Source organism: Equus caballus, chromosome 4 (assembly GCF_041296265.1).
Source record: "Equus caballus isolate H_3958 breed thoroughbred chromosome 4, TB-T2T, whole genome shotgun sequence".
NCBI classification, from domain to species: Eukaryota; Metazoa; Chordata; class Mammalia; order Perissodactyla; family Equidae; genus Equus; species Equus caballus.
The window spans coordinates 107,881,076-108,448,050 of record NC_091687.1 but is presented as its reverse complement, the minus strand read 5'-3'; the positions used below and the strand labels follow the sequence as shown (position 1 = coordinate 108,448,050).

The 566,975-nt window shown below is 40.6% G+C and overlaps 4 protein-coding genes and 4 long non-coding RNA genes across 55 annotated transcripts; 6 read left to right on the top strand and 2 right to left on the bottom strand.

Annotated features, from left to right (window-relative positions):
* Positions 1 to 42,675: 42,675 nt before the first annotated feature.
* On the top strand, positions 42,676 to 76,361 carry XRCC2 (X-ray repair cross complementing 2). The gene is made up of 3 exons (NM_001309266.1): positions 42,676 to 42,761; positions 64,990 to 65,071; positions 75,070 to 76,361. The coding sequence occupies exons 1-3, from the start codon at positions 42,723 to 42,725 to the stop codon at positions 75,798 to 75,800; spliced, it is 852 nt and encodes a 283-aa protein (NP_001296195.1). The 5' UTR covers positions 42,676 to 42,722; the 3' UTR covers positions 75,801 to 76,361.
* A 57,941-nt stretch (positions 76,362 to 134,302) lies between these two features.
* Positions 134,303 to 139,544, top strand: LOC111773291 (uncharacterized). The gene is made up of 2 exons (XR_002807670.2): positions 134,303 to 134,419; positions 139,182 to 139,544. It is a non-coding gene; the product is annotated as an uncharacterized lncRNA (long non-coding RNA).
* A 42,974-nt stretch (positions 139,545 to 182,518) lies between these two features.
* Positions 182,519 to 201,483, top strand: LOC138923859 (uncharacterized). Its single transcript, XR_011438063.1, has 5 exons — positions 182,519 to 182,696; positions 188,543 to 188,750; positions 197,974 to 198,201; positions 198,601 to 198,762; positions 199,158 to 201,483. It is a non-coding gene; the product is annotated as an uncharacterized lncRNA (long non-coding RNA).
* Positions 201,484 to 209,998: 8,515 nt separating this feature from the next.
* Positions 209,999 to 217,722, top strand: LOC138923858 (uncharacterized). The gene is made up of 3 exons (XR_011438062.1): positions 209,999 to 210,130; positions 215,276 to 215,348; positions 217,664 to 217,722. It is a non-coding gene; the product is annotated as an uncharacterized lncRNA (long non-coding RNA).
* CCT8L2 (chaperonin containing TCP1 subunit 8 like 2) lies at positions 212,894 to 219,301 on the bottom strand. The gene has a single exon (XM_070265303.1). It carries the CDS (start codon positions 214,620 to 214,622, stop codon positions 212,955 to 212,957), a length of 1,668 nt encoding a protein of 555 aa, XP_070121404.1. The 5' UTR covers positions 214,623 to 219,301; the 3' UTR covers positions 212,894 to 212,954.
* Positions 219,302 to 222,354: 3,053 nt separating this feature from the next.
* On the top strand, positions 222,355 to 491,466 carry KMT2C (lysine methyltransferase 2C). Of its 30 annotated transcripts, none has more exons than XM_070265289.1 (61): positions 222,355 to 222,758; positions 293,576 to 293,664; positions 317,430 to 317,568; positions 321,992 to 322,192; positions 325,459 to 325,607; positions 326,734 to 326,843; positions 356,270 to 356,432; positions 363,462 to 363,633; positions 365,525 to 365,639; positions 376,659 to 376,828; positions 377,293 to 377,441; positions 378,255 to 378,368; positions 379,286 to 379,363; positions 381,099 to 381,814; positions 392,982 to 393,101; positions 395,324 to 395,440; positions 404,140 to 404,241; positions 404,453 to 404,557; positions 409,169 to 409,350; positions 409,613 to 409,777; positions 410,778 to 410,887; positions 411,369 to 411,434; positions 412,399 to 412,611; positions 418,946 to 419,074; positions 420,125 to 420,244; positions 422,830 to 422,960; positions 426,855 to 427,035; positions 431,265 to 431,369; positions 431,699 to 431,746; positions 432,726 to 432,863; positions 433,041 to 433,073; positions 433,172 to 433,297; positions 439,471 to 439,603; positions 439,831 to 440,045; positions 441,693 to 441,766; positions 443,179 to 443,361; positions 443,731 to 445,641; positions 446,095 to 446,387; positions 447,673 to 449,498; positions 450,613 to 450,724; positions 453,776 to 453,854; positions 455,399 to 455,462; positions 457,295 to 457,527; positions 461,079 to 462,800; positions 467,429 to 467,641; positions 468,348 to 468,512; positions 470,178 to 470,319; positions 470,462 to 470,609; positions 472,161 to 472,339; positions 472,481 to 472,617; positions 473,499 to 473,748; positions 474,782 to 474,921; positions 475,341 to 475,448; positions 477,123 to 478,242; positions 480,454 to 480,590; positions 481,841 to 481,983; positions 482,256 to 482,424; positions 486,726 to 486,842; positions 487,203 to 487,276; positions 487,522 to 487,630; positions 489,478 to 491,466. In XM_070265289.1, the coding sequence occupies exons 1-61, from the start codon at positions 222,598 to 222,600 to the stop codon at positions 489,568 to 489,570; spliced, it is 15,006 nt and encodes a 5,001-aa protein (XP_070121390.1). In that variant the 5' UTR covers positions 222,355 to 222,597; the 3' UTR covers positions 489,571 to 491,466. The 30 variants fall into 30 exon arrangements, with proteins under 30 accessions (XP_070121390.1, XP_070121396.1, XP_023495817.2 ...); XM_070265285.1 differs by having other exon boundaries at positions 222,598 to 222,758; positions 379,289 to 379,363; positions 418,949 to 419,074; positions 432,726 to 432,905; XM_070265284.1 differs by having other exon boundaries at positions 222,598 to 222,758; positions 317,427 to 317,568; positions 379,289 to 379,363; positions 418,949 to 419,074; positions 432,726 to 432,905.
* On the top strand, positions 245,042 to 246,625 carry LOC138923857 (uncharacterized). The gene is made up of 2 exons (XR_011438061.1): positions 245,042 to 245,326; positions 245,406 to 246,625. It is a non-coding gene; the product is annotated as an uncharacterized lncRNA (long non-coding RNA).
* A 12,992-nt stretch (positions 491,467 to 504,458) lies between the features above and the next one.
* GALNT11 (polypeptide N-acetylgalactosaminyltransferase 11) lies at positions 504,459 to 557,918 on the bottom strand. 19 transcript variants are annotated; one of them, XR_011438059.1, is made up of 13 exons: positions 557,684 to 557,865; positions 545,631 to 545,766; positions 531,345 to 531,680; positions 526,951 to 527,074; positions 523,995 to 524,161; positions 521,872 to 521,997; positions 514,303 to 518,607; positions 513,266 to 513,383; positions 511,708 to 511,860; positions 509,312 to 509,530; positions 507,792 to 507,896; positions 505,389 to 505,526; positions 504,459 to 505,134 (listed from the first exon to the last, which is right to left on the bottom strand). XR_011438059.1 is itself a non-coding variant. In XM_070265276.1 (13 exons), exons 3-13 carry the CDS (start codon positions 531,640 to 531,642, stop codon positions 505,003 to 505,005), a joined length of 1,830 nt encoding a protein of 609 aa, XP_070121377.1. In that variant the 5' UTR covers positions 531,643 to 531,680; positions 545,631 to 545,766; positions 557,684 to 557,918; the 3' UTR covers positions 504,459 to 505,002. The 19 variants fall into 19 exon arrangements, 12 of the variants coding, with proteins under 12 accessions (XP_070121377.1, XP_023495795.1, XP_070121379.1 ...); XR_011438055.1 differs by having other exon boundaries at positions 511,708 to 511,816; positions 518,358 to 518,607; XR_011438056.1 differs by lacking the exon at positions 557,684 to 557,865 and adding an exon at positions 548,775 to 552,677 and having other exon boundaries at positions 511,708 to 511,816; positions 518,358 to 518,607.
* Positions 557,919 to 566,975: the final 9,057 nt, after the last annotated feature.

Sequence of the window (566,975 nt, the reverse complement as noted above, 5' to 3'; positions counted from 1 at the left end):
ATTTTATATGATAGGAAATCCGGAAACTCCAAGATAATTCACCCACTCTATGACGTCATCGTGGGCCTGGACATTCTGTTCTTCCAGGCTCTGCGTGTTGGCCTTTGTCCTCAGGCTTGTCCCCCTGCACAATGGCTACAGCTGCTCCATACTCCAAGACTGTAGTGGACAGATGGGGAGATGCCCCATCTTGGTTCCTTTCTAAGAGGGAGAGGGAGGCACCCTTTCCCAGAAGTCCCCAGCTGCTTCCCTCCTTGTTTTATTAACCGGCTCTGTTAGTTTCTGTGGCTGCTGTGACAAAGTACCACAAACTGAGCAGCTTAAAACAACAGACATTTATTATCTCACAGTTCTGGAGGGTAGAAGGCCAAAGTCAAGGTGTTGGCAGGGCCGTGCCCTCTCTGAAGCCTCCAGGGAGAATCTGTTCCATGCCTGTCTCTGAACTCCTGGTGTTGCCAGAAATCCTTGGCGTGCCCTGGCTTATAGATGTGACACTGCAGTCTCTGCCTCTGCTGTCACATGGTGTTCTCCCTGAGTGTGTCTGCATTTCACATCGAGTTCTCTTCTTCTTATAAGGACCCAGTCATGTTGGATCAAGGCCCACCCTAATGACCTCATCTTAACCTGATTACATTTGCAAAGGCCTTGTTACCAAATAAGGTCACTTTCACAGGTACCAGGGGTTAGAACTTCAACATTTTTTTTAGGGGACGCAGTTCAACTCAGCACCAGCCTATGCCAAAAGCAGCCCTTGGTAAGGGAAGCTGGTGTACAGCGAGTGGCTTAGACTATTAAAGATGACTCGCATGGGCTGGAGAAGGGCCTCATGTCGTCTGGGGCATATGGCTGCCAATTCTTGGCTGGAATTTAAGTTTGCTCAGCAAGAAGGGGAATGATGACAAATAGTTTCTGCCTCAGTGGTAATTTTCCTGATTAAATCATATATTCTCACTCATTCTATGCCCTTTCACTCCACTAGCCTCTGCTTGGAATTGTCACTTAAACCACTCATCCTTACTGACTCAGCCGGAGCTTTGCCACCTCTGTGAAGCTTTCCCTTAACTTCATAGAAAAGTGACCGCTCTGCACGCCCAGAAAGCCTCAGGCACCCTTCCACCTCTGCTCTTATTTGATAGCATCAGAATGGTTACCCTTCTATAACCCCCACACACCAGGACCTCCCTGAGGGTAGAACTGTGTCTTTTACATGTTTATATCTCCAGTTCATCAGAAGCTACCTGGCATCTCGTAGCCACTCAATGAAAGGCTATTGGATAAATAAATCATCAGGCAGTTTTTCAGCTCTTGATTACACAAAACATTTGCTTTTATTTGTTTTTTGGTTATCATGAAGCAAATAACATGAATGTTATGTATAATTTCTGTGTTAATGTTTCTACCCTTTTTCTATACATTCTCAACCTATTCTTCTGTTATTCTTCTGAGATCATAAACTCCTATAGATCAAAGATGGATTGCTTCGCTTTTGACAGTGCCTAGGGCAAAACCCCCATGGGAGAATAAACCTCCCGTTCTGTTAGAAGCACTTCAAGTACAATCTCCAGTAATTACATTGCTGAGGAGGTTTGCTCCTTCCAACATCCTCTGCAAAATTCTATTCGTTCTACTTGTAATGAGAGGAATGTTTCAATGGGCTTTCTTTAGCAGGAAGAGGCATCTTTATTGAGCCTCTAGCCAACACTGCCCTCCTACTCCACCCCTCCCAACAGGCAGAAACAGGGAAACTGGAAAACTTCCTGTATAGAATTCAGCATCCCTTCTGTGGCACATGGTATGACGGTTTCATAACGACTACCTTGAGTGAGCATAACCCAGCACCAGTCTCATATGAACTGTTAAGACACACCTTTTGATGCTGGTAATGATGTGTTTTTATGCATATGAAGACAACTTAAAAACAAAATCAGGGCTTAGAGCTTGTCAATCTAATAGGATTCAGTCAGTGAGCACTCGGACAATGTGATCTTAATTTCCTGCATTTAACTAGTTGTGCCGGGCCAAGAAGGAAAAGGAACACAAAAACTGAATGCTGTATTCAAAGACTGCCCACCCAGCAGCTCTGTGAATCTTGAAGGGCAGAGCTGTAGGCAGGAGCGATCTGTGTGTTCTCTGTTGCCATGAGGATGCAAATAGAGAAGGGAGTACCAAAAAATTAGTGCCCCATTCCTTTGAAAGTAGCTGGCATTCTCCTTTAAGAGGAAGGGCCTGTCACTGCACTCAATGGACCTCCCTGAGGTCTTGGCAACACTGGGAGAAAAGGGTCCAAGCTGGAGTTGACCAGCCAGAGTGTGTCAGAGAGCAGATGCCGGAACCAGAACCACGAGGCTGGTAGGGAAATCACCTAGAGCACTGACCGTGTTCAGATCAACTCGGCTGCGTTTCTGCCGCCACCCGTGGCAATTACTCAGGCTGAAAAACTGCTCCTGACTCCCCTCCTCTTCTCCCTCTCCTGCACCACTCAGCTGCCAAGTCCTGTTCATTTGATCCCACCACTTCCCTTGAGTCTACAGCCTTGCTTTTTCTCTTATTGTCGCTCTTGCTGAACTACTCAATAGCTTCCCACCAGCCACCCTGTCTCCTCGCTTTTGCCCATCCAGGACATCTTTTGGGCAAATTATACTCCTGTGAGTGGCATCATGTGAAAACACAGGAAGTTTATACATCATGTCAGTCTCCTTTTCCCAAAACCTTCAATGACTCCCTGTTATTATGGAATTTGATCCAAACCCTTATTATGCATTCAAGGTGCTCTGTGATCTGCTCCCAAGTTATCTTTCTAATCTCATCTCACACTATGCCCCTTGACACATCTGGGCACACCAGACCATGCACCCAACGCCCTGTACTGTCAAGTCTTCATGCAGGCCTCTCAGTCTAGAACATTCTTCTTCACCTGCTCCATCTTCCTCATCCTTCAAGACTCCATTCAAATCTCACTCATGGCCGGCCCAGTGGCACAGCTGGTTAAGTTTGCATGTTCTGCTTCTCGGCGGCCTGGGGTTCTCCAGTCCGGATCCTGGGTGTGGACATGGCACAGCATGGCACGCCCTGCTGTGGTAGGCATCCCATATAGAAAGTAGAGGAAGATGGGCATGGATGTTATGTTAGCTCAGGGCCAGGCTTCCTCAGCAAAAAAGAGGACTGGCAGTAGTTAGCTCAGGGCTAATCTTCCTCAAAAAAAAAAAAAAAAACCTCACTCATCCTTCCAATTTCAATTCAAATCCACTTCATTTATTCATTCAACAAAACAGGATAATTGCTTCTTTGTACCTCTAATCAGAATCAATCATTAATTTTTTGTGGACCAGTCGGAATCTAGAAATGCAATCTGGAGCTATGCATTTAAATAAGGTCTTCTTTTCTAAACAGTATTACGGTTTTATTTGTAACGATTTCCTATCCAATTCTTAGGGAGAATTGAATTACAATAATACCTTAGTCTGCAAAGCATTTTCAGTACATCATCACATTTAATCTTCATAACAATCCCATCGGGTAGATATTATAAATACCTCTCAGTCAAATAAGAAAACTGAGGCTCTTACTTTTCAAGTTAGAATATATTAAAAATCTAATTTTGTTCTGGGCACCTTCTTTAGGCCCTTGAGAAAACAGGAAAATGCTAAAGTGTTGCAAAACCAACATCTGAGAAGCATAGGTATGATGTATATTAGAGACAGAAGGAATCTCAGCTATTGGTCCTTCAGACAAACCTGGTCCTTTGATAATTTCAAAGATACTTTGAAAATTGTGAACTCTTCACCTTGAATGTTTTCTATTTCCAATAACAAATGCCCATGAACTCCCATTAGGCAATCACTATATATTCTAGAGACTGAGTGGTATCCAATAAAAATCTAATTCTTTTGCCAATAGGAATAAAACTGCTGAGTGTTGTAATTGGACGCCAGGCAATCTGGACAGAGCGTACTGCCAAAAGCCAGGTCCAAATGTTTTTTGCCATTGTGCAATCTCACAAGCAACAGGTCTTGGAGGAGTTGGCTTCCCAGGGGCCTCTCTTTTCCTTATTGATGTTCATTCTAGAACATTTTTTTAGAGCAGCACAGCAAGAACTCTTATGTAATTATAATAGAATGAATGAACCAAGACTGTGCCGTTTCAAAATAGCATCACCGAATAATGACTTGGTCCTTTTGGACAGGAGAAATTGTGCAGGGAAACTCAAAGAGGTGGTGGCGAACGAGGTGGGACAGCTGAACAGTGACAGGCAGGAGGGTGGAGAGGGAGAACCCAGGCCTGCTGAGCTCCAGTCTCTTCACCCAGCTGAAACTCGGGTTGCAACAATGTGCATCTGACAACTGGGTACAAAATTACAATGTTTCCACGCCTCAGCTTACTATTTCTTGTGCTTCCTTACTCATCAAGGTGCAAGATGAGTTCTAAGCAAGAGTGGTTTGCAGAAAAACGTAGTCACTGTGTTCCTGATCATTGTAACTGAGGATAAATAGCTATCAGTTAGGCTAAAAATCACACTGCATTCTTGATCCAGGCATTTTGAGTTGTATTCATTTATACCAAAAAAAAAAAAAACTATAAAATTAATTTTACTTGTTAGGGTATGGAAAGTGCTCAGATTTTTAAGTCTTTCAGAACTGTGTTCAAATCCCGTCTCAGGAATTTAGATATGTTTCTGCATTAGTTAGTTAATATCTCAGAGCTTTAGTTTCCTTATGTGTATGGGTGGATTTTTCTGAGTTTTAAAGTTAGCTTATAAAAATACCAGGCACTGTAACATGGGAAGTGCTCAATCTCATTACTGCCTTGATTCTCAGCAGCTGCTTTCCTCTGATTAGTAATTCTCCTGACTTTAAAGATTTTATTTTTCCTTTTTCTCCCAAAGCCCCCTGGGTGTGTATTTTTAGTTGCGGGTCCTTCTAGTTGTGGCTCTCTTGACTTTAGATTTGTGTGGCCACAATCACATAGCTCTATTGTGACTATTTGAATTATAATTAAGGAATTTTTTCAATAAGGTTGAAATAGACCGATCCTTACTATTACTTAAGATTTGAGATATTTTTCTGCTAGTGGAGATGAGCTGTGTTGACTCATTCGTGTCCTCTTACCAGCTCTCCCTTGTGACCAAGGACTCTTAATTGTCATGTTGCTGAAGATTTTGTAATTCAGACCTAATTGGTCTCTATTGGTAAAAGGTACAGGCTTTGAAGCCAAACCGCCTGGGTTTGGATTTCAGCTCTGACTCTACACATTTGTCATTAAGTACATTTCAGGTGATGCCAGTGGGCTAAGTAACGGAGTGTAAGGACGAACCCCTGTAAGGGTGTGTAGAGGAGGGGGCCTGTACAAGTCAGTCTGTAAACATGCTGGGACAGAGAGGGGACACTGGAGGGAGCAGAGAGGGGAGAAACATTAATTCTGACTACGAGACCCGGGACCAGCTCAACAGAGGGAGAAACATTTAAAAATAAAATAATGAGAAGTAGGAAAAGAAGAGCAGCCTTTGCAAAGGCCCAGAGTTGAAGCAGGGTGCATTGGTTGAGAGGAAGTTAAGAAGAAGGGTTTGAGATCAAATTGGGAAAAACCTTCAGCACTAACCTATGACACTTGTACTTTATTCTACACAATAAATATCCAGAGATTTTTCGGGAGGGAAGTGTGTGTGTGTCTGATTGAAGGGAGTGGGCAGGGTGAGATTGGATGGGAGGAAATTAGTTAGAGGACACTGGAGGTTGTCCAAATAGAGAGTCACAATGGCAATAGGGAGGAAAAGACATGTCAGTGGTAGAAATACAGAAATAACAGCTCTCATGGACCAGTTGGATTAAAAAAAATATGAGGAAGACACAATAATTGCTACTTTTTGCTTGGATGGCTGTGTGCATGATGAAGCCATGATCTGAGATCAAAGAAGGACCAGCAGGTTCCTTTTGAGTCCCTTCTAGCAACATCCAGGGAAAGACGCTCAAGAAGCAGTTGGAAACATTGGTCTAGAGCTGAGCAGAGAGGGCAGACGCTGTTCGCTGGTCCAGGACCATAAAAAGGATGTTACAAACTCTCTGTCGTGTTTGGAAGGTGCATGGTGAGCTGTTGGGTGTTCATCTTTGTCCTTGTCTATGACACAGGGATATAGAAATGTCAAAACCCTTCCTACTGCACTTGCAAGTCTCCTCTTTCCAGTTTGTCTGCCCAGCTCTTTCAGCTGCCGTATCTTTGGCAAGCATCCCAGTTTCAATTATTCAGTCCCATTGTCCCCATAAATTTATTTGTACTTGTCAGCTTATGTGTGACAATTTTTGGTCTTGGACAATATGAGTACCTTAGTCATCAGTTATGCATAACCCACACTTTCTGCTACTGGTTTAAACATACTTCTTGTTTCCTACAAATAATACACAACCCCTGACTTAGTCACTGAAAAGACACTTACCCAGCAGACATCCCAATTTTTACCAGAGTCCCTCCACCTTGCAACTGTCTCTGAAAAAGTCCAAGGGCTTTTAGAAAAACTGGCCTAAGCAATGGAAGAAGGAAAGTAGTCACGAAGAAAACGAGATGAGCTTAAGAGAGATGCTCCCAGGTCGAAGTTCCAGGTATAGCTGGTCTGCCTCAAAGCACCTTCAGCAGTAATGGTGTTCTGTAAGAAAACAGAGGGAGCAATTGGTCCTGTCTGAGGAGCACTTGAGTCTCAAAACAACGTTGTAAGAAGGGCGTTATTAATCCCAGTGGGACAGATTCTGGGATTGCTCTCGGTTTCACCACCTGAAATTGTAGATTCCATTTCTTTAAAATGTAAACGACTCAGAGAAGGTTAAGGGATTGAGGGCATTCACATATCATCATAAATTAGTGGTTGCTTTCCTGAGCCAGCTCCCTAGGAAATGGGGTGTTTGATGCAGGGCACAGAGGGCAAGGGTGACGGGGAGAAGGAGGCAGTTTGTTTTCGTAAGGTTTGGATGACGGCCAGAGGCACTGTGTGATGAATTACTGCTGCAGGAAGAGAACAAGGTTGAAGCAGAACACCTCCCCTAGAACGGGCACCGGACGCAGCTCGAGGCTCCAGACTCAGCGCCCGAGGAGAAACCTGGGGCCACGGGATGTTGTGCTGTGGCTCTGCTCCCTTCCCATCCTGCAGAGCACCAGCCTCTGGGACACAAATCCAGGCCTGTCCTCTGTACTCGGTTGGCCACACTATGACAGTATTTATGGGTAATCAAATAGAATGTCTGATATTCTTTACATGGACAAGTATGTTCTGAGTTCAAACAACGGAATGTAAAATACACTTCTGGAACTCAATCCGTGTTTAAGTTAAGAGCTATCTAATAAAAATAGGTAACGTTATTAAACACTTACTAATCATTTGCTAAATGCTTTATGGGGGCAATTTCATTTGATCCCCACAGTAGCTCTCTGAGATTCGTACGTTTTTTTTTTTTTGAGGAAGATTAGCCCTGAGCTAACATCTGCCGCCAATCCTCCTCTTTTTGCTGAGGAAGACTGGCCCTGAGCTAACATCCATGCCCATCTTCCTCTACTTTATATGTGAGATGCCTACAACAGCATGGCTTGCCAAGCAGTGCCCTGTCTGCACCCAGGATCCAAACTGGTGAACGCTGGGCCACCGAAGCAGAATGTGTGCACTTGACCCCTACACCACCAGGCCAGTCTTAAAAGGATCTTTTCAGACACCATGTCTCCTCAGACAAGGGAAACAATAGAAAGAATAAACAAGTGGGACTTCATCAGACTAAAGAGCTTCTACAAGACAAGGGAAAACAGGATTGAAATGAAAAGACAACCCACCAAATGGGAAAAAATATTTACAAATCATATATCCAACAAAGGATTAATCTCCATAATATGCAAAGAACTCACATAACTCAACAACAAAAAATCAAACAACCCGATTGAAAAATGGGTACGGGATATGAACAGACATTACTCGAAAGAAGATACACAGATGGCCAATAGGCACATGAAAAGATGCTCATCATCACTGATCATCAGGGAAATGCAAATCAAAACTACACTAAGATATCACCTTACACCCGTTAGAATGGCTATAATCACCAAAAATAATAATAATAATAAGTGTGGGAGAGGTCGTGGAGAAAAAGAAACCCTCATACACTGCTGGCGGGAATGCAAACTGGTACAGCCTCTATGGAAAACAGTATGGAGATTTCTCAAAAAATTAAAAATAGAAATACCATGTGATGGGGCCAGCCCAGTGGTGCAGCAGTTAAGTTTGCACGTTCCACTTCTCAGCAGCCTGGGGTTCGCCAGTTCGGATCCCAGGTGTGGACATGGCACTGCTTGTCACACCATGCTGTGGTAGGCATCCCACATATAAAGTAGAGGAAGATGGGCATGATGTTAGCTCAGGGCCAGGCTTCCTCAGCAAAAAAAGAGGAGGACTGGCAGTAGTTAGCTCAGGGCTAATCTTCCTCAAAAAAAAAAGAAAAGAAAAAAGAAATACCATGCAACCCAGCCATCCTGCTACTGGGTATCTATCCAAAGAACTTGAAATCAGCAATTCAAAGAGGCTCATGCATCTATCTGTTCATTGCAGCATTATTCACAATAGCCAAGACATGGAAGCAACCTAAATGCCCATCAAGTGATGAATGGATAAAGAAGATGTGGTGTGTATATATATATATATACAATGGAATACTACTCAGCCATGAAAAAGGACAGAATCATCCCATTTGCAACAACATAGATGGAACTTGAGGGTATTATGTTAAGCAAAATAAGCCAGACAAAGAAAGACAAACTCTGTATGATTCCACTCATATTTGGAAGATAAACACATGGACAGAGAGAACAGATTAGTGGTTACTGGGGGAAGGGAGGTGGGGGTTGGGCACAAAGGGTGAATGAGTGCACCTATAAGATGACTGACAAATAATAATGTACAACTGTAATTTCACAACGTTGTAAACTATCATAACCTCAATAAAAAAATTTTTTTAATGAGAAAACAGGCAAAAAACGAAAAAACTAAGGGTTAGATCGGGTGATTCTTCTCAAAAAATCCTTTAAGTCTACAAAATAAAAAGGTGATCAATACTAACTACCTCTGTAAATTCAGTATTATTCATAAATTTTATTTGTGCCTTCTTAATCTTTTATTTTAAAAAAGCGAAGAGAAAATATTTAATACTTTTCTATAGTCCTTTATTCATACCCTTTGGTTCTAGCCGCACTTCAGAATTCAGAACTGTGTGGACTTTAGAGAGAAATGGTGCACATACAGACTGTCACGCCACATCAGCAGGGTCTGGAGCAGCACCCTATCATCAATCACATTAATATTTCTGTGGTGAAACATGAATTTTCACGCTAAGTAGGATAAAGACTGAAAATAGTCTCACATCAGTTCAGGTCAAGCCAGAAAAGCTTGCCACGTACTTCACAAAAACCCTCCTGTTTTCAGAGCTCTTTTGGACTTCAGAATTGCTGCAAGGATTGTCCTCACTCATGCTAACTCCCCAGGTAATGTTTTTTCAGTGGTGTAAATCAACCTAACAGCAATAATTTCCAAGTATTTCACAACCTACTAGTACTTGTATTATTCAGAATTTAAAGGCAAAAGTTTGCTATAAACGACATCGCACACCTCTTCTCAGCTCTTCTAGTAATTAATCACTATTGTAGAAGAAAATTAGGGTCAGTGTGATGAAGAGGGTCCTTTATAAAACCAAGACTTTTGCAGGTGGCTTTCTGAACATGTTTAGAATTGAAGTTAAGTGGACGGGACCGTAATCTCTAGCTAGACCCTTTCTCCTCATTTTCTTAGTGTAAGCAGAGCATTTGCCTGTCAGCACCAACTCCTCCCACTTTGGGTTCCTAATAACTAGCGTCCTGCAGCGTCTTGCACACCACAAGTTCCTGGCATGGAGTTAATGCAGAGCTGCCGCCAGAAACTCCACACGTCAACAGGAGGCGTAGGCATCTCACTCTGACGGGGCAAAAACAACCTGGGGAAGATGTGGACAAAGACATTCAAGTCTCTTTTCCTCTTCTCCTGAAAGAAAACTTCCCGAAGGCTCTGGTTTCATTTCTGCCCATAAACACTGAACAAGCAATCGTAGGTCTTTGCTCGAATGCTCCCTTCTACCAGGAATATGTTCACACGTGTACAACCTTACAGCTCATTTTCCACTATCAACATGGAATGGTGGAGAAACATGCATTTTAACTGATCACTTATTATAACCATCTGTTCTCAGAAATATTAAAAAGCAGCAAGATAAACTAAGGTTAATTTTCAATTACTTTTATTGTATTTTCTCAGCTCACGTTCAAGTGGAAGTCCTAATGGTTTTAGACTCTCACCCCGCTGGCTCTTAAGAGAAAGAGAAATGAGGAGCCTGAATCAGCCTCAAAATCAACAAGTGTAACTGTCAAGGGACCATTTACTCCCCTTACTTTATGATGCCATGACATCTAGAACAAAGAGATGTACCCAGAGGCATTTAATATGTATATTTTTTATTTATGCCTGCTGCTAACTGTGTTATTCAAAATATGAAACTTAAATGCTCCGTGAAAATCAAAATATTGCATGTCTGTTGCTTCACTATATCTAGCACTCGAAACTGTCACTCTGTTGGAGAAGAAAATTAAAAAGGACCTATGGGCCTTGTTCTCATAATTATGCTTTATAATTGATTGATTGACTGGTGTCAGCCATTGATATCACTCCACCGTCGGTCAATGTCTTAGAAGGATAAACGGAAAATTAGAAGATTTGATTAGTTAATATGAATACTTACAAGGATATAAGTAAAATTCAACTAAAATAGTACAATATTTCCTTAATCACAAGGTGCGCCATCAATTTATAACAGCTTTTGGGGAAAAAAAAATAACTGCCTTAAGTAAAGTGTTTAGAAAATTTAATGAGTGAAAAAAATGATAGCTTGAAATTGAAGAAAAATTTTAAGTGCACATTCCTGCAAAGTGCCAAACATTTATTACAGTGCCTCCTACTCAAGCATAATCTATAGGAAGAATGAGTCAGAGAACATTCTCCTAGAAAACCCCTGGAAGAGTTTCTCCCCTTTGTGGCTTCAAAAGGACATGCCACTGCCTCTTGACCCTATTTCCAAGTTTTGGATGAGAGGTAGACATGGGAGTGAATCGTGAGCATTAACTATACACTTACTTGTAGAACTAAGACTAAATGTGAGTTGAAAAGGGAGGAATTCGGGAGGCTTTTGGGATAGTCGAGGTTAAAAAAATTTCTTTACCATTTTATTAATCATAATTGGTGGTAGAAGAATAATTGTTGTTTAGAGAGTGTTGTGTGTAATTATGAGGTATGTTGGTTCCAGGAGTAGATATGAGATATTCTAATTCCATCCGTCCCTTGAGAACCAAAATTCTCACTGTGGAAGAAATACAATACAAATGCAATATAGAACAGATTAAAGGAAAACCCTGTAGTCCTGATTTTGAATTGGAAATACCAGTATGAACTCATAAGGTATTTTATCTTTAAATATATAATCTTAGCTCTGTCTGATGTAAAAGTCCAGAAACTGTGAACAACCCAGCAGCAAAGAGCAGGCGTCTTTCTCATATCATAGTCTTCAAAAAGCATTCCCTGTTAAAACCAATCAGAGCTTCGTGGAGAAATGCCTGGTTTAGGTGTGGGGCAGGAAATGTACAAGATCAGCCGCAGATAGCTTGTCATACTAGAAAGCAAAGAGGCTATCAAAGATTTTAGGGTTATGGCTAAAAGACTTAAAAGAGTCAATCTAAAGAGGCCCCCACTGGCCAGAGATGGGACAAGTTGAGTTTCAACAAAGATAGGAATTACAATGAATTAAAACCCATCAAATATGCTTAAATTCACGAGTTCATAATAATATTTAAAAAACAAATTGACTATCTTCTGAGGATGACAGGAAACCAGCTCATTATTTGGAAAATGAGTCAATAAAAGGAAATAAGCATTTATCCTGACATTCCTGTATGAACTTTACTAATGGGTTACTTAATAGCAGATGAGGGGTAGCTTCTTACGAAAGCGGGTCAGCTTATAAATTAAAATGAAAGATAAAATTAGAATATCATCATTTTGCAACTTCTAAAGAATTAATGGATCTAGGCATTGCATATCAATGGCTGCTAACAGGAAAGAAGAGTGAAAAGCAGAAATTTTGTGTGTCCTGATGAAAGAACACAACATCACCTCTAGTCTTGCCAAAGGGATCACATCTCAGTCAGATCAAGCATCTGGATCCAATTGTCAGTGTTGGGGAGGCTGTGCAACAACCAGAAATCTCATACATTCCTGGTATGAGTGTAAATTGGTACAGCCACTTTGGAAAACTGTTCAACAGTATTGATTAAAGTTTAACATATGTCTGCCCTGTGACCAACAATTCCATTCCTAAGTATACATCCAAGATTAGTAATACATATATCCTCCAAAGACATACAAAAATGGTCATGATGGCTTTGCTGTAATAACTAAAAACTGAAAATAACCCAAATGCCTATTTACAGTAGAATGGATAAATTAATAATGGTGTAGTCATTCGGTGGAATACTACATAACAATTAACAAGTACCAACTATTGCTATACACAACATGGATTAATTTTACAGACATTATGTTGAGCAAAAGAAGCTCATCACAAAAAGTATGAACACAAGAGAACATTCTCGGGTACTGGAAATAGTCTATACATCTTGTTTTGGGTGGTGATTACTCCACTGTACACATATGTAAAAATTCATCGAACTGTTTATACCGAATGTATGTTATATCCAAACAAGAAAGTATAAATCAAAACCAATGAATTTAAATATACACTCCCACAGTTTCCAATCCTCAGCTACCGTGCTAATACATTCTTACTCATTTCTTTATTATCATTTCATATTTACCCTACAAATTTGTCTACAAATTGGGTTAAAGTCCTGTTACAATTTGTCTTATCTTTCCCTTTGAAACAACAGTCTGCAATTTCCTCCCCGTCCCCTTAGGTATAAAGATCCCAGGACTAGCAAAGCAAACAAAACGAAAACATCCTTTCTAGGTGAAGCACCCAGGCCCTGGAAGTCGTCAACATGCTCATATCTTGGCATATCTTGGTGAATAACTGGCAAGTGGAGGCTTTAGCCAAGTGCCTTCATCCTGTGTGCCTCTCTCCTCCCAGGCCAGAAGGAGAGGGCAATAGATACGCCGTCAACTTCTCTCAGAGGCGATGAGATTAAGTGGGGAAACGATTACAAACATGCTTTAGAAACCACTGACGCACTTGTCAAATGTAAGCTTTTATAACTAGTGCCTGTTATCCGTAGAACACAAGATGCAATGCTCATCAGCAGCTGAATAATTGATTAACACTGGCCAGCTAGCTAGGCTGCTTCAGGAACCTCTAAAAAGACACCTATTGAGTAAAACTTATTTTAAACATTTCATTGTCAACACCAGTACCAAACTGTCGAGGTTGTTAAGGTTCCAAATCAACCTTAGAGTTTTTACATGAGAGGCAAACACACGATGAATTTATTCAACAGGGTGATGGGCCAGGACATGCAGGATTAAGTCAGAGAGAAATAAGCTGGCACTGCGGTGTGGGTGGAAGGCTACTCTCGCCCCCACCGCAGGTTAGTACCAGCAGAGAAGAAAGAGATGGGAGCAGCCAGGGGTGCTGAAAGTCCGTGGATGGAACCCTAGGGAGCAGAGCAGCCTTTTTCCCTTGAGGTCACTTGACTGGCTGTTGGACAGAGATGTTCTTTTGCCGTGTGCGGCTTTTGTCTCTTTGATTTCATACGTCTTAACTTTTAAAATAACCCCACCATTTAAATTCTTGCTGTTCTCTATGGTAATATTAACAGAATCTAGAAGTTTTCTGTAAAAAGAGAAGGTTGAAAATTTGAAACAACTGCCGCCCGTTAATTTCGTAAAACCGCTAATATATTTCTCTACTGGTTCACAGAGTTGAGATTTGACATCATGAATAGAATTTTTTTCTCTCATCCATTCTCTGCTTCCCTTTTTCCCTCATTCCTCCTTTTCTTGTCTCCTGTTTCCTCAGTTTCCCAGGATCACCAGTCCACTTAACAAAAATTTTAAGGTGTTACTTACTGATAATTAGAAAGATTTCTTAGTACTGACTTCTTCCTTAAGTAGAAGGAAGAGTGGAGTTCTCCTTCTGCTACTCACTAGATAATTGACCCCATTGACGACTCATTCATCCTTGCCGTCAAGGAGGGGAGCTAAGGATGCCTCCCCTACCCACCTGAAAGGATGATTGGAAGGTCAAATGAGATAATAAATGTGAAAGTGCTCTGACGAAATGAGAAGAGAGATACAAATGTCAGGTGTTATTATTAATAATTCATGAACTGAAACACCGACTAATACTCTCTAACCAGAGTAAATTGGTTCTTGGATTTAAGTTTTTTTTATTCCATTGAGTCTTACTAGAAGACGGCTTTTACTAAAAGCTGGAAATGTAGGGGTGGCTCACTCTCAACAAGTTGTTTGCATGCAAGACACTAAAAATTAAAGACTTAATATGTCAACAGAGACAATTAATTCAAGGCTAAAACCCATTGTACAACATCCAAAAAAAAGAGAACAAAAGGCTTTTATGAATCTTCTCTGTTGAAGCTTTTGGGAAGGTGCTGATTGCCGTGGGGATCAACAGTCATTTAGCAGGATTTGATGACATCAGTCTGAGTCATGCTAGTATGTAAAACTGGTATGAGGTCATTTTAAGCTAATCAAATGGGTGGCTGGAGAAAGGTGCCATTCACTATTTATTACCTCAACTAGCAACAAAAGGACTGGATTTAGTTAATGGAACCCAAGGGCTTAATGAATCAGACTAAATAAGGAGGGTGGTGGTAATTGTGTCATTAAGACCCTAATACTGAGAATCTGTCTACTTCTTATATTGGCCCTAAGGCAGCTTTCCCAAAGGTGATTCTATGGTCATTAAAAAAGCTTTCCGCTTTCAACCATAGAGCTTTTCTTATTGCAGTCACTGAAAAGTGGTTTCTGGGTTACTGGGAGTTTGTTCTGGGTCATTGGGAATGTTTGTTATCGGTCTGCAAAAATGTTGGGAATGCCCATCAAATTCTCTTCCAATGGCAGATGCCTAATCAGCCAGTTGATGTGACCATACGAAAAAAACTGAAGCTGATTATATTGAACGGCTTCTGGAAACCAGTCTCATTTTCTTACTGTGTCATCACATCAGACAAGCACACAAATTATTATAATTCAAGGAAGGTGCCAGAAAGGAAGTATAAAGGGCTGTGGGGGAGGGGAGAAACAAAAGACTGAAATTTTTTATGTCTGATTGGGGGGCTCAGGAACTGCTCTTTAGAAAGATGATTCTTATAGCTGTTTGTTACATTGATTAAAATAGAGACAGGAGGGAGAAGGCCAGAAGTAATGAGAACCTGAGAAAACTAGAAAACCATGCTATTAGAGCTGGAAGATTAGGGACGAATGAAAGAGATGTTTTAAGACGATCCACATGGAGCAGCAAAAGCAACAGAGTTAGAGAGAACTTCAGCTTTCAGTTTGGGCACATGAGAGAGAAATGAAATAGTTAACCAAAATGCAGGAACCAGGGGGAGGGGCGTGTTTGAGGTGGGAACAGACAGTTTGGGTTTGGGATATGTTACCTTGAAGAGGTGCGGACACCCAGGTAGAGAGAAGACAAACAGGCAGGGACGTGGACCCGGGTCCAGTGTGCCCTCTGCAGTGGACGTGTCCTGACGTGAAGAGGGTGAAGGGGACGTGATTCAACTTAGGAGGCGTCTGAGGGTCCCAAATTTTGGTTGGCAATTCGAGGATGCAGAGAGGCGGGAAGGCAGACAGGAATGGGATACGACATGCTGTAAAACAGTGGTTCTCAAACTCCAGCGTCCGTCAGAATCACCCAGAGGGCTTGCTCAGACCACGCGCTGGGCCCTACGCCAAGGTCTCAGATTCAGGAGATCTGGAGCATGGGCTAGGATTCACATTTCTAACCAGTTCCCAGGCGCCGGTCTGGGAGCACACTTCGAAAACCCCTGGTGTATGGGAGGAAGTATGAGCTCCAGATTCAGGAGAACCTGCGAGCGGTTTCCAGCACTGTCAAATCACCTAACCGATCTACAAGTTTCAGTTGTGCCAAGTGGAAAATGAAGAAACAAACCATAACCTTGAAGATTAAAGGCTGTGTATGTATAGAACCTGTTAATAGTGTCTGGCACACAGTTGCTGTTCAACGTGCGATCTTATAGGCGGTTAGGTAGGAAGAAGATGGGACGGGAGACAGGTAGACAGTTAGGCAGGCAGCATGGTTGGTAGGTAGGTAGCTAAGAGACGGTCATATAGGAGAGCAGAAACCTGCCAGACACGGGCAGAGAGAGAAGATACGATGAGGAGTGCAAGGAAATTTGTGATCAAAAGGACGTGTGTCAGAATGATTCCCTAAGCCAAACAGCAATCAGCCCCAGGTTCTCTTGTACCTGATCCCTGGGCTTGCCAGCAGGGTTACTGACCAAAGATACAGCTGGGGAGCAAGAATAACCATGAGAGTGAGACAGGATCCAATAAGTGATAATAAAACAAACCATGATGAGGCTTGCGCCTCACCGTCCGGGGTGTGGAGTGACCACTGCAGGCGCCCTTCAAAAGACACTGTCGACGAAAATAATCCATAAGCAATCTATAAATGAAAATTTGGGAGAGTTTATTCTGAGCTGAAATCTGAGGACCATAGCCAGGGGCCTTTCTTCCCAAAGGAAGAAAGGGCACCAAAGAAATGAGGTATACAGAGTGGTTATGTACCCCCAAACAGGACGTTTCACATATGATTGAAATGTCCCTCCCACAATAGTCACAAGATTGCCCTGTCAGCACAGCACTTGATGGACACAGCAGGTAGTGGGTCGGCTATCTTTGTGAAAGTAGCAGGAGACAAATCTATTGTCTCGAGCTGGGTGGTCACAGGTGAGCGCAGCAATCAGTTCCTAGCCTAAGGAAAGATGCTTAATCCTTAAAGAAATGCCAACATTGGGAGGGGAGGGAAGTTACACCTTTATCTCAAGGGCCTTTGCTCTTGCCATAGGGAATCTCTAAAGCAGATATACAATGCATGCTCAATGGCCTCGGTCAGGCCCTTTTGGAAAGACAAGGTCAGGCCGAATTAGGTTTACACAAAATGGCTTCCTCATATACTCCAATATATCCTATTACTTGCCATTTTTATTTGTCAACACACACTCCTAGTCTCAGATGCTGGGGTCAGGAGGGACCCAAAAGATGGGTCCAGGCTACAGCCACCAAGACTTCTCTTTTTCTTGGCCAGATTCAGGGCATAGGATGACATCAAGAACATAGAGTATGCACAGGAAAGAGGGAGAAGAGAAAAGGGGTAAAGGTACAAATTCTATTAAATGAAGGACCAGCTACATAATTTTCAGGTCCCAGGGCAAAAGGAAAATGTGAGGGACCTGGTTCAGAAAGTATTAAGGATTTCAAGATAGTGTCCACAGTGTTGCCAAGTATGGGACCCCACCTAAGTGCAGGGCCCTGTTTGTACAGCTGTGCACCTGTGAAGCTGGCCGTGGCTACGGAGCCACAGTCTTCCATGTTGTGCTGTGGTATACACTCACTGGGAAAACAAGGAGCCTGTATTTGCAAGCTCTGTTGCCCAGTTCACTAGCTCTGACAACCTCGTAGACTAAAAAAGAAACTCCAGGGGCTGGCCTGGTGGTGCAATGGTTAAGTTCGCAAGTTCTGCTTCAGCAGCCCAGGGTTTGCCAGCCTTGATCCTGGGCGTGGACCTACTCATTGCTTACCAAGCCACGCTGTAGCAGGCATCCCACATGTAAGGTAGAGGAAACTGGGCACGGATGTTAGCTCAGGGCTAATCTTTCTCAAAAAGAAAAGAAAAAAGAAACGCCAAGAGAAAGAAAATCTCTTTTCTCCCATTTAGACTCCTTTATGCAAACTGATGACTTAGAGTCTAATGTGGTCCTCAAACGTGTTTTTGGGCTCCCATGACATTTTAAAAATTGGGGAAAGTGAATGTCTTTATGAGGGTGTGGCTTTGCCACAGCTCCCATGACCTCACTCCTACATGCCAGGCTCATGAAAGCATATCAGCTTGTAGACTTGGTTTGAATCCTGGTCATGAAAAGTCAAAAGTTCCTTGTTTAGAATTATTTTGTGATTCAACTTTTACATCCATAAGGTTTATGCTGACCGGTAAATACACACACCCCTACTCCAAAACCTCCCCTCCGACCCACCATGGCTTCGCCACCGCATTTGTTAGGCAGTGTCTGTATTAGACACTAGGAGGCAGTGTTGTCTAGTTGTCTGTTTGTAAAGACGTTTCAGGGAATTTTTTTTCTATCTCAGTTCCGCTTGCTAAAGTGCTTTGAACGTTTGTTGTAAAGAGGTGTGGGGACACTCTTAATCGTCTACTTCATAGCAATTTAAATACGTTAGCTTTAGGAAGGACACTGCAAAAGAAAAATGCAAAGGTAATTTTGACAGCAGGGTGCCATTATTAACTGATTACAGAATTCATTCAATTTAAAACCACAGGGTCGAATTTCAGTTTGAAGACAGGCTGAAAAGAGATTCTAGTGAATAACTGTCTTGGAACTGAAGAAGAGCTCGGGGGTTTTTCCAGGTAAATTTGCAATGCAATGAAGCCCAAGCCACGGACTTTGACTAGAGGGAAGTTTCTACCTGATTCCTATGGCCCGAGGCTTAACAGTTTTCCTTTGTTGCTAAAACAAAGTAGAATGAAGAAAGCTAGTAATAGTCTAGCTTCCAAGGCTATTCCTCAGAGCTTGGAGCAGGCTGCACTTCCACCCTCACAAGCACACAAACCCCTCCTGATCCCATTTCAGGGAAAAAGCCAGCCATCTGTGTCTGCTAGAAATACTTGAGTTCCTAGGATGGGTACAGAAGGAGCTATACATTGTTTCCTATCTTCTTATGGGATATTAAAGGAGATAATTCACGTATACAAACAACTGTATCTTACGCTGTATTTTAGGAAATAATATGAATTGTACACTCCATGCCATAGGATTTCCAGGTGGGGTAGGGAGAGATCCCTTCAGACAGGAATAATGTGACTTCACAAAAGGGTGACACCTGAGAGACCAGAGGAAATGAACAGAAGAAAAAGCATAACTCATTAAAGGGGCAGTGGGAGGTAAAGCCCAGCTCTGTCTAGAAAGATGAGCTGTAGCATACTGTCAAAGGCATTGGATGTCAGTTTAGAAAATGTGGGGTTTAACGTGTGCAAGTCAAGAGCCAGTTAAGACTTTTAGAAAAGAACTATCCGAGAAGTATCTTGTAGGAAGCTCTACAGAGGAAATAGAAGAAAATACAAGCAAGGAAACACTTAAAAAAAAAAAAAAAAGAAATATCCCCAAAACACAGCTGAGTCAGGGGAGAGAGGCTCAGGCTCTTTGCTGGTGAATTCCAAATCCCTCACTTTGGGCTGTGTGACTTGGGCAAGCTAGTCAACACCTCTGAGCCTGTTGCTCATCTGAAAAACAGAGTTAATGAGAGCATGAACACCATAGGGTTGATGCAGAGATTACATAGGTCGTCTATGTGAGGCACTTTGTACAGGGGTTGACATAGAGTAAACGCTCCTAAATATGCTCACGGCAGCCAATACCATGGCACACCAGTCTGAGGGAAGAGGGGCTTTTATTGCACCATCAATTGGCAAGGAGACAGGAGGACCGGCTCTCAAATCTGTCTCCCGGGTGCAGGGAAGAGGGGAATCCCGGTTTAATGGATGAAGGAGAGCCCACTGGTATGCGGAATCACTGGCTGGAGGAGTTTCGATTGGCAGATCAAAACTTTGTCTTCTGTGCACACTCCTAGCTGGCTCTCCGCCCTTGAAAGATAGCTTTAACATCACGTTGTTAAGATGGGGTCAGTTAGGGAGGTTACCAGGAAAAGCACGGTAAACCAGGCTAAAGTTGTTATGCAGATTTAAGTCATGCCTTCTCCACTGATAAGAGTTTCTAGAGATTGAGTCATCCTCCTTTTCCTGGCACAGGGAGGGAGGCCCCCTTACAAATGGAGATTTCTTTTATAAATGTACATTTCCCTTACAAAAGGGTAACTTCTAGGTTTTCAGAGCTTTTCCTGTATCTGCTGTTTTTTTAATAATTATCAGCTCAAGATAGTCCTATGCCAAAGAAGCATATTTTAGGGTGGCAAGTCCTTTACCTGGTCCTGTGGTTACATGATGATGATGAAGATGATGGCCTTAAGGAAATTGCAGCTCAAACAGATCAAAAACTAACAAGAGGCAAATCTGGGACACAAACCGAAGTCTTCTGACTCATATCCAGTGTTTTTCATCCTTGCACATACATTTTAAGAATTTGGAAAAGTCCTCCCATCCTAAAATATCTCCTGTAATCCTGTGTTTTGATCTTTAAGTCAAAGCATAAATTCTTTCATAAATATAAATCCTGTAGTATCTCCATTTTCATAACTCTGAGGAAGAAACCTAATTATTACAGTTAACCAATTTCCAGTTAATAGAGATTTTATACAGCTGAGGATTTAAATTGTCTTTCAGTTTAATCCCTTTATTTTCATTTCAATAGGTAAATTTGATAGTACCCAACAAGAGATTTTCACACGTTGAGGGATATGGGGTAAGTATTGGGGTTCACAGCTGATTTGGCTTGAAATGAAGAAGGCTGACTTATGGCCAATCAAACACACGGTGCGTCTGCTTTAACCATTAAAGAGTGCGCTCTCTCTAGATAAGAATGCAGACTGGCTTGGTCCCTTTCCCAACATCACGGTCGTGTTGACCTGCTAATTCGCAACTAAATACCTCTTTGAAACTTTGATGAAAATGTATCCTGGGTGTGTTTTTTGTTCTGAAACAATATAAGGCTGTATTGAAAACCACCCTTCTCCAGAATGTTTTCTAAGGTCTTCTCAGGTTATAATCCTCATTCTGGCTCAAGTAAAACTCACCTTATTTCTCTTACCTATAGAATGGTTATTGGTAATTTTGCATTGGCACATCTATAAACATGCTATACAATAAAATGCATTTAAACTTTTTTCCACTTTAGGAGATATACTGTACACATTTTTAAAAAGTTGTCTTGATTTTTAAACTTTACATTTCCAGCTGCAAATAAATTCATGTGAGTATCTGATCATCTTACTTATGCAAGTGTCGACGAAAATAATCCATAACCAATCTATAAATGAAAATTTGGGTGAGTTTATTCTGAGCTGAAATCTGAGGACCATGGCCCGGGGCCTTTCTTCCCAAAGGAAGAAAGGGCACCGAAGAAGTGGGGTGCACAGAGTGGTTATACACCCCCAAACAGGGTGTTTCACAAATGATTGAAATGTCCCTCCCACAATAGTCACAAGATTGCCCTGTCAGCACAGCACTTGATGGACACAGCAGGTAGTGGGTCTGCTATGTAGTAGGAGGCAAGTCTGTTGTCTCAAGCTGGGTGGTCACAGGTGAGCGCAGCAATCAGTTCCTAGCCCAAGGAAAGATGCTTAATCCTTAAGGAGACACCAAGGTTGGGAGGGGGAGGGAAGTTGCACCTTTATCTCAAGGGCTTTTGTTCTTGCCTTAGGGAATCTCTAAAGCAGATATACAATGCATGCTCAATGGCCTCGGTCAGGCCCTTTTGGAAAGACAAGGTCAGGCTGAATTAGGTTTATACCAAATGGCTTCCTCATATTCTCCAATATATCCTATTGCTTGCCATTTTTACTTGTCACAAGTGAAATTCAGATAATTGAGATACATAAAGTTTTCATAAGGTAATCGTCTATAACCCAATGCTATAATAGCATAATATATACTATATAATGGCATACTAATGCTATAATAGCAAAAACAAGCAAACCAAACTTTCCCCAGAAGTGTTTAACTTGTTTTGCTTAACTGAAAGCAAGCCTTCTACTCTCAATGCTATTCTTTGGCAAGAAATACATATAATTATTTTAATTCTACAATGCCACAGGAGGAAGAAAGAAAGTCACAATATTTTGGCCGGAAATGAATCGTGTGGTAAAGGGATGGGTGATGGGAGAGATGGAGGGTTGGTGAAGATAAGTGATAGCTGTCTTGAAATTATTGTCGAACTATCATTGCGTAGAAGAGTTCAGCTCATTCTGTGAAGTTCTAGAAACCAAAACAAGGACTTCACCGTTTGAAATCCACAAAAATTCCAGTTCAATTTTAGGTAAAACTTTCTGTCAATTAGAGTGCTCAAAATGGAATGTAATACAGAATTGTGTTGTCATTCGTATAAAAACGTGTGCGGTGCTGGTTGAAGGAAGGCTGCTACAGGCATATGAACACGTGTACAAAACCCTCCCATGACGATGCTTGGAAACTTAACAATGGTTGCCGCAGAGAGGACTGAAGCAGGATGGAGAATTACCCTGCTCGGCATACGCTTTTGTTCTGCACATGTTTTAATAGACAATAAAATGAAAATAAAAGGAATGCCCTAACAATTTTTCTGACAGTGATGGTGCTTATGCAGGGTCTTGTCAACCAGTTGATAACAATGTTTGGAAAGAATTGCTGCTTTGGGTAAGGACAGGATCACAACATGATCGCTAAGTTCCCTTTGAATTTAGAGATTCCAAGAATAGGTTAGTCGGTGGAGGTAGATGAGGTGAGAGAGCCAGGGAAAGCAGGGAGGGCTTGATCCACCCCCATTTCCTTCCAGGTTCCAGGAGGGAAGGGGCGTCAGCCTCTCAGATGCACAGCAACACAGAATCAGCCGTGGTTATCAGAGGCAGAGAGAAGCCCACAGGCCTGTCTTGATTTTTTCCTTATGCTTTTCTGCTTGTATATTTAATCCCTCGTTTAGTTTCAAATCAGCACAGTGGCAGATATTATCAACAACCATTATCCCTGTCCTGAGGTAGTTGTCAACCCGGGAGAGAAATAGGATCAACTCTGGGGAAATACCCCCTGGGCTTTGCTTCTGGTGGCTGTAATTGCCTCTGTCAGGAGAGGTATAAAATTCCGCTTCCCTCTCTGCCCACAGAAACCAGTGTGAAATTCTCTTCCCTTGCATTCCTCTGGGCCGATCCCCTTCCATAGGAGGCTGGCTCTGGACAAGAAGGAAATTAAAGCAGACTGCCCCAGTTATGGTGCCTCACCAGACCTTGCCAGCTGTTCCTGACCTGTTCAGGTCTGCCGACCTCCCCCAGGCGCCGTGACCTGCTGACTGCCACTGCCATCTCACCTCCTTAGTGCATGTCTACCCTGTCTGACTTGCCCTGGCCCAGGCTTTGACTGATGTAGTTAGTATTGATCCCTGGCTTGGCTACAATCTTTCTTATGAGGTCACCTGCCTTGCTTGCCCCTTCAACCTGGTGCTGCCTATACTCCTGGCATGACATATGGTATGGACAACCCCAGGTCATCCAGGAAGTAAAAAACAAGTTCTGTCCTACTTGATGAAATACCTGATTACATTATGCTTTGTATAAAGATAAATTTGCTTCAGGGAACAAATAACACATAAATGCTGAAAATAGGATTGCCTTTTGAAAAGCAGAGTGTCTGTTCAACCTAATTTGGGGAATGTTTCTTTTATCTCCATTGTTCAGGTTAACTACACAGTTTGGAAATTAACCAGATCTTTTCCTTTATCTTCTTTGGCCATCTGCCTTGTGTCTCGGTTATTTATAAAGTGGTTTAATACATCTTTACCAATGAGTAAAGGAGCAGAAAATGACATTTGGGGGGAAAAAAAAAATATATATATATATATATATTACTATTAGCTTATCTGGTAAGAATAAAATTATAATAAAGATTGAATTATATATCTTCTGACCTAGCACCGCACATCAGTCCCACACCAGAAGGACCTACAACTAGAATATACAACTATGTACAACTATGTACTGGGGGGCTTTGGGGAGAAGAAGAAAAAAAGGAGATTGGCAACAGATGTTAGCTCAGGTGCCAATCTTTAAAATAAATAAATAAATCAGGAGATAGGTCAGGAATAAATATCTAGTAGGAAGCACTGAGAGACAAAAGGATGGAAACCATAAAAGAGAAAGTAAGAGAGAGAGAGAGAAGGACTAAAATATGCGTAATTCTAGTACCAAGGGAGAGGAAAGAGAGAATGGGGATGAAGCAATATTTGAAGAAATAAAGGCTGAGAATTTTCCAAAATTGGTGAAAGATATCAGGCTACAGATACAAGCAGCTCTGTGAGCCCCAAGCAAGACAAACACAGAGAAAAAAATCCTACTTAGATACATCACAGTAGAACTTCTGAAAGCCAAAGACAAAAAGAAAAATATTAAGTGCAGACAGAGAAAAAAAGACTACCAAAAGAAAACAATAAGACTGACAGCAGAATTGTCCATAGAAATAATGGAATCCAGAAGATATGAAATATCTTTGAGGTGGTAAAAAGAATAAATTAGAAACCGTCTGATAAAAAGCAAACTTTATGAATTCATTCAACCATCGTGCATCCATTATGTGCCAGGGAGCTAGCAGAGAAAAGGCACAGTGCTTCCCGCAAGAAGCTCAGTGAGGGTTCTCAACCTTTTCTTCAACAACTCTACTACACTTGAGTTATATGACACATTCCCATCATTAACAGTGGTTTCCTTAGGGAGCTCCTCGACGAAGGTGGGAGTAGAGGGCACAAGTTAGAACTTGAAGTCTGTGTAGTTTGAAAAGCATCTCCCAAACGATAGGATACTCTCCCCTCGCCCCCTGAAGGACTTGAGAATTACTGATGGATCCGGAGAGAAGATGCAAACATTTGCACTGTGAAATAGTAAAGCCATAATCAATTAATTCACCCATTCACTCAACATTGTGCTGTGAGGACAAAGATAAATAAGTCCTGGTCACTGATCTCAAGATGTTTACAGTCAACGAGAGAAACAACCAAAAGAAATCACTAATTACAATGCAGTATCAGACCATCAAACCTCCCTACATCTCAGTGTTGCTGTGAAGATTCAGTGAATATATAGAAACACTTAGTACCCTGCAGAGCTTGGCATATTAACTAACTGCTTAATAAAAATTGGCTTTTTGATTACGAGTGCCAGAAATGAACTTTATGTAAATTGAGCAAAAAGAAAGTAGGACTTTTGTAAAGACACTGGCATATATCAAGGAACTCAAGGACAACAACGCATCTATTTTAAGCTATGGAAAAGGATTATGCCATGGAAAGCCATTGTGCATGGAAAACGATCAAAATAGAATAAAGGAAATTATTAGGAACCCACAAATTACTGTCTTTCCCTTTTCCTCATTAATTCTTCTATCCTTCTGAAGACTGATTTCTTTTTTCCAGTTACAAGGCCAATTGTGGCCACCCACTACCTTCTGAATTTACGGTTTATGGTCCAGCCATACACAGGGACTAAATGACAGTCTTTCAGGTGCCAATTCTAAAATTCCTACTTGGGTCAGACATTCACTTCTGGTATGGTTAGTTTGGGGCAAATGGTGAGGTCAGGTAATACAAACATGATTGCTAGGAAATCAACCCTATAAATAATGAGGGGGGAGCAGTTTGAAAGAAGAGGATATAGCTCAAGAACTGGGCATTCACTACAAATGAGAAAAGCGCTGTGATAGACGTGTACTCAGAAGGCTATGGGTGGAGCCAGGAGGGTTTTCTTCCAGACTTCTCAAAGCAGGAGTACCTCCCCACCACTTGGCACTTAACATATAGATAGATCACAATTATTCTTTACATTTGTGCCACTCCATATATTCTCTAAGGTACTCAAGGATAAGAATAATGAAATAGTCCTCTTCAGATTCTTCCCTATGCCTTCAATTAAATCTCGCATTTGGTAGGCTAAGTATATACTTACTGATTGATGAATACAGGTCAATGATATGAGCTAGTCTAGTCTCCCTCCAGCACAACTAGAAAATAAGATTTTGCTTTAAAACTGCATAACAAGTCCTAGCTCTGCTCAAACTAGAATTCAGAGTACAGGTGAAGGTTGTCTGGAGCTTCCTCCTGGTGCTCTATTGGCATGAATTGGTGTGAACAGAGGCTTTAGTCTGTGAGGCTGATACGGGCACAGGGGTTGGGGGTGCATGGATGCCTTGGGAGAACAGGTAAAATGAGGATAAAGAGTAAGGGTAGGGGGCCGGCCTGGTGGCTCAGCGGTTAAGTTCGCACACTCTGCTTCTCAGTGGCCCAGGGTTTGCTGGATCGGATCCTGGGTGTGGACATGGCACCGCTTGGCACGCCATGCTGTGGTAGGCGTCCCACATATTAAAAAAAAAAAGGTAGAGGAAGATGGGCATGGATGTTAGCTCAGGGCCAGTCTTCTTCAGCAAAACGAGGAGGATTGGCAGCAGTTAGCTCAGGGCTAATCCTCCTAAAAAAAAAAGAGTAAGGGTGGCCCGGCACATGTCCCCAGCCACTACTGACTGAGGGGTTAGGCCCCAAAGTGGCAGAGATGTGTCCCAAAAGGCTCTAGCTGATAAAATTCTGGGTGAGAGCTATGTGGTCCTGAGGGCCAGCTGGCAGACTACAACCCAAAATTGGGAAGTCAATCCCCCGTGGTCTGCACATTCGGCCCTCTGAGGGCTCAGTGTGGCCACCTGCAGGGGACAGCTGGACCCGGTCAAGCTGTGCACTCAACAAAGGCACCCGTAGCAAAGGCAGGGCAAGATCCCTCAACAAGAACCTAGGCAGAAGAGCCTGACTGAACCCATTTCTGAGGACGTGACACAACCCTGAGAGATTCCAGAAATGTCTTGGGGAGTGGAGGTGGGAGGAATAAAAGATGCTTGGTTATTTTATGAGCATGTGGGAACTGAGGCTCATCCTATTTAAGGTATTCATAGCGTTACTTCAGTTACACCCTATTAGAGGAGGTCATCGAGAGGATGTGACCACCAATTGACCCTTGAGCTGGCCCTGGGCAATTGGAGGCTCCTCCCCTGTCCTTGAAGTGTACTTTCTGCCCACTGTTGCCACAGTGGGAACCCTTTCAAGGACACGGCCTTGAGAGAACAATGTATGTTGACACCTTCTAGACGGTATACTTGCCTGAACTCGTTAAGGTCTCTATATGAACTTGTAAGATTCTGGCAGGCAGTGCAGAGATCTACTTGTCTTGTGGTCACTCAAGACAAACCTCACAAGTAAGTTTCCCTGCTTTTTAAACCTGCCACCTACCCCTCTGAGTGGGCTGACTTTCTCTGATCTCTCCTGGTATGGGGCCAGTTTGTAAACCAACACACCCTGGGTGGGGCCTGGGACTTTTGGAACTGAATAAAAAATAATTTTATGAATGAAAAATTTTCAGACAGATTCTTCTTTCATAAATGTATAGAAATTCAAGTTTTAAAAATTATCCTTTTTAAATTGGGTTACTATTTTTTTGACTTTTCAGTTGTAGGAGTTCCTTATGTATTTTGGAAATTTACCCCTTGTCTGACATATGGTTTGCAAATATTTTCTCCCATTCTCTAGGCTGACTTTTCATTTTATCGATTGTTTCCTTTGCTGTGCAGAAGCTTTTTAATTTAATATAATTCCACTTGTCTAGTTTGCTTTTGTTGCCTGTGCTCTTGGTGTCATATCCAAGAAATCATTGCCAAAAACAATGTTGCAGAGCTTTAAAAAATGAGCTGAAGATCTGAATAGACATTTCTCAAAAGAAGACATACAAATAGCTAACAGGTATATGAAAAGATGCTCAACATCATTATTCATCAGGGAAATGCAAATCAAAACCGCAATGAGCTATCACCTCATGCTGTTAGGATGGTTATTATAAAAAAAACAGAGGATAAGTGTTGGTGAGGATGTGGAGAAAGGAAACGCTTAGACATATACTGTTGGTAGAAATGCAAAATAGTGCAGCCACTATGGAAAACAGTACGGAGACTCCTCAGAAAATTAAATATAGAATTACCATCTGACCCAGCAATCCTGCTTCTGGGTATTTATCCAAAAGAGTTGAAATCAGGATCTAGAAGACGTATGAGCATTCCAGTGTTCATTGCAGCATTACTCACAATAGCCAAGATGTGGAAACAACCTAAATGTCCATCGACGGATGAATGGATAGAGAAAATGTGGTGCATATATATATATACTGAAATATTATTCAACCTTAAAAAAGAAGGAAATTCTGAATATGTGACAACATGGATGAACCTTGAGAACACTATGCTAAGTGAAATAAGCCAGTCACAGAAGAACAAATACTTCATGATTCCACTTATATGTGGTATCTAAAATAGTCAAACTCATAGAATTGGAGAGCAGAATGGTGGATGCCAGAGGCTGCCAGGAGGAGGAAATGGGAAGCTGTTGATCAACAGACATGAAGTGTCAATTATGCAATATGAATAAATTCTTGAGCTCTGTTGTGCAATTGTCTCTTTTTTTTTTTTTTTGAGGAAGATTAGCCCTGAGCTAACATTTGCTGCCAATCTTCCTCTTTTTGCTGAGGAAGACTGGCCCTGAGCTAACATCCGTGCCCATCTTCCTCTACTTTATATGTGGGATGCCTCCCACAGCATGACTTGCCGACCGGTGCCATGTCCACACTTGGGATCCGAACCGTGAACCCGGGGCCGCCAAAGTGGAACCTGTGCACTTAACTGCTGTGCCATCGGGCCAGCCCCCGACATTGTCCCTATAATTAATAATACTGTACTGTACACGTAAAAATGTGTTGAGAGTGAATCTCATGTTGGGTTATCATGATAAAATAATTTTTTTAAAATTATACTTCTTCAATTCATTTTGGAGTTTCTACTCTTAACCAGATGAAATTAGAAGGGAAGATTCTACCCTCAAAGGGGTTATGGTCTTACCAGAGAGACAGTTAGAGATTTTTTTTTAATAGCAGGGTACATTGACTGTTTAACTAGCAGTGAAACTGACAACTGCTGTTCTTCTTCTTGCGTTTCACATTTCATAATTCTAATCCACAATGTCACTTCACTTCCCAATTCCAATTGACATCTTTTTGATGTACATTTTGGGCTGATGCCTAAGGACATTTAAAAACAGTTTAGTGCTGAGCAGAAGCTGAATATATTCCCAGAATTCCTGTGCTAATCAATTATTTATCCCTTACAAATGCTAAGATCAAAAATGAAGAAAAGTTATCTATTTCAACTTGACAGGAGGTTTGGGGAGACTAGCAGGAACAAAATACTTTTGAGTCTAAAGTGGGTAAAAATAAGCTTCCCAATTCTGTTACACTTTATCTAAACAAGGCAACAAATATTCTTTGCACTAATAGTTTAAAAATAAATTTATAAATTATGTGGAACTTACAATTTATATGGAATGTTTAACTTTTAACATGAAAGTTATTGGGATTTTCTGATATAACTAGTAACCATACTGTGATATTTGTCACACTTTACCCCTCGTTTTTTTTAATACGAAAGGTGATAAAACACACTAAATTACCACTTCAGATAACATGTTTTTATCCATGAAATTCTCATCCTTGTATGCATGTATTTTTAAATAGGCTTTTTTTTTTTTAATAACTTTACATTTACAGGAAAATTGAAAATAGTACAAAGAGTTCCCATACATCCAGCACCCGGTTTCACCAATTATTATCTTACATTGGTTTGGTATATTTGCTGCATTTAATAAATCAATATTAAAATATTATTATTAAATAAAATCTATACTTTATTCAATTTTCCTTAGTTTTCCCTACTGTCCTCCTTCTGTTCCAGGAACTCGCCCAGGAAACCATGTCACATTTAGTCATCATGTCTCCTTAGGCTCTTCTAGGCTGTGACAGGTTTACAGACTTTCCTTGTTTTGGGTGACCTTAACAGTTTTGAGGAATCCTGGTCAGGAGTTTTGTAGAATGCCCTTCCACTGGAATTTGTCTGATGTTTTTCTCAGGATTAGACTGGGATTATGGGTTTTGTGGAGGAAGAACACAGAGGTAAAGCGCCATTCTCATCACGTCACATAAGGGTGCACACTGTCAGCATGACATCACTGTTGATGTTGACTTTGACCACCTGGCTGAGGGCGTGTTTGTCAGGCTTCTCCACTGGAAAGTGACTCTTTTATTTCCCTCTTTCCTTACCTGCCTCTCGGAAGGGAGTCACTATGCACAGCCTCAAAAGGTGGGGAGATATGCTACAGCCTGAGAGAAGAGTATCTCCATAATTTATTTGGAATCCTTCTGTGCGGGAGATATGTCTTTTCCACTCCAATTATTAATTTATTCAATCACTTATTTATATCACTATGGAATCATGGCTATTTATTTTATACTTTGGGTTCTAATCCAATACTACTTGTTTATGTTATCACTCAAACTGTTCCAGCTTGGGCCATGGGGAGCTTCTTCAGTTGGCTGTTGTACACCTTTCGCATAGCTCCATCAATGTGAGGATTTTTTTTTTTTTTTTTTCAGCACTTCCTTACTGTTAACACTACAAGACACTCCAGGCTCATTTTGTATCTTTCCTGCTATAGTCCCAGAATCAGCCATTTCTCCAAGGAGCTCTGGTTCCTTTTACAGGAAAAGCAGATCTGGGTGCTATATGTTCTCATTGCTACCATAGTGTCATTTCTTTTAGACCCTCGTTTATGAGTATACTAATCTCTCTCTCTCTTCATATATGTATCTCCACACACATCTCTATAAATACTTATTTATCTTATCATCTGTATTTATATTAACCTGAACATGAGTTCTTACTAATGTCTCCAACTCTAATCTATTACCACATCAATCACTCCAACAATAAGAAACCTGGCTGCCACCATCTGCCATCCATTTACTTAACCATTCAATTCCAGTATATATACATTCATCTGTAGCAGGACCATAAATTTAAACCAGACCCCTGTGGGAAACAACGTTATCAACTAGATGATACTCAAGTGCAGTACCCTTTGCTTTCAGTCTTAACAGATACTTCCAAAGTTACTAAGGGTGCACCTTTGCCCCAATCCCCTTCAGTGAGGTTGCTTTATACATTTGTAATTCACTTAGATTCTTTTGTCATAGTCTATATTCATTCCTGGGATTTTCCAACCTCACGGTTTTTTCTTGCCATTTAGTATGCCTTCTAATTTTTTATTGAAAGCTAGACGTGATATGTGGGGTTATAGGAACGGAGGTAAGTAGATTTTTAGTGTGAGTTTTTATTTAATCTGGCTAAGAATGCTTGCTGTTGTCGTGGGTGACTGAGTCTTCGATTTCCTCTCGTGTCTTTGATTTTGTCTCCCCTGTTGGCTTTGGGTTTCCCTAGAGACTCCTTCTTGAAGTCTATTCCTGCAGCTCTTTCAGCTATTTCCACTGCTTTTCTACGGGAGCCTACTGAAATGGTGGTAAGGTGTGGGGAAAGGGGAAGATTTCTATAGTCTTAAATGCTAGTCTTTTGGTGAACTTGTCCTTGGGCTGTGGCATTCACGTCTTTCTTAGCTTTCCTCTACTTAGTGAGACAGGAAGGCTAGAGGGGCCTGGAATTGGAAAAGGCCCTTCCCCAAGGCTGGATGAGGCCCTGGGAAAGACTTTTACCCCAAATGTATGCCTTCGTCATGGACAAGGCTCTGGCCATACCTCACAATGGTTGCTTTTCCCCTCCCCCTGACCAGAACTGAAGGGGATCTTTCTTGGCTCTTCACCGTGAGAACCTAGTGGAATTGCTGGAGGCAAACCCCATAACTGTATGGGAGTCCTCTAGGACTGCAGCCCCTGGAGTTTCTCAGTCTCCTGCTCGTCCACACTCAGCCTCCAGCAATTCATCAAAATTACCATATAAGCGTTTCTGCCCATTTATGGGTCTGGCAGCTTCTGTTCCAGGCAAGCAGTCCTTGGCTGTGGCTCTGGTTTTGCTTGTTTCTCTAGATTTCAGAGTGATTTCCTCTGATGTTTTAGTTCGCTCATGGGTCTACAAGAGGTTGTTGATTTTCAATGTGTTCACCTTTTTTCTTGTTGTAAGGATAGGAGTGCTGACTTCTAAGAACTTTAGAAGTCAGACCTGAAACCGGAAGTTACACATGCAATTTTAAACCTGGATTACAATACATTTTCATGGAAGTTCTCTAAGCAATAAATGAAAGGTAGTGCATAATGAGTTACTAGAACACTGGAATTCAGAGTCCCAGATGTGGCACTGATTATGGGTTTCAGAGAAATCATTATCCCTAAGGCCTACCGTTAAGTAGCTGAACGTGAAAATAAAAGACGAGGCAACTCGAGGACTCATATCCTTTCTCTTTCTTCCAGCTAGGTCACACTAAAGCATTTCAGCCAAATAGAGGACAAGGACAATGTAGTGTGTACGATTGTGTGTTAAGATTTTTTGGCTTACAAGTAAAAGAAAAGCAAACTCAAATTGACTTGGCTTATGTAACGGAAAGTCAAGATCTAGACTCAGGTGAGCTTATTCCAACGGTTCAGATGATGTCGTCCACGATCCACCTTCTTCCCATCTCTCTCTGCCTTTAGGTGCTCAGTTCTGCCTCAGGCTCCACCTGATGCCTCCCTCCCTGTCGCCCGTCTTCAGCTCTCCCTTTATGGTCACAGGCTGCTGTTGTTACAAGCTCAGACCTTCTGACCACACTGCGCTTTGCCTCTTGCTTTTCACCTGAATGATATTGTGTTGCTATCTTTTCCATACCCATATATAGAGCTACCTTCTACTATGAGTGCTATGTAATATTCCATGACATGAAATCACCATATTTTATTAAACCAACCACCTATTTACACATATTTATATTGCTTCACTTTTTCTCTATTACACACAAACCTCCAGTATTTATCCCTGCACTTATTTCTTTATGTACCTGGGCTGGCATTTCTGAGGGATGGATTCCTGGAGGGGAATTGATAGGTCGGGGGAATCGGCTGTACTCTTAAACCTCCCGGAAACAAAGGTAGGACAGTTGTGACCCTGTTTTATCAGGCAGCTCTCATTTCTCCGTCATATTCACAAACTAAATGCTGAGTTTAACCAAAATATATCATGTCTATGACAGTTCCATGATATAAGGGACTTACTCATTTTTAGAGACTTATCTTCCTTTGGCTCTATTCTCTTTTAAATTGTCTACCCACAGGGTTATAGTTTTTTTTTTTCTCATCTGAAATTCTATTTTTAGGCCTAGGATATATCTGTCTGGACCCCATGTTTCCTCTAAGATAACATGGTCATTTTCCACTGCTGCCTTTCCACGTGGTCAGAATTAAGTTCTATATAAGAATTCCTGTCATTTAACATTTAAATTTGAACAATTTAATTTCCAATTAAGAAAGTAAAGGATGAGTCTGCTGCTCTGCTTTCAACAGAATGAGACTTCCATCAATGAGCAAACAGTTCAATCCTCTCCATGTTTCCTGTCCTGGCTTTGCAGCTCATTTTGGGAAAGCATGACTCATTTTCTCCACGTGGCCTGGCAGTCTGTGGTCTACTCTCCCTACAACAAACCTCCTGCACCGCCCACACCCGTTTCTGCTTTCCTGAGCGCCTCCCACCATCTTCCCCACTAGTAAGTGTATTTCCACGGGAGGTGTACGCGTTTGGAGCCAGTTCACCTCTCTCTTTTAATATATGTGGTTCTTTGGAAAAGGTGTACTCCCTTATTTCCTTATTCATATCATGAATTTTACATCTCTGATTCTCCGTGACTTTTATAAGGTCATTTTCCATATCCATGTATTCAAAGTTCACTTTTTTAGCACCCAGGTTATGTACTTGGCCATACCAACTGTTGCAACAATAAGGATTCATTTAGACCCTGTGGTATTGTCCCAAGAATGACTGGAGCCAGTGTCCCTACTGGTCTTGCTCCTATATTACTGGCATCTGAACTGGCCTGGACTGAAACCTCCTTTTTTCCTGCTGCACTTTCAGTTTCTCACACAAGGCTTCAAAACCACTGGTAACACCGTCTAGCTTCTTTCCCGGCTTCTCAGTAGTTGAGGCTGCCAAAAAGGGTAGAAGCACAACACGTTCTGCATTTGCAGTCGTCAGCTGTAAGACCATCAGGTCATTGTGAGAGATTTTCTTTTTCTGCTAGCCATTCCTCTCTGTTATTAATAGGGTTTCCATATTCTTACAGAGCAAAAGGAAATGTTTAGTTTTGAGGCACAGGTTTTTTACTTAATTTTTTTTTCTGCTTTTTCTCCCCAAATACCCCCAGCACATAGTTGCATATTTTAGTTATGGGTCCTTCAAGTTGTGGCTTGTGGGACACCAGCTCAGCGTGGCCTGATGAGTGGTGTCATGTCGGTGCCCAGGATTCGAACTGGTGAAAACCTGGGCTGCCAAAGTGTAGTGCACGAACTTAACCACTCGGACACGGGGCCAGCCCCATGAGGCACAGGTTTTATTACTTAATCTTTGTACATATACCTAGACATCTGTGCACGTATTTTGAAATGTAATTATTAAATAATGATTCTATTAAAATGAAATGTGAAACCTAGTCAAAGGAACTGCTATCAGGAATTCCAGTGAACACTAAGCTGGCAGTTCACATGGTACCATCTAAAGACACCTGGGGATCCCCAAGACCTTTCAGGGGATTCATGAGATCAAAACTATTTCATGAAAATACTAAGATGTCATTTTCCTTTTTCATCGTGTTGGCATTCGCACTGAGCTGACATCACAACACATTGAATTCAGAAGCAGATATGAGATTCTCTGTGTCATTCAATTAAATCAACCATTAAAGAGATTTTTAAAAACATAAAATGGGGGACGGTCCTGTGGCCTACGGGTTAAATTCAGTGCACTCAGCTTCAGCGGCCTGGGTTTGGTTCCCAGGTGTGGACCCACACCCCTTGTTAGCAGCCATGCTGTGGTGGTGACCTACATACAAAATAGAGGAAGACTGGCATAGATGTTAGCTCAGGGAAAATCTTCCTCAGGGGGAAAAAAAAAGATGCTACTCTTCTAAATTTTTAGTTCAGAAAATAATTTTTTAAATAAAATGTTATGTTGACATTAATGGGTTGAATAAATAAATAAAATAAATATTTTTTAAGTTTCTTGATTTAATTTGTGATACAATAAATATTGATACAACCCACATAAACAAAAGCTTTATTGGGATCCTTAATAATTTTTAAGAGTATATAGGGTTCCTGAGCCCAAAAAGTCTGAGAGCTGCTGCACTAAAATAGTTATTCAAATTCAGCCTGATAGTTTTCTTATATCTTCCTTTGAAATTTTTTTTTCACCTCACAAAGTTGGGAAAATTCTATCTAATTCCATCCCCACCTATATAATAGGTTTTTATTATAATAATTCTTATTCATATACACCTATAAATATAAATGAAAATGAAAAAGGAAAAGGGAGGGGCCATGCCGGTGGCACAGCGGTTAAGTCCGAACGTTCCACTTCAGTGGCCCAGGGTTCGCTGGTTCGGATCCTGGGTGCAGACATGGCACTGCTTGTCAAGCCATGTTGTGGTAGGCATCCCACATATAGAGTAGAAGAAGATGGGCACAGGTGTTAGCTCAGGGCCAGTCTTCCTCAGCAAAAAGAGGAGGATTTCCAGCATATGTTAGCTCAGGGCTAATCTTCCTCAAAAAAAAAAAACCAACAAAACAAAGGAAAAGGGAATTGGAAGCCCTATCCCACAGAACCCAAAAGAGACATAAAAATGGGTAAAAAAGTAGTCTCTGAAAAGTAAAACTTTCTTCTGGTATGAGCTGAGGTATGTATAATTGTGTGTAAAAATAATTAAAATGTTATTTTTTCAGGCTGGCCCTGTGGCTGAGTGGTTAAGTTCGCGTGCCCCGCTTCAGCAGCCTGAGGTTTCACTGGTTCGGATCCTGCGCTCGGACATGGCACCACTTGTCAGGCCATGTTGAGGCGGCATCCCACATGCCACAACTAGAAGGACCCACAACTAAAATATACAACTATGTACTGAGGGGATTTGGGGAGAAAAGCAGAAAAAAAAGATTGGCAACAGTTGTTAGCTCAGGTGCCAATCTACAAAAAAAAAAGAGTCATTTTTTTAATAAAGGGGATAATGTCATCCTAGTCCATTCCTAACTCCCCTTCTTTAAAGTCATAATCTCGTAGCCTTGCTTTTCTGAACTATAATTCATGTCATAAGTTCACCCATTAAAGTGTACAATTAAATGGCTTTCAGCATATGCAAGAGTGGTGCATACATCACACAACCAACTTCAGAACATTCTCATTACTCCAAAAAGAAATGCTGCACCCATTAGCCATTACACCCCAACTCTCCCATACCCTCCAGCCCTAGGCAAGCACTACTCTCTTTGGTCTCCACATTCACCTATTCTGGACTTTTCATATAAATGGAATCATACAGGGTGTGGTCCTTTGTAACCAGCTCCTTTCACTTGGCATAATGTTTTCAAGGTTCATTCAGGCTATAACAAGAATCAGTATTTAATTTCTTTTTATTGCCAAATAATATTCCACTGTATGAATATATCACATTTTATTTATTCATTCATCAGTTGATAGAAATTTGGGTGGTTTCCACTTTACGGCTACAATGAAAAATGCTGCTATGAGCATTAGTGTACAAGTATTTATGTGGACATAGGTTTTTATTTCTGTTGGGTATGGACCTAGGAGTGGACGTGCTGGGTCATATGGTAACTCTATGTTTATATAGGTCCTGCCCACTCCCCACCCCACTCTACCTGCACTGCCCTGTGCAAAGCAGAGCAAAGAAAGAACAAGAAACCAATTTGGGAGTCAAAGGTTATCGGCCAGCACACAGAATGAGCACAATTATTTATGTAAATTGGAAATACAAACACATTCAAAACCAAACTCCTTCTTTTGCAAGGGACCTACAAACTCAAGTATACATAGAAAATACATTGGAGCAATTGCCTGGGCAGGGATAAGACAGGGAGTAAGAAACCGGACTAAAAGGAATATGCAAATAAACGAAACAAGGCTTTGCAGGAGTAAATAGCTGCTCACAACCCAAAAAGTACAATTAACCCCAAGTACATTGAAAAAAGAAGAGGTTGAGGTAAGAATGACTTCAGGGTAAGGGAATGTGACGCTCATTCAACTGTTGTTTAGTTCCCACAGGAAAAGGAAATGAACAATTAAGTTATAAATTATTATTATTTTTTAAAGATTTTATTTATTTATTTTTTCCTTCTCAAAGCCCCCCAGTACATAGTTGTGTATTTTAGTTGTGGGTCCTTCTAGTTGTGGCATGTGGGAGGCCGCCTCAGCATGGCCTGAAGAGCGGTGCCATGTCCACGCCCGGGATCCAAACTGGAGAAACCCTGGGCTGCCGAAGCAGTGTGTGAACTTAACCACTCGGCCACGGGGCCAGCCCCTAGATTATGAATTATTAATGCCTTGGCAGACACGTCAATTCCCCCCATCTTCTTGTTTCCTAATAGTACAGAATCATAGAATCTAGAGTTGTAAAAGGCCTTACATCCTTCCCATCTTCTGGAAGCAACTTAATGTGTTAGGAAGACCGCAGGCTTTACTGTCTGGCAGACCTCGGTTCTTACTAGCTGGAGGACTGCATGATGGCTAAACCTCTCTCAGCCTCAAAGTTCTCACCTGTATGATGCGGGTATAATAAATACCTTGCAAGGAAGAGTCGGAAACCATATACGCAGAACAATAAACTTAGTGTCTGGGATATAGTTGACTTTCAATAAATGGGAACTGTCATCTAATCCAAATTCCTCACTTCACAGAGATGGAGATGCTACCAACTCATGGAACTTAGAGGCACACCCAGGATCATAGAGGCAGAGCTGAGTTGATTATGGATTTCAAATCTCCATATTTAAAATCTATTTACATGGTTTTAATGGGTATAAAGCTAGGAGTGGAATTGGAAGTATGACTTTAAGATAAATGCCAAGAAGTAGGTTGGTGTGTCAACAAGTTAATAAATGGGGCCAGTCCCATGGCTGAGCGGTTAAGTTTGCACACTCCACTTCGTTGGCCCTGGGTTTCGCCGGATCAGATTCTGGGTGTGGTGCACCTAGCACTGCTCATCAAGCCATGTTGAGGCGGCGTCACACACAGAGGAACTAGAAGGACCTACAACTAGAATATACAACTATGTACTGGGAGGCTTTGGGGAGAGGAAGAAAAAAAAATTTTTTTAAACTTAATAAATGCGTAGTTTTGTTAGATATTGCCAAATTCCCCTCTGAAAAGACTGTACGTGTTTGCATTTCTATCAGCAATTTATGAGCGCCTCAAAGATTCTTTTAAAAGAGAAGTGATACCTCTAGAGCATTAAAACTGAAGTAATTTCAAAACCATGTTGTGCACGATGGCCCCCACAAACAGGTGTGCACTTAATGGAGTAAACTAGCTCAGCTGACATGTCATCTTCATTAGGAACAGTGTGAGGACCAAGAAACTCATTTAGCGCAGAGCAGCTATTCAGTCGTAAAGACTTCTCAAATATTGATTTCCTTGTGTGTGAGGAAAGGCTTACTTTGTACAGAAGTGAGTGGAATGGAAAAGGGGGGTGACCTAGATATATGGCTCCGCATGCATGCTTACCCTCATTATGGAGGGTATACTGCGACAGTGGCTGCCTCCCCCGCACGCAGTCCTGCGTCTCCCCCTAACTACTCTGATTTTGTTGCTGTCATTATCGTTTACTGTTATCCAGACCTTTCCACAGAGCCTTTATACTTTGAAGGAATATACCTCCACCCCTGGATCTGGGGGTGGGGCTTGTGGCTCAGGCCTCAGCTAACCAGCCCAGTCTTATTCCCTGACTGTGTTAGTGTTTCAGGTGTGGACACACAGCCCTATAAGGGCCAAGAGAACAGGAATCTGACAAGAAAAAGAAAAAAAAAGAAACCTAGATATTTATTGGCCTAGTTGAGCCCCTCAATTAAACTAACCTTGAAATCTGTCTTATCTCTGGACTTCCAACTGCATGACCCCCCAATAAATCCCATTTATTATTTAAATCAATAAGAGTTGGGTGTTCTGTGCCTTGCAACCAAAAACATTCTAATTTACACAGTGAGCAACTTCAGTATTGCCAATGAGAAATATCTCATAAGCACATGCTATTCTATAGGCTTTTTAAAGAATAAATGGGGGGGCTAGCCTGGTGGCGCATCGGTTAAATGCCCACATTCTGCTTCTCAGTGGCCCGGGGTTTGCTGGTTCAAATCCCAGGGGCAGACACGGCACCACTTGTCAAGCCATGCTGTAGTAGGCGTCCCAGGTATAAAGTAGAGGAAGATGGGCATGGATGTGAGCTCAGGGCCAGTCTTCCTCAGCAAAAAGAGGAGCATTGGCAGCAGTTAGCTCAGGGCTAATCTTCCTCAAAAAACCAAAACAAACAAAAAAACCCAAAAAGAATAAATGGGTGAAAAATATGTATCTTTGCATGAAATTTTTCATTCCACAAAACAGTTTATTTTTGATATTAGTGGCCAATTCTACTAGTCCCAAATTCTTGCCTCTTAGAACCCCAAATTGGACATTACTGTTACCAGACATAAATTTCTAGTTCCTCAAATCCTAAAAGTTTAGATCCAAACCTTTATCGAGAAAGTTTAACAAGGCATAAAAAGTTTTCAGGTCAGAATGGAAGACGTTCTTCTATTTTGGCTGCACTTTGCCACCATTTCGAAATACAGTTTTCCTGCAATTACAATACAACCCTATTCCTGCTTCTCTGAGCTTCTGCTTTGCTCACTCAAAGCCTTTCATTTATCCTGTTACAGATTGTCTGGTGTGGGTTGTTAAGAACTGTAAAGAACCTGAGCTTTTATGCTTCCTGCAAGCTGAGTTGGCCTACAGCAATTTCACGGACGCTGACAGAGGACACAAAAGTGCAAGTCAGAGACAAAGGACTTTATTACTCACAGCAACAGGAGCAGCCAGAATATCAGGACCTTCTTGTACTGGTTACCGGAACTCCAGTAACCGCAGGGAATGCAAAGAGGGTAAGGTACACCTACACACGGAGTGGATTGCAGTACAGGAGAGGAAACTTCAGCTTGGGGAACCCACGTCTATTATAGTGGGCAGTAAGCATGACTTAGCTCCTGAGGGAGACACTATATCTATCTTCCACAGCTGTTCACTATACAAATGTCTTTGACATCTTGTAGAATTAAAAAAAAGATAGACTTTACATTTCTAAGAGAGGAAATCCAGGACCCCAGTTCCAAACGGGTTATAGCTCAAGTCATCTCTCATCAATACCATCAGAATTGGGTTAAGATTTATCGACTTGCCTGGGGGAGCAAATAAGTTGGCACATCTTCTAAAGGATACATTTTAAATATTTGTCTATTTTTAGAGATCAGGTTCCTGCTTCTATGTACGGGAGGGGGTGAGAAGAAGGTGGAGTGGGTGAATGTTGGTGGTGGGAATGCACCAGCTTGCTCACCTCACCTTCGATCCCAGTCCACTAAACCTACACATGGGCACCAGCTGTCACTCAAGCATGTCTTTGCTGGTGTCTCTTTCACCCTCTTCGCAAGTGCCTTTTCTTCCTAACCACATACAGTGTTCTCCTTGAAAAGAGTTGCAATAAAAATAGTTTTTTCCATCTTGTATTCTTGTGATATTTTAGTACATGGAGAGGTTTTAGTACCCTTTATAGGGTGCCACTCTCGACAACTGCTAGACAGGCTCGTCTCTTAACCTGGCCATCGTGGTGAACAGGAGCTATATACTGACTATTGGCTGTATCCTTGGCACTATGTTAAGTGATGATCTAAGAAAGACTGGGAGGTAGGAAGGAAATCAATATTTTCTGCTAGGTGCTGTGCTAGCTGTTTTAAGTACATTATGTCATTTAGTCATCATAATACCGTGATAACTAAGGTCCAGAGTGGTAATTCATGTGCATCGTGGTAATAAGTGACAGAAACAGGTTCAAAATTCTAGGTGTATGATATTAAAATCCATGGCGAGTTCAGAAAATTCATCTCGGAATTCAAGAAAACTGTAACTCAGGGAGAAAACCTCTGTGCAATTAGAGAATAGTACTAACATCTGTTGAGTATTAAATGTGATTATTGACATTAAGTGCTAGAGGAAACTTCCTCTAGTTAAAATAATTACTGCCATACTCTATAATCTTAGGGGACTTCGGTTCTATCACCCACTGCTCCGTGTACAAGAAGGGACCACGAATGGTTTTGTGAGAAAGGTTTTAGCAGAGCCTGTAGCTGGGTAACACACGTTTAGGTACTTGACTTGGGTGCTCTCTTTAATTTTCACAAGAGGAATTAACTCGTCTTGGATTTCTACCACCTTGCTTTCTACTTCAAAGAAAAAGCATAAGCCCTCAGACTAGAACTTCCTCAACCTCTTTGAGGCCTCCCACCCCCAAATTTATCTGCATCTGCCCCCATTCTTGTCTCGTCTCTGTTCACAGTGGAAGAGACGCCCTCCCCCATCTAAAGGTGACCTCTACCCTCTTCCTCTCCAGGTCCGACTCCATCACATATTTCTCTCAGATCGTGTCTTTACCCATTAAGGCCCTATGGCTCTTTCCTATCAGCATAAAACATGCCCCAGACTTTGCCTTCTTAAAAGACTCTTCCTTGATCCTACATATTTTTTCTAGGTACCGTTATTTCCTTCCTTCACAGCCAAGTTTCTTTGAAGAGCTGCATGTATTTATGGTCTTTGCTTCCTACTTCCCATTAATGTGTCAACCCATTACAATGTGGTCAATGAAGTAATGTGGGCCAAAACTGTGCCTCAGTTTCTTCATCTGTAAAAATGGGGGTAATAACAGTTCCCCCCTCATAGGACTGTAAAGATTAAATGGATTATTATATATAAGGCACTTAGGACAGTGCCTGGCCCATACTAAGCACTAAAAGTGTTAACTATCATTACTATTATTATAATAATTACTTCTTAATTACACAGCTGCAACTGTAAGGATAAGAAAAAAGAGAACCTGGAGACAGCCAACCTCACAGTTTTGCCCAATTAAACAACAGATAGAGCTGTTGGAAAGTGAGTTTTTAAAAAACGCATTCCAGTAAATGACTTAATAGGTTGTAAACTCCACTCAGGCATGTCTCTTATCCTTTGTTGTGTGCCCAGAACTTGGCACAGGGTCTGGCATGTAGTAAATTCTCAGTATCCATCTATCTTGCTGTCATCTATGGATCTATCTATCTCAATGGATGGACACTTCATAACCAACAGTAAGAGAATTCTTCTACCGCCGAAAAGAACTTGATAAGTCTGCAGCCTCGGTAAAATTCTTTTAAATTTAGTGTACTTTTTTCCTTTCTTCAGAATTAACCATGCACAGCAGCTAAAGACTTTTAACCCAAGAACGTACAAAAAGGCCTGCTTGCTCAGTAAATGTTTTGTTAATAGTTAAAAAAAAAAAAAAGAAGTAGGTACATGCTGCCACTTTTACCTAATAAAAATAAATGCAAGTTTATGAGAGAGAAGAAAATAAAATCCCCAGCCGTCTCCCGGTCTCCTAGGAGACGGGGTCTGACGTCACCTGAGCGGGAGGGGGCTGGGGTGGGCGCGCACGCCCTACTGCGCATGCCCGCCGCCTCCCGGCCGAGGGCGGACGCAGTGCGCATGCTCGCGCCCGGGTCAGCGGGTCAGCGCGTCTGAGTGGCTGTGGGGTCGGCGCCGCCCGCGGTTAACGGCGCTGGTGGCGGGAAGCTTGAGTTCCTGGTGCGCCGAGCCGCCGCGGCGATGTGTAGTGCGTTCCATAGGGCTGAGTCTGGAACGGAGGTGAGAGCCGCCGGGGTGGGAGCGAGGGAGATGAGGGGAGGCGGGGCGCCCCGCCATGGGGCAGACGCCCTGCGCCCGGGGCCGTTCCCGCTGACCCGGGGCCCTCCGAGGTGGGCGGCCTGACGCGCGCTCTCCGAGCGCAGACGGAGAACGTTGTTCCCGTAGGTGCAGGACCTGCCGCGAGCACAGGCGGGGCCGAAATGCTGGCGTTGTGGTCCCGCCTGTCGCAAGCTCGCTGCCGTTAGAGGTGGTAAGCCGTGCCAGAGAAGCTGGGAACGGGGAGGGCTCGCCCCCTGGAGCGCTTGTGGACGCTTTGTAGGACGGGGGTCTTTGAGTAGGTTGCCTCCCCTTCTCCCGCTAGTCCACATGTCGCTGCCTGTGGCATCAAGCCCTCCATCCCACTTTACCATTCCGGCCTAAATACCTCCAGAGCCACACAGGCCGTTTCATGTCCTGTAAGACTTTATTTGGGAACTGAACCAACAGGTCACTAGTTAAGGAATAGGAGTAAGAAACAGCTTCTGCCGTTAAAGAACGAGGAAGGGAGGCTGACTTAAAACTTAGAATAGTGTGTGTAATAAATCATGCTCTCCAATAGAGGGACAGGCGTCCTGGAAAACTAACTGGGAGGAGACGATGACCGAACTGAAGTTTTTAAGGGCCGTTTGCCGTTGGTTTGGCAAGGAGGGGATGGCACTCAAAGCAGAGAGAGAGCCTGGCAAATAAATTCTGCGTTTAGTGGAGAGCATGGCTCATTTAGGGGAGCTGCAAGAAGTTGTGTACAGTTGGAACAAAGCTAGTGGGAGAATGGGGTGGAGAAGTTAGCCCTGAGAAATAGGCCGGGGTGGGTTATGAAGGGTCTTTCATGCAGGTGAGGAGAGAAGCAATACTCCAGGAGTCAGCAGACTGTTCCTGTAAAGATCCACATAGTCAGTTTTGAGGCTTTGCAGGCCGTTTGGTCTCTGTTGCAACTCCCTACTCAACTGCAGTCCTGGTGTGAAGGCAGCCATAGATATGTAAACAAACGAGCGTGGGTGTGTTCCAGTAAAGCTTTCATTTTTCAAACTTTTGGATTTGGCCCGCTGGCCATAGTTTGCCAAGCCCTGCTCCTTAAGGGTAGAGCCACTGCTTGGTACAAGAACTACTTCAGTTACAACATTACTTAAATGATCATTTGAAACCCAGCTTCAACTTGGATGACTTTTGCAGTTAGAACAAGCCTAGCATCCAAAAAATGGGATCCCAGCACCATCAAATCGTTGAACAAAGATTTTAGCATCAGGGCCAGCCTGGTAGCGTAGTGGTTAAGTTCGCCTGCTTTGGTGGCCTCGGGCCTCGTGGGTTCTGATCCTGGATGTGGACATGGTACTGCTTGGCGAGGCCATGCTGTGGCAGGTATCCCACATATAAAGTAGAGGAAGGTGGGCATGGATGTTAGCTCGAGGCCAGGCTTCCTCAGCAAAAAAGAGGATTGCAGCAGATGTTTGCTCAGGGCTAATCTTCCTGAAGAAAAAAAAAAAAGATTTTAGCATCATCCTTTGCCTGCCATGCCTGTCTGGAGATCCTAAGCCAGATTGCCTCGCTCAGGTTACTTCAGAGTGCAGTGGGTGGAGGGGGAAGAGTAGCGAGCTGGGCAACTGGTGCTTCTTTATCCTTTTCCTTTTTGTTAACAAAACCGGCTAAGCGAGCCTCTCTGCCCTTAAGTGCTGGGCACTGTATGGCCATTGCTTAATTTGTTTGGATGGTGTTTTCTTTCTTCACACATTAGTCTACTTTGTGGGTTCTACTTCGAGGTATTGTGTTGAGGAGGATACCTGAAGTCACAAGCTATCCCCGGAAACTGAAATAAGCTGCTTTAAAATTGTAATTCACTAGAATTCCCACCATATAAAATAGCTAAGCTTTCCCACATCTTGTGAGTGGGGAGAAGACATTTTATACAGGTTCTTCCAAGAAAACCAAGTTGCAAAGAATATTCTAACAGATTGAAGGGCTGTAGTTTGTGGTAGGTGAGAGCAAGTAAGCCCTTGGTTTAGAGAAGACAAGCATTTGAATACAATTGACGAGAGGATAATCTGATTTTTACCTTGGTTTTGCACAGTAGCAATGGCATTTTTACTTTTATATCCCTCTGAAGATTAGAAAAGATTGAAGTGATTGTTTTTTTAAAGGTTTGATTTTTTTTTCCTTTTTCTCCCCATTACCCCCCAGTACATAGTTATATATCTTAGTTGTGGGTCCTTCTAGTTGTGGCATGTGGGACGCCGCCTCAGCGTGCCCTGACGAGTGGTGCCGTGTCCGCGCCCAGGATCCAAACCTGTGAAACCCTGGGCTGCGAAAGTGGAGCTCTCAAACTTAACCACTCGGCCACAGGGCGGCCGCTAGATTCAAGTGATTTTGGCAATATTTTGGTATCATCCACAAAATGGCTTCATTTGCATATAGTTGTTAAATACTAGTTTATTATACATTTTCTCAAAAATGCTGGTATGCCTTGAGTTTTAAAATAATGAATGGATAAAAAATAGAAAGTGTCTTGTTCAGTTTGGGTTGCCAGGTAGAACATACTGTTTGCTTTTTTCTTTAATTAATTAGTCCTATTTATTATTAAAGTAGTACATGCTGGTGATCGAAAATTCCAGAAGTGCTGAAGTAAAAACTAGGAACCCCTCCCCCATTATCATTTCCCAAGGTGAATTTTTTTTGTACGTTCTTCCAGAAGTTCTCTAATGTCCTAATTTTGGAGGCTGAGATGGAGAATGCTGGGTGAGAAGTTTGAAGACCTTGGTTCCAGTCTTGGCTCTGCCAAGAACAAGCTTTGTGATTTTGGATAAGTTCTTACAACGTGGCTTCTACCTTTGTAAAAGGAGGGTGTAGACTCTGATTTCTCAGTTCCCCTTCAGCTCTGCCTCTAGGAGGGGGTCTGAGAGACTCCTTTCACTAAGCTCTGTAGTCGCTGCATAGTCAACACTTGATAAGTATTTATAGATAATAATGACTGGTTTTCTTTTCTTTGAAGAAAAGAGTAGAGTGGCCTTTTTGCCAGAAGCAAATATTAAATGAGACAAATATTTAATATTTATTGAATAATAATATTTTGGTTTTGTGTAATCGCAGACTTTTAGAACAGCACTTATTCCCTCCATCTTTGCTTTGCTTCTTACCCAGAATGGAATCAGCGCTCCATCATTACCATTCCTCCATTATAGATACCATCAGCTTCCTTGCCTCTTCACACCTCTGACCTGCTCTCCTAACCGTGCTTCACCCAGCTGTCTGCTTTTGCTGTCTCTACCCACTCGGCTGAATATTGCTGGGGAAAATCACCACTAGGCTGACGTTTCATTTTAAATTTCTAACCATCAACCTCGGATGGACTCCCAGGCCAACTAGATCTGCCTAGTAATTAGTTCCCTTTCTCACTGCAAAACATCTGTCATCAAATCCGACCTTACTCCTAAGTTCCATACACGTTTGTTCCATTATCTCCTTGACATATCCATGTGGATGTTTACTAGGCATCTCAAACTTAACATGTTCATTGTTGGTTGAATCCCAGATCCGGGGAAAATATAAGAAAGAGTATGTATTAAAGAAGAGTATTGTATTTATCAATCTTAAGTTTATGAGTGTGATAATTGTAGTAATGTACTTGTGCAGGAGGATACCTTTTTTCTTAGGAGATATAAAATATTTGAGAGGAAGTGGCTTAGCAAAAGAAAAATTTGGCCAAGTGTTAGCAATAGATGAATCTAGGCAAAGGTTTACTGGTGTTCACTCACTATTCTCTTTTTTTTGCATTTACCACATTTTATTTATCCATTCATCAGTTGGGGGACATTTGGGTTGTTTCCTCTAGTCTATTGCTTTAAAAAAATTTTTTTTAATTATTATTTCATTAAGGTCATATTGGCTTATAACATTGTGTAAATTTAAGATGTGTGTTATTAAATTTCAGTTTCTGTATAGACTGCATGTTCTCCACCAATAGTCTAGTTTTTATCCATCACTATACATACTCCTTTACCCCTTTTGGCCTCCTCCCACCCCCTTCTCTGGTAGCCACTAATCTGTTCTCTTTGTGTGTTTATCTTCCACGTATGAGTGAAATCATACAGTATTTGTCTCTCTCAGTCTGACTTACTTCGCTTAGCATAATACCCTCAAGGGCCATCCATTTTATTGGAAATAGTGCGATTTTGTCTTTTTTATGGCTGAGTAATATTCCATTGTGTGTATATACCACATGTTCTTTACCCACTCATCTGTTGATGGGCAATTGGCTTCCTTCCACGTCTTGACTATTATGAATATGAAACTGAAGTCTTGATTTACCACCACACGTGCACACCCATACCCCAACCTTCCTCCCAGGTCTTCCCTATCTTGTTAAATGGCAACTTTGTTCTACTTGTTCCCAAGCCAAAAACCTTGGAGTCATTCTTGAATCCTCTTTTTCTCTCCTGTCAACCCACATTCAATTCATTAGCAAATTCTGTCTGCTGTGCCCTCAGTATATATCAGGAATTTGCCCACATTTGACTGTCTTTATCGCAGCCATTCTTGTTCCTAGTTGCTGTCACCTCCTTTATTGCAACAGCCTCCTAACTGATCTCTGCTCCCACCCTTTCCACGCGTACTTACCCTGGTGTATGTTCCACATGGTAACCAGGGTGATCCATTTCAAACATAAGGAGAGGGGCCAGCCCAGTGGCTAGTGCTTAAGTTCACATGTTCTGCTTTGGCAGCTTGGGGTTTGCTGGTTCAGATCCCGGGTACGGACCTACACACGACTTAGCAAGCCATGCTGTGGCAGGTGTCCCACATATAAAGTAGAGGAAGATGGGCACAGATGTTAGCTCAGAGCCAGGCTTCCTCAGCAAAAAGAGGATTGGCGGCAGATGTTAGCTCAAGGCTAATCTTCAATAAATAAATAAATAAGGAGACCGCACTGCTGAAAGCTTTCCAGAGGCTCTTGTATCATTTATAATAAAATCTAGAGTTCTTATTTCCTGCAATGATGCATGATTTGCTCTTCTACATGATTTGCCTTTCAGCCCCACCCATACTCTGGTCTCCTCTCCTACTCTCCCTCACTTACTCTTCTTCAGTCTCACAGCCTTTTGCATTTCCTGTCCACTCTGCCTGCATTGCTGTGCCCTCAGAAATTCACAGGGCTCACTTCCTCACTTGCTGCAGGTTTCTGCTCACAGGTCAACTTGGAAGCTTTTCCTGATCACCCAGTCTAAGGCAGTCCTTCCTACTGTTAATTCTCTCCTTTAGTCTGTTTATTCTTAACACTTATCACACCTGACATTTTATATTGTTTATGTGTTGTCTTCCTCCCCGCCTCCTACTCTGCCATTTAAGGGGTCAAGAGAGCAGACTTTGTTGTCTTTTGGGTTTTCTCCTTTAGTCCCAGTGCCTAGAACAAGATTTAGCCCACAGTAGGCACTCATTAATTGTTTAGTGGATGGATTTCATACCTTCCTCCTCTTTTCTCCGCTCTTTCCACTTTGCCTCATATGTCATTGAGAAAAGAAGAAATTGTTTTTCTGCTTTTTCTCTCCAAGTCCCCCCAGTATATAGTTGTATATTTTAGTTGTGGGTCCTTCTAGTTGTGGCACGTGGGACGCCGCCTCAACATGGCCTGATGAGTGGTGCCATGTCCGCGCCCAGGATCTGAACTGGTGAAACCCTGGGCCGCCGAAGCAGAGAGCACGGGCTTAACCACTTGGCCACGGGGCCAGCCCCAAGAAATGTGACAAGAACTCCCTCATTTTTTCCTGTTGTCTTTCTGTTATGGTTTCTAGTTTGTTTCCATTATTGTCAGAGATCATACTCTGATTTCAGTTCTTTTAAATGTGTTGAGGTTTGTTTTATGGCCCAGGATGTGATCTTTTTTTTTTTTGTAAAGATTTTACTTTTTATCCTTTTTCTCCTCAAAGCCCCCTGGTACATAGTTGTGTATTTTTATTTATGGGTCCTTCCAGTTGTGACATGTGGGACGCCGCCTCAGCATGGCTTGATGAGCAGTGCCATTTCTACACCCAGGAATCGAACTGGCAAAACCCTGGGCTGCTGAAGCAGAGCACATGAACTTCACCACTCGGCCACTGGGCTGGCCCCATGATCTGTCTTGATAAATGTTCCATAGCCACTTTTAAAAAATGTATATTCTGCTATTGTTGGGTGGAATGTTCCATATGTGTCAATTAGATCCTGTAGGTTGTGTTGTTCACCTCTTCTGTATCCTTATGATTTTCTGTCTAGTGTATCAGTTGCTGAGAGGTGGGTGTTAAAGTCCCAGCTATGGGTTGGATTTGTCTGTTTCTCCTTTCAGCAGTGTTAGTTTTGCTTCATGTATTTTGAGGCTCTGTTTGATATGTACACGTTTAGAATCATATGTCTTCGTGTTGGATTGATCCTTTTATCCTTATGTAATGTCTCTAGTAATTTTCTTTGCTCTGAAGTCTACTTTCTTTCTTTCTTTTTTTTTTTTTTTGAGGAAGATTAGCCCTGAGCTAACTACTGCCAATCCTCCTCTTTTTGCTGGGGAAGACTGGCCCTGAGCTAACATCCATGCCCATCTTCCTCTATGTTATACGTGGGATGCCTACCACAGCATGGCTTTTACCAAGTGGTGCCATGTCCGCACCCAGGATCCGAACCAGCAAACCCCAGGCCGCCAAGAAGTGGAATGTGCGCACTTAACTGCTGTGCCACTGGGCTGGCCCCTGAAGTCTACTTTCTTTTTTTCTTTTTTTTTTTTTTGGAGGAAGATTAGCCCTCAGCTAACTACTGCCAGTCCTCCTCTTTTTGCTGAGGAAGCCTGGCTCTGAGCTAACATCCATGCCCATCTTCCTCTAGTTTATACGTGGGACGCCTACCACAGCATGGCTGCCAAGCAGTGCCATGTCCGCACCCCGGATCCGAACCAGCGAACCCCGGGCCGCCGAGAAGCGGAACGTGCGAACCTAACCGCTGCGCCACCGGGCCGGCCCCTGAAGTCTACTTTCTTAAAGATTGGCACCTGAGCTAACATCTGTTGCCAATCTTTATTTTTTTTTCCTACTTCTCCCCGAAGCCCCCCAGTACATAGTTGTATATTCTAGTTGTAGGTCCTTCTAGTTGTGGCATGTGAGACGCCACCTCAGCATTGCCTGATGAGCAGTGCCATGTCCATGCCCAGGATCCGAACCGACAAAATCCCAGGCCGCCAAAGTGGAGTGCACAAACTAAACCACTCGGCTGCGGGGCCAGCCCCTGAAGTCTACTTTAATTGAATATTAATATAGCAACTCCTGCTTTTTCATTGTCTGTACTGATAATAATATATGTACTGATTTTCTCTGAATTCCCTCCTGTAAAATAGAATAAATATTTTTGCTTCTAAGGAAGGGCAACTTCTTGTGATGTGGATTCCATCCATCCCATTCCTCTTCCTCAGGGACGTCACTCCTGCAGATATTCACACTCCTGTGGTCATTTTTCTCTCTTTTGTGCATCTTCAGTCTTTTCTACCAATCATTTCCCTCAGTACCCCAGCATAAAACACTAAAAACAAAACAAATACAAACCCTTAATCAGCCCCATTCGCTTACTCCTTAGCAGAGAAAAGAGGTGTTTGTACACTGTGCCTGTCCTTCCTTGTCTCCCATTCACTCTTTAGGCCGCTGCAGTCTGACATCTGTCTCCACTGTTCCACGAAAAGTGTTCTCATCAAGGTTATCAGTGAACTTTATGTTGCCAAAGGCTCATTTCTAAATGCTGCTTGTACTAAAGTCTCGGAACCCAACAGAATGTGTGCTTCCTGCAGGCAAGCTGTCAGCAGAGAGGAAGGGGCTGATCAGTGCGTGTGTAGTTCCCCCTCTTAAAATAACCCATTAGAAAAATCTCTCCTTCCCTGGGGAAGAGAGCACGAGAGGATGCGAGAATACACCAGAAGTGTTTCTCCTCACACACGAGGGGGGAATGAGCATTCCGCCAACATTAAGCCCCTGCGGTTTAGGTTCTGTGCTTTACTGTCTCTTTCTGGGAGCTTGCATATACATAGTCGATTTTTCTGTCTAGATGAAATTTTGAAGCACAGTGATATAACTTCCTAATGAAATCTTAATTATGCATTTAATGGAATTACTAATTTGTTGGATTTTATAATTTAAAATTTAGTCCTTACGAATTCTGCTAGAAATTAATGCTGCTTAAATAGTCACATATATATAGGAGTTTTTGCTTGACTTTATATATTTATCTATTTTTCCTTTCCTCTTATAGGATTATTGCTTTAAAAAACATTATAAAAGCAGCAACTCCTCAGGGAATATACTTGGAAACAATGGAATTTAACCATATAACATTTGGATAACAGTTGACTTTTCTGTATAATTTAGACAAAAGCTTTATGGAAGAGCCAGGCCTAGTACTCCGCCCTGAAAGGCTACTGAATTTTCACAGTGGCAGGGGAGCCTAATGTCAGATGTGAAGAAGAACTTCTCTAACTTGAGGGACTGCCATGAGAAGGGCCAGATTTTGCGTTGGCCCTAACACAGCTGCTGCAGTCTCTTGCCATTCTGCTCGTTCCAGCGTTGTAGTTATACACGTTTTTGCCTGGAGTGAATTTTCTCTATCAGTAGGAAAACTACTAAGCAGTGTACGTTTGTGAGTAGAAATCCAGCCTGTTAGAGGACAGGGGCAATATTTGGCTTAGAACGTTGGCTGCTCTAGGTAGCCTTTTGTACTTACCGGTTTGAAACCTTGCTGTTGGGTCCATCTGTAGACAGATTTACTCACAGAAGTCAGGGGAAATCAGCCTTTATCCAAATGAGTCTCACGTCCCCGTTTGCCTTAATATCATTCATTGCTGATGAATTTGGTTTTTAAGCACTCCTTCCTGCTCTAGTGTGAACTCTTATAACTTACTAAATCAGTGTTTAAAAACATCGATAGCATATGTATTCTACTTAACAGCTATTGAAGGTATATGATTGCCTCTAAAATGAACTTTTGTTAGTGAGTATTAAGAACTTAGGGGGCGGGCCCGTGGCCGAGTGGCTAAGTTCGGCACTCCACCACCTCGACCTAGGGTTTCGCCAGTTCAGATCCTGGGGGGTCATGGCACCACTCATCAGGCCACATGGAGGCAGCATCCCACATGCCACAACTAGAAGGACTCACAACTAAAATATACAACTATGTACTGGGGGGCTTTGGGGAGAAGGAAAAATAAAAAATAAATAAAATCTTTAAAAAAAAAGAACTTTGATGATAGCCATAAGAATACTCATGGACTTTTGTTTAGTAGAAGTTTGCATAGATTGTCCAAACATATGAAAATCTAAATAGTTTGAGGTTTTTTCTACTCTCCTTCTTTCCCCCGATTCTACCTACCTATGCTGTTTACCTTCAATTTAACAGGCAGCTACCAAGTTCCTGCCAAATGTAAAGATTTTGGAATTGGTGGCAAGCTAGTCTAGATCCGTTTCCGTTTAATCTTGAACATCGACGTGGGAGACGGGCTGGTACTGTGTTCTTATGGATAGTAATAGCTTCATGAAAGGAAGTGACCCTGAAGAATGTGTAGAATTTTCCATCGTTCAATAATCTAGGCCTTAGGGATTTTGATTACGAGAATAGGGAAAGGGCGTGCCAGGTAAAAAGGAAAAAAGCATTGCTCTATCAGTGCACATTCTGTATGTATCTGAGAAGACTATGTGCTAGGTCTCTCATTCAAAATTAAATATGCCTGTCACAGGGATTAGAATCGACCATCCACATTTTATGCCTTCACAGCGCCCCGTGTGTATTTGTATTATAGCCCCTACAGTACTTTATTGCACTTTTTAAACCTTGTGACTCCCCCTCATTAAATTCTTAGAGGCCAGGAACTTTGTCTGCTACATATGTATATCCCTAGCACCTCACTCAGTTCCTGGAACACGCTTGACTTGCCTGAATGTTGATTAACGAATATCTGTGTGAGTATTATCTGTATACTTGGTCCAGTAAAGATGCTGCTATTGAAAACATTTGGGGCTGCTTGTTGCTGTTAGAGGGAATACTAAAAGCAATGGTTGAAAAAGGCCAGATTGGTTTGATCTTTAGCTTAGTAGATCCAAAAACTCTATTTCCTCCTTGCACTCAGATTTTATCAGACTCAGTGATACTGAGTCTACTAGTCTTTTCATCTTAAAAAGTAGAATAATAACAGAGTTAATGTAACAATTAAAAGAAATAATGTATATAAGTTATGTACTGCTGATACCACAGTAGGCACAAATAGTAGCTATTTTTATGATCATAAAATCTAGCAGGGGCCGACCCTGTGGCCAAGTGATTAAGTTTGCATGCTCTGCTTCAGCAGCCCAGGGTTTCGCCAGTTCGGACCCTGGGCGCAGACTTGGCACCGCTCATCAAGCCATGCTGAGGCAACATCCCACGTAGCACAACTAGAAGGACCCACAATTAGAATATACGACTATGTACTGGGGGGCTTTGGGGAGAAGAGGGGAAAAAAAAAGAAAATTGGCAACAGATGTTAGCTCAGGTGCCAGTCTTTAAAGAAAAAATCTAGTGGGTACTGATTTACAAGCCAAATGCCAAATCTGTTAATTTACAGTATTAGTGAAGCTGTCAAATAGACTAAAATTATGTTGCCCACTGTGTCTTCTTTCCCAGTTAGGAAATTCAGTCTCAGAAAGGTTGCTTAGAGAATCAAGAGAAACAGTTGAATTATCTCAATGGTTACCATCACCAAACTCTGATTGCCTCATATGTGAATCTTCACTAAAAGGATGAAATGGTCATGTCAAGCAGAAGTTATTTGGGTTCCCTTTACCCTGAACACTTAAACTCTTCTTTGCCCTTCTGAAACTCCAGATTGACTATTCCTTGCTTCTCTCAACTCATTCCTCAAATCTGGAAACATCATTTATTTTAATTTCTATAAGAGTCAATCACATTTGTCAGATTTTCAGGGTGTTTTCTACTTGGGTTTGGAAGAGATCTTGTCTCATAAAGTGACTTCTGTAAGATGTTGATATTATCCGTGATTTTGTAAGGTTACGTCCAAGGGTAAATCTATTTCCAAGTTCTGGGTGGTACTTTCAATCGCTCTGGCCTCAGTACACTCTGCTTCTGGCCTTACGAAACATTATTTTGAATATTCTCAATGTGGGAAGTTTTTGTCCTTTGAAAAAGAATTTGATGTTTTTTTATTAAGATTATGATAGATTACAACCTTGTGAGATTTCATTTGTACGTTATTGTTAGTCATGTTGTGGGTACCCCACTTCCCCCTTTGTGCCCTCCCCCACCCCCCCTTTTCCCTAGTAACCACTGATCAGTTCTCCTTGTCTATATGTTAACTTCCACCTATAAGTGGAATCATATAGAGTTCGTCTTTCTTTGTCTGGCTTATTTCGCTTAACATAATACCCTCAAGGTCCATCCATGTTGATGCGAATGGAACAATTTTTCCTTTTTTATGGCTGAGTAGTATTCCATTGTGTATATATACCACATCTTCTTTATCCAATCATCAGTTTCTGGGCATTTAGGTTGGTTCCACGTCTTAGCTATTGTAAATAATGCTGCAATGAACATAGGGGTGCATGCGACTCTTGGGATTGCTGATTTCAGGTTCTTAGGATAGATACCCAGTAGTGGGATGGCTGGGTCATAGGGTATTTCTATTTTTAACTTTTTGAGAAATCTCCATACTGTTTTCCATAGTGGCTGCACTAGTTTGCATTCCCACCAACAGTGTGTGAGGGTTCCTTTTTCTCCACAACCTGTCCAACATTTGTCGCTCTTGGTTTTGGATGTTTTTGCCAATCTAACGGGTGTAAGGTGATATCTTAGTGTAGTTTTGATTTGCATTTCCCTGATGGTTAGTAATGATGAACATCTTTTCATGTGTCTATTGGCCATACTTATATCTTCTTTGGAGAAATGTCTGTTCATGTCCTCTGCCCATTTTTTGATCAGGTTGTTTGTTTTTTTTGTTGTTAAGCTGTGTGAGTTCTTTGTATATTATGGAGATTAACCCTTTGTCAGATAAGTAGCTTGTAAATATTTTTTCCCAATTAGTGGGCTGTTTTTTTGTTTCAATCTGTTTTCCCTTGCCTTGAAGAAGCTCTTTAGTCTGATGAAGTCCCATTTATTTATTCTTTCTATTGTTTCCCTCAACTGAGGAGTTATAGTGTCCGAAAAGATTCTTTTGAAACTGATGTCAAAGAGTGTACTGCCTATATTCTCTTCTAGAAGACTTATTGTTTCAGGCCTAATCTTTAGGTCTTTGATCCATTTTTGAGTTTATTTTTGTGAATGGTGAAAAAGAATGGTCAATTTTCATTCTTTTACATGTGGCTGTCTAGTTTTCCCAGCACCATTTGTTGAAGAGACTTTCTTTTCTCCATTGTATGCCCTCAGCTCCTTTGTCAAAGATTAGCTGTCCATAGATGTGTGGTTTTATCTCTGGGCTTTCAATTCTGTTCCATTTATCTTTGCACCTGTTTTTGTACCAGTACCATGCTGTTTTGATCACTGTAGCTTTGTAGTATGTTTTGAAATCAGGGATTGTGATGCCTCCGGCTTTGTTTTTCTTACTCAGGATTGCTTTAGCAATTTGCGGTCTTTTGTTGCCCCATATGAATTTTAGGATTCTTTGTTCAATTTGTGTAAAGAATGTCCTTGGGATTCTGATTGGGATAGCCTTGAATCTGTAGATTGCTTTAGGTAGTATGGACATTTTAGCTATGTTTATTCTTCCAATCGATGTGCGTGGAATGTCTTTCCATCTCTTTATGTTGTCGTCAACTTCTTTCATGAAAGTCTTGTAGTTTTCATTGTATAAATCTTTCACTTCCTTGGTTAAATTTATCCCAAGGTATTTTATTCTTTTCGTTGCGATTGTGAATGGGATTGAGTTCTTGAGTTCTTTTTCTGTTAGTTCATTGTTAGCATATAGAAATGCTACTGATTTATGTATGTTGATTTTATACCCTGCAACTTTGCTGTAGCTGTTGATTGTTTCTAATAGTTTTCCTATGGATTCTTTGGGGTTTTCTATATATAAGATCATGTCGTCTGCAAACAGCGAGAGTTTTACTTCTTCATTGCCTATTTGGATTGCTTTTATTTCTTTTTCCTGCCGAATTGCTCTGGCCAACACCTCCAGTACTATGTTGAATAGGAGTGGTGAAAGTGGGCACTCTTGTCTTGTTCCTGTCCTCAGAGGGATGGCTTTCAGTTTTTGTCTGTTGAGTATGATGTTGGCTGTGGGTTTGTCATATATGGCCTTTATTATGTTGAGGTACTTTCCTTCTATACCCATTTTATTGAGGGTTTTTATCATAAATGGATGTTGGATCTTGTCAAATGCTTTCTCTGCATCTATTGAGATGATCATGTGGTTTTTGTTTCTCATTTTGTTAATGTAGTGTATCACGTTGATTGACTTGTGGATGTTGAACCATCCCTGTGTCCCTGGTATAAATCCCACTTGATCATGGTATATAATCTTTTTTGATGCATTGCTGTATTCAGTTTGCCAGAATTTTGTTGAGGATTTTTGCATCTATGTTCATCAGTGATATCGGCCTGTAGTTCTCCTTCTTTGTATTGTCCTTGTCAGGTTTGGGGATCAGAGTGATGTTGGCTTCATAGAATGTGTTAGGGAGTACTCCATCTTCCTCAGTTTTCTGGAATAGTTTGAGAAGGATAGGTACTAAATCTTCGTTGAATGTTTGGTAGAATTCTCCAGAGAAGCCGTCTGGTCCTGGACTCTTATTTCTGGGGAGGTTTTTGATCACTGTTTCTATTTCTTTACTTGTGATTGGCCTATTCAGATTATCCATTTCTTCCAGATTCAGTTTGGGGAGGTTGTAAGAGTCCAGGAATTTGTCCATTTCTTCTAGGTTGTAAGATTTGTTGGCATATAGTTTTTCATAGTATTCTCTTATGATCCCTTGTGTTTCTTTGGTATCTGTTGTGATTTCTCCTCTCTCATTCCTAATTTTATTTATTTGAGATTTCTCTCTTCTTTTCTTGGTGAGTCTGGCTAAGGGTTTGTTGATTTTGTTAATTTTTTCGAAGAACCAACTCTTTGTTTCATTGATCCTTTCTACTGTCTTTTTCATTTCAATATCATTTATTTCTGCTCTTTTTTTTATTATTTCCCTCCTTCTACTGACTCTGGGCTTTGTTCTTCTTTTTCTAATTCTGTTAGGTGTCTTTTGAGGTTGCTTATGTGAGCTTTTTCTTGTTTAGTGAGGTGAGCCCGTATTGCAATGAATTTCCCTCTTAGGACTGCTTTTGCTGTATCCCAAATGATTTAGTATGACATGTTCTCATTTTCATTTGTCTCCAGATAATATTTGATTTCTTCTTTAATTTCTTCAATAATCCATTGTTTGTTCAGTAGCGCGTTGTTTAGTCTCCACATTTTTGCACCTTTCTCTGCTTTATTCTTGTAGTTGATTTCTTGTTTCATAGTATTATGATCAGAAAAAATGCTTGATATTATTTCAACTCTCTTGTATTTATTGATGTTTGCTTTGTTTCCCAAAATATGGTCTATCCTTGGGAATGTTCCATGCACACTTGAGAAGAATGTGTAACCTGCTGTTTTTGGATGAAGTGTTCTATATATATCTATTAAGTCCATCTGGTGTAATTTTTCATTTAATTCTATAATTTCCTTGTTGATTTTCTGTCTGGATGTTCTATCTATTGGTGTTAATGGGGTGTTGAGGTCCCCTACTATTATTGTATTGTTGTTGATGTCTTCTTTTAGTTCTGTTAAGAGTTGCTTTACAAATTTTGGTGCTCCTGTGTTGGGTGCGTATATATTCATAAGTGTTATGTCTTCTTGGTGGAGAGTCCCTTTTATCATTATATGCTGTCCCTCTTTGTCTTTCTTTATCTGTTTTGCTTTGAAGTCTACTTTGTCTGATATTAGTATAGCGACACCTGCTTTCTTTTGTTCATTATTAGCTTGGAGTATTATATTCCATCCCTTCACTCTGAGTCTGTGTTTGTCTTTGGAGCTGAGATGTGTTTCCTGGAGGCAGCATATTGTTGGGTCTTGTTCTTTGATCCATCCTGCCACTCTGTGTCTTTTGATTGGGGAGTTCAATCCATTTACATTTAGAGTGATTATTGAGATGTGGGGGCCTACCATTGCCATTTTATGTCTTGTGTTCCGGTTCTCTTCAATTTCCTTTGTTTCTCGTCCCATGGTTTAGTCTGTTCTGATGGAGAGCTGCTACTCTCTGTTGTTGTCCTTCTACTTATCTCCTTTGCTCTTGGTTTTGTAGCCCCTTTCCTTTTTTTGATTTTTCAGGAATGAGGGTTTTCCTGAGCATTTTTTGAAGAGGAGGTTTTGTGGCAATGAACTCCCTTAATTTTTGTTTATCTGGGAAAGTTTTTATTTCTCCATCGTATTTGAAGGATATTTTCGCTGGGTAGAGAATTCTCGGCTGCAGGTTTTTGTCCTTCAGATTTTTGAATATATCATTCCACTCTCTTCTAGCCTGTAAAGTTTCTGCTGAGAAATCTGCTAATAGCCTGATGGTGGTTCCTTTGTAGGTTAATTTCTTCTGCCTGGCTGCCCTTAGTATTTTGTCCTTGTCGTTGACTTTTGCTAGCTTCACTACTATATGCCTTGTGGTTGGTCTTCTTGCATTGATAAAGTTTGGAGATCTGTTGGCTTCTGTCACCTGAAGATCCATCTCTCTCACCAGATTTGGGAAGTTCTCAGCCATTATTTCTTTGAATAGGCTTTCTGCCCCTTTCTCCTTCTCTTCTCCCTCTGGTATACCTATAATCCTTACATTGCATCTCCTAATTGCGTCACATAATTCTCAGCGAGTTTCTTCATTTCTTTTTAGTCTTAGTTCTCTCTCCTCCTCTGCCTGCAGCATTTCTATATTCCTATCTTCCAAATTGCTAATTCTTTCCTTCATGTTATCGGCCCTACTGTTCAGTGCGTCTAGATATTTCTTAATCTCCTTTATTGTGTTCTTCATTTCCAGTATTTCTGTTTGGTTCTTCTTTATAGTATCGAACTCTTTTGTGACATAGCTCCTGAACTCGTTGAGTTGTCTATCTGAATTCTCTTTTAGCTCACTGAGTTTTTTAATGATGGCTGTTTTGAAGTCGTCATCATTTAGGTTCTATATTTCATTGTCTTTGGGATTGTTTTCTGTGTATTTGTCATTTTCCTTCTGTTCTGGAGATTTATTATATTTTTTCATATTGCTTGATGGTGTAGATTTGTGCCTCCACATAGAGATAGAGTTCAGTTACTGCTTCCACTTGTTTCCACTGGTGTGGCAGGGGAACGAGGGTTTATACTGCACCAACCAGGAACCCTATCAGCTGTTGCTAACTGGGCCTGGGCCCCTCCTCCTAGTCACAGTGGTCCTGTGGGTTCCCTCTTCATCTGTGGGGGCCGTCACGGGGGGACTTCAGGCTGCTGATGCCTACTGTTGCAGACCACCTAGACGTGCTCCCTCCTTAGGGTCTGCGGCAATGTTATGGGCTTTCCCAGTGGCCAGGGGCAGGATCACTTATATTTGCAGCTCTGTCACTGTCGGCACCCACAAAATCTCATTTGTCCACTATGGGTCACAGCAGAGCTATTGGCATCTTCTACAGTCTGTGGTTAGCTCACCTAGCTATGCTGCTTTTGTCCCAGGGTCTTCCAGCCTTGTGGTTGCTGGGTGGGTGGTCTCTACTAGTGCTGTGCAGAGGCTTTCGCTGAGGCTGCTATGAGACTGTAGAGTTTCCCCCTGGGCCATGGAGCCGGGTCGCTGGAACTCCACCCAGCCCCAGTCCTCTCCCCCAGGATCTTGGGGAGCCTCTTGTCCTGTCTGGGGGATAGCCGGAGACCTTGAGTTTAGTGGCAGCTGGCTGACTGCTGCCCTGCCTGGGATTCTCCTCTTCGGGACCCTCCCGGCGTTGTGGGTGCTGGGCGGTGCCTCTCTGCTATTTGCGGGTAGAGGCTATGCCTGCTGCCAGGACGGAAGCCCAGAGTTTCCGCCTGGGCCGCGGTGCCGGCTGCCAGAACTCCACCCAGCCCCAGACCTCTCCCAGGAGATCTCCAGGAGCCCCGGGTGCAGACCAGGCAATAGCTGCAGTCAGTGGGGCCAGCGGCGGCAGCTGGCAGGCTGCTGCCCCGTTTGGGATTCTCTCCGGGAGCCTCCCAGCGTGTGGATGCTGGGCGGAGCCTCTCCACTAATGGCAGGTAGAGACTTTGCCTGCTGCCCGGACGGAACTCTGGAGTTTCACCCCTAGGCTGCGGAGCCGGCCGCTGGAGCTCCACCCAGCCCCAGTCCTCTCCCAGGAGATCTCCGGTAGTCCCGAGCCTGGATTGGGCGACAGCCGCAGTCTGTGAGACCGACGGCGACAGCTGGCGCGTGCTGCCCCGTTGGAGATTCTCTCTGGGAGCCTCCCGGCGTTGTGGATGCTGGGTGGAGCCTCTCCGCTAATGGCGGGTAGGGCTTTTCCCCACCACCTCCGGTGTGTAACTCTGGAGCTTCCCTCTGGCCTTAGGTGTAATTGCGGGGGGCTTAGGTAGGGCTCTGGTCACCTGTTTCCACCGTCGCTCCTCTGGTGTGCGCTCCCTCCTGCCTGTGGTGTGTGGCGATGTTCTGGGGGCATCTGCTGGAAGAAAGCTGCTTGCAGGTACTAGGCTGTTCGCGGGTCAGGGTCAGAGAGTTTTCACCTATCTCCACCTCCTCCCGGAGGGAAGTCCGTCCGCCTTCCGATGTATAGCAACGTGGATCTCTTAGGCGTCCTGAGATGCTATATGGATATCCTTTGTTAAGCGATGAATGTCCAATTAGTTGTAGATTCGAAGGGGGAGAGACAAAGAAGACTACTCATGCCGCCATCTTGGATCTCCTCCCAAGAATTTGATTTTTTAAGAACAATGGAAAGTCAGATGCAACTTGGCTAAGTCAGCCAGTTTGGTACGAGGAGTAATACCATCTTTGTCCAAGAGTCATGTCAATAAAATGATAATACTTTCTTGTATACTATCTTACAAGGAAGTCTCAGAGGGAGGGTTCTAAAATATTTTGAGCAATGACAGAGTAAACAATTGGAGTAACTTCCCAAGTTAGTCATTCTGATGAGGACGTTAGTCATTTGTGTACATGCTTTTGAAAACATTTTATAGTCATTTCATATGTTCCATCTTGGCCATGGAAGTCTCTGTCTTCTCCTTTAAGCTGGACTTTCAATCTTGTAACTCAGTAGTTCTCATTCTTTTTGGTCTTAGGACTGCATTACATATGTAAAAATTATTGAGGATTCCAGAGAGCTTTTTTTAATTGAGGTATAATTGATATTATATCAGCTTCAGATGTGCAACATAATGATTTGATATTTGTATATATTGTAAAATGATCACCACAATAAATCTAATTAACATCCATCACCAAAAGAGCTTTTGTTTATATGAGTTGTATCCGTCAATGAAACTGAGAAATGTAAAATTTAAAATATTTACATTCATGTACAAGTGACAGTAGTAAACTTGTTGAATATTATCACAAATAACTTTTTTGAAAAATAGCTGTATTTTCCTAAACAAAAAATGTAATAGTGAGGAGTGACACTGTTTTACATATTTGCAAATCTCTCTCTTTTTTGTGTGTGAAGAAGATTGGCCTTGAGCTAACGTCTGTTGCCAGTCTTCTTCAAAGAGAGATTCCTCAAGCAATCTTCCTCTTTTTGCTTGAGAAAGATGGTTGCTGAGCTAACATCTGTGCTAATCTTCCTCTGTTTTATATGTGGGACGCCACCACAGCATGGCTTGATGAGTGGTGTGTAGGTCCACACCCAGGATCCAAACCTGTGAAACCCTGGGCTGCCAAAGCAGAGCACGTGAACTTAATCGCTACACCACCAGGCCAGCCCATGCAAATCTCTTGAATGTCTGGCTGAAGAGAAGTTAACTGGGTTTCCTTCTCTTCTGTATCCAGTCTATTACTGTATGTTGTTCTGGTTAAAGTGTATGAAGAATATCCGGCCTCTTATATAGTTGGAAAAGGAAAGACTTTTTTAAGATCTTTTCAGATAATTGTGGATAGTCTTCTTTGATATTATACCAAAACTTGACTAGTAGTAGTTTTCCTAAAAGTTAATTGTAATGTAGGGTATAGAATTGCATCAGTGAACTTTTCTGTCTTACACTTAGAGAGAATCTTTTACCCAGGAATGATTTAACATCACGCCTTGGTCATTTGCAAATATTGGTCCGCTGAGTTATATAGATCTTCCAAGTATTGACAGGTTTCCTTAAATAACTATCCCCGCAAAAATCACATTCTTTAAAATCACCAGTGAGTTCACCAAAAAGGACCTAAAGTTTTGGGAAGCTATCAAGCTCACAGTGGTGGATAAAAGTTTTCCAAAATTCAAATACTATCATTGGCAACAAATACTGTCAGTTATTTTCTTTGTTTTCAATAAAATGTCTGCCAGATACCAAAGTCTGGGTAATCATAGTTTGTCTATCAGTAGTTCTTTCAAATAAAAGGATATTTCATGAATAAAAGCATCCACCTCAAATAATCACACAAGTGCTTTTCCTAGGGAAAAACCTTTGTACTTCAGTTTGGAGCCTTATGTGTGTGTGGAGTTATGGAGAAGTCCCCAAGACTGTCTTCATTTGTGTCACCAACTGGAGAGTTCCAGGTCCCCAGGACCACCTTCAGGTGTAATAATTTCCTAGGACTCACAGAACTCGCTGAAAGCTGTCAGATTCATGGTTATGGTTTACTACAGTGAGAGGATGCGGATTAAAATCAGCCAGGGGAAGAGATGTAGTCGGACGAAGTCCAGGAGAATCCAAATGCAGAGCCTCCAGCTGTCCTCTCCCAGTGGAACTGTGGACAGTGCTGACTTCTCCCAGCAGCACTGTGGCACTGTGCCCACCAGGGAAACTCACCTCAACTTGGACATCCAGAGTCTCTGTGGGGCTCTCATTTATACACGGTCATCTGCCCAAACAGCTACCTCATTCTCCAGCCCCTCTGGTCCCAGAGGTCAAGCTTCACAAAGTCCCCACCGTAAGTCACATTGTTAGACTGTCTGGTGTGGCTCAAGGCCCCAGGTGCATGAAGATGCTTTCATCAGGCAGGATATTCCAAGAGGTTTCCAGATGATCCCCCAGGAGCGAGGGCAAAGGCAGTACTTCTTCTTGGTCAACATGGAATTCTTTCCCACTAGTATGCTTTCCAGATCACCAAGAGTATTTTAAAAAGTACTCAAGAGTCATAATTTCATAGAACTAATACTTTTTACTCCCTCATCAGAGGCATTCTTCTGTAAACTAGTTTTGCTTGTTTGGGTGTCTTTCTGCCAGTGGTGAGGAGTCCCATGTGTGCTAACACAGCTTGATGCCGCTTCCTGATGGGCCGGGGCTGGCACTCTTACCCACCGTGGCAGCATCAGTGCAGGTGTCAACTTAGTGGAAAAGGCAAATAGTGTCTTCATATATGTGAAAATAGTCTTGACCTTAGATGCGCCTTCAGAATCGCTGCTCTCGCACTTTCTTGTGTCATTACCAGTCTTTACCTTGTTTTGTAATAAAATCTCATCTCCCGGAAGACCTAGACTGCTAGTTCTTTGAGGGCAGGTTGTCTTCCTCATCTTTGTAGTCTCCATTTTACCTGCCATAGTGTTTGTGGACGTAATAGAAATTCAGTACATGTTTGCTAAACTAATGTATAGAAGCTTTTCATCGCTTCAGGAAGTCTTTTCAAAACTTTGGCCTCAATAAAAAAAACACGAAAGGTGACTGCTTTTCTTCCCCTTTCTGATATGGTTTTTTTTCTTTTGTTGTATAGAAGGGTTGTCAAATCTGTGCTGATTTCCTTAGAAACTTGAGAATCAGCTTTGATTATGATTCCCTCATTGACATTTAAATCAGTGCCCGAATTCTTGCAGTCCTCCTAACTAAAGACTGGCGGGCACTCCTCCAGGCTGGGTGAGACTCCAACCTTGGCTGTGGTTCTGGTCATACTCAAATCCATCCCCTACCAGCCACAAAGGTGATCTGTCTGAAATTCGGGTGATAATAGCTCAGCCTTACATAGTACTTGCTCTGTGCTAAGCACTCTTTTTTTTAAGATTTTATTTTTCCTTTTCTCTCCAAAACCCCCCGGTCCATAGTTGTGTATTTTTAGTTGTGGGTCCTTCTAGTTGTGACATGGGACGCTGCCTCAGCATGGCTTGTCAAGCCGTGCCATGTCCACACCCAGGATTCGAACCTGCGGAAACCCTGGGCCCTGAAGCAGAGCATGCGAACCCAACCACTCGGTCATGGGGCCAGCCCCTGTGCTAAGCACTCTTAACATATCAAATTCTCAATGCCCTGTGAAGGACATACTGTTAGTTATCCTCACCTTACTGATGAGCCTCAGGCCCAGAGAAGTGAGCTGGCAGGTCTAGTTTTGGAGTCCCACTGTCTACTCTTAACTGTTCCAGACCGCTTCTCACTGTGTAGCTAAAACCCCTTGATCTTGTCTACAAGCCAAAGAGCAAGCTCCTAAACATGGCGTCTAAGGCCTTCTGTGATCTGACTTCTGATCTTTTAGGTCTTCACTGTCTCCTGCCTGTTTCGTGCTACAAGCTCCAGCAATTCAGCTCTGCTTATAGTTTGCCTACACACAGTGCTGTTGGTAACCTCCGCCCCTTGGCTGTGTGGTCCCCTCTACCTGGTGTGCCTGCCCCATTCACCTAACAAATTCAGCTGGGAGTTCCTCAAGGAAGTTTTTCTCCACCTTTCTTTTTTGTCCCCTCCTCCCTACTAGATAAGCACAATATAATGGGCAGACAGATTAAAAGCTAATACCTGTATAACAAGTGTGGTAAGTATTGTGAGAAAGATAATTACGACACATAAGGAAGGTAAAAACTGCACTTAGCAGTTTGGTCCTGTATCTCAAACTACACTATCAATTCCATTGAGGCCAGGGACTCATTTTGTACCGTCAGTATTTGGTACATAAACAAAAAATGAAATATTTTCTGAATAAGTGAACACAATTTTTTTTCCTAAATTATATTTTCTATTTCATAATTTCCTCCAAATCCTCAAAATTTTGAAAAGTTTTTTTATTGACTTTTGGAAAATTGTATAAATGTAGATTTCTAGGATTTTGTATTTTTCGGTAATGATTTTTCCTTCTCTCTTTTTTTCTTTTGCAAGCTCCTTGCCCGACTTGAAGGTAGAAGTTCCTTGAAAGAAATAGAACCCTATCTGTTTGCTAATGAAGATTCACCTGTGCTTGGTAAAAAACGATCTCAGATCAAAATATAGTGTCATAAGTTCTATAAAACATGTTTTTTTATATACATATATTCCTAGCAAGAGACTGTATAGGTTAAACTGTGAAATTAAAAACTGAGAAACAGATTGTAACAAAACCCTTGTAAGCCGTCCTTCTCTGTGTCAGATGGGGTAGAGTTTGGCTTGTCTGGTAAATCTTCAGAACAAACATTGACCCCTCTTATCCCAACACGATATTTGTGGGAGTCTTGTTATTATAATTTATGTTTCATGCTTCAGAAGTTAGAGAATCACAGGAAAGTCCTTAGCTGTCCTGTTGTTCTGTTGATGTTTCTACAGTAGAGAAAATACACGTCTCCTTGTTCTATTAGCACTTCCACACTCGGGAAACCTTACAAAGCAGGTAGTGGGCTTAGGTGGTTTTTTCTTTTTTACTGTAACAGCTTTATAGAGATATAATTCACCCATTTAGGTGTACAATTCAATGATGTTTAGTGTTCACACAGTTACGCAAACATCACCATAATCGATTTTAGAATATTTTCATCACCTCAAAAAGGCATGGCTATTAGTAGTCTCTCCCCATTTCCTCCCACATCTCTCAGCCCGAGGCAACTGCTAGTCTACTCTCTACTCTAAACTTGCCTTTGCTGGACTTTTCATATAATTGGAATCCTACAGGAAGTGGTCTTCTGTGACAACTGGCTTCTTTCGCTTTGTATAATCTTTTCAAGGTTCATCATATTGCAGCGTGCCTCAGTAGTTCATTCCTTTTTTACGGTTGAATAATATTCTATTGCGTGGGTAGGTAGACCACATTTTGTTTATCTGTTCATCAGTTGATGGACAAATGGGTTGTTTCTACTTTTTGGCTGTTACAAGTAATGCTGCTATGATTATTTGTGTGCAGGTTTTTCTGTGGATATGTTTTCAGTTCTCTTGGGTAATACCTACAAAAAGGACTGCTAGGTTTATGGTAACTGTGTTTAACCTGTTGTGGAACTGCCTATTTTCTAAAGCAGCTACACATTTTACTTGCTACTAGCAGTAAAGCATATGATGGTTCCAATTTCCCCACATCCTGCAAACAAATGAGTATGAAGTGATTTCTCACTGTGGTTTTGGTTTACATTTCCCTTATGGCTAATGATGTTAAGCATTTTTGCATGTGCTTATTGGCAAGTTGTATATGTAATTTGGAGAAATGTCAGATCTATTGCCCATTTTCAAAACTGGCTTGTCTTTTTTATTATTGAGTTGAAAGAGTCCTTTATATAGTCTAGATACAAGTCCTTTATCAAATATATGATGCGCGGATACCCATTCATTCTGTGGCTTGTCTTTTCACTATGTTATCCATTGAAGTGCAAAGTCATTAATTTTTTTTAATCCAAGACTTTATGTAATTATGACCCTGCACCAAGCCAAGGATGAGATGCATGTGGGAAAGTGAACCCCAGGATCCTCGGTCTCCATGCCCAGAACTGAGCCTTCTCTTCACTTCGCTGTCTCCTGCCCATCCCTCAGCCCTCACTGTCACCTACACTCATCAACTGCAGTCCCCACAAAGTTATTAATTTTGATGAAGTCCAGTTTATCTTTTGTTGTTCCTACTTTTGGTATCATAGCTAAGAAGCCGTTACCTAATCCAAAGGCAAGAAGATTTACGGCTTTTTGTGGTGTTATTGATTTCTGTTTCCATTCTTTTCTGATCAGAGAACATACTTCTATGATTTCAGTCTTTTTTTTTTTTTTTGGTGAGGAAGATTGGCCCTCAGCTAATATGTGTTGCCAGTCTTCCTCCATTTTGTATGTGGGATGGCTCCACAGCATGGCCTGACAATTGGTGTGTAGGTCCATGGACGTGATCCGACCCCATGAACCCAAGGCCACCAAAGTGAAGCACATGAACTTAGCCACTGCACCACTGGGGCCAGCCCTTGTGAGAGAGTCTTTTAAAATTTATTGGGACTTGTTTTATGGCCACATATGTGATCCATCCTGAAGAATGTTCCACGTGCACTTGAGAAGAGTGTGTATTCTGCTGTAGTTGGGACTAGTGTTTTTCTAATGTCTCTTAGTTGTAGTTGGTTTTCAGTGTTGTTCAAGTCTTCTGTTTCCTTGCTGATCTTCTGTCTAGTTGTTCTGTCCACTGTTGAAAGTGCAGTATTAAAGACTCTAACTATTACTGTCGAATTATTTCTCTATCCCTTTTGTTCTGTCAGTTTTTGCTTCAGGTATTTTGGGGCTTCCTGTATTGTGGGGCACAAATAAGTTTATTATTATTATATCTGATTGATGGGTTGACTCACAATCATTATAAAATGTCCTTTGTCACCTCATACCCATTAGGATGGCCACTGTCGAAATAACCAAAAAAGAGCAAGTGTTGGTAAGGATGTGGAGAAATTAGAACCCTTGTGCCCTGTTGATGGGATTGTAGCATGGTAAAGCCACCCTGGAAAACAGTATGGAGGGTCCTAAAAAGATTAAAAATAGAACTCAATGCCACAACCAGAAGGACACACAACTAAATATACAACTACATACTGGAGGGGTTTGGGGAGAAAAAGAAGAAAAAAAGATTGGCAACAGATGTTAGCTCAGGTGCCAATCTTTAAAAAGAAAAAAACAACTACTATATGATCTAACAATTCCGGGTACATAGCCAAAAAAATTGAAAGCAGGTTATTGAAGAGATATTTGCACACCCATGTTCACAGCAGCACTACTCACAATACCTAAGAGATGGAAGCAACCCAAGCGTTCATCAACAAATGAATGGATAAACAAAATGTGCTTTATTTATTTATTTATTTTTTTGAGGAAGATTAGCCCTGAGCTAACATCTGCTGCCAATCCTCCTCTTTTTGCAGAGGAAGACTGGCTCTGAGCTAACATCCATGCCCATCTTCCTCTACTTTATATGTGGGCTGCCTGCCACAGCGTTGCTTGACAAGCGGTCTGTAGGTGTGCACCCGGGATCCAAACTGGTGAGCCCCTGACCGCCAAAGTGGAACGTGTGAACTTAACTGCTGCACCAGCCCCCAAAATGTGGTTTATATATATAATGGACTGTTATTCAGCCTTAAAAAGGAAGGAAATCCTGTCACATGCTGCAAGATGGATGAACCTTGAGGACATGCTGAGTGAAACAAGCCAGACACAACAAGAAAAGTATTAGTATGAGTCCACTTAAGTGAGGAATCTAGAGTAGGCAAACTCATAGAAGCATAAAGTAGAATGGTGGCTGCCAGCAGCTAGAGGGCAGGGAAAGGGGACGGGAGCTGTTGTTTAATAGGGACAGAGTTCAGTTTTCAGCTGAAAAATTCTGGAGATCTGTTTTACAACAATATGTGTGTGTGTGTGTATATATATATTTAAGACTGGTGAACTGTACACTTAAAAATGGTTAAGATGGTAAATTTTATGTTATGTGTCCTTTATCGCAATTTTTGTCTGAAAGTCTGTTTTGTCTGATACTAGTATGGCCATTTCAGCTCTCTTTTTGGTTACTGTTTGCGGAGTATGTCTTTTTCTGTCAACCTATTTGTGACTTGGAATGTCAAACGTGCCCATTGCAGACAGCCTGTAGTTGGATCAAGTTTTTTATTCCGTTCTGCCTATCTGCCCTTTGTTTAGACTGTTTAATCCATTTACAGTTAGTGATAAGACAGGATTTATGGCTGCCATTTTGCTGTCTGTATTATATATGTCTTATGTCTTTTTTCTTTGTTCCTCCTTTACTATCTTCTTTTGTATTAAATAGAAACTTTCTAGTATACCATTTTAATTTCTTGTCATTATTTTTACTTTATTTTTCATGAATTTTTTTCCTGTTGGTTGCTCTGAGGATTACAATTAACATCTTAATTTATAACGATCTAGTTTGGATTAATACCATCTTAATTTGAATACTTTGTAAAAACTTTACTGCTGTATATCTCCATTTTTCCCCTTTGTGCTTTTACAAATTGCGTATTTATACATTGTATGCCCATAAACACTTTTAAAATTATAACAATTAAAATTATTACTTAATGCAGTTCTTTCTTTTTTTTTTTTTTTTAAGATTTTATTTTTCCTTTTTCTCCCAAAGCCCCCCGGTACCTAGCTGTGTATTTTTAGTTGTAGATCCTTCCAGTTATGGCATGTGGGACGCCCCCCTAGCATGGCCTGACAAGTGGTGCCATATCTGCGCCCAGGACTCGAACCTGCGAAACCCTGGGCAGCAGAAACAGAGCACGCAAACCCAACCACTCGGCCCCAGGGCTGGCCCTCTAATGCAGTTATTTCTTAAATCAGATAATGAAAAAAGTTACAAGTATAAAACACATTTATACTGTCTCTTACATTTACCTATGTAGTTATATTTACCTGTTCTTTATGTATTCACGTTGCTGTCTACTGTCCTTGCATTCAGCCTGAAGGACTCCCTTTAATATTTCTTATAGAGAAGATCTGTTGGCAAAAAAAGTTCTAAACTATCAATAATAAAAGACAAATTTTGGGGGCTGCCCTGGTGGCACAGCGATTAAGTTTGCACGTTCCACTTCAGTGGCCTGGGGTTTGCCAGTTCGGATCCCGGGTGCAGACATGGCACCACTTGGCAAAAAAGCCATGCTGTGGTAGGCGTCCCACATATAAAGTAGAGGAAGACGGGTGTGGATGTTAGCTCAGGGCCAGTCTTCCTCAGCAAAAAGAGGAGGGTTGGCAGCAGTTAGCTCAGGGCTAATCTTCCATGATAGACAAAAGATTGAACTTTCTGGTCTTTCTGTCAGAAGGGATATTATTAAATTTAACTTTATGAAACTGACATTAAAACTTGGATTTGCAGCACAACTTACGTATTTGAATAGTACGCTTATAGAAACTTTAAAAACACCGTCATGTTCAGTTAGTACCAAAGTTTACTTGAAACTATCCTAGATCTTATAGCTGTAAAGCTAGTTAGATGAATACTCGTTGGAGCAATAGCAGACGTAAGACTGGGATTATAAGGATCGTTTATCAACAACAGTTTATTAGAATTCTTATAGGGAAGCTCAGGTTGAAGCAGTAAGAAATTTAGGGGTTATAGGAGTCTCTAATGCTGTTGTAAACCTTTTTAATGCTTTTTTGGATAGTAGTTATTCAGTGCCATATACCAATTCATTGCCTCTTCAGTACTATAATGATTGTAATCTGTAAATTCAACATATTTGTGACACAATTACTGGGTTGGTACCAAGATGGTGTATCTTTTGGCTTTTCTTTCTTGTCCTTATTTTGAAGGATCTTTAGATTCATAAACTTACTCTGACAATCTGTTACCCAGACCCCTTGCAGCATCCTAATTGTGAGAGTAACTATCAAGGCCAAACTTTCCAGATTTTTCTGATTTAGTTTAATTTGTCAAGTGCCAAACTTTAGAGGTTTTTTTGTTATTTTATTTATTTTTTTTTTTACCACAAGTTGTCACGCTCAATCCTTTGGACTAGGCTCTGATTTTTTGTAACAACCCACAGAAACATATGAGATAGTGACTTCAGACAGTTAAAGGACTGTCTCCTCTATAGAACACAATGTTGTTGTTTTAAAGGTTTTATTTTTCCTTTTTTTCCCAAAGCCCCCCGATACATAGTTGTGTATTTTCAGTTGTGGGTCCTTCCAGTTGTGGCACATGAGACACCGCCTCAGCGTGGCCTGATGAGTGGTGCCATGTCCGCACCCAGGATCTGAAGCGGCGAAACCCTGGGCCGCCAAAGCAGAGCACGGGAACTTAACCACTCAGCCACGGGGCGGGCTCCAGAACATAATGTTTGAATATTATTTTTGATCTTATGATTAGACAGTAAATGTTTATAACATCAGTGAAACTGATTTCATTTCATCATTAAACATATTTCTAGGGAATCTAGTTCAAGCACCTTAGTGAAAATGTTCATGTGTAATTTGCAAGTTGGCCGATTTTACTTGCCCAGTTGTTGTAAGTGACCTTTTAACCTGCCTTGCTATTAATCTGTGAGAGGGGCAGAGTGTTTTTATCTACCAGATCATCTCTTAACCAGGGATTTGATCTTAAACTTGGCCCCAGTTTCTTTCTGTAGCCATGTAGTGCATCAGCTGTTTCTTAGTGCTGCGTGAATTTAGAAGGCCTTGGGAGACTGTAGGAAAGTGCCCTCAAAGACATATTCCTTTGAGTCCTGCTGGAAGATGTTTATGAGTACCACCTTTCTCTCCAAGAACATACTTGGCAGAGTTTTCATTTTTTCCCTATTCTGAGAATTCCCGAAATATCCAGAGAAGTTTCAGTTGCCCTCTGACCAGTATCATGTATTTTTCTCTCTCTGTGGAGTGCCTTCCCTTTTACCTCAGAATATCTTACATTTCTCTTACCTCAAATTATCTCCGTTTGACTCTCCAGCCTCATGAAACTGCTACTGAACTTTTTACTTACTAAATGAGCACAATCCATTGTATCTTTCTTCCGTTTCCTCACGTGCTCGCCACCTTCCTTCGGTGTGGTCTCCGTCCTCGCTGTTGCTCCAGAAGCGGTGACTGCTCCCCACGGTGCCCTTTCAGGCTATCATCTGAGCGTCTCAGTTGTTGGCGTTTGGTTCATAAAATAGTATTTATATTAAATGTGCTTTTGTACGTTACTCATTTACTGCTGTAAGGTCACTATCCAGGACAATTCAGTGATCTCTTCCCTACCTCTCCCCCAGCATGTTTTCATTTTTAGAACTTTTCTGCTGTACTTAGTATTAGTACTATTTCATTTTCTTGAAACCTTCTTTTGTGCTCTGTGTCATTTTTCCTCTTGATCTTTCTAATAAATTTCCGTATCTTTGTGCTGACTTCTCTAACTCTGGATGTATCCCAAGAACTGAATTTTGGGCCTGTTATTCTTCATTCTAGATCCCCTCCCACCCGCCAAAGAGAGTTTTCTGTTCTCTCTTTCTGTGTTGCTTACTCCCAGATTGCTATATCCAGCCTCTCAGTACTGTCTTCACTCTTAAATCCTAGTGGCTTAGGACATTTTTATTTTGTAACACCTAGAGATACATCTTTTTTTTTTTTTTAAGATTTTATTTTTCCTTTTTCTCCCCAAATCCTCCCAGTACACAGTTGTATATTCAAGTTGTGGGTCCCTCTAGTTGTGGCATGTGGGACATCACCTCAGTGTGGCCTGATGAGCGGTGCCATGTCCGCGCCCAGGATCCGAACCAGCGAAACCCTGGGCCGCCAAAGCAGAGCATGCGCACTTACCACTGAGCCGCGGGGCCAGCCCCGTAGAGATAGATCTTAACATACCATTTTGAAAGCTAAATTCTTTTTAGGATATTTACGTGAATTAAAAATCTCTGCTTTGCTCACGTATTTGATTTGTATGGGTACTTCTAAGCCTAACTCTGAGAACTTTTAAATCACTGCCTCAGGTTTACTCTTACCTTTGGAATCAGTGAAGGGGGCTGAAGACCTAACAGGAATTAAGTGTCAGAACTGCTTGGGCCGGGGCAGCAAGTAGGGCCTGGGCTAGCACTGGACAGTTTGTTCTTGTTCTTGCTTCTTTCCTGTCTTGGTCCCTTGCTCCAGGCCTTGGTCTCAGGCCAAAGACCTGCTGGACTCTGCTAACTGAAGCCCCCTACCTTTGACTCTCTACCAGACCTGCTCCCTTTCAAAACGCCATTTTCCAGAATTGACTTTTGGGCCTTTAACTCTCACCAAATCAGGACTTAGGTGTTTATTCTTTACATGTCTCTCAGGAAGTTCTTAGGAAGAAAGTAATCTGATGAAGTGTGTTCAGAAGATCCTGTGTGTCTGCTGGGGATGGATGGACTATTCAAGTGTCAACCTTAAAGTAGCTCCAGGAAATGTAATCGAGTAAATAGTCAAAATTATATGGCATGATAAATGTGATGATGGAAGATGATAAAGTTTGCTTTTCCTACCTCCAAGTCTTATTGTTGGGATCAAATGAGGTATTATAAAGCAGTCCCTTTTCACTTGTAAAGTACTATGGAAAGGCCAATGCTGCTCCTCAGCCTCTTCTGCTTGCGGGTCTGGGGAGAGGGGAGGGAGGGTTCGGTGCAGTCTCTCATCGCTTCCCGTGATGTTTCCGCATGGTCCATGTGCCCACAGACCCCTTTCAGATTAATCCTGCTAACTGTTTTCACCTTTCCTCCGCTCCCGTTCATGTTGGTTCTGTGTTAATGTCTCTTCATCTAGAGCGTGCAGTTTATTCTTTCTACAGTACAGGGCGGTAAAAGACATGTATTTGGGGGCAAGGGGAAGCTTTCAGCTTAGCTCCTTAGTAATATAGTAGAAGAGAGTAAACTGAACATCTGGGTTTAATATAGTTTTAGTCACTGTTGACTTTTAATAAGAGCATCCATGAACAATTATTAGTGTGAAAATAGTTTCATTCCTTGAGGCTGGAATCTTTGGGGGCGGAAGGGGAATCTTTTTAATGTCAGTTTTGGACTGCAAATTATATGTAAGATGGTAGTAGACATTGGCTGAAGTTTTATACTACCTTAAATATAGTATGGTGGCAGTTTGCTAGATTAATTCTTCTCCATTATTCCTGAATGTTCCAGCATACAGTGGTTGGTTAGTAATAACAAGAAATAAAGTAACTGGATTCTCAGATAGACTATGTAATTTGTTTGGGGCCTAAGAATAGGCATTTTTAACACAGTGTTTCCAGTTATGTGGTTCAGCCATAAATTAAATGGCAAACAAACTAGCAAGAATTGGAAGGCCACTGTTTAAAGTAGATTTTGAAAAGCTCTGGAGGCAGGACAATTTCCCCAGGTGTTTTATTTAATTTGTGTTGTCCTCACTGAAAGAGTTATTGAAACCTAAACAGAAAGAGATTTAACGTCTTTAAAGTTCAGAGTAGTTGACTTCGATTTATAATGCTAGGAATATGATTCACATTGCAGGTGTCTTTCCAGCTGGACGCAGTTTGAGAGAGTTTCATATAGCAAAGGATAACTGAAGGCGGTTTGGAAACATGTGGGGCTGTTTTCAGTTGAGGGATGCTGTTGGAATTTAGCGCCCGAGAGCTGTGGGCTCCACCCTGTGTGTGTGAAACTGCACAGTCAAGAATTGCTCTACCCATAATGCCAGTAACATTGAGAAACACCAGGGATTGTTTCAGCTGTGAGTGGCAGAAGTCCAGCCTAGTGGCTTACCAGATCGTGGCTTATTTTCCTCACATCACAAGTGATATAGAGACAGGCCGTGCATAGCTGGTCCAGGGTTCCATATTTTGATTAAAGTCCTGGTTACTTCCTCTCTTCCTGCTCCACCATCCTTCGAGTCCACCTTCCTTAGGGTGTCCACCTTTCATCCTCACTATTTCAAGTTAGCAGTTTCACCTCCAGAGAAGGGACCGGCAGAGTAGAACTGGTACCTGTGTCTGGAAAGCAAAAATTAGAAATCCCAACAGATGTCCCCTTGTGTCTCACTGGCTACAGCTATGATGCCTGGTGACTCCTCTTTGTAGGGAAGACTGAGAAAAATAGTTTTTAAGCTGGGCGCATTCCCTTCCCCAGTTGAGGTGTTATGCTTAAAGGAAAAAGAGAGAATGGATTTGGGATAATCCATTATCAGACATAGTGTGTACCATAGTATTCAACAGTTTTGAAAGGCCCTAGACGTGTGGCACTTTATTCTTAACTCTCTAATATCACCAATTTAAGTGTGAGTGCATGTGGACTCAAGCCCAGGACATTGTTTTGGACCCCTTTCAACCTGGTCGTTCTGTTTTGGAAATTTTTTTCATGCTAATTAATAGCCAACTTCTTTCTCAGAGGTGAAACTTAATGATTTACTTTTAATTTCCTTATTTATTTGTATTTGCTTAACAGATCCATTTTGGCAAATGGATTTAGATCTTCTTTCACATTCTGTTGAATGTCTTTTTAAACATTTTTGCAGACTTTTCATTTTGTAGCCTGCTATTATTGTGCTGCTGCATTTTGATTGACATTTTTGAATTTTGCACAGGTGATATTCTTGAATTTCATGGTCCAGAAGGAACAGGAAAAACAGAAATGCTTTATCATTTAACAGCACGTTGTATACTTCCAAAATCAGAAGGTGGACTGGAAGTAGAAGTCTTGTTTATTGATACAGATTACCACTTTGATATGCTTCGGCTCGTTACAGTTCTTGAGCATAGACTCTCCCAAAGTTGTGAAGAAGTAGTCAAACGTTGCCTTGGAAGATTTTTTTTGGTATATTGCAGTAGCAGCATCCAGTTACTTCTCACACTTTATTCACTAGAAGCTATGTTCTGTGGTCACCCCTCTCTCCGCCTTTTGATCGTGGATAGCCTGTCGGCTTTTTACTGGATAGACCGTGTCAATGGAGGCGAAAGTGTTAACTTACAGGAGTCCACTCTGAAGAAGTGTTCGCAGTTCTTAGAGAAACTTGTAAAGGAGTACCGCTTGGTTCTTTTTGCAACAACACAAAGTATAATGCGGAAAACCTCGCACTTAAGAGAAGGGCCTTCCTCTGCCTTCACTCATCCGAGCGACGCGGGTGTGGACTACAGACCTTACCTCTGTAAGGCCTGGCAACAAGTGGTAAAGCACCGGATTTTCTTCTCCAAAGATGATTCTAAAACCAGCAACCAATTTTCTTTAGTTTCACGTCATTTAAAAAGTAACAATTTAAAAAAACATTTTTTTATTATTGGAGAAAGTGGGGTTGAGTTTTGTTCATATGTATCATAAAATGGTCTTTTTGCAGGATGGTGTGCAAGTTTTAAAAAGTCTTTAATAGGCTGAAGTGATTCCATTCTGAAGTTTTAAACCCCAGGGGAATTAGCATAACAGTGTTTCTACACAGAATGGATTTCTTAATCTAGCACAGTAAAACTTCAGACTATTCTGTACCTAGGTTATTGAAGATTAGTCAAAATTATATTGACAATTAAATTGTATGTTAAGCTTGTTTTTAAACTAAATAAATAATATACACATTTCAGCCTAAATAAAATGGACTTTTATAACTCTGTGTCACATTTCTGGAATTCAGTTAAGCACTTATTTGTTTAGGAAGTTTAAATGCATTTCTAATTTCTCATGTATAACTCCTTTAGGAAGCTGTGACTTTGGAAAATGTTTCTGTAGAGCTATTATTTCTGTAAAGGGGATGAAAACGAGCTTACGCATCTGCCTTTCACACCAAAAACTATGGAAAATCAGAGCATTTTGATCTGTGACACTAAGTTCCAAGATGGAACTGCATTATGGTTGGGTTTCTATATAATTTTTTTTTTAAGATTTTATTTTTCTTTTTTCTCCCCAAAGCCCCCCAGTACATAGTTGTGTATTTTTAGTTGTGGGTCTTCTAGTTGTGGCATGTGGGATGCCGCCTCAGCGTGGCCTGATGAGCGGTGGCATATCCGCTCCCAGGATCTGAACCACCAAAACCCTGGGCCACTGAAGCGGAGCGTGCAAACTTAACCACTCAGCCACGGAGCCGGCCTCTCTGTATAATTTTTGAAACACCGGGAAATAAGATACCCACTCAAGGAGTTCTGTGAAGAATCTTATGAAATTTTTATCTCATCTTTGTTAAGTTATAGACAAATGCTAAAACTATATTAGAACTGTACATCACTAGTATTACCCATTTAGAATAGTCCAGACATACCCTGAAATGAATCAAATCTTTCCCAGCTGAGAGTGGACAAGGCTCTGTGTACTTTGGTTCGGTGAGGGCCAGGATGGGGAGCACACGCCTCAAGGGACACACATGGTAATGTATTGTGGTGGAAGAAGAAAATTTTAGGACTTCTGTTTTTATAATTTTAATCCAAGAAAAGATTAATTATATCAACATTTTGATAATTCAGATCGACCCTGGTACTCATTTAGTCTCTATGTAAGATTTTCTTATGTCACATACATATTCGAGGTATCCTGTAGGAAATGTGGAAAGAATTGACAGAGGTGTTCTGATTGGTATGTTTATTTATATGTTACCTATTTAGTTAAAACTATCTAATTGTAAATTCACTTATCTAACAAAGATTCTTTTTAAACTCTTAAAAAGAATCCTGCAAAGAAGCCAAGATTGAAGATAATATTCTTCATAATGCAAGCATAGCAGATGTAGCATATGCTGTCTGTGCCCCGCCCATGTACCCTGGGCCTCCACTGGCTCACCATCAGTTTACAAAACCCGAGGACTTCTCAAGGTGTCTTCTGGATGCCAGGGCCTGCCGGGCTGCATGTGGGCTAGGCCGGGCGGTCCTAAACCAGTGAGGGTTGGGATTTGGTACATAAATACTCCAGCTTCCTCACCCCTCGGTGAGAGGACGCTAAGGTGTTTCTCAGAGTGGCCTCAGTAGGATTGATTCCCAGTTGCTCACAGCAATAATTTATTCATTAACACACTGTTTATTGTCTTCCATCCTCCCTTTTACTTCCCCACTCTTATGGGGCCTCCTGGGATTGTCTCCCTAATGAATGACAAATCCTTGTCTAGGAACTACTTTAGTTGCAGGGTGAGGGAGAATGGAACTGTCAGCAGACAATAAAAAGTCTTCAGGCTGACAGCCCTTCCAGGCCCAATATTTGCTCTTCAGCCACATTATGAAATTAAAAATGACAGCAGTCTAATTGGCAATCAAGTTAAATTACATTGGATCACATTACAGTTTTGCATCCACACACCTGTATGTCCTCAATAATGTTATTTTGCCATTAATTTAAAATATTATTTTAAAATATTACATATTTTATCTATAGTTAATCCTTTTTCAATTTATATTTTTTGTGTATTACACACAGTGCATGTTACACATAAATGATTTATAAATATTTGTATTTTGGGAGGATATGCATGTTTTCCCCCTGGTAAGAGTATGTGATCATTATGATTGAGCACGTCCTGCTCTATTCTAGAGCACTCCTTTTAGCTGTTAAGAAAAGACAGCAGTTCAGTTACCTTCCCTGCCAAGCTCTGCAGTGTGGTCATGTCCGCCTTAGACGTGTATATGAAAAGCTTAGCAACTCTTAGCAGAATTCTAGCCTTGACTGTGATAGGATTCTTCACTTCTCCTCTGTATAAATGAAGTGTTAATTTAATGGACTGTTATTCACAGATTTATAACTTATTCTTTGGGAACATGATTAAAAAATAATGATCTTTTATATTAACTTAAATTATCAATTTTATATTAATGTGTCAGACCAAAGACTTAGTTATCTTAAAAAGATTTGTTATCTGACATGTTGGAAGGAATTAAGATTCTTGGTTATTAAAAAATTCTTTTAAACTAAAAGTTATACCAATGGGATTTCTTAAACACTATAGAAATTTTAATACTTGTCAAAAGGATCAGACTTAAAGAGAGAGAAGTGGCACATCTTCAGTTAGATGGGCAGCAGATACCGGGGACGCTGCATGAAACCAGGAGAACGAGAGTGAGTGATTACACATCTTAGAATATCCCATTTGCCTGTAAAAAAAGGGGGGATTGTAAAATACTTCTTGTACAGGTGAACGTTTTAGGATTACTGTGAGAATCTAGTAAAAAATGCATATGAAAGATAGTTCAGACAATCATCTGATACATGCTATACTAAATTAAGATAATGCTTACTTTATCACTTCCTTTATATGTATAAAGTTTTCAGCTTTCAACTATCAAATGCTGTATTATTAATATAGTTCAAAAATTTTGATGTAGACCACTCTGCTATATGGATTATCTAAGAATGAGGGTGAAATAAAGACATTTTCAGGGGCCGGCCCCGTGGCTGAGTGGTTAAGTTTGTGCACTCTGCTTCAACAGCCCAGGGTTTTGCCAGGTTGATTCCTGGGCACAGACATGGCACTGCTCATCAAGCCGTGCTGAGGTGGTGTCCCACATGCCACAACTAGAAGGATCCACAACTGAAAATACACAACTATGTCCAGGGGGCTTTGGGGAGGAAAAAGGAAAAAAATTAAATCTTTAAAAAAACCCAACATTTTCAGATCAACAAAACTGAGCATTTATCACCAAAATTGTCTCAATAAAGGAAGTTTTTTCTTTTTTTGGCTGAGGAAGATTTGCCCAGAGCTAACATCTGTTGTCAGTCTTCCTCTTTTTTGTACGTGAGCTGCTGCCACAGCATGGCTACTGACGAGTGGTGTAGATCTGTGCTCAGGAAGCAAACCCAGGCTGCCAAAGTGGAGTGCACTGAACTTAACCACTAGGCCACCAAAGCTGGCTCCAGAACTTCTAAAAGATATACTTCAAGGTGGAGGAAAATTATCCCAGAAAGTCTGAGATGTAGGAAGTAGTAGTGAGTACAGAAAATAGTACGCACTTGAGTAAATCTAAAGAAATGTTGGTAGTATAAAATAATAATACCTGATTTGTAGGAGGAAAAAACAGTACAAAGTAAAAATTCTAGGTAACCTTTAGCCTCTAAGACTAGGGCATGTAAGGTTGGTAATTGCAGTTATATCACTCTAAAGATCTTGTATTATTCTGACGGGCAATAAAGATACGGTCCAACTTTCAACTTGATTAAGTATGAACCTGCCAATTTGAAGAGCTGCCTCTAAAAGAAACAAATTAATATATGTTCCAGTAGTGTATGTTGAGGAGGCAAAAGAGAAATGAGAAAAACAAAAAATGAACAGATAAAGACACTGGAGAAAAAGTGGATAGAACAAAAAGCACTCAATCCTAGGTAGAGATAAATCCCATTGTCAATGGATGCACTCCTCTGTGAACATCTTGGGTCGTTAGACTAGATTTTTAACAATCCACTATAGACATGCTTTTTTCTTTTTAAGATTGGCACCTGAGCTAATAACTGTTGCCAATCTTTTTTTTTTCTGCTTTTTCTCCCCAAATCCCCCCAGTACATAGTTGTATTTTTTTTTATTAAGATTATGATAGTTTACAACCTTGTGAAATTTCAGTTGTACATTATTGTTACTCATGTTGTGGGTACACCACTTCACCCTTTGTGCCCTTCCCCTCCGCCCCCTTTCCCCTGGTAACCACCGATCAGTTCTCTTTATCTATATGTTAACTTCTACCTATGAGTGGAGTCATACAGAGCTCGTCTTTCTCTGTCTGGCTTATTTCGCTCAACATAATACCCTCAAGGTCCATCCATGTTGTTGTGAATGGGAGGATTTTGTCCTTTTTTATGGCTGAGTACTATTCCATTGTGTATATATACCACATCTTCTTTATCCAGCCATCAGTCGATGGGCACTTAGGTTGGTTCCACATCTTGGCTATTGTAAATAATGCTGCAATGAACATAGGGGTGCATGGGACCCATAGTTGTATATTTTGGTTGTGGGTCCTTCTAGTTGTGGCATGTGAGACGCCACCTCAAGGTGGCCTGATGAGCAGTGCCATGTCCTCGCCCAGGATTTGAACCAGTGAAACCCCGGGGCGGCGAAGCAGAACATGTGAGCTTAAGCACTCGGCCACAGGGCTGGCCCCTGTACATGCTTTTTGAAGAACTGCATCTAAAACAAAAATACAGAAATGTTGAGAGCCAAAAGATACCAGAGAAATATCAAAAGGAAGCTCTTGTAGCTGTCTAAGTCGACTTTTTTACTGTTGTAACATTTTCTGTTTTAACAGAGATCACTATGTAATGATAGAAGGTTTGATTAATCATTTAATTTTTTTTAATTTATTTTTTTGAGGAAGATTAGCCCTGAGCTGACATCTGCTGTCAATCCTCCTCTTTTTGCTGAGGAAGACTGGCCCTGAGCTAACATCCGTGCTCATCTTCCTCTACTTTATGCGGGATGCCTGCCACAGCAGGGCTTGCCAAGCGGTGCATCAGTCCACACCCGGGATCCGAACTGGTGAACCCCAGGCTGCCGAACCGGAACATGTGAACTTAACTGCTGTGCCACTGGGCCAGCCCCCATTGTTTAAATTTATATGTCCTCAATAAGATAACTTCAAAAAATACAAAGCAGAAATCTAAAGAACTACACAGAGAAATTGACAAAGTCACCATTGTGGTAGTTGTTTTAATATGCCTGGGAGATCAAGTAGTTAAAAAAATCAGTTAAAGACCTCGAATCTGAACGTAAAATCAAGCTTGAGCTAATGACCATGTGTAGAACACTGCATACACAATAAGAATGCATATTCTAAATACAAAAGGAAAACTGATCACATGCTATGAGAAAACGTAAGCAAATTTCAAAGAATCAGCAGCATGGAGACCATTTTTCTTGACTAATGCAATTGTCAGAAGTCAACAGCAAAAAGGATAACTAGAAAGTTTCCAAATTTAGGAAAAGATGTTTAAATTTTAAATAATAGTTCAAATAAGAAATCATTCTAAATTATAAGATACTAGCATGCAACTTAACTAGAAAAATAGAATAAACTCAAAAGGACATAGGAGAAAAACAGTAGAAATTAATGAAATAGAGAGCAAAATAGGAATAACAAAGCCAAATGATCAAGAAGAGAAAGAGTTCAAATAAACAGTTACAGGAATCACCAAGGGGACATAACTATAAATAGAGCAGAGATTTTGCAGAATATTAATAATTTTATGTCAAAAAATTAGAAAAGTGAGACGGAAACATCTTACCAAAATCTCAAAACTACATATAAAGAGAAAAACTGAGAAATACTATAATTACTAGACTTGAATCTGTAATTTGAACGGTCCCATAGTCATTTAGAGGGACTTCCAGTAATAGCAGAATATGTAATTAGACAAACCCCTGCTAAAGGTGGAAAAAAACTGGATAAAATATGAACACATTTATAGTTAAAGTGTCAAAGAGTGAACGGGTTAGTGAAGAATCACTAGGTCAAGACCCAGAAGAGGAAGGGGACCCAGATGTCCTTGAAGCAGCTGAGGTAAGCTGTGCGTTTGTTGGTGGCACTGTGTTGGGGAACCTTAGTAAACTACACACCCCTTCACTAGGACCCTGAATGCTGGGACCCCAGGATCAGGGTGCAATTGAAGTAAACCAGCCCTTGCACACACTGTACTTAACCTCTCATCATCCAGGTGGCTCGAAAAATCACAAACCTTAAAAAATAATTTTTAAAAGTGTATTTAGGGGCTGGCTCTGTGGCTGAGTGGTTAAGTTCATGCGCTCTGCTTCAGCAGCCCAGGGTTTCCCCAGTTCGGATCCTGGGCGCAGACATGGCACCGCTCATCAAGCCATGCTGAGGCAGCATCCCACATGCCACAACTAGAAGGACCCACAAGTAAAAATACACAACTACGTACCAGGGGGCTCTGGGGAGAAAAAGGAAAAATAAAATCTTAAGAAATGGGCCGGCCCTGTGGCCAGGTGGTTAAGTTCACACGCTCTGCTTCGGCGGCCCAGGGTTTCTCTGGTTTGGATCCTGGGCGTGGACATGGCACCACTTGTCAAGCCACGCTGAGGCGTCATCCCACATGCCACAACTAGAAGGACCCACAACTAACATATACAACTGCACTGGCGGGCTTTGGGGAGAAAAGGGAAAAATAAAATCTTTAAAAAAAAGTATTTAAAAAAATTTTTAAGTGGAAGGTATAGATGAAACAATAATAGTATTAAGTAAGGTGGTCTCAGACTTTTCGTGCCCCCATGTCCCTAGGAAAACAAGAATCGTCTCTGTAGGATGATATCATCATCCTAGGCCTCAAATTATTTCTAAAAGTGAATTTTTTTTTTTTTTAAGATTGGCACCTGGGCTAACATGCCCCCCAGTAGATAGTACATTCCAGTTGAAGACCCTTCTGGTTTTGCTATGTGGGACACCGCCTCAGCATGGCCTGATGAGCGGTGCTGTGTCCATGCCCATGATCAGAACTGGTGAAACCCTGGGCCACCAAAGCAGAGCGGGCAAACTTAACCACTTGACCATGGGGCTGGCCCCTAAAAGGGAATTTTTAAATGCAATGTCCAAAATACAATCCATGATAACATGACACAAAAAGAGACGTCTCTCTGAGTGAGAAACCACAGAAACAAATGACCCCCAAAGAGGCACACAGAAATGCACACAACACACAGACTTAGAATACATGGGAAGAACAACTTATGAGTTGAGAGTGCGGGTAAATGGACTTATTCGTGTTCTAAGTTCCTTACATTGAGAGAAGGAAAGGTACTAATTAACACTAGACACTGAAAAAGAGGTTGGATCTTACAATTTCTAGAATAACTACTCAAGAATAGAAAAAAAGGATATAATGAAAATGAATGGAGGAAAACGGATAATTTAAAAAAATGTAAAGAGGGAAAAGGAACATAGTACAGCAGGACAAATTGAAAGGACGTAAGATGGTATATTTAAAATCGTGTATGCCGGTAATTACATCATATCTAAATGGACTAATCAGTACTCCCTTTAAAACAATTTCAGAGTGGATTTTAAAAATAGATATTCGCTATTTTAAAGAGACATCTAGAAGTAATACAGGAAACTTGACAGTAAGGAATGGAAAAAGATCCTCCACTGAACACGAATCAAGAAAGCTGATACACGTGTAGTAAGACAGACGACAGATATTAAAGTGAGAAGCTGGAGGGTATCTTTACTAGAGATAAAGATAAAAAGCAAAATTGATAAAACTTTGAATTCACTAGGATAATATAAAGTTCACAGAAGTATATAAGGGGAAGAGGTAAATTCAGAATCATGGTTGGAGATTCTAACACCTGAGTAACTGGTAGAAGTAAACAAGGGCACTGAGGATTGAACAGCACCGTCAACAAACACCACCCAGCAAGTGCAGAATACATTGTTTTCCAGCATGTTTAATTTTGCTTTTAAGATCGACTCTGAGCTAAAATCTGTTGCCAACCCTCCTCTTTTGTTTTTTTCCCTCCCCAAAGCCCCAGTACATAGTTGTCTGTCCTAGCTGTAAGTCATTCTAGTTCTAAAGATCTCACAATGGGAAATATAAAATATTTTGAACTCACTAATGAAATTCATATCAAATTTGAGGAGTTTGGTTAAAACAGTGCTTAAGGAGAAATTTATAGCCTTAAACCCTTACATTAGATAAGAAGAAAGGCTAAAAAAATGAGCTAGATAAGCATTTACTTAAAGAAGAGAATGAATAGCAAATTAAATCTCCTTCCCCAAATACAAGAAATGTTATAGAAGCAGAATTTAATAAAATAGAAAACAAATGAAAAAGAAAGTCAACAAAGCCAGTCATTGGTTCTTTGAAACGACCGATAAAACTGATAACCCCCTGGATAGATCAATGAAGACAAAAGAGATAAAAGGCACAAATAACCAATATCGGAAATGAAAAAGCGGACACCACTAGAGTCTACTCACCTTCAAAAGGTAAGTTAGTAGGAACAATCTTATGCTGAAATTTTTTGAAAAATGTTTAAATGGGCAAATTAATAGAAAAATATGGCTTATTAAAACCAGCAGAAGAAGACATTTTAAAAGCCTGAATGTCTATAACTATTACAGAACTAAGATCAGAAATTTAAGACCTAAGAAAATTCCAGGCTGTGATGGCTTTGCCAGTGGGTTCTAGCAAACATTTAAAGAAGAATGGTATCAATTCATTTTATCAGGCTACCAGCACTTTGATGCCAAAACTGGACAGAGACATTATAAGAAGGGAAAATAACCCATTCTTACTGATGAGCGTATTGTTACCAGCTCTTAGTTAATATCAGCCCTCATATTGGTTCCCCTACACTCAACCCAGCATATATGAGTTAAAACTAAAAGCACACATTTCCAGTTCCTTCATTCTTTACTTACACTCTATGTAAATGCTTGTTTCTTTAACCTCTGACGCCCTGAGCTATGGAGCCAAATAGAAGTTACAAATTGTTAAAGTCCAGAGGGCCTCAAACTGGGCTCCCACTAAAGTTGTGGCTAATCCCAGGACCTCTAAGTTCTTTTACAGAGAAACTAATGTCCGAGAATATCAAGAAACAGAAGCTTCCCAGGCCCAACTTGGCTCCCTGACGTCAGAGTCTACCTTCCACCATGGAGATAAACAGCCAAGGACACTCGTCTGAGAAATCCTTTGTCTCCTCCGCTGGAAGCAGCCCCAGACACAGGCTGATGCGAAAATGCTGACCAAGAAGTCCACGGCCCCCTGCCCTAATTAAAACCCCATATAAAAACCCCTCCCCATTTCTTAATGGGGAGGAAACAACTTTTGGGGCACTGGCCTTTGCTTTGCTCCCTCTGCCTGGCAAAGTAAAGCCTTTCCTTTTTCTCCCAAGACTGTTCTCCTGACTTAGATTGGCATCGGGATCAGAGACTGAACTTGCGGTAACAATATATGCAAAAGTACTAAACATGATCAACAAACAATTCAACAAAATATAAATAGGTACTACCTCACGGCCAGGGTGGACTTATTCCAGGAACACAAGGTTAGTTTAGCATTAGAAAATAAATCAATATAATTTAATTTGCCACATAAGCTAAAGTAAAGGGGAAACAGTTAAGATCATATCAAACAATGCAGAAAAAGTAAAAAAAAAAAAAAAAGAAACCAACAAAGTATTTTTGTTTTGCTTCACTTCACTTTGGAACCTAACAATCCGATTCTTAAATTTAGTAGAGCAAGGAACCAAGAATAGCCAAGACCTTTCTATCAGTTCAGATCTTCCAGGAGGCAGATGTCAAAATATGGTTAGAAATCCAAGGTGTAAAAGATAAAGAGAAGAGGGAGCAGGATTAGGCAGGGAAAGCCTTCAGACTGTGATGCAGATCTGACACCTGTAGACAGAGGGAGGAGGGGGGAAGGATCGGCAAGAAGAATGCAGACTGGCAGCACAGCTCTGAGAAAAGCTTGGCCTGAACAACCGGTAGCTCCCGCGCAAAGATTGTCTGCAGAGGAGCCCCAGCCTGGGCAGCAATGGCCGGCCTCAGTGCCCCTGCCTCGCTTGGGCGTTGGTTAGCTGCCTGGGAAGAGCGTTACCTCGGCGCAAATGCCGCAGCAGATCCAGGCGACGGTTCGCTGGAGGCTGCCGACTGACTCCACCCGTTGTGGCCGTTTCGCTCCTCGAAGGGAGATCTGAGCAGTGTGCCTCCAGGGACGCCCTGTGTTCTCAAAGGACACTGAGGTAGGGAGGCTTACCCTGTTACATGGAAAGGTATGGAGCTCAAGTAATGAAGACAGCGTCTTGCTAGTACAAGGATAAACAAACAGAACAGAAGATTCCAGAAACCCAGGCATGTATGGAACTTAATATACGTCAGAAGTAGCAAATCATTGTGGAAAGGATGAACTCCTCAAATCATTTTAACAAGGAAGGATGATGCAAATGGAAAAATAAAACTGAATCTTTACATAATATATATATTTCAAAATCCCTTCCATTGGTTGAAGACCTAAATGTAAAAGCAAATGAGTAGAGGCTACAGTAGCCAGTAATGAGGATACATTTGTGATCTTGTAGTAGGGAAGTGCTTTCTCAGATACAAAAAGCAATAATCATAATGGAAAAGAGATAAATTTGGCCACATTAAAACTGAATTTTTATTCCTCAAAAGATACTGTAAACAAAAAGATAAGTTACAAACCAAAACTATATTTGCAAACCATGTGAACTAATGTTTAATATCCAAAACAATTTCTCTTTATATATAGCGTCCGTGTGTATATTCATGCGTGTGTGTATGTGTGTATATATGTATGTGAGGTACACACAAATCAGTAAGGAAAAATTAATGAATGGAAAAGTGGGCAAAACATTTGGAAGCCTCTTACAGAAGAAACAAGAGTGATCAAAAAACATGAAGTGTGGTTCAGTCTCATTGCAGTTGGAAATACAAATTAAGACTTCAATAAGATGTCATTTCACACACACTTGGATGACAGAAGCTTAGAGGCTGGCGATACCAGGTACTGAAGGAGATGTGCAACGAAGAGCCGCGCTTCAGTGCCGGCAGGAGCGTAAACCCACCGTGGGCAGCGCTCGGGAAACTAATCCGGCGTTATCGCATGAAGTTAAACACACGTGTACCCTTTAATCTGATATGTATCCTTGAGAAATTCTTATATGCATATAAATATATTTATGTTAGCATGTTTGTCACAGCAAAAGCCAGAATCAACTAAAATATCCAGGGGCCGGCCCGGTGGTGCAGCAGTTAAATGAGCACGTTCCGCTTCGGCGGCCCGGGGTTCGCCGGTTCGGATCCCCGGTGTGGACATGGCACCGCTTGGTACACCATGCTGCGGTGGGCATCCCACATAGAAAGTAGAGGAAGATGGGCGTGGATGTTAGCTCCGGGTCAGTCTTCCTCAGAGAAAAGAGGAGGATTTGCAGCAGCTAGCTCAGGGCTAATGTTGCTCAAAAAAGAAAAAGAAAAAAACAACTAAAACATCTATTCCTAAGAATGGATAAACAAATGGTGGTATGTTCACACTCTGAGGCACTCAACAGCATTAAAAACGAATGCACTACTGCTTGATGCATAAACATTAGATACGTCTTAGAAACATCATGTTGAATTCTCAAAAGATATTGTCAAAGAATACATTCAACACAATACCTTTTTTTGATAGCTTTATTGAGGTATAATTCACATTCCATAAAATTCACCCATTTGAAATATACTCTTTGGTGGTTTTAGTATATTCAGAGTTGTGCAACTATTTAATTTTAGAAGATTTTCATCACCCCCAAAAGGAAGTCTGTACCCATTAGCTGTCACTCCCCAACCCCTCTCTCCCCAGCCCCTGGCGACCACTAATCTACTTTCTGTCTCTATGCGTTTGCCTGTTCTGGGCATTTTGTGTAAATGGAACCATGCAATATGTGGCATTTTGTGAGGCGTCTTTTACTTAGCATACGTTTTCAAGATTCATCCATGTTGCACCGTGTGTCCATACTTCATTTTTATTGCCATATAATATTCTGTTGTGGGAATACACCACTTTTTAAAAATCCATTCATTAGTTGATAGACATTTGGGTTATTTCCAATTTGGGGCTATCATGAATAATGCTGCTAGGAACATTCACCTATAATTTTTTATGTGGAGATTTTTTTTAAACAAGGTTCAAAACCAAGCAAAACAAAACATTAGATGCTAAAATTAGAAAAGCAAGGGGAAGCAGAATGACATTTGGGAATGTCCTCATTAGGTCATTAAGGTTCACTTTAAATATGACTCATAATTCGTTATCATATGTTACAGTAATCACAACATATACACACAAACACATGTGGATAACGTGCTCTGGCCTCAACATTTTATAAAAATTCCATGATTGGACGTGGGAGGAACACTAATCTCCAAACACTGCAATCAAACATTGTGTTGCTATTGTCTCCTCTCCCCCTTTCTTTGTCTTTATGGGTTTGTACTTTTCCCCCTCGTCTGTAGTCTTAGTCAGGTTTCAGGAGGAACCAGAGATGAAAGGGCATGCTCAACTGCCATGGTGATCCAGGAATTTCACAGTTTATCCTGGGTCAGGCTTTTCTATTGCTTGCAGCTAAAAGCATCCTGATCTGACATGTTATCAACAGTATTTTCTCAGAGAAATATTCTACAATGTGCTATTCAATGGCTATGTAGTATTGCATCCTATGGAGACGTAATTATGTAAGCAATCATTCTTGAGTATTTAAGTAGTTTCCAATTTCCACAATTGCTTTTTAAAAATAGAATTGTAGAAGTAGATTTGCTGCAAGTTTTTCCTGTTATCAAATGTTATCAAAAGAAGGTTTATGGCAACTTACACTCCTGCCCTCAGTGGAGGAGAATATCAGTATCTTCACACATGTAACAACAGACAGTACTTACTTTACACTTATACTTTATTTCCTAATTATATTCATTTGAAAAAACTCTAGGAAAGTAAAAAAGGAAGCCAGCCATACTCCCGCCATCCAGAGATCTCTACCATTAACATCTGCAGCACAGCCGGTCCCCAACTTAGGATGTATGGTATTTTGATTTTACGATGGTGCAAAAGTGATATGCATTCGGTAGAAACCATACTTTGAATTTTGAATTTTGCTCATTTCCTGGGCTAGTGATATGCGATATGATCCTCCCTCGTGATGGTGGGCAGGGCAGCAGCCGCAGCCCCCGGTCAGCCCCTCTATCACAAGGATAAACACCCGATGCACTTATAACCGTTCTGCACCCACACAAACATTTTGTTTTCACTTTCAGTACAGAATTCAATAAATCACATGAGTCATTCAACACTTTATTACAAAATAGGCTTTGTGTGAGATGATTTTGCTCAACAGCAGGCTAATGGAAGTGTTCTGGGCAGGTTTAAGGTAGGCTGTGCTAAACTAGGATGCTCGGGAGGTTAGGTGTACGAGATGCATTTTTGACTTACCATATTTTCAACCTATGATGGGTTTATCAGGATGTAACCCCATTGTAAGTCAAGGAAGATCACTGTGTTAGAATATTCTAGACTATTCTCTATACACCCATTCGCATTGTTTTTTTGTTTTAAGATTTTATTTTTCCTTTTTTTCCCCAAAGCCCCCTGGTGCATAGTTGTATATTTTTAGCTGTGGGTCCTTCTAGTTGTGGCATGTGGGATGCCACCTCAGCATGGCCTGATGAGCGGTGTCATGTCTGCACCCAGGATCCGAACCCGAGAGACCCTGGGCCACCGAAGTGGAGCACTTGAACTTAACCACTCGGCCCCAGGGCCAGCCCCGACTTTGTTTTTGGTATAGTGTTTTGGCTCTTTGTTTCAGGTTTTTCCTTACTGTACATACTATCTTGTACTTGCTTTGTTTACTTAACACTGTGCCGTGGACACCTTTCGACATCAATGTATACTGATTTTTCAAAGCTTTGTACACCATAGTTTGCTTACACCACCCCTATTTATGGACATTGAGATTATTTATATTTTTTTCTAAATCCTTATACATATAGCTTTATAGGAGTCCAACTCTTTCCTTTAGATAAATCAAAAGATATTGCTTGGTGAAGGATATTTATTTTTTTGAGTTTTTGGTACGTTAATACGTACCACTGAAGGTTGTAGAAAAAAGCAGAGACAATGTAAAGGTTGGGCATTGGCAGGATCATTTGATCTGATAACTCAAGTTCTGGACTTTTAACCTGTGTGAACTAATGAATTTACATCTGGCAGAATTTGTAATTTGTAATTTCAAACTCTTCCTAAACTAAAGAGAGAGGCACTTGACCAATACCTATATCAGTATTTCAGTAACATAAGGTTCAGATTTCAGCCGCAATGGGAACTGCAAAATGGTATGATTCATGTGAGTGCCAACAAATCATTCAAAATTTAGGAAGTGCACATCTGTTTTAAGCAGATATATCTAAATTAAGAATATGGGTTACTATTTAGAGTATTCTCACCCTGATGTATTATATTACATTGCATTTGAACTCTTAAATCGACATGAATTAACCTATACATCTTTAAATATTTGCAAAATTATATTTTATATGAGCCTGTAATAAATGACCATATTACAATTCAGAAGCTGAAAAGTGTAGTGAGAGTTGCCATGGGAACCTTAATGTGATATTCCCTTGCTTTCATTTAAATTTCATTTTTAATATTGCATTAACATTTTTGCATTTAATGGATAGATATTTGAATTAATATTGAAGTGTTCTCTCCAATATAAATAAAATATAAGAAATGAAAATGTGATTTTTCTTCCAGTGAACAAATGAACATATAATCCTAGATCTTGTAGAAATAACAGCACTTGAGTTTTAAATTATTGGATCCCATTCATTTATTTTGAAGTTTCCTAAAGGATCCCGTTTAAAAGATTAAGGAATATTTATGGGTAGTCACATAATTCATGTCTTTAACATTTCAAATGTGATCCAGAATTTTCAGAAGGCTATTTGGAGGCAATTTACTTCATGGTGCCTTAGTTTCTCCTTCTGCTTTTTTTCTGACTAGATGACGTCTGAGGCCTCTCCTGCCGCTGTAAGTCCATATTACTGTGCTAGTCGTTTATAGGGTGATGCACTCAATCTTCCTTAAAACAAGATACTAACCATATTGCCAAATACGGGTTTGTCTATTTAAGTTCATTGTATAAAAATCTAACTTTTGCCAGAGATATAGGGTATTTTTTATGACAAAGGGTTCTTGACTTTACAAGGTATTCACACATAAGATTATATGTGAATAGTGTGTTTAAAATTGAAATAAATGTATAAAATTTGTGGACAACAAAACCTGTGATTGGAAGGACGCTTAGGTGTCAGGAGCCTTAGATTCTTTCTGATGCTCTACAGTCAACTAGGACTGTTGTGTAAGCAAATCATTTAATCTCTGATGTATAAAACAGAAGACAGAAGCAGGATCCCTGGGCTTCTTTTCTACTCAGATACTCCCTAAACGAAATTTGGAAAGTTATGTATCGCCTTACATCTTTTGAATTGACATTCAGAACTTTAATTCATAAGTTTAGATAGTGGCTAAAGGTTTGATTTCTGATATATTAACATTTTAAAACATTGGTTAAGTATATCCAGTGAAATCTACGTATGATAGCAATTTGATGCCCACTACCCATTTCTTAAAATGCAAAAGTAAAGCTGTATTAATCATGTATGATTCCACCTGTGGGGCTGAGTAGAGTAGTCCAACTCACAGAGACGGAAAGTAGCAGGGTGGTGGCCAGGGGCTGGCGGGAGGCGGAGAGGGGAATTGTTTTATGGGTACAGAGTTTCAGTTTTACAAGACTAAGAGTTCTGGAGATCGGTTGCATAGCAGTGTGAGTGTACTTAGCGTTACTGAACAGTACACCTAAAAAACGTTAAGATGGGGGGTTGGTCCAGCCCCGTGGCCTGGTGGTTAAGTTCGGCACGCTCCACTTTGGTGGCCCAGGTTCAGTTCCTGGGTGTGGACCTATACCATTCATCGATGACCACGCTGTGGCAGCATCTCACACACAAAATAGACAAAGACTGGCACAGATGTTAGCTCAGGGTGAATCTTCTCAAGCAAAAAGAGGAAGACTGGCACAGATGTTAGCTCAGGGCGAGTATTCCTCAGCAAAAGAGAAAAAAAGGTTAAGATGGTAAATTTTATGTTATGTGTATTTTACCACAATTTTTAAAAAATTAAAAATAGATTTTAAAAGGTAAAGCTTGTATTTAATAGTCAAAACTTTTACATTATTACTAGTTTCCTGAATTTGTGTTTCCATTCTCTTCCCCTACAGAATTTTAATCTAATATAGTGTACTTTTTATATTTGAAAGTCCTTTTACTGACTTTGTTGGCTTCCCCAGTAACTGCCTAGACAGGCCAGGTAACACAACCTGGAAATTTAGAGGCCTCATGCCCTTGAGCTGGCTTTGACTAATGAAAGTTCAGGAAAGGAAGGGAACCAGCATATAAGTTATTTTCTCTTCCTCCCCATGAAGGGTCTGCTCCTACATGTAGTCCTTTATTGAACGCACTGAAGACATCCTGTGAGGCGAAGCTGAACCTGTTAGCATGCCCCACCCCCCCCCACCCCCCCCCACCCCCCCCCTCCCCGTGCATGCTCTCCTGACGTCCCTCCTTCCCTCTCCCCTCACCGGTAAACTATTGGCATGCCATCTTTGCTTCACGTTATCTTGCTGCGGAGCATGGGCTAAGACGGGGCTTGTACTGATGTTTTTCTGTATAACTATGATTAATTCTTTACACTAAATTCCTAGAAGTGTTATTGTTATTTAAAATAAGACCACTTTTTCAATTTGCAAATAATTGTATGTTTGATATTCTGATTTTAAAGTAATATTTGTTTGTTGCAGACATTTTACAGAATAAAGAAAATTAAAAGTTATATTAACTCTATTGGTGTATATCCTTTCAGATTTTCTTAAGCATTATAATAGTTTAAAAAATTATGTCACTAGTTGATTCCAGAGTTCCTCATAAGGAAAAAGAAAAATGTATTGGCTTAGAATTAGATCAATGTTAAATATGGGAGATGAGACCTAAAAGGCATAATCTGGAAAGAAACAGGAAAACAAAGACCCTTTTTTTCCTCTGTTTTTAGAATCAAAACTGGGATCATACTGACTGACAGACTTTTGTAACTTTTTTTTTTTTGAGGAAGATTAGCTCTGAGCTAACATCTGTTGCCAATCCTCCTCTTTTTTTGCTGAGGAAGACTGGCCCTGAGCTAACATCTGTGCCCATCTTCCTCTACTTTATATGTGGGATGCCTGCCACACCATGGCTTGACAACCAGTGCATAAGTCTGTACCCGGGATCCAAACCAGTGAACCCTGGGCCACCAAAGTGGAGTGTGCAAACTTAACTGCTGCACCATCAGGCCAACCCCCATAACATATTTTTTTGTCACTTAATATTTTGGGGTTTTTTTTCACACCATTAAACTTTATGTGATTACAACTTTGTGTGTGCGTGTGAGGAAGATTGGCCCTGAGCTAATATCTGTGCCAATCTTCCTCTGTTTAATGTAGGATGCCTCCACAGCATGGCTTGATGAGTGGTGCTAGGTCCATGCCCGGGATCTGAACCTGTGAACCCCAGGCTGCCAAAGTGGAGCATGTGAACTTAACCACTATGCCACCACTCTGGCCTCTGATTATGATTTTTAATGCCACATGATATTCATGGATCCATAATTTACCCAATCAATTCTCAGTTGTTGAATATTTCTTTCCTTTTTCCTTTTAAAAATTGTTTTGAGTGTTTTGATGACATTCACATAGATAGAATCTTTGCACTACTGTCTAATTATTTTCATAGGATAAATTCTTCACAAAGGAAATGAATTTCTAAAGGAAAAATTGTACAGTTTAAATTCCTGGCAACTGTGTATGAGAGCATCAGTTTCTTTATGCACTTGCTAACCATGAGAAATTATCCCTCTCTTTGATCTTTGACAGCCTGCTCTGTGCAAAGTGGATCTCATTTTACTTTGCATTTCTTTGGTTATTAGCAAGATCAAATACAATTTTGGATGTTCATTGGCCATTTCTATTTCTTTTGTGAATTTTCCACAATGTGGGTCTATTTATCTTAATATTTTTATCTCAATTTGTCACTTGTCTTTGTTTATAGTATCACATATATTTTTCTACATAATTGCAGCCATTCTGAGAAAAAATGTAACAACTTTTCATTTATTCACAGTCATTCCTTTTAGAGAATTCTCTAGTCAAATGAATATTGAATCCTTCAAGGCCCAACTCAAGTGCTCCTTTCTCCAGGAAGTCTTCCCTGACTTCCTCTGACTCACGTCTGAGTCACTCATTCTTTCCTCCGTGTTCCCACATGTACAGAGCTTCATTCAGACTTTCTTATGTTAACTGTGTTGTCAAAGACATCGCCCCTCTTTAAGTTTTTGAAAGCAGGAACAATACCTTATTCCTGTTAGTACAACTCAGGGCCCAGTAAGGTATCTTGCACATAGTAGATATTCAATCCAAGGAGTTGAACTGATTTGTTAGTTTTTTAAATACCAATGCTTTTATATTTTCAAATATTTTTCAGAGTAGTATTTTTTCTTCTTCTTCTTCTTCTTCTCCCCAAAGCCCCCCAGTATATAGTTATAGGTCCTTCTAGTTGTGGCACGTGGGACGCCACCTCAACGTGGCTTGACAAGCAGTGCCCAACCAGTGAAACCCTGGGCCGGCAGGGCAGAGCACGTGAACTTAACCACTCGGCCATGGGGCCGGCCCCAAGAGCAGCATTTTTTAATGAAATATTTGCATACTTTCTTGAGCAGTTCACTGAAAAACAACTTAGGATTTTTGATAACTTACACTTATGTAAAGATGATTTATAGGACTTCACTATAAGACACTGGCGCCTTCAGAGGTTCGTAATGCTGTACCCTATTACTAAGTGGTTATTCCTGGGTGCTGATGGATTATGTATTCCTCTCTAATGGCATCTCTCTGCTGACGGACAACCATGCCCAGCATTGTCCAGATGAGCCAATCTGTTAGAATTAAATTTAAACTTAGACTTAAAAACCTTTAAACTTATATCTAGGTTGGTTCCCAACCGGGTTCCAGGTCACTGAGGTTGCCATGTAGATAACCTCTGTACTCATTACTATTCACTGGAACATTTTTTGTGCCCTGCTTCTCTGAGTCTTGTCATTACATAAATCAAATCGTGTTTCCTCAGACTGTACAGAATGCACACCTGCTCTAACAGTGTTCTTTATAATTGGTACAATGTCACCTGCATTATGAAGATCTACATCCTATTCTAGCCTCTTCTGAGTGTCAGGAAAATTATTCCAAACTTGGAATAGACACCAGAGATTCCTGGGTGCTCTTCCAGGGTGCTGCCGGGCTTGCACCTTTGCTGGACCATCTATTGACTGGGTGGTGTGATGGCTTTGTAGGAGCAGAGATTAACTTCTAGATCCTTGTCCGGCTGGAGATGCAAATAGTTTCTGTCCAGTGGGAAACCCAGAGTTGTGGTTTGTGGCCCAGTTTTAACTAGTTTTATATCTTACCTGTAATCTTATCCTAACATTCCTTTATTAAATTATTATAAATACCAGCTCCTCAAATTCCCATTTGAGCCCCGTCTTTACCATTTCCCTCATTAGCTAATGAGTTGAATAAAATCTTTGACCATGTGTTCATTTTATATTTGTATGAGATCATGTTTGTAACCTTCTGAAAATTATTCTTTGGCATAATGTTAGAGACCACTTATTTTTACTTTAGCCTCTGAGTAGATTAGGTTGATTGGTAAAGAAAAAAATATTCTACTACTAATAAAAATAAGCCAAGTGGTAATGAAATCCAGCCTTCTTTTTTTCCTCCTTCTTTCACTGTTGAGTACTTTCTCTGCTTGTAAGCTAGAAAAGATGGGCTAGAGAGCTTTGCCAGGATCATTCTTTTAGTTAATCCATCTGGCAGCAACATTTATTAAGCCCCTTGTGTGAAGAGTATGGCCCTGGAGGCCACAGTGAACACACAATGGAAAGGGGGATGTTGCTGCATAGTTTCATGTGATTGTCTTCAACTAGAATTCTGCTGGGCCGAAGCAGGAGGGAAAATCCACAAGGATAATGAAATAAAGCTAATACATTAGCATTTTGCCAGATACATAGACAAAGCTCCATGCAGCATTAGCTGGGTTATCATCCCAAAATGATCCTTTTCTTTACTGGATGGTTAATACCCTAGTAAGACTAATACATTTGGACCTTAGGATCAGATCTCTGACATGAGAGAATCCCAAGAAAATGTTTCTTTTGGGAAAAGCACAGTGAGAACTACGGCTGAGGGAGAATATTTCACTCAGGACAACTATTCATTCTATCATTTTGTTAAACTTAGATTGAGCTCTAATGCCCAGCTCCAATCCCACATGCTCTGCACAGCTTCCCTCATCATCCAAGGCCAAGGGGAGCTCCTGCACACCTGTTTGCATCCCTCCTTTGAAACTTCTATGCTATCTTGACTATTATTTTTGTGTGCGTCTACTTTTTCTCCTGGACCAGACTGTAAATTCCTGGAGAACAAGTTTGTGTCCTATGCTTTTATATCATTCATGGTGTTTGTTATATAGTAGCCACTCAAAAATCAATGGCCGTTGGTGGGTTCATTGGAGAGCAGATTACTTGTGACCAATATAGACAGAAAGGGCACTATAGCCTGACTTTTTTAAAGACAATCAAATTCATTGGCAAGTGACACAGTTATCCCTCTGGATGATCCTGAAGTGAGAGCACAGTGTTCTGTGCGGCGTTTTCTCAGCTAAACACCCATTATTGTTGTGTCCTTTGGATAGCACTATGTGTAAAGTTCTAGTTGTATTTCTTTAGCAGAGAGCTTCTGAAACTACTCTTGAATTTTCAATATAGTATCTAAATTTGATTCATCTAATGAAGAGCAATATGAGCACAGGGAAAGAACGAATCGAATTCCGTATAATTACATGCATTTTACATTTGGTTGAGTGAAACGTTTATTGAGGCAACATGCCTATTTCTCATGGCAGCTTGCTGGAGCCTGAAAAGGTCTCCCACATCAGAGTATTGGGGTAGAGTCTACCAGGATGATATCAGAATTAGTTCCTATTGTAAAGACAGCCTGTCTCCCCATCACAAAAATTAAGGTTTTGTATAAGGGCTATATATCCTCCATAACACATGTCTTGGGACCTTGCTCACAGGAGTTTATGAAATATTCCTTGACTGAGCCGTTAGGTAAGCTGAGCACTAACACAGGGACAGCATCTGGGACCACGTTACCCCATGTGATCATGAACCCTCTCCCAAGTGCTTCCTCAGTCCAGGAACACTTTAGGGTGACTCTGTTGTAAAAGTCCTGAATAAGGCAAGATCATTATGGAATAAAAGGATAAAACTCTTGATGTTTTCACCAGTGCTTCTCAAACTTTAATGCATATACAAATTCCCAGGGCATTTTGTCAAAATGCGGGTTTTGCTTCCGTGTCTGGGGGCAGCCTGCGGTTCTGTGTCTGACGAGCTCCCAGGTGGTGCCGCTGGTGCTGGTCTGGGTTTGCAGTCGGATCGTCACTGCCTCAGAGCATCTGGGACTTTCAGACGTCCCGGAGCTGCCCTACGATCTACCCTCTTCCTGGAACTCTTTTTCTCTTTCTCTTCTTTGTGTTCTAGCCCATAGGGCCATTGTGCCTTCTCCCTACCAGGTGTCCCTGTTATGTCACCCACGCAAAATAGGACTCAGCCCCCTTCCTCTCCAATAGTAAGACACGTGTGATGGAAAAATGGGGCAAGACTAGGAAGTGAAGTATCTGATGCTCCCCAGACAGGAGCTCACTGCATTTGAGATCATGCACATGAAACAATGCTGGATCTTTTCCATCACAGGCAAGGCTTTACCTAAACCCATGGTGGAGTCTGACCGCAGCCGTCGGGCTGGAAGACCGAGCTGAAGCTGCATCCCACAGGGTGGCTGCGTCCATTTGGAAGGTTGGAATTCTCAGAGGATGGCAACCAGAGGACTGTTTGTATGCTGATTTTCACTTGGAAAAGAACTCCCAACCACACTACAAAACATACAAATGGAGAAACTCCTTCATGCTTTTTAAAATTCTGGCTCCAAATATAAATTTCAAATATGTTTTAATGTGAGATAATGAAGAAAAACAAAAAGAATGAAAGAACAACACTAAATAGTCTTCCGCTAAGTAAATACTTTCTAGCACAGATCCCGGGTTAATTTTAGGCCTCTGATGAGCGCCCCTGGTTACCTAAGACTGAGAAAGCTTTGTGAGGAGTTTGCACTGTCATCTTTATTTTGTCTTTTTTAAGGAAAAAAATAAAAAGCTAAGAGCACTCCTGCACTGACATAAGGAGCAAGGCATCTGAATAAGAACTGGGAATCTCCCCGAGAAAATTCTCCTCAGCTGGCCTCATACTTCTTTGCTTTCCACAAGTCCTGTGGAACAGCCTCAGGTAATACTGCCATACTGAATGAGTACCCAGAGAATATGAGTAGGCAGAATGAAAGCCTTCTACGTTACTTCAGAACACAGTGGCAGTCTAGGTAAGAGAACTTGGACTAAAGTAGGCTTGATGCAGACTTGCCACAGGTGGCAGACACGTCACACAACGTCAAGGTCTTTATTTCTAGGTCTTAACAAGGCTGGGAGTGAGCATGGTTGTGCCTATGGCCGCGGCAAATTCTGTGCCCCCTTCATCTCACCTGCCTCTTACAACCGCAACCACTCACATCCTTTTCTCCCTTTCAAGCATTCATTGTCCAAGCTAAAGCTTCTCCTGGTTACCACTTTCCCTCCAGTTACCACTAAGCGTGGTGAAGGAAGAGGTATGACATAAAGATGTAGGAGATACTTTAGACGCATTTTTTATTGTCCCTCCCAACCCGCCAAGCAACCTTCTGCCAACAGTATCCTCTTTTAATAGTGACAATCTGAGATCCAGAGATTAAGTAATTTACCCAAGAACAATAACTAATAAGTTGAGTTAAATCAAACATAGATCTGTTTAAGTGTGAGCCCTACCAAAAGAATGTGGCCGTCCACTTCTGACAGGATACAAACCCCTGGGCTAGATAGAAACATTTTTTCCCGACACGGTGCCTGTGTTGGCCCTCGCCAAGATGCTGTTCTGAGTTCTGTCACTGAGACGCTTTCCAGAAGCACACACTCAAAGACGTCACGTTCATATTCCTGCTGGTGTCAGCACAAGGCTTCAGGGCAAGCAGATTCTGTTCCCGTGGCCCCTCTCAGCCTCACCCCGCACCTGTTCCTCGAGTGAGGGGGACGCAAATTCCGTTTACCCCGAGGCTTTTGAAGGGCTCCATAAAGCAAGGTCTGTTGGAGAGCAGAGCTCCCCAAAGTCCAGCTCTGAGTATGATGTCCGCTGTCTCTCCTATTTTGTCTCCTGCAGTTTGAGCAAATATATTTTTTAGAAGAGATTAATCTAATTATCCAGCTATATTAATCTATTCGTCCATCTATTTACTTTCTATCTATCTGTACTGAAAATAATAGTCTCATACACTGAATTATTCAGATCACATTTAGGTTTTTGCATTTAATTTAGGCCAATTTTATGAGACATTAAAAAAAAGTGACTAGGATGTTTAGAGGTTCAGAAACTTCCTCATTTAAAGAAATATTAAAAGTTAATTACTTTTAAAAGAAAAGAGAAGGGCCAGTGCCAATAGCCTAATGGTTAAGTTTGGTGCACTCCACTTCAGTGGCCCAGGTTCAGTTCCTGGCACGGACCTACACCACTTGTCAGTAGCCATGCTGTGGCGGTGGCTCATGCACAAAAAGAGAAGGATTGGCAACAGATGTTAGCTCAAGGTGAATCTTCCTCAGCAAAAAAAAGAAAGAGTAGAGGGAGATTAGATGCCTGGTCTCAAATATTTGAAGGACTGTTTAATAAAAGAATCAGTTTATATGCTTTCAAAACTGTTACCAATTGCAGACATATTTCAGGTCAAAATGAACTTCTATTAATTTAAGCTGCCCAGCATCAAACCAGTTGCCTGTGTGGAAAGTCATGAATTATTTGTCATCAAGGAGACATTAAAGGACATGATTCAAGGATGTTTATGTATGTTGTCATTAATTGAGAGGTTGACCTTACTGACATCAGAGGTCCCTTCCAAATCATAAGATACAATTTGTCCTAAATAGAACATGAGGTTTAAAAATAAATCTAATCTGAGGCCGCCCCATGGCTGAGTGGTTAAGTTTGTGCACTCTGCTTTGGCGGCCCAGGGTTTCGCTGGTTTAGATCCTGGCCGTGGACATGGCACTGCTCATCAAGCCACGCTGAGGCAGCATCCCACATAGCATAACCAGAAGGACCTACAACTAGAATATACAACTATGTACTGGGGGGCTTTGGGGAAAAGAAGGAAAAAAAAGATTGGCAACAGATGTTAGCTCAGGTGCCAATCTTAAAAACACACACACACACACACAATAAATAAATCTAATCCATTGTGTTTTCTGGAATAGTGGCATGAAGAGCTCTGCAAACCCTCACCCTAGTGAAACAACTATAACTGATAGAAATTACTTTAAAAAAACCGACTCTAGGGGCCGACCCCGTGGCTGAGTGGTTAGGTTCGTGTGCTCCACTTAGGCAGCCCAGGGTTTTGCTGGTTCGGATCCTGGGTGTGCACATGGCACCACTCCTCAAGCCATGCTGAGGCGGCGTTCCACATGCCACAACTAGAAGGACCCACAACTAGAATATACAAATATGTACCCTGGTGCTTTGGGGAGAAAAAGGAAAAAGAAAATCTTTTTTAAAAACCCAACTCTTTAAAGTCTCTGAAAATGTGTTAAGGGCATACAGAAAATGAAGAAACATTGATTTAAGAAAATCTAAATCTCATAAGAGAATAGGGAGAGTCTGTGTCATTTGAGGCACAACCTGCTGGCCTCCCCCTCTTTCCTCCCCAGCCCAGCTCAGTATGATGAAGCTCCACGCTGGGCAGATCCAGGCAAGAACATAGGGCTCTCTCCCCGGGTCCCAGCTGTGGGCTGTGGTATCTTCCCAGGAAGGACAAGTCACCAGCATCTCTCATTTTCTCCCGAATACATGGTGAAGAATTTTTGATTCCTGGCAAAAGCAGCTGAGAGATCTGGGTCTTTCTTCCTCCACTCAGTTGCCTCTCATCCGGTGGAAGCTCTACCCCCAGGTACAACAGCACAAGAACACTGGGGCCCCAACAGCCCTTCCCTAGCTCATTCATAGTGCAGAGGATTCATGCCAGGAGAGAAAAGCCACGAAGGTCAGAGGCATGCCCCCTCCCAGCACCCTGTTTATAAAGCAGGGGTGTCACTCCAAGAGAAGTAGGCACTGTCACTCTAAGAAAACTTCCAGAGCAGTGGCAGAAAAGCTATAAGAAGAGAGAGCTACAAAGGGATCTGACTTTATTTGGAACAGAACATGAGGAAGTCCAAGGCTAAGGGCACTCCCCAGAATAATGCGGCTTTTGGGGGTAAGCACTTAAAAGGAGGCTCGTGGATTCGGCAGGGAAGCGAGCCGAATTGAAAACCAGGCAGAAGTTCACCAGAGGGAACCAGGGAATGAGACAGCGGAAAAAGAGCCCTCCTGGGGTCAGAACAAAATCCAAAGACCAGCCTCAAAGACTACTCCTGCAAAGGGGCCTGAATTTAATTGGATTACATTGTGGCAAAATGTACACCCCAAGGCATTACTGAAAACAATAGAGCAATTTGCAAGCAATTATTGAAGACTAACAGGTAGGTGTGATACCAAAATGGGCAGACAGCTTAACAGAGATATCAGAAAGAGAGGCAACTGCATATGCCTAAGGCTTTGCCCCCTGATGAGCATCTTCAGAGGCTGCGCATAGGGAAGGAAAAATAGATTTTAGTAAAATAGTCCAGCCAAGTTATGAAAAAATAGGCAGATAGCTGTGGCAGGCATCCCACATATAAAGTAGAGGAAGATGGGCACAGATGTTAGCTCAGGGCCAGTCTTCCTCAGCAAAAAAAGGAGGATTGGCAGCAGATGTTAGCTCAGGGCTAATCTTCCTCAAAAAAAAAAAAAACAAAAAACCAGTTCTACCACACATTTAAAGAATTAATACCAATCCTTCTCAACTTATCCAAAAAATAGAAGAGGAGAGAACACTTCCATATTCATTTTATGAGACCAGCATTGCCTGATAACAAAACCAAAGACATTACAAGAAAAGAAATTACAGGCCAAAATCCCTGATGAACACAGACGAAAAATCTTCAACAAAATATCAGCATACCAAATTCAACAACACATTAAAAGGATCATACACCATGATCTAGTGGGATTTATTTCAGGGATGCAAGGATGGTTCAACATGCCCAAATCAATCAGTGTGATACACCACATTAAGAAAATGAAGGATAAAAATCACATGATCATCTCAGTAGATGCAGATAAAGCTTTTGATAAAATTCAACATCAACTCATGATAAAAACTCTCAACAGAGTGGGTACAGAAGGAACACACATCAATGTAATAAAGGCCATTTATGACAAGCCCACAGCACAGCTAACATCAGACTCAACTGTGAAAAGCTGAAAACATTTCTTCTAAGATCAGAAACGAGAGAGGATGCCCAGTCTTAGCGCTTTTATTCAACATAGTACTAGAAGTCCTAGCCAAAGCAATTAGACAAGGAAAAGAAATAAAAGGCATCCAATTGGAAAGGAAGAAGCAGAACTGTCACTATTTGCAGACGACATGGTATTATATAGAGAAGACCCTAAAGATTCCACCGAAAAGCTGTTAGAACTAATAAACAAATCCAGTGAAGTTTCAGGATACAAAATCAGTATGCAAAAACCTGTTGCATTTCTATACACTAACTATCAGAAGGAGAAATTAAGAAAAAAATCCCATTTATAAGTGCATCAAAAAAAATAAAATATGTAGGAATAAATTTAACCAGGGAGGTAAAAGACTTGTACACTGAAAACTATAAGACATTAATGAAAGAAACTGAAGAAGACAAATAAATGGAAAAATAGTTCATGCTCATGGATTAGAAGAATTAATATTGTTAAAATACCCATACTACCAAAAGCAGTCTGCAGAGTCAGTGCAATCCCAATCAAAATTCCAATGGCATTTTTCACAAAAACAGAACAAATAATCCTAAAATTTGTATGGAACCCCAAAAGACCACAAATAGCCAAAGCAATCTTTAGAAAGAAGAACAACACTGGAGGCATCACACGCCCCGATTTCAAACTATATTACAAAGCTATAGTAATCAAAACAGTCTGATTTTATTGGCATAAAAGCATACACATAGATTAATGGAACAGAATACAAAGCCCAGAAATAAACCCACACATATATGGTCAATTTAATTTATGACGAAAAGGCAAAGAATGTACCATGGGGAAAGGAGAGTCTCTTCAATGACTTGTGTCGGGAAAACTGGACAGCCACATGCAAAAGAATGAAACTGACCCACTCTCTTACACCATACACAAAAATTAACTCAAAATGGATTAAAGACTCGAACATAAGACCTGAACCATAAAACTCTTAGGGTAAGCAGTAAGCTCCTTGACAGCATTGTCCTCAACAGGTCTTGACATTGATTTTCTGCATATGACACCAAAAGCTAAGGCAACAGACGTGAAAATAAACAAGTAGGACTACATCAAACTAAAAAGCTTATGCACAGCCAAGGAAACTATCAACAAAATAAAAAGGCAACCTACTGAATGGGGGAAAAATTTGCAAATCATGAATCTGGTAAGGGATTGATATCCAAAATATATAAAGAACTCATACAACTCAATAGCAAAAAAACCAAACAATCCAATTAAAAAATGGGCAGAAGAACTGAACAGACATTTTTCCAAAGAAGACATACAGATGGCCAACAGGTACATAAAAAGATGCTCAACATCACTCATCATCAGGGAAATGCAAGTGAAAGCCACCATGAGATAGCACCTCACACCTGTCAGAATGGCTATTATCAAAAAGAGCAGCAATAACAAGAGTTGGCAAGGATGTGGAGAAAAGGGAACACTTGTGCACTGTTGGTGGGAATGTAAATTGGTGAAGACACTATGGAAAACTATGGAGAAGCATGGAGGTTCCTCAAAAAATTAAAAATAGAACTATGATCCAGCAATTCAATTTCTGGGTACTTATGGGAAGAAAACAAAAACACTAACTAGAAAAGATATGGGCACCCTCATCTTCATTGCAGCATTATTCACAATAGCCAAGATGTGGAAAGAAACTGTGTCCATCAATGAATGAAAGGATAAAGAAAATGCGGTATATAAAAGTACCACGAAAAAATGGAATATTATTCAGCCATAAAAAAGAATGAAACCTTGCCATTTGCAACAACATGGATGCACCTTGAGGGCATTATGCTAAGTGAAATAAGTCAAACAGAGAGAGACAAATACCACATGATCTCACTTACATGTGGAATCTCAAAAAAAAAAACCCCAAGCTCGTAGATACTGAGAACAGATTGGTGGTTGCCAGAAGCAGGGTTGGCGGTGGGTGGGTGAAATGAGTGAAGGGGGTCAAAGGCACAAACTTCCAGTTATAAAACAATAAGTCCTGGGGATGCAATGTGCAGCCTGGTGAATGTAGTTAATGATGCTGCATTACATATTTGAAAGTTACGAAGAGAGTAGATTTTAAAAGTTCTCATCATAAGAAGAAAATATTTTTCTAACTATATATTGTAACCAACGTTAACTAGACTTATGGTGGTGGTCATTTCACAACGCATACAAATAGTGAATCATTATGTTGTACACGTGAGACTAATATAATGTTATATGTCAATTATACCTCAATTTAAAAAAATAATATGTAGCTACCCGAACATGATAGAAGTTTATTTATCATTCAATTGAATCCAAAGCAAGTTTTTTTGTAAAGGAAAAAAGAAAGAGAAAAAGAAGAAAAGAAAAGAAACTATGAGAAGATCTGAGGGACTGAAAAATAAGCCAATCAGAAGAGAGACTAGAGTAAAACAGACCTTGAAGAATTAGCTTAGTCCCACCCATAACACAGCACTGGAGTGAAGACCCACGACTCCAGCAGCTCCTAGAGTTGTCTGGGATTCGGAAAGGCCTTCCGACTGCAGCTATCCTAACAGCCGGCTCCATCGAGGCTTCTAGTCCTCTGAGGCCCGGCTGTTCCGTGTTTCCTAGGTGCTGGGGTACACACAGCCCTCCCAGAGAAGGTTCCTACTCACGTGAGGCCCACTAAATACCTACAATAACACAAAATAATATTTCCTTCAGTCTCCACCCAAGAAATCAGCACTCAGTAAAAACATTGGATGTCAACAGTTTACTTTGATGCAAAGAGGAGAACTGAGTATTAGTTTGATTTTTCACAAATCTTAGCTTGTCCATCAAGCAATATTACCTTCCAGCTCCTTCATCCTGAGCAATTTCTTACTTTCCCACCATGTCAAGCTTTTGAAATTAATACTACAAATAAACAATCAAATTTTTTTTTTAAGATTTTATTTTTTTTCCTTTTTCTCCCCAAAGCCCCCCAGTACATAGTTGTATATTCTTAGTTGTGGGTCCTTCTAGTTGTGGCATGTGGGACGCCGCCTCAGCGTGGTCTGATGAGCAGGGCCATGTCCGCGCCCAGGATTCGAACCAACGAAACACGGGGCCGCCTGCAGTGGAGCGCATGAACTTAACCACTCGGCCACGGGGCCAGCCCCATAAACAATCAAATTTTTTAAAGTAGACATATAGAACAATGGGATATAATTGCGAATCCAGAAATAGACCTTCACCTTTTCGGTCAAATGAATTTTGACAGGGTGCCAAGATAATTCAATGGAGAAAGAATAGTCTTTCAGCAAATGGTGCTGAGATCACTGGACTGCCACATGCAAGAGAATGAAGTTGGATGCCTTCCTCACACCAATACCAAAAATAACTTATAATGGATCAGAGATCTAAATGTAAGAACTAAGACTCCAAGACTCTTAGAAGAAAACATACCTGTAATTACCCTCATGACCTTGGATTAGGCAATAGTTTTTTGAATATGACACCAGAAGTACAAGTAACACAATAAAAGAATAGATAAGTTGAACTTCATCAAAATTAAGACTTTATGCTTCAACAGACACCCTCAAGAAAATGAAAAGACAACCTACCAAGTAGGAGAAATATTTGCAAGTAATATACCTAAGGGACTTGTATCTAGAATATATAAAGAACACTTAAAACTCAATAATAAAAAGATAAATAACCCAATTAAAAAATAGGCAAAGGACCTGAATAGACATTTCTCCAAAGAAGGTATAAAAATGGCTAATAGTCCCATGAAAAGATGCTCAATGTCATTAGCCATCAGGGAAATGCAAATCAAAACCACAATGAGATGGCACTTCACGTCCTGTCAAAAAATAGAAACATTAATCACAAGTGTTGTGGAAGATGTGGAGAAATTGAAACCCTCATACATTGCTGGTGGCAATGTAAAATGATGCAGCTGCCGTGGAAAACAATTTGGCAGTTCCTAAGAAGGTTAAATATAGAGTGACCATAGGACTCAACAATTCTACTCCTTAGTGTATACCCCAAGGGAAAGAAAAAGATGTGTCCACGCAAAAACTTGCACACACATGTTCACAGCAGCAGAATTCCTAATAGCCAATAAATGGAAACAATCCAAATGGCCATCAGCTGATGAAGGGTTGAAGAAAATGTGGTCCGTCATGTAATGTGTATTTTTAGACAGTGAAACGGAGGGAACTACTGATACGTGGCCCAACCTGCATGAACCTTGAAAACATTCAGCTAAGTGAAAGGAGCAAGTCACAAGAGTCCACATATCGTATGATTTCATTTACATGAAATGTCCAGAATGGGAAATTCTATAAGGATAAAAAATAGACTCATGATTGACCAGAGGTGGGAGCTTGGGGGAAGCGGGGAGTGACTGCTTAATGGGTATGGAATTTCTTTTGGGGTTGGTAAAAATGTTGTAAAATTGATCCTGGTGATGCTTGCACCCCTCTCTGAATACAATAAAACTCATTGAATTGTATACTTTAAATGAGTAAATGCTATTTCTATAAAGTTGTTAAAAAATGAAATGAATATACTGTGTGAGAATGTTTAAACAGAAGGGAAAGATAGCACCTAATTTTTTAACACTATTCTGCTTTACTCGAATGTGAAAGATGAGTGTTTTGCCAGGATTTCAGACTTTTAATCTTGAAGTTGCCTTTCCTAGGACAGAGTCAAACCCTCTTTGTATTCATCTGAGAGCCGGCAGCACCTTCCCCGAGTCCTCTCCTTGGCTCCTTTAGTCCACTTCTTTTAATCTTTTGTTTCCCATTAATTCTGAGTCCATTGCTATCACTCAACCTCGTATGGTGGGCTGAATGTTTGTAAGCCTCAAGTCCTATTCACTGTGCAACTAAACCATGGCTTCAAGGACGATATTGGGATTCTTAGATAGAATGACAAGAGTTCAAATAAGGACAATAGAATCAGAGAGAAATTATAAGTAGCCAGCAAGCCCTGTTCTACTAAGCAAGGCAGGTACTCCTAAGAATGAGAGCAATTTAAATATCAGCTGTGTTTCAGAGGTCGTCACTTTAAACTAGAGCGCCAGAGCTCCTGAAATGAGGACTTCCTTTAAAAGTTACATACAAATAGAATGTGAAAGTTTAAGATCAAGACTTTTTAGCATCTGGATTTTTATTTTAAAGTTCTTCCTTATTAACTGCATAAAACTTAAGCATATGATCAAATACATAGAGTTTGGGATTCTAGTTACTAAATGGTAAATTTGTCCTGCAGTTTTGAGGTAGCAAAGTCTCTAACACCTGATACCTTGGTTGACGCCTTTGTCAAGGCGTCCTCACACCCAGACTTCCAGGCAGCTCAACTACTCCTGGATTACAGGACGTTTACGTGGTTGAAAAGAAAAGGGACGAGAAAGTAGAGGGTAGAAATCAAAAGCATCCAACTGAGAAAAAGAACAAATGGGGAATGAAAGGAAAGGAAAGGAAGCAAAGAGGGGCCACTTTAGGAAAAAAACAGCCAGGTCAGAAGAGTAGTAAAGGCTCAGCGTTGGATTGGAAACTGAAAGAATCAGACGCGAGGACCAGCTGTGCTTTTAATACATTGTGTAATCTTGGGCAAAGCACTTTCCTTCCCGTCTCTGATTCCCGCTCCACTGGCCAACGTGGTTAGTTGTCTTCTTTTGGGTCAAATGACTAAGTATGAGTTCTGAGCACAGGACAACGAGATTTGTTTTCCTTTGTAGTTTATAAACTAGTCTCCTTACTCTATAATCAGGCTATTTTATGAAAACACTCTGAAAAAAAATAGTATTTAAAAAAAGTAAATCTGGGGCTGGCCCCATGGCCAAGTGGTTAAGTTCGTGCGCTCTGCTGCAGTGGCCCAGGGTTTCACCGGTTCAGATCCTGGGCACGGACTTAGCACACTGCTCATCAGGCCATGCTGAGGTGGTGTCCCACATGCCACAGCTAGAAGGACCCACAACTAAGATACACAACTATGTACTGGGGGGTTTTAGGGAAAAGAAGGAAAAAATAAATATAATAAATAAATAGAATCTTTAAAAATAAATAAATAAATTTGCCCGTCACCAACAAGTTCTATGCTCTTGATGGCTTCGAGCCCAGTCACTGAAATATATCTGTCTCTTTCAGGTCCCCGCATGCATGACCTCATCCCAATTCAGCAACACAAAATAATATATGAATTCACTCCCACCCAACAGTCCTCTAAACAAATAGTGTTTCGATAACCAGTAACCTTAGAGATGTAACCGTACAGCGTAATCCAGATCATTCCAGCTGCAGTCTTTTCTGTTCTCCTTCTGCTGCACTTATCCTAAAAGAAAAGCCTCCAGGAAGTTTAAAGATTTCTCTATAATGCGGTGATGGCATCTGAAATAGTCGTATCAATTGAATAGCCATACTGTAACACTTGGGGAAAATCTGAATCTTAGAGTGTTTTAAGAGCAATGCAGGTTTATCCTTTCCTATATACACAGAGACTTTCCTGAGTTGCTGCTGCCTGACTTTCTTTAATAAATAGATTGTTCTTGTGATGAACCTGATTTTAAAGCAAATGAATACCCTTAAGTGCTTTAAAAAGTTGCTCTAGATTATATTTGGGATAAATAAATTAACACATCATAGAGCTTTTCTTACTTCACAATAGTTTCACTTTAATACTTTTCAGACTTCTTGTACTTTCAGTGCAAGAGGGACAAGAATGTCCCTGTGCACAAACTTGCAAAATAATGGTTCTCCCCTTATCTGATTTCCAGAAACTCTTAAAAAGATGCATGTTATTTCTGGGAAACAAACTCACAGCTTGGAATTTAATCTAGTCTTTACGTCTAATCTATGAAGGAACTTTCAGTTCCCGGACATCTGGTAAACAAGGCCTCTTTATGTGACTTGTGTCCTACTTGGGAAACTTACCTAAAGTGAGCTCACAAATGTATTTTCTCAAATAATACAATCCGCATTTTGTTACAATATGTTTGAATTTCAAAATAGGTTAAAACTCAAAACTCCGTGTGTATGTGAGCGTGTGGTTCATTTTTGACAAAAAAAATCAATTAAAAATTGGTGGTCGTGGTGGTGTTAAAAATCCTATCTTGTTCTCAGAAGCAGTTTATATAGTCCTTCTGTCATCTCCTTTTTTTGAACTTGCATAGACCGTAGGATCCCTTGACGGCAAGACCCAGATCTTACACCTCTTTGTATTCTCAGAACCAGCATACAGTTGGTTGAAATAGTTCCCATGAACACTGCCATCTTCTCTGGCACCCGGTCACGAATTTCAAACTGGCAAGGGTCTGAAGTAAGTTTTTTCAGCAGCTGCCAATGAGTTTCTGAACGAGTCTCCCTAATACAGAAGAACCGCCTGCACTCGAAGGCCCAGCCACAGCCCACACCTGGACCAAGCGTCCGAGGCGCCCAGGCATGTGCCCTCTGCACACTCCCCCGACACATTGCTTGGATCCCCAAGGAACGGTTGTCGTCATGCCATTCTTGGTAGAAACAGGCTTCTTTCAGTTATAGACCAAAACAGGGGGTAAAGAAGACTCTCTTTTGGGGTCAAAGGGAAACCACGAGAGTCCTTCTCAGCGTAACTGTCCAGTAACGCGGGCACGGGGAGCGCGTTCGGAGCACGCAGTCAATACTGGGCGTCTCCACGGACGTGCACGCTCGCCAGAAGGCAGGGTGTCCCTGCCCAGCCTTTCCCTAATGGATTTCCATTTCTATCGATCGAGACTTACATGCTGGCTAGCAATTAGTCCTCATCAGGCGGCAGGAGTTTCCTAAGGGGCCTGCCAGCCGGCCTAATTGCTGGCAGCTGTGGGGCTGCTCAGCTGCCAGGGACAGGCGTTAACCCCCGGTGTCCCAGGCTCCACGAAGATCTCTGACCTCGCAAAATTCCTCCGTGTGTGCGGTATGCGCTGGAGTAGATGGCGTGTCTTCATTTTGGAAAAGTCTGCTGAGACACTTGGGTTACTTTATCTCCAAAGATGCTCTGAGATAAAGAGTGACCTGCAGAGCCCTGCGCCGTAGCAGGAAGGACTTCATAGAGGAGAAACTGAAGCAGGATTTTACAAAAAGGTTCTGCTATGGAAATTCTGAAAGACTCACACAAGTAGGAGAATAGTATAATAAGCCCCAAACATCCATCATCTAATTTTTTACATTCTGCCCTTCTTTTTAGTCTATCCCCTGCCTCCGTTTTTTTTTTTTTTTTCCTTTTCAATAGAGCATTTTAAAGCAACACTTATGAAATGTTTTAGTGTCTGCTTCTAATATAAAGATATTTTTAGGGGCCAGCCCCGTGGCCAAGTGGTTAAGTTCACGCGCTCCGCTGTGGCAGCCCAGGGTTTTGCTGGTTGGGATCCTCGGCATGGACGTGGCACTGCTCGTCAAGCCATGCTGAGGCGGCATCCCACATGCCACAACTGGAAGGACCCACAACTGAAAATATACAACTACGTACCAGGGAGCTTTGGGAGAAAAAGGAAAAAAAAAAACTAAAGATATTTTTAAAAATATCACCACAACACTATTAATATACCCAACAAAATAAGTAATATTTCCTATTTTTTTTTTTTTTTTTTTGAGGAAGATTAGCCCTGAACTAACTACTGCCAATCCTCCTCTTTTTGCTGAGGAAGCCTGGGCCTGAGCTAACATCCGTGCCCATCTTCCTCTACTTTCTATGTGGGACGCCTACCACAGCATGGCATGCCAAGGAGTGCCATGTCTGTACCTGGGATCTAAACCAGTGAACCCCGGGCCGCCCAAGCGGAACGTGCGCACTTAACTGCTGCGCCGCTGGGCCGGCCCTGTAATACTTCCTTAATATCACCCAATATCTAGGCACATTCGCATTTCCACAATGCCTCAAAAATGTCTTTTTTGTTTGTTTGAATCAGGATCTAATCAAGGTCGCACACTTGTATTTAGCTGTAAGTGAGTAAGTAGGTGGGCATTTGTTCTATAGAATTTCACATCCCACATTTGGCAGATTATATCCTTGTGGTGTTCTTTCATGTGTTCCTCTCCCATATTTTCCGTAAGATCTAAACTCTTCATGAGAATTAGATTTGAGTTTTTTTCAAGAAAACTTTATAGGTGGTGCTGTGAGCTTTCTTATTTATTTATTTATTTTTTTGGTGAGGAAGTTTCGCTCTGAGCTAACATCTATTGCCAATCTTCCTCTTTTTTTGCTTGAGGAAGATTAGCCCTGAGCTAACATCTGTACCAATCTTCTACTTTGTATGTGGGATGCTGCCACAGCATGGCTGGTGAGTGGTGTAGGTCCGTGCTCGGGATCCAAACCCATGAACCCTGGCCCCTGAAGCAGAGTGGTGGAACTTTAACCACTCAGCCTCGGGGCCAGCCCCCTGTGAGCTATCTTTTGCTTCTTACTCAGGAGGCACAAAATGTCTAACTGTCTGATTTCGGTGATGTTAAAATTGATCAGTGAGTTCAAATACTGTCAGCTTGATCCACCCGTTGTAAAGGTCCGTGTTAACATCTCACCTGACGCCCTCGGCAGACACTGATGATGGTTGCCTAGAATGATGATTTCACTAGGGGTTACTGAATGGTGGTGCTCTAATGTTTTCACTCCTTTGGCAAATATTAGCCATGATTCTTCTGTAGAGAATTTGCCCCCCAAGGTTAGAAAGGCAGGATAAAGACTTGACTCTTGCCCTTTATTTATCAGATTAATGAGTTGACTCCCTAAGCCACCTCATAATGTAATTGTGAAAAAAATGTTTGAGTATCGTTATGAACTCATGGATTTTGTATGTTTGATGTGTTTTAATTCCTTGCAGTCCTACTTTTTTAATGCTAAAATTATCCCAGGTTTAATCAGCAGTGCCTTTTCAAATTTGTTCTGTGCACTTTCAACTTGTCTCTGTTAGTCTTTGAAACTTCTCTGCTCCATGCTGGAATAACAGTTTTCGAAGAAGCCCTGGCTTCTTTTAGAAGAACTGGGCATTATGGGTATTCTTTGCTAACAGATCGTCATTGCTTCTAGTCCAACACATTATGTTTAAAGAGACAAAAGAAACCTGTATTAAATTCAGATTCGTATCAGCATCCTAGTGATGTAAATACATCTGCACTCATCTTAAACTTCCTCCTTTCTGGCCCCAAGGAGCAAGTGTCCCAAATATGCTTTTGATCTCTCCAGTTCCAGAACGAGCTCTGTCAGTGGCCCCCTCCACACCCCCTCTATCGGTGACCCTCTGTCAATGGCCACCATTGCTTTGCTGTCCCCTATCTTGTCTCTCAAAGTAGACTGCAAGCTTTTTGAGAGCAGGAATAGTTTCTGCTTATTTTGAATCCTCCACCATACTAAGCACAGAGTAGGTTTTCAATAAACTTTTGCACTGAGTTGTCAAAGGTCCCAATCTGTGCCACATACTCAGTGGTGACATTCCTTCCTCTGCTCGACAGCATTCTCTTATCCAGAGACTTTTTTTTTTAACACCAAAGAAGCATCATCCCACAGCCAATTTGTAGAGATGGAATAAAATAAAACTCTGTAATTGATTCTGTTCTGAAGAAGCCATGCATTAAGGAAGAAAAAACGTGCCTCGAGGAGCTGTCAGCTTCATTACGGAGTCCGCGGCAAGCCACGTGGGAAGATAGTCCAAGACTTTGTGAGAAGGAGCCAGTTAATGACCAACACCCCTCCCACAGCACACTTAAACCCCCACAGCTCCAGTGTGCTCGCAGAAGCCAGGAGAGGGGAAATCTTTCCCCAGTTCCTTAATATTTCAGAAACAATATACCGTTAATGATTTTTCACCTTTTCTAACTCCATATTTAAGGAAGATTACACATAGTACCTTGCCCAGGGCCCACCTCAGGTAACCACCTTTGCCTGTCTGTTTTCCTTTGTATCTTCAGCTATACATGGGCGTTCCTTAATTCCTAGACAAGAATTCTGTATTTGCTCCTTGTCTCCTGTGGCGCAACCACCAGCACACACCTCAGATGGGTCACTTCTCTCCCCGTGAGCAAGGAAGTTTGTCCCTGCGCAGTTTCTGGATTCGTTGTGGAGCCATGAGGGAAGGTTTTGATACAAACCTAACGTCCTGGGAGCCGTGATCATGAGGGTGACTGTGAGCGTTTCTTCCGAGTCTGGAGGGAGGGTGGGGGCTGTGGCTCTCGCCAAGCTTGCGGCCCTGGCTCAGAGGCCCAGCGGCTCTGCATGAGGTCCCAGATTAGGACCCGCTTTTGAAGTCATCTTTCAGGGTATTTCGTAGTCTTTACTGTGCACTGGATGTGAATGTTCAATAAATTCTTGCTTGGATGTTGTTTAAAATGGAAAAAACCTTGGAAATAACGTAAATGTCCCAAATAGGAGGTAGGCTAAATTTATTAGGTACATTTAGAGAATGTACTGTAGGCATCTGGCAGGTGGCAGAAACTTGGGGAACCGTCTGAAAGACATCATTCTAAATGGTTGCCTAATACTTGATTATATTGATAGAGTGTAACTTATTTATCTAATTTCTTATTTTTAAATACTAAGGTTGTTTTCAACTAAATTTGCTATTAAAATAGTAACTTAATGACAATTTTTATTTTTATTATTTTTTTTTCTTTCCGAGGAAGATTAGCCCTGAGCTAACATTTGCCAATCCTCCTCTTTTTGCTGAGGAAGCCTGGCCCTGAGCTAACATCCGTGCCCATCTTCCTCTACTTAATATGTGGGACGCCTACCACAGCATGGCTTGCCAAGTGGTGCCATGTCCGCACCTGGGATCCGAACCGGCGAACCCCGGGCCACCGAAGCGGAACATGCGAACTTAACTGCTGCACCATCAGGCCGGCCCCTAATGACAATTTTTTATATACAGTTTTCTATAATTTAAAAAACTTCCCTTGAGCTAGATTCCTAGAAGGGGAATTTCCAGATCAAAGGATATGGCTTTTAAGGATCTTGCCATGGATTTCCAAAGTGCTTCTCACAATGTTTGCACTGACTTTCCGTTCTACTGTAGTGCTGGAAAATTCAATTTCATTCTCTCCAAAATTATTATCTTTAATTGGCCAAAAATGATGTTTCATATTGTTTTAATTTGCGTTTCTGGATTACCGGTTAGGCTGACCATTTGTAATGATTTATGTGCGTACTTTCTGAGATACAATGTATCTGTTGATACATTGGGACCATTTCTCTACTGAGATTAGCGTTTTTCCCATTAATTTATGTAACCTCTTAACTAGGGCACTTTGTGCTCTGTGCACTCCCCAACCTGCCCGCGGGCCTTTGGAAACCCTTTGGTTCAGTCACAGCAAGTGACCACTGCCTTATCCCAAAGAGCTTTACTGCTAATCCCAAAGTAGAGACGTGGAGCTGGTGCGTGCACAGAGACCTCATGCAAAGACTGTGTGGAACAGGAATGTATTTCCAAACAGTGTGAATAGCGTCAATGGCAATTCATTTACAATGCACTCCACTTCCATGGCTTGATATGTTAAGCCTGAAGGAATGAATAACATAAATTTACTTTTTGTGCAGTGATGTAACAAATCCATTTTATTTAGGCCATGGAATTGTAAATGATTTATTGTCTTTGGAAAATGACAAAGTCCCAGAGCTACTATATCTATAATTTTGTCAGATTTGACATCAACAGGATATTTGGGGGATGTTTATTTGTGATAAACCACCAAAAAGTAGGGCAAGTAAGAGGCTGGACTGAAGATCGTGAGTGATCATGCAGGGTGAATGGTGGCACCTCTCCATAAATGGTAGGATAGCTGAGAGTCTTGTCGCCACTCCAAGGCCCTAGGATAGCACGCGTGAAATATCAGTGGAGGTGCTGACCTCCATGGAAAATCTTGATTACTAAGTGGTGACTCTTAGAACCAATAAAATAATGCGGCATTGTTTAGGCAATGATTCGAAGGATCTAAAACTGATCTTTAAAAGGGGCCGTAGGATAAACACAAACTTAGACTTGAGTAACGGTACCTCCTTTTCCTGGTCAGCTCTCAGGAAGCATTAAGAGGTAGGTGGGGCGGGTTCTTCAGTCTTCTCATTTACCTGAGTGAGCTTGCTTTTGCTCGTTGTGTACCTAACAGAAGATGCATAATACTTCCTGCTTCCTTTCTGGATTTTTCTTTTTATCATCCTCTTTGGGCAGATGCACACCATAATCATAATAACCTGCTTTTCATGCAGCCAGCTTTTTCTTACACTTCTTTTCCTGAGTAAATGCCAGCATCGTTTTACTCAGGTCAAAAACTCTGGAGTCATTGCTGACTGATCTTTCCTTTTCTCTCACATTCTACATCAAAATCATCAGCACAATATTAAAAATGTCTGCTGTATCCCACCGCTTCTCATCTTCTCCCGGCTGCCACCTGTCTCAGCCACCACTGCCTCTCATCTTTTCTGTAGCCCTTGCTTCCTAAGTGATCCTGTGACCACTCGTGCGCCTGGCAGTCTCTTCTCCACACAGCAGCCAGACTTAGCCTTCTAAAACACGAGTCAGATAATGTCCCTGCCAGGCCGAAACTCTCCAATGACGTCTGATCAGTGAAAATATTATTTTAAGTCCCCCAATCCTCCCCCTCCTCCAAGACCCTCCAGGCCCCAGCCCTGACTCCTCGCTGGTTGGCCTCCTGGCACGCTCCCTTTGGCCCACCCACCCCGTCTTTGCTGTTCCCGACGCATGCCAGCTCTTCTCCCCCTGGGGGGAGGACCTTTGCACTTGCTACTTCCTCTCCGTAGAATGTTCTTTCCCCAGATATTTACAAGACACTCTCGCACTATATTTAGGGCTCTGCTGAAACCTCACCACTCAGAGATGCTTTCCCATACCACCTCATCTCAAATAGCAATTCCATCATCACCTGTGGCCTCTGTCGTCTTTAATTGTCCTCATAGCATTTGTCACCAGCTGATGTTATATTATGTAACTCCTTATGTATTTGTTGTCGTCTGTGCACTGCTCCCCCTCCGTCTTGTTCACTGCTGTACCTACGCTGCCTAGGGCAGTATCTGGCCATATCATGGGCTCAATAAGTTCAGTATTAGTTGAATAAATGAATTTTTGAAACTGCTTATGCTTTTCACTTTTAAATCTCGGTGAATAGAAACTGGGTCAGCTATGGAGTGACCTAGGTGATAAGATGGATGGTAAGAGAATTTCATTTCAAAGAGCAGCATCCAAATGTGGGCTCTCACGGGCAGTGTATGGGACAAGAAAGGGAGTGGAGTTCAGATGAGTGGGCAGCGAGGGAATCAAAAGGAGAAACGCAATTTGGAGAACTTTGGAATTAGGAACTGAGTTTTTAAATCTACATGTAGATGATGCCAGAGAAGTGAAGGGGATTGAGAAGGTTTAGATCATTTTGTTGATGTTAATGCCATTGAAGTCAACATTTCCATCAAGAGATTTTGTTAAGTACTTATTGGTATACGGTGTTTTTCTGTTTCACTGCAAAACACAAGCTAAACCAATATATTCATTAGATAACAGAATGAAGTGGAATTACCAAAGTGAGAGGGCAGGGGAATAAGGAAAATTCAATCCATGCAGCAAAGGGCAGGAGAGAAAAAAGCAAAAGCATGAAAAGCAAGATAAATAGAAAACATGAAGATGCTAAAAATTAAACCAGCCATGTCAAGGATCATTAAAAATTTTAATAGATTAAGTTCTATTAAAATACAAATAATCTCAGATTGCATTTAAAAAGTTAGAAGCTTTTTTCAAGATGTACATCTAAAAAAACATGAAGATATTAAAATCAGACCAGCCATGTCAAGGATCATTAGAAATTTAAATAGACTAAGTAAAAAATTAAATAGACTACATTCTATTAAGATACAAAGAATCTTAGATTGCATTTTTAAAAAATTATATGCTTTTTACAAGAAGAACATCCAAAACAAAATTTCACAGGAGGGTTGAAATGTCACAAGGGTGGATAAAGGCAAGGAAAAATAAAGAAAGCAGAACTTGCAATAGTCAAGGCAAAAACCATTAATGGGACTAAAACAGATATTTATGTTAATAGAAGCTATTCATTAAGAAGATATAATAATAAGGATTCTTTTTTTTTTTTAAGATTGGCACCCGAGCTAACAACTGTTGCCTATCTTTTTTTTTCTGCTTTTCCTCCCCAAATCCCCCCAGTATATAGCTGTATATTCTAGCTGCAGATCCTTCTAGTTGTGGCATGTGGGACGCCGCCTCAGAGTGGTCTGATGAGCAGTGCCGTGTCCGCGCCCAGGATCCGAACCGGTGAAACCCTGGGCCACCGAAGCGGAGCGAGCAAACTTAACCACTCAGCCACGGGGCCGGCCCCAATAATAAGCATTCTTTGTGAATTGTGCAACATAGCTTTAGAATCACAAAGTAAAAACTGTTAGAAAAGCTAGAATGTGACAGGGCAATGATAAATAGAGACGTGAAGTTCTTGAAAACAACTAAAAGTTCAAGTAAATAAGGAAAAGAAATCTGTTGCAACTTTGTATCAATAAATTTGAAAATTACTTTTTAATTTTTTAATATTTTATTTTATTTATTATTTATTATTTTAATTTATAAGTTGATTTAATTTATAAGTTAATTCCAAAGTTTATTTGAAACAGTAGTGTGTGGGAGAACAGCCAAATATGTTTTAAGAAGAAGAATGATGGCAGAGAAGACTCTGAAATATCAAAATTTACTATAAAATCACAATAAATAAAACTAGTATAGAAAGAAATAAAGAATCCAACAGAAGAAATTAGAAGCAAGTCAGTTCACAGTAGGAATTTAGCATTTGATAAAGATTAAACTGCAAAGGAGTGGGAAAAAGATGGCAAAGTAAAGATTTTTCCCCCTCCTCTTTTTTTTCATTGAGATATAGTTGACATATAACATTATATTAGTTTCATGAAGTAAAGATTTAAACGCTAGGAGCCAGCCCCGTGGCTGAGTGGTTAAGTTCATGCTCTGTTTTGGCAGCCCAGGGTTTTGCCAGTTCGGATCCTGGGCGCGGACATGGCACCACTCATCAGGCCACGTTGAGGCAGTGTCCCACATAGCACAACCAGAAGGACCCACAACTAAAAATAATATACAACTATATACTGGGGGATTTGGGGAGCAAAAGTAGAAAAAATCAAGAAGATTGGCAACAGTTGTTGGCTCAGGCACAAATCTTAAAAAAAAAAAAGATTTAAACATTAAAAATAAAACTACAAAAATACCAGAAGGAAAAGTAAGAGGATATTTTTGTAATTCGGGGGTATAGGGAAGGCTTCTTTCCTTCAAGGCACTAAAGAAGCCACAAAGAAAAGATTTTTCGATTTGGCTATAGAAAAAAAATTAAGGGAGATACATTCAACAGGAGAGACTGTTCAGTGGGAGATACCATAAATAAAATTAAAAGATGACCAAGGAAAAGCATATAATGATAAAAATAATACGAGCCAACATTAATGCAGGGGTTAATATCTGCCGGGGATTATGCTAAGCGTTTTCCATGAATCATCTAATTACAACTGATAGGTATTATTATTACTATTACTCCTTTTTTTTTTGAGGAAGATTAGCCCTGAGCTAACTACTGCCAGTCCTCCTCTTTTTTGCTGAGGAAGACTGGCCCTGAGCTAACATCCATGCCCATCTTCCTCTACTTTATATACGGGACGCCTACCACAGCATGGCTTGCCAAGCGTTGCCATGTCCACACCCGGGATCTGAACCAGTGAACCCCGGGCCGCCGAAGGAATGTGCTCACTTAACCGCTGTGCCACTGGGCCCCATTATTATTCCATTTTTACGAGTGGGGAAACCGAGGCTTAGAAAGGTCACATATGTGGTAAAAAGTTTAGTATCTGTGATGCGCACTTGTTGTTTTGGGTTGGTCAGGACCCCCATTCTCCAGCCCCATCACTCCTAGGACACGTGAACCAAGTCAGCTAATCAGAGTCTTCATGGCTTTGGAGCGAGAGGAGAAAGGTTCTTACCTTTGGACTTAGAAGGGCTGACGGATGTAAATTTCCTGTGGTTTCCTGTGGCCATCAATGTGGCTACATAAAAAAACCTAACTCCAGAAGGACCGAGTGGAGGCCCACAGACAAGCAGAGGTGAGAAGTAAGTGGGGAAAAGTCTGGATGTAATTGTTTGGGTCCCTGGATCCACTTGTGCTGAGTTTGGAGCTCCTCCTGGACTTCCAGTTATGGGAGTCAACGAGTTCCCTCCTTTCTTAAACTATCTCAGAAGGACCATCTGACCCTTAGAATACATATGCTTAGTGCATAAAGACTCCTCCTAATAATTAAGGAGAAAAAAGACAACTCAATAGTACAATGGACAGAACATGTGATTCGAAACCTAACAAAGAAATACCAATGGGGGTTCATTCTGGAACTCCCATCTGAGGGGTCCGAGCCTCTCTGTGGTGGAGGACCGGCCACGAATTCTCTCTGCTCCTCCTGAGGTCTCCCCAGCCTAAGGATCAAACGGGACACCCACAGTTAGTGTCCAGCGACTCTCTGGGTGTGCAGACGGTTTATCTTGGGATCACTTCTGCCTTATTTAATGGACCTCTTATTTGACTCTGCAAGATATAATAAAAACCAACTCTATTAGGGACAGGCTGGACTCTGAATGTGCTTACGGCTTAGAGGCGACAATGGGAGTGAGGGTTTAGCACGAGGAGAACTAGCTTCCTTTTGCGCGTGACTGTCTCTCGTCCGTCCGTCAGTCTGCTACAGGGTCTTCCAGCTCCATCAGGCAGAGAAGAGCGTCGGCTTCTGGGAAGGAGTGCTCAGTGGGCTGGGGCGTTCAGTATACTCTGAGTCATTCAAATCTCCCCACGTGGCCCCATTCCCAGGCACAGGATCCTACTGTTTCCTGATGGGAGTCCTAACGCTCATGCAGTAACAGAGCTGTGCTTGGCCCAGGAGACGTCGTGAATGACAGGACAGGAGCCAAGGCTGCAGAGACTGAACAGCTCCGAGCTGCCATTGTTGGAGATTCCTACTCAGAATGGTCAGAAATACGCTAGTTCTGTGAAAATGCTTTAAGCCAAAATTTAAGACTTTGAGTCTACAATCTCTTTCTCTTTTGTCTCCAGTGTATTTAAAAGCAACTGTACAACCTCACGGGCTTTGACTATCTCGTTCCTATCACATTGTTCCATGGCTGTGGCCATTCATTTCCCCAAAGCCTTGCCTTCAATGGATGTCATTCCACTTAACCACAAAGTGATCATTGAATTAACTGATGCTGTGGGCTGACAGAGCTCCACCCTTTAACACTAAATGCGATCTCACAGTCTCAGGCCCACGCAGATCAGTTAACAAACCTTAGATCCCCATTTTCTCAAAGCTCTGTTGCCTGGCACCACTCCTGGTACCAATACCGTAAGGATCAGGATTTTAATTAACAAAATCAAAAAATAAAACAGAATCCACCATGACTGATTTAAGCAGAAAAAGGCATGAGCAGAACAGGATTTACTAGAGATTTTAGGTAACTCACAGACTCCTTGCGAGGGCCAGAGGAGTGGGTTTGAGACTGAACTTCCTAAAGCAACTCTCAAAGGCACCCCATGGCCACAGCCCCTACTGAGAACCGAATGATGCAAACTCAACTTCCCCAGTGTAACAGCAGCCAACACGCTCGCACTTCCGCATCCCGGCCTTGCTCTCGCCACGATGCCTGCCCCCGGAAGCCAGATGTCACAGCGCCCCCAGTGTCAGCAAAGCACAATCCCCACACACATAAATCCCCTATTTATCAACTGGTCACTGTCAAGGCAAAGCCTCACACAGGTGCATCTGCTGGGTTCATCCCAGGAAATAAGTCCATTTTTCCCAAAAGAGAGGCTAGAAATTTGAGTGTTGACTTTGGGGAGGAGACGCAGATTTCACAGTGTGGTAAGTTATCCAACCATAGAAACACATTCCAAGAGTGATGGGAGGTCCCAAATATGGTAACTGTCCACTCCCTGGACAGAATTGGAGTAGCTCATGTCAGCACTTTTGGGCTCCAGTTATGCCAGGACGTAGTGTCCTTTGGAAGACAGCGTGCTGGTGGGAAGTGCCTCAAGGTCCTGCTTCTCACCAGCAGTGCACTGGAAGGCACACTTGACCTCTCTGTCAGAGAGTTCATCTGTACATGAGAAATCTTTTTTTTTTTTTTTTTAGGAAGATTAGCCCTGAGCTAACATCTGCTGCCAATCTTCCTCTTTTTGCTGAGGAAGACTGGCCCAGGGCCAACGTCCATGCTCATCTTCCTCTGCTTTATATGTGGGATGCCTATCACAGCATGGCTTTTGCAAAGCAGTGCCATGTCCGCACCCGGGATCCAAACCAGCGAACCCCAGGCGCCAAAGCTGAACGTTCGCACTTAACCGCTGCGCCACCAGGCCAGCCCCCTATACATGAGGAGTCTTAATTAGATCATCTCCACCTACCAAAGTCCTAACGCTATACTCTCAGTGTAAACCCACCATACTGTAATTGCGAATGGAAGAAACATCAAGCCACTATTTGCACCTGTCACTGTCGCTGGAACTGTACAACTTGTCCAAAGAAAACATGGACCTTTCCCTCTAGAAGTTTATGTTCAAGGATCAACAAGAATTACTGGATAGGAACCCTTGGGAAATGCGTTGTGCAAAGGTGTAAGGAAATAGACCACTCGTCATTAACATCACCTGAACAGAGCGTTTAATGATGGGATTTGCATGTTGAGGGGAAATAAGTACTTTTTTCCCCTCAGTTAATGGAGCATCACAGGTCATGTTAATGATGGAGGAACATCCTGGAACATTGAGCCAGCAATTTTTCTAGAGATGTCAGGGCTAGAATTCCCACTATAGGTGTGTGACAAATGCATCAAGATAATATTAGATTTTTCTGGGAAGCATAAAAGAGGTGAGAGAGACAAATGCAAGAACACACAGAGGTGGGACGGGCCTGGTGGTGCGGCAATGGTTAAGTTCGCATGTTCTGCTCCAGCAGCCCGGGGTTCGCCAGTTTGGATCCCAGGTGCGGACCTACACACAGCTTGGCAAGCCATGCTGTGGCAGGCATGCAACATGTACAGTAGAGGAGGATGGGCACAGATGTTAGCTCAGGGCCAGTCTTCCTCAGCAAAAAGAGGAGGATTGGCGGCAGATGTTAGCTCAGGGCTAATCTTCCTTTTTTTTTTTCCCCAAAGATTGGCACATGAGCTAACAACTGTTGCCAATCTTTTTTTTTTTCTGCTTTTTCTCCCCAAATCCCCCCAGTACATAGTTGCATATTTCAGTTGTGGGTCCTTCCAGTTGTGTTATGTGGGATGCTGCCTCAGCATGGCCTAATAAGCAGCGCCATGTCCACGCCCAGGATCCGAACTGGCAAAACCCTGGGCCGTCGAAGTGGAGCACACAAACTTAACCACTCTGTCACCAGGCTGGCCCCTAATCTTCCTCAAAAAAAAAAAGAAAAGAAAAGAACACACAGAGGCAAGGGAAATTACAGGGCGAAGGTCAGTTTGGTGACTATCCAGAGCCATTGAGCAGGCCACTGGGGCGCCTTTACCTGAAAGGCCCTGGAAAACTCCACCTCCAAACAGCAGTCAGAGCAACAAATGCGAAAACTGCCCGGGCGATCCCAGTACAGGGACGTGGACGGTACTGGTCTGTGGCTCTAGCCTGCACTTTTAAAAGTCCGAATTAATCTCACTACATAAAAACTGGCAGGCCTGCTGGTACACATGAGGATCACAGCCTCCTTGCAATGCCGTGCGCCAGCTTCTCTGGGTCCCGCGGTGATTTGCCTTCACTGTCTCAGCTCCATAAAGGGCCAATAATTAGCATTTGGAAGCTAAGCCACATTTTCCCACTGGATGCCATTTGCTGATTGTTAGTTAATTAATTGATTGATTGATTGGCAGTCCTCTAACACTGGCTAGGAAAGGCCTCTTCAAGGCGTTCTCCCCCCAGCTCCCTCCCTGATGCCCTGGTGGGAGAAGGATTTCCAGAACCTCCTTGAAAGCAGAGCTACATCTTAGGCACTGTTTTGGTAGCTTGCGTGGTGTCCTGCACACAGAAGATACTTGTAGACTAAATGGTTGGATGCATGGATGAGTAGCCAGACACATGAACATAATGATATACTTCCTCCTTTTCTCTCATGTCATAAAAAATTTTCTAAACTTTAGATTGGGGACAGCCCCTGTGGCCTAGTGGTTAAGTTCAGCGTACTCTACTTCGGCAGCCCAGGTTCAGTTCCCAGGCACAGAGCTTCACTGCTCTCTTAGCAGCCATGCTGTGCTGGCGGCCCACATACTAAAAACTAGAGGAAGACTGGCACAGATGTTAGCTCAGGGCGAATCTTCCTCAGCAAAAAAAGAAAAAAAACCCCACACACCCTTTAGATTGGAAGAGAACTTAATATCGCCCAATCTAATTTCATTTTAAGGATAAGAAAACAGATTAAGAGAATATATACATGACCTTGGCTATTAAGAATGTAGACTAGACCATAAATTCTGCTTTATTACACTAGAGAAAAGTGCGTGGTCTACCTCCCTTGAGCTCCTGCACAATTCTGTGTAGCTGATCCTAGCTGGATGCACCGAGACTCCTACAGGACGTGACTGGAAAACGAACTAGAATAAGGAAGTGCCTAGGAAGTGTGGGAAGATCATTTACGGAGGAGCGCCCTGGCTCGTGGGCAGCGCTGGCTGTGAGGAAATGAGAGACTTGCAACCCTTCGAAGAATTCTACAAGCCTTTCCCAGTAATAACGAAGCAGACATGAGCACGGCCCCATCTGAGCACCATCCATACAGCCGCTCCCGCATTTGAGAGCCGCCCCCGAGGCATGCGCTCTATTTCTGTGTCTCTGGCTTTAGAATTTAATATGATCCTAGATTATTTAAAACCCATGAGGAAATTAATTTCCAGATGATGACTCTTCTTCAATGAAAAAAATTAAGGTTAAATTCAAATCAGCTCATTCAGGTTTCCTAGAAGATCACAGAGATTTCGAATTTTAAACTATTGGCCAAAAGAGGGAATGAGGCTGAGGATCATTTATCTTTGCTTTTCATGAGGCACAGATTATAACCCCTTAGATTTATGTTGCACTTTTTTAATATTTCAAATCTATTATCTTATTTGATTATCTGAGATGGGTACAGAAAGCGTCACTCTCCCATTTTAACAGATAATGAAACTGAACTCTGGAAAGTGAAGTAAGTTCATCGTGAAATCACCAAGTTGGAATTGGATGGTTAGAATAGGAAGGGACCGTAGAAATTATCTATTCCAATACCTCTTTTTAGAGACAAGGAAACAAATTCCAATCCTATCTTTTACCTTAAAATAACATTTCTCTGGATGTCCTCATCTTCACCATTTACAGTAAATGACTTTGTATATTATTAGCAACTAACCAGCCTGATAACACTGGGATTAAACAAAGCCGGTACCATGAATTCTCATCATTCCGGTGTTAAAAAGATAATTTTAAAGGTAAAATTATTATTCTTGTGCAAGTATAAAATGAATACATTTCAAAGATTTGATTTAATTCATTAACTAATGAGGGAACCAGTAAGATGTTACAACTGCTTCAAAAGATAATTCAGCAAACAGGCAATGATATACAGTGATTTTACAGTATATGCAAAATAGGTCTGTCCTCAGAGCAACTGTAAATTGCATTCCACCAGACACAATTAACTTGCATTTCTAGAGACAAGAATCGTTTGCATTATTGTCAGTTTTCTACAATTCGCAGAGTTGTAAAACAGTTCAAAGACAAAGAAAGGCTGAGACAGCCTAGAAGCATGAGCTAGACAGGACATACCCGGTAAACTTTTGTGTCCATTTCAGTCTTTCACAATTTTCTCCTACACTTGTGAGAATTCACATTTGAATGCTACCAAATGTCAAAGGTATAAATAATAGTAATTCTGCACAAACTCTTCCAGAGAATCAAAAAGGAAGGAACACTTCCCAACTCATTCTATGAGGACAGCATTACTCTGTTACCAAAACCAGACAAACACGTTACAGAAGAAAAACTATTAACCAATATTCCTCATGAATATAGATGCAAAAATTCTTAACTAATCAAATATACCAATATATAAAAAGGACAATACATTATGACCAAGTGGAGTTTATCCCATGAGTACTAGATTGGTTTAAACATTTGAGAATCAATCAATGCAATTCACTATATTAACAGGCTCAAAAAAAACCCATCATCTCAATAGATGCAGAAAAAGCATTTGACAAATCCATCATCCCTTCCTAATAAAAACTCTCAGAGAACTGGGACTGGAAGGGCACTTCTTAACCTGAAAAAGGGCATCTGTGAAAGACAGACAGCTAACGTCATGCTTCATGGTGAGAGACTGAATGCTTTCCTTCTAAGATCAGGAACAAAGCACGGATGTGTACTCCTGAATCACTTCAATTCAATTTTGTAGAAATTGACAAGCTGATTTTTTTTTTTTAGGAAGATTAGCCCTGAGCTAACTGCTGCTAATCCTCCTCTTTTTGCTGAGGAAGACTGGCCCTGAGCTAACAGGGCTCGGTGGGAGCTCAGGGAAGTTTTCTGAAGCTCCAGGGATCTTAGAGGATGAAAATGACTTAGCCTGGCCTTCTTGTTGTTTGAGGTGGCCGTGGTTCCATCTACGTTGGAGAGGGGCAGCTGGGGGAAGGGACCAAGCGAAGTGATGAAGAGCCGAAATAGCATTTAGGTGCTGGAGAACGGCTAACAGTTTGTTCCCAGGGGAAGGGTGAAGCAGGGAGCAGCAGGAATGAGGCTGGTTAAGACCCACTCATGGGGGCCGGCCTCGTGGCACAACGGTTAAGTGCGCACGTTCCCCGTAGGCGGCCTGGGGTTCCCCGGTTCGGATCCCAGGTGTGGACATGGCACCGCCTGGCACAGCATGCTGTGGCAGGCATCCCACATGTAAAGGAGAGAAAGATGGGCACGGATGTTAGCTCAGGGCCAGTGTTCCTCAAAAAAAGAAAAAGACCCACTCACGGAGGACCTTCTATACCCTGTTAAGCTCTTTTTCCCTAAGGGCAGGGGAAACCCTAAGAATTTTAAGCAAGGAAAAGCTTTGGGCAGATTTTTACTTTAACATTATCACTGTGTTGGCTGTGTAGAAAATCCACGGGAGAAAGACGAACTGGCCCCTGTGTGATTGGTGATGGAGGGAAAGCAAGTGGGTCTGACGGTGGTCAGGAGGATTGGTTGTCGAGAAGCGGGGACAGAAGCTTAAGACCTGTTTAGATTTGCAGGTGTTTCGGGGTGAGAGAGGCAGGGCCCCCAGACGCCTCCCCAGGCTGAGGCCGCACCCGGCCGTTCTAACCGCGCACCTGTCCAGCTCTGGGCTCATTTCCTTGCAGGCCTTCCCGCACTGGCTTCTCCACTGCAGGAAGCACATGGTGGACGCTCAGAATTGCTACTGACTAGCTCAGTGAATGGAATAATTAATTGATTAATCACTCTGCTGAGTAAATTGCAGCTAAACATAGTCCTTTTTTTTCCTTTTCGCTGAGTGGGAGTGGCGCAGGGAGAATCTGGGAGTCTGCTTCAGGTTGTTGTGACTGGAATTAAACATTTATGCGATTCTCTGTGCTTGCAGAAAAGGGCTCACCCTGGGGTTGCAAGTAGGCGGGGCAGCAATGGACTCTCCCTCCCTATTGTCTGGAGCAAGTAAACCAGCCCAGGGCAGCCTTGTGCTCAGCTGTCAACCCCCGAAGCCAGGGAGCCAGGATTTGAACCCTCTGGGGCAGACGCGGGTGGAGGGTCCAAGGATGGTCCTTGGGGTCTAGGCGGTGCTTAAGTGTCTTAGACTGTTTTTCTGTTTGGCCTCAGGGGAATCATGGAACCACTGAATTTTAGATCCTCTGATAGGCTGACCCTTTCTTTTGTTTTGTTTTGTTTTGACGGGTGAGGGACATGAGGCCCCAGGTCACAAAGCTGGTTAGTAAGGGAAAGCAGCCTAGACTCCAGGTGCAGCTTGACAGACTTTTCAGAGGCCGAGAGACAGGCTTTCCAGGATAGTGAGAGTTGCTCTGAGTAATGAAGAAAGATGGGACCCTGTGTGCACTTTATTCTGTGAACTCTGCAAAACCCACGACACTCCCCATTTGCAGGGAGGGGACGAAGCTCAGGCTGAGTGACTGAACGCAGCTGCTCTGGGGCAGAGTGCCTCAATATTCCAGATCTTCTGCTCTGAACGGAGTTCACTGTGGCTCTGTTTTTCACTGTGTAAATTCCAGGCAATCTGGAAGACATCTCAAGGAAGGATACCTGATGGAAAGAGTAACACTACCCATATGCAGAGGCAGCTTCTGCAGCATTTTGATGGACTCCCGTGCAGCGTTTTTCTGTGGCCATACTGTTTTAGATCTATAAAAGGCCTCGGATATCCTGGGCTAACCCTCATTCTACAGATGAGCAGCTGAGGCCTCAGTAAGTGACACGGCCGGCCGTGGTCCCTTTTGCTATAATGGCTGGCAAGAACCAGCATCATAGCACCTTGAAGGAAACTTACCATTTGGCCTTCTCCCGATGCAGGAATGCCCCGTAGCACGGATGAGACTGGCTGCTGTCCTTGCCGGGGCCTGTCTGAGCAGGGTGCCTAGTGGAGATGAGACGGTGATGGTTTAGGTTCAGTCCCACCCGGGAAAACATAGCATGTTCTCTTCCCTTCGCTTGAAACTCAGGCAAAATTAAAAATATAAAAGGTAACAGCCCCCACCTCCAAGAACCCTGAAATATGCCCCAGCATTTAGTTTCAACGTAATTTTCCATAGCTTCATAACAATGACTTTTAGTAAACACAGAGGCTAATCAATAGATTGTTGGGAAGAGAGTTTAGTGACAGAAAACTGGGTGAGCTGTAACATAGCAAGTGCAAGAGCAGCCCCTCCGCCCCCACACCTTGTGCGTGACAGGAAGAGAACTTAAAGCCAACCGCTCCCATCCAGAGGGTCCCCGGACACAGCCTACACTCAGAGCAACGGTGAGCAATTGGATGCAGAATCAGACGGGAGAAAATTTGATGGATGTATCTGGGGGGAAAGTTGACTTTTTTTTTTTTTTTTTTTTCACAATTTCCCTGGAAAGAAATACTAAAGTTTTTAGCAAGCAACAGATGGTAAAGAGAAGTCTAGTTGTACATCAGCCACCATTAGTCATTTAAGATGTGGAAAATGTCATTGATATTCTCTTTACTTAAAGTGCTTCCTTTAATGCTTCATTTTAATGAAGGCAGAAAATAGTCGAAAGGTTCTATACAGCGTCGTCCGGAGTTTGCACCCCTCCTCTGCTTATTTTTGCTGCAAGTTGTAGAAACTGTAGAAGAGATAGTCTGCGTGAAATAAGGACAAGTGACAGAAAATCTCGAGTATCAGAGGGAGTTTGAACATCGTCTTGCCCCTGTCGGCAACTGGGAGCGTTCTGAGTGGGCAGCGAAGGCATTGAAGCAACGTTTTAGGAAAATGTCATCAGCCTCAGTCTGACGGATGAATGGGTGAGGTGGGGAGCGGGAGAAACTAGAAGAGGAGCGCGGATCTGCAGGCCACTGCCACCGGGAGTGCCGCGTATTTTTTACTATTAGGGGACAATATATCATAACGGTGATGAGGACGGGCTTTGAAACCAAATAAAGCCTGGTTCCAATCCAGGCTGTTCCCCTTCCTAATCATGTGACCTCGAGTTAATTATTTAACCTAATGCTTTGGTTTCCTCCTTCACAAATGTGGGTTTATTACCTAAAACCCCTCTCCCAGGCTGGTTGTGAGAATACGCGTCAAAGCCTGAGCACAGCACTCGGAACACGGTCTATCCTAAACAGAAGGGAGCTTTGGGGCTGGCCTGGTGGTGCAGCGGTTAAGTTTGCATGTTCCGCTTCTCGGCAGCCCGGGGTTCCCCGGTCCGGATCCCAGGTGCGGACATGGCACCATTTGGCATGCCATGCTGTGGTGGGCGTCCCACATACAAAGTAGAGGAAGATGGACATGGATGTTAGCTCAGGGCCAGTCTTCCTCAGCAAAAAGAGGAAGACTGGCAGTAGTTAGCTCAGGGCTAATCTTCCTCAAAGAAAAAAAAACAAAGCGGGGAGCTTTTTATTATGGCTATTGTGTCACTTGTGACATTACGGAAAACCTTAGAAAAGTCTTTTCATGTGGCCAACAACAAGAACAAAAATGTCCCCAGATACACCCACCTACGATCTCCTTTTTTCATACCAGCTCCCTGTCAGAAGGAAGCACAGATCTGTGTTGGTCGTGCCCTGGTTACCGCTAACCAAGCTCAGTCCTCCCCGACTCCGCGAGTTTGTCCCCAAGGAGACTCAAATAGCAGGCAGAGCAGCCCCCTGCACGGGCTGAAAACCAGCAGTCCCGAAGCGCGGGGCCAGAAGCAGGGGTCAGGCCTGGACCCGCGCTGGGCCGCTAGTCTCCCAGGAGCGCCCAGGAGAAAGCTTGTGCAATTGTGCTGGCTAGGAAAACTCAAACAGGGGCTCAAGTTTTCAGGCCCAGGGAGAAGGATGAAATCATTAGTTTCACAAACGTTTGAGGGTTGAGTGTCCATTCTCTCCCTGAATCTCAGAGCAATGGATGCAGATACCAGAGTCAGCTACATCGATGACACAGCAGACACTCCGATCAGAAGCTCCGGGGCTGTTTGCAAAGCTGAAAAAGGTAACCATTTCTAATTCTAGCCGGAGGCTGGTTGACCTAGCACCAGGCTCTCAGATAAAAACTGGGAAAAAGTCCGTTAAGAATCCAAATATCATTAAGTCATTTAAACTAAATATCCAGACATTTAGTAACTTAAACAGTACAGTAATGTTTACTGGGTAAATATTCGCCCAAAATGATTGAAATTTGCATTTGTTTATTTACTTCTGTTTTTAAAACTTGTTAGAAAACCACCACCATCGTATCAGAAGTGCCTGAAGAACAGACGGAAGAGCCTTGGGGCCCTGGACAAGTAGAAGACCCTCTCCTCAGGAAAGAGAAATACTTGGGCCTGGTGACCTCATAGTTCGGTTAATGCAGTGTGACTTCAAGCTAGCTGTGGGCATGCTGGCTCAAGTCAAAGAGAATCTGGCTCTGCTGTGGAGGGAGGCACTGGCGTCCTCAAACAGTGGTCGGTGGAGGCCAGGCATTGCAGTGTAATCAAGCATTCATTCCCTCAACAATCGCGACTTAGTGGAAACTACCTGGTGGAAAGGCTGGGAGAAGGCAAGAACGCGGAGCACAGTCTTTGCTCCTCCCCTGGGCTCAGTCGGCAGGGCAAACAGGAATAGTTATAGCAGGAGGCTAAGGGACACAGGGGCACCACGGCTGGTCTGTAAAAAAGGACCAGAAGCCAGATTTCCTCCCCCTCCCGCTTTATTTAAAGCTCTGGGAGTAAAAACCCTCTGAGCCTAAGGTCCCTCATCGGTGAAAGTGGAACTGAAATACCTAATCGGCCGAGTTACACTGAGTTCTGAAACGTGTCTAACACGTGGTGGGTGACTGCTCTGTCGTTTATAACGATTATTACAGCAGCAGAGCGGCGGACGAGGCCTGCAGAGGGCGTGGCTGCAGGAGCTGGAAAGGCTTAGCGGAGAAGGTAGCGTTTGAACTGAATCTCAAGTAAGATTTTAATGTCGGGTTCACGGGCCTCTGTGGAGTTCAGGTTACAGGCCTCAGGGAGTGTACGAAGCCTCTGAAATTGGGTTCCAAACTTTATGTCGTGTGCACTTGTAGTTCCGGAGGGGCAGAGGCTCCATGGTTTTCAGCATGTTCTTAAAAATTAATGGTCGCCTCCAAAGGTAAGAACCACCTATGCTGGTCTGAAAGTATAATTAGAAGTTTGCCAGGTGGGCAATGTCAGAAAGGTCATTTCAAGCAGAGCAAACAGTTTACAAAAAACACGAACGTGATGCAGAAGCAAAGTGGCTCCGTGGATGTGCAAGCTGTGCAGCCCCACAGAATCCCGCGCTCAGAAGGGCCCTGCGCTCGGTTTAAGGCTGGCTGTCACTGCCTTCAACTTCTTAATGATCGTTTAACAAGAAGCCCTGCGGGTTTCCTTTTGCACTTGCAAATCAGATAGCCAGTCCCGAGAAGTACGGCATTTTCAGAGAATTCCCAACAGGTGGCGGGCATCGGAGCTGGAGGAGACTGGTGTGAGATGAAGTTAGAGGGAGAAGGACAGCCACCTGAAGGAGGTGACAGTCCAGCTAAGAAACTCAGAAATGGCTCCACAGGTGTGGACACAGGGAGGGACTTTACAAGTGAAGTGGCACGGCGTTTCACTGTTTCAAAGATCACTCTGGTGGCTTATGGGGGGGGGGGGAGATTAACAGCTGTGGACGATGAAACCAATGAGGCAGCTACCACAGTGGTCCAGGGAAAGAATAGGAGGGCCTGGATAAAACAGTAGCCGTGGGAAAGAGGAGGGGGAAGGTCAGGAGGCAGAACAACAGGTGGCCGGTTGGATGCGGGCTTTATGGAGGCGGCCAGCATGGCTATTATAGAGCAAACGGGAGGAGGAGCAGATTTTGAAAGAAAGATCATTAATTCAGTTTGGGACCATGTTGGGGTATCTTTGGGTGTTCTAGGTCAGGAAGTCTGCTAGGCAGTTGATGTTTAGGGAGGGGCAGTGGGAGAGAGAGGGCGGGAGGGAGAGGTCTGAGCTGGAGTGGGAGAGTTCTGAGTCATCAGCAACGGTGGGAGCTCTCCTCCCAGGGAGTCAGAACGTCGAAGACCCAAGCCCGGAACTCTGGGAACACAAGCGGAGGGGAAGGAAGGAGAGCCTGAGAGAGACTGCGCCGTGAAGCCAACGGACCGAAGGGCTCAGGGGAAGCCAGAGGTGCACAGGGGCAGGGCACACTAAGGAGAAGCCCTTTCAGAAGGGACAGAGTGGCGGATTAGCCAGGGAGTTGAAATAAGATGAGAGCAGAGCCAAGTCCTGTGGGGCTAGTTATGGGATGGTCACTGGTGATCATTAGCAAGAGTGACGTCGGGAAAAGCCAGGCGAGGAGTGAGGGAAGGGGAGAGCGGTGAAGACAGTGAGCGTGGACTCCTCTCTCAAGAGCCTCGGCTCTGAGAGAAGGGAGAGAGCGCACTGGAAAGAGACTCAGTCCAGGAAGCGGTTGTTGGTGTTCCGATTTGGGAGAAGGAGGAGGAGGAGGAGGAGGAGAAGGAGGAGGAGGAGGAGGAGAGGGAGGAGGAGAGGGAGGAGGAGGAGCAGGAGGAGGAGAGGGAGGAGGAGAGGGAGGAGGAGGAGATGGAGGAGGAGGAGGAGAGGGAGGTGAAGGGGGAGGAGGAGGGGGAGGAGGAGGAGGAGGAGGAGAGGGAGGAGGAGAGGGAGGAGGAGGAGCAGGAGGAGGAGAGGGAGGAGGAGGAGGAGAGGGAGGAGGAGGAGGAGGAGGAGAGGGAGGAGGAGGAGGAGAGGGAGGAGGAGGAGGAGAGGGAGGAGGAGGAGGAGAGGGAGGAGGAGGAGGAGAGGGAGGAGGAGGAGGAGGAGGAGAGGGAGAAGGAGGGGGAGGAGGAGGAGAAGAAAACTGGCGATGGATATTAGCTCAGGTGCCAATCTTTAAGGAAAAAAAAAGAATATTCTTCCCCTGGATCTCCAATGTGTCTGCTTCCTTCTCACCAGTCAAATCTTCCCCCTAGTAGTTAATATGCCTAAAATTATTATCTTATTAAAATTAGACCTGTGTATCTCTTTGTTTACACCTCTATTGTCTGTCTTCCCCCAGTGGAATGTGGGTTCCTTGCAGGCTGGGCCTCTACGTGCTTTGTTCCAGGTGTCACACTGCGTGGCACGTGATGGGCAGTAGATAAATATTTGGTGACTGGCGGCTGTGTAGGAATTGAGATGGCAGATGGTTTGGCTGAAGTAGGAACGTGGTTTGAAAGTAGCAGTGGAACGGTAGAATTTTTGCAAGAACCTATTCAGATATCACTTGTGTGCTTAAAAACGAGTAAGTGAACAGGAGCGGCAATGGGAAGCTAGGAAATATCGCAGCCAAAATATGGTGAATCACACAATTTTAGAATTGGAAAGAAGCTTAAAGAGCATCGAATCACAGTGGTCTCAGTAGACAGATTAGGAAATGGAGTCTTCTCCAGAAAGGTGACTGGCGTGGCCCAGTCCCACTGGCGGTTAGTGACCCAGCCCGAGCACACCTTCTATTGCCTTCCCCTGATTTTGAACTTTTTTGGAAACTCATTAGTTGTCTTAGAAATTAGTTGGGACATTCCAGATCTCTCTCTACGCTTTCTGAAGATTACAATGATCTCTTGCTGGGAAATAATGCGTGGAGTTTGCCCTCCCCTTGGCTCATGCCCCCCAACGTTGGAAGAGTGTGAGTGACGGAGTGCTTAGCTGTGCCTCGCATTGCAAAGCTTCTCTCCGTCTGAAACAATGGGGTCTAAGTGCCTCTCTGGGCTCCAGGTAATTATTTCCCTGTGAAGGCTCAGGTTCGGAGTGTCAGAACTGTATGAGGCGAGGAGACACTGCATCAGACTTATGATTCCTTACCTTTTTTTGGGGTAAATCTTACAGAAAGCAGTGGTCTATTTGTTTTGTAAAGGATCTAGCCCCGATCTGGAATAGAGAGAGAGAATGCCCCAACTGGCACTCAGCAAACAGGACGGGTGTGCTCCCCAGCCGTGTGGCTGTCCTGTCCTGCTCTCACTCAGCAGCAGGCGATTGTTCAGGGCTTCTTGGCCTCAGACCCAAGGGCAGAGCTGCCAGACAGAGGCGTTTTTCCCAGAAGCCCTTGGAAGGAGCACAATCCAAACTTGTTTCTAGAATAGTGAGGCGGCGAAACCCTCCCTGGCTGCCCATCTCCCAGCTCACGGCTGAAGTGACCTCAGTGGATTCATGGAGGAGGTAAATCTCACTCTGTAAAAACGCTAATATTCCAGAAAGGCCACACACTGACGGGACCATCCATCCATCCATTCACTCATTCTTGCAGCAAGCAACTATTGAGCACTTGTTTTGTGTCGGGCCGATGCTGGATGCCGGGGAACAAAGGTCTACAAATGAGTGGTTAGATCTTGACTCTGAGTGAGCTACTCTTGCTCCCTAAGCCCGGCTTCCTTCTGGTAACAGACTGTAATTCTAGAAGCTCAAAGCAATTCGTAATCAATACTTATTACGCAATATCACTTTTGCTAATTTCTTTGCACACGTTGGTTTCTTGCAGCCCATTTTCTCTTCAAAGATTCGTTTCTCTTCTTCCTGGAGAATGTCTTCTATTCATTCATTCTTTCAGAGAGTTTGTAGGTCATAAAGCGTCTCAGCCTTGGCAGCTCCAAAAATGTCTTTATTTTACTCCTGATACTGAACGGGAGATTGACTGAGAATACAATTCTAAGATCAAAGATGATTTCCTCAGCACTTTGATGATATCACTCCATTGTCTTCCTACGAGCCAGGTGGTTGATAAGCTGTTAGTCTATTCCTTGGTAGGCAATCTGCCGGTCTTTCTCCAATAGCTTTAGGATTTTCCCTTTATTTGTAACTATCACGTGTCTAGGCGTGGAGTTTTTTGTTTGGTTTTATTCTTTTCAAGACTCCACGGGCTCTTTTTTTTTTTAAGATTTTTTTTTTTTCCTTCTCCTCAAAGCCCCCCAGTACATAGTTGTGTATTTTTAGTTGTGGGTCCTTCCAGTTGTGGCATGTGGGATGCCGCCTCAGCATGGCCTGATGAGTGGTGCCGTGTCTGGGCCCAGGATCCAAACTGGCGAAATCCTGGGCCTCCGAAGCAGAGCACGTGAACTTAACCACGCGGCCATGGGGCCGGCCCTCCATGGGCTCTTAATATAAGAACTATATGTTCTAGGACATTCTGAGGTCTTTATGTCTATACTTCTCACCCCTCCCTTCTCTCCTTCTAGAATTCCTATTAAAGGAATATTAGAACTTCTGTATCTTTCCTCTATGATTCTTACCTTCCATATGATAGTGATTTTATTTCATGCTGTAGTCTGAAAGAATACTTAAATGAAATCTTTCTAGGTCACTAATTCACTCTTCAGTCCTTCCAAATCTTTTATTTAGCCTATCTACTGAAATTTTAATTTTAAATTTGTATTTTTTATACTAAAGGTTTTTTAATTGGTTCTCTTTTTAATAGTAGGGTTTTTGTAACTCTCTGTTTTTGTTTATTGGCTGTGATTTCAACCTTTCAACATACTGACAAAATTAAATGTACTTGTTCTAGAATCCTCTTCCTATTGAGTTAACTCTTTTTCCTGGGGTTCCAATCTTCTATTTGTTGTATTTATTGTTTCTCTTTAATAGTGTTGATGTTCCCCAAAGTTGAGTGATTTGGGGGGAGGGCGGGGCTTATCTTGTACAGCAACAGTTCTCCCTGCGCAAAGCTTGTCCTGGCTGGGCGCTCCTCGCTGGAACCCCAACAGCTTCCCTCTGTCGTCTTAGGAGTCTCCTGTCACCACCTCAACCTATTACTGTGGCCTCCTGTCTCCTTTCCTCCTTTTAGGGATCAGAAAGTATTCCCTTTCTCTTCAAGAGTGACTACACATGGGGCCGGCCCGGTGGTGCAGCGGTCAAGTTTGCATGTTCCGCTTCTTGGCGGCCTGGGGTTCACTGGTTCGGATCCCGGGTGCAAACATGGCACCACTTGGCAAAAAGCCATGCTGTGGTAGGCATCCCACATATAAAATAGAGGAAGATGGGCATGGATGTTAGCTCAGGGCCAGTCTTCCTCAGCGAAAAGAGGAGAATTGGCAGTAGTTAATTCAGGGCTAATCTTCCTCAGGAAAAAAAAAAAGAGTGACTGCACACTTATAGATTTTTATCTCTTCTATTGTCTCTATGTATAAGAAACAGAAAGGAGAGATTTCCGTGTGTGTTTACTCCACCTTCTTAAAACAGAAAGTCCACCATGGAGTTTGAGTTTTTTTCATCACAGAATTTTAAGCTGAGGAGGGAATGATCATATATGTGTTTTTGAAAAATTATTCATTTGGCGTGGATGGTGAACTCAAGATAAGCATAAAGTCTTAAAATAGGAAGTTGTGGCAATGGCCTAGATAAAAAATGATGGTGGTCTGAATGAAGGCCGTGCCAATGGGATGGAGAGAAGGGAGCAGATTCAAAAACTGTAGAAAGACAGGACTGGGAGCTTGGTTGGGCAGGCAGGGGTGAGGCGGGATTGTATGATAAACATCAGGTTTCAGACTTGCCCCCAAAGCTAAAATGGGATGCCATCCTCTGGGAAAAATTATATAGAAGAAAAAGCAACGATGAGAGATGAATCCAGTTTTTGACATATTAAGTCTGAGTTTGAGGTGCCCATAAATACAGATATCCATCTGTAAATGTCTAATTGGCTCTTGGAAATAAGGATCTGAGCCAGAGATTGGAACTTGGGAATTATTAGTACACAAATAATAACTGAAGTCCTCAATATGGAGTCAGTCAACAAAGGAGAATATGTAGAGGGGAAAGAGAAGAGGACACAGGAGAGAAACTTGGGTACCAGCAACATTCAGTGAATGATTCAAGGAAAAGAAGGCAGAGGGCTTGACGACCAGGAAAGCGAATACTGAAACATTCAAGGAAAGAGGTGTCGGGGAGGAAGACATTTCCTCTACCCACTCTAGGTCCTTCCGGCTGGACAACAGATTAAGTTGACATGAGACAGAATAACAGGAGAAAGTCAAACAAAGCTTTATAACAAGTATACATGGGAGAGACCCAGACTGAATTGGCGAGTTTACTCAGAAAAACTGAGTAACTTGCCAAAATGGCAGAGGTTCTCATCTTAAATACCCTCCTCAGCTAAAGGCAAAGGAGGATGTTGGGGGAGGGAGGAGTGAGTTATGGGAGATCACCAGAAAAGCACAGTAAACAAGAGTAAGGTTGTTATGCAGATGTAAGTCCTTGTTTTCTGCATTGATGAGAGTGTCCAGAGGTAAGGTCATCCCCCCTTCTTCCTGGTACAGAGAGGGAGACACCTTTCCTTTACAAATTCCTTTCCTTTACAAATGTGAATGTCTCTTAACAAAGGGTAACTTCTGCTTTTCAGAGTTTCTCTCATGTCTGCAGTTTTTAAAAGTTACCAGCCCAAAATGATCCTCACGCCAAAGAGGTGCATCTTGGGGTGGCCAATTCCAGTCCCCCACAGAGGGATTTCAGGGAGGGAGGGACCAACATTGTCAGTGATGCAGAGAAAACAAATTGGATAAGGGCTGAAAATATGCATTGCATTTGCCCACTACAAGGCATTGACATCCTTAACAAGAATAGTTGTGCATTTGGGGAAGTAAAACCAAATTTTAGTGGGTTAAGTAAGAAATGGAAGTTGAAAATAGAGAACACAAGGGAGGGACACTCCAGAATCTGGGCAATGAAGGGAAAATGAGACAGGGTTAGAAGGCTAGAGAAGACAGGGTCAAAGGAGGACTTTTTAAGAAGGAGAAATCTGAACATATTTATAGTCTTATGGGAAGGCGGACTTTGAAGATCTAAGAGAAGAGGAGTAGTGATGGAGCAAGGTTGTTGAGGTTGTCGGGAACGACACTATGAGCAGGGGTCTAGGAGTTGGCGCTGGGAAGAGGGAGGAACACCTCTTCCTCTGAGCTGAGGAAAGAACAATTAACAAAGAGTTAGCAGTGGAAGCGTCAATGGGGATCGCCCTCTTCCGCGAAGGGGGAACCGGTGCCCTCCTTGCTTCCTGCGACGTCTTCCAACCATTTCTCCTCCCTCCTTCTTCAAAAACCCCAGCTCTTTAGAAATCCATCCTTTCCTCCTGTTGGATAAAATAACCCTCTCCGCTCCCACCAAAGGTGAACTCCCCCACATCTGTTGCGCATGGCCATGCAATCACTTCCTGTGGGGTTGCCACCCGTCGCCATCACACTAAAGCGATCCAGATGCTGACGACCATCAGTCCAACTCCAGCCGTAAACACTCCCCACTACCCCAGACTCACACACCTAACTGCTTCTCGATATCTCCGTGTGAATGTCTAATAAACAGCTCAGACTTGGCACGGGCAAGGCAGAATTCTTCACGCCCCACCTCCCCAACAACCTGCTCTTCTCCTGCTTATCCATGTTCTCTCACTTGCTCTCTTCCCCACACTTAATCCATCTACAAGCCATATTAGTGCAAATTTTAAGACAAATTCCAAGTCAATCCACTTCTCTCCCTCTCTTCTCACGTCTCCCTGGACAATTGCAAAGGCACCCTGACTGCTCTGCCTGCTCCCTCCCTTCCCTTTCCACAACCCCTGGGTCACATAGCAGCAAGTTACCTTTTAAGTATAAGTCAAAGTTTGTCACAACCACACTTAAAATATTCCAATGGCTTCCAGTCCCACTGGGAATAAAATCTAAACTTCGTACCTTAGATTACAAAGCTCAACATGACCTGGCACCTGCCTACTTTTCCAGACTTAATGCTTGCTATTTCCCCCTCACCACTCTGCCTAGAACGCTCTTCCCTGGCCTTTGAAGAAGTAGACCTTTGGTTCATTCAGAACTCAGATTAAGCATCGTGAAACCATCTGATATGAAATAGCCACCAGCACTCTATCACGTCATCTTGTCCATTATCTTTCACCATCAACTTTTTAAAGTGTGTCTGTTTGCCTGTTTGCTCTCTGGCTTCCCCCCAGCCTCCAGCAAGAATAGAAGCTTCTTGGGCTCAGGAGCCTCAGCCTGATGCGCTGCTCTGACCACTGCCTCTGGAACGTCAGGTGCTTAGTGAATATTTGCTGCATGAAGACGGGTCTGCTGTGAAGAATGAGCTTGGGGGAAGGAGTAGAAAAGGAAAGGAGCATGAGGAGGACTGGGACATCACCTGAAGGAGAGCACGCTGGGCGGTGAGCGAAAGAAAATTAACAGGTTGCTGAACGGCGCAGGAGCGCTGAAGGCCCCTGGACTTGGCCCTCAACTTGGCAGTGACATCCATCTACTTTGCTCTGTGATTTTTTTCTCCCACAGGGTTCAAAAGTCCTGGGATAAGAGTGAAAAACACAGACGGCCTCTGTTTCTTCATTTGTAAAATGCAAGTGTTAACGTAGATAACCTTTAAGGTTGCTCCAGCTTTAAAAATCTGTGATAATTCAAACATACTCAGGAAGCCAGGTACTCAAAAAATCTTCTGTTAAGTGAATAATCAATGACTCCCCGTCTATTCTCTTGTCATTCTGAGTTTTACCCATTCAGTTTCCTTGATAGAATATCCCTTTTTACTTGTGGGTACACTTCCCCCCCAGCTTTATTGAGGTATAATTGACAATTAAGAATTGTATAAATTTGAGGCTGGCCCAGTAGCATAGTGGTTAAGATCGCATGCCCCGCTTAAGCAGCCTGGGGTTCGCAGGTTCAGATCCCAAGCACAGACCTAGCACTGCTCATCAAGCCACGCTGTCGTGGCATCCCACATAAAATAGAGGAAGATTGGCACAGATGTTAGCTCAGGGCCAATCTTCCTCACACACACACACACACACAAAACTGTATAAATTTAAGATGTGCAGTAATGATGATTTGATACATTGTGAAATATTCATCACAACCAAGCTAATTAACATATCCATCCCCTCACAGTTATGATTTTCTTTCTTTTGTGTCTGTGTGTGGTGACAACGCTTAAGATTTACTTTCTTAGCAAATTTCAAATATGCAACACAATATTGCAAACTTTGTCACGTTGTTCCTGGCTCTACTTTTTAAATGTTTTCACATGCATCCGAAGTGTAGATGAGCTTACTTATATCTACATATTTTCATTTTGATTTGGCATAGATACACCTTCTTTTTCCCTTATAATGTAAATTCCTGAAGGGCATATTCTGTGTTTTAACTGTTTCATCAAACTTCCCCCGTGACCATAACAGCAATGTCACTCTGACAACTGGTACTCAGTGAAAAGAGGTTGATTATGTCAGACTCCATTAGTAGAAGAAGTGGTACAAGGGGCAGGGGCCCAAGGGGATGGTGTGTTATACAAATGGAAGGCATCTCCAGCCAGAACCCTTGGCACAGGAGAAGCTTAAGTTTGCAGATTAAGAGGTAGTGTTTAATGCGGCTGCTGGAGAGCAGCCTGGACTGCGCTCCTGATTCGGAGGGAACAAATATTCCAAACACCAGGCAGGTTCCTATTCTACAGTTATGCTGAACTTTTCTGTTTTTCAGTGCTATTGTATATAAATGCATGTATAACATATTCTCATATCTTTCATTGATTTATTCCCTTAATCTTTGTTAAATGTCTATAATATGCAAGACACTGTGGTAAGGGCTAAGGAGAATACAAACGAATGAAATACACATCCTGCCTTCAAAAGCAAAAAGTAATAGGAGGAAGAAAAATGTCCACCAACCTCACAGCAGGCTGTGAGGTGCTTTGGAAGTTCAAAGGAGGGCGAGCTCACCTTCGGCTGGGAAAGGACTGGACTCACTTCACGGAGGAGCGGGTGTGGGGTTGAGCCTTGAAGGAAGGATGAGCTTTCTAAAGGCACAAACGGAGAGGTGGGAAAGCTGCTCTGGGCTACGAGGGAATGGAAACTATCGCACGGGGAGGGCTTCAGCTCCTCACCAGTGTCACTGCAGAGGGTAAAACTAGGGCCAAGGATGAAAAATTTTAAATTTCAGTTTAATGTCAAACTTTTTGGCAAGTGGGTATCAAGCCCCTTGTGTGCCAGAAGCATTTCTTCAGTGGATGAAATGTTGGACCAGGTCTGTGTTTTCAAACTGAGTAGTGTATGGATTCATTTTAAAGGAAAAAAATTCTCACAAGTCACCAATATTATTTAATTAATTAATTTATTTAATTTCTATTTTTATTTATTTTTTTGCTGAGGAAGACTGGCCCTGAGCTAACATCTGTGCCCACCTTCTTCTACTTTATACATGGGATGCCTGGCACAGCATGGCTTGACAAGTGGCGCATAGATCCACACCTAGGGTCCAAAGTGGCGAACCCCAGGCTGCTGAAGCAGAACGTGTGAACTTAACCGCTGCGCCACTGGGCTGGCCCATATTTTATAATAGTATTATTTTAAAATGGTAAATACGGGGGCCGGCCCTGTAGCCGAGTGGTTAAGTTCGAGCGCTCCGCTTCGTTGGCCCGGGGTTTCACTGGTTCGAATCCTGGGTGCGGACATGGCACCACTCATCAAACCATGCTGAGGTGGCATCCCACATGCCACAACTAGAAGGACCTGCAACTAAAAATATACAGCTATGTACCGGGGGACTTTAGGTAGAAAAAGGAAAAATAAAATCTTTAAAAAACAAACGGTAAATACAAGCTTAGACGTAAACTCGTGACTATAAATCTTGTGCCACACGGAAACAAAGATAATTGCAAACATATACAAACACAAGTGCAAAGCAAATAAAAGTCAGATTAACAACTTTAATTGAATATAACACTTGGTTTCTTTTTTTTTTTTTCCTTCTTCTCCCCAAAGCCCTCCAGTACATAGCTGTATATACTTTTTAGTTGTGGGTCCTTCTAGCTGTGGTACGTGGGACGCCGCCTCAGCATGGCCAGACAAGATGCGCTGTGTCCACACCCAGGATTCGAACTGGCAAAACCCTGGGCTGCCAAAGCAGAGCACACGAACTTAACCACTCGGCCACGGGGCAGGCCCCAGTTGGTATCATTTTGCTGAAACAAAATCACTCTTCACACAAGAATATAGTACAGCTGGCCCCTGCCTGGCATGTCCCGGCCACGGCTGTAAAAGGTCAGTTTTTCTGCTGCTTTTCTCGTTCAGACTTTATCTTTATGTGAACAGGCCAAGGCACAAGGTCCGTTGATGCTGAGCCTTCACTGGATGCGGATGATTCATTCCCAGATTCAGTCCATCTCTCTGCTAATTAGCCTGGGAAAGTGAGGCCCCCCACTCGCTGCCCGTAGCAGTCAGGACGCCGACAGAAGGCAGAGGGCACGCTCAGCCCGGCCAATCTGAGGACAACTCTCAGCTAAGCTGTGTGTTGGGGGCGGGGGGGGGGGGGGGGGCGGGGGCTGGTGCCAGGTGGGCTGTGTGGGGAATGACCAAGAAGGGCAGTTACCCACTCTGTCCGAGCAGTCTCGTTCCCCCTCCATCTCCATGCTGCGGCTCTGCTCTTGTGTCCAGCTTTGTGTCAGGGGCTCTGGGGAATAAGGTTAGTGACGTATGGTGCCATTCTTGCACTTGGGGAATTGAGCTGAGGACACAGCACTAGCATCCATGAAATAATTGTAAAAACATTAAATAGGAAAGTATATATAGTGTGAAATACACGGTAAGTATTGCAGATCAAAGAAAGGCAAAGTCTTCTTGGGTTGAAGTATTCGGGAAGACTTCAGGGGAAATTTGAACTGGAATTTGAAGAATGGTTGGATGTAAACAGAAAGGAAAAGGGACAGCATTGCAGGACTGGGGACACTGTGTGTGAAGGGAGAGAAGTCAGGCTGAGTGGCATGTGTTCAAACGACGAGACGATGAGCTGGCAGGATCAGGATAACTTGCTGAAGAATAGTGAGAGAGACGTGTTTGACGAGTACATGGTGGAAGGACTTGAGATTTATATGTCAGTGTTAATATATTTACTCTCAAAATGTACATGAGGGGCTGGCCCCGCGGCCGGACGGTCAAGTTCGTGTGCTCTGCTTCGGCGGCCCAGGGTTTTGCTGGCTCGGATCCTGGGTGTGGATATGGCACTGCTCATCAGGCCACGCTGAGGCGGCGTCCCACATAGCACAACCGGAAGGACCCACAACTAGAATATACAACTATGTACTGGGGGGATTTGGGGAGAAAAAGCAGGGGAAAAAAAAAAAAGAAGATTGGCAACAGTTGTTAGCTCAGGTGCCAATCTTTAAAAACAAAAAATGTACGTGAGATGAATTAGGTGCCAGTAATTCAAAAGCTTCCTGCTTCCTGCCACATGGAAACGTGAGGACGAGTATCTTAACCCCTGGAGAAGTGTTGGTCGAGACAGAAACTAAACATCCTTATTGTTCTCAAGGGGCTCCATCCTCGAGGAGGAAACTCGCACGGACATATCCAAGGAGGATGAAGACTTATTTCTACTTGCGATTCCCTCACCAACTCTCTCCTTTACAAGAAAATTGCTGCATTCTGATGGGATTTCTTTGTAATGGTGAGCCGCAACTATCATCATCGGATTTCAGAGGCCCCCTGTGGGTGATGATGACTGCAAGGTACCACAGGGGAGAGCGGAGTCCCAATAGGTTCTTTATTATGGAGTTTCCTGCTTATCCTGCTTCTATTTTTAAGGAAAAATAACTTTTATTTTCCTATTACTAGATTTTTATGTGTTGAATTTGGAAAGAAACGTAAATACAATAGACTCAAAGAAGAAAATTCAAATTATTCCATTGCTTAAGTTACCACTTGGTGGATATCTTTTCGCTCCTTTCCCACTGCATACATAAGCAATTGTCTTATTTACCAAAAGGAGACGATAGTGGTTTATTCTTATACTGAAACATGGATTTTTTTTCACTTACATCATAAACATACTACCATGGATTGAAAAGTCGTTTGCACATTCTTCCCTTGGCTGCCTGGTATCCCACCCTGTGAATGTGTCCTTGCATTTAGTCAGTCTCCTAGGGTTGACAATGTGTATTCTTTGTCTTTTCTATATCACAGCGACTCTACCATAACAACTCTGAATGTCTTTGCAACTAAAGCTTTGTGTGCGTTCTTATTTCCTCAGGATAAGTTCTTATAAAGAGCACTTCTGAATCAAAAAAACATGCACGATCTTTGGTGCCTGGTGCTAGCCTGCGCTTCAGACAGGCTGCAGCCCGCTGTACACAGCAGAGTGCCTATTTCTCTGCGACTTCACAAGTCCTGGATTTTTTTCGGTTAAGGGTGAAAATAGATAGCGTCTCTGTGCCTCACTCCGCAGCTCCTGACTTCTGGGGAGCTGTCCCTCTCCCATCGGCCTCTCTTCTTGTCTGTCGCTGTTCACAAGAGGCCGCACGGGCAAGTGGTCGGGACGATTGGTTCCACTCTGCCTCACTCATCGGCTGTTTGGTCTCAAGTAACAAGTAACTGCACCTCAGTTTCCGTGTCTGTAAAACGCAGATAACATACGACCCACAGAGTCACTGTGCGAATTCGCTGAGTTTATATGCCAAGCACTTTCGCTGTCAGCACTCCCCAAGTGTTAGCTATTATTTGCCCTGTAGAAAGATGCATAAGGGGACTTTATTATGGATTACCAGAAACTTTGCAAATATTTTGCCTGGTATTCCTTTTTTAGAATGTTTCATAATTAAATCTTTACTTGAGAGGTCTGGCAAGAACAGGGAAGAAGATCTTTAAAATGACACTATTGGGCCGGCCAGGCGGCACAGCGGTTAAGTTCACACGTTCTGCTTCGGCGGCCCTGGAGTTCGCTGGTTCGGATCCCGGGTGCGGAGATGGCACCGCCTGGCACGCCATGCTGTGGCAGGCATTCCACATATAAAGTGGAGGAGGATGGGCACCGATGTTAGCTCAGGGCCAGTCTTCCTCAGCAAAAAGAGGAGGATTGGCAGCAGCTGTTAGCTTAGGGTTAATCTTCCTCAAAAAACAAAAAACCAAAAATTAAAAAAATAATAAAATGACACTGTTTTCTCCAAATGTTATCACAATCAGTGTAATATTTGTGTCTCCAAAAGGAATTGTGTCAGGAAAGTGACCTCAAGACTGATAGGCTGGAACTGTTCTCCTCGTGAGTGAGAGGCATGCCTCCGGCCAAGTGGACTCAGCGGGGCACTTTTTTCTTCCTGACTTTCCCTTCATCTGAGAAGAAATTGTCATAGGGAAGAGTGACCATCTTCAACACTAGAGAGGCAACGATGTCGAAGGAAAGGAATATGTGGTTGCTTTTATTATCTGAAAGTGTAAAAGTTACCAGGAAGTAGGTTTAGGCCTAATCTAGGAAGGAACTTTTTTTTTTCTTGAGGAAGATTAGCCCTGAGATAACATCTGCTGCCAATCCTCCTCTTTTTGCTGAGGAAGACTGGCCCTGAGCTAACATCCGTGCCCATCTTCCTCTACTTTATATGTGGGATGCCTACCACAGCCTGGCTTGACAAGTGGTACCATGTCCACACCTGGGATCCGAACCGGCGAACCCCGGGCTGCAGAAGTGGAATGTGTGAACTTAACCGCTGAGCCACCGGGCGGCCCAGGAAGGAGCTTTTTAACCACCAGTGAGAGCTGTCTGGGAGGCCGTGACTCCCCTGCACAGACACAATCGAGCAGGGTTGAACAGGAGCAGAGATTCCAGCAGCAGCTGGAAGCCTGGATTAAATGAACATGATGTCTCCTCATAATGTAAGATTTATTTTCCCCTAAATTCAATCTCTGCTGTAATATTCCTGGCTCTGTGCTGCCTGATGAGAAACTGTATCCACCTTATCTGGTCTCTCCCTCTTCCTTCCACCAGCCTACCAGACTCCCCAGGAGCTCCTGAGGCGGTGGGGTACCCAAGAAGGAAGAGGGGAGCGCTGGCTTCGCTTTCAGTCATTTGGACATGGCCATGTCGTTCCAGGCTCTTGTCTGCATAAGTCAGTTTCCCCCTTGTTATTCCGAAGAGCTCCCTTCCTACCATTGTTGAAACTCAATGATTTCAGTATTTGTCTGAAAAAAATGGCCACATAACAAGCCAAGTAATTTATTTGCAGAAACATTCAGAAAGGTTAGTTGGAGTAGTTACCCGCTCTGCAGGTGTACAGAGTTCCATTCTGTGTAAATGTGGCTAGAAATCCCAGACCCTAGATAGCATTCCATCCCGATCTCCAATTAGGATGACCTGAGAATGAACATGGAGCCACTCCTAAAACCTCACTATGGTGCACTCCAGGTGGGGTCGTGTCACACGGTGACCCGCCCCGGCTTTCAGGGCCTACTTGGAGATGGCTGTAGCTGGATATTTCTTACGCTATTTAGAACTCCTGAAAACGGATCGCATCTCAAGGCATGCATTACCTTCCGGATCGCATCTCAAGGCATGCTTTACCTTCAGTCAGGCCCTAGGAAGGGCTGCTGGCAGGGCTCTCCCTGCTGTGAAGGAAACTGATGGGGTTGGAACCCACACGTGAGGCAGTGGACCAGGGAGCTGGGTACGAAAGTGAAAAGGAGCCCATGCGGGAGGAGATGGTGACAAATACTTCCCGCCCACAGCCACCCAGAGGTCCTGGCCAGCAGTCTCTCCCTCCCTTCCACAGTCCTTTTATCCAGGCCCTTCTGTAAATTTCTTCTTCCTTCTTTCTAAGCTGATCATCTAAGTTGAAAGGGAGTTGGGAAGGGACAAAGCAAACAACGCTCCTCCCAGAGACCCAGTCCCGAGGGAGAGCTGTACAAATGTAAATTGTCATCCTCTTAACCGCAATCACGGCTGTGGCCTAGAGCCCTGAGGCCCCCCAGGGCAGCCCTTCATCTGGTAAACAAGAGGATACAAACCCAAAAACATTCCTTGACTAATGGGAAACACTCCCAGAAAACAATCTCTTGGAAAAATGCCTCCTCAGCCAGGGGGATCCAGCCCTGGCCCGAGGCCTCCAGCTTCTCCTCTCCTGGCCTGTCTTTACGTCCTCACACCCCCAGGTGGCCATCTTACGAGTTGAGAATAATTAGCCTTTGATCAGCACTGGTTGCATTTTCATCAGCTCCATTTCCAAATTCTTGTAATTTCCACTTCATCCAATTAGTATATTTTGGCCCATTCTCTTCCAGCAGACTGGGAACAGAGACATCACCCACACAGAAATAACAGCTGTTGGCGAAAATAATCCATAACCAATCTACAAATGAAAATTGGAGTTAGTTTATTCTGAGCCAGATCTGAGGACTAGCTTAGCCTGGGGCCCTCCTTCCCCAAGGAAGGAAGGGCACCAAAGAAGTGGGGTGTTCAGAGTGCTCATACACCCTCAAAAGGATGTTTCACATACGATTGAAATGTCCCTTTTACAATAGTCACAAGACTGCTCTGTCTGCACAGTGGTTGATGGACACAGCAGGTAGTAGGTCTGCTGTCTCCAGCTGGGTGGTCACAGGGTGGGCACAGCAATCAGTTCCTAGTCTAGGGAGAGGCTTCTCCTTCAGGAAATGCCAATGTGGGGGAATCTGCACCTTTATCTTAAGGGCGTTTGTTCTTGTCCTTGGGACATAGCAAATGCTTAAAGCAGATATACAACGCATGCTCAAAGGCCACGTCAGGCCCTTTTGGAAAAGCAAGGTCAGGCCGAATTAGGTTTACACCAAACGGCTTCCTCATATCCTCCAACATATGCTATTGCTTGTCATTTGTTTGTCACAGCCTTATTTCTAATAAATCAGATGACATTGACGTTTAGGGTGAGCCCTGGCCCCATTTTTCCAAGGCCTTAAAAATTAACTTTAGGGGCCAGTCCCAAGGCTGAGTGGTTAAGTTCATGTGCTCCACTTTGGTGGCCTGGGGTTCTCAGGTTCAGATATTGGGCGTGGACCTACACGTCACTCATCAGGCCATGCTGTGGCAGCATCCCACACAGAAGAACTAGAATGACTTACAACTAGGATATACAACTAGGTACTTGGGGCTTTGACGAGAAAAAAAAAAAGAGGAAGTTTGACAACAGATGTTAGCTCAGGGCCAATCTTCCTCATCCCCCAAAAAGAAAACCATACAAGGAAGAGAAAAAAGTGAGATAAAAAATTTTTTAAAAATATTAACTTTAGTTAACCTAGTATTCTAATTCTATCCTGAAATGGCTGCCATCTCAAGAAATAGTTTACCTTAAATCAAGTTTCTGGGAAGAATATTTTGATGGAATTATAGTACTCTAATTCTAGTTCAGCTATTGAACGATACATTCATGAGCAGCTTTCTATTTCCCACACTCTGCCCCCCAACACTTACATTTTAAAGGGAGCTTCAGTCCTCTAACCCAAAGTGTGAACAGCATAACACTGATGCTATGAGCTCTTCCCCCAAAATAAGTTCCCCATGGCGAGAAGCTCTGCATGGCATGAGTCATATTACATGTTGATGAGCGTAAGAAGCCTCTGCTTCATCCAATCCAATATTTTCCACACTCCCTTGATGGTGGAACCTTTTGTGAAGGCAATCCTTAGCTAGGTACCCAGGCACTCCGTAAACATCTGTCGAATGAATTGCCGAACCTTCCGAAGAATGCACTCTGCGAGATGCTACTTTAGACCAGAGGATTAAGTAGCATGGGAATATTAAATTAAAAGTTCAGGAGCTATATTGTGGGATAGGTGGCCTCTTACGACTCCTCCCCATCACACTCAGAGGGCTGTGTGCACTGAGGGCAGCCCTGCTTTGGTACAGGCCCAGTCCCATTAGCCGACCAACACATCCTTCCTTATCTATCCTAGCATGGAGCAGCGTGCCTGGTAGCTACTAGATGCTCTTAATAAATAAATGCTTAAAGGAATTAATAATTTAATTAATCAGTGCTTAGGGGATGAATAAATTAAATAAATATCACCCTTAGGATAAGAGACTCTCAGCTAAGAGAGAATTTCTTCTCAGAAATTCTTAAAAGTCAGGTATTCCAGCTCTTACTCTACAGCTGAAGGAACTGAGATCCATAGAGAATTGAGAGGTTTGCCCAAGGTCATGCGTTGAATTAGTCATGAAGGTGCTTTATAAGTACTCTTCCCAAAATAATACCTAATGCTGCGGCACTCGTCCAACCAGCTTGGGCTGTTTCAAACCGTCTACTGATACTGCGCCTCTTATTGCAAAGCAACTTCTTCAAGCAAGCCAACGCTGCATGCAGGCACCATCGTTAACCTATAATGAGAATACCAACAACTATATTACAAACATGTGTTTAATATTCTTAGCTGCAAGACCAGAAATGTTCAAATGTCTGAGGGATTTTTAACTTTGGTACCATCACTTTAACAATCGGATTATCCAGGAATTTTTCCCGTCAGTATTTCTTACTATTATGGAAGCCTTTTTTTTTTTTGGCTCCCCATTAGATTCTTTGGAAGCTCAAAAGAGCTGTGTCTATTCCCTTCTGAAGCTGACTTCCTCTCCAGGGGATGGTGAGAGGTTTGTTTTGCTAGCAGAAGGATGAATGAGCCTTGACAAACTTCTGGCCTTTTCCTGGTAAAAAACTGAAGAGGGATAATTGTTTTGCTCACTGGAGTATTGAACTGGTCTACAGAAGGCCTGAGGGACTCTTTCTAACCTATCCATTCCAATTTTCTTACCTGCGCAATCGCCAAATCCAAATAAATAAGAGATCCGGTGATATAATTTTAGGAGCAACAAATTGGCCCTTATGTCCAAAAATATTTCCTTCCTTATTTTCCTCAGTTACTATATTCTAGAGTAAGATTTTAACAATTTGGATTAAAGCTTTGGCCACAGAAGTTTAGTGGTTAAGAGAACAAGCATTCAGCCAGACAGTAAAGAGTTTATATTCCAGCTCCGCCACTTATTAGAGGTGGAGCTACAGCCATATCGCATCAGCCTTTATTTCCTAACCTGCAAATGGGACTGATATAATACGCATCTCATAGAAATGTTGTGAAGACTACAAACAACAATGCGTGTAAAATCATCAACACAGTATCTAGCTCAATAAATAGCGGCTGCTATGATCCTATAATTATCTCCTTCCATCCCCTTATTTTGCCAAATCGAGAAAGGAAGCATTCAAAACTCCCAACTCCGTCTAGGACACATTACAGACCAGACACTCGAATGCTCTTCCAACCTTCAAGTGAAACCCATTTGTCATATGGTTTCCAACCTTGAGGACAAGCTGAGAACAAGCCCTTCTGAGAAGTGACTAGAATGTGAAAGGGTGTGTGGGGTGCCTGAATTTCTGAGAGGGCACCAAAAGCAAGATAGGAAGCTTCCAAGACACATTTCAAAATGAAAGACAGATGTCACCAACCCTGCAATTTCGCTGAGGGTCCACTCAGGCTACCTCTATACATGGCTCTTTTCTAATTGAGCCAATCAAGGATCAGTCAAACCAATCCACTTCCCATTATTAAAGCGAAAAAATCAGTAGATATATGGCATTGAGTTTATGCCAATAGAGACTGCTTATCTTTCAGGTTCTTTCAATTACTATTGATTAAACAGGACTAGAGCACATTGATTAAGTTTACTACATGCCAGGCACTGGCTATCTTCTGGGAATACCAAGATTAACGTGACATGAACCCTATCCTCACAGAGGTCACATCGAGAGATGAGACAGACCCATAAACAAACCATTGCAGTGTAACAGGGTAAGCACACTCAGGGAGAGAGGAAGAAAGGAAGTGCTGTGAGAACAAAAAAGAGAGGTCCTACTATTTCCTGAGCTCTTCCAGGAGACAAAGGACTCTTGAGTGTTTCTAGGTGAATCAGAAGCTTTTCTCAATTAAGACAGAGGAAAGGTATTATTGGAAGAGAGAAGAAAAATTGTCGGAATAGGCCATGTAGTCATGGTGAAGACCCAGGTTCTGGAGCGAGATTACCTAGTTGCGACACTAACTAGCTGAGTGACCTTAGGCAAATTACTTAATGTCATCATGCCTCAGTTTCTTCATCTGCAAAATGAGAACAATAAAGTGATGTTCTGGATCACAAACTTGGACAAGGAACCAAAATGAGCAGCAGGAAGGCTAGAGCTGACTCAAGGTAGATTATAGGAGGGGGTCAAACCCAAGTAACATCCAAGAGGATGTGGCCAAAAGAGAGCCAGGGCTGAAGTTGGGCTGATGCAGTGATGGCTCGAAATCCACAGTCATAGGAGCAAGGTGGCATATACACCTTGAAGGATGAATTGCCATGTATGAGCAAAACAAGCAAACAAGAAAACAGGCCATCATTAAGCATCAACAAAGCAGGCTAAAGTGGGAACAGAAGAGAAGCAAGAACTCCAAAGAAACTTTGATTCTGAAGCACATCCCAGGCCTGTCTAGATGCTTCTTGAAGTCTTCCTGCCACGTCAGAAACTATCTAAAGACTTGGCCAGCCTCACAACTATGATCAAAGGCAAGAACTGCAATGGCATCTAGATACAGAAGTACCCGGATTGAGAAATAGGGCAGACCCTCTACATTTCACCTGCTGGTGAGGCATCTGCTGAAATCTTTTCGAATGGGCCGCACCACATCAAGGAGGACCTGGAGGTTGAACCTTAGATACAGTAGTAAACAGAGCAGGCTCAGGGAAAGATAAGGTGAAAATGAGTCAAGAGCCACAAATAAAAGATAGATAAAAGTTCACAGTGAAAAGCTAAAACTTAGGAGCATTCATTTATTCACTCACGCAATAAATATTAACTGAACATCTTCTATGTACAAGGTATGGGTAATCCAAAGGCAAACAAGACATATTGTTCGTGACATCACAGGACTTTGAAGACTGGAAGATTCCTTTACACATTGGAGGATTCCAACCAAAAAAATTAAAAATCATAACGCAATGTGGTAAGTGTCATAATTCAACATTCACAGACAAGGCTATGGTAATACAGAGGGGAATCATCTAACCCAAACTTAGGGCATTAGGGAAGTCTTCCTGGAAGAAGCAAGACTAAGCTGAGTCCTAAAGGATGAACAGGAGTTGGTCAGACAAAAAGCCTGTTGGGCGCAGTTGGAGGTGAAAGATAAATGGTTGGGTGAAGAGTGTTCTAATATTCCAGATATCCACAAATTTCAAAGGTGAGAGGCACACATTCTAAGACTCAAAAATGGAAAACTAATAAAGTAGACTTATGTCCTATACTTAAGTAAATAATTCAACAGAAGTACAAGGAGGAATAGTCAACTCTACTATTATCTTGGGAGATTCGAACACACCCCTCTTCAGTAACTAATAGAATAAGAAAAAAATCAGTAAGAATAGATATGATTTGAACAATAAGATGAAGAAACTGACCTAATGGACATAAATAGAACACTCCACCCCAAAATTCCAGAATATATACTTTTTTCAAACTCACAGGGAACATTTACAGCAATTGATCATATCCGACCTCACGAAGAAAGTCTCAACAATTGTCAAATGACTGAAATAAACAGAATATTATGCTAGAAATCATTAATAAAAGTCTTAAATCTCTATATTGGTGGAAAGTAAGAAACATAATTCTAAATAACTCATGTAGTAACAAAAAGAAAACAGTGTAAATTATAAAATATTTCACACTAAATGATAATGAAAATACTACACATAAATCTAGTGGGATACAGCTAAAGCACTATTCAGGGAAAATCCATAGCCTTAAATGCTGTATCATCAAAGAAGAAACACTGAGAGTTAATAAGTTGAGCGTCTGCCTCAAAAGTTAGAACAGGGGGCCAGCCCATTGGGGCAGCGGTTAAGTTTGCATGTTCTGCTTCTCAGTGGCCCGGGGTTCACCAGTTTGGATCCCAGGTACAGACATGGCACCACTTGGCACGCCATGCTGTGGTAGGCATCCCACATACAAAGTAGAGGAAGATGGGCACGGATGTTAGCTCAGGGCCAGTCTTCCTCAGCAAAAGAGAGAAGGACTGGCAGTAGTTAGCTCAGGGCTAATCTTCCTCAAAAAAAAAAAAAGAAAAAAACAGGAATAGCAGAAAACACCAAGTGAAAGTTGAAGGAAGAAAATAAAATAGACAAGAATATACATTAATGAAATAGAAAACGAACATAAAATAGAGAAAATCAATAAAGCCAAACATTGATTCTTTAAGAATATTTGTTAAGGGGCTTGCCCTGTGGCACGGTGGTTAAGTTTGGCACACTCCATTTCGGTGGCCTGGGTTTGCAGGTTTGAATCTCGGGAGAAAACCTACAGCATTCGTCAGCCACGCTGTGGCGGGGACCCAAATATAAAATAGAGGAAGATTGGCATAAATATTAGCTCAGGGCTAATCTTCCTCAGGAAAAAAAATTATGAAGTTGATAAATCTCTGAAGAGACTCCTCAAGATGAAAAGAGGAACCAAAAAGTATATTTGGAATGAAAAAAGAGACATCACTACAGATCTTGCAAACATTTAAAAGATAATGAGTATACTACAAATAACTTCATGTAAAAGATTTGAAAATTTTGATGAAAAAACTGACACAAACAGAAATAGAAAACCTGAATAGTCCAACAACTGTAAAAGAAGTTAAATCTGTAATTTAAAACCTTCCCAAAGAAAACCACAAGCCCAATTGGCTTTTCCCATGAACTCTATCAACATGTAAGAAAGAAATAAAAACAATCTCATGCAAACTCTCCCAGATGACCAGAAAAGAGAAGACACTCTTCAACTCTTTATATGAGGCTATCCTAACGTTGTACCAAACCCTATCAAGGACATTACATGAAAAAAATAAAATAAAAAATTACAAGACAATATCATTCATAAACACAGATGCAAAAATACCAAATAAAATATTTCCAAACTAATTCTAAAAATGTGTAAAAAGCAAATACATCAGGGCCGGCCCAGTGGCTGAGTGGTTGAGTTTGTGCCCTCTGCTTTGGCGGCCCAGGGTTTCATTGGTTTGCATCCTGGGCATGGACATGGCAATGCTCATCAGGCCATGTTGAGGCGGTGTCCCATATGCCACAACTAGAAGAACCCACAACTAAAATATACAACTATGTACTGGAGGGATTTGGGGGGAAAAAGCAAAAAAAAAAAAAAAAAAGAAGATTGGCAACAGTTGTTAGCTCAGGTGCCAATCTTTAAAAAAAAAGCAAAAACATTATAACTGATTTGAGTGTATACCATGAATGTAAAATTTGTTCACTAAAATACAGTGTAATTTACCACACTAACAAAATAAAGGAGAAAAATCATTTTAATAGATGCATTAAAATATTAGATAAAATTAACCTATGCAAATATAATTAATAGAGAAATGTTGTAAGTTTCCCCTTTGAAATTCAGAATGAGGAGAAATGCCCACTATCACCACTATATTCAACATTTTACTGGCAGTGGTGGTGGTGGTCCCTCAGATAGATAGAAAGATAAGAAATTAGAGAGTAGCATTTCTGATAAGGATGCTATGTTCCAGGGATGGCAAGGTTCTGGCATACCATTGGAACAGGTACCTGGCTGAAAGAGAAAGGAGGCGAAGAAGACTATAGGAGTTGGAGGTGAAGGAAGCTTGGGCTAGAATTTTATATAGATTATTCAGATGGGCACTAAAGTCACTCAGGATGACAGGACGGAGTACTAAACCTGTGCCAAAGCCTTCAGTGAATATGGAGGAATGGCCAGGATTTGAGTAGATGGCATGGAGGAGGGGTACAAAGTAATACAGCCGAAAGGTAAACCTTAGAGCATGAGGAGCTCACGCTAGGGTAGAGGTGTAAAGATGTGGAAACACTGGTGGGTACCAGGAACCAAGAGAACACTGATCTCGAGTCCTTGTGACATGGGGTTTGCATAAACAAACCGCCTCTACCCACCACAGCTCTGCAGGGAGCCTTCCACTAAACAAGGAGGTAAAGAGTTTCCCGTGAGATGATGTACACAAAGCACCCTCGGCAGTGCCTGGCACGGAGGAGATGTTCCCTGTCAGCTAGAAGGCTCCACAGAAAGGGAGGAGGGTGGTGTGCAAACACAGGTCAGGGAGGGGCGGCCCTCACAGGAGGAGAATGAGAACACAGTCTTACACTTGGGTGGTGGTGGGATGACAGCGGTGTGAAACGCAGTGGAACTACGTGGCCTGATAGCAGGTTCCTAGCGTGTTCAGACTCTTTTGGGTTAATGGTTGGAAGAGGGACATTGGGGTCAGATTCTCTCTCTCTAAGGAGCTTGTGTGGGCCCCTAAGTTCAGTTGGTTGATAGGTTCTATAGTGTCTTCTTCCAGGATGCTTCTTATATCCCTTTTTCCTGTCTGTTTCCATTAACAATATCCTGATCCAGGCTCCTATCATCTCTTTTCTGGACTGCAGAGCCTGCCAACTGTTCTGTCTGCTTCCTATTGCCTCTTATACACTACCTCAAAGTTAGTCTGCCATCATTTCCCTACTCAAAAATCCTCAGTGCCTCTCAACTAGAGTTGTCTCCTCACTTAAAGGTTGAGACCTTCCTCAATATGCTGATAACGTTTTCATCCTTGTCTTCTACCACGTCACCAGTTCCCACTCGCTGTTCCCCAAATCACTGTCTTATTTTGTTTCTTCTCTGCTTTCGTTCGCATTGTTGCTCCTCCCTGGAATGCCCTCTCCTGATTTTTACTTGTCAAAATCCCCTTCTTCTTGTCAGCTTCCCTCTTTCACCAGGAAGCTTATGAAGCCCCTTATCCCACGCACACACCCAGGCATGATATTGAAATATTTCACCACTGCCACACCATAGGTACCATCCAATCAGAAGAAACTCTAGCAGTCGATAGAGGATGGGCTCTAGGACTCTGCCGGGATGGGCGTTAACCCTTTGTTGCTGGATTGGGGGTGGTCTATGGGTTCCCCGGGAGGGAGACAAGGCAGGTGGAGTTTGGGGAGGACAGTGAGGGGCTCAGGGCAGAAGGATTTCAGTATTTAACAGTGGGCATAACAGTGCACAGCAGGTGAGCATCAGCTCCTTGCATGCCCTCGTGCAATCATCCTCTTTTGGCAATTCCCAGTGTTCTTGGACTTCTGCAGCATCTAACGCACTCTGTTTTATATATAAGTTGTGCACATCTGTCCATCTCATTCATCCCAACTGCAATGAGACTATAAGTCGCGTCAAAGCCTGTCCTGCTCATTACTGTGCAATCATACCGCATCGTGCACATCGCAGACACTCGAGCGTTCGTTCCTCTGAATTGAAGAAAGGAAGATTGCTAACTTTCAAATGTCAACAAAGTACGGTTCTAAGGGAAAAGATAAATAATGTTTAATGAATACCTACTCTGTAAATGTTATCTCATTTTATTCTCACAATAAACCCAAGAGGTTGGTTTTCTCATTCCCATTTTACAAATGAGTAAATCAAGGCTTACGCTTATTCATTGGTCCAGGGTCACCCAGCTAGAAGTGGCAGAAATGAGATTGCCATCTTGTTTCTCTCACTCTAAGCTGAGCGAAGCTTTTTCGAAGCTTGTGTGTCTCTTCTGAAAGGTAATTGTTTTATTTCCTCTGTGGTACAAATCGGAGATTACATGAAATTTACAATGTGGCTGTAGTGGCTCTTTTCAAAGCTTGCTGGCTTCAGGTATAGATTTGAAAATAAGTGAATGAGAGCATTTCTCACTCTGGACTAGTAACCTAAATGAGACCTGATGATCAATTTAGTGGCAAGATACCTTTTATTTAGTCTTTTCAATTCTGTTATCGCCATTTTCTTTTTCACCAACTCACTTAACATTTGATAGGGATCTTTTGAAAGAGCTCTCCTTCTGAGTCTTTGCAAAAGGACAAATTTCAGCACAGCCAAAAAGTATAAAGGGAAACCATTTTAATTTTTTAATTCATGCCATTATTAGCTCCCCTTGCTCGCATCAGCTTCTTCTAATTATGCAGAAGTGCACACATCTGACAGAGTGCCTGGCCCTGACTCATGACTTACTAATGAGATCATATTTTTTATTACAATTCCAAAATCCCATCAATCTTTTCTTAATTATTTTTAAGCGAATCTGCTGCTTTAGAAAGGAAAGGGCGTATGTGGCACTAGCAGAAACTAGGAAAGTTTCATGCGATTTCAATTTCAGAAACTTTGTTGGCAGGATGGCCCGTAACTGTTGCCAATGTTAATAAATCAAATCTCAATGTCTAGGAATGGGTTTAATGCCATGGGCCCCCCCATGTACCAGAACTCACTCGCAGATTCAATGAATCAGACTTTCAAGCATTGCCACACAGCAAAGCTTCTTCCAAATCTCTCTGCCAACACGTATTACAGTCATCAGTATAGCCAGGGGTGATACGCGAAATGTTTGACAATGGACACTAGCTGTGACACTGAAACTGGGTCCTGGACGCCAGCTATGTCCAACTTAACCCTGTAGCAGCTGGATTTTAAGAAGCTCCAGGAGGTGCCTAGAGGGGGCCAGGAGCAGATTTTGGGGTGGGGGGAGAGTGGGAGTAGCTTCTACTTAACGGCTGGCACAGAAGTTTCAACAGTTTACTATGTGACCTGGTGCAGGTGCTTAGCCGCGTGCACCCCGCCTGGAGCAGCCCGGGCGTCTGAGCAGCCATCTCCTCAGCCTGGATCCGAGCCACCTCCCAATCACGTCCTTGTTCGTTATGTCCAACACTCTGGGTGAGCTTTCGTTAACAGGATCGCACCTGGAAGTTCCCCTCCACACCGTTACATCGCGTCAACTGCAAAATGAGCCGATGGTCTACTCCTCATCCCCAGGGGTCTATCCCGCAGATGCGCACTTGTCTGAGGTTTATGGAAATAAGGGGAAAACCACGTGGCCAGGGAATTTTGTCGGCCTTGCTAGCGCTGAACTTTGTTCTCCACACTAACTTTTATATTTTCCCCATGAAACCAAGGACCTCAAAAATGAAACTGCAGTTGTCTGATTACAAAGTTAAAGAGTTTAATTTAAAATTAAAAAAACATAAAGCAGATGTTCAATGTCAACGCCACCTTACGTAGCCCTTGGCAGTTCAGGAACCCCTTGAAAATGCGACTGGAGGAGGAAGTCAAATCTGTGAGCAGGAAGGGGGCCTGCTCGTCCCCACGACCAGGCCAGACTAACGGGGCTGGTTAGGGCGGAGGGGGACCACGAGCCCGCGCGGAGGCTTCATCCACAGCTGCGACGCCCCCCCGAGTTCCCTATCCTGGCAGCTCCGCCTTCACCCGCGCCCACGTCAATCCTTTGCCCTTCCTCGGAGCAGTTTTCTTTTCACGTGTCGGTCTACTGTGCACCTAGGCCAGGCCTCACTCACCCCTCACTCCAAATCAGTACTGTGGATAGAAATGTCAGAGGCTGGGGCAGCCAGAACCCCCTACCGGGAAGCTGGCTACCAGGAGACAGGCCCAGCCTCCACCCACTACCACAGAAGCAAGCCCGGGGAGGCCGGCCCAGGGAATGTGACCGATGACCTCCCGCTGATGTCACCCCAGGGCCAGGGAGCCCCACTCCCGCTCAGACTGCACTGCCAGGCCCGGCCTCCAGAGTCTTTCCTGCCCCCTTCTGTGTACTGTAATAACTAAGTCAACTGGAAAAGAAACACTGCAGAAAGACTAAGGGAAACAGCACACGGGCAGCCGTGGCCAGGAAGGAGAGCACGCAGCGAGGCACAAAGGGGCATTGTGCTGGGCGCCTGGGGCCGCCTAGGACTTGGCACCCCTAGTCAGCCGAGCCCACGACGACCCGCTTTCTCTGGAAGGGGCTCCTTGGGTCCCTGCTGAATGAACAGCAACGTGGGAGGAGGGCAAGGGAGGAGGGAGACGGCAGAGCAAAGTGGAAAGTTGAGTGAGAAGGAGGGCTGGGCCAGGGCTGGAGCACAGGGTGGGAACAGAGCCCTTCATCTTTTTGTTGTGTCCTCATGGCTGGGGTTGACCAGATTCCAATCATCTTGACCACTGTCTACAGGGAGAGCAATTTGCCAAATGACCAGTTAACAAGTGTTAAAAGCATGCTCTTTCAGGAAGAGGGGGACTAGGAAAGAAATTTAGACCCCGTTGCTGCAATGGTCCGTTATGGGACCTTGACGAGGCTTTGCATTCCTGTATAAGACTGCAAGGAACGGGGAAGGGGGCAGAACAAAGGGGGCACGTCAGTTGTGGGATTTCTTTTTCATCTTGAATAACAGCAACTCCTCAACTTCCTGGTTTGGGTACCTGCTCCCTCCCTTCCTCCTGATTCTTGCCGGGGAAGGGAGAATAGAGCTGGGAACTGTCCTCCAAAAGTGACAACATTTGTTCAGGAAATTTGCTGAGGAAGTCAAGAGAAGCTCGGAGTCAAGGGCCCAAAGGGGCTTGGAACTTGAGCTCCCCTCGCGCATGTCATCGCTCCTCAGCCCCTTACCGCAGGAGTAGTCCACGGGGCTGCCATTCAGCCTCTCCTGCCCGTCCAGGGGAAAACCCAGCTCATCCTGGACCAATGGTTTGCCCTAAGAACAAGTTGGGGGTGGAGAAGACTGAGACGAAGCCAAAAAAAAGTGTTAAGAGAGGAGGGAAAAGCTGGCACTGCCGAATGGAGAAAGGTTCCAGCAGCTCGAAGCATCTTGAACAGAATCATTAATCGGGTGCAAAACTCCTAAAAGGAGCAAAACCGGGACCGGCTCCTTCCAAGGGCAGCCTGCCAATCTCCGCCTTGCGCTTTCCTTTGCAAAGCCTTAGTGTCTTTGTATCAAGACTGATCCAAGAGCGCCTAGTCGGGAGCCACCTGTTCACGTCCCCTCCCACCTCCCTGACCTCGGAAGTGAGAGGAGAAACGATGGGAAACCCAGACAGCTGCTGCGACCCCCCTCCCCCTCCCCCCCAAAACAAGCCTCCAGATTCTAGGAATTGGGCCAGACCCTGGCAGACGAATTACTCTCTGTGAGAAATGCTGCTGTAAGCACATTAACTCTTTCATTCACTAACTAACTCTCTCATTTAATAGAAGCTAAAATCAGGGCTAGGAGGAACCTCGTAGATCAAACCTAACCCTCCCCTCCTTGTTCCAGCCCAGAGAGTTCCAGTGACCTGCCCAAGGTCATGACACGGATTACCAGCAGAGTTATGGCAGCCAGCCTCCAAGATGGCCCCCAATGATTTCTGCCTCCCAGGACCCACAGCCTTGGAGTCTCCTCTTCCAGTGAATAGGGCTGGCCTGTGAAACCAATAGGATCCTGCAGAAGGGACAGTGTGACTTCCAGGGCTAGGTCACAAAAGACATTGCAGCTCCCACCTTCTCTATCTTCACTGTGTTGGGAGCCAGCTGCCACGTCACAAGGACACTCAAGCAGCTTTGTGGGGAGGCCCACATGGTGAAAGCCGAGGCCTCCTGCCAAAAGCCAGCACCAACTTGTCAGCCCTGCGAGGAAGCCGCCTTGGAACACCCTCCAGCTCCAGTCAGGCCTTCAGATGAGAACGGCCCCAGTCTCTATCGTGAGAGGCCTTGAGCCAGAAATTCCCGCCTGAGGCTCTCCTGAAGTCCTGGCCCACTGAGACTGTGTGAGCTAGTAAGAGTTTGTTACAGTGTCAGAGGGAAGCAGAGCAGCAGGGGAGAGAGACTTCCACATAAACTGAGCTTGCTCCAATTTTTTTTTTTTTGATGAAGATCAGCCCTAAGCTAACATCTGCTGCCAATCCTCCTCTTTTTGCTGAGGAAGACTGGCCCTGAGTTAACATCCATGCCCATCTTCCTCTACTTTATACATGGGATGCCTACCACAGCATGGCTTGCCAAGTGGTGCCATGTCTGTACCTGGGATCTGAATCGGCGAACCCTGGGGCAGCCAAAGCGGAACATGTGCATTTAACCACTGTGCCACGGGGCCAGCCCTATTTATTTTTTTAAAGATTGGCACCTGAGCTAAATCTGTTGTCAATCTTCTTTTTTTTTTTCTTTTTCTTCTTCTTCTCCCCAAAGTGCCCCAGTACAAGCTGTATATTCTAGTTGTGGGTCCTTCTGGTTCTGCTATGTGGGACGCTGCCTCAGTGTGGCCTGATGAGCGGTGCCATGTCCACGCCCAGCATCTGAACCAGCGAAACCCTGGGCCGCCGAAGCAGAGTGTGCGAACTTAACCGCTTGGCCACGGGGCCGTCCCCTGCTCCAGTCTTGATAGCAGACATCCCACATGTTACAGTGATTACAGAGCCTCAGCCAAAACACGCGAGACAGTTGGAGAGCAACCCCTGTCCGTGCCCTCGCTCCCATGATCACTCAGGGCCCAGCAGATAATTAATATACTTCCAGACTCAGCAGGCACAGCGGGTCCTTCCTCATTGCACACACCTCCCCAGGCAAAAGCCCTCCAAGTGGGTGTGTAATCTCACGTATGAAAGCAGTGACGCGCTAGTGTCAGGCATCAAGGTTCCATGTAACCAGCTTGCTGAGCATGTCCCACGTGTCAGGCAGGCTCTGACGACACAGAATGAGCATGCTCATCTCTGGCCTCCAGGAGCAGAGTTCTGGAGCCCAGTGGAAGCTTCTTGTTTAGATTAGGTTTTAAGAGTCAGGGTTTGTCAAACGCAGCATGAATTCCTTCACCCATATTTTAAATGACTTTGCCCCCACTGAGCTGAGGGTCCCTTGGGAGCACAGTGGTTGCCAGAAACATTGATTCATTTCTTTAAGCAGAGGCCAGCATCATCATAACCATACACAGTCGAGGTGACGAGATGTTCACACACAGCCACCTGAATGGACTTCACCTTCTTTCTTTTAAGACATTGCAGACAGGTGTGTGCCCGCCATTTAGGACCAACTGGACGACTGATCAATACCATCAGCAATAGTCTACACCGGGGCGGCCATTCTTCTTAAAATGCAATCGGAGGCCCCTCGATAGACACTTGTTACTACAAACTTCTTAAAACCCATAAACATCCTTAACATCCATATTCAAGGCAGAGTGACAGTGGTGGTTACCCAGCAGCCTTAGAAAGCAGGGCCTTCAGCAAGACTCAGCGCAAGTACCACTTCCTTTTGGTGTCCTCTAACCTCTTTGAGCAGAATTAAGTGTCCCCCTTCCGAGCTCAATGCCTTGTCATAACTCCTCTCCCCGCATGGCTCTAACTACTTGTCTCCATTCCACTGAACCTCTGATTTCAGGGACCCTGTGGTCCACCTGTGGACCTGGCGCTTGGAATAGTGGCTGGCAAGTAGTAAGCCCTTAACAATGAGTGTAGGATGAATGAATGAATAAAAAAAAATGTCCAGGAAGACAGCTAGTTATTCTTGAAGTAAATTCTAAATAGACAATAAAAAGTAGGCAGTTTCGAGGGCAGTCCACAAACTGTCAGAGTGATGGTCTAAAACTGAGGTCTAAGCCGTTTCTTCAATTTGGCCTGCATTTTCCCAAAGAAACACGGTAATGAAACCGTGGGCAGCGCAATGGTCAACCCACGAATCTGTTAGCCCACGATGTCACATAATCACTATGTTTAGTACAGGTTCCAAACTACAAATGGACTTCATTCATTTGTTAATTTAGCAAAAAAAGGAATATTATTCATAGGAGACACCTATTGTTTGCCAGGGACTAGTGCTAGATGGTGGAGACTCAGAGGTGAGAAGCAGAGTCTTGGGGCTGGCCCCGTGGCCGAGTCGTTAAGTTCGTGAGCCCTGCTTTGGTGGCCCAGGGTTTCGCTGGTTCGAATCTTGGGCGCGGACGTGGCCCCGCTCATCGAGCCACACTGAGGCTGCATCCTGCATGCCACAACTAGAAGGACCCACAACTAAAAATACACAACTATGTACCTGGGGGGGGCTTTGGGGAGAAAAAGGAAAAATAAAATCTTAAAAAAAAAAAAAGTAGGCAGAGGACACAGCATTTTAAAAGCACAGAGGTAAAAGGAGCTCAGTGATTTAAACAAACCTTTAGAGGCAGACAGACCGGGTTCCTGTAGGCTGCTATGCTGTCGCGTTGTGCTGCTGTGGCTCTTTGGGCAAATTACTGAGCAATCTCCAATTAATTTTCCCAACTGTAAAGTGGGTAACACCGATCTCATGGGTTTTTTGTCAGCACAAAATGGGATAATGCATGTAAAATGCTCGCTATATTACCTGACACGGGGTCTAGGCTTGATCAATTTCAGGGGAAACCTCAGGGACAAGGGAAAAAATGGAAAAATGATTGCCACTCTGGGTAAGAATCAGGGTAGGTGTAGACCAGGAGGGAGTGAAGTGGGATCAGTATGAGGAGGAGAAAGGAGCAGAGGCAGAGCTGTTAGGCTGCAGACAGGAAAGGGGAGATGGAAACAGAAGAGCGGGCATGTGACGTGGTGAAAATGAACAAGCACCCAACCCATCGCCTGAAAAAGGAAGCTGTGGAAGCAGAGGAAGGTTCTGTGAATTGTGGTCCAAACCTCAGCAGGAGAAACCGAGGCACTACTATTCTAGCTGCTTCTAATTTCAACTTCTCTGCACCTTTATTTTAGGTGCAAATTACCCAAGTGATTGGCAATTTTTCTTACAGCCATAGAGAATATGCCAAAAGTGGAAGAATTAAGCTTCAAAGACAAAAGATTTAATTAATGTTTAAGATCCCCAAATGGGCTCTTAAAAATGAAATGGCTCAAGAATACATTTAAACCAAAGTTAGATTTCAAAAGTCCTGGAATTGCAGAGGGGGACAGAGGGCACTGTCACGTGGAGCCTCGTGTGGAGCTGGGCCCCACCATCCAAACGCTGTCAGATCTGTCCTTAGCTGTTTTGGTCACCTTCTTAAAAATAGAAATGTCCAATTGCATTGTGAAAAAAGTATACACAGGCATATATGTATGCGAACGCAAAATTTGTATCAGTTAGCATCCTCAAACATCACAGTTTCTCCTGGGTGACACGGGACACTGACGGTGCCTCCTAGACAGCACTCTTGTGCAGACACACGTGCCTGGCACAGAACAAACACGCAGGAACCATTGGCAATAAGAGTAGTGTACCTCAAGCCTGTCCGTCTTGCCTCCCGAAGATCTCCTTCATCCAGCAGTTCTCCAAGCGGGTCCTGGGGCCCCGGGGGGAGGGGACGTTCCTGAGACCCTTTCAGGGTGTCCACAGGCCAAAACTCTTTTCATGCTAACACTAGGACGTGGTTTGCCTTTTTCGTTCTCATCCTCTCACGAGTGCGCAGCAGAGATGTGCAGAGGCTGCACGGCACGAGGTGCTGTGACAGACGACACACAGAAGCAGAGAGGAGAACCCAGCCGTCTGCTCATCGGCCAGACATCGCAGGGATTTGCAAAAATGTAAAACGATGGCACGTGTCCCCCTAAATTTTGTTTCTTTTGGGAAAACAGAGTTATTTCTCGTAAAAATTAACTTACTATATAATGGGCTTATTATTGCTTATTTAGAATCAATTAATAAAGATTTTTAAATTTTCTCAGTTTTAGTTTCTAATATGGTGCAACTTGAGAGCTATAACGGGCATAAACGAGTCATTCTGGCTCTCAGCAACTGTTCAGAGTGAGAGGGGCCTGAGACCAAAAGGCTGAGAAGTGCTGGTCACCCCCGCTCTCCTCTGGTCTTCACCAGAGTCAACCACAAGCGCCACCGCCCCCCCCCCCCCCCCACCGGCTGGGCCCCCCAACCTCCGGGAAGCCGCTCTGAGCCCAGCGCCCACCCTCCTTACAGAGCCACAGAAGGCGCCGCCCGGTACAGACACTGTGGGAGGAAGAGGAGATTCGAGGCAGCCATGGCCTTTCCCCCATGGAGCTTAAATGAGGACCATTAGAAACAAGCAAACCCAAGTCAAACAAATAACATCACTGCAGGTTGTAATAAGCACGATGAAGGAGGAAAGGATCACGGGGCTAAGACAGAACGAGAGGGAAAGTGTGGCTGGGCAGGCGCGAAGAGGAGATGCTTTCTGGTTCAGCCCTGGGAACCTGCCTGCACAGGGTGGGGAAAGAGCATCGCAGGCAGAGGGACCAGCTCGGGCAAAGGTCCCTGTGGGAAAGGGCTTGAGGAGTGAGCCTGGGCTAAGCAGGGGCAGGTCACGCAGCACCGTCCCTGAATGCCACACAGAGAGCGGTTTCATTTGCTCACATTGATTAACTCATTTCACTGGCTTCCTATTGTCCTTAGAATGAAGAGCAAGTCTTTAATGTGGCCTTCAAGGCCCTACAGATCTGATTCCTGCCTATGCCACATCTAATCTCATCCTACTCTTTAGATTTTCCCTTCACTCAGGGGTGCTCACTCCTGCCTTCTTTCAGTTCCCAGAAGCCAAGTTCCCTTACACCACAGGGCCTTTGCACATGCTGTTCCCTGTGCCTTGAAAGTTTTCTCACCTCTTCTCCCCAAGTTGCCTAATTAAAGCTTTACCTAACCTTCACTAAGGCCAGGTGTTTAACACCCTGCACCTTTCCTTAAGAGCACTTAACACATTTTGTAATCAAAGATTTGTATAATCATATAATTAGTATATCTCCTCCACTAAACCACAAGCTTCTGGAGGACAGAGCTTATGTCTATTTTGCTTACCATCATATTCCCAGTACCCAGCATGGTGCCTGGTACATAATTAATGCTTAATACATATTTGTTGAACGAGTAAATGAATGAAAGCTTTTTTATACTGTCTTTAGAGATGCTTTTACAGTAAATTCACCCTTGAAAGCATTTAATCAAGTGGATTGTGTGTCCCACCAAGACAAGAACACTCTATTCATCCTTGTATCACCAGAGTTTAATATTGTGCCTAGCACATAATAGCCAATAAATATTTACTGAATGAGTGAATGAAACACTATTAAATGCCTGCATGATGTTGAATGGGGGGATACAAAAAGTTTAAGCCACGTTGGCGGTCCTCAAGCAGATGGCAGTACAGACCGGGGGAAATGTCGTGGGAGGAAGGGTTCCTGACCACGTACAGAAGGTAATAAAGGGTCCAGGTCACAGCCGAGGTCGTTCAGTCCTCTGGGAGGTGAGGAAGGAAAGGAACTGAGGTGGCTCACGGAGGGAGAACGTCCCATCTGACAGCCAGCCCTGGGTGAGTGGCAGCAGCAGCCACGCCGACAGGCAGGTGCAAGGAAAGAATCCAGAGATGCTTCCCTAACTTTAAGGCAAGAGTAGTAGAAGGAAGAAGACCGTGCTGAGTGAGAACGCAAGGAGCGATGGGAGGAACGGAGAAGAAGGGAAGCACTGTGCTGGGCAAACTCAAGTACTCTTGAGGACAGTTGGAAGCCTGCTGAAAATGCAAATTTTCAGGGCCCACCAGCTGATTCTGGTTCTGTGGAATGAAGGTTGGGCCCAGGAATCTGCATTTTAAACCAATCTTGTAGGTGCTTCTGAAGCAGGTGTTCCACGGGTCACACTTTGGGACACACGGACAGTTTTAGGTCGAGTCCTCATGGCTGGATGAGTGACCCAACCCAAGAACCCCATTCTGATACTGCTCCCGTCCAGCAGAGCCTGATGCAGGCATTCTGGCAGTGAGGCTTGTGGAGGGAGTGCACTTCAGGGAGCCCCTGTGAGGGAGAGAGTGACGCCCGGCAGGGAAGGAGAATGAGCTGGCAGAGATGTGATTTCAGGAAGTACAGTCTTGAGACAAGGGCAGCCCTCTGTGCCTCCACATCATGGCTGTGGGTTACCCTTGGGTAGGGGATGTGGGACAGCAAACACCCCTGGCCACCTGGCTCCCCTCAGTGGAGGACAATATCCCAGAGAAAGAGGCAGCTGGAAACTCCTGGCAACCACCTTCCTCACAGCGGCCGAGGTGGGTGCACTGGCCCAGAGAAGGGAACCTGGGGGGTGGGGGGGGGCCTCACAGCTTCTAGCTCACTGCCTGGGAGAATAAAGTCCTCTGGAAATAAGATGGGAAAACTCTGAGGAAAGAGCGAACTAAAGCATATAAACAAAGCAGGGGGCTGTGTTTGTCCAAAAGGATCTACACCCTTCACCCTGTCCTGAGTGATGCAGATTCTGAGGTCCCCTTGAGGGTAACAGACCCCAGGTGACATCAGTCCCCCAACTTTTTTTTTCCCCTGTCAGGACGACCTTCAGCCTCGGAGCTGAACCCCGACTTCAGTTCCTGCCTGGCAGCTTTGGGACAGACACCCTGTGCCACGTGCAGCTGACCCCCTACCTTCTCACGCAGGCCAACCCTTAGCTAGCGTGCTTTGCATCTTCCATCCATCTCAACCTCCTTTTTCAACACCCTGGTTCTCACTGTTGCAAGCTTGTTGCTACTTCTCCAGCCCCTGGGCCAGCGCCAGACTTCTCGGAAGCAAGTACCAAGATGGAGTTCAAAGGCTGAGAGACTAACTGGGGGAAGGTCAGTGGAGGAGAAAGGGGAGAGGGGGCAGGAGTCGGCAGGAGGGGCTCCAGACCGTGATGCAGGTCTGACAGCTGCGGCTGGAGGGAGGGAAGGAGCAATCAGGCTGCCAGGGAGCCCTGAGCATCTCCACAGGCTGGCAGTGAGCCGAGAGCCACAGGCCTCTGTGTACCCCATCTCCTCCACTCCTCCCACAGCCAGGTGACATGGGTGAAGTTCCTCCACATTAAAGCTGAGAAAACAGAGGGTCCCCCAGGTTAGGGCATCCACCCACAGTCACACAACTCAGCTGGCACTGGCAGGGGCTCCAAACCCCAAACAGCTAAATACTGGTTTCTCTTGTGTGTTCGTCTGTGGACGCCCTTCTCATATTACCATTGCTGATAAACTCCTTGAGTTTGGCTCTGAATCCTACTTCCTTTTTAAATATACAAGTGCTTCACGGGGGCGGTGCCGTGGCGTAGTGGTTAAGTTCGTGCACTCGGCTTCGGCGGCCTGGGTTCACAGGTTCTGATCCCACGCACAGACCTACACACCGCTCATCAGCCATGCTGTGGCGGCCTCCCACATACAAAATACAGGAAGACTGGCAGATGTTAGCTCAGGGACAATCTTCCTCAAGCAAAAAGAGGAAGAGTGGCAATGGATGTTGGCTCAGGGTGAATCTTCCTCAGAAAAAAAATATATAACTAAGTGATCCACACCATCCTCCACCCTATAGCTGGTTCAACCAGGCAGTGTAGGAGCAAGCCTGAGGAAGCCTCCTGTCCTGGCTGCTGACCAGCAAATAAATCATGGGTTAGTCCCCCCACGGCTATCCCCACGGCTATCAGCGGTGACCTTGCAGTGACCCCCCGGATCCTATTACTTGCGCCTAACCACCGCCACAGCTCAGAGCACCCCAACTTCTCTGGTGTCCTCTCTTTCTTCCCGAGGCACATTAGCCTCCTGAACCAAGTGCAGTAACACAAAAATACCAGAAAACAAGCATCCAAAGAAAAAGTTGGCAGCATATCTGGGGAGAAGTTGCCAAGTGCAGCCTGGGTGGGTACGGGGTGCTCAGAGGAGAGGCGGTGCTGCTGGACCAGCTCCCGAGACCAAGGCTCGCTCTCACCCCGACATGCACTTGCCTCACAGATGCTTGTCTACATTTGGCTTTATGACTTGAGGGGAATGGTTAGGGATAGACTCTGGATTCATCCTGCCTGGGTTTGAATCCCAGCTCCACTGCTTACAAGCTGTGTGACTTTGGCCAAGTTCCTTCACCTCTCTCTGCTTCCCTTTCTCATCTGTGAAATGGGAATAAACAGAATCTTCCTCACTGGGTTGTTGTCAAGATTTCATGAGTTAATAAAGGTAAAATTATGTTAAGACACAGCTTGCAATACAATAATAGCAATTTTATCATTATTATCAGGAAAATGTTCTCCTCCAAAACAAAACAAAATTTTACACATGCAAATATGTATTTGTCTCTGTCCTGTAGTCTGCTGAAAATTGTAATCTCTTTGCACTGCTAGACAGACAGTTACACACTGGTTGTTATCTTCAACTCTAACCTTTTTCTCCCATATGTGTTTTAAATTTTTTCCCTTTTTATTTTGCCTTGAGTATAGACATGAAATTATTTAAAATAGGAATAGGAAGGGAATCTTAAAAATTTCTGATGACCCTATTGTTTCACTGGTTATTTTATTATATATGCTTAATAATTCAAGAATTTCTGCTTTGGTTTGGATTTTTTAATTACAAGATAACATGAATCCACACATTCTTGTTGTAGAAGATTCAAACAGAACACAAGCCTGTGGACAAAAAATGTGACTGTCCTCTCTGCCACCCCCCCTTTGCACTGTCCCCAACTCCCCGAATTCATCACAGTCCTCACCTGAAGTGACCTGCAATCTGCGTTCTGTACCCTCACATCTATAGAGCTTTGCTTCTTTTCTATACATAAAACCATCTGTATACTGATTTTTCAACTTGCTTTTTTCCACTTCACATATCACAACAGCCTTCCATATCAGGACAAATTGAGCGGTCAATAGACATTTCACTCCTGTCGGCAACGGCTGCTTTAACCGCCCTTAGATTCCTAGACATTTATTTCCAACTGTTGCTATTGCAAACAATGTTGCAGTAAACATCCTTGTACATATATATTTGCATCATTATGTTTTATATCTTCTTTATTTATACCCTGCTTACTACTAAAAAGGATTTTCAAAAGCTAAAAATTATTTTCTAAGTTGAATCCAAATCTAAAATATGCCAGTTGTGATTTTAGATAACAAGAGTGGGGAAATCAAGCAAATGTCAGAAAATTCATAAGTGAATTAAGCTAAAATGCTAATTTGGAAAGGGTAAAACAGATGGGGCTTTGTAATATGGGATCCAAAGGTTTCTGGAGACACTTATGTTTGAATTAGAAGATGCAGCATGAGCTTTTTTGGCAGCAGAAATTGAAAGCAAAGTGATGTTAAATTGATTTTTTTCCCAAACAATTACTCCCACCAAATCATTCTTCATCATTCTATTTTTAAGTAGCAGTAAGAACATTAGACACATTTAAAATCAGTGAATGTTATTTAATGAAGTTTTTATTTACGTACATTTTCCTTTTTTATATATATTTTCATACTTTTTCTATCTTTTCACTTCTTTTTTTTTTTTTTTTTTTGAGGAAGATTAGCCCTGAGCTAACTGCTGCCAATCCTCCTGTTTTTGCTGAGGAAGACTGGCCCTGAGCTAACATCCGTGCCCATTTCCTCTACTTTATATGTGGGACACCTACCACAGCATGGCTTGCCAAGCGGTGCCATGTCCTCACCCGGGATCCGAACTGGCAAACCCCGGCCAGTGAAGCAGAACGTGCAAACTTAACTGCTGCACCACCGGGCCGGCCCCTATATTTTCATTTCTAATGTTGCTACTCTCCTTGATATTAGAAGTTTTATGAGAACTTTGCCCTGTCCTCTGTACTAGCCCATTCGGAAAAAGGAATGGAGCTACCCTATGAGGTCATTGCCCACAGAGAGATGTACACCCATGAAAAATCGATCCAAGGGCAGAACAGAGCACTTCCAATGAGGGTCCCTTCCACCCGCTCCCAGACTCTGTAAGGAGGGACTGGGCAGAGATGGCACCCTAAGGGGAATCCTTCCAGGAGTTAGTGAGGCCGAGTCAGATTAAACTAAACTCCGGTGCTCCCAGGGTATACACCAGAAATACTAGTGAGGATGACCACAGCGGTAATGACGTTGTGGGAGGGGCGATGGGCAGAACACTGGAGAGAAATCCAGTTAGCAGTCAAATGGAATTTCAATACAAAGTAGGGACAAATCGGTTCTTTCACTATTATACTTTTTCTACCACTCAATTAAATCATTTAAGTCCCCTGATTCTTTTTGCCTGCCTCCCCGCAGTTACTTCCCCTGAGCATGCTCAGAGGGCCCAGGCCCTATCCTTGCTCTGGGAGTCACTCCGCAACCTCCAAATCACACCGTCAGGCATCCAGTCACTACTGCCTCTTGTTCACAAGGTCTTTCCTTCCTAAAGACTGTGGCCTCTAGGGCAGCAAACCTCAGCCGTCTCCAAGCCAGCTTCATCTGACACGACCGCGGCTGGACGCTGTCAACGTCACTGTCGTCTGAAGTCTGGGTCTTTGCTGGGGACTTGCAACAAAATGTTCCGTGTTGGAATCTTAGTTCCTTCCACCATAAACTAGATAGTACTGTACTGTAGCTCCTTTTCCTCGTTCCCCCATCGCTGTGACAATTAGGCCACTCACTTGAAGCGCTTCAGGATACTTGAGAGAAAGGCTGCGTCCACAGGTGAGCTGGAGCTGGAGGCGTGCTGGCTCTTCCAGCCTGCAAGAGCAGATGGTTACAATATTCTGCAAGCAGGTGCCTGTCGCACTGGCGGCCTGGAATCAGTCACGGCACAGTGTTTACTCCATGGAAATCAGCAAACACTACAAATCAGGGCCTTTTAATACATATATTCCGGAGAGCTGTTTACTAAACAATTACCAGCAAACCACGGGTCACATTTAAGTTGTTGAGGCAGCTTTCTAACTGCGTCTCAACCAGAACTATGACGAAATGGAAATGCAAATGGGTAAGGGGAGTCAGTAATTCTTCTGAGACTGTATTTTCAAAGATCCTACCCACTTTTTTTTTTTTTTTTTTACAGATTGGCACCTGACCTAACAACTGTTGCCAACCTTCTTTTTTTTTTCCGCTTTTTTTCCCTCCCCAAAGCCCCCCAGTCTAGGAATCGAAGGGCAGTTAAAGCAGCCGTTGCCATGTCCGCGCCCAGGATTCGAACGGCCGAAACACTGGGCCACCTGCAGCAGAGCTCAAGAACTTAACCACTTGGCCTCGGGGCGGCCCCCCTACCCACTTTTCTTTTCTTTTTTAATTGGCACCTGAGCTAACATCTGCTGCCAATCTTTTTTCTTCTCCTTCTTCTCCCTCTCCGGCCCCCTCCCCCCTCCGTCTCCCCCTCCCCCCTCCCCCTTCTTCTCCTCCCCAAAGCCCCCCAGTACATAGTTGTATATTCTAGTTGTAGGTCCTTCTGGCTCTGCTATGTGGGACGCCGCCTCAGTGTGGCCTGATGAGCGGTGCCATGTCGGCGCCCTGGACCCGGGCTGGCGAAACCCTGGGCCGCCCAAGCAGAGCCGCAAACTCAACCACTCACCCCAGGGCAGTCCCTGATCCTACCCACTTTCAATGAAATAAACTAGAAGCAAACTGGAAAGTGTGGGCGCTGAAAAGAACTGCTGTAATGCTCTAGAAGATTCCTCAAAGTCCTGGCTGACACTTGCACCTGCTTCTGAAGTCCTTTCTTAACACAACTGACCAGGATCTTCATTTGTGCCAGGCCATAAAACGCACAGGAGGAACAAAGTGTGCTTCTGGAGCTGGTTACGCAAGGCGAGGGGCAGAGGGCTGCTTCAAACCAGCCTCACTGGATCAGGGGACTCCACCGGCGGGGCAGAGGCGCTCCACTCCGGAACCGAGGCCTCACCTTGTTTAATGTTCCTACTTGTGCTTTGAAGAGGATTAAGGAAACAGTTTTAGGTTGGAAAAAAAAGAAAAAGAAAGGAACTACAGTGAGGTCAGCTGGACCTGAATGAGCCATAAATGTCTGGCTGGCTGTCCTGAATTTATACCTGTGGCACGGATGGCGTGCAGAACGCGGCTCGCAGTCAGCCTGCTTGGTTAGCGCCCCTCTCCCTGCACCACACTGTGTCCGCAGGCTATTTGCTCCCTCCGTGCCTCAACTTCTTCATCTACAAAATGGGGACAAGAATAATCTCTAGCTTTACAGGCTTGTCTAAAGAGTAAAGAAGCAAATCCCACAAAAGGCGGGCTGCGCGGCGTGCAGGGAGGGCGGTGACGCAGGACCCGTGGGCAAGGGTCCACACTCGAATGAATGTTCTGCGGTCATCGTCTTGCAATTCTTAGTGTTATCTTTTGAATTTCTGTTTTGTAACTGAAGTCCCCTGGGACACGGGAGCTTGCTCCCGGGCTTGCAGGCTGCACTCATGCGTGGTCCCGCCTCCTGCCTCCCCCAGCAGGTTCTGGGCTGCCAGCTCCCAGGCGCCCGCTCCCCGGCCTCCGCCCCCGCCCGCCTGGCCGCCCTCCCCCACGCCTGGCCGCCCCCCACTTCCCCTCCCCCCTCCCCCTGCCCCTATCCCCACCCCGCCCCATCCACGCCCAGCCACCGTGCAGCGCTTCGCTAGGTTTGGCCGGGAGTGGGCCCAGGAGAGTTCAGGTCGGGAGTGTGGCCCGCGGCGTCTGTCCTGCCCAGCGCTGGCAGACCCCACCCCACCCCACCCCACCCTACCCGACCCCGTCCCACCCTCACCCCACCCCCCACCCCACCCCCACCCCTGACCAGCCACCCAGCAAGTCCAGGTGCAGATGTTGCAATGCCCTGGGGGGGGTCCCTTGTCTGCCTGGGATTGGGTGGCAGGCTTCCTCACCCCCAGCCGGCACGTGATGCGCTGGTTTGGTGGCCTTGGGGAGAGGGATCCAGCAGCTGGTAGGTGTGGGTGTGAACACAGTCTGACAAGACAGGGCCCCCAGGCACCTGGGAGGGTCTGCACCCCCCCCCCCCCCAGTATCCCTGTGCCCCCAGGGAGTGACAATAAGTAGAAAATAAAAATACCCTCCAGGTCCAGAGACAGACCGCAGAAGAAAGGAAAATACTTAATATTTCAGTACTTTTAGCAGCACTTTTTCTTTGGTTTTTGAACGTGGGGCCCCGTATCTTCATTTTGCGGGGCCCTGCGAATTATGTAGCCAGTCCTGCTGAGAACAGGAGCGCATACAAGTTGGCTCTTACAGTTGTTATAATCCGTATGTTCCTCCTGGAGTCGGGGGTCTGAAAGGCCTTTTCACATCTTGAGGGGCGAAGGTTGAGGGCGTGTCTGCTCAGGGTGCTACCAGGCCTGACACAGCCCTCTCCCACTGATATGGATGCCCACGGTGACAAAGCCCATCACGGACATGACTATTACCATTGATTCTGACAGGTTAAACCACTGCTTTCTGTCAAATAGCCGAGCACTAAATCTTCATTGCATATCTACCTCAGGGAGCAGACTGTCTACCTGGATCTAGAGGGCAGTACACATGAATCCTTTAAAAGGAAACTCGCCCAAGTAATGGGCTGTGACCCCTCAGAGGGGTGGGAGTCTAGAGGCAGGAGAAAGCAGTGTGGCCTAGAGCCGTGACTGTGCGTCAGAGTCACTGAGCCCCCAGACACCAGTGGCTGGGCCCCCCTGCCCCTCCCCCCTCCCCCGCACCCCACCACCTCCGAATTTCCAACTTGGTAGGTCTGGGGTGGGACCTGACAGGTTCCAGGCCCTGGGGATGGGGGTGGGGGGTGCTGCTGTGCCCCATTTGAGAACTACGGGTTTAGACTAGAGAAGTCCTGAAGGCTTCCTGGAGGGGAATGTGGAGACTTGGGAATTAGCACAGTCAGGTGATGGGTGGGGGGAAGAAAGCAATTTCATGCAGAAGGAATAAAGAAGAAAGGCACAAAACCCAAAATGAGAGCGGTCCTGGGAGGCATTCCGGGAGACTGGTGATGCACCCCTTCTGATGGACAGTAACAAGTAAATTGGTAAACTTTTATGGCTTATAAAACCTGTCATCAAACGCAGGGGATTGGACCCTCTGTGGATGTAATTAACCCCTTTCTTGTGTCTCAGAGCAGGTCAGAGCCCTGGACAGCAGAGGGGAAAAATCCCAGAGATCCACCCACTGGGATGTCCTAGTATTTTATTATTATGGTTGTACATTAAACGCAACTCTAAAACAATAGAGTTTCTACACAGATAAAATAAATGTTCCTTAATATCTAAAGTTATTAAAGTGTAGGGGTGGAAAAGCTTCCTTCTACCCTCCTAGGTTCTGTGGCTGCCCTAAGAATTAAAGTAACATTAAGACACATTAACAGGAGAAAAGCATAAAAGTTTATTTAATATTTTGATGTGTACACGGGAGTCTTCTGAAGGAAAATTAAGACCTGAATACTTCCCTGTTTTTGTTACCTATAACCAAATTATTTTGATAACCAGTGCATCACCCTGTCCTTAGCAATAAAAAAAAGCAGCCGGGCCGGCCCCGTGGCCAAGTGGTTAAAGTTCTGTGCACTCCGCTTTGGCGGCCTGGGTTCACAGTTTCCAATCCTGAGTTTAGACCGACTCTACTCATCAGCCATGCTGTTGGGGCATCCCACATATGAAGTAGAGGAAGATTGGCACAGATGTTAGCTCAGGGCCAATCTTCCTCACCAAAAAAAAAGTATGTATATTTCAAGTGGAAGCGTCATCCTGTGGGTTAAAAAATAGAGGTAAAGGTTTGTTTCTGACCAGCAGATACCTTGTGGTGGGAACAGCGAACAAGAGGTGGGTATGCAGCCCCTTTCACAGCCTGTACCTGTCACAGCACTTCCCTGAGAACTCTCCAGAATTATCCTCAACCCAGCACCCCGGACAGCCAACACCTGTCTGCTGTCAGAGCTGGTGCCCAAGATGAAGCTCATTGGCACTCTCTGCTCGTTGGCCTGGACAGCCATTCAGCCTCAGTTTTTTATTAGAAAATCGTGCCATGATAGTAGGATTTTTGACTTCCATTGTAAAACTGGTGTTATAAGCCGTAGAAGTAAATGCTATTTTTTCCTAACCCTTCTCACTAAACTGTGTATGTATAAAATATTAGATCACAAAGGACAAAAACACTTCTGAAATTAAAATATTGGTCCCTAAATGAGGTCAGCCCTGTGGCCTAGTGATTAAGTTGGGTGCACTCTGCTTTGGCAGCCTGAGTTTGGTTCCTGGGTAAGGACCTGTACCACTCCTCAGGGGCCATGCTGTGGCAGCAGCTCACATACAAAACAGAGGAAAGATTGGCACAGATGTTAGCTCAGGGTGAATCTTCCTCAGGAAAAAAAAAAAAATATATATATATATATATATATATATATATATAAGGCCAGCCCAGTGGTGTAGTGGTTAATTTCATGCTCTCTGCTTCAGCAGCCCAGGGTTCATAGGTTTGGATCCTGGGCACAGACCTGGCACTACTGGTCAAGCCACACTGTGGCAGCATCCCACATAGACTAGAGGAAGGTTGGCACAGATGTTAGCTCAATGACAATCTTCCTCAAGCAAAAAGAGGAACATTGGCAACAAATGTTAGCTCGGGGCCAATCTTCCTCACACACACACACAAAAGATACTTTCTCCTACATTTTGTGATTTTTTGAAAATTCAGTTTATATAACTGTTCTAATGTAAATATTCCCTTTAAAAGCCCTGTGTCTTTAGATGTTCTTAAATATTTATTCATCCGAGAGCTTCAGTTCAAGCTGTTAGTGGCTATTGATGTTTTGATTTAGTGCCCTTTGCAAGTCCTTTAATAGTCCAGCTGCCATCTTTCTAAACATTGATGGTAAGAAGAGTAATTTACTGAAAATAACAAGGGTTTTAGAGGAAGACCTGGTTCAAATCCAAGCTTTGCCACGTATTAGGAAATTGCTTAATGTCTCTGGAAAATAGAGATAATGACTCACATGTAGTCACGAGGGTGAGGTTCAGCTGCAAGTGAGAGCAGATGCCCCGGACAGTGGCTTCAGCAGGTGGAGGGTCACTTCTCTCTCAGGTCAAATCTTAGGCAGGTGGCTCAAGGCAGGTACGATGCTCTACGGGTGTTTGAGGCAGACTCCTTCTACCAGGTTCTCTGCTGAGCGTTACCCAGTTGGCCTCAACGGTCCAAGCTCGCTGCTTCAGCTCCTGCCTTCTCTTCTGCACCTTGGCTAGACAGAAGGAGAAAAAAGGCCAGGTTCCAGAAGCTGCGCACACTAGCTGTAAGAGGAACTGAACATTGTGGTTTTCACAGCCACATACCCAGCAAAAAAACAGGGATTCTGTTGCTAGAAAAGAAAAGGAATACAGAAATTGGGGAGAACTCATTTAGATTATATTTGTAACATAGCAGCTACAGTGCTATACAAAGACAGTCGCAAAACACTAATGATTATTATCATCACTGTATGTATTTCTGTTTCCCTTAAAAGGATCCTTGTCTAATTTCCACAAGTAAGAATTTCTCCAAAATGATTGACAGAAAATGTATCATTTCTTTCCTCCTGTGCTGTAGAACAACAAACAAAGAAGGGAAAATAAATAAAATATATATTCTACATAATTTACCAGATTGTATGCCAGAGATAGATAAAATACTCCTCCATCATTTAGGATGCTTTCTGCTCTCAGAAATGGAAAACCCAGTTAAATAACAAGTGAGCACATTGTCTCATTGTAACCCATTGTCTCATGTGACAAAATTTTGACAAGAAGTCACCTCTCATTCTTATTTTTCTTCCTTTGGACATATCATGTCATTGTCTCTCGCAATTCTTAAGATTTTCTCTTTAACACTAGTTTGATGCATGTCTATTACAATGTGCATTAGCGGTGGTTTTTTGTTTCTTTTCCTTGGGGTTCATTACAGTTTTCATCAAATTCAGAAAAAATTTGGCCACTATTTCTTCCAATATTTTTGTTCCCTCCTCTCTGTCCCCTAATTCCATGTATATTAGGCCACTGAAGTTGCCCCACTTACTGAGGTTCTGTTCATTTTTTTAAGGCTTTTTTCTCTTTGTGCTTCATTTTCGATGGTTTCTATTGATATGGCTTCAAGGTCACTAATCTTTTCTTCTGCAGCATATAGTCTATTTATCTCATCCAGTGTGTTTTTCTTCTCAGACATTGTAATTTTCATCTCTCTACATTCCACTTGAGTCTTTTTTATTTCTTTCATGTCTCTCCCTATGCTTTGATTTTTCTCAGCCTTCTTGAAGGTGTAGAACACTGTTAGAGTAACTGTTTTTTTGTTTTTCTTTTCTGAGGAAGATTAGCCCTAAGCTAACATCTGCTGCCAATCCTCCTGTTTTTGCTGAAGAAGACTGGCCCTGTGCTAACATCTATGCCCATCTTCCTCTACTTGATATGTGGGACGCCTACCACAGCATGGTTTGCCAAACGGTGTCATGTCCGCACCCAGGAGCCAAACCGGCAAACCCCGGGCCACCAAAGCAGAATGTGCACACTTAACCGCTGCGCCACTGGGCCGGCCCCTAGAGTAACTGTTTTAATGTGCCTGTCTGCATCTGTGTCAGCATCATTGGTAATTTTCTCTTCAGGTGGCCATTTTACTCTTTCTTTGCATTCCTGGTAATTCTTTATTACATGCTAAACGTTGTGGATTTTACCTTCTTGGTGTTGGATATTCTTATATTTTTAAAAATATTCTTGAACTTTGTTCGGGACACAGGTAAGTCACTTGGGAATAGTTTGGTCCTTTTGAGGCTTGGTCAGAGAGGACCAGAGCAGCCTTTAGCCTCAGGCTGATCTTTCTCCACGGCTGAGGCAGTCTCTGGGTTCTCTACCTCATGCCTCTCGTATTACGATGTTTTCTCACTGGCTGATGGGAATACCGACTATCCTGGCCCTGTGTTGGCTTGGATTCCCCTGCCTGCTCCTTTCGGGTGGTTCCTTCCTGGCCGTGGGCACTTGTGTCCCTGTGTGCACTGCTCAGATGAGGGGACTCTCTGCAGATCCCTGGAAGAGGTGCTCTGTGCAGCAAGCTTCTCTCCAGTGCTCTGTGTTGAAACTCTGTCTTGGCTTCTCTGGCCTTCCAACTCTATCTTCTCCTTTTAGGGAGACCTCTGAATTCTCCAGCTCCCGGGTCCAACAGCACTCACAGCAGGCTCTCGGCACATCTGACCCCTCTCTGGACATCTGCCCACCAGCCTCAGCTTGCCTGCATCTTGGAGATTGTCTTCCAGAGCCCTCCTGATGTAACGCCGGGCACTCCAGGCTTCCTGCTTTCAGCAGCACCCAGATCCCTGTGCATGCCCACCCCCTGTGCCCATCTGTGCACCCGCCCACCAGCACTGGCTCACTTGTGCCCCCCAGGGTTTCTTCTGCTTGCCTGGAAACTGGGACCAGCCCTGGCCCAGGCACCCAGGAACTTCTCTGCCATCCAGTGGGCTACAACTGCACCTTCTTCAATGAGGTCTGAAACCTCTTTCCAAGTTGGTCCCTTAAGGCACCCTTTAGAGGTCTCTTTCCATTGTTACAGTTTACTCTCCCATCACAGCTTAACAATGCTTTACATTAAACTTTCCCTGTTTAATTTACTGTGTGGTTTCTGTCTCCTGGTGGAGCCTAGCGTGATACAGACACTAATTATCTTCATTTTTTGAACCTGGCACCATTGCTGAATCTCTCATTAGTTCCAATAGCTTTTTGATTTTGTTGGCTTTTTAACAGAGATGATTATATCATCTCAAATAGTGACAGATTTGATGCTCCTCTTCCTATTCTTATATCCCTTATATCGAGCTCCTCTCATTATGTTGGCCAGGGCCTGCAATCCTGTGCCCAGTGTTGGAGATGATTGACAGCTCGGGTCCTTGTCGTGTTCCCTTTCTTAAAGGAATGCATCTAAAATTTCTCTATCACCTATGATATCTGTGTCTAGATTTTTGATACCAGGTTAAGGGAATTTCTTTCTATTCCTAATTTTCTACTAATTTGTTATGATGAATGGGTGTTTAATTTTTTCCCATGCTTTTTTGGAAGCTTTTGAGATAATCCTGAAGCTTTTCTCCTTTGGACTACTGCAAATTTATTGATATATATTCCCCTAATCAGAGGACGGAGAAGGAGTACAATAAATTGTGGAGGAGATTCCAGTTAATATTTTAAAATATTGTCTTGTAATCCGTAGCTGTAGAATCTAGAAAATGTTAACCTATTCCAAGAAGAAAGAGGTTCTGCTTTATATAGGATCCGCACCTGCTCCAAGATCTGATTCTTGGTTGTAAAATATCAGCTAGGAATAGATTTTGTTCCCAAAAAGTCTCTACTCTAACAATACAGCATAAGAGCTGGTGCTTTTAAGTTAAGAGTATTTTTTCCAGATATTGAGCAATGGGGAAAATTTTATTTTTTAATTAAAAAGTCTTAATGATGAAAGTAGCACATGCTTATCAAACAAAAATTAAGGCAATTTTCAAGGTACAAAGTAAAAATAGAAGGTCTCAAATCGCCTCTTTCTTTCCCCATTCCTGTTACAGAGGGGTGGTTTATAATCCAGAACTTGGGAAAATAATTTTTTACTATCCCAATTTGGCAATATCACCCATCAATTTTCTGAAAACCAAACAGATAGCATGGCAAAGAATATATATTTGAAAAAACTAAGGAAAGCTCCATATAGTAATTCTCTAAAAGAATTTTAAGATATTATCATCTCTGTTGAATCCTTATTTTTATATGATAGCAGGAGCCCAGAGGAAGATAGAGAGGAGAGAAGTGTGAAATTGCCTCCTCTTGAAAAAATTCTTAATCATCTTTTCAGCCCCAGGGACATCTGAAAGACAGTCATTTTCATCTGAGAGGAATAGAGTGGTACCTTGCATTGGTATGAGAATTGATAGCTTTCCCCAGCTTGGAGAGGGCAGTGGGGAGGAGCTGAGCGGAGGGGTAAATTTGGGGAAATTCGACAGAACTCGAAGTCCTCCTGTATGAACCCTCCACATATGAGTTCATTCTTTTATTTGAAGTATTATGACATCCCCAAACTTCAGACGGGCCCAAATTCTTGTGTAATTACAAAGACTACCTTACAAGCCAATGATCAACAATTGTAGGATTAGTTGACACTTTGGGTTTACCCGTGCTGCTGTAAACGCTGCAATAAGAAAGAGGCCGGGATTTGTCAGCGAACATTCTGCGGAGTATCAACCCCGATATAAACACTCAAACAAACGTTCAACGACAGCAGCAGCAACAAACGACAGCCCAAGGACATTCACTCCACAGCCTCTAATTAATGATGAAACGGTAGCAGCATTAAGCCGGGAGGCAAGGCAAAGGGTTCAGAAAACATGCTGGATTTTTGCCTTAGTCTCCATTATCCGGGCCGCTTCTTGTCATGATCAAAAAGAGGATAGAAAAATTCTTGGAAGGACAGCCAAAAGGATAGGAGCATGTTTAAAAGACTCCCAAACTGTAGTGGAGGATCCACAAGATTAGTTTTAATTCCTGACTTGATGCCTTTCTAAATACACATTTCTTAAACTCACCTCAAATCGCTCACGTGGAGCGCACCATGTTTTCCCACCGGGAACCTGACCAACACACAGTCCAGGTCAAAAATTTTATTCTTATCCTAAACACAATGGGGAGCCATTGAACGGTTTAAAGCAGAGAGGAAATGATCACATTTGCATTTCAGAGAGATCGTTCTGACTGCAGTGAGGAGAAGAGACTGGAAGAAGAAGTGGAGGAGCCTCATAGTCGTCAAGGAAAAGGGCGGTAGCTGGGACTTGAGAAGGTGGCAGATTGTATTTTCCAAAGATGAGGTTTGTGGTATTGCCCATCCTAGCCGTTCTTCTGCGCTGTTACTTGTCTGTTTCTTTCTCCACTCCCTAGACCCTGGGGGGGCGGTGGGATTGCTTTGACTAATACAATATGGTGGAAGGGACACTGCCATCAATAGGAAGAATCTTTAACTGGGCTGGCAGTGTCACAGTTCCCGCCTTTTGGAATACTTGCTCTTGGAACTCAGCTGCCATACCGCGAGAGGCCCAAGTCGCATGGAGAGCCATATGTAAGGACTCCCACCGACAGCTGAGCTCCCAGCCCACAGCCATGTGAGTGGGCCAACCCAGACCAACCCTGCCAAGCTTTCAGACGACTGTAGCCCAAGCTACTATCTGACTACAGCGGCATGAGCAAGAACCGCCCTGTTGAGCCCAGTCCACTCACGGGCCATGAGAGGTGAAAACTGTACTAGTTTCCCAGGGCTGCCATGACTAAGTACCACAAACTGGGCCGCTTAAACAACAGAAATTTATTGACTTACAGTTCTGGAGACTAGGAGTCTGAAACCAAGATGTCAGCAGGGTTAGTTCCTTCTGAGGGCTGCGAGAGAGAGAGACTGCTCCAGCCCTCCCTCCTTGCCTTGTAGAGCGGCATCTTCTCCATCTCTTCATATCGTCTTCCCTCTATGTATGTCTCTGTGTCCAAATTCCCCTTTTTAATAGGACACTAGTCCTTGCGGATTAGGGCCCACCCTAATGACTCGGTTTAACTTGATTACATCTGTTAAGACCTTATTTCCAAATAAGGTCACATTCTGAGGTGCTGGGAGCTAGGACTTCAACGTACGAATTTGAAGGGGACACAATTGAACACTTTTAGTATTTCTTTTAAGCTACCAAGTTTTGAGGTCGTTTGCTATGCTTCAAAAGATAAGCAGAATAGTAGTGTGGAGACGGAAAGAAGTACACATTCCAGGAGACATTTAAAATCTCTAGGGCGTAGCAGCTGGGTGGGTGTGGGGCTGCAGAGGAGCTGGACGCCTCCTACCCAGCAGCCATCCTTTTTGTTGTTGTTAATATCACTTCACTGGGTTCAGGTCTCCATTCTTTTCTGCTGGCCATGTGTTTCACTAAATTCTGGCCCCATTCACCTCTTAGAAGTTAAGTCCTAATTAGCCTAAGCAAATCATGATAATTATATTCTTATTCTCAGTGACTGGATTAAGAAAAGGCATGTGACTCAGTTCTATGAAATAGGAGAGAGAAGTCTGCTGAAGGTGCTCCCCTCTTAGAAGAGACACAAGGAAACAACAATCCTTTCTTTTCCTCTGGGTCTTGGTGTGTGAGGATGCCACGACTGGAGGGAGCCAGGCGATATACGGACAACGGCAGCAAAGAGTGACGGCAGCCCCCAGGTACATTTTGAGTCACTGTATTAACCACCCTGGAGTCACCCCAGCTCAGGGCTTCTTGTTATGAGATTCTAAATCCTGTTGTTGTTTACATCCTTTTGAGTTGAACCGTCTGTTCCTTACAGTTTGCGCTTGTCTGTCAAGTAGGTAGTTGACTACTCAGGAGTTCAGAAGAAGTTTGGGAGGGAACCACTAGAAATTTTCTAGTCATTTAAATATGAATGGATATGGGTGCTTATAGGTAGATCATCAGGAAAAAGCAAACTTCAGTAGAACATAGGCCAAGGATATGTGGAGGAAGTTTCTATTCATTCACTTAACAAATATTTACTGAGTGCTTACTGTGTGCCAAGCACTTTTCTAGCCTCTGGGATAAAGCAACGAACAAAAGAATGCAGAAATCCCTGTTATCACCGAGCTTCATTCTAGCATTGGCGGACGGGGGAAATGCAAAAGGATAAGAACTGGAAAATGCTCCGCTTCAACCGTATTGAAGAGGTACAAGTCACTTACATGTTTACACTCACTTGGCAAAATGTCAGCTCTTGACAGTACCTAGCACTGGCGATGGCATGTTGGTGAGACTACACCTCTGTACAGCCTTACCGAGGATCAAGTGAGTAACAGTTATCGGGATTCCACCAGGACATTCACTGGAACAGGAAAACCCTGGACACTAGGAAAGATCCCTTGAGACGGCACTGCTCAGGTAACATATGTGCAGTACACCTGAGCATGAAAGTACATCTGTATACGTTAACTTGGAAAAGCTTAAAGATACCTTATTAGATGATTAGCACAAAATGCAAAACATTATGTTTAGCATGATCTCTTTCTTGTTACAACTTTGTAAACATTGAAATTCGTATATAATAACATATATCTTAAAGTTTCCGGGGTTTTTTCTAGAAAGAATCACAAGAAAATGCTATTAGTGTTTATCCTTTAGGGACAGGAAATCACATCTATTTACTTTGTTTCTTAATTGTAGCAGACGCTGTCGATGGGTTCCCTGGTGTCATTCATGACCCCACCCCCTTGCCTCCCTCTCCTGGGACGGTGGGAAAGCAGAAATGCTCTCCTCCTCAGATCCCCTGCCACTGGGCCGGCCCTGTTGCTATGCAGGTATTCTCCCCAAGGACAGTAACGGAAGTCTCTGGGAAAGCCATTTAGAAGGGACTCACCTGAGCACACTGTAGCACCGCCCTGCCTTCTCCAGCAGCTGATGCGGGAGGAGGCTGGCCTTCGCTCCCATCGAGACTTCCCACACTAATTGAGACTGCAACCACATCAGAGCCTCTGGGAAAGAGCAGAAGGCACCCGAATCCTCGGCTGCTGCAGAGCCCACCCACCCGCCTTCGATGAGTCAGCCACAGAGGCCACCATCGAACTGACACCATCCAGGCAGAGAACAGTGGTGTGAAGATGGAACAGTTGAAGGAACTAGAACTTATTCGAAAGAGCCAGTGACCAGAGCACCACAGGAACCAGCACCTCCAGGGAAGCATGGCCATCACCATGCTCATCCTGGAAATGAAGCAAGCGCTCCATTAGAGGGGCACTAGCCTGCTGCCCACAGCTTTCCAGAAGATTCCGAGGTTCAGAACCTGACATCTACACAAGAGAGTTGATCGTTTTAGAAAATTAGTGCAGTATTGCAGAATGGGGTTCCTAGCTGAGGAGACGCATTTTTCAGCAATGCACCTATCCTGGAGAGGCTGGAGGGTAACTGACCTTTCCAAATTCTTGGGTGAGAGGGACATTTCCGGACTCTGTTGCACAAAGAGGCTCACCAAAAGTCTCTCTGCATTGGAGAGAGAGAAGCTTCCTGCACCTGCAGCCTTTGCCCCAGTCGCCACCCTTCCCCCTTCCTCTGCCTTGAAACAAGGACACCGTAACTCAAGGTCCAGCAGCCAGAATACAGTCCTGAGGACAAAAGCCCAGTGCTGAGTATGACAGAGCAGGAGGTAGGAGCAGTTTGGAACTTGGTGACGTCCTGCACAACCACCTCCAGAACCTTTCATTGCGTGAGAAAAATAGACTTCTCTCTGTTTAAGACGTGTTGGTCTGGTTTTCTGTTGCTTTCAGCCAAACGTGATCCTAACGCCGCTAGATGTTTTCTATTTGCCTCTCCAGGTCCACATTCTGTCCTTCTCTACTGCTCAGGGCACCCGAGGATGGCTTGTCTGGACTGCATCAACAGGTTCACCTGCCCTCTGGCTTCTGGTTGGGCTTGGCCCAGAAATACTCCTGCTGCGAGTTACTCTGTTATATGCTTGCGAAAGTACACCAAGATCATTTACAAGGACGGTCCCTGCAGTATTGTTTGTAATGGCAAAATTATGGAAACTGCTCATATATTCCTCAGTTGGAAGACTAGTTAAATAAAATATAGTGTAGCATACCTTGGGACACTTTGTAAAAATGAAAAAGGGATGGCTCTGGAGGTGCTGACTTGGAAAGTTCTCCCAGATATATTTTAAATGAAAAAAGCTATGGTATGATCCAATTTATGTAAGTAAACAGGAGCGTATATGGATATATCTCTATATAGCTTTTCAGAAAGGATAAACAAACTGTGGCTACCTTTTTAAAATAATGTTTCTGAAATACTTAAATTTTCTTACCATGTTTGTGTTACTACTTTAATTTTTTTTTGTTTCTGGTGAGGAAGACTAGCCCTGAGCTCACATCTGTGCCAGTCTTCCTCTATTTGGTATGTGGGATGCCGCCACAGCATGGCTTGATGAGTGATGTGTAGCCCGTGCTACATGAACACATGAACTTAACCACTATGCCACCGGACTGGCCCCCTACTACTTTAATTTTTATTATTATGTTGTTGAAATGTCAACAGGACTACCTGCCTAAGGCCTGTCCTCCCCTAGGTTCCCTGGAAAGTAGAGGCTGAAGCCAAGGCGTATATGGTCCTGCTTTAATAAGGAATGCAATGTCAGGAAAGTGGGTGCAAGGGACGGAGGAAGGAGGCAGGGAAGGAGGAGAGCCAATGGCAATGTGTGTCATCATGCTGACCACTAGGATGAGGGATTGTTCAATCTCACAGAACATTCTCTGAAAAGTGATATAACCTGCCTTTCAGGATAATCTTCCCATGGCAGCAAGAGGAAAGAATTTGTTCATTGAGTCCAGTATCCCAGTGCTCACAGGTTTGTCCCGAGAGACATTAACTGCTCCACTCTTGGGACTGTGTATGTGTTTGATGCTGAGCAAGGCCACTCCACAGCATTAACAAGGAGCCCCTAGGACAGAAGCTGGGAGGTACCTGGTCAGCGCATAAAGTTGATCAGGGCCCTCGCAGACCTGGTGGTAGTAGCAGGAGCTGGTACGAGAAGCAGGTAGGTCAGAAGGATTGGAGGCTGTGCACAAGTGTCTGATACATGAGTCTTCTTTAATTGTCTTCTCTCTTTTTTTTTTCTGAAGAAGATTGGCCCTGAGCTAACATCTATTGCCAATCTTCCCCTACTTTGTATGTGGGATGCCACCACAGCATGGCTGCTGATGACTAGTGTAGGTGTGCACCCAGGAACTGAACTTGGGCTGCTGAAGGGGACCAAACTTAACCATTAGGCCACGGGGCTGTCCCACTTGTCTTCTTGATATGTGTGTTAGTTTCCGAAGGCTGCCATAACAAATTACCAAAAACTGGGTGATTTAAAATAGCAGGAATTAATTTTCTCACAGTTGAGAAGGCCAGAAGCCCAAAATCAAGGCGTCAGCAGGGTTGGCTCCTCCTAGAGGGCTGAGAGAGACTCTGTCCCATGCCTGTCTCCTGGTTCTGGCAGTTGCCGGCAATCCTGGCTGCTCCTTGGCTCGCAGGTGCATAAGTCCCGTCTCTGCTCTGTCATCGCATGGCTGTGTTCTCTCTGCGTCTGTCTTCATGTGGCCTTCTCCTCTTTGTGCGTGTCTGTCTCTCTGTCTCTTCTCCCCTTAGAAGGATGCCAGTCATACTGGATTAAGGGCCCACCCTATTCCACTATGACCCTATCTTAGTTTGACTAATTACATCTGCAATGACCCTGCCTGCAAATAAGGTCACATTCTGAGGTTCTGGGAAGAACATGAATTGAGGTCGGGGGTGGGGGGCACTATTCAACACAGCACCAATATGTTTTTGTATTTTAAAATTGAAATGAGGGGCCAGCCCAGTGGTGCAGTGTTTAAGTTCACACCTTCCGCTTCAGTGGCCCTGCGTTTGCCAGTTCAGATCCTGGGTGCAGAGCTACGCACCACTTGTCAAGCCATGCTGTGGCAGGCATCCCATATAAAGTAGAGGAAGATGAGCATGGATGTTAGCTCAGGGCCTGTCTTCCTCAGGAAAAAAAAAAAAGAGGGGGATTGGTGGCAGATGTTAGCTTAGGGCTAATCTTCTTCAAGAAAAAAACAAAAATAAAAAACAGTAAAATTGAAATGAAAAGAATGTTGCAGGGGCCAGCCCTGTGGCAGAGTGGTTAAGTTCGCTTGCTCTGGTTCGGCAGCCCAGGGTTTGGCCAGTTCAGATCCTGGGCGTGGACATGGGACCGTTCATCAAGCCATGCTGAGGTGGCATCCCACATGCCATAACTAGAAGGACCTACAACTAAAAATACAAAACTATGTACCGGGGGCTTTGGGAGAAAAAGGAAAAATAAAATCTTTAAAAGAAAAAAAGACTAAAAAAAAGAATGTTGCAGAAACACAAGTCTCCCACAAAGAAATTCTCATTGGATGTGAGGGTGACTTGGTCACATCACCTGTCACCCACTGCTCACCTGGACAGCTTCGATCTGTCTGAATGGACAGAAATCCCCCCTTCTCTTATCATTCCGTTTATAACCCCCATCATCAAGGATCTGTGAATGATTTAGTCTCCCACTAAAATGTCTGCTAAAGTTTTGTTTCGGACTAATGTTTCAGATAAAAATTAGTTTACTTAGGGGCCGGCCCAGTGGTGCAGCTGTTAGGTTCACACATTCCGATTCTCAGTGGCCCGGGGTTCACTGATTCGGATCCCAGGTGCAGACATGGCACTGCTTGGCAAGCCATGCTGTGGTAGGCGTCCCACATATAAAGTAGAGGAAGATGGGCACAGATGTTATAGCTCAGGGCCAGTCTTCCTCAGCAAAAAGAGGAGGATTGGCAGCAGATGTTAGCTCAGGGCTAATCTTCCTCAAAAACAAAAAAATTAGTTTACTTAATGGAGTTGGCAAAATAGTTTGGAAAAAGATCCTAGAAGCAGTAACTTAGACCCGTGGTTCTCAGAGTGTGGGCTCTGGACCAGCAGCATCAGTACCACCTGGAAACTTGTTAGAAATGCAAATTCAGGCCCATCAAAATCTATTGAATTGGAAAATTGGGCAGAACCAGTCCTGCAGGTGATTTGACGCATGCTCCAGTTTGAGAACCACCGGCCTAGGTCAACTGTGTACTTACACCACCACGGGAAGAAGTTTGAAGGCTGGAGAACTCTTCATTTGACAATTTTGACTTCTTTCCATCCAACGTGAAAACAATGTGCAATGTGGTATATGTTTCTGCTGGAGCCGAAAGTTCTCCACATAAAGTTTTCAAGTTTTTTGGTTTCAGAACAATTTTACACTCTTAAAAATTACTAAGCGTCCCCAAGGAGATTTGGTTGTGTAGGTTACATTTATCAACATTAGAAATTAAAATTGAGAAAATTTAAAAACATTTGTTTATTAATTCATTTTAAAGGGACAATAATAAATCCATTGCATGTTAATTTAAATAACACATTGTGTGAAGAATAATTATATTTTCCCAAACAAAAAACCATGAGGGGAGTGGCATTGTTTCACAGTTTTGTAAATCTCTTCTATCTGGTTTAACAGAAGACAGCTGGATTCTCATATCTGCATTCAGTCTACTGCAATATGATGTTTTGGGTGGAATTATCGGAAGAAAATCTGGCCTCACACGGACACGTAGTTGGAAGAGGGAGGGTCCCACAGACCCTCTGAAATGGTCCCCAGGATCCCAGGGCTCCTCTGACCACACACTGAGGACCGCTGTGCCGGAGCAGGGCACATCTTAACAAAGGTGGGACAGTGCTGGGGAATTAAAATGTTTACTCTGAGAACTTGGCATTAACGTGAAACAACTGTTCACAATTCAGTCATTTTCATGAGACTACAACTGGAGGTTGGAAAATTCTGTACCTGTCGATTCTTCCCCATATCCAACACGGCAGAAAAGTATAACTTAAATACCTTAAATAGTAAAATGAAATAAAGGGCTAAATGTGTAATTTAAAATACAGTTGTTGGTATTTCATGGAGAAAGAAACCATATCCAATCATGTAAGTATTGAAAATATGAATAAATGTATAGATACATTTTTCCAATTTGTAAATTGGTAGGTAAGATATGTACCAGACACGTAAAAAACTGTGATTCATGGTTTAAATATTTATTTTTAAAATATATGAATTGAGTCATGAAAATAATAAAATTGTAGCATTAAACAGGATCTTAAAGATCAGATAGGGCAAGTTCTTTAGCAGATAAGGAAACTACCTCAGCAAGGTTCAGATACTTGACCAATCTAATCTACAAAGGAGTTGAAGCTCAGCTCATTTAAAAACAGTTGGCTTAATAAAAATCATTTTATTGCATAAGGGCTGAGGTAAGTAGAGCCAATGGGGAAAATCTTAAGTGAGAGAGTTTTATGAGGTTAATTTTGAACTCAATAACAATAATAGCTAATATTTAGTGGTGCCAGGAATCTTACATACAGCATATAATTCAGTTTGCACAAGAACCCAATTAATTTATGTTTTTGTCAATTCATGCTGCTATACCCTACAGCCTGGGTGGCTTAGATAGTTCTGGAAGCTGGAAGTCTGAGATCAGGGTGCCGACATGGTCAGGTTCTTACGGGGACCCTCGCCCGGGTTGTGGATGGTAGTCTTCTAGTTGCGTCCTCACATGGTGGACAGACAGTGAGGGAGCTCTCTGAGGTCCCTGTAACAAGGGCAGGAATCCCATCCATGAGGGCTCCACCTTCATGACCTAGTGACCTCCCAAAGGCCCCACCTCCTAATACGGTCACATTGAGGGTAAGGATATCAATATAGGAATTTTGAGGGGACACAAACAGTCCATAACAATATAGATACAGTCATCTCATTTCACAGATCAGAAAAGTGAATTTAAATAAGTTTAAGCAACTTCTCCACAGTCACACAGCCTGCAAGGGAAGAAGCCATGTCCCTCTGATTTCCAGGTCCTTACTCCGGACAATGCCTCACTGCCTCTCAGCAAAGCGCTCCTTTAGTTTCATGGTTTTAAAGTCATACGACTCACTTAACTTTTCAGATCTCAGTTTTTACTTCTGTCAATTGAGAAGGTAGACCCATCTCTAAAAAAATTAGTGATTTATGAGATCCTGAAATGAGCTTGTCTCTTCACTTCTGTAGATTGCACATGTTAATTTATAAATGAGGTAATGTTGCATGTCATTTCTACAGCAAAGAAAAAAAGAACAAATATTTACTTCTATTTATACTTCAGTTATTAAATTGTTGGTTTAAGTCAGAGTTGCAAAGGCTGAATGGACTATATCCGGCCTCACAGTGTTTTAGCAACATAATCCGAAAATATCACATAGAAGTCTGGATTTCCAGCTTTATGGGAAAATTGAAAGATCAGGCATTATTTGTTCCACATTATAAAGTGGAAATAATGGGGGCCGGCCCCGTGGCCAAATGATTAAGTTCTCGAGCTCCGCTTAGGCGGTCCAGGGTTTTGCTGGTTCGGATCTTGGGCACGGAGATGGCACCGCTCATCAAGCCATGCTGATGTGGTGTCCCACATAGCAGAGCCAGAAGGACCTACGACTAGAATATGCAACTACGTACTGGGGTACTTTGGGGAGAAGAAGCAAAAAAAAAAAGAAGAAGATTGGCAACAGATGTTAGCTCAGATGCCAATCTAAAAAAAAAAAAAGAAAGAAATGGAATTAATGACCCAGAGGTGACTAGCAGGGACCATCTGTAGTCCACTGTAGTTCCTGCCACTTTTCTGTGATCCCAACCCTGAGGACGAGTTTGGCCTGCTTCACTTATTTACTCAACTGGCCTGTCTTTATAGTCATGTGATTTTTTTCAATCCTTAGGGTAAGAAAAACTTTATACAGTTTTCAGGGACGGTAACCATGTGCTATTATAGGCTGCACCTGGATTTATATTATGAAATTCCAACAAGTCAATGTATTTGTGGATCCAACTGACATAAAATTAGAAAGAACTTCCTACCTCAATATTTCTCAACGTGTGGCCTACAGGAACATCATTTGAAAGACATTTGCAGGTTAGTGTATCTTTCTGCTAGAGCATTAATTCTCAAACTTTGAGAATCTCTGGAAGTAGGCCGTTTTATTTTATTTTATTATTATTTTTTGGTGAGGAAGATTGGCCCTGAGCTAACGTCTGTGTCAGTCTTCCTCTATTTTATATGTGGGATGCCACCACAGCATGGCTTGACGAGCAGTGTGTAGGTGCGCACCCGGGATCCAAACCCACCAACCAGGGGTTGCCAAAGCAGAGCCCTCACACTTAACCACTATGCCACCAGGCCGGCCCCAGGGATATGCATTTTAAACAAGTTCCCCAGGTGATCCTTATGTATGCTCAATTTTCAGCACCATTGTCCTTGTAAAGCAAGTAATTAGCTTTGACTATTAAAGTAAAAGCAGAAAAATAACTCATTAATTTGCAAATTGTTTTCCCTGCAGTAGTCCCCAACAGAACAGAAAAGAAAAGTTTGAAAATTCAGAGGAGAGAGAAATTACTCCTAGCTGGAAAGATCCGGGGAGTCTCTTGATGAATCTGTAGGATGCAGCCATGTGGAGAATGGAAGGAAGGGTGTTTCAGGGAGCAGAAGCTGCACGAGCAAAGGCACAGGGGCAAGAAACTTGGGGCACGTATAGGCAAGGCAAGCAGTTGGCTTCGGTTGTCATAAAGGTTCTTTAAAGAGAGTAGAGGGCATAAGCTTGGCAGAGCTGGAGCCTTATCATGGGCGGACATGACTGTGTGATTAAGGCACACGGCAGCAGGAGGGTTTCTGAAATGAGGGCTAAGGTGATCAGAACCGTGCATTGGGAGATCTGTCTAGCACGAGTAGAAGCAGAGAGTGCAAGAGGCCAAGAGGTGCTTTCATGATGCTTAAGCTGAAGAGAGGATACTGGGACCAGAAAGGAGATCCTTTAGGATAAGTCATAGACTGGACTTGTAGCTGCTTCGTTGCAAAGGGCAGAGTCGGGGATGGCCCCAAGGCCTGGATAAGTAGTTTTCAACCTTGGCTGCGTGTTTGAATCACCCGGGAAGCTTTAAAAAATGCTGAGGGCTGGCTCTCACCCATATTCTGATGTCATTGGTCTGGGGTGAGGCCCGTGTTATCTTTTTATAAGGTTTCCCCCCATGCCGTTCCAGTGTGCAGCTGATGAGACCCACCTGCTGAAGGCCTGGGGGAACACCGGCAGTGTCACAAGTCCAGTCATGAACAGAAATAGAGAACACAGGAGATGTTGGTTTGGGAGGAAACAGAAAGTCCTCCTGGGCCCAGCGAGGCCAAGGTGTTGGTGGCACTTCTAGGTGGAAGCACCCAGTAAACGTTGGAAATGCAGACTAGGAGCCGTTGAGAAGGTGGGATTAGAAATGTAGATGTAAGAATTCACTGTGCAGAGGTGATCATTGAAAATGGCTGCTCTGCGTATTGCTTGAAAGCAGGTTGGGTATTTGGCAAATAGTAAGTTACAAAATTATCATGGGAGACAACAAGGGACAAAGATGGGCCAATGCTAGAAGCAGAGGACTGTCTAGAAGCAGGGACTCAAGAAAGGAGACCGTTCCAGTGTTGAACTCCCTTCCTTCCTTCCGCAGTGGAATTCCATCACATGTTGGGGCTTCGTATTTGTGTGTTAGGAAAAGTAGAATGTAGAGAGTGGTGAGTTATACACTTACATAATTAAATTCCCAATTTAGACCACTTTGGCCTCTATCCTGGGTTAGCTTTGCCAAAACATTACACCATCCCTTAGAAAAAATCCTATAGGTGTGGGATTGACTGTGGGCATTGCCAGGTACGTTGGCCAGGAAAGGCTAGGACTCAACTGGAACTGATTAACTTCTCAGATGCACGGTAAAAAGAAATCCAACAAGTTCTTGGGCTTGATCACAGAGATCAGAATTCACTTCTTTTTGAGAAAACATTGGCTTATAAATTGTCTGTTAGCTACACAGTCAGTTCACTAACACTCACTGAGAAGAGGCTCTCCCCCCGCTTCTCTGTTAGGTTTCCTGTTAGTACTGTGTTGGAGGGTATGCCAGACCTGGCCTCACACTCATGCTGTCCTTACTTTTACAGTGATTTCTTCATGGACAAACATCTTTATTAATTTTCTGCGAGGGGAGTTTCTTTCTTTTCTTTTCTTTTCTTTTTTTTTTTTGAGGAAGATTAGTCCTGAGCTAACATCTGCCACCAATCCTCCTCTTTTAGCTGAGGAAGACTGGCCCTGAGCTAACATCCGTGCCCATCTTCCTCCACTTTTTAAATGTGAGATGCCTGCCACAGCATGGCTTGATAAGTAGTGCATAGGTCTGCACCTGGGATCTGAACTGGCAAACCCTGGGCTGCCAAAGCAGAACTTAATCACTGCACTACCGGGCCAGCCCCAGCAAGGGGAGTTTCTGAAGGGAGTGTGCCATCTTCGGCCATGGAGAAGGAGGTCTGCTTGCCACCTCGTCACCCTCCAAGGGGACAAAGGAGCACCTTTTGGCACCTTGGGGTCACAGGAGCCAACTCCGCCTGTGGAATGATTGTGAGGGAAGCCAGTCATGGCTGAAAAAAGACAAGTTGGTTTTGCCAAAGGCTGACCTGGGTGCAGCAGTGAAAAGCACCATGAAGGACGACAGTATCTGATCCATTTCTGTCATGCCAAGGGACATTTGTGCCCTTTCTCTGGGACCCAGATAACAAGGTTAAGATTTCAGTGGTGGCTCATGTTGACAGACTTGTAATCCACCTGGATCAAATTTGTTATAAGATTGTAAAACTCTATTATCTTGTGTTAGCATCCCCATGCCCACCTCAGCCCTGAGATGTACGTAGCGCCGGTACTGTGTGGTCTCACCTAATAAAGAGAAAACCCACGTATGGAAAGTGGTGGTGATTAGCCCAAGTTCACACGGCCAGCTACAGCGAGATCCAAACTGGAGGGCAAATTTCCTGGATCCACGCCCTGCATGCTTTTCACAATGAACACTTAGCAAATTGCCATGTGCTCTGCCTGTCCACCACCACCATCCGTTGACAAGTGGAACCTATGACCAGCCTTTGCACAGGTTCTCTTTTCTATCCAGGCTGCGCCTGTTCTGCAATAGAGAACCAGTTCAAGATAACCTCAACTTCTCAAATCAATAGGTTGATTGTGTAGGGGAGGAAGACATTTCCTCTACCTTCTCTGGGTTCTTCTGGCCGGAGAACAAATTAGATTCACATGAGACAGACTAGCAGGAGAAAATCAAACAAAGCTTTATAACACGTATACATGGGAGAGGCTCAGGCAAGCTGAGCAACTCGCCAAAATGGCTGAAGCCCCCACCTTAAATATCATATCCAGCTAAAGACAAAGGAGGATGTTGGGGGTGGAGGGGTGTCGATCATGGGAGATTACCACACAAGCACAGTAAACAAACGCAGATTTAAGTCCTTGCCTTTGGCGTTGATTAAGAGTTTCTAGAGATAAGGTCATCCCCACCCTTTCTTCCTGGTACAGAGAGGGAGACACCTTTACAGATGGAGATTTCCCTTACAAATGTAAATGTCTCTTAACAAAAGGGCAAGCAAGTTCCACTCCTCAGAGCCTCCTTCCCATCCCAGTTTATTAAAAATAGCCAGCCCCAAATAATCCTCATGCCAAAGGGACATATCTTGGGGTGGCCAATGCCAGTCCCCCACAATTGCCTAATCTACGTTAGAAATATTCACTACTGTCCTCAGTTACTAAATGTCCTCCATGGTGACTGGAAAACTGAAAAAAGTCCTCAGGCTCTTTTGCTCACCAAAATGGGCACAGCTGCAGTAAAACAGCACTTCCCTGTGCTGCCCACTGTGTGCCGGGCTTCTGCTTGGCAGTGGGACTTGAAGAGAGCAAGAGAGAGGGGCGTCCCTGTCTCATGAGTCCTTCCTCCTAGTGCGAGTGAAACTCAACAAGCAAACGAACAAAAGCAGGCTGGAACGAACGCTTTTCTAAAAGTGCTGTGACCTGGAAACAGAGGGGCTTATTTTAGTCAGGGTGGATTGGGTGTAATTTCTTCAGAAAAGAAGGTCATAAAGAGGTAAATTTAGGTGCACACTGGGAGATGACAAGGGGACAGTCAGGTGCTTAGACAGGTCATTTGTATCAGTGGGCTTGGGCTGCCATACCATACTGCGTGCAACTTAAACAGATGGTTACTTCCTCACATTTGAGGGGTCTGGGAAGTCCAGGATCAAGGTGCCAGTGGATTCGGTGTCTGGTGACAGCTCACTTCCTGGTTTTCAGAAGGCTGCCTTCTTGCTGTGTCCTCACATGGTGGGGACAGAGCCAGCTCTCTGGTGTCTGTTCTTAGAAGAACACTAATCCTATCGCATCAGGGCTCCACCCTATGACCTCATTTCACCTTGGTTACTTCCCGAAGGCCCCCGCTCTGGATCCAGTCACGTTGGAGTTTAGGGCTGTGACCTATGAATTTGGGGATATAACTCAGTCCATAGCAGCATTGGAGCTTTCCATGCCTCAGGACTTCCCCAAAATATAATTCCCATGAAGCCTAAATAAAAAGAAGTACAGTAGGAGAGAAAGTCAGTGTTGACCCAATGTCATTTGCTTATGCTGATTGATTTCCTTTGCGTTTCTACTTACTGATGTGGATGCCAAGCAGTTTTCTTACTTTTAAAGGTTTGCTTGAGTCCAACTAAGCAATTTAATATTGAAACAAGGAAGAGATTGTTGCTTGCACATGCAGGTTTCTTCTACTGAGGCAAAATATGGTGGTATTATTTATTCAATATATGTACCCTCACCTTTTCCAAAAGGGACTGGAGCCTGCCACAAAATGAAATGGAGAATTCTTTGGCTCAAATTCAAAATTCTCTTACTGCAGAAAAAGCCAAGGCAGGGTGGAATTTGTTTTATTGTTGTTTGTTTTTGCTATACTTGTCCTCATTTTTTATTTTACCTTCCTAAGACTCTACTTCATCTTTCAATAGAGGCACTGCAAGAAATGTCCTAGGATGCATATTGTTTCTTTGCATTCCGACATATAGATGTTTATTCTTTACAATTGTTTTATTGTAAACAGTTGTAAATGAAAGAATTCTTCATTCTTTACAATTCTTTGCAGTTGTTGGCTGGTGGCATAAATTTACTTTCTAGTGGATCCCCTGGGTAGGCATAATATTACTCATATATCTTAAATTTTAAAAAGTATAAAAAAGCCCATTTAGGATATTCAACAGATCTGCTATTATCTTACCTCCTTTAGTTCTAATAATCTTTTAAGTAAGTTTTCATGACACTGTTGGAAAGTCCTATCCAGAGGTAGGCCTTAAAATTTTCAGTCCAGGGGCCGGTCCCGTGGCCGAGTGGTTAAGTTCATGCGCTCCGCTGCAGGCGGCCCAGTGTTTCCTTAGTTCGAATCCTGGGCACGGACATGGCACTGCTCATCAAACCACGCTGAGGTAGCGTCCCACATGCCACAACTAGAAGGACCCACAACGAAGAATACACAACTACGTACTGGGGGGCTTTGGGGAGAAAAAGGAAAAAAACTTTTAAAAATCTAAAAAAAGAAAAAAATTTCAGTCCTACAAAATTTACATAGAGCCAACTGGACAAAAGTTTCTGAAAACACAGCTAACCACAGTTTATTAATTCTACTCTTGCCAAAGCTTTCCTTCTTTCCTCTTGAAAGCTGTTCATCTTTCTAGTCACACCACTTCTCTTACCAGTACCCCCAGCAACCTAGTCTCCATCCTTCCACTTTAAGAATAATCATACAAGATAAAGATTGCCACACTCCAAGAGCCACCTTCTCCACCAGCCCTCACCTTCTGTTACGGGCTGCAATGTGTCCCCCAAAATTCACGTTGAAGTCCTAACCTCCAGCACCTCGGAATGTGACTGTATTAGGAGACAGGGGTCTTCAAAGAACTAAGTTAAAGTGAGGTCATTAGGGTGGGTCCTAATCCAATTAAGACAGGTGTCCTTACAAGAAGGGATTACGACACAGAGTCACAGAGGAAAGACCATGTGAGGACACATGAAGAAGGCAGCCATCCAGCAGCCAAGGAGGATGGCCCCCTTCTGCAGATGCCTTGATCTCAGGTTTCTAGCCTTCAGAATTGTGAGAGGATAAACGTCTGCTGTTGAAGCCACTCATTCTGTGGGTCTTTGTTGTGGCAGCCCCAGGAAACTGACACACCTTCTTATTTGCTGGGGATCCTATGCTTCTCCTTCCTCAAGGAAGTGGGGTACTAACAGGCTTCAAGGGCCGCAGTAGGGAAAATACTATATACCGTCCTTCTCTGCTCAAAGCTGACATCATGGATGTGGCACCTGTACGACGGGTACTTTGAGTTCCTTTTCCAGCACTGGGAGTAGGTTCTGCTCAGCCGTCTGTCCTCTCCTGCCCAGTCCCCTTGAGATCGTTGGAAAACACCTTCAAAATCTGGAGACGGTACCATCTGTAGCTGTAGTAGAATTTTGTAGTTTTTTCAAGGAACTAAAACTCTTTAAGTACATATTCTCAGCTTGATTTTTAGTTTTTCCCCTGGTTTTAATTATTTTATCTTCTTTCGATTTTATCAGTACTTTATGATCACCAGAAAATTTATGGAAATCCAGAACTACTACTGTTTTGCCATATTTTCTACTAGGCTTTTAAACATATTTATATAATACTTTAATAAAAACTATAAAACAGGGGTCGGCCTTGTGGCCGAGTGGTTAAGTTCGCGCGCTCTGCTTCTGTGGCCCAGGGTTTTGCCGGTTCCCATCCTGGGCGCAGACATGGCACCGCTCGTCAGGCCATGTTGAGGTGGCATCCCACATCCCACAACTAGAAGGACCTCCAACTAAAAATACACAACTATCTACTGGGGGGATTTGGGGAGAAAAAGTGAAAAAAATATATATATAAAACGATATTTTAACTGCTAAATATGTTTTTATACATAATTTTTTTTTAAAGATTTTATTTTTTTCCTTTTTTCTCCCCAGAGCCCCCTGGTACATAGTTGTATATTCTCAGTTGTGGATCCTTCTAGTTGTGGCATGTGGGACGCCGCCTCAGCGTGGTTTGATGAGCAGTGCCGTGTCCACGTCCAGGATTCGAACCAACGAAACACTGGGCCGCCTGCAGCGGAGCGCGTGAACTTAACCACTCGGCCATGGGGCCAGCCCCATTTATACATAATTTTATGTTTTGCTTTTTCTTCATTGACTACGGTATTGGACCATCTTATTAAAACCTTCCTGAACATTCTATCATACAAAAGTACACGTTTTATCTAAACTTTCCCCCTTTGATGTATCTGGACTCTACCTGAATATAACTCTGCAGAGCTTGTCTACTTCACTCTCCGAACAAGCATCAACACCTAACCCAGCTGGACACCAACAGGGAATCTTTTCTGGGTGGCTGCTGTTCTCCTTGGGCTTGTTGCTGATTTTGGTGACGATGTTGACAGGGGAGGAGAGGGTGGGCAGTGGCTGTTTCTGTGTCTGTCTCCGTCTATCTCTCCTTGGTGCAATTTAGCTTGCTTCTCTCTTTCTTCCAACTCCCTTTTTCTTCTTACCACATTTATTGCCTCAGTCTTGGCTGATTTTCTCTCTTCTCTGCCCTAGGAAGGGAACATTTCTTGCTGAGGCGAAAAGTCTGATGCCAATAGGAAAAGACACACAGACCATGTCAGGAAGAGGGCCAAGAGAGGACAAGATTGAGGAACAGTCGGGAAAGGCAGGAACGAATGAACATCTGGGCCCTTTTAGGACCAGAAACAGCCAAAGGTTGGTGCCAGGGTAAGGTACAGCAAATTACAGCACTCCCCTCAAGCCTGGGTTTTAGAGTGTCCAAGGCAGCTGCAGGAAGAAAAGGAAGGGGAGGTAGCCAAGAGGAAACTAAACTATAACAATGTTTCAGTTCAGAGGAAGCACTTAGAACAAGGTCCAGCTCACATTCATGGCTGCCATCATCCTTACCATTGTCATCCTGTAGCCCTTTGGGGAATCCTTGCTTCTTGTACATCTTTCACAATTGACTACTATTCCTAGGTTCCATTAACCAAGACTTCCACTAATATCTACTGGAAACAAGGCAGCGACTTTCCAGGTAGAAAGTACAGCACAAAAACAGTATTTCCATTTTTTATTAAAGTTTTCACTTTTTTTTTTTTTTGAGGAAGATTAGCCCTGAGCTAACATCTGCTGCCAATCCTCCTCTTTTTGCTGAAGAAGACTGGCCCTGAGCTAACATCCATGCTCATCTTCCTCTACTTTATATGTGGGACGCCTACCACAGCATGGCTTGCCAAGCGGTGCCAGGTCCACACCCAGGATCTGAACCGGCAAACCCCAGGCCACCAAAGCGGAACATGTGCGCTTAACCACTGTGCCACCGGGCTGGCCCCTAAAGTTTTCACTTTGATACAGCCTGATCTTTCCCTGTGCTAGGGGACTGATAAGAGAAATAATGGGATACATCCGGTTGCCATATACAATTCCAGTAACTTTCCATTTCTGAGCTCATCATATTTACTGAGAACAAAAACCTAAGATCACCTCTTCTTTCTAAGTTTAACTTCTCTCTGTGATGAAGTCTTTCACGATTTTATAACCTAGAGCAGGTATTCCAAACACAGATTCCTCCAGGGGCCAGGCGGCTGAAATAAATAATTGCATTGAGCCCATGGATGGAGTGTACCCCTTGCCTGGAGGGGGCAGCAGCTAGTCAGCCGCGGCAGCGTGGAACCAGGCATGAAACGAGCCATATCTCTCCAGTTTTCAAGAGAAGCTACAATTGTGAATTTTTATCTGAAGTCTCCCATTTTTTAAATCTTGGAAACTAATTTTAAAATTTCTAAACATTGTGAGAGGCAAACAAAACACATCTGTAGACCACTGGTTTGCCACCTCTCACTCAAGGCACATTTATTTCCCATTCATAGAATCTTTTACCCCTTTAGGTTCAAGCTGAATTTCCAGTCACATAGCCCAGGCTGAGCTGCCACAAGGATGTCTTTACCCTGTGGTAAAGCCACCACCCTCCTCCCCAAAAGAAGTAAAGAGGTTGCCTGGTCTTTCCTTCCAGTCCAGGAAATGCACTACCAACTAAGAAATAAAACTGTGCCAAGACATTTTGGTAGGAATTATTAAAAGCCTCCGTACAGGAGGGAATTATACATGAAGTGTTTAGGCAAAACAGTAACTCCATTTATAAACGTAATTAATTCCCCAAATCTATTCCAAAAGAATTTGTTAGGAAGGGATACCACCGAGGAAATAATTAAGCCAGAATGTTTCTAATCTTCATATTTGAGGAGAAAAATGGAAGGAGTTAGCTTTCTCATGAAATTAGGAGTTAAAAAAAGATGCAACACACCATATGAAAACACTCCTTTTAAGAAACGCTGCCTTCTACCCTTTGTTAAAGGAGTGAAAACATACTCAGTAGTAGCAAGATGATAGTTTTAGTACTGCACTTTGTTTAAATTAAAAAGTCTCTTGTTTTACTTATTAATGTAATATAAGATATCTAGCGGCTAATTTCTAGCATGCAATTTTCGTGTGAGGATATACAATTCATTCTCATGTTTTGAGTGTTGACTTTCTGTTATTGACAATCTTGTGGTTTGTTTGTTGAAGTAAAACACTTATGGTTTTTGGGGTTTTTCTGTTTGTGAGAAAGATTGGCCCTGAGCTAACATCTATTGCTGATCCTTCTCCTTTTGATTGAGGGAGATTGTCATCGAGCTAACATCTGTGCCAATCTTCCTCTATTTTGTATGAGGGACCCTGTCAGAGCATGGCTCAATGAGCAATGCGATTAGGAATGGTGCTAGGTCTGGGACCAGGATCCGAACCCGCAAACCCCAGGCTTGGGAAGCAGAGGGCACTAACTTAACCATTGCCACCGGGCTGGCCCCTACACTTATGGTTTTATTGTCTTCTTAGTGAGTGTTAATTAACATTATAAGGATGGGGGGGAACCTTTCAGTGGGAATTGATAACAAAACTTTCGAAATAAGATTTTTTTTTATATCCCCGATGAGGGCTAAGAGCTTCTAACACTGCTGGGTTACCAATTGATCAAAACAGAACACTGCTCTTTTTGGAAAACTAGCTGGCAGTAAGGAATTGACTATAATGAAACACATAAAAGGTCTTTTGTTATTTTTCTAGATTTTAATTTTTATAATAAAGGTTGAACGTGTATCCCAACCCCTTTTATTGATAATTCTGTATTACAGAGCAATAAATATGGTAGTTCTTCAAGTTATTATGATGCTACTGCTAATCAATAAGTGAGCTCATGTTTATGTTGAATTTAAAGGACATTTTACTTTTTTTTTTTACTTTATCCAGTTTGCTTTCTTGATGACCACGTTTCTTGAAAATGTAAAAAATTTACATCTGTATATTCTGACACAGATGATATAGTATATTGTTTTCTTCCCAATGCGGTAACTAAAATGCATTTAATTAAAGGCTGGACTTTAAAACGAAATAAAATTCTTTTACTGATGAATTACACATTTGGTAAAGTAATAAAAATGAGTACAATGCTTCGTGTATAAACACAAACAAATGTTTGAGCAGAATACTTGCATATACTATATTAAAGAAATAACATTTGTTATTTGAATGAAAATGAAATGTTTGTTCCATTTCACTGTAATATTGCAAAGAAACACTTCAAATAACTACTATGTCAAAAATTCAAATTTAGCATTCAAATTTTAGCGGCTTTAATCCACATTTTCCCTTCGATTTTTATACAATTTGGGAGAAGCGTACAGGAGTTGTCATTGTTAGTTAAAACAATGCATCACCTTTTTCTGGAGGAAAATTAACATAATTTGAATGGCCAAGTAGTAAAAACAAAAGCATTACATTTATAGTCTATTCAATGCAAAAGTCCTAAGCAAATTTGCATCGAGAAATGATAAAGAACAGAATTAATATATTAAGGTAAGTATTGCTTAGAGATAGCACATCAACATCCATTTTGAAGACCTTAAAAAGACGGATAGAGCTCTATTATGGATCCATATTGAAGAGAATGGGCGCCTGGTCTAAGCAGAAGTAAGGGGCATAAATCCCACGAGGGGATGTTGGAGCAATTCCACAACCCCGGGACTTGGATCAGCGCTGACTTCTAGCTGAGGCTTTCCCTGCCTTTCATTCGCCTGGAAACAATCCGAGAACTACGAGTCCAGCTGAAGTAGGGAGAAGTATCCGACGGAGGAAGAGGCCGGGCCGGCGGGGGAGAGCTCCCCCCGCCCGTCACACGGCCGAGACACAAAGCATCGCCCCAGCGCTCCCCCCCGGCCTGGCCCCTGGGCCCGTGCCCGCCGCCCACCGCGGGGGCCGCGCTCCTCTCCCGGGGAACAGGTGACGGGGAAGGAGGGACGCGGCGCGGCGGCCGCCTCCCCGCCTCCCCGCGGCCCCGCTCCCGCCGCCGCCGCCGCCGCCGCCGCGGGCTAGGACGGCTCTCGGCCCGGCGGCGGACGGGATCCCTCCGCCGCCCGCGGTCCTTCCGCGTCAAGTAGCGCGCGGCCGGCCGGCTTCCGCCAACGCGGGCCGGGGGGACGGGTCGCTGTCCCTCGGGAACCAGCGGCGTGCGGACGCCGAGGGTGTGGGGAGTTCTTTATTTTGAGGGACCGCTCGGGCGGGACATATTTTCAACTGCAAAGCCACGGTGGGCCCGGCTGTCAAGGAGAGACCGTGCGGCCGAGCGCCTGGGAGTCGCGGCGGGGCGGCGCGGCGCGGGGCCGCAGGGCGGGGAGGCAGGTGTCCCGGCCGGCCGGTCGCCCCGCCCCCACCGCTGGCAGGAAGAGGAAGCAGCCGGGCCAGGCCCGCGGGCCACCGCCGCGCCTCGCGGGGCGGGGGCGCCCTGGCTCCGGGAGGCGCGTGACCTAGTTCGTCCCAAAGTGGATTTGACAGGTTGTCAGCCCGGCTCCCCGCCCCCACTGCCTTCCGGGTCCCTTTCCCCCGGCGCCGGGCCGGCAGCCCGCCCGCGCTCGCTGGCTCAGCCTCCTATTGGTCTTCTCGCAACCTGGCACCCCGCCTCCGCCTCTGGCTCGGCCTCCCATTGGCCTCGAGTCGGCCGGCTCCCCGCCCCACCCGGCTCGCCTTCCCATTGGCCTCGCTCCTGGGGCCCCGCCCCACCCCGGCTCGCCCTCCCATTGGCCCGGCGCCCGGCGCCCCGCCTCTCCCGGGCCCCTCTAGGGAGCGGAGGCCGGCTGGGTGCCCGGCTCGCGGCTCCCGGTGGCGGCCTCGGTCGCTGGCCTCCCCCTTCCCGCCGATCCTCGCTCCTGTGCCCCGCCTCTCCTCCGCTCCCAGCATTTACCGTCTCTCCCCATCTTGATTCCGCCGCTCCGGGAGCGCGAGCCGCGGCACCCTGCGCCCCCGGCGCCGCCTTCCCCTGGGGCTCCGCGCCCAGCGCTGCCCACACGCTCGCTCCTGCTCCTTTCCTCCTCTTTGCATCACGTTGCATTTTCCTTTCTTCCTTGAAATAAGGGGCACGAATGCCTTCTCCAGGTTTCCTCCCGGTGTCCACTCTGGAGGTCCTGCTCCGACCTCCCCGCCCCTCTCCCCGGCTCCCCTCCCACCGGGTCTCCCTGAGCTCCTCGCACGACAGGGAGAGGGCAGGGCTAGACGTGAGAAATATCAACGTTAAGATGGCTATTGCTTTGGGGTTTTTGAAACAGAAAAGGAACTGGAACACGCAGATTAACCCAGACGTAGGTTCAAGATTGAGTTCTGACAGGACCGAGTGAGACTGTAATGACAAAGTTGATTATTCCAGCAACATACGCGGTCTTTCCTGGGGAATGTATTCTTATATCGATTGTTTTTGCACTATTGTTATTCTAAGAGTTCAGCTTTCTTGTTTTAATTTATGCTACTTTTGTAAACGGCTGCTCATGGCTGTAAGGATAAATCGACTGATAAAGCTAAGGTTTGGAGCTAGTCCCCACACTAGTCTTTTGGCTTCAAATGCGAGATACCCTTGATTATTTAGATGAGGAAACTCAAGTTTCCCCAAGGTCATTAGAGTGGGAGAAATCAAATTTCAACCCAGGTCAGACTCCAGAGGTCCATCAGGGGACTCCATCAGGGCTCACTGATGTGTGTGGAAGAATGGCACACGGTATTTCTGGCTGCATTCCCAGCTAATACAGGGTCCTTACGGAGCCCCCAGCCCCACCCCCATGGCCTCCAAGCCCTGCCTTACAGGATTCCCCTGCCTCTCCAGCTCCCTCCCTGCACCCCAGGCACACTGACCACCTTCTCCCCTCCACCCCCACCCTCACCACCCCCCCCCCCGCCGTCCCCCCCCTCCCGCCCAGCACTTTTTGCCACAGAGGCTTTGCACCTGCTATTGTTTTCCAGCCTGTCTGGATCTGCTCTTCTTCTCGCATGGCTTAGCTCTCATGTCACCCCGGGGAGACATTCTGATACCCATGTAATCTAAAGTAGGACCCCTCCCACCTGACCAAGTACTTTCTATCAAATCCCCCTGTGATTGCCTTCAGAGCAGGCCCACAGTCCAAAATCATCTTGTTTATTTACTTGCTGTGATCTGCTCCCCTTCACCTCCCCTGGACCATTAAGATGTGAGCTCCTGGACACAGGGGCCTTTTCTATGTTTTCTCAGAGCTGTGTCTCCAGGTAGGTACTCAATAAATCCTTGATGAATAAGTGAATGGTACATTAGCTGTGATCAAATGGACTTCTCAAACTGTTCTTCATGGCTGATTCTACCAGAATTTTATAGACACACCCACAAGTAGGAGAATTGGAAAAATAACTATCCTCTTGGTAAATACTTTGTGTTTCTTTGATTCGTGTGCTTTATTTCTGGCTATTCTTTGACAAGGAGAGTGAGAAGCAAGGCCTGTTGCCCCAAGGCCACCCTCTTGCCCACCTCTTCTCCAGCTGTTCACAGCCTGCGGTCACTGCCTCGCCCTCACCCTGACCCCCGGCATGCAGATCCTTGGCAGGCAGCCATCCTTCCTCCAGGGCGGTCTTAGAGGTTCTTTGCTCCACAGAGGGTGGGGCTGGAGAAAGGAAGGAATCCTGACTCAGTGTTACCATCACGCTCAGCTGTGGCCCTGTCCTCAGTTCTACCATAGGCAGGAAAGCAGAACAGAAGGAAACTCCCTTCAGTTTCACCTTCTTCCCCCTCGGACATACTTCTGAGGTTCTGTGCAGCAGCCAGACCTCAGTCTGGTCTTTCTCAGGGATTCCTGTACCGGCTCGCATTCTCTATCTGCTGAGGCCAAGAGAACCCTGGGTCAGTTTCTGGAAAGCTGAAATCTAGTCCTAACCACCCTAAACAAGCAATGTGAGCCTGACCAAGTCTAGTAACTCTGTGGGTCTCAATTACCTCATTTATCTTTGCCTATATTTGTTCATAGTTTTAGGGATAGATTTTAGCTGCTAAAAACTATCAGCCCAACAAGAATCCTGTGGCTTCCCCTTGGGGCCACAGAGAGGCTGCCAGGAGCATTAAAGCCAATGCTTCCTAATTTATGTCCAGGAGGAGAGAACGCACTTCTGGTCCTGCATTCTAGGCCAGAATCTTCCAGTTCACCGTGGCTGGACCATTTGGGCCTGGCCCCAGCCTAGACCAGTGATTGTGGTCAAGAGAAGGAGAAGTGTTGATGAGATTAAACCAACCAGATCATCTCCTTAGAGCAGAGGTGGGTCCGCTCCTGGTAAGTGTGTGTAGAACTGAAATCTAAATGCTTTCAGATGGGGAGGGGGAGGGTGCATGCAGAGGGCGTGGTCGGCAGTGCCCCTCTAAGTAATAGCACAGTGCATGGGAAATAGGGACAGTTACTAAATGTCAGCCAATGCTCTGGTCAGCAAGGATAACGTGGTGTGGGAGCATTAGCTTGGCACCAAAGGCATTCACCTGAGGCCTCTAATCTACTAACCACTAGCTTTGTGATTTCAGACAAATTATGGAAATTATAGTAATTTTAGAAGTGGAAGAGAACTTAGAGGTCATAGGGTTCAAGCCTTCATTGGACAGACTTGGAAACTGACACCGAGAGAGACTCGTGTGGGTCTCAGTTTCTTCCTCTGTGAAGTGGGGCTAATAATGCTGGGGTTGTCCACATTCACAGTTATTATGTGGATCAGAGGAGGTAATGTTTCTACAAAGGGCTTGGAAAGTAACAAAAATGCTATTCTTATGCAAGGTATTTTATTTTTATTATCACTAAGGTAGTAATAATGCCTTATTAAGAGGAGAAAGGGAGAGTACATTCAAAGGGTAGCTGACTTGGTTCCCAGAAGTGAAGAATAACACTTGAGAAAGAGCAAAGTGTGTGTGTGTGTGTGTGTTCTTGTCAGGTGAGGTGGGGAAGGGGTGAGGCCGCAGTGCAGGTGTGGCCCTGCTGTACCATCAGGGAGTGGTGCAGGGAGTGGCTCTCCGGGTGGGAGGGAGGGTGTGGTAGCTGGTAATAAATTGAAGTTATCTCTCTGAGGGACTTTTGAGAAAAGGAGGGTCACTCACTGGAGAGGACAAATCTAGTGAAAGTGTAGGGGTCTGGAATTGGCCACCTCAACATATGTCTCTGTGGCATGATTATTTGAGGCTGGTTCCTTTGCAGACAGGAAAGCAACTGAAAAGTAGAACTTGCTTACCCTTTGTAAGAGACATTTACATTGTAAAGGAACTCTCCATCTGTAAAGATATCTCTAGAAACTCTTAATCAATGGGGGAGGCAAGGACTTAAATCTGCATTTGTTTATTGTGCTTGTCTGGTAACCTCCTGTAACTGACTTCCCTCCCCCTCCCAACGTTGGCATTTCCTTCGGGATTAAGCATCTTTCCTTAGGCTAGGAACTGATTGCTGCACTCACCTGTGACCGCCCAGCTCAAGACAATAGACTTGCCTACTGCTACGCCCTCCAAGATAGCAGACCCACTACCTGCTGTGTCCATCAAGCACTGTGCCGACAGGGCAATCTTGTGACTATTGTGGGAGGGACATTTCAATGATATGTGAAATATCCTGTTTGGGGGTATATAACCACTCTGTGCACCCCACTTCTTCTGTGCCCTTTCTTCCTTCGGGAAGAAAGGCCCCGGGACATGGGTCCTCATAAAGCTTTGTTTAATTTTCTCTTGCTAGTCTGTCTCATGTGAATTTAATTCGTTCTCCAGCCAGACGAACCCACTTTGGATAGAGGAAAAGTCTTCCTCCCCTACAAAAGGAAGAAGCAACCTGTTTCAGAGTAATCTTATACTTACATCTTCCCGTCCTGTGTTAGTACAGGTCCTCTGCAAAACAGAGGCTAAGATAAGACTGTCATGCAAGAGATTTATAGGAGGAAATATCTGTGAGGGAAGAAAGGGGACAGAATTGGAGGAGGCAGGGAGATCTGACCCCTGGGAAGCGGACGAGGGTGCAGAGTGGGTACGAAGGTCTCTGACCATGGGGCAGCTCTGAGATGGTTTTGGCTGGACTGACTAGAGTGATGAAGCCCAAGTTCCCTTCCAAAGAATGTGGTGGTGGCTTCCGAGGATGGCAGCCAAGGCCCTCAGTCAATTACACTCCTTGCAGCAGATCTGAGCAGGGTATTTTCACAGTCCTATGTCAGGCAAGTTTGCCTGGTCAAGATTCGCTGCGTGTTGACCAAGTTGAATTCTGGTATATGGGTAGTTCTTTTATTTTTTTGGTGAGGAAGATTGGCCCTGAGCTAACATCCATTGCCAATCTTCCTCTTTTTGCTTGAGGAAGATTGTCACTGAGCTAACATCTGTACCATAACTCTATTTGTACGTGGGATGCTGCCACAGCATGGCTTGATAAGCAGTGTGTAGGTCTGTGCCTGCGATCCAAACTGGCAAACTCAGGGCTGCCGAAGCAGAGTGTCTGAACTTAACAACTACAGCACCAGGCCAGCCCTTGGATAGTTCTTAACACTGGGTTGGCACTTAATAAATGTGCAAATTGCAATAATAAATCCAACTGCACCCCACTATGACTTGAAACATAATTACATTTACTTCCAGAACTCTCCACTCTCTACTATGCAGAAGGAGAGAAATTTTTAACTATCAGCACTTCTAAAAGCCCATTATTTGGATAAGTCCAAAATAGGAGTTTATGAGGGTTCAGTAGATAAAAGAAGAGGGAAACCTTTATGAAAGTAAAAAGCTGAAGAAATCAGAAAAGAGTGAAAAAAATGAAAGAAGAGAAATTTAATTTATGAAAAGGAAATCCAGATCTTGGGAAGAACATAGGGAATTATTGTTCTGAAACTGCCAGAAAAAAATAAACTTATCCAAGATGGAAAAGAATAAAGTTGAGCAGGCATAGGTGAAATAAAAGGCAAAGAAGATTAATAACTTATTGTAATAAGAACCAATAGAAATTGATGGAAAAGTAGAAACCATGGACAAAGAAATAAAGAAATGGATGAGAAAGATACATTTAGGAGTTTGAAATAAACCAGTGAAAAACACCAGCAGAAAATAAACTGTGGGAGGGAGGAGAAAAGCAATTTTACCTAATGAGTTTCTAATACAGTAGAAAATGAAGTGAAATGTAATAAAGCGGCAAATAGGAATGTTTTCTCTGAGTATTCACTAATACTTCTATATTTTAAATTGTTAATGACATTATCAGTCTTTACTCCGCAGTGCCTCTCATAGCTAGGGAGAAATAAACATTTACACAGAAATAGGAAAGCTTAACTTCTGACTGCAGCTTTAGCACATCAGTCTCTGCAGATCGTACCTTTGTGGTGTGCTGCTGAACATCTGAAAGGAGACTGTAAATGTCAATAAAGAACACATACAACTCAATAGCAAAAAATCCACAGACAATCCAATTGAAAAATGGGCAGAGGATCTGAAAAGATATTTTTCCAAAAAAGACATCAAATGGCAACAGGTGGATGAAAAGGTGCTCAGCATCACTAATCATCAGGGAAATGCAAATCAGAACCACAATGAGATGTCACCTCACATCTTATAGAATGGCTGTTCTCAAAAAGACGAGAGATAAGTGTTGGCAAGGATGTGGAGAAAAGGGAACCCTTGTGCACTGTTGGTGGAAATGTAAATTGGTGCAGCCACTATGGAAAACAGTTCCTCAAAAATTAAAAATAGAACTACCATACAATCCAGCAATTCTACCTCTCGGTACTTATCCAAAGAAAACTAAATCACTAACTCGAAAAGATATCTGCACCCCTGCATTCATTGCAGTGTTATTTACAGTAGCCACGACATGGAAGCAACCGAAATGCACATCGATGGATGAGTAGATAAAGAAGATGTAGTATATGTATACAATGGAATATTATTCAGCCGTAAAAAGAAGGAGGGCTGGTCCAGTGGTACAGTGGTTATGTTTGCTGCTTCCCTTTCAGCACCCTGGGGTTTGTGGGTTCGGATCCCGTGCGCAGACCTACTCCACTCACCAGCCACACTATGGTGGTGTCCCACATACGAAAACATAGAGGAAGAGTAGCACAGATGTTAGCTCAGGGCCAAGCTTCCTCAGGAAAAAAAGGAAAGGAAGAGCTCCTGTCATAAGGGTCTCTCTTCATAAAGGACTCTTGGGAAGAGGTCCATACACACAAAGGATTAGAACAGACTGCTGACAACTCTTTCCTATTGTTTGAATCTTCTTTTCACAGTTTGGAATCACTGACTTTTTGTCCTTCAGAACTCCAGTATTTTTGCAGGTCCCAGTCTTGGGTCTGTGCTCTCTAGTGCCCAAAAGGATGATTGGTTCTCATAACTTAGCCCCGGCCTCCAACACCCAGGCCAGCACCCATCTCCTTCCTTTCCCAAGACTCAAAAGTTCTCGTTTTCCTTCCCTATTTTCACCAGACCTTATTTCTTTTTTCTTTGCCTGCCAGATCAACTCAGAGCCCCATAAAACAATGTTGCTGAACTGCAAGGGATTTGGGATGGAAGAACAGACAAGTCCGCCAGCTGCGAGTTTCATAGAGAATGTGCTCTAGAAATGTTCCTTTCTGAAGTTCAGCTGCTTCTGGAGCACATCTTGGAAGAGAAATATGTAGCCAAGTTCGTGGGCATTTGGAGAACGTGAGACCCTGCTTACTAGGAAATTTTGGTCCTGTAACCTTGGAAGCAGGATCTGGATCCAGTAAAATTGAGGTAAAATTCTGGTCAACTTCTTCATAGTCAGTAGAAGAAAAGAAACAACTTGATGTCTGAGTCATATATTTTGATACAAACAGAATGCTTAAAGATGATATTAAAGAGGATACTTGATTTCTAGGCATAATCAAGATATAGCTTAATGGGATTATGGCTTAGATCAGTGTTTCTCAAAGTGTAATATGCACCCAGGCACCTCGGGATCTTGTTAAAGTGCAAATCCTGACATAGCAGGTCTGGGCTGCAGTAGGGGGTACCCTGAGATTGTGCATTTCTAACAAGCTCCTGAATGCTGCGATGCTGCTGGTGCATGGATCACACTTTAAGTAGCAAGAGCTTAGAAGGAAGGCTGTGGAAGAGGAGATGATCCTCAATGGATGCTAGAAGGAATTGAATAGCCAAACACTTTCAGCTTAAAATGAACTCTCCACGCTGGTTCTTTTCCCTAAGCCCTGTATGCTAGATGCCCCATGGTAGTCTCTTCAACTGTTGTGTGACATTTCCTTTCCTTCTGGAGCAGCTAATGCTCCTTGGATTACAGCTCTGGCTCACTCAAGGAGGTTTATTTGAAGGATACTTGGCAGTTCACAGCACTGAAGAACTGACCAACCAGTCTCAGGACAGATGGGAACCAAGTAGGGACATTCAGGGAGTCTCAGCACCCAAGCTCCAGAACCTCCCCAGCAAATCTCCTAAGATGCCTGAATCCTCTGTGTCTTCCGTGTCGTGTGGGTCAGGTGTCTTTACTTTTAAAGCCGTCAGCATAGGCAAGTTAAAACTGTGTCTGCAGGGGCTGGCCTGGTGGTGCAGCAGTTAAGTACACACGTTCCACTTCGGGGGCCGGGATCAGGATTCCCCTGCCCGGATCCTGGGTGCGGACATGGCGCCACTTGGCAAGCCGTGCTGTGGCAGGCGTCCCACATATAAAGTAGAAGAAGATGGGCATGGATGTTAGCTCAGGGCCAGTCTTCCTCAGCAAAAAGTGGAGGGTTGGCAGCAGATGTTAGCTCAGGGCTAATCTTCCTCAAAAAACAAAACTGTCTCTGCCATACCTTTCTTTGTCCCTTGTAAGACTGTCCTTAATCATTTTAACTTGCATTTACATATATACAATTTTCTGTGTGCATCTGCCTGTCTAGGGGAAAAGGAGATGGTAATGAAATGTTACAATATGTTTTCTCCTCAAATAAATTACAAAAAAATCCCTTATGCATTTAGGACATTTAAAATATACTGTGTTACATTATTTGGCCTACGAATATCTTGAATCTATAACTAAAATATTCCCTGTGAGCAGGAACCATCTTTATCATTTTTTTTCACAAAATAAACATGGCTTTTTGTCTAATTTAAAAAACACTAATTGTAAATTTTCAAAGGGCCATTTTAAGACATACTTTCTTCATAATCATATCTCTGAAAACATCACAACAGAGGAATTTATGATCGGGCAATAAAACAACGAATAAGAGAATGGGTTTTTCTCTTCTATTTACTATGTAACTTTGGCCAATTACTCAGTTTTTCTGAAGCTCAGCTGTGTCTCCTGCAACTGAGAGATAATCAAGCTTCTTATAAGTTTGTTTTGATGGTTAAATAAAATGTATATAAAGTGCTTTTGAACTACTTTATAAAGTTGACTGTTTCTATCATCATCACTATTGCTATGAAATTTGAGACTGCGAGAACAATAGGGAACTTGAGGGCAGGAGAGAAATATGAAAGCACTTAGTTATAGTCACTAAAATATAACGATGAAGACAAAACAAGGAAAGACACCTCCAGGGTGTTTGATAAATCTTAAATTAGTAATCGTGAGTATGGTTCTATATGTTTCCATTTGCTATCCTTGGTTTGCTAACAGCATTTCATGATTCACTTTTTCTGAGTTTCAAAAGAGTTTTTGCAAATTTGTTTTGCTTTGTTGCAGATACTATGCTCACTATAAGACATTTGTTTCTTGAGTCTGATTCTCTCTCCAAATGTTTAAAATTTTTTGTTTTGACTCTAAGAGATTGCAGCTTCCTGTCTCCCAGATTCTCCCCTAGGTTCCACTCTTTTCCCAGAGGCAAAGTAATTTGGGTGGATAAAGTGGAAAAGACTTTGGGTAAGGTGTGCTGCTCTGCTCCCAGCTCTGCTCAACCACCCTTGTTCATGCCCAGGGTATCCAGTCATAATTGGAGCCCCACCTGGAATATCTTGGTGCCGGGTGCTCCCCAGCTCTCTTTACCTACACAACCGCCTTAGGGCAGTTCTCAGGTGTGTTGTTATCTATGCCAAGGATACTTTTTAAAAAAAATTATATTTCTGCCTGCCTGCCAGCTCATTTTCCTTCCTTCTTTTTTTGCCTTAAAATATTATTCCCTTCTTTTTCTAAATAATCACAACAGGAAGGAGTGGCCACTCCTGCAAGTGGAAACTGAAATGTTTCAGATTGCTAAAGTGAGATCAAGATAGAAATTCACATATATTAGAATATCATGCGAGGAATACTCAAAGAGTTGGGAAGAGATTCCCGCACTGTTTTCCGCATCCCCAAAGCGCAAGTACTCAATTTAAAAATCTTCAATAGAATTGAATCCTGCTCTCATTGGAGGAAAGGAACAGAATCTGATGGAGAGAAACAGCAAACAACAAAAGCCAAGAATCTCAAAGGAAATAAAGCAATGAATAGGACTGTTATCATACAGTCCTTTACGTTGTTTTTATCAGAAGAAACGGACTCAGTACCAAAAATGGAGGGAATCACTAAGGCAAACATTCATTTTTGGGGTGTTCGTGCCCTCCGTGGCAATCCCCATTTTATTGAGGATGTTGCTTCTTAGTTTTTCCGAGGACTTTGTTTTCTCACAGGAGATGGATGTTCCTTTGCCTTCTTAGGATAGGGACTCAAGTCCTCTTGAATTTTGGGACTTTTCTTGGCCACGATAATTTCATCTATGGTCACGAGCTGCAGTGCCACATCAGCCGCGGCTCGGAGTCCTTGGGCTTTGGCTGTTAGGGTGTCCCACACCTCCTCCTCGACCACATTAATTATCCCTTCGGTTCCTACTCCTGTGAGGAAGTTCCCAGCTTGGTGAGCTCCATGCATTTCTGCCATCACTTCTGAGACAGCTAAGCCTGCGTTCTCTGCCAAGGTTTCTGGAAGAGACCTCAGAGCATGGGCAAATGCTAGGAATGCAGGACCCCTAGGCCCTTCCAATTTCCTTCCTTTGTCTGAGAGTATTTTCACCAGAGCCATCTCTGTGGCCCCAGCTCCTGGAAGCAGTCTGGGATCCTGACACAACTGGAAATAGGCATCAATCCCATGGTAGGCAGCCTGCTCTACACCACGCAGCCCCTCAGTGGTGGGCCCCCTGAGGACCAAGGTGAGGGCAGGGGTGCCTAGACATTCCCATTCAAAAACCACAGCCAAACCTTCTCCCAGCTCCTGCCGGTACACCCTGTGGCACTTCCCTGGCTTCAGGGGAGGAAGCAGATAAGGCATCAAAGGTGTGCCCAGTACTTCACTCAGGTAAACCATCTCCCGCCGGGACTTCGCTTGAATCACCATGATGCCATGCTTATCAGCCTGTGGTAGGGTATTCTCGTCGACTTCCCCCCATACCACCGCCACGTTAATATCCGCGCTCGCCAGCTGGCCCACCTGCTTTTCCATCAATTTCTCGCTGCCTTCCCTGAACTGAGTTAGGTCGTCAGGACTGCAGAGACGTGCAGTTGCCGGTCCACTTGGACTGGCAGGACCGAAGGCGCAAGCGAAGAGAGCCACCCTGGCGCCTCTCGGCACCGCGGTCACCTTCCCGCAGGCCTTGCCGGCCACGGCCAGCCCCGGGAGCAGGCACGAGTCCTCCAGCCTTCCTCCGGGCAGCGCGCACACGCCCACGCGCTCGGGTTGGAAGCTGCCGTCCAGCTCCCTGGCCGCCCAGCAGGCGTGGGCCACCAGCTTGGTCAAGCCGGACGTCTGGCACGGAGTGTGCGTATTTATCGCCGAATAGAGGGCCCAAAACGGGTTTTCCAACGGCCCCAGAGAGCGGACGGCCAGGCCAGGCAGCTGGGCCAGTGTCTCCGCGGCGGCGGCGGCGTAGGCCTCCCGGAGCTGCGAGCGCGGCAGGCCGGCCCGCAGCAGCCGCTCGGCCCGCTCCAGCAGCGCCGAGGCCAGCAGGACCACGAAGGCCGCGCCGTCGCCGCTCTGCTCCGCCTGCGTTTGCGCGGCTTCCCGCAGCAGCCGGGCGGCCGGGTGCTCCAGCTCCAGGGCGCGGAGGATGGCCGCGGCGTACCCCGTGACCACGGTGTCTCCTCGGGCGGTCACCAGGAGCTTCTGCCGCCCGTGGGGGCCGTAGCAGGGCCGGATGACTCTGGCCAGGGCCTGCGCCGCGGCCACGCTGCTGAGCACGTGCTGCTCCTCGGCTCCTGGACTCCTCGGGCGCTGCCCCGGGCCGGGCTCCAGCCGCTCGGGCAGCCCGGTCGCCGAAGGGGCTCTGCTGCCCATGGCTCACGGAGAGAGGCACCACCAGGGCCGCAGGGGCGCAGTGGACTCTTTGAAAATGCTCAGGGGGTCTGTGGAAGGAGGAGCCAAACGGCCATCAGTTGGTATCTGGCGAAGCAGGTGCTCTGGGCTGGGGGCAACGATGTTCTGCTGAGAGCTCAGGACCAAACCAGCCCCGAACTGGTTTGTAAAGGAAGCCGGCTCCTGGGGCCTTGGAAGCTTGTAGCTGAAACATCTTATCTTGATGAAGTCACAGAGTGGCACGTGGAACTGGGGGCAGGTAATGAGGTCACAGAAGGGTGGTGTCTGGGAGGCCCGGGGCAGACAGAAGTCAGGCCTGGTTGTCCAGCAGCTGAGGGACACACGTGTGTGCCAGGCCGCAGAGTTTCCCTCAAACGTTGGAAACAGTGAAGAGGAAATCCGGAGAAAACACCTGCTGCTTCAAATTCCCCATGAAGCTGTGGCTCCTCTGTTGTTTGTTTCCGAGAGGGAAACAGAAATATGATGTCTGTGCTTTATTTTGTCTCATTTTCTTGTGCGGCACTGTAATACTAGCCATGTTTTGTTATCTCTCTGCCTTTGCCTCTTGCGCCACCTTATCCGTTTGTGCTGTTCATCAGGCTCCTTATGTGTCTACTGGTCTGTGTGTCTTTCAGGTTGCAGGTGTGCAAGGCTGCACGGTGTGCAACAACTGCTGCCAATGACTGTGATGTCACTGAGTTGGAAAAGGTAGGTTGAGACAAGGGAGGGAAGGATGCTGACCCCCTACAGACAGACTAATAGAAACGGATGCAGAGGGTGAAAGTGAGCAGCCTCCCAGTGGCCAGGAAGGTGGAAAACCAAAGTGAATGCAGTTGGTGTCCTCCCTCCCTTACCCTCACTCCTTAGAATTGAAGTTCCTTCCTTCCATTCTTCCTCCTTCCCTCCCTTCCTTGCTCCCTTCTTTCTCACTGCAGGCTATTGGAGTCCCAGCTGCGTCTTTTTCAGTTTAACAAATATTTATTGAGCACCCACTATGTTCATTTTGATGGGGATACAAAGATGACAAGAATACAGAGACTAGAGAGGGAATGTACCAAATGAACCCAACTGACTGCATCTGCTAAGATTAGGGAAAAGACATTCATTTTCATTTGGAAAAACCCTTTTTACCTTGTTTAATGGCAGGTGTCCCTAAGAAAAGAAACGGAACTCAGAAACTGATTACACCAGTTAGGAGTCATGATAGTATGGTGGGCATTGTTTTAATATTTCCACAGACAAGATGATAGCAAGAAGGAAAAGGAAAAAAATATCGCAGTGAAAGTTAAATATAATTAAGGCTAAAAAGGAGATGATTTTGGAGGAAAAGCCTTTGAACAACAACTTGATTGCTTTTGTAAAAATGATAGCTATTTATTATAAAAGTTAACAAGAAAAATACAAAGAAAGTAAATGTCACTTGGAATCCCAGCCCAGAGAGAATCATTGTTTATGTGTTGATGAACATTGTTACTTTACACATGTATGCATACATAGATAATTGTAGATTTACACAGTTTTACGTAAGCAGATTGTATGATATATATTGTATATGCTATTCTGTAATCATTTCCCCTCAACATTATCTGGGCTGAGACATTTCTAAGGACATATTATTTTGTCTGAAGACTGTGGACAACTATTTTGACCTCTTTTGATTTTGGAGACTCCATTAGAAACAGGTGTGATCCTCCATCCACGCCCAGGCTTCTGAAAGCTACTAACACAGAGAAGAGTGTCACATGGCAAATGTTTGCTTATAGGGGGCAAAGATGACTTGCCTGTTTCTTTATTGAAATGGCAAATGTAACGACCAACATAAACTGTAGCAAAGTATGAATGTATACATTGCCTATAAAGATACAGTTTCTTTTAAAAAATAAAAATAAACACTCCTGTAGAGGATCATCTTAGTTCTTTTTCTTACACCTAACATAGGTTTTCCCTTTATTTCATTATTCCACAACTGTTTTTTGAGCTGCTGCTGAATAATAGGGGTAAAGGGTGAATAAGGTAGACAGCAGTCGCTGTCTCCACTGAGCTTAGTGTGGGATACAGACAACTAACCAGCAGTTCATTACAGGCCATGAGAGCTGTGATGGGGAAAGCACAGGTGTTGTAGCAGCATCCAGGGGGACACATAACCGTCATCATGGAGAGAGCGGTGGTCAGGCACGGAAGTGAAGTCTAAAGTGAGAGCTGAAGAAAAAAAAGTAGTAAATGGCTAGGTGAAAAGAGAAGGGGGATTCTGAGAGCCCCGTCAATTTTGTGGTCCGCCAAAGGTAGTTCTGAAGGCTGGAGCTCGTGGGGAGGAGGAAGGGAAGCAGGGAGGGCAGCAGAGGAGCATTTTGTCTGAACGGTGGCGGGGCTCTCCCAGACCTGGTGAGCCATGCCAAGGAATTTAGACTTCAACCTGAGGGGCGATGGATGGGACTGTAAGTTCCATTTCCATTGTAAAAGTGTATCATTTCAAGTTGTGAAATCCTCACCTGTTTGATCATGCAGTACAGGGGAAAGTGAGGATCTGATCGTTGTCTTTGACCCCTAAAGACAGTCACTCTCATAAAACAGGCCCCACACAGTCCATTTGGGACTGAAATTTTTTGATCTACCTTTACATAGATCAAACTAACCAAGGAACTACTAAACTCAGTTTTACTTTTTACTGTGTGGACACCGTCATTGTTAAATTCACTTTGATTTTATTTATCCTTCAGATAAATTGATTAGATGTGAAATAAATGTAAATAAATTTTTGTGCCAAGAAGAGTTTGCATGCGGTTACCCATTATATACAATTTGCTAACAGTACACATTGTGATCTGTTGAAATGGGTAGGCATTCCTAGAGGCTGGTGGTAGTTATGTTGGGTTGAACACTGTCCCCCCAGCATTCACAGCCTTCCTGGAACCTCAGAATGTGAGCTGATTTGGAAATAGGATTGTTGCAGATGTAATTAATTAAGATGAGGTCACACTGGATAGGGTGGATCCTTCATCCAATATAACTGATGTCCTCACCAGAAAAGAAGAGACACACAGAGAACATCATGTGAGGACACAGACACACAGGGAAGACGGCCATGTGATGACGGAGGCCGAGATTGGAGGGATGTATCTACAAGCCAAGGAACGCCCAGGAATGTGGGCAACCCCCGGAAGCTGAGAGAGGCCAGGAATAGGTTGTTCCTCAGAGCTTGCCACAAGGAAGCAGCCCTGCTGACACCTTGATCGTGGACTGGTCGCTACCGGAACTGAGAGACAATAAATTTCTGTTGTTTGAAGCCCCCCAGTGTGTGGCAGTTTGCTGTGGCAGCCTTAGGGATCTAAAACAGTAGTCCTGCACGTGAATGAAGGAGAGGAACCTAAGAGAGTGTGTGTGTGTGTGTGTGTTTGTGAGAGAGGGAGAGAATGAGAGACGGAGGGAGGGAGGAAGGGGGGAGGAAGGGAGAGGTGGGGAGGGAGAGAGGGAGAAAGAGAATTTTTAGGTATTTATAACACTTCTGGCAGAATATTTTCCATGCCTCTTCTGAATAGACATAGCTGTCTGTGGACTTCTCCCACTCCTGCCCTTCCACCCAGATCCCCAGATGCATTTCTTTTAAAACTATGGTCTTGTACATAATGGATGTAAATATTTAATCTTTCTATTTGTACATTTTTCCATGTTTGTTTTTCAGTTGCCTGTTGCCCTTTTCGTGTTTATCTTGTTAAGTAGTGCCACGTTGAAAGTATAGACCCCCGGAGGGCAAGATGCTATCTGTGTAAACGGAGCTGCCTCCTGCTCTTACACACAAGTTGTTTTTGAAGGTGATTGTTCTGTTTATTTCCTTCTTAGTTTTTTCCTTTAATTCCTCTGTCACACAGGTACACCGTATACACTACTGAAATAACATGTAAAGCAATATGAATTTTTAAAGCTAAAAATGTACTATAGACTAAATATGAACTAATTTTATTTTATTTTTTTAAGATTTTATTTTTTCCTTTTTCTCCCCAAAGCCCCCTGGTACATAGTTGTATATTCTTCGTTGTCGGTCCTTCTAGTTGTGGCACGTGGAACGCTGCCTCAGCGTGGCTTGATGAGCAGTGCCATGTCCGCGCCAAGGATTTGAACCAACGAAACACTGGGCCGCCTGCAGCGGAGCGCGTGAACTTAACCACTCAGCCACGGGGCCAGCCCCTGAACTAATTTTAAATGATTGAAATTCTTTAAAAATTTTTTCCTACTGAAAAATAAAGGACAAAAAATGCTAGCCTATGACTGTAACTTTTTAAAGTGTAACTTTAATAGTAAAAATATGAACACAAAAATTATACGATCCAGAATTTATGTTTTCAGTGGTCCTTTTCCAACTGTAGAAATTTGGTTCCTAAAAAACCTTAAGGAATTTAAGACTTTATGGAAAAACAAAAAGAGAGGGACAACACTTAGTGAACCTATGGGAGAGCCTTAAAAATATTTTTACACTCACTAAAACAAAGCAATAGAGACACCCTCTAAATAAAGACCACATCGATGACATTACAGGCCTTCATTAGGAAGAATGGGCATTGGACGATGAATTTTTACTCACTGCCACTTGTTTGCTAGGCTCTTTGAGACTCCTTTGCTTAGTTTCATGAGACGTTGCTTTTTCTTTGTGGTAGATAGCAACCCTCACCCCCTACCCACATTTTAAAATATTTAATATATATTTTTGATTATACTACATGTGCTCTAATTCAAATACTATAGGAGAATGTAATATAGAAAGTGAAAGTCCCTTGTAATCCAGCCCTTCAGAGATGATTGCTGTTTATACTTTGGTACATAGCTACCATATTTTAAAAACACCTATGTAACGTGTGTACTTCTGGGGCCAGCTCCATGGCCCAGGGGGCTTGGGCGGCCCAGGGTCTCGCCGGTTCACATCCCAGGCCTGGACATGGCACTGCTGGTCAGGCCACGCTGAGGTGGCACCCCACATGGCACAGCTAGAAGGACCTACAACTAGAATATACCACTATGGGGGCCTGCCCAGTGGTGCAGCGGTTAAGTTCGCATGTTCCGCTTCTCGGCAGCCTGGGGTTCACCAGTTCGGATCCATTGTGGACTCAGCGCTGTGAGCTTTGGATAACGGAGATGTGAAAACCCTTTTTTATTTTGAATAAGTATTCCTTAACTACTTCCTCTGCATCCTGGGTTATATTTTATTTGCCCTGCCTATGATAACTTCATGCCGATGAGCCTATCAATCCTTTTAAAACAGATCCCATCTACTTGTCTGCTCTCAGTAGCCAAAGGAATGGAGATTAAAGGTTGGGCATCCTCACCTTCATCACCTTGTGTCTTGTATGCATCACTGCACAAACCTCTATTTCTACCCTTCCATTCATTCTACCCGCTTTTCTGTTCTCAGTCCCCAGTTGTTTCCTTTAAAAACTTCCCTCCAGCAGGAGTGACTTGCAATTTGCACATACTGACACTTTAAATTCTCCCAAGTGCTGAAGAAGTATACTGAAGGAAATTATCCTGATATATAATTTTGTGCATATGAAAGTCGCAGTTGGAAATGACTACTCTAATTTCAGTACCGAACACAGATAAACATTTGGATCAATAATCCAACTTTTGAAAGTGTATTTTATTTAAAGTGTAAAGTGCAGAAAAAATGAAAGGGTAATAATAAACTTAAATATACCACTTCATAAATTTATCATTAGTCATGTATATATTTTATTTCTGTGTATAATAGTCAGACACTTTTAATTTACAGTTTGTATTTACCAAGCCAGCTTCTGTGCAATCTGAAAATTCCCATGGCTGTAAATATAGTCAACTTGAAAGAGCCGGCAGGGATTAAACCCTGAAGGAATTCAAATGACTGTCTTATTATAGTTCTCATTTCAGCCATTTCAAAAAACTATGCTTTTAGTCAGAATAGGCTCTGGAAATCAAACTGTGTGCATTTTGCCCAAATAGGAAACACAATTCAAAGTTTATATTCTGGTTGTTGGAAGGAAGGGAAGGTGAACAACATAGCTGGAAAAACCAGCATTTTTTTTTTTTTTACCTTATACTAAAATTGTGTTGTAAACATTGAAAAAAAATCATAATCAGAAGGTGCCTAGTGTGCCTGGCCTAGAACATTTGCTTATTAAATGATAGTTTATCCTAATCTTTTTGCAAATGGTCGAGAGGTCTTAAGACTCTCCTCCAATTCAAATCTATAATTTTTTCACTCCCGTACATTAATCAATAGTGGATGGAAAGGGAAGCACAGGAGAGCACCTCGTCTATTGGAATACGAAACCCAGAATTCCACGGTTGTCACTGTTCTTCCTGAGAAAGTGCCTATTTCAGATTTCTAATTCTAGCCTCATTTTTCTCTTCGCATTTTTACGTATTCTAAAGGGTGGCTTAGAAGTACTTCAGTTTTTGTCTCTTCATCACAACACACTGAACGTTAAAATCAAGTGGTTGGGTTTTTATTGGTTTATTATGTCTTTCAGCGTTTCTTCCCCAAAATGTCATGGTTCTTTTTTGTCTGACAGCTTGCTAAGCCCCCTCTGGATCATTTTTTAAATGACGTTGTAACACCGAAACTCTCGCTGGAATTGGATTATAACGAAGTTGCACTCCATTTCTTTCTCCCCATAGACACGCAGGAAATCGAAAGCACACTGCTCGCAGCCTGGGGAAGTCCTCCGGATCCGTCCACCCCGGGGGGCGGGCGTGGGGACCCGCCGGGGGCACGCCGGGGGCGGCCTGCGCTCGACCCCCGCCGGAGCGTCCCGGGAGACCCAGCGCGTCTGGAGCGCGGACGCGGCCCTCCTCTTTCTCCCTCTCCCTCCGCGGAGTCCCTGGACCCCGATCCCGGATTCCCTCCTCCGCAGCTTGGCGCTCTCCCGAGCCGGAGCCGGAGCCCGAGCCGGAGTCGCGGCGCGGCCGGGCCGCCGCGTCAGAGGAGGAGGGAGCGGGGGCGGGGGAGGGGCGGTGAGGTCAGCGGCGGCGGCGCGGCCGCGGGCGGCGCATGCGCGGAGCGAGCCCCGTGAGTGGCAGGGGTGGCGCGCGGGGGGCGGCGGGGGCGGCGGGGCCGGCGGGTGGGGGAGGGGGCGGGGGCGTCGGGCGGCCGTGTGTGGGCGAGACGGCGGCGAGCTCGCGAGGTCTGTGGTGCGGGGCGCCCGCGGCAGACCCGGCGCGGCCCTCGCGCGACGGCCACGCTCGTGTGTGTGTCTGTGTGTGGTACACGCACACCCGCAAAACTTCCTCCTCCCCTGCCCGAGGGCGGCGCGGGCGGAGGGGCCGGCGCTCGCGCAGCCCGGAACCCACAACAACAACTGGAGCAGCTGTCAAAACTTCGCCGCCGCCGCCCGGCCTGACGCGGCCCGCACGGGGGAGGCGAGCCGGCGGGGACGCGACCCCGGCCCGCCCGCCCGCCCCGCGCCGGCCCGCGGGCCCTCCGCTCCCCGCGCCGCGGCCCCTTTCTCCTCCCCGCCGCGGGCGGGCGGGCGGGCGGGCGGTCAGGCAGGCGGCCGGCCGGGGGAGGGGCGCGCGGGGACCCCGGCCGGCGCCCTCGGCCCTCAGAGCCCCGCCCCGCGCGCCCGCCCGCCCGCCCGCACCGCGCGGCCCGCACCGCGCCCGGCCCCCGCCCGCGCCCCGCCCGCCGCCGCCCGCACCTCCCCGCCCCGGCCGGCCGGCCCCTCCCTCCGCGCCCCGCCCGCCGCCCCCCGCCCGGCCCCTGCGCGCCGAGGTGCGCGCGCCCGCGCCTATGTGTGTGAGTGCGTGTCCTGCTCGCTCCATGTTGCCGCCTCTCCCGGTACCTGCTGCTGCTCCCGGGGCTGCGGGAAATGCGAGAGACTGAGCCGGGGAGGAGGAACCCGAGCAGCAGCGGCGGCGGCGGCCGCGGCGGCGGCGGCGGGAGGAGCCCCCCCGGAGGAGGACCGGGATCCATGTGTCTTTCCTGGTGACTAGGATGTCGTCGGAGGAGGACAAGAGCGCGGAGCAGCCGCAGCCGCCGCCACCACCCCCCGAGGAGCCCGGAGCCCCGGCCCCGAGCCCCGCAGCCGCAGACAAAAGACCTCGGGGCCGGCCTCGCAAAGATGGCGCTTCCCCTTTCCAGAGAGCCAGAAAGAAGTAAGTTGAGTGTGAGGGAGCCAGGCCGGGAGCCAGCCGCGGCGCCGGGCCGGAGCTGTCACCGGCGCGCCCGCCCGCCGCCGCCGCCCCCGCGCGCCCGCCGCCCCCGCGGTGGGGGTGGGGCCGCCGCCGCGCGTCTCCGGCCCGGGCCCTCCGCCCGCCCGCCGCCCGGCCCCGCGCCGCCCGCCCGCCGCACTCCGCCCGCCGCCGCACTTTACTTTGGAGTTGGGCCCCGGCGCCGGGTTTCGCCGGGGCTGCGCTCTCCGGAGAAATTTCTCGTCGATCCCGCCCGACCTAGCGAGCTGGGTCTCTCACCCCCGCCCCGCGCTCAGCCGGGCCGCCGGGTGGCCGCGCCGGGCCCGCGCGGAGCTGTCAAACGCCCGGCCAGGTGGGCGCGGGGCCGGGGGCGCGGGCGGCGCTTTGTCGGCGAGCGGCTGCCGTAACTTTCCTCGGCCCGGCCCGGGCTCGCCCCCCGGGATGGTGCGTTAGGAAGTCGTCGGACTTCCTCCTCTCCGCCCCCCGAGCCGCGCGGCCGCCCCCGAAAGCCCCGCTCCCGGGGGACCGCGCGGCCGGGGGTCCCCTCGCAGACCACGGTGGGGGAGCACGCCGATCTGGATCGAGAGCAGACGGAACCGGGGCCGAGGCTACACTGCAGGCGTCGACTCCGAGCCGTGGCCGGGGCACGGATAGGTTTCGGTTGTTTTCGAGCGTGCCCCGGGTTATCCGGTGTCTAGAGCCGTCCTTTACAAAATGGTTATCCGGCAACTTTGCCTGGCCGTGGAGACGCCGCTCCGGGTCGCGGTCGCTCGGCTCCGGGGCCTCCGGAGGGTGCTGGGAAGGTCGGCGAGCCTCTTTCCAAGTTGCAGAGTGGTGTGGATCGCTTACTCATTTCATTGTACGATCATCCCATTGAGCTGTTGGTGGCGGACGCGGAGGAAAGCAGCACATTTGTGGCTAGTCCGGGTTTTTTGTTGTTGTTGTCCGGTGCATTCGTTCGGTAATGTGATTGTTGCGTTGGGAGATACATAGTAGAAATGGAGTGTTACTGAGGCAGAGCAGAGCAGGGTGTGGGAACCCCGTGGAGCCCTGCGCTGGGTAGGCTTCTTTGCTTGGCTGTCCTTTTACTATGAACATGATTCAGGCCTTCAACTTGCCTCCATATTTTGTTGCCAGCTCTTACTCAGCTGTGACAGACCGTGAGGGAAGCATGTACAGGATGTGTACGTTATTGCATTAGCTTCTTTGTGATACAAAGTTAGAGGGCATTATCTCACTTGAGTTATAATGTAACGGCCGGTAGAAAATGCCATTGTTTTTCCTGTATGAACTGAAATTTGGAGAAGGAAGGTGGAGTTTTAAGTAACTTTAAACTTCTTTGCCACTCTTTTGCGTCCTTTAAAGCAACACATATCAGGCCATATGATCGTTTTAATTTGATTGCTTCCCATTTTCACTATTTGGAAAGCGTTTCTTGGCTTCTTTCTAAACGTTACTTTGGGATTATCGTGTGTTTTAAATTCTTACTCTAGAAAGAGTAGACCTAGTTATGTTGTCACGCCCCTCACCCACTCACACCCACCCACCCACACACACACTCACACACACACTTCCCTTGAGATTCCTGGGTGCACTGAAAGAAAGGCTGATTTAGGGTATTACTACTTTATTTTAGTTTTTATCGTATTATGAACGAAGAAAATGGTAGCCATTTGAGAAGTTAAAAAATTTCTACACACTGCCACTGATCTAGCAATATAAAAACATCAACACTTTGGAAAAATGTTTAGAACAATTCTAAAGCTTAAGATTTGAGAGCTGGGACGGCATTCCTTATAGGAAATTAAGTCTAGTGGTAACTTTGATGGTCGCAGACTTTTCAGTGAATTCTTTAAAATTAGGAGTGTCTTTTGAAGGGAATGGAATCTCCAGTTGTTTTAGAAACATGTAAATGGGAACTAATATGTGAAATGGAAAGCGAAGAGAAGAGTTTTCAGTTGTGAGTCTCCACACGGTACTAGGATACACACAGGAAAAACCCTGTAGTTAGTTGGGTAGTCTAGACCCTGAAAGTGAAACTACTGTGTAACAAATGTAACTTAGATGTGTAAATGCGCAAGTTATGTGGAGTTGCAAGTAATTATTTAAGGAATGAAAATTTGTATTATTTGTGAAGTGCAATGGAGATAAAGGATTTTAAATTGTAGGTGTCATTTAGACGGTCACTAGGTGGGCTCTTTTACTGTGGGGAAGATGCGTTGTGAAGCTGTTCTTTTAAAAGCGGATTTGTGTGTGTGTCTTTGGGTTAAAAGAAAAAAGGTAACCGTGCACTGCTAGTTAGACTTTCTTTGAGTTTGAATTTTTGAGTTTTTAATAATTAAGTAAATAAGTTAAACATTTTCTTGTTTTGTAGTGTCATTTAGATAATTTTTATGTTTTAGCATATTTAAAAAGCATACGCTCTGTAGTTACTGGTTTTAAAGTGACTATTATTATTTTAAAATTATGTTTCCTATGTAAAGTCAAGAATTTTGAACCGAAGCTATTAATCGTGGAGGTAGACTTTGGAAAGTAGATGTATAAATAGGGATTTCCTGTTGTACACATGTCAAGTGGAGCAGTGAAGTTTACATTTGTTTAGCAAGTCTCCTGAGCTCTAGGACTGTCTAATTATTTGGAGCAGCTCATAATCTTTATCAGAGGTACAGGTCTTCCCCGTGGTGAGGAAGCTTCTGCCGTGGAGTAGGCATGTACGAGGTCAATTTATTTTTCTATTAATGTTAAGGAAACTCTTCCTGAAGCTTTCATTTTAATTTTTCTTTCTTAAAATATGTATTCATGTTACTAAATTGGGGAGCCAAGGAAACGATCTACTGTATTTCTTACCAAGTCAACAAAGTTGCTGGTCGAGATGGGGTGGGTGTGGAGGGGGTGCAGAAGCAGCAGGTGGTAGGGATAGGATTTCTAAGGGACTGTCCTTGACCTTTTTTAAATGAACTTTGTACTCTGAACCGCTTTCTTTTCAGAGGGCAATTACTGTTAGAAAGCCACCTTGAGCATTATTGTTGTAAAAAAATTAGGCACAACCAGTGATGTCATACAAGGGATCACCAAAAAATGGCTATGCCGCATGTGACTCTTGCTACTGTATATTTGTAAGCCCCTCCCCCAACAAAATTTCTCATTTCAATAGCTATGAACTGGAAGTAAGGTAAAAAAAAAACTTGCCTTATAATATATGCCGTTTCAGAAAACAATGGTTTTAGTTGAGAGATATCATCATTATTCATGCTTTTTAAGATAATACAAATTTGTAATTTTTATGATAGTTTTATTTTTAAAGAAATTATATAAATGGATATTTTCTGTAATTACTGGTCTCTGGCACTGAAATGTTTTAATTTACTTGAAAAGCTTGTCCAGGAACGGCAGCCTCTCATCTGTTAGGTGGTTGTTCTCTAACCTGATCTCATTGTAGTTTGTTCTTGTACTGTTGTTGGTCTTATTCATGAAAACTCTAGTCTTTGAGAACGTGATGCTTTTAGTCTCATATACAATTTTATATTCAGTGTATTGGTTACTGACATGTAAACTTGATAAACATAGATTTGCATGTAAATTTACAAGTATCAGAGCAGTTTATTTTTGCATTTTGAAAATAGTGATTTAATACATTTTTCTGTTAGCTCAGTTGATTCTACCATGCCAGGCTTGTAGTCAGTGTGCAGGGTGACCAGACACACTGCTTGACCCTCCCCCTCTCCTCCAACCTTTTTTGCAAAACTGCATGTTATTCCTCAGGCCACAATCAGATTTCCCTTGGGCAGATAGTGATTGTCCAACCGTGTATCCTTAAGCCACTTAGAGTTATGACTAAGGGGCTTCCATGAAACCCCACTGACCTTCCAAAATGAAAGTGGAACATAAACACTCTCTCTGTGCTCTTGCCTGATGGGGAGGTGTGAGATACTCTTGGTATGATTTGACGTAGTTTTTAATCTGTGAGGTGTCTGGACTGAAGACAATTTTTGGCTGCTATAGAATAAACTTGACAGTTATTGTATGTGTGTGTGTTTCCCTTTCTTATTTCTTCTTTTTTTTTTTTTTTTGGAGGAAGATTAGCCCTGAGCTAACATCTGCTGCCAATCCTCCTCATTTTGCTGAGGAAGACTGGCCCTGAGCTGCCCATCTTCCTCTACTTTGTATGTGGGATGCTTACCACAGCATGGCTTGCCAAGCAGTGCCATGTCTGCACCCGTGATCTGAACCGGCAAACCCGTGCACTTAACTGCTGCGCCACTGGGCCAGCCCCCCCTTTCTTATTTCTTTATCGTTTTGGCTCATCTTTTAATTTCAACAAGCTGATTAATCCCTTCCTCTACTCTTAAAATTTTCTTTATCGTATTTGTGCTACAGCAGCTGTTTTCAAGGAGTTGCTTGGTAGCATAAGTTGCAAAAGTTATGGAGTGAAATAAGAATGATTTCTTTTTTCTTTTGTGATGGCCTGTGTTTAAATATATGCTTGTGGTTAGTGTGAACATACAGTAGAAAGATCAACCTTGAATTTGTAATTGGAAGCGTCAGTCTATTTGCAGAATTTGAAGGATTTAAGAACACAAGAGAAGCAGGAATGACACAGCTCTTTTTGCACTTTCTCTAGAAAAAGCCTCATGTAAAATAGAGGAAAATTGTTTGACTTTGCTTCTGCTGTTAATTTTGTGACAGCAGTAACTACATGTGATGCACAAATGCTGAAACTGGTTAAGAAGTATGAGAAATAGACTCTTCTCTAACTTCTTAGATCTTTCGTTTGGCGCACGTTATTCCAAGAGCGTGTAAGTGCTGAATATATGCTGAGGTGGACCATCAACTCTGGACAAAGGTTCGCTGTGGCCAGGAGGGGTCCACGGCGACGCGGAGGAAGTGATACTGGAATTAGACCTTGAAGGAGCCACCCGATTTAGCCAAGTAGTCACACAGTGAGAAGCGAGTGAGAGCGTGTTCTGAGGTAACAATATGAAGAAAATTATTGGGGAGAGAAGTGTAAAAGGTGTTTTCGTGGTGGAGTGTGACTAGGACAGAGGCTTAATGTGGGGGTTGGGGCCATGCTGTGAGGGTCCTCGAGTACCAGGCTAATGAGTTTTTCCTTTATAGTCCAGAGGGTATAAACTGTTTAAAGGGACCAGGCAGATAATTTAAATGAGTTATGGCAGCTTATAAGATCCTGGATGACACCTGACACTTAAGGCCTTGGTTGGGGAGAAAGTGGTGAGTAAAAACAGCCTGGAGATTCCTAGGGGTCTTTCTACTTTGCTTCGGTGCAACTGATAGACAATTCTGGCTGATGGTTGCGGTATGAGACTCTGAGATACTGTTTCTAGATACTCAGGTTTTTCAACAGAGGCAGCAAACTTGGATTTTTATGTGAAACCTCTGGGTTTTTAAGTATTTCCCATCACTTAAGATCTAAAACACTGTTTGGGACTACGCCTTGTGGGCTAGGTTTAATCTGTGGATGACTAGTGGGCTGCAGGTCTTCAGCTTCTGCTTTATGCCCAGGTTATTTTATTTTATTATTTATTTATTTTAAAATGTTTTATTTTTCCTTCTTCTTCACAAAGCCCCCCAGTACATAGTTGTATATTTTTAGTTGTGGGTCCTTCTAGCTGTCGCATGTGGAATGCCGCCTCAGCGTGGCCTGACGAGTGGTGCCTTGTCCGTGCCCATGATCTTTTTTTTTTTTTTGGGGGTTTAAAATTTTTTTTTTATTGAGTTATTGATAGGTTACAATCTTGTGAAATTTCAATTGTACATTAATGTTTGTCAGTCATGTTGTAGGTGCACCACTTCACCCTTTGTGCCCACCCCCCACCCCACCTTTCCCTTGGTATCCACTAAACTGTTCTTGGTCCATAGTTTTAAATTCCTCATATGAGTGGGGTCATACACAGATTATCTTTCTCTTGCTGGCTTATTTCACTTAACATAATTCTCTCAAGGTCCATCCATGTTATTGCAAATGGAATGATTTTGTTCTGTTTCGCAGCTGAGTAGTATTCCATTGTATATATGTACCACATCTTCTTTATCCATTTGTCTGTTGATGGGCACTTAGGTTGCTTCCACGTCTTGGCTATTGTAAACAGTGCTCTGTGCCCAGGATCTTAACTGGCGAAACCCTAGGCTGCTGAAGTGGAGTGCGTGAACTTAACCACTCGGCCACGGGGCCAGCCCGATTTTTATTTTATTTTTTAAATTAAAGTTTTAAAAGGAGGGGCTGGCCCCATGGCCGAGTGGTTAAGTTTGTGCGCCCTGCTGCAGGCGGCCCAGTATTTCGTTGGTTCGAATCTCCTGGGCGTGGACATGGCGCTGCTCATCGAACCACGCTGAGGCAGCGTCCCGTATGCCACAACTAGAAGGACCCCCAATGAAGAATATACAACTATGTACTGGGGGGCTTTGGGGAGAAAAAGGAAAAAGTAAAATCTTTAAAAAAAAAAAGTTTTAAAAGGAGATATTTGCAGTCTTCCTGAGGACAGAAATGTGATTAAATTACTTTGTATTCTGTGTTGCATTTTATACAGTTGAAAGTGGGTACTCTAATACTTGGTGACTTGATGATGGCTATTATAGGAAAATCACCCTGGTAATAATATAAAGAGAGGCATTACCTGGAGGCAGAGATAAGAGGCTGTTGCAGTAGTCGAGCTGTGCAGTGATCAAGGAACAGGGTGGGTTTATAGTGTGGCTGGAAAGGAAGAGAGACTTCAGCCAGTGCAGAGGAGGAACTTTGGAGTTTCTAGCATAGATGTCTAGAAGATAGAAATGTCTGGGAGTATTTGGGGGATGTAGGATTGGGGTTTAGGAGCTAGATTAGGATATGCAGTTAAAGATGTGATTTACCCAAAATCGCTGAGAATATGGAGAGTGTGTGGAAAATAGTAAAAGGATTAGGCTGCTTACTTACCCTTTGGGAATGAAGGAAAAGAGACCAAGAAAGCCCATAAAAAGGAGAAAGGAAATCAGAATATATTCCCAGTACAAATGGGCAAGTATATACGTGAAAAGATGCTCATGGCAGCGAGAAAAATAGAAAACTAGTAGAGAAAAATTGGCAACAGCAAAGTACCAATCAGTGGCCTACCGTGTAGTTTCATCAGGATAGAGAGGTAGACCTGTAGGTACCAAAGTGGGAGAATGTCTCTGGTACATTTGTTGACTTGAGGAAAAAATTTCCAAGAGTTGGAAAGTGTGTAAGTTTGGTACTAACTCTATTTTGTAAAAAGCATGCAAACCCAGAATATATATATAGTTTGTGCATAGAAAATGAGTTGGAGGGGCCGGCCCCGTGGCCGAGTGGTTAAGTTTGCGTGCTCAGCTTCGGTGGCCCAGGGTTTCATCGGTTCACGTCCTGGGTGTGAACATGGCACTGCTCATCAGGCCACGCTGAGGTGGCATCCCACATGCCACAACTAGAAGGACCCACAACTAAAATATACAACTATGTACTGGGGGGATGTGGGGAGAAAAAGCAGGGGAAAAAAAGAGAAAATGAGTTGGAAGGATACATGGTAAATAATACTTCTGGGGAGCGTATACTTTCATATGTACATCTATGCAGTTTTTAAAAAGCCAATAATTTAAAACCATAAACTTGTTTTACAAAGGAGAAAACCAATTTCCGGGGACATCACGAATTCTGGGGTCAAGATTACCTGAATTCAAATCCAGCTTCCACTACTTATTAACTGTTTGACCTTGGATAGTTACTTAATTTTTTTGTGCCTTGTTACCTCTTCTGCAAACTGGGCGTAATAGCACACCTAGCTTAGGATAGTTGTGAATTTATGTATGTGTAGAATTTTTTTCTTTTTGTTAAAGATTGGTACCTGAGTCAACATCCATTGCCAATCTTCTCTTTTTTTTCTTCTCTCCTCAAAGTCCCCCACTACACAGTTGTACATTCCAGCTGCAGGTCCCTCCTGCTGTGCCATGCAGGACACCGCCCCACCGTGGCCAGATGAGCTGTGCCATGTCCGTGCCCTGGATCCAACCCTGGGCCACCGAAGCGAAGCACGCGAACCCAACCACTCGGCCACAGGGCAGGCCCGTATATATATGTGTAGAATTTAAAACAATGTCTGGCACAAACTAAGTGCTATTAAGAGGTGCTGTTATAAGAATTTGCTGTTATTGTTATTGCCACTATCATCAATTATTGTCAGTCAAGCGTTTGACTGATATAGAACTTGTTAGTGACAGACATATAATGAGATGCCAGACTCACTCTAAAAATACCATGGCATAAAATAAAGTAGTAGTCATTGGGGGTGATAAAGATTTCTTTTCTGTACAGATGTCCCTAATAAAGGGCAAAGAAGAAAGATAAAAAGGCCAGGTCAGCAGAAATCTCTATCGAATGTTTCTTATTATGAGTAACACATGAGAAACAACCAAAGCAATTCTCTAGAAGCTGTATATGTAGTAATGGTATTACAAAATCATTTAAAAAAATTTCATTACCCAGACTTGTGAATATTGTCATAGTGATCTTATTATATTACAACTCTGGTGACCACAGTTTTTTTTTAGTAGGTCTCCCTAAATAAGACTTATTATTAGGTGATTTTAAAATAATTTCTTACATCTTTTATACTGGTTCACTTTTTTTTTCTGAGAAAGATTACCCCTGAGCTAACATCCATACCCATCTTCCTCTACTTTATATGTGGGACGCCTGCCGTGGCCTGGCTTGACAAGCAGTGTGTAGGTCTGCACCTGGGATCCGAACCAGCAGACTCTGGGCTGCCGAAGCAGAATGTGTGTACTTAACTGCTGGGCCACTGGGCTGGCCCTATACTGGTTCACTTGTAATCTTTATGCCTCAGTGTAATCTATTTACATTAGAAGCAGCATAGTTGATGATCATAGTGAAGTCTGTGTGGTTTTGTTCTTAATTCCATCTTTTAGTGGAGCCTAGCAAAAAAAAAAAAACTTCCCCAATTTCCTGATCTTTGGGATCCTTATGACATACACCACATGCTTGGAGTAAGCACCCTGTTGCATATAAAATAACAATATGAAAAAAGAATAACCATATTCCTTTCCTTAAAGCTCACATCATTGAATTCTTCTACCAGGGTTGAAGCATTTGGTTAGTATGGCCGGGTTTTTCTCATATCAGACTTATGTACTTACAGAGTTAGAGAATATTAAAACAGGATGAGAATTCCAAGAAATTTAGTCTAATCCCTCATTCTACAGACAGCTGAGCCCCAGAAAGCCTGTAACATGCTAGAGGTCATGCATCAAGGTGCTAACCTGTATGGTAATTAAAGGGAGAGAAGGCAGCCTGTTCTATCGGTGACCCCCAGTGAATGTGCCTCCTGGCATTCATGCTGTTGTATAGTTACCTCCCCTTGTATCCTGGCTAACCTTATGACTCACTGTAACCAGCTGAATGCAGCAGAAATGACACGGTGCTAGTTTGGGGCCTAAGTTTTAGGCCTGGAAATTCTCCTTTTGCATGCTTGGGAGCCCTGAGTTGCCACACAAGAAGCTAGGTCGTCCCCTGCTGGAGAGACCACGTGGTGTGGGAGGGATCCTGAGAATGCATGGAAAGAGAGATGCCTGACTATCCCAGTGTCCCCGCTGAGTTCAGCCCTAGTCAACTTGCCTATTCAATACTGCTACAAAAGTGACTACCAGTAAGACTCGGAGAGGAACCAGCCAGGTGGGCCCAGCCCAGGTTGCAAAATTGTGAATAAATAAAATGGTGGTTGTCTTAATCTGTTAGAATTTGTGGTGGTTTGTTGTACAGCAATATAGAGTAGAAGCAGTTTTGTGTATTAAGGGACTCTAACAAAAAATATTTGAGACACAAATGATGAAAGTTGTTTTCTTTTTTCTTTTGATTTAAATTGTTTTTTATTCTTAGTGAGGAAGATTCACCCTGAGCTAACATCTGTTGCCAGTCTTCCTCTATTTTGTATGTGGGACATCACCATGGCATGGCTTGATGAGTGGTGTGTAGGTTCGTGCCTGGGATCTGAACCTCTGAACCCCAGGCCACTGAAGCTGAGTGTGCAAACTTAACTACTGTGCTACAGGGCCCGCCCCGTGTTATTGTTTTCTAACTTCTTTTATTGAGATAGTTAAATGAGGCTGCCCCTACCCTCTGCCTCTTACTTCACTAAGGTATTTTGAAATAGAGATGGAATTTTATTATTGGGGAATTTAAATGGTATTAAAAACGTAGTTGTCACAGTGTAGATTGGACTATTGGACTATAATTAGATACTATATAATGGGAAAATAAAATAATTGATAATCAACCTTCAAAAAGGTATGATTTTTACTTTTTTGACTTATACAGAGATCTCATATATATTTGGAGTGTCATGGACTTTATGTCAGAATGCCTGGGTTCTATTCCTGGGCCTGGATTACATTTGTCTTTATGTGATAGAAAACCCCCAAATAATAATGACTTGAATAGGAGTGCTTATTTCTCTCATATCAAAGTCTGGAGGGCAGGTGCTTGGGCTGGTATGGTACCTCTGCACTGCAAAATCATGTAGGACTTGGCTCCTTTTATCTTGCTCTTCAGACTTCTCTAGGATACGGCCTTTGCTCTCAGATTCCATGATGGTTACTAGAGCCCTATCCATGTCCTATGAAGTAGAATGGAGGAACAGTATACCAAGGGAACAATCCCTCCCTTTAAAACACTCTTCTGAGAAGTACCATATGTTTCAGGTTATGTATAAACACGTAGCTGCAAAGGAGGCTGGGAATGTAATCCTTTAGCTGAGTACCTTGCTGCCTAGAACAGATTTAGAGTGTTGTTACTAAGGGTAGGAGTGGGCATTGCGGAAACAGCCAGTGGTTTCCACCACTTTGAGCAACCGGTTTATCCTCATAGGCCTAGATTTTCTTGTGTGTGAGAATGATGATATTGAACCACTTGGGGTGGCAGATAGATTTCATATTGAGGGCTGGCCCCAGCTGATTGGTAGTGACTGCTTGCAATGTGCTGTTGAAGGTTTTAAACAGAAGAGTCCCTAGGTTTTGGTCTCAGCAGGGTGCAAAAGTAGTAGAAGTATTTATTTTGGGAGTGATAGCATGCTGCCATTAATATACTACCCCTGTACCTTAGCCTTTTTGTGTGCCATTACTTCAATTTTTGAAATTTTTTCATTGAAAATATTTTGTTGTCCTGCTAACTGTTGAACTATCTTTTTTCCCTCTTTAAAAATATTTGAAAATTCATACTATGTTTAAAAAGTTTGCTAATAAACCTGAATCCTAACTTTGTGCAGAACATTCTCAAAACTAGAGATGGGGGTGATGTAGAGAAATACTAAATTCCTTTTTAGGTGTATGTCAGAATATCTAGAATAGGGCCGGCCCCGTGGCCAAGTGGTTAAGTTTACGAGCTCCCCTTCAGTGGCCCAGAGTTTCGCCGGTTCACATCCTGGGCGCGGACATGGCACTGCTCATCAGGCCATGCTGAGGCGGCATACCACATGCCACAAGTAGAAGGACCCACAACTAAAAATAAACAACTATGTACCGGGGGGCTTTGGGGAGAAAAAGGAAAAAATAAAGTCTTTAAAAAAAAAATCTAGAATATGCAGGGGTAACAAACAACCTTGGTTCTTAGTGGCTTGAGTCAACAAAAGTTTATTTCTTGCTCATGCTACAAGTTCATCATGAGCTGGCTTGGGAGCTTTACTCCACAGCATCTCTACCCAGGCTGAGGGGGACAATCTCTTCCTTCCACAGTTGCCAAGGCAGGAAAAAGAGAACATGGTTGATAGTGCTCTGGCTCCTAAAGACTCTCCAGAAGTGGCATAAGCAGCTCTGTTTACATTTCATGGGCCCGGGGAAGTCGGGTGGTAGCACCTAACTTCAAGGGGGCAGGGAGAACTGGAAATATTTGGTGAAGAACACTAATGAACACCGCAGAGGGTCAGACCTATTTGAGCCCAAAAGTTCATCTTTGAATATGGAGTATGTTTTGTTACCTGTAATTGAATATCACCATCTGGTGCACTGTTGTACTACAACGTAATAATTTACGGGGTGTGTTTAATAATACTATTAGATAGAAAAACATTTGCCAGAGGGAGAAATAATATAGGAGGCATAGGGCTTGGCTTCCTGATTCTTTCTCTACTGTGTTTTGTGCTTTCTTTCTCCCACCCACATGAAAGGAGGGAAGGAATCAAATACTAAAATTGCTGTGTAATGTTAGTGAGATTAAGGGTGACAAAATCTTTTTTCAAAGTAAGTTATTAAAGCATGTGTTTTCTTTTCAGAGTTACTTTGTCCATTTGTTTTCTTATTAACCACCCAAGGAAGGTGTTACTGAGCATCTACTATGCATTGTACACTGGAGAAACCAAAATAAGACACAGTCCCTACCCTCAGTTTCTGTCACTTCCATGCAAACTATAATGCACAAGAACAAATGCTGCAGTGGAAGATTGCTCAAAGTACTGAAGAAGCTCAGAGAAGGAAGAACTTAAGACGGAGCTATTGAAAACACAAAACATCTAAGTTGAGTCTTGAAGCATGAAAACCAACTTCACTGAAGAGAATGGTGGGAGTGAGGAACTAGTACATGGCCCTTGTGGGTTAGGCACTCCTGTGTGTACGAGAAGTTAGCTCATTTGAGACTAAACAGTTACATGCAGTAGAATCTTTGGTTCCAGTTAGAGATGAAGGAGCCAAGCTTCAGGAAGATCACATAGCTGGTAAGTGATTGAGTCGCAATTGGAATCCACATGTGTCTGACTCTGGTCTTTGCTTTTTAAGAAATTCTAGTCCAACTTTTAGCTATGAAATGAATAATGTTTGAGGATATAGTGTGAAACCTGGTGACTATAGTTGATAACATTGTATTATATAATTGAAATTTGCTAAGAAATAGAACTTAAATGTTCTCACCAAAAAAAAAAAAAGAAAAAGAAATATGTGAGGTGATGGATCTATTAATTAACTAGAGGGGAAGAATCCTTTCACAATGTGTGTGTGAAAGGATAATATCAAATCATCATGATGTACACTTCAAATATCTTAGAATTTTATTTGTCAATTATACCTCAGTAAAGCTGAAAAAAATAATAAAATGCTCAAGAGCCAAAAAACTAGAACCTCTAGTCCAGTATGTGAGAAAATGGGGAAGGGAAAATAAATTGGGAATTTTAAATTTTTATTGTAGGCAATAGGGAACCATTGAAGATTTTAAATAGAAGAGTAACCTTGTATTTGGGTTAGAAAAATCACCTGGGCAACAACTGGGAAGATGGTATGGAGGGAGTATATATCCCATTTGTCATGTCACAGGGACCAGAATGAGAACCCAAACTGATTGACTGTGTACTCTGTTTTTTTTTTTTGAGGAAGATTAGCCCTGAGCTAACTGCTACCAATTCTCCTCTTTACGCTGAGGAAGACTGGCCCTGAGCTAACATCCATGCCCTTCTTCCTCTACTTTATACGTCGGATGCCTGCCACAGCAGGGCTTGCCAAGTGGTGCCATGTCCGTACCCAGGATCCGAACCTGCCAACCCCGGGCTGCTGAAGCAGAACGTGCGGACTTTGCTGCGCCACCAGGCCGGCTACTGTACTCTTTTTCATCAAGAAATACTATTTGCCTCACTTTCGTTTTCAAATTATCCAACCTGAGAACTAGAAAGAACCTCAGAGTCATGTATTCCAATGTTTTCTTTTCTTTTCTTTTTTTTTTGAGGAGGATTAGCCTTGAGCTAACATCTGCTGCCAATCCTCCTCTTTTTGCGGAGAAAGACTGGCCCTGAGCTAACATCCGTGCCCATCTTCCTCTACTTTATATGTGGGACGCTTACCACAGCATGGCTTGTCAAGTGGTGCCATGTCCGTACCCGGGATCCGAACCTGCGAACCCCGGACTGCTGAAGCAGAATGTGCCGACTTAACTGCTGTGCCACTGGGCTGGCCCCTATTCCAATGTTTTCAATTTATGGATTAGGAAATTAAGTGCCAACAGGCAAGTTTGACATCTGAGATTACACTTTAAGATCAGGAGACATTAGTCTCTTTACCAGTTACTGGTATTTATCCTAGGTTCCATTAGCTAACAACCGAATGTGAGACCTATGCCTGGAGGAGTGTCTGAGGTCTATCCATATTGTTGCTTGGAGTAACAGTTTGTTTCTTTATGTTGGCGAGTAGCATTCCATTGTCTGGATGTAGCACATTGTGTTTATTGATTCATTAGTTGATGGACATTGAGATTGTTTCCAGTTTTTTGTCCTCTGTGAATAATGCTGCTGTGAACGTTTGTGTCCGTGTCTTTGGATAACTGTTTTAATTTCTCTGGGTAGATACCTAGCAATAGAAATTGCTTGGTTGTATGATTAGTGTGTGTTTAACTTTTTCAGAAACTTCCAGTTTTCCAAGGTCCCTGTACCATTTTACGTTCTCATTAGCATTATATGAAAGTTCACATCCCTGCTAATGCTTGGAATTCTATCTTTTTGATTTTAGCCATTCTAGCTGGTATGTGTGGATATCTCATTGTGGTTTTAATTTGCATTTCCCGAATGATTATGATGTTGAGCATCATTTCAAATGCTTCTTTACCATTTCTTTGTCTTCTTTGGTGAAGTATCAATTCAAATCTTTACCCCATTTTGGGGGGTTTTATGTCTTGTTTTTGGGTGGTAAGAGTTCTTTTGTATTTGTATGTATACATTAGACTTTATTCTTTTTAGAGCAGTGTTAGGTTCACAGCAAAACTGAAAGGAAGATATAGAGATTTCTTATATACCTTCTGCTGCTGCGCCCCCTCAGGGCCCCCGTTATCAACGTACCTCACCAGAGTGGTACAGTTGTTACAGCTGATGAACCTGCCTTGACACATCATTATCACCCAAAGCCCATAGTTTACATTAGCGTTCACTCTTGGTGTTCTATGGGTTTGTTGTATGTCAGAACATGGGTTTTCACAAATGTATGATGTCATGTAACCACCGTTATAGAATACAGAGTAGTTTCGCTGCCCTAAAAATCCTCTTTGCTTCTCCTATTCATCCCTCCCTTTCCACTAAGCCCTGGCAACCACTGCCTTTTTTTTTTTTTTTTTTACTTTTTCCGTAGTTTTGCCTCTTTAAGTATATTTTTGATACAAGTCCTTTATGAGTTATATGATTTGCAGGTATTTTCTTCCGGTTTGTGGCTTGTTCTTTTCATTTCTTAATTGAGTCTTTTGAAATGCTAAGGTTTCTAATTTTGGTGAAGTCCAGTGTATCATTTTTTTTCCATTATGGATTGTGCTTTTGGGGTCATATCTAAGAGCTCTTTGCCTATCACAAGATCTCAAAGATCTCCTGTGTTTACTTCTAGAAGCTTTTATAGTGTTGGGTTTTACATTAAGGTCAGTGATACACGTTGAGTTAATTTTTGTGTATGGTGTGAGGTAAGGTCTAAGTTAGTTATTTTGTATATGGATGTACAGTTGTTCCAGCACCATTTGTTGGAAAGACTGTCTTTTTTTCATTGAATTGTCATGGCACCTTTGTTGAAAATCACTTGATTATAAATGTGTGGGTTTATTTCTGGACTTTGTTCTGTTCCATTGATCTGTGTGTTTATCCTTATGCCAGTACTACAGCTTTATTGTAAAAATCAGGTGGTGTAATTCCCCCAACTTTATCCTTCTTTTCCGAAATTGTTTTGCCTATTATAGGTCTTTTGCATTTCCGTACAAATTTTATGGTCAGTTTGCCAGTTCCTACAAAAAGTCCATCGGGATTTTTATAGGGATGACATCGAGTCTGTGGATCACGTTTGAGAGAATTGATAGCTTACTCTTCCAATCTATGAAATGACGCATCTCTTCGTTTTGGTCTTTAACTTCTTTCAGCAATATTTTATAGTTTTCATTGTATAGGTCTTATGCTTTTTTGTTGTTGTTAAATTTATTTAATTCTTTTTCATGCTGTTGTAAATGGAATTGTTTTCTTAATTTTTTGGTAAATTGTGGGTAGCATATAGAAATAAAACTTTTTTTAAAGATGATAAGACTTTATTTAGGGGTGCTACTACAGGGGGTTTTGCCGTAGGGGAGAGAGATTGGGCTCAACTCTTGAAGTATAATTGGTTTTGATATATGGGTCTTATACTCTATTCTCTTGATAAACTCACTTATTATAGTATTTCTTTTTTGTAGGCTCTTCAGGATTTTCTACATCCAAACAGATAACTTTTAACTAATCAGATACTTACCTTAAAAATCCCAAGCAAAGTTTTATCCTGGGACAAAGTGTCTTTCAAGTTCCTCTTTCAGCACTTGTGGTACTTAAGGTCTTTCTTGAATTGAGTGATTTATCTGTCTAATTGGCAGCCTGCAGAGAGTCTTTGACAGCAAAATCACGTAATTTTCTTTCCAACTAAAGTGAGGGTTCAACAGAAAGACGTTAGCTAAGAGAAGTAGGAAATGTGCACACAAGCAAATAGCCATGTTTCATTTTGGGAAGTTTTACAATTTTTAAACAGAACAGCTGTGTGGCTTTTGGCAAATGGCTGCGTGGTGCTTTGGTTGTGTCCTCTACCAAGTGGGGTAGTAGTAGTACCTGTCTCATAGAGCTGTGAAAATTAAATCAATTAATGTGTTAGAGTGGCTAGAATGGAGTCTGGCGTGTAGTAATCACTTCATCAGTTCCTAAGTTTTATTAACATTAGATAGGCAGGAATCAAGCATGAGGATTAAGTGAGGAAAACTGCCTACCTGAGCTGAGTCAGATCATTGTAGTGTGAGTTCAGTTAGATCTTGGGTGGTTCTTAATCGATTTTTTGGGGCTACAGATCCCTTTGGATGTAATAATGTGCACATCAATATAGATACAGAGATTTTATATAATTTAAAGGAAGGAGTTCAGTGACCTCCTGAAGCTTGTCCAAAAGCTTTGTAGGGGTTCATAGCCCCCAGAATAAGAACTTTCCCTCTAAAAATACAGTGCCCTCTGAAGGAAACTGTCTTGGATGCAGAAGGGGATGGAGGTCTTTCTCCTCAAAGCTGAGTCCTTGAAGGGAACAGTTTAGGAAGTAAACACAGCATCACTGCTTTTTTCTTGTAGGAAATTACTTGACAGATGACCTTCAAGGGAAGGTACTCCCTTGTGAAAAGGATCAGACTCCGGTAGAATGTGGGTAATGTGCATTTCAGAGTTATTTTATGATTGTACCGGAGAAAGCAGGCGGAAATACGAGTGGGTGGGAGGGAGGCTGTTACAGGGATAACCTTAAACTGCCCTAATTTATTTTCAAGTAAATTTTCACAAACTTCAGTAGTTCGAATATAATTAATAAGAAAGTACTTGTGACAAACCTTATGTTGCAGTGTTGAGACTGAAAACTGTTACTCAAAGTTCAAGATTTTGCAGGTAAACCAGGACACAGTTGAGGGAGATGGTAGACCAGACTTCGCACCTCTTGAAGGTGGTGCCTATGGGTTTTCAACATTGTATCCCCACTGAACAGAGTGCAAAGTTTTTGATACCCCTACATTTTTGTGGGGTTTGGTTTTTTAAAGAGTGATGAAAGCTGAGAACAAACCAAAGTATAGATTTTTCCCCCTCAAAGTAACTAATTTATATCAGGAATTATTATCCCTTTCTGTTGCTAGCCTCATTTCTTTGCTTTTATTTTTACTTTGTCTTTACCATCAACCCACTTATTAGCCTCTTTAGTGACCCTTTACTCTTTGAATTAACCCTTCTTTTTTAGCCCCTTTATCTTTTGGTTCATTCTTCCTATGGCAGGGAGGAACTGTTCATTAGAAGTAGCTGAGCTGTGGAAGCGTTGCACTGGCATAGCGTTGGTGACAAGTGTGCTGAGATCTTTGATACTTGCCAGTACTGCTATTGGAAAATGATGCTGGGTAAAGAACTTAAGAACATTTCAAGTTTTAAAAAATTATTTTTAGGCTCTCATCATTGCCAGAATTCCATATTAAATACCTATTTATGAGGTCTCTTATACTTTCTAGTCCTAATTTATTATTTTTTTTGAGGAAGACTGGCCCTGAGCTAACATCCATGCCCATCTTCCTCTACTTTATATGTGGGATGCCTGCCACAGCATGGCTTGCCAAGCAGTACCATGTCCGCACCCAGGATCTGAACCAGCGAACCCTGGGCCTCTGAAGTGGAGCGTGCGCACTTAACTGCTGCACCACCGGGCCAGCCTCTAGTCCTAATATTTTTCAATCCTAATCTGGTTCATGGTACCTTTTATTTATTTGTGTTATTAAGAGGCTACTGTCAAATGTAGGCCTTTTCTTTCAATGTCTTCGGGATAATAGTGATAGGTTGACATTAATCCGAGTTTTGGTTAAAATAGAATTTGTTTAGTTTAAAATTAGCATGACTGGGATTATATTGTGATATAATTCTTTTCTAAAATTTTTGAAATATGACTAGATTATCCTTCTGCTTACTAAAACATGTCAAAACATTGTTGTCTTTTTGAGTTTGAGCCTGAATTTCTTATGCTATCATTATGTGACCTGTAGATTTCTATTGTGCAAATCTATTTCAAAAACTTAAATTTTATTTAAAATTATATTTTTGTTACAGAAAATGTAGAACATGGAGAAAAAGAAAAATTCACCTTTTTCACACCACTCTAACATAGACATACTATTATTTTGATCCCTTTTCTTTCTTTTTTCATGTGCATATTTTGTTTTCATTGTATTGGTGATGGTATATATAGAATTTTGTAGCTTACTTACCCCTTAACATGTAAAAGAAAATTTTCATGTTGTTAATCTTCATAACATTTTGAAAGGTGCTTAATTTTCCATTGAGTAAAGTTATGTAAACATCCCCCAATCACCCCTATTCCTCCACTTCTCTTAATATTATTATTATGATTTTGCTTATTATTACACCATGTAAAATCTCTGGCAGACATTTCTGTAGACAAAACCCTTTTCATATTTTGGATTATTTTTATAGGACAGATTTCCGTAGGCAAGATCACTAGGTTAGAAGAAAGAAGCAGGCCATCCTGGTGGCCCGGCGGTTAAGTTCACACGTTCTGCTTTGGCAGCCCAGGGTTTGCTAGTTGGGATCCTGGGTGCGGACTCATGTGCCGCTTGGTGAGCCATGCTGTGGTAGGTGTCCCACATATAAAGTAGAGGAAGATGGGTGCAGATGTTAGCTCAGGGCCAGTCCTCCTCAGCAAAAAGAGGAGGATTGGTGGCAGATGTTAGCTCAGGTCTAATCTTCCTCAAAAAAAAAAAAGCATTTGATGATTCTTGATACAGACATTTAGAGGTAAGTGGGCTCTAAAGTCCAATTGCTGGGTCTCAAATTCTGGATCTATCACTTTCTAGTTGTTGGACTTTGTGTAAGTTATTTAATCTGTCTGTGTTTGTTTACTCACCTGTAATATGGGGATGATGATAAAAAGTCCCTGTCATGGGTTTATTGAGAAAATTAAAGAGGATGCATATTCAGAAAGCCTTTAGAACAGTGCCTATTACTCAGTAAGTTCCTACTAAATGAGAACTCATTTTTTAAAAAGTTTAAAATGTTCCCCAAAAGGACTGTTTCAAATTAGGTCAACAGCAATATGTTAGGACCAGTTACACTGAACTTTGGTCATGCATGGTATATTAAAACCCTTGTCTTACTTCTTAGTTTAATAATTGAAAAACAGTACTTCAGTTTTAAATTTTTATTTACTTGAGTTGTAGGACTATTGAACATTCTTGAATTTTACTAGTATTTCTATTTCTTGTGAATTACTCAGTCATGTTTTGTCCATAGTTTATTGGAGGAGGGGGAGCATTCTTAATGTTTTTCGTATTATTCATTTAATCTCTTTAAATAACATTTATTTTAAGACAGTTATTGTACGTATTTTGCCTCCTTTGCCTGTAAAGAAAATTATATTTTCTCTACTTAGGTTCTCTTAGTTTTTTTAGTGCATTCAGGTTTAATTCAGTTCTTGGTAGGAGAGAATTAAGAAAAATATTTGTAGATTAGGATGACAATGTATTAGGACTTTTGATTTTTTTTGAAAATCAAAGCCTTAGATTTAATGTCCTTTTTTGTTCAATCTCATTCTTTGTCTCATTAGTAGGGCATAGTACTGGGAGGAGAAAGTTCTTTAAATTTTAATCATGGTATTGTTTCTGGTTTTGTTTTCAATGACCTGGGACTATGAATCTTCTCTTTTATCAGTGAAAATATTGATAAGTTATTTCATAGTAATGAAAAATGGTCAGACATTCTGAGAGTCACAAATAACCATGTTATACAAAATCAGAGTGGTTCTGTTTCTTTATTACTGTCACACGTCTCCTATTTTTCTTTAACTCTTACTGCTTTTCCTCCTTTAATATTTCTGTTGGCAGCTGCTAAAGAGCGCCCCCCCCATGCTTCCACAGGGTGGTGGACTGCACTGTGCCTGTAATGTGTTAGCCCTTGTAGGTGATATTTAGGATTTTAGGGGAAGTCGTGGGGGAAGTAAGGGGAATCATGGAGTGGGGGAGGGGAAGTGATAAGTTAATTAAAGCCAGTAGTATTTGATTAATCTTACTGCTGCTGACAAGATTCTATTATACAGAATAAACCATTGTGCACATCTTTGTGTTTCGGTGGAAGGGCACAAAACCAAAATTGATTACATGAAGGAAGTCTATTAATTGATGATAATAGAAATGCTTTCTCTAAATGCAGTATTTTTATTAAATGTTACTGAGTAGTTTTCACCATTGGCAAATCTTTGTGTTTCATATAAATTTTCCAAAAGACTTTTGTAAATTTAATTTAATTAGAATAAAAACCTTGGGATTAAAATTTGTCTAGTATTTTATTCATGTTTGAAACTAAGTACTTCATTACAGAGGAAATAAAAACTAGAAACTATTTTGCATTGTGTCGTCTAAAACCATTTAAAATAATTTCACAGTTCATTATGGATGATTTTTTGGAATGACATTGTTTAACTTTGTTAGAATAAAAGAATAGACTTGTACTTTTCAGTTGTTTTCTTTTGACCAAAAAGCCTGGGTTTATCCCTAGTCTGTCAGTCTGCATACAAGCACCAATCATGCAGTCATTATTTTTGTGGAGGCTGCTTTCTTGGTTATGTCTTAAGTCTTAACTCCTTTAATTTTACTATTCTGAATTTTAGTGTAACTACTATAACATTTTAAGTTTTGAGAATATTGCATGTAAGATGATGATCTATAAATCAAGGTTCTGAGTTGGTAAGATTTTACAGGATACCAGATCTGCAAAAAGAAATTTCTTGACCTGGCCTCTATGGAATCAAGGGCAAGAACTTGACTCCCATTTACCCTGCTCTTCTCCCCCTCCCCCGACCCCCTGTTGAGAGTCTTTCACTGTTACATCATCATTTAAACTAGTTTATTAGAACAACAGAAGTGGACTACAGTTACATAATGTTTCTTTTTATTTGTTCAGTGCCGGGAGTAGAAAACACTTGACCAGTTTCATAGAGGATTAGAAAGTTTGAGGAGGAAAAGTAGAATTCTTTGTTTATTGAGCCGCAGGGTAATTGTCCGTAATTACAGATGCGTGTTTTGAGGTTTGGGAAAGGTGGTTAAAAAAACTTACATTTAAATAAAAACCTGTGATAAACATCTATAAATAAAAGGAGGAAGAAAACTTTGGCAAAAATAGTTCTAGCATCTTAAGTAGTCTTGTTTCATGAAAAATTCCTTTTGTTAAATGGAAAAGCCGTGGTTTGGGAGAGAGAGACCTGAGTAGGACATTTTTGGTAAGCACTGAAGACCATTTTAGGTGGTTAATATTTCAGTTTTGACCTCCTCACTTCAGAGATATTAGATTAGGAGGGATTTGGAGGTTTACCGATAGGAATATCCAACATAAGGTTTTAACGTTGTGATGCAGAATGATGCAAAATGTGTGTTTCCCTTTGTTTTAGATTCTCGGCTCCCAACAAAATTTCATGGAATGACATAAAATAATAAAATGTCCTTTGGTTTATTTGAAATTAAGCCTTAGAGGGGGAAGTTCCTGTAAACGGTTAGCAAAGAGTTAACCTCGGGGGCTTTCTCTGTCGGCGCTCTGCGGCGAGGTTCCGGATCTGGGCTTTGGAGAAATCCATCCCACCTTTTTGAGGCGCCTGCTACACACGGATCTACTTTCTCTGGTCTACTTCTCTGGTCGTGCTTTTTCCTCCTCCTACCTTCCCCCTCCTCTTTCTTGTAGGCTCCGCGGTGTGTGTCTGTGTGTGTGTGTTTGGTGGTGGGTGTGTGTGGCGGGAGGTTCTCAAAGCGTAGGAGATGGAAGCTCCGCGCTGGTTGGTTCTGTCTGGTCTGGGCGCTGCGGTGGGAGCGGGTTGGCAGCACCTGGGCGGGAGCTCGGGAGCCGGGAGCCGGGAGCCGGGAGCCTGCCCTACCGAGTCGAGCTGCCGGCGGTGGAGGGGGAAGCGGAAAGCGCTCTTATCCGGTGGCATTGGATCTGGCAGGGTCAGATGGCTGATCGAGCGGGGGTAGCAGCTTTTATAAGACGGTTTAGGTACAAAAATGTAAAGTGACAATAAAAAGAGCCAGAACCTCGAATGCCCTAAGGCTAAAAAGTGTTCGTTTCTTTTCAGAGGATCATGTTTTTGCATCTGGTTCCGGAGGGTGACTTGGCTTGGATTGTTACTGTTAAAAATAAACAAAGACAAGACTAACCGAAGTATTGTATTTCTCTATTATGTATTTAACTGTATTAAAGCATTAAATGTGATGACACTAGATATTGAGATGTGTATTTTTATCATGGAATCAAATCTAGGTTTGGAAATAAGAAAAGAACAAAATGATCATAAAAGTTTTATATTCTGGATTTGGAAGTTGGTTGATAGAAGAGTAATGAGAATAAAGCAGTATCTTTAACCCCTCTCCCTCTAGTTCTCAAGATTTTTCACTTAATTTCTTAAGTGTTACATTAGCTAATTCTAGAATAATTCAGCATTTTGGTTCCAATTCTGTACTTAATATATACTTCTATAAAATATTTAAATGGTAATATGAATTTAACACATTTTGAAATATATAATGTGAAAACTCTCTGAAAAAACACTTTGACTCAAGTATCACAGGTTTGAGAATTTTCAACGTAGTTCTTCATGTGTGCTTAATTTCAGTTATAATTAGAAATGAAAAAAATGAGAAGTAAAATCTTTGGTCCCTTAACCAGTATTTAAACATGTCTCTTCTGGTAATCTGCTAGAATTTAATTAGATCAGAAGAAATTTAAAAAACTCAAAACTATTATGTAGCTAATGTGTTTTAGAGAACTTGTTTCAGGTTGAGAGAAAAACAGTTTGATAAATTAAGTACATGGCCTCTTTTTGTTAAGTGAAACTATGATTGTATAGGGTATAGTTAACCTCTTTATGTTCACAGTTAAACTCAGACTGTTACCTATTGTATTTAATATTTAGATACAATATTTACAGTTATGTTATTTGTTATATATAATATTTAGTATATTTAACCTCGTGGTATTAGTCACGTAGTTTTTTTATGAAACCTTGTAGTATATGTTAAGTATGATAGTTATCTCTTCTAGAATAATTTTTATTATATATTGAAGCAGCAGTGCTTAATCTATAAGTAGAAGTATGTTTTCCTTTTTTTTTTTTTAACCAAGGTGCAAAATCCTGTGTGGCCACTTTTCTAAAAGTAAAGTTAAATAATGCTGAAGCATATGTTTTATTTGCTGTAGAGACTATTTATTTGGAAACAATGTATTGTAACAAGATAAATTAGAATTTTAACTGTTTGATAGTTTGTATTTCAGAATAAACAATTACTGCTTCCAGTGTTCAGTGTCATATTTGTCATAAAATCATTATTGTTCTAGGGGCCGGCCGGGTGGCACAGCAGTTAAGTTTGCACATTCTGCTTCTCGGCGACCCGGGGTTCGCTGGTTTGGACCCGGGGTGCGGACATGGCACTGCTTGGCAAAACCCATGCTGTGGTGGGCCTCCCATGTGTAAAGTAGAGGATGATGGGCAGAGATGTTGGGTCAGGGCTGGTCTTTCTCAGCAAAAAGAAGAGGATTGGCAGTAGTTAGCTCAGGGCTAATTTTCCTCAAAAAAAAAAATGTCATTATTGTTCTAGTTGTATAGTTTTTTTGTGCGTGTTTTTAACTTTTAGACCTATTTAAAATGTAAAATAAATAAAAGACTAATGTGATAGAGTTGTGTCCTTTCTAAACTACCTAATACCTTATTAAAGAACACCGAACCATTTTTTCTTTGCTGCATTTTAATGAGAACAAAAGTGTAATTTCTCTTAAGTGTTAAATTATGCAGTAGCTTTCTATATTTTGGTTTGAGAGGAGTTTGGTAAATTATTTTTTAATGTTTCCTGGCTTTTTGTTATATTTCATGAATAATGGAAAAGTGAGTCTGACTTGACTGAAGTGTGCTGTCTGATGCATTCTCTTGTGGCCATCACAGACACTTGGCTCTTAATGGGGAACTGAGACTGTTCTTCCTACGAACAGTTGCATTAACTCATGTTGTTTGACTGATATTGATGACACTCCATAATGTTAAAAAAAATAAAATGTTGTCATCATATGGGAGCTTCCTCACAATGTAGTTTTTTTTTTTAAGTTTTTATTTTTTCCTTTTTCTCCCCAAAGCCCCCCCCGGTACGTAGTTGTGTATTCTTCGCTGTGGGTTCTTCTAGTTGTGGCATGTGGGACGCTGCCTCAGCGTGGTCTGATGAGCAGTGCCATGTCCGCGCCCAGGATTCGAACTAACGAAACACTGGGCCGCCTGCAGCGGAGCGCGTGAACTTAACCACTCGGCCACGGGGCCAGCGCCAATGTAGTTTGTTTTTAAATGTTTTATTAAAAAAAAAGCTCTGTTTGTTGAGTAGAATCTTGTTAAAATGGTTAACACTGTAAACCATAATGCTGTAGCATCTCCTGGCAGCTGCCTTCTCCCTACAAAAAAAAAAAAAGCCACTGCCTCTAACAACAGAAAACAAAAACAAATACTCCTTTTTATCTGGGAAAACTAACGGCGTAAGATTTTCCTATAAGCAGTTTTGGTATCTCACTTGAATCTTCCATCATAGGTTAAAATTGGATTATGTTTCTCCTAGAATTTGGTTTTATTTTTGCCTTTGGTCCTGCTGCGAACCTATTACTCTGTAGTTTTGCATAAACATTCTTTGTTTTAACTAAATTGTCTGTTTTGAATAGTAATAAATGATAACTTGTTCCTTTTCGCATCTTGTGTTATATATAAACTTTAAGAAAGAGCTTTCCCCTTTCAGGTTCTAACAGATTAAGAAATAATGAAATAAACTTTATATTACCTAAAAGTGTCTTATGAAAAGTACAAAGGAAAAGATGGAATGAAAACTGAAGTAAATTTAGGTGTGTTGTATTCGAAATGCTGCTGTGTATACCACTTACACCGATAAAACCTAAAGCAGTCTAAAAAAATGGTGTTAAAGATACATTTCCGTATGTTAATATAAACATTAAAATTGAGAAACCATGGATGAATATGGGTGTTTTGTCTTGGTTGAAGTACTGTGAATTAAATTTGTAGTTATATTTTGCTTTAATGTGTGGAGTGATGATCCAATAATTTTGATGATAGTGATATATACATCCTGTAACTTGACTTATTTAGTTGTCTGTAACTACCTCTAAAGATGGTTGAAAAGCCTCAGAAATTACCTGGTATTTAGGAATGTTAGAAAAAAGAGGACGTTTTATCCATTATATTATGGGGAAACATTTAGGCAGGATGTATTATGCATTGTTTTTCATGAGGTCAATATTCTTGGAGGTTTTTTCCTTAAGTCCATTTAAAAATTTTACAAAGTGGGGCTGGCCTTGTGGCCGAGTGGTTAAGTTCGCACGCTCTGCTTGGGTGGCCCAGGGTTTCCCCGGTTTGGATCCTGGGTGTGGATGTGGTAGCTTTCATCAAGCCATGCTGAGGCAGCGTCCTGCATGCCACAGCTAGAAGGACCCACAACTAAAAATACACAACTATGTACCAGGGGGCTTTGGGGAGAAAAAGGAAAAATAAAGTCTTTAAAAAAAAATTTTTACAAAGTAATATATGTACATAGTCACTACATAGAAAGAAGTCAGGTAGCCCAGAATGCTTACAATAAAGATCAATAACCCTTCCTCACTCTTTAGTGCGACTTTCCAAAGGAAACTTTTTTTTTTGAGGAAGATTATCCCTGAGCTAACATCTGCTGCCAATCCTCCTCTTTTTCCTGAAGAAGCCTGGCCCTGAGCTAACATCCGTGCCCATCTTCCTCTACTTTATATGTGGGTTGCCTACCACAGCATGGTTTACCAAGTGGTGCCATGTCCACACCTGGGATCCAAACTGGCAACCCCCCGGGCTGCCAAAGTGGAACGTGCGCACTTAACTGCTGCGCCACCGGGCCGGCCCCCCAAAGGAAACTTTTAAGTTGTTCTTTGTGTGGTAATATTGTGACTAAGTTATAAGCTTGTTTTATGATTTATCAATTTTAGATTGATTTCTGCTCTGATAAATGAGGATTTGGCTCCCTTATGTTTACTTCCCCAATAGATATATCACTTTTAGTTTCTCTGTCTTTTCAATTTATGTGATACAATAGACCTTTTCTTCATGATGATATGGGTGATGGCCAATCTTGATTTCCCAAGTAGTAAAATTGAGGATATTAGTACTTCTACTTTTCTTTTCACTTCTCCTTTTCCCTTTATGTCCTTATGTCTGTCATTTCTATTTTGGCCTTGTCAAGGTTGAGAACATTTATACTCAGTAGTGTATTCCTTTATACTTTGCCTATGACTTGGTTTATTTTTTTCTGAGGAAGATTAGCCCTGATCTAACTGCTGCCAATTCTTCTCTTTTTGCTGAGGAAGACTGGCCCTGAGCAAACATCCATGCCCATCTTCCTTCCATTCCATTCCACAGCATGGGTTTTGCCAAGCAGTGCCATGGCTGCACCCGGGATCCAAACTGGCAAACCCCAGGCCGCTGAAGCCGAACGTGTGAACTTAACCACTGTGCCCCTGGGCCAGCCCCTATGACTTGGTTTTAGTAGCTGAAAATCAATGAATAGTTTGTACATTATTGCGATGATATAAATATTGCTCACTGCAGAGACAAGGAGAATATGATTAGATTTCCTGTATTGTTTCTTGGCTTTTGGGTCTGTAATTGCCTTTTTTCTTGCCTTATTTATCACTATTCTTTCTTCCATGTTATCAGCTTTCCATGCAGTTTGTTTTTGTCACTGTTATTTTCTACATATGGATACTTTCTCCCCCCGAGGAAGGGCTTCTTTTGGTCCTTGTCAGGTTTGAACTGGATGTTATCTAGGCTGGTTGCCTATTGCTCTGGGTGCTGGACTTTGCTTCACTGATTTTGCACTTGGGTCTACTGTACTGGATCTGTATTTTTTCTTGAGTTGCTTCCTCGTTTTAATGCAGTACATCTTTATATAAAGTTCTAGGAAAGAGTATGAGGGAGATAGATTTTTGAATCCTAGCATATCTGAAAAAGTCTTCACTAGCCCTTATAGTTGACTGGTATTATTTTATTCAAGCCAAATAAGTTGAAAATTAGTTCCCCTCAGAGCTCTGAAGGCGTTGCTCCACTGTCTTCTAGTGTCCATTGTTGTTGAGGAAAAGTCTGATGCAGTGTGATTCTGGCTCCTTTGTGGGTGATGTGTTTTGTCTTCCCCCAGAGAAGCTCTTTAGAGTCTTCTTTTTATCCATTTTAAATGGACATTTCTCAAAGATGTCTAGATGTGTAGCTTTTCCATTACTATTAAAGACTCATGTCTTTTAGTTCTTGGAAACCCTCTTATTATTGCTTTAATTATCTCTTTAGTCTCTCTATAACTTCTTTTAGTTGGTTATTGGACTTCTTGAATTAAGGGCGCCCTCCCCCCGCCCCCCACCTCCCACCGACCATCCTTTTGTCTTTTCCATCTATTCTTCTGGACGTTTCCTCTACTTTATCCTTAGACTCTGTAATTTTACTTTGGCAGTCATATTTTAAATTTTCACGAATTCTTCTCTCCCCCCAAATCCTTTTCTCATTTTGTGGATTCATAATCTTCTTAAATCTTTCTGAAAATGTTAATGAAAGTTTTCTTTAAAGTCATCACCCTCCCCCAGTCTGTTTGCTCTAGGGTATTTTGTTGTTGATCTTGATTTCATTTATATTGTATGCTTTTTATCAAACATCTGCTGATCCTTGGTACCACTCAGATTTCAGAATTAGTAGAAGGACTCACAGGGAGCCTTTGGTGGGAATTAATGACTTAGGGTGATGCTGGTAATATTCGCTTGTATTCTGACATGTAGGAGTCCATCGTTTTACCCCAAATTGCCAGCACACACACTAGGTTCACTAGTTCTGTCTCCCCAGCCTGTGAGTTCTTTTCTTTAGAAGAGGTCTCTCCATTTTATTTTACTTTTTAAATAATTTTCCTTTTTCTTAAGAGTTCTTTTTACTACTATTTAAATAACCTTTTATTGAAGGGAGATAAATGTGTATGTTTGATCTGCTCTTTGAACTTGAAACTGGACTACACCAAAATCTGATAAATATTCAGGTATTCAGTTATCCAGTGTTTCGGAACGTGTTAGGTTGTGGAAATATAGTAGGAACTTTAAGTTGTGTATGAGGTGTCCTAGGTGTTTAGAAAAGAGAGTACCCACTGTGTGTGTTTGGCTTTTTATAGCAGGTGGCAGATTGGGAAAGTTTCACAAGAAAGTTATGAATGTAATACATGCTGGCAAAAATATTCAAAGAACTCAGCAGAGCGTAACTTAAAAAGTAAAAGGCCTTCTTCTCCCTCTTCTTCAGCCACATGTTTCAGGGAGAATTAGTTAACTCTTTATTTTGTATCCTTGTTGACTTTTCTGTGCATATACTTTTTGTATATAATGTGCTTATCACAGATGGGATTTTTTTGTGTCTATTGTTTCGTGATTTGCTTTTGCCACTTTAACAGTCTGTCTTGAGCATTCTTCTGTTTTAGCATATACACATCACTCTCATTCTTTTCAAAAACTGCATTTATCCAGCTGATAGAAATCGAGTGCTTGCTTATGCCAAGGAGTGTTCTAGATTTTGAGGATTCAGTGCGAACAAGAGAGACCAAGACCTTGCCTTCACTGGATCAATATTTCAATGGTGAGAGATATAAAATAAATGTATTCCTTGCAATTAATTTCAGATAGTGAGAAATGCTATAAAGAAAATAAACTATGGTAATGGTGTAGAGAGTATCTGCTAATGATTCTGAGAGAAAACAGTGCATGAGGTAGGGTAGTCAGGAAGGTCTCTCTGAAGTGATGACATTGAAATAGACCTGAATGATGAAGAGGAAGGTATGAGAAAAGTTAGGTAGAACATGGTTCATTGTGAAGCCTCCAAAACAAGAATGAGCATGTCATGCTCAAGGGACACTCCCTGCCTCCCAAAATAGAAGGCTGCGCTTACTGGACAATGAGGAGAGCTTAGGACTTGATGTCTGAAAGGTGAGCAGGGGCCTGATTGTATAGTGTCCTGCATGGTATGGTGAGGAGTAGGGTTTTATTCTCAGTGCAGTGGGAGCAATTGGAGGATTTTAACCCCAGGGACCAATAAGCCTGTTGAAGTCATCTTGGCAGATACAGCTCAGAGTAGGCTTGTAACCGAAAGGAGGTTAGGTTTCATGTGTTTTGAAAGCTACTCTGATAAGATCTGCTAAAAGATTTGATGAGAGGCGTATGAGAAAAAGAATTAAAGTTGTCTTCTAGATTTTTGGCTTTCAGTAGCTTGGGTGGACCAGTAGTGTCATTTACTTATTAGATTAGAGAACCTGGTGGAGAAACAGGTTTTAAACTAGATTGGAGGTACCCTAAATTATTTAACTACCTTATTGATGGTCATTTAGTTGATTTCCAATTTTATTATTATCTTTGTAGCAAACATCCATGTGTTTGTGTAGTTATACGAGGGGGCATGTTCTAGAAGATCAATTTCTAGCTGTAGCGTTCTGTTATCAAAGAGTACATATATTTTAAGTTTTGAGAGATGCTGACCAATTGCCCTTCTCTAAAAATGAGGTATTTACTTAGACTCCCGTAGCAGAGCATGTCTTTTCTCCTGGCACCCTCACCACCAGTGGATGCTGGGGGAAGAAGATGGGGACAGGGCATACCTTTCTGAAAATGGGAACGAAAGTTCTACTGGAACTTGTTCTTTCCTGAGTCATTTAAGCACGCTGTTCCCAGAATGAAAATCAGAGCTTCTCCTTTTCTGTATCCCTGAAGTCACGACACGTCTGTGGCTGTAGTTTCTTCCAGCTACTAGTCATACAGCTATTGGTCAGTCCTTCTAGCTTCTGTGACATTTATGAAGTCCTTCATCATAATTATGACGATAACGATGAAAATACAAACTGTTGATTGTTTAGTGTATGCTGGGTTCTATCCTAGGTGCTGCACATGTACTGTATTAATTTATTTAATCCTCACAACAATCTAAAAAGTAAATGTTAGTATTTCCAGTTTTTTCAGTTGAGAAAACTGAGACAGAGGACTTCTACCAATCTTTGTCTTTTCATTTCATATCAGAAAGAAATGTTTCTTTCTGATAAGTTTGGCAGTGTCGCTTGAATACCTTTTGTCAGAATCCAAACACAAAATAAATGGCAGATAAAAAGGCCCTGGAGGAGTAAAGAACACATTCAGTTTGGTAGAATGCTCTGCTTCTTGGCCAGTAGTGTTTGCAGGATGTTGGGTTCTGGTGGTCAAAACTGCCTCGGTTCAAATCTAGCCTCGTAACTTAGTACCTACTTGATTAGGGGCTGCTCATTGATCGTTTTTTGTAGCTCAGCTTCATCAACTTTGAAATGGGAGAACAATGGTACCTTTTTTGTGGGGTTGTTGTGGGCAGTAAATAATGCGTGTAACAGTGGATAGCACGTGGCCAGGTGCAGAGGAAGTACTTCATCAGAGTAAACTGTTGTTTTTACATTATTGGCCAAGAGTGGACAGTCCTGGCTAGTGCTCAAAGTGTGGGGAAAACATACAGGCAGTGGAATAATATCAAGCTCTTTTGAGTTATATATGTTTATGTATATTAAAAAATACTAAATACCACTAGTGTGTTAATGAGTCATGTTGAATGGGATATACATATATTAAGCTTTTATGTTTTTGCTGGGTGACATTATTTTGACGCTGTTTTAATTTGCATGTCTTATGATTGAATTAAATTGAGTATATTTGCCACTAGTGTTTCTTTTTTTTGCAAACTGCCTACCTGTGTCCTGTATCCGGGTACTTTTTGGCTTTAAATAACAAAAATCTTAATTTAAAATGGCTAAAACAATGAGTAAAATTTGGCCTCTCATGACCAGAAGTCCAGATGTAATTCAGTAGCTCAGTGAAATCATCAGGGTCCCAGATGCTTTCCCTTTTCCTGCACTGTTATCGTCAGCTTGTTGGTGATGGTTGCTAGGTTAATCACTTAAATAATTATTCAGCACCTACAGTGTACCAGGCAATATTCTGTAAGTATGGGAAATAACAGCACTGAGCAAAACAGACCACGTTTATTGCCCTCAGGGAGCTTACGTTTTGGTGGGGGCGAGGGAGAGAGAAACAAGTAGGTAAAATGTATAGTGTGTCAGAAGATGTTAAGTGTTATGGAGAAAAACAGAGCAGCAAAGAGGATGGCCAGGGCTGAGTTGGTTATTTTAAATGGGGTGTTGGAAGGCCTCAGTAAGGTGGCATTTGACCAGCGTCTTTTTTTAAAAAATATCTTTATTTTTATTTTTAGTTTTTTGGAGGAAGATTGGCTCAGAGCTAACATCCGTGCCCGTCTTCCTCTATTTTATATGTGGGACACGTGCCACGGCATGGCTTTGTAAGTGGTGCGTGGTTCTGAACTGCTGAGTGCTTGAACTTAACCACTGTGGCACCGGACCAGCCCCTGAGTAGAGTCTTAGGTGGTAAGAGTGCAAGGGCAGATGGGAAGGGGAGGAGCGTTGCAGACAGAGGGGATAGTGAGTGCACAGGCCCTGAGGCAGGAGTGTGCAGCACGTTCAGAGAACCAAAGGAGAGCCAGTGTGGCCCAAGCTGAGTGATGGCGGGACAGAGTAGCAGGGAGTCAGAGCATGCAGGGCCTGTGACCATCGTGAGATCTTGTTGGCTTTTATTCCGTGTCGGATGAGATACCTTTGGGGGCTTTTGAGCAGAGGACTGACCTTGTGACTGAGACTCTAAAAGGCTCATCATGCTGGCTGCTGTATTGCGTCTAGAATGAAGGGGATAAAGGCTGAAGCAGGCGTGCTAGTTAGTAGAATATCGCACGCAGCCAGGTGAGAGATGATTTGGAAAAAGATAGGAGTCAGAGAAGTGTTTCTGCATATGTTTGAAGGCAGAACTAAAAGGATTTGTTGAGTTGGATGTGGGATGTGAGAAAAAGAGAGGAGTCATAGTTCACATATCCAGTAGTCTGTCTGGCCACAGCTAGTAAAGACAAAGTATATTTGTTCATGTACATCTCTTTTATTTGGAACAAAACACCTTTCCTGGAGGCCCTCAGTGGATTTTTCCTCAGATCCTATTGGCTGTGGTTGACCATGCACTTATGTTGTAGGTACAAGTGGTGCCAGGAAAGCAAAAATCTGTTTTTTTCAGGCTTTATAATGGGAGGTGGCCTCTGACAGCAAGAACAAGTTGTGAAGGAGAGTGGCTGTTGGTTGAGTAAAGAATAGTGACTACTATATGTCACTGACCAACCACTTTTCTGTTAGGTTGGTCAACCTCTTATATTTTTCCCCCCAAGTGGTTTGTAAATACTCTTTGTATGTTAGAAAAATAAGCTCTTGTTATAATAGATTCTAAATATTTTCAAGCCATATATTTTAATGAAGTTTTTTACTCTCAGATCAGTTTTCTAGTTTTGAAATAAGCGAATCCTTTCAAAGTTACAAGTAGGGGGCAGGTGAAGGCAGAGTACGATGCATAATTTATGGTTTTTCCTACTCTGAGTGCAAGTGTCATTTTAACCTGAATGCTGGCTGGTCATTCTTTATAAAACTATCATTGTGGTCTTATATGGGCAGCACTGGGGTGGGTGGGAAAAACCAAAGCACCCTGATTCCTCTGTACCCCTTAGATCTCTCTTTGGTTACTGCCTCCTAGCGCTGAAGATGTGCGTTTTCACCTGAGGCCAATTCTTCTGTAAGACTTTCTATTCACAATTTTTTCCTGCTTCTCTTTTCAGTAGTCGTTATCTATTGACTTTCCTTCCTTTATTCTCTCCCTTCCTTCCTTCAGGTTGATAACTGAGTTATTATATAATAAGAGATTTTTGTTATATTGTACGACCAGTTGTTCATCCTTCAATTTCGAGATGGGAGTCAGTGTAGCTTTAAGATTTTGAGTGTGTTGTTTCTCTTCAGACATAGCAGAGCTTTTGAGCTTCAGCTCCACGGCTTAGCTGTGGGATCCAGACCACTTCATTGCATAGCTCCGTCCATGTTGTGCTGGGGATGGCCTTCACCTAAAATGCAATTCAGATGCTGCTTCCTGGAGTTGTACAATTTGATGGTTTTCATGTGACTTCAGGCAAGTTAGTTAAAGCCTGAGCTTTCAACCAGATAATGCATGGAGAATGCTAAGCACAGTGCATTTAAGACACTTATGGGGAAATGATGAACAGTTCCATAGCCTTTCATTTTTATCATTGACTGAGGGTTAGTTGCTGATAAATAACTAGATGAGCTACAAGTGGGGAGGTAGGGTCATTGTGAAGTAGCTGTGAGATATTATGGAAGGTGTGTTTAAAAAGTTGTATTTTTTCCTCCTCTAACTACTCACTTCATTGTTAAAGAAGAAATTGTGAGTTTATGAGTTTGGATCATTTCCACAGTTACACACGTGCTCTGAGGCCTTTCCAGGTCTCAGTTGTGTTGAAAACAGATAGGAGTGCAGAGGCAAAGACAGGTGATAGACATTTGCAGTTTTTGCATGGTAGCTTATCAAGGCTTACGCAAGAGAGAGAATTCACTGGAGGCAAATAAAATATATTCAGTTCTCTTTTTTCAAAGTGTTCACTTTAATCTACTTTTGGTAGGATATTAGAATAATTTCTAAGTTCCAAGTTCTGTACTTAAAAACAGGGAATTCTCCAAGGAAGTCCTGGTTTAGTTTCTGTACCATGATGCGAATAGAGTTAGAATGCTGTTAAAGTAGTTGTTGGCTATCTAGAGTTATAGGGTTCAAAATAAATACACATTCACTGATGTGCTTTCTGTGCGGAATACTTTTTTTGGGAAGGTTGAAGTGTAGATTTAGGAGAAAATCAGTTTAGTATGTGTTATATGCACTGTATTCCTTCTGACCAAAATTTGCCAAGAGGAATGTTTCTCCAGGAGGTACAGAGAGGAGTGTAATGATAAATAAGATTGTTTTATTCTTTTTAAAATTTTATTGAGGTCATAATAGTTTATAACTGTGAAATTTCAGTTGTACATTATTGTTTATCAGTCGCCATATATATGTGCTCCTTTACCCCATATGCCCACCCTCCAACCCCCTTTCCCCTCTGGTAACCACTAATCATTTTTCTTTGTCCATGTGTTTGTTTATCTTCCACATATGAGTGAACTCATACAGTGTTTGTCTTTTTCTGTCTGGCTTATGTTGCTTAACATAATACCCTCAAGTTCCATCCTTGTTGTTGCAAATGGCATGATTTTGTCTTTTTTTTTGAGGCTGAGTAGTATTTCGTTGTATGTATATACCACTTCATCTTTATCGATTCATCAGTCCATGGGCGCTTGTGTTACTTCCACATCTTGGCTATTGTGAATAGTGCTGCGGTGAATGTAGCAGTGCATAAGTCTTTCTGAATTGTTGATTTCAAGTTCTTTGGATATATACCCAATAATGGGATGGCTGGGTCATACGGTATTTCTATTTTTAATTTTTTGTGAAATCTCTACACAGTTTTCCATAGTTGCTGCACCAGTTTGCATTCCCACCAGCAGTGTATAAGGGTTCCCTTTTCTCCACATCCTCTCCAACATTTGTTGTTTTTTGTCTTGGTGATTATAGCCATTCTAACAGGTGTAAGGTGATATCTTGTTGTAGTTTTGATTTGCATTTCCCTAACAGTGCTGCTGAACATCTTTTCATGTGCCTGTTGGCCGTCTGTATATCTTCTTTGGAAAAATGTCTGTTCGTATCCTCTGCCCATCTTTTGATCTGGTTGTTTGTTTTTTTGTTGTTGAGTTGCATGAGTTCCTTATATATTTTGGAGATTAATCCCTTGTCGGATATATGATTTGCAAATATTTTCTCCCAGTTGTTGGGTTGTCTTTTCGTTTTGTTCATGGTTTCCTTTGCCTTGCAGAAGGTTGTTAGTCTGATGAAGTCCCATTTGTTTATTTTTGCTTTTGTTTCCCTTGCCTGACGAGACATGGCTTTCTCCATTGTGTGTTCTTAGCTCCTTTGATGAAGATTAGCTGTCCATAGATGTGTGGTTTTATTTCTGGGCTTTCAGTTATGTTCCATTGATCTGTGTGTTTGTTTTGTACCAGTACCATGCTGTTTTGATGACTGTAGCTTTGTAGCGTATATTTTGAAGTCAGGGATTGTGATGCATCCAACTTTGTTCTTTTTTCTCAGGATTGCTTTAGCTATTCAGGGTCTATTATTACCTCATGTGAATTTTAGCATTCTTTGTTCTGTTTCTGTGAAGAATGTCATGGGATTTGGGATGAGATTGCATTGAATCTGTAGATTGCTTTAGGTAGCGTGGGCATTTTACTATGCTTATTCTTCCAGTCCATGTGCATGGAATGTCTTTCCATCTCTTTATGTCGTCATTGATTTCTGTCAATAATGTCTTATGGTTTTCAGTGTATTGGTCTTTCACCTCGTTGGTTAAATTTATTCTTATATATTTTGTTTGTTTTGTTGCTATTGTAAACGGAATTGTATTCTTAAGTTCTCTTTCTGTTCGTTCATTATTAGAGTATGGAAATGCAACTGATTTTTATAAGTCGATTTTGTACCCTGCAACTTTGCTGTGGTTATTGATTATTTCTGATAGATTTCCAGTGGATGATATTGGTTATTGGTTTATGATATATGGCCTTTATTATGTTGAGGTACTTTCCTTCTATACTCATTTTATTGAGAGTTTTTATCATAAATGGATATTGGATCTTGTCAAGTGCTTTCTTTGTGCCTCTTGAGATGATCATCTGGTTTCTATTCCTCATTTTGTTAATGTGGTGTATCACATTGATTGATTTGAGGATGTTGAACCCTCCCTGTGTCCGTGGTATAAATCCCTCTTGGACCATGGTGTATGATCCTTTCAGTGTGTTGCTGTGTTCAGTTTGCCAGTATTTTGTTGAGGACTTTTGCATCTATGTTCATCAGCAATATTGGCCTGTAATTTTCCTTCTTTGTGTTGTCCTTGTTTGGCTTTGGGATCAGGGTGATGTTGGCCTCATAGAATGTGTTAGGAAGTGTTCCGTCATCCTCAATCTTTTGAAATAGTTTGAGAAGGATAGGTATTAAATCTTTGAATGTTTGGTAGAATTCTCGAGAGAAGCCATCTGGTTCTGGACTTTTTTTTTGTGGAGGCTTCTGATTACTCTTTCAATCTATTTGCTTGTGATTGGTCTATTCAGATTCTCTGTTTCCTCTTAATTCAGTTTTGGGACGTTGTATGAGTCTAAGAATTTATACATTTCTTCTAGATTGTCTAATTGTTGACATAATTTTTCATAGCATTCTCTTATAATCCTGTGTATTTCTGTTGTGTATGTTGTAATTTCTTTTCTTCCATTTCTAATTTTATTTATTTGAGCCTTCTCCCTTTTTTGTTAGTGAATCTGGCTAAGGGTTTGTCAATTTTGTTTATCTTCTGAGAGAACCAGCTCTTAGGTTCATTGATCCTGTCTACTGTGTTTTTGGTCTCCATTTATTTCTGCTCTTATTTTTGTTATTTTCCTACTTCTCCTGACTTTGGGCTTTGTTTGTTGTTCTTTTTTCTAGTTCTGGTAGGTATAATTTAAGATTGCTTATTTGAGATTTTTCTTGTTTGTTCAGGTGGGCCTGTCTTGCTATGAATGTCCCTCTTAGGACCACTTTTGCTGCATCCCATATGAGTTGGTATGGTATATTTTCATTTTCATTTGTCTCCAGATATTTTTTGATTTCTTCTTTAATTTCTTCAGTGATCCGTAGGTTGTTCAGTAGCATGTTGTTTAGTCTCAACGTATTTGTTACTTTCCCTGCTTTTTTCTTGTAGTTGATTTTAGTGTCATAGCATTATGGTCAGAAAAGATGCTTGATATGATTTCAGTCTTCTTAAATTTATTGAGACTTGCCTTGTTTCCCAACATATGGTATATCTTTGAGAGTGTTCCAACATGTGCACCTGAGAAGAATGTGTATTCTGCTGGTTTTGAATGGAGTGTTCTATATATGTCTATTAAGTCCATCTGGTCTGGTTTTTCATTTAATTCCACTATTTCCTTGTTGACTTTCTGTCGGGATGATCTATCCATTGATGTAAGTGGGGTGTTGAGGTCCCCTACTTTTATTGTGTTCTTGTTAATTTCTCCTTTTAGATCTGGTAATAGTTGCTTTATGTAATCTGGTGCTCTTGTATTAGGTGCATATATATTTATAAGTGTTGTGTCCTCTTGGTAGAGTGTCCCTTTTATCATTATATACTGCCTCTTTTTGTCTCTCACTGCCTTTTGTATCTTAAAGTTTCCTTTGTCTGATGTAAATGTGAGAACACCTGCTTTCTTTTGTTTGCCATCAACTTGGAGTTAGCATCTTCCATCCCTTCATTCTGAGCCTGTGTTTGTCTTTGGAGCTCAGATGTGTTTCCTGGAGGCAGTATATTGTTAGGTCTTCTTTTTCAATCCATCCAGCGACTTTGTGTCTTTTGATTGGAGAATTCAATCCATTTACATTTAAAGTGATTATGATATATGAGAGCTTAATACTGCCATTTTCTCACTTATTTTCCAGTTGTTCTGTATTTCTCATTTCTTGTCCTGTGTATTTCTGACTGCCAACTCAATTTGGTGGTTCTCTGTGATGGTTTTCTCAGTTTTCTGTTTTGTATCATTTGTGTCTCTCTCTCTCTTTTTTTTTTTTTTTAAATTAGCCCTGAGCTAACATCTGCTGCCAATCTTCCTCTTTTTGCTGAGGAAGACTGGCCCTGAGCTAACATCCATGACCATCTTCCTCTACTTTATATGTGGGACGCCTACCACAGCATGGCTTGCCAAGCGGTGCCATGTCCACACCCGGGATCCGAACCAGCAAACCCCGGGTCACCGAAATGGAACGTGTGCACTTAACCGCTGCACCACCAGGCCAGCCCCTGTGTCTCTGTTCTGATTTTTTGTTAGTGGTTACTGTGAGGTTTGTATAAAAGATCTCATAGATGAGATTGTCTGTTTTGTGATAGCCTTTTATTTCCTTGGTCTAACCAGGTTCCATCCCTTTCCTCTTCCTCGTCTAAGTTATTGTCAACTTATTCTGTTTTGTGCTGTGATTTTGTGGTTAAAATGAAGGTGATTATGGTTATTTTTGATGTTTTCCCTCCCTTTTTCTTTAATATTATAATTGTTTGCTAAGGTGTTCTGTTGGAGAGCTGCAATTTTCTATTTTGTCTGTCTCCTTGCTCAAGGCTTTTGTAAAACCTTTCTGTCTTTTTTTTTTCAGATTTGAAGGCCTTCTTGATCATGTCTTATAGGGGATGTCTTGTGGTGATGAACTCCCTCAGCTTTTGTTTATCTGGAAAAGTTTTTATTTCTCTATCATATCTGAAGGATATTTTTGCTGGATAGAGTGTTCTTGGCTGCAAGTTTTTGTCTTTCAGAATTTTAAATAAATCATTCCACTCTCTCCTAGCCTGTAAGGTTTCTGCTGAGAAATCTGTTGAAGGCCTGCTAGGGATTCCTTTTTGTAGGTTATTTTCTTCTGCCTTGCTGTTCTTAATATTTTTTCTTTGTCATTGATGTTTGCCAAATTTACTAATATATGCCTTGGAGAAGAGCCTTTTTACATTGGTGTAATTAGGAGTTCTATTAGCTTCATTTCCTTGTAATTCCAGCTCTTTCCCCAGGTTTGGGCAGTTCTCAGCCTATTATTTCTTTGAACAAGCTCTCTGCTCCTTTCTCCCTCTCTTCTCCTTCTGTAATACCTATAATCCTTATGTTGCATTTCCTAATTGAGTCAGATATTTCTCAGAGAATTTTCTCATTTCTTTTTAGTCTTAGTTCTCTCTCCTCCTCCATCTGAAGCATTTCTCTGTTTCTGTCCTCTAAAGTGCTAATTCTGTCCCCCATAGTATCTGCTCCAGATTTTTCTTTATTTCATTCATTGTGTCTTTCACCTCAAACGTTTCTGATTTTTTTTATAGTTTCAATCTCTTTGATGAAGAATTCCCTTTGTTCATTAATTTTATTCCTGATTTCATTGGACTGTCTTTCTGAGTTTTCTTGTAACTCGTTGAATTTTTTTATGATAGCTATTTTAAATTCTGTCATTTAGATTGTAAATTTCTGTGACTTTAGGATTGATTTCTGGGTACTTGTCATTTTCCTTCTGGTCTGGAGTGTTAATATAGCTCTGCCTGCTTTTTCATGGGGTTGATTTGTGCCATTGCATAGTGGTAGTATATGGTCGCAGATTTCACCTGCCACCAAGCGGGGAGTGGCAGGAGCTGTGTCTTCTGAGCCTGCTGTGATCCCTGGCAGCTGTACTTGTCCTTTGGAAGCTGTGCTGACAGGACATGTTTGCGTTTTCCCTCTGGCTGCTGATGCTTTACACATGTGTGCGTGCATGTGCTCTGGCAGGGATCCCTTGCTCTAGCTGACCCGCTGAGCTGGTGTGCTGGGGGAGAGCAGGGCACTTTCTTTCACGTGCGTGATCCTGGGTCCTCTCCTGCTCTCCACTCGCTGTCTGCCCTCCTGGGCTGCTTGGCTTGGTGAAGATGCTGCCACGATTGCTTAGCTTCCTCGGTGTGGAGCATTTCCACAGGTTGGGAAGCAACTCCAAGAGTGAAGGCTTTCCTGTGGAGGGCTGTCCTTTCTCTCATCTATTCTCATGCATAGTCCTGTGCCCTAGATTGCTACCATTCGGGGAGGGAGAAGAGATCCCCTTACCTCCTTTCACTGCCTCCCAGGGGTTCCAGTATATCCACCTTCAGACAGATGGCTGCTTGGGTCTCTCACATGTCTACTGTGTTGTATGAATGTGCTCTGTTGGTTTATGAGTGTCCTTTTAGTTGTGTCTTAGCAGGGAAACACTAAGGGAAAAGCTCACTCCATCATAATGCTGATGTCACTCCTGTTTTATTCTTTTTTCCTTCTTTCTTTATTTTTTTGCTAACATCTCTTGCTGATCTTCCTCTTTTTGCTTGAGGAAAATTCTGCTCTGAGCTAACATCTGTGCCAGTCCTCTTCTATTTTGTATGTTCGTTGCTGCCATAGCATGGCCGCTGACGATTGGTGTAGGTCTGCACCTGGGAAGTGAACCTGGGCTGCCAAAGCAGAACTTGCCGAACTTAACCACTAGGTCATGGGGCCGGCCCAGGATTGTTTTATTCTTGATGAACTTATGTCTTAGAGCAAGAGAAAGATACCTAAATTTTCCTTATATTAGGCTTGTATTATAGTTTGACTTATAAACTCATAGCCTTAGATTTATAGAGTGGTTAGTAACCACCTGTCAGTTTGTGGATCTGGAAAGATGACAAGGTGAGATGAATGGATATTTGCTGAGAAAGATAGGAGTTATGTGTTAGCGGATGCCCAGACAGAAGGAACAGCTTAAGGATAGGTGGTGCAGAAGTGGAAAATTGCTAGGCCTATTTGTAGAGTGGTTCAGTGTTAATAAAAATACGATGCATTGTATGTCGTTGCCATGTGGAACTTAACCATAACTAATGATATAATTGTAGCTCTACAGCAGCTGTCTCCAAACTTATATTTGAATTATGGCCCCATTAGTAAGAATTTGAAATGCAAGGCCTCAGCATTTATATGTTTTTTTCTTTTTGGTGAAGAAGATTCACCCTGAGCTAACATCTGTTGCTAATCTTCCTCCTTTATTTGCTTGAGGAAGGTTATCCCTGAGCTAACATTTGTGCCAGTCTTCCTCCACTTTTTTGATGTGGGATGCCTCCATGGTATGGCTGATGGATGAGTGGAGTAGGTCTGCACCTGGGATCTGAACCCATGAACCTGGGCCACCAAAGTGGAACACGCCAAACTGTAACCACTGTGCCACAAGGCTGGCCCCCATTTGTATCCTTTTAATTTTTCTTTTTGAAATAAATTGTATACATGTATCACAATCAAGCCTTGCAGTTAGTATGTATTGCCAGATTTTAGGAGAGCTAAATTTCGTATTCCTTATTATTGTTAATCTTAAATTCTAGTATTTTCAGGCCTATGATTAGGACATTTGTGTCTTGTGTGCAGTCCACTTTGGAGACCGGTACTGTAAAAGACCATGTTATAAAGAAGCTTCACAACGTTCATTTTTCTGCTTTGAGGGTTAAATAGTATGTAGTGTAGAAGAATGGGATAGAGTGAGTGGTGAGTGGGATCTTTGAATTCTGAAGAGGCCATTGGAGGAATCAGAGCATTGATGAAATAAAAAGTTCGTTTTCTGGGTCTGCCTAACTCTCTGAAGGTTGTAAATGGATATGCGTATTTCATCAACATTCATTTAGTATCCACTGTGTGCTAGGCGCTGTTCCTGGCAATTTTCCATGTATTGCCTAATCCACAACCCTTTGATTGATTGATTGATTGAGGAAGGTTGGCCCTGAGCTAATATCTGTTGCCAATCTTCCTCTGTTTTTGTATGTGGGATGCTGCCACAGCATGACTTGATGAATGGTGTGTATGTGTCTATGCCTGGGATCTGAACCTGTGAACTGTGGGCTGCTGAAGGGGACCTCGTGAATTTAACCACTAAGCTACTGGGCCGGCCCCCTACAATCCTTTTATTAATGAGAAATCTAACTTGTAATTTTATGTAAATAAAACAGCCAGGTTTTTTCCAGGTTTTTCACTGAAAGCTCTATGTTTTATCCTGTATGGTACAGCTCTTTTGAGGAGCTCTAAAATCTAGTTCTGGAGATAGGAGAAACATACATGCAACAGAATCTTTGAGGAGATTCCAAGTCCTTGAGAATAGTAACTGTTTCTTGGGTTATGACTCTATTGCATACATCCAGCAACATGCATATAGCAGATGTTTAATAAATGTTTGCTAAGCATTCAAGAGCTCTTAGCATCAAGCAGCATGGGATTTTAAGACATAGGGACCTGTGTTTCAGTCTCAGCACTTCTCCTTCCTGACTAGGACCTTGGCCAGTTACTTAATCTCTTTGACCATGAGATTCCTTGTTTGGAAATGGGGGAATCAGTCTCTGCTATGCTGGGTTGTTATGAGAATTAAATGATAACGTATATAAGATGCTTAACTCACAGGGTCTGATATGTGGTACCTAGTTGCTATAATGACTTTTTACCCCAATATGAGAAGGTTCAGTAGTTTGTAACTGTTCTCTAATCTCCAGAGAAGTGTTTAACAACAGAATTCTTCTCTGGTTTCTATCTCTGCCAGTTCCTTTGTGGAGCTGGTAAAAATTAAAAATATTTTATCATAGTCTGTTATTTTGTTTCAAATGATAAGTGGTAAGATCAGTGTATTTTTTGTGGCCAGATTATGGTAAACTTTTATGTCTAGCATATTCAACTGTATCAGTTAATGTAATAGCATTTCATTTTAGGTTTTTAAATACAGACCAACGTGAAGTATAAAATGAAAATGTCCATAATCCCACTGTTCATGTTTAAGCTGGTTTAAGAGTAATTCCATGTACACGATTAGGACGTTTAAATACTATAAACTAAAAGTCCCCTGTATTAGTCAGCTTGGGCATCATAGCAGAATACCACAGACTGGGGGGCTTAAATGACAGAAACTTATTTTTTCACAATTCTAGATGTTAAAAGTCCAAGATGAAGGCGTCGGCAGATTTAGTATCATCTGAGTCCTTTCTCCTTAGCTTGCAGATGGCTGCCTTCTTACTCCGTCCTTACCTAGCCATCCCTCTGTGTTGTCTGTGTCCTCACCTCCTGTTATAAGGACACCAGTCATACTGGATTAGGGCCCTCTCTAACAACCCAATTTTAACTTCTTCACCTCTTGAAGGGCCCTGTCTCCGAGTACAGTCACATTCTGAAGTGCTGGCTGTTAAGGCTTCAACATAGGAATTTTGAGGGAACACAGTTAAGTCCATGACACTGCTCTACCATTACAACCACTAATAACTTTTATTTTTTTTATTTTCAGAGAAACTTCCTGTCTCTACATCTGTAGGCATATGAATTTATATGCTTAGGGGTAATTAAGTTAGTTTCTTTGAACTCAACCTGATCCATATACATAGCAGCAAAGAATTACTCTAGGGTTGTGCCAGGTTGGGGAAATGAACTTCTTATATGGAACCAGACATGATGATGTATTTATGGGCATGTGTGTGTGTATAGTATGTGTATGTAAATAGCAATATATTAAAGCCTCTTCAGTATAAAGTTGATTAGTTTCATCTGTCTTAAGTTTTTGGTGGCAGTAAAACTTTTTGTGTGTGTCAATCTGTGAATTTGATTTGTTCATTCAGTACTTATTGAGCACCTACCACTGTGTCACGTACTCTGCTAGGCATTAGAAGTGTGCAGAATAAGTAGATGAGATCCCTGCCCATAAATCCTAAAGCTGGGCGAAGGGGCAAGGGTGGAGATATGTACACACTTCTGAGTACTGAAAAGGAGGAGCTCGTTGTCCACTGAGGCTTGCGTGAAGCGTTTCTGGAAGTGGTAACACTTAAAACAGAAGCTTGTGAGGACTGTCCAAAAGGTATTTTAGGCAGAGGGAATAGCACATGTAAAGGCAAAGAATTTTGAAGGAGATGATCAAAGATTAAATAGGAATCAAGTATAACGTGTAGAGGAGTGACAACAGAGGAGGCTAAACTGGTTAGCATAAGTTGCATCGTGAAGGGTCTTTTATGCTATATTAAGAAGTTTGTATTTCTGTCTCTGAGGCTTGGAGCATGTAACCAGTGAGGAATGAAGGGAGGGGAATGGCATTGTATTTGCCTTTTCAAAATCTCTCTCTGGCATTAGGATGAAGGATAAACGGAGGGAGATTGGAAGTTGTTGGGTGTTGGCAGGTGAGAGAGGAAAGAGTGCCTGAAATGAGACAATTTGAGGCATAATGAAGAGGAAACAGATTGAAGAGAGGTTTTAGAAGTAGGATTAATAGGAGTTATTGAGGAAGAGGAGAAAACTGAGATGATTGAAGTTTCTAGGCAGGTGGAACAAGTTTGGGTAGAAGCCGGATGATGACCGACTCAGTTTTGGATCAGTTGAAGTTAAAGTGCCTGTATCACATTCAGGGCAAGATGGTCACCGGGTGTTTGGATATTTGGATAGTGGGTGTGGACTGGAGAGCCGAGAGTCAGTGTGAAGGAGGAAGTTGAGGGCAGGAGAATGTGTCTAGTGAAGAGAGACATTGGGAACTTTATTGCAGGGAGCCTTAGTGTTTTCACACGTGGTCAGAAGGAAACACTATAAAGGAGGCTGAGAAGAACAGCCAGAGAAGCCGGGAGATAGAGATTTCTAGTGGGAAGGTGTCTAACGTGCAGTGTCAATTCTAGAGGTAAGTGTGGGGGGAGTAAAGACAACTTATAGAGTGGTAGATGTGACAGGCTTTCTGATATCAGTGAAATAGTGGGTTTGTTAATCAGACTGCAGAAGATTCGGTGGTGCGTTAGATAGAAGAGAAAGTACAGACATAAATGACTGATTAGACTTTCTGAAGGAGCTTTGCTCTGAACATGAAGCATGTGGTGTCTAGAGAGGAAGGAAGCAGGGTACAGGAATTATGGACGTTTAGTGGTAGATAAGGCTGTGGCTTATTTATAGATTTATGGGAGAGGACGGTGCAGGAATGGTGGTGTTGGGGAAACATTGAAGATAAACAAAAAAGGGAGGGCATTTTGGATAAGGGGTTGACTTGGGATCCAGAATGCATGCTGTGCTGTTGGTGAGTATGTAAGCACCTATAAGGATGGAATCCTCCATATTGCAGTCCTTTGATTTAAAAACGGTGCTACTGTGAATATTTTGGAGAGTTTTTATTCTTTATTTTTCATTTATTTTTTTTAAAGATTGGCACCTGAGCTAGCATCTATTGCCAATCTTGTGTTTTCTTTCTTCTTCTTCTCCCCAAAGCCCCCAGGTACATAGTTATATATTGTAGTTGTGAGTGCTTGTGGTTGCTACGTGGGAGCCACCTCAGTGTGGACTGATGAGCGGTGCCATGTCCATGCCCAGGATCTGAACCAGTGAAACCCCGGGCCCCCAAAATGAAGTGTGTGACCTTAACCAGTCGGCCACAGGGCCGGCCCTATTTGTTTTTTCCTCCTCTGCTAAATGATTTCCTGAATAATCTCTAGAGTGTGAATTGGAAGATATTCCAAGGGACAAAGATATTCTGGTATCAGAAACTGGTTTCTTCTTTCATCTTCAATTGCACTTACATAGGAAGGGCTGAATTAATGAATCTGAAATGCTGAACTAATGAGTTTGGTACATAGTACTGAGACACTTTTCTGGTGATGGGGAAAGGAATCCAGCACTCTGAGTCAGCTTGTTACCCCGGGGAAGAGGGTAGTTGTCTTAGTTTCCTAGGGCTACTGTGACAGAGTACCAGAAACTGGGTGGCTGAAAACAAAAGGAAGTTTATTGTTTCCCAATTCTGGAGGCTAAAAATCCAAAATCAAGGTATTGGGAAGGCTGGGTCCTTCTGGAGGCTCTGATGGAGAATCTGTTCCATCCTCTCTCCTGGCTTCTCGTGGTTGCTGGCAGTCCTCGGTGTTCCTTGGCTTACAACTGCATCACTCCAGTCACTGTCTCCATTGTCACATGGCCTTCGCCCTGTCTATCTGTGTCTCTGTGTCCAAATTTCCTTCTTCTTAGAAAGACAGCAGTCATACTGGATTTAGGGCTTATCCTACTCCAGCATGACCTTATCTTAACTTGGTTATATCTGCAAGGACCTTATTTCCAAATGAGGTCATATTTCTCAGGTTCCAGATGGATATTAAGTTGGGGACACTATTCAACCCAATATGGTAGTTTTAGAAATGAATTTCTGAAGTGAAATTTCATGCATCAGCTGAAGTTATATAGAAAGTTTTACTAATGCAATTGTTAAAGCAGACCAATTAGAGTTGTTTTAAGCTATTCAGGACTTAGGTCTCTCTGATAACAAGGTTTTAGTAATTTAAAAAATTGTATACCATTCGGATGAAATCTTGCCTAGAATCATCAATCTGAATTATAAATTAAAACTTCCTTAGTTTTATTATTTTTTTAAGGACAAGAATAGCATTGGTACCAAGGAAAGATCATTGAGGATTATCTTTTCTGATGAGAAATGTCATTGCATGCTTTTAAGTAGATGGTTGTAAAATGCTTGCTCTTGGATTCCCCTCTCCCCCCAAAACCAGATTGGTTTGTTAAATAATAATACTTTTAATTCTAAATGTAGTAGAAAAAATAAATTTAACCCAGCCCATACACGTATCACCTGAAGACGCAACCCTTCTCTTTTCCTGAGTTTTTTTGTATGTAATTTCTGCTTTTTGTTATGTTTTCAGTTTTCAGGGACGGTGGAGGGGTAGATTTTCGTCGTTACCCTGCGTTTTTTCAGAATTTGTCTCAGGCCTCGTCCAGGCCTCTCCGCTATGTTTCAGACCTCTGCTGTCCAAAGAACTTTGTGTACTGGTGGGAATGTTCTGTATCTTTGCCTTTCAATGCTGTGGTCACTGGAATGGAGCTGGTGGAACTGAAGAACTGAAATTTCAATAGTAATTAATTTTAATTAAGTTAAATTTAAATAGCCACATGTAGCTAGAGGCTGTTGTATTGCCCAGCGCAATTCTAGACTTTTCCCCTTTTTCTCTCTCTGGTCCTGCCTCCTTCTTCTCTCAGGTGGTCAGGTTATTAGTCTGGTGTCTCTTTGCTGATTTTTTTTGTCCATGTGCAAGAAATAAATGCACATGTTTGAATATATACTGTTTTTAAAGCAAAAAATGTAAACATTCTGTACATTGATCTGCAGCTTGTGTTTTTCACTTTGATATTTTCTGAACGTCTCCCTGGATCCATACAACTCCCTCATCCTTTTTAGTGGTTGCTCAGTATTATGGCTTGGATGGTTTGTTTTCTCAGTCAGTATTTTTCTTTGCCTCTAATACTTATTCATCACTTTTAGTGTATGGTGTGTATTAACTCGATCAGGTATGGAAGATCATTAGTTCCTATTAAAATCTAATAATGAAAGTAGAAATCGCTCATTTTAAGATGTGAACTTCTATTAGATTTAGTTAGATAAGTCAGCAGTAGTCCTCCCTGTTATATTTTGGCTTAGGTTTCCTCTCTCATCTTTGTCATTTCCTATGAGTTTACCTTTCTTTTGTTTTCTTTCTGTTTTGGTGAGGAAGATTGACCCTGAGCTAACATCTGCTGCCAATCCTCCCCTTTTTTGCTTGAGGAAGATTGTCCCTGAGCTAACATCTGTACCAGTCTTCTATTTTGTATGTGGGATGCCTCCACAGTGTGGCTTGATGGGCAGTGTGTAGGTCTGCACTTGGGATCTGAACTGGCAAACCCTGGGCTGCCGAAGCAGAGTGCGTGCACTTAATCACCACACCACTGGGCTGGCCCCATCCTCTCTTTTGGATTAAAAGTCACATCAAGGTTTATTACTTCTTTTCAGTGAAACTTAGTTTTGAGTGATGGCACTCAATTCTAATAACCAGGCTGATGGCTTTTCCTATTGACTTATAATAAAACCTTAAAGTTTAAAACTCCCAATCCTAGGTTAACTGTGGTTTTTGGAGAGAGGGGAGCAGGATGGAGGAGAATGGAAGCATGTAAAATTTTGTTTCTTTTTTCAAATAATTACTAGAATCAGAGAGACTGGGTTATGTTGATCCATATGAAATTGCCTTTTTTCTTTCTTTTTCTGTTTTGAGGAAGATCGACCTGAGCTAACATCTGTACCCATCTTCCTCTACTTTATATGTGGGATGCCTGCCATAGCATGGCTTGATAAGCGGTGTGTTGGTCCACGCCTGGGATCTGAACTGGCGAAACCTGGGCTGCCAAAGTGGAGCATATCAAGTCAACCACTATGCTGCTGGGCCGCCACCTGAAATTGCCTTTTTTTAAGGATAAAATAGTCAAATGTTGGCAAATTCATGAGAGTCAAACTAACTTATTTACTTTTTCCAATTCACACAGGAAGCCTTCACTCTCCTAACTCAAAGAAGGTTGCACAGGTAAACTGATTTCATATGGGGAAGCTCAGTTGAAGTTCGTGCATCAGTTCAGGGTTTGGTTACTTGAGCAGGGAGCAGGATCAGGACCATATTATAGTTTGTACCTTTTCCTAAATCATCTTTTTTTCATAGTATGGCTTTATTTTTAGACATATTTTTATTTTGAATTTTCAAACTATCAGAAAGTTTCCCATACTTAAACAAGTAAATTTTAAAAACATTTTAAGGCCAAATATAATTTATTTTGAATGCTTGCTACTTTGGGTTATCTTTTCCATGATCTCCCCTCCATTCTGTTAACATGGGTAATAAAAATTTATTTACTGTTTCACTGTCATACAGTGGTATAAAATTCTAGGTTAGGGAAGCTTTATCTTAATATACTTTAATTACAATAACAACTAACTCGGGGCTCTTGACAAATGCTATTTTGATGAATGTGCTATAATCTTATATTAATCTAGACTAGTGCTTAGGACACAGTGAAGTCATTGATGAATGATATTTAATTTTGAATTGCTCTTTTCTGTTGAAAAGTCTGAAACATTTGAAGAGAGCCTCAAGACTAAAATAGTCCCCCAAACATTATAAAGTTTGAACCCAAAATGAGATCTGTCTTGTTAGCTTGGGGCTAATCTTCCTCAGCAAAAAAAAAAAAAAAAAAAAAAAAAAGAAAAGAAAAGAAATTGAGAAGTCTGTCTTAATATGTATTCTTATATATTGTTTTTCCTGATAAAATCCCAGGTGTTCTTTAGGTTAGGACTAAATTTCACAAAAAGGAATGTGCTTGATTAACTTGGCATCAAAATCCCCTGATTAGAACATGCTTATTTGTGTGCATGTGTATTTTATTTAAATAGGTTTACTTATAGAGGTATAAACACATGTATATATACACACATATATGAGTGAAATTGGGCTACATTTATTTTCCCCAACCCAGGTGCTTTGCTATATATCATGGTAATATGGGATTTGGGGAGTCGATCACTTGACTGTAAATCATAAATATATCTTTATTTTAAAGTATTTCTTATTATAAAAGCATACATGCTCATTAGAAATTCAAACTATAACAAAAGGTATAAATCACAACCTCAGATCTGCTCCCTAGATGTGATCACTGGAAGCTTTCTTATGTTCTTTTCCTGATATATTTGGTTTGTAGATATGAGATGTATGTGCATGGAAAAAAAAATATAGACAACAGGTAGCTACGTTTTTTGAAAACAAATGGAATTATACTATAGCCGCTGTTCTGTTAACTTGCTTCTTTTGCTTAACAGTATATCTTAATGCGTCTTTTCATAGGTACATTTTGATTAATAAATAGGTGTAGTTCAGTGATGATTGGAATAAAATGAGTTTTCCGTTTATTGAATCCTGTTTTTAAAAATTACTAATATTAAAAAATTATTTTAGCTAATCATCAGTATATAAAGATGGCTCAGGTAAAGTCAAGGAGGAAAAGTTGGATTAAAAAATTAAGACTTGTGGGGCTGGCCTGGTTGTGTAGTGGTTAAATTTACATGCTCCGCTTCAGCAGCCTGGGGTTTGTGGGTTCACATGCTGGGTGCAGACCTACACACTTCTCATCAGGCCATGCTTTGGCAGCCTCCCATGTACAAAGTAGAGGAAGATCGGCACAGATGTTAGCTCAGGGCCAGTCTTCCTCACCAAACAAATAAATTAAAAAAAAAACACCTTGTACTACATGGCTGTTTGTGAGGACAAATTTGTGTTTGTAATGTATGTGGTATTTATTCTGATGTGTTTCTTGTCTGTTGTAAGACCCCACTTAAACTTTTGGGAGTCTATTCATATCTTTCTGTTTGAAGGTAACACTATTCCAGTGTTATTCTTCTGAGAGATTAAAGTGCTATTTTTAGGAGTACTTAACAAATTCTATATTAAATGTGTCTACTGTATAGAAATCCTGGTTCCACTCACAGGTCTTGAGCCTGCATTCTGTATTAAGCCAGTGCTGGTTCAGATCCTGGCGGCACCACTGACTAATCTTGTGACTGTGACGCTCTCCATGCCTCAGTTCTCCCCGTGTGAAATGAGCAGTGATGATTGTTGAGATGGGTCCATAAAGAGTACTGTGTTGGTTGAAGTTATGTCAGCTGCTTTAACAGATAAACCCTGAAATCTCAGGGGCTTAAGATATTAACAGTTTAGTCTCCTGGGACTTGTACTAATCTGTTCTCTGCTGTCTTTAACACGTGACTTCCAAGATTGCCCTGGGCATTGCTCTCCTGCTGGCAGATGGAGGAGAAAAGGGGTGCAGGAATGCATCGGAGGTTTTTGGGTGAAGCCTGAGGGTAGTGAAGAGGTATCTCTCACTTTTGCCCACATTTTGTTGTCTGGAACTGGGACACACGGAAGGGAAGTTGGGAAATGTAGCCAGGCTGCGAGCCCAGCACGAAATGTGAGTGGGGAATAGCCAGCCGGTCAGTCATAAGTACCCACCAGAGATGGTTCTAAAGTTGCTGCTAAGTCGGTCACTTCACCACCGCGGTCTGTTCCATCTGTAAAATGGGGAGGGTGACAAGGAGGAGGGGAACGGTTAGCGTTTATTGAGAACTTCTTTAAAGCCCTGGTTTAGGGGCACTGTATATTATAATTGTATTAACTCATTTAGTTCTCAGAAGTCCTCGGAAGTAAAGATGATTGTTATCCTCTTTTTCTTTTTTAACGTCTGAGGAAACTATGGCACAGAGTGAGTCAGAGAGCCAGGATTTGAACCCAGGCATTGTTCACTGCAGGGCCTGTGCTGCCGACACCGTGCTGAAAGCTGTCACACGTGGCCCCACTTAACCCCTGCACTCTGCTCTGTCCTGAATCTTCTTCTCGTGGTGTTTTTAGTTCAGCAGAGGTCTTCTTTGTGCTAAAATAATTTCTTCCAAGTTGCTGCCACCTCTGTCTCTGATCTTTTTTCCTTCTCTCCACTTGCCTTTATAGTCAGTAGACTTATGGTCACTCCTTTTTCCTTTTGCCTTTTTTTTCTTTTAACTTTCTGTTGTAGAAAATTTGCCCATATACACATGTGTAGAGGACAGTATAATAACCCCCTGAGTGCTCATCACCTAGTTTAAACAGTTATCAGCACATGGCCAGCCTTGCTTCATTTATACCATTACCCACTTCTCTTGTGTTATTTTGAAACAGATTTCAGTCATAATGTAATTTCACTTATAAATATTTGAGAATGTATCTCTGAAAAACAGACAAAAAAAGAACAACACAAAACCTAGGGTCCGGCCCCATGACTGAGTGGTTAAGTTCGCGTGCTCTGCTTTGGCAGCCCAGAGTTTTGCTGCTTCGGATCCTGGTCGTGGACGTGGCACTGCTCATCAAGTCGTACTGAGGTGGCGTGCCTCATAGCATGTCCCACACAGCACAACCAGAAGGACCTGCAACCAGAATATACAACTGTATCCGAGGGGCTTTGGGGAGAGGAAGAAAAAAAAGATTGGCAACAGATGTTAGCTCAGGTGCCAGTCTTAACAACAAAAACAAAAACCTAGTACCGCTATCGTACCTAAAAATAATTAACAGTTAAATCCACAGTATCGTCAAATATTGTGTTAATATTAAGCAGGTGTCTCAGTTTTTTAAAAAAACTATTTATTTGAATCAGGATCTGAGAGAAGTTCTATGCATTGTGATTAAGTCTGTCTTAATCTCGAAGTTACCATCCTCCTCTTCTTCTTGCAGTTTATTTGTGGGAGAAACAGGTCATTTGCCCCATAATTTCCCGTAGTCTGGGTGTTGTTGATTGTCTCCCTGAGGTTTAACATGTTTCTCTGTTCTCTGTATTTCCAAATCAGTAGTTGGAACTAGAGGCTTGATCCGATTCAGGTTCCCTTTTACTTTCATGCTGCTTCTGTGGTGGTGCATTCTTTATCAGGAGGCACGTCATGTCTGCTTGTCTGTTTTTGTGATACTAGCAGCTACTGATGACCAGTGCTTAGATCTGTTGATTCAGTAGGGGTTGTAAAATGATGATGCTCTAATTCTGTTATTCCTTCATTTTATTAGCTGGAATACTTTTTATAAAGAGAAAAATGGTCCTCACCTATTATTTGATTCCCCACTGTAACAGATTATATAGGAGAGGCAGGATAAATGTCTGATTCTTTCTTTTTCTCTACCATTTTGCAGTTAATTAGTTGGTTCACGAGCATTTCTCGACTATGATTGATAAGTTTTTATTTTTTTATGTTTCAGTCACTGTGCAGGAAAGTGTCTGGAAATTCACAGATAAAGGCACGACCCCTCCACAGCGTCACTGGCTGGTGGTGGAACGGTGCAGTGTGGCAGACGTAGTGTTGTGCACATAGTGGGGAGCACACAGCAGAGGTACATGGCTTCAAGGTCAGGAAAGGGCTCTGGAGCTGATCTTGAGCTGAAGGTTGAATGGCACTTGGTTTTTGCTGAAGGAGGTAGAGGTTCCTTTCCAGGCAGAGGGAGCAGCACAAAGACCCTGAGGAGTGAGTGGGTTTGTTATGGCCAGAAGCCAGGTGTGCTTGGTGTAAGAGTCAGGAGATGAGGCTGCAGAGGTAGTGTGGGTTTTAAGTCGGTTTAAGGAATAGTTTTGATTTAACTCTGAAGGCCATGGAGAGAGATTGAAAGGTTTTATCCAGGTGAGTGACATAGCAATGCGTTTTATGAAGATGGCTCTGGGCAGCACCGTGGAGAGTGGCTCAAGCTGCCCTTTTCTTGAACTGCTTATACAGGTTTGATCTTCTTTCTTGGTGTTACTCCCTGCCCGCCGCCACCCCCCTCTCCCCCCACCAGGCCCCAGGCCCCCTTCTAGAGTCCTGGCCCTTGTTCTTTTCAGAGCTTGGGTGACTGGCAAGGCTAGAAAGGATGCTGTCTAAAAGAAAGTGAGTGATGGTTGAGAAGTCACTGCTGCTGTCCTGGCAGCACAGCCCCTCATAGCGTAGTTGTAAGAGCAGTGATGGTAATAGCTGTAGATGGCTGATGAGCACTTCACTGTAGAGCCCAGCTGTTCTCGGCGTGCCCGCAGCCCCATTGTACAGATGAGCAGACTCGCAGGGGAAGTCAAGTGACTTGCTCAAGACTATACTTGTAGCAGAAGGTAGAGGTGACGTGGAAACTAAGCATTCGGCTTCTTCAGCTCATTCCCATAGCATTCCACTATATTGCCTTTTTGGTTCGATGACACCCTTCTCATCTAAGTTCATGCTTTGTGCCCAGTGCACACAAAACGGTCCCCGTAGCTTGTGTCATATAACCCCTCATCTCCCTGGGTTTCCTGGCATCTTTCCTTCCCCTTAGTCTTACATCAGCAGAGTCTTTCCTAGGGTTTCTGGTCTAGTAGCCGTCCTGCCTCTGTCAGTGAGGGAATCCTCAGTGTAGCTGATGACGATTTGATCATTCAACCATAGCGAGAGGTTTTAACATTCCTACTGAAAATGTTTTTCCCACAGATACATTAAACCAAGGTTTCTTAGGTTTTGTAAGATTCCCATTCAATTATAAATAGGCCTTAAAAATGTTTATTATATGAGAAAAAAATTAATACAGCTAAATTAAAAATATTGATCCACAAAAGAAAATAAAAATATTTTATCCTATTATCTTAAGGTTTACAAACCTATTAGTGGTATGTTTGTTTTGCACATACCCACAAATTGTGTTTGTGTATACACGTGTGCAGAAAACATTCAGAAAAATGAAAAATTCATACTATATGAAGTCAGGTACATGGGATCATACTGTTTATATTTTTTCACTTAAGGAGGATAGTCATAAAAAGATTTCCATGTCGGGTGCTGGCCTGGTGGCGTAGTGGTTAAGTTCATGTCCTCTGCTTTGTCGGCCTGGGGTTTGCCGGTTCGGCTCCTGGGCACAGACCTACATGCTGCTCATCAAGCCATGCTGTGTGGTGGCATCCCACATAGAGGAACTACAAGGACTTATAAGTGGGTTATACAACTATGTACTGGGGCTTTGGGGAGAAAAAGAAAGAGTAAAATTGGCAACAAATGTTAGCTCAGGGCCAATCTTCCTCACTTAAAAAAAAATTTCATGTGAATAACCATGGTACTATGGGATTTTTAGTAGCTGCAGAGTATTACTTGCAGCTACTTAAATGCTGAAATAAATGGTTCATCTGAAGTCTTTTCTTGTTGGACAAGGACTTTTTTTTTTTCAGTCTTTGAGAGTTAGAAATAATGCGCAGATGAATATCCTTATATAGTTAAATTTTTATGCACTTTATAATTTACTCATGATAAATTCCCAAGTGGAATTCCTGGGCCAAAGGGTATATGGATTTTTAAAGACTTTTAATATTGACAAATATCACTATAACATAATTATATTGATTTATACTCTCACCAGTAATATATGAATATACCTGTTTATCTACTCACTTGCCAATTCTGGGAATTGTGATTTAAAAAAAATCTTTAGAAGAGCATTGAAGATTGCTTTGGGAATATAAACCCCGCCCCCCCCAGTCCCCATTCTGCCTACAAATGAATCAATCATACTTTTAGCTGTCTGCATATACAAGATAACTAGTAAAAATTAAATGACACATTCATTGCCAACAAGTAAAGTGGGCTGAGAGCCACCCTCTGGGGTAGTAGGGTGGGTGCGGTGGGCCAGGTGGTTGTGGTAGAGATGGCTGTTAACGATGTTGTGAGAGTTGTTTGCAAAGATGGTAGATCTGAAGTGTAAGGCGAGTTCCTCGAGGTGGAAAGAGAAATAGGGGATGTTCTAAGTCAGAACAGTGGCGTGAGCTGAGGGATTGCCTCACGGGAAAGAGAACTGTGGGTAGATGAGGACTCCCTGTGAGTTGATCCCTATGGCTCTTCTGAGTTTAAAGCATATCTTATCTGAATGAACTGTGAGTGGCTTTTGATTTCTCTAATTTGGAAAAGTTGTTTGTGTGCCCCAGAATAACTCATTTTTCTGAAAAAGGATATTCCTGAGGGGAACAGTGGGAAAAAGAATTGGAAAGGTGGATTGTGGTCATTTGTTGAAAACAGGCCTTGGATGCCAAGCTTCAGGACTGAGTTCTTATTTGGTATGTTGCAGGCAATCTTATGGAATTTTGAGCAGGCGAGAAAACGCAGTGTCAGTGAGTAGCATAGCTTGGGAGGGAGGGAGACAGGCACAGATATGCTGAGAGCTCCAGAGGAAACAGTGAGTAAAATATTTCAGGTGATAGTATTGGGAGTAGGAAGGGATACACTGAGATGTGAGACGTTACGTGGAAAGAAGTGGCAGTATGTGGTGACTAACTGCTACAGGGACACAAAAGGAAAAGGAATAATCAGACATTCCACTAAGCTTTAGCCTGAGCTTTTGAGAACACTAGACATCAGGAGAGGAAGACAATTTTATTTCTAAAAGTTACTGTAAAATTTAGCTTATAAAAATTTTTTAAACCAAATCTCAAGATTCATGGTATGTTTAGTTTCCCTTGCCAAATTTCGTGTTTGCATTTCTTTCTTTCTTTTTTTTTTTTTTTAAAGATTGGCACCTGAGCTAACAACTGTTGCCAATCTTTTTTGTTTTTCCTGCTTTTTCTCCCCAAGTCTCTCCAGTATATAGTTGTATATTTTACTTGTGGGTCCGTCTAGATGTGGCATGTGGGACGCCGCCTCAATGTGGCCTGATGAGTGGTGGCATGTCCGCTCCCAGGATCCAAACTGGCAAAACCTTGGGCCGCCGTAGCGGAGCGGCAAACTTAACCACTTGGCTGCGGGGCCAGCCCCCATGTTTGCATTTCTTAAGATATTTTAAGGCTTCTATTGTACAATAGAAATAGGAGAAAATAGAAGTAACATGTATTAAACAGTTACTTAGGAAGAGGGAATAGAATGTGCTGCTCTAGAGCAGTCTCTCATCCTTGGCACTGTTGACATTTTGGGCTGGCTAATTCCTTGCTGTGGGGGCCGTGCTGTGTGTTGAGGGATGTTTAGCAGCATCCCTGGACTCTTACCTGCTGGTGTCTTCAGACATTGCTAATTGTCCAGGGGCGGGGGGTGGGGGCAGGGGTAGGGGGTTGGAGGAGGCCTCTCCGGTTGAGATCCACTGCTCTAGAGTACAGAATCAGGACTACTAAATAAAAATTATTGGCGTGCCTACAACAGTGCCCAGCACATAGCCAGCACTCGAATATTTGCTGAGTAAATGAATAATCGGATTTTGCCTTTGAATTAAAAACAGGACAAAACTTGGTAACTGGCTGTTCAAGCTGCTTTACCACAGAATGGAATGTCCATTGAACAATTCTTTCAGGCCTCATCTTCTAACTGGATTATTAAATTGATGAGGTTATTTTTTCCAGTGTTTTCATTGGTTCAGATGCTTTTTTTTATTGAGTTAATGATAGGTTACAATCTTGTGAAATTTCATTTGTACAATAATGTTTCTCAGTCGTGTTGTAGGTGCACCACTTCACCCTTTGTGCCCACCCCCAACCCCACCTATCCCCTGGTAGCCACTAATCTGTTCTGTTTGTCTACATTTTTAAATTCCTCATATAAGTGGAGTCATACAGAGATTATCCTTCTCTAACTGGTTTATTTCACTTAACATAATTCCCTCAAGGTCCATCCACGTTGTTGCAAATGGAATGATTTTGTTCTGATTTACGGCTGAGTAGAATTCCATTGTATATATATACCACATCTTCTTTATCCATTCATCTGTTGATGGGCAGTTAGGTTGCTTCCATGTCTTGGCTACTGTAAATAATGCTGCAATAAACATCGGGGTGCACAGGACTCTTGGAATTGCTGACTTCAAGCTCTTTGGATAGATACCCAGTAGTGGAATAGCTGGGTCATATGGTAGTTCTATTTTTAATTTTTTGAGGAATCTCCATGCTGTTTTCCATAGTGGCTACACCAGTTTGCATTCCCACCAGCAGTGTATGAGGGTTCCTTTTTCTCCACAACCTCTCCAACATTTGTTACTATTAGTTTCAGATATTTTTGTCATTCTAATGGGTGTAAGGTGATATCTTAGTGTGGTTTTGATTTGCATTTCCCTGATGATCAGGGATGATGAACATCTTTTCATGTGCCTATTGGCCATCTGCATATCTTCTTTGGAGAAATGTCTGTTCATGTCCCCTGCCCATTTTTTGATCGGGTTGTTTGATTTTTTGTTGTTGAGTTGTGAGAGTTCTTTATATATTTTGGATATTAAGCCTTTGTCAGATATATGACTTTGTAATATTTTTTCCCAGTTAGTGGGTTGTTTTTTTTGTTTCAATCCTGTTTTCATTTGCCTTGAAGAAGCTCTTTAGTCTGATGAAGTCCCATTTGTTTATTCTTTCTGTTGTTTCCCTTCTCTGAGAAGGCATGGTGTCTGAAAATATCCTTTTAATACTGACGTCAATGAGTGTACTGCCTACGTTTTCTTCTAGAAGCCTTATGGTTTCAGGTCTCACCTTTAGGTATTTGATCCATTTTGAGTTTATTTTGGTGAATGGTGAGAAAGGATGATCAATTTTCATTCTTTTACATATGGCTTTCCAGTTTTCCCAGAGCCATTTGTTGAAAAGACTTTCTTTTCTCCATTGTATGCCCTCAGCTCCTTTGTCGAATATTAGCTGTCCATAGATGTGTGGTTTTATTTCTGGGCTTTCAATTCTATTCCATTGATCTGTGCACCTGTTTTTGTACCAGTACCATTCTGTTTTGGTTATTGTAGCTTTATAGTATGTTTTGAAGTCCCTCATTATGGTTTTAATGATCACTTTCCTAATGACTTACGATTATGTCTGTATGTGCTTGTCATCTTTACATCCTCTTTGGTGTGAAGTGTCTGTTCAAGTCCTTTGCCTAAAAAAATGTAAATTTCAAACTATTGTTGTTTTTATTGTTTTTTGTGAATTTTATTCTGGATGCAAGTTTGTTATTTGATTTGAAAATATTTTCACCTAATCTGTAGCTTGTATTTTCGTTCTTTTTTTAAATGATGCCTTTCAGTGACTAAAAGTTTTAAATTTGGCTGCAGTCCAATTTCCTTTTTTCTTTTTTGGATTGTGTTGATTCATATGGATTGCTTTTGGTACGATGTGTAAGAACTCTTTGCCTAACCCTCGTCATGATGGTTTCTTATGTTTTCTTCTAAAGGTTTTTTAGTATAATGTTTTCCACTTAGGTTTATAATCCATTTTGAGTTGTTATCGAAGATGTGAGGTTTTAGGTGAAGCTTCATTTTTGTGTGTCTGTGCATATGAATGTTTAATTTTTCCAACACCTTCTGTTGATAAGTCTAGTCTTATTCTTCCCTTGAATTTCTTTTACACTGTTGTCGAAAGACTCTGTTCCCTTGTTTGTACCTTCACTGGTGTCCTGCTGTCTTGATTACTATTTTATAGCAGACTTATATTCAAATAGTGAGATTCATTTAACTTTCTCAAGTTTTCCAGAATTGTTTTAGCTATTCTAGTTCCATTTGCTCTTTATGAACATTTTAGAATCAATTTGTCCACGTATTAAAAAATCTTCCTGGGATTTTGATTGGTATTACATTAAACCTACAGATGAATTTGAGGAAGAACTGAGGTCTTTGCTATGTTTAGTATTCCAATCTAAGAACACGGCACGTCTCTCCACTTAGTTAGACTTCTTTGATTTCTTTCATCAGTGGTTAGTAGTTTTTGACACGCACTCTGTATCTCTTTTGTTAGATTTATAATCAGATGTTTCATTTTAGTTGTAACTATTGTAAATGGAATTGTTTTTTAAGTTTCACTGTTCAATTGTCCATTGCTAATATTTACAAATATGCTTGGTTTTTGAACATAGACTTTGTATCCTAGGGCCTTGTTAAACTTACTTATGAGAAATAGGAGCTTTTCTGTAGACTTTTTGGGATTTTCTATATAAACAATTACGTTGCTTGAGAATAAGAACGATGTTATTTTTTCCTTCCCAATTTGTTTGCCTTTCTTTTCTTTTCTTGCCTGATTTACACTAGCTAAAATGCTGTTGATGAAAATAAACGTAGTGAAAGTGGGCATTCTTGCCTTCTTCCCCATCTTAGGTGAAGACATGCAGTCTTTCACCATCAAGTATGATTTTAGCTGTAGAGTTTTTGTGGATCCCTTTTATTAGATTGAGGAAGTTCTCCTCTATTCCTATTTTGCTGAGAGTTTTTATCATAAGTAGCTGTTATATTTTGTCATAAGCTTTTTTTCTGTGTCTGTTGATATGATCATGTGATTTCTCTTGTCTAGACCAGAAGTCAGGACATTTTTTGGCAAAGGGATCAAATAGTAAATATTTTAGGCTTTGCATGCTATATAGTCTCTGTTGTAACTACTTATATCTGCTGTTGTAGCATGAAAGCAGATGTAGACAATATGCAAATTAAGTGTGCATGGCTATATTCCAATAAAATTATTTCCAAAAGCAGGCACAGAGCTGGATTTGGCCTGTGGGTCATAGTTTGCTGACTTGTGATTTAGATTGTTAGAATGGCTAATTACATTGATTGATTTTTGAATATTGAACAAGCACTACCTTCCTGGGATAAAACCCATATGGTTGTGGTGTATTGTTCTTTTTATGTTCCAGAATTTGAATTGCTAATGTATTCTTATTTCTATGCCACTGTTGATTTGGGGTATTGGTCTGTAGTTTTGTTTCTTTGTACTGTCTGTCTGGTTTTGGTATCAGGGTAATGCTGACCTCATAAAATGAATGGGGAAGTGTTCCCTGTCTTCTGTTTTCTAGAAGAGATTCTGTAGAATTGGTGTTATCTCCTCCAATTCTGCAGGAGGAGGTTGGGTAGGATTAGCCATTGAAGCCCTCTGGGCCTGGAGATCCTTATTTCAAAAGATTTTATACTGTGAATTCAATTTCTTTAATAGTTATAATGCTCTTCAGTTATTGTTTCATCTCAGGTGAGTTTTGGTAGCTTATCTTTGAGGTCCATTTCATCTGAAGATGTCAAACTTATGTATGTGGAGTTGTTCATAATATTCTTTTATTATCCTTTAATGTCTGTGGGGTCTATAGTGAAATCCCTTTTTCATTCCTGATATTTGTAGTTCGTGTCTTCTCTTGTCAGTTTTGCTAAAAGTTTATCAATTTTATCAATCTTTTCAAAGAGTCAGATTTTGGTTTCATTGATTAAAAAAAGTGGTAAAGTATATGTAACATAAAACTTACTATTTTAACTATTTTTTAGGTGTACAGTTCAGTGGCATAACTGCATTCCCATTGTTGTATAGCCACCACTACCTTCCATCTCCACAAATTTTTTTATCTTCCCCAAACTGAAACTTTATATCCATTAAACAGTAACTGTCCATTTCTGCCCTCCCCTCAGTCCCTGGCAGCCACCATTCTATTTTCTGCCTCTATGAATTTGACTACTCTGGACACCTCATTTAAGTAAAATCGTAGTGTTTGTCTTTTTGTGACTGGTGTATTTCACTTAGCATAACGTCTTCAAGCTTCATCCATATTGTAACATGGATCAGAATCCTTCCTTTTTAAGGCTGCATAGTATTGGTTGCATGTATATACCACATTTCATTTATCCATTCATCTGTCAGTGGACTGTTGGGTTGCTTCCACCTCTTGTTTATTCTAAATACTGCTGCTGTAAACATGGGTGTACAAATACTTCTGTTTGAGTTCCTGCTTTCAGCCTCTTGTCTTTTGAGAGTGTGCAGCTTATTGTGTCCCAGGCCAGTGGAGTGAAATTCTGAGATGCTTAGAGGAGAGATGAACTCTGAGCTTACAAGATTCTTTCTCTTGCCCACTTTGATATGTGAGGGGCTGAGTAGTGAGGTTCTGACTAAAATTATGGTTTTTGGTAGCAAACATACACACTGCTCTAGATAGCTAGCTCACCCACCTCCAAAAAATGTTTTTTTAATTGAAATTTAGGAGGAATCAGTAGTTTTACAGACCTTAGCAGGGGGAGTTCATGGATATTCTCCCCAGTATGTTGCCCTCAATGTGATTTTTAGCTCCGGCCAATTAAGTGACTGTGGGTAACTTATTTAACCTTTCTGAATTACAATTTCCTTATCTGTAAAATGGGAACAATAATACCTACTTCAGTGGGATAGTTAAGAGGATTCAGTGAGAATAATGTACTTGAGTGTTTTTCAGCTTCATGTATTTTGAAGTTTTGTTGTTACGTGCACACACATTTATAATTAGAATTATGTGTTGTTGGTGAATTGACCCTTTTATCAATATGTCCTGTCCCTCTTTATCCCTGGTAATTTTTTTTTGTTTTGAAGTCTGCTTTGTATGATATTAGCATAGGCATTCCAGCTTAACTTTGATTAGTGTTGTATCATATAGCTGTTTCCTTAACTGTCATTATATTCGCATTGAGTTTCATATGGGCAGCATATAGTTGGGTCATGTTTTCTTACTCACTTCTGACAATCTCTGTATTTTAACTGGGGTGTTTAGACCACTTACGTCTAATGTAATTCATCTGTTTTGATTTAGGCTTACCATTTAGTATTTGTTTTTACTGAGTTTTAGTTTTTGTAATTTTTATTTCTAAAATTTCTGCTTGGTTCTTCTCTATATCCTCTATTTGTTGACACCTTCTGTTTTAAATTTTGTTTTAAAAGTGTTCAAAATTGCTCATTTGATCATTTTATAATAGTTGCCTTAATGTGCTCATCAGATAATTCCAACCTCTGTGTTACACTGGCTTTTTGTTCGTTGTATTTTTTCATGTGATTTGATATTTTTGTGGTTCTTTGTGTCCCAAGTAATTCTGGATTATTTCCTAAACATTTTGAAAATGATGAGACTGGTTTTTAAAAACACCGCCTGGAGAATGTTGATGTTTTTGATTCAGCAGGCACTTGGCCTAGATAGGTACAAGCTATAGGTTTCAGCCCGTCTTTTGTGGGATATGGTAAGGTCAGTTTAGTTTTCAAAGCCCCTGCAGTGCTCTTTCTGTCTGTGCTATGTGTAGGATTAAGTGGTCAGTGTGGGACTGGGCCAGAAGTCTGTTAGCTCAGTTCTCAAAGTCCTTGTTACACTAATTAGGATCAGATCTACCCATGGGTACGTTGCAGGCTAGCTCAGGTGAGCGCTCTTTCAGGACCTCAGCACTGCTGGGTTTCAGACTGCTCTGAGTTCAGGCCAGGGGATCCTGGAGAGGTAAAAAATAGTAAATTTAGTGACACTTTGGCAGTACTTTGAATTTTAGTGTCTGTTCCTGACCAATGTGCTTTTAGATATTTTTAAGGAAACTCAAATAGTTGTTTTATGCATTATTACTATGTTTTATACTTGCATTCAGTGAGAGAAAAAGTTTGGCATAATTCCCCCATGTCATCCAGAACTGGCACCCCTTGATAATCTTTTGTTTGAGATTTTTTATGTTTTTTTTTTAAAGTGAAAAACAGGCTGTAATTTTTTTTTTTTTTTTTTAAAGATTTTTTTTATTTTTTCCTTTTTCTCCCCAAAGCCCCCCGGTACATAGTTGTATATTCTTCGTTGTTGGTCCTTCTAGTTGTGGCATGTGGGATGCTGCCTCAGCGTGGTCTGATGAGTAGTGCCATGTCCGCGCCCAGGATTCGAACCAACGAAACACTGGGTCGCCTGCAGCGGAGCGCGCGAACTTAACCACTCAGCCAGGGGCCAGCCCCAACAGGCTGTAATTTTATTTCCTTTCATTATCGATTTTTTGGTTTGGGATGACAATTGTATCTGCAAAAAATGAGTGGTGGAGTGTTCCTCTTTTACTTCTGCAGAGTGGGTCAATGTTTATGATGGATATTGATTTTATATAATGTCTTTGATTTTGCTGTCAACGTAATGTTGCCCTCATAGAATGAGTTGGTAAGTGTTCCTCCATTGTTTCCTAAAGATAGTGCAGGGTTAGTATTATTTCTTAAAAGTTTGATAGAATTCATCAATAAAGTTATCTGGGGCTGGGGTTTTCTTTGGGAAGGTTTATACTTACAAATTCAATTTTTTAAGTAGACTTTTGGCTATTCACATTTTCTGTTTCTAGTCTTGAGTCACTTTTGGTAATTTGTGACTTCTAAGGATTTTGTTCATTTCGTCTGAGTTGTTGATTTATTGGCAAAGTTATTTGTAATATTTTTTCTTTGTCCTTTAATTTATACAGTCTCTCTAGTGATGAACTTTCAGTTTTTCTATTGGTAGTTTGTGTTTTTTTTCTCTTGATTATACTTTTGCTCGAGACTCATCTATTTTAATGTTTTTCAAAGAACCATCTTTTAGTTTCATTCACTAAAAAATTCTCTGTTATTATTATTTTCCTTTTGAGGAAGCTTGGCCCTGAGCTAACATCTGTACCCATCTTCCTCTACTTTATATGTAGGGTGCCTGCCACAGCATGGCTTGATAAGTGGTACATAGGTCTGCGCTCGGGATCCAAATCGGCGAACCCCGGGCTGCTAAAGTGGAGCGCTCAAACTTTACTACACCACCAGGCCAGCCCCCTTATTTTCTGATATATCTACTTAAATTTCCCTTTATTCACTGCTTACTTGAATTTTACAAATTTTGAAATGCTCTGTTTTCATTTTCATTTTCATTTAGTTAAGCTGTTTTCTAATTTCCTTGTCATTGCTTTATTGACTAATGGGTTATTTAGAACTGTGGGTTTTTTTTTTCTTTTTTTTAACCAAATAGTGGAGTATATTGCTTATATCTTTTTCGTTTGTTTGTTTCCAGTTTAATTCCATTATGGCCAGAGAACGTATTCTGTATGATTTCACTCTTTTAAAATTTGTTGAACTTTGTTTTAAGGCCTACAGTATGGTCTTCTCTGGGGATTGTGTGCGGGAAAAGAATAGGTATTCTGTTGTCATTAGGTGGGGTGTTCTCTGTCAGTTAGGTCTACTTGGTTGTTAGTAGTCTTAAGTCTGCTGTGTCGCTATTGAATTTTGTGTCTACCTATGTCAGTTATTGAGCAGAGTGATGTCATATCCAAGTGTAATTGTGGGTTTAAAAATTTCTCCTTTCAATTATCATGTATTTTGAAGCTTTGCTATTGAGTGCATACGTATTTAGGATTATTGTCTCTTTGATGAATTGACACTTTTATCATTATGAAATGTCCATCTTTAGATCTTATAATATTCCTTGTTTGAAGTCTATTTTGTTTAATAATATAGTTTCTGAAGCTTTCTTTTGATTACTGTTGTCATGTTGTGTGTCTTTGTGTCTCTTTGTTCTTTATTAGTGTGTATGTCATAGATGGCATATAGTTGGGTCTTGCTTTTTAAATTTGATCTGTTAATCTCTGCCTTTTAATCGTAGTGTTTAGACCATTTGCACTTAACATAATTATTGATGTGGATGGGTTTAAATCTGTCTTCTTGCTCTTTGTTTTGTATTTGTTCCTTCTCTGTCCCATTTGTTCTCCTTTGTTCCTTTGTCTTTTCTGTCTTTTTTTTTTTGGTTACTTGAAATATTTTTTAGGATTCTGTTTTATTGCCACTTGACGCATAAGCTATAGATTGTTTTGTGTGTGTGTTTATGAAGGAGTTGCTCTAGGGTTTACATTGTGAATTGTTAACTCATCAGAGTCTACCTTCAAGTAACATTTTATCACTTTGGAGGTAATATAAAACCTGTACATCACTATACTTTCACTTTGACTGACTGTGTTTTGAACTATTTTAATTTTATATTTATTATGAACTCCACAATAAATTATTAGTTTTTCTTTAAACAGTGAGTTAACTTTTTTTTGTAAAGATATTTTGTTTTATTTTTCCTTTTTCTCCCAAGGCCCCCAGTACATAGTTGTCTATTTTCAGTTGTGGGTCCTTCTAGTTGTGGCATATGGGACGCCGCCTCAGCATGGCCTCATGAGCAGTGCCATGTCCACGCCCAGGATCCGAACCAGTGAAACCCTGGGCCACCGAAGCAGAGCATGCGAACTTAACCACTCAGCCATGGGGCTGGCCCCCGTGAGTTAACTTTTAAAGAGATTAAAAAGGAGAAAAAATATCTTTTATATTTACTTACGTATTATCACTTGTATCACTCTTTTTTCCTTTCCTTGCAGGAATTATGATCCAGATTTTTATTGAATATCATTTTCCTTTTGTCTGAAGAATTTTCTTAACGTATCTTGTAATGGAGATTTGTTGGTGAGAATTTGTTCAGCATGTTTGTTTGAAAAAGTTTTTAGGTTAATCTTGTTTTCCAAGGATGCTTTTGGCTGCATGTTTTGTTCATAGTTGACAGATTTCTTTAATTTTCTCCAAGCACTTTAAATATGTTGTTTGACTGTCCTCTGGCTCACAAAGTTTCAGAAGAAGCTTGTAGTCATTCTTATCTTTTGTTCCTCTTAAGTAATATGTCTTCTCTTTGGCTGCTTTTAAGATGTTCTTTTTATTACTCTGTCAGCAAATTGACTCTCAAGTGCCTCGTTGATGTGAGGTTGTGGTGTGTGTGTTTGGCATTTTGTTGATGTGAGGTTGTGGTGTGTGTTTGGCATTTTGTTGATGTGAGGTTGTGGTGTGTGTGTTTGGCATTTTGTTGGGCTTCTTGGATCTGTGGGTTTATAATTATACAGTTTGCAAGATTTACAGCTATTATTTCACTAAATGTTTTTTCTGTTCCCTTCCCTTCAACTCAGACCTCATGTGTGTTAGACTGGGTGCTCTTGTCCCACAGGGCACTGCAGCTGGATTTGTCTTTTTTTGTCTTGTCCTTTCTTTTGGATAGATTTTTTTTTTTTGCAATGTCTTTAAGGTCAGTCATTTTTTCTTTTGCTATTTCTAATCAGATGTTAATCTTTCAAAGTCATATTTTCATTTGATATCATCTTTTACTGTTACCTCTATGAATTTCATTTTATTTTTCTAATATCTTCAATTTCTCTCCTCTCATTTGTTTTCGGTTACATTCTTGAGCATGTGAGGCATCTTGATAAAAGTTGGTTTAATGGCCGTGCCTGTCACTTCTGTTATCTCTGTTTCTATTCTTTGATTTTTCTTCTAGTTATGACTCACGTTTTCTTGCTTCTTTGTATTCCTTGTAAATTTTTATTGGATGCCACATGTGAATTTTTTTGTTTTTCCTGAGAGCTGAGTTTTGTTGTAATGCTTTAACAAGTGTTGAACTTTATTTTCCCAGCAGTTAAATTAGTTGTGGATCATTTCATTCTGTTGAGATTACTCGTTAGGTCTTTTAGAGATGGTCTAGAGTCTTATTTGTTCTAGGCTTCATTTAGCCCCATTCTTAAAGGTATGTTCTACTCTGGGCTCTGTTGAGTGTGTTATGTTGTCAAGGAGGGCTTGGCACTGTGTCTGGAGGGAACATGTTTGATTCTTGGCTCACTGTAAGCTCTGGAATTTGTTCATATTGCAACTCTTCTGTAATTGTTCTTTCCTTGGAAGCTGTACTTGTTCAGCCTGATGGGTTTTACACCACAATTATAAGGGTTGATAGTCAGATAAAAACTTGAGGTTACTCTTATGCAGATTTCTGGAACTCTTTCCTGCACAGTTCCTTCCTCTTGTGTTCTGTCCCACGGTTTCTAGCCTCCTTTAGCCTCCTGAGCTGATAATTTCTGTCTCCTTCTTTCAGCACAATTGCCAGTCTCTGAGTTCCCCCTCTCTGTGCTACAGTTGTAGATTAACTCCATGCAGGAAGCCTTTGTGATGGTAGGGTTCACCTTGTTTGTTTCCTTTTGTTCAGGGATTACAGTCCTGTGCCTACCTTTTGACCAATGTCTGATAATGGTGGTTTCTTATATTTTGTCTGTTTTTCTAGTTGTTTATGGCTGGAAGGTAATTTTGAACCCCCTTACTCCCATGTGGCTTTAAGTAGATGTCTTCTGTTATTTTAGGAACTCAAATTAGTTTTAACTTATAAGATTAATATGGAACATTGAATGTTTGGTGGAAAATTTTCTCAAGTAAAGTTAGTGGTATTATTTTACTTCAAATTTCTTTGCAACAAATTGAATCCAAGAAAACTAAAATGAAAAGGTTAAGAGATACAAAGGAAAAAGAGAAAATAAGGAAAACCAAGGAAAGATTAAATAATCTTTATGTTGTCATTTATAATTAGACTTCAAAGTTCTATTGAAAACCAAAACTAGGAATATCTGAATGAAGAATGGAAATATAAAATGTATGCATCCGTTTTTCCATTTAAATATGGAAATTGGCAACTGATGTCCGTTTGACAAGTATGACCATTATCTTTTACATTCAGAGAAAACAAATTCAGTGTTTGATTAGTCATAACAATCACTACCAGAAGCCTGTGAGCAGCAATAAAAAGATGTGATGAAATGTGGGAAATTTGAAAATGACATGATGTTGGTAAGTTGGTTCATTGACCAGAAGGAAAAGAATTCTGTATGTTCTCTCTCTTCTTTTTAAAAACAAGATTGGCACCTGACCTAACATCTGTTGCCAATCTTTTTATTATCTTTTTCTTCTTCTTCCCAAAGCCCTTTAGTACATAGTTGTATATTCTAGTTGTAGGTCCTTCTGGCTCTGCTGTGTGGGATGCTGCCCCTGCGTGGCTTGATGAGTGGTTCTAGGTCCGTACGCAGAATCCGAACCAGCAAAACCCTGGGGTTACACCGCAGAGTGTGCGAACTTAACTACTCAGCCACGGGGCCGACCCCAGGAAAGGAATTCTGATGGATTGGTGAATGTAAAAACCATGTCTTATTGGTACCAAAACCAAGAATAGGAGAAATAAGAAGGAAAGAAAAAAGCAAAGCAAAAATTAAAAATTTCTTTGTAAGGGATAAGTACCATAATGCAGACAACCAATAGATTGAGATATTGATATTGATATATCTATAAAATAGATAAAACAAGTTTGAAATAAAGCCAGTTGTGCCAAAAAATGATAACTTAGTCATGGTCAGGATAGTGGAGAGAGAAACTTAAAATAGGGTAGACATTAGTTTGGAAAATTAAGTGACAAAGCCCAGCTAAGCTTGCAGTTTCTTCAGTAATGAGAATATGATAAGAATACTTCAGGTCTCTATTGAAGTGTCTCCTACTCATATAAAATTTTATTTTATAAAGTTTATTTTATAAATCTCTTATTTAAAATGGTACCTAGTCCTTCATTCTTTGCTTTATTTTCTTTCCTTAGTATTTTCTTCATGTTATGTGTGTTTTTATTTGTTTACAAGAGTAACAAATATTTCTTCTCATTAGGATGTATTTTCCTAAAGGCAGGGATTTTGTTTTGTTTACCTCTGAATCCTGTAGTTTAACAGAGCGCACAGGAGGCTTGACTGAGTCATCTAAAGAAGCTTGTTAAATATGTTCTCCACGTACTTGCTTAAAATGCTTTTAACTACAGTTTTTTATCTCTTAGTTTCTGAGAGTGGTATGTTAAAATCTCCCATAATGATTGTGAATCTCTCATTTTGTGTTTGTTGTTCTCTAAATGTTTGCTTTATGTAATCTGAAGTTCTGTTGACTTATGTTATCCTGGTGAATTAGTCTTTTTATCATTAAATAATGATGGCCAAGTTTAAGCCATTTATATTTACTGTGAAAACTCATATTTGTATTTATTTTTTATCTTATATTCTATTTACCATGTATTTAATTCTGTCCTTTACTGCCTGCTGTTGATTTGGTCAAACTTTTCTCATCCTTTCTTTTCCCTTTGATTATTTTAAAATTTTCTTTTAAATTTAAACATAACTACTTGACTTAAATTCTAAACATAATAATTCTCTCTCTTTGTCCATGAACAATAAAATCAACCTTAGAATGCTTTAGTCCTGATCACCCTTTCCCCAGGGCTTCGTCTTCTCTTATTTAGTTCTGCTTCCCCCCGACCCCCTGAAGTTGGAAATGGTACTATTTTGACTGATGTGTATGTTATATTGACAAATTTCTGATATTAAATCATACCTGCATTCTGATTATATTTACTAATATTTAGTTTAGTGGTTTTTTTTTTTTTTGTTTGAGGAAGATTAGCCCTGAGCTAACTGCTGCCAATCCTCCTCTTTTTGCTGAGGAAGACTGGCCCTGAGCTAACATCAGTGCCCATCTTCCTCTACTTTATATGTGGGACGCCTACCACAGCATGGCGTGCCGAGCACTACCATGTCCGTACCTGGTATCCGAACTGGCGAACCGCAGGCTGCCGAAGTGGAACGTGCGAAGTTTACCCCTGTGCCACCAGGCCAGCCCCTGGATTTTTTTCATCCATAATTTTTTGGATGTATTTGTTAGAATTTTGGTTCAAATGTTTCTTTTTAATGTTTTAAGGGGTAGAGATGACTTATTGACAGTTTGCAGTTGTTCACCTATAAAAACATTTGGACTTTAACCACTTTAACTAAAAATTCTTATGTCTCCTTTATTGGTTTTGATTAATTAATATACTTTAAAAAATGTGATTTAAATGGATTTTCTAATGTTTAAAACAGCTTTTTGCCTAATTTTTTATATTGTTAAGCCTTTGTTTCTTATTTTCTGTTCTTTCAGTGTTTTTCAACTAAATACTGAGTTCATTTGTATCCTTTCAAGTAATGAAATAATTTAAAGCTCTGAAATTATCTGAATATTGCTTTTTCAATTTCTAAGTTTTTAAAATATATAATGTCTTGTTTTTTATTATTTTATATGTTTTTAATTTCTTTTTGTTGACTCATTTCTGTCCCTTATTTATGAGGCTTCAAAAATTTAAAGGCATTAGTTTTGTTCTTTGTAACTGCCTTGGGTTAAAGAATCTCACTTTTCTATGATTCTTATGTTTATTTTATTTTACTGAAGTGTTTGTAAAGTAAATTTCATTACACTTGTAAGGTGGGTATGACTAGATCATGTTTAATATTTAGAATTCCTTTTTGCGTGATCTGAGGGGTGTGCATCACTTTCACCTGTGTAAGCATCTTAAAAATACATACATCTGGGCATCACTCCTATCGCTCCTCAATTTCCTTAGATACAGTGGTATAACCTGATGTGTACACTTTGAAAAACCCCGTTAGATGGAAAAACCACTACTCTTGACAGAGGGAGTCATCTCAAGGTCAGCTAAAAGAGGGACAAAGCCTAAAATGAAGAGTACTTAAAGAAGTGAGTTATGATGACACAGATATGTTAATGTGGGCCTGTCCTCACATTTACGTGTAAGGAAGGGCTGGATTTGAGGGAAAAATGATTATGAATTGTGATATTTACTATCTGATATGGTAAAATGTAGGAAAAATGGCCTAAATTATTTTGTTCTGTATACCTTTAACTTGTGCTTTGTGTTGAATATAATTCTAAGCCTTAAAATTTAACATTTAAATATATGTGTTTATTTCTTTGTCTGTAGGCCTCGAAGTAGAGGAAAATCTACAGTTGAAGATGAGGACAGCATGGATGGGCTGGAGACAGCAGAAACAGAAAATATTGTGGAAACAGGTATCAACACTTCAAAAAAATTTTAATACATAATAATTTTCTCAGTTAGCATTTGTCTATATACTGAGTTCTAAAATTTCCATCTATTGAAATAGTTTAAGTAATGACAAAATGAAAAAACAGAGTTCTTTTTTCCTCCCTAAAGCCCAGATATAGTATAAATTATTTAATGTCTGTGGAGAAACGTTTTGTTAAAATTAAAACTGGAATGGATAGTAATTCCAGGCCGTTAGTATGATAGCTCATGGTATATTTCTGGCTTACACACCATGTAGTGTTTGTTTAAGGCTTATTGTGTTAGCGTGTGTGTGAGGTAAAAAATATGTCCCATTAGTGAATAATATTGTGAAATGCTGGGTTAAACCAGACCAAATACTTTCTGGTCTCCTGGACTTTTAGGTGCCTTAAATAAGCTAATGTGTATTTGGCACCTCCAAAGGGAAGATAGAGTAGGTTGCCCAAAGTAGTTTCCAAAATTTCCATAAAGTTAGTGATTTAATAATTTATCAAAGGAAGTAGGTTTCATCTTATATTCAGAGCATATCTATATGAGATGGTCTCTCATTGGCAATATTTTTAACAGCTGTTGGATAGAGTTTAGTCATAGTGATAGAACTTTTCTCTGAAGTTGAATGTCTTCTTCATGCTTACCGAATGTCATATAGTTTTTAGAGAAGAGTTAGAAATTGCCATATCTTTCAAAATATAATTTTCCATAAAATATTTTTGATTGTTAAATGTTTTGCTGTTATACAGCTATGATTCTTAGAAAGCCTTCAAATGTCTACAATTCTCACTCCTCTTTCCAACAGGATCTAGGTAGCTAGAATGACAAGAGTGTAGCTTGGAAGTTCAGAATTCTACATTTCGCCCTTTGGTGCACATTCTTTACCACATCACTTTGAACTTGAATTTATATATAAGTTCCCCACTAGTTCTTTTTGATGTGATGTTTTTCCTTCATTTAAGTTTTTTCTGAAGTGTATACTGTTACTTCCTAGTGAAAAGCCTTTCAAGTTTCAAGTGACGTTTTTCAACTTAGTGATTATTTACAAGTTCCTTTCGACCAGTGTCCTCAGACCGACCAGTGTCCTCAGACCGACCAGTGTCCTCAGACCGTACCACAGGTCCCTTTTTGTTGCACTTAGCAGCTGTCTTCTTGAGTACTCTCCCTCATTCTCTAAGATTCAGCCCCTGCCTTTCTGTTGTCCTCTGCTTCTCCCATTGTCAATTTTAATAGTCTATTCAATAGCCAGACCTCTTGCCTCCTTGATTTCCTCAAAAATCTTATTCCCCAGCCCACTTCAGCCATTCATTCTTATGCTCATGATTTAACCTTTGTCATTGTATCACTTACTAGGACAATTGCTTTTTCACTTCCAACATCTCAGTTTCAACTATCCTACCCTCTGACTACTACCTTTTCTTTTCCCAGCTCACTTTCTGCTAATATCTACACCACAGTAATTCTTCAACCATATCCCATCCTCCAATCCAGTGATCTGACTGATGAGGTTTGTCACTGTCCTTTTCCAGCTCAAATTATACGACCTGTCATTGCAGTCATTCTCTTAGACACCCTGAACTTCCTCTGCCTTCCTCCCACTGTTTTGTTTTCATATCAAAAGCCAAAGTCTGCATTTTAGCAGCTGAAAAACATCAACTCGCTGACTGATTTCTCTTTTACCACCTTCTCTTCTCTCGGCAAACTTCAGACACCTCCCATTTTTCATTCTTTAGTTGATGATCTTGCTTTCAGTGAAAAAAGAAAAAATAGAAGCAAGCAGGAAAGAAATTCCACGTTCACCCACCATCAAATCTTCTTGCCTGCTTGCATCTCTGCCCATATATCCTACCTTCCCTACTGTTAAAATGGGATGAAAAGTCTCTGTGGTTATCTAAGGGCAGCACTTCTGCTCGTGTCCTGGATTCTGCCCCCTTTCATCCGCAGTCGTGTGCAGCATGACGACATTTCGGTCAGTGATGGGCTGCATGTATGATGGCGGTCCTCTAAGGAGAGTACCATATAGCCCAGGTGTATAGTAGGCTAAACCATCCAGGTTTGTGCAAGTGCACGCTCTGCTGTTTGCACAATGATGAAATTCCCTGACAGTGCATTTCTCAGAATGTATCCCTGTCATTAGGTGATGCATGGCTGTATTGTGGACTTCGTGCCTTCAGTTTTCCTTGGTTTCCTGCGTCATGAATTTCCTCTTTCAGGGAATCATTTCCATTAGCATTGAACGTGCTGCAGCACCACCCTTCTTATGCACAAAGAACTCTTGATCTGACATCCCCTTTCAGCTACTGTATTGCTTCTGTGCTCATCTTAGAGCAAAAATCCTTGAAAGAGTTGTCCACGCTCATTGTCGGTAGTTATTTTTGACCACTTTTTCCATGAACCTACTTTAATCAAGCTTTCTTCCTCCTGCTGTACTGAAATTGTTCTTGTCATGTCATCCATAATCGTATATTACCAAAACCAGCTTTTATTCTTTGTCCACGTTAACTATCCCATATCATTTCATAGAGCTAACCACTTTCAAGAGTGAAACTCTTTTTTTTTTTCCTTTTTTTTTATGGTAAGGAAGATTCACCCTGAGCCAGGATCCATTGCCAATTTTCCTCCTCCTTTGCTTGAGGAAGATTAACCCTGAGCTAACGTCTCTGCCAGTCCTCCTCTATTTCGTATGTAGGATGCCTCCACAGCATGGCCGATAAGTGGAGTAGGTCCATGCCCCAGATCCAAACCCGCGAACCCAGGCTGCCAAAGTGGAGCGCAGAACTTTAATCATTTAGCCCTGGGGCCGACCCCTGTGAAACTCTTCTTTTTGCTGGACTTTTAGGACACCATATTCTCTTGGTTTTCTTCTCACCTCACTGGTTTCTCTCCATTCTCTTTTGCTCATCTTCTCACACATTAGGTAGTCTCATTCAGTTTAATTGCTTTGAATATTATCTATGTGCTGGTGACTCTAAAAATTTATATTGCCAGCTCTTTTCTTGCTTTGAACACAACCTGTATCTCCAGCTTCCTTAATAACAACTCCTCTCAGATGTCTAAAGGGGATCTCAAACGTAATGTGTTTTCTATGGAGCTGTTTATTGTTATCCTGAAACTTTCTCCGCTTCCAGTGTTCCCACCTCAGTAAATGACATCATGTATTGTTTTGGCTAAAAATATGGAGCCCATTAGAAAATGCTTTGGCCTTTACCCTCATAGTATATGCTCAGTTCAATCCCTTTTCATCTCCTCCACTGCTGTCACTCCAGAACTTGCCTCCTTCGTCCTTGGGTGGACTGCTGCAAGAGCCTCCTAACTGGTGCCCCTGCTTTTACTCCTGCCCCATTCTAGTCTTATTCTCCATAGTAGCCAGCGTGGTCTTTTCAGACCCAAAGGAAGAGTCTTTTACCTCACTTCTGTCAATCATCCACAGCCTCCGGTGATACTTAAAATGCAATCCGAAGTCCATACCATGACTACTAATCTGACCTTGGGTACCTGTCCAGCCACATCTTCTGTCCGTCCTGTCTCCTCCTGCTCCCTCCACTGGGCTCCACCCATACGACCTCCCTGCTATTCCCAGAGTTCATAACTGTGTTCGTTTCTCAGGCATTTACACTTTCTGTCATCTTTGCTTGGAACACCTTTCTCGCAGTTAGTCATATAGCTTATTCACCTTACTTCAGTCAAATCTCTGGTTGCTCTCTCCTCAGAGGCCTTTCTTGACTAACCTGCCCAAAAAGCAACACTTGTCACTCTCTCCTTCTGCTTTACTTCCTCTGTTAGTATTTAACAAATAGGACATTACATTATGTATTTGTTTATTGTGTGCCTTCTGCTTTAGAATGTAAGCTTCATGAGGTCAGGGATTTATCTTGTTCATTGATTCATTCCTTGTGCCTAGAATACTTCCAGGCACCTAGTAGGCATCAATTCACTAATTGAAGCAGTGTTTATGTTCTTATAGTTTCCTTTTTATATTTTCTTTTGGTGAGGAAGATTGGCCCTGAGCTAACGTCTGTTGCCAATCTTCCTCTTTTTCCTTGAGGAAGATTGGCCCTGAGCTAACATCCGTGCCAGTCTTCCTCTATTTTGTGTGTGGGATGCCTCCACAGTATGGCTTGATAAGCAATGTGTAGGTCCACACCCGGGAATCAAATCCACGAACCCTAGGCAGCTGAAAGTGGAGCATGCAAACTTAACCACTACGCCACTGGGATGGTCCCTCCTTTTTGTATTTTCTAAGCTACTGCTGTTCTTGCAGTATCACCACAAAACTGAAATTCTGGCATTTAAGTTTTTCTTACTTGAAGAATAGGAAACTTCTGAGTCCTTTTTCACATCATCTCAGAATATTTCAAAGCTCATTACTCTTTGGCAGCAGTAGTGTTGAGGCTCGTCTTTAATGCTCTCTGCCCCAAGATATGAGATCACCTGTTCTCTGAGGACTCCCAGTTCTTTTAGTGGAGAATAGCATTTAAGATAAGAATCTGGGCTCTAGGGATGCGTGTCATATTGTTTCTGTTGGGAATTAGCTGTGCCAGTCCATTTTAGGGATATGCTGGCAATTACATAGGTGGGATGTATACTTGTGCTTATAAAGACGAGTGCATATTGATAGTCTCAGTTTACCTCTAGCTTAATTTCTGTTTAATAGACATTAGTTTTTAGAGCAGTTATAGGTTCACAGCAAAATGGAGTGGAAGGCACAGATATTTTCCGTATACCTCCTGCCCCCACGCATGTGTAGCCTGTCAATTATCAACATCCCTCACCAGCATGGTTCATTTGTTACGACTGAGGAAACTACATTGACACATCATTATCACCATAAGTCCATCCATTTAACTTTGGGCTCACTCCTGGTGATGTACCTTCTGTGGGTTTGGACAAAAGTATAATGACATGTATCCGTCATTACAGTGTCATACAAAGTAGGTTTCACTGCAGTAAACATCTGCTGGCTCCACCTGTTCATCCTCCTTCCCCTCTACCCCCTGGCAACCATTGTTCCTTTTCCTGTCTCCGTAGTTGGCCTTTTTCAGAATCCCATGCAGTATGTCCCCTTTTCATACTGGCTCCTTTCACTCAGTAATATGCATTTAAGCTTCTTTTCATGGCTTGCTAGCTCATCTCTCTTTTATTGCTGAATAATATTCTGTCGTATGTATGTACAACAGTTTGTTTGTCCATTCTCTTGCTGAAGGACTTCTTGGTTGCTTCCAAGTTTTGGCAGTTATGAATAAAGCTGCTATAAACATCTGTGTGCAGGTTTTTGTGTGGACATAAGTTTTCAGCTTCTTCTGGTAAATACCAAGGAATGTGATTACTGGATCATATGGTAAGAGCATGTTTACTTTTGTAAGAAACTGCCAAACTGTCTGCACCATTTTGTATTCTTACCAGCAGTCTGTGAAAGTTCCTATTGCTCCACAGCCTCACCAGCATTTGGAGTTGTCGGTGTTCTGGATTGTAGTAGTATCTCATTGTTTTAATTTACATTGCCTGATAAACATGTTATGTGGAGCATCTTTCTTTCTTTCTTTCTTTCTTATTTATTTATTTTTTTGGTGAGGAAGATTGGCCCTGAGCTAACATCTGTTGCCAATCTCCCTCCTTTCTTTTCCCCTCCCTCAAGCCCCAGTACATAGTTGTATCCTAGGTGTAGATCATTCTAGTTCATCTTTATGGCATGCCGTCACAGCATGGCTTGATGAGCAGTGTGTAGTTCCGTGCTCAGGATTCAAGCCAGCAAACCCCGGGTTGCTGAAGTGGAGTGTGAACTTAACCACTCAGCCATGGGGCCAGCCCCTGGAGCATCATTCACCTGCTTATTTGCCATCTGTTTATCTTCTTTGGTGAGGTGTCTGTTAAAGGCTTGGCTTGCTTTTTAATTAAGTTGTTTATTTTCTTATTGTTGTGTTTTAAGAGTTCTTTATATATTTTGGATCAAAGTCCTTTATCAGATACATGTTTTGCAAATATTTTCTCCCAGTCTGTAGGCTTCTCTTTTTATCCTCTTGACAAGGTTTTTCACAGCACAGAAATTTTATTTATGTTTTTTTTTTTTTTGAGGAAGATTAGCCCTGAGCTAACTGCTGCCAATCCTCCTCTTTTTTGCTGAGGAAGACTGGCCCTGAGCTAACATCTGTGTCCATCTTCCTTTAGTTTATATGTGGGACACCTGCCACAGCATGGTTTGCCACGCGGTGCCGTGTCCCACCTGGGGTCTGAACCGGGGAACCCTGGGCCACCGAAGTGGAATGTGTGCACTTAAGCGCTGTGTCACCGGGCTGGCCCCAACAGAACAGAAATTTTTAATTTTAATGAAGTCTAGTTTATCAGTTGTTTCTTTCATGTATCATGCCTTTGGTCTCGTATCTAAAAAGTCATTGCCAAACCCAAGGTCACCTAGGTTTTCTCCTTTGTTATCTTCTAGGAGTTTTATAGTTTTGCATTTCACATTTAGGTCTGTGGTTCATTTGGAGTTAGTTTTTGTGAAGGGTGTAAGGTCTGTGTCTTGATTGATTTGTGTGTGTGTGTGTGTGTGTATGTCCAGTTATTCTAGCACTGTTTGTTGGAAAGACTCTCTTTTCTCCATTGTATTGCCATTGCTGCTTTCTCAGAGATCAGTTACGTATATTTATGTGGGTCTATTTCTAGGCTCTGTTCTGTTCCGTTGATGTACTTGTCTGTTCCTTTGCCAATACTATACAGGCATACTGTGTTTTATTGTGCTTCACATTATTGTGCTTTGCAGATATTGCATTTTTTACAAATTGAAGGTTTGTGACAACCCTATGTTGAACAAGTCTATCAGTGCCATTTTTCTAACAGCATTTGCATTTTTTTAGTAATAAAGGATTTTCAAATTAAGATATATACATTGTTCTTTTAGACATAATGCTATTGTATACTTAATAGACTATGGTATAGTGTAAACGTAACTTTTATATGCACTGGGAAAGCCAAAAGTTTGTGTGACTTGTTCATTTTATTGTGATACTGACTTGACTGCAGTGCTCTGGAAGTGAACCCACACTATCTCCGAGGTATACAATCTTGATTACTGTAGCTTTTTAGTAAGTCTTGAAGTCAGATAGTGTCAGTTCTCCAACTTTGTTCTTCTCCTTCAATATTGTGTTGGCTATTCTGGATCTTTTGCTTCTCCTATAAATTTTAGAATTAGTTTGTCAATATCTACAAAATAACTTGCTGGGATTTTGGTTAGCATTGCATCGAATAGATCAAATTAGGAAGAACTGATGTCTTGACAATATGGAGTCTTCCAATCCATGAATGTGGAATATCTCTCCATTTATTTAGTTATTCTTTGATTTCTTTCATCAGTTTTGTAATTTTCATCAGATAGATCTTATACATGTTTTGTTAGATTATACCTAAGTATTTCATTTTGTGGGGATGCTAATGTAAATGGTGTTTTTTCTTTTTTAAATTTCAAATTCCACTTGTTCATTGCTGGTGTATAGGAAAGTGATTGACTTTTGAATATTAACCTTGTATCCTGAAGCCTTGCTATAATTGCTTATTAGTTCCAGGAGTTGTTTTTGTCCGTTCTTTCGGATTTCTACATAGATAATCAAGAAATCTGTGAAGAAAGATAGTTTCATTTCACTCTTCCTACTCAGTATACCTTTTATTTCCTTTTCTGGTCTTACTGCAATAGCTAGAACTTCCAGTATGATGTTGAAAAAGGAATGGTAAGAGGGGGAAATCTTTGCCTTGTTCCTCATCTCAATGGGAAAGCTTCTAGTTGCTCACCATTAAATATGATGTTGGCTGTAGGTTTTTTGTAGCAACTCTATCAAGTTGAGGAAGTTCCCCTCTATTCTTAGTTTCCTGAGGATTCTTTTATCATGAATGTGTGTTGGATTTTGTCAAGTGCTTTTTCTGCATCTATTGATATGATTATTGTTTTTTAATCTATTGATGTGATGGATTACTTTAATTTATTTTCAAATGCTGAACCAGCCTTGCCTACTTGGGATAAATCTCACTTATTCGTTTTGTATAATTCTTTTTATACATTTTTTGATTTTATTTGCTAATATTTTGTTGAGGATTTTTACATCTATGGTCATGAGAGAGATTGGTGTGTAGTTTTGTAGGGTTTCTTTGTTTGTCTTATAATGTTTTGTTTTTTGTGTTAGGAGAAAGCAGAGCTCATAGAATGAGTTAGGAACCGTACCCTCTGTTTCTGTCTTCCGGAAGAGGTTGTAGAGAATTAGTATAATATGTTTCTGAAGTGTTTGGTAGAATTCACCAGTGAAGCCGAATGGGCTGGTGCTTTCTGTTTAGAAGGTTATTAATTATTGGTTCAATTTCTTTTTACAGATATAGGCATATTCAGATCGTCCCTTTCTTTTTGTGATGGGTGTTGGCAAAGTGTGTCTTTCAACGAATTGGTCCGTTTCATCTAGGCTATCAAATTTGTGGGCAGAGAGTTGTTGATAGTATTCCTTTATCATTCTTTTAATGTCCATGGGACCTGTAGTGATGCTCCTTCTTTAATTTCTGATATTAGTAATTTGTGTCCTCTCTCCTTTTTTGTTAGTTAACTTGGCTAGAGGCTTATTGATTCAAAGAGCCAGCTTTTGGTTTAGTTGATATTTCTCTCTTGATTTTCTCTTTTCAGTTTCATTGATTTCTGCTCTAATTTTTATTTCTTTTCTTCTGCTTGCTTTGGATTTAATTTGCTCTTATTTTTCTAGTTTCAAAAATGGAAGCTTAGCTGACTGATTTTAGATCTTTCTTGTTTTCTCATATGTGCATTCAATGCTATAAATTTCCCTCAAAGCACTGTTTTCACTGCATCCCGCAGATTTTCATAAATTGTTTTCATTATCATTTACTTCGAAATATTTAAAATTTCTCTTGAAATTTCTTATTTGACCCATGTGTTACTTAGAATTCTTTCGCTTAACCTCCAGATGTCTCGGGTTTTCCAGCTAGCTTTCTGTTTGTAGTTTAATTCCACTGTGATCTGAGAGCAGACATTGTAGGATTTCTGTTAGTTCAAATTCGTTTCATGGCACAGAATGTGGTCTATTGGTGAATATTCCGTGTGAGCTGAAGAAGAATGTGTATTCATTCTGCTGTTGTTGGATCAAGTAGTCTATAGAGGTCTATTATATCCAGTTGATTATTTGATGGTGTTGATTTTAACTATGTCCTTAAGATTGTCTGCCTACTGGATCTGTTTATTTCTGATAGATGAATCCTCATATATAGTAGTGGATTCATATATTTGTACTTGTAGTTCTATTAGTTTTTCCTAATATATTTTGACACTCTATTGTTAGGTGCATATGTGTTAAGGATAGTTCTTGGAGAATTGATTCCTTTCTCATTATGTAATGCTCCTCTGTATCCCTGATAACTTTGCTTGCTATGAAATCTGCTGTGTCTGAATTTAATATAGCTTCTCCCGCTTTCTTGTGATCTGAAATCTACACTCTTAGCAAATTTCCAGTATTCAATATAGTATTATTAATTATAGTCATCATGCCAGTACATTAGGTCTCTAGACTTATTCGTCCTATATAACTGCAACTTCATACCCTTTGACCAACATCTCCTCATTTCCCCCATCACCAGCCCCTGGTAGAACTACTGTGCTACTCTCTGCCCAACTTTACTTTTTTTTATTATAACTTTGACTGGTTTGTTAGTTTCTCTAGGCTATAGATTTTTCAAATTCCCACTGGGGGGAGCTTTTCACAAATTATCCGTGGTACATCAGTTCCATTTTCAACAATCTAAAGAGTTGGTGAGCATTTGCTTGAATCCTTCCTTCCATATTTTAATTAATACAAGGTTAGACAACATCTTCAGCCTATACCGTCAACAGTTTTATCCAGCACTCTTAATTCATACTAGATGTGAGGCTTGCTCAGGGGACCTCATTTCTCACAAAGGAAGGGCATACTCAAACTGAGTGTGTGCCTGTGTCTTGGCTTTCACTTTGTATAGACCAATCTCTCAATCACTCAAGTCTTTTTCTAAGAATCACCTCTTCTCCTTGTCTCTCTGAATACCTACCCCATCCTCCTTTTCAGAAATTCGGCCTGGGTCATTAGACTTGACTAAGCCTATTTGTCTAGAGTTTTTACGTAGCCAGAAGTGTTTGTACCTTACTTCTATGGGGAGACATTTTGAATGGATATTGTTTCACCTTTAAGTCTAGACGTGATAGGTAATCATTCTTTATCTCTGGAAGAGTCTAGCAGATCAGGAAGCAAAGCTTGTCACTAAAAGCCCTAACAAGTTTTTGTTGTTGTTGTTGGCCCTGAGCTAACATCTGTTGCCAATCTTCCTCTTTTTGCTTGAGGAAGATTGTCCCTGACTAACACCTGTGCCATTCTTCCACGGTTTTGTATGTGGGATGCTGCTACAGCATGGCTTGATGAGTGGTGTGTGTAGGTTTGTACTCAGGATCTGAATTGGCGAACCCCGGGCTGCTGAAGCAGAGTGTGTGAACTTAACCACTGTGCCACCTGGCTGGCTCCCTAACAGGTTTTTGTTTGTTTAGCCTTGTTTGCTTTTTCCATTACCCTCAAAACTCCTTTGTGCTATCCCTTTAAAGTCACATCTTCCCCTCCCTAACCGCTGGCAACCACTGATGTGTTCTCTCTCACTATAATTTTGTCTCTGAGAATGCTGTATAAATGAAATCATATAAAATGTAACCTTCTGAAACTGGCTTCTTTCATTCAGTTTAATATCTAGGAGGTTTATCCAGATTGTTATATGTATCAATATAGGTTATTTCTATTTATTGCTGAGTGCTGTTACTTTGTATAGATGTACCACAATTTGTTTAACCATTCACCTGTTGAAGGACAGCTGAGTGGTTCCCAGTTTTTGGCTATCCAGAAAAGCTATGAACATTCATGTATAGGTTTTTCTGTAGAAATAGGTTTTTCTAAGTGTTAGTCTCCCAACTTTATTTTTTTTCGAAGCTGTTTTAGCCATTCGTTTTCCTTTGCCCTTTCATATAAATTTTAGAATCAGCTTGTCTTTAATTACAAATAATCCTACTGGCATTTTCATTGAAATGGTGTTTAAGCCTGCAGGTCATTTTGGGGAGAATTGCATCTTTACTGTGTTGAGTCTTCCATTCTGTGAACTTGAGAAGTCTCTCCATTTGGGGGCTTCTTTGATTTCTTTCTTTCATTGGTGTTTTGTAATTTTCATTATATGGATCCTGTTCATGTTTTGTTAGAGTTACACCAATTATTTCATGTCTTGGGGAGCTATTGTAAATGATACATTTTTAAAAAGTGATTTCCAATTATACATTGCTAATATATAAAAATTTGATTTATTTTTGTATGTTTGCCTTGTACTTTGCAATCTTGATAAATTTACTTATTTGTCTCATGTTAGCTGTTGAAATTTTTGTGGATGTCCTTTCCAGCCTATGGAGTAAATGTTTAATTCTTTAATTTTCTTTATTTACTAAAATGGAAAAAAAAAGTGTTTAAGGCTGGAGTCATCTTTTCTCCTAATAAGTTTTCTAGTATTTTATGTAGGTTTGGATATTAATTATTTTTATTATCCTTAATTTCTAAATGCTTTTCAGTTGTACTTTTGATCACTTCCCTGACTTGGGAGGTGTTTGGGAAAGTTTCCAAGTATTTGTGTGGATTTTCTCCTTGTTTTTGTTACTAATTTCTATTCCTTTGTTTTTTTGCTGAGGAAGATTCGCCCTGAGCTTACATCTGTGTTAATCTTCCTCTGTTTTGTATGTGGGTTGCTGCTACTGCATGGCTGCTGACGAATGGTGTAGATAAGTGCCCCAGAACCAAACCCAGGCCGCCAAAGCAGAGTGCACTGAACTTAACCACTAGGCCACGGGGCCGGCCCCATTCATTTCTAATTTTATTATATTATGTTGGCTTTGTACACTTCTTACATTTTGGAATTTGAGGTTTCTTGAAGTCTTCATTAGTTTTGGAAAACTCTCAGCTATTGTATATTTAGATACTACTTTTGCATCATTCTTTCTTTCTTCTCTCTAGTTAAATGCTCTTTAGACTGTATCACTGTGTATGTTGCCATTTACCCTCTTTTTTGTATTTTTTATCTTTGCGTCCCTCTGTCTTTTATTCTAGACAGATCATTTTAGCTAGATGTTCCAGTTTACTTATCCCCTTTTGGCTTTGTCTCGTCTGCTGTTAAACATATTACCTAAGTCCATTTACTATATTTTAAAATTTATTATTCTTTTAAAAATTTGCAGCATTATTATTATTTTTTAAGATTGGCACTTGAGCTAACGTCTATTGCCAATCTTTAATTTTTCCTTCTTCTTCTCCCCAAAGACCCCCAGTACATAGCTGTATATTCTAGTTGTATGTCCTTCTGGTTCTGCTCTGTGGGATGCTGCCTCAGCATGGCCTGATGAGTGGTGCCATGTCCGTGTCCAGGATCTGAACCAGCAAAACCCTGGGCCGCTGAAACAGAGCACGCCAACTTAACCACTCGGCTACAGGGCCAGCCCTGCAGCATTACTTTTTATAGTTTCTAGTTCCCTCTGGAAAATGTTAATGTTTGGGTTTTATTACCTTTAACACAGTAAATACAGTTGGTTTAAAGTTTTTGTTTGATTATTCCAGTGTCTGGATTCTTTTGGCTCTGTTGTATTTGTTTTGCTCATTCTTGCTCATGTCTTCTTGTCTCCTCATATAACTGGTTATCTCTGCTTGTGTGCTTGATAGTGTATTTGACAGTTTATTTGTAGAAGTAAATTGGTGTTTTTTTCCCCTCCAAAGACAGTTTTTCTCTGATTTTTTCCAGGTACCTAAGGGCACTAGTAATCTAGGACCACCTCCGTTCAGTTTCATGGCTGTAGTTTCTGTTCTAAGCATGTGACTTGAAGCTGTGCAACAGTCCTTGCAAGGATTGGTTTGTTTCTGGTTCACTCTTACTCTTACTGTCCAGCCTTTTGTGGTTCCTGCCATCCCTGAACCCCTACCCCTGGATGGTTGTAGACTTCTGGGACGAGTTATGAGTCTGTCAAAAGTCAAGTGCAGTCTCTTTGTTGCCTCTTCCTGTGTGGCTGACACCCCCATGGGAATTGCAGCCCTGAATGCCCACCTCACCTTCCTCTCTGCTTGTGTCCATGAGCTTTGTCTGGCAACTCCTCATTACCTTGTTAGTTTTTTGATGCTTTGAAGACTTATTTACTTCTTAAAATATTTCACTCAACTTTCTTATTTGTCTTCAGTGGGAGGGTTGTTCTGAATTACCTAGTCTGCTATTAGTGGAAATAGATGTTCTCTGGAGTTTTGTTTGAATCCTAATATGTGGTTAATTTACATAAATGTTTTCTGGGCACTTGAATATATAGCCCATTTTGTCCCCTTGGATAGTGTATGAAACTTGATATCCATTTATTAGATTTAGTCAGTTAGGATATTGTTATTAAAAGTAAAATAACTCAAATTCCAAGAAAGAAGGAAATGTATGGGTCATGTATTGTCATGTTCAGGGTGAGATGGGTTTGAGTTGGCTTAATTCAGGCTCACTGTTGTCACAAAGTGCTTGGTTTGTTGCAACTCTGGACCTTTTTTTTTTTTTTTTTTTGTGGCTGGCTCCTCTTGATGGAAGATGGTTGCCTGCAGTCTTGGGTGTTACATGATTTCCTGTCCGTATCCAAGCAGAGGGAGCATGTCTCTATCAGCTAAACAGGATTCTTGGACCAGTTTAGATCGTATGTCTGTCTCTTACTCAGTCCTTTCAAAGTAAACCAATCTGTGGAATCTCAGTGCAATAGTGAGAGCTCACTCCTGGAGACAGGAATAGGAGCAGCACGATGGCTTCAATGGCAGAAGCGTAGAGTGGATGCCAAGAGGCAACCTTGGTGTTTACTACATAGGTCATACTTAGAGATTATATTGTGGAGATCCTGCATCTGCTCCCTTCCCTTTTACCTGCTTTTTCTGTTAAGGGATGGGGCAGGTGGGCAGCTCATTTTTTCTGCTGCTTTGATTGATCTGCTTTGACCTGCAGATTTGATTTGTAGATTCCATCTTTATTTGTTTCAAGAATGTTTCCTTCCGTAGACTCTTTGAATATTTTTTTCCATTCAGTGTGTTTTCTTGGTCAAGTAATAGCAATCATGCATATTTGTTGTGTGTTATTCATCTCCCTTGACTAATCTTCTTTCATTACTTCCACTGTTTTAGATTCTTCTATATATTTTTTCTAGTCCATCCTCCACATCACCAACATTGTTTTCAGAATTATTGTCGTTGCTTCATGTGGTTCCTCTTATTTTCAGTTCTGTAATTATTTTGTTTTCTTTAATTTCTTCACTTCAGCTCACACTTTTCACACTCTTCAATTAAGAGTGGTTAGCAGTTTAAAGATTTTATTTTTCCTTTTTCTTCTCAAAGCCCCCCTGTACATAGTTGCATATCTTTAGTTGTGGGTCCTTCTAGTTGTAGCATGTAGGACGCTGCCTCAGTGTGGCCTGACGAGCAGTGCCCTGTCCATGCCCAGGATCTGAACGAGTGAAACCCTGGGTCGCCAAAGCGGAGTGCATGAACTTAACCACTTGGCCACGGGTGCAAGTAGCAATTTAGACTCTGGAGCCAGACCGTCTGTGTTTGAATCCAGGCTCCTCTACTAATTGTGTTCTTGAGCAAAGTTCCTTAACCTCTTACCTTGTTTCCTCCTGTATAAAATGGAGATGATGATAGTAGCTACTTTTGGGAGATAGTCTTCCATGGATCTCTTGCACCCTACACATCCTATTGGGTAAGGTGAGAATGGAAGGCCTTGACTGCTCTTCCTCTGGGCCATTTCTCAGGGTTGTGTTTGCCGTGAGCAGCCTTAAAGAATGAAGCAATGTCTTCCTCTGGGACCAAGAGCAGGCTTGTTTAATGCTCACTGCAAAAGTAGCGGGTTCCCCACGCTCTTTGTTCCTTCCTTGTAATGCAGTTCAGTGTGAGTATAGGCATTCATTTGGGCCCGTGGAGATGCCCCCATGAGACTCGGGGGCCAATTGGCAACTGACAGTAATATTTTTATGCTTGTGCTGCTTGCTGTGCGATGAGTAATACAATCCTTAGTCTTTGATCCGGGAGTCTTGTGTCTTCTGCTAGCATCTGTGAAACAGTAACAGACTAACATAAGCTTGTGTAAAATCCCAGGTCTGGCAGCCACCTTCATAAGGTTGTTGTGAAGTTAGAGTTAATGCTTGTTAACCACTTACAACATTGCCTAGGATATAGTAAACACTTACTCAAAGTTAGCCATGAAGATTCCTCTTTAAATATTCTTTTCATATTATTTGCTTTGAATTTTTAGGCCTAAATAAAGATAAGGCTCAGAAGAAGATTAAGATTACTATAAATAACTGTTATCATATGGTGAAGATTTATATTTTAATTTGTTGGTTTTATTTTAAGCTTTCATTAATTGCAAAAAAAAAATGTCCATTAAAAATGTTTTTTAAATGTCACATAGAAAAACTAAAGGAACTACTTTAAATAGTTAAACATCCAGAGAGCAGTTGACTTTTAACAATTCCTATTTCAGTTAATGTCGGTGTGTTTTTTCGCTCTTGATAAGTATTGGATTCTTATTCTTAATCCTTTTGTGCTTGCATTTAAAAAAATCACATTAAAAGTTATAAAAATAATGCCTGTTTGTGAAAATGTATGGAACTATGGATAAGTGTACAGTAGCCCTCCGTTATCCATGAGAAATACGTTCCAAGACGCCCAGTGGATGGCTGAAACTGGCTAGTACCGAGCCCTATTTATACTGTTGTTTCCTACGCATACATACCTGTGATAAAGTTTAATTTATAAAGTAGGCACAGTAAGAGATTAACAACAACAATAATAAAATAGAACAATTATAACAATAAACTGTAGTAAAAGTTATGTGATTGTGGTCTCTTTCTCTTTCAAAATATCTTAGTGTGCTGTACTCACCCTTCTTCTTGTGATTATGTGAGATGATAAAATGCCAGTGTGATTCAATGAGGTGAGGTCAGTGATGTCGGCCTCGTGATGTACCGTTAGGCTAGTACTGACCTTCTGATGACAGGTCAGAAGGGGATCATCTGCTTCCAGACCATGTTTGACCGCAGGTAACTGAAACCACAGAAAGCAAAACCACAGATAAGGGGGACTACTATAAAGAGAGTGAGTTAGCTGTAAAAGTGTTAACTCCTAGAAAAAACCAATGTTTCACATTTTTCTGTGTTTATTTTTGGTTGCTTACGTTTTAAAGTCTGTACGTGCTCTGTGAAAGTAGTGACTATCTTCATATTATTAATCAGTGTCAATATTTTAAGTCGTTTAGCGAAGAAAGGGTAAATAAAATGATCGCTGTTTCTAGTGTAGTGCTAATTCTTTGGCTTTACACCGCATTTTGGATGTGTGGATGTAGTAAATAGACTAGCTTCAGTAGCATGCAAACACAACCAGAAAATGTAACTGTCAGAACGCAGACTTTTTTTGACCACTGCTATTGAAAAGAAGCAAAGGACGTGATTACACAATTTCTTAGGTATGTTTTCTTCTGTAGTCTTAGTATAAAGGAAGCATGAAAAATATTGCCATTCTGTGGAGGTAAAGGAAGTTAGGAAAGAGAAAAGTAAATTTTAGCCTACTTAATAGTTGACTAAAGCGTGGAAGTGTGTAAAATGTTTGGCTAACTAGTAGAAAATGAATGCCCGTTTTAACTAACATGATTAGTAAATACTAGCCCATTTAAAATATTTTGTGTATTTTCTCTGTGCTTTTTGTATATGTATGTAATGAGATTTATTCGCTTTCTTTATATTACATAGTATACAATTAATTAACTAATTAAACAATTACTGAACATCATCCAGGCTTTGTGATAGGCCGTGGTTTGTAAAACAGATATAACACCTGCTGTTGTAGAGCACACAGTCCAGTGGAGTGCTGTCTCCTCTGAATATTACACTTTTGTGTGACATTGACCCCTTTGGCAGACTCTTTTCCAAAGAATGTTTTTAAATGACTGAAGCAAAATACATGAGCTGGCAAAAATAAAGTTATATTGAAATATTATCAAAATAGTAAAAAGCCAATTTTGTAATGTTTCTTTTTTTAAATTTACACTTAAATTGTAAAATCTAATTTAATAATTACTGTAATTTTGAAGTAGTGATGAGGGTAAGTGATATTTTGGAATATCTGCAAACACCTGAGTGTGATAAGAAATGATTTGCTTTCCAGTGGTGACAGAGACACAAGTATTGCTGTAGCACTCTATGTACATATTCACAATGAAATTAGTTGTTAGAATTCTAAATCTCAACGGTTATTAAAAATAAACATGCAATTTCTCCCGCCAAGATCCTAGAGCCCCTGATTAAATACATTAAAATATTTATTAGAAGATAGGGTACTTTGAAAGAATGTACTATGTGTTGGTAAAGGGAGGCCATAATTGGACTCTGGAATTTTTGTTGACGTCTTATAGTTTATTATGCTGTCATGTTGGTGAGTTTGCTGAATATATTTGTAGGATTCATACAGCCCTTTCAAAGAATTATTTAACCTTTGAGGGAAATAATTTCGTAATTGTCCAAATCAGAATGTTTCATTTCCATGAGCTTGGCTGTGAGGTAAATGTTCTCTCTACTTTTTAATGTTATTCAGTAGTGCTTATACAATAAAGAGAAAAACTCTGTATTTTCAGTTTTCATCTCATATTCTTCATAGTCAACAAATGATTTCTCAGTAACATAGAGTCCTAGTAAAATATTAACATTTCTCTTTAACGTCAGTTTATTCATAGACCTTATGCGTGCAGTCGTGTGTCGTGCCGGCAGCGTGCAGTGGAGGAAGGAGCACCGTGGGCTTTGGAGTTATCCAAACCTGATTTCACTCCCAGCTTGGCTTCCTGTTAGCTGTGTGATCTTGAGCTTGTTGTTTAACTTTCAGACTTTAGTTTCTTCATCTTTTAAATGAGGATAAAATGTCAGATATTAGAATTCTTCTTTTAGGAGAGAAGTAGTAAGTGGGAGAACTGTCAGGCACGCTTCTCTGTGTCCTTTTGGTTTAGCTGGGCTTGTGAGCTGCCGTCGCCACGTCTTCCCTGAACTCCCACCGTCCCTGGTACCTTCATCATGACAGTCACCGTAACCTGTTGTCATCATTGCAGTCTCCTGACTAGGTCCATTAAGGGTGGGGATCCTGACTATTTTTTCTGCTACCATTGGAGTAGAATGTATGGTACATAGTAGGTAGTCAAAACTTTGTTTGGTAAAAAAATCATTCTAATATCATGATTTAGGGGCTGGCCCTGTGGCCAAGTGGTTAAGTTCACGTGCTCTGCTTCCGTGGCCCAGGGTTTTGCCATTTTGAATCCTGGGCGTGGACGTGGCACCGCTCATCAAGCCATGCTGAGGTGGCGTCCCACATGCCACAACTGGAAGGACCCACAACTGAAAATACGCAACTATGTACCAGGGGGCTTTGGGGAGAGAAAGACAAAATAAAATCTTTGAAAAAATAAAATAAAATAGAATAATGATTTAACTCCTCAGCACAGAGTCATGAAGTACTAAATAAATGTTATCTTTATTTCTATTACTTCCCTCAATGCAATTTAATAATGTGTGATCTGACATCAAGAGTTCGATTTTTCCCAGCTAGATGGGAAAGTAAATACATAGTTAGAATATAGTCTGTGAATGTGGATAGTCAGAATAGCAGCCACATACCTTCACTTACTATGTACTTAAAGCATTAAGGGCTTTCCGTCTATTATCTTTTTTGATCCCAAAGGCAGTGTTATACTAAGTGTTGTATGGTATCTTTCAAATGATTAGCAAACTGAGGTTGAGATGAGGTCAAGTAACTTGCCAAGGTCACATTGCTAGCAAGTGACTGAGCTAGGATACACGTTCTGGACCATTTGATTACAAGCCTTTGTTTTTAACTAACACAGCAAAACAGCCTTTGCTGTTAATTTTAAACTTTTTTGTGTCATGGAATCAACTATTTAGGATTCAGTGAGAGTCATGGGAGGTGGAATGGTGGTGTGTAAGGGCAGGCTTAGAGCTAATTTAGCACTGTATCCCATTTGCCTTTGTGTCCTTGCAGATTTGCTCAGCGCATAGGCTATACCATTGAATGAAGTGTACGGGCTATCCGAGTTCTCTTGGGAACCTCTTACACATGACTAGGTTCTTTAGTACAGTTCCTACCACACATGCGCCACCTAGTGGTTTGAGATTAAGCACTAGGTGCTACGGATACCCCTGCCAGCATCCCCAGGGTTGGAGCGGACTCTGCCTTTCTGGCTTTAGAGCGTTTAGTGACCAAGTGGCAGTGTCTGTATTTTAGGTCAGGCTCAAAGTAAGAAGAAAGATACACTGGGGATTTTATAGCGAATAAAAATATAACACTGAAATGTTTAAAATATAAAAATTATCTGCCTGCTCCAGTTTCCACAGTTTTGGACTGTAGACATTTGAACGAATAGAAGCTCATGAAAGGCAAAAACTCTGCTAAGTAGCAGAGTAGCAGAGCCTGGGCTATTTTATTGTTGAATGGCCAGCTTTCTTGCTTTAGGTACGAGCATAGGATGGTGTTCAAGAGTGCATTCTTAGTAGTAGCCTGCAGATAATCAAGTACTGGCATTAGAACTGTTCCCTCAGTTGTCACCGGGTTCACAGTCATTTCATTTGGAGTATCTCTAGTTGACATCTCTGGATGGCATCTTTGGTTGGATGTTTGGATATTGTTTTCAACCAGAGCGGTTTGTTTCACATCCTGCTGCCAAACCCTGACAGTCACTTGAAGACTTGGGCTAGGAGAAGAGAGAGTTGTAAAGACCAGGTCAGTCGTCCTGCCTTGACTTTGATGGACAGTGATATCTAACTTATTCTGCTAAATGAAGACTGGCAGGTAAAAAGGAGAGGTCCTATTATGTGTAGTTTTATATGTTTAGGTATATCTTTTTCTGTTTCTGTTTGGTGGAACTGCTCCCTAGGAAGCAGTCGTAAGAGTCATCCTTATTTTTTAAAGAACAAATGACCACAACAACAAAATCTAAGCCAAAAAATAAAACCAAAACCAAATCCTGCCAATCCCTACTGTTTCTTTAGCAGATCCAGGTTAGGATCATGGGCAGAGCCAGTAGTGATAATAGCTGGAGGAGAAAGGAGAGAACAGAATGAACTCTTACAGCCTTTGTCCTTAGTGCTGTGGAGTCAGTTCCAGCTCGTAGGACCCTGTGGACAGCAGAGCAGAACTCTGCCTGCCCTCTCATCTTCCAGTAAGCCTGCCTTACTATTATCCTCTTCGGGGATCAGGCCTGTTCCTGATCCTATTTCAAAAAAACAGTTTCTTGTGGTCTGAATCTATTTTTTTCCCCTCGGAAATGGAAGGAGCGTAATTTCAAAAGTCTGTACACCTGAAAACCTACCAAGCTACCATTAACATTCATGTTTAACCTTCACATTTCTTTCTAGGTCTATTTTGAGAGAAAAAGACAGAGACAAACAGACTATCCTCTGCCTATTTCCTCTTAGTTATAAGCAATTAAAAAGCCCCTAAAAATGTTGAAAGTGTTACATATTTTATTTTTGAGGGTGACAAATATGGGAGTAACTGGGATTGTACTACAATTTGCCAGAAGAAGAGAAATTTTGACTAAAGGCCCTAAGTGGTAGATGGCAGCATAATCAGAGGGAGCAGACAGGTCATTCCTACCGAGGGAACAGTTTGGGGTGGAGGCTAAATGGAGCTGGCTCTCAGGAGGAAGGTGTTCCGGCAGGGTAATGGCATGCGACCCTGGGCCATTTGGCTCATGTTTGTCAGCTTCTGAGGCACTCTTCTTATTCTTTCTTTAAAGTTCTCATCTCTTCTCTTGACTCTTACCCTTTCTTGTTACCTGGTAATAAGAGTAGTACAAAAAAGCATATCTCACACGTGCTCTGGGTATCTCTGGGTAGAAATGAAATACTCCCTTAGAGATATTTTTTATATGGTCATTTTATGGTACTTTGAATGCAGCAGACAAAGAGAATCTCTTTAGCAGAACTGTATTTCTTTTTCCCTTTGGTTGTAAAAGCACTTACAGGGCAGGCAACACAAAATAACTCTGGCTCTTCCTGATACTTTCCCTTAGAGCTACAGGCTCTGTAGGTACCTGGTCTGCTTTCCAAGTTATTGCAGCTCACAGTTCTACCAAATATTTTGATACAGCATAAAGAAGTTCAGTTGATTTCCAGACTCCAGTATCACTATTCTCATCCTCTGATCACCAATCTACCTATTTTAAGTTTTTGTTATGGCAGTTCCCCACCCCTGATACTAGTTTCTGTGTTAATTAGGGCATGAATTAAACTGCTGTAACAGAGACCCCGAAGTACGGCAGTGACTTAAATAAAACAAATTTATTGTTCTTTCATGCGTTATTTCTGAGAATGAAAGGTCCTGGCTGAGGAGGTATCTTTGCTCCCTGTGGTGGTTTATGGACCGAAGTTCCTTCCATCTTGTTTCTCTGGCCTCTCCTAGAGTGTTGTTCTCATCTGTGTCATTGCAGCTGGGTTGCTGACAAGTCAATTTTCCAATCCAAAGGAAAGAGGGAACATAATTTAGTCCAGAGCAAATCCTTCCTTTTAAATGATGTAGAAGTTGCTTCTGGTCATATTCTGTTGAGAGACTTGACATGCTTAGCTGCAAAGAAGGTTGGGAAATACAATCTGTACCTGAGCAGTTATGTTCTCTACTAAAACCTGAATAGTATAAAAGAAAGAGAGTATGGATTTTGTCTTTCGTCCATTTTTCTACAGGGTTGTGTGCCTTGTTTGTGGAGTTCATTGTATATTCTGGACTTGAATATCTTTCTGGGAGTACAAATATTTTCTTTCAATTTGTGACATATTTTTTCATTTTGTTCATGGGATCTTTTGTCATATGTATAGAAATTTAATATTTTAATATAGTAAAATTTGTAAATCTTTTTATAATCTTTCTTTGATACAAACGTATTTTATATTTGTAGATTTGATTCAGGGGTACTCCATATCAATTTTTTGTGACTTAGGGCAGACACTGTGATTGATAGGGTCTACAACCACTTAATTTATGGTCAACTTTTCTAATTCAGTTTAAAAAAGAAACATGTTATTTTAAATAGGAAAACCAAAACCATCTGTTTGCCTCATCTCATCATTAATTTTATGATTTGACAGGATTCACAATTATTTGTAGTTTTTCTAACTAAACGATTAATAGTTCTCAAAATTATTCGTCAGAATAGTTCCCTAAAATTCATTTTGAGTCTAGGAGACTTTTGATAGTCACAGAAATAGGGAAGTCAGATTGAAGTGCTAATCTGAGAGATGAGATCAAATTTGGTGTGAAAGTTGGCGTTCAAGCTGTTAGATATGTCTGGTATGCAGTTAAAATAAGGTCTGAAACTCAAGAGAGGAGTTAGGGCTAGAGATGTTGATTTGAACATCAATAAGTCCGAAGGAGATTGTTGAAACCTGGATAATAATTAAGTTCATCAAATAAGAGCACAAAAGGACATACAGAAGGCTCTACATTGAGAGGTCTAAAAGATACAGCTGAAGAGACAGGTATTAGATCATTTAATCTTTGTTAGCAACCTCATGAGATAGATGGTAGTTTTCTAATTTTACAAGCTAGTAAATCAAGGCTGAGAGAGAGGACTTCACATAAAGTTGTATAGTTAGTAGAACTGATACTTCAGACCAGTCTTTATGACTTCAAGCCTCTAGTAACCCATTATATCTCCCAGCTTACAAAGGATAGAAGAGCATTTCACTAAGGAGGAGGTAGTTTCTGGTGCCAGACGAATTTCTAGAATGTTCGAGGGCCTGCATGTGGCCCCTGGATTATTCTATTGTGATCAGTGGTGGTGGAGAGAACAGTGCTGTAGTGGGAGGATGATGCCCCTTAGGAAGGGTTAGTTGAGGGGAAAGGTCATGGAGTCCAGTCACTCCAAAGTCCTGTTTCATGAAGTTTGGTGGTAAGAGGAAGGAAAGACAGAGAGGAGGAGCGTGAAGGACTCTAAGTTGGTTTTTTGGGTTATTTTGTTTTTTGGTTTGTGGATGGTGCAGGAAAGGTCGAAGTAAACTTCAAGTTAGAAAAGAATTCAGCTATGTCATTTTTATTCAAAGAGAAGAATGATATTAGGGGTGACAGTGTTTGAAAATCCTCTCAGCAGTGCGGTTGCCTCTTAAGAAGAAAGTGTTTGAGATGTTTGGAGTTGGAGTCTTGAGGATAATTGAAAAAGGCAATGGAGTCAAGGTGTGTTCTTTCCAATAACTTAGCTTTTAGAATGGCTGGTAATTAGAGGGTGTAATGAATGTTTTAAATTAATGATAATTTCAATTTAAAAATTATGAAGAAACTTTTTTTAAATGTCACATTGAAATACGTTTGTTCTGTCGATGAACTGATATAATCCTGAAAATAAGGTTGTTAACAGTTATTACTAAGATGAACTTCTCTGAGTCAATTGTAATTTGGGGACAAGGAAAAGTATGCCACGTTTTACACTATTTTGATTGTCATTTTACAATACAGAATAAATATAAACAGTGCCATTAATTATGTACATACGTTTCCTGTATCAGTGAAGTATTGTCATTTGTTGTTTCATTCTTTTTCCTTTGTGACGTATACTTTATAGATTAGTTCACCAAAGATTGATGGAAATCTAAAAATGACTTTGTATTCTCTTGTTTACTGTTAAGCAGAAATCAAAGAACAGTCTGCAGAAGAGGATGCTGAAGGAGAAGCGGACAGCAGCAAACAGCCGATGCCAGCCCTTCAGCGTTCTGTGTCTGAGGAATCTGCGAGCTCCCTGGTCTCTGTTGGTGTAGAAGCCAAAATCAGGTTAGAGAACGAAGGCAGCTGCATTGGAGTTAGTGACAAGAGGAAGGGCAGTGAATTGACCATAGAGAAAATCCAGAGTACAAGCTCAGGACGTAAATCTGGATGGAATTTTATTATTTAGCAGCTTTAGGTTTGAGGCTGATAGCTCTGTGTGTAGTTGGGATAGAGCGTCTGTGTGGGCTCAGGTGACGTAGAACTGAGTGATAGCCTCGCGTGTTGCTCTACTTTCCTCAGCCCACAACAGAATATGACCAGTGTGCTGTTCCTACTAGGAGAAATAACTCTGAACTTTTAGCATAAGGATTGATTTTTGACATTTACCTGTAAACTTAAGTTTATACACTTGCTCCTTACCCTCTCTTCATTCTCTAAAAAAAGAAATACAGGACGTTATAACCCATCTGTGTATAATTCAGCTTTGAAGTCTTGTATTTTTTAGACCTTATTTGAAAGACGTGAATAAAACTGTGAAATCATCCATAGTTGAATATTCCCATCTTCTTGAAATGTTTTCTCTTTTGCTTTTGGCACAGCTCCCTCCTTGTTTTGTCTTTTGATGGCTTCTTTGAGACTCCCCACCTTTATGATGTTGGAGTCCTGAGGCCAAAGTCTTCAGCATGTCTGCTTTTATCTCTAGACTCACTCCCTGGGAGCACTCGTTCAATTTGATAGCTAAATCCTGTCTGTATGCTGATGAACCCCACATTTATACTTCCAGGGCGCACCTTCCTCTGAACCACCAGACTTTCCTATCCCTCTGTCTGCTTGACATCTCCATTTGAAAGTATACTAGACACCTCACCCATAACATGTCCAAAACCACTCTTGATTTTGACCCCACCCATGCCCCAAATCTCCCCAGAATTTCTCCATTTCAATAGATAATACCAATATTCACCCAGTTGCTTATGCCAAAACCTTTTGAGTTAATCCTTGGTTTCTATCTTTTCTCATATCTTATATCCTAAAGTTCATAGCTCAGCTTAAGAAGATATCCCAAACAAGTCCCTACCCTCTTAACTTCCCTACCATCTTGGTTCGAGCCCCTGTTAGCCTTAGGAGGCCATAGTTGCCTTTTAACTGGCCTCTCTGCTTCTTCCCTTTACTTCCACAGTCCAGATTGTTCTTAGCATAGTTGCAAAAATGATCGTTCTAAAACGTAAATCAGGTCTCCCTGCACTCTCTTGAATGGCTGGCTGTTAAATTTAAATTAAATATGTAAATGATATTTGATATTTCAAATCCACACCATGTTTCACAGGTTGTGTTCTGACCTGGGCTACCTCTCTGACTTCACTTGTTGCTTCCTGTGCTACCATCTGCCCACTGCTCCTCACACATGCCAATTGTGATTCTGTTTGAGGGCCTTAGAGCTGGCTGTGCTCTCTGTCACATGGCTTACCTCCCCAGAGAGGCCTTCCCTAACATCCTCTTGTCTCAACTTAGTTTCAGTCAATTTAGGAAAAGAGAGCCCATGATGTGAACCTGGGGTAGGGGTATACAGGTGTTCTTATTACTGTTCTCTACTCCCCTCCCCCCATTTTGGAGAAGGTTTGAAAAGTTTCAAAATAAAAGAGGATGAAAAAAAAAGAAAACAGCAGGCCTCACCACATTTTACGCAGTAATCCCACTTTATTTTTCTTTGTGGCACCTATGATTTCCCAGCTCATTTGATTATTTCTCTCCCTTGCTGTCATGTGAGCTCTGTGAGTGCGATACTTTTTTCTGCTTTCTATTGGATTGATATTTTTTTCTATTTATTATACATTATATTTTGTTTTTAAGAGGGTTTCCCTTAAGACTCAGACCTCATGTTTCTTTACCCTATGGAATTTAATTTTGAAAGAATTTCAGACCTACAGGTCTGATTGATTTCTTAGTCTTATTAGTACTTTATCATACTTTTCATGTCTCTTTGCATTTCTCATCTAGCATTCCATATTCTAGTAATTTTTTTTTATTTTATTTTTGAGGAAGATTAGCCCTGAGCTAACTACTGCCAGGCCTCCTCTTTTCACTGAGGTAGCCTGGCCCTGAGCTAACATCCATGCCCATCTTCCTCTACTTTATACGTGGGACGCCTACCACAACATGGCATGCCAAGTAGTGCCATGTCTGCACCCGGGATCCTAACCGGTGAACCCCTGGCTGCCAAGAGGCGGACTGTGCGAACTTAACTCCTGCGCCACCGGGCCGGCCCCCATTTTCTAGTAATTTTAAATATATACTTCCTATTTCTGTTTTCTTTGTCTTGGTCCCCTAACTTTTTTTCCCATTTAAAAAAATTAAGCTTCAATTTACATAGAGTAAAATTCACCCATTTAGTAGTTTGGACAATTGTATACGGTCATATAACCACTATTATTATGATGATTATGATGTCAGTCTGATTGTTGCTCCTCATAGATAATGTTTCTAGGGGAAGAGACAAACCAGAAATGGGATTTGATGAAAGAAATGTAAGTTTAATAACGTAGAGAAAATTATAAATAAGAAAATTACAAAATTAGTAGGATACTAGCAAAGGATACTGGTGGTAGTATCTTTTAGGCAAGAAGAAAAAAAGCTTTTTTTCCTTTTTGGCCTTATTTTTCTCAAAATAGACCACATTTAATTATGTGTTGTTATATGTCTCAATATCAGTGGGCAACAGTTTATTATGAAATTGAAATAGGTAATATTGGAAAAATTTAAATAGGTAACTTTCGTAAACAGAAGATAATTAGTTGAGAGGCCCAATATGAATTTAGCTTAAGTTAAAAACAATCTCCTGAAAAGATTGTAGATTATTTCTATCATCTGTTAATGCAAGACATCATGAAAGTTTATGGGGTAAATAGTGCAGAGGTAATGGTGGAAACTTGAATACCTGAGAAGAAAGAGTTGGGTACCGCAGCCGTAAATGTGTTGTGAAGAGAAAATGTATCCAAGAGGAGTAGTTCTTTAAATTCTGTTTTTATAAGCATTCCTCGTTAGGCATATATCCTATAAATATATATTGGTTTTTTGTCCTTTAACTTTTTAAATGTTTTTTTAATTAATAGATTTTATTGTTTAGAACAATTTTGGGTTTACAGAAAAATTGAGCAGATGGTACAGAGGGTTTCCATTCCCCCCACCCCCCATTTCCGCTATTATTGACATTGTGCATTAGTGTGGTACATTTCTTACAATTGATAAACCAGTATTGATATATTATTATTAACCAAAGTCCATAGTTTACACTAGAGTTCATTATTTGTGTTATATATTTCTATGAGTTTTGATAAAGGCATAATGTCATGTGTCTGCCATTACAGTGTGTCATGTGAAATAGTTTCACTGCTCTAAAATCCTCTGCGCTCCACCCATTCATCCCTTTCCTACTCCTGTTAAACCCTTTCACTAACTTTCCCCCGTCACTAACTGCTTAACTCAGTAACTACTTGAATTTATATTTTGTGGATGTGTGTTTGGTATATGTATCATGCATGAAGGACGTTCCATCAAGTAGTTAAATAGAACTTTGTCACCACTTGTTTAGAGAGCTGGTACGGAATTGAGTATCCATTAAACCACCTTCTTCCCCAGCCTCAGCTTTACTTCCTTTATTCTCATTTATTTATTTATTTGGTGAGGAAGAGTCACCCTGAACTAACATCCGTTGCCAGTCTTCCTCTTTTTTGCTTAAGGAAGATTGGCCCTGAGCTAACATCTGTGCCAGTCTTCCTCTATTTTGTATGTGGGATGCCACCACAGCATGGCTGGTGAGTGGAGTAGTAGGTCTGTGCCCGGGATCTGAACCCAGGAACCCGGGCTGCTGAAGAGGAGCACATGGAACTTTAACCACTCAGCCATGGGGCGGCCCCCTTACTCTTTTTTTTTTCTCTTTGAGGAAGATTAGCCCTGAGCTAACATGTGCTGCCAATCCTCCTCTTTTTGCTGAGGAAGACTGGCCCTGAGCTAACATCCATGCCCATCTTCCTCTACTTTATATGTGGGACGCCTACCACAGCATGGCTTGCCAAGCGGTGCCATGTCCACACCCGGGATCTGAACTGGTGAACCCTGGGCCGCCGAAGCGGAATGTGTGCACTTAACCGCTGTGCCACTGGGCTGCCCCCCCCCCACTTATTCTTTTTAATGCTCTGTTTTCTTGAATCACATTTAAATGAAAGTTGTTTTTATAAGTACAAACTAGAATTCTTTTAGTTTGCTATGTTTACTGCTTTACAAAATCATACTGTGGAAAAGTAGAATTTCAAATGTATAATTGTTACTAAACTTAATTGTTCTTATGGTATAGACGTTTAAAAAATTAGCTTGCACTATAGACATAATATTTAATTTTAAAGCACAAGTATCTGTAGTTGTCTGTCTCTTAAAATGGTTAAATAAAACTAGTTTTTCCTTTTCTGTCTTCCTTACATTTCGTTTCTACCAGTGAACAACTCTGTGCTTTTTGTTACTGTGGTGAAAAAAGTTCCTTAGGACAAGGGGACTTGAAACAATTTAGAGTAACGCCTGGATTTATCTTGCCCTGGAAAAGCCAAACTTCTAACAAGAAGGACGTTGATGACAACAGCAATGGAACCTGTGAGAAAATACAAAACTCAGCACCACGAAAACAAAGAGGACAGAGAAAGTAAGCAATTTTGAAATTAAATGATTGGAATGCAGTAAGAGTATATATAATTTATTTTCATTGCAATGTTTATGCATATTATAAACGGCGTTGTTAATGAACATTTTTCTCATGTTTTCAACATCTATAGGTTCATAGTAAAGCTTTATGACTCACCATTAACCCAGTAAACACTCCTTTTCTCAACATTTTCTTAGTTAAAAAAAAGTTTGTTTTACGTATATAAACAAAGTCACAAAAGTTAATTTTTACAGGAAAACTTTAAAGAACATAACATAAACCTAAAGGGAGTTCATGCAATTTACTATAAATGGAAAGAAAATAAAACAGGTTAATGGAGTCTTTCTTTTCTTCCTCTAAATTTTTAGTTGTTTGTAAGAAGATAACATAACAGAATAGCAAAACCAAAGTGTTTTTCACTATTCACATTCTTTGTGTCATTTATTTATTTATTTTTATGGTTCAGAAAATATTGATCTGTCCTGTAAACTCTTACCATAATAAATAACTTACTTTCTTTCTAAGTAAGTATATTCTGAGAATGCCCTTTCTAAAGCTAAAGAAGATAACCTTCTTTTAATGAAATAAGAATTTACTAATATATTTGTATTGACTATATACATTCATGGACATTATTGTTACCCAAAACGCTTGTCTAATGTGTTTGCTTTTGGAGTTAAATTCTTTTCTATGTTGTAGAATTTTGTTTGAAGGCCCTCTTAATGTGTGGACTGGCTCTGGTAGTTGAGGGCGTGGAAGTTTCTGTAGTCTATGAGAGACGTGTAAAAATTAATTTAGTTGGAAAGCTAACCAGCTCTGCTCCTTGAGGGTGATGATGTAATCATCCAAGTGGTTATGTGGCTTTTATCCAAATTTAAGTATTAAGGCATTGTTGTGTTGTACTGATTTGATTGGCTCCTTTGTTTGGACTGCTGCCAATGCCTTGAAGACCTGAAGTAGGAAATGAAACAATAACAAGAAAGATAATCTTTTAAAAGAATTTAAGGTGGAACAGCTCAAGAAGGTTTACAAGTACTATGTTTAGAGTCTTGGTGCTTTAAAGGCCGTAGCCAGATCAAATATAAGAGCTTTACCTTTTGTGATCAGCTCAATGCTTACATCCTAATAAAATATATCGAAAGTCCAGCAAACTTATAATGTCCATCAGTAATTAGCAAATTTAATGGATTAGATCAGGTTATATCTTATATCCTCATGCTCTGTCTTGAATAAAGGCAATTATATGTACACGTGTTCTGGGAAATACAGTTTGGCTTCATTTACTTACTTATTTTATAAACTAAGTTAATTTTTTAGTGAGAACTTTTATAAGCTAAGATAATTATTTAAAAATAGCCTTTGTTTAATTAGTGTCTTTATATACACTTAGTGTTTACCAAGTTATTAAGTAATGATTACAAGCCAGTTAGTGGACCTTAGGAATAAAGCACATTTATAAAATTTGGAAATCATTTAGGGGTGGACAATTAGTTTAGCTTGGTAATGATTTTACATATTTATAAAATATTACTAGTGAATTATAAACCTAAATTATAAACTAGATAAACAGCTAGTTAAAATTTTTTTTTTAACTTGAAAAGGAGGTTTTCAACATAGTTTTCCTCTCTTGGTGCACTAAATATAAGAATATATAATTAAGGATTCTTTTCCTCTTTTTGTTTTGGACTTAAAATTTGGGGGGTGTATATTTCAGCTGACTTCTCTTGATGATCTTTCCTAAGCTGGGTTGCTGTCATCCTTAGGATTGACAGCAGCATCTTACTGACATACAAACTAGCTGCAAAACCTGAAGGTAAAATTTGATTAAGCTGCTGGTTAGGAGCTGGTTAGTAATAGACTGGTTAATCATTTTATTGATTTTTTTTACCCATTCCCTCCATTAAATACTAGTGCAAAGAAGATATGTTAAAACAATACATTAGTCTTTGTAGATGAACTGTTAGCCTTTTTTTTCTCCCAATAAAATAACAATGATTAGTAATGAAGAATATATTCATAGGAATGGAAATTATATTTATAGGAAAGAGTTTGTTCTCATTTTACTGTGGGCCTTTATAAAAATGAGAATTTAAAGTTAGCATAGCATGCTAAACTTTTAGAAAAGTGAGTCTATGCATTTCTAATGCTGAACTTTAAAAATACTGGTTATTTTTAAATGGTTTGATATTTAAATGTACTTATTGAAATATGTTAATACTTTTTTTCTTTCAATGATTCCAGGTATAAAAAAGTTTAGTACCCTGGTCATTGTGCTGATTTTCTCTTAATAGGAATCATGATAAATATCCAGCATACAGAAGTGCAGTGAGTTATGATCTATATTCAATAGTGATTTAATCCAGAATTATGATCAGGTTAAATACTATGATATCAGGAGAAGATTAAAGTTTTAGTGCCAGTCATCTGATTTCCCATATTTAATGTTTAAACACAATAGTAGTCTTTGTTTACTTAATGATCTCAATTAATATCTGAAGTTGAAGGCCTTGAAGTCTGAAATCTCCCATATGTTGTATACTTTATTCAGTGTTCATTTTTATACTGTAGATTTTGCTGTTACACTATCTTCCTTATTCCCCAAGCCACTAGTAGCTACTTTGTTTCTGCTTTTTGCTTCTGATTGTGAGGTAGTCTTGGTAGAGAGTTCTTGCAACGTCATGTCACAGACCAGCTGTCCAGATTTGTCGAGGGGACCGTAAGAAAGCTCCAGCTGAGACATTGTGCTCCCACTACCTCCCTCTTCACACTTTGTAGTGGGTTTTCATTTCCCCTGGGAAATAACCTTTCTTTACATAAAATTAACTGCCAGATCTATTGTGGTAGTCCTCATGATAAAGTTAAAATTTCTGATTTGATTGGGTTATGTTTTTGTAAGCATTTCAACTAAGGCTAAAGGAAATATTCATTTTTTGTGATAAAATATGGCTCCTATTAGAATACTAGATGTCAATTTTTTTAAAAAAAATTATAGAATGGCAAAATAAATTTCCAACCATAATTTTTCATACTTCCTTATGGATTTGGAGACTTTTTTTTGTAGTTGTTGCTTACATGATAGACTATAGCAATCCAGTTTTACATTGTACTATGAATAATGACAGATGTATTCTAAAAGTTGTTTTATGACATTTATGCCTAATAAATTAAAATTGATTTGGCAATTCATTATATTTAAGTTGTTATAAAACAAAACAGTTTTCTATTTATCACTTTCGCATCGATTTTATTTTGTTTTATTTTTCCAGAGAACGATCTCCTCAGCAGAATATAGTATCTTGTGTAAGTGTCAGCACGCAGACTGCTTCAGATGATCAGGCTGGTAAATTATGGGATGAACTCAGTCTGGTTGGCCTTCCAGATGCCATTGATGTCCAAGCCTTAGTTGATCCTACAGGTATGAACTGGTCTTGATTCTGTAAGCATTTTAAGTTTAGTGAATTCTCAACTAAATAGTAAATACTTTTCATCTAGAAATAATTATCACATTGTAAAAAATGTTGTTAAGTACGCCTGCTTAAAATAAATTGTGTAATTATGTTTATCTAATTTGTTTACCATCTGCATAGGGCCAGCACTGGACTGGATGCTTTATAAATATTTGCATTTACTCTTGTGTAGATAGCGATGCCATGGAGATCTGACAGTTGAGGAAAGAGAAGATTTTAAAGGGATCTGTGAGAACTTGGGGAACATGGCAGTCTAGGTCTGTTTAATGTAGGGGTAAAGGACGATAGATCTTAGCCATGTGGGTCTACTGTTATAATGGGATAGTAACGCATACTCATGATGTGGGTATACTGTTATAATGGCATAGTAACGCATACTCATGATGTGGGTCTACTGTTATAATGGCATAGTAACGCATACTCATGATGTGGGTATACTGTTATAATGGCATAGTAACGCATACTCATGATGTGGTGCTGTTGGGAGTTTGAGTAAGTTTCATTCTACAGTTGAACTGCATATTGATTGATAGTGGGTCAAGTGCCATGTGATAGAGAATTTAAACAAGCTTTTGGTGTGGGATGGAGCAGAATAGAGGTTTATATGTACATTATTTGCTATATATCCTCTTTGTCTTAAAGTATAAATAATGTTCTTTATATTTTATGTAAAGATACCAAATAAAATATCTTATAGTAATATTTAAATAAAATGACTAAAAACTAATTTTTTTTTTGGTTGAAGAAATAATCACTAATTCAGTGATTTTCAAACTTTTATCTGCATTAGAATCACCTGGAGGGCTTGTTAAAACAGATTTCTGGATACCACTGCAAGAGTTTTTGATTCAGTACGTCTTGGTTTTGCATTTCTAACAAGTCCCAGATGATACTGATGCTGTGGTCCAGAGACTGGACCACATTTTGAGAAGGACTGCTTTAGTGATATCACAAATATAGGATACCATTGTGTATTTAGACATTAGAGTTAGTTCAGGGCTTTATGTCTTTACTTATTAGTGTTAACGTATTTAATGTTTATTCATTTGCTCCTTTTCACTTTAACCATTTTAGGCACTTGTTGGGCTCATCACCGTTGTGTGGAGTGGTCTCTGGGAGTATGCCAGATGGAAGAATCATTATTAGTGAACGTGGACAAAGCTGTTGTCTCAGGGAGCACAGAAGTAAGTTTAAGAAAGAAGTATTTAAACCACAGCTTTATAAATTTACTCTAGTCAACAAAAAGGTTCACTTGCAAGAACTATCTATTAAATGATTACTATAAAGTAAAAACTCTTAAAATAGGAAGTTATTAATTTATATCCAAGAATAGTTTGTGCAGATCACCAGAACATAATGTTAAGTTGTGCAGTAAATGTAAATCTTTAAAAATATTTTACATTCAAACCAGAAATTAAAATTTTTAGAACTGAAAATTCCTAATTAAGCTTATATGTCCATGTTGTTATTCTTTAAGACAGAACTATTTGATGAAGATTTAAAACGAGAGAGACAGATTTGACAGGTCTTTAGTCTACAATGTGGACTAGCTTTCTTTGATGTTTTAAAAATTGATTAAAATATTTCTTTTCAATCAAGTTGGCAGTTCAGTTCATCTCTTTGGCACTATCCCAAAGTAATATCATATACACACTCTCCCATCTTTTAAAGCTTTCACTGTGATTTTCATGTAATTTTGAAATGAGCACAAAAATAAATGCAATATTTACCTTCCTTCTATAAACCAACAAACGCTATGAAGTGAAATTGCTTTGCTGACTACAAATTCCCTTTGGTTTTTGACAAGTATATTTAGGAGAAATGAAACAGTCTTTCCAAAGGAATATTAAAAATAGAATTTTTGACCATAGAAATTATATATATATAGATGGAATATAGGTAAAACTTTCAAAAATATAGTTGGGACAAGGACTTAGATTCAAGTAATTATTCAATTATTATAACATTAGCTTTACTCAAATTATCAAAATGATCTAATTTATATGGATGAGTACATCTCACCTCAAGATTAGTCACATTAGATAGAGTGCTTGTTTTGGAAAGGTGACATTACATTTAAATGCTTATGTTACCAAATTTTGAGCAATATAATGCATAATGGTAAATTCCACAGTCCGAACATACTGAGATGGCCAGATCCAGACTGTGATAGACCAACGAGCGCTATTTCTTCATGAACTACTTCAGAAGTAGCTTTGGATTATTTGGTGACGGTGAAAAGTTTTACAAGAAAGGCAATGAACAAAGGCTAAAATGAGCTTTGTGGTGGCCGATTGGAATCAGAGGAATCAATATGAACTCATGGTTTTTAATATTTATACAAATACAGAAATATAGATCTATAGATGTGTGTATATACTTGAGTCAGTATGTATACATGTATTTCCTAGCTTTCTTCACTAAGAAGGTACATAAAAGAAAGCTTGCCTCATCCTGTCCTTTTTGGACAGAAGATACCATTTTAATTCTTTAAATACTTACTGAATAATATTTAAATGGAATTTAGAGATTAGGGCTATGCCCTAACTCTGACAGGAATCAAGGCCATGGAAGACATGCATTCTTTCACTTTATCTGGGTATTAGTATTGAGTGGGCCCAAGCAGGTAGAATGCAGATGGAGTACAGTCATGCGCTGCATAATGATGTTCTGGTCAACGACAGACCACATATTTGATGGTGGTGCCATAAGATTAGTACCATATAGCCTAGGTATGCGTAGGCTATACCACCTAGGTTTGTGTAAGTGCTGTAGGGGAGGAAGAAATTTTCCTTTACCCTTCTAGGTTCTTCTGGCTGGTCTAAGAATTAAATTGACATGAGACATAGTAACAGGAGAAAGACAAAAGTTTAATAACATGTATACATGGGAGAAACCCAGGAAAACTGAGTAACTTGCCAAAATGACCAAAGCCCTCACCTTAAATATCATCCTTAGCTAAAGACAAAAGAAGATGTTGGGCTGGGGAGAGGCAGGGACTTCAAGGGGAAGGGAGGAATTCACAGGAAGGTGAAAAGGAGCAAACCTTTGGAAAACAAGTGTTTGGCCACACAGAAACAGAAGAGCACAGAGGGGAGCCAACAAACAGGCTTTTCTAGGTGCCTCCCTGTCTACCACCCAGATTGTGTTTTGCTAAGGTGATAGCTCTTCTCCTGAGGCAGGTTTTTTCATCTGAATCATTTTAGGCAGTTAAGGGGGAGATACAAAGAAAAACTTTCTGAGTTTTTGTTTTTAAAAAATAATCAGCCTATTAAAATAATCCTCATGTTAAAGAGACACATTTTGGGATGGCAGATTTTGTTTCCCTTCAGTACACTCTGTGTTGTTCGCACAGTGACAGTTATTGCCCGATGATGCATCTCTCAGAACGTGTCCCTATCATTAAGCGATGCACGACTGTACTTGGAGTAGATGGAGAGATGAGATTAGAAGGAAACTAGTGGCAGTATTGTCAGACCTTTCCTTCTCCACTACATTACTCAATCAAAACTTACAGTATTGTCAGTCTTTTGTTGCCATTTCTTCTGTTTTTTGGTTTTCTCCTTTATCAAATAGGCACAGGATAGATTACTTAGCTAGAACTATTTTAGTTTGCCCCTAAGAAAAGAAGAGTTTGTCTCACTGACAAAAATTCAGACATATAACAACACATTTGCTGATAAGGCTGTGGGGAAATAGGCACTATAGTTTGCTGGTGGGAATGCATATTGGTACATATCTTCTGGAGGGAAATTTAGCAATACCTAACAAACCACATACGCATTTAGCTCTTGACCTTCCTGGGAATCTATCCTGAAAATGTACCTCCAGTAATACAAAATACTTGTGCTATTAAAAGTTAATAATTGCAGCAGTGCTTAGTTTGCAACATTCTGGAAACAACCTAAATGACTACACAGAGTAGAATGATTGAATAAACTATGGTATGGTTCACACAGTGGAATCCTGTGCAGCTGTAAAAATACGTCGAGGAGTATCTCTATGAACTGATGTGAAATGGTTTCCAATATATTTTTAAGTGGAACAAAAAAAGTCTGCGAAAGACCATTTATGGTGTGCAACCTTTTATGTAAGAAAGAATGAGATATAAGAAAATATACATGCATATGCTAGTTTTTGGAAAAGAAATACAAGAAAGATAAACTGGAAACTAAAGAGACTGGTTGTCTATGGAGGATGAGTGGGAAGGAGGTTAGAAGAAGACGATAGTGGGATTGTTGTAGCAGGGATGAAGTGTGACCTACACTTCTCAGATATATCTTTTTGCATAGCTCTGACTCTTAAAATGATAGAATTGTTTCACATACCCTCTAAATAAGCAGTTACAACCATCTAGAAAATGGAGAAACGCAAAAAGGAGTAGCAAAATTCACACTGAAGGGGATAGGGAGGAAAAGAGCTAACCTAAGTAACTGGAAAACAGTATCTTAACTGGGTACCCGTTGAGCTAAAGACAAGGAACTGCACATACTGTGTTATCTGGTGACACAGGTGTTTCTCACAGGGGTACGGGTTAGCAATTCTGAAACTACTTTATGTGTATACTGTAAGTGAGCAAATAAATAAATATATGGTAGACAATGAGAATTAGGTTTTTCAGTGTTGGAGAAAGGAGCTACAAATAAGGCTAAAATGAATTTTGTGGTTTTGGAATGGAATCAGAGATACCAATATAAACTCATGGTTTTTAATATTTATGCAGACATACAGAAATATAGATGTATGTATATGCGTGGGTTGGTACGCATACATATATTTCCTAGCTCTCTCTGCTGTGAAGGCCTGGAAGCAATGACCCCAGTAGCAGTGAGGACACCTTGTTCCCAGATCTTGGTTTCTAACCACTCTTCTCCAATAAAACGAATCTTGCTCGTTTTTTTTCTTTTGTTTTTTTTATTAAAAGATTGGCACCTGAGCTAACCACTGTTGCCAGTCTTTTCTTTTTTTCCCTTCTTCCCAAAGCCCCCCAGTGTATAGTTGTATATTCTAGATGTGAGTGCCTTTGGTGGTTCTGTGTGGAACGCCGCCTCAGCATGCCCTGAAGAGCGGTGCCGTGTCTGTGCCCGGGATTCGAACCGGCGAAACCCTGGGCCGCTGAAGCGGAGCATGCAAACTTAACCACTCGGCCACGGGGCTGGCCCCCTGGCTCCTTGAGAAGTAGTTCATGCTGCAGGAAAAATAACAAGGTGAGGTGCCAGAAAGTAAGGAAGTGCTCAAAAAGATGGGGACTTGTTAGAAGCATAGGAGCCAACCTGAAGGAGATCCTAAGAGCTGTACCAATGTGAGCAACAATAAAAAATAATGATGAGGGCCTGGCCCAGTGGCCGAGTGGTTAAGTTCCTGTGCTTCGCTTCGGTGGTCCAGAGTTTTGCCAGTTTGGATCCTGGGCGCAGACATGGCACCACTCGTCAGGCCATGCTGAGGCGGCGTCCCACATAGCACAGAGACACTCACAACTAGAATATACAACTGTGTACTGGGGGGTATGGGGAGAAGAAGAAGAAGAAGAAGAAGAAGAAGAAGAAGAAGAAGAAGAAAAAAAGATTGGCAACAGTTGTTAGTTCAGGTGCCAATCTTTAAAAAAATGAAAAATAAATGATGATACTGGATTTTAATCCAAAGAATAAAATAAGTACTCTTGAGTCTGTATTGATATAAATAAATAAGCAGCATAAATCAAATCACATCACTCCTCTATCTAACACTCTTCAGTGACTTCCCATTTCATTCCGAGAAAAAAATGCCAGTCCTTCCTAACCGACAGGGCTCTCCATGATCTTCACCCCCCACCATTACTAAGACATCACCCACCATAACTCTTCCCCTCATTTGCTTCTTTCAGCCCCACTGACCTTGGTCATCCTCAAATACACTAGACATAGATCCACCTCAGGGCCTTTGCAGTCCTTGTTCCCTCTTTGTTGAATATTCTTCTTAGATATATGCATGGCTTGCTCCCTCTTTTCCTTTAGGTATTTATTCAAGGGTTACCTTATCAGTGAGGGCTTTGCTGGGCTCCCTATTGAAAATGTCAAGTGCCTCCTCCTCCTCTAATGTCCCTGATAGATTCTTTCCTCCTTTGCACTTAGCACCATCTAACATAATGCATATTTACTAAATAATCTTGTTAATCTCCCCTCACTAGAATAGTAGTGCCATTGCAGCAAGAATCTTTTTCTGTTTTGGTCATTCCTCAATGAATATTTGTAGCCCAGAATAGCACTAAAGCACATTCATGCAATCGTTCATAATTATAAGAAAGAAGTCTGAAGTGCCAGAGTGTTAAAGGAGGTCACCAATATGGTTAATGTTATACAAGTTTATAAATTTATAATTGCCAAAAAATCTTAGACTAAATGTTTACAATTTTACATAAGCAGCTAGGGACAGGGGAGCAGTGACAGTGAAAATCTTTGAGATCTCGAAAGGTTCCCTAGGGGCAAAGTGTATAAAAGTGCTGTTGAACTTAGAATACGTTTTCATTTTGTTTTTTTCTTTATAAAAGCTTTATTGAAATATAATTCACACATTGTAAAACTCACCTTTTAAAAGTGTATATTTCAGTGGATTTTAGTATATTCACAGAGTCGTGGAACTGTCACCATTATCTGTCTTTTGAATATTTTCATCATCCCAAAAGAAACCCTGTACCCGTTTCTCCTTTCTCCTGGCACCTGGCAACAGCTCATCTATTTTCTGTCTCTGTGATTTGCCTGTTTTGGGCATTTCATATGTGAAATCATAGCATATGTAGTCGGCCTCCTTTCACCTCGCATGTTTTCAAGGTTCATCTGTGTGTAGCATGTATCAGTATTTTACAATACATTTTTATTTTACCAAAAGACAGATGTTCTAAATTTGTTGACCTTTATTATGATATGTGGTCGAATGTATTATACCTTCCTCTGTTTTCAAAGAAAATAAACGTTTCATCTGCATCTTTAAGATAAAGGTGACATTTCAACAATGAGAGTGTAATGACTTTTCAAAGAAACCTGTACTGGAGGTTGAGTATTTTGAAAATGGCTGGTTGGAATTATTTCTATTGATGTTTTATTGCCAGAAACAATGGAAGTCTGTAAAAAACAACCAGCTGACCAAAAAATTGTTCTCATGTTTGTTGCCAAAAAATTTTAGATATAGAATTCCCTGATCTGTTTAAAATTTTCTAAAAAGTTTTGGTATGTTTTACGCCATCTTGTTAAAAATTTAAAAAATGAATACTTTTTGATTACAGAAGGTGAAAATTTACTGGTTAAATTTCGATAATTTTGATTGGGATTGAAAAATGGTTATGGAAATGATGCAGTACTTCTGTTTAGATCTATTTTTGTGAGAATCCTCTTTCTTTAAAAAAAAACCCCAGACCTATGACAGACATTGAAATAAACTGAAGTTAGAATCAGGCCTTTCAGTCTAAGAAGGTGGAAGAGAACAAAGTACAAAGCTCATATGGAAGGGTTGCAGTATTCCCTAAACTTTCTGACTGTGCACATCTTTCAATAAGAAATATTTGAGAATGCATCTATATTATACCTTCTCATTAGAATATGTCTTTCTCCTTTATGTCACTTACCAACATTTGTAAATTTACATTGTGAGAGTCTTTTGTTAATTTTGGTCCCCCCCAACCAGGGCTGTAAGCACCATGAGGGCATGGATAATATCTGTTTTGGTTTATTATTTTGTCTCTAGTGCCTAACAAAGTACCTGGAACACAAGAGAGTCATTTACGGGATGAATGAGTGCATGAATGGAATTTACCAATGAAAGAGGATATGGAGTACATTAGCTTGAATGGAGCATGTGCTACTGGCACCTAGTGGCTGTTGTTAAACGTCCTGCAAGGCACAGAACAGCCTCCCACAACAAAGAATTACCCAGCTCAAAATGTCAGTAGTGCTGAGATTAAAAAATCTTGGTTTAATGAGTAATATTATGCCTATTATAAAATTAGTGTATTTAATATAATTTCCTCACATGTTAAATGGCATTCTTTATCAAGCAATTTAGTTTTTCTGGGATTTCCCTCAGATTGGTTTTCAGTTTTTCCAGGGGGGAACTGTATCTTTTGCTAGATGGAAGAATATGCTCACCTGTGAACCTCTGTTTCAGGAAGTGTTTTGGTGTTTTTCCTTTAATTTCCTCTTTGGAGCCCTGGGGGTGCTACCAACATCGTGGAAGTCTGGATAGTTTGAATATTACCAGGGGAGTAGTTTAATTCTGCATAGATGTTTGATCATTTATTTACCTGAAGCCCATCTTTCCTGCTCTCTGCTCATTGCCCCCCAGAAGAAATAACCCTTAAACCTCCAACTTGTGTTTCTGTTTCTTTAACTAGTTCTGAATCAAATGTTCTCTGCAAATAAAACATTGAAAAATTACTCATGTCATCTCCCTACTTAGAATTGAAAAGTTTTTATGTTTTTCCACCCTCCTCTCCTGCCACCAGTCCACATTGAAATTCCATTGTATTACACTTATTTTGTGCCAGATGTCTGTGTAAAACCAACTGAGTTCTGTGAGAAGAGTTGTAAGCTTTTTATAGTTTGGGTTCTTTTTGTAGACTGTGAAAGAGAACAATATAAATAGCTTTTCTATAATAAAGTTGCGGTACACATTAAGAATGTAGATAAGCAATGTAGTATAAATGTAATTTTGGTAAAAAAAATTAATCAGTATACGGTAGAAGTCTCTCTCCACACCCCTCCTCTAACCAACTGACAGTAGGTTTATATAAGATCATTTAAAATATTAGTCTGCATCTTTATGTAAGGTGTGATTTGTAAGTCCCTATTTTAGCAATAATGTTGTCTAGTACTGTTTTTTATGTAATCCTAGTGTTTTGCAGTACAAATTAAAAAAAAATTATCAAAGTATGTATTATTCATTTTCTCCTGCAGTTTTTTAAGAGGAAGGAGCAAACATTCACAGGTCCGCATTCTCTTGTTTCTCTTGGGGGTTCACGACTGCCTCCACGCTGGAGGCTCACTAGAAGGACTCCCAGGGCTCCGCAGAGAGTTCAGTTATGGCTGAGACTTACTGCTGGGATGTGCTAAGGATGTGTAATGGAAGGGTTTCAATAGAAAAGGACATTGACAAGGTCTGGAAGAATCCAAGCGCAGACTTCCTTAGGCACTTTCCCTGCCATGAGGGGTCAAACAGCACCCTCTTCCCCCAGCAATGAAAATGCAGCAATGTGTGTGCAACGCTCCTGCCCCAAGAAGCTCAAGGTCTTTACTGGGGGCTTATCACATAGGTACCCTCTGCCTAGCACATACCAGAAGGAAAGCCACATTGTGTGCACAGATAGTCTAGGCACAGTAGACTGCCTTTGTCACTTAGGGAACTGTGGGAGCCCTTCTGAAATCCAAGTTCCCTGATGTCAGCTGTTCACGCAGGCCTTTCTAAGGAGAGGAGTCTCAGGCCTGCTATTGTTAACCCTTTTTTTGCACAGTACTAAAATTGGATTGTGTCTCAATTTCAATGTATTTCTGTCTACAGGACTGTAGTAGGTGGTTTTTACTATACAACATTGAATTATTCCCCATCATAGACATGGTGTGATAAGTGTCATAGTGGTTGTGTAAAACAACTTTGTGACTTTGATTAGAGGAAAGATATTGATTAGGATACTTGTGACTGTGAGTAACAAAAAAATCCTGTATTTCACTCTGAAATCTGCTTTGTCTGATATTAATATATCCACTCCAGCTTTCTTTTGACTAGGGTAAGCATGGTATATATTATTCCATCCTTTTATTTTAACCTATTTATATTTTTATATTTAATGTGCATTTCTTTCAGGGACTGGTTTTGCTTTTTAAAATCTAATCCGGGAATCTCTGCTTTTTGATTGGAATGTTTCGGCCATGTACATTTAATGTGATTGTCTTCCTATTTTTTTCTATTTGTCTCTGTTATTTGTTTCTTTTTTTCTTGCATTCTTTTGGATTGAGCATTTTTTATGATTTCACTTTATATCCTCTTTTGGATTATTACCTAGAAGCCTTTGTTTTGTTATTTCATTAGTTGCTTTAGGATTTGTAGTATACATCTTTCACTTATCATAGTCTACCTTCAAGTGATATTACATAGTTTCGTGTATGATAGAAATCTACTTCCATTTCCTTCCATTTTTAACCTCCTGGACTTTGTGCTATTGCTGTCATGCATTTGACTTTTTCATATGTTTTGTTAGTCTGTAAGATATTATTGTTAATTTTGATTAAACAGATATCTTTTAAATAGACTTAAATAATAAGAAAAAAATATATTTATCCATGTAGTTACCCCTTCTGGAGCTCCTCATTCCTTTGTGTAAATTCATATTTTCACCTGGTATCATTTTCTTTCTGCCTGAAGGATATTCTTTAACATTTCTTGCAGTACAGGTCTGCAGGTGATGAATTCTTTCAGCATTTATATTTCCAAAGTACCTTTATTTCACCTTCATTTTTGAAACATATTTTGCCAGGTATAGAACTCTCCTTGACTTTTTTCTTCCAGTTCTTTAAAGATGTTGTTCTGCAATCTTCTTATTTGCATTGTTCTGATGAACAATCTGGTGTCATCTCATCTTTGTTCCTCTATACATAACATGTCTTTTTATCTGAATACTTTTAATATTGTCTCACTGATTTGGGACAATTTGATTATGTTATGCCTTAGTGTAATTTTTTGCGTGTTTCTTATGCTTGGGGTTTGTTGAGTTTCTTGGATCTGTGAGTTTATAGTTCTCATTATGGTTAGAAAGTTTTTGACAATTATTTCTTCAAATAATTTTCCTGTTCCTCCTTTCTTTCCTTTCTTTTGGGGATTCCAGTTACCTAAGTATTAGGCTATTTGAAGTTGTCTTGCTCCTCACTAATGCTTTTTTCACTTTTTTAGATTCTTTTTCCTCTTTGTGCCTAATTTTAGTTTCTGTTTTTATGTCTTCAAGACCACTGATCCTTTCCTCTGCAGTTTCTAATCTGCTGTTAATCATAGCCAATGTAATTTTCATTTCAGATATTGTTTTTATTTTATGCAGTTTGATTTGAGTCTCTTCCATGTGTTTACTTAACTTTTTGAACATATTGAATACACTTCTAATAACTGGTTTAATGTCCTTATCTGCTAATTTTAACATCTGTGTCAGTTTTGGTCATTTTCACTTTGGGTTGTGATTTCCTGCTTCTTTGTATGCCTGGTAATCTTTATTTGGAGTTTTACCTTGTTGGGTGCTGGATATTTTTCACAGTAGGAAATCAGGAGTTAGGTTGATGGGTAGTCTAGTGGCTTCATGATGCCAAGTTGATGGGTTCTTACTTTCTTTACATTGTGCGTCCACAGTATACTGGTGTCTTCCTTGGTCCACTTCCTTTCATAGTCAAAAGATGTTTGCAGAAGCCCCAAGCATCACAGCCTCATAACATTTAGAGACAGAAAAAAAAAGAACCTTTTCTTTATTATTATTTTAATTAAGGAAAATTCTTTCCATACGCTCTCCTCTACCCTAGCAGATTTCTCCTAACATCTCATTAACTAGAATTACCTCCTATGTTCACGCCTTAAACCAATCATCAGTGAAAGTGTTGGGACAACCACTGTTTGATTAGACTGTGATTCTCCTGTGGGGCTGGGAACAGTACCTACCCTTTCTGAAGCACATTGCTGCTTGGAGGAGGGGTGGATATCTGAATAAAACTGAGATCCTTAGGAAGAAAGGAGATGGGTTGGGTGTTTTCTAGGTAACTAACAGTGTCTATTATTGAAAACATATTTTGACTGAAAGGAACCTGAAAATACTTAAAAAGTAGGAAAGATTTAAGATGGTGCTTGGAGGATGGGTAAGTTTTGATAGGTTAACAGAGAGAGTCTAGAAAGGGTCATCTTGAACAAAATTTTAAAGTATGAGAGCATGTTGATTTTGGAAAAATAGCACATGTCTGAGAATGAGTGGAGAATGAGTATGGGGGGAAGAGTGGGAAATAGGAATGGCTAAGGTTCCTATCTTTGCATGCCAAGGTGAGGAATTTCATTAATGAAGTTTCTTAGTAGGAAGAGCAGCATTAACATATCTGAACTCTTCCAGCCTTTGTAGTTAAATTGGAAGAGGTGTATTTGAACACAAAAAGGTTTAGGATTACTGCTATAATTAAAGGTCAATGAATGTAAGTTTCTGAGTTTAGGTATCATGTGGGAGATGTAAAGATAGAGTGTTTTAGGGATGGAATGACGAGTATTGCATTCCTTATGAGTTAGATGGAGTTGCAGATGTCTGTAGGTTCAAGCCTGAGTATGTGGGAAAATTAAGAGTTTTGTTTTGCCTGTGCTGAACCTTAAAACCCACGAAACGTTGATGGAGCTAATGTTAGGGTTGGAATCATAGACAATTTCCTAACTAGCAGTGACAGCAGATCAAACTGCCAGTGGAGAACATTAAACAAGAGAAAAGAAGATGGAAGATTGACCCCTGTAGCCAATGTTCAGAGGAAGAAGTACAGTGAAGAGATGGATGCGACATAGAATAAACGTTATAGGAAGTGTACTAGGAATTACTGAGTCTGCATTAATAGATTTAAGGAGGTAAGGTCAACGACTTCAAATGTGTATTTGTACTGTAAGCTTTTCTAAACAAAACATAATTACATATTTAATGGGAGAGAATTAGGAATTTTGACTACTTCTTCTGTGTCTGACATTGTTAGCTAATGTCAGGTGACATATTCACCAAGTCATGCTACCTGTCTGTACTGTTTCTTCATTTGATATAGTAAGAAATTATATTGTCTCTTTCCTCTAAAATGCAAGGCTATAAGGAAGACATCAAAGATCAATTATGGATTATTTTGTCAAAATACTAATTACAAAGTCTGGATACAGCAAGATAATCTAAGATTTGATCTTGGAATGCTGTGAGGTATACTGATACCTAAACATTGGTCTTTGTTTCCTTTTACCTTGTCAACTTGATTCTTAAATTTTTATTGGGAATTAAGTTGAGTGGAAGCTAAGAGGAAAACACAAATTTCTGTTTTGGAAGATTGAGTTTGATATGCCTATTTGGTAAAATAATAGTTAAATTTGGAAGGCCCATTCAGTGAAGATATCTTTGGCCTGACTTCTTTTCTCAGTAAATGTCATAATTTCTTTTTAATCTTTCTTTTTAGTTTTAATTAAGTTTGATTTAAAGAAATGAACTTACCTCTGTGATAAGGTAAGTGGTATTCTTTGATATTGTGAAGAATCCCTTTGATGTAAAGTGTAGGGGTGGGGGTGGAGAATAACATGACTTACCTATGCATAAAATATCTTTTGAAGGCACATAAGAAACTGGTAAAATTCTTTGCCTCTAGGTAATTTATCCCGTGTGGCTACAAGATGACTTTTCATTGTATGCCCTTTAGAAAGTTTTGCATTTTGAATCATGATAATGTATTTATTTAGAGATTAAGACACTTAGTAGTTTCTAATGTGTCCCTGATCACATGGGAGTTCATTTCTATAGTTTTGCCATAACAGTTAAGTGTTTTTGATTTTTATGTATTCTGTCCTATAGGAGTCCAATTTTATCTTCTCACATATGGAGAGCCAATTGTTGCTATGTCATTTATTGAAACGTCTTTTCTTTTTTCCACTCATTTGAAATATAATTGTCATCTAACAAATGTTCAATATATGTGTGAATTGTTTCTAAGCTCTCCATTCTAGTTTTATATCCCAGTGACAATATCACACCATGGTCACTGTAGCTTTCTAATAAAATATAGCTTGATAGCTGGTAGCTCAAGTATTACTTCTGCTTCAACCTGTAGCAGAAAAACTTCAACTAGAAAAGCTAGATAAAATGCTTTTTGAAAGAACTTCTTAAAGGTGTTAGAGGATAGACAGACAGGTGACGACTTGAGGGAGTGAGAGCCAGAGGGAAGACTTAGCTGAGTGAGCAGCCGCATGTGAACTCTCGTTTTCTCCTTGAGGCGTTTGTTCAGTTCATAAAACACCAGCTGAGAAGAGTTTCTGGTAGTCCATAGAGGTAGGAAGACGAAACAGGTTTTAGGGGCCATTATTACTTAGACTTTCATTTGGGACCCCAAAAGGCTACAGATTATGCCCTGTGGGTCAGATCCATCCCACCGTCTGTGTTTAAATGGCCCACAAGCCAAGGTGGTTTTTCCATTTTCAAATGGTTAAAAAATTAAGAGAATATGTTTGATAACACATGAAAATCATATGAAATTTAAAGTTTAGTATCCATAAATCAAGTTTTATTGGAACAAGGCCACACTCGCTCATTTGCATATTTTCTATGGCTTCTGTTGCACCACGGTGATAGAGTTGAGTTGTTGCTGGAGAGACTGCATATCCTTTGCACTCCTGTGGACATGCTACAAATCACAGTGACCAGTTATGAGTCATCAGTGTTTGATTACCACATGTATTGTCCTGGCATCTTACTTCTTTTATTGCAAACCTATCATGTTAAAACAAGAAAAGGAGAGAAAAGTGTACTTTATCTGTAGTGCTTTTGAGGCATAATGGAGTGGATTCTGTTGTTATCAAATTAGGTGGCAAATATATTTATTGTCGTGGGACTCTATAAGCTATACTAAAAGAATACAATGTATGTCAGCATTACCAGGCTGAACAGTCATCACACTATTCCCAACTCACAGGAAAGTAACAATCAGAAAAAAAAGTAAATTAAAATGGACTATTTCATCACAGCAGAAGTTCTTTACAAAAGGGAAAAATGAAAATGAGGCTACAACTAAAGTAAGTTTGTGAGTGGCTCACTTATTAACCAAGCAAGGAAAGCTGTTTATCAGTGGTGAGTTAATTAAATCGTGTTTGACTACAGTTGTTGAAGAAATGTGTGCACAGAAAATAAACTTGTGTAAGGTTATTAGCCTTTCAGCAAGAATAGTTGTTTCAAAAGTTGAGGACATTGTGAGCAATATCAGTATTCATTGTAAAAACAAGGCAGGGGCCGGCCTGGTGGTGCAGCAGTTAAGTTCGCACGTTCCACTTCTCGGCGGCCCGGGGTTCACCAGTTTGGATCCTGGGTGCGGACGTGGTACCGCTTGGCAAAAGCCATGCTGTGATAGGCATCCCACGTATAAAATAGAGGAAGATGGGCACAGATGTTAGCTCAGGGCCAGTCTTCTTCAGGAAAAAGAGGAGGATTGGCAGCAGATGTTAGCTCAGGGCTAATCTTCCTCAAAAAAGAAAAAAATGCAAATGATTTCTGGTGGTTTTCCTAGGCTCCTGATGAGCCAATAGATGTTACTGCTCAGTTGTTGTTTACTCTAGGAGTCAGTGCGAAGTTTGAAGTGACTGAAGAATTAGTTTGCTGAGTAGTCTGCATGAAACAACTACAGAGAAAATATTTTCAGAGAAGTTAAGAATACACTAATAATTCAGTACTACCTGAAGTGGAATCTGCTAAGAGATGTTACAGCTAATGGTGCTAAAAATAAGTATGGAGCAGAAAAAGGCTTTAGTTGGACAAATTTACAAAGCTTGTTAAAACATAATGGTGTTTAAAAGTCTGTGCTTTTTCTTTGTATTCAGTTACCAGCAGGTACTTTGCAGAAGACATTTAAATCTGCCATGGATTATTAAACTAATAATGTCAATGATGAGTTTCATTCGAGGTTATGAATGTCACCATCCAAATTCTAAGAAGTTTTGTTAGAAACTGAAGCTGAATATACTGAGTTGCCCTATCACGCAGCAGTTTGATGTCTTAGCAGTGGTAAAGATTGGCGAATTTAGGGCTGAGATTAAAATTTTTCTAAATAAGAAGATTTTCGCCAACCTGTAAATCAAATATTTAATGGACTCGGAAGTTAACTTTTACTGAAGACTTTGTAACATTTCCTAATGAATGAACCTAAAATTACAAGGCAAAGCACTGCTTTTATGTGAAACTTATACTCTGTTAAAGTCATTTCTACAACTAGTGTTGTTTGAATCACAAGTCATGTCAAGCTGCTTCATAAACTTTTCATGCTATGAAAATTTAAAATAAAAAGTAAGATCTCCATTCCCACATAAATTTGGTACAGGTTTCCAAGCTCAAACTACAGTTTCAATGGCAGTTTTTGAACCTCAAGGCAAGTACAAAGGAAATTTACATATTTCAAATCCATTTGTGTGATTGAGGAGCTTCAGCCTGTCCTTGCATTGGAAGTGATTATCCTGCAATATAAGGACATACTAAAAGCAAAATCAAGAGAAGACTCCAATAAAGTTTTATAAATACCCTTCAAAGATGAATATGCTCAGATAAAATTATGTGCTTTTGAAGTGATATCTGTATTTGGCAGTACCTCTATGTGAAAAGATGTTTTTCAAAGGTGGATATGTAAAATTTCATTGTGTATCACAATGAACAAATGAACAGTTATTATAGTCCATGTTAATGGTAGTGAAGAGTAGCTTTCAATTCCAGTTAAGTGAAATGTTATCTTCTCTCCAAATTCCATTCTTTTGATTAATAGGCCTGTGTTACCCCCCCCCAAAAAAATCGTACTTGATTATTACCATATCTTGAATAATAGTAGTTACAAGAAATTAGTGGAAATTTGTTTACTCTCTTGATAGATAAGTACTGATATAATATCCTTGATTTTGCCTCTTGAACCAGAAAGCCTAAAATATTTACTGTCTGGCCCTTTTCAGAAAACGTTTGCTAATCCCTGGGCTGTACCCTCAGAATAAAGGAAAACTGGGGGAAAAAACCTGTCTTCACAAGGACTTGAAACCCAGCTTCAAGTCAGCTCATGCGCAGATTGAATTAAAGTGATCTTTTCTGCCCTAAGTGCCTGTCTGAAGAAAAAAATAAATCCTTTCTTGTGGAAAATAATATGATCTAATGTCTCAAAATATTGCTACAGTTTTCCAAAGACAAACTTCAGCATTAAGTCCGAAATTACCAGGCATAGTATAAGATAAGACCAAATCACTGAAAATCAAGAGAAAGAACAAGTAATAGGGAGATGTCTTTGAGTTCTTTTTGGCCCTTTGCATTTCCACATAAAATTACAAAATTTTGAAAAGATAATATAGGAGACTGCATTTTCAATGGAGTTCTTAAGACACAGCATTGACTAATAATATAGGAGACTGCATTTTCAATGGAGTTCTTAAGACACAGCATTGACTATAAAGGAAAATATTGAAGGATTCAACTACATTAGAAGAGGTACTTCTGTTAATAAAAGATAAGAGTGAGAACACAAGCCCTAGAAAAGAAGAAGATAATAGCAACAAATATGGCCATGAAAGGAATCATTTCTAGAATATATAAAATAACTACAAATCAATAAGGAAAACAAAGACAACCCAATAGAGAAATAGCTAAAGGTCTTAAACAGGCAATTTAGAAAAGAGGTAATCCAAGCATATGAAAATGTGCACAATCCCATTAGTAATCATGAAATGCAAATTGAAACTGCACAGAGATAGCATTACATACCTATCAGATCAGCAAAAATTAAGTCTGAATGTAGTAGATGTTGGTGTGGATTTGGATCAGTGGGAACTCCTACACTCTACTGGTGAGACAGAGTGAAAATTGGAACAGTCATTTGGGAAAACAGATTGTAATTATCTAGTTAAGTTGAAGAGACATCTATTCTTTGACCCATCAGTTTCACTCATTTTTATATACCTTTATGACAGAATGTTCTCAAACTTTTTGTTCTGAGGACATGCACTCTTACTTTGAAACATTAGTGTCTACCTTAATAGTAGACAGCTGAATTCTCATATCTTCTTCCATATTGAGTATGTTGAAATAGGCTGTTTTGGTTGAAGCATATGAAAAAAATCCAGCCACAAAAAGATACATACTAGGAAAAGGGAAAATTATTTTAATGGCCATTTCAGATAATTATAAATATCCCTGTTTGATACTACACCAAAACTTGACAAGTAGTAGTTTCATAAAGTTTTGGTCCAATGTGGAATCTGAAACCTTATCAATGAATGTTTCTTTACTCTTTAATATTGTAATCCATTATCTTATAATTTCAATGTATCTTTTACCCACGTGTGATTTTATAACATTATTAATTGGTCTTTTGGAAAATATTGGTTCATTGAGTATTCTAGATGTTTTAAATATTGACACATTTTAATAAATAACAAAATTTACATTTGTTTTTATAACCCTGATCTCATCAGAAAAGTCTTGAAGTTTTGGGAGGCAATCAAACTCACTGTGGTAGATATAAGTTTTCTAAATTTTGTCATTGGCCACAAATGCTATCACTTATTTTCCTTGAGGTGACAGGGTCACTGTGTTCATTTTTGAAGAAATGTCTGTCTCATAATCATGCCTGAATAATCATTGTTTGGCAGTTTTCTGTCATGTAAACATGGGGTTCCATTGAAAAGAAGTTATTTCAGTTTACAAATCAAATGGCCATGGAAGTGCCATTCCTCAAGAAAACCTTCATAGTTTGGTGCAGCAGAATTACTTGGTGCTTTATTTCCCATTTTGTTGCACAAATATTTAAAAGGTATATTCATGGATTGAGATTTTAAAAATGAATAATGTTACTGCTTCATAAGTGATATTCTTAAATGAAACCAGCATTAGTTTTACTACACTTTTAGAGCTGGTTGAGAATGTAATAACTGCTAGTATAGCTTGGTGCCACTGCCTTGATGACTGCAAAGGCACCAGCAATTTTACCTACCATTTCTTTTGCACCATGTACAAATATCAGCACAGTGAAGATGGTAAATAATGTCTTATTATGAACATAGTTTTGGCTTGAAAAGGTCTCAGGGACCTATTCACCTCAGAGGTCTGTGGACCACTCTGAGAACTTCTGCTTAGGGAAATAGTTGTACGTGTGTGTCAGGATACATGTACAAGAATGTATAGGGTAGTAGTTTTTTTTCTTTTTAAATTATAGCTACAAACTGGAAGCAATGCAGATTTCTAGATAATTAGATTGTGATGTATTCATCCAGAGGAATGCTGTATAGCAATGAAAATGCATGGACTACAGCTACAGAAATTAAATGGATGATTCCCACGAATGTATGTCGAATTGAAGCTAAGTCAAAAAAGAATTCCTGTGGTATGTTTCTATTTAAATGCAGTGGAAAACAAGCAAAATGAAATTATATTGTTTAGACATATATATGTCGTCAGTAAGAAATCTGAAAAAAAGCAAAAGATTAATTATCACAAAACCCATGATAGTGGTTACGTATGGAGAGCAGACAGGAATAATCATGTGAATGATTTCACTGGCCAGATTCCTTGTCTTATCCTATGTGTTGGTACACAGATGTTCTCTTGATAATACTTTAAATTGTAAAAACACACTCTTCTATGTGTCTGATATGCTTAACAATAAAGAAGCAAATAGAATTAAAAGCATACCATGTCCTTGGATAGGGAGTTGCTAATATCCCCTAACTTAATCTATAACCTTAATGCAATTTTTGTAAGATTTAAATTTCAATAGGCAACAAAGAATAAAAACAGCTGGAACTGTCCTTAAAGAAAAATGAAGGGGGAGTAGCTATGTGCATTAGGTTCCTGAATAAACAGATTGCTGGAACAGAATAGAAAGTCCAGGTGTAGACCAAATACATAATAAGAAGTTACTTTGTGGTCAAGATGTCCTTTCAAATCATTGTCAGTCTTATTTTCTCACTTGTTCAGGTTGGGTAATTTCTTCATTCCATTGTTAAGCCTTTTCAGTTAGTGCTTTAGTTAGCCTATTTGTCAGTTCTAAACTTTCCATTTGTTTCTTCATGATATCTTTAATTTCTTTGCCAAGACTTTGTTTCTTTACTGAAACTTTGTATTTCTTTTTTCATTTTCTTCAAGTTCATAATTTATTGTTGAAGCAGTTTTACATTGTATACTTTAAAATATTTGGCAGATGATTCTAACATCTGTCTTCTGAGTGTTCATATGTATTGGTTGTCTTTTCTCATTCCCATTGAGATTTTCCTGGTTCTTGTTACAGTGTAACAAGTTATTGTTTTGACTGAATCCTTTACATTTTGAGTATTATGTTATGAAACTTTGTATTTCATTTATCTTCCCCTTACCCCCTTTTACCAGGTTTTATTTGAAACTGTGCTTTTGGGGTAAAAAACAAAAGGGATGGTACCTCTTTGTTACTCCCAGGTGTGTGTATAAGTTTGTTCCATAATTGGCTTCCATTGACATGTTGGGGAGGAGCCTCTAGTGAATGCTGAGCAAGAGTGAACATTTAGACTCTCTTCTGTGCCTCGCTGATATTACCCTGGCTCAGAAGGTTCCTGCTTTTCACTTGGCCCCCACCGACACTGCAGTTGGCGGGGGAGGGGTATGTTACCTCTGGGCAGTCGCTTAAGTTCTGATTCTCTAGTAGGCATCCCCTGCCACTACCCCAATGGGGAGGGGTAGGAGTAGGGGTACCTCACTATCATTGGGTGGATGTTGAATTCAGTCTCTCCCCACTTTTTCTCCAGTGGCACTGTGGAGGGAGGAGGCATTCTTGCTGTCCAGTGGGTATGAATGTCCTGGCTCCTCACCCAGCCGTCTGTGATACTGCCCTGTGTTGGGGGAAACAGGGGATGTCTTGGTTCTCCCTTTGGCCTTTGCTGATGAGTGTGGGTCTTCGGCTTCTGTGGTGTTTGGCTTGCATGGTGTTTGGCTTGCATAGGTTGGTTATCGTCTAACAGTTTTCTGTCTTGCTAGCCTGCCACTTTCCTGCTCTTTTGGTTGGAGACAGCAGGTGTTTCTTAGGCTTTTTTTTGATGTGTTTACCTGTTAATGTTTCTGGGTTGTTGGCTTCTTCAGCACCCCTTATTATCTATATCAATCATAAAGCAAACCTGCGGAATTTATGCTTTTTTAATTCTTCAGCACCTGAGGCCCTAGTTGGTCTGCTGCCTTCTCTCTACCTTTTAGTGTTTTCTTGTGTTTGTCTTGTGTGTCGTGTCCAAGGTTTTTAGCTGTAGTTAGTGTAAAATATAGGGAAAAGTGAATCTCCTTTATTTTGTCTAGAAGTGGAAGTCTGCATTTATTTTTGAAAGTGATTTTTCTTTTCTGAGTTTATAGTTGTGGATTGATGTGTTTTTCTTCTTTCAAGCATTTAAAAGATGTTCTTGCATTGTTTCCTTTCTTCCATGGTTTCTGATGAGAAGTCAGGTGTCAATAGTATCATTATTCCTGTGTATGTAATGTTCTGATATTCTCTGGGTACTTTCAGGATTTTCTCTTTATCTTTGGTTTTCAGCAGTCTGACTGTGATGTGCCTAGGTGTGATTTTCTTTGTATTCTTCATGCTTGGGGTTTGCTGATCTTCTTAAAACTGTAAGTTGATTCTTTTCACCAAATTTGTGAAAAGTTTGACTTTTGTTTCTTACTTTTTCTGTCCCATTTTCTCTCTCTTCTTCCTCTGCAACTCTAAATACATGCATCTTAGTGTGTTTGTTATTGTCCCATAGGTTACTGAGGCTCTGTTAATTTATTCTTCAGTAATTTTACTTTTAGTTCCTCAGAATGGATAAACAATTCATTTTTTTCAAGGTCACTGAACATTTCTTCTGTCATGTCCAAGCTCTTAAGCCCATCCACCGAAATTTTTAGTTTAAATTATTATAATTCCTGCTTGTAGAATTCCATTGGGTTTTACTTTGTAATTTTCATGTCTCTTCTGTTACTCTCCTCCTGCTTAGAGACTTTTTTTTACCCTGTCATTTTGTGTTGAATGTTTTTTCCTTCATTGTAAGTCCCACTTTCCTATTTTTTCCCCATGTCTAGGAATTTTTAGTGAATACTGAACATTTTAGATGATAGGTTATAGATACCGGATTCTGTTACCTGGTTTTATTCAATGTCAAGTTTTTTTTCTGGGAGGTTTGTATTATGGCTGGGCTGACACTTCAAAGTATGTCATTCCAGCTGTCAGCAACACCAGAAATGTCTACTCACTTCTTTCAGCAGTTCAGCTGTTGCCTTCCCTGAGCTTCTTAGAGTCTGTGAAGGTATATTTTAGGGGTGTAACAAAGGTTTGAGAGTTTATTCAGATTTGGGAGCTCTCTTCTCTGTGGCTCCCTCCTTTCAAGGTTCCCCCTCAGTTTCCCTCCTTTCTTGTATTGTTGAACTTTATCTGTCCTCTCACACCTGTAAGGCTGAAGCTTTTCGTTTGAGGTCTAGTACTACCACTCTCCCCATTCCACGCACACTAGGAAATGCCATTAGTTGAAATCTGTTTAAACACAAATCTTAGTGATGTTCTTTTCCTTTTAAGGGTCCAATGTGCTTTGATTCCAGCCTACTTTTGGTTATTCACTAGTGACTTCAAGTAGTTGGGTTTTATGTCTTATTCAGGTTTTATATATTTTATTTTCAAGAGAGTTATTCTGATACTAGCCTGTCTGCCATTACCCAATAAATAAATAAATTTGTTTTCTTCTGTGTGAGTTATTCTTTTATTAAAGTGTATTTTACCTACAATATAATTCACCCATTCTAAGGGTACAGTTGAACATGTTTTGATAAATATGTACAGTCATGTATGTAACTATCATCATAGTCAAGAGATAGACTATTTCCTTCACCCCAGAAAGTTCTCTCATGACCATTTGAGGTCAGCCCTCCCACCACTCTAGCTCCTGGCAATCACTGATCTATTCCTCTCCCTATAGTTTTGCCTTTTCTAGACTGATATATAAATGGAATCATGCAGTATGTTACCTTTTCTGTCTTTTGTACTTAGCATAATGGTTTTGAGAGTCATCCATTCACCAGTTGAGAGATTTCTTCCATTTTTGGCCATTATTTGTAAAGATACTATAAACATTTATATAACATGATGTATCTGTTCATGTTTCTTATGCAGACATTTAGGGCTGGAATTGCTGATTTGTTGTAAAGTATATGTTTAACTTTGGAAAACAGTTTCTTCAAAACTGCCTATATGTTTTTCCATTTCCACCAGTAGGGTGTGAGAGTCCCATTTGTTCTACATAGTGGCTAGCACTGAATATTGTCATTGTTTCTAAATTTCACCTTTCTGGTTGGTGTTTAGTGATATTTCATTGTGGACTTCCTTTGCATTTCCTGATGAGTAGTGAAATGGAACTTCTTTATGTACTTATTTGCCAGTGTGTATCTTTAGTAAAGTGTCTGTTCAGATCTTTTGCCCCTAACCACCCACCTCAACTTCTTCCAATTGATTTGAGTTGTAAGTTTTTTTTTTAATATATTCTTCTACTACTGAGTAGAATATATGTATTCTATATGTTCTCCTTAGTATTGAGCTGTAAGAGTTTTTAAAATATATTCTTCATAGAAGCCATTTATTAGAGATGTAATTTGCAAATATTTTTGTCTAGTTACTGTCTCATCTTCATTTTCATAGTGTTTTTTGAAGAGCAGGGGGTTTAATTTTGATGACATTTGTCATTTTTCAATTTTGTTTTATAGGTTATGCTCATTATAGCATATATAAAAAATCTTTGCATATTCCAAGGTTACTTTTAGGTTATTTATCCATTTTATAGTTAAATTATATGTATGATATGAGACTATGAGATGAGGTTCAAGGTTCTTTGTTTTCCATGTGGATATTAAGTTGTTCCAGCATTATTCTAAAAGACTAGTGTTCCTTTGAATTATTTTGTCTCATGGTCAAAAATAAATCTCACTTAGAAAAGAAATTTTTTTCAAAATCATGAGTTCATATTGTTTTTACTATTTATTTTTTTGAGGAAGATTAGCCCTGAGCTAACATCTGCTGCCAATCCTCCTCTTTTTGCTGAGGAAGACTGGCCCTGAGCTAACATTGGTGCCCATCTTTCTCTACTTTATATGTGGGATGCCTTCCACAGCATGGCTTGTCAAGTGGTGCCATGTCTGCAACCGGGATCTAAACTGGTGAACCCTGGGCCACCAAAGCAGAACGTGTGAACTTAACCACTGCACCACCAGGCTGACCCCCATATTGTTATTTTTCAATTTAAGTCAATAGCACTTTTATAATATAACTTTAAAAAACTTTTACTCCTCTAACCAATCTATAATTGTATCTTTTATTTTTAATTAATTTTTCTTCTAACTTAAAAAGTTATTAAAAGAAAAATTACTGTTTATTTTGTGCAATTTAAAAGAAAGCCAAAATAACTATACTAATATTAAATAATCAAAGCTAGTAGATCAATAATGAGATTTAATATTTTCATTGCTTTTTGCCATCGTTTTCTGAGCCCGGTAGTGGTGTACAAGATACTTTGAGATATTTCAGTTATTTGCTGTGATTGTATAAATACTCTTGATACATAATTCAGCTGGTACAAGCATTTTAATTTATGGTATTAATGTTAATAATATTTTTCCTGATTGTACTTCTGTGATAATCATTTTTACCAGTAGTTCTTGCTTGGTAAGTAGGATTTTGTCAGTGAAGAGTAATGGAAGTCTGCTCTGGTAGTTCTCTCCGTGAGATAGGTGCAAAATGCAGTTTGGTTTTCAAAGTCACATACGGTAGTTTCGTTCATCCAGAATCTGGTTCACCTGCCTTGACTCCATGTGTAGACACATTTACTAGCTTTTCAAGTGTGTAATTTCTGTTTAGATAACCTCATTTTATCAGTGTGCTGTTCCTAAGAATAGACGTTCTTGTATTATTATTGGAATCTTTTAAGCAGATGGGCACCCTTCTTTTAGTTTTAAATGTGGGCTAAATCTACCCGTTGACGACAAGGTTTTGGACCAAAAAGCATGCAAATATACCCATTTTTATGTTCTTAAAGGACGTGATTTAAATGCATCCAATTAAATTTGATTTTACTATGTCTGTGTTTACTTGTCCTCATGAAAGCTTTTAACTTCTTTCCCTGTTTTCTAAGTTTTTAGCTCTTTTCTCTAATATGCGATGTTATCTTACTTTAATATCATGTTAAACAAACATGTTTAAATTAAGATGTTTCATTTTTAAAAGCCCTAAGTTTCAAACAATTAATCTTCTTGTTATAACGTAACTTGTGATTCATAATGTGTACCACTTCATTTTGTGCTTTTAGGAATAACCAAATAAGAGATGGTTCATGTGGTAGTTACCTGTGTTCATTTTGCTTTTTTGGCTAGGGACAAATATCTTGGAATTAGATTTACAGTGCATTCATCCATATGATTCTCCCAGTTAATATCTTAATATACCACAAGTTACTTGAGAAGAATAAGAAATCTTGATCTACCTTTAGAAAGACAGCAGGTAGGGTACTAGTATTTATATAGAATTTCATATGAGAAAGAAAAGGGCATATATTTTCTTTCAAAAGTTTAGTCTTTATCTAAAATTCTCTTAATTTTCTGAAAAACTTCTTACAGAAGTATAATACATATACAGCAAAATGCATTTATTATAGATGTACCTTTCTAAGAATGCTTCTAAGATCAATACTCATAAACTGAAATCAGATTAGGAAACAAATCATAAGAGCACCCCAGAAATTCCTTTCCTGCCTCCTTTTGGTGAGTACTCATGCCTCCCCAGAGGCAAGTGCTGTTATCGCTGCTAACACCGTAGACTGGGCTTGCCTGGTTTGTAGTCTGTGTAATTGGACTCATGAAGTAAGTATTGTTTTCTATCTGTCTTTTTCCATACGCCATTATACTTGTGAGATTTCATCCAAATTGTTGCTTACAATTGTTGTTGCTTGTAATTGTTGTTCATTAATTCTAATTTTTGTATACTATTTTGTTGTGAGAGAGTGGTTTATCCATTTTACTGTTGGGCATTTGAGGTCTTTTGAATTTGGGACTATTATTATGTTTTATGAATATTTCAGTATATTTCTTTTGGTAGGCATTGAAGATTAATATATCATGGAATTCTAATCCAAAAGTGGCTACCTTCTTTTCTTACAACCTAAGCGAAAGTGATTATGTAAACAGGACAAAATTCTCAGTATGTTCTTACAGTCAGTTAAAAGTGTCATTGTCTAGTTTTAAGTTGTACTCATTTTTATAATTTATAAGCTTTACTTTTATATATCAGAATAGTAGACATTTGTAATTCAAATTGCAGGATATTTTTTATTTTTATTTTTATTTATTTATTTTTTTTGAGGAAGATTAGCCCTGAGCTAACATCTGCCGCCAATCCTCTTTTTGCTGAGGAAGACTGGCCCTGAGCTAACATCCATTCCTATCTTCCTCTACTTTATATGTGGGACGCCTACCACATCATGGCTTGCCAAGTGGTGCCATGTCCACTTGCGGGATCTGAATGGTCGAACCCTGGGCTGCTGAAGCAGAACGTGAACTTAACCACTGCGCCACTGGGCCGGCCGCCAGGACATTTTTGAAAGAAATTTTTTGTCATTTGATATTTTTTGAGATGTGTGAGTTTTCACCAGGTAAAAGTTTAAAAGTTTTATGTAGTCAGATTTGTTCATGTTTTTATCATAGTTATGTTAAAGATTATGGCTATTAGGCAGCTGTTTGTTTAGGGCTTCTGATTCATGCACCTTGCTGTCAACTGGAGCGTTTACTATTTCCTTGACCCAGTAGGTAGAGGGCACATTTGTGGGCTTAGAATGCTTGGCTTAAGAAGGCTTATCTTAGGAAAGACTCTGAAGTTTTGCTTCTTCATTTCTAAAATGGAGTTTAAAGTATGTACCCTATTTACTTCATAGTATTGGGTGAGGAACATAGTGTGTAATGTAAGTATAATGTAAAAAAATTCTTAAAAATATAGTAATGATTTGGCAGAGACCAAACCATGGAGGGCCTTGAAATGCTCTGTTTGTTAGCTATTGCTGTCTAGCAAATTACCATAAATTTAATGGCTTAGAACAGCACCCATTTATTAGATGATACTTCTGTAGGTCAGAAGTTTGGGCAGACTCCACTGTGCTCTTTGTTTAGGATCTCACAAGGCTCAGATTAAGATGTCTGCCAGGCTGGGTGCTTATCGGGAGCCCTGCGGAAGAATCCTCTTCTAAGCTTATTAGGTGACGGCAGAATTCAGTTCTGTGCAGTGGTAGCACTGAGGTCCCCATTTCTTTATTGGTGTTGGGCTGGGGTTGCTCTCAGCTCCTAGGGGCTGCCCCCTAGTCCTTGTTTTTGCTTCCTTTTATCCTCAAAGACAACAATGATTTTTTAAAAAAATTTTCGTTTTTCTCCCAAAGCCCCCTAGTACCTAAGTGTGCATTTTTAGTTGTGGATCCTTCTAGTTGTGGCATATGGCATGCCGCCTCAGCATGGCTTGATGAGCAGTGCCATGTCCGCATCTGGGATCTGAACCAGCGAACCCCAGGCTGCCCACAAGCGGAACGTGCGGAACTTAATCGCTGCGCCACCGGGCCCGCCCCCTCCGCTTTCTATTTTCATTCCTTATTACTGCATTCTGGGAGAATTCCAGCCGACTAATAAGAAATTTTTGGTAATTATTAAAGACAGTTTCATGTATGGGAAACCTAATAATGTTTCATATTTCTTAGAGCACTTAGCCCACTGTCATAGTTAATACCCAATAAATACTTGATAATTAATTGAACGAACCTTGGAATATCCGTAAACTTTTGTTACCATTTCATAACTCATCTGTTACCTCAATCTCTGAAATTTTGTTGCTTCTGTTTTGCTCTCTGTTACAGATTTATTTTGAGAGATCGTTTCTTATTTTAGTCTAGTGAAATAAAAGTTTTGGAAGTTCCTCAGACTCATTCTTAGAGTTGACAATATGAATTCTCATTGAGAGTTTTTTGTTTTGAATGTGTTCTTGGGCTAATGTCAAAGGATCTTATAACACTTTTTTTCTTCCTTTCCTTCACTTTTTTTCTTTAATAATTAAAACAAGTAGGAAAAAATGCTATTTAGTAGTTTTAAATATTCAGGCAAATTGTTTAGTTGATAAACCATTTAAGAGCTATTTACCTTCCCTTCCTCTCCCTGATTTGTAATATGTGGTATATGAAAGTGCTGATGTTACAGAAGTTCCCCATAGAAATTTATTCTTTGATATTTTCTACAGTTTTACAAATGCTTTTTATTTGGTTCAAAAAGATATATTCCAGTCTGTATATAAAATACACATTTTCTTTCAATGCCAAGTGTCTGTCATTAGCTATGTAATTAGAACAGATGGCTGTGAAGCATTCATTTAAATGCGGTTAGTATTTTATTTTCCTTCCTTTACTCCCTGATATCTCTGTATGTTATTGTAAATTAGTATGTTGGATGCATTTCAGGACTTCTCATAGTAGTTTAGCTAATGTCATGTAATATTTTCCATTGCAAATGTGATTAAGAGAACATATTGATGTTTCTAAAATGATAGGGACATTGGGAAAAGGATCAATTTAAGTTATTTTGTTTCCTTATTATGCACTTAAATAAAAGTCATTATATTGTATTTGCCAAAATTATTTTTAGTGCTTCTGTGAAAGTTGACATATGCTGTAAAAATAAGTGTCTAAATTTTAACAGTTTAGCAGAAATTATTTTATGTTAATGAGTTAATATAAAAACTTCTCAGTGATTGATTAGACATATAAATGTACTTTCATCCCTCAACATTGTCTTGGCCTTCAGTAGCACAAAAGGATATCACGACTACCTGGATGTTATACATGTTGTCAATTCTGGGTTCTGTTAATATACTAAACATATTTAGGTACCTTGTGAATTTATAACATAAAAATCTATCCCATTTGCAAAAAGCTGGTCATTGCATTTTGTTACTGAAGAGAAGTAATGCTTTATTTCTTTTCTTCTGTCTTTTGTCCTTTTTTTTCCGTTTTTGAGGAAGATTAGCCCTAGCTAACACCTGCCAATCCTCCTCTTTTTTTCTGAGGAAGACTGGCCCTGAGCTAACATATGTGCCCATCTTCTTCTACTTTGGATGTGGGACGCCTACCACAGCATGGCTTGCCACTCAGTGCCATATCTGCACCTGGGATCTGAACTGGTGAACCCTGGGCTGCTGAAGCAGAACGTGCGCACTTAACTGCTGCACCACTGGGCCGGCCCCCTTCTTCTGTCTTTTTAATGCAGTAACACCCTTGAGTACAAAAAGAGAACTGAAATGTGTGTTAGTCTGTGGTTTTGTGGACATTATATAATATTAAAATGCCACAAATATAACTAGTGTTTGTGAATTACTTAGAAGCTCCAGTGTTCTGTTAACTGCACTCAAAATTTGTAGAAGACACACCAAGAGAACTAAGCTTCTTTATGTTGATTCACTGTAATGGACTGGTGGTTGTGAGGAGGAGTTTGATGGCATGTGACAGATTTGTAGATTTACATGTGAAATGTTGAAGTTAATTATAATTTAAAAACTGTTGTATTCTTGGATTGACTAGCAGAAGATGGAATCAGTATATTAGTATCTGAAGGTATTCCTATTAATATTAGCAACTCTCACTGTTACACGAGGCTCATTTTACCAGATTGTCCCATTTGGCTTCATTTGTTTCAGCTATGCTATTCCTGGCCACTCGTTCAAATGAGATTGCCAGAAGTGAAGTCTGTTTAGTGTATATAAATACGAACACCTGTTTATTGGGGTCTTTCTATGTCAGGCAGCACCATGGTGCTATGGATACAAAAATAGTTCAATCTGGTGCCTCTACTCAAGGATCTTGGACTAGAATGAAAAAAAGACAAATAAATAATTACTATGCAATGGCATAAATGCTAAAATAGAAGTATATACAAAATAGACAGCTAGGCATCTTCTGTAGAGAGAGAGATTTTATACTGTGTGATACAGGCCACCCAGCAAAGGCTGCACAAAGAGAATGATACCCAAAATGGACTTTGGAGGATAAGGAAGAGTTTATTAATCATCCTGAGGGACAGCTGAGTACGTAAGTGTAGCATTGTCGAGAATTCATACTGACATTTTACACATTTAGTCATCCTTGAGTTCCCCTGTGGTTCGTTTGGAGCTATTTCTTTGCTTGTAGCACTTGTTAAGAGAGTGGAGGCAGACTGGAATAGGAGGAGAAAAAGGAGATACTCAGATGACTTCATTTTTCCACACATCCCAGCTTTTATTAAGAAACTTGAAACCGTTTGCTACAGTGAAGTGTGTAGATTTATATGTGTGCCTTTAAACCTAGAGATGTCCCTCATTAATTTACTCTGTGATCCACTAGTTTACTTCATGTTGATTTTTTTAGATAGGGTGAGAAATAGTAAGAGATTTTGTAAATAGTGTATACTTATATTGTCTGTCTTGGTGGAATTTAAATACTGTTAACCCTCAAAAAAACTGCTTTTTAACAATATTACTACTTAAAAAAAATTGTGTGGTTTTGATGAAGTCCTCAGAAAAAAAGTGAATTGCTAACTTTCCAAACTTGAATGGAAGGATGAATCTGTATTATACCAAGTGCTGAACTGGGTATCTTAGTAGCTTTTATTATTTTTAACTGATCCGCGCTGAACTGGGTACCTTAGTAGCTTTTATTATTTTTAACTGATCCTTTATCTGGTATTCTGCAGGTTCAGATTGTTTTAGTAGTAATTTACAAAGATGTTTTTATAGCTTCCTAGCCCCGCCTTTGAATGTTCCTTTTCCAGGTTTTACAAAGCGCTTTCTTTCCCCTTTGCCCCCTTCAGCGATGTGCATTTTGTAAGCACCTTGGAGCCACTATCAAATGCTGTGAAGAGAAATGTACCCAGACGTACCATTATCCTTGTGCTGCTGGAGCCGGCACCTTCCAGGATTTCAGTCACTTCTTCCTTCTTTGTCCAGAACACATCGACCAAGCTCCTGAAAGATGTAAGTTCATACAGATATATTTTTGTACATTTATCACTGTATTTGCTTAAAGTTACAAACATTGTAACTTCCATAAATGTTATTCTACTTATATTAAAAGGTGATGTTACATGACCTTAGTAATCTGTAGGATCTTTGCCAGAGTTCCTTGCAGGGAGTCTGTTATCAACGATATCGTTGAAGTTAAATCCAAAAAGTTAGTTCCTCAAAAAGTCAAAGATAGTTTGCATGTTTTTTATTCTTATTTAAAAAAATTTTAAACCACTGTAGAAAGATAGAAATACTGAGTATATGATATTTTAATATGCACTATAAAGTAAGTCATTTAACAAGTTAAATGGGGGTGGGCCCTGTGGCCGAGTGGTTAAGTTCGTGCACTCCGCTTCAGTGGCCCAGGGTTTTGCCAGTTTGGATCCTGGACTCGGACATGGCACCGCTCATCAGGCCATGCTGAGGTGGCGTCCCACATGCTACAACTAGGACCCACAACTAAAAATATCCAACTAGGTATTGGGGGGATTTGGAGAGAAAAAGGAAAACAAAAAGATTGGCAACAGATGTTAGCTCAGGTGCCAATCTTAAAAAAAAAAAAAAAAAAGCTAAACAGTATTCAGTGTCATTTACACTAAAAAGACACCCAGTTGGAGAATTAGAAGATGAATTACTCAGGTGTTATTTCAGGATGTACATTAATAGGATCACCATATACTTTTGGAATTCTTGGAAATTGTATAGCCCTCGAAGTCATGACGGAAACTTCTGTTAGTGCTTCTTCTTGATTCACGTGTCTTGGTTATCTATAATCCTCAGTTGTGCTTTTTTTCTTTCTTTTCCAAACAATATTTTATAATTAGGTGAAAATGTTTAAGTGATGAAATTTATGTCATACAGAAAATTTTAACTTTTTCCTATCTTTATCGTTAAATAGGGATCTTACCTTTTTGTTACTACCGTCAGGCACCACATTGCTTGTTTCAGTCAACAACAGACCGCACATATGAGAGTGGTCCCATAAGATTAGTACCATAGAGCCTAGGTGTGTAGTAGGCTATACCATCTAGGTTTGTGTAAGTACATGCTATAATGTTCACACAATGACAAAATTGTCTAACAATGCATTTCTCAGAACGTATCCCCGTCTTTAAGTGACGTGTTTCTGTATATAGATTTCCTTTGAGCATGTATGCTTTGGCATCTTTTTCCTCCAATAAATTGAATTTCCAATCTTGTCAAATTTCTGTGATGCTTTATTCAGTCCTTTTGATGTCACCTCTTACTTACATAATTGTTAGCTTTTACCTGTTTCTTAGCAATGTTGATAAAGGCTTTTTTTCTGTCTTTTCCAGCTCTGTGAAACATAAATATAGCTACCTCAGACTTAAACTAATCTCAAATACTGTTGGGTTTCATAATCATTATTTTTTTATCTTTGCTCAGTACCATAATTTCATCTTCAGTTAAAATTATTTTGTTTTCGTGTATAATGATGTGTATATATATATACACTATATACTGCAGTGAAAAGTTGTCTTTAGGTAGCTGCCTTGCAGTATAAAAAACAAATCCCACGGGGCTGGCCCTGTGGCCGAGTGGTTGAATTCTCGCGCTCCGCTGCAGGCGGCCCAGTGTTTCGTTGGTTCGAATCCTGGGCGCGGACATGGCACTGCTCATTGAGCCACACTGGGGCAGCGTCCCACATGCCACAACTAGAAGGACCCACAATGAAGAATATACAACTATGTACAGGGGGGCTTTGGGGAGAGAAAAGGAAAAAACAAAAACAAAAACAAAAACAAAAACAAATCCCACAAGGCAATTCCTTGTAACAGCCCTCAAAATCAGCTAGTGGTATAGAACCAAAGCCCCATTGAGTAAATTCTGTTTCTTGGGAATCTTAAACAATGCAGTCTAAATACACAGCTTTCTGACCATCTGTTCTAACCCAAGGACATGGAGACTATTGCAGATAGAATGTACCACAATAATGTAATATTATTAATGTAATTATATTATAACATATTAATATTATAATATTAATGTAATTGTTAATTAACTATTAGAATAGTCTTCATTAAATCTTTCATAAGTATTTATAGCTGTCCTAATTGTGTGTCATAGCACAAGGAACTTTTTATGTTTTAAAAATCGGGATATCTTAAACGACAGCGTTATTATGAGGGTTAAATGACAATTAATGAAAATCATGTAGCATTGTACCTTGTATTCTGTCATTTGTCACTTAACAACTGGGTTATGTGCTGAGGAATACGTCATTAGGTGATTTTCTTGTCGTGTGAACATCATAGAGTGTACTTACACAAACTTAGATGGTATATAACCTACTATGCTTCTAGGCTCTATGGTACTAATGTTATGGGACCACTGTTGTGTATGAGGTCTGTCATTGACTGAAACATCATTATGCAGGCCATGACTGTATATTAATTGATTTATAACAATGTAATTATTTTAGCTCTTATCTAAATCTCAAGTTATATGTATACATTGAGTATAATACTTCATGCTGCTGGTTAAGTAGATAGTAATGTGCTGTGATAGTTAGCTGAGTAAGGTTGACATCTTTTTATGAAAGTTGAAAAAATCTGAACAAAAACACAGACCTCATTAGAAAGAAACCCTAGCAAAGAGAGCATCTGTGAACAAGGGCAAGATTTTCATTAGAAACAATTTTAGCGTGCTCTGTCATAGATAATTGCTGGTCATGGCTCCAACATTATTTTCATGTTGATGCAAGTGTATAGTAACCTGGTCTGGAAATTTTACAGTAAATATCCATCTAGGAGACATAGTCAGATATACTGTCTGAATAGTGTTTTGCCTCTCAGGGGAAGCTGAATGGCAGGGAGCCAACCATGCAAGATCAGATGAAAAAACATTCCAGTCATAGTGAACAACTACTGCACAGGCCTTGAGGAATGAGCTTTGCAAGATTGTGGGACAGATAGCTAGTCATTGTCCCTGGAACATAGTGTCTACTAGATGGATAGTAGAGACAACATCAAGGTGAACAAAGACTGGATCACGTAGGCCTTGTAAATGAGGGAAGAGGTTTGGATTTTATTCTGCCTGTAGTGAGAAGTCTTTGCAGGGTTGAAACCTTACCATTATGGGAATGCTGTATCTCTTAATCCATTCCCCTCCCCCAATATATTTACTTTCATTACTCAGCTTTAACTCCTTTTACTTCATTTAAGCTTTTACCATCAACCCCGTTTTCTGGGTTGTCTTTTTATCTCTTGACACCAGGTCCTGCTGCTTTTCTGTTACTCTAAATTCTGTCAGCCCCCTGGCCTGCCTTTCTTACCTACCTGCCTACTATATGGGCCAGCCTCTCTGGACAACATCCATGCCTTTCTTTTTCTTTCTAGAGATTCCATTTGATAGGCAAATCACCCAGCACAGTGTCTTGCCAATAATGAAAACACAGATGATAGGTACTGTGATGTTGATGGAAGTTACAAAGCTGTGTGATTTAGTCCTTCTGAAATTGACGTTGTCCAACAACAGTCTGACTTTCCTTGCTCTTCACCAGTGCTTTCATTCTTACGTGCTATGTGAATTTTCTTAAGTAGTAGTGTCACCTTGCAACTTGACCAAGTGTAAGGATCTGTGATATGCTTCCTTCTAATTTAAGCTCACTGTTTTTGTCTTTCCCTCCATCTCTTCTCTTGTCACAGCTGTCACTTAGGAAGTGACCTTGTCCAAAGCTTATTTTTCTATTTCTCCTGCTCTCTTCTTGCTCCTCCTACATCATTTAGCTTTTTTATTCTGTGCCTCTGCTGGCACTTTCCTTTCTACTTTTTTTTACATACTCAGATATTCTTCACCTTCTTTGCCCTTCCATTGGGAGTCAATATTGAGATTAGTAGTGACGAGCATGGACTTTGGAACCAAATTGTCCTGGATTTGGCACCTGTCCTCTCAGATTATCTTTAGCTTTGGTCTTTCACTCAATCTCTTTTGCTTTTCCAACTGCTTAAAGAAAAAATTCACTTAATTGTTTAATTATTGTTTCAAGCTGAATGTCTCTGTGGCTTGCACATGTTATGTATGTATATCTACATATGCTTATCCCTGACATGACACTTAAGCTGTCCAGTAATAGCATCTTAGGTGTGACCTGCAAAAGGCTGTTTTAGTATTTCTACATCTGTCTTCTCCGTGTTTGGGGATATGGTTGGAAGCAACCTTGTTTCTTTATGTAGTACTTTTTTCTTTGATTATTTTTACGTAATGCATAGTAAATGTTTTTGGACCAAATGTATCATGTGGATGTTTTTCTTTGCCTAATTTATTACGAGTGATCCATACTAATCAAACAACATGTTGGTATTGTCATTAAAGAATTGCTGGAAACTGTCGTAGAATAAAAAGTAATCTCTGCCATAGTGATAGACACAGTTCCGTAGTCACAGATTGGGCTTTGCGGTATAGAGCAGTGCTGTGCAATAGAAGTATGATGTGAGCAACAGAAGTAATTTTAATTTTTCTAGTAGTCATGTTAAAGTAAAAAAATGTAAAATTAATTTAAAAAATATTTATTTAACCCATTATATCCAAAATATTAACATTTCAACATGTAGTTAATAAAAAATCTTTGAATATTTGACATTATTTTTTTCCTAGTAAGTCTTTGGAATTTGGGGTGCATTTTATACATACAGCACATCTCAATTTGGACTAATCATATTTTCAGTGTTCAAAAGCCACTAGTGTGGCTAGTAGCTGCCATGGCAAGCTGAAGTGTCAAGAGTAGAAAACTGTGGAAAGTTTCACAGAAGCGTTTTCAACAGTGTTCTGGCAAATTACAGTAGAAAGATGAACCGAGTGTCTAATAATGAGTTCAGTATTTGCCCCAGTTTCTCTAAGTTTTGAAAAATCAAGGATTAGTTTTTAAATGTGCATAGCTTGAATGAGTATTAAGTAAATATAGTTCAAAAATGATCTAATTTATGACATATCCATTTTTAAATGAATGATTTATTTTAAATGCCTATCAATTAGGAAGCCATTTTAAAGTGATTTTAGAAGTAAGTCTTTCATTTAAGATATGTTTAATAAGACTTGATTTGTACTAGACAATTGAGGATACAAAGCTGAAAAAGACAAGGTGTCCCTATCCTTCAAGGGTTTACAGTATTGTGTTACAATTAATTGATTATATAACGTTTTCTTCTAAGCATATGGAAAAAGGAATATTCAACAACTAAAGGGGTATTTACTTGTGGCAACATTAGATATTCGGGGAATGTGTTTCAGCAGTTTTGAAGGCCTCTTTGGAAAGGGCTCAAAGCACAACAAAGGAACAAAATTTTAAGCAGAGGGAACAGAGTGTGTCCATGCATGCAGGCATTGAATAGCGTGTTGTGTTGTGTGCACAGCAAACTTCTTGATACGAACAGGAAATTGTGAGTGGTTCTGAGATTCAGTTGGAAAGGGAGGCAAGGGCCTTTAGGGGTTTTCTTTTTGCCTCATACTAGAAAATTTGATTTTTTTCTTTTAGGTGAAAAGGGAGGTACTGATGAAGTTTTAATTTAAGCTGGGCAGGACAGTTAGATTCACAATTTTGAAAAATTGCTCTGTACGTGTAGAAGATGATTTAGGAAGGAGATCAGAACCATAAGCAGGGACTGCATTCAGAAGATACTGCAGTTGCCAAGACTAAGTGTGGTGGACTGAACTGCACAAATGGAAGGAAGAGGGATGTATAGAAAGTTTACTCAATAAGAATTGGTGTCTGGTTGGCCTTGGGTCAGGGAAGAGCTAAGAGTCAACAGTGATACTAAAGTTTCTGCCTTTACCCAGCTGGTTGAGAAAAAAGGGAGAGGTTTAGGTTTAACAAACAGTTCTATTTTAGAGGTGTTGAGTTGGAATATTTTTAGAACATCTGGCTATTGAGGTCCACTAAGACTTGAAAGTAATGTTTTGTGGTTTAGAAGGAAGTTTTGGGCTGGTGATACAGATTTGGGAATTGTGGTGGTATTTTATGACATGGGATCACAAAGAGAAACCATGAGGAGTTAGAAAAGAAGGAACAGGACAAAATCCTAAGAGACTCCAGCGTTTAGAGGGATTGTGGAGGCACAAAAGCTAACACAATTTAAAACAGTCCCAAGATAATTGGCTAATCAAACTCGTTGAGAACATAAGCCTCAGATAGAGGCATATTTCTATAGATCATCCAATTGGTATGACTTTAGAATATAGTATTTTCCTTCTTATATTATAATATGCATGAATTTGGCAAGGCAGTTTATTCTTAGTTTTATTTTTTGTTTTAGATGATAAAAGAACTGTTAAAAAGTGCTGTTTCTATCCACATTTAGGGATAGATGGTGTCCATAATTATGTAGATTTTAATGCTTTTTTACTACTGGCAGTTGATATAGGTGAATGCAGAATTAGTATATGAAGTATTGTATTTGTGTATGAATATGTAGCTTCTAGCTTTAACATTCTCCCTCATGTGATATCTTCCAGTGTTAAAAAACCCTTATTTGATGTAAATAAAAATTAGCCTGTTTATGCTTAAGAAGCATCTTAATCTAATTGATATTAACATTTCTTAATTTTTCCTCTTATCTGATTTCATTATTTCAAAACATATTTAACATCCAAATAAAATGTTTACTTTTGTATTGCAAAGCGTCTCTCAGTTGTTATTTTCCTGTTTGGTTCTTTTCAGCAAGGATATGCTGAGCATTAACTAGGTGCCCTGCATTATCATTGGTATTAGGGATATAAAATTAAATAAGAACTGCTGTGGTCTCAAGTAGATGTAGGCACAGATAATTGCAAAACTATATGATGAAATTTAATGTGATTAAATTTAGATGAAGTATATTACAGTGTTTTTATTGAGACCTTATTCTGATTGGATATCAATGTGGATAACTTCGTGTCTGAAAGATTTATCATGCAGATTCCCTTCAAGTGATTTTTAAACTGTAAAGTCAGAAAAATATTAAATTCTTATACAACGATTTCATGTTTTACTGTTAATTATAGCAAAGGAAGATGCAAACTGTGCAGTGTGCGACAGCCCGGGAGACCTCTTAGATCAGTTCTTTTGTACTACTTGTGGTCAGCACTATCATGGAATGTGCCTGGATATAGCGGTTACTCCATTAAAACGGGCAGGTTGGCAATGTCCTGAGTGCAAAGTGTGCCAGAACTGCAAGTAAGTTTTAATTTCAACTCAAAGGTGTGTATTGAGTTTGAGAGACCCTATTATTAGGTCCTAAAGGTTTGTGTAATATGATAAAGGTTCATACTGCAGCTGTATTCACTCGCACTGACTTCAATTAAAAAAAGATTATTAGATACTTATTAACATTTATATTACTTTGAAACACGTCTAAACAAAAATTAATTTTAATAATTTAAATTCCTCTGGTTGCCTGAAAAGCTAACTTAAATTTGCCAACAATTTTTAAATGAATGATATTAATAATTTAAAATAAGTAAACATTAGAAAAATAATGCAGCTTTTTTTGAGGGAGACTGGGGGCGAGTGTTAATAGGAGAATAAACCTCTAACTACGGAAAGGGGTTATTAGAGTGAGCCGAAGAACTGGTGATATGTTTGAATTTCCACTCAGGAAGAACAATTTATACTAAGAATACTGTTTTTAAAAAATGTTTATATCTATCTGAAAGAAAGTCACCTTTGATAGATCTTTGTCACCATAATACTGAAACAAAGTATTGTATGGCATTGAAACATTTGTAATGGGGTTATCTTCTCCTATTTGTGTATTCCATCTTTTGGTCATTTCTCTAGTCTTTTCTGTGATTTTTTTTTTTCTTCATGCTATTAATTAGCATGATAATTTGGGACTATTACCTGCATCTACATTAGTCTTCAAATTGTTTACAAGCTCAGGACAGAAATTATGCCCAACAGTGTCATGATCAGTCTGTTTTATTGGTAATTTAATTTGATAATAATCATCAATATCTTAGAATTATGTGGAATAAATAGGACCGTATGCTTTTATATTTTTGTAAGAATTAAGGAAAATACCAGTAAACATTTATTTGATACCCTGTATCTGTGCTTACTTTCTTGGTAAGGAATAAGAGAACTTGAAGAGTGTTTTTCTTCCAAGATCTTTCCATGTAGCTAAAGTGATAAAATATGCAATTTTGTATGTAAAATTTGTTAAACTGCATAAGAAATAACTGGAGGCCAACTAACCCATCTTCCTTTTTACTTGTGTTTACCCCAGGTTTTACTCGGCAGTTCCTCTCTTAGCTCTGCTTGCATCGCCCAGTTTTTCTTTCCCCTCCTCTTGAATTAAATTCTTAGTATCTGCGAGTGGTTAATAGCCCACAATCAAGGCAGAGAGATCATGCTGTAGGGCGGGGGCCACATCTTTGGGGCAGAAGAGTGTTCAGGGAAAGATTTTAGGTTTTCGACTACAATTCTTAATAATTATGACAAGATTATTATTCTTACACGTACTTAGCACTTACTGTTTAATGGATATTATAAGCTCTTCAACCAGAATTAGAATTCTCACCGTAATCTTTGATTATAATTCACATTATAAATCTGAAACTAAGAGGACTGAAGTCTAAGGTAGTCAGGAGTCACGTAGCTAGAAAAAGAGCAGTCTGAATACAAATACAGGTCTGATGCCACATTTGATCCCCTTTTTATTATATGATGTCTTTCCAGTACACTGTGCCAAGATTTGTTCCTTTCCATGTAGCATCACCTATCAGTTATAGCATTTCCCCCAAGAAAGGATGGGTATGAGATGTTTAAAAAGTGAAGAATCAGAGTCATTCATCTTGTCTTAACCCCTCCTCCTTTGCAGGAATCCTAAAATGACTAAACGATGTTCACCATAGGTGAGCGTTCACTAAGGATAATTCCTTAGGGACCTTTGGGTGTCTCTCTCATCCTCTAGGGGATTACCTCTATCATTATCTGTGTGTAGACAAAACAGACACTGAGGTATTTATGAACTGGGCAGTTCCCAGGACTGATTCTTTTCATGATTACTTATGTTGCAAACATAAGTTTAAAGATAAGGCATCATTAATGCTATCTTATTTTTTAGACAATCGGGAGAAGATAGCAAGATGCTAGTGTGTGATACGTGTGACAAAGGGTATCATACTTTTTGTCTTCAACCAGTTATGAAATCAGTACCAACCAATGGCTGGAAATGCAAAGTAAGTTGTTTATTTTTTTAAGAAAAATATCATCACCTGTATGTTTTTTATATAGAGCAGACAAATTGGATACCTATTCAGATCTATACATTACCATCAACTTTTTTAAAAAAACAGCTTTATTGATGTATAATTGGTATACACTAAACTGCACATATTTAAAGTCTGTAATTTAATTTGACACATGTATTCACTCAGGAAACCATCATCACATTCAAAACAATGGACATATTCATCACCCTGGCAGTCTGCTGGTGCCCCTGGGGAACCCTCCTTGCCCGCTGCTCGCCTGCTCCTCCCCCAGTCTTCCAGGCAGTCTGCTTCCCCGCACGTGCATCAGTTTGCATATTCTAGAATTTTCTATAAATGATGTCACATAGTATATACTTCTCATATTGGTCTCGCTTTTTAAACTCAGCGTAATTATTTGGAGACTCACCTATTTTGTTGTGGGTACCTGTAGTGATTCCTTTTTATTGCTGAGTAGTGGAGATACCACAGTTTATTGAATCACCTGTGGGTGAACTTTTGGGTTCTTTACAGTTTTAGGCTGTTATTAAAAAATGCTGCTAGAAACTGTTAACTAATATATGTATAGTGCTGTATGGCTTAGATGTTGTTTTTAAATGATTTATCTTTAATCTTTCCAGAAACTCTCTGAAATAGGTAGTATTCCCCTGTGAGGACACTGAAACACAGAGATATATTTTTAAATCCATTAATTTAAAATCCAGAGATGAAATACATTACATTTTGATTGATTGAATTTAGGTGATTTAATGGTGATTTTATATGTACGTATATTTATGTGTGTGTGTATTTATGTTTATATTATATTAAATATTTGGAGTCACATTGTATTTGCACATGTATTATGTATATTGTACCTCCCCTGTGGTAGTTTTAGTAAGTGATTATTGACATTTATTTTTTAGATGCTGTTTAAAGTTTCTCTTGGTTTTGAGAGAGATGATCTATAGATATTTTTCCACTTTTTCATTGCTTAAGATATCAATCTTTCTGTTTGGTGGGACACTTTTAAGATGTATTTCCAGTTATTTTTTTATCTTTTCTGGGTATTTTAGTCAATGATTCTCCCTTCTTCCATTTATTTTGGTATTTGCATCTTTATGAACCTGAGGTGTTCCTTGCTGGTCTCTTTAAGCTTCCTGAGGAACTTACTGAGGCTCTGTCGTCTGTATCTCTAAACCCTGTAGTTTGGCTGGCAACTCTACCTTCTGGGCAGAGTCAGTATAGTAAGTACCAGGTAAACAACAACAAATTTTAGAATTATTTGTCCATGGAAACATCAAATATTTAAATCTTAAAATGATAGTAGAAGGTAAGAATAACTCGTTTACCTTTAATTCTCAAATGACTCAGTGGAATTTTTTTCTATTTACAAACAATATTTACTATGACCTTTCTTTGAATGTTCTCTAGAATGAATCAATCATAAAAATAGTTCATGTGATTCTTTTGAAATCTACATAGGTAAACTAACAAATTGTAGATTGATAGCTGGTGAGAACTTAGTGGTTAAGTAAATTGTCCATGTTTACTTATTTGTAGAAGCAGAATAGGGACAAAAACTCGGGTTTCCTGTCTTATAATGTAATGTTTATCTAATACATCACGCTCTCTCCCTGTGCTGTCATGCTGTACTTAACTTGAGTAACAGGGCTTTTCTCCCTAGACTAATTTAAGAAATATTTACTGATCTAATTTTCATTTCATATTAGATTGTATGTGCTAAGAAACTAAAGACTCTAGATCCATAGGCCATCTCTACACATTCCCCAGGTTATTTTTTTATTATAATCTTAATTTTATAGAACAGACATGAAGGGAGGCATAAACTTCATCTACAGTAGTTACACTGGCTTTTTAAAAATAAAACTAAATAGAATTTATAAAGTAAATATTAATCTAACAAATAATTTTGCTTTGAAACTAAATTGCCAACACTGTGTTTACTGGAAAGATATTTTCGCAGGTTCAGTTCAGTTCAGTGTGTAAGCTTTTTCTTTGGCTTTAATAATGTTGATACAGAGAATGCCCTTTGTGTAAATAAGTATTTGTATAAAAATAGTACTGATAATGCCATGACCATGTTTACTAGTTGAGTAATCAGACCTCAGAGTTTCAACAAGCAGTCCTTGAAGATTCGATGTAATGAAGTGTCACTTAGTAACTCTAGAAGGCTTTTTGTACACAGGTGCACCATTGTGGCACAGTTGACATCTGTAATAAGTGCTGTATCAATCCAATTATTTCTAAAATACGGAACAGAAGTTCCTCACTGTGTTACTGGTCTGCTGTGCAGTGAACTGTTGTTAGTTGTTGTGTGTGGAGATGAGAGTCCTGTGCTTGCTTTGTGGGTGCAGCTGCTGACTGCTGCGGTGCATATCCCTGTGCCATCCAGACATCTCGTTCTTCTGACCACGATTTTACCATGTAAAATATTGCATCTCACCGATGTCTTTGACAGCACTTGGGACTAAAAATAATAAACACAATGCTGAATGCAGGTATTAAAAACTGCATTATGGCATCCTTGAAGGCCAGTTAAATTGTATATTAATTTTTTTCGGTTAGCATTTCTATGAACACATCTTTGGTCCCCTGCATCCTCACATTCTTGTCCCATTGGCACAGAAACGCGCCGCTGGTCCCTCTGCTCTGGCCCTTCTATTTGCCACCTGGTGTGTCGCGTTCTCGCCTTCTTCTGGGGCCGCCTTCCGGAGGGGTGGAGTGGAGATGGTCCCTGGAATCCGAGGCGCGCAGCAGCCTCCCGGCGGAGGCCTCCCGGCCTGCTGTGGGGCTGCTGGGCTCGCAGCCTGCGAGGTGGTGGCCGCCCGAGGCTTCTTCCTGGAGCTGGAAAAGCGTGGCGGCCTGCGCAAGGGAGGCGTGGGCCGGGGGTGAGGCGGCGGGGCTCGTTTGCCCTCTAGGGAGGGTCCTGGAAATGGGCGCGGTCTCACCGGGAGGTCCCCAGGGATGTGGTTCCGCAGATAGGGTGGCAGGAGACGCGGAGGGAGCCGAGCACCTGCGCCCCGCCCCAGGTGAGGCGCGGCACCTGGTTCTAGGGCGGCGGGCGGTGAGTCCTGTCCCGCCGCGGCCCGAGGGTGGGTCAGCGAGGGGAGGGGCCTCCCCCGGAACGGAGCGCCCGCGGGTAACTGCCCTCAGGTTGGCGGCGGGGGAGGAGGGGCCTGGGGCTGTGTGGGAGCTGCGGCCGGCCTCTCGCCGGTTCCCGTTCCTTCCCGTCCGCGGGACGAGGTGGTTTCGCCTGTTCTCACTTAGCTTGATTATTGGGCTAAGGAAAAAACCTGCCGTCGGACAGATTTGTATGTTTATACCACTTTTATCTCTACTACCATGCTTCTTACTTGCGTTTTTACTTTTCTGAAATAGGAAGTTGAATTTGTAATTCGTTTTCTTTACTTTCCTAAGGGAAAAAGGGGTATTTAAGACTATAAATTTACCTTTGATTATAGCATTGGCTGTACCCAAATTTGTTGTATTTGTAACTTTATATCTGTGTACGTCTGACCTGATAACTTTATCTTTCTTTTTTAGGTTGTGCTTAAGCAGTTTCTGCTTTAATTGTATTTAATCAGATGGTTTAATCAATGTAGTTTTCTTTTAAAAATATTTTGATACTGAAATAGTGAGTTTTTAAAGTGTAGTGTTTGTGTTTAGTTAGTTAGATGAAGTCCTTTTTCCTTATTTTTTGACAAGTTGATTCAACAACGTATTGGAATGTAGATAAAAATTGACCTCTGTAATTTTTCATATCAATTTCTGCTTGTATTTTACTTGCCGTTTTTCTTTTGTCTGTTTTTTACAAAACTGATTTTGTGGCTGTTATTTAGCAAGTAGGTCAGGCCAGCGTTGATGTATTGTGCCTTTTATCAATGTAAAACCATGCTCTTTATCCTGTGTATTGCTTTTTTGTTTGTTTGTTTTAACCAGATATTTTGTTTTGCCTGACAATGTGGCCATGTGGCCACAAGAGGTTTTAGTTTACCAGTTGAATGTGATCTTTTCAAATCTTTTTATTTTGGATCCTTCTGTCATTTTAAATGTATCTTTTGAAAGGTTTAATAGAGTTAACTGTTTAAATTGATGGTAGTACTTGAAATGCTTGGCTATTTTAAGAGAAACTTGCTCTTTTGACTTCCTTTTTGTTTTTCTCTTCCTTTTATTTTCTGCACTGATTTGCAATTCAGAGTCTTATGAATGTTGTTATAAATACTGAAAATATAAATGTTTCTTATCCCATTTCCCATCGAAAATGAAGAAATGAGAAATTTTCCTTTTCCTTTCTCCTAAGTTAATCTGAACTATAAACCTTGTCACTTTTTCTTTGCAAAGAATTACTTCCTCTGTAAATTCCAATCTCATTTCAACCCCAATCTTTTGGACTTTTGTAAATTATCTGAAATTCTATGCATCTGAAAGTGACTGTTGCCTTCAGACTACCACAAGGACTTGGTTTGGTATAGTTTAGCATTATGACTTTTTAATACTCTAACAGATTTTTTTTTTTTTTACCCCCAGAGTCTTCCCAGCTTGTGGTACCACAGAAGAGAAAATCTTTCTTTTCTTTTTTTCATGGTTTACTTAGTTAAAATCCTTTTTTCTGCTTGAAAGCTTTGGGATCTTTATTTCTGTCTGTTCTCTGGATCTGCTTCCAGGATGTATCTGTAGTGTTCTCCAGAACACAGTGGTCACTGTCAGTCTCCAGTTGGGCTCATGGAAAGGTCCAGAGAAGTGTTGGTTTAAGTTTGCCTCTTTTCTTTTTTAAATAACTACCTTCTTTACAGTCTCTTTAATAATCTTTAGTAATATCTAGATAATTTTGTTCTTACTCTTAATTCATTATCTTCTTTGTTATGTTTTTCGTTGTGTTGGAGAATGTCTTCAGAATTCCAGGTTTATTTCTCCAGGTGGTTCTCTGGCTTCCCTTTGTCCTGCTTTCTTACTAATTTGCTCTCTATAAAGTCTGCTGTTCTCTTTCACAGTGACAGAGTCATTTATAATATTGCCAAGAATATGATTGAAGAGCGTTGCTTTTTAAAAACTATTCTTTTCTATGGTGGTATTTATAATACAGTTAAGATTAGGCTGTGGAGTAAAATCTCAGCTTTTCTGATTACTGAATACAGAATCTTTGGCAAATTCCTTGACTACCCTAAGCCAATTTTCCTCATGCAGAGAATGTTAATAGTACTTATTTCACAGGGGTTTTAGATTTAGTGAGATAATACCCGTAAAGTGCCCAGTGTGATGCCTGAAATAAGTACCCAAATAATCATCATGGACTTTTTCATGGGAAGGCTTATCCTCCGAGTGGTTTGAAGAGTGATTCTCTTTCTCTCCTGTTAAATTCTTTCATAGATCTCTACAGCCTTTTGTCATAATTCATTCATATGTTTAACATTTGAAGGCCTACTGTGTGTCAGACACTGTGGGGGAAGCTGGAGATGCAGGGGCAAACAGGTGTGCCCCACGGGAGTGAGTCTGGTGAGGCTGCTCACACTGAAGTCAGGGTGACCAGTTCAGGAGCCACCATTGTCAGCTAGGTTTCTTTTCCCTGTTTCTCTTTCAAGAATGCTTGTGTATGTTTTTAAGTACTTTATTTGGAAATAATTTCAAACTTTAAAAGTTGGAAAAATAAAAATAATACCCATAGGCCATCTGCTTAGATTCGCTGAGATTCCAGCATCGTTGTGTATTCCCTTTCTCCCTCCTCCCCACCCCGACTCCCGTATATATTTTTTTGCCCGTGAACCATTTGAGGGTAAGTTATGTGCACTGTGACCCCCTTACCCCTAAACACTTCAGTGTGTATTTCCTAATAATCGGGACATTCTTACATAATCACAGCACTGTTACCAGCTTCATAAGTTTACATCAATATAGTATTTTCATCTCATCTACCATCTATATTTCAGTTTTGTCGTCCACCCCCGGCCCCATGTAGGTTCCAAGCTCTAGCCTAGGATTAGGTGTTCCATTTAGTTGTCACGTCTGCTTTGACTCCTTTAATCTGGAAAATTTTCTAAGCTCTTCTCCGACTTTTTGATATTGACTTTTTTTTTTTCATTTAAGAATGCTTGTTGCATACCCCTATGATTCACACACTCTTCCAGGCAAAAGGGGACATAGCAATGAAAAAAACATACAAAGTCTCTGTCCTCATGGCCTTACTTTTCAGGGGCTTCTGTTGTAGTATTGACAATTTTGAAGAATAGAGTTCTTCCCCACATTTCCTGGGTTGTTTTTCTTTTTTTCCTCAAATAGAACTTTCTTAATTTTGTCTTTGACGTTTCCTTGTGATTATATAGAGTTATGCATTGTTGGCCAGAATACTACATAAGTGATTATGTGCCTTTGTCGGGGTATCACTGCTGAGTGCAGCTGATGCTTTGCTCTCCCTCACAGGTGATGTGAATTCTGATAATCTGATCAAGTTGCTGTCCAATTTCTTCACTGTTTTTCTTTTTCTCCCTTGTATCTAATAAGGCAGTATGTGAGGAGACACTTTAAGACCATGCGAATATCTTGCTCCTCCTCAAAATTTCCTCTAAGAACTTAGGAACTGTTGCCTGATGCAGTTTTTTGTTTGTTTTGTTTGTTTTTGAGGAAGATCAGCCCTGAGCTAACAACTGCTGCCAGTCCTCCTCTTTTCACTGAGGAGGACTGGCCCTGAGCTAACATCCATGCCCATCTTCCTCCACTTTATATGTGGGACGCCTACCACAGCATGGCTTGCCAAGCAGTGCCATGTCTGCACCCGGGATGCAAATTGGCAAACCCCGGGCCGCCGAAGCAGAATGTGTGAACTTAACCACTGCGCCACGGGGCCGGCCCCCTGTTGCAGGTTTTACCTGTTGGTTGTAAAATGATGCTTTTCTAACTCTAGCACTCCCTTCACATTTACCAGTCAGCCCTTTGTATTCTATTGTGAGCATTCTATTGTAACTCTCCCTTCTTTCAGATGTTAAAATTATTTATCTTATTTACTGCAATATTGGCTCATAAATTCCTATTATTTTCAATAACTTATAATTCATTACTGTACCTAATTCTTTTTGTGCTCAGATTGTCCGATATTTGCCTTTATAGGCTCTTCATGCTGACCTCTATGTCCTTGACATGCCCTCATCATGTGTTTGAGCACTTCATTACATTTTGGCGTCCTAAGATGTTCCAAGCTCATCTTATACCTCCCCTGCCCCAGCCTTGGAATCAGTCCTCTTCTCTGTAAATCTGGGCTGGGTTCCTTCAGTGGAGAATGGCCACGAGTGTGTTCATTGCCACTGGAGTGTTTGCTTCTTTGCCCTTTCAGCAGATGGGGGCGGGAAATGCCTGCATATATATGTATACTTGCATACATACATAAATATATGTATATTCATACATATACCTAGTTTATAAATAATGAATTTACACCTGTATGTCCAATTCCCATCTCTCCCACCAAGTTTTTGCCTTCTTCCATTCTTGCACATCCATTCTTCTATAGTAAGAATCCTGGGTCCAGCAACACCAACACGTTTACTCAATTGCTCAATACAGTAAACAAACCAACTTCAATTTGTTCTCAGTAATAGATTTTATTCCCCTTTTCTTATTGATTTAATTTAAAAAATATATAGGGTATTAACATGCTTTCAAAAGTCAAAGTTATATAAAAACTCCTAGTCAGAGAATTGTCATTTCCTCTTGTATGACTTCTACCCCATTTCCTCCTGTAGGTAACTAACTTGTTTTCTGATTTATCCTTCCTGAATTTTTTTGTAATGATAAGCAGATGTATATGTTATTGTCCCTTTCCTACACTGGGTAGCACATTATGTGTGTTCTTTTGCATGTTGCTTTTTTCACTCAATAAAATCTGGACATCACTTCATAGAGATCTTCCTCATTACTCTTTATTTATTTATCCCACCCCTCCATTTTGTATCTGTACACAATACACAATACACAATATTGGTTGAATAGTTTATTCAACCAATGTCCTATACGTGGAAATTTAGGTATTTCCAGTATTTTACATTACAAGTGATTCTGTAGTCAGTAACTTTGTGCATACAGTTTTTTGAATTGTTGGGAGTAAATCTCCAGGGTAAATTCCCAGAAGTGGGATTAGTGGCATGGGGGGGGGGGGTTAAATGCATATATATAGTTTTACTGGATATTTTTAAATTCCCTTGGGCCTTGTGGCAGTTCTCGTTGCCACCAGTAATGTATGAGAGAACTTCTTTTCCTACATCCTTGACGACAGATGTTTAGCTTTTGAATTTTTGCCTGTCTTATGGGTGAAAAATGGTATCTCGGTGTAATTTAATTTTTATTTGTCTTTTGAATGAAGTTGATCATTTTTTCAAATGTTTAAGGGTCACTTTTACCTCTTTTTTGTGAGATGTCTGTTCATGTTTTTTGCCTATTCTTGAAGATTTTACTCCCCAATTTAAGAGTTTCTATATGGAGGATATAAGCCCTTTGTCTGTATTATAGGAGGTACATACTTGCCTTTTGTCTTTGCCTGTGTTATTTTTTGCCGTGGAAAAAGTTTAATTTTTATGTAGTCAGATTAATCAGTCTTCTGTTGTTTCAGGATTTTTGAGTTAAATGCACAAAGCCCTTCCCTACACTGAGGTTATAGACGAGTTCATATTTTCTTTAGTTTTTACATCATTCTGTCTTTTACGTTTAGCTCTCTAATCCATTTGGAGTTAATGCTTGTGTATGGTATGAAGTAATTTTTTTCCAGTTGACTATCCAGTTGTCCAAAAACCATTCGCTAAAAAGACCGTCTTTGCCGCAGTGACCTGAGATTCCAGACTAGAGTTTTAGATTCGGTTGGGTTTATTTCGGGAATTTCTTGTGTATTCCATTGATCTGTCTTTCTGTTCGTGAACCAATTCCATACTGTATTAATTTTAGAGGCTTTTGCAGTATCTGGTAGTGTTGGTCCCCCTTCAGAGCTTTTCCGTTTCGCATTTTTCCTAGCTGTTCTTCTGTATTTATTTTTCCATATGAACTCTGGGGTCAGCTTATCTAGCTCCATGAAAAACCTCATTGGGATTGCTCTAAATGTGTTAATTGATTTAGGGAGAAATGACATCTTGATGATATTAAGACATCCTAAATAAGAGCAAGATATGTGGGCCGGCCTGGTGGTGTAGCAGTAAAGTTCGCACGTTCCACTTCATTGGCCCAAGGTTCTCCCGTTCAGACCCCGGATGCGGACCTGTGCACCACTTATCAAGCCATGCTGTGGCAGGTGTCCCACATATAAAATAGAGGAGGATGGGCACGGATGTTAGCTCGGGGCCAGTCTTCCTCAGCAAAAAGAAGACGATTGGCAGCGGATGTTAGCTCAGAGCTAGTCTTCCTCAAAAAAAAAGAAAACAAGATATGCTTTACATTTGTTCATTTCTAGTGTAGTGTCTTCTAGGAGAGTCTTATAATTTTCTTTGTATAGATTTTGGACATTTCTTAAGTTTATTTTTAAATATTTTATCTATTTTGTTGCTGTTATAAAATAGGATTTTCTCATTTATTATATCTTTAAACTGGTTATTTGTGTATGTGAATTCTATTGACCTTTCATTGCTAATTTCACATCCTGCTACTTGCTTAAATTCTTTTCTTGAATTTATGATTCTGTAGGATTTTCCAAGTATACTATCTTGTCATCTACAGAGTTTTGTTTCTTCTTTCCGTATACTTCGTCCTGTGTTTTCATTTATTTCAGTGTTTTTACACTGGCTTCAGAACCACTTTAAATAGTACTGGAGATAGTAGGCATCCTTACTTTGTTCCTAACCTTGTTGGGAATGCCTCTAGGGTTCCTCAATTAAATAAAATGCTGACTTTAAAGGTATGTGTGTATATACATCACATTAAGGAAATACTCACCCTTTTTTATTTTCTCAACCATTTTTTATTAGGAATGAGTTTTGATTTTTTCCCAAAGGAAAAAGCAGCTATTTTTGAGCATCTAATGAAATAATTTATTTTTTCTCCTCAAACCTAATAGTACATTAAATTTTATTAAAATGTTTTCTAATATTTAACCATCCTTGCCTTTCTTGTATAAATGCCACTTGAACATGACTTACTGTTTTCTTAATTTGTTACTGGGTTCTATTTGCTAGTAATATTTTATTCAGGATTTTTGTATCAATATTTATGAGTGCATCTGTTTTAAATCTGTAAGACTTTAGCAGATCTATGGTTCATGCTAGTTTCTGTCTTTCGATGAGCAAATCTTTCATATCAACCCAGCAGCTCAAAAAGATATCTGTTTTGTAGGTGTATTAGTTTGGAAAGTTGGGGTGGGTAGTGAGAGCCCCACGAGTTGTTAGCCTTTTGTTCAGGATTTTAAGGCATGCTAGCTCACAGGCACAGAAGAGGATTTTGGCAGGCCTCTGGCAGGTCTTGCACTTCCTAAACAGTTCTCCATTGATGTGGATAGTGCCATTCTTTGTTCTGAAAATCTGACAAGCCATAGTTGGGCTTTGATGTGGAGTGATTATTTTCACAATTTCAGACACCAAGTCATTTGGAGTGGGTCATGATGTTTCTTTAGTGCAAATTCTTATTTTCATTTCCTAAGCTACCTATTAGCAAATTGAACACCCTATCAGCACCGTTTAGCTTTCTTCGGTAGGAGTTGAGTAGACTTACTCTACACAAGCTACTTCCTGATTTTAAATTTGGGTTGCTATGTTCTCAGTTTCTTCTTCCCTATTTATGTTTTCTTGGATGTGTCTATCCCCTATTTACATTTTCCTGGAGATTTTATTGCAAATTGAGTGATATCTCATCAGATTGGTTCAAAACAAACTGCTTTTCAAAAACATGTATTTTAAATTAGTGTCATGAAAATTAAAGTTTAATGTATAATCTACAAATGTTTCACTGATTTCAAAGAGGTTTTCACCAGAATTGCTATGCAAATGCATACCAAACTGTTTTTGTTTCATTTTTCCTGGTGTTTAGAATTGCAGAATATGTGTAGAGTGTGGCACACGATCTAGTTCTCAGTGGCACCACAATTGCCTGGTATGTGACAGTTGTTACCAACAGCAGGATAACTTATGTCCTTTCTGTGGGAAGTGCTACCATCCAGAACTGCAGAAAGACATGCTTCATTGTAATATGTGCAAAAGGTAAGAAGATACAATTATTCCATTTAAGTGTTTCGTCAGTTCTTCTATCCTTCTGGTCATTTACTCTTGTCATTTATCTTTCTGCTCTAACCTTTCATCACTCCAGTAATTCTTTTAGTACGGAGTACTTTTATAGATGGAATTAAATTACATTTTTTTCAATCTGAATGGCATTAGAAAGTGATTGGACAAGAGATAATAAGACTAGAAATGAGCATTAAAAGGGAGCATTAAGAGGAAATAGTTTAAAAATATGGAAGTAAAAATAGGTCAACACCTCTAATGACATCCCAAAATGCCATTTCTTTTTCTAGAACCTTCACCAATTGCCAACCCCTGTAACCTGTCTTCTGTCCTCCTTAACCCTTCCTGTATCCAGTTTTCCAGCAATTCCCTCCCTTTTCCATAGATATTAACTTGACTTTAAGTTAGAGAATTTTATTTAAATATGTTTATCACTGCAGATGGGTTCACTTAGAATGTGACAAACCAACAGATCCCGACCTGGACTCTCAGTTCAAAGAAGAGTATATCTGCATGTATTGTAAGCATTTAGCAGCTGCACTGGATCCATTACAGCCTGGTGAAGTGGAGATGGCTGTAGTCACTACAGGTAAACTGGAGATTTTTTTTAATGATTCTGTGCCAGCCAGTCACGTATATATTACTTTAGCAATAATGAGGGAATCCTGTGTATCAGATCCCATCTTATTCTCAATTTCTCGACTGTTAGATATACATGTGATCTTGTCATCTCTGAATCTGACGGCTAACATCTCATCTAGCTTCTTTCCGACCATTCTCCTAATACTTGAATTCCAGGACTAGTGTGCTTTACTCCAGTTTGTTCTTTGAGCCATTAGTGGAAGTTACTCAGTATTTGGCCATATGACCTAGTTTGCCCTTAATAATCTCAGTTGTTTCACTCCATACAAGTTTTAGTTTTATAATATCCTTCTTAAATGTTAATTCTCACCTTTGGAGCCCAAGATTTTGTTTAGGTATTTTTAATAGTGTACTGTTGATTCTTAGATGGTAAAGAAAACAGACCTGCTTACCAGCTTGTTTCTCATTTTCATTAATATGAATGGCAACTTCAATAAAGGTGTTATTTTATCATCCAAAAAGGCTTCAAGTAGACATATCTTAATTACTACTATTTTGTTTCTAAGATACTGTCAGTATCCAGTTGTGGAATAGCCTTTTAAAATAATAATAATGCCAGTTACCTTTTAATTCATTATACTTTTCATGTTTTATAAAATGTAAATGTATATTTGGTTCAAAAAAAAGAATGTGAAGAATAATTTATGGCCTTTTTGGTGATAATTTACCCTCACTATATCAAAGGAATAATTGCTGACTTAGTTATTAACAAAAACAGAAAAACTCATTTGAGCTAAAGAATAAATAATTTTCTGTTAAGATTATAACAACGAAATGGAAGTTGAAGGACTTGAAGACCATATAGTATTTCTGGAGCAAGCAGTTAATAAAGATGTCGATGGTCAGGAATCCACACCTGGAATTGTTCCAGATGGTAAGAAGGTTTTTGATGATGAATATAGTGTATTTTCTGAAGAAGATGTGTATATACAGTGAATAGATGAACAGCTGCTAAAACTTGAGTACCCATAAATGAAAACGAGCCAAGACACAGTCACTTAGGAAACTGTTTAGAGAGGAACGTTTTGGTAAAATAAACTTAGACAGAAATTAATAGGGGAAAGGGCATGTAGATATTTGTAGTTCAGCTGTAATCTAGACTTAATCATAAATAACTATTTTGTTTAGGGATTAAGTGATTTTCATTAATAAGCAATTTGTTATTTTCTCTTTCAGTATACTTGTAATTACTAACTAGAGCTGTGGCTAATTGTGAGGTGTTTCATGCTGAGAGCAGGAAGAATTTATTGTTTTAGCGTCTCAGGAGCCCTATTGAGGATTATTTCAGTTATTTAAGTGATCTTTCAACTAAGTTTTTTGCAATATTGATAATAGCTATTACTATACTTGAAGATCTGAAATTAATGAAAGACCAGGTTGGAGCAAAACTACTTATTAAATTTATTCTTGGGCTCATCTGACAGTCTGTGAGATTTTATGTGAAATTGTGTTATGTAGATTGAGTATATACAGAAAAAGCCTCTGAGATTTTTTGAGATTGTTTATATTTAACAACTCTCATTAAAAGCTATACATCATAAAGATGTAAAGTGAAGAAAAATAAGACAAAGTTATCTATAATAATAAATCTTATCATAGTGTATAATCAGATTCCTAATTTAATCTTCATATGCTACTTACTAATCCATAGTAACAGTATGTTTTGGGCTTTTATTGGAAATTGGCATTTGGCAGTGGGATAAAAATCTTACTCAAATTACTGTTGAGAGAGCTGTGCTTTAGAGAAATTTTGACTCCTTGCTGGAGATTCCATAAATGTGTTATTCACAGCAGTTCAAATACACGCTGGAGAGCAGCAGAGGAGTAATCCACCAGAAGGTCTTGACACACACAGTCTTCTCATTTCTGGTAAGCAATATGTTCATATTGTCTTAATTTGAGTTACAACATAATGCCTTTATGATTGCTGTGCACATTCGAATCACTATTAAGTTAGCTTTTCAAATTATTCCAAAGAATTGTTTACTATTACTATATACACATTACAGCAAGGAAATCTTTGAGTTAAGTGATCCTTTTCTTGAAAAGAATTGGCAATGGATTTCTAAAGTAGGTTACATTCTCTATAAAAAGTTGCTAAATCAAAGTGTTGATTATTAGGCAAGTTGAAAATCGTTGTGTAAGACTATGTAGTAGTTGACTGTAATTGAACTGCTTAGGCTGTAGTGTGTATTTACACTGTTATCTTAATACTTTTGCCTGGCATAGAACAGAAACAATATACTCATGGTCTCTATGTGTATTGCACATATTCCTCTTTGCCACTGAAAGTTGAGGTAATTGGTCTTCTATTAGTACGTAATTTAGGCTTCATGTAGTTAGGATAAGTTTGTTTCCCTTGAGTCACTCAAATGATGGTACTTTCAGATTTAAACCATTGTGTTCACTCTAGACTTATGTGTATTTAATTTTCTGTTTTAAAAATCTATTTTTGTCATTCTTTTTTTACGTTAAATATTTTTGAAGCATTTTTGTGTTTAGAAATATTTAGTGTGATCAGATCCTAATATTTGTTGTTATTTGATGTTTTTTCCTTTATCCTCAACTGTATTCTTTCAATAAAGCAGCAATGAGAAGTGAGATTCATTTTGATATCAGAACATAAGTAAATTTCAGTCACCATGGTAAATAGCAAATGAGGAAATTAGTGTCTCTATGAATGTAACTTAGAACTTACCTTGATGGTATTTGAAATAAGTGCTTTTATCTTCAGTAGTCTTACCTTGTATATAAAGCCATTTAAGGCTCATGTCAGTTGGACCTGTAGCTTAGTCTTAAGTAAGATAGGATTAAAGGTTAAAGACACTGGTACCCGGATTTAAAATTTACTAGTCAGTGGTTATATATATTTCTGATATCTAATCATGTTTATTGACTTGCTAAGATTTGTCTCTTTGCTTATAGATGATGAGGAAGAGCAAGGATTATATCCAAAAAATGTATTGAGTATGTTAGTAAGTGCAGCGAAGCAAAATAAGTCTTTTCTATCTGTGGTCATTACTCATTTGAGTCTATAGATGCTTTGATTACATCTGGGGTGTCTGCTATTGCAAACTATCTTTACATTCTAGACTAGTCTTTGCTCTTTAACTTGGGCAGCTCATGTAACATCACTGAGCCTCATTTTCCTAGCTGTAAAATGAATATAACTTTACCTACAAAATTTTAAATCTTTTTGTAAGTGCTCAGATTGCAAAACATCATGTATGCATAATAGAATTATATTAGGAATTAATTCTAATTTAATATTCTTACCAGAAATTACTGTAAACTCTGGGAATCCAGTAAGGCGATGTTTTTGTAGGTTTTTCTGGTCTGATCTGTGACTGATTATAATCCATAAACCCTGGTGTATTTTGGCCTTTATTAACTTAATAATTGCCTTTCTTGATGAATACCTTCTGATTTAAGAAATAGTTTAACTAAAGGTTAGTTTGAGGACCCTGGCCTTCCCCATTTTTTGCCCAAGCCTACTATTTTCAAGCCACAAAGTTATAGACATTAGTGTCTTATACCTACTCGTAGTTAGAGATTTTTAAAATTCGTATGTAGATTAACATAACAAATATTCCAAATTTTGTAGAATCATCCCAAGATAAAATGAATCCTGAATTGGAAAATAAGATTTCTCATGAAGCTGATGGTGAAAAAATGGAAATGCCTTCTAAAGGGTTGCATATTGGTGATGATCAAAATGAAAACAAAATGGAAGTGTCAGAAAATGTTGAAGTCCTCGCACACCAGGTTGATGTGTCGCCAGAGGCGCTGCAGTTGTTGGCGGAACCTAAAGTGCTGGCGTCCACGGAAGAGTCAAAGCCTCCCACATTACTCAGTGAACCTGTCACTGTTCCACCAGAAACGTTAGTGTCCCTGTGCGCGGAAAGTACTTCTGCATGTTCGAAGGAACAGTTGTCTTTCGAAAGGGTGCAAGAAAAAGTGGAACAGACAGAAAATTCTGAATCTTCCACTGCATGTATGGACTTTGAAATGACTCCTGCAGTTGAGAGTTGTGTGAAAGATAGTTTATGCCAAGAAGACAAATCTATAAAATTACCATCTGAGACAGAGTCATCATTTCCATCCTCAGCAGACATAAGCAAGGCAAATGTGTCTTCCTCTCCGCCACTGTCTTCAGACTTGCCTTCCCATGACGTGCTGCCAACTTACCCTTCAGCTCTCCAGGCTTCTGTTGGAAACATCATGCCTACAACTTACATCTCAGTCACTCCAAAAATTGGCATGGGTAAACCAGCTATTACCAAAAGAAAATTTTCTCCTGGTAGACCTCGATCCAAACAGGTAGGGTGATTTTAATGAGGTTGACAGAAAAGAGTTGGAGCGATTATCTAAAATGAGAAGGTGTGTGTGCAGCTTTGATTTGGAGGACAGCTTTTTCTGTCTTGAAGTAGAACGTAGATGTGATGTTGACTTATGTTTTGGCCATTAAAAAAAAGTGCTGTTAATGTAATTTATTAAACTTGAAGTGATCTTATTTGGAATTTTAGCCTGATTTGGAAGTACAAATGAAATCTATAGCTGTATTGTGTAGTTTGATTATAGTTTCTGATAGAAAACACTTAAAAAATTCTTTTAGTTCTGTGACACAGTAACAATAGTCTTTAAAAAAAAAAGTAAAGTTTTGAGTATACTATAACTAACATGTATTTTTTCCCTCTAATATATTTGTTTATTGATATTATTCATTGTATATATTTTTAACTGCTTAAGCATCAAAATTTTCTAAGGGAATTTTTCATGCTGGGAGATTTTTCATTTTGATTTTTCTATTTGCTAACTTTTTTGTGGGATTTTTTTCAAGTTAGGACTTATTTCAGTGGTTTAATGGAAAAATCTTAGACTCGTATTGTTGATCTTCAGGAAGTGAAGGGAGCTTTTTCTATGATTGTTTTAAGTAGTGTAGATTCTCCCCTTCAGGGGTGAGTTTCACTTCTTTTTAAGTGGGACTTAAGTGAAACTATGAGGCAAAGTGAAGACACAGTAGCTAAGAATGATTTTTTCCTACAGAATTCCTACTTTCTGAAGTTTTTATAAAATGACAGGATATCAAACCATGCAGAAGGTTTAGTCACAGTAATAATTTGGAGTTTCAAGTCTTGTAATTTAAATTGCTTTCAGGGATTAAAGTTTGACTTTTTATGGGAATAATAATATCTTTATCATCTAATTTTGGGATTGTAAGCTCAGAAGAAAAATAAAATCAAATTTTATTTTAATGTGAAAATTACTTCCCTCAAAATAAAATCCAGATATATTTTATTCTCTAAAGACAATACTTTACACCAAAGGCAGAGTAATTTCCACTTGGGACTTAACTATTTCTCTATGGTAAAGACATTTGCAATAAACTAAAACCCTCTATATATACCTTTCTCTAAGTATTTTCCTTGATATTTATTTTCTATTCTACCAAGAGGATTTTTCTTTTTTTAGCAATGGAAATTTGAATCTCAAATTTATTTTAGTTGAGCTATTTACCTTCTTTAAGGATACTGTATCATAAATGTTTCTGTTAAATTTTACTGTCTCTCCCCTTAGAGACTTCTGTTCAAACTGAGAAACTCTTAGGATTATTTTTCTGTTGACTTATGTTCCAAAATATTGCGTGTATGTATGTATGTGTTTGTATCTGAGTGTGTGTACTTGTGTATGTGTATGAAAGTGTGTATTTTTTCCCCCAGGTTCATCCACTTTTATATGAGTCATGTCCTAAACATTTGCTGTTGCTGCTGCTGTGTTCTCTTTCAATTCCCAATTCTGGTAGTATTCTACTTTCTATTTAGCTGCCCCTGTCGCTTTGCTGCTGATCTCATCAGCAGTTTGTAGGCCATGTTTCCCCCCCCCATTAGCTTGGTTTTAGTTGTGTAGCAAACAACCTTCACTTGGTGATTCATAGCTTGCTAATATACTGCCATTTTTGTGGGGAGTAGGAATTGGATAGAACAAGGTAGCTCTTTCATTGTTTTAATCGCTGCTGAGGTAATGGGATCATAACACCAAGGAACATTCTATACCTAAACAGGGATGTGTGTATACTTATATTCTATTATGTGAATTTCTTTGATTTCAGGCATTTCTGTGTTATATTTTTTGTTTTATTTAGTGTTTATTTTGCATATTCTTGGCAATAGGGACTGACTATAGAATGAAATGAATTTTCATGGCAGTGATTGTGATGTGAGTAAGGTTCTTTGGTTTCCAGCTGTCGCTTTGATTAACATGACTGGTATTTCCATATTTTATTGAATATCATCAGTTCTATGATCTTTACCAGTATAGTGAATACCTTCCTAACCAAAGAACTGCACATTTCGTTGGTTAAATTCTGTTTCACACTGGTCAAATCTTTATTTTTATCTTAACCTTTTCTAATATTACATGAGTTTTTCTGAGAATTCACTTAGAAATTAAATGAATACTTTAATTAGAAACAGAAAATCTGAAAGCTTTAAAGTTAGATGTGACAGTTAGCGATTGGAGTATTATCTGGAGATATGAGTTAGCCAGTCCAAGGGTAAGCCAGTGCTGCCCAGTAGAAATATAATGTAAGCCTCCTTATCTAATTTAAAATTTTCTAGTAGTCCCACTTAAACATTAAGAAGCAGGTGAAATAAATTTTAATACTTTTTTTTTTAAAGATTTGTAAAATTTTTTTCTTCCCCAAAGTCCCCCACTACATAGTTGTGTATTTTTAGTTGTGGGTCCTTCTAGTTGTGGCATGTGGGATGCTGCCTCAGCATGGCTTGATGAGCAGTGCCATGTCTGCGCCCAGGATTCGAACCAGCGCAACCTTGGGCCGCCAAAACAGAGCCCACGAACTTAACCACTCGGCCACGGGACCAGCCCCTAATAGTTTTATTTAACCCAATATATTCAAAATATTTTAGCTCTTAATATTTATAAAATTATTAATGGGATATTTTTACATTCACTTTTCATGCTAAGTGTTCGAAATCTGGTTTCAGACCAACTACATTAGAAGTGATCAGTAGCCTCATAAGATGAGTGGCTACTTTATTGGACAATGCAAGGCAAAAACATCTTTAAAAATATGAAAGCTTTAACTCCAGAGTTATTGATGAAATTAAAAGAAATACCAAATAAATTTAAGATTGATAAACTAAGAATGTTGCTATGCTTTCACTGTTTCTTAAAAATGTTTTATTAACCAGAATGTTCTTCTTTCTTTCTTTTTTTTTTGCTGGGAAAGATCGGCCCTGAGCTAACATCTGTTGCCAATCTCCCCCCTCTCCCCTCCGCCAGCCCCAAGCCCCAGTACGTGGTTGTATATTCTAGTTATAAGTCCTTCTGGTTCTTCTATGTGAGCCACTGACACAGCATGGCTACTGATAAGTGGTGTGGTTCTGCATCTGGGAACTAAACCCAGGCTGCTGAAGCAGAGCATGCCAAACCTTGACCACTTTGCCCCAGGGCCAGCAACTACTTTCACTGAGTTTTTAAAGATTGCAGTAGAAATACTTCAATTCCTCCAATTGTTCACAGGACTCTTCTTAAAATAGATGATAATGAAACTGTTTGTTGTAGTAACACATCACTCCATGTACTTTCAATGTATATTAGTCAATATGCAATCCGTATATATACATTCTCACACTCATAGGTATTCATATGTATGTATATACACACGCACATGAGTACATATGTACATGCACATACTTACACGCAGGTCTGTGTGTAGTGATAGCAAGGTATGGATGGGTATATATTTATGTGTATATATTTCACTATTCTGAATCTGTAACATCAGGACACAGAATGGAATCTATATCTCAAGTATTGGAAGTCTGTTATCAAATGGCAAATTGTATAGGATTATTTTCCCTTTAGAAGAGGTTGGTAATTGAAGTTTGACGTTTTATATTGTGCCTTTTATATGGAAGATTTTAAGTGTTATTTAGCAAGAAATATGCCATTTTCTTATGAGACGTTTCAAATATATCTCTAATGTGTGCTTCAAAACCTTACTAACTCCAGGAATAGTAATAAGTTTTTTTCTGATGGTTGTGGATAGAAAAAGATTCTTTCTTGCTTTCTTGCTCACTTCAGACACAGAATTTCACAAAGCTAAGGAGGAAGAATTTAGACATGATGGTTAGTAGGAGAAGGAAATTGGTGGGAGTAGTGACAAGCAGCAAATTTGACATGGTTTCATACAAATTGTCCCAATGAACCCATTGTTTTTTCTCTCATCCTTTATTGAAGTTATGTGTTTACGTATGTTTTAGTATTTTACTTTCCATTATTTTTATAAGTATACCCACATTTGGCCTTGGGTTTAGAAAAGCGGTTATTGACTTTACAACATAACATAATCACCTTGGGAGCTTTTAAAACTTACAATGCACTGACTCTGCCCTTCACCAATTAAAACACAGCCTCTGACAGTCTTCTTTTACCTTAACCTTGGAAGGAGAGTCCAGGGCTAGAGAAATGTGTTACTCATTGTTTTGTTACTTTTATGCATTAAACATAGTAGTCTGAGAAATGCTCTTAAAAAGCAGTGGAAAATAGAATGGAGCACTTTTTTATCATATCAAATCCTTTGTGTTTTTTGGTTTCTATTCCATTTTTCTCACCCACATTTGTATTTATCCATTCTGATTTGGAAATTCTGACATAATAGCAATCTTAGCTCCTCTTGTATTATTTACCCTGTTGGTGTCATGTCATTTTATGGGAAAATATTTAATGTATTCACACAACTGTGATCTACTTCAGACACTCATGTACTAATTGCTTTAATGATAGTATTGGAAGAGTTTTTATTAAACCTATGAAATATGTTTTCTTAGAAATGTTTTCATGAAACATTGCTAAAATATTTCAAGGAAACTTCATAAAACATAAGTACTCTTAACAGTATTTAGAGTACTTTCAAATTCTGAGGATTTTTGTCTTCATTTTTGATTTTACCTTTCCACCGTTTTTTGTTGCTAGCATCGTATACAGTCATGCATTGCCTAATGAAGGGTGCATTCTGAGAAATGCATCATCCGGTTATTTCATCGTTGTGTGAATATCACAGAGTGCGCTTAGACAAACCTAGGTTGTGTAGCCTACTACACACCTGGGTTATATGATACTAATCCTATGGGACCATCGTCATATATGCAATCTGTCATTGACCAAAACGTTGTTATAGGGTACGTGTCTGTATATAGAAAGCTTAGGACTTACCATAATTGTAAGACTGATATCCTTTGAGAGGTTCTCATAGAGAAGATGAAATTTCTTCATTATAGTATGTTTCCAAAGGTAGTACTTCATTAGATCATAACTGCTTTCCCGTTACATTGTGAATTAAATTTCTTATTTTTCATCAATTTAAGTAATTTTACTATGAACCGTAGAATTTTATAACATACTTGTGTACTGCAATAGCATTTTAAATGTGTTTCAAATTAACATATCAATTTCATAGTCTATTCCCGTGAGAGAAAAGCAGGCCTCCAGAGTGGTGAGCTACAGAGGATCGTAGTTTTGTTAACAATTAATTATAAGTAAGCAATTTTTTTTAATAGTGGACACCATTTCTGGTTTGTAAATGCAAATCCATTAAGCAAGAAGCACTGTTGACATTTTTTGGGTTTTGTTTTTAGGATAAAAAAGGCAGATCTTTAAATCATATTGTTTAATTAATGAGTTTCAGTTCTTGATAAATTATTTCATATCCAGCTTTTAATTAAAATGTTTGAACTTTGAATTGTTGCTTTATGTAATGTACACACAATGGTATTGATTGAAGGAAAAGAAATTGTGCAGGTAGTTGTCATTGTCCATTCTTGAATACCTGCCAGGTAGAACCTACATATCTGAAACCTTGTCTTAGAACTTAAAGAAGATTTCATTAGTAAATGATGTATATTCTCTAATTTTTATGAGGAATAAAAGATGCAACGTGGATGCCAACAGTGATTTTTTTCACATGCATTTTAGTCTAAATGCTATGCTGCCTTTTAAAAAAAATGACTTTTAAGAAGTATTTTATGTTGTTTATATCTATTTGTACTATAGTTACTTGTCACTAGAAAAGACTGATTAGTATAAATTCAGCATGAACATTTCCATAGTGCAGTTGCTGGGATGCAAACCCTTGTTCTTCCTTTATTGTCTGTGTGACACTCAGCAACTTCCTAGTGAACTGTCTTGATTTCTTCATCTGTCAAACTACATCATATGCTGGTTGTAGGAATTTAACAGTAACACCTGTAAAGCACCTGACACATAGCCGATGGTAAGTGCTGCCCTGCTTTCTTTCTTGAACTGCAGAATAACGCAGATATTCTGTGAAAATGGAGACTTGAGAAAGACGTAATAACCATGTATTAAATGCAGTTCTGGAGTGATGTTCCTAAAACCAAACAGATTGACTAATAGCTGCTTGTACTAAAATGGGCCAATGAAAATAACTGCAGGCCTTGACTGAGTCAGACACTGGTCACAGTAAATACCATACATAGTAGGTTTCTTGCGTTCAAAGCCACATAATGGTTGCCCAGATTTTAGATCTCAGCAGCCCATTACCTATACTGTGTGCGGTATGTGTTGCAGTAGAAGACACCACAGGTGCTGCGGGAAAGCTGAGGAGTCCAGAGGGAAAGCTCACCTCGGGCTAGCAGTCCTAGGCGTGTTTTCTAGAAATGAAGACTAAACCCTTGCTACTCAAAGTGTGACCTGCACACCTACAGGAATACCAGAGTCACCTGGGAGTTTGTTAGGTGGAATCTCAGGCTCCACTTAACTTGAGCGAAAATGCACATTTGAAGAAGACCCCCATGCAGGCATTCCTCTAAACCATTGGAAAACTGTAGTTTTAAACCTAAAAAATGTCTAGCCCTTTCGGTGTCAAGCTGCACACACATCAGATTAGAGGCCTCAGACTTTCCTCTTGTCTGTCATATTTCTGAAGCCATTACCAAAACCGTTGCAGCAGCAGCCAAATTCATATTCTTAAATTACTGAAGGCTAAGTCTGGTAACAGCTATTTCTGTACGTTTCTGTATCTTATCAAGTCACTATCAGCAGTAAATTTCTTCTATTTGATGTTGAACTCAGTTTTGTTTATGAGATTTATTTATGTGAAAAGAATTCTGTAAGTCATAAGTGAGTTGTTTCCTGCTGTAGCTGTTACGTATGTGAGTTAATGTATGTACCAAAAACACAAATGCTACACTGTAATGTTTTCTGTTTCTCTCACTTGCTGTCCTCCTTTCTGCTCTACCTTCATTGTTTTTGCTTTCTCTAAATCAGACTCATCTTTTAATAGCAGTCTCAGTTTTCCGTAGTGTGTTGGGAGAGGCTGCGCCTGAGGTTGACGTAGGACTTGGAGGTGTGAAGTTTCCCAGGAGACATCAGACCTTCCCTGGCCACTCTTAAACTGATTCAGTAGATTAGGATAGTCATGGGCTCTAATTGTGACATTGATCATATTTAACAGGATTTGACTTCTAATAGAAAGTTGCCCATAATAGCCTATCCTCCACCTGCCATGATTGTTTCCATTTCCGTAGCCTACAGTCCTTGTAACAGCTGTATAATTTACATGAGAAATTGGCCTCAAAGCAGAAAGAAGCTTAATGCTATGTTTAGATAGTTTTGGGGTTCAGTAATTATTGTTGGAATCTAATTCAATCTCTGCCAAGTAGTATTTTTTAAAAGTTTCTATGTATAGGATTTAATAGCAAGTTGATTCCATTTAGCTCTCTTTACAGCTTAAAGTCTCCTGCTGGCTACATTTTGAATGCTTTGCTTTTAATTCAGTTTGTAGATTGTTTAAGAGTAACGGTGTGTTGAATAGCTTGGTAGTTTTTTTTTATAGCTGAGGAAATTGAAGATTCTAGGCTACGACTGGTGGGGGAATTAGTATTATTTCATATCATAGGACAGTGCTTGTTGATGCATTTATGCATACATGCATGCAAAAAACAATATATGCTCAGTAGGAAAAAACAGATGTTCAGTATGCACTGAACAGAATACTTGACACAGCAGTGAACAAAAAGAGCATGGTTTCTGCTCATCAGGATTATAGGCCAATGGCAAGAAATAAATACAAGTGTAGTAAGTGTAAATTCAGGTGTAGCAATGATGTACAGCTGGTAGCAGGAGACGGGAGCTAACCTCTTCTGAGTGATCTGTGTAAGTTCTTTTTGATCAAAGCTGAGATCTGATGGATAATTTATAACTAAAGTGGATCATTACAGCTGTATTTTAGTTTTAAGGTCTAAGAATATATTAAATAATTTCGTCTCTGTCAAAACATCTAGGTGTAGTCATGATTTTTCTTTAGTTCCTATAAAATTGCACACTATCTTCCAATGTCTTATGATAATATACTTATTACAATTCATAATGTAGTTACCCAAGCTTTTATTATTTAACTCCTTCATAGTGGTTGAGTGCTTTTCTAATTAACTCAGAAATGGCATCCAAACATTCTTGATCTATAGAATCCTTTGTTTTTTCGTCCATGTTATATGAAGTGTAAATGCTTTTTGAAGTGCTATATAATTTTGGCATCAAAGCCAACTTTTAAATTATGCTAAATAACATATTATCTTAGAGGATGACTTTTTTCTTTTTTTTTTTGAAGATTTTATTTTTCCTTTTTCTCCTCAAAGCACCCCGGTACATAGTTGTGTATTTTTAGTTGTTGGTCCTTCTAGCTGTGGCATGTGGGATGCCGCCTCAGCATGGCCTGAGGAGCGGTGCCATGTCCGTGCCCAGGATCCAAACTGGTGAAACCCTGGGCCATGGAAGCGGAGCGCACAAACTTAACTATTCAGCCATGGTGCGGGTCCCAGAGCATGACTTTTTATGGAATATTTTAAGAACTTTCTACTGACGTAACATCAAATGATCTATCAAAAGAAATTTAAGATATACACTAGCCAAATAGCCTCAGGGAAAAACCAGTGGAAATATTGGGAGAACTAAGTTTAGATATCTCTTGTCCCCACTCTCTACCCTAAATAATTATAAACAACAAAACATAAGACCCCAAATTGTGATGAATGAGAAGATGCAAAAAGTGTAGTAAGGGAGATGATGGTTTTACTTGGAGTGCTGAGGAAGGGCCTTTCTGATGAGGAAATATTTAAGGCCATACCTGAAGAGTCAGAAGTCAGCCAGCCGTAAGCCAGGAGTTAGGTCGTTCTGAGTCAGTAGGGTCCCACTGGTGAAGAACTGAACATGTGTGAAGGATCGCAAGGAAGCCAGAATAGCTAGGGCATACTGGCGGTGAGAGAGTGAGACAAGACGAAGCTGGAGAGAGGCAGTGGGAAAGGTTTGTATGCTAAGTGCAGTGAGGAGCTATTGAAGGATTTAGAACAGGGTAGTGACTTGGTCAGATTTACATTTTTGAAAAGTCCCTCTGGCTGCTTGATGAGGAGATGCAGTTGAGGAAGAAGCTTAAAGAGTGGTAGAGTGTTGCAGCGGGATAGGTGAGAGGTGATGTTGGTAGCCAAGACTGGTCCACTGGCATGGGAGTGCAGAAAAGTAGAATGATCAGAGGCAAAAGTTGAAGATAAAAGATACTGAGTTTACTGATGGTTTGGCTTGAAGGAGTGGAGGAGGAGAGGATTGAAGGGGCAGAAGGGAGTGATGAGGGAAAAGAGCGGATCAAATGACTCCCAGTTTTCTGACTTGAGGACTGGATCTGTTTCTAAAGATGGGGAAGATTATGAGATGGAACTGGTTAAGGGAGAGATTTTAGACATGGTAAACTTGAGAGGTTTTGTGTGACAAAATGGAAATGCTAAGAAAGAAGTTGAAAATCATGGTAACTTGGAGCTCTCAGAACTCGTTAGAACCAGAAATGTGACTTTGGGAGATAACAACATCCAATACAGTGTCATTATAGATAATCCCATTTAGCATGAGACTACATAGAGAAGGAGAGTTGTCCAGGCTTCAGCCCTGGGAAACACTGGGGCTTTAGAGGTCAGGTAGAGGAAGAAGTTGCTTGGGAGGCTGGGCAAGGTCAGCAAAGGAGGGCAGAGAAACATTCACAGGTGTCCTGCACCGAACCCGACAGAGTTGTATGTAGGTGTTTAGAGTTTGAGTAAAATAAGAACAGAGAAATGACTTTTGGCAGCAGAGAGGTACAGAAAACCCTGGACGCAGTAGGAAAGAAAACATAGGTATCGATGCAAGTTGATCTGATAGTGGAAAAGTGGGATAATTGACTTGTCAGTGAAATCACCATAGCCATTAGCTCAGCTTGAGGATAGGTTAATTAAAAGTGAAACCATCTCTCCCTTGTGTAGTGTTTCTTAAAATACTGTGATTCCATTAACTATCTCCTCTGGAAAGGGTAGTCAAGCTCTTATTTCTGGCTGATTAAATTCCCAGCGGCATTTTTATGTGATTGATAAGCTACTACTTGTTAGTTTGATAATATTCTCGAAACCTGGTAAGTACTGCATTTCTTGTTTTAAGTTTTGGTCATGTAATTAGTAAAATTATAGCATGCATTGTTGAACTACCTAATTCAAAATAGGTTCTTTATTGTTTGAAATTTGTTTTGTGTTTTTCTTTAAAATGTTATCTTTGTGAGTAAACATTTTTCTTTATGCTGCTTAGCATCTTCATCAGATTAGTTCAGGTTATTGCTGAATGTGGTTATTTGGAAGTGAAATGTCTTAGTTTTGTTTTAACTGTTTTAATAAATACTATTTCTTGTGTAAATAATCAGGTACTTTAGGCATTTTAATTTGCAAATTTAGAACAATTTGCTTTAACAGTTTCTCACTTTTCAAATTAGTCCCTTAGATGTAATCTGGCTAAGGGAGAGATTTAGTATGAGTGTCCCATAAATAAAAATAAAAACCAAAACTCACAGCTAATGGTCACTGAAGGAAGGATTATAATGGTATTTGCATCTTAAGGTTACAAGTTAATTTTCCACAATTTAAAGTGAATGCATCTATTGATCGCTCGTATTTCTGATTGCATTTTTGGCTTACTGCTATGGTTGTTTATAGCAATAGGTATACATACATAACATTCTTTAAAGTTACCCATTTCTCCTTTCCAGTAGAATGATAATTGTTAGAAGAAAATAATCCCCAGATAGTTTCCTATGGTGTTATTTCTTAGAGTTTGATTGACTTTTTCAATTATATTTTCGTGCTATAATTGCAGTTTTTGAGCCAATGTCGATGTCATAGAAACCTTAACTTTTAGTATGTTTCATTGTACCAGTGTTTCAACCAGAATAAAATATTTAATGTAAATTCTAACTGCAAACATTTAAGTATAAAGTCACTGTAAGTGATAAACTTATTTTCTCTACCTTGAAGCAATTTGTCCTAAATTTCCATACGTCTGCATTTGTTTTTGCTGTTCTAAAATTCCTTAGTTGCTGGCTTTGACCTTTTCCGTTGCTGAGTTTTATACATCTATTTTCTCACCTGCCATATCCTAGGGGGCTTGGAGTACCCATAATACAGTGAGCCCACCTTCCTGGTCCCCAGACATTTCAGAAGGTCGGGAAATTTTTAAACCCAGGCAGCTTCCTGGCAGTGCCATTTGGAGCATCAAAGTGGTAAATAAAATTGCATTTACATTCATACATCATTTCTTTCTGGTTGGTTTTGTCCAAGTAGAAGAGTTAAACCTTTCTTTTCTAGATAAATAGTTCAGCTTCCGCAGCCAGGTTTTTAATCTAACAATTTTGATGTGGAGCAGCAGCATGCTTGCACTTAAGATCTGAGTTAGGAGGAGATTAAACTGCAATGCTACGTGACTGATTTTAAGTATAAGTTTTCTTAATACGTTCTTTATGATTGCTTCCTTTTATGTTGTAATTACCAGTATTTCTGTGGGTGGAAATCCTTGTCACACAGGCTATAAAGTAATTAAGGACTTGCTCATTTATGATATCATAAAGTTTTGTTGCTTACAAAAGAATAAAAGAAAAACTACGCTAATCTTGTGTTCTAATGGACAAGAAATAGCAGAACTGCAGGAGCTTTCACTGTCTGTGTTAATAACTTCAAAACATTAGGGCCTCTTTTCCATGTCATTGCTGGCTGACTCTGCTAGTCCTTGAAGTTAATAGTCCGGTTCATTTTGAAGGGTAAAAAATTAATTTGAAAAAGTGTTAATCATCTGAAACGTTAACATTTTTACTCATTAGAGAAGACAATTTTTATATATTTAATATAATTATGGAATGAGGCTCTTTAGACTACACTAATCAAGGATTTCAAGGGAGTTCTAGATTCCACTTTCTTATTTTCTGTCACCACTGGAAGAACTATTTGAAACTCACTCTAATATGATGCCAGGTGTTTAAAGTATAAATATTTGTTTTAAGAGTATAAAAGATGAGTTGTTTCACAATTTTGAAGCAAGTACTCTCGATTTTTACTTATTCTTATCTGTGTCATTGGATGTTGGGGAAAGATAAATTGAGAGATTACTATAGTCTTGATTTAATTTTTGGCTTAACTTTAAAAAAAAAACCAAGAACTATCCAGTTCAACCCTACTTTATCCCTTGTTCAAAGAAGCTCAAGAGATCTAAAAGAGAGGCCATCTGAAAACTGGAGGTTGGCTGTATTTGTTAAAACCAAAGGGGAAAATGGTCCCCCCTCCATTAAGTTATTGACTTAGAAACTATTCTGCTACATAGGTAACGAGCTCAGCATTTCAAACTATGATATGACATCAATTGAAGATATAACATACATTTAACTTGTTAAAGGAAAAACTATCAGAATTTTCTGAGTATTTTAATAAGTTTAAGTATACGTAAAGTATGTGTAGATATCAGGACTTTTTAGGTAGTAAAAAGTTAGTCTGATTATAAACAAGAAAAAGACAACAACAAATAACCCTACTACTTATTTGTTAAAATATCAGGGAATTTAACATGTTTTCCCATGGAATTTTTGCTTGTGTTAGGTAAAAATTCAGAAATTATTTCCATTTCAAGTAACTATTATCTAGATGATTTAAACCACATCAACTTTCTTATAATCTTTAAATAAATTGTCCTCTAAATACTATGGTAGAATGAGGTACACATGTTTAATTCAAATAGACAGCTATTGAATGGTAAAGGAAATTGACAATTTTAATGACAGGAAAAATACAGTTGTACACTACCAGAAATCAGCTTTCATACTATGTATCAGTTCAGAAAAGTGGTTAAGGATGTGGACACTGGAACCAGACTTGCTAGCTCTATGATTTTGGACAAGTTACTTAACTTTTTTATCCCTCAGAGTAGTTATCTCTAGAATGGGGATAATAAAATGGTACTGACCTTATGAGATTGTTGAGAGTAAAAAGTGCTTGGAGCAGTACATAGCAAGTACTCAATGTGTGTTAGCTATGACTGTAATTACTGAGAGACCAGTTAACAAGAGAGTCCTTCCTTCTACTTGCTCTGTATTGAATACACATTGCTGCACGTGCAGATACCTGGATGGGGTTGTGGTGGTTGTAGTTGCCTCGAATGTAGGATTAAGAAATGGGAAAATAATGCCAAAGTTTGCTGAGGCAAGGCATTCGCAATGATAGACCTGAAGTTTGAGTCTAAGGTTAAATGCTTTTTATGTTTATATATTTTTAAGTTGCAGAATACATATTGAGAGAGACAAATAATAAGCCTGGTCTCTTAATATTTATCATCTGATCAAAATAAAAGAGAGAAGCAAGTATCTGTGTAACATTTAATAAGGCGTTTTATGTCACATTTGGATTTTAAAATTCTTATGGATGTTTTCAGAATGCTGACTTTTCCTTATCTGTTGTGTAGGGCCGTGGGTCGGGATTTCCAGGAAAGCGGAGACCTCGTGGTGCAGGACTGTCAGGACGAGGCGGCAGAGGCAGGTCCAAATTGAAAAGTGGAATTGGGGCAGTTGTCTTACCTGGGGTAAGGCTTGCTTCCTTTACCTCGGCTATAACCCTTCACATGTCGACTGATGGAGATATCTCATTTGTGGCAAATTAGGTAGATCGTAAGAGTCCTATAAGTAAGCTAAATAAATAAGTTAAAATTTTTATTTTATTTTATTCTCTCTCTACTTTGCACCTTTTTTAAACCTCTGGTCAGATTTTCTTTTGTATTTTCTACTTTCCCATCCTTTTTCTCTTTTCTTACCTTCCTTTTTGCCTCTTCTCTTTCTATCCCAATTGTTCCCCCAAGTTCAATGTGTAATATATTTGCTCTTATATTTGAAAAAACAAAGTAAACTCCTGTTATATTCTTGAGTTTATTTAATAATTTTTAATTATGTGGGCTTTTTAAGTTTTTGATTGTAGTGGCTCTCAGTTTTAATATGGCTAAAGAAGAAACTAGAAAGTTGTACATTAGTATGAACTCTGAAAACTTTGAAGATTTTATGATTATCTTTGACATATTTTAAAATTGATAAATATTTGCTCATTGGCATGATAAGAGGTTTTATTTAAATGTGTATTGTAAAAGCTGTATTTGGCAAATAATGACAGATATTTCGTGCAGTAACTTTACTATTTTACCAAAATCCTGTTTTTCAAATTCTCGTTGTCATTTAAAGTTCAAGAAACAGGTGGGTTTGTTCAGTTTTACTACTAAAGGAGTAAAGAAACATGGATTCTGGTCCTTTTTTAAAAAAAGCAAATCCCCTCCCAAAACTGACATTGAGGTATAGTTGATATAAAATAAGGTACGAATATTTAAACTTTACAGTTTTGTAGGTTTTGACATGTACACCCTTGAGAAGGACACCACAATCAAGACAGTAAACATATTCATCCCCAGAGCTTCTGTTCCTGCCCCGTCTGCTTGTGGTTGTCCCAGTTGGCCGCCCTGTGTTTGCATGGGCCGGGCCACCTCGGCAGAGTGGGCGCCCCTGCGGACCGGGCTGACCCCGCGGACCGGGCTACCGCTGCGCAAGTGTGTGTGCCATCCCCCAAAGTTTCGTGTGCCCCTCCGAAATCCTTCTGCTTTCCTCCCTGCCTCCAGTCCTCACCCCCAGGTGCTGACTAATCTGACTTCCATTGCTGTCGATTAGCTTGCATTTTCTAGAGTTTATGTAGGTGGAATCATACAGAATGTACGCTTTTTGGTCTGATTTCATGCAACATAATTATTTTGAGATTAATCCATGCTCTTGCATATGTTAATAGTTCATTCCTTTTGTTGCTGAAGAGTATCCATATTATGGATGTGCCACACTTTGTATCTGTCTTCACTTGTTCAGTGACTTTGTGGTTACTTCCGTTTTGGCTGTTTGAAACAGAGCTGCTGTGAACTTTTATATTTGTCTTTCTATGGACGTATGCTTTCTTTTCTCATGGGTAAGTATCTAGGAGTGGAGTGGCTGGATATATAGTAGGCGTATGCTTAGCTTTTTAAGAAAAGGCTGTTTTTCAAGTTGGGTGTGATATTTTATGTTAGGAAGAGTGTGTGAGATTCCTCTTCCCTCCACGCACTCACCTACACTTGATATGGTCAGTCGTCTTAATTTTAGCCATGCAGCAGGTGTGTTAATGGCATCTCATTTGCATTTCTCTAGTGACTAATGATCTTGATCAGCTTTTTCGTTGCTTATTTGCTCTCTGTATATCTTCTTTGATAAAGTTGCTCATCAAATCTTTAGTATATTTTTAAAAATTGAGTAGTTTTTTTAACTTGGTGAGTTTGGACATTTCTTTATGTATTCTGGACACAAATGCTTTATCGTATATATAATTTGCAAATATTTTCTTGGATTTTTTTTGGTTTTTATTTTCTTAAGTATGTCTTTTGAAGAGCAGATGTTTTAATTTTGTTGAAGTCCAGTTTATTGTCCTTTTGGTGTCAGAGAAATATTTGTGTAACCCAGAGTCACAAATATATTCTGTTTTCTTCTAGAAGTTATATGGTTTAAGGTTTTGCATTTAGATCTGTGATCCTATTTGAGTTAATTTTTATGTGTGGTATGAATATGGATCAAAGTTTAGTTTTTTCCATACTGAATATCCAGTTGTTTTAGCACCATTTCTCTGAATTGCCCTTGAGTCATTCCTGAAAATTAGTTATTTGTATATTTGTGGATCTAATTTTGGAATCTCTGTGCTATACCATCGATCCATTTTTCCATCTCTAGGCCAATACTGCACTATCTTGATTACTTCTACTCTGTAACTACCCTTGAGGGGCTGACCCGGTGGTGCAGCGGTTAAGTTCGCACACTCTGCTTCTGCATCCGAGGTTTGCCGGTTCGGATCCTGGTGTGGACCTACAGATTGCTTGTCAAGCCATGCTGTGGCAGGCGTCCCACATATAAAGTAGAGGAAGATGTGCATGGATATTAGCTCAGGGCCAGTCTTCCTCCACAAAAAGGGGAGGATTGGCAGCAGATGTTAGCTCAGGGCTAATCTTCCTTAAAAAAAAAAAAAGTTTGTAACTACCCTTGAAATCAGACACTGTCTTCTGATTTTCTACTTTTGTCAGAGTTATTTTGGCTGTTCTAAATCCTTCATATTTCTATATGAATTAGCTTGTCAATTTCTACAATAAGCCTGCTAGGATTTTGATTGAGTTTGCATTCAAACAATAGATCAATTTGGGGAAAGTTCACGTTTTAACCATACTGAATTTTTCAAGCCATAAACATGTGAATCACTCCATTTTTTAGGTCTTTAAATTCTCTCAGTGATGTTCTTTAGTTTTCAACATACAGGTCTTTCACACAGTTTCTCAGATATCTCTCTTAAGTCTTCTATACCTTTTATGCTATGGTAAATGGTAGTGTTATCTTAATTTCAAATTTTGGTGGTTGGTTCCTCGTATCTAAAATACTACTCTTTTTTTTTTCCTGAGGAAGATTTGCCCTGAGCTAACATCTGTTGCCAGTCTTCTTCTTTTTTTTTTTGCTTTGATGTGAGCCGCCACAACAGCATGGCCACTAGCAGACAAGTCGTGTAGGTCTGCACCTGGGATCCGAACCCAGGCTGCAGAAGCAGAGTGCACCAAACTTAACTGGTAGGCCACCAGGTGCTACAAATATGATCCCAAAATGCTACATATATGATCATGTTGTCTGCGAATAAAGAAAGTTTTCTCTCTTTTTAAATCTAGAGGCCTTTCATTTTTATTTTTTGTTGCATTTGCTATAACCTTCAGTACAGTATTGGATAGAAGTGATGAGGTCAGATAACTTGTGTTGTTTTTGATCTTGGGGAGAAAGCATTTAGTCTTTTATTTATTTCTTTATTTTTAAAAGACTTTATTTTTCCTTTTTCTCCCCAAAGCCCCCTGGTACATAGTTGTGTATTTTTAATTGTGGGTCCTTCTAGTTGTGGCATGTAGGATGCTGCCTCAGCATGGCTTGATGAGTGGTGCCATGTCCGAGCCCAGGATCCGAACCAGTGAAACCCTGGGCCGCCGAAGCAGAGCGCGTGAACTCAACCACTCAGCCATGGGGCTAGCCCCTTATTTATTATTTTTGGTTTGTGGTAAAATTGGTTTATAACAGTATGTAACTTTCAAGTGTACATCATTATATTTTGATTTCTATGTAAATTACATCATGTTCACCACTCAAAGATTAATTATAATCCATCACCATATACATGTGCCTAATCACCCCTTCCGCCCTCCTGGTAACCACCTTCCCCTCTGGTAACCACCAATCCAATCTCTGCCTCTGTGTGTTTGTTCGTTGTTGTTTCTATCTCCTACCTATGACTGAGATCAAACAGTAGTTGACTTTCTGCCTCTGACTTATTTCACTTAGCACAGTACCCTCAGGGTCCATTCATGTTGTCACAAATTTCATCATTTCTTATGGCTGAGTAGTATTCCTTTGTGTGTATATACCATATCTTCTTTATCCATTTATCCCTCGATGGGCACCTGGATTGCTTCCAAGTCTTGGCTATTGTGAATAATGCTGCCATGAACATAGGGGTGCATATATCTTTACACATTCATGTTTTCATGTTCTTCGGATAAGTACCCAGCAGTGGAACAGCTAGGTTGTATGTTCTATTTTTAATTTTCTGAGAAATCTTCATACTGTTTTCCATAGTGGCTGCATGAGTTTGCACTCCCACCAGTGCATGAGAGTTCCCTTTGCTCCACATCCTCTCCAACACTTGTTATTTCTTCTTTTATTAATTATAGCCATTCAGTCAGGTGTGTGGTAATATCTCATTGTAGTTTTGATTTGCATTTCTCTGATAGTGATGTTGAACATCTTTTCATATGTCTGTTGGCCATCTCTATATCTTCTTTGTAGAAATGCCTGTTCAGATCTTTTGCCCATTTTTTAATTGGGTTGTTAGTCTTTTTGTTGTTGAGATGTATGAGCTCTTTGTATATTTTGGATATTAACCCCTTTTCCCGTATATGGCTTGCAAATATCTCCTCCAAATGGTTAGGCTGTCTTTTCGTTTTGTTGATGGTTTCCTTTGCTTTGCAGAACCTTTGCAGTTTGATGTCGTCCCATTTGTCTATTTTTTCTATTGTTTTCCTTGCCCAGGCAGCCATGGTACTTGTGAAAATATGCTGCTAAGACCGATGTCGAAGAGCGTACTGCCTATGTTTTCTTCTAGAAGTTTCATGGTTTTAGGTCTTAGATTCAAGTCTTTAATCCATTTTGAGTTAATTTTTGTGTATGGTGTAAGATAATGGTCTACTTTCATTCTTCTGCAATTGGCTGTCCAGTTTTCCCAAACCATTTGTTGAAGAGACTTTCCTTTCTCCATTGTATGTTCTTGGTTCCCTTGTTGAAAGTTAGCTGTGCATAGATGTGTGGGTTTACTTCTGGGCTATTGATTCTGTTCCATTGATCTGTATCTGTTTTTGTGCCAGTACCATGCTGTTTTGGTTGCTGTAGCTTTGTAGTATATTTTGAAATCAGAGTGTGATACCTCTAGCTCTGTTCTTTTTTCTCAGGATTGCCTTGGCTATTCAGTGTCTTTTGTTGTTCCATATAAATTTTAGGATTCTTTGTTCTATTTCTGTGAAAAATGTTGTTGCGACTTTGATAGGGATTGTATTGAATCTGTAGCTTGCTTTAGGAAATATGGACATTTTAACTACATTAATTCTTCCAATCTAAGAGCACGGAATATCTTTCCATTTCTTTGTGTCTTCTTCAGTTTACTTTCAACAATCTTTTGTAGTTTTCAGTGCACAGATCTTTCACCTCTTTGGTTACATTTATTCCTGAGTATTTTATGCTTTTTGTTGCAATTGTAGATGAGATGATATTCTTAATTTCTCTTTCTGCTACTTCATTGTTAGTAGATTTAGTCTTTCATCATTAAGTATGGTGTTAACTCTAGTTTTGTTTTTTTAATAGACATGCTAAATCAGTTTGAGGAAGCTTCTTCCTAGTGATAGTTGGCTGAGATTTTTTCTTTTAATCAGGAGTAGATGTTGGATTTTGTCAAGTGGTTTTTCAGCATTTACAGAGATGACCATATGGCTTGTTTGTTCATATGGTGAACTAGTACATTGACTGGCTTTTGTGTATGCAAAAGGAATCTTGCATTCCTGGGATAAACTCTACATGGCGATAATATTTTATCTTTTTTACATATTGTTGGATTCAATTTGCTAAAAATTTTAGGCTTTTCATGTCTGTGTTCATGAGGGATATTGGTCTATAGTCTTACTTTCTTATAATGTCTTTGGTTGAGGTAACAGCATAACATCGGCTTCGTAGAATGCGTTGGGAAATATATTCTCCTCTTCATTTTTCTGGAAAAGTTGTGTAGTATTGGTTGTATTTCTTCCTTGTATTATTTATAGAACCATTAGTGAAGCCATTTTGGCCTGAAGTTGTTTTTGTGACAAGATTTTTAACTACAGATTGAATTTCTTCCATAACGTTTAGGGCTATTTAGGTTATCTGTTTGTTCTTGCATGAATTTATCTTGGAAGGAGTTTGTCCATTCTGTGTAAGTTTACAAATCTGTTGACCTAGAGTTGATCATAAGTATTTCTTTATTATCCTTTTAGTATATGTAGAAGGTGTTGTGATGTCGTCGTTCTCATTCCTAATATTGATAATTTGTGTTTTTTCTCTTTTTCTCATTGGTCTTTCTTGAGGTTTATCAATTTTATTGATCTTCTTGAGCCAACCTTTGCTTTCGTTAATTTAAAAAAATATTTTTTTCTAGTCTTTGTTTCACCGATTTCCACTTCGATCTGTATTATTTCCTTTCCTCTCACTGAAGTTAATTTGCTCTTCTTTTTCTGTTTACTTTTTTATGTTTCTGTTTGGAAATCCCTAACTTATGAAGTTTTAGTTAGATGTTTTGCTTATATCTGTGGTTCAGGAAAATAAAACTTCTGTCACCTTTAGGATAAATCAGACTACTACCTATGCAGGCAACAATAGCATATATTTTCTCAAAGATTGCCTTCTTCACCCTTGAGGTAGGTTTTATTTCAGTTTAAAGGTTATCAAATCATAAAGTGAAAATAATAGGTCACTAAGCTAGGTAACATTTTTCTTCTGTGTACAATTATCTGTTAAAAAAAAGTCTTGAGTTTTTTTCAGCACTTACATAATTTAAGTATGCTTCTCCACCCCCCTCCCCCCACCCCCCACCTCCCCTGGTTGAATCTAGGGGATATTGCAGCTTTTTCTACAGACTTTGTTTCTGGTTTATACTAGGATGCTATATTCCACCTTGTTTTTCATTTTGAACAAAAGCATTTTCTGGTTAAAATTTCCTTTGAAAATAAGAATAATGTTTTTACCATTTCTTTTAGCTACTCACTATTTATCATCCAATTATAAAAGCTATTTTGTTTTCTGTGTTGGAGATGGGGAGATAGAAATGCATACTGTTTGTTTCAATATACTTGTGGTATCTATATTTTAGCCATTGCCACAGTTTTGTATTTTAATAATGTTCTCAGTGTATCATTAGTCCTCTGGTTGAATTACTGGTTACTTCACTCTTAGTAGGCACTTGATTATTCCTGATGGAATGACCATTCTACTTTTATGAATCATCTTGTTTGACTTGCTAAAATCTTAAAAAGCTGATTTTGAGATACACATATAATATATGAATAAATTTCCTGTATTAAAAACATTAAAACATTATAGGTAGATCAGAATTTTCTCTACCACTGCTACCCCTTAAGACCTGGTTTTCTCCCTGTTACCAGTTTGGTGCCTTTACGTATTAGGTTGATCTATATGAAATTGCCAACATTCAACCATTTTTGTCTGCGAAAGAGCAATTTCTTATAATTCAACTTGTTATATATGCCAGTAGACTACATATAATTGCTTTGTGTATTTTCATACCAGAATGCTCTACGTTACATATTATTCCACAGCTTATTTTTCTACTCAACAATGTAGCTTGGTGATATTTTTCATGGAAATTCATACAAGTTTCCACCTTGCTGTTTTTGAAGTACTGCATAATTTCCCAAAGTTTGAATTTGCCGTAGTATTAGTCTTTCCCCAGTGATGACTGTTTAGGTTGTTTACAGTTTTCTCTTGTAGTCTTTAGACTTTTTATTACTGTAAATTGTTCTCATTGTTGGCTCTATCATAAAACAGTAGGACCGTCTACTAAAACCGCATTAAACTTAGTTACATTGGAAAATATTTGTCCTGTAATATATTCCTTCTATTTAGTTATTCTTCTTTCAGTCATTCTTCAAAAACAGTAATTCTCTTACTTTATATATCGACCATAACCTGTTGTGTTTCAGCTCTGTTCTTCTGGGTTAGATAGTAAGCTTCTTCAGGGAAGAGGATCATGTTTTATAATTTTGACATTGGCCTCCTTGTTCTCTTTTTTACCATCTAATTCAGAGGTTCTTTTCATCATAAGCACTCTGGAAATAATTATTAATAAAACAGTAGGTACTTAATTTGGTTTAACCAAGTCCAGAAATGAACATCTTTGGTTGATAATCCTTTGGCTAATACTGAAATTTTGATAAGTTATTCAAAATAATATTCTCAAGCAGTGCTGTCTAGAAGAAATATAATGTGAACCACATATCCAATCAAAAACTTCCTAGTAGCTACATTAAAAAAGGAGAGAGGAACAGGTAAAATTTAACTTTAATGCAGTATGTCTTTTGGTTCAATATATTCAAAATATTACCATTTCACCATGTAATATATAAAATATACATGATTATTTATGAGCTATATTTACCTTCCTTTGTTTGCTACTAAGCCTTTGAAATCTGGTGTGTATTTTATACTTAGAGCACATCTCAATTTGCCCTAGCAGGTTTTAAGAGTCCCTAAAACAGAGTGATTGATACATGTACATCTATGTATATGTATATGTGTATACACACACACATAATGTAATATTTTGTTTCTTGATTAGAATGTGTGGGTAATCAAGTTTTACTAAAGGTGGGTTTATATTTTCTCATTACTTCCTGAGCTCTGGGACTAGTAGCTCTGAAGAAACAGGTGAATAAAAAATGTCGTGGCTTACACTTTTATGCTAGTCTCTTGGCAATAATAATCTGGTTTGGAATGGTTAGTCTAGATCCTGGCAAAAGTTGTACTTTAAATATGAGTCTTCTCAAGCTTTCCAGTTAAGTATAATACAAGTGAAAAATATAACTTCACGTTTTATGTATTTTGCTTTTTATAGGTGTCTGCTGCAGATCTTTCATCAAATAAGGATGAAGAAGAAAACTCTATGCACAATACTGTTGTGTTGTTTTCTAGTAGTGACAAATTCACTTTGCATCAGGTTTGAACTAAATTATTATTGTCTTCCACTTTTGAATTCCTCCTTGCTCATTCCTGCTTTATCCCATATGCACAGAAGTCATCTAATATTTAGCTCTAGAGCTTTATTAGCTAAGAAGGTATTTTTTAAAAATTATGAAATTAGTATATTAGTGTATTCTTTCTTAGCTTAGTCTACAGTTTAAAATATATTCGTGTATTCTTAATTTCAGGATATGTGTGTAGTTTGTGGCAGTTTTGGCCAAGGAGCAGAAGGAAGGTTACTTGCCTGTTCTCAGTGTGGTCAGTGTTACCATCCATACTGTGTCAGTATTAAGGTAAATACATTTGTTTAAATGAGTTAACAAGAATGTATTGAATTTTGATTTGATTTGAGTAGTATCATGCTGCTTCCACTTCTTACAATTAATCAAGTATTGTTTTTTAAGATTATTATATATATGTGATAATATTTAAGTACTTTAAATATTACCTTTAATGCATTACCTCGAGAAATTAACTCCTGTATAAATCTGTCATCTTAAATTGTAGTAATTATCCTGCTTCTGTCTTGAAAAAGTAAAACATAAAAATGTATGCATTTAATTTAAAAGATACTTTATACTATTATTTGCTAAGGTACAAGGTTTAGTTGATTCCTTCTTTCTGTTGATTATAAAGGTTGAGAACAACTAGAATAGTTAGGAAAAAATTCATTAGCCTACCCTGGTCTCTCCCCACATTCTCTTTTCTCAACCCGCACCCTATACAAAAGGGCATTTTCTAGGCTTTTTGCGTCAGTGGGTTGATACTTTTAATCAATTTTGGAGCACTTTTGGCTATTATTCAATTTTTTTTCTTCCTCTCCCTACCCCCCAAATCTCAGTTGTGTGTGTGCGCGCGAAATTACTTGATACTATCCCCAAATCATGGACACTTGGTTGATTATTTTTTTTCAGTTGTTTTTCTCTCTGTGCTTTAGTTTGTGTAGTTTCTATTATATTCCCCAACTCACTATTATTATGCAGTATCTAATTTATTTTGAAGTCTATCCAGTGGAGTTTTAACTCAGATAAGTGTATTTTTTGATCTCAGTTTCATTTTATGGTTTATAGTTATCTTGTAGTTTCAATTTTTTCTCCATTATGTTTTTCTCTTTCAAGTCCTTGTATGTATAATTGTCTACTAATTCTATTACCTCTGACATTTCTCATTGTACTAATCAATCTTTCTCCTCATTAGGATAGGTTTTCCTGTTGTTTTCTTTTTTTACATCCAGTAATTTTTGATTGAATGTTGACACGGTGCATCGTGATAGTATATTGTTGGGAGTCTGGATTTTTGTTCCTTTAAAAGTATTGAGTTTTTGTTTGGCAGGTAGTTATTTGTGGATAAGTTTGAACCTTTTGAAGCTTCTTTTTAAGCTTTTTGGGGTAAGTCTGGAGAGCCTTCAGTCCGAGATGGCTAGTCTCAAACTTTTTGTTCTTAAACGTTAACACTCTTAAAAATTATTGAGGACCCCATAGAGTTTTTCTTTATGAGGGTAATAATTATTGAATATTTACCATTTTAGAAATTAAAACTGAGGATATTTTAAAACAAAAATATATAAGCACAGCTTGTATGATGTCAATGTAGTGGTGTTTTACGTATTGCGTAGCCTTTGCAAAACATCACTGTGGGTGAATTAAAGTGAAAAAAGACAAATGACATCTTAGTATTATTATGAAAGTAGTTTTAACCTCACGGACCTGCTGGGGTTCCCCAGACCACCCTGTTCTAGCGCTAGCTTAATCTATGCTTGAGGCACGGCCTGTATGAGATCTCTACTGGAGTCTCCCCGCTGCTCCCCTTTGGCCCCAAATTCACCAGTGTCTTTTCACACTGACTGGTTGCAATTCAAATGTCTTCCAGCATTGTGCGAGCTCTGATTATTCAGTTTACAAATTCCCAATAGTTTTTCTCTGCTCTGATTGTGGGTACTGGTTTGGCCTCCCAGATGTGCTGCTTGGTATTCAGCCAAAGACTTCAGGGAAATCCTTTATAGATTTCTGGAGTTCTTACTGTTTATTGCTTCATCCTTTCTAGTACTCTGTCCTGCACATTCCAACTGCCTCAACCTCCCTGAACTCCATCCTGTGTCCTAACCTCAGGGAGACCGTTGTGCTCTGCTGGGGTTCTCCCTCCCTGAGAAGCATTCTGGAAAATATCTGCAGGTGGAATATCGTAGGATGCTCTTCACTTGTTTCCCTCCTCTCAGAAATCACAGTCCTGTACTACCTGTTGTGCAGTATCTGAAAACAAGTGTTTCATATGTTTTCCCCAGTTTTCTAGTATTTTATGATGGGAAAAAGATCTCATCCCACTTACTCCATCATGGTTGAAGCAGCTATTCGTTATAGACTATAAAACATGTCTGTTGCAACTTTGGACTTGGTACCATGGGTAGAACCCTGGATAATCCGTTACTTGAAAGAGCTCTTGAAAATAAAGACTAAAGCAGTACAGTCGGAGAAAAAAGAGTTGATAGTAGAACCCTGAAATGTATGCTAAAAGGGAATTTTAATGGGGGAAAAATTGTTCAAATGTTGAAGAACTGCAGAGAAGTAGAATAACACACACTAACATGTCAACGAGATTTGCGAGTAAACAGATTGTGACTGACTGACCTGGGCAGTTTCAGTGGGGGTAGGCATAGTGACCAGATTGTAGTGTGTTGAAGAGTGAATATAAACTGAGTAACTTGATATTTTGGCTGTAAAGGACCACAGGATAGGTTATCTGTGAAATAGGAAAACGTAGTAGGAATGGAGATATATTAAAAAAAATTTTCTGCTGCTAGATACCTTGGATGTGTCTCCCACTTTATCTTCATTTTACCTTTCCTCTAAGCTAGGGATTGGTAAACTGCAGCACACTGGCCAAATCTAGCCCGTTGCCTGTTTTTCTAAATAAACTTTTATTGGAACACTGCCATCCTCTTTTGTTAACATATCTACACTGAGCTTCACACTACGGTCGCACAGTTGCGTAGTTCCAACAGACCAGATGCCCTGCAAAATCTGGAATATTTACTGTCTGACCTTTTACAGAAAGAGTTTGTTGGCTCTTGCCCTAAGCCACCCTGCTCTCCCTACCCTAGGCTCTTTCCTCCATTTGCATAAATAATTATAATTTGATGATCTAAGACTAATTTAAAAGAATTGGTAGGCTAATCAAGGTAATAAATATACATGCTTAAAAATCAAATGACTAAAAGCCTTGTATGACTGACCAACTCCTGTCTCGTCTTACTCTGCTTCCATATCTGAGTCCTCTTCCCCACAGGCAACCACTTTTGATCCTTTTAGGTCCTCCTTCTTATAGTTAACTCTATAGCTCTAAATAATGTGCTAGTGCTACTGGTTTATCCATGTTAGATTTCATTGACTTTCTGCTATGAGTAGATAAATACTGAGTTAACTCTTAAAAGAGTACACCCCTGCCTCCTTCTAGCATCCTCCCAACACACTGTTTTACTACATTTAGTTAATAAGCAGTAATGGTTTGACTCAGTAAATGTTCACTGGAGATCTAAATAGTGTACTGTGACTTTCTTTTTTTGTTCATGGAGCTTTTAGTAGCAACAAGGAAATAATGATTCATGATTCTCCATTAGTTCTTGTTGTTTGCTTTTACCTATTGTAGAAGCACCATCATGTCAGATATTGTGGCGAGTACCTGGTTTCTGGGAAGCGTCCCACCCCTTCCCGCCCTCTCCTTTCCCTCTTCTAATCTGTGCTAGTAGCTTCTAGGTCTGTTGCTCAGCTCTCATCCTCATACTTCTCTGGGCTGGTGTCCTTTGTTGAGTTCCTTGCTTTCTGGATCCCACATCTTCCTTTTTATTGGGATACAATCTCATTTTGGTCCTCATATCTCCAAGTAACTTCATGAGAATTTGGGAGCTGAGTTTTGAGTCCTTATATGTCTAAAAGGTATTCTGCTTTCACTTTTAATTGCTTATTTAGCTAGGTTAAGAGTTGTACCTTGAAAAATTTTGTCCTGTAGAACCAGAAATTATTACTCTACTTAGCATCTAGAGTTGCAAAGTTTGATCCCATTCTGATAGTTGTTCCTTTACTTAAGTCTTTTATTTTCCTCTCAGGTAGCTTTTAGACTTTCTTATTTCTCATGATCTGAATTTTTATTCTGTATCGTGATTGCTTACTATTTCATTATAAACACAGACACTTTGCGGTCCTTTCTATCTGTAGACTCTAGTCTCTTGAGATCTTTAAGTTGGTTCCAAATTCTTAATATTACATTTTGTGTCTTCTTTGAGGAATTTATCAGAAGTATAGAGATTCTCAAACTTTCCTACTAACTTACACACTTCAGGCTGAGGAGAGTAAACAGAGGAGTGAGTGTGAGCTTCACAAGTTCTAGCTTCGTAGCCTGAAATCCTCCAAGACCATAACATATCCTTGAGAACTCATGTTTTACTTTTTATGTTTTTATATTGATTTTAATATGCAAGTCCCTATGCAATGTGCACAAATTTCAGAAGCATGATTCATAAAATGTTGTAGATGGAAAGTATGTCAGTACATTTTCAAATCCTGTATTAAGAATAATGGGGCAATTTACTTGATTTCTTTAAAATCCAGTCACCACATCTATAAAGTGCACATAAAATATATAGCACAAAGTAGTTATATGGATGGACTTAAAAAAGGCATTAAAATATGTACCACTTTCCATTATTCTGTCCAGTAAGTGGACTTCTAAAAGTATATGGGTGTACCCACTCCAGTATTAGCCACTATTGGTGCTCAGTAAATGTTGGTTGCTTGCCTCTTTTCTGCTTCTAGGTACATAAGCACCATATTCATTTATATGGTTTGTTTGATCATGCAAAATGAGGTGTAGGTTAATGTATAAATCACATGGATTGGTTGTTTCTTTTACAGATCACTAAAGTGGTTCTTAGCAAAGGTTGGAGGTGTCTTGAGTGCACTGTATGTGAGGCCTGTGGGAAGGCGACTGACCCAGGAAGACTCCTGCTGTGTGATGATTGTGACATAAGTTATCACACCTACTGCCTAGACCCTCCATTGCAGACAGTTCCCAAAGGAGGCTGGAAGTGCAAATGGTACTCTAGGATTTACGTTTCCCTTGTTAGTCTTTCAACTTCAGAACTTTCCCACGTTACTTTGGTTTTTAAAAATTAGCCACATCTGCTTAATTGCATAATACCTGTTTACTATGATGGATATCACTAATCAGATTAGAAACATTTTCAAATATGCATTAAATAATTTTCCCCTATTCTGTTCATGTGTAGCTTCTTGAATTACAGTAACCAAGTAACTAAGTAAATAAAATTGAGACTTGTGGGGGGTATTGGATTTCAGGTGTGTTTGGTGCAGACACTGTGGAGCAACATCTGCAGGTCTAAGATGTGAATGGCAAAACAATTATACACAGTGTGCTCCCTGTGCAAGCTTATCTTCCTGCCCGGTCTGCTATCGAAACTATAGAGAAGAAGATCTTATTCTGCAATGTAGACAATGTGATAGGTATTGTGCTGTTTTTTTCATCTTTTGCAAACTTTTCTCTCTTAAATGTAGCAAAAGGAAATTGGAAAATGACTTTCTTCCATCTTAAATTTAAGAAACAAGACTTTTTGCTTTCCAGACTAGAAATTTACAGAAGTTTTCTGTTTTGACTTCTCAATTCTAGACTAAGGATTTTTAACTTGGGGCTTTTTGACAGTTTATGAATCCCTTGAAATTAGATGCAGAATTATTGCCTGCGTATATGCATTTTTCTATGGAAGGTTTCTGAATCTTTTATTAGATTCTACAAAGGGTCTCACACATTCTGTGTTCCTTAAACTACTTTTTCTTCAAGCTCTAGATACGGAATATCTAGGTATCAGATACCAGCTCCCACCCTACCAAGTAGTCTATGTGCAGCTTCACAATCATGAATGTTTTCTTTGGTTTCCATGGTGTATTGTTGTGCTCTGTTCACAGTTAAGCACTGTATGTGTAATATTAGTAATGTAGTCTATTTCATCAGTAGGGCAGGATTCTCAGGACTCTGCCTACCAGTTCTTTGTTCTAAGGCAGGATACCTCCTTGTATTTCCCCTTACCATTCACCATCACTCACATGAGCTGTGTCTACTCCACAGTAGACACGTCACATGGAGCACGTACCTACCACACCATTTGCACTCTTCGAATTCCTCTCTGCTTGCCCTGACTGGCTTCCTTGCTGTCTCTGAAGTAGTCAGTATATGAACATAACACAGTTATCCCATCTTCCTCATATAATGTGATTGTGCTTCCTTCCTAGTACTTGTTCTCATTCCTTTTTCTTTCCTTCTCAGCTCTGAAAAGTTTTTGGGTGAATAGGACTGGTCAGGAGAAAGGGTAAAATTGCCTAGATAGGAGGAGCATGTGAGGCTTAGGGTTTTGAGTTTGGAGACTGTCAACTCTGTTGTAATTTTTAAAAGGAAACCACACTCAGTACATTTCTTTTTTTTTTAAATGTACAAATATGGTCTTTTTAGATGGATGCATGCAGTTTGTCAAAACTTAAGTACTGAAGAGGAAGTGGAAAATGTAGCAGACATTGGTTTTGATTGTAGCATGTGCAGACCCTATATGCCTACGTCAAATGGTAAGGAAGCGATTCCAGCTGTGTCTGTCCCCTGAAGCTCACTGGGCCCTGCTGACCACGGCCAGTCAGTGGGCTTCCCTCTGAGGCTGTTTGGTTTTTGTGAAACTATTATTTGAACAAATATTTTCTGAAAAATAAGTCATTGTTTTTTATAAATTAACTCTTATTATCCAAACTTAATATATTAAAACAGTTTACTTCCAAAAAGAAAGTAAATTAAGCATATATTTTATATATAATGTAATTTTGCTTTCAAGACTCATATAATCTTAGTTATTAGCAATATGTAGAAATCCAGTTCTTTACCAGTTTTTCTTCCCTTATGTGTATTTCCTTCCCCTTCACCTTGTTTCAACTCTGTTTAGTGTTCAAGCATTTATTTCAGTAAAATGGGTACAAAATAGAAATTTTAATCATATGCAAATCTTTAAATACACTTTACCTTTTCTCTAAAAATTACGTGAATTTTTTTTCATTTTAGTGCCTTCCTCAGACTGCTGTGAATCTTCACTTGTAGCACAGATTGTCACAAAAGTGAAAGAGCTAGGTAAAATCTAAAATGCTTTATTTGACTGTTCTTTACAAAAAGCACATAAATGCTTAATTTTTTCTATGTTACTTGAAACCTGCCCTAATCATATAGGTGTTCAGTCTAAATTCTCTAATGTTGGTAATCATTTCTATAATTGATATATAAAATATTCATCTTATGCAGCTTTAGTGAGACATTATTCCTATGAATCTCAGCAAATTGGCAATGAAAATAGCCACTTTTAAAGTAGTGATTAACTCTATACTTGCTTTGGTTTCATTGATGTATTACTGTTCTTAGTTATCAGCAGAAAATAAGGCCCAGTTAGCGAACAGATTCCTTCAGAATTAATTCAGTCTCTTACTATTTAATCTGTAATAGATCAGCCTGGAATGGTGATTAATATGATACTCTTATCAAACTATCATTCTTTTGCCTACTTCTGTTTGATATCCTCTGGTACAAAAAACATTTGGATAGTACAAAAATTGTTCTAATGAACAGCAGTTTTGTACATTTAAAAATTTGAAGGATTTCTACTTATTTACTACCTCTTCCTGTAAGTGATTATATTGATATTTGATTTCCAGATGGGCTTCTGGAGTATTCTTGCTTCTTGTCAAAATTGATCCTCACTTTTTAATCTGAAAGGATATTCCAGGAAGATGCCTACAGTCAAGGAACTGAAGCACTGCTTGTAGCTTCATTGCTTTCTCTCTGAATTCTCATGTCGATCGATGAAAATATAAATTCCAGGAAGACTATCTTTTAAAAACTTGCAACCTGTCTGCCAAGGAAGTTTGACCAATTATTTTTAGTATTAATTGGCTGCTAAGTGAATTATTTTGTGCATTTCAGAGATGATTGCTTTATAGAAGTCACGTTCCCTTAACGTGGGTATTTTGGAGCGATAATCGACTTATCAATCAAATTTAAAGTGAGAATTTTAATTTGTATCCTTGGGATATTATAATTTTAGATCCACCCAAGACCTATACCCAGGATGGTGTGTGTTTGACCGAATCAGGGATGACTCAGTTACAGAGCCTCACAGTTACAGTTCCAAGAAGAAAACGGTCAAAACCAAAGTTGAAATTGAAGATTATAAATCAGAATAGCGTGGCTGTCCTTCAGACCCCTCCAGACATCCAATCAGAGCATTCAAGGGATGGTGAAATGGATGATAGTCGAGGTAATACTAATTTGTTTTCCATGGAGTATGTTTGCAAGAATTAAAGCATATAAAATAGCTTTTAAATAATGTATGATTTACTAAGGATAAATTCTACTGACTTAGATAACCCTTGATGTGACACTTGACCTTTCTAAGTGAATGGTCTTATTGGACCTAGCCTTTTCGGATTTTCTTCCGTTTATATATCTTTTTAGAACAGACCTGTATTACAGAAATTTCCAGGAGCCCCCATATCTTTGAGGATCACAGATGAGAAAATTAGGAAGGCTTAACTCTAGTTTGCTAGATAGCAGAATAAACCTTCTCAGATGCTGTGAGCTTGGATACCACAGTGAAGTTAAAACAGAACTAGAGGGGCCAGCCCCATGGCCGAGTGGTTAAGTTTGCGCACTCTGCTTTAATGGCCCAGGGTTTTGCTAGTTTGAATCCTGGGCGCGGACATGGCACTGCTTATCAGGCCAGACTGAGGCGGCGTCCCACATGCCCCAACTAGAAGTACCCACAGCTAAGAATGTACAGCTATGTACTTTGGAAAAAAATAGAACTTGATTCATACATTTCAGAAATGGAAAAACCATCATTAATTTTCAAGTATAAATTTGTATTCACAGATGTTCATCATAAATTATTTGTTTATAAACATTTTCTTGATCAGAATAAATATCAAGATTTTTCTAGCTGAATTCTTGAGATAACAAAATAATTTTAGTAGTATTAAATTCAATATGAGTTATATTTTTGCTTATCTCTGAAGAAGATCACCATAGTTTGCTTATTTTTAGGGTGGTTATTTCTTTTCAGATGATTCAGAAATAAAGTAATAATTATTTTTGTTCCGTCACGTCTTGTCATTCAACAGTATTTATTGAATGCATAGTGTGTCCCAGATGTTGGAAGTCCTATCCGTGACCAAAGCAGATAAAATTCTCTGCTTGGGGCCAGCCTTGTGGCCCAGTAGTTAAAGTTCTGCACGCTCTGCTTCACTGGCCTGGGTTCACAGGTTCAGATCCTGGGTGCAGACCTACTCCACTCATCATCCGTGTTGTGGAGGCATCCCACATTCAAAGTAGAGGAAGATTCGTACAGATGTTAGCTCAGGGCTAATCTTCCTCAAGCAAAAACAAGAGGAGGATTGGCAATGGATGTTAGCTCAGGGTGAATCTTCCTCACAAAAATAAATTCTCTGCTTAGGGAACTTAGATTTTAATGTTAGGAGAAACAACTATTAAAAAAACATATTGTTATTTATAATGTAATAAAAATATAAAAAATAAAAATAATGTAATTAAAACATAATTATATGTGTTTGGCAAGTGCTATGGATAAAATAGAGCTAGAGAAGAGAAATTGGGAGTGCATGCTAATGTGAAGGATCAAATGAACTGAAAATATCTGAGCACAGACTTCACAGAGATCAGTGAGTTACCCACTTGGTTGTCTGAGGGAAGAGCATCTCTATTAGTGAGAAAGCCAGTACAAAGGCCCTGGGTGGGAGTGTGCCTAGTGTTTTTGAGGAATGTTGTGGAGACCACTGTGTCCAGAAGAGTGAGCAAAGAGGGTAATGGGAGGGGATGAGGTGAGACAGGTGAGGAGTGGAGGGATGACTCAGTCGATCATGCAGGACCTTAAGGTGATACTTAAGGAATTTGCATTTACTGTGAATGGAATGGTAAGTCGTTGGAGGTTTCTGAAGAGAAGAGTGGCATAATCTTATTTATGTTTTAAATAATAGAAATTTAATTTATATCATTATATATAATATATATTCATATTCATATATATTTATTCATATATATATGAGTAGACTATTAGGCCCAAGAGTTGTGGCAAGTAGATCAGGCCAGAGTCTATTGCAGTAGTCCCAGTGAGAGATAATCTTGGCTTAGAATGGCTATGTCTTGTATATTCCTGAAATTTTATCAGTTGATCTCACATTTCTTTTGTAGTAGTGTGTTTTTGGGTCCCTGAGGTTGGGAGAAAAGCTTTCTGATGCTCACATATAACTGATGTTTAAATACTGTTGAACAGAAAATTTGATTTTGAAGTTTTAAGTGATTTGGGGCTTGTGAAGAAATAGTCTGTGTATCTAGGAGGAATTGATTAGATTGCCATCAGCCAGAGTACAGTGAAGAATTCTAGTTTGTGAAGATAGTAGAAAATGTCTGAAAATGGTTCCATAGTTGCTTAAATCTGGGAAATGCTGTATTTGATAAAATTTGAAAAGTTTCTTGATAGTGCACGTTAATTCCCAATGTCTGAGACTATAGAACCTTTTAAGACAAAAGAAAACATCAACAAAAAGACCTGAGAGGGTTTTCCTTGTGACTGTTGTTCTTTAGAACAAGACTGTGAGAAATGGTTGATATTTTTTCAACTGTGCTCTTTCCCAGTTGAGGCTGTCAGAAGGTAAATCCACATAGAAGTAATATTATAAATTATACGCATAAGTATACCTAATATGAGATTCCACAGGAGTCTACAAAGTCCTAACGAACTTGTGATGCTCCTAAAATAGTGTGAAAATACCAATGGCTTTTTTGTTGATTTTTAACTCTTCTGATAGATGTTTCTTTAGGAAAATAAGTCGTAAACAATTGCCTTAGCATATCAGAAACAAATTCTTTTTTTTTTTTTTTTTTTAAAGACTTTTTTTTTTTTTATTTTTATTTTTTCCTTTTTCTCCCCAAAGCCCCCCGGTACATAGTTGTGTATTCTTCGTTGTGGGTTCCTCTAGTTGTGGCATGTGGGACGCTGCCTCAGCATGGTCTGACGAGCAGTGCCATGTCCGCGCCCAGGATTCGAACCGCGAAACACTGGGCCGCCTGCAGCAGAGCGCGCGAACTTAACCACTCGGCCATGGGGCCAGCCCCAGAAACAAATTCTTTGTGCAATAAAAGCAGACTTCTTCTAATTCTGCTAGTGGGATCTGGATACCCGGTTAGTACAAAAAAAATCCCAAGTCTAAAGAAAACAAAAACCCTCCGTGTCCCCAGAGTGGGAACACAGCGCCCTCCCTCTCAGTAGCTGCCCCAGCGCGGGAGGTGTGCAGTAGGAGTGCACGTAGGCTGCGGGCCTGGGCAGAGCATGGAGCCAAATGGGGTTACTTAGACTAGGAGAGAGAGGGAGGTAAGGCGTGAGCAAGCAGTCAGGTGGATAGTTATCACCTCCTGTAATGTTAATGCTGCTTCCCTCAACTTTGTAAATTTGATTTTTGGACGAGGAATACATTCACATGGTTTAAAATTGAAAAGGAATAAGGGTAAACAGTGAAAAGTGTCCTCTCTCCCCTGTCCCCATGCCAGTTCGCTTCTCCAGAGGCAGCCATTCTTGTATATCTTTCCAGAGGTGTTTTCTTCATGTACAAGCAAATGAGTATGCATTTTTTCATTCCTTTTGTCTTACTGTTCTTTTCCTTGCCTTAATACTGTTTTTCACTTTTAACGGCCTCATTTTTCGTATTCCTTTGTATAGTTCGTATATTGATAGACCTTTCATTTTTTTCAGTCTTTTACTGTGAATGTCACAGTGAATAACATGGTATTTATAATGATGGGCTGGCAAGATGAACTCCTTGCTGAATCAAAGGGTGCATGCATTTGTAACTATTTTTGGTAGGTAGGGAAAGTTTTTCAGTAGATAATGCTTGTGCCTAATATGAAAAATGCAAAGGGTTCAAAGAGTAAACAGTGAAGTTAGTCTCCCTCCCAGCCATCTAGTTCCCCTCCCAGGAAGAACCACTGTTTTCTTTTAACCTTCCAGAGATTACTATCTATAAACAAGTATGTATTTATGGGAGAATTTCTCACATTTGGGGAATATCTGTAGGAATCAGAGGCCATTGTTAAGATATTGTTTAAAAGAGACCTTAGCTTTCAGTGACCCTTGTCATGTTTGGGCCACTTTAGTCCAGGGCAGTATAGTCTATTATAGACTTTTCATCAGATAATCCTTGACTGTCCATGCGTGATTAAAAGTGAGGAACTGAAAGTGGTGATTGGCTAAATAAATTGGTAATCTTCTTTTCTTAACATGAAGAACAGGAGATTAAAAACTTGATGGAAAGCTTCGAGTATGTGGGTGGTATTTGTTGACTAAGGTTTTATGATCTATGTTCACTGTTTGGGGAATCCTCTGGTGTCAGTATGTTTAGACATTTTGCTTGAACTGGTCAGGTTTCCCAGAAGAATCTTTTCAAGTCTCCTGCTTGGAGAGTAGAGGTTTAGCTGCTGGCTGTCTGGGAGTTGAGTGGGAAAGGGCCCCAGAGGAGTGACAGGGTCGGCGTTTATCCTGCCTGTGGCCGTGTGATCCTGTTTTCAGTCCATTACCGCAGTGTTCAGCTAAGGTTGTCGAAGAGTTGTCCAACCATCCTCTGGTTAGAGGGGCAGCCTACTGGTGTGTGAAGTTGGTAAGAAGGTCCTAGGGAGTGTGACTTGTGTGGTTAATATAAATGAAGCTCTCTCTTTGTTGTAGCTTCCTCTTGCCTGTTTCCAAAGATACCTGGGTCTGCCAGTGCCTCAGCCTTTTGAGGATTGTGTTATAAATTGGATTTTTTTTTCTTGGTTACTTCCACTCTCAACTGAGAATTTTCCTTTGCCAAGTCAGTTATTCATCTTTCTACTTTTTCCTTCCAAAATTGTGGCTTTTCTCCTTTCCTGTTTTCTCTGTCTTTGTGGGTTTATCTCTTAAACATAGATTGCTTCACTGTGGTTTTAATAGGGTTTCGGGAGAGTGAAATTAGATACATGAATTTAGTCTACCATCTTAACCCCAAATTCCCTCTCACTTGTTTCAGTGAGTTTATCTTAAGGTAAACAATTGGTATTTTGTTATCTTTGGTGCTTGCTAAGTTTCAGTAAGTAAACATTTCTTTTCATGACTTAGTCTTAGCTATAGAGAGCAGTTATCAGATTGTTAGGAAATTGGCCTCAAACATTGACCTAATATCATCAAAAACAAATACACTGTTCATGGTTTTACAGAAATATGTTGTATATAATACTTAGTGAAGAAGAGAGTTAACAATTGAATCTTAAATGTATTTGATAACTTTTTTTCCCTATGGCACAGTATAAAGCACACAGAACTTGCAAAGGTTTGATTACAGTAGTGTTAAAATAACTTTCTTTTCTAAGAATTGAGCTTCTGTATGCATTGCTTAATTTCATTGTTTACTTCATTCAGTGTAATATTTATTAAGTATTAGGTACCGTGCTAAGGATGCAGCTGTTAAGAGTCTTAATACCTGTTTTCACAGAAAATATAGTCTATCAAGGAGACAGACATTAAAAGAACCAATTAAAATGAAGCATAATGCTAATGTACAGGAGCATATAACTGTGGAATGTAACCTTGTCTAAATATCAGAAATTCTTGAAGAAATTGATGGTTAGAATAAATCCTGAAAGTAGATGGCAGGAAGAGGTTGGGGAGGTAGTGGAAGAAAGAGCTTGATGTGTTGAAGGAATTAAAAATAGCTCATAGTGTTTGGAGTGAGATGAAGCTGGAGAGTTTATAAGAGACTATTATAATGGGTCTTAAAATTTGAACTTCATTTTGAGGCCACTGGGAAGACATTAAAAGATTTTAAGTGAAAATTGACACATATTTATAGAAAGATCATTTTGGTTGCAATGTAAAGAACTGATTTAAGAGGAGGGCAGGCTTGGAGACAGGGAACCTAAATAGGAGGAGGATGTTGCAGTAGGTCAAGATTGGACCAAGATGGTGGTAGACAGAAATAAAATGCTTTTGAGAGATATTGAAGAGTCTTAATTGTGGGAAAGAAAAGATTAGGAATTGTGAAGGCTGTCCCCTAGGATTCTGGCTTTTTCAGGGTACATTTCCATGCCTTTTAATGATGACAGGTAACACATAGAAAGGGATAAGGTTTATCTTAAATCAGGAGTTCAATTTTAGATATAGAGTTTTCAGTAATTAGGTAATATCCAATTACAGCTTTGGTTGGAGCTCAGAAGAGAGTTCTAGGCTAGAGTGACAGCTTTGGGGGCCTGGACCTGACGACAGAATTAAAAGCAAGGAAATGATTTATTAAGTGCAGATAGATTTGTAACTGTCTAAAATTTTGAGCCTCCTCTCTCTCTGTTTCCCCTTCTCTGATTCTTCTCTTTCATTTACTGAGAACAATACATTCAGTAGCATGAGTTCTATAGGCATTTTGGGGCCTTCCCCATTTCTTTCTATACTTTCCCTACCAACTGGGATGCATGATTAGAATGGCTCATTGGCCACTTGGCTTTGTATTTCCTATTACATAGGAATTATGTATTTGATAGGTTTTTCCAATTTTATCTGTACCTTTACTTTGTTCCAGAAGGAGAACTTATGGATTGTGATGGAAAATCAGAATCTAGTCCTGAACGAGAAGCTGTGGATGATGAAACTAAGGGAGTAGAAGGAACAGAGGGTGTCAAAAAGAGAAAAAGGAAACCATACAGACCAGGTATAGTGCCTGAGCTAGACATTTTAATATAATCAAAGCTTAGTTAATTTAAGAAAAATATAATATTGAGGGCTTCAATTATGATTAAATAATCAAGATGAAATATAGCTTCTTAACAATTCTCTAAACTAAAACTTAATATAGGTATAAGTTAAAGGACTGAACTATTTGAATATGCTTTTTAGGTGACAAATTCCTTGGGTTGAGTATGGGAATGTTTCCCAATAAATCATTATTTAATACTTTATCCCAAATGTTATCCATTTTATTAAATGCTTTACTAGATTGGCTTTTATTTGTACTTGGACATTTAAATCCATTTAAATATTTTCCCTTGATGTATACTTCTATAATTCTTTTAATTTTCAGCATTCACTTTCTAATATTTTTGTTTTTAAAAACTTATTTCACTTTTTACGCAGGAGTGCCTGTAAGTGGACAACATGAAAGTGACATGACAGGGTTCTTATGTCTCCTAAAATTTATAGTCCAGTTAATACTATGACTGATTAAACACTCTCTCTCTTGTTTTCTTTGAGGAAGATTAGCCCTGAGCTAACTGCTGCCACTCCTCCTCTTTTTGCTGAGGAAGACTGGCCCTGAGCTAACATCCATGCCCAACTTCCTCTACTTTATATATGGGACGCCTACCACAGTATGGCTTTTGCCAAGCGGTGCCACGCCCGCACCTGGGATCCGAACCAGCGAACCCCGGGCCGACGAGAACTGCAACGTGCGAACTTAATCGTTGCGCCACTGGGCCGGCCCTAAACACTCTCTTATTTCCTCTCTGCCTCAGGGGTAGAGAGAAAAGATGTCTTGCTTGTCAAATTTTATTTGCCTTATTGGAAAAAAAATTATTGAGTTGGTAATGAATTTATTTCCAAACTCTTATATATTGCATAAAAATGAGATTATTGATTTAAATTAGCCCGTATTGAATTTGGGAAATGCCTCGCTATTTAAGACTAAGCAATTTCACCTTTCTTGCTTTGGAAATATAGGGAGAAATTAGTTGTTTACGAGGTACCCACTTTTATTTTTGGATAGGTATTGGTGGATTTATGGTACGGCAAAGAAGTCGAACTGGGCAAGGAAAAACCAAAAGATCTGTGATCAGAAAAGATTCCTCAGGCTCTATGTCTGAGCAATTACCCAGCAGAGATGATGGTATGTACTGAGTCTGTTGGGTTTAACCCCTTTTTCTTGCTGTCCCATTGAAAAGAACTATCCTAAATAATGCTCCATTTACTACTGTGTTGCTTCTTACTGATCAAAGGATTTGAGTGCCTGTAGAGTTCATACCTGTAATACAGAAATTAGGTTTGGTAAGGAAACGGTTTAAACCCAGTAGACTCTATTCCTTTGAGAGTTTTTAACAAGTTCCTGTTTTCCTGTGTTAAATATAGACAGTTGAGGGACTGAATTGTTTAGTCACGTCAGGTACTTTCTAGTCACAGAAGGCCCTGCTTTGCCTGCCTTAGCTGCTTGGCATAAAATTGGAAACTTTTAGACTATTTAGTTGAAAGTGACAGGGTACCCCAATAATTTTTGACAAAATTGTGTAATGTTATAGAAATACGTCTTTCAGTTAATATTCTGTCATCCTCACTTACGGCTTCAAAGAAAGCTAAAGCGATGTACACGCCGTTGCTTAAGAGTTGGTGTGAATGAAGACTTTGCAATCAGTACAGCCGTGATCCGTATGCTTTCTGTATGGTAAATGCTGTGGGTAGGGTGTGAAGAAAACTGAGACGTCGTCAGTGTGTGCTCTACACAGAGTTCAAACTCTCTTTTACTATGGGATGGAATTTTGACTTGTGAATTAATAAAAACTAGAAATTGCTGCACATTTTAAAAAAGAAGCGCTGTAATGCTTTTAAAGAAGTTTCTAATGTGGCTATAATACCCCCTAAGTGAGGAATGTGATCGATTCAGTGAAACTGTTTTTCGTGTTTTCCATTTCTGTCTCTTTATTCGGTTCTCTAAATAATTCTAGTTCTATCTTTTAGTTCAATATTTCGTTCCTTCATCTGTGCCATCCAAAGTCATCTGTTGAGTTGTTAATGTATTCCTTTTGTAAACTGCTTTGTTGATGGTTTAACACTGGGTAGTTTCTTTTTACACCTTGCTCCTAGTTTCAGTCGTCTTTAATTTTTCACGTATCTGATTGATTTAGAATGTCAAATATCTAAAGCGTTTGCACTTCTGATTTTACTCTGTCTCCTGGCCCTGTCTCCTATTGTGTGAAACAGAGAAACATATATATGAAACAATTTTTTTTTTTTATTGTGAGCTCATGTTCTTTAGAACGTTCTCTGAACCTTTTGAGCACTGAATTGAAGGTGCGTTCTTTCACAGAGTATTTGCCTTGATTACTGCCAGGAACGTGAGGTGTTACTATCCTAGGAGTTCTTTAAGCTAAATTCTTAGCCTGAAGTTTTTTGGTCCACCTGTGTTATATAAATTCAGGTTTCTTACTCATTGGGGCTATATTGAGTTTATGACCTTTCAGGGAAGATTTTCATTTTTTGCTTTTCTGCCCAGCAGTTTTCTTTGCTGTTGGTGCTGGGAAGGGGGAGGGGAGGGGAATGGAGGCTGTCTTTCTTGTTAAACCAACCTTCAGCATGGAGTCCTTCAGGTGCCACCTTTATCCAAGGCACCTCTAGTTAATCTCTCCATCCAGAGGAGAGGCCTTAAGCTTTGTCTTCTGTTCCCCATTCCTCATGAGGCTCCAAAAACTGGACTTCAGGGACACTGGATTTTAGCAAAATTTCAGAGAGCTTTAGTTCTTTGCTTATTTCTGTGGTCCATGTTTTACCTTAATTTTTGATCTTTGACGATGCTTTATTTTCTGGTACATTACTGGTACATTTAAAAAGATTATTTAAAAAATGTTTTTCCGCCATTTTTAGTTGTTCTCAGAAGAGTCAGTCCACCTATGTAGTCTACCAACAGACGTGCCCACACTGATATTTGGAAGGGAAGTATGATTTCCCATAAGAAGTATTAGAGAGTATCATTTGATTGTTCTCTTTCCTGCTTTAAGTAGTATACTTGTTTCTTTGATAATTTCATAGTGCAGCATTTTTTTATTTCCATTTCTTTGATTGAGCTTAACATTGAGCATTCATCGCATATTTATGAGCATATTGACAGGTAGTCACATATGATCACAATATGTATGTACTACAGATACCTAACTTGCAATAAATCCCTAAACTTGGAATTACTGGATTGAAGAACACACATTTTTAAAAAGACTTTTGTTGAATAGTGTCAACAAACTCTACAAAAAAGTTGTACCTGCTAAATTCCCTTTAGTGTAGTGTATAAGTGGTCATTTCCCCATACTTAGGAGCATTGAGTATTTTCATTTTTGTTAATCTTTACCAAAATGTTGTTAACAAAAACAAATTTCTGCTTTGTGAGTAGGAAATACTCATTAAGAGTCAATAAGAAACATGCTGATAGTAAATAGACGTGAAATGAAATTTTTATGATACTTAAAAATTTACTGATAAACTTGCTTTGAGATCTTTTTGTGAAAAAGCTTGTTTGTCAACTCATGCTGTACACCTTAAACTCATAGAGTGTTGTATGTCAATTATATCTCAATACAACTGGAAGAAAAAAATAAGAAAAAGCTTGTTTATATGGAACTGTGTGTGTGTCGGTAAGCAATAAAATTCTTTGGGCATATTTGTCTGAAAATTTTAAATAACGTGTATTTATAAATGTGACTGTTGTTTCAGGGTGGAGTGAGCAGTTACCAGATAGTCTGGTTGATGAATCTGTTTCTGTTACTGAAAACACTGAAAAAATAAAGAAGAGATACCGGAAAAGGAAAAATAAACTTGAAGAAACTTTCCCTGCCTATTTACAAGTAATAGCTTGCTTTACATTATTTTATGTAGTTTGTTAATGAAAGGACTGTAACTTACTGAGTTTTGAAAAAGAGGTTTGTTATTTTTGTTAATTTTTTACTTGTTTTTAATTAGTCATCACAAATGCAATTTTTACCTTCCAGGGGTCCATAAAAATTAACATTTACCTTTTTTTGTGCTTTGATACAGTTCACAGAGTTCTTTTTTATCCCAGGTTTTCACTTCTAAATAATCTGTAAGACGTACAAGGACACTTTGAGCTGAGCAAACCTCCTTCTCTCAAACCAGTCCCACCTGTCTGCTCCCCAAACCCAAGTCCTCTGGACGGGTCCCTTTGCTAGCCCAGATTACAGTCATTCTGTTCACTGAATAGAGATGGGTTTTATCTGCCAGAGTTACAGTTTTAATAATCACTTACTGCTGTTGAGACCTAGTGAACCAAAGATTTAAGCAGAATTGATTATGTTTTCTAAAATACTACATTAGACAAATAACCCTCAATATGAAGAAACTATGTTTGATAGATGTCGACTATGTGAAAATAGAAGTCTTTCTAGTTTATCTTGTAAACGTTAAGCCACAGAAGAGTTCAAGGCCCTATGATACATTGGAAAGAACCCTGTGTTAGAAATATGACTGAGATTAAACATCTGGCTGTGCCACTAGCTAATTGGAGGTTCCTGAGCATGTTATTCATCCTTCCTGGACCTCTACATCTTCATATGTAAAAACTGACTTGGAACAGCCTATCATTGAGTGTTCATCCTCATTTCAGTGTTTGTGAGTATCCATCTCATCTATCCCTCCCACAGAACTATGGCCTATGTGGATACCTCTTTTTTTTTTTTTTTTGAGGAAGATTAGCCCTCAGCTAACTACTGCCAGTCCTCCTCTTTTTTGCTGAGGAAGCCTGGCCCTGAGCTAACATCTGTGCCCATCTTCCTCTACTTTCTATGTGGGACACCTGCCACAGCATGGCGTGCCAAGCAGTGCCATGTCCACATCTGGGATCCGAACTGGCAAACCCCGGGTTGCCAAGAAGCAGAACGTGCGAACTTAACCGCTGCACCACCGGGCCGGCCCCTATGGATACCTCTTGATTGCTTGAATTGTACTAATTTTTGAACCTTAATTTTCGAGTTAGCTATTATAAGTTTAGTTGGTTTCAAAATACATTTCCTTTTAGTTAACATACAACTTCTTCAGTTTTCTTTGTTAGTAATTAGAAGTATAAAAATCAAATACTCATTTGAGTAAAAAGTCATCTATATTTAATAAATAAGACTTCTAAGCAGAATGACTTAAGGATATAGTAATATTTATGAGGGTAAATTTTTTAGATGACCAACATCGTAAAGGCAGCGTCCACTGTAGAGTTCAGCCTTTGCAGTCAGAGTCCCGCGTTTAAACACTGCTCTGCTACCACTTAGCTGTGGTTTTCCTCTTTTTAACATCTGTGTGCCCCACTTCTCTCACCTATAAAACTGTGATCCTGTCTGTGCCACAGAACTGTGGAGAGATGAAACAAGAATTATGATGTGAAGTGCTTAACTCTGTGCCTTACATACTATCTATCTTTTAATAAATGTTTTATTTTCCCCTTACTCCTTCAAATACCCATTCATTCTGGTTTTGTACCTTTTTTTAATATACAACAATAATTGTATTGGTCAGAAAATAGGCGCTTTTATTGTTTGGATTACGTTTAATTGCCTCCTTTTTGTTGTTTGCTGTTGCCTTCACCTCCCTTCTTCCTAGTCCTTCCTGGAGTGTTGAGTGGGTGACGTGCCCCTCCTCCTCATTTGACTCTTCTTTCAAGTGTAATGCATATTTAGGAAGCTTTCTTTAGCTGTTTCTGAGAGTATGAAAACTGACCATTTCGTACTTTGTCAAGGGAGCCATTGAAAGTAGTGGATGTGATTTCCTGATTATTCCTATCTTCTTACTCCATTGAGCTGCATTGTTTCCTCTGGTGTACTCATGTAATTCCTCTGGTGTACGTCAGTAATGCCTGACTTTTCTATTTGGATGTGAAGGAATCCTTTGTAATGGTACTGTCGTTGGACATCTTGTGATAGCAGTTGTATTTTTTTTCCCCCATTGACTAGGGAAAATACATAGTGACGAAAATCTGCTAAGAATTCAGTAGCAATTTTTTCCAGTTATTCTTTATTCATCACAGCAGTCTCAAGATAACCTGTAAATAGTTGTATAATCTACCCATTCAGAATATTGGTGCAGCCTACTAGGGGCTCGTGGTCTTTTGTGACCTTGAGAACCCCTGTAGTAGATCGAGAGTCTCCAGCTGGTTCTGGGAATCACTGACAAGATTGTCAAGTTAGAAATCATGTGGAGCCACTCCCTTGTGTTAACTACAGGAGATGAAAAGCCAGCAAATTAATAAGAATGTTACAGTTTTTGATGAATACCACTAAAGTCATCATGAAAAAATTCTTGCTAATGGTAGTCTCAGATTTCTTAAATTTGTACTGAAGGCATTAAATAAAGGATCTCTAAAGTTCTGAGATCTTTCTGCTATTCAACATTTTTCTTAATGGTGAAAGCATTTCTGGAATAAAAACTAGCTTTGTGGCTTTTCAAATTTCTTTTTCTTAGTGAATCAAAATGTGAAAATTTCAAGTAAAATTTATCATCACCTCTATCAGACGTCACATACCTCCTCCCTATCCATTTTCAGAAGTTAACATTGTTCATAGTCTGGTGTTTATCCTTTCAGACATTTTTTATAATCTATTTTTGCTTAGTCATAATAGTCTTGGTTTGTATTTTATGTCTGCTGGACCTGTCAGTCACTTACTTACTTTTAATACTGTGTTTCAGAGCTTTTCTTTGACAGCATCGTTCTACATCCTTTTTAAAAAGTGCTGTATTGTATTTCATAGTATGGATGTCTGCCATTTATTTAATCATATGCCTTTTGACAGATACTTGTTGGCATTATAAAAAGTGCCTCAGTGAACCTTCATTGTGTGTTTATCTTTGGCAAGAGAGTGTTAAATGTTGATAGTTATTACAAAATTGGTCCTACAATGGATCCCTTTTCCAGGCAGACCACGTTACAGAAAATAGACTAAAGCAGAGTTGTTGGGTTGAAGTAAGTGAAGGGGATCCCAAGAGCTTCCTTTTGTCCTCTTTATTGATCCTTGAGAAATTTTGGAGAGATCTTTGCATAGTAAGGAACCCAGCTTGAAACACTGTTCTCTAGAGTAGAGAAACTATATTGAAATGGAGAAATGGTAATATGAGTAAATGAATAAAAAGCTAAAAGCCTTTAATAGCAATAAATTTTGTACACACAGTAAGGTTAAAATGACTATAGAAAGTCTGTCAGATTTATAGCATGCTGAGTCTTCAATGTGGTTGTGTGAATCCATGTGAGATTACTAAATCTACATGAAGTATTTGTAAGCATTAAAGCTGTAGATCGAACCCTTGTGCTCTCGTCTGCCAGCGATCTATAAATGTGGGTAATATTCATGAGGCTTCAGTTTTTCTTGTAGTATGAATTAAGGTGCCAATAGTATTGTGAATTTTTCAATGTTTAAATTTAATTGTAACCTAATCCCCCGGAATTATTAAATTATATACTGCAGTTGCTACAAACATATTTGACAGAACTGTGTGGTTTTTATTTGCATAATTTTATTTGTCTCTAATAAATATACAAAAAAATCTTTTAAAGTAAGGGGAATCAACAAACTGACAGGATATTTCTGTATTGTTTATATATTTCTATATTCAGTTTCTAATTGTTAAATACCAAGCTTTTCTGTTATTTCTGCCTTCTTGTTAAAAACAGTGACAGAATAATCTGTCATTTTAGAATTTTATAACTAAATCAATCTTTTTCTTATGTGCTTATCTTTATCTAGGAAGCTTTCTTTGGAAAAGATCTTCTGGATACAAGTAGACAAAACAGGCTAAGTTTAGATAATGTATCAGAAGATACATCTCAGCTTTCATATAAAACAAACGTGAATACAAATTTCTTGGATCCTTCCTTGGATCCATTACTTAGTTCATCCTCAACTCCAGCAAAACCTGGAACTCACGGTATGTGGAATAATTCACAGATGCTTTCTTTATCATATGACTTTCATCTTTCTTTTAATTAAAGCTTTGAAATGCTTAAGTTTGGCCTCATGTGCATTTTAACTTTATTAAAGCCTAACTTGCATTCAGTAAATGCAACTATTTTAAGTGGACAGGCCTATAAGAATTGGCAAATAAATATATCTGTGTAACTACCACCAAAATCAAGAGTTGCAAAGGAAAATGTTTGCTTTACGATTTGCTGAGGGTAATATAATAGGGAGTGTAGTTTGGCTATAGTTGGTGAGTTATAAATATAGTGGTCTTCAACTTAAGTAAGATAGATTTTTGTTAATTATATAGCTCAAAGAAATTAAAAAGAAGAACCAAAGAATGCTGTAGTTGAGAACTGGCTGACAGACTGTTAATAAAGTGAAATATATTGCCTTCAGTCACAGTTTCTCGATACTGACCAACGTGGGCCAGATAAATCTTCGTTGGAGGAGTGAGGCTGTCTTGTGCATGCTAGGATATTTAGCAGCATCTCTATCTTCATGACGTAATCATGATCACAAATGTCTCCAAATATTCCCGAATGTCCCAAACTGCCCCCGATTGAGAACCACTGCCCTAGATAGAGTGGATATGGGGACTACTTAGAATCAGAGAAAGGTATGAGAATGTAAAATGTTTATAAAGTAATATTAACGTCAACAAGTTTCCAGGAGTTTAACTAGTTCGGTATGTAAGAGTTGTGATCAGAATTTTTCCCTCACTTCTAGATTTTTTTTGAGGAAGATTAGCCCTGAGCTAACATCTACAGCCAATCCTCCTCTTTTTGCTGGGGAAGACTGGCCTTGAGCCCATCTTCCTCTACTTTATATGCGGAATGCCTGCCACAGCCTGGCTTGCCAAGTGGTGCATAGGTCTGCACCCAGAATCCAAATGGGCAAACCCCAGGCCACTGAAGCAGAACATGCCAACTTAATGGCTGCGCCACTGGGCCAGTCCCTTCCCCCACTTCTAGATTTTTACCTTTTTTTTTTTTTTGAGGAAGCTTAGCCCTGAGCTAATTGCTGCCAATCCTCCTCTTTTTGCTGAGGAAGACTGGCCCTGAGCTAACAACATCTGTGCCCATCTTCCTCTTCTTTATACGTAGGAGGCCTACCACAGCATGGCTTGCCAAGCGGTGCCATGTCCACACCTAGGATTTGAACCAGCAAACCCTGGGCCGCTGAGAAGCAGAATGTGCGAACTTAACCACTGCGCCACTGGGTTGGCCCCTAGATTTTTATCTTGCTGTCAGTTATAAATTACTGTTCTTCTGACAAGCTTCCTTTTTGCCATTGATTACATTTGTTGCTCAGTTAATTTTATAAACTCAATTTAGAAAATAATCTTAAGGCACCCTTCCACTGAAAGTTGACTTGATGTATTAAATAGTTACAGCTTCATAAAATTGGCGTTATCCTGAACTGTGAAATACTGGTTTGTTTTGATGTTAACTTCCTGAAACAATTAGAAGCAGTCTGATCCCCTTCTCGCGTGCATGCACATGTCCAGTCTTCCTCACTGTCAGCAGTGAGGAATTAAAGCACTGGACCGAAGGCCGTGCTTTTTGTCTGTTTAATCTTAGCAGATCATTTGACTTTGACTTTTATTCTGCTCTTTTAAGTACCTACCTGCTCTTATCCATGTCAATATGTTTTTGAAATAATGTATAGTGAAAGACCTGTGGGTCCTTCAAAGGATATCTTACTGTGCAGGATATCTTATTTTAAAAATTTTGACGAACCGATAAAGACTTAAATAGAGGTTACTTGCATTTGAGTTTTTATAAGGAAGAGAAGTTGGACAGAAAACGTACTGTGACAGGAAAGACGTTGATTACGTTATTTTTAGTCTTGTTTCCTTTATTTGAAGTTGGTTTTTTTTTTCATAAAACTGCTGAAGAGAGAATGGTTTAATGATAAAGCCAAAATGTGGAGGACTAGAATAACACCTGTTTCAAAACCTCAATTAAATGTCACGTTCTTCGCAGTTGAACCTCTCTTTTGCCCTTTATAATGGGAAATTGATAAGTAACTGCTTTCGTTTCTTTACATTGCATTCAATATAGTCCATTACATCGATTTTTAATGATTTGTTGATAAGATATAAAATCTCTTTCTTCAGGTAGTGGTGAACTTTTTAAACATGGTCTTTTAAAAAAAGTTATCTATAATTCATTTAGTAGAATTCCATTGGTTCAAAACAAACAAGTACACACACACTACGTGACACCTGGAAGAATTATTCAGAATTTTTTTCCTTCAAGTGTACTATTGTGTAGAAAATACATTATTGAAATAATTTTGTTTCTCAAAAGCCTTGTGAATATTTGGACATACAAAACTTACATTACCTTTCAACTTGAAATATTATAATATTCTTAAGTATGTATGAATTCTGTTTGAGAAGTATACGTTTAATGGGACAAGACTATTTCACAGAGATATTTGATCTGGAATCTGGATTATAAATTTTATGTCCTCCCTCCCCCCTTTTTTAAGTAAAAATACAGTTGAAATGGATTAAAAAATTCAGATGTTCCTTATCTTAAATGACTAATATAATTACTGAAGCTAGCCTCAATATTTTTTACTTGATTAGGTCACAAACACTTATGGAGTCTTCCTTGACTTTTCACTGTCTCACATTCCACCTCTAATACATTCTCAAATTTGTCTCTGCCTTCAAAATACATCCCAAAGCCAACCACTTCTTACCTCAACTCTCCCGACCATTATAGTTCAGGTTACCCTCAGCTCTCATTTGGACTGCAGCAGTAGCCTGCTGACTGATCTCCCGGTTTCCAGTCTTGTCAACACTCCCTACTGCCATGTGTACACCCCTAGTCTGTTCTACACATGGCAGCCAATGTGTTTCCTTTAAATTGTCAATCATATACCTCATAGCCGTCAACTTTCCAACAGCTTCCCATTGTACTTTAGAATAAAGCTCAGTCTTCACCATGACCCATAAGACCATACGTAATCTTGCTTAGCTGCCTTTTTTATTTCCTACCATTCTTTCCCTTTCTTACTACAGCCACACTGGTCCTTGTGTTGGCAAAGCCCTTCCTGCCCCAGTCTCTACTTCTGCTTTTCCCTTTGCCTGGAGTGTTCTCCATCTTTGTGAATATTACTCCCTTATTTTGTTTAGCTGTATGCTTGTCATGTCCTTTAGAAGGTCTTTCCTGACTGCTTTATCTAATACAGCATCCCCACATCTTGTTCTTAATCCTTGTTCCTTATTTTCCTATCTTTAGAGCACTTATACTGATGTCATTTATTTACTGCATAAGTCCCTCTGAGAAAGGAAGCTCTGTGAGGGCGTACACTTTGTTTCAGTCTCAGCTGTATTTCCAGGGGCTGGGACAATGCCTGTTAACATGATTCAGAGACATGGTTCTGTGGGTACTCAAATATGTTTTGAATAATTAGGTGAAGGAGTAGTTAGTACTAAGAGCAAAGCTGAAAGTAGACTTTTTTTTTTTTAAAGATTGGCACCTGAGCTAACACTGTTGCCAATCTTTTTTTCTTTTTCCCCTCGCCTTTTTTTTTTTCTCCCCAAATCCCCCCAGTACATAGTTGTATATTTTAGCTGTGGGTCATTCTAGTTGTGGCATGTGGGACGCCACCTCAACATGGCCTAGTGAGCGGTGCCATGTCTGCACCCAGGATCCAAACCCTGGGCCGCTGAAGTGGAGCATGTGAACTTAACTGCTCTGCTACAGGGCTGGCCCCTGAAAGTAGACTTTTAACTAGATGGTGGTATCTGGTTTATACTTTACAATGAATTTCTAAATAATGGATTTCTTTCATTTTATTTATCTTCTGTGTTTTATTTTCTAAATGTTATTTTTAGAGATACTGCTTTCTTAATGGATTGTTTTGCTTTATTTCTTAAAGCATTCTATTTCATTTTTTATTGCCTGTAGGTCATAATTTTAAATTTTATTGTTTATATATTAACCACATAAAAATAGTCTTAATTTTTAATGTTTTGTTATTCAAAACATTGGAGTGCCTTTTCTATGAAAATCCCTTACTTCAGAAGTAATGATCTTAGCTTTTTATGATTCTATCACTTACCTCAGCATCTGCTATACTCTAGATATTTAGTAAATGATTGAATGAGTGAGAGTGTTTTAGAATTTAATGTCTAGGAAAATATTGAGACTTAAAAAATATACTTACTGTATTTAGGTACTGCTGATGACCCTTTAGCTGATATTTCCGAAGTCTTAAACACAGATGATGACATTCTTGGAATAATTTCAGATGACCTTGCAAAATCAGTTGATCATTCAGGTATATGTGAATACTATTTGCCCAGTGTCTGTTTTATGATATGAATGAGAGGTGTATTTGTGTGGAACAAGTTGAGTCTTTTCTGTGAAACTGAAAAAAAAATTTTTGGGCATTGTCAATGAACTCATTGTTTTATTTGATCTAGTTGAGCTTTCCTGCTTTAGGAGGGGAAATAGCAAATGAGTTGATTTCTGTTGCCTTTCTAATTGCATCAAATTTAAGTCTTGTTGCCTTACAGCCTTGCTGTATCTTGTCTCTTCTTCTGTTTGCGTTGCCCCCACTTCCCGCCCTGTGGTGATCATCCATTTTATTTGGTTTGGGTCTTGTAGGTCTTGATTTATGCACTTTCCAGGTTGAGAGCTCACCTTTTCCATTTGGTAAGAAACTGAGCCATGGATGATGGCTGCCTAGAAGTAGTCTTCTTTTTAATAGTTATTTCAGCTGAAACAGCCTGTAGGTGCATGCATATTTGTTCTAGTGCTAATTTGTCACTAATCCGTACCTTGCTCTTTGTGTGTGCAGCTGAAGCGTGGTACAGCTCCCTGTACTGTGCTTTGAATGACTTTCTCAGTAGTTCTTTTCGTTTTTTAATGAATGGTTTTGTTCTTGTTAATATGTAACTTATAATATTACCCAAATGTTGTAGAATTAGTTCCTAATATAAGATCAAATAAGAGCAAACTAAATTTTACTTTTAATAGTAGTAATGTTGAAAAAGCGTGATAAAGAAAGTAGATGATATACCACTTTTAAATGTGACTCTTGCTTAAAAACCAATTTGTGTGAAATAAAGCATGATATGTTATAAACATAATCTGTATCTTGTTTTGTGATTACAGAATATTTTAAAAATATGATCTGCAGTTGAAATTATTCATAAAAGGATAATGTTTGCTAAGCATTGAGACTTTTAGAGCCTGTTATGGCTTTATGTGAAACTTATCCCTCCTGTTTCACTAATGCATGTGAGGGTTGAACTATACGTTTAAAACCACTGTTTTCCATTTGTATATTGAATATTGGATATTGAATCGTCTCATAGATTCCTATCTTAATAATATGGTGCTTATTTTTTGGAAATTAGCCATTTAGAACCAGGTGTGTTCTTTTCTTCCTCAGGAAATGTATTTACTAGTCAAAATGTAACTTTAAGTGGCACCAGAGTTTACAAATACATTGTGCCTAATTTTTACTGATTGACTATCCAAATTGTTGTAAGAATCCTGATTAATTCAGAATTACAGACTTTTCATTGCTCTATTTTAATAATATTTTGTATGTTAATGCAGGTAAATAGTGTTATGCATTTTGTATATTTCAGATTCACTTTTTAATGTGTTTACCTTGCTCCTCTAGCTGGAATAGATATTGGTCCTGTCGCTGATGATCCTTCCTCTTTGCCTCAACCAAGTGTCAATCAGAACTCACGACCATTAAGTGAAGAACAACTAGATGGAATCCTCAGTCCTGAACTAGACAAAATGGTCACAGATGGTAAAATATTTGCCCTACATCTAGGCTTTCTAAAAGACATGAGTAAATATGATTTTCAAAGATTTCTGCATGCTTATTTATAATTTAACTTCTGATAATTTCTGTGTCAAATGCTATTTTGTATCAGTATATTGAAATGGTAGTAGTTAATATTTCTATCTCTTTATTTTATCCTAGGAGCAATTCTTGGAAAGTTATATAAAATTCCAGGTATTTGTGTTCTGATTTTTTAGTTTATGAAAATGGCATTCCCTATACTATGGCTTTAATAGTCTTTTAATCTTATTATCGTAATAATCTTATCTCAGAGCTTGGAGGAAAGGATGTTGAAGACTTGTTTACTGCTGTGCTCAGTCCTGCAACCACTCAGCCGACTCCATTGCCACAGCCTCCGCCTCCCCCTGCACCACAGCTGTTGCCCATGCACAATCAGGGTATGTCACCTTTAGAACAGTTTCATAAGTATGGTTCTGCAGTGTGTAAGTGCATTCAGCCCTGTCGCTTAGTAACAATGTCTACAAACTGATAGAGAAAACTCTCTTTTATGATGATGGAAACATACTAATCTCTGAATTTATCTCAATCAGAGACCTGCCTCCCTGAAATTTTCTGGAAATCTGGGATCCACTTTGTGACCGGAATTCGTTTGCTCACTCTCTTGGCAGTGGGGAGGACGTAGCAGTGCCTGCTCCACTCCCTTCCCCCAGTCAGTCCAGTCCCGTCCCTTGCCCTCAGCCCTTTCCGCATATGTGTTTGGAGAACTGCTCCCCCTCACCTGGTTGCCTGTCCTCATTGATGCGGTCTCAGGTTCACTGTCATTTCCCCAGTGGTTAGCAGATCACCACCTCACACCTAGCCCGTGCATTTCACGTGTAGCTTGTGGTGCACATATAAATACCTGTTTGGGTAATTACAGTTTTCCCTTTAGATTGCGAGCTCCTTGAAGGCTTGGGTCATGTCTGTCTTCACCACCGTATAACCCCCCTCAGAATATGTGCTTAGTATATATGTTGATAGTAAATCAGTGACCTGTCTACTGCCAGCTGTGAAATTTCTAATTTTATGGAGATTTGCCTATTTTGTTTGATCAGTTTTCTTCTACTTACTTGTAACTAGTTGCCGGATAAAATAAGTTTAATTTCTCCCTCTTTCTGGAGAGCTGAAATCAGAGGGCCTAGAATTCAGATGTGTGGGAGCCGATCAGGAGATGGTGCTGAGGATAGGGGACCCTCCTTTAGGAGGGGCTTGGACTCCTGGGCCGTGTGTATTCTTGATCATTTGAACATAGGGTCATTTCTCTAAATCCTGTTAGCTCTGCTTCATGATTATATACTGAATTGAATAATTTAATGATACTTTATAAACAGTTTTTGTAGAAGTACTGAAATACACAATTCGTTTAATGTTATCTTTACTACCAATTTTTGGTATACATGAAAAATTCCATAAGGCACATAATTAAAATATTTTTGTTTCTACCAGTTTACCTCTAAACATAAATTTACCTTGATTTCTGCTAGACTAAACCTGTGATTTACATTTGGATAAAATAGACTCATCATAAGTACCTCTTGCCTTAATTAGTCCCATATGCTTTCTTAATGATTAAGAATTCTTCGGTATTTCTCTTCTAAAAAAAGATGTTCCTCTATGTTTTCTGAAAGTCAAAGTATGTATTTTAGAAATCAAATCAGTTAAAGATGTATTCCTTCATAAAAGGTTTTACAATCATTTCAACCATTTCACTCTGCAGCCTATATGAAATTTATTTTTTTATTTTGAGGTCATATTGATTTATAACACTGTAATTTAAGGTGTACAATATTATATATCAGTTTCTGTATAGACTGCATTGTGCTCATCACTAGTAGCTAATTTTTAGCCATCACCATACATATGTGTCCATTACCCCTTTTGTCATCCCTCCCACCCCCTTTCCCTCTGGTAACCACTGATGTGTTGGTTTATCTTCCACACATGATTGAAGCCATATGGTGTTTGTCTTTCTCTGTCTGGCTTATTTTGCTTAAAATAATACCCTCAAGTTCCATCCTTGTTGTTGTAAATGGGGACGATTCTGTCTTTTTTATGGCTGAGTAGTATTCCATTGTATACATATACCACATTTTTTTTATCCATTCATCCATTGGTGTGCTCATGGTTTGCCTCCATGTCTTGGCTATTGTGAGTAATGATGCAGCGAACATAGGGGTGCTTAAGTCTCTTTGAATTGTTGATTTCATGTTCTTTGGATAAATACCCAGTAGTGGGATAGCTGGACGTACGGTACTTGTATTTTTAATTTTTTGAGAAAGCTCCATACTGTTTTCCATAGTTTCTTCACCAGTTTGCATTCCCAATAGCAGTGTATGAGGATTCCCTTTTCTCCATATCCTCTCCAACATTTGTTACTTTTCTTGCTAATTATAGCCATTCAGCCTGATGTAAGGTGATATCGCATAGTTTTGATTTGCATTTTCCTAATAATTAGTGATGTTGAACACCTTTTCATATGCCTGTTGACCATCTGTATATCTTCTTTGGAAAAATATCTGTTCATATCTTCTGCCCATTTTTTGATCGGGTTGTTTGTTTGTTTGCTGTTGAGTTGTATGAGTTCTTCATATATTTTGGAGATTAACCCCTTGTTGGATATATGATTTGCAAATATTTTCTTCCAGTTGGTGGGTTGTCTTTTTGTTTTGTTCATGGCTTCCTCTTCCCTACAGAAGCTTTTTAGTCTGATGTTGTCCGATATTTTTTCTTTTGTTTCCATCCCCTGAGTAGACATGATATTCAAAAAGATGCTGCTAAGACCAATGTCAAATAGTGTGCTGCCTATGTTTTTTCCTAAGAGTTTTTTGATTTTAGGTCTTACATTCAAGTCCTTAATCCATTTTGAGTTAATTTTTGTGTATGGTGTAAGATAAGGTCTACTTTCATTCTTTTGTACCTTGCAGCCTTGTTTATTTTAAAGTTTTTGAGGGGATGGCTTTTTTTTGCTAGCTGCTTATGTGTAGATGGGTAAAGCTGCCTCTCCACCACAGGAGTTTATAGTCCTGGTATTGTAGACTTCCAGGTATACAACTGATAGAGTAGAGCATAATTCACATTGAGCCTTAAGATTCACTAAGATTTCAACATTCATATTTGAAAGAATCATAATTCTAATTTAGGAATAAAGCATGATCAGGTCACATAAAGAATGACAGAGAGATATTTAAGAATGGCAACTTTAATGTTTTTCAAAGCAAAGGAGTAGTAAGTGGGCAGTGTTAAGGAGGCAAAACTAGAAAATGTACATTGGGGCACATAGATTGTAATTTAGATGGCTATGAAAAATAGGCAGTGGCAGTTGGTTTTTTTCCTCCTGGTTTCTGAGAGGCATTGAAGACCTTACACCAGTGAAATGACCTCGTGAGTTACATGTTTTGGCAAGGTAGCTCTGATGTCAATACAGTCATGAGCTGCTTAACGGTGAGAATACATTCTGGGAATGGGCTGGTAGACAATTCTGTCGTGCGGACGTCATAGTATGCACTTACACAAGCCTAGATGGTATAGCCTACTGCACACTTAGGCTCTATGGTACTAATCTTTTAGGACCACTGTCGTATATGTGGTCCATCATTGACAGAAACGTTGTTATGCAGTGGCATGATTGTATTGGAAGTGAATTTAAGATGAGAAGAGTCATACTAATGAGTTTATTGTGGTTGGGACTAAGTGAGAATTTGGGTTCCATGTAAATATGTCTGCAATGCTAATGGATATGAGAGACAGTGATGTTAGAATAAGTAGGATTGTGCTACTGAATGGGTGTAAGGTGTGAGGAAAAAGCAGGAAATAAAGTGAATTACGTTATATTTCAGCCAGCTTTCCTAGAGGATAATCAATCATGCTGTAAACTAAAAACATGGAACAGAGAATAGTGTGTGTGTGTGTCTGTGTGAGAGAGGGAGAGTGAGAGGAAGGGAGGGAGATAGAGAGGGTAGTGGAGGTATAATAAATTTAGTTTTAAACCAGTTTTAGTTTGTTAGAAATGAGACATCTGCCTTGTTCTGACTTACGGGTATTTGCAATCGTTCAAGGCTATAGATGAAAATTTAGGAGTTATGAATGTAGTGGTACTAATTGAAGTTGTGGGAAGGGTGAGATTTCTTAAAAGAGTATACTGCCAGTAGAGTACAGCATCTTGTAGAACATTAAATGTGATGAGTTATATGCTTAACTAATCTGATTTATATGAAGTGTGTAGTTATATGTTTCTTTTCTTTCTCATTTTTAAGAGTTAGGTGAAAGTGAGAAAAACAGACATAGAATGAGAGGTACAGGATCTTGCACATGATCATTAGAGACAGGTCGTAAAGTGAAGTGGGATGAGTATGATAAGATTGTTGGTAATCCTCCATAGAGTAACTTGAATGGGAGTGGTAAGGAAGGGCAGCAGTGAGTAATGTGTTGATAATAACACAGAAGGGCAGAAAGCAGAGAAGGGAAATTTCAAGATTGAGATAGAGTAACTTGAAATCACTTTACATAAAAGTTAAGTGAAGTAACTTTTCAATTCTTACCATGATTCATGCCTTGAAAAAGATTATTTTATAAACTCGCATAACCAGTTTGGGTAGGTATTGTAGACTTGTGAGGGAGAGGGGAAAAAAAGACCAACTCTTAATTAAAGAAAAAATGTGGGGCTGGCCCCGTGGCTGAGTGGTTAAGTTCATGCGCTCCACTTTGGTGGCCCGCGGTTTCCCTGGTTCAGATCCTGGGCGCGGACATGGCACCGCTCATCAGGTCATGCTGAGGCGGCATCCCACGTGCCACAACTAGAAGGACCCATAACTAAAATTTACAACCATGTACGGAGGGGGCTTTGGGGAGAAAAAGGAAAAATAAAATCTTAGAAAAAAAATGCTTTGCATTTACTTACATATCCTTGAACAAGTCATTTAACTTCTCTGAGTCTTTCTACTTAAGTGGAGCAACATGTAATAACCCATTTCATAGGGTTGTTGTGAGGATCAAAGAATTAATCCATGTAAAGCTTTTAGAACAGCGCTTGGCATATAGTAAAATGCTTAATAAGTAATAGTTATTACTATGAAAGGTTTCAATATGGTCATGTTATGTAGTCAGTGCTGACAGCTACAGAATGGATCACATTCTCATTACCAATGAAAAAGCTTTTGATTATTCTAATTACATGGAAGACATTTGATATTTTTCAATAAAATCTCATATTCCTTAATGGAACCTGCTTGCACTGAAGTTGAAAACAGAGGTAGCACTCTACTTTGAGTAAAATCAGAAATCTTGCTTCTTAATCCAATCCTTGGAGTGAACTTGTGTGTCCTGAGACACTTGTTCTTACAGAGTCCTGATCCACTGGGCCCAGCTCTGCCATTTAGTACGATAAGCCCTAACCTGGAGTCAGATGGCTCTAGGAAGTCCTTGAGATAAAATGCTGAAAACCTGCCAGCATCAGTCTCAGTGTCCTCACATAGGAACTGAAGCTCTGTGTGCTTTAGAGTTGTACCAGTCAGAGGGTCTGGTTTCGGTGAAAGGACGTTAAGCAGAGTAAAACGTTACGTGGGTGAGACATTGCTTTTGGTTAATCTTTTTCCTAACGGTTTAGCAGAGTGATCAGGTTAGAAGTTCTCTCCAGTTATAGCATGTATGCCAACTGTTAGCCAATTGCATGACTGTATTTCCGTCTGTGTAATTAATTGACGATGTGGATTTCCTAGTGTTGTGCTGAGTTGTTATAGCAATTCACAGAGGCCATGTATTTATTACTTTCGAATATGTCTCTAAATTGGGAGGAGTTTTTGAAGGTACACACAAAAAGTCTATTTGCTGAAAAATTTGCCTAATATCTGTCTAGAAAGATGATCAGGTATTTGAAGCTTGTGAATAAGCTGGAATGAGAGCTAAAATGTTTTGGGGGGTTGAAACTGCAAGTAATGAAAATTATATCAAAAACAGAATGTATATATTTTTAACAATAATCATCTTATTGATAATGGTAGGTGAAATATTGCTTATTCTTCCAAACTGTTTTACAGAAGTGCCAGTTTAAGAATCATAGACGGCTGTTTCTATTGACAGGAATAAAAGTAAAATATAAGGAACATGTGTTTGTAAATTTCGAATGAAGAAGAGAGTATCTGATAAAACTTACTCACGTTTACTGAGATGCATCCTTTTTGTAGAGCTAATATGTAATGAATAGTTACAGCGTACCAGGCACCATGCTGAGAACTGTACATACGTTATGTCTGTCACATTACAGAATACCTTCATTTTTGTAGAAATAGTAATTGATTTCTGCTTCTAACAAGTAACGGAATTAAGATTCAAGCTCAGGAGTGTCGGACTCCAAAACACACTATTTCCAGTATACCATGATGAAGTAAACAGAATTATAGAGACTATAATTCAAAATTTTGGAACCAAAAGTTATTCCTGTGGCAGTATTTTACGATATAATATTGAAAAAAATCCTACTTTTAAATAGCATTACAAATTTTTATTTAGAAATATTTTAACTGCTTTCTTATTATTTATGAATAATATGCCACCTTACTTGTTCTCTTCTTCTAAGATGTTTTTTCACGGATGCCACTCATGAATGGGCTTATTGGACCCAGTCCTCATCTCCCACATAATTCTTTGCCTCCTGGAGGTGGATTAGGAACTTTCTCTGCTATAGCACAGCCACCTTACAGTGATGCCAGGTACTTCCAAGTCTTCACTTTCTGTGGAAACTTAAATTACACTAATTTTTGTTATATAAATGTTAATTAGTCTAAGTCATAATGCGTGATATTAGTGCTATGTTACATTTCTTTTGACCTTTGCTAAATATCATCAAACGTTTTAGCTTTTAATGAAGTTGTACTTGACTGTAGTATTTAGAAAGCTAGTTTATGTTTATGAAGTAAAGTTGTTTATTATTTGCCAGGGATAAAAATCCAGCTTTTAATCCAATGGCAAGTGATCCTAACAGCTCTTGGACATCATCAGCTCCCACTATGGAAGGAGAAAATGATACAATGTCAAATGCCCAGAGAAGTACACTGAAGTGGGAGAAAGAGGAGGCTCTGGGTGAAATGGCAACGGTAGCACCTGTTCTCTACACAAATATTAATTTCCCCAATTTAAAGGAAGAATTCCCTGGTAAGTCATGGATATATTACTGCTATTTATGTTACATTACCAGCTTTCTTGCACGTGTCATGACTGTTTTTTCTTGGTCCTTTCTTACTACAATAGAGAGCTCATGTATCATTACTGATTTTCAGCTGGGATGACCATGCTCAGTGTGAAGACTCCCTAGAGAATAGACACGTCTTGCATTTGCTTAGTGGTAGGCCCTGTGCTCATTTGCGTATTTCTCAAAAATTAACTTCAATTAATGAAATGGTCCATTTTCAAGCTCCTGGCAGTGTATAAATATATGGAAGTCAGTGTCGTGTTACATGTATAATTCTACAGAAAAGTTCCTAGAACAGAAACTTATCATTTAATCGGAAGTATTAAGTTAGGCTAAATTAGACTCAATTCTAAGTATTGTTTGCGTGGAAACTAACTTGATATTATCTCCCTTTGTCCCTGCCTGTCCAGCTTGTTTCAAAAAAGCAGATGGTACAATGGTGCCATTTTTGAAAATTTTGATTAACCAGAGGATGAAACGTTTGGATTAATGAAATGTCATGTATACAATATTTGCAAGCAAATGCTGGTTTATTATCTTGAGTTCAGGTTGCAAGACAAACCAGGATTGAAAAGGTCATTTGGATTCTGTCTTGCAAGTTTCCCAGCTGTCAACACATAGCTCTTTTAAGTTACTAGAGGGGGACCGAAAAGTGGATCTTCTCATGCATGAGCCCTATCTTTTAGTGCCTTTTGGGGTCAGCCTCCCTGTCGAACTTTATTCATTATGTATAAAAATAAATGATACCTTATCCAATAATAGAAATCAGTGGTTTAGTGCAATCTTTTAAAGCAATATACTCATTCTTCAAATGTGGTTTTTTTTTTTACCATACTTTTATTTACTGTTTATAGATGAGCATATCTGGTTATATTAAGTTACTTTGTGCCAATGTAAATTGTCCTTAGAGCAGAACTTGTTTTTTTTTAAGTAATTTCCTTTATAATTTTACTGTATAATTCTAGAACCTCGTAAAATACCATGTTAAGGCTGTTGGTCTGTCAACTGATTTCCATTTTCATTGGCTTTTTTGAAAGCTTCCTTTTTTTTAAAAATATGGACTAAATCATTTCTACATTTATCACTCACTGTTGATCTTAGTCAAACTTCATTTTGTATACTGTCCTGACACTGCGAATTCCATAGAAGTGGCTTGAAATCGTTACTTTTCCATGTCTTCATTGTGCACAATGCCAGTGAGGTGGTTATTTGTATTTAGGATTACTTTCCTTTCGTGAAATTGATAGACCTCTCTTGAGTACAGATGTTTGACAAAACTTGTAGCTTTGTTTCTGGTAGCATCTTAGGTGATCACAGGAATTTGTTATCTTGGATTAAATTTGTCTTGGCTACTTATAGCCCATTTGATGTAGAATCTTCCCAAGTCTGCCAGTGAGATTGTTGATAAGGCAGTACTTCATTCAGCAAATATTTGTTTGGCCTACTGTGTGCCAGGAACTTTGTACTGTACAAAGAACTTAATACAGGACTACTCATTTATGAAAACATGGTCAGGTCAAATTTAATCGTCAGCAGTTCCTCAGCCTTTTTATTAGGACACGTCATTACCGTGGCTCTGTCAATGTGTATACTGTGTTCTTTCGTTGCAGACTGGACTACGAGAGTGAAGCAGATTGCTAAGCTGTGGAGAAAAGCAAGCTCACAGGAAAGAGCACCATATGTGGTATTTAAAAAAAGACTCCCTATGTGTTCTATCTTAAACACAATACCTGAACCTTATTTCTATTGTCTTAGTTAGGTCAATAAAAAGATTTTCCATTGCAGAAAACCTATCTTAATCCTTGTACAACTAATAAACAGCTTTGTTTTTGTAAAGATTTCCTAACTCATTATGTCTTCATATAGCGTGTGACGTTTTTAGAAGCTAGTAAGAGAACCAGGATATTGAGGATTGAAATCACTTGTTTTAGGAGTGTGTTTAATTTGTTTCATCTCTTTGAAAAAGTGCTAACTTTTGAGGCTGCGTTAGTGTGCCTCAGTTTCTTCCGTCATCAGCTCTTTTTGTATTCAGTTTAGTTAGAGAATCTTCATGTATCCTGAAAGAGACATATCTAGACACCTTTAAGAAGCTTTTGAGATAGGAACTTTGTGAAGTGTTAGTAGAGTATAAGATTCACAGTTCAGATGGTGAATTGTTTTCTCCCAAAGAGTCAAAATTGTCAACTGAATCCAAATACTTGCTTTCATTTTAAACCATAGCAAATCTACATTATCGTTTTGAAAAATATATAGAGTTATTTTCCAGCGTGATCGTCAGCACACGTGTTGTCAGTGATAGCTATTCCTTGGATAAAGAGAAAGTTTTTTTGATGTGTTGATAGTGCCTTGTTTGGTTTTACCCTGAATATAGTTAGGTAATAGGAAGATCTTTTTAATATTTCTCAATAATTTTCTTACATGTTAAGCTTCAAATTCCAAATTCTAGATTTGGAGAATGGATTGGATATTTTCTTTCCTTGTTTCTTTCTCTTTTTTTTTTGAGGAAGATTTGCCCTGAGCTAACATCTGCCAATCCTCCTCTTTTTGCTGAGGAATCCTGGCCCGGAGCTAACATCCGTGCCCATCTTCCTCTACTTTATATGTGGGACGCCTACCACAGCATGGCTTGATGAGCGGCGCCATGTCTGCACCCGGGATCCAAACTGGCGAACGCTGGGCCTCCGAAGCGGAACGTGTGCACTTAACTGCTGTGCCACCGGGCCGGCCCTGGATATTTTCCTTTCCTCTAAATTAAGAGATTAATTTTAATTTTTCATTTTTGAAGGGTCTTAAGAAAATTAGGATTGATGAAATACTCGATTACAGCTGGGTTCTCTAGCCTGGCTCAGATAGAGGGATGGGAACATGTCCTCAGCTAAGGTAACATGCATTCTAAAAGGGAGAAGATGAGATAGTGTCCAGATCTTTTCACACATGAGGTTGTAAGTTCTAAAGGATCATAGTTCAAGTATTTTCAACTATTTGACCTGACTTCTTCTTACTTTTATATTGTAAAGTTCACTATGGTTTGGGTTTTTTTTCCTTAAAACGTGTTAACATATGCTGGGAAATAATTTTCTTCTCCTTTTTTCAAAGCAAAAAGCCAGAGATAACAGAGCTGCTTTACGCATTAATAAAGTACAGATGTCAAATGATTCCATGAAAAGGCAGCAACAGCAAGACAGCATTGATCCCAGCTCTCGTATTGATTCAGATCTTTTTAAAGATCCATTAAAGCAAAGAGAATCAGAACATGAACAGGAATGGAAATTTAGACAGGTATTTTTTTTTTTTTAATAATTTGCTTTGTTATTGCATTTTTGATTTTTCAGAAGAGGGCTATTTATGTTATTTCAGAATATAGTTCTTATTAGAATATAAAAATTTGATTAAAAATAGACTTTTTTCCTCAGTAAAATATATTTAAGTTGATTTGGGAAGTTTATTGAAGTATTATAAACAATATCGGTGTAAATGAGATATACTATGATGAATAATAATCTCTCCTCTTTAGGGATTATAATCTAATATGGGAGCAAGCTGGCAGCTGATGACATCAAACAAATTAATTTTCTGTTGCTTTTTTCTCCCATGACAGTTCTGTTCTTCCTTAACCATATGAGTGCTTTCTCTTTCCTATCGCAACAGCAAATGCGTCAGAAAAGTAAGCAGCAAGCTAAGATTGAAGCCACGCAAAAGCTTGAACAGGTCAAGAATGAGCAGCAGCAGCAGCAGCAGCAGCAGCACCAACAACAGCAACAGCAACAACAGTTTGCTTCTCAACCTCTCCTGGCACAGTCTGGCTCAGATACACCAAGTAGCGGGATACAGAGCCCCTTGACCCCTCAGCCTGGCAATGGAAATATGTCTCCTGCACAGTCATTCCATAAAGATCTGTTTACAAAGCAACTACCCAGCACCCCTACTTCTGCATCGTCAGATGATGTGTTTGTGAAACCACAAGCTCCTCCACCTCCTCCAACCCCATCTCGGATTTCCATTCAGGAGGGTCTGTCGCAGTCTCAGACTTCTCAGCCGCCTTCACCACAGATGTTTTCACCTGGGTCTTCTAACTCCCGACCACCATCTCCAGTGGATCCTTATGCGAAAATGGTTGGTACCCCAAGACCACCTCCTGGGGCCCATTGTTTTTCCAGAAGAAATTCTGCTGCGCTAGTGGAAAATTGTGCACCTTTATCATCAGTATCTAGGCCCGCTCAAATGAGTGAGACGACAGCAAATAGGCCATCCCCAGTCAGAGATTTATGTTCTTCCTCCTCAACAAATAGTGACCCCTATGCAAAGCCTCCAGACACACCTAGGCCTGTGATGACAGAACAATTTCCCAAACCCTTGGGTCTACCCCGGTCCCCTATAGTTTCGGAACAAACTGCTAAAGGTCCTCTAGCAGCTGGAACCAATGATCAGTTTACTAAACCACCTCCTAGGGCAGATGTATTTCAAAGACAACGGATACCTGACCCATATGCACGACCCTTGTTGACACCTGCACCTGTTGATAGTGGTCCTGGACCTTTTAAGACTCCAATGCAGCCCCCTCCATCCTCCCAGGATCCTTATGGATCAGTGTCGCAGGCACCAAGGCGATTGTCTGTTGACCCTTATGAAAGGCCTGCTTTGACACCAAGACCTGTAGATAACTTTTCTCATAACCAGTCAAGTGATCCATATAGCCAGCCTCCCCTAACCCCACATGCAGCAATGAATGAATCTTTTGCCCATCCTTCAAGGGCCTTTTCCCAACCTGGAACCCTATCAAGGCCAACATCTCAGGACCCATATTCCCAACCCCCAGGAACTCCACGACCTGTGGTAGATTCTTATCCTCAACCCTCAGGAACATCTCGCTCCAATCCAGACCCTTATTCTCAACCTCCTGGAACTCCCCGGCCCACCACGATTGATCCATATAGTCAGCAGCCACCAACCCCAAGGCCATCTACACAGACAGACTTGTTTGTTACATCTGCAACCAATCAGAGACATTCTGATCCATATGCTCATCCTCCTGGAACACCAAGACCTGGAATTTCTGTTCCTTACTCTCAGCCACCAGCAACACCAAGGCCAAGGATTTCAGAGGGTTTTCCTAGGTCCTCAATGACAAGACCAGTGCTTATGCCAAATCAAGATCCTTTCCTGCAGGCAGCACAAAGTCGAGGAGCAGCTTTATCTGGCTCATTGATAAGGCCACCTGAGGTATGTTCCCAAACACCTAGGCCACCTGGACCTGGTCTTTCAGACACGTTTAGCCGTGTTTCCCCATCTGCTGCTCCTGACCCCTGTGATCAGCCTCCACTGACTCCAAGATCTCAGTCTGACTCTTTTGGAACAAGTCAAGTCGCTCATGATGTTGCTGATCAGCCAAGGCCTGGATCAGAGGGGAACTTCAGTGCACCTTCAAACTCTCCAATGAATTCTCAAAGCCAACAGTTTTCCAGTGTCTCCCAACAGCCTGGACCTGTACCAACTTCAGGGGTCACTGATACACAGAATACTGTAAATATGTCTCAAGCAGATACAGAGAAATTGAGACAGGTAAACACGTTGTATGTTCTTAGATGTTTTAAATGTATTCTTTGAGAAAGCTGTTCACTTCAGCAAACTGAGTGATTTCTACATCCATGTTAAAGTTTATTGGTTTATTCTGTAGAATTTGTTGTGCTGTAAAGAAGAAAAGTGAAATTGATAAAATTAACACCAATTGAAATGGGTTTATTCTGTATCTAATTTCAATCTTCATGAATTTGTAAGGGCATTCTTAAATATGAAAGCTTTCAGTTTTGTCATAGTTGTCTGGCAAGGAAAAGGACCCAAATTATCAATTTATTTTTTATAACCTATTGAATAATTAAGTGCAACTAGTGTTTCATCGAACTTTGAAACATTAAGATATTTTAAACATTACCATAGTCACATATTGGAAGCATTAGGATTCAGAAAGCTGTCAGTTATCAGAAATCCCACTCATTTTTGTTTCTTTGCATTCAGCGGCAGAAGTTGCGTGAAATCATTCTCCAGCAGCAGCAGCAGAGGAAGCTGGCAGGTCGGCAGGAGAAAGGGTCGCAGGATCCAGCAGCAGTGCCTCATCCAGGGCCCCTGCAGCACTGGCAGCCGGAGAGCATCAGCCAGGCTTTTAGTAGGCCTCCACCCCCCTATCCTGGGAGCATGAGGTCGCCTGCTGTCCCTCCTCTAGGACCTAGATATGCTGTTTTCCCAAAAGATCCGCGTGGACCCTATCCTCCTGATGTTACTGCTATGGGGATGAGACCTCATGGATTTAGGTAATGCTTTTAATTTCATGCCAGATTTAAATTGCTATTAGAAGAAGGGAATAGACAAATGAAGCTACTTTTAATCCAGAAGTTGTTCCTGCTTTGTACTTCTTGATCCCTTTGAGATATAATCGCTGTTATTTTCCACTAATGAGAGGTCATAGGTTTTTTTTTCCTCTAAGAAATCTAAAAATATTCCCTTTGTTAATAAGTGTTGGCTGTATTAGCATTACATTACAGCTAGAATGATATCGTTCATTATACCAGCCAAGTCTCTGACATGTAATTACCACGTTCAGTCAAAGCCTCCTGTGACATGATGAGTGAGAATTGTCCTCTCCCCAAATTTTAATTTACATTGTAAATATTTGTGGAGATTTCCAAATTGAAAGGTGGTTTTCTTTAGGAACTTTTGGTGACGGGATACGGTTGTAAAGTTAGTGGTTTCCCTTTTTGAAGTGAAGTTCCCTTTTTGAAAGGTCAAAGCCAAATTAGTTATTATTATAAGGAGATAGTTCTCTATGATATGCTTTTAGTTTTATCAGATATGCTTTTTAGTCTAATACCTACCTCCATGTTATAGTCATACCCTTATTTTCCTTTTTTCTTCCTCCTTAGTTATTTATGCCTGTTGCTTTGTTTTATACTTACTTGTAAATTATTTAATTCTTTCTAGAATGAGGTACAATATAAATAATAAAAATAGTATAATTTATTCATTTACTAAATCTTTACGGATGATGCCTGTCATTTTTTATCTCTTAGTACCTTCTGTCCTCATTCCTTCCAAGCAGACAGGTTGGTCTACCCAGTCATCATGCCTGTCTTTGTCTTCTCATGTGCTGCAGAGGCCTGTCAGTCTCTCTAGGACCGTTTGGTAGACCTCCTACCTTCATTCAAGCATCCCCCTCAAATCAGCTTCCTCTATATAGCCTCCCTAAATGTACAAAAAAGAGATGGACTCTTATTCAGCTCCAGTAGTATTATGCTTATTTCTAAATAATTGCTTCCGTCTGCTTGGTGGCTGTTCCTTTGTCTCCATTTATGTTATCTGTCAGATCATGTCTTTAGAGGTCAAGCTTGGTCTTCACTGTGGGTACTTAGTAAAGATTTGCTTGCATATAGATACTTTATAAGTGCTTTCTAATGGTGATAATTTTGCTTTTGCTAAGTCATTGTATTTGGCAAAATTAATTTTGTATCTCAGTTTAATCTAAAACTTTTCCTCTTTCTCAACCTAACTCTAAATTCAACATAATCGTATTAACTAGTTGCTTTTTTTTTTTTCTTTTAGATTTGGATTTCCAGGAGGTAGTCATGGTACTCTGTCATGTCAAGAACGCTTCCTTGTGCCTCCTCAACAAATACAAGGATCTGGAGTTCCTCCACAGCTGAGAAGATCACTATCTGTAGATATGACTAGGCCTTTAAATAATTCACAAATGAGTAATCCAGTTGGACTCCCTCAGCATTTTTCACCACAGAGTCTGCCAGTTCAGCAGCATAACATATTGGGTCAAGCATTTATTGAATTGAGGCATAGGGCCCCTGATGGAAGGCCACGGCTGCCCTTCACTGCTTCTCCTGGCAACGTTATAGAGGCACCTTCTCACCCAAGACATGGAAACTTCATTGCTCGGCCAGACTTTGCAGGCCCTAGACACACAGACCCCATGAGACGCCCTTCCCAAGGTCTACCTAATCCGCTGCCTGTACATCCAAATTTGGAACAAGTGCCACCATCTCAGCAAGAGCAAGGTCATCCTGTCCATTCATCTTCTATGGTCATGAGGTCTCTGAGTCATCCCTTAGGTGGTGAATTTTCGGAGGCTACTTTATCATCATCTACACCAGCTGAAACAACATCTGATAATTTACAGATAACCACCCAGTCTTCCAATGGTCTTGAAGAAAAACTTGATTCTGATGATCCATCTGTAAAAGAACTAGATGTTAAAGACCTTGAGGGAGTTGAAGTCAAAGACTTGGATGATGAAGATCTTGAAAATTTAAATCTAGATACCGAGGATGGCAAGGGAGATGAATTGGATACTTTGGATAACTTGGAAACTAATGATCCCAATCTGGATGACCTCTTAAAGTCAGGAGAATTTGATATCATTGCATATACAGATCCAGAACTTGACCTAGGAGATAAGAAAAGCATGTTTAATGAGGAACTAGATCTTAACGTTCCAATTGATGATAAGTTAGATAATCAGTGTGTATCTACTGAACCAAAAAAAAAGGAACAAGAAGACAAAGCTGTGGTTGCTTCTGATAAACATTCTCCTTGGAAAAAATCCACTGTTACCAGTGAGATAAAAACAGAAGTACTGTCTCCAAATTCTAAAGGGGAAACCAAATGTGAAAGTGAGAGAAGTGATGAGGGTAAAGATAATGTTGACACTCCCTGCTCACAGGCTTCTGCTCACACAGACGTAAATGATGGAGAAAACCCTTCCCTGCAGTCTTGTGATACAGATTTACTTGAGAAAAGAACTAATCGAGAAACTGCTGGCTCCAACACAAGTGCTGTTCACGGATCTACTCAGCTGCCTGCTGAAGATGTAATAAACTCTTGTGGCATAACTGGATCAACTCCAGTTCTCTCCAGTTTACTTGCTAATGAGAAACCTGAGAATTCAGACATTAGACCACTGGGGTCTCCACCACCAACTTTGCCAGCCTCACCATCCAATCAGGTGTCAAATTTGCCTCCCCCTTTAGTGACACCACCTGGTCATATTTTGGATAATACCATGACTTCTAACGTGACGGCAGTCTCTAGGGTAAATCATACTTTTCCTCAGGGTGTGCAGGTAAATCCTGGATTCATTCAGGGTCAGTCAACAGTTAATCATGGTTTTGGGACAGGAAAACCTACAAATCAAACTGTGCCTCTAACAAGTCAGTCTGGTACCAGTGGCCTGTCTGGACCCCAACAGCTAATGATTCCTCCAACATTAGCCCATCAGAACAGAGAGAGGCCCCTCCTTCTAGAGGAACAGCCTCTGCTTCTGCAGGATCTTTTGGATCAAGAGAGGCAAGAACAGCAACAGCAGAGACAGATGCAAGCCATGATTCGCCAGCGGTCAGAACCATTCTTCCCCAATATCGGTAGGAATTCCCACGTTTCGATAATAAGTACTGTGGGCATTAGGCTGGTGTGGGGTATGGTTGGAAGATTTCAATACTAAAATTACTGAGGGACTAGAGCACTAGGGGTCATATTTCTGTTCCTCCTTCAGCTTTAAAATGAAAAGTGATTAAGAGTTTTAGATTCCTCCCAGGTAAATCAAGAGATTCAAAACTCGAGTTTCAGACCTCCTCAGTTCTGTTACTTATGGTATGGTTTAATAGAAACAAGAGGCGTCTTCTTAATTATTTTCTTCTAACCATTCTTGTAACCATTTCAGAGTCATTGAATGGTGAATTTAAAGAAATTCTGATAGAAGTAAACTACTTACTGTCCTTTTGTTTATGATAAATGCTTGGCAATTTTTTGTCATATAAAGCTCTCTGACTTATTTCCAATAGCTTACTAAATCGGAAAATCAAAAACCACAAAACAGCAATGTGGTAAAAATACCTAAGTGCCCCTAAGAGTAAGAATTAGCAGTCAAAGGAGACATGTCTATGGCATGCTTTCTTCTAAACAATAAAACTGACCTTCTGTCCTATATATGTTACTAATTTCATCATATTGGTCCATTTCTTTTTCATTTATATGCAAAGATATCTTTTCTCAGTAGCCTATCCTTATTGCAAGGATATACCCCCAAGAAAGTGATATATTTTTCTCTTAAAGACTGATAACTAATTTAGTGGCATTCCTTAGTTTTGGAAATACTTGGAAATTCTCATTCGTGATGTTACATTACTAAAGAAGCAATTCTGATTAGCATTGCAAAAGTTTGCATGATAGGAATTGCATTGCTTTAGATTGCTATAATCTCCCTTAAATTTGACAAGCTTCTTGTTTTGATTCTTGCAGGACTAAGGTATTAAAGCATGCTTCAATTATGGATCACTGAGATGGATTAAATTCAGAATAAGGTTCTTACCATCTCATAATTCCTTACCTAGTGTAGAAACCTATGATAGTGATTATTAAATAATAAGGAATAAGAATCTATAAATTATATAATGTTTTGATAATTACATTTCCTCTTAGTGTAACTTGAACCAAGTACTATGAAATATGTAACTTTAAAATATATTTCTTCTTTAGATTTTGATGCAATTACAGATCCTATAATGAAAGCCAAAATGGTGGCCCTTAAAGGCATAAATAAAGTAATGGCACAAAGCAATATGGGCATGCCACCAATGGTTATGAACAGGTAGGTGAAGATGTTTCTCATTCTTACTGTGCATCAAGAAGTGCGTGAAATTATTACTAGTTCCTAGAAAGAGCATTTAGTAACTCAAAAATCTGTATTCTAGGAATGAACAATAAGTACTTAAATTGGTTGTGATGTCAGCTGGATAGGATCAAATGTAAAATCTATACCAATGTAAGGATTTAATTTCCATTAATTTCAGGGTAAACATAAAACATTAGAAAGTTTGGAAGATTGACTTGATTAATCAGGAATCCAAAATATTTAAGTGTGTGTTCTTTTAAATACCTTTAGAATGGTTTAACACTAGCTAATAGCTGCTTGGGACAGAAATCGTTCATCTTCAATAGATGAAGATGAGCAGGAAAGTAAAAATTAAACTGTTCTGTGTCAAGAAAAGAAGATCGTTTATTTAAGCTTGTGAATAATTTTTTTTCCATTGACGGAACAACACAGAGAAAACAGTGGGACATTTCAGTGAAGATACTGAGTGATTAAGGCAACTGTGAATTTGGCTCTAAAATAAAATGTCCCCAAACTGAATTTGAATCAGAAAAAAAGTTGTGAGGAGTAGATAAGAGGACATTTGAAAGTTAGCAGTTAGAGAATTTCTAAGCTTTTTCACTGTTAGCAGAAAAATGGAAATTATGCATTAAAGAACTTGGACTATAAGAGTTGTGTTTAACTATCTGAATTTCTGAAATTAGAGTACTTATACCCACTAAAGGGTGTTAACCACAGGGCAGTGTTTCTTAAGTTTTGGTCATGGACCACCATCAGAATTATGTGGTAGTTTTTCAAAGAAAATGCAGGTTCCTTTACTCAGGCGCAGACCTGCTGAGTCAGAGTATCTGAAGGGGTGGCTGGAGGCCTGTGTTTTTAGTGAGTGCTGTGAATGAGTCTTGTGTGTATACTGCTCTTTGAGAACCTCTTATCAACAGGGTAGGCATAAAGCCCCAGGTTAGCCTAATGATCTGTTGAACAACTTTTTTTGTAAGAAGGAATGTGGATGATTATGGAACTGAATATAAAACCTACATGAATTTAAGATAAACGTGATACTTCAGCTAAGTTGGGAATCCATGAAATTATAGCTCTTTTTGGTTGTTGAGATACTTCGAAAATGGTTAAGAAGCATTGTTCAGATCAAAGTAGAGACAGTCATTTCTAAGGATTTTCATTATTGGACAGCATCTATTCACACCATTTCTCTATCATAAGGCTTCTTAACTTTTCTATGTCATGAACTTTTTGACATTCCAGTGAAGCGTTTGAATACCTGCTCAGAACATTTTATATGCAAAACCAAAAATATGGTATTACAAAACAAATCAATTATATTTGAAATATAGTTACTTAAAATTTAAAATTATGGTATATGTGCTTCTTAATCCATTTAACAAATTTAGCAGTAGGTCTGATAGCTACCATAATTCCAAAATAATGATGAACCTAAATGACCTATTAGGTATGTGCTACAACTTTTGTTATGAAAATAATGTGAGTTCTGTTAGTGACAAAGTCATGGTACTGCTAATAATACTGTAGTTTCCTGCCTATAGTCAAAATAGAAGGAAATGCTAAATTTCATTTAGCACGTAGTTTAATATATGGGCCTCAGAATTAGAACCCCTGCTCTTTCAGCATCGTACCTCTACCAGTTAGACGTGGGGTGATGTAATAGTCACGTTAGGCATGTTGTTTGCTGTTTAACTGAGTGTTTTGAAGAAGTGGAGGTGGTCGTCTCTCCTTAAAGTAGTGTGCTGTGTTGAATGAGGTCAACAGACAATGAGTGATATTTGGATTAAGAGATCACTGCAGACTAGGGCTGTAATGAGGGCGGGGGGATAGATGAATCAAAAAACTGAGTGAAAAATTAAAAAGCATGTGTTCTAAATTCTATTAATATGTAAATACTAATGTAAAATATTTGGTGTATAATTTGGAAGTTGTGCCGTATGTATATCTTATGTTGAAGCATTTGGTAACTCTAGAGAAAGTGTTTTCATTCAAAAAAGTAATGTTTCTGTGAAGTATTCTAATTAGAATAAGTAACATTTTGCCAAATATTTTTAACCAGATAGACTTTTTCTTGGTCAGAAACCAATTTTTGATTGGATTTAACATTAGATATAGAAATGTACAAAAATGTATGAAACTTCTTAATTGAGATACATCTTTTGTTTTAGAATTCAAAATATCTCAGGTATCCATTATTTTTAAATAAAGATTGGAACAAAAAATTATTTTCTTAGAATTTATTTAATAAAACTGTGTCTTCACTATATTTTTTATCCAAAAGACTTGAGTTTATCTTAAGGTATAATGAGGCATTTAAAAGAGAGTGAAGCCTCTGGAGCAGCCTAGTTGGCTGCTTATCGCAGCCTCACTAGTCATTGTAGGGGCAGTTACTTACTCTCTGAATCTTCCTTTTATCATAAGGAAAATGAGAGGAGTAAGAGTCCACCCTTCACACAGTTGTTTGTTGTTAGTGCCGTCCGGTCGATTGCGACTCCTAGTGCCCGTGTGCACAGCAGAGCGGAACCCTGCCCAGTTGTTTGCACCACCCTCTCACCTGCCAGCCTGTATCAGACAAGCTCCACTGCTGTTCATAGAGTTTTTAACGCCAATTTTTTCAGAAGTGGGTGGCCAGGTCCTTCTTCCTAGTCCGTCTCAGTCTGGAAACTCCACTGAAACCTGTCCACCACCAGTGGCATAGCTTTCAGCATCACAGCAACATGCAGCCGCCACAGTGTGACAACCTACAGACTGGTGGTGTGGTTCCCTGACCCGAAAACAAACCCAGGCCATGGCGGTGAGAGCGCCGAATCTGAACCCCCTAGACCGCCAGGGCTGGCTGGCTTCATGCAGTGCTCGTGAGGATTCACTGTGGTGGGTACACCAAAAATAGGGTTTTAGTAAAATGTTTTTGATGAGGAAGACATTCCCATTAATTACTCTTTCTTCCTTGGAAGAGAAAATTGTTCATCACTTAAAATAATTTTCATTCTAAAGGCTCATCATTTGATAATTACTCCTTCCTTTCTGCAGGTTCCCCTTTATGGGCCAGTCGGTGACCGGAACACAGACCAGTGAAGGGCAGAACCTCCTGCCACAGGCGATGGCTCAGGTATTGCTGCTTGTAGTTACTCGCTCCAGAATGCACGTTTTCCCGTTTCTCACCTAACGTCTTCTGTATATTGAGACCACTTCTAGAAAGTAGTACAAGCCTTAGAACACTGCCAGAATATATTATTGGCTCAGCAGAAATAGACATTTTATTACTCTTTTAAGGGAAAGACAAATTAAAGTTTAAAAATTGACAGTAATTTCAGAAAAAGACCTATCTATTTAAGAGTAGACAGTCACTTGGAGGGAAACCAAATGCTTAGAGTTTTGGTTTTGCTTTTATTTACTTTTAACTATACAAAAACATTTTCATCTCCTACGTTTTAGAATTAATCTATTACATTGAAAATGTAAAACTGCTATAAACATTAGAAAATAATGATTATAATCGTTCTTTTTAGATATAGTCAGGTTCTACTATTTATTTCTTGGAATAATTCAGTTTTTTGAATATTCACCATTCATAATAATCAGCTTTAAGTGTAAATATTTAATGTCAAGCAATGTCCAGGAAAATAGAACTGCTCATTTCATGTAGTGTTTTCTTCAGTGATTTTTTTTTTTTTTTCAAGTATCGGCCTCAAAAAAGAAGCTACTTACTATGTGTCTTTTTGGAATTTTGTTTTTTGCCCTGCCAGTTGTGCTTTAGATTTATTATGCTGATAATTATATATTTTTCATTTTTAAGAGAGACACCATCTGATACCCTGGAAAAAGCATAGGCTTCAATAGCTGAGTTAAAAAGAAAAAAAATCTCAGTTCCACTATGAATTTACCGTGTAACTTTGGGCAGGTTCTTTAAGCTCTGTTTTCTGATCTGTCAGCTGTCGCCTCACCTGTGCTGTAAAGATGGGGTGTAGTACATTCTGGCTGCCACTTTGCAGTTGTTACCTTGTATACAGCTCATGTCTAACAGAACTTGTAACAACTGAGGAAATGTTTTTTCAAAGTTAATTTTATTTATCAATTGTTACCAGGGAATTGTGAGATTAATAACTGTTTATTCAGTCACCCTGGAAGAAACAAGACATTTAATTAGAAAGTAAGACTAATATTTTTAATTAGTGTGTATTTGTTGTAGTGTTTGTGCAGGTTAAAGACGCTGATTCTTGCCTATAAATAACTTTCTGTTGTGGGGTGGAATTACGTCCTAAATCCGGAACCCATGTTTATGTCTTTAATTGAGAGGCAACCAGGTAGATTTCATCAAAAAGTGGGCTTTTATGTGGATCTCTAGCTAAATACTAACAATATTTGATTTGCCTTACTATTATATTTCGGATGAATAATCTCTTACCTCAAACATAATTGTTTTTCAACTGAAATCTAGAAAATATAACAGTTCAGAGATAGTTTTAAATTTTCAGAAATTAGGTTGTCACCACTAAATTCATTCTGCTTTAAATAAAAAGCATAGCTTTAAAGATGTCTTAAGAAATTTAAGGGTTTTTTTCCCTTCCATTTCTTTTTCTTTCTTTTTCTTAAGTTTTTTCCCCTTTAACTGAAATGTGGAATAAACCTATTTGTAAATTTTACTTATTTTAGGATGGCAGTATAACACATCAGATTTCTAGGCCTAATCCTCCAAATTTTGGTCCAGGCTTTGTCAGTAAGTATAAATCTGCTAAGTTACCTGTTCTCTGGGATTGCTTGTGTGCACTCTATCTGTCTTCTTCTGAAACCGTGGCTTAGGTTAGGTGTGCTATTTTTAAGTCTGAGTGCCCTCATCTTTTAGGAAATATCACTGCCCTATTAGGACTCTTTACCTCAAGGCATGTATTTTCATTGCTTTTTTTCTCTGTGCATGAAGAATTATAGTTAGAGATAAATATTTTAATACAGAAAAATCATCTTCCCCATTCTCTTCAATATTGTTGTTGCTCTTTTTGTATGTAGATCGGGCACTTTACAATCTGTAAAATTAAACCACTTCTTGCTCTAATGACTGTCTACCTAAGTGACAAGGACACTAAATGGGAACAACAAAGGGAATATGCTTAGAAATAAGTTGGGTTAGCAGCATGGTGTGAAGGTCAAGGATAGGATGCCATTGAATCCTTCCTAGTTATCTTCAGGGGTCCCACGGTGGTGCAGGATAGTATTTAAAGTTCTCCCCAAACTCAACCTTTCTGAAATCTTCAGACTGTTTAGCTAACATTTTTTTCACCATTATTTTTCGTTTTGCTCACCTCTGCTCTCCTGGTTCCAGAAACCAGAAAGGCTTTCCTTGCGGTAGGTCTCATTCTACCAGAAGCAGAACTTCTGAAATCTTGTGAAAAAGCCTGTTCTTGAAAAATGCCCTTCAAATTTAGTAGACTAGATTTCCAGTTCATACATGTACTGGAACTTGTGGGTTTAGGAACAAACCCAAAGTCTGACCTTTTGAAATTACCCCTGCATTAATTATTGTTATAATTTGAATATATATATGCATTAAAAGCAAGTAAACTACTATAACCAACTGGCTTTTTCTGGCTTTATTGTGCCCATTGGCTTTGGTTGGATTCTTATTGTATAACAATATTCTGTTATCATTGATGTAATTTTTCAGCTAATGTCCTTCTTGGAATTGTATTTATTCATTTCTTTGTCTTATAGTGAGTCAAAAAGGTATATTCTGAATTTCACTGCCATAGGATGACTTTTTTTTTTGACTTGGCATCAGTGAAGTAAAGTGCCCTTAAAGAATAAAGAAGGAATATTGGTACAAGATGAAGAGATATAACTATTTGGGGAGATATTAATGACAGTCATAAAAGTAAAAAAGATTTTACTTGGTTAATTTTTCCCTACCTTTGCTTATTTATAGAAGTATAAATTAGAAAATTTATAAAAATTACCAATGTTTTTATCTTATAGATTTCCTTTATAAAGCATAGACTTCATATTGGTTCTTTCTAAAACATTCTAGGTTCCCTCCCTCTCAGTTTATGACAGTTTTTCAGTATTAAGAAATAGGGAAAACCTTATAAACTTAGGTAAATCAGCATGGGAAATGACAACTAATCCATGCTCTGGACCTTTAGTGAGGGTATATCTTACTTTGTCTCTTCAAAATCTGTAAAGTTGAATTAATACAATACACATATAATTTAATATGTAGTTTGGCTTGAGGGTTAGAAAATTTGATAGTTTGGTAGACAAAAGCATTCCATTAGATAGAAGTCTTCTGCTTTTTAAAGATTGGAGTTATAGTATTTTTACGTATGAAGTTAACCTATGTGCTAAGAACAAGCATTCTTTGGTTTTCTCAAATAAATATTTTTCCAAAATCTCCTATTTATAGTTACATGCTGGTCTAATAGTTAGTATTGTGTTTTCAAAGTATTTATTACAAGGTCATGATGAAACTGTGTTTCCTTACAAAGTGGATTTGTGTAACTTTTGTACTGTTAGACTCTTTAGAAAATTAACACAGATGAATTTTTAATTTTTCCTCAGATGATTCACAACGTAAGCAGTATGAAGAATGGCTTCAGGACACCCAGCAGCTTCTTCAGATGCAGCAGAAATACCTTGAAGAACAAATTGGTGCACATAGAAAATCTAAGAAGGCCCTTTCAGCTAAACAGCGTACTGCCAAGAAAGCTGGGCGTGAGTTTCCAGAGGAGGACGCGGAGCAGCTCAAGCACGTCACTGAGCAGCAAAGCATGGTTCAGAAGCAGCTGGAGCAGGTAATACACAGGTCTGCAAAATGGAAACAGTTCTGTGTTTTTGTTGATATTTTAAAGATTTTATTTGTCGTTTTTCTCCCCAAAGCCCCCAGGTACATAGTTGTGTATTTTTACTTGTGGGTCCTTCTAGTTGTGGCATGTGGGATGCCGCCTCAGCATGGCTTCACAAGTGGTGCCATGTCCGAGCCCAGGATCCGAACTGGCAAAATCCTGGGCTGCCAAAGGGGAGTCCGCGAATTTAACCACTTGGCCACGGCACCAGCCCCCGAAACAGTTGTTATTGAGTAGATGTTTGGGTCTGTCATTCATTAATGCTAGAGTATTTTGGTTAGTGTTAAATGGCATACAAAAGTACACTGTGAAAAGTGACAGCTCTCAGACCTCTTACTCACTGAACACATAGCAGCCCCAGTCCTTTCCCTAGAGTAATGGTCACACAGCATGTACTTCATAAGTGCTGCTGGATAGGTTAATTCTCATAATCCTGACTTAGCACAACTGTTTTCATACTTTGATATGAAACTGGTGTAGCTGGTATAGCTTGGGAAAACTCAGTTACTTTCCCTGCACTGAGAAGTCACCATGCAGGGTCTTCAGCTTTCCTGAGGACGGAACTCCCGGGAGGCCCTGGGTTCAGGCGGGAACAAGAGGCAGGGCCCGAGAAGTGGTTTTTCACTTGGGTTGACCTTTTCTTTACTGTCTCCTTTGGTCCCCGGGTTTTTAGTGGAATTTCAGATACAGCGTTTGAGTCATTCTGGTCATTTTTTTCATTGTATGTTTTTATTATTTCTTCTCAATATTTTGGTCTTAAAATACATTGGTATATCTTATGTAACAGACTCATTCCTGAAAAGTGAAATCATTTTGCTGGTTTTTTTCATTATAAACCACGTGTTTCTCAAAATGCTCTGGTGAAATAAATTATACTTAAGTAAAATTTAAAATTTTTATTGAAAATAAAACAATAATAATGTTCAAAATGGGTTAGGAGCACACTCCTAGAATTTATGCAAGTGAATTAAAAATAAGTTCACACAAAAACCTGTACATGAATATTTATAGCAGCTCTATTCCTAGTCACCAAAAACTGGAAACACCCCGGTATCCTTGAGTGGTGAATGGTTGCACAAAATGTGGTAAGGCACACCTCAGAGGTACTGCGGGTTCAGTTCCAGACCACCACAATAAAGCAAATATTGCAATAAAGTGAGCCACGTGAATTTTTTTGTTTCCCAGTGTGTATAAAAGTTATGTTTACACCATAGTCTACTAAGTGTGCAAAAGCATTATGTCTAAAAAAACAACATACACACCTCACCAAAATGTGACAGATACATGAAATGAGCCAATGCTATTGGAAAAAATGGTGCTAATAGACTTGCTCAATGCAGGGTTGCCACAAACTTTCAATTTTTAAAAAACACTATCTGCGAAGCACAGAAAAGCGAGCTGTGCCTGTACATCCGTACAGTGGGTACTACAGAGCAATAAAAAAGAAGGAACTGCTGATATCACAGCAGCCTGGGTGGCTCTCAGAGTGTTATGCTGGGCAAAAGAAGCTAGTCCCAAAGGTTGTATACTGATGGCGTTTATTCAACATTCTTGAAATGACAAAATTGGAAGGATGGGCAATAGTTTTCGTGGTTGTCAGGGCTTAGGGATGGAGGGAGGAGGGTTTGACTACAGACGGGTAGCATGAGGGTGTTTTCTAGGGGGTTAGAACTCTTCTGTATCTTGATTGTGGTGATGGCTACGCTAATCTCTGTGTTAAAGATCATAGAACTGTACACAAAAAAAGTCAGTTTTGCTTTTGTCAATTTTAATATTTAAAATAAAATTGAAAAGTAATCCAAATGTTAATAGTAGAAAAGGAGGAGGAGTTCAGAGTAGCTTGACTAAATAAAAATCGGAGTGCTTTCTGTGTAATGAACACTCTGGGACACACATTCACATACATCGTCTGATTTAACCTGCCCTTCTGAAGAAGTCAGTGTTACCCCCATTTTACACATGACGAATCTGGTGAGTCCTTGCAGAGGTGGGTACCATGTTTGCTCGTAGCTGGCTGTTGGATTAGGGATCTGGACTCCAAGCTGTGGCTACCACAACAATGTACCAACAGTAAAGTGATCATAATTCCTATTGTTTAAAACTAGGACCATTCTAGAATGGGAGGTTTCTTCTCTCTTTAAATTTACTCTCTGGATCCCTGTTCATTGCAAGCAAATATTCTTTTAAGAATAGGTATTTCTTATAAGGTATTTTTAGTACTTTTATTGCCTTCTGGTGTATTTCTATAAATTCTTTATGATGAGGGCCTAGTTTTTGCATATCCATGGATCAAATCCTATTTAGAAATTGATACTGTACTTGGAAAATGGGACACGTCATCTGTTACTATATAGTTGCCAACAATCCAGTGTAATCTTATTAAGCAATTGATAACATTTTTTAACGTAGTTTAAAATGTCATAGGAAAAGCACAGACCACTCTCTGTATCCCAGATACTGTTCTAGGTGCTTTGTGCATATTCATACTGCTTCAGCAGTCCAGTGGTCATTCCTCAGTGCTAGCCAATAAACTGGTGAGGAAAGACCAGAAAATAAGATAGCAGTCATATACTGGGGAACAGGCCAAAACCATTATGTGCAGAGAAGATGCTAGTCTGCCTGGGAAACTGAAGAAAATAAATTGAAAAACTCTTAGAACTACTGGGTTCAGTATACTAGTATAATATATATCCAAAAATAGAATGCTTTTGAAGGATATGTACATCATCTTGCATCCCTTCCTCCCCAGTTCCCCGAGTGAGCTGGTACATCCTCAAGACGTGGGTTGCATTTTTACTGAGAGTGGTTCATAGTGTCTGGCACATTGGGGCACAAAGGTTTTTGGAATGACACAAGTCAGTCATTATATTAGGAGCCTATTAGGAACTATTCAAAACATCACCTCAGAGCTTGTATATATTTTGGAAATTGTAATTTGGTATGTTACCCATGAAGTTCAGAGAGTCTAGTCTGTTTACCTGGAGACGGAGGATGTGGTATACATGCTAGTAGGTCCTCTTGTTTTAACATGTTGTGCAATTTTGTATATTTAAGAAATGAAATCTTAATGCATTTAAATGGTTAAAGTTTGAGTTAAATCCCACAGTTATTCTAACCTTTTGTATTAATGGAACTTCTAAGGCATCCTGTGTAGCTTTTGTTTATTCTTTTATCTTACTTTTTGATGTGTAGTTTAAATAGTTTCCTGTTCACAGTAAGGTTTTTCTTAAAATTTATTTCAGAAAAATGTGTTTTGAATTTTTCAGTATTTCATATGTAAAGAAGTAGAAAAATTCTGTTGTGAAGAAGATTGGCAGTCTCTAGTTAATGTTTATCAGTCTAATTTTTTGTGATTTTTGCCATTGCCTAAGCAAAATATTTTTGCCTCTACAAGATCTAACTGCCTTCTGTATAACCCTCCACCATAATTATCAGCCACTGTTTTAGTTTGATACCCGTAATGTATATAAATGGGTTAAGATTTAATTTTGTCATTTCAGATTCGTAAACAGCAGAAAGAGCATGCCGAGTTGATTGAAGATTACCGGATCAAGCAGCAGCAGCAGCAGCAGCAGCAGCAGTGTGCAATGGCCCCGCCTGCTGTAATGCCGGGTGTCCAGCCACAGCCTCCCCTAGTTCCAGGTGCCACCCCATCCACCATGAGCCAGCCCAGCTTCCCCATGGTGCCACAGCAGCTACAGCACCAGCAGCACACAGCGGTCATTTCTGGCCACACTAGCCCTGCTAGAATGCCCAGTTTACCTGGATGGCAGCCTCCCAGTGCTCCTGCTCACCTCCCCCTCAATCCTCCTAGGATTCAGCCTCCACTTGCCCAGTTACCAATAAAAACTTGCACATCGGCCCCAGGGACAGTGTCAAATGCAAATCCACAGAGTGGACCACCACCACGGGTGGAATTTGATGACAATAATCCCTTTAGTGAAAGTTTTCAAGAACGGGAACGTAAGGAACGTTTACGAGAACAGCAGGAAAGACAGCGAATCCAACTCATGCAAGAAGTAGATAGGCAAAGAGCTCTGCAACAGAGGATGGAAATGGAGCAACATGGCATGATGGGCTCGGAGCTAGGCAGTAGGACACCTGTATCCCAGGTTCCATTCTACAGTTCTGACCTGCCTTGTGATTTTATGCAACCTCCAAGACCCCTGCAGCAGTCTCCACAACACCAACAGCAAATAGGGCAGGTTTTACAGCAACAGAATATGCAGGGATCTCTTAATTCACCCCCCACCCAGACTTTCATGCAGACCAATGAGCGAAGGCAGATAGGACCTCCACCTCCGTCATTTGTTGCTGATTCACCATCAATTCCTGGTGGAAGCCCAAATTTCCCTCCTGTTAAGCAGGTCCATGGAGGTCTTTCTGGGGCCAGCTTCCAGCAGTCCCCGGTGCGGCCTTTTACACCTGCTTTACCTGCAGCACCTCCTGTAGCTAATAGCAGTCTCCCGTGTAGCCAAGACCCCGTTGTAACCCATGGACAGAGTTATCCAGGATCAACCCAGTCTCTCATTCAGTTGTATTCTGATATAATCCCAGAAGAAAAAGGGAAAAAGAAAAGAACGAGAAAGAAGAAGAAAGATGACGATACAGAATCCACCAAGGCACCATCAACTCCCCATTCAGATATAACTGCTCCCCCGACTCCGAGTATCTCAGAAACTACCTCCACTCCCACAGTGAACACCCCCAGCGAGCCTCCTCAGCAAGCAGAACCCGAGTCGGTGGAACCGGTTGACCCATCGACACCTAACATGGCAGCAGGCCAGCTGTGTACAGAATTAGAAAATAAAGTGCCCAATAGTGATTTCTCACAAGGAACTCCAAATCAACAGAGTTATGCAAATCCAGAGGTGGATAAGCTCTCCGTGGAAACGCCTGCCACAACTGAAGAGATGAAACTGGAGACTTCTGAGCTGGAGCAGTGCCCAGGCCAAGAGGGGCCTGGATTGGAGGAACAGCCCGGGAAGAAGGCTGAAGAGAAAGCTGTGGCCGCTCGTGTCTCCTCAGGGCAGAGTCCTCCCCACTCAGCGGGGGCCCCTGCCACCAAAGGAGATTCAGGCAATGAACTTCTGAAGCATCTGCTGAAAAATAAAAAGTCCTCTTCCCTATTAAATCAAAAACCTGAAGGCAGTTTTTGTTCCGAAGATGACTGTACAAAGGATAACAAACTAGTTGAAAGGCAGAACCCAACCGAAGGATTGGTAAGTGCGACTCATGAAAACTACTCCAACTTTCTTTTCCTTTTATTTTAAATTATAGCAGATTAGTACCAACCACTATATTAATTTCAACACTTTTGTACCTCTTTACTCTAAAGGACCAATTTTTATTTTGTTATTTCTACCTACATGGACCCCATGTTTGACTTATATCCATAAATTATGTTAAGTAATAATTTGTTTACCATATTTTTCAAAAATCAAAGACATGTAGTAATGCATGTCATATGTAACGTGTGCTAGTCAGCTGATGACTGCCATATTGAGTTGATCTAACCAAAGCAAAGAAGTAAATGTCTATGTATCTTTATTGCAAATAAGTGTGCAGTTTCCGTTAACCTCTTTGAAATACAGAAGGTAGCTCCTGCACCCCATTAATACCCTTGGGGTCCCTCAGGGGTAACCTGTATTGGGAGTCCGTCGTGTTGCAATGTATTAAGACTTAATGTTATACAAACTCAGTCTTACATGTAGATCCTCTTTTATCTTTGTAGTTTTCCATGTATCAATATTCTGCTCTTTTTAAGTTATAAAACATTGGGTTTGATTTTGTGTTTTCATTTGTTTGAAGAGTTTCCTTTTAAATATACCTTTACAAGTTTTCATCTCCTCCATTTCAGTGAACTTCCTTGCGATATTTCCCAAACTGGGGTTTCTGGATCTTAGGAATTGGTCTGCTGGGATGGCTCTTGCTTCCTTATCTTTCAAAAGCTGCAGTATCATTACTGGTGTATTCACAAAGCTTTCCCTACAGTGCTTCTCAAATTGGATTTTATAATCTTCATCTTTTAATTGGATGGGGGCGGGGTGTGGTATTTAGTTGTCTAAGTTTGCTTATTTAAGATTGTTAATGAAGCCTTTCTTTTTACAAGTGTTTTCAGTAGAGGTTGAGTGTTAACCGAATAGATTCATGTCATTTTTGTAAATTTTAGTGGTATTTTCAGTTATATTTGTCACCTGCAAGTATGCCCAGTCTCTAGCCACTGTGTCCATTGCATCCTGTGTCCCTAGGAGTACTCAACCACTTGCAGGCCCCTGCATGTCCTTCTGATCTCCATATATGGCCATACGCTGCTATTTCTGCCTGCTTTGTGCTCCCTTCTTTTTTACATCTGATCAGTAATCTTTTTGTCTTTTAAAACTCAGTTCTGGAATCATCTTCTCCGGATAACTTTCTCAGCTCAACCAATCTCAAATATGTGTTGATACCCATGTGTTCACATAGCAGTTTCTATAGCTCCTTGAAGGGCACAGACTGTATCTTAAGCACTTTTATATCCTCAGTACCTAATATAGTACTTAGCACATAGTAAGTATTCAGTGTATTGAAGTTAAGTCCTAATACTGGTGATTATATATAAGAAAATAGAGAGAGAGGGTGTTATGATAGGAAAAGGGATGAGATCATTGTATATGTATATGTATAAAGGTCTGGACTCTGGCACATGTTCTCATGTCCATTTGGGAGGGCGGCATGGGGGAGGGGCACTTTATTACTAGGGGTAATGACTCCTTACCACAGGCCAGGTGTTGTGTTATGCTGAGCACGTGCCCCTAAGATACCCTTTAATCATATGGCAGGTACAGTTATCCCCATGGTACAAACAATGAAGTTCATTTACTTTCTCGTCACGCTTAAGGCAAAATAACTGTGGCCATAGTTTTAGACCCAGTTTTTCGCCCTTCTGATCTGTTTTCTTAAACATAAATTGCAATTAGGATAAGAACACTCTCCTAGTTGTAGTGGGGTGGTGAAGCCTTCTTGCGCACTTTGAGAGGTTGAACCACTCAGCCTGCGTTAAATCCATGTTTCATCACTGCCTGGTGGTGTGACCTGCACAGGTCAGCCTTTCTGTGCCTTGGTTTCCTCATCTGCAAAACAGGATTAATACTCCCTATTGTGTGGCGCAAACAGGATTAATACTCCCTATCATGTAGCGCTGGCACAAGGGTAAGGAGTTAAAAGACACATTGTGCTTATAATATTGTTGTAAAAGGTGCATACCTTTGACCTAGCAATTACATATTTAGGAATCTGGCATAAGGAATGTAAGAATCTAATATGTGCAAAGATGTAACTGCATGAGTAGCTAATATCCTGTCTCTACTAACAGAAAAAATGAGAGAAAGAAAACAACCTAAATCTACTACACAGTTATTGATTAAATTCTTATTTCTGTGGATCTGTATCTGAATAATATACAGATTTTTTTTGGTAGCACTTAAAATTTATCCTATATAAGAATGTTTAATGTCACAAGCAGCCAACCATATGTCAAGTTTAAAAAGTAGCCACTAGGGGCCAGCCCAGTGGCACAGCGGTTAAGTTCGTACATTCCAGTTCGCCGGTTTGGATCCCCGGTGTGGACACAGCACCACTTGGCAGCCAGGCTGTGGTAGGCATCCCATGTATAAAGTAGAGGAAGATGGGCATGGATGTTAGCTCAGGGCCAATCTGGAGGATTGGCAGTAGTTAGCTCAGGGCTAATCTTCCTCAAAAAAAAAAAAAAGCCACCAAAATAAAAGAATACAAGGTGTGGTCCATCGTGTCTTTAACAAAATATATATAGCCATAGGTAAAAGATCAAAAACAGATACTTTACAATGTTAACTCTTTTTACCTCAGGCAGACTTTTGGATGATTTTTAATTTCTTGTGCTCTTCTATGATTAAAAGTATTCTTTGAAATGTATTCATGTCTGCCTTTTAAGGTCGTGGTGAGGATTAGAGATGATGTCTGTACAGCACTCACAGTGCCTCACCCATCCATACCTAATAAGCAGTTGCGTTATGAGTCTCTTAGAGGCCGATAAGATTCTTAGACCCTGGCTGCTCGAAGTGCAGTCCTCAAGGATTAGCGGTGTGGACCTCACCTGCAGCTTTTAAGACAGGCAGACTGTCATGCTCCGGCACAGACCTGCCAGTCAGAATGAGTGTCTGAACAAGGTCCCAGGCGAGTCACATACATATGAATAGACAGAGGCACAGCGCTCAGCCTGCGGTTCTCAGAAGCACCAGGAGGGCTTGTTAAGACACAGAGCGCTGGGCCTCGCTCCCAGGGTTTCTGATTCGGTAGGTAGGTCTTGGGTAGGACCAGAGAATTTAGTTTTCTAACCAGTCCCAGGTGTTGCTGCTTCTGCTGCTCTGGAGCCTGACTGCCCTTTGAGAACCATTGATCTAGCCCCAGGATAGGCAGTTTGCGCCAGCTTCCACCTCTTCCCGTCGTTCTATGAGCTAAGAATGGTTTTCAGACTTTTAAATGGTTGGAAAAATCTAAAGAAGAGTAATATTTTATAACGTGAAAATTATAGGAATTCAAGGTTCAGTGTCCGTGAATTTAAAAAGTTTTATGGGAACACAGCCAAGCTCCTTCGTTTATGAGTTGTGGCTGCATTTCCAGGACCAGAGCAGAGAGTTGAGTAGTTACAGCAGGTGCTGTGTGGCCTACAAAGCTAAATATTTGCTATTGACCCTTTACAGAAAAATTTTGCTGCCCATGCTCTAAGCCGTTTAGAATATATCTGGAAACTATAATCTTCAAACCCTCAAAGATTCAATGCAGAATATATTAAAATAAGTTCAACTGGGGCCGGCCCGGTGGTGCAGCGGTTAAGTGCACACGTTCTGCTTCGGCAGTTCGCTGGTTCGAATCCCGGGTGCAGACATGACACGCTTGGCAAAGCTATGCTGTGGTAGGCGTCCCACATATAAAGTAGAGGAAGATGGGCACTGATGTTAGCTCAGGGCCAGTCTTCCTCAGCAAAAAGAGGAGGGTTGGCAGATGTTAGCTCAGGGCTAGTCTTCCTCAAAAAAAGAAAAGAAGTTCAACTGTAGTTGCCTTTAGCAAAGTATAACTATCAGATTTAGAAATAATGGCCCCTAAAAAATACTCCTATATTTTTAGGTATTGATAGCTCTACCTTTTAAAAACCTTTTCGAGGACTGGTTTATTCTCACCACTTCTTAACCATAAAGCAAAGACAAAAGTAAAGGTTTATTTGCTATCATACAGATCCTCTTTCATTGATTTCAAGTAGATAGCAGTTACTATTCAGTCAAATGTCTAATTGTGAGCTAATCTGAAAGACCAAAGTTGTTTTTTATTGATTCCTGAGGCTAGCTGTTCCTCTCACCTAAGAGGCATCAGCTGTGAAGCTTGCCTGGCGCCTGTCCATTGTTTCTGCAAACTTGAATTTCACCCACTTCTAAGGGAAGCCCAAAATTACTCACCCAGACCACTGCGCAGAGGCCCCACAGCCGCCTGGCTAAGAGCACCCCCTTCCTCCACAGCTTCCAGGGAGCAGGAGTAAGGGACTGTGGGCTGCCACTGGCACCAGTGTGCTCAGGCCTGAGGAGTAATCCTTCCTCTGAAAGGAAAAATAGCCACACTTGAGAGCTCTGCTCTTTGCTCAGGCTTTGCAGGTTACTGATTTCCATACTTGAGAATAGTGCTTGAGAAAAAAGAGACCATTTGATGCCACCGTCTTCCCACCTTAACTTTTAGTACCCATATTAGGAATGTGTGTCATAGGATGGAAGTGGATTTGCATGAACTGAAAATCAGACATGTGAATAGTTCACTTATTTCTTAACATTTCCAATTATATTAGCAAACTTTGGGGGCTCAAATGCAAGGTGGTTTTGGATGTGGCAACAACCAGTTGCCAAAAGCAGATGGAGGAAGCGAAACCAAGAAACAGCGAAGCAAACGGACTCCGAGGACTGGGGAGAAGGCAGCGCCTCGCTCAAAGAAAAGGAAAAAGGAGGAGGAGGAGAAGCAAGCGGTGTATTCTACCACGGACACCTTCACGCACCTGAGACAGGTGAGTCCTTCACTGCAGCCCCTTTGAAAATACAAGGAAGTGAGACATCAAATGCTTTTTCAACCCTATGAAACTGAAACTCTCTTTATTGCCATCATTTCCTAATTAGAGAGTTACAGGGATAAAAGACATCTCAACAAGGAACCTAATAGATTTCCCATTTGCAAGCAAAATTGCACCTTATCCTATTGGCATCTGAAAATTGTAGTGAAATGGATTGGTAGGTGATGGTCAAGATTTACTTATGTTCAAAAGGAGCAGCCTCAGCACCAAGAAAAATTCTGTCCGCATTACTTGTGACTCTGGATGAAAGGAAATGCAGCTGCTGGTCTCTCTGCATAGTAACCTCTACTCTTACACCTTTGCGGTTGTTGCAGAATGGGGGAGACAGCCACTAAGAGTGCCATTCATGGTACCTAGCCTCAGTTCGCACCCTGATTCTTGCTGAGCAAAGCTAAGGAATGTGTTTTTCTTGTTAGATGCCGGGCAGCATCTCTTTAAGACAGATAAGAATAAAGCTTATTTTTAAATATATCTCAAAGATTCTGTAGTCTCTCTCACTTATTCCAGCATTTTGATACTTGAAATTTTTAAGTCTTACTTTTCTCAAGCCTTATTTGACTAAGTTGCCTTGGGTCTTAGAAAAGTTGAGAAACACTCTGTTTTGTTTATCGTGTACATTACTCTTAAATGTGTTTTTTAATAGCAGCTCTCTCTGCTCCCTCTAATGGAACCAATCATTGGAGTGAACTTTGCGCACTTTCTTCCTTATGGCAGTGGCCAATTTAATAGTGGGAATCGACTTCTAGGAACTTTTGGCAGTGCTACCCTTGAAGGGGTTTCGGATTACTATTCTCAGTTGATCTACAAGGTATGTTTCTTTGCCAAGGTGTCACTTGCTTCCCTCTTTGGATACCGTGTCAGAATTGGTAGAGCGTGTCTTGTTTTCCATCTAGTTTACATCTAATCTTCCAAGTTTCAATGAAAAGGTTAAAATTTTACCAGGTGAAGTGTTTTTAATATGAACATTTGAAATTTTTGTATAGGTAAGAATACAAATTGTGGAAAACATTCCTTATATATTTCCATGGTAGAGAAAATACTTATTTCCCTGTAACCTTCATTAACTCTTTTTTTTTTTTTTTTTTAAGATTGGCACCTGAGCTAACAACTGTTACCAGTCTTCTTCTTTTTTTCCCCCTGCTTTTCCTTTTCAAATCCCCCCAGTACACAGTTGCACATCTTAATTGTGGCATGTGGATGCCGCCTCAGCATGGCCTGATGAGCGGTGCCGTTTCCGCACCCAGGTTCCGAACTGGTGAAACCCTGGGCCTCCGCGGCGGAGCACGCGAACTCAACCACTCGGCCACGGGGCCGGCCCCTATTAACTCTTAAAATGAATCCAAATTCGCAGTAAATAAAATAAAAAATATAGTTAGGAATTTACCCAGAAAATGAAATCAAAAAATTAAAAAATGTATTTTTTCTTATAATTTAGGTACTACTTGCAACTATGCACTAATTCTTAGCCTTCTAAAATAATATCAAACTAAATCAAGTTTATCTTTTGGTATTTTTTTAAAACATTCTTTACTTCACATCTGACTTACATAAAATGATCTTTTTTACAAAAGTATTTGAGAGGATCATCAGTTTTCCTGAGGGCTTCTCTTCTTACTTTAATATTGAAATCATTCTCTTCTGCTGCTCCCTTTATTACTGCTGTTGGCTTTTCTCTTTAGTTAGAGTCTGTCCTAACTCTCGCAAATACCTTCTCTTCTGAGGCAAGCTGTTCTCCAGCACAACTTCTTCATCTTCGTGAAATCCTAGATCTTTGCAAGATGTGTAACTGTACCTTGCACTCGATCTGCATGGTCGTATTGGTAGTTTTCACCAACCCCTGAGAGACTAGTCCGTCGGTAAATGACAAATTGATGACACGTTAAGCAGGGGGAAGTGTCTGCAGGGCCGCACATTTGTTAACGATTCACTTATTTTAGTCTTACTGCTGCTACTTTGCTTCTTTTAGAGATTTTAGATAATTCAGATTCTAATATCTAGGTTGTGAGTTGCAATTAGAGGATTAAGACCACAAATTCTCAACTTTTTTGTAGAACTAGGGCATATCTTAATGAAAATTTAGGAAAGGAATTTTTGAGAACTTTTGACAGCTTCTTGGTTGAATTTTAAAGCTAGCCTTCACTGGCTGTAGCAATGAGACTGGAAAAGAGTTGCACAGAATAGAATCAGGCATGATGTAAATTTGCTTCTTAATTTCAAAGCTGAGTACTCAAACTGGGCAGAATAAGCAAATGGATATGTGTTCATACAGTCATGAGTATTTGTGTCACTAAGAAGGCTCCTGGCCTCGTACGTTTGTTTTCTTCTTGGTGTGCATTTAGGAACGAAGGTGCATCTTGAGTACATTTCTGTAGCCTTGTTTTCATGTGCTAAAAATTCACAGAACTAAGTTTTAGCAAGGTCGTGGCATGTTTGCTCAGTAGCATATAATTTAAAATTTTTTGGTCTCCTGCAGCAGAATAATTTAAGTAATCCTCCAACACCCCCTGCCTCTCTTCCTCCTACACCACCTCCTATGGCTTGTCAGAAGATGGCAAATGGTTTTGCAACAGCTGAAGAACTTGCTGGAAAAGCTGGAGTTTTAGTGAGCCATGAAGGTATGCTAAGCCTCCATGTTACACTGCTGGGGAGGGTGCCTTTGCCGCTGTGTGTGGTGAAGTGGCAGTGGCATTGTAAAGTTCCACCCACTTACTAATTTTGACTAAATGCATTTATGGTTTTGTATTTTTGCTTTTCCAGTTACCAAAAATCTAGGACCTAAACCATTTCAGTTGCCCTTCAGACCACAAGACGACTTGTTAGCCAGAGCTATTGCTCAAGGCCCCAAGACAGTCGACGTTCCAGCTTCCCTTCCAACGCCACCTCATAATAATCAGGAAGAATTAAGGTAGAAGTTCCCTTTTTTCCTCAAATATTTGTTAGTTATTTCATTTTTTTAAAAATGTGTATACGTATGTATTTAGCGTAATGCCTGTGGGAATGGCATGTAAATACATTTAAGGGGTAAAATTTGGCCAATAATTTTCTTCAGAATTTAAAGTTTATAAAACGTTCTTACTCTTAGATTAGTTTGTGCATTTTTAAAATCTTAAATGATCTGGGAAGTTCAAGCAGTAATAATCGAATAGACATTAAGGCATGGGAATCTGCGTGCAGAATATTTCAAAGATCACTGTCCTTTATAAGCTAATTAATGTGATTTATTGAGTTTATTGATGTTTGCAGGTGTCTTAACATAAAAGCGCAATAGTCCCAGATAGAAGAGAATGCTTTTGTAGAAGAGCATTTAAGGCTGTCTTGTCCAGAGTTTGTAACTTCTTGGTATCAGATTTGTAGCCCCGAGATTCTGATTGGGGAGAATCAGTTCCTTTCGTGGGCACTCGCCACCCCAGTAGTCAGATCCAGGAGCAGTTCTTACACACTTCATCAGATTCTCTCTCTTCCTTGAAAGATGTGGTAACTAGCATCTATCTGATGAGACACCGTTTAGACTAAGTTCCCCACTTTATTAATGACAGAACTGTGGACCAAAGAGGAGAGGTAACTTGTCCAGACTTAGAATCCAGGTCTCCCTGTTTTCTTCTGTACCTTTCTGCTAGAAATTGCCAAATCTGTGAATCGGGAGCAGGTGTGGGAGGCAGCCTGCTAACTCTGTGTGTTTGGTGCCCTAGGGCAGGGATCTGCTCCTCTCCTGGGTTTCTCAGGGACTCTGTTGGAAGCCTTGCTTGGGTCTCTAATAATGCTGCTTCTCACGTTCTCCTTCAGCATGACAGTGTCTCCTCTTGGGGGGAAGCTGGTGGTTCAGCAGGTTCACAGGGTGGTGTACGATGGTTAGCCTGAGACCAGGCTTTCCCTCCAAGCCCAGTCTCCTGGGTAACCTCTAGCTTCTTGGGGTAGACCAGTCTCTTCTTTTTTTCACCTTATCAGTTAAGAAAAGTAAAGGCCTATGAAGCCACAGGGACCAAGTTTTCTCCCGTCTTGCCGCAATAAACAGCAGCAGCAGGAGAGCTGTGCTGTCAGCGACACAGTGGGTGTCGCTGCAGGTGTGACTTGGGTGTGTGCATGGACTGCTCTTTCCTTTTCCAGCCGCAGGAGTGTTCCCATCACCTCAGTGATCTGGAACTTTGCAGAGGTGTGTGTATTCATCCTTTCTGTGCTATGTTGTCACGTGAACATCGTCTGTCTTTGGCAGATCTCTAAACTTTAATGCTGAAGCTTTAGTCAGAAGAGAACATACCATTTAAATTACTTTATAGTTAAACATATTTTTTCCCCCAAGAAATTTCCTGTTTGTCTCTGAACTGCCTCACTGGCTTATGTTATTGCCATTGTCCAAAGGAATTTGCAGTCACATTCCTGGGTAGGGCTGCCTTGGTGCAGGTGACCCCCCAGTGGTGGATTTGCCCGTGTTGATGGGCTGTGTCTGTTCTTCTCTCAGGATGCAGGATCACGGTGCTGATCGGGATACTCCTGACAGTTTTGTGCCCTCATCTTCTCCTGAGAGTGTGGTTGGGATGGAAGTGAGAAGATACCCAGATTTGTCATTGGTCAAAGAGGAGCCTCCAGAGCCTGTGCCATCTCCCATCATTCCCATTCTTCCCAGCAATACTGGGAAAGGTAGGGAAGATACCTGGCCACGTGATTTCTCTTTACATATGCTCATTTACTCATGTTAATGTTTTGATTTTGAAAAGCCATTAACACTCAAGTAATCTTTCCTCCTCCTCTTTTTTTTTAAATTCTGTCTTCCTTTTTAAGTTTCGGAATCTAGAAGGAACGACATCAAAACCGAGCCAGGCACTTTATTTTTCCCATCACCTTTTGGTTCATCCCCGAATGGTCCCAGATCGGGTCTTATCTCTGTCGCAATCACTCTGCACCCCACTGCTGCTGAGGTAAGGATGCCAGGGCTTTTTTACGTGGTAGCACACGTCCCCAGTTTAAAGTTGTGCCAGGTCACTTGCAGTGAAACGTGCAGCAGGGTCACGGAGGAAAACAGGCTGAAGTTAGGGGTGGGATTCAGTCGTTTCAGACATCCGGGCTGCTTTTGAGTACTGTAAATAAGCATTCAATTATCTCAGCCTACCTCAAGGTGAAAGGGCACAGTGAAGTTTGAGCTCTCGTTTTTTAATTAAAGGATGGGTACTTTGGAGAACTCTTTAGAGAGAAACTTTTTGATAACTGTTTACACATAGGAAATTAAGCAGTAAAGAGATTTATCAACAATAAAAGTTTTACAGAAGCCATGTAAATGTTGTTCAGGTAGCAGTTGCTTGCATCAAACACTAGGAAAATTGCTGAGGGTTCTTTTTTTAAACTCTTAATTCTGTGAAGACGTTTTGGTCATTGACAACATAGCAGGAGTGTGGCACTCGTGCATTCTCATGGACTATTTCAGACTTCTGCCCAGAGCCGCACTGAGTCCGCTGGGAGGAAGCTTTCTGAGCAGCTGTAAAAACTGATAAGGTTCATTCCTTGTGGTTTTGTCCTCCACACCTGTTAGATATTAAGATATCCAAATGAGTTTAATGCTCTCTCGAATATTTAATGTTAATTAGAATCTCTTTATCAAGATTTCTGTTTATGAAAGCTTTATTTGGATATTGGTCCATTAAAACAAATTTTTTCCCAGAGACTCTAAGTCAGTCTAAGTAAAAGTTGTTGGATTTGCCTGCAATATGTGTATGCAGATAACGTTTATCTGAGTGTGAGTTTTTCTTCGGGGGTTCACTGCTGCCTTGTGGGTGGGTAACACAGTGTTTGCCCTTTGTTTTAGAACATTAGCAGTGTTGTGGCTGCATTTTCCGACCTTCTTCACGTCCGAATTCCTAATAGCTATGAGGTTAGTAATGCTCCAGACATTCCATCCATGGGTTTGGTCAACAGCCACCGAGTAAACCCAGGTGTGGAGTATCGACAGCATTTATTTCTTCGTGGGCCTCCACCAGGATCTGCAAAACCTCCCAGATTAGCAAGCTCTTACCGGCTGAAGCAGCCGAATGTACCATTTCCTCCAACAAGCAATGGTGAGCTAGTTTACATTTTGTTAACCCCTAATTCATTCTCGACTCAAAAGTTGAGCTTATTCTCTTTTTAAAATCTAACTTTAATTTTTAGCAGATAACAGGTCACGTTGATGTGTAACCCTTGGCAAATTAACCTTCTTTTCCTTTGCTTCTACACCTTCCTCTTCCCTTTTCTCTTGTGCCTCAGCCCCGTCTCGGCAGGGCTCTTTTCTCCCCTGGATGCGCTCAGGCCTTCCCCGCGTCTGAGGGAGTGGGCCGTTTGCTCAGACCTGCTAATGCAGCTCTCCTCCCATCTCACTGGTCTGGTCCCATCCTCGCCCCTGCTTCCTCCCATCTTTCTCTCACTTGTTTCTGTCCTTACCCTGCTCTTAGAACCCAGCAGCTTCTCAGTTCTCAGCTTTCAGTGCTCCCTGAGAGTTGCCTGTGTTGGATTTTGAACTCTTAGCCTCTAGCTGCTTCGGAAACACTCATTTTTTCCCTGCCACTCCCCTACTGCCTTCACACCCTGCATGAATGATGCCCTCTGAGTATGCCTCAGGCTTTCTAATCTGAGTCCTAACTTACGTTTTTATTTGGCCCTGGAACTTTCCTCATCCCTCTTTGACTTTCCAAATCACACTTATTTAAGACTCTTGAACCGATACCTTTTCATCTTTCACAAAACATTTTTGTATTGTCTTAACCTTCAAGCAAAAGCAATATCTCTACCCCTGCCTACCTGACTCACTTTGCACTGAGCATGAGTGTTAACATGTGGTGGTGATTTGGTTTTCCTCCGTCCTCCCTGTATACTAGCATTGTTCTCCCAGCTGTTTGAGAACAGGTGTGTTCCTTTATTTGTACCCCAGTGCCATCTGTGTAATAGATGGCCCATAACCGTTGCTTAGAAGATAAGGTTTTTATTAATTAATAATAATATAAGGTAAGTTAAATGAACCATGTTATAGTAAGTTGATATAACACAATTTTACACCATGTACCGCCTTGTGTAATGGGTTAGTTTTAATCACTAAAAAAGGTCTTCTGCCTTTAGGTCTTTCTGGATATAAGGATTCTGGTCACGGTATCGCAGAAAGCGCTGCACTCAGACCACAGTGGTGTTGTCACTGCAAAGTGGTTATTCTTGGAAGTGGCGTGCGGAAAACCTTCAGAGATCTCGCCTTTGGGAACAAGGTACCTTGACAGCCCTCCCTGACCGCTGCGCCTGCCTCCGCTGGCCGTGTCCGGGCCATGCTCTGTTCCGGCAGCAGGAGGAGTCCACTTGGGGGCCCGTGACACAGTTCCTGGGGGTACCTCAGCATGTGTTGGATGTGCTTGAGCATAAAGCCAGATGGCTACAGCAGACTGTTAAACTGCACGTTATGAGAACCCCTGTTTTTTAAACAGAGTGAAATATGGATAGTAAAGTTAATTTTTGTAAATTTCTCTGTGGCTAAATTATTATGTGCTAAATATTGGCACATGGTTACTTTTTTACTCTTAAGATAGCTGCTTTCACTTTTAATATAACATAAAAAACCACAACGTATAGATCTTATTTTTATTAAATTTTGATTTGTGGAGATTCCCACACATTTTTCTTTGCTTTTCAGGATTCTCGAGAAAGCTCCAATAGAGTGGAGAAGGACATTGTCTTCTGTAGTAATAACTGCTTTTTTCTTTATTCATCAACTGCACAAGCAAAAAACTCAGAAAGCAAGGTAAAATTAGGACAATCTTAGTTAACCAACAATGTAATGAGTGCCCTGTCTTCTGGGGCTACTTAGTGAAGAAAACAGAGAGCTCTCTGTCGAGGGAATCTAAGCAGATGCCACTTAGTCAAGAAAGAGTGTTTATGAAGAACTTGTATGCATGTTGCCATTTCAAATTGAGTAAGTTCTGCTTACTTGAGAAGAGTGGGTAGACTTAAATTATATCTCAAAAGTTCAGAATTGAATAAAACACTAATATTAAAATCTTTAATTTTACTTATTTAACTACAAATATCTTAATTTAATCCAACCATAAAATACTGCTTTTGTTGATCTTATTCCAATGGGAAAGCCTGTTCACAAACACAATTTAAGTCTGTTCATGTGTTTTGGGGAGAAAGTATTTTGCTCATCCCACGGTGGGAAAGTTCTGCTTTACCTGATTCTGTGTGATTTAAGTATCTCAGTGTGTAGTCGATGTGGAGGATATATGTCTGTTTGCCCTGAAGGAAGTTTTTCCTGTCAGTAATACTGCCAGTCACGCCTCCCTCCAGATCGTTGCTCTCCTGCGTCTTTCTTGGAAGAAGGTTCTAGGGAGTCTTTCTTTTTAACAGGCAGTGGTCCTGAGGATAATGAGATCCAAGCTATATGCCAAATAACCTTAGACTTTGAATTAGAGTACATGAGCCTGTGTGAGAGGAGGGGCTCTTCTTTCACCAGACAGTCACGTCAGTGTAAAGGTCCTGCCTGCTTCTGGGTTTTATATGAGGCGTGTTTTTTTTTCAGGTACTGTGTAGCATCGGGGTGCATGAGAAGAGGGGAACCTGTGGGTTTGGTGTTTGTTAGTTTACGATACTCTGTACCTAAAGAGAAACTACTGGAGCTTCTCCCTCAGCTCTCTCAGCAGTTGGATCAGGCCTGGGCAGCCTCCGAGAAAAGCTGAATATCATTTGTTTGTTATCAAGGGACTTCTTCCACTTTTACGCTGATTAATTAAGCCTAAGATTAACAGACAGGAATTTCAGAGAGTAGGGATAAACTCATAGAAGATTATGTTCCTAAGTTCTTATTTGGTTTAACAAAACCACTGTTCCTTTGTACAAATTAAACTAGCTAGCTCCTGGGCCAGCCCCGGGGGCCTAGTGGTTAAGTTCAGCACACTCCACTTCGGTGGCCCGGGTTCAGTTCCTGGGTGTGGACCTACAGCACTTGTCTGTCAGTGGTCATGCTGTGGTGGTGGCTCACGTACAAAAAGAAGAAGATTAGCAGCAGGTGTTAGCTCAGGTCAAATCTTCCTCAGGGGGAAAAAAAATTAGCTAATTAGCTAGCTCCTGGACAGCATTGATTTTTCTGGCTTTATTATGGTTAGAAAGAGGGGTGTCCAAGAAGGTTTAAGAGCAGAATATTCTCAGGAGTTACGGCTTGGTAGAGAAGGCCTGGGCAGGATCCACAGACAGTGCCCTACTGTCATAAGCCCTCTCGCGATACTTAAATACCTTGGCCGTCCGGCATCAACTTCTGCTGTCTGTGAGTCCTCACCACTTACTTAGAGACCCTTCTCCTACCTACCCCCAGAGTCACACACCCTGTTAAAACCCTATTGCTGTGCCTTTTGTTTTAATAAGAATTGCATTTAGGGCTGATGAATTACTTTTCTGTTTCATATTTCTTTTTATTGCACAGGAATCTGTTCCTTCGTTGCCACAGTCACCTATAAAAGAAACACCTTCCAAAGCATTTCATCAGTACAGTAACAACATCTCCACTTTAGATGTGCATTGTCTCCCGCAGCTCCAGGAAAAAGCTTCTCCCCCGGCATCACCTCCCATCACTTTCCCTCCTGCTTTTGAAGCAGCCAAAGTGGAGGCAAAGCCAGATGAGCTTAAGGTGACAGTCAAGTTAAAGCCTCGGCTAAGAACTGTCCATGGTGGTTTTGAAGATTGTAGGCCGATAAATAAAAAGTGGAGAGGAATGAAATGGAAGAAGTGGAGCATTCACATTGTAATCCCCAAGGGGACATTCACACCACCCTGTGAGGACGAAATAGATGAATTTCTGAAGAAGTTAGGCACTTCCCTTAAACCTGATCCCGTGCCCAAAGACTATCGGAAGTGTTGCTTTTGTCATGAAGAAGGTGACGGATTGACAGATGGCCCAGCAAGGCTGCTCAACCTTGACTTAGATCTGTGGGTCCACTTGAATTGTGCTCTGTGGTCCACGGAGGTCTATGAGACCCAGGCTGGTGCCTTAATAAATGTGGAACTGGCTCTGAGGAGAGGCCTGCAAATGAAATGTGTCTTCTGTCATAAAATGGGTGCCACCAGTGGCTGTCACAGATTTCGGTGCACCAACATTTATCACTTTACTTGCGCCATTAAAGCACAATGCATGTTTTTTAAGGATAAAACTATGCTTTGTCCCCTGCACAAACCAAAGGGCATTCATGAGCAGGAATTAAGTTACTTTGCAGTCTTCAGGCGGGTCTATGTTCAGCGGGATGAGGTGCGACAGATTGCTAGCATCGTGCAGCGCGGGGAGCGTGACCACACCTTTCGTGTTGGAAGCCTCATCTTCCACACGATTGGTCAGTTGCTGCCACAACAGATGCAAGCATTCCATTCTTCTAAAGCGCTGTTTCCTGTTGGCTATGAAGCCAGCCGACTGTACTGGAGCACACGCTATGCCAACAGGCGCTGTCGCTATCTGTGCTCCATCGAGGAGAAGGACGGGCGCCCGGTGTTCGTGATCAGAATTGTGGAGCAGGGCCATGAAGATCTGGTCTTAAGTGACAGCTCACCCAAAGGTAAGATCCACCATTTGTATGCTCTGCAGAGCTATTTAATCTTAAGCTAATGAATGTTTGATGTCAATATTTCCGTGTTTTTTCTCATGTTTGTTTAATATTTTATAACAACAGATGTGGATTTTTCATTTACAAATACCTATCTATGTTAACTTCTTGGTATTGTTGTACCTTGCTCTCTCTGCTGTTCAGTTTTCTAGACACTTGCTAGACTCACTCTAAATCAGAATATGTATTTGAACATGGAGTTGATAAAATAAGTAGAACGATTCGTAGATGAGCGTTGCCTGTCGTTTACTGTGGGGACCCTCTCACTGTCAGCTCGTAGGCAGGAGCCATCTGTGGAGCATCGTGTGTACACTGTCTCATCTCAGGAGCATCAGAGACTAAACAAATTTAGAGCAGAAATTAGACACTAATTTTGACCTCTGGAGTTAATCCTAGATTGCCTTTTTTTTTTTTTATTTGTGAAATTACAGTTGTACATCATTATTAGGCATGTTGTAGGTACACCACTTCACCCCTAGTGCCCTACCCCCACCCCCCTTTCCCCTGGCAACCACTGATCAGTTCTCTTTGTCCATATGTTAACTACCACCTATGAGTAGAGTCATACAGAGTTTGTCTTTCTCTGTCTGGCTTATTTCACTCAACATAATACCCTCAAGGTCTATCCATGTTGTTGTGAATGGGACGACTTTGTCCTTTTTTATGGCTGAGTAGTATTCCATTGTATATATATACCACATCTTCTTTATCCAATCATCAGTTGCTGGGCACTTAGGTTGGTTCCATGACTTGGCCATTGTGAATAATGCTGCGATGAACATAGGGGTGCGTGGAACTTTTGGAATTGCTGATTTCAGGTTCTTAGGATAGATACCCAGTAGTGGGATGGCTGGGTCATAAGGTATTTCTATTCTTAACTTTTTGAGGAATCTCCATACTGTTTTCCATAGTGGCTGCACCAGTTTGCATTCCCACCAACAGTGTATGAGGGTTCCCTTTTCTCCACAGCCTCTCCAACATTTGTCACTCTTGGTTTTGGATATTTTTGCCATTCTAACAGGTGTAAGGTGATATCTTAGTGTAGTTTTGATTTGCATTTCCCTGATGATTAGTGATGATAAGCATCTTTTTATGTGTCTATTGGCCATCCGTATATCTTCTTTGGAGAAATGTCTGTTCATGTCCCCTGCCCATTTTGTAATTGGGTTGTTTGATTTTTTATTGTTGAGTTGTGTGAGTTCTTTGTATATTATGGAGATTAACCCTTTGTCGGATAAATAACTTGTGAATTTTTTTCCCAATTAGTGGGCTGTTTTTTTGTTTCAATCCTGTTTTCCCTTGCCTTGAAGAAGCTCTTTAGTCTGATGAAGTCCCATTTTATTCTTTCTGTTGTTTCCCTCATGTGAGGGGTTATGGTGTCCGAAAAGATTCTTTTGAAGCTGATGTCAAAGAGTGTACTGCCGATATTCTCTTCCAGAAGACTTATTGTTTCAGGCCTAATCTTTAGGTCTTTGATCCATTTTGAGTTTATTTTAGTAAATGGTGAAAAAGAATGGTTGATTTTCATTCTTTTACATGTGGCTGTCCAGTTTTCCCAGCACCATTTGTTGAAGAGACTTTCTTTCCTCCATTGTATGCCCTCAGCTCCTTTGTCAAAGATTAGCTGTCCATAGATGTGTAGATTGCCATTTTTATTGATGCAGAAATGGGGAACAGCTTTTTTAAAGTTTAGCAGTTTAAAAATATGTATGAAAATGCTCTAAAGATAATTCCAATAGAAATAGCAATTTCATATTTTAATTTAAATCTGAGAGGAAAGGAACATATCTACAGCAATTACTGATCGGACTAATCCTTTGAAAATCTAATATGTTATATGGCCAGTATGAAAATGAGTTGACTGCTTGCATTAACTTCACTTACATTAAACTTTTCCACTTTTATTGTTTCATTTCCTTAATGCAACATATTCTTTTCCCCAAAATTTCATAAAGTCTTTAAAATAAACCGCTGCTGTCTGATAAGCAGGTAATACCAGGCTTGTTAGATCACTGCCCACCAGGGTTTACTTGGAAACTGGTAAGTCTCTGCAAGTGGTCAGTCCTCATTCGCTCCTGTTGTCATACTGCATCCTGTTTTCCTCTCTATTGAGCTGAGAGCAAGTTTGTCATAGAAAATCTATATGTTTTTGTCCATATACAGGTGTTTGGGATAAAATTTTGGAGCCTGTGGCATGTGTGAGAAAGAAATCTAAAATGCTCCAGCTTTTCCCAGCATATTTGAAAGGAGAAGATCTGTTTGGCTTGACCGTCTCAGCAGTGGCGCGGATAGCTGAATCAGTGAGTGCCTCGAGCAGGACTCCACGTGGGGACTCTCCTGGGTGCACGCGGTGTTGCTCAGTGTGGCCGCTGTGGCACACTTAACTTGTGCTGTACTAGCCCGGAGACTTGGAGGTGGTGACTTGGCCTGTGGGTTAACTCCTGTCTCTCTCCGAGAAAACGACGCGTCCGTGATTCCACGGAGGCCTCAGTAAAGCTAACGTCTACTCAGTGAGGGGCCACAGCCGCAGGTTCTCTGAAAGGGGGGAGGCGCCGCACTCTGTCTTCCCGTCACGCTGGGCGGCTGAGGGTCCTCCCCGCTTTGCTTCCTCGAGCTCTCCTGTGCTCGCCAGCGTTAGTGTGCCCACTCCCTGACCCGGGGCGTTTCTGGCCACTTTCCTGCCCTCGTCGTAGGGTCAGTCGGATACCAGGAGCACTTAGGTCTCCCCTAACGTCTGTGATCTCATACAATGACAAGCATGGCCCAACGAATCTAAACACAGTGCTTCTGGAAAACTGCATGATTATAAGGCATTATCTTCAAGAATAAGAAATCATTGATGAGTTTTCTTTGGAGAGGCAGAGGGCACCCCAGAAGCCGTTGAGTAATATGCCCAGTTGCCTCCTTTGGTATAGAGACTTGCCTAAATGATATGTATCTTTTATGTCTCTAGAGAAATATGTTCACAAGAAATATATTCTAGAAAAGGTCTTTAACATATAGATTATTTTACAATTAAACCTTAAGTTACCACCTGTACTCCCAGGACATTGAGAGAGAGAACACTGTCACATCACAGTCAAACTGAAACAAGTGAGAAACGATTAAGAAAGTAAACCGTATAAATGCCTTTTAACTGTACTTAATTTAAAAATTCCGAACAAAGATATAAATGTTGGCATTAACCTAGCTGATCGGACTAAGCTGTGAATTAGTACCCTCCCCATGTTTGGAAAGGTTGGAACAGTCTGATCCTAAAATCCCACAGTCGTGCACATTGGTTGGTATGTGGTTGTCCTGTGGGTTAATCTTTTTCTTCAAGGAGCATTTCCAGTTTCCTAAGTTCTGTTTTGAAACTGAATTTGCGTATTCACACTTAAATAGATCTGAGTGCAGGCCAATTATGTAAAGACCATTTTGTTACCAACATTTTGAAAATGTTGACAAGTTATCCCCTTTGAAATTCGAGCTGGCCCATCCTGTGGCCAGCTCAGCAGAGCCTGAGGTCTCAGCCAAGCGGGTTACCTTTCGTCTCTTTGCTTCTTTCCAGCTGCCTGGGGTCGAGGCGTGCGAGAACTACACCTTTCGATATGGCCGCAATCCTCTCATGGAACTTCCTCTCGCCGTTAACCCCACAGGTTGTGCCCGTTCTGAACCTAAAATGAGTGCCCATGTCAAGAGGTTTGTGTTAAGGTATTTTGTTTTAACTTCACATAGTACAGCCCAGGGTTTCTAGGCGTATTCGTGGTTTTTTGTGCTTGATCTGTCTGCTGCTTACAAACCCTGCTGTCTCTGGCTGTGTCTGTGCCTGACCACATCAGAGAACTTGCCGTGTGGCTCTGCTAGGCAGCTTTCCATGTATGTTCCTGTCAGTAAGAATTTGAATCAGCCTGGCTTCGGGCCTTATTCAGAGATATCTTCAGTTTTCCTTTTATTTTTTTCTGTTGATATGCCATTGTCTGCAGGCCTCACACCTTGAACAGCACCAGCACCTCAAAGTCATTTCAGAGCACAGTCACTGGGGAGCTGAACGCACCTTACAGTAAGCAGTTTGTGCACTCCAAGTCATCGCAGTACCGGAAAATGAAGACGGAATGGAAATCCAATGTGTATCTGGCCCGGTCTCGGATTCAGGTGAGGAAACACATGGTCCTCAGGGAGAGGAGAGACACAACAGGATCTGGCAATCAGAAGATACTGACATCTAGTATGTGAAAAAGGATTTCACATGGCTGCAGGAAGGGAATCGCATTTTCGAAATCGTATCAAATCGTGTGCATTTGTAACACTAGCTGTTCAGCACATAGTCTTGGAGGAGGATGCGTCCCCTCCCCGAGTGGGATGACAGCTTTTGGAGTCCACATCTTTGCATCCTGATAAGAACTCATGGGGAGCCGGGAGCAGTGTATTTTGTACATACTGGATTTGTGGAGCGCTCACTAGAGTTATTTCAAGCACTTACAAAGTGAAGAACACAAAATATTTTCAAAAGGTGCTCCAATTTTGAGAGTTATCTTTTGGAAGCCGCCTTTTCATGAAATCATTATACACTCTGGTGGATAGATTGTGGACTGCCTTACAGATAAAGCCATCCACACGCTAAGCATTTAAATTTCTGTCTGTAGTCCGTTCTTTCTGAGCTGCAGACCTCAAGGACCAAATGCCTATTCAGCGTCTCCCCTTGCATGTCCTAGAAGGGACTTGGAAAGCTCTCACTTTGCTAAACTTCCTCAGTCCCTAAGCCTGATTATTCTTCAGGATCCTCACGTTACAGAGTGCTGTCACCATCGACTAGTGTACGTTGGCTTCCATACACCCGGATCCAAGGTGTCAATCAAGTTCTCTTGTGTTTTTTTTCAGTCCGCCACCCTCCTCTACAAAGTTCTCAGATCCACTCTCAGGCTCTGCCTCCCGCTTTAATCTAGCATCTCATTCGTCCACACCATTGCAGACCCGCCTGTCTCCTCCCATCAGGTCCCACTCAGAGCCAGTGCCATCTCTTCCAAATATATAAACCCATCTACAGTCCACTGTCTGTACTCATTCCGATTCTTGTTCCTTCCTTGGAACCTTTTTCCTCCTCTGGAAGATTCAGGATCTTCTCTGTTTTTGATATTTGGGCATTTTACAAAAATGTGCCTGGGTTAGGGTCATTTTGATTCATTGCTTTCCTGACTTGAGCCATTTCAACCTGGAGCAACGTGGCCTTCAGTCTGAGAAAGGTTTTTGTATTAATTCTTTTGCAAGTTCCTACCTGTTTCTGTTTGCACCTAGAGACAAGTACTGGACCCCTGAGAGCCTGGGTCTCACAGTGTGGACCCCAGACTGGCAGCATCGGCACCTTCTGGGGACTTGCTGAGACCTCAGGGCTGGAGGCCCGGCCTCACTGACTCCAGCCTCTGAGGGGACCCCAGGTGGTTCTGGCGCCTGCCCGAAAGGATTTCTCTCTCCCCTCAGTCCTCTTGTCCTCCTCCTGTTTTTGGTTTCCTCATTCTCTTCCTTGTTCTGAGACTTCTGTTTTATCTGTTAATCTTTCTTCTGTGTTTTAAAATATCAGCTAAGAGCCCTTTCTGCTCTTGATCATTCAATTTGATTTCTTGTTTTCACATTGTATTCTTGTATTCACAAGAATACAGCCTCTTTCTCTTCTTTCTGTGGTTGCCTTGAGACCGGAGCCTCTCTCAGATTCTTGGGGAAGTGAGTGCTCTCTCTGCTCCTGGCAGTGTCTCTGTCTTCTCTGCTAGATCTATCACTTTACCATTTTAAGGGTTTCCAAAGAGCTCATTCACTCTTTTTTTTCAGATTTTAAAAAAAATTTTTTCCTTTTTCTCCCCAAAGCCCCCGGTATATGGTTGTATATTCTTAGTTGTGGGTCCTTCTAGTTGTGGCATATGGGATGCCACCTCAGCATGGCTTGATGAGCGGTGCCATGTTCGAACCGGTGAAACTCCGGGGCGCTGAAGCAGAGCGCACGAACTTAACCACTCGGCCACTGGGCCGGCCCCTCATTCACTCTTTACCATTCCTGTTCTCCAGTGTTGGTTTTATTCCCTTACTGTCATTTTAATCGTTGCTCCACTACCTGTGTTCAGTCTGTCATCTTTAACCTGAAGCGTTTGGTGAGTTTTCGTTGTTTGATCATCTTTTTTCATCCTTCGTTCCACCTGCCTCCCAGCTAAGCATGCCGATGATTTAGTGTGTAGCCTCTGTTTTTTCTGTGCTACTATCTTAACAATGTGTACATAGCTGTGTGTACAGATGAAACTGGAATTGTGTCATATACACTTTTCTACTAGTACTCAGGAGTCCACTAGATAACCTGCGGTGGCTCTGCTGCATTCTCTGATCGCTGTGCGCCATTCCACGATGTGGATGACCTGTAATTAACCAAACCATTACACCACTGATGAGCATTTAGTTTACTTTTTTTTGTTTACAAACAGTGTTCCCATCAATATCTTGTACAGTTTATCCCCACATATTGATAGCTTCACTCCAACGGGGTATATTTCCAAAAATAAGATTTCTGTACAAAAGTGTATGCACTTTTCATTTGAGTGGATGTGGCTAATTTTCTTAAAAAGGCTACGATGCATGTGTTCCTGCGGTGTGTGAGGCGGGTTGCTGGTCTCCCGTCTGCAGTGTCACCACCCTCATATCTCTGCGCCGGCCTGGCGAGCGTGAGCTGAGCCTGCTGTCTCAGCTGCGGATCCTGCCTCCTGAGGAAGGAGCAGCTTTTCATCTTTGCCATTTGGGTTTGCTCTCCAGTGAACTGCATATTCATATCCCTGTCCACTTTTCAATTTGTAAGAACTTGCACTACTAGATATTTTCCCCTACAAAACGTCCTTTGCCTGCCAAGAAATATGGTATCTTTTTTCTTTGAACAGCTTTAATTTTTATAGTCAAACATGTAATTTTTTATAGCTTCTTGGCTTGGTTAAGACAAGATCGTATATATAGTCTCATAGACTTTTTCTTTCAGAAATTTTATTTTTTATGTTTAAGACACTTGTATTTTCTTCCGTTGAATAACCAGTTGCTGAAGCAGCATCTGGTAAATAGCCATCCATGTCAAACTGAATTTTCACACCACCTACCGCTGGACGTTGCCTTCCACGTGTGCGTGATCTCTCTGGGTTCTGTTGATTTCCACTGGTCTTACCTGTTGTACCAGCTGTACTGAGCTCCATACATAGTCTTTTTTGGTGTTCTGTTCACCTGTGAGTCATATCTGGAATTGAACAGATAAACTGCATAACTCTGTTTTTCAGAAGGTAATTCGGTTCACATACCGAAACCTGTAACAGGCCCTGTGTCCTGTGTGCCCTGAGGGGCTGTGGGCCTGGGGTAGTGCACCAGGGAGCACCTGCGCGTCTTTCTTCCCTCTCCCCTGCCGCCGTCTGCTCAGTTTTAGTGGAGAATGCAGAAACTCAAACTGGGACAAGAAAATACAAATATTCATGGAAATTATCCATATTTTCTTAGTATGTTATTTTTCCAGAATATATCGTGCAAAAAAGTTTAAGTGGTACATAGAGTATGTGACTTATTAGGCTCCTAGCATAGACAGTACGAGCTGCTGAGTGAGAGAGAGGCTCCCTGTTTAGCCAACTCAGATACCTGTACATTTCTCTAGCAGCCTTAGAATTTTACGTTAGGGAAAAACAGTGCCTTTCCCAAGGACTTTATTTCTTTCCAACTTTCCTGATAATTAGAGCAAAGTGACTTTCCCTGTTTTTCCTTTTTGTCCTGGCTTCCAGGACCCCATAGCCAAATCTGTAACCCATTTCTAGTATTATTAATAATCCCTTCAGTAAGCCTTATTTCTGGTTTATTAAGCTTGTTAATATCAGTCCTTTTAGAGACAGCAGTGGGATAGAATAAACACCAGACGCCATCACCCTGCTTAGTTGGTGGGATCTCAGCATGATATTACATGGAAGATAAGATATCCTGATAAAAACATGGCTAGGCAGTCAACAGTGTTAACTTTGTAAATAAAAGACACAAAAACAAGGTAGTGATGGCATGGCTTTCAGTGGTAAGATTGTCTAGTCTTCGAGTTTCAGAGGATAACATATTCAATTAAAAAGATCATTTGAGGGGCCAGCCTGGTTGGCGCAGTGATTAAGTTCTATGCTTTGCTTCGGCAGCCCAGGGTTTACGGGTTAGGATCTCTGGCGTGGACCTACCCACTGCTCATCAAGCCGTGCTGTGGAGGCATCCTTCATACAAAATAGAGGCAGATGGGCACAGATGTTAGCTCAGGGACAATCTTCCTCACCAAAAAAAAAGATTGCTTGAGTTCAAGTGAAATCTTCGTTGTGGCTTTTGGCATGACCCAAGGGTAATATCCTTGTGTGAAAGAGAATGCAGATTTGTGGTCCGAGGAATTGAAGTGTTTTGTGGTTTATACGAACTTTCTTTTGCAGGGACTGGGCCTGTATGCTGCTAGAGACATCGAGAAGCACACCATGGTCATTGAATATATTGGGACTATCATTCGAAATGAAGTAGCAAACAGAAAAGAGAAACTTTATGAGTCTCAGGTCAGTGCCACAGCCGTCCTCTGTCTGTCCCCATGTCGTCCAGACCCCTGAAAGCCAGGGCCACAGCTGACTCTCATGCTAGGGTCAATTTTGAGCAAAAGCTGTACCTGGATATTCTTGTATTTTGTTTCCCATCCATTGGTGTTATTATTTGTGTAGATATAACTGTAGATCGATGAGCCCAGTTTTCCCTGCCAGTTACTGACCTCCCTTCAGACCATGTGAATGTCACAACTGTGGTTAGTGTGACATCCACGGCGAGTGTGGTTGGGGTGTGTTTCACTCAGTTCCCTTCCGACTGGGCCTTCCTGACGTGGATGGACATGGACGTGGACATGAGGGGCTTTCTTGCTCTTTCAGAACCGGGGCGTGTACATGTTCCGCATGGACAACGACCACGTGATCGACGCGACGCTCACGGGAGGGCCTGCGAGGTGAGAGGGTGGCTCTGGCCAGGGAGGCCTGAAGCTCCATGGGCGGTGTGCTCACTAGTCCCTTAGTCGTAAAAATTCAGGGCACCTAGGTTTTGAAAAGAATTTTTATTTAAAATTGTGTATTTTTATTGTTCTATTAATGGGCAAGTAGAAATGTAATTAGGAAGACGTCTTCCTTAGGAACTGAGAGTTTTTAAAGCTTCTCCCAGTTGTTTCACAATAGTTTCTGAAATGGTGGCTTGCAGATACATCAACCATTCATGTGCCCCTAATTGTGTGGCGGAAGTGGTGACTTTTGAGAGAGGACACAAAATCATCATCAGCTCCAATCGGAGAATCCAGAAGGGAGAAGAGGTAAGAGTGTGGGATCGTGTCTGCTGGGTTCACGTCCCTGTATGGAGCCCACTCCATCGTACACGTCACTGGCTCAGTTGTTTTCCCCTTCTTTATTGCTAGGAAAATTCTCCTCGTGGTAGTCACACTTTGCCAGCGTGTTGTATTTCACTATTTCACCTTCCCACACTTTCTTCCACATGGCAGCAGTGAAAGTGTTAGATGCCAGCCCCCCAGGGCCTATTCTCTGTTCCACAGTCCGCATCCCTGCGTCACTCGTGTGGCATCGTTTCCCATGTCTCAGGCTCCTTCTTTTCCCCCTACTCCTGGTCACAGTTTGGCAGGATCCATCTCTGTAAAGAGTATGCCTGTCGTCGAGCTGATGACGGAGAACAGCAGGGACTGTTACCTCCGTGGTCTCCGGGAACACATGGCTCACGCGAGATCACCTAAGGCTGCGGACAGCACACTGGGGGCGCCGTGTGGCTCCAGATTGCTTGTATTCACACTTAGGATCAGTACACACTTACAGGCTTTTCACATCAACAGGTTTTCAAACAGTCTGGCTGTTTTATTATTTTTTTCTTTGCTTCAAATGCTGAACTCGACATTTGTTTCTCTGGTCTCACAGAGGCCTGTGGCCCAGCACGTCACTTGTCGAGATGACCGTAGTCTCGAGCGCCTCCTTTAGGGTTCTCGCCTTTCACAGTGTGATCACACGTTTCGAAGGGTGCCAGCTGCCCTAGATCTGGGGCTGTGGGTTTCTGTAGCACACGCCCCTGTGCGGGGGGTGCAGCCTGCAGGTCTTCACTTTGTTAGAGCCGCCAGCCCTTCGTGCACACAACTGTGGGATTATACTTGTATTTTTTGGTCTTTTTGGAATTCCCATTTTTAAACCAAGAATTGACATGAGGCCCATTTTGCACAGCTCGAAGTAACTTTAAGAGAAAGATGTGAGAACCCCAGCATGATGCCAGGGACCCTCGGGGGTGGGGTAACCTGGCGCTGGGACAGACAGAGACCCCACTGAGCTGCAGCCCGCACTGCCCGCTCCCCCTTGAGTGTTCTTGAATAGGTCGCTTAACCTCTCCAAGCCTCTACCTCCTTTTATGTGAAATGGAGAAAATAATTTCCTCACTAAGAACCTAGTAAATACCTAGTAAAAGGCAGTAGAATCCTTATGAAGAGAAGCAGCCCTCAATAAACACTGCTGGATTCCCTTTCAGTGTGGAAAGGAGTCTTTCCAAATAGTGTCCCAGGATATCTGAATCCGAGGGACCTTACCGAGCCTCAGGGTCAGATTCCCCAGGGTTGGGGTCCAGGGGTAAGCAGGGTGAGGCTTGTACCAAGGGCATCGTGCGGCGCCCACACCTTGACAGCGGGGTTGGTCTGCGATGTTGATAATTGGGTCACCCCTAAATAGAGAGACATCTTGCAAATACTCTTTTAAGGGAGGAGAGAGGAAGGAGGAGAAAGATTGGCTGGTGGGGGCTGTGGTCTCTGTAAAACTTGCCCGGCCGGCAGGGGAGGAGGAGGGGAGCCTTTGGGGTCTCAGCGCACTGAGTGGGCCTGCTGGTGGCCTGTGCGCGCGGGGCGGCTGGCAGGAGTGGCAGAAATGCACCTTCCTTAGATCTGGCTCGGCCTAAAGGTGCTGCCTCCCAGTTTCATGCGTCCCCCTGGGCCCCGGGTGAAGCATGGCCCTGCTGGTTTCCTCACTTCTTTCCGAGGTTCCCCGTCTCCCGCCGGGTCCCTTGGAGCCTCGGCGAGTCAGTCTTCTTTTCATTTGCATCTGTTGTGTTTGCTGGGTTTGAGCGCTGGGCGGCTGGGGCGGGGCGGGCCTTTCTCACCCTGTGTCTTTGCTGTGGCAGCTTTGCTATGACTATAAGTTTGACTTCGAGGACGACCAGCACAAGATTCCGTGTCACTGTGGAGCTGTGAACTGCAGGAAGTGGATGAACTGAGATGCATTCCTTGCTGTCTGAGCGGCGGCTTGTCCCTAGGAAGAAGCGATCCAACACGCCCTTTGGATTGGCAGACAGAAAGATACTTTTGTTTTCTGTTTTATGACTTTGAAGACTAGCTTCTGGGAGTTCTGATTTCCTCAGTCCTTTAGGTTAAAGAAGCACCAGGAGGCGAGAGCTGGCGGAGCGACTTTCCTGGCCTTGCTGAGGTCAGCCAGAATTACAGACGGTCCAGCACTTTTGTTTTTTTTCTTTTTCCTTCTTTCTTTTTTCTTTTTGTGGGTGGGTTTTGTTTTGTTTTGTTTTGTTTTGTTTTTTTAGTCTCACTAAGGAGAAACTTTTACTGGGGCAAAGAGCCGACGGCTGCCCTGCCCCAGGGCAGGGGCCTTCCTATGAATGTAAGACTGAAATCACCAGCGAAAGGGAGACGTCCAAAGTGCTGGCCACGGCCTTATCTGAAAAGGGGCAGGCCCTCTAATTTAAAAATTTTTTAAAATAAAGTAGACACCACTGAACAAGGAATGTACTGAAATGACTTCCTTAGGGATAGAGCTAAGGGATAATAACTTGCACTAAAATACACTTAAATACTTGATTCCATGAGTCAGTTTATTGTAGTTTTTGATTTCTGTAAAATAAGAGAAACTTTTTGTATTTATTATTGAATAAGTGAATGAAGCTATTTTTAAATAAAAGTTAGAAGAAAGCCAAGCTGCTGCTGTTGCAGAACTAACAAACTCTGTTACTTTGTACAAATATGTAAATATTTTGAGAAAAAAATACAGTATAAAGATAGTTATTGACCAAATGCTCCCAGGCGCTGCAGCAGCTCGGTGCTTATAAACGTTCCTGGGGATGCGACAATATGACTGTGTGACTGACTACGCCATTTAATTACGTAATAACCAAAATTCCAACCTAGAGTGTGTGGGGTTTTTTGAAACTACGCTCTTCGTACCGAATTGTTTTCTACACCTGACTTCTGACAGAGCGCGTGTACGCTGCGGCTCCCACTTTTATAGCTGTTTTGGTAATTGGAACTAATTTTTCATATTATATTGTTGCATCCCTACTTCCTCAGTCAGGTTTTTTGTGCTTACAATTTGTGATAACTGTGAATAACTGCTTAAAAATACACCCAAATGGAGGCTGAATTTTTCTTCAGCAAAAGTAGTTTTGATTAGAACTTTGTTTCAAGCCACAAGAATCATGTAAACGTACTAGGATCATGTAGCAGGAACTCAATTCTAACTCTCTAGCCTTCTGTTTAACACAAAAGTTTGAAAAATGAAAAAAAAAAAGGAGAGATTGATTGTGCTTGCAGCTGCAGGACGCCGGCAATAGGGTTTTGGAAGATGTAATTTTAAAATGTGTTTGTATGAACTGTTTGTTTACATTTCTTTAATTAAAAAAACACACTGTTTTGTGTTTGCTTGTAGAAACTTAATCAGCATTTCGAACCAGGTTAGCTTTTTATTTTGTACTTAAAATTCTGGTACTGACACTTCACAGGCTGAGTATAAAATGAAGTTTTGTGCACAATTCAAGTGGGCTGTAAGCTGTCGGCAGATTCAGTGACGCAGTTCTGAACTTGTAATGTATATGGCATGATGTATTTTTATCTTACAGAATAAATCAATTGTATATATTTTTCTCTTGATAAATAGCTGTATGAAATTTGTTTCTTGAATATTTTTCTTCTCTTGTACAATATTCTGACATCCTACCAGTATTTGTCCTACCGGGTTTTTGTTTTGTTTTCTGTTCTGTATAATAGTATCTAATGTTGGCAAAATTTGAATTTTTGAAGTATACAGAGTGTTATGGGTTTTGGAATTTGTGGACACAGATTTAGAAGATCACCATTTACAAATAAAATATTTTACATCTATACAAGCTGCCGGCATCTCTGTCCGCCCCTCTCGTGCCCTGATGGGAGCCCTGAAATGACGCTCGCCTGAAAGTCACCACCCGTCCAGTCCGCCTTTCAGAATCACGGGCCTGTTGATGTAATCAACTTGGTTCTCTCTCTTTCCGCATAAAAATTTTAGATGTAAGTTTATAACTCATGCCAAATAGAGACTCTCTCCTCCCTGCAGGTGGATAAAGAAGGGACCTCTGGTTTCTTTTTAGGGCGTTTACCAAGTCCAAATTAAAAGTTTATTCATGGTGTCTTAGTCCCTTGTTTCAAGTCTACTTTTAAGTTAAACTTAGTCTTCTGATTCTTTTTGAGCCAGCTCTCCCACACTCACTGTGTGTGAAGGAGATGTCATTTCTGTCAGTCATATTGAATGTGTTGGACATGTTTAAGGGGTTGCTCAGAATCCCCCTCCCAATTTCTAAAACAGATTTTTAGCTTGTGCTTCATGGACACCCTGAAATATTATAGAAATTCTCAAAGCGCCTACCATCCAACCAGAAGAAATTTAAGATAGATACTATTCTAAAACATTTCCTGTTTGTGGGATCGTCTGGATGGGACTGGAGAGCGCTCACGGTCTGCACCAGGTTTCAAGGCTGTCACTTGCTGCAGCCTTCTTTGACCTTAGACTTGATCTCTAACCATCAGACGCGGAAGGAAGGAAGGAAGGAAACTTCGAGTCATCGCAGAGCCTGGGGTCCGCTCTCTGCTGGGGCGGTGCCAACTCCGTGTTCCACGTCAAGGCCACGGAAGGTCTTTGTAGCCATCAGAACTCCTAACCTGAATATAGTCTCACAGGGAGAAGGGTGGTGGGAGGTGGAAATAGGGGAGGCTATGAATCTGTGGGAGGAAACGCAGCACAGGGTGAGCTATCTGTGACACCAAAGATCAGTGGCAGGTGCTTCTCTTTGCATGGCCACCTGGTGCCTCAAACTCGGAGAGTCCCCTTGCAGTGGGTCCCAGGGGTAAAAGCAGGAGCAGGGCCTTGCCCCCCGTGGTGGACATTACCAGCTGGTCAGCTGCAGTGGTTGCCTCCATCCTTTGACCGTGCACTCAGCACGTTAAACACCTACAAGGTACTAAGACACACCAAATGAGACAGCTGCGGGCATCACTGACTTGTTTTCTGGTGGAGAGACACAAAGGCAGGTTTTTAGATGGAGCTCTAATGAGGTGGGCTGGGATCAGGAGAAGCGTCCTCGGGAGGTGACAGTTAAGCTAAGCCCTGAGGAATGAAGACACGGCCATGGGAGGGACAAAGCCAAGGCCTTCCTAGCCAGACGCCTGAGGTCTGAGAGAGGCTGACGGGTGGGAAAACTAAGCCGAGTATGGCCGGAGCGGAGCGGCAGATGAGGTCAGAGAGAAGCAAAGCCAAGCCTCGGGGATTCAGACGACCTAAGTGCAGTGGGGGCACCAGGGACCAGTGCTGGGCCCCTGCTCCAGCTGAAGATGGCCCGTGCTGCTGCCCAGGAGGGCCGACTGGATAATAGGGCTGCAGTGCGCTAGTCCAGAGCAGGGCTGGGGGCCTGGCCTGAGGCGATGGCGATGGCGATGGCGATGACAATGGGGAATCAAGGAACTGGGCGGTTTTGCAGGTGGACTTGCTCAACTTCAAAAGAGCGCATCCTCGCCTCTGCCCCTCCCCCACCCTCCAGCCCCTCCTGCTTCCCCGCGTCCGGGCCTCTCCCGTCTGCGCGCCTTAGCCCAGTGTCACCTGGCTGTGCACTGCCTTCCCTCCTAGTCCCCAGGAAGACACACATCCGTCTGGGCGTGGGGACCCGATGCCACAGGTGTTTTTCTGGCCAGTCGACTTTCTTGTCACAGGTGAGAGTTGAGCATTCTCTCTTTGAAACTCTATCCCTTGTTTTGTGGCCCTCCACTCTTTCCTGGTTTTCTTCCCATCGCTCTGGCTTAATCTCTTCCCCAAAAGGACTCTACCTCGTTTTTTAAAATGTAAAAAGGTACGTATTATCGGTCTGAAAAACAGCTTCTAAAAGGTAACTTTTCCAGGAGGCCCAGCTGTAACGCAGTCCTTGGCTCCTGTGACGTGAAAACATGCATTAGGCTCAGATACCAACACCCTAAAAAAAACCCCAAGTCCAGCTCGTGAAATGCCCCAGAGCAATATGGACAGACGCTCCGAAGAATAGGCTGCTGGCTTCAAACACTGGACAGAGCAGAGTTACTGAGGGTGAACCGACCCTCCGCGCCAAGAAGCCCAGCGTCTCGCCCGTCGTTTGTTTGGTCAAGTTCAGCATAAGAAGCAGGGACCGCTCCCAGCAGCGCCCTGCAGCAGGCAGTCGCCCCACGTCGGCCTCCTCTCCACCCATCGTCACAAACACTGGCAGGAACTTGGAAATGAGAAGCGCTACATTTTTTTTCCGGTTCAAATAAACAGCAAAGAAGCCGTAGTTCATTTCGCTTATGCACCAGCACTTTGTCAGGCGGGACGAGGATTTCTTGGCGCCCCCGGGCGACGGCCGCGGCGGTCGGGACGCCCCCACAGGTTTCTAACGGCCCGAGGAGCCGCCGCGCGCCGTGGAGCTCAACTGGGCTTCTCCGCCAGGTGCCCAAGGACGCGGGGCCGGCGGGCAGGTGCGCGCGGCGGGCAGGTGCGCGCGGCGGGCAGGTGCGCGCGGCGGGCAGGTGCGCGCGGCGGGCAGGTGCGCGCGGCGGGCAGGTGCGCGCGGCGGGCAGGTGCGCGCGGCGGGCAGGTGCGCGCGGCGGGCAGGTGCGCGCGGCGGGATGCCCGGGGCCACAGTGGCGCTGCCGGGCACCGCCGCGAGGTCCCACAGCGCACCGCCACTCTCCATCTTCCAGGACACAACGGCTGCTCCTCCCCTAACCCAGTCCGTCAGCAGCAGCCGCGCTGCCGGCTCTTCCACTCCAGCCCTTCGACCTTCGAGGGGGCTGAGGGCTCAGGGGCGGCCGTCCCCGTCCCCCGGGCTTTGTTTCACGGCCCGGCCGACAGCGCGCAAAGACAGGCGCGTCTGCTCCGGAAAGGGCCCGTCACTTCTGTGCGGCGGCCCGGAGCCCCGGGCGGGCCTGGCGCGGCCCCTCCGGGTCCCTCCCTACAGACGGGCGCTCAGACTCGAGGGCCGCGTTCTGGGCCCAGAGATCCTTCCCGCAGCCCGTCCTCCAGCGCCGAGACGCGGGCGGCGCTGCTCTCGCTCCTCTGACGGCGGCCTCACCGTCCGCGCGCCCGGGGCGCACGCACCCCGCGGCCCGGAGCCCCGTCCGCACCACGTCCCGCCGCGCCCGCCGTCTCCGCCCTCTCGGCGCCGGCACCCCTCGCTCCGTGCTCGGCGGGCTCCGCGCTCCAGGCCGACCCGCCGCACCGCCCGCTCGGCTCCGAGCCCGGCCAGCTCGCCCAGGCGGCGCTCCCGTCCCGCCCAGAGCCGCCCGCCGGGGTGTTCTGCCTCAGTGGCAGCCCCGCGCCCCGCCGAGGACGTCCAGCCCGCTCCGCAGTTGGTGCACCGCGCAGGCGCGGCCGTGCGCACGCGCCGCCTTCGCCGCGAGCCCGCCCGCTGAGCCCGGCCCCGCGCCCTTCCCCGGTCGCCCAGGAGCCCTTCCAGCCCGCGGGCCCCGCGGCGCGAGCACAGGCACGCTTTTAACTCACTGCAGTTGCTCTCCGAGGGCAGGCCCGTCTCCGCTCTCGCCTCGCGGAAGAGGAGCGAAGGCAGCTGCCGGTCCCCTCCGCCCTCCCCGCCGCGTGCGCAGGGCTGGGCCTCGGGCTCGGGCTCGGGCTCCGGCTCCGGGCGTTTCCTCCGCGGCTCCGGGCACAGACGGCGCCCCCCGCCCCGCCGCAGCGCCGCCCGCGCTCCCTCCGCCCGCAGGCTCAGCGGGGCTGCCCCGCCGTCGCGCATCCCTCACTTTCCAGAGACCTGTGCCCCCTACTTCCCGCCAGGACCCCGAGGGAGGGAGGGAGGACAGTCAGTCAACTCTTGAAGCAAATTACTACATGACTCTCGACAGAATAAATCAATACAGTACTGTGCAAAAACACCAGATACCGTTTTGTGATTAAAATATCCGTATTTATCCTTAAAAACAAAAAGAGGCAGGGAGAACAAGAAGAAAGACAAAACTCTAAAAGACATTAGGTAGTTAAGTTTTCCTCATGAATGATGCTGTGATGACATATTCAGATATGTACATTAAACTGCATTATAGCAATTTACTGGGCTTTACAATAAACTTATCTGGATAATTTTAGATCTACAGAAAGGTTGCAAAGATAATACAGAGAGTTCCCAGATACCCCTCACCCCATCTGCCCTATGTTATCCTACATAACTGCGGGCCGTTTGTCAAACTGAGAAATTAACATTGGCACACTATATTAACTAGACACTGTTCAGACTTAACCAGTTTTTTCAGTAATGTTCCTTTTCTGTTCAGGGTACACTCCACAACACCATATTGCCTTTGGTCGGCGTGTCTCCTTAGTCTCCTGGTCTGTGACAGTGACTCAGCTTTGGCTTGTTTTTAGTGACCTTGACAGTTTCCTTCCTCGTTATGTTCCTTTTCCTTTAAAATTTTTAGCACATTGAACATAGTTATAATAGCTATTTTTAATACTGTTGTCTGCTAATTTTATCATCTTTTTCATTTCTGGGCCTGTTTAATTAAATGATTAATTGATCTTCTTCTCCTGGTAACGGGTCACATTTCCTGCCTTTTCCATGTTTAGTAATTTTTATTGGATTCCAGAATTTGTGCTTTTCTGTTGAGTGCTGGATTGTGTTGTATTCCTTTTAAGTGTGTGAGACTTTATTCTGGCAGCAGTTAAGTTACTGCAAATCAGTTTCCTCTTTCTGAAGTTTGTTCTTTTTGCATTTTTAGGATGAGTCTAATTTAGCTCCACCACTGATGGCCCTTTGCGAGGCACATACCAGATGCCCGGGTTTTCAAGGACTCGTCTTCCTTTGGCTGGTGGTAGCTTGAATGATTCCTAGCCCTGTGTGGTCTCCGGGAGTTGTTCCGTTTACAGCTTCCCAGTGTTACTGAGCTATGGGCTGGCTGTGCTCGCTGCAATCTGACCCAATTAATCACAAGTTTGAGATCAAGAAAAGCACCTTTTAATTGATTAGCCAGCATAATCGGAAGACAGGAGACTAATGTAAAAAAAAAATCAAAGAATTACAGAATCTTGAGGCCATTATAAGGGAAAATACGCAGTGAGGAGGGGGTTAGAAACGGCCTTCAGGCATGAGCGGCTCCAGGGTCCCGCACTGTTCTGTTCTCCTATCAGGGATGATGAGCATCCCACAGGTGCTCCTTCTTCCTGGAGGCCTTCTTGCTCCTTGGGAAAACTGGTTAAGACTGTTAAGAGCAAAGCTATCAGAGTAGCTCGGCAGCGGGATGTGCACAGCATCAGGCCAGAAATCATGCAAGCGTGTAGTAATTTTTAATGATTTACATGCTAGGAAGGTTTTGACTAGGGACGGTCATTTAGTGTAAGATGGCCTCACTTGGGTTCACTCACACCAGTACTTGTTCTCGCCTTGGAACCTGTTCTTGGCCCAGCCTCATGGAGTCACACTTTACCTGTGGACAGATCGATAAACAGCCAGACTCAAGTGGAGACCCCTGTGCACATTTCTGGACCTTTCTATTTGGCTTCCCCCTCGCCTACACTCTGTGCTGCAAATTCTAGCCATGTTTGCCTCCCTGAACTCTGTTCTCCATCTCAACTCAGCAAGACCACCCAGCCTCTTTGTGGGTCTCCCCTCCCTGCAGGGCAGTCTGCACACTGTCTCTGGACAGAAAGCTGGGGTGAGTCTAGGCCGCCCTGTTTCTCAGGGTACCGTCCTGCCATCCCTGTGATCCCATGTCTGAAAAGAGTCGTTCCATGTATTTTGTTCTGCTTTTCTAGTTTACCCCACGATGACAAGCCCAGATCCTGTTACTCTCTTTTGGCCAGAAGCAGAACTGTTCTCATTTCTTTTTGACTTAAAAGTTTTTCCCTCTTGTCTAATTGTATTTCCTTTAAAAGCATTATTTATCATGTTTCTTCGCCACATGTTCCTTTTATCCTTCATTTCTGAATTTTTTTAAATTTCGATTTCTTGCTTGAGTTCTGTCACATTTCTGTTTTGAAATTCTGCTTTATGTTGTCACTTCATGTCACTGTCCTTTGGCTGGTTTTGAACATGTTATGGTTTTGATCAGTTCCGTGAGCATGTCTTTCTGGGGCGCTCCCATTCTTTCTTCCCCTACTTGGACCTGTACAAGGGCTGTAAACAGGGATGCTATTACGGATCCATGTTCGAAGACCAGCGGGTAAACTGATATTGTGATTTATAGTAAGAAATATGCATTTGGTCTCCGTCCCCATTTCTGGCACAGAGCTCCTAAAACTCTTGGAATTCCCTAAGTGAAGAGAGCGATAAAGGTATCTTCTGGGGGCCGGTCCTGTGGCCGAGTGGTTAAGTTCGCATGCTCCACTTTGGCGGCCCAGGGTTTCACCAGTTCAGATCCTGGGGTTTGACATGGCACCACTCATCAAGCCACACTGAGGCAGCGTCCCACATGCCACAACTAGAATATACAACTATGTATTGGGGGGGTTTGGGGAGGAGAAGAAAAAAAGAAGATTGGCAACAGTTGTTAGCTCAGGCGTCAATCTTTAAAGAAAAAATAAGGTATCTTCTGTTACATTAATGAAGTGACTTTTGGACCTCCCCCCAAGGATGGGGGCCGATTGCCAGAGGAGAAGCCAACCTGGTGATTGGAGGGTTGGAACTTTCAGTCCCACCCCTGACCTCTGCAGAATCAACTGCCACCAGCCAATGATTTAATCAATCATACCTACTAATGAGGCCTCCGTAAAAACCCAAAGGGGCTGGGCCCAGGGTGGTGGACACAAGGAGGTGCTGGGAGAGCGTCAGGCCCAGACAGGGCCTGGAAGCTCCCTAACACTTTCCACATACCTTGGCCTATTCACCTCTTCCATCCAGATGTGTGTGTGTGTCCTTTATCGTATCCTTTTATAATAAATCAGCAAACGAAAGGGAACTGTCTGAGCCTGTGAGCCGCTCTAGCAAACTAATCGAACCCAAGGAGGGAGTCGTGGGGACCTCCGATTTACAGCTGGTCAGTCAGCAGCACAGTTGGCAACCTGGACTTGCGACTGGCACCTGATGTGTGTGTGTGGGGCGGGGGGGGGGCGTCTTATGCGCCTGAGCCCTTCACCTGTGGAATCTGATGCTCTCTCCCAGTAGAACTGAGTTGAACCGTAGGCCAGCCACCCAGTGTCACGGAGAATGGCTTGCTGTGGGGACCCCCCACCTGGTGACCAGAAGGTTGGAGTGTAGTGTTCCGCCTGAGTAGTAACGGACACACGGTAGGGAGGAGCTGGGTTGTTCCTCACACGGGAGACAGACCCAACCGGGTTTTCTAGTACAGCCTTTTCCCCTTACACTCACTGTAGGGATCTGCCCTTGAGCCTCTTCCGTTGCTCTTCTGATGAGACTGGTTTTCCTGGACTGCGAGGCAGCGGGCGAGGCCCGCCTCTCCGACCCCACAGAGCTGCCTCGTCCCCAGGTTCCGCGTGGTGTTGCTGTGGAGACTCCCTGGCTGTGCTGCCCTCCTCCGCTCAGCAAGTCTTAGCCATCCTTTTTCCTACTATCCCCATCCTACTCAAGTTTTATTCTATTCCCAGAAGTTTCTCCTCAGTGTGGGGCCCTGACTTAGAAAGAAACCCTGGCAGTAAGTCTCAAGAGTTCAGAGGAACTGATGCCTCGGCCCTCGCTCCAGCCACCCCTCCGGGCGGGGAGGTCCGCCAGCTCAGCTGCTGTTCGGAGGCACCCACCCTGCTTCCGGTTAATGCCTGTTGCCAGCGCTGGGTTCTCGTCCTCTTGGATCCAGGAGACGCTCTGTTGTTCTTCTTCTGCTTCCTGCCACACGAGCGGCAGCAGCACACGGGTCTTCTGGCTGTGGGCCCCCCTGCCCACTGCGCCTAGAGATCGTGAGGCTCCCTTGTCACCTAGTTCCTTTGGAAATGTGACCCTTGGGTTTGGCTGTCTAGTTGCTGTCACTGTAATGGATATTAACTGGGGAGATCCAGAAGCGATGCCGCAACCACCTTCTCTGCCGTTTGCTCAGAATCCCTCATGTCCATCTTTTTTATTTTAGCCATTTTAATGGGTATGAAGTGGTATCTGTCACTTTAACTTGCATTTCCCTGATGACTGTGACACTGGACACCTCTATTCATAATGCGGACCCATTTACACATCTCTGGTGAAGGGTCTATTTGAGTATTTTGTCCATCTTGGAAACTGGGTTATCTCTTTCTTATTGAATTTTAAGCAGTGTTTATACACTCTAGATACTAGTCTGTGGCTTCTTCATTTTCTCAATGGTGTCTTGAGCAGAAGCCTTTAATTTTGGTTAAGTCCAATTCATTAATCTTTTATAACTAGTTCTTTTAATGAGTTAAGAAATCTTTGCCTACCCTAAAGTCATGAAGATATTCTCTTTCATTTTCCTCTGAAATCTTTATAGTTTGTGCTTCTGTTTCGATCTATGACCCACCTTGAAAGACACTGTATGGAATAAGGTAGTAGTCAAGTTTCATTTTTGTCCATAGGAATATGAAATTCTCCCAGCACCATTATAAAGACTTCTCTCCCAGTGAATTGTATCGGCTCCTTTGCTGAAAATCAACTGCCCACATATGTGTGGGTCTATTTTTGTTCCACCAATCAATTCATTATCCATAAGCTACTGCCAAAGTCAGTCTTGAATTGGTGCAGTCCTCCAACTTTTTCTTTTCAAAATTATTTTGGCCACTCTTGGTCCAATGCATTCTCATGCAAATTTGAAAATTAGACGGTCAACTTCTACAAAAAGTTACCGGGTTTTTGATGGAGGACAGCATCAAATCTGTAGACCAAATTGTGGAGAATTAACATCCTAACAGTACTGAGTTTTCTAATCCATGAACATAGTACGGTTCTCCACTTAGATTTTGTTTAATTTCTCTCAGCGGTGTTTTGCACTTTTTATTGTACAAGTCTTACACTTAGGTTTTCATATTTTGATGCTGTTGTAAGCTGCACTTACCATTATTTTCCATTTTGAACTGTTTGTTGCTACTATACAGAAGTACAGCTCATTTCTATATTGACCTTTTAACCTCGTGGTCTGGACAAATTCCCTTACTATATTTTGTAGTACTTTCAAAAACTCTGATTTTCTACACACTTGATCACAGTCTGCAAGTAAAGATGGTTTCACTTCTTCCTTCCCAATGTGCACGCCTTTCCTCTCTTTTCCTTGCCTATTGCACTGGCTACGGCCTTCACTACAACTCTTGAATGGAACAGGTAAGCACAGGCATCCTTGCCTTGTTCCTAATCAGTCCTTTTTTATGAGATTTCCTTTTTTCATGAGATTTTTATGAGTTTTTCACAGACGCCCTTCTTCACATTGAAGAATTTTCTTTCCATTCCTACTTTGCTGAGTTTTTGGTGTAAATGGCTGCTGAATTCTGTCAATGTTTTTCTGTAAGATCACATGCCTTTTTTCCTGTACTATTAACATAAGCTATGTTGATTCACTCTCTAATGCTACGGCAACTTTGCACTCCTGGGATAAAACTCCCTTGTTCACAATGTGTCATCCTTTTTATATGGTGCTGGATTTGATTTGCTAATGATTGTATAAGGGAGTTTTGATCCTACATTCACGAAGGATATTGGTCTACAGTTTTCTGGTGATTTACTAATGAATAGTTAAAACTTGCTCATAATACCAAAATTTCTCAGAAGTTTTCCAGAATAGATTGTGTATCTTTGGTAGAACTTTTTCCTCCAGTGTTTGAAAGAATTCATCAGTAAAACCATGTGTGCCTCAAGTTTTCTTTGTGGGAAGGCTTTTAAACTACAAATTCAATGTATTTAATAGGTATAGGGCTATTCAGGTTATCTATTTCTTCTTCTTCAAAGATGGGTAATTAGTTTCTTTTAAGGAATTTGTCCATTTCACTTAAGCTGTCGATTTATTGGCAAAGTTGGCCATAATAATCCCTTACCATTTTTTAAAATAAATTTTTTAAAGGAAGTTTTAGGTTCACAGCAAAATTGAGTGGAAAATATAGAACACACTCAGAGCTCCCCCACCATCAACATCCCACGTCAGACTGGTGCCTGTGTTACAACTGATAAACCTCCACTGACACGTCACCATCACCCAAAGTCCACGGTTTACATTAAGATTCACTCTTGGTTTTGCTCTTCTTTGGGTTTTGACTAACGTATGACATGTATCCACCACTGAAGTATCATACACAATAGTTTCACTCCCTAAGAAGTCTCCGTGCTCTGCCTATCCATCCCTCCCTCTCCCCACCCTGCCAACCACCGACCTTTTACTGTCTTCATGGTTTTGCCTGTTCCAGACTGTCATATAGTTGGAATCATACAGTATGTAGCTTTTTCAGATTGCCTTCTTTCACTGCGTAATTTGCATTTAAGATTCCTCCATGTCTTTTTGTGGCTTGATAGCTCACTTCTTTTCAGTGCTGAATAATATTCCATTATCTGGATGTACCAGTTTGTTTATCCAACCACCTACTGAAGGACATCTTAGTTGCTTCCAAGTTTTGGCAATTGTGAATAAAGCTGCTTATAAGCATCTGTGTGCAGCTGTTTGTGGGCGCATAAATTTAACTCCTTCAGGTAAATATCAAGAAATTTGATTGCTGGATCACATGATAAGACTAAGTTTAGTTTTGTAAGAAACCACCAAACTGCCTTCCAAAGTAGCTGGACCATTTTGCATTCCCCACCAGCATGGAATGGGTGCTCCTGCTGCTGCTTATCCTTTTTAATACCTGTAGAATCTCTAATGAGGTTGCCAATTCATTCCTGATGTTAGTAATTTGTTTTTTGGGGTTTTTGGACAAGAGGTTTATCTGTTTTACTGATATTCTTATCCAGCTTTTGGTTTCATTAATTTTCTCTATTTTTGTTTTCTATCTTATTTGTTCTCATATTTAATATTTCTTCTGCTTCTTTGCTCTTCTAACTTGTTCTTCTTTTTCTATTAAGGTGGAAGCTTAAGTCATTGATTTTAAACTTTTATTTCTTTCTAATATAGGTGCTTAGCGCTATAAAATTTCCAAGTACTGAGTTAGCTGTATCCTACAATCTTTGATATGTTGTGTTTTCATTTCAGCCAGTTCAAATAGCCTTTTGATTTCTTCTTTGACGCAACCCACATGGTATTGGGAAGTGTGTTAGTGGTAGATTTTCAAATATTTGAATACTTTTCCAGGTATCTTTTTATTATTGATTTCCATTACTGTTATCACTGCTATTGATTTATAATATAATTTGCATGAGTTGAATTTATATAAATGTATTGAGACTTTAATATTCTGGAACATGATCTATCTTGGCAAATGTTTCACGTGTACTTGAGAAGAATGTGTATTCAGTTCTTGTTGGGTGGAGCGTTCCATAAATATTAATTATGTCAAGCTGGTTGATAGTATTGTTCAAGTTTTCCACATCCTACTGATTTTGGCTTTCTGTCTACAGTCATGCACCACATCACATTTCAGTGAATGATGGAGCGCATATACAACAGTGGTCCCATAAGATCAGTGCCACAGAGCCTAGGTGTGTAGGAGGCTGGCTATACCAGCTAGATTTGTGTAAGCGCATGCCATGATATTGGCATAACGACAAAATCACTACTAACAATGCATTTCTCAGAATGTACTCCTGTCATTAAGTGACACATGACTGTACTTGTCTTATCAACTATTGAGAGGTGTGTTGAAATCTCTATAATTGGAGATAATGTCTCTCAGCAGTTCTGATAGAACAGTTTTAGTGGCATGTACTTTGAAGTTCTGTTACGAGGTATATAAATGTTTGGGATTATTTCCTCTTAATGAATTGACCCCTTTATCATTATGAAACAACCCTCTTTCTCCTCAGTAATATTCTTTGCTCTGAAATCTCCTTTGTCAAATATTAATATAGGTACTCCAGATGTCTTTCAGTTAGTGTTCAACATGCATACATTTCCCATTTTTCACTTTTATTTTTGTTTTGCTGAGGAAGACTGGCCTTGAGCTAACATCCATGCCCATCTTCCTCTACTTTATATGTGGGATGCCTACCACAGCATGGTGTGCCAAGCGGTGCCATGTCCGCACCCGGGATCCGAACTGGCGAACCCCGGACCGCCAAAGTGGAACGTGTGAACTCAACTGCTGCACCACAAGGCTGGCCTTGTGTCTTCATATTTAAAGTAAGTTTCTTGTAGGCAGCATATAGTGGGGTCTGCATTTTTATCCAATCTAACAATCTCTGCCTTCTAACTGGGGCATTTAGACCCAGTTACATTTAATCAGATTCCATTTGTTGTGATTACTGATTTCGTTGGGTTTAAATCTCCCATCTTGCTGCTTCTTGTCTTCCGTATGTTCCACCTGGTCGTTGAAGTTGAATGACAGATAAAATGTTTAGGATATACTCTTCTCCAACAAGTTTCCAATATGGTGCTTAAAGTGTTTTGTGGTTCAAGATGAAATAACTGAGAAGGAACCCTATACCATGAGACTATGTCTCCTCTGAAATGTAATTTTGGTGGAAAAAAAACATTATATTTGGGCATTTACATTATATACAGATGATTCCTAAATTTCTCTCTCTGAGATGTATCTTCTGAGAGCCTGACCTCTATATCCAAGTGACTAATTGACGACTCTAGCTGGATGTTTCACAGGCAACTTTAATGTAAACCATCCAAATTCACATGCCTTCAGCTTCAAACTCACAGAGTCCAAGCTAAGACACTATGAAATTTCCTTGAGTTCAGGGGCTGCTCCCTGTATTATCGGTTCAGCAGCCAAATCCAAATGTATTTCTTACTATGTATCACATATGTAGGACAACCCAGACCACAGGCCCCAACACAAAAGAGCAGACAAAAAAACCCTAGGTAAATAATCAAAAAGATCTTTTATTTTAAATGTAGATAATACCATAAATCATCAAAATAATTTATAATAGTTAACTGCCTCTTAAATATAATCTCATAAATGATGTCTTCTGAAGTTAAAAGTAATGTGGATTCAACCAGTTTAAAATTATCTATTTAGAACATGAAAATAGAAGTAAAAAAAAGAAATTAACTGTCTCCTATGAAGTCTTCTAAGAAAGGAAATCACAAGTTCCTGATCAGATAAACACCATTCCATTATTAAAGGAAATTAAAAAGAAGCATAAATTAATTTGAATAGACACGTCAATTTCCAGGGTTTTGTCCTTTTGTACAAACCTGACTCTTTACAGAGTTAAAATTGCAATCTGGTTTCCTACCACGAGCAAGAAATTCCTTAACAGCAGCTCAGAAATGACCTCAGTGTCTTGGTGAAACACCCTTCTTCACCTGCTAACGGTCACTCGGTGCTCCCACCTTTAGCTATCTGCTGTCTCTCCACAGGATACGCATAACGAATCACCATTCTAGCCGTGGCGTCCACCTTAACCTTCCAAATGCCACTGCTGTGAGGAAGAGCCATCGCAGATTGCCATAGCGACATGGCCTTTGTGACTCAGTGGATCAACCACCCTCAGGCACTGTCCAACTGACACCTGGTACAGCCGATTCTTCTTCTGAAACAAAGAGGCAGCAAGAAAAAAATACCACCAGTTATTTGCTTTAACTTAAAAAACTTACAGCCAGAATATGGTAAAGAAGATACAGAAATCCAGAAGAGATGTGGAATATTTAAGATTACTTACTTAAGGGACACCACAGACTCAGAACTACCTTCTACCATTCGGGGTAGAGTAAGTCCCTCTGCCATGCTCCCTCACTCAGCCTTGCTGGGCTCCTCACATCCTCCCATCGTCACCAAGCTCCTCACCCCAAAGGTCCACTGCTGGGATCCTCCTGACCCATGGCACTTCATGAGTCGCGGCGGGTCTGAGGAGCGAGTTTCGGACATATCCAGGCAGAGGAGATTATTTAAAACCAATTCATGCTCTTCATTATAAATCCAGACCTAAGGAAGAAAACAAAAGATCAAAACCCCAAATTTTGCTTTAGACTTTGAAATTTAGACTGCACAACACTTCATACATTTGTGGGAGACGAATGGATTTATTCTCTATGATCTCATAAAGCGGGAGCAGATCAATGTACCAGAGTGACGTGGAGGCATTATGAGCTTAGTTATCTGAAAATGGAATGAACTAACGCAGGAGAAAGTGAGGTACAATTCCAGGAAGAAACTTAAGCAGTGGTTGAATTTTGTTAACTGAACTTAAATTGACTGAATTTAATTGAGCACATGACTGCAGATCATTTCCAATGCTAGGATTCCACAATTATATAATGCTCTTAATTCCTAGACTGCATAAGAACTGGAGCGGCCCAATGAGCCTGCTGGTTTGCCTTCTGTGCACAGAAAACACACAAGGCCATCATTTTCATACTTCCCTCATGCATTGGGCAGTGCTGATGTGCACGGGCTGCTGCATCACATTCTCCTGTGGAGCATTATACTCGAATCCCATATCATAATAACATTCAGACACAGATTAGGATTTCGTCTTGATGGCCCAGAAGCAGGATTTTCCTGAGATTTACAAGTGATCTTTCAGGATAGTCTTCTTTATGGTCTCTCAGATTATTTTCAGGAACAAAGAGCTGAAGTTGACCGAAGTGGATGAGTGCAATGAATAACTTATTCTCCAACATGTGCCATCACTAAACCCAAAAGAAATACGTTGTCTTCTAGTCTATGAATTATTTTACTCATTGCTACTTCTACCTTCAGGCCCAAAATGTATGTGTGCTGTCTCCAGTAGCATGAAGAGACTCTCCATCGGTGCTATGATAGAACTGTCTGCGATGCTGCTAATGTTTCATAATCCATGTCCAACATGGGACCCACAGGCCACATGTGGCTACTGGGCATTGGAAATGTGGCAAGTGTGATTGAGGAAACGAATTGTTAATTTCATTTTAATTATTTAAAGATTTTATTTTTCCTTTTTCTCCCCAAAGCCCCCTGTACATAGTTGTGTATTTTCAGTTGTAGGTCCTTCTAGTTGTGGTATGTGGGATGATGCCTCAACGTGACCTGATGAGTGGTGCTACATCCGTGCCCAGGATCCGAACCAGCGAAACCCTGGGCCACTGAAGCAGAGCGCGTGGACTTCACCACTCGGCCACGAGGCTGGCCCCCATTTTAATTATTTAAAATTTAAACAGCCACATGTGGCTAGTGGCCAGAGTATTAGCATAACTCTGCTCAGTCACAACGTAGTACAGATAACAGAGTATAATCCACCTCCTCAAACTTCTCATTTTCTGGAACAAATTTCAGCCATCTCACCCCACTGGGATCTAAACCACCGAAATGTCACTACAATGTAACACTTCAGAGTCTACAACCTCACGCCTCTCATCCCCAGGTATGGCCCCAAAACCTTTTTAAACCATGTTTTTCAGAATGTATAACCTCTTGGATAGTGTGCATGAACTCTCCCAGAAATAAAATGTGTTCTATGAAATTTCAAAGGACACACTCTACGTTAAAAGCCCAAGTGTTCTCTTCGTTCTTGAATGACAGCATCCCACTGCTCAGATGGAAATGAAACTTACGACTTGTCTTGAGCACTGCAGTCCTGAGGCCCCACAGCTGGGAGCTGAGAGCGCTGTTATGCTATTTCATCAGATATAAATCAGTTTGAAACTGCAGTTCCAAACTAAAATAAGTTTTTGCTTATTTTTAGGTCCATTTAATATCATTGAAAAGACACATTCAAACAAATTAAACGAACGAAATGAACTGCAACTTTGTTGTGGTTTCCTCTAATGAACTGCGAAGAATCAGTCAGGAAAACCTGATTCCAGGGAAAACTCCACCGGAGATATCCCGATCCATCCCATGCAGGGTTCATGCTCTTGTCCAGAAAGAGGGTGCACCTTCTTTGCCATTTCTAATAAATTCATATAGCTTTCAATTCATTCTATATAATTCAAATTCATTCTATATAACTGGAGTGTACAAATAATGCTCTTAAACAAAATGCTACCAAGACAAACAATAAGCAGAGGTAGGAAAAATATACAAAGGAGACAAAAACAGTTGTATTAGGTGATCTCTAAAATCATTCCCAAATTAAACCATATAATTTAAAAAAAGTCATATTAAAATCGTGATGTTTACTCCTCGCTTCTCAGGAGCAGCTGCTGGCAGCTCGCCTTCACTGAAGGACACCTTCCAAGGACTAGCTGTGAGCTCAGAGGCATCACTCACCTGATTTGGGTCACCGTAGTCACATGCCTTAAGCACTACTAGGCTTCCCTTTTGACTTGGGCGGCTCTGGGCCACTAGACACTTGTTGGTCTGGAGGTGACAGAGCTGCAAAGGAAGAGACTGTTCTTGACAACCCAGCAAGTGAAGAGAGACCAATGTGAGAAGATTCATTAGAATGCTAGAAAAGGATGTTTTGGATAAAATATGAAAATAGTATTCCAGAGGAATGAATTCCAAAGGTCATAAAAAGATAAGCATTTTTTAATTCCTAAACTCTAGCCTCAGAACATAGGAGCATCACAATAGAGACTTCAAGGTTATAGGTAATTTTAACAATATATGCAAGCAGTGTCAAATAGAAATTCTATCTAATTCTACCTACAAGTTTACTAATCTACTATAGGAGAGGAAAGAAATTAAAATATCACCTCTGTGCTAAAGGACTTTAAAACGAAATTGAGGAAATAAGAACAAAAGGTATAAACCAGACAGCACATAATTCAATGTAATATACAAGCTAGACTAGAGATAAATACCGATTATAAATGCCACAGGAATTCCGAAGGTGAGATCCATAAAAGAAGCAAAGCATCCAGTCTGGGCAAAAGGATTAGTTAAGTATTAAATGAGATCAGACTTGCAAGGCAAGAAGAATAATGGTAAAGGATTTCAACCGAGTGCACACAGACTGGTACCCATTTTCACTTAAAGAGAAAACAATAATAAACATCTTGATGATTTTTCTATATCTTACAAAGTAGAGAGAACAAGAAGGGGAAAGCTCCAGGCTGAATTCTAACCACTTAAGAATCGGTGGCATTGGGAAAGGACCCTGAGAGGAGTGCCTTCTTTGTAACACAAAAGCAGAGAAGACTGGGTAACAATCATAACATCCACACTGAACTTTCAGAAAGCAAACTCTAAGAAATGATTCATGAAAAAGGTACGATCTTACGGCTAGACCTCTATTACAAAACTGAGGAAATTCTATAAGAAACAAAAGGGAACATCTAAAGAAATGTGGTTGATCAAGGGGTTTTCTGCTAAGCTCAGATGATGGCTTGGAACATCGAGTGTGAAATTTCCCTCACACCACCACTCAGACCCTACCCATCTTCCACTTCCTGTCTGGAGTCAGTTCCCAGAGCTGCAGCCAAACGGTCTACAGCTGCCCCATTTCTCCTTTTGTTTTCCTCTTTGGACTGGCCTCTGCTCAAGGAATTTTATACTCACCTATATTGCCTTTATTTGTATATTCACATTGATATCTATCCTCTCGGAAGCTAGCATATAACTTAGAGAAGTCATGCTCTCTCTAACACTGGCAGGTAAAGGTTCTTAATATTAATAGTGAAGATATTAAAATTTCTAAGGTCTTACACCTGAGTAGGGAAATTCGCATAAAGTGAATATAATGGAAGACAAGCTGGAGTCTATCATTAAATATTTTGTTGTCTACAATGTCATTTATTATATCATACAACTTCTAATGATATCCTTTTGTAAAACCACTTTCTTACCCGTCCACGCTGAAGGACTTTGGGACGTTTTGGCCCTCTATTGATAAAAATGGGTTGCTGGGGTTTGGCATTGGGCCCAGAAATCTGCATCTCTGGGTAAATATTATCCAAATACCATTTAAATGATTTACAACCCAATTTCTTCCTCAATTCAACACGCTCGCTGATATTTCCATAGCTTTTGGTCCTCAGATCAGGTCTTAAGGAAAAATACTGCTCCTGAATGTAAAAAAGAAAAATGAAAAAGAAGAAATGGATTTTTGTTTAAAATAAATATTATCAATTATATCTGTGGTTTAAAAAACAACTGAAAAAATGGATTATGAGCAAAAATTTTCCACGCCAGTGTTTTCTTGATGTTGCCAGAAAATGTCATTGGAAAGTTTTCACACAATTAGGTCCATCATTAACAATACCAATAAGACATCTTAAATTGTAAGATACACCCCAATTTCAGAAATGGCAAAACACGTAAAAATGTGCATCTTAGAATCAATCAAACAGGCTACACATGAGATCAGCAGTTCTCAAACTGGAGTCTATCATTAAATATTTTGTTGTCTACAATGTCATTTATTATATCAAGGAAAAACATCTGTGCAGTTGAGTTGAGAGCTAAAGTAGTCGCTTTTCTTCATGTACAAGAATGATGCACACACCATGGTTGTCGAACCAACCGAGCCCCCACTTCAAGGAAAACAACTGATTGCACTGGGTGCAAATGATCAAATTCAGACGTTCCGGTGACAATTAGAATCTCGGGAAACTGGTATCTACCACCACAAGCTTGACAGCTTCCTAGTACTTGACAACTTTTCTGAAGAGCTCAGTTAGTGATATTTATGAGTCTGATGTTTTGGATATTGTATAGTGAAATTTGTCAGTATTTGGAAGAAGTTCACAACCCAGTGGACTATATTTTCCAAATACTAACGCATGATGTTATAAAAATCTGGCATAGGTGAAAGACCATTCAAAGAGCAAGACAGACCGGAAGATTTTAATACAGCAATTTGAAAAGCTCAGTGATAGGATTTCATATTCCACATTGGAACTGACCTTTAAAAGTTATTGAGTTTTGATGTAGTATCAAAAAAGAAGGGCCATAATTTTCTGGACAGCTATTAGAATATTTCTTCCATTTTAAATTACATATTCTCACGAAGTCGTATTTTTTAAAATATATTTAACCAAACAACTTACGGTAACAGGTTGAATGCAGAGATGAGAATGTGGCTGACTTCTTTTTAGCCAGTGGTGAAAAGATTTGCAAACATGCAAAGCTGTGTCACTAGTCTAAGTTTTTTGTTTTGTTAAAAACATGTTATTTATATTAATAGGTAATAAATTTGTTATTGTCTTTAATGAATTAACAAATGTTCACTTTTAACTTCTAACATAGTAGTTGTCAATAGATATAGCTCACACTAACAAACCGTCTCAGCGGTTAAGTTCACACACTCTGCTTCATCAGCCCAGGGTTTTGCCGGTTTAGATCCTGGGTGTGGACACGGCACCACTCACCACACCGTGCTGAGGCAGTGTCCCACATAGCACAACCAGAGGCACTCACAACTAGAATATACAACTATGTACTGGGGGGCTTTGGGGAGAAGAAGAACAAAATATTGGCAACAGATGTTAGCTTAGGTGCCAATCTTAAAAAATAATAATAAATAAATAAATAAAAATGATGTGTGAATTATACCTCAAAGCTGTTACAAAGAAAACATCATTGGGACAGGCCCTGTGGCGCAGGGGTTAAGCACACACGTTCCGCTTTGGCGGCCCGGGGTTTGCCGGTTCGGATCCCTGGTGCGGACATGGCACCACTTGGCAAAAGCCATGCTGTGGCAGGCATCCCGCATATAAAGTAGAGGAAGATGGGCACGGATGTTAGCTGAGGGCCAGTCTTCCTCAGCAAAAAGAGGAGGACTGGCAGATGTTAGCTCAGAGCTAATCTTCCTCAAAAAAAAAAGAAAGAAAACATCATTGAAAGTTGTGTATAGCAGAAGAGACAGAGGGAAGGAATACCACATGTGCAGAATCTAACAGAGGAAGCAGTGGGATTGGTCACAGCGAAGCCCAGTGAGCAAAGGAAAAGGGGCCAGGTTCTGTGGGAGTCACAGGAGAGGGACCAGAAGGAATAAAGAAACTAAAGAAAACAATTTCTTCTGATAGTCGCTGTATCACCTCTTAGAGAGTGGTCACTTGGAAAATTAAAAGAGAACAAAAAATGAGGGAAGCACTGGGTGAAGAGAGAGAAGCGAAATCTAGGGAGAGATGGCCCTAAAGTGAAGGTCACCCAGAGACGCGCAGACGGAAAAGCAACCAAAGCCACCGCACGGAAGGCCCAGCCCATCATTCCTCCTTCTCAGTCAGAAATTTCACCTCACCTTGTATTCGTCCAACCAAACATATGCCAGCCTCAAGGAGTTGTGTGTCATGGTGTCCTGGCCTTCAGGAGAACCATATGGCCGCCTTTTCCGGAAAATATGTCCGACTCTAGAGCAAGGGATGATGAAGAGTTTACCTCCACACATCCAAATCTGGTCAGAAGCAAAATCTGTATTAATAGTTGCCTCGCAGTGCTGTGAAATCAACGTATGAATTCTCATGCAACTTATCTTTACTAAACAGGTGTCTGTGAAACTTCACGAGATGATTTATCCTATTAGATATCAACTCAAACAGAAGACAGTCAAAGGGTACGTTTTAAAAATTATGTCTTTATGATTTTAAAAAACCCTAAATTCCCAAACAATGTAATATTCTTTTATTACTATGTGTGTAAAATCACACTTACCATACGTTGTTGTTTTAACGGATCAAGGAACTTGATCTTCAGGACTTAGGGACAAGGAAAGCCTACTAACTGGTCCTCTCATTTCAGTTTTACGGGTACTTTCTTATAAAATGTACATATACTTTTTTTTTTAGAAAAAAGTTTTTTATTAAATATATAGAATAACCCCAGATTAAGATTCAAAAGATCTTTGTTCTGGTCTAAATTTTGCCCTTGACTATTTGAGTTACTTTATATAGTTATTTCAATTTTTGTGGGACTCAATTACCTTACCTACTGAACTAACAATATCTATTATTCCTTTCAACTTTAAAGTTCTAAAGATTATGTAGGAAAAACTACCTTTTAAAAACACCATGGTTAATGCATTTGCAAAAATTCAAAGTAACCTATGCACAAGGTAGTGTGGTCTTATCTGAAGGGGAGTTCCGCATCTAGACCAGGAGATGGGAGGTGGGGAATGGGGGCGTCTGCTGGAAGGAGAAGGCTGAGTCCTTTCCCTCACTCTCCTCCTGCCTTTTCCAGACTGTCTCACCACCACCTCAGCTCCTTGAGCCACAGACCCCACCCATACTGTCATCTTTCCAATCTGAGAAACTGGAAAAGAGGAGAGATCTTGAAAGGCAAATTTCTTCCTTAGGGTGGAGGTACCTGTATATATAGAGAATTCAGTAAGCTATACATGGGGTGATGACATAATTTATATAAACTGGGCTACTTCTGAAAGTGAAATGGGGACCTATTAATGATTTCTCCAAGAGAGGACAAGCGAACCAGGATGGTCTTGGGTAATGAGGGAAATCTGATCACCCCAACTACACATATCCAGGGTCATCAAATAAGATCAATAAACTGACAGAGAAAGAATAAAACTCTACATTAAATGCACATCTAAATTTATACCCAACCATTCATTACAACCATCCCTTTTAAATGCTTATAAAACGAAGATAAAGCTTCTTATATGCTTTTGACACTTTGAATGGATAGTATCCATATCATAAATTATGGTAAAGTAGCATTCATTAAGGACAATTTGTTAATAAAGATAATCAAAGAGCATTTGCAGAAAATATGGGATGATGGATGAAAATTATATTCCAACACACACAAAGTTAGTAATTAAGCATACAAAAAGATAAAATTACCCGGAATGATATTTCTAAATTTTCTCCTCCCCAGATATCCATGCCACTGTCATACTGTCCAAGCTCACTGAAATACCGTCTGCTCATGGCGAACAGTCCTCCAGCCATGGTAGGCGACCTAGGGAAGGGAAGGATCACCGCACCGAGTCTGTGAGTCCGTTATCTTACCTGCTGTTTGTTTTAAGACATTCAGTGAAGCTCTGGAACATTACCAATAAAAACTAGTTAACCGTTAGGAAACATATTTTATCTAATATCAGGGAATGAACTGGGCCACAGAACTGAATTTTCTAGATTGCTAATGATATGCTAGATACCTGGCAAATGAAGGCTACTTTGTCTAAGTATCAAAAGTACTTTATTATTATGACCATTGTTGACAGAAAGCCACCTGAAATGAATTATTTAATTCCTTTTGACAGTATCATAGAGCCATTGGGATAAAAACTGGACTCCAGGGCCTGCCAATGGGAGACCAGACAAATCTCACACTTTAAATTGGACTCCAACATATTGGACCAGCGGCTCTCAAACAGGATGATTCTGCCCCCAAGCAAACACGTCTGAAGACATTTCCAGCCGTCACAGCTGGCTGACAGGTGCTACTGGCATCTGATGGGTTGAGGCCAGGTCTGCTGCTCACTATCCTAAAATGCACAAGAGAGCCCCCACAACAAAGGATTATCTGGCCCCAGAGGTCAATGCCGCCCAGGCTGAAGACCCTGTGCTGCTGAGAGGCTCTGAGGTAGACTGGCCCTCAGAGACTCAAGCCCAGCGTCCCGTCATCTCACTTCCTGACAGAGGATTAGGCGATCATGGATTCTAGCGTCCCAAGCTGCCTGCCAGAAATGAAGCAAAGTTTTCTCTGCAGAGAGAAAACATCATGCCAGGTATGAATGTATTTCTATAATTTTTCATATATAATATCTGGCACTAAACAAAAAAACCCAAGCAAACAAATAAATAACCAGGCAATCAGGAAGTAGATCACACGAAAGAAAAACCAGAGAAACAATCTACAACAGAAATAGACGTACCGGGTTTCAAACGATGCGGTGATTAGGCAGAGAGCTTAAATAACTGCTCAACGAGTTCAAGCATAAAAGATAAGACTGACAATTTGGCAGATAATTAGGTACTATCAAAAACGAAACCAAATTCATGCATATCTGAAAAACACTTCTGACAAAAAGAGAAAAAAAATGTAAGCAGCCAACGAACGAGAATCCTTTACAAAAATAAAACTGCTGCTGACTTTTCACCAGAGAAAGTGGAAGCCAGAAGGTTCTTGAATGATACCTTCAAAGTCCTGAAAAATATATCTTCCAATCTAGAACTAAAGATTGAGTAAAATTATTCTTCAAAATAAGGGTGAAATAAAAACATTTTCAGAAAAAGACAGAGAGGAATAATCACCAGAAGAAATACTAGATGTGTTCTTTAGTCAGAATGAAAATAATCACAGATGGAAGTTTGTGGAGGCAGAAAGAACACAGAATAACAGAAAAGGGGAAATAGGTGAGTAACCTAAATGAATAATCGTTACATAAAAAATGTCCTGTGGGGTTAAAAAATACATGCATACACACACACACACGTTCATATTTCAACACTATAACTTATGGGGGGATAACTGGAGTATGAACATTCTGAGATCCCTGCATTCTAGAGAAAGCACCAACTTATATTACACTTGGTAAGTCAAGGACGCATGCTGTGTGCTCTACGGTAACCACTGAAAGAAAAGAATGTTTAACATCTAATGACGGGTGGCAGCTGAGAACAGAATGATGATAAATCAGAACTCAGACTGAAAGAAGGCAAGAGAAAAAAGAACTTAAAACAAAGAGAACAAATAGAAAGCAAATAGTACTACTGTAATCATAAATGCAAAATATAAGTAATATCATTGAATGTAATCAGATAAATGCCCTAATTAAGACAATGGTTTTCACATTAGTTTAAAAACAAAACATAATCAAACAAGAGCGACTCCATGCTGCTTACAAGGGGCACATCTAAAGATAAGACCACGGAAAGACTGACAGCAAACACGAATCAGAACAGAGCCAGAACAGCCACATGAATGCCAGACTATAGAAAAAGTTTCACAATTCTAAAGGTATAGAATAAAACATAATTCATAAAGATAAATGGCTTCATTCACCAGAAGATTTAATAATTCTAACCTTTCATTAACACAGCCTCAAAATAGATGAAGAAAACATAAATTGTAGTGGGAAACTAACATACCATTTTCAAAAACTGATAGAACATGTGAATTAAAAATTAATGAAATATGGAGTATTCGAATAACGCCATAAATTTGACCAAACTCATGCAGATCTCATCTTTAACAAGCGCAGAAAATACAAATTTTCCAGGCACACAAGGAATATTTATAAAAATTAATCATATGCTAGACCATAAAGCAAATTTCACCAATTTCCCCAGAATTAAAATCACACAGAATGTTTTCTGACCAGTGTAGTTAAGCTGGGAATAAACAACAACTATAACATCTCCACATGTCTGGAAAACAATAAATGCACTGCTAAATAACGTACGGGTTATTAGAGAAGACGTCATAATGAAAAGATTTTGAAATAAATGATGATATAAAACGATATATCATACTTTGTGGGATGCAGCTAAAGCCATGATTAGAAGAAAATTTATCATCTTAAATACATGTATTAGAAAAGAAAAAAGGCTGAAAATTTAAAAAACCTAAACATTCAACTCAATGAGTTAGCAGCCATAATATTATAAAAGTGAAACAGCTTACAGAAGAAAGTGGAAAAAGAGTAGGAGGAGAAAGGGGCGTTAATATCCTCACTGTACAAGGAGGGGTGTCAAATGATGCTCTCAGAAGTCAACAGAAGAAGAAACGCACTTTTTAAAGTATCAAAAGGAACCAATACAATAACTAAAACTTACCATAAACACCAGGTGATAAGGAGTACAAGGGAGTGATATAAATGAGCTAAATCTTCATTTTTCCCAAAGAGAGGGTCTAAACTTGGTTTCAAGTTGAAAGGAAGACTATGCATATCATCTACAGTTAAGGAAGTAAGAAACAGAAGACCAAAAATAAAAACGATTAAAATGATTTGCCTTTGGGGAGGACTGAGGATAGGGAGGAAAGGAGTGGAGCCAGCCACTTTTCATCCTAAGTTCTTCTATACTATTTGATTTGTTAACAATGAAACAATGAAAAGCAAATATCCATGAAGATGATGAAATTGGCAACTGCGCTGAAGCTAAGAATGAGAATATATCTAACAGTCTGGGCTGCCTCCTTCTCGCACTGGCAATGGAAACCTTAAGAAATACTTTATTGGACTACACATATTTCATCTTCTAAAAAAAAAACATGCACAGTCATAAAGGAGATAGGGAAAAAACAGAGTCACTGCTAGTGTCTGCCTCCAACCACAGAACGCGAGGTCATAGAGAGCAGAACCACTGAGGGACAGTCCCCAGAGGCAGCCCTGCTCTCCTGAGAGATGCGCTCCAGCACCTAACTCCCATCTGCAGGGCTGGGCAGGGGACGGGGAGACTGACCACACTGAATCCCCTGGGAGGAATGCGAGAAGAGGAGCTGCAAGCATGTGAAGACAGGAAGACAACTGAGAGCCGGGGATGCTTTCTCAGTGGACTTCAAAAAGAGCTGCAACAGATTCTCACACGAAGCCTGAGCGAATAGAAGACAAGCCGCCCCGCCAGCAGATCACATCAGGCACCTGGAACCAGCCAAGGTCTCTGTCAGCCTCCCCTCCACATCTGGTTCAGACGAAGGCAAGCTGGAAAGCACCCATAGGCCAACTGAGCAGCCAATGGCACTCTAGACACGTGAAGTGTTGGGAAAACATTATCTACTAAAGGTGAAGAGAGGCATACCCTGTGACCCAGCAATTTCACTCCTGTAAACTAGAACTCAAGCATAAGAATGTTGGTGACAGCATTGTTTGTAATGTAAAAAAAAAAAAAAACACTTAAAACAACCCAAGTGCCCCACCAACAGTAAACTGGATAAATTATGATATATTAACATAACAGAATATTATACAGCAATGAAAATGAGTCAACTACAGCTATACACTGCAAAACACATGAATTTTTAAAGCAATACTGAGTAAAAGAAGCAAAACAAAATAATGAGTCCCACGGCTTCATTTATCTGAAGTGCAAAAGCAGGCAAAACTAAGCTGTACTGTTTAGAGACGCACACTTAGGAGGCAAAACGCTACAGGAAAGCAAGAAAAAGACTACCAGGTCAGCGTTATGATGCCTCGAGGGACAAGGGCAAGGGCTGTGACCAGGAAGGGCTGTACAGGGGGCATCTAGGGGCTGTTTCTGGACCTGGGTGGTAGTTACATAGGTGTTCACATTATAACCATTTATTAAATTCTGTGCATATACACATATATACGTGTACTTTTTATGTATGCTATTTTTTACAGTAAAAAAATTAAAAAAAAGAAAGAGTAGGTCCAAGAACTTTAAAAAGTAGAAATATAGACAAACTTCTCTGAAATCTACGTGAGAAATTTAAAAGAAAACAAAAGAAAGAGAAATAACATATAAGGGATGTATAATACTAGAGAATATGCTTGAGAACTGAAAATAATTCACATACAACTTAGTAATTACACTAGTAGGAATCCATCCTACAAGTCCTAATCATAGAAAAAGCTTATCTATTCAATGTTCTTCACAGCACCATTTATACTAGCAAAGAAATGAAGATAGGCTAATGACCAGTGCCAGAAACCATGGCATTTGACATGAACAACACAGCACACGGGGTACTCCCATGCTATCCTACGCAACAATTATCCCAGGATATTGCTGACTTTGCCCTTCTCGCTAAGCTATAAATCTGAGGGCATGGACAATTTCTTATTCATCTATCCTTCCTTAGGACTGGGCAGAGTGCATAAAATTCAGTGAGCGCTCAAGATTTTTTAATGGACAAATTAAGCTAATGTTTTTCCTTCTTGCAACGAAGGAATTATCTTTAAAATATCTTTTTCTCTTCTGAAGGAGTGCTGGCAGGAATGCTTCACATATTCAGGAGAAACCTTACTTTATTGGTGCGGTAGCTCCTTCTGGTCCTCCGAGCTCGGAAAGGGGCACGAGGTCCCACTTGAAGTGCAGGCCCCAGTTGAATCCTCCCCGCACCACAGGGGAGGAGCTGTAGGCAAGCGTGTCAGCACTGATGATGTCGATCACCGGGCACACCACCATCCGCCGGTCCTCCTGGATGACAGCCAGCAAGGGCTGCAGCCACATCACATTCACTTCACAGTGGCTGTCCAGGAACACCAGGACTTCTCCTAAGGAGGCAGACAACACGGGCCTCAAGATGCCGCAGCACTCCATGTCCGTGCCGCTGCCAGCTCAACGGGATGAGACACAACTACCACCCTTCCAGCCCAAACAATTAAACCATCACTTTATTGCTAATCAGAAAGAGGGAAATCTTTTGGCCAACAATTCTGCCTGAAGTGTACTGCTATGGCTAAGGAAGTAATATGCACAACTCTTGAAAAAATTTACAGACAATTCAGATTCTCCTCAGTAAAAAGATTCAAAATCTCACAGGAACAATTCAGTTCCTTGGAAAGCCAGGTACAGAGCGGGATGCAATGATAGTGGCTAGTTGTGTGTTGATATTTTTATTACAATTATTGTAATCAAAATATTTCTAAATTTAGTATATGGTTCCCTGCCTTAGTAAACAGAGGATAGGGAACATAACTCCACTTTCAATGGCGACTCAGAAACATGACCGCCATTACAGATTATTGCTACAACGCAGCAATTCTCTCAGCAGTGAGAGACACACGTACCCCTCTCGTCATGTCACTGATGCAGCTCCCTCCCGCCTTGATTCACCACCAGACTGAGATGTGCTCACTCTCTTTTCTTCCATTTTCCACCTTTCCTTTCCAATTCCCCCAACCTTGTTGGCTGTAGTGGTTTACACTTTTTGGGATACACTTTTCTTCCAGTTATTAAAATAAAAATTATGAAGATTTTATCTTGCATTTTTAACTCCTCTTGATAAATGGTAGCAGGAATAAGGGTTTCTTTGATAATTCCAAATTTCTTTGATAACTTCATGGTTCTTCTGAGCAACTGAGAAACTTAGAATCTCATCATCAGATAGCATGCTCATTATTCTAAAGGTTTACCCATGAATGTATCAATATAGATTTACATGAATTACTTAAAGCACCAGAGGCACCCTATTTTTCAATTAATGACAGTAAAAATAGCTCAGGCAGGAAAGCTCTTTATGACGACAGTCAGTCAGTTGTGTCATGCAATGTCCGCCAACTATATTATGAGGATGTAAGGAGCAGAGCCCACCAGGTGCCACTTAATGCAGAAAGGCAAGATGCTCAACCTGCAAACTATTCAGTGTGAGGAAAAGGAAATTCAATCAAGGTTCCTGTGAGCAGAAAATGTACGCACAGCTTTTCTTAATTCTAAAAATGTTACTTTTTCCAATTAAAGCCAATTTAACTAAATAAAGAAAGATTATACATGGTCACATTGAACCCAGGACTGATTTCCCAAAAACTAGCTTGTTTCTGACAGATCCTAAACTACCTTTAAACATGGACCAGCAGATTATTTAAAAAAAAAACCTAAATGACTATTGTTATCTGAAAAATTAAACTCTCAGTAATATTATAACAGTACAATATTTCAAATGGCTTAATCTTGCCACTCCCCACAAATACCCCACAATTTTCTCTCTACCTCATTGCCTTCAGCAAGTCAGTCAGTCTTTGAGCAGAATTCTAAAGAAGAAGAGCCCTAAGCCTTGCATCCAACCTGCGTGTGACTGCAGACTGGAAGGAGCGGAGCTACTTCTCACTTTTTTTTAACTGCTTTAGTTCACTGTAGCTTTAAGAGAAAGGAGGAAAGAAGAAAGATTCTCAAAACGAAGTCCCAACTAAACCCAGCAAATGGGACAGTGGGTGCACAGGACAGGTGGAGGCAATGAGCAGTGCCAACCACCTTAAACCCCAGTGACTGGTTAGCTTGAGAAAAGCAGTGTACAGGAAGGTAGGAGATGTTGCCACTAGTAGAGAATGGCCCCCAAAGTTCTGGAATTCTCAATTTACCTTCATGTTTTTGGGGTTTTTTGGCCATATCCATGGACTATCTGCAGTGTTATATACCTAATTATTTTTAAACAAATTCATTTAACTTAAATATTTTTTAAAAGGAAAATTTCTTATCAAGATCTTAAATGAAAATCAGAATCATCAACCTTACATAGAAGGAACCATAAAAAGAAATACAATGGAATTGATAGAATGTAACTGAAAACTGTTAGTGTCATCGAGTCGATTCCGGCTCCTAGCACCCCTGTGCACAGCAGAGCAGAGCCCTCCCTGGTCTCTTTGCGCCACCCTGTCCCCTTCCAGCCTATATCAGACACGCTCCGCTGCTATTCATAGGGTTTTCATCACCAGTTTTCTTGGCAGTGGGTGGCCAGGTCCTTCTTCCTAATCTGTCCTAGTCTGGAAGCTCCGCTGAAACCTGTCCACCACGGGTGACCCTGCTGGTATTTGAAATACCGGTAGCACAGCTTTCAGCATCAGAGCCACCACACGTGGCGACAACCAACAGACAGGTGGTATGGTTCCCTGACCGGGAAAAACTGAAGACTAACCAGATATATTTTTCAGGAGAGGACTGTGAATTTGATACCTGTTCTTTCTTTTTAAAGGGGGAGATTAATGTATGTTGGAAAGATTTTAAAGATATATTAGTACCAACAAGACTTTCTTCTTGATGGAATCAGAAGGTGTGAAAGGAAATTTAAAAGAAAATAACTTTAAAGCTATGTAAGTCAGTTTTTTACATTACATCCATTTACCCAACTAAAATCATGGTACATATCACCACTGGTATGCATTTGCGCTTTAAGAATTACTCGCATAATTCAAATCAGTTCAGGTACATATATTTTAAATTTCCTATTAAAAACATTATGAAAGTTCAGGGGCCAGCCCGGGGATGCAGCAGTTAAGTTCGTGCACTCCACTTCAGCAGCCCAGGGTTCACAGGTTTGGATCCCAGGCACAGACCTAGTACTGCTCATCGAGCCATGCTGTGGTGGCATCCCACATAAAATAGAGGAGGATTGTTATAGATGTTAGCTCAGCAACAATCTTCCTCAAGCAAAAAGAGGAAGATTGGTAACAGATGTTAGCTCAGGGCCAATCTTCCTCACCAAAGAAAAAAAACCCACAAAAGTTCAGTTGTATTTTGGACTTTTCTGCTTATATAAGTGAACAATATATATACTTACTTGAGGGACAGTAAGTAACAATAAGGGCCACAATGAAAATACACCAGTGAGGACTCCAGAGCTTACCTCCCTGGAGTCTGTGCTTTGGGATAGCAAGGATAAAGTTATAAAAAGGCCTTTCCAAACTGAACAAGCCAACTCTCTCCTCCCAGCAATGCCCATTGAAGATGCCACTTTCACAGACATCTGCAGAATCAGGAAGGGCTCCAAGGACACAGCCCTCAGCACTCAACACCCACCAAGAAACGCCAATGGGAAGTCATACCTGTTGCGTGAGCTGCTCCGATCATTCTTCCTCGAATCAATCCCTCACGCTTTGTATTTCTTATTACTTTAATTTTTCCAGGGAGGTATTTTTGGACATATTCATCTAGTTCTCCTTTCAAATCATCTGAAAATAAACCACATGAGACACATATAAAGACATTTTATAGCTACTCTAAAGGTGTATCTGGTACTTGCAACAACAAATTATCAAGTAAATTATATAATCGTCTTCTGCTTTATTTTAAAAGATCATAGCTTCTTATCCTGAAAGGAAAAAAAGGAAAGACATGAAGGATGACAGTTGGACTGCTGGCCAAGAGAAACATTTACCTTAGTTATAGTCACATTTGCATTTCCATAGCGACTAGCACAATGCTTTGCATAATGTTAGAAATGAATGTCTTGAGTGAATAAATGTTCAACTGACTGCATATAAATCAGACTTAAAACAAAGAAAATGAGATGTAAATATCTTTTGTTTCAAAGTAATTTATTAAGTCTTACTCCATTTCAGAATAGTTGAGACAAACTCTATTGCCCCTTCCAAGACTTATATAATAGCAGCACTAAACATGTCCTTGTATTAATTTAGCGCCTGCCAAGGGCACTAATACTTTTTATAAATTCTAGCTCATTTACCTTTAAATTTCATGATAACTGCAAAGATCAGATAAGAAGTAGTAATTCTTTCCATAGTTAGTATATACACCATTGTAAATTTTCATGAACTTCCCCTTTTAGATAAAATACCAAATAAGTGAAAAGCAAAATACAGGTTGACTTAAAAAAAAAAAAATCCAACACCATAAATTCTAGAATTTAGTATTTAGCCAATCGTGTACTTGGTCCAGACTCAGATTCTTGGTTTTCTAATCATTCATTTTTGAAATTAAGTTTTGTTTTATATTAACCTTTCTAAATTTTCTCCTGTGAGGTTTCCATATTTACCAAGGTTTGAGCATTTTACTCCCAATGGTCTCGGCATCCATTTCCTCACTTTGTATATTTAAGTATACTGGTATACCAATTCGGTTGTAAACATAGAAGGCGCTTAATAAAGACTAGAGGTATGAAAAAATATGTGATTGGCATACAATTTATCAGTGTTATCTCTGCAACTTGCCATAAGGAAAAGAGCAGAAGGCTTGGAGCTAAGTGGACCAGGGGTCTAATTTGAACTACACCAATTAACTGCTATGGGATCTTGAGCAAGTTACTTACTATTTCCTCCTCTGTAAAATGGGGATACAACCTATGCCACGAGGTTGAGCTGAGCTGAATGAGGAGCATAAATAAAAAGCCCTCCAGCCTGCCACGTGTACATGAAACCATTCTTAGAAGAGTCTGGGGTGAATTAAAGAAAGGTGTCTAAAATACGTACTGAATCATAAAATACTGGCATTCAGAGATCTAAGAGCCATCAGAATGCAATCCACTTCTATCTGGGGGCAGTCGGCGTAAAAGACTGACTAGATAAACATAAGCCAAGGCATTATGCCAGTGAAAAAAGCCAATCTCAAGGGCACATACTGAACAATTTGGTTTATAACACTCTTGCAATGACAAAATGCACAGAGATTAGGGCTGGCAGGAATTCGGGATGGTTGGGGGAGGGAGGTGGGTGTGAATACAAAGGGGGAGCACAGGGGAGATCCGTGCGGTGACGGAGTAGTCTGGATCTTGACTGCAGTGGTGGCTACAGGAGTCTATTCATGGATAAGATGACAGAAAACTGGACACACACATTGCACCAATGTCAAATTCTTGGTTTTGATATTGTGCTATTAATTATGTAAGATGTAACCAATGGAGGAAACTGGGTGAAGGGGTACACAGGACCTCTCTGTAACTTACTGTGAATCCACAGTTATTTAGCAATAAAAAGTTTTTTAAAAAAGCGTAAGCCAAGGGAAAAATTTAAAGGGCTAAATTTGGGTAGCACAGTTTGTAAAGAGGTTACAAAGGTACTGCAGTTCCTTGAAATCATCCTATAATCAACGGACGCGTGTGGGTGGCTCCATGGCAACTGCCCTCCGCATTGAATGGTCAGCTCTGCTGATGTTGTCAATACTAGAGTGAATGACGGCCTCGATCCTACATGACCAGTTACACATTCCTTACCAAAGTCACTGTCATCATCCACAAGGATAACTTCATGAAGAAGCCGGGCTGGCGTGCGGTCTAGGACGCTGTGCACGGTCCGGAGCAAGGCAGACAAGGCTTCATTGTAGAAACAAATAACAACGCTAGCAACTGGCAGGTCTGTGGGGTAAGACTTGTCTTTACATCTGTGAAAACAAATATGAGAAAATTCCAACATTTTAACAGGCTCAAGGGTTTTAGGTTACTATTCACCAAACATTAACTGGCCTTGTTGTTCAGCCTCTTCCTTACATTATGGTAACAATAATTTTTTTTAAAAATGATTTAAGAAAACAATGTGGTTTTTTTCCTCAAGGTTTTTACATTTGTTAATTATTTCTCTTCCCAATACTTGCTACTCTGCTTATTTTTAGGTCAACATTTTAAATTTTTTTTTTGAGGAAGCTTAGCCCTGAGCTACAATATCTGCTGCCAATCCTCCTCTTTTTGCTGAGGAAGACTGGCCCTGAGCTAACATCTGTGCCAACCTTCCTCTACTTCATACGTAGGATGCCTGCCACAGCATGCTTGATAAGTGGCACGCTGGCCCGCAGCCGGGATCCGAATCTGTGAACCACGGGCCGTCAAAGCGGAGCTTGTGAACTTAACCACTAGCCACTGGGCTGAGCTCCAGTGCAGGTTTTGTTTTTTTTTAAGATTGGCACCCGAGCTAACATCCACTGCCAATCTTTCTTTTCCCCCTTCTTCGTCTCCCCAAAGCCCCCAGTACACAGCTGTATATTCTAGTTGTGCCCACCGCAAGCTTTTAATGCAGCACTCATAAGCTGATGTTCAGCCTCTCCTCAATGAGGTTTCAAAAGGAAATAACAGAAATATGAAACTCTATTTGAAAATTTGACTTTTTTTGTCCAATAATAGAAAAAGATTTGGGTAAATCATGATTTATATATCAAGATAATGGAAGAGCTTCCACATAAGCAACTATCATGATCAAATGGGTTAGGTGGCTCTAAGGAACGATTAAAAAACCACTAACCTAAAGAATCAAATCCGGAATTCCACGTTCTTTGCATGGCACACAAAGTCTTCCCATGTCTGGGCCCTGCCTACCTCCAGCCTCTTGCCATTCTCCCACTACAGCCAAAGTGAACTGTTTCAGTCCCTTTGACAAACCATAAACAGTCATGAGCCACCTAACAACGTTTTACTCACTGGACCACATGTGCAACAGTGGTCCCAGGAGATTAGTACCATAGAGCCTAGGTGTACAGTAGGCTATGCCATCTAGGTTTGTGTAAGTACATTCTCTGATACTCACACAACAACAAAATCACTTGACAATGCATCTGACACATTTCTCAGAACGTATCCGTTGTTAAGCGACACACGACTGCAGTTCTGTGCCATAATCTGTTCCCTATACAGTAGTCCCCCCTCATTCATGGTTTCACTTTCCACAGTTTCAGTTACCCATGGTCAACTGTGGTAGGGAAACATTAGATGCAAAATTGCAGAAATACACAATCCATAAGTTTTAAATTGAGCAGCATTCTGAGTATCGTGATGAAATCTCTCCCCACCTGGACGTGACTCAGCCCTTTGTCCAGCGTAGCCAGTGTATTCACCACCCGTTAGTCACTTAGCAGCCATCTCTTATCAGATCGATTGTCATGGTATTGTGCTTCTGTTCAGGTAACCCTTATTTTACTTACTAATGGCCCCAAAGTGCAAGAGCAGTGATGCTGGCAATTCAGATATGCCAAGGAGAAGCAGTAAAGTGCTTCCTTTAAGTGAAAAGGTGAAAGTTCTTAACACAAGGAAAGGAAAAAAACTGTATGCTGAGGTTGCTAAAATTTACGATAAGAACAAATATTCTACCCGTGAAACCGGGGAGAAGAAAAAAGAAATTCGTGCCAGTTTTGCTGTCACTCCTCAAATTACGCGTGTATAGGAAAATACACAGAATATATAGGGTTCGGTGCTTTCCGAGGTTTCAGGCATCCACTGGGGGTCTTGGAACATATGCCCCACAGATGGGGGGACTACTGTACATGGAGAAACCTCCCCTTGCATCACAGCTCAGTCATCACCCTCTGTGAAGCCTTTCCTGACCACTCTGGCTCGGAGGCCCCATTTCACTAATTCCTATCACAGCCCTTACTCTCATGCTACTGCAATTACTCGCTTCCTTATCTACCTCCCCTGCTGGACTCTAAGCCCTGCGAACCCAGGGACTATTTATTATTCTGTTTATTTCCAGGGCCTAATACAGTGTCTAGCAAACAGAAGGTGCTCAAAAAGGTCTGTCTGGGAGTGACTGACTGAGCCACCACATGAATGAAAAGCCTTTCAAGAAACAAAAGTAGTGGGGCCAGCCCCGTGGCAGAGTGGTTAAATTCGTGCGCTCTGCTTCAGCGGCCCAGGGTTTCGCCAGTTCAGATCCTGGGCATGGACATGGCACCGCTCATCAAGCCACACTGAGGCGGCGTCACACATGCCACAACTAGGACCCACAACTAAAAATATACAACTATGTACGAGGGGGCTCTGGGGAGAAAAAGGAAAAATAAAATCTTCCAAAAAAAAAAAAGAAACAAAAATAACGAAAACAGAAAAGTGAGATGATGAGTAAATTCTCCACTGATTTTAATCCCTTTTTGCCCTGAATCCAATAAATAAACATTTAAAAACAAATTTATGCTCAGAAGCTTATTTAATTATATGCAGTTAGCACCTCCCTCCTTTTCCCCATGATTTTAAATTTCAAAAGAGACACAGCAAGCTCTAGAATTTTGTCAGCACAATCTCAGACTACGTGGCTGCAAGCAGTAAGAACGGAAATCTGTCTCAAGTTCTCTGGCGCCCAGAATAACGAAGCCTAACTGCAAAATACCAACACCGTCCTCACGACCTGTTACACCGGCACCAAAAGCACTGCTGTGGAAGGATTAGCAGAGGCTCATGAGGAACATACGCTGCATTCCTCGTATCTGGCACTTCTCGGTGGTAGCCCAAGCGGTTACTGATGAGCATATTGAAGGCATGCTTCTGATAGCCCAAGTCTCTCAACTCCTGATCACGCTCATTAAAAATCATACCTGCAAAAGAGGGAAGTTGCAGTCAGTGCATCCATCTGAAGGGACTACTATAATTATTATTAGGATACTACGATCTCAAGAAAATCTTGACTTTAACCTTTTATAACCAGATAATAGCCATGTTTCTCAAATCTAGATTGTCTTCATTTTCAAAATAGTAAATTAAGCTTAAAGTCAGATTTTTATCAATCTAGCTCAAAAAGCAAGTAAGCAAGTATACCTTAACCGTAAATGACATCTGCTTATTAGCCATAATCTTAAGAATATTTTCAAGAAAAAGCTTACCGATGACCAAGAAAAAAGAGACTTGATGATGATTCTTTTCCATAAAGGCAACAGATTATAGAACCCCTATGGATCTCAAGAGGCCCCAATTACAGGCAAGTTTTGTACGGACCCCTCCCCTAAAAAAAAGACTCTGGATAAATCTTTCTATAAAAAGTCTCTGGCTCTAAACTTTAATCAGTTTCGTAGTCAAGAAAGTCCCACACAGATCTAATCGAGATCACCGTAACTTAACATCCTTGCTCCCAAATTCTGTCAGAAATCTTACCTTTACCTAGAACAATAAAGTCTCCTTTTGCTTTCTCTTTCCTGTACCAAATCTTTAGCCTCTTCTCACAGAATGACTCCCTTGTAACAGCATTTCCCAAAGTCTGGTCATGGAAAACTAATTCCACTGGACATTAATAGATGTTAAAAAGAAAAAGAGGATTCCATGGTCAAATAATTCAGGGAAACGCTGGATGTTAGAAGTCGAGGAGATCTATTTTCTACAGCAGGATGACACCGGTCCTTTGATGTCTTATGGACACCCACGTGTGCGGGGAAGGAACACAGAAGGAGGCGTCTCCTCAATTTATTTGACCAGAGGTGACTAGAGCCCGCAAGTCCACTTTGGGAACTCACTTCTTAATACGCTTTCTCTCTGGAACTTTTAAAGCTGGAGGACATCCTTTTTTAAATACAAAAGAACAAAGCTCTATCAGCATTCTACACAAGAATGGAAACTCCATGAAAGCAGAGACTTTGGTTATGTTCAAAACATAAAAGAAATAAAATAAAAATTGCTAAATACCCAGAATCCAGAACAGTGCCTTGTACAAATTAGATTAGTAATAAATATTCCTTGATTGAACAAATATCAAACGGTGGACTGCCTCATACTGAATAATAAAAGAATTATTTTCTAATACAGACCTCTTGATGAAAAATTATTCCATATTAAAAGATCAGTTTATATCCATCAACAAATGAATAAGAAAATGTGGGGTATATATACAGTGGATTATTACTCAGTCATAAAAAGGAAGGGAATCCTGCCATTTCCAACAACATGGATGGACCTTGAGGGCATTAGGCTAAGTGACATAAGTCAGACAGAGAAAAACAAATACTGTAATACTGAATGATCTCACTTATATGTGGAATCTAAAAAAAGGAAACTCATAGAAACAGAGAACAGATTTGTGGTTGCCAGAGGCTGGCAGAGGTAGTAAGCAGCAGACTGGGTGAAGTTTGTCAAAAGGTATAAACTTCCAGTTAAAAAATAAATTAATTCTGGGAATGTGACGTAGAGCATGGTGACTACAGTTAACAATACTGTACTGTATATCTGGAAGTTGCTAAGAGAGCAGATCTTAAGAGTTCTCATCGCAAGAAAAAAACATCTGTAACTATGTGAGGTGATGGATGTTAACTAAATTTATTGTGGTAATCATTTTACAATATATACATATATGAAATCCTTATGTTGTACACCTTAAACTAATACAATGTTATATATGTCAATTATATATCAGTAAAACTGAGGAAAAAAGATCACGTTAGCTTACTTTTTCTCCCTCCCCTGCTCAAATAAAATTACAGCCAAATTTCAATTAAATGGTATCTCATTGTGGTTTTGCTTCGCATTTCTGTAAAAACTAATTATGTTTAACATCTTTTCATGTGACAGTTGGTCATCTGTATATCTTCTATGGACAAATGTCTATCAAATCCTTTGCTCATTTTTAAATTGGGCTATTTGTCTTTATTGTTGACTTCTAAGAGTTCTTTATATATTCTGGATAATGGACCCATTAAGAGAGATGATTTGCAAACATTTTCTTCCATTCTGTGGGTTGTCTCTTTTCACTTTCTTGATAGTGTTCTTTGATGTACAAAATTTTTAAATTTCAATGAGATCCAATTTATCTATTTTTTCTTTTGTTGCTTGTACTTTTGGTGTCATATCTGAGAAATCATTGCCAAATCCAAGGTCATGAAGATTTATCCCTATGATTTATCCTAAGGGTTTTATGATTTTAGCTCTTATATTTAGGTCTTTGAACCATTTTGAGTTCATTTTTACATATGATATGAGGTAAGGGTCCAACTTCATTTTTTTGCATGTGGGTATCTAGTTGTCCCAGCACCATTTGCTGAAAAGACTATTCTTTCCCCATTAAAGGGTCTTGCACCCTTTTTGAAAATCAATTGACCAGAGATGTCACTTGACGGTGGAGGTCATAGGGTTTATTTGTGAACTGTCAGTCTATCCACTGATCTATATGCCTGTCCTTATGCCAGTAACACACTGTTTTGATTACTGCAGCTTTGTAGGAAGTTCTGAAATTGGGAATCGAGAGTCCTCCAACTTTGCTCTTTTCCAAGATTGTGCTGGCTGTTCAGAGCCTCTCGCAATTACATATTAATTTTAAAATCAGCTTTTCCATCTTTTCAACAAGGGCCATTGGGATTTTGATAAGTTTTGCATTCAACCTGTGGATTGCTCTGCGTAAGTACTGACATCTTAATAGTATTTAGCTTCCAATCCATGAACCTAGGATGTCTCTCCATTTAGTTAAGTCTATTTTTATTTCTTTTAGCAGTGTTTTGTAGTTTTCAGTGTACAAATCTTACACTTCCTTGGTTAAATTGATTCCTAAGTATTTTATTCTTTTTGATGCTACTGTAAATGGAATTATTCTCTTAATCTTATTTTCTGACAGTTCACCACTAGTGTACAGAAATACAACTGACTTTTGAGTGTTGATCTTGTACCCTGCAACTTTGCTGAATTCATTTATTAGCTACAATAGTTTTTTCTGGGTATTCTTTAGGATCTTTTATAAAGAATTTAGTTTTTCAGTTAGGCAATTTGGGTTTGTCACTTCAAATACTTACAATTCTCTCATTACTACTTTAAAGGCAAATGCAAAGTTCATTCAAAATGGTAAACTCAATGTTATTTCCTTATAAAAGTTTTAGCAAAATAACTAGGAATAAATTAAAAAATGAGAAATTTTCCCATTAATGCTTTGTAAATGTCTAAATGGCTGTTTGGAAAAGACTGGAAGATGTGTTTTATAAAAATTGAAGCAAGTATTAGCTTCCATTTTTTCCTCATATAATTTTAAATACTTTTCACTTCATGTATTATAAAATGATTAAGTCCTAGAAATTGATTTTATTTTTTTGAAACTATGATCAAATTTCTTAAATGTTTTAACATTTTCTTTATATTCTGTGGCTCCTTCAATCTCTCAAAATCTTTTACTACACACTTTTACTCCTAAATTACTTACTTATGTTTTTATGACAAGATCAAAGTTCTTTTTTTAAGCTTTAAAGATAACCAAAATGGTTCATTTATCCTTTAAGATAAAATTTGCTAAAACCAGGACTCTAGTATTCAAAGTAATGAAAGACATATACAGTAGATTCTTGTTTCCAAATTGAACAGAATATATTTTTGAAGGAAAAAATTTCTATTTTATGCTAAGTATTTATAAGCTCCTATACTTAGTAAATATATTCCAATACCTTAATAATTCTTATAGGTAGAAATCTTACCAAATATAAGCAATCTCAGCTTACTTCTAAATCTGGTTTATGTTTTGTTTTAATTAACTCTGCCTTTCAAAATATGTTAAATATAGTCAAGTAACCTTTTGATCATTTCTTTCCCTTATTAAATAATGCTAGCAATTAAAAACTTCCCCCATAGGTTCCACCTTCTTTCCAGCCACTTAATTTTTCACTCTTTTCCTCATTCTGGACCTTATTAGTTTCTCCCAAGTCCATAAAATACTGAAGTCAGAATTGGACAAATTAGAATATAACTCCTGAGTGCAAAAATCATTGGACTTCAGCCAATTCACGAACAAAATACACCAGTAGGGGGAAAAATACATTTCTAATCCCCTGAGCAACACCTGATTTAAATAATTAAACTTCCAATGATTACATACTTTGACACGCTACAGCAAAAATCAAATACACTTACCCAATTCAGAAGAGAATTTCACGTTGTCTTTTTCTGAATCTTCAATATGATTATTATCTCTCATATCATCAATTTTGTTTACTTTGAACTGTGATTCTAATACTCGACTTGGACCTCGAGTGAAACGGGGATAGAACTTTTTGGGGAAAGGTCCATGGGGCCCAGACCCCTTGATGGGCACATTCCTAAGTGGCTGAGTCACTTCACTGAAGTTGAAATACACAAAAAGCAAAACCGTCCAGGTCGCAGATGTAAAAAGGCATCCGTAACAGAAATATCGAACTGTGACACTTCCCATTATAGACCTAGCATAGCTGAGGGGACATTTTCAATTTCCTGAAAGAGAAGGATAGATATATTAGACACTTTAGCACACTTGTAAATCATCCACCAAGTTCACATTCACTGTTTTCCAAACCACCAAGCACCACTTCTGAACTAGTTACTTAGGATCCCTATGCATACATACCGTTAATAAAGATTCAAATATAAGAAGACATATGGATAGCACCGAATAAAAAAATACAGGGATTCAACAATTAAAACCACAGACCAATGTGTTAATGCTCAGAAAACCAAGGGCTGCAAAACAGCTGACTTACTCATTTGTTCACGTTAATGAATAATTCTTCACCTTTGTTCTGGACTGCTTTCAGAAAGCTCGGTAATTTTTTTCAGGTTCTAACTTCTCATGAGGAAAACCTAAGTACTACATGTGTCACAATGGTACATCTAAGGTCCCTTCCAACTGCAAAGTTACAACTCTTTTAACTCAAGGATCTTAAAATCTGTTATTAAAAATAAACAACTTGAAAAAATAGTTCTACTTTCCAAAGATTAAACCTGCCCTAATGCCTACTCTTGATTCAACAATTACATTTCAGATTTATAACTGAAAGACTTCAAAATAGAATTCTATTTTCCCTCTCCTTATGATGCCCTGTAAACAAAATGGCCCTGAACAGCAATTCTTTCCGAAGCTTGTCTTCGGAGGCCTCACACAACTTGCTGAGGAATCTTTGTAAAGGGCCCAATGCACAACAAAAAACAGCCTCACTGAACAGTTTTGCAGAGAAACCCTGTATATATACACACAGAAGAAATCTACAAAGCAATACTGCTTCTACATTATTTATTTCCATACTACGAAATAATTAAAAAAATATTATCCCCTCAAAGTCAGGACAAAGCAAGTCAGCATCAGTAAGCCCCACTTCAAAAATTAAGGTGTTTTGTACAATGTTACGTAAGCCTAGAAGACAGTAAACAGCTCAATTTCTTGACTATCTGCCAACCAAGAACTATTATTTCTTTCACTACATGTCAATTCAAAAGCTTTAGAAACAAAAGAAACCACCACCACCACCAGCACCCAAACAGAAACTCCCACCACAGTAATACCAGAAGGGCAGCTGGAAATAACCGCAGCAGAAAAGGAAAGTCAGGCACCAATGAAAGTGCTGTCATGTCAGCTGTTAGCGCTTTTTTAATTAAAGACATGCACAAAAAAGCAACCACTTTATTTAGAAGTGGAAGAAAACGTTCTCTGAGCAAAGTGAATGGAGCCAACAAAGCAAATGAAAAGTCAAAGACAGCTGTAAATTTGCAACTTGCAACAAAAATGTTGCAAAGAATACAGAGTAGAGACATTTAGGTAAAACATTAGATTTCAACTAAAACAGACATTGAAACTTCCTAAAATATGTGCTTTGGGGACAGGCAAGAAACAAGCAAGCAAACATCAAAAATAAAAGTACTTCTTTCTCAAAAGGCCATGAAATCCTGAAGTTCAAGACTAAGTGTACAGGCTGCTCAATTCCATAAGGAGCTGTGCATCTAAGGAGGCGTCCCCTCTTCAACAGATGTACAATGACATTTCTATTTAGATTGTTTTCCTCAAACCACTCCAGGCCTTCCCATTTCCATCTTGGCCTCCTTAACTCGGAACACAGAAAGGAAAGGGACCAAGAGGGAAAGCCAGCCAATCCCTTCTTCAGTCACTGGGAAGTGAGAGGTCACGAATCAGGGGCTATTCCATCAAGCAGCTCGAACAACTGGCGGACACTCAGACATTCGGCTCACATCTTTTTCTTTATTCCAAATCCCACGAGCATGTCGGGCAATGTCCAGAACCCTTCAAAACTCTAGCTTCAACATCTGATGCATGTTCCTCTTATAACCTTCACGCATATTCTACTTAAGCAGCCCTGCCCCCACCCTTGACTTCATCATCACCAAGACCTGATTTAAGGACCTCTCAAACCTTAAAAACCTCCCTCTGACCACTACCCTCACTTTGCCACTCTGACCCACACTGCAACTACTCTTCAACCTCACTGCAGGCAAAGCCTGGACACTCCACTCCCCTTCTCTTACAGCTTACATTTCGTTTCTGTCCCCAGCCACACACCCCTTAAAGGCTTTACAGCCATGCACTGCTTAAGACTGGAATATGTTCTAAGAAATGTGTTAGGTGATTTAGGCCTTGTGCAAACTCATAAGAGTGTACTGAAAGAGAACAAAATTTACCACCCCAAAATATGTCTTATTTAACATGAAGATTATTTTAGGCTGATTATTTTTAAGAAATAAAACACAAAGTTTTTCTACTCCCCCTTTAACTGACTAAAAGAATTCAAATTAAAAAACCTCTCTCAGGAGGAGAGCTATCACCTTAGCATAACACAATCTGGGTGGTAGACAGGGAGGCACCCAGAAAAGCCTGTTTGTTGGCTCCCCCCTGTGCTCCTCTGTTTCTGTGTGGCCAAACACTTGTTTTCCAAATGTTTGCTCCTTTTCACCTTCCAGCGAATTCCTTCATTTCCTTTGAAGTCCCTGCCTCTCCCCAACCCAACATCTTTGGTCTTTAGCTGAAGATGGTATTTAAGGTGAGGGCTTCAGCCATTTTGCCAAGTTACTTGATTTTCGTGGGTTTCTCCCATGTACACATTGTTACACTTTTGTTTTTCTCCTGTTAATCTGCCTCATGTCAATTTAATTCTCAGACCAATGAGAAGAACATGGAAGGGTAGAGGAAAATTTCTTCCTCCCCTATAGCCCTTACACAAACCTAGATGGTATAGCCTACTGCACACCTAGGCCATACAGTACTAATCTCATGGGACACCATCATAAACGTGGTCCACTGTTGACCAAAATGTTATGTGGCACCTGACTATACTTCCTTCCTTATCTAGTTTGGAACTTGATGTTGGATAATACTAGAAAGTGGTAAGTGCTAAAGAGAAAAAATAACGTGCGGAAGAGTGATACGAAGTAGAAGAGGGTATGTGAGGTTTCCGGTAGGTGGCTAAGGAAGGCCTCACTGAGAAGGTGACAGCCAAGTTGAGGCCTAAACAAAATGAAGTTGTGCGCACTGCAAACACCCAGGGAAGACACATCCAGGAGTGGGCAGGGAGGGCCAAAGCAAAGGCCCTCAAGAAGCGGTGTACCTCGTGAGGCCAGAGAGCTTGCATCATATAGAACAAACGCTCTGATCACAAGACAATTAAGTTAAAAAATAATCAAAGGCAAAAAGATAACTAGAAAATCAGAGAACGTCTAAATGGAAATTAGAAATTATTTAGAACTAAATAGTGAAAATACTACTTTTCAAAACCTATGAGATACAGCAAAAGCCAAATTTTATAGCCTGAGATGCTAATGTTAAAAAAGACAGCCCAGAAATTATGAATTTAGAAAAATATAATTGAATAAATCCAACAAAAATGAAGAAAACAATAACTGTGTCAGGAATTAGCAGAAAATAAAGATGAAACGATAACAAAAGCCAAAGGCTGGTTCTTCAAAAAGGTCAATAAGGGCCAGTGCCATGGCCTAGTGGTTAAGTTCAGTGAACTGTTTCAGCAGCCCGGGTTTGGTTCCCAGGCTCAGACCTACACCACTTGTCGGTGGCCATGCTGTGGTGGAGAATCACATACAAAACAGAGGAAGACTGGCACAGATGTTAGCTCAGGGCAAATCTTCCTCAGCAAAAAAAAAAAAAAAGATAACATTAACAAAGCACTGGCAAGACAAATCAAGAAAACAAAGGGGAAGTAGAAATAAACAACAACAAAAATGAAAAAGAGGGCACAAATAGATGCAGATTAAAAACAAAAGTGGTGTGGGGCCGGCTTGGTGGCGTAGTGGTTAAGTTCCTGTGCTCTGATTCAGCAGCCTGGGGTTTCCAGGTTCCAATCCCCCGCACAAGACCTACATACCACTTGCCAAGCCATGCTGTGGCAGGCGTCTCACATATAAAACAGAAGAAGATGGGCACAGATGTTAGCTCAGGGCCACTCTTCCTCAGCAAAAAGAGAAGGATCGGCGGCAGATGTTAGCTCAGAGTTAATCTTCCTCACCAAAAATAACTAACTAAATAAATAAATAAAAGTACTGTTCATAAGCCAAAAGTTGGTTCTTTAAAAGGATCACTAAAATTAACTAAGCACTGGCAAGACTAATCAAGAAAAAAGAGAGAGAGCCAGCCCTGATGGTCTAGTGGCTAAAGTTCAGCGCTCTCACAGCTCCAGGGGCCCAGGTTCAGTTCGCAGGTGTGGAACCACACCACCTGTCCGTCAGTTGCCATGCCGTGGAGGTGGCTCACATGGAAGGATTAGAAGCACTTAGAACTAGGATATACAGCCACACACTGGGGTTTTAGGGAGGGGGAGAAAAGAAATGGAATTCCAGAATTTCTAAAGAAAAAACAAAGGAAAAAGAGAGAAAGGAGAAATAAAGCAAAAAATGAAAAAGAGGGCATAAATATAGATGAAGCTTAAAAATAAAAGTGTTGTTCATAAATTTAGGTAAAATGGATAAACTCCTAGAAAAACATAAATGCACAACACTGACTGGAAAATCAGGAAACTTGGATGGCTTTATAGTCCTTTCGAAGATTAAACCATTACAAAAACATTTCTAGACAGTTTTACAAGTGAGTTCTATCAAACATTTGAGGAACAAATGATTCTAGTCTTATATGACTGCCTCCAAAGAACAGAAAAAGAGGAAACATTCCCCATCTCATTTTCTGAGGCTATTATGACCCTGATATCAAAGCAAGGACAGTATAAGGAAGGAATATTAAAGACAATCTCAGAGAGATTATGAAGATCTTAAAGAAAACATTAAAACCGAAACCAACAATGTTTTTAAAAATGAACACATCATGAACAAGTTGTATGTACTTCAGGAATACAAGGCTGGTTCAGTATTTGAAAACCTATTACTATTATCCACTATCTTAAAAAATTTTTAAAAACATATGATTTGATCAGTGGAGATAAAGAGTTTATTAAAATTCAACACTTGGGGCCAGCTGGCTCTGTGGCCGAGTGGTTAAGTTTGCACGCTCGGCTGCGGCGGCCCAGGGTTCGGGTCCTGGGTGCGGACATGACACCACTCGTCAGGCCACGTTGAGGTGGTGTCGCACATCCCACAACTGGAAGGACCTGCAACTAAGATATACAACTATGTATGGGGGCGGGGTTGGGGAGATAAAGCAGAAAGAAAAAAAAAAGATTGGCAACAGTTGTTAGCCCAGGTGCCAATCCTTAAAATTCAACACTCAATTCTTAGCAAACTAGGAATACGGAAATCTTTAACCCAAAAAAGTGAATCTCCGAAAATCTTACAACAAAAATGATACTCAATGGTGAAACGATAAAATTATTTTCTTTAAAAACAGGAATAAGATAAGGATGCCGACATCACTATTTATATTACACTACCGTAAATATAATATTGGAAGCAACAGTTCCAAAACACAGGAATCCCTGGCGAGTTTATATTCCTGGAGCTCTGTGCCAAATATGCTAAAACCAGAATTTGCAGAGGTAGAGTTAAGCAGTCTGTAGCTTTAATAAGCTTCCTAGTTAACTCTGATATACAGCCAGATTTGGGAACCAACGGTATAATGAAAAGCCAAGATTAAGTTCTAATCCCATTCTCTCATATGCTATGTAACTTTGAAAAACTACCAAATTTCCTTAGCATTATTTTCATCAACTATATTATTGGATACTCAGATTTATTTATTTTTTTTTCCCCTGCTTTATCTCCCCAACCCCCCCGTACATAGTTGTATATCTTAGTTGCAGGTCCTTCTAGTTGTGGGATGTCGGACGCCGCCTCAACATGGCCTGACGAGTGGTGCCACGTCCGCGCCCAGGACCCGAACCCTGGGCCGCCACACCGGAGCGTGTGAGCTTAACCACTCGGCCACGGAGCCGGCCCCTGGATACTCAGATTTAAATGAAATACTTAGAATTATATGAGATAATATATGTAAAGCATCAGGTACAATGATTAACACACAAACACAATGATCTGCACTAGACCAAGATAATCTCCACAAAGACCATGGCTGGCTTTTGTTGTTGTTTGCTTGTTCACTGTATTCCCTTCACTTAGCACAATAAGTGGCACATAGAAGATGCTGAAAAATATTTACAGAATGAAAGAATATAGTAGAAATTCAATGTTAACTTTTTCCTCCTCATTAGGTCTAAATTTAATATATGAATGGTATAGATGACCTTACAATGTAGGTCATTCCTTACAATGACCCATAAGTCCCTGCATAATCTGGCATTTACCTCTCTGACCATATCTCCCACTACTTCCCTCCTTATTCATTTCGTCCTAGACACAGGACTCCTTATGTGTCAATCATATTCCCACTCAGGGATTATAAGTGGGTTCTTCCCTCTGCCTAGAATACTTTTCATCCCAGCTGACTTCACCTCTGTTGACTCTTTGCTCAAATATCACTTTCTCAATAAGGCTCGATCTAAATTACCATAAGTAAAACTGCAACTCAACCACCAAACACTAGGACTTCTGATCTTCCCCACTGCATGCAACTTCCCACCTTCTTACACGCTACATAATTACTTACTCATTACATTTACTATTTATTGTCTATCTCTCCCCTACTAGAATGTAACCTTCATCAGAGCAAAACCTTTTGTCTGTTCTATTTCATGCAGTATCTTCTGAATTTATAACAAAATATGGCAATAGCAAACATTTAATAAATATTTGTTGAAATTAATGAAAAAATTACTGTAACAGAGTTATCAATATGCTTGCAAAATGCTGGGAATTTCTAAAATGTATTACTATTCTGTTTGAGCCAAGTAATACCTTAATGCTATGCATGGAGATCATGACTACCTTATTTCAACAGCAGTATGAAAACGAGGTAAGACAACAGCTGTATTTATTATTAGAAAAGGTACAAAAAACAACAGCCTCTCATTGTCCAATTTCACAAATTAAATATAGGTCTCTGTGACAGAAACAGGAAACTACTCTCCACTTTGTCACTGCATGATCTTAGGTTCTCTCTTGGCTGCCAGCACCTAAGGGCAAAATCAAAGTTTTCTCCTCAAGACTTTACCCATAGGATTTGGCAAACTGTTCAGATTCTTCACAGAGTACCCCTGGCTCAACCTCTCCCCAACAGCTCAACATCAAGAGTCCTTGTCTTCTGAAATGTAAAACGTATTAATTCTCAAGGTGGCAGGGGCAGGAAAGATATATTTTAAAAAGAATCGATGTGTCTCTACTTTAAAATCATAACATTTAGCTCTACAACACTCAGCAAAACTTAAAAATTCCAATTTTCAGATAGACTCTTATTTTATATTCGCAGAAATAGAAAGAACATTTTCATAAGTTCAGGAATTATTTGCAACTCTATCAGGTAAATATTATTTTCCTCAAGCCATAGTATGATAATTCTTTAGAGACCATTTTTTATGTCGTGAATCAATATACTAAATTAAGGTACCTATAAAAATGAGAGAAATTTATGAAATCAGTCATTTCTTTTATATAATTAACCAAAATAGTCTTCAGAAGCAGCAACAAAGATACTATCAGTTTTTAGACAAGGTCAAGAAGATAACACCCAAATATGAAGAAAGTGCAAAGAAATAAGATGCTTGTTAGTTAATAAAATAATAGGTTCTTAACTGCTTAAGAAATTAAAACATCCAAACAAAAATCAAGAGCTGAAATTTTCATCTAACCTATGCTAATGATTAATGAATCCAGCATCTATACAATAAAGTCTTTTTGCTTTTACTGTTTGCTATTCCTTCTATGGGCAATTACCACGGCTTCAAGATCCAAGGCTGAAAGCCTTCAAAAGGAGGGTCAAAGCAAACATTTAAAGTTAGTTAATACAAAACAACTAGTGAACAAATTCTTTCAATCATAAACTTGAATAGTTAATAAAACCTAAACTTCAGCACTTAGATATCAACATAACACATTTTTCAAAAGTTAAATGAATAAAAGGCTAACCAGCTGTGTACATGAGTTCTCACTGAGACAAGGCGGTATAGTTTCATGTTTTTCCCTTGTCACAGTCTAGTAATTGCTCAGGGACAGGTGCCCTGTAAGATGAAGAGTCAGGGTTTTGTCAGGGAGGTACAGAAGAATGGGGAGAGGTATATGCAACGTGCATATACCTGAACAAATAGAAAGATGTACCATACTCATGAATAGAAAGACCCCAAATCATAAATATGTCAGTTTTCCCTAAGTTAACTTATAAATGTTACACAATCATGTCAAAAATACAAGCAGATTTTTTTTTCTGGAGCTAGACAAGCTGATTATAGAGTTCACTTGGAAAAGAATGAACAAGCAGGGAATAGCCAAGCAAACCCTGAAGAAAAACAAGGAGAGGGTGAGCGGATGCTTGAAACCACAGACAGTATCAAACTCTATACATACTGTGTTTTTTCCTATACATACAAACCTATGATAAAGTTTAACTTGGAAATTAGGCACAGTAAGAAATTAACAACAATACCTAACGATAAAATAGAACAATTATAACAATATACTGTAAGAAAATTTATGTGAATGTGGTCTTTCTCTCTCTCAAAATATCTTATACTGTACTCACTCTTCTTCTTGTGATGATGTGAGATGATACAACGCCTACGTGATAATATGAAGTGAGGTGAATGATGCAGGCATTGGGAGGTAGCGTTATTTTGGACCACGGTTGACCTAGGGCAACTGAAATGGTGGAAAGTGAAACTGTTAGTAAGGGGGGACTACTATATAAATAAAGATAACATCACAAGCCAGTGAGGAAATGAACAACTTTTTGCTAAATGGTGTTGGGACAACTGTTTAGCCATATGGAAAAGGATACACTAGAGTCCCTTCCTCACACCATTCAACTGGATACATCTGATGTGACTTCGATATTTAAATATAAAAGATGAAACCACAAATACTAGAAGAAAACAAGGGTAAATTCCTGTACTATCTGGAAGTGGGCAAACTTTTCTAGCTATGACTGAAAATTCAGAAACAATATCGGAAAAGATAGATAAACTAGATTACATAAAAACAAAGCAAAAAAAAGAGAGAGCAAAAGATACTAAAAGAAAAGTAAAAAAGAAAAATGAGAAAATAGAAAAAATACTTGCAACCTGGCTCATAGACAAAAAGGCAGTATCTCCCTATTAGTTACCTATTGTGTACAACAGATTACCACAAACTTAGTGGCTTAAAGCAACACAAATGTGCTACCTCACAATTTCTGAGAATCAAGGGTCTGAGCACAGCTTAAACAGATCATCTGCTCAGGGTCTCACAAGGCTTCAAGCTAAGCATGAGTCAAGCTGCACTCTCATCTGGAGGCCTGACTGGGGAAGAACTGGTACCAAACTCAGCAAGGTTGTTGGCAGAATTCATTTCCTTGTGACCGTTTGACAGACAGGCCCTGGCTTTTTAATGGCTGTCTGCTGGAGGCTGCCCTTAGACCCTACAGGTTGCCTGCAGCTCCTTGCCACATGGGCTTCACCAACATGGTCCCTAACTTCATTAAGCTGACAATGAGGAGTCCCCTACTCCAGCCTGCTTAAGACGGATTCTTATATAACATAATATGGTCACAGGAGTGACATCCTATCATCTTTGCCATATAACCTAAACTTACTAAGAAACTGACATTCTATCACCCTCACCATATTCTGCTAGTTAAAAGCAAGTCCTGGGGCTGGCCCCGTGGCCAAGTGGTTAAGTTTGCACACTCAGCTTCAGCAGCCCAAGGTTCACCAGTTTGGACCCTGGGTGCAGACCTAGCACCACTCAAGCCATGGTGTGGCGGGTCCACACAGAGGAACTAGAACAACCTACAACCAGGATATACAATTACGCACTGGGGCTTTGGGGAGAGAAAAAAAAAAGCAAGTCCTAGGTCTCACCCTTACTCACAGGGAAGGAACAACACAAAGTGAGGGAACTAGGTGTCAGGAAATCATTGAGGATCACCTTAGGGTCTCATCAGTCTCGAATAAAAGATTCTAACAATAAAGAAAAGGACCAACCACCCTATAGACCATTCACAGAAAGAGAAACACAAACGGTTCCTAACCGTATGAAAAAATGATCAACCTTGCTCATAATAAGAGAAATGCAAATTAAAACCACACTGAGATACCATTTTGCACTTGTTTGATTTATAAAAATCCAAAAGCGTGACAACACATTCTGACAGCGGGGCTACAGAGAAACTCTTACATGTGGTATAGCTTTTACGCAGGGCAATTTGGCAACATCTAGTAAAACTACATATGCATTTAACCCTTTGACCTAGCTGTATCACTCCTCAGAGTTTATCCCACAAGGGTAAAAAAGGGAAACAATGTATGTACAAGGCTATTCACTACAGGACTATCTGTAATAGCAAGAGGCTGGAATCAATCCAATTGATTAGTCTGAATAGTTTGTTCAATTGGTTGAACAAACTAAGAAATATCCACACCACAGAATAACATGCAGCTGTAAAAAAGGAAAGAGAAATATCTCCAAATATTACTGTGGCTTAAATGCTAAGATACGTTGTCAGGTGAAAAAAGTAAGATAGAGAAGAGTATATATAGAATTCTATATATAAATATATCTACATACACACACTTAACTGCTTATATTATAAAACAAAGGAAGGATAAAGCAAAGGAAGGACAAGGCATAATATTGAGTTGGTTTCTAGCATTCCCCATAAACCATAAAAAAAAAAAGTTGATACCCATTAGGAGGGAGGAAAATAGAATAGAGAGGCAGGATTAAAAGCAAGACTTCATCTTTATAGGTGAAGGGCAGCCCTGCACTACAATGCAATCCAGGAAACCAGTAAAATGTGTATACAAAAATACGCAAATAACAATTTAAGCACATAGCTTTAGTCTGTTCAAAAACCAAACTTATTATCGCTACTGTTAGTATCTACTGTTGTTATATCAAAATGCTTTTCGGCAAACTACATAGGTCAGAGAGGTCTAAAATCTCACAAGATCTCACTCAATATAAATTCCATCATCATTATCAGATTAGAGTTGAGGGGTATTTCTCAATGGCACAACAGTTTGAGCGAGGAAGACCCATTCTGAGAAGCTTTTTTCAGAGTCATTTTCTATTAACAAAGAACAAAGTGCAAAGTACACACTAGCTTCTAAAGTATGCTCCATAAAGTAAATTACATAAAGCTGACTAAAACAATGCCTGTTATGCAATGTCACTCTAAAGATAATTTAAATCATTCCATGCATCTTCCACTCATAGATTATTAAATGTACTAAACAATCTCACATTTTTCTTCTAAAAATCATTAAATAATCCTAAAGATAAGGCTATTACTAGGAACACAGTAGGAGCTACATGCTAGATACCACACAAAGTGCCAGAAATTAATATTTTAAACTCTGTCATTATGCTAAAAAATCAGAAAATACAGATGAATAAAAAGTTAAAAATTAAAAACCACCTGAAATCTCACCACTATTAATGTTTTGCTGCAAATTCTGCTACTTATTTTTAATCTCTCTATACTATCTATATAAAATGTTATACTGCTATTGGAAATTACCAAAAACTAAATTAAATAGACTCAGATTATTGGCATAATGCATAATTTTCTGTTTACTTTTCTTCATTTAAAATATTTTTTACAAAGAATATGTATTTCTTTAATAATCAAGGTAAAAAAATTCTTAGGAAAAAATTTCCTAACTTAAAAATATAGGAAGAAATTTGGAGAGGATTACATATTTAAAGGCTTTGAATGAAGTATGATGGCCTCTTCTTTTAACCTCAGAAGCAAAGAGGATTTTAGCACACTAAAAGGAAGAAATATTTTAATTCTATTAATTTGTTAAAAATTTGAGAATAAAATTTGAACACTGAGCAAATATTCTAAAAGCACAAGTAAAAAACTGTTTTTCCTCTATGAACCATTATCTGGTCTGTAATTCATATGCCTCTTTTAACATCCATCTTTTTTTACTAAAAGACTAAGACAATTCTGTTTAACTGAACAGAACAGCTGTCATTTTTCTTCACTACAAAATAATTTTCAAAATACTTAATGAAGTTTAAAACGTCTTTCTTTAAATGTTAAATATTTACCTTTCAGTAATTTCCAGCTATTTTCTCATCAGTATACTCTATATTCCAAACTGTCAGACAGCAAACTTTTTTAGCTTTTTCCATAAAAGAGACATATTCATTTTTTAACTCAGCTACAGCCATGTGAGTACAAATATTGATTTACAACAGTGTCCTTCCTACACACCCCGGTGAAATTACCAGGTGATGACAACACACAAATACAATTATTCCTTCTCATTCCTTATCCACCTTGGAAGACTAGAAGAAAACACTGCCACCAACATCTTTCATAATTACAAATAAGGAGATTATTGAATTAGGAAAGGTTCAGAGCAAATTCCAGACATCATATGCTCCCTGGGAATAATCCTTTGACATCCCTCAGATATTTATGAATCTCCTCTCTATAAGAAAATCAAGAACATAAACACACATAGTGTCTATATATTATATCTCAAACGCAGAGGAAAACCACATGGTAATGTCGATGGGAGAACGAAGCAAATTTAATACTAAAGAAAAGGAAACTGAAAGGACAGACAACATTACAAATGACAAAGCATCTAAAATAACCAAACTTGGGACACCTGGTTGACCAGTGAATAAGGGCTGGTAGAGGCTGGCCTTTATTCTTTAACACCCTCTCTGATCAAATGCCAAAGTAGAAAGTAGCAGCCCTCCCTGGTTAAGACCTGTAGAAAACAACAAGCAGAAAGCGACCACAGCCTCATAAAGGCCTGCACACCAAACATTTATTTCATGGGATCATTACATTCAATACCTTTCTAACTACATATTCTACTATATATATCAAACCTTTTTTATTATGATCTGTCATATTCTAATTCATTCATTTCTGAGCACAGCGTCCATTCAAGATTGCCAGGCATGCTCAGGAAAAGCCCTGACCGCAGCTGTCTTTTTTTCAGTTCCAACAGAAACAGCCCATATCATGTTAACACGGGGGTCATAAAATTAAATGTGGTCAGAAGCCAAGTAGATAAATGAGGAAAGAGAGAGGAAACACAAGAGTGGTGGGAAGTGGCAGGGCATGTCCCTCACCTAAAGAAATTCAAATTTAAAAACTCCAAGGGGCTGGCCTGGTGGCCGAGTGGTTAAGTTCACGCGCTCCACTTCAGTGGCCCGGGTTTCACCGGTTCAGATCCTGGGCGGGGACCTAGCAGTGCTCATCAGGCCACACTGAGGCAGCATCCCACATAGCACAACCAGAAGGACCTACAACTAGAGTATACAACTATGTCCTGGGGGGCTTTGGGGAGAAGAAGGGAAAAAAAAAGAAGACTGGCAACAGATGTTAGCTCACAAGTCAATCTTAAAAAAATAAATAATTAAAAAAATTAAAACTGCAAAAGTTCTGTTGATCAGCCTTCAGATTGCAACTCCTGAGAGAACTGCATGAACTGAACAGTACTAACCACTTATAACCCAAAAAACATGAAAACTATTATCTCTTGTTCCCCTTCTGCCCATAAAAAGGAAGGTTAAACTCTAAGTACATAAGATGAAGATGAAATAAACGAACAAGAAAAAAAGCTGAGATACCCACATAACTGAGCAAGTAAAATAGCTTTAAGCACAGCCAATATAAACAAGCATACGTACTTCCGTGGTCAACAAGGGCTTCTAGAGCCAGCTTGGTCCTAGGGCCCAAAGAAATACTGGTGGAGTTGACTACCCTTAAACAATAGCTGTTAAGCGTCTTGCTCTGCTAACACTTCATGAGTCTCTTGGGGTATACAGTGCTGACAAAGTGGCTTACATCAAATATGCACATAAGACTAACAAAAAAAGGACAAAATACTGGCCCAGGGTGTGAAATAGAAAGAACAGGCTTCTTACCTTCTTATCCTCTTGATCTTAGAGAAATTAAGTAACTTGCTTTAAAGACAGACAGCTAGGAAGTGGAGAAACTGAGATTTGAATCCCAGTCATCTGATGTCAAACCTACGTCCTTAATCACTTTTTGTTATACCACCTAGAAAGGAAGAGTCCAATGATTTCCTGTTTGCCATTCTTTAAAAAACGTAAGTCATCTAGCGATTTTTTTAAGATAAACTTATGTTTCCACATAAAGATATGGGTAACCTCCCCTTGGGGTTACCTAGAACAACCACACGTCCAGGTCCATAATTATCACTCATAATTATTACGTTTCCCCTTGTACTCTAAAAAGGGTCCTCATCTGCAACCTAAGCATACTGTCGTTCCTAAGGATGCCCTTCACCTGTGAGAGGCTCTCTGCCTATCCATCTGGGGCAGATGGAGTGGGGCTACCTGTGACCATGACTGAGGAGTGCTAGTGAGGGGCTCTGTCCCCTAAATATTCTGCCCAAAATTCCTTTAGGTCTGGAAAGCCTATCTTGTCTTTAGTATTTTTCTCTCAATGAATTTCAATTCAAATGGCAATTACATCCTATTTTCCAATCAAAATCTTTGGAACTCCAGTATATAAATTATATAAATGTGATAAAAGACTGTGTAAATCTTCATGTTAGAAAAACACTTATCCTCAGAATACTGAAAAACACTGCTAAAATTAGAAAGAAAGAGAAGGAGGGAGGGAAGAGGAAGGACGGAAAGTAGGCAGACAGGCAGCAAGCAAGGAACCAACCCACTGTAAAGAAAATGAGCCTCGGACTGTTATTTAGAAGTGGAAAACTTTTTCTAAAAAAATACTTTACCCTGCTTGGGATCCATTATTCTGTGGATTCATATCTTTCATCAGTTTTCAAAATCGTCAGCCATTACCTCTTCAAATATTCCTTCTATTGCATTCTCCCTTCTCTCCTTCTAGGATTCCAATTAAATATATGTTACACTTTCTCACTACATCCTCTAGATTTCTTACACACTCTTCAGTGTTTTCTATCCTTTTTCTCTCTCCTACTTCATTCAGGGAGGTACGATCTTTCTATTGATCTTTCAGTTCATTACTTTTCTAATCTGCTATTAATCCACTGAATTCTTAATTTCAGTCACAGTATTTTTTAAATCTAGTACTTAGTTGATTCTTTTTCAAAACTGCTCTGTCCCTTTACATAATTTCCAGTTCCTTGCTGAAATGTTTAAGTTCAGCTTTAATCTCCATGAACATAGTAAACAATGTTTTATGGTCTGTGCTTTTTCCATTGTGTAAAATGCTGTTTCTACCGTCTGTTATCTGTGTTGATTCTTGTTCAGCTCGTCTCCTGGCATGCCTGATTACATTGACTCGCTTGTGTGCTGGACACCGTATTTGAAAAGTCACTGCAGAAATAACTTGAGGCCTAAGATGACGTTATCTTCCTCTAGAGAGAAGTTTCATTTGCCTCTGTTAGGTGCCTGGGGTCACCAGTAATCTGAGATTATGTTAATCCAATTTCAGCAATTTCTCCTAAATGACTTAGTGGGGCTTCAAGGAAAGGCTAGCATACCCCCAGTCCACTTGTATTTCAGGCTGCAGCCTTTCAAGATTTCCACGTTAACCATGGTGGTTCACCAGGATTCTCACCTATAGCAAGTCCTAGACTGCAGCTTCTGTTCTCTCACCCTGTGAGTCAGTCAACTGCATGGCTCAGATCTCAGCTGCTTTTCCAGAACAGCAAATTCCAATGGCAAGAGTGGCCCCAGGCAAGATGTTCACCTCTCTGGATTTCTATCAGCTTTTAAATCTTAGCCCAAGTAATTCTTTACTATCCTGAAAATTCTCATGCTTTTCAGAAGCATCAACTGGTTTGAACCAGGTTACCCAGTCTGCCATTACCAGAAGTGCAAGGCCAGGGCGACATTCAACACTGTTGATTTTGTATTCCAAAGTGAACAGGCTAGTTATTGCCAAAAAGAGACCATCAGCAAATCGTAACGTGACAGAATCTTGGGCCTTTTTTAGAAAACTCCTTTCTGAATGCAATCTACCACCTCAAGAGGTTTAGAAAGCTGACAAATCTAATCTATCTAGCAAATGGCCAATTTCTATCCTAGCTCATTCAGTTGAATCAAGCTGCAGGAAATTAATATGGCAGACACTGTCATTTGCACATCTTCTTGAGCCTTACCTTCTTGCACAGGTCTGGCTTCCAAGTGCCAGTCCCCACATCTCTGGCCTCTGGAGTCCATCTGCCCATGTGCAGGGAAGGCCCACAAGTATGGGAGAACGTGTTCCTCCCTGGGGGCAGCCTCAACAGTGGACTAGTAAAAATACCCAGCTCCCTCACAACCTCTCCCTCAGGATAACTCTGGCACCTGTATTCTACACTGGCTCCCAGAGTACCCCCGAACGATTAAGCTGTATTTGCCCAGAGTGGAAACTGGCGTGACTTGTACCCTTTACTGGCTGACTTTCCTACCTCTCACTTCCTCATTCCCCTACTGGTGTGTCCTGGGACTACCTCACAAATAAACAATGTGGATTTGAATTTCTATCTCAGGATTTGCTTCTGGAGGAACCCAAACTAATAAAATCAGGTTTCAGCAGAAAAAGAGACAACTAGACAAATTCTTACACATCCTAATTTTTATTTCTAAATAGAAAATCTAATAAAGACAGAACTTTTATTGCCTAGAAAACACAAAATAATGCACACAAAAAGCTTTTCTGAAGAGTTACAAGATATTTTTACGCCTGCAAGAAAAGAACATTTCCAAGTGATGAGCTTTTCTAAGGAAAGCAAAAGCTATCATGCAATGTAGCTTGAAATCATTATTAATCAGATGATAAACATAAAATAGCAAATTTAGCCTACATGATCAAACCTAGTTACAACACCGCAGTCCTGGACCTCTGCATCTAGTTCACTCAAGATGATAACAAGTCATAAAATCTAAGTTAAAAAGAATGGGGGTGACTTCTGGTTTCAGCTCTAACATGAAAAGAGCTTAGAAGTTATCATTCCCATCTGTACAACAAGAAAAAGTTGGACAAACGGATGGGACTCATCAGAGAACTGAAGTTACATGGCAAAATGCCACCGAAAATCTGGAGACACACAGCTGAGATCTGCTTACCTGGAGCAGAGGCTGCTGGAGCCATAAACTGGTGCTGGAGGCTGGGCGTGAACTGGTGTGAGAGTGAGAAACTCCCGGGATGCAGTTTGGGGGTGGGGGGCGCACACAGTTCTGTGGTCCTCACCATGAAGGTGAAGATCCCAGAAAGACCCCCTCCTGACCCTAGTAGGGAAGGGGAAGAATAACCATTGTGAAATACACCCACGGCCGTCTCCACAACTAAGGCATATGCTCCAGGGGAAAAGATACTGTCAGAGCGCTCTCCTGGGTGAGAAGAGGCATTCCTCCCACTCCAGCCCCTTCTAGCCTTCCAGCCAGACCCAAGGGGGGAAAGATAATCAACAAAGGTCAAGGCTTCCAGGAAAGAGATTGGAAACACTGCAGCTAGGGAAGGGAGCAGGTTTTAGGGGAAAAAACTACACGTCTGGAGAACAGTTGTGCAGGTCATGGCCCTGAGACACAGGCTGAGATTCAATCAGAAGATGACAGAGCTCTTATCTCCCTGACACTTTACCACCACATCAACAGGGCTCCAAACAGATTAAAGGTGGGTTACAGCTGAAGGAGCTGCAAGACACGGACTCTCAGGAAGAGTACTTGGAAAACCCCAAAGTCAAGAGGGCAGATAAAAACAAGGAGACAAGAAGAATTTGAAGGCTCTGGCATCTGTAGTAGCTACAGCAAACATGAAGCACAGCCAAACCCCTATTAGTTCCTATTACTTGATACAACATGTCAGGCCTTCAAAAACAACACCACAAAAATATAAGGCATACCAAAAGGCAAGGGAAAAGACAGTCTGGGGAAACAAAGCAATCATTAGAGCAGACTCAGATGACACAGACTTTGGGATTATCAAACAGGGAACTTAAAATATCTGTAATTAATATGTTATGAGCTCTAACGGAAAAAAAAAGACAATATGTAAGCACAGATGGATATTGTAAAAACAGAGATGGAAACTCTAAGAATCAAAAGGAAATGCTAAAAATCAAGACCACTGTAACAGCAACGAAGAATGCCTGTCACGGGCTCATCAACAGACTCCACACAGCCGAAGAAAGAAACAGGGAGCTTGAATATAGGTCAATAAATACTTCTCAAACTGAAAACTGAAACACAAAGAGGGGAAAGAAAGAAAAAACCAGAACATCCAAGAACTGTGGATAATAAATTGTGTTGTTTTACATCACCAAATTTGTGTTATTGTTACTAATAGGAATAGGTAACTAATATACACTAAGAGAGGAGATTAAAGTTAAATCAAATAAAATGCCTAATTAAAAAGCAACAAAGGTGGGGCAGGCCCTGTAGCGTAGTGGTTGAGTTCAGTGCACTCTGCTTCGGTGGCCTGGGTTCAAGGGTTCGTATCCCAGGTGAGGACCTACACCACTCGTCAGCCATGCTCTGGCAGCAACCCATATATAAAAGCAGAGGAAGACTGGCACAGATGTTAGCTCAAGGCTAATCTTCCTCAGTGCAAACAAAACAAAGAAAGGGAAAACCAACGAATACAAAACACAAACATGGAAGGTATTAATCCAACTATATGAATAACCACTTCAAATGTGAATAGTCTAAATACACCAATCAAAAGATTGTCACAGTGGACAAAACAAAACATGATCCGCTATATGTTGTCTACAAGCAACTAACTTTAAAAACTTAGATATGTTAAAAGTAAGGTGATGGAAACATATACCAGTCTAATACTAATCAAAAGAAAGCTGAAGTAATTATATTAATTTGAGACAAAGCAAATTTTGTCTGATAATCATGGGTGAGGAGGGTTTATTTATATAAGAATAAAGAGGACAATTCTCCAAAAAGACTTAACAATCTTGAACATGTATGCACCTAACAAGAGGGTATGAAAACCCATGAAGCAGGGGCCAGCACAGTGGCCTAGTGGTTAAGTTTGTGTGCTCTACTTCAGCAGCCCAAGGTTCACAGGTTCGGATCCTGGGTGCAGACCTACAACCACTCATCAAGCCATGTGGTGGTGGTGGCCCACATACAAAATGATGTTAGCTCAAGGACAATGTCCTTCACCAAAAAAGGAAAAAAGAAACAAACAAAAACTGAGCAAAATGAAGAGAAAGAAAGAAATCCACTAGTATAGAGACTCCAACAACACTGTCAGCAATTGATGGATCAAGTCAATAGAAAATCAGTAAGGAAAGAGATGACCTGAATAGCCCTATCAACTTGATCTAATTGACATTTATAGAAAACTCTATCCAACACCCAAATACACACATTCTTTTCTGGCTCACAATGTAGACCAATGTAGACCACATTCTGGGCCATAAAACACCCTTTAACAGATTTAAAAAAATAGAAATCATACAAAGTATGTTCTTAAATACAATGGAATTAAACTAGAAATTAGTAACAGAAAGCTAAAAAATCCTCAGCTATCTGGAAATTAAACAGTCTCAAGAAAAATTAAAAATATTTTTGAACTGAAAATAAAAATACAATTATTAAAATTTGTGAGATGCAGCAAAAGCAGAGCTTAGAGGGAAATTTATAGCATTCAATGCATATATTAGAAAAGAAGAAAGATCTGAAATCAATAACCTAAGCTTCCACCTTAGAAAACCAGAGAAAGAGGAGCAATTTAAGCCTAAGTCTACCAGAAGAAAATAGATAACAAAAATTAGAGCAGAAACCAATGAAACTGAAAACAGAACAGTAAGAGAAAAATTAGTGAAACTGGTTCTTTAAAAAGAAAGCTGGGGGGGCCAGCCCCGTGGCCGAGTGGTTAAGTTCGCAGGCTCGGCTTTGGCAGCCCAGGGTTTCGCTGGTTCAGATCCTGGGCACGGACATGGCACCACTCATCAGGCCATGGTGGTGTCCCACATAGCACAACCAGAGGCGCTCACAACTACAATATAAAACTATGTACCAGGGGGCTTTGGGGAGAAGAAAAAGGAAAAAAAAGATTAGCCACAGATGTTAGCACAGGTGCCGATCTAAAAAATAAAAAAATAAAAAATAAATAAGAAGAAAGCTGGTTCTTTAAAAAGATCAATGAAATCGATAAACTTCTAGGCAGGCTACCAACATCAGAAATGAAGGAGGGAACATCACTACTGATCCCACGGACATTAAAAGGATAATAAAAAAATACTACAAACAACTCTATGCCTGCAAATACGATAAGTTAAAACGAAATAAACCAGGGCCGGACCTGTGGCTGAGTGGTTAGGTTCGTGTGCTCCGCTTTGGCAGCCCAGGGTTTCGCTGGTTCAGATCCTGGGTGTGGACATGGCACCGCTTGCCACAACTAGAAGGACCCACAACTAAAAAAAATATATACAACTATGTACCGGGGGGCTTTGGGGAGAAAAAGGAAAAATAAAATCTTTAAAAAAAAAAAATTCCTTGAAACTATCAAGACTGACACACAAAAAACTGCACACAAACGTTTATAGCAGCTTTATTCATAATTGCAAAAACTTGGAAGCAATCAAGATGTCCCTCAAAAGGTGAATGGAGAAACAAACTGTGGTACATCTGTACAATGGAATATTATTCTACAAAAAAAAAGAAAGAAAGAAAAACTATTAAGTCACACAAAGATATAGAAGAATCTTAAGTACATTTTATTAAGAAGTCAGCTTGGAAAGGCTACATACTGTATGATTCCAATTAGATGACATTCTCGAAAAGGTGAAATTACAGAGATGATAAACAGATTTGGTGGTTGCCAGAGGCTCAAAGGGTGAGGAGGGGAGGGCTGAGGAGGAGAAGCACAGGAGATTTTCTTTTAGGGTAGTTACACTAAGGAAGTTAAACTAAGCAAGGGCAGAAGGCTAGACTAATCCACGTGGTAATGAATTACAGTTCAAGACATCAGTATGAACACGTTTATCTTAACATGTGAGCTTTAGATACAGATGGTTACACATATAAATATTTACAGATATGTATATACAAGGATTAGTACGTACATATATATTTCCTTGCTTGTTAGCTGAGAGGGCCTAGAAGAATGACACCCAGTAACAAGAAGCACACCTAGTGCCCAAATCTTGGTTTCTAATAGCATTCTCCAATAAAAGGAATCAAGGCTCCCTGAAGAAAAGACCGATTCTAGGACTGGGGCAGGAAATATACAATATGAGCCTGGAGCGCCTTGTATTGCCAGAAAGTAAGGAAGTGCCACAAAAGGAAAAAAACCCACACAAACCCACAATGACGGAGGTATGTCAAAGGAACAGATGGAATCACTGAAAGAGTTCACAATGGCCACAGCTAGAGCAATCTGAGCAACAAAATAAAGTGGTATTGCATTATAATCCAAAGTATAAGACAAGTATTGGTAAGTTCATACTAATATAAATCACGAATAAATAATAAATAGGGTAGGATAAAACATACCTCCCTGGAGAAGTCCAAGTAATTTATCTAGATAGTCTGTCCTCAAGAAAGTGGAACATAACTTCCATTCCTTAAGTGTGGGCTGTGCAAAGGGACTTCTCTTGAAAGAGTACAGTAGAAAAAGAGGAGAGAAAGGGTAACTTCACAGTGGAGAAACCTGGTAAACACTACCTCAGCCGAGTGAGCACGATGAACCATCTGACCACAGTATGTACCCTTGACACACTGTGATGAGAATGGCATTTTACCTTTGTGGTCTTCCTTCCCAAAATCCATATTCCCAATATAATTGTGAGAAAAACATGAGACAAATCCCAACTAACAGACATTCTACAAAATACCTGACCAAGATTCCTCAAAACTGTCAAGGTCATCAAAAATAAGGGAAGTCTGACAAACTGTCACAGCCAAGAAGAGTGTAAGAAGACATGATGACTAAATACAATGTGGTGTCCTGGACGGGACCCTTAGTTTTTACCTAACATGCTTACAAGAGAAAAAGGACATTAGGTAAAAGCTAAGAAAATCTGAATAAAGTATGGATGTTAGTTACTAACAATGTATCAATATTAGTTCATTAACCGTGCTAAGTGTGCTACACTAACCTAAGCTGGTACTAACGGGAAACAGTATGGGATATGTAAGAGCTCTCAGTACTATCTTCGCAGTTTTCTGTAAATCTAAAACTACTCTAAAATAAAAAGTTTATTAAAAAATAGATTAACAGTCAGAATGGAACTTGTTTTATACTACTAAAATCACCTAAGCCTATGAAACCTGAGATTTGCTTCTAATTAACCAATAGGAGGTAAGATAGGTGGGCTTATAGATGAAAAAAGATTGACTATTAATAGATTTTTAAAATCTATTAATTTTTAAATCTGAAATATTCCATAAAAGAACTTTTAAATATACACACATATATGACATATAGACATATATATATCCTCCATCTCATATATATATCACCCAACAAAGAAATGCTCCTGACTCTTATATTAAGGTATTGAACTCTGTATGTATGTTGGCTTCTAGGGGTTATAATATCCTTATACAATTTAGTCTCAACTAATTCCTTTCCATGGAGTCAAAGGCACAGGTTCTAGCAGTCTGTCCTTGTGGGTTTCGTGTGTATTTGTATATAACTACTTTCTCCTCACTTCTGCTTCCTCCTCATTATTTAATACAAGTTTCATTGGAGATTACAATTCAGTCTTTAGATAACAACATTGACACGGGAATGCGTGTTGAAGGGTGTCAATAGATGCAGAGTAGCCAGAAGGGTAGATGGTGCCAGGGAAGTTAGAGTGTTGGCGCTCCAAGTTCATTCTCCGTACTCCACTCCAGTGGTTCTCAGCCAGGGGCTGAGATATTTGGCAGTGTCTGGGAAAATCTGGCAACTCCTGTGGTCTTTTGGCAATATTTGGAAATGTTTTTGGTTGTCACAACTGCAGGGATCCTACTAGCATCTGGTGAGTAGGGGCCAGGGATGCTGTTAAACGTAGTACAATGCAGAGGACAGCCCCCAGGAACAACAAATTATCTGACCCAAAATGTCAACAGTGCCAAGTTTGAGAAACCCTGCTCTATTCTGTGATGCCAGGGTTGGGACTCTACCCACGTAGAGTATTTTTCAAATGAAACAACTTGGACCAATTTTGGAAATACATATGGAAAAGTCTTCAGTCTCAAAAATTAGTAAAGACGTGCAAATAAGAAGATAATGTTTCCTAACTCTCAAATTAGCAACATTTTTAATACTCTCTGAAGTACAGGTAGTTAAATGATTTATTTTTCAGTGATGAAATTATAAATTGCAGAGCCTTTTAAAAAAGCAGTCTGACAACGGCAGAGGACCCTTAACCTTTATACCCTTTGGTCAGTAATCCCACTCTCTAAGAACAAAAATCCTAAAGAAATAACAAATCAGGTGAAAAACTCAGGCATATCCTAAAGCAAACTCTTAAAACTGCTATAATAACAACATAAACTATATAGAAACAAGTATTCCCCTTTTGTATGGAAAGCTTGAAGGTTTCTTATAGAAGTTGAGATTTAAGTTTAACTTTAAAGGGTAAGACTTCAATGGCCAAATACTGAAATATTTCAAGCAGAAAGCTCATGCCTTGGGACACTGCAACATGTATTTGTTTTTAGTTTTCCAAATAGAACAGCAAGTAGAATGGTTGGCTATAATGAATACACGTTTGCTGGATAAGGCTAGTGGAAGGTGATTAATTTCTTGAGGACAGGCTGGGGCTCTGACCTAGAGGATGAGGATTAACTTGTTCTGCATACAGAAGGAAGCTAACTAGCGTCTTTAAGCAAATGTGTCTTAGGAAGAAAATTCTAGGAGCAGTGTTTAAAATGGTTTAGGACAGGGAAAAAAAACCACCATCAGGAAGTCCAGTTAGGAAGACTCCAATAAGAGGCAATTGCAGCTTGATCTACAGCTATGGAAGTGAGTGGAAAGAGGATCAGAGGCAGAACTGTCTGTATTGATCAACTTGACTGGACCCGGGACCCTAACGGAGAAAGGGAAAATAAAACACCCAGCTTTCAAGTCTGAGTGACAGGGAGCAGCAGGGAGAGAAGAGGTTTGGGAGGATTAACAGATGGATTTTCTTTTGGACATGTTGCATTCAGAGAATACTGATATGGAGATGCCCACAGCTTGAAATTCAAATCTAAACTTCAGAGTTAAAAATAAACATCAAAATATGGTTTAAGCTACATGGAAATAATAGCAGAGGAGGGTTTAAGTAAAGAAGAGAGCAAAACAGATTAGGGAGCAAGCACTGAACCTCTGGCGGCATGCATCTTTAAAGATCGCATGGAGAAGGAAGAGTCTATAAAGGACCTGAGAAGGATCACAAAGTCGGAGAACCTCAAGACGGTGTACTGACCAGCAACATGAGGTGTCACAGACTTACAGAGAGCTCAAGCCAGCGGGAGTTGAGGTGGGACCATCAGATTTAGCAATCTGTAAGGCATGAGCGTCTTTAAGAAAGCAATTCTTAAAATGCAAAGAAGTATTTGTTAGTTCCTCAAAAAGTTCAATATACGTTTACCGTATGTCTCGGCAATTCCACTCATAGGTATATACCCCAAAGAATCCAAAACAGAGACTCAAACACACATTCACAGCAGCATTATTCACAGCAGCCAGAAGGTGGACACAACCTAGAGTCCATCAACGGATACACGGAAGGCGATGCGGCCATAAAACGGAATATTATTCAACCATGAAAAGGAGTGAAGGCTGATACATGCTACAACGTGGACGGACCTTGAAAACGTTAAGTAAAATAAGCCAGACACATTGCATGACTGCGCTTCCAAGAGGGATCCAGAACAGGCAAACTCACGGAGCGGAAGGGGCTGGACGGAGGGGACACGCGGATTAGTGCTTGACGGCTACAGGGTTTGTTTGGGGTGATGAAAACCTTTGGGAGATAGCGGCGACGGTGGCACAACATTGTGAATGTACTTAACGCCTCTGAATCGTATGCTTTAAAATGGTCAAAATTATAAACTTCGGGTTATCTATATCTTACCAGGATAAAAAAACATTTTTTTTAAGTTTAGAAGATACAACCCAAATTGCAAGGAACAGCCCAGAAATTATCAAGAGAAGACGTGAGAAGCGTGGACTACTACTACTGTTTAACTCGAAAACCTCAATCGATAGATGCTGAGGGTAGAGAGAGGTTTTGTTTTTCGATTTTTCTGAAGGCAGAGTAGATCTCAACACACGGTATTTCTAGGGAAAAAGAAAGAATTGAGTTAAAAGAAAAAAAGTCTGGCCTAAAACCGTGCACTGGGGGAGGAGCAGCTCTGCAAGGTTTTGCTGGTGCGTGGCAGTCGCATGAAAAACATATTCAAAGTTATAATTTCATTTTAAATCTGGAAAACCAAGCAACCACCGTGTTCAGCATACAAAGTAAAAAGGAACGCTGGACCAAACCTTCCCCGACGATAAAAATAAACGAAGCCAGTCCGTGCCGAGCGCTCTGACGCCCCTCACAGGGTGGGGACCCGGGACCTTTAATTTACCCAGACGGCACGCACTTCAAGAACGTGGGAAGACAACCCAATGTCTTCAACAAGTATATTGCAAAGAAAAGGGAAACCAAAAAGGCTCCACCACCGAATGCCACGTGTGGACCTGGTCAAAATCCTGACGGGCACGAACCAACCGTAAAAAAGCAACTTTTTTTGAGACTTTCACGGGAACGGCCGCCCCGGCCCCTACTCCCACCCCTCCCGCGGACCCCGCCCGCCCCCGGGCACCCCGAGCCCAGGGCCGTTACTCGGGGCGGGGCCGCGGGCTGCGGCGTCTCGTCCCTCGGCACCGCCGCGCCCCGGGGACGGACGGCGGCCCGCCGGTCAGACCGCCCGGGGGCCGCGGGCGCAGCCTCCGGTCCTCGGGGCCCTCGGCGGGGCCGCGCGCCGGGGGCGCTGAGGGAACGGACGGAGGCCGCGCGGGCTCAGACATCGCCGGGCCGCGCGCTACTCACCGCGACGCCGGCAGCGCAGCAGCCCGGCTCTCCGGGACTCAGGCTGTGGCATCTTCCCTCCCGCCACAGCCCGGGTCCGAGCCGTATTAGCCGCAGGGGGCGGAGTCGCCCGGGGGTATACGCAGCACGGGGCGCGGAGGCGGCCGCGGGCTCGCCCAGGGCCCGCACCGCAGCTTCGACTCGAGCGCGCGTGCCCGCCGCGGCCACGTGACGGGAGGCCCCGCCCCGCGCGCGTGGGTGACGTCACCGCCCGCTGCTGGCTGGGCCGCGGCTCCAGGGTCGTCCGCCTCGTTCTGGGGTGCCCGTGCGTGGCTTTTGACCCTGGGGTTTGTCGCGGTTGGCCTTCGGGTTTTTTCTTAATGTAAAAAGTCTCCTTAAAGATAAATGCGCTTAAACATATTGAAAGATGTTCAGCCCCACTTATGATAGAAGGAATGCAGGTTAAGACGTACAGGTTTGGCGCTGTGCTCTTCAGAGAGGCTGGGAAAGCCCCGCACGTGGTGGCAGGAGCACAGCGCTCCTGGAGAGTGACAGCAGGTGAAGCCGCATCAGCCTCCTGGGGCTTGTTGGAAACGCTGACTCAGGCCCCGTGGCGGATGTGGCCGACGTCCTTAGTAAGTGAACCTGCATTTTAGGAAGATCTCTAGGCGATTCGTATTGTCCACAAAATAACCAATAACCATTCTGTAGATAGAAGAAATAAGATTTTGCTTGGGCCTGTGGGGTTCAGGACAGGCCACCCCAAGATGCACCACTCTGGCGTGCAGGTTATTTTGAACTGAAGACAATAAAGACTCAGAAAGCACATGTGAGCTTACCCCAAACTGCCTAAAAGAATTTAACATAGAAGGCCTGTTCTAGGAAGGACTTGGTACCCTAAGATAGCTATAGTACAATGTCAAATAGGTGTCACCAACAAGCCTATTTTTGGCCCAGCAAAACTTAACAATTATTTGCATTTTCATCTCCTTGTAAATTGTCTTCCTCCCCTCTGAAATCCCAAACCACTACCCCCAACGTTCTCCTTTGCCTTTAGTTGAAGATAATATTTAGGCTGGCAGCTCAGCCATTTTGCTGAGTTACCCAGTTTCTCCCCCATGGGTCTCTCCCATGTATACATGTTATAAAGCTTTGTTTGATTTTCTCATGTTATTCTGTCTCATGTCAGTTTAATTCATAATCCAGCCAGAAGGATCTAGAGTGGGAAGGGATTTCTCTTCCTCCTCCACAAACCAGAGTGAGGAGTATAACTCCAGAGGGCCTTAGCCTTCAGAAGAAGCATGGTTTTCAGTGTGGTCTTACTGTCTTTTTAGAACAAAGAGCATGCGTTAAGCACACCCAGGATACATTTTCAAATGTAGCAGCAAATTAACAGGCCAACGCGACCCTGATGTTGGGAAAGGGACTAATCCAGTATGCATTCTTATCTTAAGAGGGTGCATTCTTTACCCTAATGGTTAAAGCAGATGTACAATGTATATTTGACAGGCCGTAAGTCAGGCTTCTTCAGTTCAAGCCTAATCAGTTTTGAACCCGAATAGTTACCCCATATACCTCAATATGTGAAAATCTCCTGTCAGTATAGAAATTAAAGTTTGAAATCAGTGTCCCAGGGTATAGTCAGTGCATGAGAGCTTCCATTGCTCCACCTGAAAGTGGTAAACAGTTAGCCATTGATGGTTAGGTAGTGTGGGGGATCAGAATTGGCCACCCCAAAATGTGCCTCTTTGGCATAAGGATTATTCTGGACTGGTTACTTTTAAAAACTGCAGACATGGGAAAAGCTCTGAAAACCAAGTAGAAGTAGAAGTTACTCTTTGTAGGAGACATTCACGTTTGCAAGGGAAGTCTCCATTTGTAAACCTGTCTCCCTCTCCGTACCAGGAAATGTGCGGGGATGATCTTATCCCTAGAAACTCCTATCAACGTGGAAGGCAAGGACTTAAATCTGCATAATAACCTTACTCTTGTTTACTGTGCTTTTCTGGTAATCTCCTATAATCAGCTCCCCCAACACCCAACATCCTCCTTTGTCTTTAGCTTAAGATGGTATTTAAGAAAACAACCTCGGGCATTCTGAGTTACCTAGTTTTCCTGGGTCTCTCCCATGTATACATATTATAAAGCTTTGTTTGATTTTCTCCTGTTCTTCTGTCTTATGTTAATTTAATTTGCAGCCCAGCCAGAAGAACCTAGAGGGTAGAGGATTTGCCTTCCTTCCCTACGCTAGCTAGTAACTAAAGTTTTTTTCCTTTCTTGCATTTACTGGTTGTAGCTTTTAGTTGTTCACCTGCCCACTGTTAACTGTGCTGCTTAGGCAATATACTCTCTGACTCCCACCAGGTTCCTATGGATAACGTCTCCCTGGCACCTGGGTCACTATGGTAATGGGTGTGTGAGCTATTTTTCAGGAACTAGGATGCCCTTGTTCAGTTCAGGCTGGTTGAATCCACCAGTCCATCAACTGAGCCTGTGCAGATGCCCATAAGTGACTTATGACTGCCAGGCATAATGGGGAAGGTGTACAAGGGACGCAATGCAGAGGGACGCCCCCATCGCCCCCTGCTATAGGAACCCCACAGGCAGAATGGGTAGGACGCTGCCCTAGGTTCAGGAGATTTTCAAGGTAATGGACTCTTTTCTTTCCACTCTCTTAAAGTGACAGTGACCATTTTGGGCTCCTTTTGAGCTTTGCAATTGAGAAACAAAGAAATCTTTAAAGTGTCAAAGACTCCACCTCTGGGAGCCCCCTCTCTGGTTTCCGGGCCTGATCACCCCAGCAACCAAGTGGGGTACCCTCTCTTGGCAATTGACTCATTAAGCATTTTAGGTGGCCTACTGAGTTGGTTATGAAGATAGGAGACCTGTGATTTATTCTGTGAGCTGTCCTGATGGTGTCGTGTGCCCCGGCATGGGAACTGCTGTGTGACCTCTATCTTGATAACCCTTGGGGAAAAGGCCATGAGGGTGAGGCCTGATCTCTTTTCCTTTGTTTGTCACCTTCTCTCTTGTCACCAAGTCAAGGTTAAGTTCAGGCTGGACCTGAGCAGAACCTAGACCTTCTGTAAAATCGAAAAATTGAAAACTTTTTGCCAGGGACTTAACTCTCAATCCTGGTGCTGGGAGCCCCAGCCTCCAGCGGGCTCCAGGCCTTTGCCTCCTGCTTTCCTGCCTGGCTCCCTTGTGCTGGCTCAGGGACTAAGTACCCTGGGCTAAGTGGGACTTGACTAGATCTTATAACTATGTTGATGCCTGCAGTCAGGCACCTTTGCACCCTTTCTCTGGCTGCTGTCAGTTGGACACCAGCTTTACCGCCATGAGGAATGCCTCAACTGAAGAGACTCACCCGCTGGGTGCATTTTAACTAGTTGGAAATGCTTTCAGTTGGATGGGTGATGCCCCAGAAACACCAGCTTGGAGAAAACTTGAGGAGTTTCTCTGTGCCTTTGTGATGTAGTTGGACAGGTAGGTCAATCTAGAATGTCATTAAGTTAAACCCAGTAACTTCCAACTGTCCTTGGAAAATCCTTGCAAGACTGGAAATACAGCTCTAGAGGCAGTTCAGATTCCACCCAGTTCTTTATCTCAAAAAGGATTATCACCTCCCCTCTCCAGGAACTACTACCTAGCCCGTCACTAATTCCTAAGACTAAAGAAAAAAAAAAAGAGGGGAAAGGTCATAAGTGTGCCCTTGCCGAGAAAAAAATCTAGCATCTTGAGTGTCTTCTCCACAAATATTAGTAAAACAGCTCATAACAAAATTTGGATTCATAACTAGGGAGTTTTGTATTGTACCTGATTCATGGAGTGATTTTTAAAACAATAGCTGTGGAAATTCTGTGTCTGTGTGTCTATATGTGGATAGTTATATATGTGTGACTTTACTTCCGGATGGTATGGTCAAAACTAAGAGCTCTGTTTAATTGGATTAAAGTAAGCGCTTACATAAATTCTAAATGCAATGGAAATTAACCCAATGTCTTTTAAGTTAAGATGATATAGATTAATCTTTGGTTAATGAAAGTTTAAGTTTGTTGGTTTGATTGAAAAGGCATGTCCTAAAGAGTTGTCAGTATTTGGATATGATGCAAATATGCAGCCTGGGTTTACTAGTTTAAAAAGAAGAAAAGTAAAAGCTTATGTTATTCCTGTTACAAATTTGTCAGCATAATAGCTTTAAATGATAGCTAAAATTGTCTAATGGCTCAAAGTTTTTGTGGGTAATCTAAACATCATTATTGGGAACAAATGATTTAGAAATAAATGAAATAAGAGTTTATAGATAAACTTTTAGCAATAATTATAGTTTATGGTATGTGTATTTAAAATAACTTCCAAAATCTTTTTGGTAACTTGAAATTGTGAAGTTTTGCTAGGTTAATTTAAATGACAAAATTCGTTGAATAACTACATCATTTCCAAATAAGTGTGGACGAAAATAATCCATAACCAACTATAAATGAAAATTTGGGTGAGTTTATTCTGAGCTGAAATCTGAGGACCATGGCCCGGGGCCTTTCTTCCCGAAGGAAGAAAGGGCACAGAAGAAGTGGGGTGCACAGAGTGGTTCTGTACCCCCAAACAGGGTGTTTCACATATGATTGAAATGTCCCTCCCACAATAGTCACAAGATTGCCCTGTCTGCACAGCGCTTGATGGACACAGCAGGTAGTGGGTCTGCTATCGTAGCAGGAGGCAAGTCTATTGTCTCGAGCTAGGCGGTCACAGGTGAGTGCAGCAATCAGTTTCTAGCCTAAGGAAAGATGCTTAATCCTTAAGGAGACGCCAACGTTGGGAGGGGGAGGGAAGTTGCACCTTTATCTCAAGGGCCTTTGTTCTTGCCTTAGGGAATCTCTAAAGCAGATAGACAATGCATGCTCAATGGCTTCAGTCAGGCCCTTTTGGAAAGACAAGGTCAGGCCGAATTACGTTTATACCAAATGGCTTCCTCATATTCTCCAATATATCCCATTGCTTGCCATTTTTATTTGTCATAAGATATTAGACATTAATTATTAAATGTAAGTTTATCTACTTTTGGCTTCCTATTGCAAAGAGGCTAAAAGCGTTTGGGTCTATTGGAAAGTATGCCTCGTGTTTTATTGTAAAGTGGCATGTTTCTAGAAATTGTGAAAAGTGTTTAGAATGTTCATATAAAAGACAGTTCATAATTGCTTAGTTTTTAGTTTTTTACTAGAGTCTGTAAGGGTTAAAAGTTCTAATTAACATGTAATTAAAGCTACTGGAAATTAATAAGGAAAACAGCTCTGTATTCAAGGAAAGTAAAATGTATGTTTTCAGTAAAGAGGGTATAAAGAATTGAAGTATTTTTGTTTGATGGGTTAAGAAAGATAAATTTGTCCTAATGTACTGGAAAGGAAAAAAAGAAAGACTTTGGGACAAATTCTGAAGGCAAAAAGAAAGTTGTAGAAGGTTTGTGAAGGAGAAATTCAGAAAGGAGTTTTATACCTGGTCAAGTAGACTAAGATTAAAATAAACCCAATTAAGTGAATGAGTTTTAATGTTAAAAATAAGCTGGTGCAGAAATTAAAATTTGATTTTCTCTCTCAAAAAGATAAATTTCTTGAACTTTTGATCTGCTCTTGATAAAGAGGTTATAAAAGGTGTTTCTTTGAGTAAGTCTACCTAAAAGACAAATCTCTTTTGTTAATATAATGGCTGAGGTCACTCTTAGGATTTTTTGACTGTTTCTATTGGATGGATACCTGAGCATTGTTTCACAGTGAGCATTGTTTGAACAAGTGTTTTAAAGTCTTTTGGTATTTTTGACAAGCTTCTCGTCAAAGATATTCAAATCCTGAATGAAGGAAAATACTAAACTAATTAGGCTTATTTAGTCTATTAAACTACATGGGAAGCATTGTCAAATAAGTGATGATAAACTTTCTTAGGTGGTATTATGTGGGTAAATGTTATTAATATAGGTGTCTTAAAATTATACAACATTCCTAAAATTCTGATCTGTCCTGGCTATCAGCCATAATTCTAAATATTATTTTAAGGTGTCACAGAAATAATAAGTTTCTCTGTCAATTGTCATTTTTAAGTCTTTCGTTGTTTACAGTCAGTTGTTTTACTCTGATGCCTTTTGCTTTTGCAAATATGTGTCACCTTTGGAGGGATTCATGGAAAGGACTCTGACACTTACTCTGGAACACAGTTTTCTGATAAACTTTCAGATCTTAGAACAGAACTCTGGGTAAGAAATTACAGAAATCTAATGGAGAAACTGATGACCCCATAAAACTGCTAACAGATGATTAAGATCAAGAACTGATTATACAGGACTGAATGAACTGAGGATGATAATTTTTATGACTTTTATTTGAAATATTGTTGATTTTTTGATGTTTTGGTTTGTTTTCTCAGATTCAAGAAAATCTTTTTCTCTTTTCTCTTATGCTAACTATGGCTTACAACAATTTGGTGAAATTATACCTTTGTGAGCAAAACTGAAACATTTATCTTCTTCTCCCTACCTGATCCCTCTAGAGTTTGGAAACCTAGTAAGTGAGTGAGTATGGTTATTTCATGGCAATATAGTTATTTGCATAAGTTCAATAAGAATCTGTTCTCCTTATAACAGGACACATTGCTTATCTTACCAAAGCTTTGACTGGAATGTCATATTTGAGAGAAACATACAGACTCGGATATGACAATACTGCCTTTGAGAAATAAGGTTGACTTTCTGAAATAAGCCACTTGGAAATATGGGCCTGGTACCTTGTTTACAGAGATTCTGGCAATCTTACCTGGTAAGTAAGGAAGCTTGCTTATCTGGCAGGTGCAAGGAACCTCGAAATATTTTGGGGAATCTCAAGAAAGGAGAGAAATCCACCCAAACCTGTAGGTATTGCAGGCAAGGCCTGATGGCACAAATCCTTGGCTTGGCTTTTCTGGCCTCAAGAGGCCTTTACAGTTCAATCTGAGATTCCTCATAAAAAAATTCCAGCAAAGCAGATTTAAGAGCCTATATGATCAGTTGCTATTCTTGCTGCACTTATGTAAATAATTGGGCCAAGTTTCTTGAAACTAAACTTATTTTGCAAACCAATTAGTCTTAATTTGTCTATCTTTGATAAAAATTAGGGTGATTTTAGAGAGAAGAACTATATTTCAGTGAAAAACTGTAATACACATTTGTGGATATTAGATCCTAGTTTTGTTAATTGTCTTTGAGGAGTTTTTTTTTGTACCTGTGAGCTGGACTGGATCCTGAATTCTTCTACTGAAATGCCTGGTTACAAATTTCCAAACTAATGGTTTCAATTTTTTTTTACCTCATTTTCATTTGGAATCATTGAGAATTGAACCTGCTCTTTTTCCTGAAGTCCTGCAAACTAAAGCTGAACAACTTGATAGAAACTTGAGAGATTCCTGTCTGTTGCTGTGTAAGCTGCAAGCCACCTGAATGCCCGATGACATCATCAGAGACGTTTCAAGCTGCTAAAGATGCTTTGACTCTGACATCTAGAAGTCGTCTTGACTGGCTGCCTCCTGGACTCAGGAACTAGTTTATAATTTGCTCCAACCATTAACCTTGTTTTTCTTTTATTTCCATAGAAATACTTATTAAATACCTGATTGCTTGCTTCCAAAATATAGGCCTAACTTTGGGAGCCCACCTGTATCGCTGCCTTCTAAAATGACTTTAACTGGACTGATCTATTACCAGGACTAAGAAATGTGTTCAGTGAGATGAAACAATCTACCACTCAGCTTCTGGACTGTGAAACTTCTTAAAGTTTCAAAGGTGGGACTGTGGGGACCTGGAATTGGCCACCCCAAGATGTGTCTCTGGACACATCAGGATTATTTGAGGCTGATTGCTTTTGATGAACTGGGACAGGGAAGGAGGCTCTGAGGAATGGAACTTGCCCTTTGTTAGGACACATTTACATTTGTAAGGTAAATCTCTATCTGTAAAAAGGTGCCTCCCTCTCTGTACCAGGAAGAAGAAAGGAGATGACCTTCTCTCTAGAAACTCTTGATCAATGCCAAAGGCAAGGACTGAAATCTGCATTTTATTGTGCTAGTCTGGTAACCTCCTGTAACTGACTTCCCTGCCCCTCCCAACATTGGCATTTCTTTAAGGATTAAGCATCTTTCCTTGGGCTGGGAACTGATTGCTGAGCTCACCTGACAATAGACTTGCCTCCTGCTGTGCCCACCAAGATAGTGGACCCACTACCTGCTGTGTCCATCAAGTGCTGTGCAGACAGGACAGTCTTGTGACTATTGTGGGAGGGACATTTCAATCACATGTGCAACACCCTGTTTGGGGGTATATAACCACTTTGTGCACCCCACTTCTTCGGTGCCCTTTCTTTCTTCGGGAAGAAAGTCTCCGGGCCATGGTTCCTCATAAAGCTTTGTTTAATTTTCTCTTGCTATTTTGTCTCATGTGAATTTAATTCGTTCTCCGGCCAGAAGAACCCACATTTGGGAAGAGGAAATGTCTTCCTCCCCTACATATACATGTTATAAAGCTTTGTCTGATTTTATCCTGTTATTCTGCCTCATGTCAATTTAATTCGTAGCCCAGCCAGAAGGACCTAGAGAGAGTAGAGAAAATGTTCTTCCTCCCCTACACAGAACAACCTTGTGGTTAAACCCAGGGTCTTTGAGCTTGGGCTGATCAGGCTAGTGTGGACTATGTTAGTTTGTTCCTAGAAACAGTTGCCAGATGAAATACAGGCCTAAAATTCAAACTTCAGATAAACAAAGAATAGTTGTGTGGTATAAGTATATCCTGTGGAATATACTTATACTAAAATATTATTGTTTATCCAAAATTCAAATTTAACTGGGCATCCTGTATTTTTATTTGCTAAATCTGGCAACCCCAACCCCAGGCAAATTCTAACCTCAGTTTTCTCACCTATGAAATGGGGATAATGAAAGGACCTATGTCGTAAAGTTGTGTGGATGAAATGAGATAATCCATGCAGACTACTTACCACAGGGTATGAAAGATGATGAGAGCTCAATAAGTGTTAGCTCTTAGCATTATTTTATACAGGTATGTCTTAGGATAAATTCCTAGAAGCATGCTTTAGTTACAGAACTTCCAGGCTTAATTTAAGACTTCTCTGAGCATTTGATCATACCCAAAACTGTGTTTTGTTAAAAGCCTTGGGCACGTTAGCAGACATTTCTCAATTAACTCCAGAATACAAATCACATTTTTAAATTTCCGTACAAAAACAAAAAATTGCCACCTAAAGGCAAGTAGGGATTTCTTTTCTATCACACCAAATACTTGGGT

Bases quoted from the DNA above. Each gene is read 5' to 3' on its own strand.
- GALNT11 (XM_023640026.2), bottom strand. From the start codon at position 531,642: ATGGGAAGTGTCACAGTTCGATATTTCTGTTACGGATGCCTTTTTACA. The intron at 524,162-526,887 runs GTCGTGAGGACG...TTGTTTTCACAG, and splicing joins TTTTGGTGCCGGTGTAACAG to ATGTAAAGACAAGTCTTACC. The intron at 505,527-507,791 runs GTGAGTGATGCC...TTTCTTCCTTAG, and splicing joins ACTACGGTGACCCAAATCAG to GTCTGGATTTATAATGAAGA.
- CCT8L2 (XM_070265303.1), bottom strand. From the start codon at position 214,622: ATGGGCAGCAGAGCCCCTTCGGCGACCGGGCTGCCCGAGCGGCTGGAG.
- XRCC2 (NM_001309266.1), top strand. From the start codon at position 42,723: ATGTGTAGTGCGTTCCATAGGGCTGAGTCTGGAACGGAG. The intron at 42,762-64,989 runs GTGAGAGCCGCC...TTCTTTTGCAAG, and splicing joins GGGCTGAGTCTGGAACGGAG to CTCCTTGCCCGACTTGAAGG. The intron at 65,072-75,069 runs GTAAAAAACGAT...AATTTTGCACAG, and splicing joins TGAAGATTCACCTGTGCTTG to GTGATATTCTTGAATTTCAT.
- KMT2C (XM_023640038.2), top strand. From the start codon at position 222,598: ATGTCGTCGGAGGAGGACAAGAGCGCGGAGCAGCCGCAGCCGCCGCCA. The intron at 412,612-418,948 runs GTAATACTAATT...TTGTTCCAGAAG, and splicing joins TGAAATGGATGATAGTCGAG to GAGAACTTATGGATTGTGAT. The intron at 480,591-481,840 runs GTGAGTGCCTCG...GCTTCTTTCCAG, and splicing joins TGGCGCGGATAGCTGAATCA to CTGCCTGGGGTCGAGGCGTG.